This window comes from Phyllobates terribilis, unplaced genomic scaffold, assembly GCF_046119375.1.
Source record: "Phyllobates terribilis strain yellow unplaced genomic scaffold, ASM4611937v1 Scaffold_3__8_contigs__length_932513732, whole genome shotgun sequence".
NCBI lineage: Eukaryota > Metazoa > Chordata > Amphibia > Anura > Dendrobatidae > Phyllobates > Phyllobates terribilis.
The window spans coordinates 880556640-881133355 of record NW_027362763.1 but is presented as its reverse complement, the minus strand read 5'-3'; the positions used below and the strand labels follow the sequence as shown (position 1 = coordinate 881133355).

Genomic DNA, 576716 nt, shown 5'->3' with positions numbered 1-576716 from the left:
GAACACACCGTTGAATTTCTCGGACCAGCAAGGAGACGGAGGTACCATCCTCAGAGGAGTGAACTAAGTCCTGAGGCTCCAGAGTTAGTACTAAGGAGTACAGATGAAGTCCAATTCAGATCTGATGATCGAACACCGGCCCCTGAAGAGACCGATCGACACTCAGGAGGAGCGGAATTACCAGACGGTGCGGAAACAAGCGACTCAGGAGAAGTACAGGAACTTACAGAGGCAGCTCCAAGAACATCTGAGGAAGCACAGGAAATGAGTGCGGCAGAAGAAACTCCTGTGACCGAAGAACCCGTGGTATCTGAGGAACAACCCATCAGGAGGATGTTGATTTCTGAAGTGAGGAGGTCCGTGATGCTGACGTATGAGACACTTGGTGAACCGAGTCAAGTGCCAAGGACTGTCGACTAGAAATAGGAATCTCTGCCTATGGACCAGGTAAGCCCACTGGAGTGGTATTCACCACCAAGAGGAAGTATGGAAGATGTTGCCTACTGGAAAGACTTGTTTTCATGCTTTGATTTACCTTAAAATACTTTGTAGAAACAAACAACTGTTAAAGCACAGAGAGAGAGAGCTGGCTGAACACGTACGAAAAGCTCCAGCGGCAGACATGCTTATTGTTTTAATTGTGTTAATAGTTCATTTCTTACAAAACTCCTACAAGAAAAAGGTTGTAGAAATAGGTTGTTATCAATGTTTATAAATGCTATACCAATTTCACAATGCCAATTTGTATATAACGTTATCCAACTTTCACCACGGTCTCAGAATTGGTCAGATTGATCAATTAAGACCAATGTCAAGGACGACATTCAAAAAGGAGGGAAGAGTGTGACATGCAGAAGTAGTGCTGTTGCAGAGTGTGACATGCAGAAGTAGTGCTGTTGCTTTAAAAGCATTCAGCAACTATTAGAAGTAACACAAGCACAGGAGACAGGAAGTCTTGTGCTCCAGAAGCATCTAGCAACTAGAGGGGTTAACATAGTCACAGGAGAAGGGGAGTGTTTTAGCAGAGCCCCAGGGGGATTGTGGGGAAGTTGTTTACTGTCTGGCCGGAGCTGAAGAGAAAGGTGGCTTATTATCTATATCTCACAGAAGGCAAGGGAACAGAATTCAGGTCAGGATGGAAGGTAAACAAAGGTCAGTTAGACTCCCTGAGCTAACAGTGTGGAGTATTATCATCCAGGAAGATAAGGACTGGAAGGAAGTCTGTCATAGAGATCATTTCCATCATCACACCCTTCCCCCCCTCCATCTCCATGTAGGATAAATAATGCTGTGTACTATTGAGTCCTTGTGAAAAAAAAGCCTGTGGTTGTGTATGCATTAAAACTGTGCTGTACTTTGCTTCCGGATAATTGACTGTGTACTGCTGTGCTGCAACGGAGACTGTACTGTTATTACTGGAGCCTGTTGCTCAGAGACATTTGCATTGCACTGGCCGTGCCTCATTAAATGTTACTTTTCTACTGTTTATGAAGACTCTTGTCAGATGTGTCTGGTCAGCAACTGAATCTATCGTGTGCCCGAGAGAAGCTGCAGCCTATGGTCGCACTGAGTAACGATTCCCCCAGGATTCTAACGATTCATGTAGCCGGTCTCGCCCCTATCTGAACTTAGGCGGTGTGTGTGCAACATTACCCCTATTCTAAATCGCTTTCAGTGCTCTGATTGTGGTCCCAGCATAGATTAGGGAGAAAGCATCTACAAAGCAAATCTTGTTTTATTGTTAGACTCATATATTCCTATTGTCAACAATAAACTCTCATTGACAGTTTTAGGTGAACAATTTAGGGCTAAAAGTTTAAAGTGGTGCACAAAATTTTCAGCATTAGTTAAATGGACTTTAGGTCATGTAACGTAAAAGGCTGTTATTTCTTAGTCATATTCCTTATATGATCTATCTGCTTTTCTGTCCAAATTCAGGAAGGAACAGCTAAAAATTATCAGGGTAATAGAATTTTTGGATAAATTTATGGTGAATAATCACCCAAAAATTGCAAAGTACTGAGTGATATCAGAAAGAGGGCAACTTTCCTGTGCAAGTGACATACAGCTATTTTGTTATTTCCTCTGTTGTTAAAGGGGTTGTCCACTATTTGACAACCCCAGCTTATTAATTCAGGATCCTAATTAAAATATAAGCAGTGTATACTCACCTCCTGCAGAGCAATGTTGGTGCCATTCTTCACAGAGAGCAATGAAACTTGTGTCATGTGCAGGCAGCAGCCAATAAGTATCCACTTGTGCTCACTCTGATGGATGTCGGCTTTGATGAAGAAGTAAAGGTGGCAGCTGTATATAACACAACAAGTTACATCACTCTCTGAGAAGAGACTGCTGACAATGCTGGTGTTATGCTCGATGGTGGCGCATGTGGTTCATGAACCCACTGTGCCACAGACTGGACTTACCCTGGAGGGCGGTAACTAAACAGCTACCTTGGTGGTCACTGGAGCCTCTAGTGGTGAGGTCAGGCTTGTGCGGCAGTTAGCTGGGAACACAGGATATGTGAATAACTTCAACAGACTAGGGACAGGGGACCTGGCAACATAGATTTGCACACACCAAACCACCTAACAGTAACTATAGGGGTTGCTCAGGCACCTGCCTATTGGGGAGTGTGCCCTTTATACAAGATGCCTATCAGCTATAGGCTGGGAGACACTTTGCAGGTGTTCACATTAAGTAAATGCCTCCCAGCTGTTAACTGGGTGCATTTACCACATGCGCCCTTGCACTAGGTGTTCCACCAGGAGACAATGTGGCGTGCATTGAGGAAGACAGGAAGCACGCTGGGACTAAGCCGGAGGGACGGGGCGGTGAGTAAGCTGGCGCCCCTGCATGGAGGGAGAAGGGGACACCATGCAGGGGTGACGGCCATAGCACTACAGCTGAATTGATGCAGGAGGTGAGTTAAGAGGTTTTTATTTTAATTAAGGTCCTGAATTGATTAAGCTGAGCTTGTCCAGTAGTGGACAACCCCTCTAAAACTTATACTCTTCTTAGCAATGCAATGCTAAAGAAGTTTTCTACTGTCACTCACTTGTACATCAGAAACTGTCTGACCTAAGTGCAATCCTATGCACAGGAATGGAGCCAGCTGAAATAACTAATTTTTGCTTTTATTTTATTACCTCTGCTCCCCTGAGTATTCATGTTTTTTTTTGTTTGTTTTCAAATCTGCAATATGGTTATAAAGATATTGGCCTTTTGACTTAGTGTTAATTTTTGTATTCTTGACCTGGAGGTGTGGCTCACAGAATTCTCTTGGGGCATGTCTTTTGGCTTCTCTGCCTTATTGCCCTGAGAGACAAGCCCCATTGGTAAAGACCATAAAAATTAGTGCCAAATAAAAAGTCTCATATCTCTGAAACCGTATGACGGATAAAAAAAAAACACCGAATACTCAGGGTAACAGTGGCAATGAAATATAGCTACTTTCCCACAATGAATTTTGATGAGCTTTGGATGTTGCAGATTGTGAAGACCCGGGGTCTTCCATGGGTGTATCATACACAGGCAACACAGGGTGAGGGTAAAACAGCGTGGCAATACTTTATTGAACCACAAAATGGACAATAAACACATAGAACAATCCCAGCATATACCCAAGATGGTACAACATTAAACAGTCTCACCCTTCCGCTCTGCCCGCCTGGGATAGAACAGCTTCGACTTTGGGACTTCCAGGGCCAACTACCTGAACCAGTGGCCCCCCGCTTCTAGCGGGCCCCCACAGAGAGGAAGTAGTGGCAAGCTAAGGAAGATAGCAGTCCATCGAGGTACAAAGCCAGGAGACCCAAGGGTCCCATCCTGGCCTCTCCAAGAGTTTCCATGGGGCCAGATGACCGCCTTGCCCCAATCTGGCTTCTCCGAATGTCTCCATGGGTTCCAGGTGACCTGGAATATCCATTTGGCCAGGTGACTTCATTGTCCCAACCTGGTCTCCACAAAATGTATACATGGTTTCTCTGATGGTCAATGGAGCAGATCCGTAGCTTTCCAGTAAGTGCTATATACCCTTAGGCTAGAATCATGTAGAATCCAAATCTGTGTCTCTTTGGATGGAGCCGCCATCCAATCCGTCTAACGTCCTGAAGGATGTCTCTTATTCTCCTTGTAAAGTCTTTCTGACTCTCCTTGATTCTGCTTGCAGCACTACGGACATCCCTGTTTATATTTACATCTGTGTAAGGTCATCAATCACAGGTTGGGGGGAAAGGGCAGAACTCAGATCCCATTGTTTTAGATAAACAATTTATATAGTTGGTAGACAGGGGGCTCTTTAAATCAACATTCAGCTTGCTTTTAGTAGAATATGTAATTAGCATATTAGCAAAAAACATTGTTTCACAGACCCAAGAGCTGACAACATTATACAAGGGTTATACAAATAATCATATGTCCTTGAGTCATAGAAATACACATACATTCACAAGTCAACAGTAGTGTTGAGCCACCCCCGTAGTGTTCGGGTTCGGTACGGTTCATCGAACACCAGCATGTTCGCCGAAAGATTCGTCAAATGGTTCGTCGAACACCGTTAAAACCAATGGCAGGCAAGCAAAAACACATAGAAACACCTAGAAAACACCTTCAAAGGTATCCAAAAGCTAACAAACTGCTCAGAAGACACAACTAACACATGGAAAAGTGACAAGTACATATAGTCATGTGAAAAGAAAAGAGGTGGAGAAGTAAAAGGGGGAGGAGACACAGATATAGGCATGTCATGCCCTTCTAAAATCAAGAAAGGCTGGAGTAAAAATCTAAAATCAGCCTACCAACACCCAGACGTCGTGACAAGAAAATTAAAAAAATAAATATCTTTAGGTAGAATGGCAGTTCCATTCAGAACACTTTCCTTACAAGACGTAGTGGTATCCCCTTTGGGAGTCGTGCCAAAAACGGAACCCAATACATTCGGACTAATCCACCATTTGTCATATCCAAGGGGCAGGTCAGTAAACGACAACATCGACGCGGAACCAAGTACAGTAGTATATACTGTATCTCCTTTGACAAGGCAATCAGACGGGGCGTTCCGGTTACTTACTACCTGTGCCTCCGAATAGTGTCTGCCTATTGGGCTGCTTCTGGGAAGGAGCATACTATATAGATCGCTGTTTGCCCATGGGGTGCTCCATATCCTGCTCACTATTTGAGGCATTTAGTTGCTTCCTCGAATGGGTCATCATGGACGTTTCTAAGGGGGCACATATTATCCATTACCTCAACGACTTCTTATGCCTGGGCCCAAAAGATTCGCCACAGTGTGAATACACGCGGTAGGCCACCTGTGAGAAGGAGAGAGCTGGAGGGAGAGCGGACACTACAGAGCCGAGGGGTTAGATGGAGAACGGAAGAAGGAATGAGGGCGAGGGAGGTAAGGGAGTACGGTAGAAGGCCAACCTGAACTCCCCCATGTTCCTGCTGGGCGGGGAACAGCCCTGGGAAGAAAAGCGGCTTGCTCATCCCTTTGAGGTTATGGCTGCGAGCGGGCAGATGGACTACGCTGAAGTGCAAAGCCGACACGGCCAGGCTGTTCCTGCCCATGCGACCTCCGTGTTGCCGGGTTTGTGCCAGAGCCGCGGTGGACCCTGACGGCCAGCCCCCCTCTCCCAATACTGGTGCTTGTCCGCTGGTGGGTCGAGACCCCCCGCGCAGGAGGCAGGTCTAAGCTCTGTAATTTAAATTGTCTCTGTAATTTGAATGAGTACACTTTAAATCCTTTTACAAGAATCTATTGGAGGGCAAGTCTGGTGCCAGCAGCTGCGTTAATTCCAGCTCCAGTAGCGTCCACTAAAGCTGCTGCAGTTAAAAAGCTTTTATAAGGATCGAGCTTGGCGGTCCACCGCAAGGCGTTCTACCGCCAGACCCAGCCCCTTTGCCTTGGGGCCCCTCCCTGATGCTCTTCACTGAGTGTCCCGGGGGCCCGAAGCGTTTCCTTTGAAAAAATTAAGTGTCCAAAGCACAGGTGGTGTAGCTTGCTTAACAGCTGGGCTATACTGCTGACTAGCAGACACTGCTACTAGGCCCAAAGTATTGCCTGGGCTAGATGCAGTTAAAAATTTGTAATTAGATCTACAGGCGGTGTAGCTTGATTAACAGCTGGGCTACTCCGCTGACTAGCAGACACTGCTACTAGGCCCAAAGTATTGCCTGGGCTAGATGCAGTTAAAAATTTGTAATTAGCTCTACAGGCAGTGTAGCTTGCTTAACAGCTGGGCTACTCCGCTGACTAGCAGACACTGCTACTAGGCCCAAAGTATTGCCTGGGCTAGATGCAGTTAAAAATTGTTATTAGATACAAAGGCGGTGTAGCTTGCTTCAGATGGGCTACTCCGCTGACTACGAGACACTACTACTAGCCCAAAAGGATTTCCTGGGTTAGATGCAGTAAAAAATTGTTATTAGATACACAGGTGGTGTAACTTGCTTCAGATGGGCTACTCCGCTAACTACGAGACACTGCTACTAGCCCAAAATGATTGGCTGGGTTAGATGCAGTAAAAAATTGTTATTAGATACACAGGCAGTGTAGCTTGCTTTACAGCTGGGCTACTACTCTGACTAGCAGACACTGAAGCTTTGGAGCAGACCTCTGATTCCCAGGCTATAGTATGAGTAAACAGCTCTGCAGACTCAACCATCTGTGTTACCCCAAGCCATAGTGTATGTAGTTTCTTACGGTTAAAAGGGGGGGGGGTCTAGTTTCTTACGGTTAAAAAGGGGGGGGGCCCGACCCACCTAGAATTGACAATGCCAACGTCATGTACAACACAGCAAGGGGACTCCAAAAAGTGTCTCCATTTTTTCCAAAAATTGTGGCACAGACACTACTTAAGTGGCATCAATTGCCCCAGAGTTGCTTAAAATGGTTGGTGAGGTGATTTTCCAAAATCCTCAAGATTTTAGTCTCCCCAGGATGACACAGGGGTAGAAAAGTCCTTGCAGATCCATGATTTGTTCATCTTTATGAACGTGAGTCTGTCTACATTCTCAGTGCGCTTATCTGTCAGCACACCACCAGCAGTGCTGAACACACGTTCAGAGAGAACGCTGACTGTGGGGCACAACAAGATCTCCAAGGCGTGAATGGCGAGCTCAGGCTATTTTTCCAGATTGGAAGCCCAAAATGAGCAAGGGTCCAGTGACACAGTCATGGCTTCGATGTTCACTTGGAGATACTCCTGTACCATCCTCTCTAGGCGTTGACTATGTGTCAGACTTCTTGTCTCCTGTGGCTTTGCAAAGGATGGTCTAAAAATTTGGTGAAACGATTCCACAAAATTGCTGTAACCAGCAGATACGGTGTTACTGTTACGGTTTGAGTGATGAAGGCTCGACATTCCCACGGTTGGCACGTTAGAACTGTGAGATTCACTACGTGCACCACTGGTGTTTTGTGGAAAAGCAGATGTAAGATTCTGTAACAGCCTCTGCTGATACTCCTGCATGCGTGAATCCCTTTCTATGGCAGGAATTATTTCGGCAAATTTACTTTTGTACCAGGGATCTAAGAGTGTGGCAACCCCGTAGTCGGGATTACTTCGAATTCTGACAATCCGAGGGTCATGTTGCAGGTAGTGCAGCCAGAAGGCACTCATGTGTCTTGCGCATCCAGGAGGACCGAGTCCTTGTTGTGTTGGTGGCGAGGTAAGAATCATGCTTCCTTCCTCTGCCCTCTCCCCCCAACCTCGCACAACAGAAATGTGATCAAGGTCTCCCTCATCTGATGAGTCTTCCATGCCCATCGCCAGTTCATCCTCCACTTCTTCCTCGGCTCCTGCACCTTCCTCAACAGTTTGGCTGCTACCATGCACCCTCGTTAATCCCTCTCCTCCACCCTCCCATGCCTGCCACCTTAGTGCAGCCGACCGTCTGGACCTTGGAGATGTTATCCCTTCCGCATACGACTCCTCCTGTACTTCCTCCCCCTCCTCTTGTCCCACCACCTGACTCTGAATACTGTTTAAAGTGTGCTCCAGCATGTAAATGACCGGAATAGTCATGCTGATAATGGCATCGTCAGCACTAAACATCTTCGTCGCCATTTCAAAACTGTGCAGAAGGGTGCATAGGTCCCTGATCTGAGACCACTCCTGCAGCGTGATTTGCCCCACCTCTGGATCTCGTTGGCCCAGGCTATACATCATAACGTATTGCACCAGGGCTCGTCGGTGCTGCCACAGTCGCCGCAACATGTGCAGAGTTGAATTCCATCGTGTCGGCACATCGCTTTTCAGCTGGTGAACTGGCAGGCCCAACGACTTCTGTAGAGATGTAAGTCGTTGAGCTGCAGGATGCGAACGGCGGAAGTGAGCACACAGCGACCGTACCCTCTGCAGAAGGCCATCTAGTCCGGGATAGTGGGCTAAAAAATGCTGGGCAACCAGGTTCAACACGTGAGCCATACAAGGCACGTGTGTGACATTGCCCCGGCGAAGGGTGGCACCCAGGTTTGCAGCATTGTCGCACACGGCCTTCCCTGGCTGCAGGTTCAGTGGAGACAACCATTCATGAAACTCGGTATCCAGAGCTGACCACAACTCCTCAGCTGTGTGACTCACATTTCCCAGACATTTCAAAGTAAACACCGCCTTATGCCGTTGAGCCCTGCTGCCAGCATAGTAAGGAGGTGTGCAGGATTCCTTCTGCGCAGTTAGAACATGGGTGGCATTACCAGACAGGCTTTGGGTGCAGGTGGAGGACCGAGAGGAGGTTGAGGAGGCAGAAGCAGTGGAGGAACTTCTAGATAAAGAGGATTGACGCACAACTCATGGGAACGGCAAGACTTGGACAGCAGCCCCTTGTCCTGCTGTCACCATAGTTACCCAGTGCCCAGTCAGTGACATGTAACGCCCCTGTCCATGCCTACTCGTCCAAGTGTCTGTGTTGAAATGCCCCCTGTCACAAACAGAGTTTCTCAAGGAAGCGGTGATGTTGTGTGCGACACGCTGGTGTAGCGCAGGCACAGCTTTCTGGTACTGGGGCACTGCGACGGACATAAGGTCTTGAAAATCCTCTGTGTCCACCAAGCGGAAATACAGCATTTCTGTAGCCATAGCTTGCGGATGGTGAAATTCAACCTCTTAGCTTTGTCATGGCTAGGAGGAAATGGTCTTTTACTTGTCCACATCTGAGGGACCGAGGGCTGGCTGTTGTGCTTAGACGGGGTTGAGTAGGGTGTCCCCGGCAAACTGCCGGTCTGTGAGGAAGATGCAGGCGGACATGTTATGTTGCCCTGATCCAAAGGTGGTGCTCTCAATGTCGGAGAGCGCACAACACCAGCAGCTGTTTCCACTTCCAAATGAACTGACGACCTGCCAATCACACTGGCTGTTGCGAGTAAAGAGGTGGCAGGTCTGCATCCAAAAACATGTGTGACTGCTGTCCCCCTAGTCACAGAGGATGAAGAGGCCACGGATGCACAAGATGGGGCAGACGGTGGTTGGCCCGGCCCGCTAGGCCGCATTCTAGCACAGTGAGCTTCCCACTGCAACTTATGCTTCATATCCATGTGACGGTTCATGCATGAATTACTCAAACTATGGATTTTTTGGCCTCTACTTAGCTTTTGGTGACAAATGTTACAGATAACATGAGTTGGGTCATCCTTTGCGATCTCAAAAAATTCCCAGGCTATGCAAGGCTTAGAGCTCATGCGACCTGAAGAGCCACCACAACTTGTGGTCAGAGGCAGAGTTGTCGTTGAGGATGCAGTTGTTGACATGCTTCCAGTACTCCGTCTCTGTCCAGGAAGGCGTAACCTAACCTTGTCATCACTAGCATCCTCCTCCACCTCCTCTGCTGACCTCATCGACTGGCTGACTGTGGGTTGACAGTAAGTGGGATCTCCAACCTCGTCATCATCACCCTGTGTGTTCTCACACCTGTCGTCCTCAGAGCCAACCTCTTCCTGCCCTGACCGAAAAGTCAAGTTGTCGCTCCAATCAGGTATCTGAGTCTCATCATCGTCTTCCTCATTATCTCCACCAACAGGAGTTACAGTTTGGCAACGAGGGTCTACATTATGCTCAGAACCTTCTTCATCTGGGCCTGGATCCGACTCAAACAGTCTGGGCATCAGTGCAGATCATTTCCTCGTATGGATTCACAGAAGCTCTGGAGCAGACCTCTGATTCCAAGGCTATAGTATGAGTAAACAGCTCTGCAGACTCAACCATCTGTGTTACCCCATACTCAGACGGGCAGCTGGAGACTTGGGAGCTGTGAGGAAGCAAGTGCTATTGGGGTGACACCTCTGAGGACTGGAGAATTTGTGATGTTGAAGTTGAGGTGGAGGAGAGCCCACTTGAAGGAGCACTTGATATCCGTTGAAGCACCTGTTGTTTTTGTGCCTCATCTGGAATTTTTAGCGATGGGCGTGTCCGTAAGCAAGGGATCATATCACATTGTCCACGAAAAGAAGTAGACATCTTAGTTTGGCTGGAAGATGGTCTTTCTTCTGCAGATGTTACTGTTGCTTTACCACCTACCCCACGGACACAACCTTTTTTTCCCTTTCCAACACGCCTATTCACCTTTCCACCAGCATCAGGCCTTTTGCCACTCATTTTGGTGGTTAACTAATTGGCAACTCTGTAGTTGTTTGCACAAAAAACGATGGATGGAAACCGAGCAGAGCTGAGTGGCCAAACTGTGGTACTAGCCCAAAAGGATTGGCTGGGTTAGATGCAGTAAAACAATTTTCTTAGATACACAGGCGGTGTAGCTTGCTTCACAGCTGGGCTACTCCAATGACTACGAGACACTGCTACTAGGCCCAAAAGGATTTCCTGGGTTAGATGCAGTAAAAAATTAGAATTAGATACACAGGCGGTGTAGCTTCTTTCACAGGTAGGCTACTCCGCTGAATAGCAGACACTACTACTAGGCCCAAAAGGATTTCCTGGGTTAGATGCAGTAAAAAATTAGAATTAGATACACAGGCGGTGTAGCTTCCTTCACAGGTGGGCTACTCCACTGACTACCAGACACTGCTACTGTGAGAGTGTGAACTGTGATAGCAGCAGGAGAGCATTAGGACCCTGTGACTTTTGCCTGACTGAGCTCAGAGCAGGGGCAGAGCAGGAAACCCTGTGTGTTCTGAGGGTGTCCGCTGTGTGAGGGGCTAGACAGGAAGTCTGTGAGAACTGAGCTGGAACAAGACGCTGTCTCTACAAGCTTCCCTGTGGAGATTGTTAACCCCTGTCCCTGGTGAAGCTGTGTCCCTGCTTAAGAACAAATGCTGGGGAAAGCTGTGTGGCTCTTTGGAGTTTTGTGGAAGTCCATGCTGAGTGGACTAGAGACTTTGTGCTGAAGAAGCTAAGTGTCGACAGAGAAGGCAAAGAGACTGAGGAATCCATCTCTGTGATGGAGCACATGGTCGGTGGTCTGGAAAAGAGTGAGTGACTGCGAGAGGAGAGAAAGGGTCCGGTGCCTTTCACATTGAGAGGATACTGACAAGCCTTGTGAAGATATCTTCCCAGACCTTAACCTGAGGCTACAGGACTAAAGTCCCCGGCGTGTGGGCTCGGCATCGGCCGACAAGACAAGGAACCTTTGCTGCATTTGTGAACATTGATTTTGTTTTGCCGCCAAAGTTTTCTGGGACTAGCTGCAGCCACTGCGATTCACAGGCCTGTGATAGACTACATCTGAGGTTAACGGTACCGTAACTTTAAGATACCCGGGTATCCTTATAATAGGGGTATAAGAGCAATTGGTATAGTTTCATGCATTGTTATTGTTAATAGTGGTAGGATTGTGCTCAGTGTGCCATCTCGGGGGGTCCCTATAGACCGCCCTCACTAGACTGACACTGTGTTTAGGTAAAATTGTTCCAGATCTTCACATAAGCTGGAAACTTTGAGATTGGCACATTGATTTCAGCTTTTGCTGACTGTGTGTATTTAGTAGAAACAGTGTCCCAGGTAGAACCTGAGACTGATTCATGCAATACTGAATTTTAGTCTAATCCCTGTTTTAGTAAAGAAAGTGTTGTTTATTTCTGTCTCTGTCTCAGTCTGTGACTCACTGGATATCTCTCGGACCTCCGGTCATTACATTTTTGGCGTAGTCGACAGGATCCAGTGCTTGTCATGGACGGAGGTGAGGGAAGAAATGACTCTGCCGCACCAGCAGCCCCCCTGCTGGTAGCGGAACCCCTGGCAGCAGCGACGACTGTGTGAGGATATGTGCCGGTAGGAGCTTTACTCCAGCACATGCCGAAATACGACGGGCGTAACATGCCGTTGCAGGATTGGGCTGAGAGGGTCCGGAGTGTTCTGCGGATGTGTAATCTGGCCCCCGCATTACGAGCAGAGTTGGCATTAAATGCACTAGAGGGCGACGCTAGGCGGATGGTGATGGTACGTCCAGAGTCAGAGAGGAGCACGTTAGAGAAAATCTTGGAGCTGTTAGAGGGGAGTTCAGGAGGCCGGGCTCGTGTGGCCTAGCTTCGTTCCTTGTTTTCCAATCGGCCCCAAAGGGAATGTGAGACTTTGATGCAGTACTCGAACACTTTACAGGAAACATTGAATGAGGTGCAGCGACTAGACCCAGGGGCCATGGGGGCATTCCGAGAGGTAGACCGCTTGCTCCGGGATCAATTCATAACAGGGTTAGCCAATAGACTCATTCGAGACAAACTGATGGAGATGTCCCGAGCTACCCCGGAAATATCCTTCTGGCAAATTTATCGGGCCGCGGTGGAAAGGGAGGAGGGGGTGGCCGAGGGGGCAGTCGACAGTGCACAGCTGGAGGGAGGTCCGGTGCCAGTTTCAGGAGGGGGAGGACTGGTAAACGTTGTACAGGCTCTGAATGCCGAACTGAAGGAGCTAAAGCTGGAGGTGTCTAAACTCAGAGCTGGGCCGGTCCCTACTCGTACGGAAGGGCCACCCGCCCCATCCTCTGGAATGGTGGTTCCACAGTCTGCCAGGTCACCCTCCTTGAATGATCCAAGTTCTCGTCCACGAGGAGCGGTCACCTGCTGGAGGTGTGGGCGTCGGGGACACATCTCCCGGTACTGCCAGATGTCTGCAGCCCTGGAGCCTCCTTCACCGGCGTTAAACTCCCAGCCGCTGCCATGAGAGGGCGAGCAGCAGCAGCCCACTCCCCACAAAGCCCTCGACGGGAAGAACAAGATTTGTTCGCATGCAGTCCAGTGCTGGAAGTAGAGTTTGAAGGGCGGAAGATGAGATGCTTGGTTGACACAGGATCCGAATGTACCATAATGCCCTTAGAGGTGTACGAAAGGCACTTCAGTCAACTCGTGGTTCCCGAGGACGGCAGAATGATAAGGCTAACAATGGCCAACTGACTGTGAAGGGGATCGTGTGGATGCAACTGAAAATGTTTGGTCAAGAGCTGGGTCAGAAAGGGATAGTGCTGGTGGACCACACTCCTAGAAGAGGGATAGAGGTGATGCTCGGAATGAACGTTCTGCGAGATTTAAATCATCAGATGTATGCCAGGGAGGGACCCCGATACTGGGCGTGTGCTACCCACCATCGACCCACCCAGAGAATGTTACACCGTCTAGTGCTGAGTTGTGATCTCCTGAAGAGTGTGGTCCCTGGGGGTCGGGTGGGCTTGGTCCGAGTGCCATCGCGGACCACGATCTCGCTAGTGCCCCGGCATGAAGAACTCTTAATGCTACCGGTGGGGGCTGTGCAGAGACTGAATGGGTTTGAAGTACTCATCGAGCCAGCCCCAGAGAAGTCCTCGTTCGCCAAGGCGAGTGTGGCCCGGTCTCTGGCGATTGTGAAGAATGGACGGGTGCCAGTCAGATGTATCAACGTTTTAGATGAGGCTGTTACAATTCCTGCTGGGACCATTCTGGCTGAACTGTTCGTGCCAGCAGGGACGGTGCCTGACAAGACAGTGTTCGAACTTTGCCCAGATGAACAGTCTTCCTGGACGTTCGCGGTCGAAGTAGGCCGGACCGAATCTCCTACCGAAGAATGGAATGGTCATGTGATCATGGACCAGATGGGATTGGATCGGGAGGAACTGACCCCAGTGCAATTGGAGCAGCTGGAGAAGGTCTTGTGGGAATATCAAGAGACCTTTTCGCGACATGTGGAGGATTTCGGTTGTTCCCGGACGATTGAGCATGAGATTCCCACGGGGGATACTCCTCCTATTAGGGAACGTTATCGTTAAATCCCCCCAACGCTCTATCAAGAGTAGAGATGAGCGCTGTTCGACTCGAACACGAACGATTTGAAAAAAATTCTGCTGTTCGAGGTTATGTTCGATAACTGTTCGTGCACCAAAATCATAACTGGATTTTTTCTCAGTAATGATGAAAATTAATGTTAATACGCAGTTTGTGTGTACAGCGGGGCGGGGGGAGGGGCAGGGGATGGATCTCTGTAGGAATAATGAAGATCTCCATTTTTTTTTCTCTTTCCCGCATTTGCAGTGGGGAGGTGCAATCTGTCAGCCTATCAGCAGCGCACACACGGAGCGAAGTGCTTTTTTTCACACAAGCAAGGGCATGTGTCATTGGCAGTGTATGTCACATGTCTTTGCCCTATAAGACCCAGCCATTTTCCCCGTCGCCACCATTTTCTCACTGCTGCAGCTGCGTGCTAGACAGCACCGCTGTTGCTGTGTGCGCTATATCTTGTTAATTTCAAGCCAATTTTCGCACAAATCTACAGATAGCTTGGGAGTAGGGAATAGTTGTGATTGCAGTCCTTTTCAGGACTAAGTTACATCGTTCCTATCAATTTTTGCCAGGCAGGTCTGTGCCAGTGCTGTGCAAGTTTTTTTCACAGCATTTGGCTAAATCTACCAAAGCTAATCCTTTTTGGCCTATTGCAGAGTGTGTTAGTCAGTGGAGTAGCCTATCTGTGTTGCAAGCTACGCCACCTGTGTATAGAATACCAATTTTTTTTCTGCACCTAGTGAAGTAAAACCTTTTGGGCATAGCAACATTCTATTAGTCCATCTATACTGACCTCCAACACGTTGCAAATTGAATATAATTTTTTTCTGCATCTAGCTCTGAAAAAATATTTGGGCTTCTAGCAGTGTGTGGGACTTGTTCTATTAGTCCATCTATACTGACCTCCATCAGGTTGCAAACTGAATATAATTTTTTTCTGCATCTAGCTCTGAAAAAATATTTGGCCTTCTAGCAGTGTGTGGGACTTGTTCTATTAGTCCATCTATACTGACCTCCATCAGGTTGCAAATTGAATATAATTTTTTTCTGCATCTAGCTCTGAAAAAATATTTGGCCTTCTAGCAGTGTGTGGGACTTGTTCTATTAGTCCATCTATACTGACCTCCATCAGGTTGCAAATTGAATATAATTTTTTTCTACATCTAGCTCTGAAAAAATATTTGGCCTTCTAGCAGTGTGTGGGACTTCTTCTATTAGTCCATCTATACTGACCTCCATCAGGTTGCAAACTGAATATAATTTTTTTCTGCATCTACCTCTGAAAAAATATTTGGGCTTCTAGCTGTGTGTGGGACTTGTTCTATTAGTCCATCTATACTGACCTCCATCAGGTTGCAAATTGAATATAATATTTTTCTGCATGTAGCTCTGAAAAAATATTTGGCCTTCTAGCAGTGTGTGGGACTTGTTCTATTAGTCCATCTATACTAACCTCCATCAGGTTGCAAATTGAATATAATTTTTTTCTGCATCTAGCTCTGAAAAAATATTTGGCCTTCTAGCAGTGTGTGGGACTTGTTCTATTAGTCCATCTATACTGACCTCCATCAGGTTGCAAATTGAATATATTTTTTTTCTGCATCTAGCTCTGAAAAAATATTTGGCCTTCTAGCAGTGTGTGGGACTTGTTCTATTAGTCCATCTATACCCTCCTCCATCAGGTTGCAAATTGAATATAATTTTTTTCAGCATCTAGCTCTGAAAAAATATTTGGCCTTCTAGCTGTGTGTGGGACTTGTTCTATTAGTCCATCTATACTGGCCTCCATCAGGTTGCAAACTGAATATAATTTTTTTCTGCATCTAACCCATACAATAGTTTTGGCCTAATACCACAGTTTGGCCACTCAGCTCTGCTCGGTTCCCATCCATTGTTTTTTTGTGCAAACAACTCCAGAGTTGTGAATTAGTTAACCACCAAAATGAGTGGAAAAAGGCCTGCTGCTGGTGGAAAGGGGAATAGGCGTGTTGGGAAGGGGAAAAAAGGTTGTGTCCGTGGAGTAGGTGTTAAAGCAACAGTAACATCTGCAGAAGAAAGACCATCTTCCAGCAAAACTAAAATGTCTACTTCTTTTAGCGGACAATGTGATAAGATCCCTTTCTTACGGCCACGCCAATCGCTACAAATTCCAGATGAGGCACAAAAACAGCAGGTGCTTCAACGGATATCAAGTGCTCCTTTAAGTGGGCTCTCCACCACATCAACTTCAACATCACAAATGCTCCAGTCCTCAGAGGTGTCACCCCAATCGCACTTGCTTCCTCACAGCTCCCAAATCTCCAGCTGCCCGTCTGAGTATGAGGTAGAACAGATGGTTGAGTCTGCAGAGCTGTTTACTCATACTATAGCCTGGGAATCAGAGGTCGGCTCCAGGGCTTCTGTGAATCCAGACGAGGAAATGATCTGCACTGATGCCCAGAATCTTTATGAGTCGGATCCAGGACCAGACGCAGAAGGTTCGGACCATAATGTAGACCCTCATTCCCAAACTGTAACTCCTGTTGGTGGAGACAATGAGGAAGACGATGATGAAACTCAAATACCTGATTGGAGCGACAACTTTAGTTTTTTGTCAGGGCAGGAACAGGTTGGCTCTGAGGACGACGGGTGTGATAACACACAGGGTGATGATGATGAGGTTGGAGATCCCACTTACTGTCAACCCACAGTCAGCCAAGAGATGAGGTCAGCAGAGGAGGTGGAGGAGGATGCTAGTGACGACGAGGTCAGGTTGTGCCTTCCTGGACAGAGACGTAGTACTGGAAGCACGTCAACAACTGCATTCTCAAACACAACTCTGCCTCTGACCACAAGTCGTGGTGGCTCTTCAGGTCGCATGGGTGCTAAGCCTTGCATAGCCTGGGCATTTTTTCAGATCGATAAAGATGACCCAACTTGTGTTATCTGTAACATTTGTCAGCAAAAGCTAAGTAGAGGCCAAAAAATACATAGTTTGAGTACTTCATGCATGAACCGGCACATGGACATGAAGCATAAGTTGCAGTGGGAAGCTCACTGTGCTACAATGCGGCCTAGCCGGCCGGGCCAACCGCCGTCTGCCACATCTTGTGCATCCGCAGCCTCTTCATCCTCTGTGACTGGGGGGACAGCAGTCACACCTTTTTTGGGACGCAGACCTGCCACCTCTTTACCCGCAACAGCCAGCGTGATTAGCAGGTCATCATTTTCTTTGGGTGGTAACACCAGCAGGTGTTCAGCGATGTCCGACATCGATAGCACCACCTTTGGATCAAGGCAACCTAACATGTCCGCCTGCATCTTCCTCACAGACCGGCAGTTTGCCGGGGACACCCTTCTCAACCCCGTCTAAGCACAACAGCCAGCCCTCAGTCCCTCAGATGTGGACAAGTAAAAGACCATTTCCTCCTAGCCATGAGAAAGCTAAGAGGTTGAATTTCACCATCTGCAAGCTCTTGGCTACAGAAATGCTGCCTTTCCGCCTGGTGGACACAGAGGATTTTCGAGACCTTATGTCCGTCGCAGTGCCGAAGTACCAGATGCCCAGTCGGCACTACTTCTCAAAGAAAGGTGTGCCTGCGCTCCACCAGCATGTCGCACACAACATCACCGCTTCTTTGAGAAACTCTGTGTGTGACAGGGTGCATTTCACCACAGACACTTGGACGAGAAGGCATGGACAGGGGCGTTACATGTCGCTGACTGGGCACTGGGTAACTATGGTGACAGCAGGACAAGGGGCTGCTGTCCAAGTCTTGCCGTCCCCACGAGTTGTGCGTCAATCCTCTTTATGTCAAAGTTCCTCCACTGCTTCTGCCTCCTCAAACTCCTCTCGGTCCTCCACCTGCACCCAAAGCCTGTCTGGTCATGCCACAAGCTTTCTAACTGTGCAGAAGGGATCCTGCACACCACCTTACTATGCTGGCAGTAGGACTCAACGTCATCAGGCGGTTTTTACTTTGAAATGTCTGGGAAATGTGAGTCACACAGCTGAGGAGTTGTGTTCAGCTCTGGAGAACCAATTTCATGAATGGTTGTCTCCACTGAACCTGAAACCAGGGAAGGCCATATGCGACAATGCTGCAAACCTGGGTGCGGCCCTTCGCCGGGGCAATGTCACACACGTGCCTTGTATGGCTCACGTGTTGAACCTGGTTGTCCAGCAATTTTTAGCCCACTATCCCGGACTAGATGGCCTTCTGCAGAGGGCACGGTCGCTGTGTGCTCACTTCCGCCGTTCGCATCCCGCAGCTCAGCGACTTACATCTCTACAGAAGTCGTTGGGCCTGCCACTTCACCGGCTAAAATGCGATGTGCCTACCCGGTGGAATTCAACTCTGCACATGTTGCAGCGACTGTGGCAGCACCGACAAGCCCTGGTGCAATACGTTCTGACGCATAGCCTGGGCCAACGGGATCCAGAGGTGGGGCAAATCACGCTGGAGGAGTGGTCTCAGATCAGGGATCTTTGCACCCTTCTGCACAGTTTTGAAATGGCGACGAAGATGTTTAGTGCTGACGATGCCATTATCAGCATGACTATTCCGGTGATTTACATGCTGGAGCACATGTTAAACAGAATTCGCAGTCAGGTGGTGGCACAAGAGGAGGTGGAGGAAGTAGAGGAGGAGGAGTTGTATGCGGAAGGGCTAACATCTGCAAGGTCCAGACGGTCGGCAGCACCAAGGCGGCAGGCATGTGAGGGTGGGGGAGATGGTTTTACCAGGGCACATGGTAGCAGCCAAACTAGTGAGGAAGGTGCAGGACCCCAGGAAGAAGTGGAGGACGAACTAATGGAAGACTCATCAGATGAGGGAGACCTTGATCACATTTCTGTTGTGCGAGGTTGGGGGGAGAGGACAGAGGAAGGAAGCATGATTGTTATCTCGCCACCAACACAACAGGGACTTGGTGCTCCTGGATGCGCAAGACACGAGTGCCTTCTTGCTGCACTACCTGCAACATGACCCTCGAATTGGGAGAATTAGAAATAATCCTGACTACTGGGTTGCCACACTGTTAGATCCCCGGTACAAAAGTAAATTTGCAGAAATAATTCCTGCCATAGAAAGGGATGCACGCATGCAGGAGTATCAGCAGAGACTGTTGCAGAATCTTACATGTGCTTTTCCACAAAACACCAGTGGTGCACGTAGTGAATCTCACAGTTCCAACTTGCCAACCGTGGGACGATCGAGTGTTCAGCACTCAAACCGTAACAGAACCACAGTATCTGCTGGTAACATCAATTTTGCGGAATCATTTCACCACTTTTTTAGCTCATCCTTTGCAAGGCCACAGGAGACAAGAAGTCTGACACATAGTCAACGCCTAGAGACGATGGTACAGGAGTATCTCCAAGTAAACATTGAAGCCATGACTGTGTCACTGGACCCTTGCTCTTTTTGGGCTTCCAATCTGGATAAATGGCCGGAGCTCGCCACTTACGCCTTGGAGATCTTGTCATGCCCCGCAGCCAGCGTTCTGTCTGAACGTGTGTTCAGTGCTGCTGGTGGTGTGCTGACAGATAAGCGCACGCGGCTCTCCACTGATAATGTAGACAGACTCACGTTCATAAAGATGAACAAATCATGGATCCGAAAAGACTTTTCTACCCCTGTGTCATCCTGGTGAGAGTAAAATCTTGATGATTGGTTAAAATCACCTCACCAACCGTTTTAAGCTTTCAAATTACTATTCATGTTTATCTGTATCTTGGCTGGAAAATAATTTGGGCTTTGTAGCAGTGTGCAGTACTGATTCTATTAGGCCATCTATACTAAGCTCCACCAGATTTAAAATTACTAATCATGTTTATCTGTATCTTGGCTGGAAAATAATTTGGGCTTTGTAGCAGTGTGCAGTACTGATTCTATTAGGCCATCTATACTAAGCTCCACCAGCTTTAAAATTAATAATAATTTTTAGCTGCATCTAGCCCGGAAAATAATTTTGGGGCTCCGAGATGCGCAAGACACATAAGTGCCTTCTTGCTGCACTACCTGCAACATGACCCTCAGATTGTCAGAATTCGAAGTAATCCTGACTACTGGGTTGCCACACTCTTAGATCCCCCACACTCTTCGATCAACCTTTTCATTTTAATAAAGACCAAAAAAATGGTCATTTTTGAAATTATAAGCATTAGCAGGTTATTAAAAACTGAAATCAAACAGTTTTCAACTCAAAACTTTATTCTAGGTGATGTTACATTTGCACATAGGACCCCTTGTTCGAAAGGAGCTTCTGAACTCTCTCGTCCATTGAATTTGTCAGATTTTGGATGGTTTCTGCTTCAGTTGTTTTGCATGAGGACAGAATACCCTCCCAGAGCTGTTGCTTAGATGTGAACTGCCTCCCGCCATCATAGACACTCCTTTTGATGATGCTCCAGAGGTTCTAAATGGGGTAGAGGTCAGGGAAGCATGGGGGTCACACCGTAAGTTTGTCCCCTTTTATGCCCATATCAGCCAGAGATGCAGATGTGTTATGTGCAGCATGAGACGGTGCATTATCATGCATGAAAATGATCTTGCTGTGGAATACACGGTTCTTCTTCTTGAACCATGGCAGGAAGTGCTGTTTGAGAAACTCCACATACATTATGGAGTTCATCTTTACCCCTTCAGGGATCCTAAAGGGGCCGACAATCTCTCTCCCCATGATTCCAGCCCAAAACATTACTACACCTCCTCCTTGTTGGCGCTGTAGCCGTGTTTGCTTGGGGTGTCCATCAACCAGCCATCCTCCACTCCATCCATCTGGACCATCGAGCGTTGCACGGCACTCATCCGTGAACAAAACAGTTTTGAAATCAGTCTTCATGTAATGTTTGGCCCACTGGAGCCGTTTCTGCTTGTGTGCAGTGGATAGAGGAGGTCGACAGGATGGCATACACACAGCTGCAAACCTCTGAAGGACCCTGCATCTTGTTGTTCGGGGGACGTTGGAGGCACCAGCAGCTTCAAAAACTTGGCTGCTGCTATGACAAGGCTTTTTTGCCGCTGCTCTTTTAACCTGACTTAATTGCCTGTAGGAAAGAGTCCTGAATTTGCCCTTATCAGCACTCACATGTGTGTACTGTGAATCAGCTACATACTTCTTGATTGCCAAGACACTTCATCCTGATCATCGCACAATGTTGATTGTAGTCATGCCTTGACCTAACACTCCACAATTTGTTGCTTCTCAGCAGCCGACACATCCTTTTTCTTTCCCATTTTGGCAGAAAATGTAGGCTGCTTAATAATGTGGGACAGCCTTCTTAAGTAGTCTTGCCTTTCATTGGACACACCTGCCAAACTAATTAGCACAGGTGTCTGCAATTGCTTACAGTGATATAAAGAGCCCTGACACACATCACCATCAATGAGTTTAACTGACAAACAAACAAATTCTTCCCTTATCACTCCTAAACACTTTTTGCATAATAATTTGGAACACAGTGTACATGTGCTTTTCCACAAAACACCAGTGGTTCACGTAGTGAATCTTACAGTTCTAACTTGCCAACCGTGGTCTGTATGGAGTTGTTCAATAAAGGGCCCAAAATTAAGATAACATAGACGGGAGAGGTCTCTATGAATAGGAATTCCCAAGAATTTGATACCCTGTGAGGGCCAGGCAAAGGGAAAGTTGGACTGGATGGAATCCTGTATGCATTTGGGGAGGGAGACATCGAGGGCCTCAGACTTCGCTGTATTGATTTTAAAATTTGACCATGTAACAAAGTGATCTATTTCAGCCATAACAGCCTGCTGATGGATATATGTGATTGACATCATCAGCAAATGCAGAGCACTTGTACTCGTGCCTCCCACCTCAATCCACCTAATATTGGGGTTATGGCGAATTGATGAGAGCAGGTGCTCCGTCACTAGGATATATAAGAGAGGGGACAGAGGACATCCCTGCCTTGTCCCATTGGTGATTATGAAAGGTGATGAAAATGTTCTGACGTGCCCCCTGGGCCTTGGGACATCCGGAGCCGGACCCTTTTTGGTGGATGCTGGTGGTTGTAGTCTCCGTGGCGGCGACCCGGTTCCGTGGCTCAGGGCGGTCAAAGCAGTGGCGGAACTATTTATGTGGTTTTGATGTTTAAATGTCCGACTACGCCACCCGTGGATTGCGGTCACAGTGAACCGCCGCTGCAGGGCAGACCGCTGAGGCTGGTGTTGTGGGTGCAGCAGAGCGTAGCATAACTCCCCACGGGAGGAGTATAGCCTCAGGGCAGTGTATGCGGAGGATGGGGGTGATGGTGCAGGGCAGCAGCAGTAACGACACGGAGTCAGTGATGCAATCCAGGGCCTTTACTCACAGTTCTTATTATCCAGACCACTTCTGCAGGTAACGGCTGCCCACGTCGTACTGTGCTCACCAGGTGAGGGGCTCAGACAACTCCCAGATAACTTTGGAGCGCTTCACAGGACCCCCTTTGTGTGTCCTTTGTCTGGCCTTTCTTACCAACCCTTCTGTCCGGCTGCCTCGGGCCTCCTCTTGGTAAACTTGGCGCCAGTTTTCCTGACCCCATGTGCTGTCCTCCTCCGGATTCTAGCTGAGGGTCGTTTCCCGCCTCCTCTAGTTTCGGGGACCGGTCTCCCCCTTTGGCCTGACCCCTCCACGCAGGTGGATTCGGGCGTGCGGTGGCGACTCGCCCGTCCACACCCCTGGGATCCCTTCGTTCCTCGTTCCTGGAGCCTCCTCCGCTTCTCTTCCTTCCTTCTCCCTCTTCCAGGCCTGGGCCTCTGTTACTAGGCCCGCTTCTGGAGCAGAGCTCATGCAGAGCCCCTGCTCCCTGTCACTTCTGCTCAGACTTCTCTGCACTGAACTAAGATGGTGCCCACCTTTTATACTCCCTTCTCAATGCACCCAGGAACTGCTTCCTCCCTGCTCCTGCACTACAGGGTTCCCCTTCCTCAGTGTTCCCTCCCCCCACTCCAGCCAGGGACAGGGACTGTCGTGCCCATCTCAGGGGCATATTGGTCGCCCTGCCCCACGGCAATGTGGTGTAATGCATGCAGGTGTTGGGGTCCTGATCCACACTCCATCCTTACCTGAGAGTGAGATATCACACCTCTGGGTGAGGTGCAATACCTCTGCAGCAAACCGAGCCCTCGGGGTGCTACAGTTCCATTTATCTTCAGCCTAGGTGACGCATTGCGATACAGGGCCGTGATTTTGGCTATAAAAGGGTCCCCTAGACCCCTACCCCAAGCTTTTTAAGAGAATAATATATGGCGTGCCAGGAGACTCCATGGAATGCTTTCTCAGCATCCAACGAGAGTATCTAATTACAAATTTTTAACTGCATCTAGCCCAGGAAATACTTTGTGCCTAGTAGCAGTGTCTGCTAGTCAGCGGATTATCCCGGCTGTTAAGCAAGCTACACCGCCTGTAGTTTGGACACTTAATTTTTTCAAAGGAAATGCTTAGGGACCACGGGATACTCAGTGAAGAGCATCAGGAGGCACCCCAAGGCATAGGGGCTGGGACTGGCGGTAGGACGCCTTGCGGTGGACAGCCGAGCTCGATCCTTATAAAAGCTTTTTAACTGCAGCAGCTTTAGTGGACGCTACTGGAGCTGGAATTACACGGCTGCTGGCATGAGACTTGCCCTTCAATAGATCCTTGTAAAAGGATTTAAAGTGTATTCATTCAAATTAGAGAGACAATTTAAATTAAAAAGCTTAGAACTGCCTCCACCACAGGGGGGCTCGCTCGACCCACCAGCGGACAGGCACCAGTATTGGGAGAGGGGGGCTGGCCGTCAGGGTCCACCGCGGCTCTGGCACAAACCCGGCGACACGGAGGTGGCACGGGCAGGAATGGACTGGCCGTGTCGGCTTCTCACTTTTTGGATTTTAGAAGGGCATGACATGCCTATATCTGTGTCTCCCCCTCCTTTTACTCCTCTACCTCTTTTCTTTTCGCATGACTATATGTACTTGTCACTTTTCCATGTGTTAGTTGTGTCTTCTGAGCAGTTTGTCAGCTTTTGGACACCTTTGAAGGTGTTTTCTATGTGTTTCTATGTGTTTTTGTTTGCCTGGTTTTAACTGTGTTCGACGAACAGTTCGACGAACAGTTCGACGAACAGTTCGGCGAACACAAGGGTGTTCGACGAACCGAACCGAACTCGAACACTACGGGGGTGGCTCAACACTAATCAAGAGGTGAAGCGCATGGTGGCCAGTATGCTTGACAACCAAGTGATCCGAGAGAGCCAGAGCCCCTGGGCGGCCCCTGTGGTCTTGGTGCGGAAGAAGGAGGGGACCCTTCGGTTTTGTGTGGACTATCGCAAATTGAATGCTCACATGGTGAGGGACGCATATCCATTACCTCGCATAGAAGAGTCTCTGTCGGCATTGGGTCGGGACAAATATTTCTCGACGTTGGATTTAGCAAGTGGCTATTGGCAGGTACCAATGGCCGAAAAAGATCGGGCCAAGACAGCGTTTGTCCTACCAATGGGGCTCTATGAATTCAACCGGATGCCCTTCGGGCTCACTAACGCCCCGGGAACTTTTCAACGCCTGATGGAACATTGCTTAGGCGATCTGAATTTTGAATCAGTCCTGATATACCTAGATGACATTGTGGTGTTCGCAACCTCATTTGAAGACCATCTTGAGAAGTTACGTCAAGTTCTCCGGCAGCTCAGTTGTTATGGCCTAAAAATAAAACCAAAGAAGTGCCAACTGTTACAGAGTCAGATTGAGTATTTAGGTCACATGGTGACTCCGGACGGGGTTCTGCCCGCGACCAGTAAGGTCATGGTTGTGCAGGAGTGGCCACCCCCCTGTACCCTGCGAGAGGTTCCGGCCTTCTTAGGTTTAGCGGGGTACTATCGACGATTTGTACCTAAGTTTTCACAAGTAGTGAGTCCCCTGAATGAGCTCTTAAGAGGGACGGCACAAGGTCCCCAAAATCGCCCCATCCCATGGGGACCCCAGCAGCAAAAGGCATTTGAAGAGGTGAAGGCCGCCCTAACGAGTGCTCCGTTGTTAGCGTATGCCCGGTTTGATTCCCCTTTCCTGTTATACACCGATGGCAGTCTGAATGGGCTGGGGGTGGTACTAGCACAAGTGCAGGATGGTCAGGAGCGAGTAATCGCCTATGGCAGCAGGTCTTTAAGAGACACTGAACGCAACCCAGCTAACTACAGCACGTTTCGCCTAGAGCTACAGGCCCTGGTGTGGGCGATGACAGAACAATTTGCCGAGTATTTAACGGGAGCTGAGGTGCTAGTCATGACTGATAATAACCCTCTGGCTCACCTAGAAAATGCAAAGCTGGGAGCGTTGGAGCAGTGGTGGGTCGCTCGCCTTGCTAAGTTTAACTATCGAATTAAGTTTCGCTCTGGGAAAAACACCCTCGGATTGGACGAAGGACCAGAACAATTGCCCTGACATTGCACTAATGCGCAATTGGGTACAAAAAGGGGTCTGGCCGCGTGCAGAGGAAAAGGCCCAGCTGTCCGTGGAAGGAATGAAACTACTGCGACAGTGGGATAAGTTGTGTGTGGAACAGGGCCTCTTGTACCGTAAGGTGTACCTGCCATCTGAGCAGCAGTACCGGTACTAGCTAGTAATCCCTATGGGGATGGGTCCGGTGGTCGCTCGCGAGGCGCATGAGAAGGGGGCCCACTTTGGGAGTGAAAAGACACTCCAGTGGCTACAGCGAGTCCTCTATTGTCCTGAATTGGGGGGGGATGGTGACAGAGGCGTGTCGGCAGTGTCGGGTCTGTGGGCTCAGTAAGAGCCCTGAGCAGTGGGCGCCCACGCAATCTATTAAGACTTCCGCTCCTTTAGAGCTGCTCATGATTGACTATGTCTTGATAGGATACTCAACGTCTGGGTATTCCTATTGCTTGGTAATGACAGACCACTTCACCAAGTATGCTGTAGTAGTGCCGACAAGAGATCAGACGGCGGAGTCGGCGGCTGAAGCCGTGTGTCTAAATTTCATCCAAGTGTTTGGGTGTCCGCAAAGAATACACTCGGATCAGGGGGCATGTTTTCAGGGGGCATTGATGAAGGAGTTGTACCAGCTGTATGGTGTCGCACAGTCGAGAATGACACCTTACCATTCCCAAGGTAACAGAGCTTGTGAGCGCTAAAGTCTGACTCTGTTGCAGATGTTGAGGACGCTAGAGGGTTAAGGACAGGTACGCTGGCCTGAGTATCTTCCCGAATTGATGTGGGCCTACAATAATAGAGTGCACAGCACTACTGGCTACTCACCACACATGTTGATGTTCGGGAGGCCAGGGCAGAACATTGAGGATTTGAGCATGCCAGATCCCTCCTCCAATCCCCCTCGGGCTGCATCAGAATGGGTTCGGGAACACCGACGGCGATTGAGGGTGGTGTATCAGGTAGTGGGTGATTGACTCAGTCAGGTGACCCATAGGGACACGCGTCCCATGCAAACCGAGCCTTTCTCCCCGGGGGATAGAGTGTTGGTGAGAATCAAGCGACGGTTTGGAAAGCTGAGTGAACGGTGGGAGGTGACTCCATACCTGGTAAAAAAACTGGTGAGCCCTGAGATTCCATTATACGAGGTCGAGCCGGTGGGGACAGGGGAACCATCCCGTAATCTTCATCGTAACATGCTACAACGGTGCTGGTTTAAAGATGCCGTCCCCGTTTCCACGGAACCACAGGCCGTGTCCCGAGGGGAGGGCATCCCTAATGCTCTTGAATTTGATAGTGGGTCTGCCTCTGCGCCTGTTTACTTGCCCCCTGCGATCAATCTGTCCCCGTGTGGAGAGAGTATTGAGAATGTGGTATGTCCTTCAGAGAATGGGGAATCAGGTCAGTTACCTGATCCATATGATGTGGCACAGGGCGCCACACCTCAGGAGAGAGCAGCCTCATTGGCTCCCGTTGAAGAGACTTCTGCCCCCTCGGGAGCCGAGCCTTTTGGGATGGGTCCCAGGAGAACTACTCGAGCTTCGGTGGGTATACCTCCACAGCGCTATGCACAAGACGACTTTGAGTGGGGAGGTGTGTCGAGGACACCAACCTCTAGTGGGGTGGCATGTGAGAGTGTGAACTGTGATAGCAGCAGGAGAGCATTAGGACCCTGTGACTTTTGCCTGGCTGAGCTCAGAGCAGGGGCAGAGCAGGAAACCCTGTGTGTTCTGAGAGTGTCTGCTGTGTGAGGGGCTAGACAGGAAGTCTGTGAGAACTGAGCTGGAACAAGACGCTGTCTCTACAAGCTTCCCTGTGGAGATTGTTAACCTCTGTCCCTGGTGAAGCTGTGTCCCTGCTTAAGAACAAGTGCTGAGCTGGGGAAAGCTGTGTGGCTCTTTGGAGTTTTGTGGAAGTCCATGCTGAGTGGACTAGAGACTTTGTGCTGAAAGAGCCAAGTGTCGACTGAGAAGGCAAAGAGACTGAGGAATCCATCTCTGTGACGGAGCACGTGGTCGGTGGTCTGGAAAAGAGTGAGTGACTGCGAGAGGAGAGAAAGGGTCCGGTGCCATTCACATTGAGGGGATACTGACAAGCCTTGTGAAGAGATCTTCCCAGACCTTAACCTGAGGCTACAGGACTAAAGTCCCCAGCGTGTGTGCTCAGCATCAGCCAACAAGACTAGGAACCTTTGCTGTATTTGTGAACGTTGATTTTGTTTTGGCGTCAAAGTTTTCTGGGACTAGCTGCAGCCACCGCGATTCACAGGCCTGTGATAGACTACATCTGAGGTTAACGGTACCGTAACTTTAAGATACCCGTGTATCCTTATAATAGGGGTATAAGAGCAATTGGTATAGTTTCATGCATTGTTATTGTTAATAGTGGTAGGATTGTACTCAGTGTGCCATCTCAGGGGTTCCCTTTAGACCGCCCTCACTAGACTGACACTGTGTTTAGGTAAAATTGCTCCAGATCTTTAGAATAATTCACATAAGCTGGAAACCTTGAGATTGGCACATTGATTTTAGCTTTTGCTGACTGTGTGTATTTAGTAGGGACAGTGTCCCAAGTAGAACCTGAGACTGATTCATGCAATACTGAATTTTAGTCTAATCCCTGTTTTAGAAAAGAAAGTGTTGTTTATTTCTGTCTCTGTCTCAGTTTGTGACTCACTGGATCTCTCTCGGACCTCCGGTCATTAAACTACTAGGCCCAAAAAGATTTCCTGGGTTAGATGCATTTAAAAATTAGAATTAGATACACAGGCGGTGTAGCTTTCTTCACAGGTGGGCTACCCCGCTGACTACGAGACACTGCTACTATGCCCAAAAAGGATTTACTGGGTTAGATGAAGTAAGAAATTGTTATTAGATACACAGGTGGTGTAGCTTGCTTCAGATGGGCTACTCCACTGACTACCAGACACTGCTACAGGCCCAAAAGCATTGGCTGGCTTAGATGCAGCAAAAAATTGGTATTAGATACACAGGTGGTGTAGCTTGCAACACAGATAGGCTACTCCAATGACTAACAGACACTGCTACAGGCCCAAAAGGATTGGCTGAGCTACATTTCGCCAAATGCAATGAAAAACACTTGCACAGCACTGGCACAGACCTGCCTGGCAAAAAGTGCTATGAACTGCTGTAACCCAGCCCTCAAAAGGACTGCAATTACAACTAGTCCCTACTCCCTAAACCTATCTCTCTATGTACAGTGGTGGCCAAAAGTATTGGCACCCCAGCAATTCTGTCAGATAATACTCAGTTTCTTTCTGAAAATGATTGCAATCACAAATTCTTTGGTATTATTATCTTCATTTAATTTGCTTGCAAGGAAAAAACACAAAAGAGAATGAAGCAAAAATCAAATCATTGATCATTTCACACAAAACTCCAAAAATGGGCCAGACAAAAGTATTGGCACCCTCAGCCTAATACTTGGTTGCACAACCTTTAGCCAAAATAACTGCGAACAACCGCTTCCGGTAATCATCAATGAGTTTCTTACAATGCTCTGCTGGAATTGTAGACCATTCTTCTTTGGCAAACTGCTCCAGGTCCTTGATATTTGAAGGGTGCCTTCTCCAAATTGCCATTTTGAGATCTCTCCACAGGTGTTCTATGGGATTCAGGTCTGGGCTCATTGCTGGCCACCTTAGAAGTCTCCAGTGCTTTCTCTCAAACCATTTTATAGTGCTTTTGGAAGTGTGTTTTGGGTCATTGTCCTGCTGGAAGACCCATGACCTCTGAGGGAGACCCAGCTTTCTCACACTGGGCCCTACATTATGCTGCAAAATTTGTTGGCAGTCTTCAGACTTCATAATGCCATGCACACGGTCAAGCAGTCCAGTGCCAGAGGCAGCAAAGCAACCCCAAAACATCAGGGAACCTCTGCCATGTTTGACTGTAGGGACCGTGTTCTTTTCTTTGAATGCCTCTTTTTTTTCCTGTACACTCTATGCTGATGCTTTTTCCCAAAAAGCTCTACTTTTGTCTCATCTGACCAGAGAACATTCTTCCAAAATGTTTTAGGCTTTCTCAGATAAGTTTTGGCAAACTCCAGCCTGGCTTTTTTATGTCTCAGGGTAAGAAGTGGGGTCTTCCTGGGAATCCTACCATACTTTCCCTTTTCATTCAGACGCCGACGGATAGTACGGGTTGACACTGTTGTACCCTTGGACTGCAGGGCAGCTTGAACTTGTTTGGATGTTAGTCGAGGTTCTTTATCCACCATCCGCACAATCTTGCGTTGAAATCTCTCGTCAATTTTTCTTTTCTGTCCACATATAGGGAGGTTAGACACAGTGCCATGGGCTTAAAAACTTCTTGATGACACTGCGCATGGAAGACACAGGAACATTCAGGTCTTTGGAGATGGACTTGTAGCCTTGAGATTGCTCATGCTTCCTCACAATTTGGTTTCTCAAGTCCTCAGACAGTTCTTTGGTCTTCTATCTTTACTCCATGCTCAATGTGGTACACACAAGGACACAGGACAGAGGTTGAGTCAACTTTAATCCATGTTAACTGGCTGCAAGTGTGATTTAGTTATTGCCAACACCTGTTAGGTGCCACAGGTAAGTTACAGGTGCTGTTAATTACACGAATTAGAGAAGCATCACATGATTTTTCAAACAGTGCCAATACTTTTGTCCACCCCCTTTTTTAGGTTTGGTGTGGAATTGTATCCAATTTGGCTTTAGGACAATTCTTTTTGTGTTTTTTCATTGAAGACAAATTAAATGAAGATAATAATACCAAAGAATTTGTGATTGCAATCATTTTCAGAAAGAAACTGAGTATTATCTGACAGAATTGCAGGGGTGCCAATACTTTTGGCCACCACTGTAACTGGAAATTCGCTCGCAATTCACAGTTATACTGTATAGCGCCCACAGCAGCAGCGGTGCCGTCTAACACTCAGCTGCAGCAGTGAGAAAATGGTGGCGACGGGGAAAATGGCTGGGTCTTATAGGGCAAGGACATGTGACATACACAGCCAATGACACATGCCCTTGCTTGTGTGAAAAAAAAGCACTTCGCTGCATGTGTGCGCTGCTGATAGGCTGACAGACTGCAACGCCCCACTGTAAATGCGGGAAAGAAAAAAAAAATGGAGATCTTCATTATTTCTGCAGAGATCCATCCCCTGCCCCTCCCCCCGCCCACTCTACACTGAAACTGTCTATTAACATTGATTAATAATCAATTGTGAAAAAATCCAGTTACGCTTTTGGTGCACGAACAGTTATCGAACATAACCTCAAACAGCCAAATTTTTTGCAAATCGTTCGAGTTCGTCGAACGGCTCGAACACCGCCCAAAACAGCTCGAATTTGAGATTGGCGAACAGTTTGAGTCGAACAACGCTCATCTCTAGTCAACAGAAACACAATAGTGTATTTCTCTTTGATTAACAAATCTAATTGTCTGGTTGATTAAGATTATAGGCTGTATCATCACACAGATTTTCTGCAGTATTTCTACACGTTAGGTAACTTAGACTACTTGCATTTGTTTAATGTGTTTTTGAGTGCTTTTTTTAAAATGCATTTTTATCTGTTTATGACACTGCGGTTTTTGTCTCTTTTTGGTATGTCATGTTTTAAATAGAGCTTCTTTGCTTTTGCTATTACCTGTTATTTGGCTTTGGTAAAACTTAATTTATACAGTGTGATTACATACATTTTTATAGAGTGTGATTACATACATTTTTAGAGTGTTTCAGTAGTATAAGTATTTTTTACTGCACCTAATGCAATACTATGAGGAAAATAAAACAGAGCGTACCCGCAAGAGAAATTGACATGTTGCAGATTTCAAACACGCACGGCAAGTCAGTTTACGTTATTTAAAAAAAACTGTGGGCATGATATTTCTTTAAATCCACCACTTTTTTGCAACTGTAAGATGCTCTGTTTTTTTGCTCTGTAAAAATGTCAAAAACTTACCAAAAATTAATTGTCGGAACTTAACCTATGAGCAAAACCTGGCCACTTTTAACCTTGTAACAGGTCTTCTTCAAAGTCCCAGATAACATCTTGAGGGCTTGTGGAGATGGCCGGAATTTCAGTCCGAGTGTGATCCGACAAGCCATCTGATTGGACTCGGACTCTAGAAGGCCGTGCACATGTCTGATTTTTTTTCTTGGACAGAGGCAGTCCGGGAAAAAAAATCGCAGCATGCTCAAGTTTGATTAATACTCGGATCGCACTCAGTCATACAAGTCAATGAGTCCATGGAAAACATCCCACTGCGCTCGGATGGCATTCGAGCGCAGTCCGATTTCCATGGACTCATACAATGGAGAAGATGGAGAAATTTTATTCTCCATCTTCTCCTCATCCAAGAGAATGGATCATACTATGATTACACTCTGAGAATAATTAGCATAACCGGCCCGATTCTTTCGGCTGGGAGAATATACGCTGGGGTGACCCTACTTCATAACTTTTAATTTATGAACTAAAAATGAATGATAGAAAATACATTTTAATTATCCTAAATATATAAATACATTATTTAATATTAAAGATAACTATATATTTTAAACATGGTTATAATAAAAGAAAATTTAAGATACAAGCATGATTTTTTTTTACTTTGAATTGAAACTAAAAGTAAAAAATAATATGTGGAATAAATAATACTTCATATGAACAAAAATGTATCAACACAACAGCATGAACAGCAAACATCCTCAACATTTTTACCAATATATTGCTTGTAACTGCAATGAAGCTGTGGTTGTAGATTGCAAAACTTTTTTAATACTCAGACCATGTGTTGTTGATACATCCACTTAAGCAATAAGCACCATGCTAACCTGGTATGGTCTGATTTTGTGATATATAGACTACTGCTCAGTCAGAAGTAGAGATGAGCGAACCTGACCTTAAAGGTTTGGTGTTCGCACCAGACACTGAGTGTTCGGTGCTAAACGCCGCACACAGACTTCTCCCAGAAGACCATTTTAATGTTCAAAGTTCCGGGGAAAGTCCAGATGAGAGAGAGAGATTTTTTCCGGCTCCAAAGTTCGGGTCCCCTTTGCTTTCAATGGGGTTTGGGTTCTGGTTAAAGTTCGGGTACACTTCTGTTAGCCGAACCTAACTTTGGACTAAAGTTTGGGTCGGGTACCACAGGTCCACTCATCCCTATTCAGATGTATATAAATAATAAATGTATATGTAAATAATAGAATTCAGTATACTTACCTAGCCCCTCTTTCGGTGTGCGCATGCGCCTCTCCCCACCTGCTGCCTCCGCTCGTGCTCTGGCATCTTTAGGTGGGTGTGCGCATGACCGGGAGCCTGGGCAACACGTCCTCGCTCCTGTCCATGCACACTACTCCCCTGACAGCCCGGGACATGCGGATGGCACTGCGGGTATTGGGGTATTGGCGCATGCGCCATTGGCCCATATGGTGATTGGCTATAATATGCACATGTGACTCTGGTCACATGGTTGAAAGGTCCCGGAAGGTACTGCCGCGTTATTATTCATCACTATTCCTTGGTGATCGGCTGCAATATGCACATGTGACTTCGGTCACATGCTTAAAAGGCCCTAGAACAGGGGTCTCAAACACGCGGCCCGCGGGCCGCATGCGGCCCCTCTGGCTGCTTCATGCGGCCCGCAGGCACATAGACCCCCATAACGATCGCGGCTCTCTCCAGCAGCCTCCGCCATCAGTGCCGTAGTGCAGTGTATTGCTGCGCAGAGACCGGCTCTCTGCACAATAATACCAGTGTCAGCCGCCGGCCTATCAGAGGCCAGCAGCTGACATCTGCGTCCCAGCGCAGCAGCATATGACATCACTGCCATGCGCCGAGGGAACGGAGGACAGGTGATAATAATCTTTTTTTTTTTTTTTTCTGTCATGTCTATGTGAAATACCTGGGGAGGGAACCTGTGCACAGTATATGGGGGGGGGGGGGGACCTGTGCACAGTATATGGGGGGAAGGGAACCTGTGCACAGTATATGGGGGGAGGGAACTTGTGCACAGTATATGGGGGGGGGGACCTGTGCACAGTATATGGGGGGGTGACCTTTGCGCAGTATATGGGGGGGTGACCTGTGCGCAGTATATGGGGGGGTGACCTGTGCGCAGTATATGGGGGGGTGACCTGTGCGCAGTATATGGGCAGGTGACTTGTGTGCGCTATATGGGGGGGTGACCTGTGCGCACTATATGGTGGGGTGACATGTGCACAGTATATGGGGGGGTGACCTGTGCGCAGTATATGGGGGGGTGACCTGTGCGCAGTATATGGGGGGGTGACCTGTGCGCAGTATATGGTGGGGTGACCTGTGCACAGTATATGGGGGGGTGACCTGTGCGCAGTATATGGTGGGGGTGACCTGTGCGCAGTATGGGGGGGGTGGACCTGGATGGGGACCTGGATGTGGGACGTGTCTGCAATATGGCGACCTGGATGGGGGACGTGTCTGCATTATGGGGACCTGGATGGGGGACGTGTCTGCAATATGGCGATCTGGATTTGGGATGTGTCTGCAATATGGGGACCTGTTCAAAAGGTGTATAGAAAAAAAAATGGTATCACTAAAAATGTCACATTGTCCTGCAAATAATTCGGCCCCCCAAATTAAATGTTTTTCCGTGTGTGGCCCATATACCCAGCTGAGTTTGAGACCCCTGCCCTAGAAGGTACTGCTGCCTTACTATTCATCACCACCCCTTGAAAAAGAAAACAAAACATACGTTGGGGGCTGCGTTTGATTATTTAGGAGGGGTCTTACTGCCAAAAGGGTAAGATTACACTAGCCACATGGCTATGACCACTGATAAAATGTGCTGACTTTGTGAGGTTGCATTTTGTCTAATCGACAGACATTTTGATTGTACTTTATGTAATCAAGATCTTTGGGGATGTTTTAATGTGCAACCTCCTTGTATCTTTACTTACCTGTGCAGTAAAATTAACCCTCCATATATCTAGCAATTATCATCTTCTTCTTTGTTTTTTATTGTTTTTTTTCTGGTTTTTTTGCATTTTTCTGTCTTTATTGATATATATTTGATGAACCACCCATTCCGGTCGATCAGTGCTTTTAATATTTGATCCATTTTAAATATTTGAATAATATTTTTTTTACTTTTCCAATTAAACTCTTTTGCTTTTTCTCCATGTTAATATCAGATGAACCGTACATCAGTCTGCCAGAAGAAAAAATCTGAAGGATAAAAAAAAATAAGCTCGCTGACATTTCCTTCTACATTACAGGCAACCACATGATTCTCTAATCTCAGACCTCGGCAAACAACTCTACATAGCTCAGCATCCTTTACATAGGTCTTCAATATTAGTTTGGTGGGATTCTATATCTTGGATCCCTACATAACGTGTAGCTTAAAAATACCATTGAACTTGTGCATTAGGTCAGGGCCCCACTATCAGTATTTGGTCAGTATTCGGTGAGTATTTTTCAGGAGTGGGAGCCAAAACCAGGTGAGGAACAATCAGAGAAAAGATATAATAGAAACAAGTCACCAATTCTGCATTTATCACCCACTCCTGGTTTTGGCTCCCACTCCTGAGAAAAAATACTGGCCAAATACTGATAGTGGGGCCGTGGCCGAAGTCAAATACTTTGTGTAACGGGTCTGGGAGGCGGAACCTCTGAGCTACTATACAAGGGGGCGGTCCTTGTAAGGGAGCGGGTGGCGACCAGGCAGGCAGTCACAGCAGGTGACCGGGACAGTCTCTAGAAGAACGGGCAGGAGGTCACGGCAAGTGACCGGGGCAGTCTCTGGATGAACGGGCAGATGGTCACGGCAAGTGACCGGGGCAGTCTCTGGGTGAACGGGCAGATGGTCACGGCAAGTGACCGGGGCAGTCTCTGGGTGAACGGGCAGATGGTCACGGCAAGTGACCGGGGCAGTCTCTGGGTGAACGGGCAGATGGTCACGGCAAGTGACCGGGGCAGTCTCTGGGTAAAGGGTTGGTACGACCTGTGGCGGCTGATGGTAGACGTGAGCTCCCAGGTGAGCAGGCGAGAGTCTCTGGATAAACGGGTGGTCACAGCATGTGACGGCGGAGCCTCCAGGAAGACCAACAGACAGGCGGCAGATGAGCGCTCCCAGGTGAGCGGGCAGAAGTCTCTGGACAGGCGGGTGGTCACAGCACGTGACGGCAGAGCCTCCAGGTAGGCTAGCAGACAGGCAGCAGATGAGCGCTCCCAGGTGAGCGGGCAGGAGTCACTGGACAGGCAGGTGGTCACAGCACGTGACGGCAGAGCCTCCAGGTAGGCTAGCAGGCAGGTAGCAGATGTGCGCTCCCAGGTGAGCGGGCAAGCTGGTCCATAGACAGACTGACAAGAGTTGGAAGGCAGACCGTCGGACCTCAGGCAAGCAGGCAGGTAGTTGATGTGCGCTCCCAGGTGAGCGGGCAAGCTGGTCCTTAGACAGACTGACAGGAGTAGTAAGGCAGACCGTCGGACCACAGGCTAGCAGGCAGGTAGCAGAATATCAGGCAGGAATAAGACAGCAAGCTGGCAGGAATCTGGCAGGTATCTGGCAGGTAACTGGCAACGGGACCTGAGGGCTGAAGCAGAGTAGTGAACAGTGCAACAACATTGCTCGGGCACCTCCATTTTGGAGGAGGTGCCTTATATATGGTGAAGTCCTCCGGCCATTGGCCGGGGACTCCTTAGGACTGCGCGCGCGGCCCCTTTAAGAGGGAGGGAGAGCGCGCGCGCGCCCTAAGCACAGTGGCCGGGAAGGAGCGCGCGCTGCCAGCAGAGTGGGAGGAGGACGCCGGGCACGGAGCAGAGAGGTGAGGGGAACAGCGTCTCTGCCTAGCAGAGGGCAGGGACGCCGGCGCTACAGTACCCCCCCCTTTAGGCCCCCCCTTTTTTAGGCCAGACAGAAATTTAGCAAGGATGAGCGGGGCATGGATGTTCTCCCGGGGCTCCCACGTTCTCTCCTCAGGACCAAACCCCTTCCAATCTACTAGAAAAAAGGTCTTTCCTCTTACGCTTTTGGTGGCAAGAATGTTCTCTACCTCAAACTCGTCCTCAGCAGAAACCGGAGCAGGAGGCGTACCTGTAGACTTGGAAAAAGAGTTAAGTACCACAGGTTTGAGGAGAGATACATGGAAGGAGTTAGGGATCCGTAAGTTGGCCGGGAGTTTCAATTTATAGGCCACCGGGTTGAGCTGACTGATGACCTCCAGAGGACCGATGAACCGAGGCCCTAACTTGTAAGAAGGTATCTTGAGTCGGACATATTTAGATGAGAGCCAGACTTTATCTCCAGGACGAAATTGTGGAGGATCCAGGCGTTTTTTGTCAGCGTGTCTTTTCATCCGTTCGGACGACTGAAGGAGTGCGGATCGGGTACTCTCCCAAATGGAGGAAAATTTGCTAACGAGAGATTCCGCAGCCGGGTTGTCCACAGAGGTGGAGACAGGAAAAGGAATCCGAGGATGCTGACCGAAGACTACAAAAAACGGGGATTTGGAGGAGGATTCGCTCTCGTGATTGTTATAAGAGAACTCGGCCCATGGTAGGAGATCCACCCAGTCTGAATGATGGGCATTAACGAAGTGCCGGAGGTAACTGGTCAGGTTCTGATTGATCCGCTCCACTTGACCATTGGACTGTGGGTGGTAAGCGGAAGAGAAGTCCAGGGTGACGTCTAGCAGTTTACAAGTGGCTCTCCAGAAGCGTGAGGTGAACTGTACCCCACGATCCGACACAATGTGGAGGGGCAGGCCATGAAGACGAAAGATGTGACGAATAAAGTCTTTCGCTAGCTCAGGTGCAGACGGGAGGCCTGGCAGGGGAACGAAATGAGCCATCTTGGAGAAGCGGTCAGCGACCACCCGAATGACCGTACAACCGGCAGAGACTGGGAGGTCAGTTATAAAGTCCATTGCTATATGCTGCCAGGGGGCAGCAGTTACAGAAAGCGGAAGGAGGCGACCGGCTGGCAGATGTCTCGGAACCTTGTTGCGGGCGCAGGACACACAGGCAGAAACAAAGTCTATTACGTCCTTGTGCAGGGTAGGCCACCAGTAGTGCCGGGTAATAAGCTGGAGGGTCTTTTTCTGACCGGCGTGCCCAGCCAGTTTAGACGAGTGACCCCAGTGAAGGATCTTCTCCCGATCAGGTACTGATACGAACGTCTTTCCGGGAGGGAGACGATTTAGACTCACGGGAGCCACCTGTATTACTCTGGCGGGATCGATGATGTGTTTCGGATCTTCCTCGAGATCAGACACCAGAAAGGATCGAGACAAGGCGTCCGCCTTGACGTTTTTGTCAGCCGGGCGAAAATGAAGAACAAAATCAAAGCGAGCAAAAAACAAGGACCACCGGGCTTGGCGCGGGTTAAGTCTCTGGGCATGCTGGAGGTAAGCCAAGTTCTTGTGGTCAGTGTAAATTATTACCGGGTGAAGAGCCCCCTCGAGCAGGTAACGCCACTCCTCCAATGCCAGTTTGATGGCCAATAACTCTCGGTCTCCTATGGAATAATTGCGCTCTGAGGAGGAGAAGTGTTTAGAGAAGAAGCCGCAAGTTACCATCCTCCCGGAAGATGATTTTTGAGTAAGTACCGCTCCGGCTCCAGAGGAGGAGGCGTCAACTTCCAGGAAGAACTGCTTGTTGCCGTCCGGGCGATGCAGCACCGGGGCGGAAGAGAAGGCCTGTTTTAAGGAAAGAAAGGCCTCCTCTGCTTCGGGCGGCCACTCTTTGGGATTAGTACCCTTACGGGTGAGCGCGGAAATTGGGGCAGTCCGGGAAGAGAAGTGCGGTATGAAGAGGCGGTAGTAGTTGGCGAAGCCCAGGAACCGCTGAATGGCCTTCAACCCCTCCGGTCGAGGCCATTTCTCGATGGCAGACAGTTTCTCTGGATCCATTCGTAGGCCGGTCTGAGAAATAATGTAGCCCAAAAACGGAAGCGAGGTCTGCTCAAAGAGGCAGTTCTCGTATTTAGCGAAGAGGTGATTCTGCCTGAGCCTGAGCAGGACCTGACGAACGTCCCTCCGGTGAGTCTGGAGATCCGGAGAGAAGACCAAGATGTCGTCCAGGTACACCACTACGCAGGAGTAGAGAAGGTCCCGGAAGATGTCATTGACCAACTCTTGAAAGACGGCAGGAGCGTTACAGAGACCAAAGGGCATTACCAGATATTCATAGTAGCCGTCCCGGGTGTTGAATGCCGTCTTCCATTCATCCCCCTGACGGATACGAACCAGGTTGTACGCCCCACGGAGGTCCAGTTTGGTGAAGATTCTAGCCCCCCTCAGACGATCAAATAACTCCGGAATGAGCGGAAGGGGGTACTTATTCTTCACCGTGATCTGGTTAAGGCCTCTATAGTCTATACAGGGACGGAGAGAGCCGTCCTTCTTTTTGACGAAAAAGAAGCCTGCTCCCGCCGGGGAGGTAGATTTCCGGATGAATCCCCTGGCCAGATTCTCCTCAATATATTCGGACATCGACCGGGTCTCAGCAGCGGATAATGGATAAATACGCCCACGGGGAGGAGTAGTACCAGGTAACAGGTCGATAGGGCAGTCGTATGGTCTATGAGGGGGTAGTGTCTCTGCCTCCTTTTTATTAAAGACATCAGCATAAGACCAATAAGGAATCGGAAGTCCAGGTAGATTAGCTGGGGTAGGAGAAGGACGGACGGGATGGACGGGAACCAGACAGGTCTTATGGCAGTCCTGTCCCCAGCGAAGGACTTCTCCGGTCTGCCAGTCAAGCACGGGTGCATGTCTCTGGAGCCAAGGTAGACCTAGCAAGAGGGCGTGAGAGAGTCCAGGCAGAACATGAAAGGAGATACTCTCAGAATGCAGCATTCCCACCTGCAGAGTAATGGATTCGGTGATGAGTTGGATGGGGCGTGGTAAGAGACCCCCATCCACGGCAGCAACAGACAAGGGTACAGCCAGAGGTTTGGTGGGGATGCGGTATTTCTCTACCAGGGACTGTGAAATAAGATTCCCGGCTGCTCCAGAGTCAAGTTGGGCTAGTTCGAAATAACGGTTCTCCCCGCAGACAATTGAGACTGACAGCAGCAGAGATGGAGAGGATTTATTCTTGTCTAGGTCGACCTCTCTGAGCGAACCTAGACACAGGCGTTTCCCGACCTCTCCGGGCAGGCACGGATCCGGTGCTCCTTACTGCCACAGTAGAAGCAGCTCCCCTCGGCACGGCGTAAGTCCTGACGGGTTTTGACCATCTTGGTCTGGTCGACCTGCATAGGCTCAGGAGAGTGTACCTGGGGAGAGATGGATTTCTGAAAAGTAGGAGCTAGACGTGGAAACCTCCTCTCACGGGTGACCTCTTTGGCACGCTCCTGGAACCGTAGGTCAATCCGGGTGGCAAGAGTTATTAGGTCATCGAGAGTGGTAGGAATGTCCCGACCGGCAAGTTCATCTTTAATACGGCCGGACAGACCCTCCCAGAAGACGGATACTAGAGCGTCGTTATCCCAGGCCAGCTCCGAGGCAAGGGTACGGAACCGTATGGCATATTGGCCCACGGTGAGACTTCCCTGACGGAGGCGTAGCAGTGATGATGCGGATGAGGTCTTCCGTCCGGGTTCGTCGAAGACTTTCCGGAAAGCCATGAGAAAGGCAGGCAAGTCGGACACCAGGGGGTCTCCTCTCTCCCATAGAGGATTTAGCCAGGCCAGGGCCTCCCCGGTGAGATGGGACATGATGAAGGCAATTTTGGCCCAGTCGGAGTTAAACTGGTGGGACAGGAGTTCAAAGTGCAGGGTGCACTGATTTATGAAGCCCCGAGCCTGGGCGGAGTTGCCTCCGAAGCGAGGAGGTGCAGAAAGCCGGGGTCCGGGGTAGGATACCATGGTATTAGTGGACAGCGGAGCTGCCGGATTGCGAGTCATGGCACTGGCGGAGGTTGCTGGCGGGGCAGTCAGAGTGTCCAGGCAAGAATTGACATTCCGCAGGTGACCCAGGATGGACTCCTGTTGGGACCTCTGACGGGACAGTTCATGACACAGGTCCGAGAGCGAGGGAGCTTGGGTGCCACCGGGTTCCATGGCCCGAGCAAACTGTAACGGGTCTGGGAGGCGGAACCTCTGAGCTACTATACAAGGGGGCGGTCCTTGTAAGGGAGCGGGTGGCGACCAGGCAGGCAGTCACAGCAGGTGACCGGGACAGTCTCTAGAAGAACGGGCAGGAGGTCACGGCAAGTGACCGGGGCAGTCTCTGGATGAACGGGCAGATGGTCACGGCAAGTGACCGGGGCAGTCTCTGGGTGAACGGGCAGATGGTCACGGCAAGTGACCGGGGCAGTCTCTGGGTGAATGGGCAGATGGTCACGGCAAGTGACCGGGGCAGTCTCTGGGTGAACGGGCAGATGGTCACGGCAAGTGACCGGGGCAGTCTCTGGGTAAAGGGTTGGTACGACCTGTGGCGGCTGATGGTAGACGTGAGCTCCCAGGTGAGCAGGCGAGAGTCTCTGGATAAACGGGTGGTCACAGCATGTGACGGCGGAGCCTCCAGGAAGACCAACAGACAGGCGGCAGATGAGCGCTCCCAGGTGAGCGGGCAGAAGTCTCTGGACAGGCGGGTGGTCACAGCACGTGACGGCAGAGCCTCCAGGTAGGCTAGCAGACAGGCAGCAGATGAGCGCTCCCAGGTGAGCGGGCAGGAGTCACTGGACAGGCAGGTGGTCACAGCACGTGACGGCAGAGCCTCCAGGTAGGCTAGCAGGCAGGTAGCAGATGTGCGCTCCCAGGTGAGCGGGCAAGCTGGTCCATAGACAGACTGACAAGAGTTGGAAGGCAGACCGTCGGACCTCAGGCAAGCAGGCAGGTAGTTGATGTGCGCTCCCAGGTGAGCGGGCAAGCTGGTCCTTAGACAGACTGACAGGAGTAGTAAGGCAGACCGTCGGACCACAGGCTAGCAGGCAGGTAGCAGAATATCAGGCAGGAATAAGACAGCAAGCTGGCAGGAATCTGGCAGGTATCTGGCAGGTAACTGGCAACGGGACCTGAGGGCTGAAGCAGAGTAGTGAACAGTGCAACAACATTGCTCGGGCACCTCCATTTTGGAGGAGGTGCCTTATATATGGTGAAGTCCTCCGGCCATTGGCCGGGGACTCCTTAGGACGGCGCGCGCGGCCCCTTTAAGAGGGAGGGAGAGCGCGCGCGCGCCCTAAGCACAGTGGCCGGGAAGGAGCGCGCGCTGCCAGCAGAGCGGGAGGAGGACGCCGGGCACGGAGCAGAGAGATGAGGGGAACAGCGTCCCTGCCTAGCAGAGGGCAGGGACGCCGGCGCTACAGTACACCCCCCCTTTAGGCCCCCCTTTTTTAGGCCAGACAGAAATTTAGCAAGGATGAGCGGGGCATGGATGTTCTCCCGGGGCTCCCACGTTCTCTCCTCAGGACCAAACCCCTTCCAATCTACTAGAAAAAAGGTCTTTCCTCTTACCCTTTTGGTGGCAAGAATGTTCTCTACCTCAAACTCGTCCTCAGCAGAAACCGGAGCAGGAGGCGTACCTGTAGACTTGGAAAAAGAGTTAAGTACCACAGGTTTGAGGAGAGATACATGGAAGGAGTTAGGGATCCGTAAGTTGGCCGGGAGTTTCAATTTATAGGCCACCGGGTTGAGCTGACTGATGACCTCCAGAGGACCGATGAACCGAGGCCCTAACTTGTAAGAAGGTATCTTGAGTCGGACATATTTAGATGAGAGCCAGACTTTATCTCCAGGACGAAATTGTGGAGGATCCAGGCGTTTTTTGTCAGCGTGTCTTTTCATCCGTTCGGACGACTGAAGGAGTGCGGATCGGGTACTCTCCCAAATGGAGGAAAATTTGCTAACGAGAGATTCCGCAGCCGGGTTGTCCACAGAGGTGGAGACAGGAAAAGGAATCTGAGGATGCTGACCGAAGACTACAAAAAACGGGGATTTGGAGGAGGATTCGCTCTCGTGATTGTTATAAGAGAACTCGGCCCATGGTAGGAGATCCACCCAGTCTGAATGATGGGCATTAACGAAGTGCCGGAGGTAACTGGTCAGGTTCTGATTGATCCGCTCCACTTGACCATTGGACTGTGGGTGGTAAGCGGAAGAGAAGTCCAGGGTGACGTCTAGCAGTTTACAAGTGGCTCTCCAGAAGCGTGAGGTGAACTGTACCCCACGATCCGACACGATGTGGAGGGGCAGGCCATGAAGACGAAAGATGTGACGAATAAAGTCTTTCGCTAGCTCGGGTGCAGACGGGAGGCCTGGCAGGGGAACGAAATGAGCCATCTTGGAGAAGCGGTCAGCGACCACCCAAATGACCGTACAGCCGGCAGAGACTGGGAGGTCAGTTATAAAGTCCATTGCTATATGCTGAGAGGTGAGGGGAACAGCGTCCCTGCCTAGCAGAGGGCAGGGACGCCGGCGCTACACTTTGTTTTAAAATGTATCAATTTTAATAGTCTGGATAACCCTCTTAAAGTTACACATGAAATTTGAGGCATTGAGAGATATTACACTTCAAACTAAAGGATGATCACTATTCTTGCATGTAATATTTGTGAGCTTGTGGTTTATAACATGAACCATTCACATTGGTAGTGTAGAATTTACACACCATGGCATCCTCATGTTTAAACAATGAACTTCATATGTTAAAAATAATTGTACACTGACATTGTAGAGACTGACAGTCTGAGGCCGCCTAGTGCCAATATTGTATTTCTAAGAATCTTTGTTACAAGTCCAAACTGACTCTTTGAAGAATGCATTGTGCTGTCTCCCAGTCTTTTACTCCATTAATGTTAATAGCTTCTCCATACTTTCTGGCAGATTGCTCTAAAATTCAATTACCTCTCATGTCAACTAGTAATTATCATTGCCCATCACTTTCTGACTTTATCTGTTCATAAATATAATCAGAGTAGTTATCCTCATAAAATCTTTTTAAAATTTCATCACATGAAGAGAAAGCCATTGAAAGATTCTGCATCCCGTCCTCCAAGATCTTTGCTCCAAATACTCTCAGGACACATTTCTAAGGACAAGTTAGCATTATTTTGTTTCGAACTATTTTGAAGGAGTATTCTGATATTAAACATATAGCAAATCTATAAATGTCTGATAGATGAAGCTTCAAGTCATTGTAAAAAGAGTGTTGGGCAAGCATATGCAGCTCTCTCCATTCAGATGTATGGAAGATTTGAAAACATCCAGTTTGGGAGCCCTAGTTCTAGAGATGGGTGCCGACCTTCACAGATTGGACCTGCTTCTATCAGGCATTTATTCCATAAATGTTTAGGATTAGCGTTACGTTTTGATTTAGCTTGTGTTAGACCTAACATGTTTATGATCAATTATATTTATATATATTTTCCATTTTTTCTTTGTCTCATGCATTCATTGAAGTGTCCAGATTGGACAACCCTTTACATGTAAAAGGTCCCTTGACAGTGAACTGTCATTTGTCAGGGCACGCTGTTATGATCTGCAACATGTACTAAGGAAAGATAGGGGAAAGCTGTCCCTACAGTAAGACTAAGCTGAATCCCTACGATGTAGTGGGCTGCCTGTTCCTAGCGAACAGACCCGCCTTAGTCCTCGGCTAGTCTGAACGAAGACTTATAGCATTAAGGGAGGGGTCCCTAAAAGAACTAAGGACTGGGACAAAAATTGGACTCCTCCTAAACAGAGAAGTTGTTGCAGAACACAAAAAGACAAACTGACAAAAAGGTAATAGAGGTCCCAGAAGGACCAAGCAAACTAACAGAGAAAGGCACCGAAGCACCAGGCTAGAGAAACAGTCAAACACTGAAGTCCAGCACAATCAGAAGGGCGGAGCTGGAATATAAAGGCAGATGGTCACGTGACCGCAAAACACAAGATGGAACAAACAAATAGGAGGGTTCTAACAGTACTCCCTCTTTTATGAGGATCCTCCGGATCCTCCAGGCCCAGGCCTATCCGGAAACCTCCTGTGGAAAGCTTTAACAAGCCTAGGAGCAGAGACATCATCCGTCCTTACCCAGGAGTTGTCTTCGGGACTGAAACCCTTCCAGGAGACAAGATACTGTAATCTCCCTCTATGCCATCTAGAATTCAAGATACGAGAAATTTCATATTCGCCATCTTCCACCACAGGAGGAACTGTGACAGTGGCGTCCCTATCAGATACATCATCCTTTTTCAACAAGGACACATGAAACACAGGATTAATCTTCCAGGAAGTAGGGACATCCAACCTAACAGCAGACAGGTTAACAACCTGAAGCACTTTAAATGGACCCACAAACTTAGGACTAGAGATGAGCGGTGTTCGACTAGAACTGTTCGCCAATCTCAAATTCGAGCTGTTTTGGGCGGTGTTCGAGTTGTTCGACGAACCCGAACGATTTGCAAAAAATTCGGCTGTTCGAGGTTATGTTCGATAACTGTTCGTGCACCAAAAGCGTGTCCTGCATGTCTGGTGCTATTTAGAGCACCAATCATGCAGGGATTGTCTGCCACTCACTGTAATGCCACAGCCATGGTGGTTGTGGCATTACAGTGATTGCCCAAATCGATGGGAACAGTGCCAACAGTGAAACATGAAAAGCCGGCAATTCAGCAGCGGCATACACCGGTACCCGACAATTTAGAACCGAAAGAATAGAGCTTCACACATAGATTAGATAGATATAAACATGTCAGCCACATATATACGAAGTACAGTGAAAGTGCTGCTTACTGTACTTGTCATTTAGCGTAAAGGATTTATCAAAAAAAATAATAGTGTTTTCATGCACCGTCTCTTTAAAAAAGCCGGCCGACAATTCAGCAGCGGTACCCGACAATTTAGAATAGAAGGAATAGAGAATCACACATAGATTAGATAGATAGAAACATGTCAGTCACATATATATGAAGTACAGTGACAGTGTTGATTACTGTACTTGTCATTTAGTGTAAAGGATTTATCAAAAGAAAATAATAGTGTTTTCATGCACCGTCTCTTTAAAAAAGCCGGCCGGCAATTCAGCATCTGTACCCGACAATTTATAACAGACAGAATAGAGCTTCACACATAGATTAGATAGATAGAAACATGTCAGTCACATATATATGAAGTACAGTGATAGTGTTGGTTACTGTACTTGTCATTTAGTATTAAAATAAAGGATTTATTATTAAAAAAATTGGCATGGGGTTCCCCTTAGTTTTAGGCTCTAGCGGAGGTTAAGCAGACAGCTGGGGCAGATGTTTGAAGCCTGGGAAGGGGGTAATACCCACGGAGCTTCCCAGGCAACTAATATCAGCCCCCAGCTGAATACATAGCCTTTACTAGCTATTAAAATGGGGGACCCCCCCAAAAAAATGACGTGGGGTCCCCCCTAATTTAATAGCTAGCAAAGGCTAGGCAGACAGCTGGGGGCTGATATTAATAGCCCAGGAAGGGAGCCATGAATATTGGCCCCCTCCCAGGCTATTGAAACACCAGCCGTCAGCCGCCCCAGAAATGGCGCATTCATAGGATGCGCCAATTCTGGCACTTAGCCTCGCTCTTCCACGCTGCCCTGTAGCGGTGGCAGGGGGTAATAGGGCTGGGGTTGATGTCAGCTTATAATGCCAGCTGACATCAAGCCCAGGTTAGTAATGGAGAGGCGTCTATAAGACACCCCCATTACTAACCCCATAGTCAAAGTAAAAAGAAAACACAAACACCCAGAATAAAGTCCTTTAATTGAAATAAAGACACAATTCTTTATTGTTCTAAATTAAACCATGCTTACCATCACGCCCATTCCAGCTGAAGCCAACGATCTCCTGTAATAAAAATAAAATAATAAAGCAACCTCATCCTTACCTTTCCATGGTTCCCACGACAGCTTCAGCTCTGCTACATCGAGATGACAGGCTGGACCGCAGCAGAACGCCGCCATCCAGCCTGTCATCCCGCAGACACTGAGAAGCGCAGGCATGCTTGCGCTCCACATTGTCTCTCTGTGACGGCATAAAGATGAGCCGAGGTCATGTCCAATGAACTCGGCGCACCTCATGCACGTCACTTACAGCGTGGGAGAGTTCTCACGCTGAAGCGCTGAGTGCAGGAGAATTTTCCCACGCTGTCAGTGAGGTGCATGAGGTGAGCTGAGTTCATTGGACATGAGCTCACCTCATGCACGTCACTGACAGCGTGGGAGAATTCTCCTGCACTCAGCACTTCAGCGTGAGAATTTTCCCACGCTGTCAGTGACGTGCATGAGGTGAGCCGAGTTCATTGGACATGACCTCGGCTCATCTGGATGCCGTCACAGAGAGACACTGAGGAGCGCAAGCATGCCTGCTCTTCTCAGTGTCTGCGGGATGACAGGCTGGATGGCAGCGTTCTGCTGCGGTCCAGCCTGTCATCTCGATGTAGCAGAGCTGAAGCTGTCGTGGGAACCATGGAAAGGTAAGGATGAGGTTGGTTTATTATTTTTCTTTTATTGCAGGAGATCGTTGGCTTCAGCTGGAATGGGCGTGATGGTAAGTATAGTTTAATTTAGAACAATAAAGAATTGTGTGTTTATTTCAATTAAAGGACTTTATTCTGGGTGTTGTGTTTTTTTTAAATACTTTACTAGAAATTCATGGCGGTCATGTCTAATACTGGCGTGACCCCATGAATTTTGGGCTTGGGGCCAGCTGATAATACCAAGCTGGCCCTAACCCCTTTATTACCCAGTGAGCCACCGCACCAGGGCCCTGGATGAGTTGGGTACAGCGCCAGAAGATGGCGCTTCTATGAACGCGCCATTTTCCGGGGTGGCTGCAGACTGCAATTTGCAGCGGGGGGGGCCCAGAAAGCTTGGGCCTCCCTGCGCTGCAGATTCCAGCCCCCAGCTGCCTAGTTGTACCTGGCTGGACACAAAAATAGGGCGAAGCCCCACGTATTTTTTTTTTAATTATTTCATGAAATTCATGAAATAATTGAGAAAAAAAGGCCTTCCCTATATTGTTGTGTCCGGCCAGGTACAAATAGTCAGCTGGTGGTTGGGGGCAGCCCGTTCCTGCCTGCTGTACCTGGCTGGACACAAATATAGTGCGAAGCCCCACTACAATTTTTTTTAATTATTTCATGAAATTCATGAAATAATTAAGAAAAAAAGGCCTTCCCTATATTGTTGTGTCCGGCCAGGTACAAATAGGCAGCTGGTGGTTGGGGGCAGCCCGTTCCTGCCTGCTGTACCTGGCTGGACACAAATATAGTGCGAAGCCCCACTTCAATTTTTTTAAATTATTTCAGGAAATTCATGAAATAATTAAAAAAAAATTGACGTGGGGCTTCGCACTATATTTGTGTCCAGTCAGGTGCAGCAGGCAGGAACGGGCTGCCCCCAACCACCAGCTGCCTATTTGTACCTGGCCGGACACATCAATATAGGGAAGCCCTTTTTTTCTTAATTATTTCATGAAATAATTTAAAGAAAATTGACGTGGGGCTTCGCCCTGTTTTTGTGTCCAGCCAGGTACAACTAGGCAGCTGGGGGCTGGAATCCGCAGCGCAGGGAGGCCCAAGCTTTCTGGGCCCCCCCCGCTGCAAATTGCAGTCCGCAGCCACCCCGGAAAATGGCGCGTTCATAGAAGCGCCATCTTCTGGCGCTGTACCCAACTCATCCAGGGCCCTGATGCGGTGGCTCACTGGGTAATAAAGGGGTTAGGGCCAGCTTGGCATTATCAGCTGGCCCTAAGCCCAAAATTCATGGGATCACGCCAATATTAGACATGACCACCATGAATTTCTAGTAAAGTATTTAAAAAAAACACAACACCCAGAAAAAAGTCCTTTAATTGAAATAAACACACAATTCTTTATTGTTCTAAATTAAACCATACTTACCGTCACGCCCATTCCAGCTGAAGCCAACGATCTCCTGAAATAAAAGGAAAATAATAAAGCAACATCATCCTTACCTTTCCATGGTTCCCATGACAGCTTCAGCTCTGCTACATCGAGATGACAGGCTGGACCGCAGCAGAACGCTGCCATCCAGCCTGTCATCCCGCAGACACTGAGAAGCGCAGGCTTGCTTGCGCTCCACAGTGTCTCTCTGTGAGGGCATCCAGATGAGCCGAGTTAATGTCCAATGAACTCGGCTCACCTCATGCATGTCACTGACAGCGTGGGAAAATTCTCCTGCACTCAGCGCTTCAGCGTGGGAGAATTCTCACACTGAAGCGCTGAGTGCAGGAGAATTCTCCCACGCTGTCAGTGACGTGCAGGAGGTGAGCTGAGTTCATTGGACATGAGCTCACCTTATGCACGTCACTGACAGCGTGGGAAAATTCTCCTGCACTCAGCGCTTCAGCGTGGGAGAATTCTCCTGCACTCAGCGCTTCAGCGTGAGAATTTTCCCACGCTGTCAGTGACGTGCATGAGGTGCGCCGAGTTCATTGGACATGAACTCGTCTCATCTTTATGCCGTCACAGCCAGACACTGCAGAGCGCAAGCAAGCCTGCGCTTCTCAGTGTCTGCGGGATGACAGGCTGGATGGCAGCGTTCTGCTGCGGTCCAGCCTGTCATCTCGATGTAGCAGAGCTGAAGCTGTCGTGGGAACCATGGAAAGGTAAGGATGATGTTGCTTTATTATTTTTCTTTTATTGCAGGAGATCGTTGGCTTCAGCTGGAATGGGCGTCATGGTAAGTATAGTTTAATTTAGAACAATAAAGGATTGTGTCTTTATTTCAATTAAAGGACTTTATTCTGGGTGTTTGTGTTTTCTTTTAACTTTGACTATGGGGTTAGTAATAGGGGTGTCTTATAGACGCCTTTCCATTACTAACCTGGGCTTGATGTCAGCTGGCATTATAAGCTGACATCAACCCCAGCCCTATTACCCCCTGCCACCGCTACAGGGCAGCATGGAAGAGCGAGGCTAAGTGCCAGAATTGGCGCATCCTATGAATGCGCCATTTCTGGGGCGGCTGACGGCTGGTGTTTCTAGCTTGGGAGGGGGCCAATATTCATGGCACCCTTCCTGGGCTATTAATATCAGCCCCCAGCTGTCTGCCTAGCCTTTGCTAGCTATTAAATTAGGGGGGACCCCACGTCATTTTTTTGGGGGGGTCCCCCATTTTAATAGCTAGTAAAGGCTATGTATTCAGCTGGGGGCTCATATTAGTAGCCTGGGAAGCTCCGTGGGTATTACCCCCTTCCCAGGCTTCAAACATCTGCCCCAGCTGTCTGCTTAACCTCCGCTAGAGACTAAAATTAAGGGGAACCCCACGCCAATTTTTTTTAATAATAAATCCTTTATTTTAATACTAAATGACAAGTACAGTAACCAACACTATCACTGTACTTCATATATATGTGACTGACATGTTTCTATCTATCTAATCTATGTGTGAAGCTCTATTCTGTCTGTTATAAATTGTCGGGTACAGATGCTGAATTGCCGGCCGGCTTTTTTAAAGAGACAGTGCATGAAAACACTATTATATTTTTTAATAAATCCTTTACACTAAATGACAAGTACAGTAAGCAACACTGTCACTGTGCTTCTTATATGTGTGACTGACATGTTTCTATCTATCTAATCTATGTGTGAGGCTCTATTCCTTCTTGTCTAAATTGTCGGGTACCGGTGTATGCCGCTGCTGAATTGCCGGCCGGCTTTTTTAAAGAAAGCGTCTTCTGAGCAGTTTGTCAGCTTTTGGACACCTTTGAAGGTGTTTTCTATGTGTTTCTATGTGTTGTTGTTTGCCTGCCATTGGTTTTAACGGTGTTCGACGGTGTTCTAAGGTGTTCGACGAACAGTTCGACGAACAGTTCCTCGAACATCCCGGTGTTCGACGAACCGAACCCGAACACTACGGGGGTGGCTCAACACTACTTAGGACCCAGTTTTTTAGAGGGAATTCTCAACCGCAGGTTCTTTGAGGACAACCAAACCATGTCACCTACAGTAAACAAAACCTCCTTACGTTTCCTGTCAAAATACTTCTTGGACTTCTTGTTAGCCTCTTGAAGGTTGCAACGTACCTTAGTCCAAACTCTTTCCAAATCACCGGAAAAATTCTCCTCCTACGGCACCGCCGACCCCAATTTGGAGAATGAACCAAAAGACTGATGTCTCCCAGTACAACAAAAAAAAAGGGAACACCCAGCAGAGGAGGATGTATGATTGTTAAGAGCAAATTCTGCGAGAGGCAGAAACTCAGACCACACCTCTTGATTGTCCGCCACAAAACAACGCAAAAACTGTTCAACATCCTGGTTCTTTCTTTTAATCTGTCCATTAGACTCAGGATGATAACCAGACGAAAATGACAAATGGACTCCCAACCTGTCACAAAAAGAACGCCAAAAGCGAGCCACAAACTGAAATCCTCTATCAGAAACAATATCCGTGGGAACGCCATGGAGCTTGACAATCTCCTTAACGCCTTAGCGAGTGTCTTGGCGCAGGGCAACTTAATGAATGGAACCAAATGACACATCTTACTAAAACGGTCCACGACCACCCAGATGACAGTAAAACCCTCGGACACAGGAAGATCAGTAATAAAATCCATTGTGAGATGCGTCCAAGGCACACTAGGAACCTCCAGAGGGCAAAGCAACCCCGCAGCAGGAGTATGTGAAGCCTTTGACCTAGCACACACAGTACACTGATGCACCTACTTGATGACTTCCTTCTGCCATCCAGGCCACCAAAAACTGCGACTGATAAGTCTCTTAGTCTCCGAAATTCCTGGATGACCTGCCAACCGAGACTCATGACACTCCACAAACAAATCTCTCCTAAAGGCTCTAGGCACGAACAACCTCCCATGGGGAGTGTTAGATGAAGCATCATCTTGAACTTTCAGAATCCCATTCTCCAAAACGGAGTCCAATGCCGCCACCACAATTCCTTTCTGTAAAATGATCTCCTCCTCCTCGGCACCAACCATAGGAGAGAAGCTGCGAGATAAAGCATCGGCTTTAACATTCTTAGTACCAGGGATATAGGTAACAGAAAAATTAAACCGAGAAAAAAAAAGTGCCCACCTAGCTTGACGGGCATTCAAGCGCTTGGCAGCATCCAGATAGATCAAATTCTTATGATCTGTGAAAACCTGAATAGGAAATCTAGCGCCTTCCAAAAAATGACGCCAATGTTCAAACGCGAGTTTAATAGCCAGCAACTCCCGATTTGCAACATCATAATTCAGTTCGGTTTCCGAAAAAATTTTTGAAAAGAAGGCACAAGGATGTACTCCACCCTTGTTCTCCTGAGACAAAACTGCTCCGACCCCCACCCATGAAGCATCGACCTCGACCAAAAAAGGCTTGGTCTCATCAGGCTGTATAAGGATAGGGGCAGAACTGAACCTCTCTTTGAGATACTCAAACGCTTGAGTGGCCTCAGTAGTCCACTGGGCCATATTCGCACCTTTCCTGGTGAGACCGGTCAGAGGCTTAACAATTATAGAAAAATTCTTAATGTATTTCCTGAAATAATTGCCAAAACCCCAAAATCTCTGTATTGATTTCAAACCAATAAGCCTAGGCCATTCCTGCACAGCCTGAACCTTCACCGGGTCCATCTCAAAGCCCTCACTGGACACAATGTAGCCCAAAAAACTAATTTTCTGCACAGCAAACTCACGTTTCTCCAGCTTAGCAAAGAGTGAATTATCACTCAATAACTGCAAAACTTCACGTACACTCTGCCAATGGGACTCTAAATCTGGTGAATAAATCAAAATGTCATCCAAATACACAACCACATTCTTACCAATCAAATGTCTCAGGATGTCATTAATAAGGTTCTGAAAAAATGCAGGTGCATTGGTAAGACCAAAAGGCATCACCAGATTCTCAAAATGACCTACCGGAGTGTTAAAAGCAGTTTTCCATTCATCACCCTCCTTCACTCGTAACAAATTGTATGCCCCCTGGAGATCAATTTTAGAGAACCACTTGGCCCCCACCAACTGGGTAAACAAGTCAGGAATTAACGGCAATGGGTAGGAATTGCGTATGGTAATCTTATTAATCTCACTAAAATCCAGACATGTACGTAAACCCCCGTCCTTTTTTTTAACAAAGAAAAATCTAACTGCCACAGGCGACTTAGAAGGTCTAATGTGAACAGCAGCCAGGCTAGTCTGTATGTACTCCTCCAAGGCCTTTCTTTCAGGACTAGTCAGATTAAACAAGCGACTCTTGGGAAGAGTAGCTCCAGGAACAAACTCAATGGCGCAATCATAATCCCTATGAGGAGGTAAAACTTGCGACTCCTCCTCTGAAAAAACCTCCAAAAATCTTGAATAGGGACAGGTAATTCCCTTTTTTCCACAGCCGCAATGTGACCATTACAACATTTATCATAGCACTTCGGACTCCAAGACTTAATCACATTAGTAGACCAGTCCAGTAGAGGATTGTGCAGTTTTAACCAAGGCAAACCTAAAACGACCGGAGAGGGTAAATTATCTAATACAACCAAGTCCAAAATTTCTTGGTGAACTCCATTGATAGTGAGGGGAAATGCAGCAACCTTGTGAGTAATACATTTCAAGGGAGAGTTATCAATTGCAATCAAAGAAATAGGTGATGACAAAGGTTTGGATTTCAATTTAAGGTTTTCTAAAAACCCTTTATCAATCACATTAAGTGTTGAACCACAATCCAAAAATACTTGAAATTCAATCAAATTTACCTGCAAAGTAGTACTCCCAGAAAGAAATACTCCTGCAGAGCATAAACAAGCTATACGGGCGTAACTGACTTTTTTTTTTCTTTACTTAAACAAAGCTCACAATACTTAATCAAATGGTCAGCTTTACCACAATAAAGACACAATCCCTCGGCGAACCTCCAGTCTCTTTCCTGAGAGGAGAGCGACTTCGCCCCCACCTCCATTGGTTCTCCGCCATCAGAGCAGATTTTCAGGGGATTAGGACCTGACATTACAGAAGTCTTTACCTCATTCACCCTGGACCTCAGTCTCCTGTCCACACGAACAGCTAACTGCATGGCATCCTGCAGAGTCTCAGGTGCGGGGAATGCAATTAGCAAATCCTTAACCCTTTCACTCAGACCAGCAAGAAATAGACATTTCAGCACAGGATCATTCCATAAGACTTCTGAAGCCCATCTCCTGAAGTGTGTGCAATAATTTTCAACATCACCTGACCCCTGATTCAAACGCCTGAGTTCTGCCTCAGCAGATGAGACTCGGTCTGGATCATCATATAATAGCCCCATAGCAGAAAAAAAATTCTACAGACCTTAAACACGGATCACTAAGTTGGAGAGAAAAGGCCCACCCCTGTGGTTCATTGCGCAAAAGTGACATAATAAAACCAATGCGCTGTGATTCATTCCCAGAGGACCTTGGTCTCAAACGAAAATATAACAAACAAGCATTTTTAAAGGAAAAAAAATCTTGCTGTTTACCATAAATAAAAACATCAGGCAGTCCTACTTTGGGTTCAACAAAATGCGCTTCAGAACAGCTACTCACGTGTTGCTGAAGCTTGGTCACCTCCAGAGACAATCCCTGCAGGCATTGAGCCGAATCCTGGATGGAAACCATACTGATCCCGAATTTCTTTCCTTTTAGTTTTTTGGGCTGTTATGATCTGCAACATGTACTAAGGAAAGATAGGGGAAAGCTGTCCCTACAGTAAGACTAAGCTGAATCCCTACGATGTAGCAGGCTGCCTGTTCCTAGCGAACTGACCCGCCTTAGTCCTCGGCTAGTCTGAACGAAGACCTATAGCATTAAGGAAGGAGTCCCTAAAAGAACTATAGACTGGGACAAAAATGCGACACATCCTAAACAGAGAAGTTGTTGCAGAACACAAAAAGACAAACTGACAAAAAGGTACTAGAGGTCCCAGAAGGACCAAGCAAACTAACAGAGAAAGGCACTGAAGCACCAGGCTAGAGAAACAGTCAAACACTGAAGTCCAGCACAGCCAGAAGGGCGGAGCTGGAATATAAAGGCAGATGGTCACGTGACCGCAAAACACAAGATGGAAAAAACAAACAGAAGGGTTCTAACACACGCAGCCTGGAGGTTCACATTTAAGTTCTTTTTCATTAAAGTATGGGGATTGATGATCTGATACATTACACTCTGCAACTGCTATCAGATCACTAGCGGAGGACTCCCCTATTTTATATTCAAGTAGTTTTAATAGGACATACAGACATGTGTTATAGCAAATTCATACAATATACAGTACTGTGCAGACGATTTAGGCAGCGCCCTCATTTACATATGGATTAAAAGTGAAGTTATTTTAAACTCTACACAACACTAAAATGTTTATTACTAGTATGATTTTATAGGGACTAATTCATGTATATAAATATCTATGTAGCTGCATTTGTATTTTGGGGGTGACTGAATTTTGTTAAAGGAATTTAAGTAAATGAACAAAAGAGAAATCTAAATTAAACCAATATTTGGGTTGAAATCCTATTTCCTTCTAAAAAGCTTCACTTCTAGATACACTTGGAAAGAGTTATTGAAACAACTATGTGCAAGTGTACCTAAAAGCTTTGATGCTGTTTTGGAGGCAAAGTGTGGACACACCAAATACTGATTTGATGTACATTTCTCATTTGTTCATTTACTTTGCATTTTGAAAGTGAGGATATTAAACTATTAACACTTTTGTTTTTGAAAACAATGTTTCAGGGAAAATGGATAAATGAGAGAACATTTGAATTTTCAGAATGAATGCTCAGTACTATGTTTGGAGGCAAAATAACATTGCACAAGAACATCATCTCAACTATGAAACGTGATGGAGGGAGTATAATGGTTTAGAGGTGCGCCAAAGAAACTTTTTTCACACCAAATTCATCAAAATAGCATACGCGACTCATGAATTTGGTGCAAAATAAAAAACGCTCTTTATTTTTGTCTTTAACAGTTTTTAAGACTTTTTAACACAAACATCCGTATAAGCCTTTGAAATGTCATATATTTGTTTTTATCTGTACCAAAATAAAAATTCTGCCAGAAACCTTAATCCAAGCAGGGACTAGAGTGAGATGCACACAAAAAATGCAACATTAGGAAAAGTCAAATTTCATGAATCTGTTTAAAACATCTGGATAAGCCAAAATGTCAAGGGAAAAAAATATATGAAACAACACTTATAGAGAATAAGATGCAAAAACTAAAGCCACTAATGTAGAGCAAGATACTCCAGAAAACCAGAGAAACAGCACTAATGAATCAGGGCTATTATGTGTGGATCATCCAGATGGTCTTGGGCAATCTCAAAATAAAAGGTGGCAATGTATTTATGGACATCAGTGACTTACATTATGGTGTCCTTCCATCAACTGAGCTTGTTCAGTGTTATTCTACTAGTGTACACATGAACAAAGGTATATGCAATTTGTACGGTCTTTAGTTGGTCATTTTTCTGTTACACTTGGAATTTTTCTTACCTTGTTCAGGATTTCCCATTGTGTCTACAATGATGTTAATAGGACGTCCACTTGTAAGAAGAGAAGTAATATTTAGATCAATATGATTTGCATTTATGAAACTATCAGAAATTTCATGAAAATTTTGAAGAATTTGCAATTGTCAAACTTTGGGTTTTTATGTCCTTAAAACAGACAGTCATACCACACAAAATAGGTAATAAATAACATTTACTATATTTCTACGTCATGTCAGCAGTATTTTTTAAATGTATTTTTGTTAGACTGTCAGAGAGGTTAAATGTTTAGCAGCAATTTTTCATTTTTCCAACAAAATTTACAAAAACATTTTTTTAGGGTTCACTTCACATTTAAATTTTTTTGGAGCACAATTTTGGCTACAATAGATTGCACATGCGATGTTGCATTTGAAGATCCTGCGAGCTGACAAAACGGCAGAAATCCTCCAGAATTTATACCATTTTAGACACCAAACCTCAGAAGGAATTCATCTAGAGGTGTGAGCATCTTGAATCCACAGGAGTTACACAGAATTTTTTAACATTGGGCTGTGAAAATGATAAATTACATTATCATTTAGTCCCAATTTTTTCATTTTCACAAGTTTAACAGGAGAAAATATTCTACATATGTTATGTTGATGCCTCAATGTGTTTGGAAACTAATTTTTAGGCACATAGCATCTTCAAAAGGGCTAGAGCACAATTTACATTAACACGTAATTTTAACTGGAATAGTTTGCATACGCTATGTCACATTTGAACAGCCCCCTAAAGTGCCAAACAGCAGAAATCCTCACACCTCACTACATCTCTCAAGAAATTCATCTAAGGGTGTAGTGAACATCTTGAACCCACAGATGATTCACAGTATTTTATAACATTTGGCAGTGGAAATGAAAAATTACAAAATTTTGCGGACTATAAGACGCACTCCGATTTTTGGGGAGTAAAATAGAAAAAAATTCTAAATAAAATGGTGGTGCGTATTATAGTTCAATTTTATGGTAGCTTACTGGGGGGCGGCGGTGCCGGTGGAGATCTTGGCTCAATCTGCGCATGTGCCACCTCCGGCGGCCATTTTCAAGAAACCCACCCAAGAGAAATCAATGGGAAGGGGACTTCGCTCACCACTGACATTTTATGAAAGCCCAGGGCCAGCAGCCTTGCACTCCCAGGATACCCCTCCTCCCAGCCCGGGGCCCACAGCATCACCCCATTCCTGCCGCCAACAACCTCCTGCAGCAACGACCCTGCCTCCTGTGACCCTGCTCCATTGCAGCCGGTAAGCTACATTCAGATTATAAGACGCACCCCCATTTTCCTCCCAAATTTTTGGGGGAATAAAGTACGTCTTATAATTCGAAAAATACGATACATTTTTTTCCACACAGCTGTTAATTTAGTCCTTAATTTTTCATTTTCACAAGGAGAAACGGGAGAAAATGGAGATGTCAATTTGTTTTGTGATTTCTCCTGAGTACATCAATAAACAATATGTCATAAGCTACTGTTTGGGCACACTGCAGATCTCAGAAGGCAAGCAGAGCCATTATGGAGTGCAGATTTTGTTGGATTGCAATGGGACATCATGTAATGTTAGCAGAGCGCCTGAGGTAACAGAACAGCACACTGTCCCCCCAAAGTTAACTACATTCCTCAATGAATTCATCTAATGGTACAGTGAGCATATTGACACTAAATACTTTATGTAACGCAATTTTATATCATTGAGCCATGGAGAAAAAGAAATAAATTTTTTACCACTTAAATGTTGCTTCAGCCCTGGATTTTTGATCTTCATAAGGCGTAATAGTGTTAGCTGTTAATGCAGGAGCTTGGCTGTCAGTATATACATAAAAACACATATGCAGTGGCTGAAATAACACAGCTCTGCAAGGGTTAAATTACTTGAAAAGTAAGATGTGATTTTTATATACTTTCAATCGCTGAACTCAGTAAAAATATCAAAAAAATTCCATCACATACAGTTTTTTCACAAATACTGACTCCATAGGCTTTTTCTTGCACGATACTTTAACCCCTTTGCATGACTATTGGTCGATGATTAGTGTCATTAGATTGGATAGAAATTAATGGACACTGTGCTGCGATTGGCTGCTGTGGGCAGAGAATATTTTTTTAACCCAGCTTCCAAAGAGTGTGGTGGTGTCCATAGCATCCCATCAGCATATCTTTCATTTTTCCTCAGCAGTATAATAAATGAAAACTGCGATGTGATTGGTTGTTATGGCCAGGAAAGACAGATTTTTTTTTTTTTTGTAACAGTTCATAACAGTGTGGTGGAGTCTAGTGTAATGGTGTCCATAGCAATCAATCAGAGCACAGCTTTCATTTACCTCAGCAGTATAACTGAAAGCTGCACTGTGATTGGATGCTAAGGAGAGCAAAGGCAGATTTTCTATTAGACAGAGCTCATAAGAGTGTGGGTGGTGGTGTGCTTACCATGATTCCATTGAGTATTTAGTGGTTGTGGTGGATTAAGCTTCTGTTTCTTCTAACAATGTGATTGAAATGGTTACAAGGGGGAGGTCGTAATTCACCCGACAATTTTTGCTACATTTGCGGTTGTTTTGTAGTGAAAAAAGAATGAAGGAACATTATGGACTTCGTTAGAAATGTGTATTATGCGTACTTTGGTGTAAAACTAGGTGATCAGAAAAAGTCGTGGGCTCCACATGTAGTGTGTTCTATTTCTGTAGAAAAACTGCGACAGTGGTCTAAAGAGAGCTTTCGTTTTGGCGTGCCCATGATCTGGAGGGAATTGCGAAATTATTGCAATAATTGCTACTTTTGTACATGCAACGTGGAGGTATTCAACCTTAAAAATAAAAAGTAAATTATATACCTTGACCTACTGTCAACGATTCGCCCTGTGCCTCATGGTCCAGGAATAACTGTCCCTTAACCTCTGGAAAAACTTGAAGATACATCTGATTCAGAAAATACAGAAAATGAAGAGCAGGATTCTGACGAACACTTTAATGCTAGTCCCAACGAGCAACAGCTTTTTTCAAAGCTTGAATTCAATGATTTAGTCAGGGTCTTGGACCTTCATAAACATTCTGCAGAACTTTTAAGCTTTAGACTAAAGGAAAAGAACCTGCTAGCTCCTGGTACCAGTTTTTTCATGATACAGAAGCAGAGAAAAGGAATTTCTTCCATACTTTTCTCAAGACGGTGCTCTGGTATATTGCAGTGATGTTCCTGGGCTGATGGAAAATGTAACATTGAGTACAATGATAAAGTAGAGACTTTTTATTAATTCATCCAAAAACAGTCTTTAAGCTGTGCTACTACACAGTGGCAGCAAGTATGCTTCACTGCCCATGCACTTGAAGAAGATCTATGAAAATTTAGACTTTATTCTCAAGAAACTGAACTACAAGGATCAAGGATGGTCCATATGTGGTGATTTAAACATTCTCTCTTTGCTCCTTGAGCAGCAAGGGGGTTGCACAAAGTACCCATGCTTTTTGTGTGAATGGGACAGCCGGGATAGGACTCATCACTGGAGCAAAAAATGTTGGCCAATGAGAACATCTTTGCATCCTGGAATCAAGAACAAAGTTGCAAAAAGTTTAGGTGATCCCACTAAAGTTCTCATTTCACCACTACACATTAAGCTTGGACAGATGAAGCAGTTTGTGAAAGCTCTACCGAAAGAAGGAGATACTTTTAAGTACATGTGTACCAAGTTTCAGGAACTGTCCACAGCAAGACTGAAAGAATTCATTCTTGTGGGTCCAGATATTCTGAAACTCATGAAGGATGATGTGCTCAAAACAAAAATGAAAGCTGTTGAGAAAAGGCCTTGGGATTCTTCTAAATAAGTTGTGAAAACATTTCTAGGTAACAACAAAGAGCCAAAATTTAAGTCAGTGGAGAATATGCAGTTACATTTTTGAGAATATAAGTTACAATTTTTACATTCCCATTTGGACTACTTTCCTGAAAATATTGTTGCTGTTAGCGAAAAGCTAGGAGAAATATTTCATGAGGATATCAAGGAGGTGGAACAACGATACCAAAGTAGATGGAACATGAATTTGATGGGGCACTACTGCTGGATGCATTGCAGAGAAGATTTAGAGGCCTTCTATAAGAGAAAAGGTATCTAAAGAAGCTTTGAAGAGAAAAGGAAAAGGAGCAAAAATTAATTTCCAATAAAGTTGCAGAATGAATGTTCAATACATGTTTATATATAATATTGTGTACATTTTTGGCCACAATAAAGATTTTTGTTCATCTTGCTTGTACATAATTTCACTTGTGTTTTATGCAAAATCCATACATGATGGTTAAAAATAGAGTTTGTTTGAAAACACGGCATAAGAAAACATAAGAATCAGTCATTAGATTTGAAAAAAAATTCAAAAACCCAAATTTTACATAACTGGATGCCGATACAATTGAAAGCAATAAAAATAGAAGAGGGGGCCGTCCGCTCCCTCCTCAATCATACTCTCTCTGCGTCTGTGCACTGATGTCTCAACGCAGCAGGTGCGATCATGTCTTTACTTCACAACCCACATTACGGAGACCAGAGCAGTGGGTGAATGGGGAAAAGTGAATATTTATTTATTCATTTATTTTTTAAATCAATGAGAACATTGTGGGGGCCATTATACTGTTTGGAGGACTATACAGGACACATACTGTTTGGAGGACTATTTGGGGCCCATTATACTGTATGGAAGGGAATGTGGGGCCCATTATACTATATGGAGGACTATTATACTGAATGGAAGGCTATGCGGGGCCCATTATACTATAAAGAAGGCTATGCAGGGCCCATTATACTGAATGAAAGGCTATGTGAGGCCCATAATACTATATGCAGGGCTATGTTGGGTCCGTTATACTATATGGAGGACTATGTAGGGCCAAGTATACTTAATGGAGTGCTATGTTGGGGACCATTATACTGTTTACAGGGCTATGTGGGACCTATTACACTGTATGCAAGCAATTATACAGTGTGAAGGTTTGTGTGGGATCCATCATACTGCGTGCAGGGCTGTGTGGGGGCCATTATGCTGTTTGGAGCGCTGTGTGGGGGCCATTATACTGAATGTGAGCAATTATACAATTTGAAGATTTGTGTGGGGTCCATCATACTGTGTGGAAGACTGTGTTAGGGCCATTATGCTGTTTGAAGGGCTGTGTGGGGGCTATTATACAGTGTGGAGGGTTGTATTGGGGCATTGTGTTGGGGCCATCATACTGTGTGGAGAGATGTGGGGGCCATTATACTGTATGGAGGGCTGTTTGGGGGTCACAGTTGGGGCATTATACAGTGTTGGGGTCACCATACTTTGCCAGGGTGTGGAAGGTGGGGTACAGAAAGGTCGTCATACTGTGTGTGGAGGGTACTGTGGAGGAATTCACTGTGGGGGTATCATACTGTGTTTGGGGTGAATTTTTGTTGGCATCATACTTTATTGGGGCATTGAAAGAGGAATCTAGGGACTTCAATAGAAGGAAAATTACTTTGTAAGGGCTGCAAAGTTGTAAGCTATGCTCTTCTGTGATCCTGACATATATATATATATACAGTACAGACCAAAAGTTTGGACACACCTTCTCATTTAAAGATTTTTCTGTATTTTCATGACTATGAAAATTGTACATTCACACTGAAGACATCAAAACTATGAATTAACACATGTGGAATTATATACTTAACAAAAAAGTATGAAACAACTGAAAATATGTCTTATATTCTAGGTTCTTCAAAGTAGCCACTTTTTGCTTTGATGACTGCTTTGCATACTCTTGGCATTCTCTTGATGAGCTTCAAGAGGTAGTCACCGGAAATGGTCTTCCAACAATCTTGAAGGAGTTCCCAGAGATGCTTAGCACTTGTTGGCCCTTTTTCCTTCACTCTGCGTTCCAGCTCACCCCAAACCATCTCGATTGGGTTCAGGTCTGGCTACTGTGGAGGCCAGGACACCTGGCGTAGCACCCCATCACTTTCCCTCTTGGTCAAATAGCCCTTACACAGCCTGGAGGTGTGCTTGGGGTCATTGTCCTGTTGAAAAATAAATGATGGTCCAACTAAACGCAAACCGGATGGAATAGCATGCCACTGTAAGATGCTGTGGTAGCCATGCTGGTTCAGTATGCCTTCAATTTTGAATAAATCCCCAACAGTGTCACCAGCAAAGCACCCCCACACCATCACACCTCCTCCTCCATGCTTCACGGTGGGAACCAGGCATGTAGAGACCATCCGTTCACCTTTTCTGCGTCGCACAAAGGCACGGTGGTTGGAACCAAAGATCTCAAATTTGGACTCATTAGACCAAAGCACAGATTTCCACTGGTCTAATGTCCATTCCTTGTGTTCTTTAGCCCAAACAAGTCTCTTCTGCTTGTTGCCTGTCCTTAACAGTGGTTTCCTAGCAGCTATTTTAGCATGAAGGCCTGCTGCACAAAGTCTCCTCTTAACAGTTGTTGAAGAGATGTGTCTGCTGCTAGAACTCTGTGTGGCATTGACCTGATCTCTAATCTGAGCTGCTGTAAACCTGCGATTTCTGAGGCTGGTGACTCGGATAAACTTATCCTCAGAAGCAGAGGTGACTCTTGGTCTTCCTTTCCTGGGGCGGTCCTCATGTGAGCCAGTTTCTTTGTAGCGCTTGATGGTTTTTGCAACTGCACTTGGGGACACTTTCAAAGTTTTCCCAATTTTTCGGATTGACTGACTTTCATTTCTTAAAGTAATGATGGACACTCATTTTTCTTTACTTAGCTGCTTTTGTCTTGCCATAATACAAATTCTAACAGTCTATTCAGTAGGACTATCAGCTGTGTATCCACCAGACTTCTGCACAACACAACTGATGGTCCCAACCCCATTTATAAGGCAAGAAATCCCACTTATTAAACCTGACAGGGCACACCTATGAAGTGAAAACCATTTCTGGTGACTACCTCTTGAAGCTCATCAAGAGAATGCCAAGAGTGTGCAAAGCAGTCATCAAAGCAAAAGGTGGCTACTTTGAAGAACCTAGAATATAAGACATATTTTCAGATGTTTCACACTTTTTTGTCAAGTATATAATTCCACATGTGTTAATTCATAGTTTTTATGCCTTCAGTGTGAATGTACAATTTTCATAGTCATGAAAATACAGAAAAATCTTTAAATGAGAAGGTGTGTCCAAACTTTTGGTCAGTACTGTGTGTATGTATGTATATATATATATATATATATATATATATATATATATATATATATTTGGGGGGAGAGTACCCAATAAGAACTTCTGCTATGGGGCCCTATGATTACTATGTACTCCCCTAGCGTGGACTTATAAGAACATGAACTTAGATGTGAAATATGACTGGAATCTTGACAAAATGTTAACGGTGCTCTTTATAGCCAGTGGGCCAGTCAGGCATCGCTAATGTTCACATAATGATGAATCTGTCCCCCGCTGCTTTAAGTTATTCTAAATGGGCATGGCTAGGGCGTGTGGGTAAGAGTGTGGCCTAAAATTTTGACACCGTACACTACACGTGATGCATAACATAATCTTTTTTTTCTTTTTTGAAACTTATGCTGGAATGGTCAACAATACTTGTTAAAGGGAACCTGTCATCAGAAAAAAGCACTATTAACCTGCAGATATGGGGTTAATATGCAGGTTAGTAACATTATTAACCTGCCCGGTGCCCACACTTACCTGAACGCTGCAGGGAGAAAATGAACTTTATTCCCCCCAGAAGCGTTCCGGTTTCAGGTCCCAGTCACGGGGGCATCAGCGGCACTGGTTCAGTCACCGCTCTGAGGATACATAGTGGCAACTGAAACCGCGCCCTTGGTCCTGACTGACAGCCAGCCCTAATGAAAAGCTCAATTTGAAATTTGAAAATCTGTATCAGGAAAATGGTGGTCGGACTAATACTTTGAAGGGAATCTGCAAGCAGGTTTTTGCTATTTAATCTGAGATAAACCCCCCCCCAAAAAAAACTAAATGAGGCTGTACCCTATGGTAAGTAAATAAGTAAACAGTAATAGTACCTGCAAATAACATAGCGTAATTGGTTAACACTAATTTGATCAAAAAGCGTAAAAGCCATCCCACCGCGACAAGCTGTACCCAGTCGGGACGGTCCTATCCTTTCTCTAGTATTAAAACCTTACCTTGTGTCAGCCAGCTGACCTTAATATGAATAAAAGCAGAGCAGGACAGGGGCCTGGTGGTTCAGCCAACTGTCCATGGGAAGTTATTTGTACAAAGTATGAGAAACTACAGAAAAAAACAAATAAATGAGCCAGAGCATACGTTGAGAAAGGAGAGCCATGCCCCTATTTGAACAAAGTGCAAGAAACTACAGCAAAACCATAGAAATGAGCCAGAGCATAAGTTGGTATATCTGCAGTGCATAAGAGCAAATTCACACTGTGGCCATAGACAAAAAACATGAAAAAAAAATTAGCATAAACCCTATAGTATGTAAATCATAATTCATGTAAATAATATAGGGTAGTTGTTTAAAACTATTTTGATCAAAAAGTGTAGAAGCTATCCCACCCACTGCGACAAGGTGTACCCAGTTGGGACGATCCTATCCTGTCCCTAGTAGTGTTGAGCCACCCCCGTAGTGTTCGAGTTCGGTTCGGTTTGTCGAACACCCGTGTGTTCGCCGAACTGTTCGTCGAACTGTTCGTCGAACACCTTCGAACACCGTTAAAACCAATGGCAGGCAAACAAAAACACATAGAAACACATAGAAAACACCTTCAAAGGTGTCCAAAAGCTGACAAACTGCTCAGAAGACATAACTAACACATGGAAAAGTGACAAGTACATATAGTCATGCGAAAATAAAAGAGGTGGAGGAGTAAAAGGAGGGGGAGACACAGATATAGGCATGTCATGCCCTTCTAAAATCCAAAAAGTGAGAAGCCGACACGGCCAGTCCGCTCCTGCCCGTGCCACCTCCGTGTCGCCGGGTTTGTGCCAGAGCCACGGTGAACCCTGACGGCCAGCCCCCCTCTCCCAATACTGGTGCCTGTCCGCTGGTCTGTCGAGCGAGCCCCCCTGTGGTGGAGGCAGCTCTAAGCTTTTTAATTTAAATTGTCTCTCTAATTTGAATGAATACACTTTAAATCCATTTACAAGGATCTATTGGAGGGCAAGTCTCATGCCAGCAGCCGCGGTAATTCCAGCTCCAGTAGCGTCCACTAAAGCTGCTGCAGTTAAAAAGCTTTTATAAGGATCGAGCTCGGCTGTCCACCGCAAGGCATCCTACTGCCAGTCCCAGCCCCTATGCCTTGGGGTGCCTCCTGATGCTCTTCACTAAGTATCCCATGGTCCGAAGCATTTCCTTTGAAAAAATTAAGTGTCTAAACTACAGGTGGTGCAGCTTGCTTAACAGCCGGGATAATCCGCTCACTAGCAGACACTGCTACTAGGCACAAAGTATTTCCTGGGCTAGATGCAGTTAAAAATTTGTAATTAGATACTCTCGTTGGATGCTGAGAAAGCATTCCATAGAGTCTCCTGGCACGCCATATATGATTCTCTTAAAAAGCTTGGGGTAGGGGTCTAGGGGACCCTTTTATAGCCAAAATCACGGCCCTGTATCGCAATACGTCACCTAGGCTGAAGATAAATGGAACTGTAGCACCCTGAGGGCTCGGTTGCTACAGACGTATTGCACCTCACCCAGAGGTGTGATATCTCACTCTCAGGTAAGGATGGAGTGTGGATCAGGACCCGACACCTGCATGCATTACACCACATTGCCGTGGGGCAGGGCGACCAATATGCCCCTGAGATGGGCACGACAGTCCCTGTCCCTGGCTGGAGTGGGGGGAGGGAACACTGAGGAAGGGGAACCCTGTAGTGCAGGAGCAGGTAGGAAGCAGTTCCTGGGTGCATTGAGAAGGGAGTATAAAAGGTGGGCACCATCTTAGTTCAGTGCAGAGAAGTCTGAGCAGAAGTGGCAGGGAGCAGGGGCTCTGCATGAGCTCTGCTCCGGAGGCGGGCCTAGTAACAGAGGCCCAGGCCTGGAAGAGGGAGAAGGAAGGAAGAGGAGCGGAGAAGGCTCCAGGAACGAGGAATGAAGGGATCCCAGGGGTGCGGACGGGCGAGTCGCCACCGCACGCCCGAATCCACCTGCGTGGAGGGGTCAGGCCAAAGGGGGAGACCGGTCCCCGAACTAGTGGAGGCAGGAAACGACCCTCAGCTAGAAACCGGAGGCTCTGACATTTTATGTGGCGCAGCCCCTCGCTACACCCGCTAGGAAGGCACCACATAGGGTCAGGGAAACTGGCGCCAAGTTTACCAAGAGGAGGCCCGAGGCAGCCGGACAGAAGTGTTGGTAAGAAAGGCCAGACAAAGGACACACAAAGGGGGTCCTGTGAAGTGCTCCAAAGTTATCTGGGAGTTGTCTGAGCCCCTCACCTGGTGAGCACAGTACGACGTGGGCAGCCGTTACCTGCAGACGTGGTCTGGATAATAAGAACTGTGAGTAAAGGCCCTGAACTGCATCACTGACTCCGTGTCGTTACTGCTGCTGCCCTGCACCATCACCCCCCTCCTCCGCATACACTGCCCTGAGGCTATACTCCTCCCGTGGGGAGTTATGCTACGCTCTGCTGCACCCACAACACCAGCCTCAGTGGTCTGCCCTGTAGCGGCGGTTCACTCTGACCGCAATCCACGGGTGGCGTAGTCGGACATTTAAACATGAAAACCACATAAATAGTTCCGCCACTGGTTTGACCGCCCTGAGCCACGGAACTGGGTCGCCGCCACGAAGACTACAACCACCAGCATCCACCAAAAAGGGTCCGGCTCCGGGTGTCCCAAGGCCCAGGGGGTGCGTCAGAACATTTTCATCACCTTTCACAATCACCAATGGGACAAGGCAGTGATGTCCTCTGTCCCCTCTCTTATACATCCTAGTGACGGAGCACCTGCTCTCATCAATTCGCCATAACCCCAATATTAGGTGGATTGAGGTGGGAGGCACCGAGTACAAGTGCTCTCTATTTGCTGATGATGTCCTAGTATATATCACGCAATCACATATATCCATCCATGCTGTTATGGCTGAAATAGATCACTTTGTTACATGGTAAAATTTTAAAATCAATGCAGCGAAGTCTGAGGCCCTCGATGTCTCCCTCCCCAAATCCATATAGGATTCCATCCAGTCCAACTTTCCCTTTGCCTGGCCCTCACAGGGTATCAAATACTTAGGAATTTCTATTCATAGAGACCTCTCCCATCTATGTTATCTTAATTTTGGGCCCTTTATTGAACAACTCCATACAGACCACGGTTGGCAAGTTAGAACTGTAAGATTCACTACGTGAACCACTGGTGTTTTGTGGAAAAGCACATGTACACTGCGTTCCAAATTATTATACAAAAAGTGTTTAGGAGTGATAAGGGAAGAATTTGTTTGTTTGTCAGTTAAACTCATTGATGGTGATGTGTGTCAGGGCTCTTTATATCACTGTAAGCAATTGCAGACACCTGTGCTAATTAGTTTGGCAGGTGTGTCCAATGAAAGGCAAGACTACTTAAGAAGCCTCTCTCACATTATTAAGCAGCCTACATTTTCTGCCAAAATGGGAAAGAAAAAGGATGTGTCGGCTGCTGAGAAGCAACAAATTGTGGAGTGTTTAGGTCAAGGCATGACTACAATCAACATTGTGCGATGATCAGGATGAAGTGTCTTGGCAATCAAGAAGTATGTAGCTGATTCACAGTACACACGTGTGCGTGCTGATAAGGGCAAATTGAGGACTCTTTCCTACAGGCAATTACGTCAGGTTGAAAGAGCAGCGGCAAAAAAGCCTTGTCATAGCAGCAGACAAGTTTTTGAAGATGCTTGTGCCTCCAACGTCCCCCGAACAACAAGATGCAGGGTCCTTCAGAGGTTTGCAGCTGTGCATGCGCCATCCTGTCGACCTCCTCTATCCACTTCACACAAGCAGAAACGGCTCCAGTGGGCCAAACATTACATGAAGACTGATTTCAAAACTGTTTTGTTCACGGATGAGTGCCGTGCAGCGCTCGATGGTCCAGATGGATGGAGTGGAGGATGGCTGGTTGATGGACACCCCACGCAAACACGGCTACAGCGCCAACAAGGAGGAGGTGGAGTAATGTTTTGGGCTGGAATCATGGGGAGAGAGATTGTCGGCCCCTTTAGGATCCCTGAAGGCGCTAAAGATGAACTCCATAATGTATGTGGATTTTCTCAAACAGCACTTCCTGCCATGGTTCAAGAAGAAGAACCGTGTATTTCACAGCAAGATCATTTTTCTGCATGATAATGCACCATCTCATGCTGCACATAAAACATCTGCATCTCTGGCTGATATGGGCATAAAAGGGGACAAACTTATGGTGTGACCCCCATGCTCCCCTGACCTCTACCCCATTCAGAACCTTTGGAGCATCATTAAAAGGAGTGTCTATGATGGCGGGAGGCAGTTCACATCTAAGCAACAGCTCTGGGAGGGTATTCTGTGCTCATGCAAAACAATTGAAGCAGAAACCATCCAAAACCTGACAAATTCAATGGACGAGAGAGTTCAGAAGCTCCTTTCGAACAAGGGGTCCTATGTGAAAATGTAACATCACCTAGAATAAAGTTTTGAGTTGAAAACTGTTTGATTTCAGTTTCTAACAACCTGCTAATGCTTATAATTTCAAAAATGACCATTTTTTTGGTCTTTATTAAAATGAAAAGGTTGATCGAAAAGTTTGGGGGATCTAAGAGTGTGGCAACCCAGTAGTCATGATTACTTCGAATTCTGACAATATGAGGGTCATGCTGCAGGTAGTGCAGCAAGAAGGCACTTATGTGCCTTGCGCATCTCGGAGCCCCAAAATTATTTTCCGGGCTAGATGCAGCTAAAAATTATTTTTAATTTTAAATCTGGTGAAGCTTTAGTATAGATGGCCTAATAGGATCAGTGCTGCACACTGCTACAAAGCCCAAATTATTTTCCAGTCAAGATACAGATAAACATGATTAGTAATTTGAAAGCTTAAAACGGTTGGTAGGGTGATTTTAACCAATCATCAAGCTTTTACTCTCCCCAGGATGACACAGGGGTAGAAAAGTCGTTTCGGATCCATGATTTGTTCATCTTTATGAACGTGAGTCTGTCTACATTATCAGTGGAGAGCCGCGTGCGCTTATCTGTCAGCACACCACCAGCAGCGCTGAACACACGTTCAGACAGAACGCTGGCTGCGGGGCATGACAAGATCTCCAAGGCGTAAGTGGCTAGCTCCGGCCATTTATCCAGATTGGAAGCCCAAAAAGAGCAAGGGTCCAGTGACACAGTCGTGGCTTCAATGTTTACTTGGAGATACTCCTGTACCATCGTCTCTAGGCGTTGACTATGTGTCAGACTTCTTGTCTCCTGTGGCCTTGCAAAGGATGGGCTAAAAAAGTGGTGAAATGATTCCGCAAAATTGATGTTACCAGCAGATACTGTGGTTCTGTTACGGTTTGAGTGCTGAACACTTGACGGTCCCACGGTTGGCAAGTTGGAACTGTGAGATTCACTACGTGCACCACTGGTATTTTGTGGAAAAGCACATGTAAGATTCTGCAACAGTCTCTGCTGATACTCCTGCATGCGTGCATCCCTTTCTATGGCAGGAATAATTTCTGCAAATTTACTTTTGTACCGGGGATCTAACAGTGTGGCAACCCAGTAGTCAGGATTATTTCTAATTCTCACAATTCGAGGGTCATGTTGCAGGTAGTGCAGCAAGAAGGCACTCATGTGTGTTGCGCATCCAGGAGCACCAAGTCCCTGTTGTGTTGGTGGCGAGGTAACAATCATGCTTCCTTCCTCTGTCCTCTCCCCCCAACCTCGCACAACAGAAATGTGATCAAGGTCTCCCTCATCTGATGAATCTTCCATCAGTTCGTCCTCCACTTCTTCCTGGGCTCCTGCACCTTCCTCACTAGTTTGGCTGCTACCATGCGCCCTGGTAAAACCATCTCCCCCACCCTCACATGCCTGCCGCCTTGGTGCTGCCGACCGTCTGGACCTTGCAGATGTTAGCCCTTCCGCATACAACTCCTCCTCCTCTACTTCCTCCACCTCCTCTTGTGCCACCACCTGACTCCGAATTCTGTTTAACATGTGCTCCAGCATGTAAATCACCGGAATAGTCATGCTGATAATGGCATCGTCAGCACTAAACATCTTCGTCGCCATTTCAAAACTGTGCAGAAGGGTGCATAGGTCCCTGATCTGAGACCACTCCTCCAGCGTGATTTGCCCCACCTCTGAATCTCGTTGGCCCAGGCTATACGTCAGAACATATTGCACCAGGGCTTGTCGGTGCTGCCACAGTCGCTGCAACATGTGCAGAGTTGAATTCCACCGGGTAGGCACATCGCATTTTAGCCGGTGAAGTGGCAGGCCCAACGACTTCTGTAGAGATGTAAGTCGCTGAGCTGCGGGATGCGAACGGCGGAAGTGAGCACACAGCGACCGTGCCCTCTGCAGAAGGCCATCTAGTCTGGGATAGTGGGCTAAAAATTGCTGGACAACCAGGTTCAACACGTGAGCCATACAAGGCACGTGTGTGACATTGCCCCGGCGAAGGGCCGCACCCAGGTTTGCAGCATTGTCGCACACGGCCTTCCCTGGTTTCAGGTCCAGTGGAGACAACCATTCATGAAATTGGTTCTCCAGAGCTGACCACAACTCCTCAGCTGTGTGACTCACATTTCCCAGACATTTCAATGTAAAAACCGCCTGATGACGTTGAGCCCTACTGCCAGCATAGTAAGGAGGTGTGCAGGATCCCTTCTGCGCAGTTAGAAAGCTTGTGGCATGACCAGACAGGCTTTGGGTGCAGGTGGAAGACCGAGAGGAGGTTGAGGAGGCAGAAGCAGTGGAGGAACTTTGACATAAAGAGGATTGACGCACAACTCGTGGAGACGGCAAGACTTGGACAGCAGCCCCTTGTCCTGCTGTCACCATAGTTACCCAGTGCCCAGTCAGCGACATGTAACGCCCCTGTCCATGCCTACTCGTCCAAGTGTCTGTGGTGAAATGCACCCTGTCACACACAGAGTTTCTCAAAGAAGCGGTGATGTTGTGTGCGACATGCTGGTGGAGCGCAGGCACACCTTTCTTTGAGAAGTAGTGCCGACTGGGCATCTGGTACTGGGGCACTGCGACGGACATAAGGTCTCGAAAATCCTCTGTGTCCACCAGGCGGAAAGGCAGCATTTCTGTAGCCAAGAGCTTGCAGATGGTGAAATTCAACCTCTTAGCTTTCTCATGGCTAGGAGGAAATGGTCTTTTACTTGTCCACATCTGAGGGACCGAGGGCTGGCTATTGTGCTTAGACGGGGTTGATAAGGGTGTCCCCGGCAAACTGCCGGTCTGTGAGGAAGATGCAGGCGGACATGTTAGGTTGCCTTGATCCAAAGGTGGTGCTATCGATGTCGGACAGCGCTCAACACCAGCTGGTGTTACCACCTCCAAAGAAAATGATGACCTGCCAATCACGCTGGCTGTTGCGGGTAAAGAGGTGGCAGGTCTGCGCCCCAAAACAGGTGTGACTGCTGTCCCCCCAGTCACAGAGGATGAAGAGGCCGCGGATGCACAAGATATGGCAGACGGTGATTGGCCCGGCCGGCTAGGCCGCATTGTAGCACACTGAGCTTCCCACTGCAACTTATGCTTCATGTCCATGTGCCGGTTCATGCATGAAGTACTCAAACTATGTATTTTTTGGCCTCTACTTAGCTTTTGCTGACAAATGTTACAGATAACACGAGTTGGGTCATCTTTATCGATCTGAAAAAATGCCCAGGCTATGCAAGGCTTAGCACCCATGCGACCTGAAGAGCCACCACGACTTGTGGTGAGAGGCAGAGTTGTGTTTGAGGATGCAGTTGTTGACGTGCTTCCAGTACTACGTCTCTGTCCAGGAAGGCGCAACCTGACCTCGTCGTCACTAGCATCTTCCTCCACCTCCTCTGCTGACCTCATCTCTTGGCTGACTGTGGGTTGACAGTAAGTGGGATCTCCGACCTCATCATCATCACCCTGTGCGTTATCACACCCGTCGTCCTCAGAGCCAACCTGTTCCTGCCCTGACAAAAAACTAAAGTTGTCGCTCCAATCAGGTATTTGAGTCTTATCATCGTCTTCCTCATTGTCTCCACCAACAGGAGTTACAGTTTGGGAATGAGGGTCTACATTATGGTCAGAACCTTCTGCGTCTGGTCCTGGATCCGACTCATAAAGATTCTGGGCATCAGTGCAGATCATTTCCTCGTCTAGATTCACAGAAGCGCTGGAGTCGACCTCTGATTCCCAGGCTATAGTATGAGTAAACAGCTCTGCAGACTCAACCATCTGTTCTACCTCATACTCAGACGGGCAGCTGGAGATTTGGGAGCTGTGAGGAAGCAAGTGCGATTTGGGTGACACCTTTGAGGACTGGAGTATTTGTGATGTTGAAGTTGATGTGGAGGAGAGCCCACTTAAAGGAGCACTTGATATCCGTTGAAGCACCTGCTGTTTTTGTGCCTCATCTGGAATTTGTAGCGATTGGCGTGGCCATAAGAAAGGGATCTTATCACATTGTCCGCTAAAAGAAGTAGACATTTTAGTTTGCCTGGAAGATGGTCTTTCTTCTGCAGATGTTACTGTTGCTTTAACACCTACCCCACGGACACAACCTTTTTTCCCCTTCCCAACACGCCTATTCCCCTTTCCACCAGCAGCAGGCCTTTTTCCACTCATTTTGGTGGTTAACTAATTCACAACTCTGGAGTTGTTTGCACAAAAAAACAATGGATGGTAACCGAGCAGAGCTGAGTGGCCAAACTGTGGTATTAGGCCAAAACTATTGGCTGGGTTAGATGCAGAAAAAAATTATTTTGAATTTGCAACCTGATGGAGGTCAGTATAGATGGACTAATACAAATAGTCCCACACACTGCTAGAAGCCCAAATATTTTTTCAGAGGTACTGTAGATGCAGATAAAAAATTATTTTTAATTTGCAACAGATGGAGGTCAGTATAGATGGACTAATAGACCAAGTCCCACACACTGCTAGAAGCCCAAATATTTTTTCAGAGCTAGATGCAGAAAAAAATTATTTTTAATTTGCAACCTGATGGAGGTCAGTATAGATGGACTAATAGACCAAGTCCCACACACCGCTAGAAGCCCAACTATTTTTTCAGAGCTAGATGCAGAAAAAAATTATATTCAATTTGCAACCTGCTGGAGGTCAGTATAGAAGGACTAATAGAACAAGTCCCACACACTGCTAGAAGCCCAAATATTTTTTCAGAGCTAAATGAAGAAAAAAATTATTTTTAATTTGCAACCTGATGGAGGTCAGTATAGATGGACCAATAGACCAAGTCCCACACACTGCTAGAAGCCCAAATATTTTTTCAGAGCTAGATGCAGAAAAAAATTATTTTTAATTTGCAACCTGATGGAGGTCAGTATAGATGGACTAATAGACCAAGTCCCACACACTGCTAGAAGCCCAAATATTTTTTCAGAGCTAGATGCAGAAAAAAATTATTTTTAATTTGCAACCTGATGGAGGTCAGTATAGATGGACTAATAGACCAAGTCCCACACACCGCTAGAAGCCCAACTATTTTTTCAGAGCTAGATGCAGAAAAAAATTATATTCAATTTGCAACCTGCTGGAGGTCAGTATAGAAGGACTAATAGAACAAGTCCCACACACTGCTAGAAGCCCAAATATTTTTTCAGAGCTAAATGAAGAAAAAAATTATTTTTAATTTGCAACCTGATGGAGGTCAGTATAGATGGACTAATAGACCAAGTCCCACACACTGCTAGAAGCCCAAATATTTTTTCAGAGCTAGATGCAGAAAAAAATTATATTCAGTTTGCAACCTGATGGAGGTCAGTATAGATGGACTTATAGAATGATGCTATGCCCAAAAGATTTTACTTCACTAGGTGCAGTAAAAAAATTGGTATTCTATACACAGGTGTTATATCTTGCAACACAGATAGGCTACTCCACTGACTAACACACTCTGCAATAGGCCAAAAAGGATTAGCTTTGCTAGATTCAGCGAAATGCTGTGAAAAAAACTTGCACAACACTGGCACAGACCTGCCTGGCAAAAACTGATAGGAACTCATGTAACCTAGTCCTGAAAAGGACTCCAATTACAATTAGTCTTTACTCCCACAACCTATCTATTTAAGAGCACAGACCTCCCTGATAAAAGTCGTAGGAAATGCTGTAACCTAGTCCTTAAAAGGACTGCAATCACAACTATTCCCTACTCCCAAGCTATCTGTAGATTTGTGCGAAAATTGGCTTGAAATTAACAAGGTATAGCGCACACAGCAACAGCGGTGCCGTCTAACACGCAGCTGCAGCAGTGAGAAAATGGTGGCGACGGGGAAAATGGCTTGGTCTTATAGGGCAAGGACATGTGACATACACTGCCAATGACACATGCCCTTGCTTGTGTGAAAAAAAGCACTTCGCTCCGTGTGTGCGCTGCTGATAGGCTGACAGATTGCACCTCCCCACTGCAAATGCGGGAAAGAGAAAAAAAAATGGAGATCTTCATTGTTCCTGCAGAGATCCATCCCCTGCCCCTCCCCCCACCCCGCTGTACACTCAAACTGCGTATTAACATTAATTTTCATCATTACTGAGAAAAAATCCAGTTATGATTTTGGTGCACGAACAGTTATCGAACATAACCTCGAACAGCCGAATTTTTCTCAAATTGTTCGTGTTCGCCGAACGGCTCGAACACCGCCGAAAACAGCTCGAATTTGAGATTGACGAACAGTTCGAGTAGAACAACGCTCATCTCTAGTCCCTAGTATTTTTATTATTATTCACTTTTAGAGCATCATTGATTCCATGGGGCTGTACATGACAAGGGGTTACATACAAAATACAAATATAAATTGCAGTGATCAAACTAACCATAAGGACTGGTACAGAGGGGAGAGGGCTTTGCCCTTGAGGGCTTCTGCTCTACCGTATTAAAACCTTACCTTGTGTCAGCCACTAAAATGTTACTTTAGCCTCAAAGATTTAATTCACACAGGGGGTAATAGGAGAAAATAGACTGGGCAATTTATTAGTCAATTTTTACAGAATGTGGAAGTATGTGGTTGTAAGCAACTGATCAATCACACAGTGGGGATCGAAGGAAGGAGCGTTATTTATTTTTTGAAACCCAGATTTTGTTTGGGCACTATTAGCAAAGCCTCTGAGGTGCCAGAACAGCTGAAACCCCCAAAAGTGACCCAATTTTGGAAATTTTAGTGCTAGAGGAATTTGGGATTCATAAAAAAGAATTGTGAATATTTTGACGCTATTTTGGAAACTTCAGTTCTCAAGAAATTCAGAATTCATCTAGGGTGTTGTGAGTATTTTGAACCTACAGATACCTAACAGAATTTTATAACATTAAGGGTATGTGCACACGATGCAGAAATGCTCAGGATTTTTTCCTGAGTGTTTCTGCATCTCCCTGGCAGGAAAAAACGCATGCGGATTGTACATGCATTTTCCTGCCAGGGACATGCGGATGTGAAGCGTTCTTCACTTTCATTTCTGCATGCGCGTTGACAAGCGCTTCCGAAGCGATTTTAGCATCACTTGGAAAGTGCTTGTCAACTTCACACTATATAAATCCATGCAACCGGCATGGATTTATATAGTCTGTGAATGTCAAAAAATAAATATATACTACCCTCCGATGGCCCCCGGTGTCCTGCTTCCCTCCGTCCCGGCTGCCGGCAGTGTAAGACTGAAGGACCTGCCGACGTCAGCGTCACGTGACCCGTCACATGACTCTGGCGTCAGCGTAGGTCCTTCATTCAACCGCGAAGTGCCCGGGAAGCCAGGAGGACGCAGCACGGGACGCCGGAAGGTGAGTGTATATATATATATTTTTTATTTTATTCTTTTTTTTTTAATGGTACCTGGGTCTGGATGAGAGTCCTCTCATCCACACCCGGGTACCATCCGCACATTAGAACGCATGGAATGCGCATCTACATATACAGTGATGCGGATTCCATGGATTCTAATGCAAGTCAATGGCAGTGAAAAAGCCGCGTTTCCGCAAAATTAATGGACATGCTGCGGATTTTTGATCGCAGCGTTTACGCTGCGGAAAAATCCGCATCATGGGCACAGCACATGCGGATTTCCATTGGGGAACATTGCTGCCCTTCTACCATGCGTTTTTAATGCGTTTCCGTGGCGTTTCCGCAGCTGCAGAAACGCCGCGGAAACGCATTAAAAATGCATCGTGTGCACACAGCCTAAGCCATTAAAATACTGCAAATCATTTTTGTAGCAAAAAATGTCATTTTTATTAGCTACAAATTTTTCATTTACACAAGGGTAATAGGTGAAAGTTTGTTGGACAACTTCTTCTGAATGCGTCAATACCCTTTACGTCATCAGAAACTACTGTTAGGCCCCACGGGAGGACTTAGAAGATGGGAGTGATATCTGGCTTTTGGAGCGCAGATTTTGCAGGTAACATTTGCAGCATCCCAAAGGTGCCAAAGCAGAAGAAAAGTGACCCTATTTTAAAAAATAAACATCTCGTTGAATTCATCTATGGATGCAGTGACTATTTTGGCCCCACAGATGTTTTCTCTGTGCAACATCCACTCCATGCTTTTTTGTAGAATTACAAATATGTTACCTTAGTGACCATACATTGTACCCATCTTGTACTTCAGGAGACACACTCCCCAAAATTTAAGTGGGATCTCCCCACTACAGCAATGGCAATTATGTGGACGATAACAGCGGTTTAGGCACACACTGGGGCTCATAAGGTAAGTGAGCATTTGTATTTGAGAGCCCAGATTTCACTGGATTTTATTTGAAAGGTGTGGAAGACATGTCGCTTTTTCAGAGCCTTTGTTCTACCAGTAATGTGGAAACTCCCTATACTTCCAACGACAGATGACGATCCTGAGTGGAGGCTTGATTTGTATAGGATAAGTTGAAGCTTTTATTGCTAACATTTTGGTGTATATAACATTTCTTTCAGTATAAGGGTAGTGTCAAATTCTTGTGCTCTACAATGAGCACTTATGTCGAAGTTTCCATCATAATCCACAAAAATGCGATTCAAATGAAACCCCCAACGGAACCACTCACTATAATGAAGAAGATGAAGACAAGGTGCTACCCACCTTTTTAGGTGTGCACACAACTGTGGTCGACCACACTTTTGTTCACTAAAAAAGAGACTAAAATGATGGGAAGTTGCTGGAACAGGAGCCAGATGTAGTCCAAAGTAGTAACTCCAACTGCATTGTTATAGTGAATATTTTTATAGGGGGTTTCATCTGAATCACATGTTTTTGGGATTTACAAAGAAACCCTGACGTAAGCACTCGGCGAAGAGCACAGGATAAATATGAACTGAGCCTTATTCTGATTTTTGGGAGGCAGAATGAACAAATACAGGTGGATCTCACTAAATTCGAATATCATCAAAAAATGTATTTATTTCAGTTCTTCAATACAAAAGGTGAAACTCATATATTATATTGAGTCATTACAAACAGTGATCTATCTCAAGTGTTTATTTCTGATAATGTTGATGATTATGGCTTACAGTCAATGAAAACACAAAAGTCATTATCTCAGTAAATTAGAATATTTTATAACAACAGCTTGAAAAATGTTTTTAAAATCCAAAATGTTGACCTACTGAAATGTATGTTCAGTAAATGCACTCAATACTTGGTCGGGGCTCCTTTTGCAATAAATTACTGCATCAATGTGGCGTGGCATGGAGGTGATCAGCCTGTGGCAGTGCTGAGGTGTTATGAAAGCCCAGGTTACCTCAGCTCGTCTGCATTTTTGGGTCTGGTGTCTCTCATCTTCCTCTTTACACTACCCCATAGAGACTATGGGGTTATTGTCATGGAAGTTTGCAGGCCAATCAAGCACAGTGATACTGTTATTTTTAAACCAGGTATTGGTACTTTTGGCAGTGTGGACAGGTGCCAAGTCCTGCTGGAGAATGAAATTTCCATTTCCAAAAAGCTTGGCGGCAGAGGGAAGCATGAAGTGCTTTAAAATTTCCTGGTAGATGGTTGATGTAGCACCCTGAGGATTCGGCTGCTACAGGGGTATTACACCTCAAGCCAGAGGTGTGGTATTCCACTCCCGGGTAAGGATGGAGTGTGGAACTGAGCTAGATAGCTGCATACACTACATACATCCCATTTCCGGGGGACAGACCGACGGTACTCCCACCAGTTTATGTGCAGGTACGACAGTGTCTGTCCCTGGCTGGAGTGGGAGGGGGGTGGAACATCCCAGTAGTGTAGGGGCAGATAGGGGGAGCAGTCTGGGTAAGGCTAGGAGCTCATTGGGTGCTGGTCACCTGAGCTCACACATAGAGGGAGTATATAAGGTGGGCACCATCTTAGATCAGGGTCAGTCTGTCAGAGTTCAGTCAGAGGAGCAGAGCAGAGAAGCTCAGCCAGAAGGGCTGACAGGCAGTTGTGGTTCCGGCTGGGCCCAGCTCCAAGGCCAAGTCTGAGAGAGAGAGAGGAGTCAGAAGGACCCAGAGAGAAGAAGAAGGAACCCCAAGACCCCAGAATACAAACAGCAGGGTGAAGGGTTGGCACCCAGGGTACCGGATCCCAAGCTGGTGGAGGCCACTAATCCTCAGCCAGAGACCGGAGGTCGTGGGCAGGATCTGCCACGACCCTCACTAAATCCACTAGGAAGGCATACCAAGTATAGGGTCAGGGAACCCAGAAGAGGTATACCCACCAAGAGACCCGAGGGAGCCGGACATAGGTGGATCCCTGGTGAGAACGGCCAGAAGAGAGGGAAAGTCAGACAGGAGCTCAGGACCACGCTCCAGAATTGCTTGGGGGTTGGCCGAGTCCAGGACCTGGTGGACGCAGCACGGCTCGGGTGGTCGCTTCAGGCCAGAGTGACCATAAGAACACCCGTAAGTAAAAACCCCTGAACTACACAGCCCGACTCTGAGTCTTCTTGCTTAGCTCTCCTGCACCTGCACAACCACCATCCTCTACACCTGACCCCCTGAGGCTATACCCCTCCCATTGGGGGTTATACTACCACAGCTGCACACATACCACCAGCCTCAGCGGACCCTTCTGCAGCGGCGGCCTTTTGACCGCAAATCAACGGGTGGCGTAGTCGACACTAAGAACATTTAACAACATCTGTAAAGACTGCCACACACTGAGTTTGACACCCTGGGCACGGACCGGGTCGCCGCCACTCGGAGACTACAACCCCCATCTGATCCGGTTCCGGGTATCCCCAAACAGCACTGGCCCAGGGGGCGCGTCAACTTTGGCGTAGTCGGCAGGATTTCGTGCCCGCAACCACCGGGTACTGCGTGCCTGAAGAAAAGTTCAAATTTACCTCAAGAAGAAGTCTCCCGCCGGTTCCAGAGGGTCCATCAGCGTGAGAGAACTGCCCCTGGAACTGACAATCACAAAGTTGCCCCGGGACCACCTTCAATGTGGGCGGAGACAGAACAAGAGAGCGAAGATGGGTGCAGCCTGGAGGAGTCTGGAGAGAGCGCACCCGGAGACAAGAAGTCTGGAGAGGACTCCGGAGAAGTCGTACCCGGAGATGGAAGGAGAGTCAGGCAGCACCGACCCTGTGGTCAGGAGCCTGCTGCAAGCAACAACCCCACTAGGCTTAGTGGAGATCCTGGCACAGCTCCCCCGAGACCGGGAGTGTGCGCAGACTGCGCTGGAGCGCCTCGCATGGAGGATGGCCCAGGTGCAGCGAGAGACGCTGACGGAGTGGAGCCGAGAGATGGCCCTGCAGGCAAGAACCCGCCAGCGAAGCACGCCACCCGAGACGAGGAGACAGACCGCCTCTGAGGATGGTGCAGGAGGAGTGAAGGCCGGAGACGGCGCCGAGAAGGGAGCTGGACAGATGGAGGCAGGTAAAGGGGACGTCACTACCCCGAGCCGAGAAACCGCGTGCCTGCCCCAGCTCCCCGTCGCAGAGCCCGAAATTCCTACTGCCGTGCCCGTCGCTGCATCGTCACCGCTCCAGACAAGGCCTCAAGCAGAAGCCGCGGCCGCGACCCCTGTGACGTCACGCGCCTCAACCCTGAGCGCGGCAAAGCAGGAAACACCACCGGCCTGGTCGCAAGGTCTAGTACCCCCGGGCGCCGCAGTACCAACAGCGCCCTCTACCTCCACTGAGCCACCGGCCTGGTCGCTGGGCCAAGTAACCCCGGGCGCCGCCGTCTTCACGGTGCCCTTTACCTTCAGGGTGCCCCAAGCCTGGTCGCAAGGCCTAGTGAACCCGGGCGCCGCTACCACCACCGCGCCCTCAACGTCCACCGTGCCGCACCTGGGTGAAGACTTGTTTGCCCAGCACACGTGCCCGGATGGGCAGCCCTTTGTGTGGCCACCGGAGTTCCACCATCCCCGACTCCGGAAAGAAAGACCCCTAGATGAGCCCCTGATTCCGGTTCCGAAGCCCGTTGAGATCACCCCACTCTCGTTGGAGGAAGCACAGTTTGCGTGGGACCCCACCGGAGGAGACCTCATGGGATTCACCCAAGAGACTCGGGCAGCCGCAGCTGAGCGTGCGGAGTGCTGCCGGCAGCAGTTAGAGGTCTTCGACCGGGAGCGAAGAGAGAGGCGGGTCCGAGAGCAGCGGCTGCAGGAACAGAGCGCAGGGCAGAAGAGCAGGACCAGGAGAGACCCCCGTGCAGCTCACGGTCCCCGTGCCACCGGGACTGTAATTAAATTCCAACTGCAGCACGGTTGGGGTTTCATCAGGGATCATCACACCCCCGGCGACGTCTTTGTCACCAGAAGAGACGTGGAGTCCCATCTGCCGGAGGGACACAGAGGTCGTGACCTATATGTAGGGGACGAGGTCACGTTCACCCGGCACAAGTGTGCCAAAGGACCCTACGCCCTCCATGTACACCGGCTGACGGAGGAGGAGCTACGGTGTGAAGAAGAGCAAGAGGATCCGGACGGGTCTGAAGGAGGAGCAGGAGTACGCCGTCATTAAAGTACGGTAAAGAGACTGTACATAGTTACCCGTCAGGGTATATGCCATGCTGCTAACTTAAAATAAGGTCCCCGTTGGGACAAGTGTGAACTGTTCCAGTGTGTCCCATCTCCCCACAGGCTGAGGACTGTGAGCAGCCATCCCTTTTCCCCACTGGTCGAGGACTGAGAGCGGCCACCTTCCCTTGTATATAGTTGCGCTTTCTAAGGCGCCCCCTACCGGTTTTATAGGAAACTGTTGTTTTTACTACAAGAGACTGTCGCACTTTACCCGGTCACAAGTTGCACCGTGGCCGGAGGAACAAGAGTGTTATTTATGAAAAGCTTTATATGAAAAGTTTATGCTGATAATATATGATGTTTTATATGTTTATGTTTTATGAAAAAAAAAATGTATGTTTGTGGATGTTTTTATTCTTTTACAGCCCGAGGACGTGCTGTGGTTTACCAGGGGGGAATGTAGCACCCTGAGGATTCGGCTGCTACAGGGGTATTACACCTCAAGCCAGAGGTGTGGTATTCCACTCCCGGGTAAGGATGGAGTGTGGAACTGAGCTAGATAGCTGCATACACTACATACATCCCATTTCCGGGGGACAGACCGACGGTACTCCCACCAGTTTATGTGCAGGTACGACAGTGTCTGTCCCTGGCTGGAGTGGGAGGGGGGTGGAACATCCCAGTAGTGTAGGGGCAGATAGGGGGAGCAGTCTGGGTAAGGCTAGGAGCTCATTGGGTGCTGGTCACCTGAGCTCACACATAGAGGGAGTATATAAGGTGGGCACCATCTTAGATCAGGGTCAGTCTGTCAGAGTTCAGTCAGAGGAGCAGAGCAGAGAAGCTCAGCCAGAAGGGCTGACAGGCAGTTGTGGTTCCGGCTGGGCCCAGCTCCAAGGCCAAGTCTGAGAGAGAGAGAGGAGTCAGAAGGACCCAGAGAGAAGAAGAAGGAACCCCAAGACCCCAGAATACAAACAGCAGGGTGAAGGGTTGGCACCCAGGGTACCGGATCCCAAGCTGGTGGAGGCCACTAATCCTCAGCCAGAGACCGGAGGTCGTGGGCAGGATCTGCCACGACCCTCACTAAATCCACTAGGAAGGCATACCAAGTATAGGGTCAGGGAACCCAGAAGAGGTGTACCCACCAAGAGACCCGAGGGAGCCGGACATAGGTGGATCCCTGGTGAGAACGGCCAGAAGAGAGGGAAAGTCAGACAGGAGCTCAGGACCACGCTCCAGAATTGCTTGGGGGTTGGCCGAGTCCAGGACCTGGTGGACGCAGCACGGCTCGGGTGGTCGCTTCAGGCCAGAGTGACCATAAGAACACCCGTAAGTAAAAACCCCTGAACTACACAGCCCGACTCTGAGTCTTCTTGCTTAGCTCTCCTGCACCTGCACAACCACCATCCTCTACACCTGACCCCCTGAGGCTATACCCCTCCCGTTGGGGTTATACTACCACAGCTGCACACATACCACCAGCCTCAGCGGACCCTTCTGCAGCGGCGGCCTTTTGACCGCAAATCAACGGGTGGCGTAGTCGACACTAAGAACATTTAACAACATCTGTAAAGACTGCCACACACTGAGTTTGACACCCTGGGCACGGACCGGGTCGCCGCCACTCGGAGACTACAACCCCCATCTGATCCGGTTCCGGGTATCCCCAAACAGCACTGGCCCAGGGGGCGCGTCAGTTGACACTGACTTTGTTCTTGATAAAACACAGTGGACCTACACCAGCAGATGACATGGCTCCCCAAACCATCACTGATTGTGGAAACTTCACACTAGACCTCAAGCATCTTGGATTGTGTGCCACTCCACTCTTCTTCCAGACTCTGGGACCTTGATTTCCAAATGAAATTCAAAATTTACTTTGCATTTACTTAGTGTCAATGACTGCCTTCTGGACATCTGTCAAGGCAGCAGTCTTCCCCATGATTGTGGAGCCTACTGAAACAGACTAAGGGACCCTTTTAAATGCTTAGGAAGCCTTTGCAGGTGTTTTTTTTTGTTAATTATTCTAATTTACTGACGTAATGACTTTTGTGTTTTCATTGGCTGTAAGCCATAATTATCAACAGTAACAGAAATAAACGCTTGAAATAAATCACTCTGTTTGTAATGACTATATAATATATGAGTTTCACTTTTTGTATTGAAGAACTGAAATAAATTAACTTTTTGATGATATTCTAATTTAGTGAGATGTACCTGCATATAGAAGTTAAATAATTGTTTTTATTTTTATGCCTTTCACTGTGCTGTATAAGTGAAAAATGGCTTTATTCTTTGGGTCAGTACGATGTCAATGATACCAGATTTATAAAGGTTTTTTTTATGTTTTGCTACATTTACACACTAAAAATACTTTTTTTGTCTTTTATCTATGTGCTATCCATGAGTCCTTTTTTTAATGTTGGTGAGACATCCATGTGACGTCCGTGTGCGATCCATTTTCATGCATCTACACTGAAATGTATGTGATTAAATAGAGTTTCCTAGATTTATAATAAAAATGTATCCATAAAAACTGGATTTCACTTTGATATTCTGTATGGCATCCGATTTTTTTACGAATTCATAGACTTATGAGACTCAAAAGAAAGTAGTGCATGCTGCCATTTTATGCTCATGGTCAGGTGGGCCGAGAAAAGAACCGTTCATCTGAACAGCCCTATTGAATAACATAGGTCAGTGTGCTGTCCATGTTCTTTCTGATCAAAAATTGTATAGCCCACGTCAGATATATATGCTCGTCTGTGTGAGACCTTACACTGACACAGCCTATAAGACCCTGAAGAGGGTAGGGACCTGCAAATTTCAGGAAATTCTACTCATAGTCGATTCACTCTTCTCATGTATCTTGCATCTTCATTGCAAGTGTGTCAACCAGGGTGGGGATCAATTGTGGGACCGACTGAAGATGAATGTGTGATATATTGTAACTTGAAACTGAATAACCAGTAGTGAGTTACATGGCTGTCTGATGGGGATTTTTCCACCAAGAGACGGGTAGGACTAGAGAAAAGAATTAGATACAGATGAGTCAATTGATTTGATGCATATCAAATTTCTATCAAATTTTTAGGAACCCAGTGAATTCGCCGGTTGGGTGTCCCCTAGCGACTTGCAGTTATTACATGACATGGTAGAGCACAGCCAATCAGGAGGACCAATCATAGCTTGTATGAGAGCAGAAGCAGGGAATGCAGCAGTCATTTTGTGGTGAATCTGGATAGTCAGAAAACATTACAACTCACAGCGGAGCCATAAAGACAGGAAGAGAAAGTCATAAAACAGTGAACAAATTGTGCACAACGTGTGTGTGTGTGTGTGTTATAGTAAAGCACTGAGAAAAATAGAGTGTGAAAAAAAGAGAATAAAGCAGAGATTCAGTTGAGTAAGAGACCGGCGAGCTGGCAGGGATTAAATAGAATATTACTGCTGCAAAGGACTGGCACATGATTTATTTCTTCCAAAGACTATACTAAAAGCCAAAGGGCATTAATTACTCATGGAAAGGCAATTCCCACATCTAAATGGAGAAGAGTACTTTAAAGGTAATAATCACGGATACTATAGCAACCTTCAAAAAGGGCTAGATGTTTTCTCACTACAAATGTTATTGAGGGTTATAAATAATCTAACCATAATCTATAGCTATAATTAGTTGATATTAGTTGAACTTGATGGACCTATGCCTTTATTTAAAGGGAACATGTCACCAGGTTTGACCGATATAAAATACGGCCAGCACCTTTTAGCCCTCATAAACAGCATTCTATAATGCTGCATATATGCCTCCGATCTGACCTGCAAGAGAAGAAAAATAGCTTTTATTATACTCACCTGGAAGGGCCGTCTGGTCTGATGGGTGTCGTTCATCCTGGTTCGGCGCCTCCCTTCGTCTTTTGATCCCATTCTTCTTCTTGCTTCATGTGGATAACACGTCTAAGTCATCCACACAGGGTCCCTGGCATCGCGCTCCTGCACAGGTGTACATCTCTGCTCTGTTGAGGGCAGAGCAAAGTACTGCAGTGCGCAGGCACCAGGAAAGGTCAGAGAGCCCTGGCACAAGGCTTGTCAGGGCAGAGAGGTACGCCTGTGCCGGAGCGTGATGCCGGGGAAACTGTATGGATGATGTAGGGATGCGTCATCCACAAGAAGCAAGGAGGATGGCAACGAAAGAAGAGGGAAGGCGCCGGACCAGGATGAATGACACCCATCGGACCGAACCACCCCCCAGGTAAGTATAATAAAAGCTCTTTTTCTTCTATTGCTGGTCGGATCGGAGGGTTTTACATACAGCATTATAGAATGCTGTATATGAGGGCTAAAAGGTGCTAGCTATATCTCATATTTTATTATTTATTTTACTCACTTATATAGTGCCATTAATTTCACAGTGCTTTACAGACATTACTGGCACTGTCCCCATTAGGGCTCACAATCTAAATTCCCTATCAGTATGTCTTTGGAGTGAGGGAGGAAACCCACGCAAACATGGGGAGAACATACAAACTCCTTGAAGATGTCCTTGGTGGGATTTGAACCAAGGACTCCAGTGCAGCAAGGCTGCAGTGCTAACCATTGAGCCACTGTGCTGCCCTATCAGCCAAACCTGGTGACAGGTTCACTTTAACCTATGTAACTATTCTGTTAAAGACATCTGTCTTTTCTGACCCCTAATTTCCTAAGTCACAGCACTTGCATTACTAAGAAAGATATTCCCCGACTTATTCCAGTTGATGCAATGAGGTTGAACAAATGACTCAAGCATTTAGCTGTGTGGGTGGTGATAATGATGGCACTGATAGCCATGGTAGTAGGGGCACTGCCAGTGGCAGCTAAGAAGGTAGTGGCACTCTGAGACAGGGCAAATCTAGAGTTAAGATTCAGGAAGGAGGGGGTAAGGAACTCAAGACATTGAGAAAACTGTCTGCTGAGTCAGTGTGACTGTTATGATCTGCTACAAGCACTAAGGAGAGAAAGGAGATATGTCCCTACAATAGAACTAAGCTAGATCCCTACGATGTAACGGGGAACCTGATCCTGCGATCAGACCCGCTACAGTCCTCGGCTAGTCTGTACGAAGACCTATAGATGCAAGGGAGGGATCCCTACAAGAACTAGGGACTGGGATAAAGTTGGGCACCTCCTAGCAGAAATTGTAGCAGTAAAAGACAAACACACAACATAGAACATAAAGGTCCGAAGACCTAGCTAAACAGACTGAGAAAGGTAACAAAGCACCAGGCTAACTTAAGAGTAGAAATTACAATGAAGTCCAGCAAGGCCAGGAGGGCAGAGCAGGATTAAATAGGCAAACAAGGTCATGTGACCAGCAAGATAGAAAAAACTTAACAGGAGAGTTCTAACAGTGACATGCAGAAAAAGTGTTGTGCTCCGGAAGCATCCAGCAACTAGAGGGGTTAACAGTGACTGGAGAAGGGGAGTGTTTTAGCAGAGCCCCAGGGGGATTGTGGGGAAGTTGTGTACTGTCTGGCTGGAGATGAAGAGAAAGGTGGTGTGTGTGTTCTGTATCTCACAGAAGCACCCCTGCAAGTGAAAAGAATTCAAGTCAGGAGTGAAGCTAAGCACAGGTCAGGCAGAGTTCCTGAACTAGCAGTGCAGAGTATTGTCAGGCAGAAAGATAAGGACTGGAAGAAATGGTGTCACAGGGATCATCTCCCTCAGCAAACCCCCCCACCTCCTCCATCTCACTGTGCTGTAAAGAATGCTGTGTTCATTAATGTGCCCTTTCATTAGAACTGTGCTGTCCTGTACTACTGGGCAGACTGTGAACTGCTGTGCTGCTAAGGCAACTGTACTGTTTGTCACTGGAGCCTGTTGCTCATAAGACTTAACTTGCACTGGCTGTGCAGCTTCTTATTAAATGCTACTGTTCTACTGTTTATGAGGACTCTTGTCAAGTGTGTCTGTTCAGCAAGTGAAACAACCTGCGTGTCTGTGCCTGAGGGTCAATACACCTGTGTGCCTGAGAGAAGCTGCAGCACATGGTCTATGGTTCCCCCAAGATTCCAAAGAATTCATGCAACCTGTCTCGCCCCTATCTGAACTTAGTGGCGTGCGTGTAACATCAGGAATGATCGTGTAGAGGACAGGACCCAGAAATCAGATCGGGGTGACGAGGAGGGGATGTCATCAGAAGAGGAGCATTGAAGATCTTTGAAGAAGAGCATTGAAGAGATGATATCCGGCCAAAATACAGTTAGGTCCATATATATTTGGACAAAGACAACATTTTTCTAATTTTGGTTCTAGACATTACCACAATGAATTTTAAACAAAACAATTCAGATGCAGTTGAAGTTCAGACTTTCAGCTTTCATTTGAGGGTATCCACATTAAAATTGGATGAAGGGTTTAGGAGTTTCAGCTCCTTAACATGTGCCACCCTGTTTTTAAAGGGACCAAAAGTAATTGGACAATTGACTCCAAGGCTATTTCATGGACAGGTGTGGGCAATCCCTTCATTATATCATTCTCAATTAAGCAGATAAAAGGCCTGGAGTTGATTTGAGGTATGGTGCTTGCATTTGGAAGGTTTTGCTGTGAAGTAAACATGCAGTCAAAGGAGCTCTCCATGCAGGTGAAACAAGCCATCCTTAAGCTGCAAAAATAGAAAAAAAAACATCCGAGAAATTGCTACAATATTAGGAGTGGCAAAATCTACAGTTTGGTATATCCTGAGAAAGAAAGAAAGCACTGGTGAACTCATCAATGCAAAAAGACTTGGGCGCCCACGGAAGACAACAGTGGTGGATGATCGCAGAATAATCTCCATGGTGAAGAGAAACCCCTTCACAACAACCAACCAAGTGAACAACACTCTCCAGGAGGTAGGCGTATCAATATCCAAATCTACCATAAAGAAAAGACTGCATGAAAGTAAATACAGAGGGTTCACTGCACGGTGCAAGCCACTCACAAGCATCAAGAATAAAAAGGCTAGACTGGACTTTCCTAAAAAACATCTAAAAAAGCCAGCAAAGTTCAGGAAGAACATTCTTTGGGCAGATGAAACCAAGATCAACCTCTACCAGAATGATGGAAAGAGAAAAGTATGGCGAAGGCGTGGGACAGCTCATGATCCAAAGCATACCACATCATCTGTAAAACACGGCGGAGGCAGTGTGATGGCTTGGGCATGCATGGCTGCCAGTGGCACTGGGCCACTAGTGTTTATTGATGATGTGACACAGGACAGAAGCAGCCGAATGAATTCTGATGTATTCAGAGCCATACTGTGGGCTCAGATCCAGCCAAATGCAGCCAAACTGATTGGTCGTCATTTCATACTACAGATGGACAATGACCCAAAACATAAAGCCAAAGCAACCAAGGAGTTTATTAAAGCAAAGAAGTGGAATATTCTTAAATGGCAATTCAGTCACCTGATTTCAACCCAATTGAGCATGCATTTCACTTGTGAAAGACTAAACTACAGACAGAAAGGCCCACAAACAAACAGCAACTGAAAACCACCGCAGTGAAGGCCTGGCAGAGCATCAAAAAGGAGGAAACACAGCGTCTGGTGATGTCCATAAGTTCAAGACTTCAGGCAGTGATTGCCAACAAAGGGTTTTCAACCAAGTACTAGAAATGAACATTTTATTTACAATTATTTAATCTGTCCAATTACTTTTGGTCCCTTTAAAAACAGGGTGGCACATGTTAAGGAGCTGAAACTCCTAAACCCTTCATCCAATTTTAATGTGGATACCCTCAAATGAAAGCTGAAAGTCTGAACTTCAACTGCATCTGAATTGTTTTGTTTAAAATTCATTGTGGTAATGTCTAGAACCAAAATTAGAAAAATGTTGTCTCTGTCCAAATATATATGGACCTAACTGTATCTTCCAGGGGCAGATCTGCTTCTTTTGTGTGCAGCTTGGGAGAAGATAATGCTGGAATGGCTGTTGGTGGAGAAGGCTCTACAGCGTCTGAAATCTCTGGTCATGATGTAGATGGTGATGTATGGTCATATTAGCTGTGAGATTTTTTTGTTTCCTTTTGCAGTGTGCAAGCTTTGCAGGAGGAAAGCAAGTCATGAAATTCCTGAAACAAATTTATTAACTTCAGTTCTCCCTCAGTACATGAAAAGGCATCACCTGCTCAAGTGGGAAAAGCAAACAGGGTCTCAAGATGAACTGTTCTCCTCATTATTACCTTTCCGGTAGCCAAGATGCATCCTCAAGCAGTACCTATTCAGTGTCATCATCATGAACTACTGTTTTTTGTACTCTGACTAATTCTCCTCCTCCTTCTCCATTGTACCATCATATATATATATATATACTTGACTGTGAAGCCAGGATACAACAATATCTGTCAAGTCATCTGCCTGTGTGCCAACTCAACCCCCACCTGGACAAGATGCGGGTGGTGCAGTTGCTGCATTTAGGAAATGATGGAATTTGCTCAGTTTCGCTGAAAGATATCCAACCACTATTATTATTCACAGATAGGGGTGTCCACTTTGTGCTCTCATGTTCAGGAGAATGTGGCCCACTCTTTTCATTTGTCATTGAGCTTGAAAATGCAGTGCACTTATGCAATAATGGGCAGGGACATCTTTCACTGCCTCGCGCAACCAGGATAGGTGGTGGCACCTCCGCTGTTGGGCATTAAGTCTTGCTTCAACACTACACAGCTTTTATCCACCACCTTCTACATCCACTCCCCATCATCCCATCTGAAACAGCAACATGGCAGAACATTGCATCCATTCTCCTTCCTACCCGCAGACTTTGTGTTATTTGAAGCTGATGAGCTACCAATCTGTTTTACAACTCATGAGTAGAGATGAGCGTTGTTTGACTCGAACTGTTCGCCAATCTCAAATTTGAGCTGTTTTGGGCGGTGTTCGAGCCGTTCGACGAACACGAACGATTTGAGAAAAATTCGTCTGTTCGAGGTTATGTTCGATAACTGTTCGTGTACCAAAATCATAACTGGATTTTTTCTCACTAATGATGAAAATTAATGTTAATACGCAGTTTGAGTGTACAGCGGGGCGGGGGGAGGGGCAGAGGATGGATCTCTGCAGGAATAATGAAGATCTCCATTTTTTTTTCCTCTTTCCCGCATTTACAGTGGGGAGGTGCAATCTGTCAGCCTATCAGCAGCGCACACACGGAGCGAAGTGCTTTTTTTCACACAAGCAAGGGCATGTGTCATTGGCAGTGTATGTCACATGTCCTTGCCCTATAAGACCAAGCCATTTTCCCCATCGCCACCATTTTCTCACTGCTGCAGCTGCGTGTTAGACGGCACCGCTGTTGCTGTGTGCGCTATACCTTGTTAATTTCAAGCCAATTTTCGCACAAATATACAGATAGCTTGGGAGTAGGGAATAGTTGTGATTGCAGTCCTTTTAAGGACTAGGTTACAGCATTTCCTACGACTTTTATCAGGCAGGTCTGTGCTCTTAAATAGATAGGTTGTGGGAGTAAAGACTAATTGTAATTGCAGTCCTTTTCAGGACTAGGTTACATCAGTTCCTATCAGTTTTTGCCAGGCAGGTCTGTGCCAGTGCTGTGCAAGTTTTTTTCACAGCATTTGGCTGAATCTAGCAAAGCTAATCCTTTTTGGCCTATTGCAGAGTGTGTTAGTCAGTGGAGTAGCCTATCTGTGTTGCAAGATATACCACCTGTGTATAGAATACCAATTTTTTTACTGCACCTAGTGAAGTAAAATCTTTTGGGCATAGCATCATTCTATTAGTCCATCTATACTGACCTCCATCAGGTTGCAAATTGAATATAATTTTTTTCTGCATCTAGCTCTGAAAAAATATTTGGGCTTCTAGCAGTGTGTGCGACTTGTTCTATTAGTCCATCTATACTGACCTACATCACGTTGCAAATTCAAAATAATTTTTTGTCTGCATCTAGCTCTGAAAAAATATTTGGCCTTCTAGCAGTGTGTGGGACTTTCTCTATTAGTCCATCTATACTGACCTCCATCAGGTTGCAAACTGAATATATTTTTTTTCTGCATCTACCTCTGAAAAAATATTTGGGCTTCTAGCTGTGTGTGGGACTTGTTCTATTAGTCCATCTATACTGACCTCCATCAGGTTGTAAACTGAATATAATTTTTTTCTGCATCTACCTCTGAAAAAATATTTGGGCTTCTAGCTGTGTGTGGGACTTGTTCTATTAGTCCATCTATACTGACCTCCATCAGGTTGCAAACTGAATATAATTTTTTTCTGCATCTAGCTCTGAAAAAATATTTGGCCTTCTAGCAGTGTGTGGGACTTGTTCTATTAGTCCACCTATACTGACCTCCATCAGGTTGCAAATTCAAAATAATTTTTTGTCTGCATCTAGCTCTGAAAAAATATTTGGCCTTCTAGCAGTGTGTGGGACTTTCTCTATTAGTCCATCTATACTGACCTCCATCAGGTTGCAAATTAAAAATAATTTTTATCTGCATCAACCTCTGAAAAAATATTTGTGCTTCTAGCTGTGTGTGGGACTTGTTCTATTAGTCCATCTATACTGACCTCCATCAGGTTGCAAACTGAATATAATTTTTTTCTGCATCTAGCTCTGAAAAAATATTTGGCCTTCTAGCAGTGTGTGGGACTTTCTCTATTAGTCCATCTATACTGACCTCCATCAGGTTGCAAATTAAAAATAATTTTTATCTGCATCTAGCTCTGAAAAAATATTTGGCCTTCTAGCAGTGTGTGGGACTTTCTCTATTAGTCCATCTATACTGACCTCCATCAGGTTGCAAATTAAAAATAATTTTTTGTCTGCATCTAGCTCTGAAAAAATATTTGGCCTTCTAGCAGTGTGTGGGACTTTCTCTATTAGTCCATCTATACTGACCTCCATCAGGTTGCAAACTGAATATGATTTTTTTCTGCATCTACCTCTGAAAAAATATTTGGGCTTCTAGCTGTGTGTGGGACTTGTTCTATTAGTCCATCTATACTGACCTCCATCAGGTTGCAAACTGAATATAATTTTTTTCTGCATCTAGCTCTGAAAAAAATATTTGGCCTTCTAGCAGTGTGTGGGACTGGTTCTATTAGTCCACCTATACTGACCTCCATCAGGTTGCAAATTCAAAATAATTTTTTGTCTGCATCTAGGTCTGAAAACATATTTGGCCTTCTAGCAGTGTGTGGGACTTTCTCTATTAGTCCTTCTATACTGACCTCCATCAGGTTGCAAATTGAATATAATTTTTTTCTGCATCTAGCTCTGAAAAAATATTTGGGCTTCTAGCAGTGTGTGGGACTTGTTCTATTAGTCCATCTATACTGACCTCCATCAGGTTGCAAACTGAATATAATTTTTTTCAGCATCTAGCTCTGAAAAAATATTTGGCCTTCTAGCAGTGTGTGGGACTTTCTCTATTAGTCCATCTATACTAACCTCCACCAGGTTGCAAATTCAAAATAATTTTTATCTGCATCTAGCTCTGAAAAAATATTTGGGCTTCTAGCAGTGTGTGGGACTTTCTCTATTAGTCCATCTATACTGACCTCCATCAGGTTGCAAATTAAAAATAATTTTTATCTGCATCTAGCTCTGAAAAAATATTTGGCCTTCTAGCAGTGTGTGGGACTTTCTCTATTAGTCCATGTATACTGACCTCCATCAGGTTGCAAATTAAAAATAATTTTTTGTCTGCATCTAGCTCTGAAAAAATATTTGGCCTTCTAGCAGTGTGTGGGACTTTCTCTATTAGTCCATCTATACTGACCTCCATCAGGTTGCAAACTGAATATATATTTTTTCTGCATCTACCTCTGAAAAAATATTTGGGCTTCTAGCTGTGTGTGGGACTTTTTCTATTAGTCCATCTATACTGACCTCCATCAGGTTGCAAATTGAATATAATTTTTTTCTGCATCTAACCCAGCCAATAGTTTTGGCCTAATACCACAGTTTGGCCACTCAGCTCTGCTCGGTTCCCATCCATTGTTTTTTTGTGCAAACAACTCCAGAGTTGTGAATTAGTTAACCACCAAAATGAGTGGAAAAAGGCCTGCTGCTGGTGGAAAGGGGAATAGGCGTGTTGGGAAGGGGAAAAAAGGTTGTGTCCGTGGGGTAGGTGTTAAAGCAACAGTAACATCTGCAGAAGAAAGACCATCTTCCAGCCAAACTAAAATGTCTACTTCTTTTAGCGGACAATGTGATAAGATCCCTTTCTTACGGCCATGCCAATCGCTAGAAATTCCAGATGAGGCACAAAAACAGCAGGTGCTTCAACGGATATCAAGTGTTCCTTTAAGTGGGCTCTCCTCCACATCAACTTCAACATCACAAATACTCCAGTCCTCAAATGTGTCACCCCAATCGCACTTGCTTCCTCACAGCTCCCAAATCTCCAACTGCCCGTCTGAGTATGAAGTAGAACAGATGGTTGAGTCTGCAGAGCTGTTTACTCATACTATAGCCTGGGAATCAGAGGTCGACTCCAGCGCTTCTGTGAATCCAGACGAGGAAATGATCTGCACTGATGCCCAGAATCTTTATGAGTCGGATCCAGGACCAGACGCAGAAGGTTCTGACCATAATGTAGACCCTCATTCCCAAACTGTAACTCCTGTTGGTGGAGACAATGAGGAAGACGATGATGAGACTCAAATACCTGATTGGAGCGACAACTTAAGTTTTTTGTCAGGGCAGGAACAGGTTGGCTCTGAGGACGACGGGTGTGATAACGCACAGGGTGATGATGATGAGGTTTTAGATCCCACTTACTGCCAACCCACAGTAAGCCAAAAGATGAGGTCAGCAGAGGAGGTGGAGGAGGATGCTAGTGACGACGAGGTCCGGTTGCGCCTTCCTGGACAGAGACGTAGTACTGGAAGCACGTCAGCAACTGCATCCTCAAACACAACTCTGCCTCTCACCACAAGTCGTGGTGGCTCTTCAGGTCGCATGGGTGCTAAGCCTTGCATAGCCTGGGCATTTTTTCAGATCGATAAAGATGACCCAACTCGTGTTATCTGTAACATTTGTCAGCAAAAGCTAAGTAGAGGCCAAAAAATACATAGTTTGAGTACTTCATGCATGAACCGGCACATGGACATGAAGCATAAGTTGCAGTGGGAAGCTCACTGTGCTACAATGCGGCCTAGCCGGCCGGGCCATCCACCATCTGCCATATCTTGTGTATCCGCGGCCTCTTCATCCTCTGAGACTGGGGGGACAGCAGTCACACCTGTTTTGGGACGCAGACCTGCCACCTCTTTACCCGCAACACCCAGCGTGATTGGCAGGTCATCATTTTCTTTGGAGGTGGTAACACCAGCTGGTGTTGAGTGCTGTCCGACATCGATAGCACCACCTTTTGATCAAGGCAACCTAACATGTCCGCCTGCATCTTCCTCACAGACCGGCAGTTTGCCGGGGACACCCTTATCAACCCCGTCTAAGCACAATAGCCAGCCCTCGGTCCCTCAGATGTGGACAAGTAAAAGACCATTTCCTCCTAGCCATGAGAAAGCTAAGAGGTTGAATTTCACCATCTGCAAGCTCTTGGCTACAGAAATGCTGCCTTTCCGCCTGGTGGACACAGAGGATTTTCGAGACCTTATGTCCGTCGCAGTGCCCCAGTAACAGATGCCCAGTCGGCACTACTTCTCAAAGAAAGGTGTGCCTGCGCTCCACCAGCATGTCGCACACAACATCACCGCTTCTTTGAGAAACTCTGTGTGTGACAGGGTGCATTTCACCACAGACACTTGGACGAGTAGGCATGGACAGGGGCGTTACATGTCGCTGACTGGGCACTGGGTAACTATGGTGACAGCAGGACAAGGGGCTGCTGTCCAAGCCTTGCCGTCCCCACAAGTTGTGCGTCAATCCTCTTTATCTCAAAGTTCCTCCACTGCTTCTGACTCCTCAACCTCCTCTCGGTCCTCCACCTGCACCCAAAGGCTGTCTGGTCATGCCACAAGCTTTCTAACAGAAGGGATCCTGCACACCTCCTTACTATGCTGGCAGTAGGGCTCAACGTCATCAGGCGGTTTTTACTTTGAAATGTCTGGGAAATGTGAGTCACACAGCTGAGGAGTTGTGGTCAGCTCTGGAGAACCAATTTCATGAATGGTTGTCTCCACTGGACCTGAAACCAGGGAAGGCCATGTGCGACAATGCTGCAAACCGGGGTGCGGCCCTTCGCCAGGGCATTGTCACACACGTGCCTTGTATGGCTCACGTGTTGAACCTGGTTGTCCAGCAATTTTTAGCCCACTATCCCGGACTAGATGGCCTTCTGCAGAGGGCACGGTCGCTGTGTGCTCACTTCCGCCGTTCGCATCCCGCAGCTCAGCGACTTACATCTCTACAGAAGTCGTTGGGCCTGCCACTTCACCGGCTAAAATGCGATGTGCCTACCCGATGGAATTCAACTCTGCACATGTTGCAGCGACTGTGGCAGCACCGACAAGCCCTGGTGCAATACGTTCTGACGTATAGCCTGGGCCAACGAGATCCAGAGGTGGGGCAAATCATGCTGGAGGAGTGGTCTCAGATCAGGGACCTATGCACCCTTCTGCACAGTTTTGAAATGGCGACGAAGATGTTTAGTGCTGACGATGCCATTATCAGCATGACTATTCCGGTGATTTACATGCTGGAGCACATGTTAAACAGAATTCGGAGTCAGGTGGTGGCACAAGAGGAGGTGGAGGAAGTAGAGGAGGAGGAGTTGTATGCGGAAGGGCTAACATCTGCAAGGTCCAGACGGTCGGCAGCACCAAGGCGGCAGGCATGTGAGGGTGGGGGAGATGGTTTTACCAGGGCGCATGGTAGCAGCCAAACTAGTGAGGAAGGTGCAGGAGCCCAGGAAGAAGTGGAGGACGAACTGATGGAAGACTCATCAGATGAGGGAGACCTTGATCACATTTCTGTTGTGCGAGGTTGGGGGGAGAGGACAGAGGAAGGAAGCATGATTGTTACCTCGCCACCAACACAACAGGGACTTGGTGCTCCTGGATGCGCAACACACATGAGTGCCTTCTTGCTGCACTACTTGCAACATGACCCTCGAATTGTGAGAATTAGAAATAATCCTGACTACTGGGTTGCCACACTGTTAGATCCCCGGTACAAAAGTAAATTTGCAGAAATTATTCCTGCCATAGAAAGGGATGCACGCATGCAGGAGTATCAGCAGAGACTGTTGCAGAATCTTACATGTGCTTTTCCACAAAACACCAGTGGTGCACGTAGTGAATCTCACAGTTCCAACTTGCCAACCGTGGGACCGTCGAGTGTTCAGCACTCAAACCGTAACAGAACCACAGTATCTGCTGGTAACATCAATTTTGCGGAATCACTTCACCACTTTTTTAGCCCATCCTTTGCAAGGCCACAGGAGACAAGAAGTCTGACACATAGTCAACGCCTAGAGACGATGGTACAGGAGTATCTCCAAGTAAACATTGAAGCCATGACTGTGTCACTGGACCCTTGCTCTTTTTGGGCTTCCAATCTGGATAAATGGCCAGAGCTAGCCACTTACGCCTTGGAGATCTTGTCATGCCCCGCAGCCAGCGTTCTGTCTGAACGTGTGTTCAGCGCTGCTGGTGGTGTGCTGACAGATAAGCGCACGCGGCTCTCCACTGATAATGTAGACAGACTCACGTTCATAAAGATGAACAAATCATGGATCCGAAATGACTTTTCTACCCCTGTGTCATCCTGGGGAGAGTAAAAGCTTGATGATTGGTTAAAATCACCTCACCAACCGTTTTAAGCTTTCAAATTACTAATCATGTTTATCTGTATCTTGGCTGGAAAATAATTTGGGCTTTGTAGCAGTGTGCAGTACTGATTCTACTAGGCCATCTATACTAAGTTCCACCAGATTTAAAATTACTAATCATGTTTATCTGTACCTTGGCTGGAAAATAATTTGGGCTTTGTAGCAGTGTGCAGTACTGATTCTATTAGGCCATCTATACTAAGTTCCGCCAGATTTAAAATTACTAATCATGTTTATCTGTACCTTGGCTGGAAAATAATTTGGGCTTTGTAGCAGTGTGCAGCACTGATTCTATTAGGCCATCTATACTAAGCTCCACCAGATTTAAAATTAATAATAATTTTTAGTTGCATCTAGCCCGGAAAATAATTTTGGGGCTCCGAGATGCGCAAGACACATAAGTGCCTTCTTGCTGCACTACCTGCAACATGACCCTCATATTGTCAGAATTCGAAGTAATCCTGACTACTGGGTTGCCACACTCTTAGATCCCCCAAACTTTTCGATCAACCTTTTCATTTTAATAAAGACCAAAAAAATGGTCATTTTTGAAATTATAAGCATTAGCAGGTTATTAGAAACTGAAATCAAACAGTTTTCAACTCAAAACTTTATTCTAGGTGATGTTACATTTTCACATAGGACCCCTTGTTCGAAAGGAGCTTCTGAACTCTCTCGTCCATTGAATTTGTCAGGTTTTGGATGGTTTCTGCTTCAATTGTTTTGCATGAGGACAGAATACCCTCCCAGAGCTGTTGCTTAGATGTGAACTGCCTCCCGCCATCATAGACACTCCTTTTGATGATGCTCCAGAGGTTCTGAATGGGGTAGAGGTCAGGGGAGCATGGGGGTCACACCATAAGTTTGTCCCCTTTTATGCCCATATCAGCCAGATATGCAGATGTTTTATGTGCAGCATGAGATGGTGCATTATCATGCATAAAAATGATCTTGCTGTGGAATACACGGTTCTTCTTCTTGAACCATGGCAGGAAGTGCTGTTTGAGAAACTCCACATACATTATGGAGTTCATCTTTACCCCGTCAGGGATCCTAAAAGGGCCGACAATCTCTCTCCCCATGATTCCAGCCCAAAACATTACTCCACCTCCTCCTTGTTGGCGCTGTAGCCATGTTTGCGTGGGGTGTCCATCAACCAGCCATCCTCCACTCCATCCATCTGGACCATCGAGCGTTGCATGGCACTCATCCGTGAACAAAACAGTTTTGAAATCAGTCTTCATGTAATGTTTGGCCCACTGGAGCCATTTCTGCTAGTGTGAAGTGGATAGAGGAGGTCGACAGGATGGCGTATGCACAGCTGCAAACCTCTGAAGGACCCTGCATCTTGTTGTTCGGGGGACGTTGGAGGCACCAGCAGCTTCAAAAACTTGTCTGCTGCTATGACAAGGCTTTTTTGCCGCTGCTCTTTTAACCTGACGTAATTGCCTGTAGGAAAGAGTCCTGAATTTGCCCTTATCAGCACGCACACGTGTGTACTGTGAATCAGCTACTGTAGCGTCGGCGTCCCTGCCCTCTGCTAGGCAGGGACGCTGTTCCCCTCACCTCTCTGCTCCGAGCCCGGCGTCCTCCTCCCGCTCTGCTGGCAGCACGCACTCCTTCCCGGCCACTGTGCTTAGGGCGCGCGCGCTCCCTCCCTCTTAAAGGGGCCGCGCGCGCCGTCCTAAGGAGTCCCCGGCCAATGGCCGGAGGACTTCACCATATATAAGGCACCTCCTCCAAAATGGAGGTGCCCGAGCAATGTTGTTGCACTGTTCACTACTCTGCTTCAGCCCTCAGGTCCCGTTGCCAGTTACCTGTCAGTTACCTGCCTGATTCCTGCCAGAGTCCTGCCAGTTTGCTGTCTGTTTCCTGCCTGATATTCCTGCTACCTGCTTGCTAGCCTGAGGTCCGACGGTCTGCCTTCCTACTCCTGTCAGTCTGTCTATGGACCAGCTTGGCCGCTCACCTGGGAGCGCACATCTGCTACCTGCCTGCTAGCCTACCTGGAGGCTCCGCCGTCACGTGCTGTGACCACCTGCTATTCCAGAGACTCTTGCCCGCTCACCTGGGAGCGCTCCTCCGCTACCTGCCTGCTTGCCTACCTGGAGGCTCCGCCGTCACGTGCTGTGACCACCTGCTATTCCAGAGACTCCTGCCCGCTCACCTGGGAGCGCTCCTCCGCTACCTGCCTGTTTGCCTACCTGGAGGATCCGCCGTCACATGCTGTGACCACCCGTTCATCCAGAGACTCTCGCTTGCTCACCTGGGAGCACACATCTTCCATCTGCCTGCTAGCCTACCTGGAGGTTCAGCCATCACAGGTCGTACCTACCCTTTACCCAGAGACTGCCCCGGTCACTTGCCGTGACCTCCAGCCCGTTCATCCAGAGACTGCCCCGGTCACTTGCCGTGACCTCCAGCCCGTTCATCCAGAGACTGCCCCGGTCACTTGCCGTGACCTCCTGCCCGTACACCCAGAGACTGTTCCGGTCACCTGCTGTGACTGCCTGCCCGTCTTCCCTGGTCGCCACCCGCTCCCTTACAAGGACCGCCCCCTTGTATAGTAGCTCAGAGGTTCCGCCTCCCAGACCCGTTACAGTTTGCTCGGGCCATGGAACCCGGTGGCACCCAAGCTCCCTCGCTCTCGGACCTCTGTCATGAACTGTCCCGTCAGAGGTCCCAACAGGAGTCCATCCTGGGTCACCTGCGGAATGTCAATTCTCGCCTGGACACTATGACTGCTCCACCAGCAACCACCGCCAGTGCCATGACTCGCAACCCGGCAGCTTCGCTGCCCACCAATACCATGGTATCCTACCCCGGACCCCGGCTTTCTGCACCTCCTCGCTTCGGAGGCGACTCCGCTCAGGCTCGGGGCTTCATAAACCAGTGCACCCTGCACTTTGAACTCCTGTCCCACCAGTTTAACTCCGACCGGGCCAAAATTGCCTTCATCATGTCCCATCTCACCGGGGAGGCCCTGGCCTGGCTAAATCCTCTATGGGAGAGAGGAGACCCCCTGGTGTCCGACTTGCCTGCCTTTCTCACGGCTTTCCGGAAAGTCTTCGACGAACCCGGACGGAAGACCTCATCCGCATCATCTCTGCTACGCCTCCACCAGGGAAATCTCACCGTGGGCCAATATGCCATACGGTTCCGTACCCTTGCCTCGGAGCTGGCTTGGGATAACGACGCTCTGGTATCTGTCTTCTGGGAGGGTCTGTCCGGCCGTATTAAAGATGAACTCGCCGGTCGGGACATTCCTACCACTCTCGATGACTTAATAACTCTTGCCACCCGGATTGACCTACGGTTCCAGGAGCGTGCCAAAGAGGTCACCCGTGAGAGGAGGTTTCCACGTCTAGCTCCTACTTTTCAGAAACCCGTCACTCCCTCCGTTTCTCCCCAGGTACACTCTCCTGAGCCTATGCAGGTCGACCAGACCAAGATGGTCAAAACCCGTCAGGACTTACGCCGTGCCGAAGGGAGCTGCTTCTACTGTGGCAGTAAGGAGCACCGGATCCGTACCTGCCCGGAGAGGTCGAGAAACGCCTGTGTCTAGGTTCGCTCAGAGAGGTCGACCTAGACAAGAATAAATCCTCTCCATCTCTGCTACTGTCAGTCTCTATTATCTGCGGGGAGAATCGTTATTTCGAACTAGCCCAACTTGACTCTGGAGCGGCCGGGAATCTTATTTCACAGTCCCTGGTAGAAAAATACCGCATTCGCACCAAACCTCTGGCTGTACCATTATCTGTCGCTGCTGTGGATGGGGGCCTCTTACCACGTCCCATCCAACTCATCACCGAATCCATAACTCTGCAGGTGGGAATGCTGCATTCTGAGAGCATCTCTTTTCATGTGCTGCCTGGACTCTCTCACGCCCTCTTACTAGGTCTACCTTGGCTCCAGAGACATGCACCCGTGCTTGACTGGCAGACCGGAGAAGTCCTTCGCTGGGGACAGGACTGTCATAAGACTTGTTTGGTTCCTGTTCATCCCGTCCGTCCTTCTCCTACCCCAACTAATCTACCTGGACTTCCGATTCCCTATTGGTCATTTGCTGATGTCTTTAATAAAAAGGAGGCAGAGACATTACCCCCTCATAGACCATACGACTGTCCTATCGACCTGTTACCCGGTACTACTCCTCCCCATGTGCGTATTTACCCATTGTCCGCTGCAGAGACCCGGTCGATGTCTGAATATATTGAGGAGAATTTGGCCAGGGGATTCATCCGGAAATCTACCTCCCCGGCGGGAGCAGGCTTCTTCTTCGTAAAAAAGAAGGACGGCTCTCTCCGTCCCTGTATAGACTATAGAGGCCTTAACCAGATCACGGTGAAGAATAAGTACCCCCTTCCGCTCATTCCAGAATTATTTGATCGCCTGAGGGGGGCTAGAGTCTTCACCAAACTGGACCTCGGTGGGGCGTACAACCTGGTCCGTATCCGTCAAGGGGATGAATGGAAGACTGCATTCAACACCCGGGACGGCCACTATGAATATCTGGTAATGCCCTTTGGTCTCTGTAACGCTCCTGCCGTCTTTCAAGAGTTGGTCAATGACATCTTCCGGGACCTTCTCTACTCCTGCGTTGTGGTGTACCTGGACGACATCTTGGTCTTCTCTCCGGATCTCCAGACTCACCGGAGGGACGTTCGTCAGGTCCTGCTCAGGCTCAGGCAGAATCACCTCTTCGCTAAATATGAGAAGTGCCTCTTTGAGCAGACCTCGCTTCCGTTTTTGGGCTACATTATTTCTCAGACCGGCCTACGAATGGATCCAGAGAAACTGTCTGCCATCGAGAAATGGCCCCGACCGGAGGGGTTGAAGGCCATTCAGCGGTTCCTGGGCTTCGCCAACTACTACCGCCTCTTCATACCACACTTCTCTTCCCGGGCTGCCCCAATTTCCGCGCTCACCCATAAGGGTACTAATCCCAAGGAGTGGCCGTCCGAAGCAGAGGAGGCCTTTCTTTCCTTAAAACAGGCCTTCTCTTCCGCCCCAGTGCTGCATCGTCCGGATGGCAACAAGCAGTTCTTCCTGGAGGTTGACGCCTCCTCCTCTGGAGCCGGAGCTGTACTTACTCAAAAATCATCTTCCGGGAGGATGGTAACTTGCGGCTTCTTCTCCAAACTCTTCTCCTCTTCTGAGCGCAATTATTCCATAGGAGACCGAGAGTTATTGGCCATCAAGCTGGCATTGGAGGAGTGGCGTTACCTGCTCGAGGGGGCTCTTCATCCGGTAATAATTTACACTGACCACAAGAACTTGGCTTATCTCCAGCATGCCCAGAGACTTAACCCGCGCCAAGCCCGGTGGTCCTTGTTTTTTGCTCGTTTTGATTTTGTTCTACATTTTCGCCCGGCTGACAAGAACATCAAAGCGGACGCCTTGTCCCGATCCTTTCTGGTATCTGACCTCGAGGAAGAACCTAAACACATCATCGATCCCACCAGAGTAATGCAGGTGGCTCCCGTGAGTCTAAATCGTCTCCCTCCCGGTAAGACGTTCGTATCGGTACCTGATCGGGAGAAGATCCTACACTGCGGTCATTCGTCTAAACTAGCTGGCCACGCCGGTCAGAAAAAGACCCTCCAGCTTATTACCCGGCACTACTGGTGGCCTAACCTGCACAAGGATGTAATAGACTTTGTTTCTGCCTGTGTGTCCTGCGCCCGCAACAAAGTTCCGAGACACCTGCCAGCCGGTCGCCTCCTTCCTCTGCCAGTACCTGCTGCCCCCTGGCAGCATATAGCGATGGACTTCATAACTGATCTTCCCGTCTCTGCCGGTTGTACGGTCATTTGGGTGGTCGCTGACCGCTTTTCCAAGATGGCTCACTTCATTCCCCTGCCAGGCCTCCCGTCTGCACCCGAGCTGGCTAAAGACTTTATCCGCCACACCTTCCGTCTTCATGGCCTGCCCCGTCACATCGTGTCGGATCGTGGGGTACAGTTCACTTCTCGTTTCTGGAGAGCCACTTGTAAATTGCTAGACGTCACCCTGGACTTCTCCTCCGCTTACCACCCACAGTCTAATGGTCAAGTGGAGCGGATCAATCAGATCCTGACCAGTTACCTCCGGCACTTCGTTAATGCCCACCATTCTGACTGGGTGGATCTCCTGCCATGGGCCGAATTCTCGTACAACAATCACGAGACCGAATCTTCCTCCAAATCCCCGTTTTTTGTAGTCTTCGGTCAGCATCCTCGGATCCCGTTTCCCATCTCCACCTCGGTGGACAATCCGGCTGCGGAATCTCTTGTTAACAAATTTTCCTCCATATGGGAGAGTACCCGGTACGCACTCCTTCTGTCATCTGAGCGTATGAAAAGACATGCTGACAAAAAACGTCTGGATCCTCCTCAATTCCGTCCAGGGGATAAGGTCTGGCTCTCGTCCAAGTATGTCCGGCTCAAGATTCCTTCCTATAAGTTAGGGCCTCGGTTCATCGGTCCTCTGGAGGTCATCAGTCAGATCAACCCGGTGGCCTATAAATTGAAACTCCCGGCCAACTTGCGGATCCCTAACTCCTTCCATGTATCTCTCCTCAAACCCGTGGTACTTAACTCTTCTTCCAAGTCTACAGGTACGCCTCCTGCTCCGGTTTCCGCTGAAAACGAATTTGAGGTAGAGAACATTCTGGCCACCAAAAGGGTAAGAGGGAAGACCTTTTTTCTAGTAGATTGGAAGGGGTTTGGTCCTGAAGAGAGAACGTGGGAGCCCCGGGAGAACATCCATGCCCCTCTCATCCTTGCTAAATTTCTGTCTGGCCTAAAAAAGGGGGGGCCTAAAGGGGGGGGTACTGTAGTGCCTAGCAGAGGGCAGGGACGCTGTTCCCCTCACCTCTCTGCTCCGAGCCCGGCGTCCTCCTCCCGCTCTGCTGGCAGCGCGCGCTCCTTCCCGGCCACTGTGCTTAGGGCGCGCGCGCGCTCCCTCCCTCTTAAAGGGGCCGCGCGCGCCATCCTAAGGAGTCCCCGGCCAATGGCCGGAGGACTTCACCATATATAAGGCACCTCCTCCAAAATGGAGGTGCCCGAGCAATGTTGTTGCACTGTTCACTACTCTGCTTCAGCCCTCAGGTCCCGTTGCCAGTTACCTGTCAGTTACCTGCCTGATTCCTGCCAGAGTCCTGCCAGTTTGCTGTCTGTTTCCTGCCTGATATTCCTGCTACCTGCTTGCTAGCCTGAGGTCCGACGGTCTGCCTTCCTACTCCTGTCAGTCTGTCTATGGACCAGCTTGGCCGCTCACCTGGGAGCGCACATCTGCTACCTGCCTGCTAGCCTACCTGGAGGCTCCGCCGTCACGTGCTGTGACCACCTGCTATTCCAGAGACTCTTGCCCGCTCACCTGGGAGCGCTCCTCCGCTACCTGCCTGCTTGCCTACCTGGAGGCTCAGCCGTCACGTGCTGTGACCACCTGCTATTCCAGAGACTCCTGCCCGCTCACCTGGGAGCGCTCCTCCGCTACCTGCCTGTTTGCCTACCTGGAGGATCCGCCGTCACATGCTGTGACCACCCGTTCATCCAGAGACTCTCGCTTGCTCACCTGGGAGCACACATCTTCCATCTGCCTGCTAGCCTACCTGGAGGTTCAGCCATCACAGGTCGTACCTACCCTTTACCCAGAGACTGCCCCGGTCACTTGCCGTGAACTCCAGCCCCTTCATCCAGAGACTGCCCCGGTCACTTGCCGTGACCTCCAGCCCGTTCATCCAGAGACTGCCCCGGTCACTTGCCGTGACCTCCTGCCCATACACCCAGAGACTGTTCCGGTCACCTGCTGTGACTGCCTGCCCGTCTTCCCTGGTCGCCACCCGCTCCCTTACAAGGACCGCCCCCTTGTATAGTAGCTCAGAGGTTCCGCCTCCCAGACCCGTTACAGCTACATACTTCTTGATTGCCAAGACTCTTCATCCTGATCATCGCACAATGTTGATTGTAGTCATGCCTTGACCTAAACACTCCACAATTTGTTGCTTCTCATCAGCCGACACATCCTTTTTCTTTCCCATTTTGGCAGAAAATGTAGGCTGCTTAATAATGTGGGACAGCCTTCTTAAGTAGTCTTGCCTTTCATTGGACACACCTGCCAAACTAATTAGCACAGGTGTCTGCAATTGCTTACAGTGATATAAAGAGCCCTGACACACATCACCATCAATGAGTTTAACTGACAAACAAACAAATTCTTCCCTTATCACTCCTAAACACTTTTTGCATAATAATTTGGAACACAGTGTACATGTGCTTTTCCACAAAACACCAGTGGTTCACGTAGTGAATCTTACAGTTCTAACTTGCCAACCGTGGTCTGCATGGAGTTGTTCAATAAAGGGCCCAAAATTAAGATAACATAGATGGGAGAGGTCTCTATGAATAGGAATTCCTAAGTATTTGATACCCTGTGAGGGCCAGGCAAAGGGAAAGTTGGACTGGATGGAATCCTGTATGGATTTGGGGAGGGAGACATCGAGGGCCTCAGACTTCGCTGCATTGATTTTAAAATTTGACCATGTAACAAAGTGATCTATTTCAGCCATAACAGCATGGATGGATATATGTGATTGAGTGATATATACTAGGACATCATCAGCAAATAGAGAGCACTTGTACTCGGTGCCTCCCACCTCAATCCACCTAATATTGGGGTTATGGCGAATTGATGAGAGCAGGTGCTCCGCCACTAGGATGTATAAGAGAGTGGACAGAGGACATCCCTGCCTTGTCCCATTGGTGATTGTGAAAGGTGATGAAAATGTTCTGATGCACCCCGTGGGCCTTGGGACACCCGAAGCCGGACCCTTTTTGGTGGATGCTGGTGGTTGTAGTCTCCGTGGCGGCGACCCGGTTCCGTGGCTCAGGGCGGTCAAACCAGTGGCGGAACTATTTATGTGGTTTTGATGTTTAAATGTCCGACTACGCCACCCGTGGATTGCGGTCAGAGTGAACCGCCACTGCAGGGCAGACCGCTGAGGCTGGTGTTGTGGGTGCAGCAGAGCGTAGCATAACTCCCCACGGGAGGAGTATAGCCTCAGGGCAGTGTATGCGGAGGATGGGGGTGATGGTGCAGGGCAGCAGCAGTAACGACACGGAGTCAGTGATGCAGTCCAGGGCCTTTACTCACAGTTCTTATTATCCAGACCACGTCTGCAGGTAACGGCTGCCCATGTCGTACTGTGCTCACCAGGTGAGGGGCTCAGACAACTCCCAGATAACTTTGGAGCGCTTCACAGGACCCCCTTTGTGTGTCCTTTGTCTGGCCTTTCTTACCAACCCTTCTGTCCGGCTGCCTCGGGCCTCCTCTTGGTAAACTTGGCGCCAGTTTCCCTGACCCTATGTGGTGCCTTCCTAGCGGGTGTAGCGAGGGGCTGCGCCACATAAAATGTCACAGCCTCCGGTTTCTAGCTGAGGGTCGTTTCCTGCCTCCACTAGTTTCGGGGACCGGTCTCCCCCTTTGGCCTGACCCCTCCACGCAGGTGGATTCGGGCGTGCGGTGGCGACTCGCCCGTCCGCACCACTGGGATCCCTTCGTTCCTCGTCCCTGGAGTCTTCTCCGCTCCTCTTCCTTCCTTCTCCCTCTTCCAGGCCTGGGCCCCTTTTACTAGGCCCTCCTCCGGAGCAGATCTCATGCAGAGCCCCTGCTCCCTGTCACTTCTGCTCAGACTTCTATGCACTGAACTAAGATGGTGCCCACCTTTTATACTCCCTTCTCAATGCACCGAGGAACTGCTTCCTCCCTGCTCCTGCACTACAGGGTTCCCCTTCCTCAGTGTTCCCTCCCCCCACTCCAGCCAGGGACAGGGACTGTCGTGCCCATCTCAGGGGTATATTGGTCGCCCTGCCCCACGGCAATGTGGTGTAATGCAAGCAGGTGTCGGGTCCTGATCCACACTCCATTCTTACCTCAGAGTGAGATATCACACCTCTGGGTGAGGTGCAATACCTCTGTAGCAACCGAGCCCTCAGGGTGCTACAGTTCCATTTATCTTCAGCCTAGGTGACGTATTGCGATACAGGGCCGTGATTTTGGCTATAAAAGGGTCCCCTAGACCCCTACCCCAAGCTTTTTAAGAGAATCATATATGGCGTGCCAGGAGACTCTATGGAATGCTTTCTCAGCATCCAACGAGAGTATCTAATTACAAATTTTTAACTGCATCTAGCCCAGGAAATACTTTGTGCCTAGTAGCAGTGTCTGCTAGTCAGCGGATTATCCCGGCTGTTAAGCAAGCTACACCACCTGTAGTTTGGACACTTAATTTTTTCAAAGGAAATGCTTCGGGACCACGGGATACTCAGTGAAGAGCATCAGGAGGCACCCCAAGGCATAGGGGCTGGGACTGGCAGTAGGATGCCTTGCGGTGGACAGCCGAGCTCGATCCTTATAAAAGCTTTTTAACTGCAGCAGCTTTAGTGGACGCTACTGGAGCTGGAATTACGCGGCTGCTGGCATGAGACTTGCCCTCCAATAGATCCTTGTAAATGGATTTAAAGTGTATTCATTCAAATTAGAGAGACAATTTAAATTAAAAAGCATAGAGCTGCCTCCACCACAGGGGGGCTCGCTCGACCCACCAGCGGACAGGCACCAGTATTGGGAGAGGGGGGCTGGCCGTCAGGGTTCACCGCGGCTCTGGCACAAACCCGGCGACACGGAGGTGGCACGGGCAGGAGAAGACTGGCCGTGTCGGCTTCTCACTTTTTGGATTTTAGAAGGGCATGACATGCCTATATCTGTAACAAAGAAAATGACGGCACTTCCACTACAAAAACTAGGTGTGAACAGGTGCTTACTAAGAGCAGCTACCTCCATATATAATGAACAAATAAAGTAGCACACTGTAACACTGAGTATATAGATATGAAATATGAATAGCATAACTGCTGTAGAAAATAGAAATAAATGAAAAAAAATTTTGAAAATTTTTTTAGCGCATGTAAATATGAAGTATGGAAAATGAATAGCATTACTGCTGTAAATAAATGAGAAATCTTAGCGCATAAATTGGCCAATTCATGTGTACCTGACAGCCGCGGTAAGGCGTTTCTCGATGTCAGGACCTATCAATGTGAATACCTCTCTAAGAGACCTCCGTCTGCTTATGTGTGGGAAAGACAGATCCTGATGCATTTAAAACCACCTGCGGCATGGGGGTGGGGGTGGAGTGCTCAGTCAACGCTGAATCTAGTAACAAAGAAAATGACGGCACTTCCACTACAAAAACTAGGTGTGAACAGGTGCTTACTAAGAGCAGCTACCTCCATATATAATGAACAAATAAAGTAGCACACTGTAACACTGAGTATATAGATATGAAATATGAATAGGTCTCTTAGAGAGGTATTCACATTGATAGGTCCTGACATCGAGAAACGCCTTACCGCGGCTGTCAGGTACACATGAATTGGCCAAGATTTCTCATTTATTTACAGCAGTAATGCTATTCATTTTCCATACTTCATATTTACATGCGCTAAAAAAATTTTCAAAAATTTTTTTCATTTATTTCTATTTTCTACAGCAGTTATGCTATTCATATTTCATATCTATATACTCAGTGTTACAGTGTGCTACTTTATTTGTTCATGCCTATATCTGTGTCTCCCCCTCCTTTTACTCTTCCACCTCTTTTCTTTTCGCATGACTATATGTACTTGTCACTTTTCCATGTGTTAGTTGTGTCTTCTGAGCAGTTTGTCAGCTTTTGGACACCTTTGAAGGTGTTTTCTATGTGTTTCTATGTGTTTTTGTTTGCCTGCCATTGGTTTTAACGGTGTTCGAAGGTGTTCTACGAACAGTTCGAGGAACAGTTCGGCGAACACACAGGTGTTCGACGAACCGAACCGAACTCGAACACTACGGGGGTGGCTCAACACTACTCATGAGCAACAAAAATCATACAGTGTAAATCTAGACATGTTTTTTTTCTCTTGAAAAAGATGCCGATACCGCTTTGAATCGATGGAAACAGTGCTCAAATTACATGGGAACAGCATGGGGAAGACCCCTGGAAGCATTTCTGACTCTCAGGTCACTGCTGTCAACAACGTTGCCAGAGTATTATGCCACTTTTACGGACTCACAATAAAACATACAAAAACAAAACCAAAATGGATTTTCCTGGGAAATCTATTAAGGAACATCGTTTCCAGGGTAATGACTTGTATATAAGGCAAGATAAATAAACAAATCCAAAAATACTCCTCCACACCTTGGGCTATGTTAACACGTAGCGTTTTTGATGTGCTTTTGCACTTTTGCATTGCTTTCAACAAAGACAAATGCATTCACTGGGAAATGTCATTTTAACATTTTACAACCTTATCTGGCCATGTGGTGTGTGACACATCATCAGACACATGCATACAGTGCTGAAAAGACATGGGAACAGCATGGGGAAGACCTCTGGAAGCATTTCTGACTCCCAGGTCACTGCCTAAAAGTGTGCCCGTCATAAGTGATCCTTGGAGCGTGCGAAGATGCTTCCCGCCATGCACCTGTCGTTGCAGACTTGCAACAATCACCGTCCACGTCCTTGTCCCAGTGCAGCGTTCAGTTGTCCCTACCCCATTCCTTGGAATGCAAGTGCAAGTATCCAGCCAGCCACCCACCCACCCACAGGCTTCAATACTATACTGCCAATTTTTTGACAGATGCTTGCACTTGAAATGTGGCCTTTTAGGTTCATGGAGGCGGAAGCTTTTCACAACCTCATGCCGGCGGCGGCCGGGTGTCCATACTCATTCCCCAGCTGCCACTGTTTCTCCCGGTGTCATCTCCGCCTTCCACAAGCACGGGTCCCACAACATTACCCATGCCCTCCCCAGTGCACTTACTGGAAAGAACCGCCTAACCACAAACATGTGGACAGGTGAATGTGGCCAGGGATGGTACGGAGCCAGTCCACAGCTTTTTTTGCTGAGAGTTGCATTTAGTTCGGTGAAAGGACTGGCATAGAGGGAAACCGTATCTACTCCGGCTGTCATTTCTCCATCACCATGTTCCGCCCACCGTCACACACGACCATGCCTGGCTGTATGTTCAGTGGTGAGAGCCACAGATCAGGCTGCTGTGTTACAGCTTTCAACAACTCTGCAGCACTGGGCGGTTTGTCAATTAAGCATTAAGCATGTTGCTGTAGTGCAGGAGCTGAACAATGTGATTACATTGAGGTTAAATTGGTGACGCTGTTTTTTATACTAAAGAAAGATCCTATTGTTTTGGGGTTTTTTACATTATTTTTTAAGACAAATGCATTCACCAGGAAATGTCATTTTAACATTTTACAACCTTATCTGCCAATGTGGTGTGTGACACATCATCAGACACATCCTGTTTTATTTATGATGCAGGGACTCTGAAAGTCATAAAGCCTATTTTTATAGGGCCATCAGACGGCCCTTACTATTCTTAAAAGGCCAGCAGTCGGCCCTCGCTATTGTTAGAGAGCCATCAGCCGGCTATGCTTTGTTGTTCCCATTATTAACGAGTGGGTCACCTTTACTGTTATTGCATATGCAGTGACTGCAAGGGCTGCCAAAAATTTGGAGGCACTCCAATGCCCCTTGCTAGAAATGTACAGGTCAGACAGCCTCCTAAAAACAATGTTCCCATTATTAGGAAGTAGGTCTCCCATGCTGTTTGCCTATGCAGTGAATGTAAAAGCTGTCAAAAATTTGGAGGCACTCCAATGCCCCTTGGAAGAGACGTACAGGTCAGAGAGCCTCCTAAAAACAATATTCCTATTATTAGGAAGTCGGTCTCCCATAATGTTTGCCTATGCAGTGAATGCAAAATAGCTATGCTTTGTTGTTCCCATTATTAACAAGTGGGTCTCCTATACTGTTATTGCGTATCCAGTGACTGCAAGGGCTGCCAAAAATTTGGACGCAAGCCAATACCCCTTTAAAGAGACATAGAGAAGGGTCTCAGTAAAAAAATGTTCCCATTATAAAGGAGCGGGTCTCCTATAGTGGTAATGCCCATGATATGACTGCAAGGGCTGCCAAAATTTGGGAAAAACCCCACTAAGAATTTAAAGACACATAGAGCAGGGCCATAGTAATGACAAATTCCCATTAGAAAGGAGAGAGTCTGCTATAAAGTTATAGGGTATGCAGTGAGTCCAACAGCTGACCAATTTTAGGAAAAACCCCACTAAGAATTTAAAGACACATAGAGCAGGGCCACAGTAACAAGGTACGACATGTTTCCATTAGAAAGGAGAGAGTCTGCTATACAGTTATAGGGTATGCAGTGAGTCCAACGGCTAACCAAATTTAGGAAAAACCCCACTAACAATTTAAAGAGACATAGAGCAGGGCCACAGTACGACAAATTCCCATTAGAAAGGAGAGAGTCTCTTATAGTGTTGGCCTATGCAGTGAATGCAAGGGCTGACAAAAATTTGGAGGCACTTCAATGCCCCTTGGAAGAGACGTGGAGGAGGGCCTCATAAAAAAAAAAATGTTCCCATTAGAAAGGAGCGAGCCTCCTATACTTGTAATGCCCATGCACAAGTGTATAGGCTGACAAACATTTACCCCTGGGGGGTATACATGAACATACTGTATAAAAAAAATTTTTTACGGGCATCATAAACACCCTTTAAAAAAATTATGTGTTACATCACGGACCACGGTCACCCTGGTGATATGGTCGTGGAGGAGGACAAGAGCAAATAGCCAAAATCAGGAAGCATATACCCATGTGTGGGTGTGAAAAGGTGCTTGGGAATATACCTCCCAAGAAAAGACACTGGATTGGAGTTTATGTTTCGCTGCTATCATTCGGTGGTGTTGAGAAGTCTGGCCCAATCCAACTCTTGTTCATTTTTATAAGAGTCAGCCTGTCAGCATTTTCATTTGACAGGCGGATGCGGTAATCAGTTATAATTCCACCAGCGGCACTAAAAACCCTCTCTGATAAAACGCTGGCGGCAGGGCAGGCCAGGACCTCCAAGGCAAAGAGAGCCAGTTCATTCCACGTATCCAGCTTGGATACCCAATAATTATAAGGCACAGAGGAATCACGGAGGACGTTGGTACAGTCGGCAAGGTACTCCCTCAGCATCTTCCAAAACTTTGCACTCCTTGTGAGAGTACCCCGCGCCTCAGGGCCTGTGCGATGGGAGGGGCTGAGAAAACTCTCCCAGAACTTTGACAGTGTTCCCCTGCCTCTGCTGCATTGAAGTTGTGTCTCTCTCGCCTGCACTCCTTGGTTGTCCAACGAAGTGTGCACTCTGCCGCCAGCGTTTTCAGATGGGAATTTTTTTAATAGTTCTGCAACAAGGGCCTTCTGGTACAGCCCCATTTTTGTAGACCTGTCCATCTCAGGAATAAGAGATATAAAGTTCTCCTTGCAGCGTGTGTCTAGAAGTGTCACCAACCAGTAATGACTGTCACCCAAAATTTTGAGAACGCGAGGGTCATGGGAAAGGCAGCGTAACATAAACTCAGCCATGCGTGCCAGACTGCTAACAGGCAAGACTTCCGTGTCCTCACCAAGAGGATGACTGACCATGCTCTCCTCTTCTTCCTCCTCCTCTGTGTCCTCTGGCCATCCACGCTGAACAGACGGTATGACAACTGTGCAGGTAATACCCTCTATAGTGCTTGAAAATAGCTCCTGTCCGTCCTCCTCCTCCTCCTCCTGCTCTTCCTCATTGTCACCCAATCCACGTTGAGATGAGATGAGGCCTGGCTGTGTGTAATCACCCTGTATGGTTCCATCTCATCGTGCTCCGCCTGCAATGCATCCTCTTTGATTGTGAGCAGAGAGTGTTTCAGAAGTCAGAGAAGCTGGATGGTCATGCTAATTATGGCGTCATCGCCGCTCACCATCTTGGTGGAGTCCTCAAAGTTTTGGAGGATGGTACATATATCTGACATCCATGTCCACTTCTGAGGTCTTATTGTTATGTTCTGCTACCAAAGCTAAGGAAAGAGAGGAGATCTGTCCCTACTATGAGACTCCGCTGAATCCCTACGATGTAACAGGGAACCTGATCCTGCGATCAGACCTGCTAAAGTCCTAATCTAGTCTGTACGAAGACCTATAGATGTGGGGAGGGAATCCCTACAAGTACTAAGGACTGGGAGGAATATGGGACACCTCCTAACAGAAATAGTAGCAGACAGACGAACAAACAAAATAGATAGAACATAGAGGTCCGTAGACCAAGCAAACTAACAGAGTTAGATACAGAGCACAGGCTAGCTAGAAAGTAGATATACAATGAAGTCCAGCAAAGCCAGAAGGGCGGAGCAGGATAAAATAGGCCAACAAGGTCATGTGACCAGCAAAGGAAAAAAAACCTAACAGCAAGGTTCTAACAGTACCCCCCCTTCTAAGAGGATCCTCCGGATCCCCTAGGACCAGGCTTATCAGGAAATCTCCTGTGAAACGCTCTGATAAGCCTGGACGCGGAAACATCATCTGATCTCACCCAAGAGTTATCCTCGGGTCCGAAACCTTTCCAGGCCACAAGATACTGCAAACTACCTCTATACCGTCTAGAGTCAAGGATGCGAGAAATTTCATATTCCCCGTCCTCCACCACCGGAGGAACAGAGGCAGAGGCGTCACCATCCGACACAACAGCTTTTTTTAACAGAGAGACATGAAAGACCGGATTAATTCTCCAGGAGGTAGGGACCTCCAACCTAACAGCAGATTGGTTGACAACCTGAAGCACCTTAAAGGGCCCTACAAACTTGGGACCCAATTTCTTAGAAGGAATCCTCAACCGCAGATTCCTAGAGGACAACCAAACCATGTCACCAACAGCGAACAAAACCTCCTGTCGTTTCCTATCAAAGTAGTCTTTAGATTTTCTGTTGGCCTCCTGAAGATTACCACGCACATCCGTCCAAACTCTTTCCAAATCACCGGAAAAATTCTCCTCCTCAGGCACGGCAGATCCCAACTTGGAGAACGACCCAAACGACGGATGTCTCCCAGAACAACAAAAAAAAGGCGAACAACCAGCAGAAGAAGATGTATGATTGTTCAGAGCAAATTCGGCAAGTGGCAGAAACTCAGACCACCCCTCTTGATTGTCTGCCACAAAACAACGCAAGAACTGCTCAACATCCTGGTTTTTCCTTTCTGTCTGGCCATTAGATTCAGGATGATATCCGGACGAAAACGACAAATGAATTCCCAACCTGTCACAAAAGGCACGCCAAAAACGAGCCACGAACTGAGGACCCCTATCAGAAACAATGTCAGTAGGAACGCCATGAAGTCTGACAATTTCCTTGACAAAGGCCTTAGCGAGAGTTTTAGCGCAGGGCAGTTTGACGAAGGGAACCAAGTGACACATCTTGCTAAAACGGTCCACGACCACCCAGATGACAGTAAAACCCTCAGAGGGGGGAAGGTCAGTTATAAAGTCCATAGCCAAATGTGTCCAAGGAGCACTGGGGACCTCCAAAGGACAAAGCAACCCCGCAGCAGGAGTATGTGAGGACTTAGATCTAGCACATATAGTACATTGGCGCACCCACTTAATGACTTCCTTCTGCCATCCAGGCCACCAAAAACTGCGACCCACCAGTCTCTTGGTCTCAGAGATTCCGGGATGACCTGCCAACCGAGATTCGTGACACTCAACAAACAAATCTCTCCTAAAGGTCCCAGGCACAAACAACCTCCCATGAGGAGTGTTAGATGGGGCATTCTCCTGAGCTTTAAGAATCTCATCTTCCAAAACGGAGTCTAAAGCAGCTATCACAACACCTTCTTGTAAAATGTTTTCCTCTTTCTCAGCACCGACTATGGGAGAAAAACTGCGAGACAAGGCATCCGCCTTAACATTCTTAGTACCAGGGATGTAAGTAACGGAGAAATTAAACCGCGAGAAAAACAGTGCCCACCTAGCCTGACGGGCATTCAGGCGCTTGGCAGCGTCAAGATATATCAGATTTTTATGATCCGTAAGAACCTGAACGGGAAATTCCGCACCTTCCAAGAAGTGGCGCCAGTGTTCAAATGCGAGTTTAATAGCCAATAATTCCCGATTACCAATATCGTAATTCAATTCAGTCTCCGAAAATTTTTTTGAAAAAAATGCACTGGGATGTAATCCATCCCCGTTATCCTGAGACAATACTGCGCCAACCCCCACAGAGGAAGCATCAACCTCAACCAAAAACGGCCTAGTAACATCAGGCTGCATAAGGATGGGAGCAGAGGTGAACCTCTCCTTGAGATACACAAAAGCTTCAATGGCCTCAGAAGACCACTGAACCGCATCAGCACCTTTCCTGGTGAGATCAGTCAGAGGTTTGACAATACTAGAAAAATTTTTTATGAATTTTCTATAGTAATTGGCGAAACCCAAAAACCTCTGTATCGATTTCAAACCAATAGGCCTAGGCCATTCCTGCACAGCCTGAACCTTAACCGGATCCATCTCAAAACCTTTGCTGGAGATAATGTAGCCCAAAAAACTAATTCTCTGTACAGCGAACTCACATTTCTCCAGCTTAGCAAAAAGCGAATTGTCCATTAATAACTGTAATACCTCACGCACGCTCCGCCAATGAGACTCCAGATCTGGCGAATAAATCAAAATGTCATCCAAATACACAACCACATTTTTACCGATCAAAGGTCTAAGGATGTCATTAATCAGATTCTGAAAAAATGCAGGAGCATTAGTAAGACCAAAAGGCATAACCAGATTCTCAAAATGACCCACAGGAGTGTTAAAAGCAGTCTTCCATTCATCACCCTCCTTCATGCGCAACAGATTGTATGCCCCCTTAAGGTCAATTTTAGAGAACCACTTGGCCCCCAATAACTGGTTAAAGAGATCAGGAATCAATGGCAGTGGGTAAGGATTGCGTACCGTAATTTTGTTAATCTCACGAAAATCCAGACAAGGACGTAAACCGCCGTCCTTTTTTTTTACAAAAAAAAATCCAACCGCCACAGGAGACTTAGAGGGCCTAATGTGACCGGCGGCCAAACTTGTCTGTATGTATTCCTCCAAAGCCTTCCTCTCAGGAATAGTAAGGTTAAATAAACGACTTTTAGGAAGAGTCGCTCCAGGGACAAATTCAATAGAACAATCATAGTCTCTATGGGGAGGCAAAACCTGCGATTCTTTCTCAGAAAAAACTCTCCAAAAATCCTGAATAGGAACAGGCAATTCTCCCCTATCCAAAGCTGCAATACGCCCGTTACAACACTTGTCATAACATTTATGGCTCCAGGATTTAATTTCACTGGTAGACCAATCCAGTACAGGATTGTGAAATTTTAACCAGGGCAAACCCAATATTACTGGAGAAGGCAAGTTATTCAACACTACCAAATCCAATTTCTCATGGTGAACACCATTAATAGTGAGAGGAAATTCACTGACCTTGAGAGTAATATTCTTCAAAGGGGAGCCATCCACAGAAACCACAGCAATGGGGGATGATAAAGGTTCAGGTTTTAAATTGAGTTTTTCCACGAATCCCCCATCAATAACATTCAGTGTAGACCCGCAATCAACAAACACCCGAAATTCCATTAATTTTTCCTGAGCAATCGTGGAAGCAGCTAAAAATATACCCTTGGAATTTAAACAGGCAATACGGGCGTGACTGACCATTTTTTTTTCTTTCTTCATACGAAGCTCACAGCCTTTAATCAAATGACCAGATTTCCCGCAATAGAAACACAAGCCTTCTGAAAAACGACGGTGTTTTTCTTGAGAGCGAGGTGCCACCGATCCAATCTCCATCGGTTCACCACTGTTAGTACACACATTATCATAACCAGAAACTGACATAGCAGAGGATTTGCTCTCATTAACCCTAGCACGCAGTCTTCTATCCACCCGTATAGCTAATTGCATAGCCTGTTGCAAATCCTCAGGTGTAGGATAAGCAATTAGCAGGTCTTTAACCTTTTCACTGAGCCCAGCAAGAAATAGACTTTTCAGAGCAGAATCGTTCCACCCTGTTTGAGTGGACCAACGACGAAAATGTGTACAATATTTTTCCATATTACCTGATCCTTGTTTTAAACGTCTCAACTCAGTCTCAGCTGATGCGACACGGTCAGGATCATCATATAATAGTCCTAAAGCAGAAAAAAAACTATCCACTGATCTGAAGCATGTATCACTAGGTTGCAAAGAAAAGGCCCACTCCTGAGGCTCTTTGCGCAAAAGTGACATTATGAACCCTACGCGCTGGGATTCATCCCCAGAGGACTTGGGTCTCAAACGAAAATACAATAAGCAAGCATTTTTAAATGAAAAAAATTCTCGATGTTCACCAAAAAATAAATCCGGCAAACATACCTTAGGCTCCAAGAAATATGCTCCAGGACAGTTACTCACGTGCTGACGGAGCTCGGCCACTTCCAGAGAGAGTCCCTGCAGGTGTTTAGCCAAATCCTGAACCGACACCATGATGGAACAAAAAAAAAAAATCTTTCCTTAGAGAATTTACAGGCTGGACTTACTGTTATGTTCTGCTACCAAAGCTAAGGAAAGAGAGGAGATCTGTCCCTACTATGAGACTCCGCTGAATCCCTACGATGTAACAGGGAACCTGATCCTGCGATCAGACCTGCTAAAGTCCTAATCTAGTCTGTACGAAGACCTATAGATGTGGGGAGGGAATCCCTACAAGTACTAAGGACTGGGAGGAATATGGGACACCTCCTAACAGAAATAGTAGCAGACAGACGAACAAACAAAATAGATAGAACATAGAGGTCCGTAGACCAAGCAAACTAACAGAGTTAGATACAGAGCACAGGCTAGCTAGAAAGTAGATATACAATGAAGTCCAGCAAAGCCAGAAGGGCGGAGCAGGATAAAATAGGCCAACAAGGTCATGTGACCAGCAAAGGAAAAAAAACCTAACAGCAAGGTTCTAACACTTATATGTGGAGTCTAAACTGAATACCGACGGCCTTGTTGATGCTGGTACTCAACAACTGCCCTCTTCTGCTCACAAATCCTTCCCAACATCTGCAGTGTAGAGTTTCAACACGTGGGGACATCACACACCAGTCTGTGAGCCAGAAGCTGCAAACACAGCTGAAACACGGCAAGGGTGACGGAAGCTGTAGCTGACTTTATAAAATGGGCACACAGGTGGCATACTTTAACAAGCAGATCCAGCAGCTCCGGGTAGGATTTGAGAAACCGCTGAACCACAAGGTTAAGCACATGGGCCAGGCATGGTACGTGTGTGAGCTCGCCTCGCCTCAGAGCTGCCACCAGGTTCCGGCCATTGTCACACACGACCATGCCTGGCTGTAGCTTCAGCGGTGTGAGCCACAGATCTGCCTGCTCTTTCAGAGCTGTCCACAACTCTTCAGCATTGTGCGGTTTGTCACCTAAGCATATTAGCTTCAGCACAGCCTGTTGCCGCTTGGCCGAGGCAGTGCTTCCAGCTTGTCATTTTGGAGATGGAGGCTGAAGAGGAGGAGGTGCAGGAGCTGTAGACCATGGGGGCAACCCTGATTGACCTAGGGCCCGCAATCCTTGGCGTCGGGAGGACGTGTTCCATCCCAAGGTCCGACTGGGTCCCGGCTTCCACTATGTTAACCCAGTGTGCCATCAGCGAGATGTACCGTCCCTGCCCACAAGCACTTGTCCACGTGTCCGTGGTTAGGTGGACTTTCCCGGTAACTGCGTTGTTGAGGGCACGGCTTAATGTTTTGGGAACACGTGCTTGTGTTATGCGGGGACGGCACACCGGGAGAAATAGTGGCAGCTGGGGACCGAGTACCGGGGACGTCCGCCGCAATCAAGTTGCGGAATCCTTCTGTCTCCACTAGCCTAAAAGGAAACATTTCGAGCGCAAGCAGTCATGAAATGTGAGAATTTAGTAGTGTAGCTTGTGGGGCGTTGGCTGCATATTTGCGCTTGCGTTCCAAGGACTGGGGTATGGACAACTGAACGCTGCGCTGGGACAAGGACATGGACGTGCTTCCTGATGCTGCTACTTGAGAATGTACAACGACAGGTGCAGGGCAGGAGGCGTCTTCGCATGCACCATGGACAGGGGATCGGCTTGCATGCACAACAGAGGAAGAAGCAATGGTGCCACCTGCAGACACTGTTCCTGGACCCTGGGGTTCGGCCCACAAAGTCAGGTGCTTTGCTGCCATGTGCCTGATCATGCTGGTGGTGGTTAGGCTGGTAGTTTTTCCACCCCTGCTGATGCTGGCCTGGCAGGTGGTGCAAATGGCTTTTTTGGGGTTATCGGCAGAGTCTTTAAAAAACAACCAGACTCGGGAAGACCTAACAGTTGCACTGGCAACTTCCTTCATCTTGGTGTTATGGGGAACGGTTGCCTGCCTTCTGTCTGTGGCCACCACACTGCTTCTTCCAGTCTGTTGGGGTGCTCTGCCTCCCTCCCCCTGTGTGCTGCTGTCCTCGCTCTGCATGTCCTCCTGCCAGGTTGGGTCAGTTACTATATCATCCACCACCTCGTCTTCCACTTCCGCACCCTGGTCCTCCTCCTGACTTTCTGGCAATTGTGTCTCATCATCGTCCACCTCTTGTGACACTTTCCCACTGTCGCCTTCGTGTGACCATGGCTGCTCAAATATTTGGGCATCGCTACACGCAATCTCCTCTTGCCCTGCTTGAAGTGGACCGGGCGAGAGTCCCGAATCTATAAATGGAAAAGTGAACAGCTCTTCAGAGTGTCCAAGTGTGGGATCAGTTGTCTCTGGGTACTCGGCATGGTGGGAGGAAGGAGGATCAGGGTGAGGAATATGCGGTCCAGACTCACGGCTACTGAGACTTGACCGTGTGAAAGACCGGGTGGTGATGGTGGTGGCAAAGTGACTGGAAGCATTATCCGCTATCCAACCAACAACCTTTTGACACTGCTCTAGGATCAATAGTGGTGTGCTGCGGTCCCCTAGAAATTGGGACAGGAAGGTCAGGCGAGAAGATGTGGGTGTTTGTTGTAGCACAATTTCAGCTTGCCCACGGCCTTGTCCTTGGCCTCTGCATGCACCATTACCATCACGTCCAGTTCCCTGTCCCTTGCCACGTGCCTTGCCCATTTTAAATGGAGGACAGTATCTTCCACGCTCACTACAAATGACTGAGTTTGGAGCGAACTTATATGTGATCCGTGTGACGGAGAAAACAGAGTTTCAAATAGCTGGCCTGTAGGTAAGTAATTTGAACAGCAAACTGCTGTGAATTGCTTCACTGACACACTAAAGGAAATTTTTAATGGAGGCCAGAAATGGCAGTATTTTCTGACAACGTATATGTGATCCGTTTGACGGAGAAAACACAGTTCTAAATAGCTGGATTTCTAGCGCTGTAATATGGAAAGGACCTGGCTGCATTCTGCAGTGCCAACAAGCAAATGGCGCAGAAAAACGGTGTTCTCTGGATTGCTTTTTAAGCAAATAATGAGGATTAAAATCCAAAGAAAAGTATTCCTGGCCCCTGAGACCTGGCCTTTGTATAGAAATATCTAACAGCAGCAGAAGGCAGAATTGGAATGGAGCCTTGGAGCCTCTTGTGCTATATGCACTGCAGTCTGCTATATACCCTTCCTGCCTGCCTATATACACTGCCTGCCTGATATCTCTGCAGATGGATTAGTTAGTCCTCAAAAGGACTGTTTGTTGAGATGGATATGTGTAATGTAAGGTTTTTCTCCCTACACTGCCTAATACACAAGCAAATCTCTCCCTGACGCAGCAGCACCTCTCCCTACACTGTCTGATTCCGGAGTGACTGTGATGAGCATGGTGGCGCCAGGTCTTATATAGACCCGATGAAGCTATGCGGCCAGCCAATCACTGTAGCGCCACAACCAACATGGCTATGGCATTACAGTGAGTGGCAGGCAATCCCTGCATGTTCATTGGCTCTGTAAAGAGCGCCAAACATGCAGGGAGGAGACCCGAGCTCCCGCCGAGCAACCCCGGAAATGCTCGGCGAGCGCCGAGCATCTCGAGCAGTGAGATGCTCGTGCGAGCACCGAGCAGTAGCGAGCATGCTCGCTCATCACTACTGATAACCATTGTTTAAAAAAGTATCCCAACAATGCATTGCCACTTTCTATTGTAACACGTTTAGCAATTACCTCTAATGCCACATATGCAGGTTTTGTAAACTGCAAACAGAATGTTATATAATTTTTGGAGAATTTTTGCTGTGCAAAAAAAAGCAGCATCTTACAGCTCCAACAAAATAGATGGTATTAATATAACTCTCACGCCAACTGTTCTTTTTTTTTACGCAGCATAAACTGACCTGCAGTGCGTGTTTGAAATCCACAACGTCAATTTCTCCAGCTGGAACGCTGCGTTTTATATGCATATTTTCTCCAAAAAATAGCCTTAGATGCGGAAAATCCAACTCATATGCGAATTTAGTGCATTTCCTCTGCGGATACCCACTAAAAACTCTTGTAGTCCGCAGATGACTGTATCAATAAAGTTTTGTCAATGCCTAATAACAGGAAGCATCAAATAAAGCAGCTTTATATAAAGAGACAATAGACTCAATTGAAATGCATGTAAAAAAATAGACACTCAAAATGCAGTGAAAAAACACAAGTAACCTAATTTACTTAATAGGTGCAAAAAATCTGCAACATCAAAATCTCACCAAATACTCATCGTGGGAATGTAGCCTAAGGATTTTCAGGTGGATGCAGGTTGTTTTGGGTTAACAATATTTGAACAAGGTTCTTGTTACAGAAACTTGCAGGAAAAAACAGCTTTCCAGCTCTATGTGTAATAGCATACATGCATCTTCTTCTATATTAAAGGCAGTCTATCAGACCAAAATGACAGTTTAAACGAAGCTGTCTGGAGTGAAATCTCTGCAGACAGTGCTCGCTCCTGAAAAGCAAGCAATCAGTCAATCAACAGAGGGATGTGAGGACACGTGCCAAACCTATGAGTAGAACTGTGCAATGAATGATCGTGCAATGCCGAGGATGCACCAAGCACCTTAATGAGCACATGGAAATAAAGAACATTTATGGCAAACAGAAGAAATTATTAAAATAATAATGGTTCTATTTGTATATCTGCTATGTACAAGGCTAAGGCCCCAATTCATTAATGACTAAAGTTAAAATAGCCCTTCCATGACAAAGAGGATCATACATATGACAGACAAAAAGTAACCCGTTTCAGATGCACTCTGGTGTCATTTGTCAAAATTGTTTGGGGATGCGATCCGCTGATCTGTTGCTCCATGGTCGATTCCTCTGTCTGCTGAGCTATTGTCTTTTCTTCCCTGTCCAAATGCTGATGGTTCCAATTGTCTTTGTTCCCCCTTCTTGGTTTGCTCCTCTCCAGATGTTTTCCACTTTCCCATTTTGGTCTGCCCTATCACATTCTGGGTTTGGTTTTATATGTTATCACTTCACTGCACTTCCTTGCTGGCTATACCTCTGGGTCGACTTGGGTTTCGGAGTTCCATCCACCTCTTCAGCTGAGGGGTTTAACTCGCATGGTAAACAGCAGTTGAATTCCTGCAGTGAGTCTGTTTGTGGGAGGTTATACATGTTTCATTTTTTCTTTTGGCTCTCCTTAGCTTTCCTTGTTTTAATTTTCTCATTCTAGGTTTTCTTATCTTCCTGCACACTTCCTTTCCTCTTGTTGGTAGTGTTTTGCAGTTTTCCCTCTGGTTCCTGTGGAACTGTTTAAAACCCTTTGATGGTCTTTTAGGCAAGCAGGTCTGAGGTGGTGTTTTTGAGGTGAGCGGCTAGGATCTTTCTAGTCTGTAGAGGGACCAGCTGGGTGCGGCATCTCCCTATAGTAGGTCATCACCTTTTTTGTTACCCGTGAGTGAGTGTGTGTTACATTCATAACATTATAGCCAGCCCTTAGTGTGTTCTGGGACGTCAGCATGGATTCAGTGAATGTTTTGGATGCACAATTACAAACTTTATCCTTGGAGATTGTGAATATCAAGCTTCAGCAACAGCTCGCATGTTCAGCTGCTCAAACTGACTCAAGCCAACAAATCATCATGGGTTGAACCCAAGTGTGGAGACATGAAGGTCAGGGGGTGCTCTTGTGTCTTTAGAAAGACCGCATGGACCAGGGCTCATCCCACTGAATGTCCATACTCCTTCCCCATGGGCAGAATACTACTCAGACAACACAGGGTGAGGGTAACACACTACGGTAATAATTTATTGGATCACCATCAGTCAGCAACATATAGAACGGTCCCAGCAAATACACAAGATGGTGCAAATGACATGACATGAGTCTCACCCTTCAGCTGGCTCCCCAGGAATTAGACCATCTGTGACTTCAGGGCTTCAAGGGCCAAATACCCCAACAGTGTCACCCCGCTTTTGGCAGGCACCCACAGAGAGGAAATAGCGGCAAGCTTAGGAAGCTGATAGAGTACATTGAGGTATGTTGCCAGGTGACCTAATTGTTCCAACCTGGCTCATATGAGCAATGGTTAATGTCTCTTGACCTTGACAGAAGTAAGTTTTCAATCTTTTTTGCCTCGCGTAAATGATATCTTTTCAAGTACATCCTTTCTCCTCTGGGTCCGAGAGTCAACAAGTGGGCATTGTTTTCTCTTTGCCCCATGAAGATCCACAGGCTTGGATATTTTCTTTGCCTGAGGATTCCCTGGTATTGTCCTCTGTTGAGGCATTTTTCTCAGCTCTTGGTCTCATTTATGATGACCCTGACAAATTCGCTGTGGCTGAGTCCAAGATCTATAAGTTGGTTCAGGGAGGACGTAGAGCTGAGGACTACTGCTCAGAATTTTGACGCTGGGCAGTGGAGACTTTCTGGAATGACCCCGCTCTTCAGAGTCAGTTCTGCCAGGGACTTTTGGATCAGATTAAGGACAGGCTGGCTACAGTCCTTGTCCACAGTCCCTGAAGGAAGCTATGACACTTGTTTGTTTAGATAGACGCCTGAGCGATAGAGACACATGTAAAGGCGTTTCAGTGGCTTCTTTTGCACTATTAGTTGAAAGTTGTGAACCTGTGCAAATTGGTGCTTGCAGAGGTCCCAAAGGTGATGCAAATCTCAGAGCATCAGGTCGTTTTTGTCTATACTGTGGTAGTTTGGGTCAGGTCGTGGCTACATTTTTCAAATATGATAATGAATTTCTAAAAAAAAAGAAAAGGAGGAGACTCTAAAATGTAAAGATGCAGGTTCCAAGAGTCTGAGATTGTCTCTCATACAAGCATATGTGTTTTTCTTACAGGTATCCCTGGAGACTAAATCTGTTTTTATTTTTATGCCTGCATTTGTGGATTCCGGTTCTGCCTTGAATCTAATTGATCATGCTGTAAATTGTGGTTATGATTTCTCTTCTCTCGGCCTTCTAAATCAAGTTTTGGCAATTGATAACTCTCTTCTTTCACAAAATCACGTTACTATGAAGGTCGACAATGTATGTACAAAGGTAGGAGTATTACATACAAAAATCAGTTTCATTCATGGTTTTTCCTTCTCTACCTGCTAAGTTAGTATTATCCTTGCCATGGTTAAGTAAGAACAATCCAGTAATCAATTGGGAGACTCAAGAGATTAGGTCACGGGGTGACTCATGCTTTTCCAAATTTATATCTTTGGCTTTCGTGGGGACTCACCTTCCAGAACTCATTCTCGACTTCTGTGACGTTTTTATGAGATTGAGTGTGATATTCTTCCACTGCATAAGTCATATGATTGTGCTATCAACATACCAGAAGCTAAAATGCCTAAAACTCATTTGTTTAAGTGTGGTCTAAAACTCCTGACTAGAGGTAGCCAGAAGCGATACTAAGGCCCCAACCTCACAGGAACCTTCTGGGACCTGCTTTGGGTCAGTAACTGGCCATACTGACAGGCTATGGGTATCGCTTTCCCATCATTCTGATAGAATTTGGACACCACTTTCCTACCACCCTGACAGGCTGTGGGACACACTTTCCCACTATCCTGACAGACTGGGGATACAACTTTCCCAACACCCTGACAGACTGGGGACATTATTCCCACCCCCTGACAGGCTGTAGGTAACACTTTTCCCTCACCTGACCAGTGGTGGGACACACTTATCCACAATCCTGACAGGCTGTAGATAAAACCTTCCCCGTTTCCCCTGCTACCTCAAGAGCAGCGATAATCATGGGTAAGCTACCTACAGCCATGTCACAGTCCGTTGTGACACTGGTCACCTGCATGAGACCATCTTTTTTATGATCCCCGTGCCTGCCCCAGCCTCCTCGAACAACTCAGGAGCAGTGCTAGTCATGGGACAGCTACCACCAGCCATATCACAGTCCATCGTAGCGCTAGTCAGCTGCATGGGACCATCTGCCCTTAGTGTGGCGCCCTGCTGCGCATTGGTGCCACAGATCCTAGAGGGGTGCATGGACGGATTCCTCCACAAGAGGCCCTCATAGCATACACACACCTCCACCTTCCACCTCAGACCACCAGAGGGAGCCCGTTAGGGATATAAATAGGGAAGGTGGAGCTACGCAGTGCAGTCTGTTCTGAAGTCTAGAGTCTGGTCTGAAGTCTGAAGTCTGTAAGGAGTCCAGTTACAGTCTAGTCTGGAATCCACAGTCTAAGTCTACAGTCTGCTGCAGCCAGAGAGGTTGTCAGTCCAGCCCAGACTCATTGAGCTCAGGTTAGTGAGCCTAAGGCGTGCCGATGCCATAAGAGCGGTGAAGAGTAGCGAGGCCTACTGCCAGTGTGAAGCCTAGTGAGGGCCCCGAGCACGGCCGAAGGCAAGTGGAGTAAGCGAGCTACATAGGAGGCAGAGGAGCTTAGCCAGCTCACCCCAAGACCATATACTGGACACCGGGTCCATGTCTGCAAGGATCTCTAGGACCAGCTGAAACAACCGGAACCCCTGGCGAACTACATGTCCCAGGAACACCAGAAGCTGACTATTATCCTAGGGTCAGGAATCACTGAGGCCCAAGAGACCAGGGAGTGTGATCTCCAACAGAAGGCCCTACCACCAGATCAGCAGGTGCAAGACAGAGACCAAGTTAGGCCTAGCTCCAGGCAGGTCATAAACTTATCAGGAAAAGGCAAGAAACAGGAAGCCCCACACCTGCTCACTGGGGAGAGTCCTGAAATGCACCTTTTACCCTACAGTGCCTTGGATCGTGCCTGAAACACCACCAGTAAAGGTACTGAAGTGAACTGTTGTGAGTGTGCCTATTCTTCTTCCGACCCGGCTGGGTCCCCTCTGTCCTGCATCCCTTCTCCTACACTGCCCTGAGGCCCCGCTCCACCTGTGGGAAGCCGCACCAACTAAGCTGCCGGCCCACCGGCCTCACAGGACTGTAGCAGCGCTGGTGATCCTCACCAGACACCACAGATGGCGTCACAAACTTTTCCCTTTCCCATACACCTTTTCCCCCATTATTTATTCCTTGCTTTTAAGAGTGACCCCAGGGTACGGCCCCGGGAGCCGGCCACCGCGGCATGCCCCAGCACCATCAACTAGGCCCGGGCGCGGAGTCGCCCCCATCCCCTGGGCGAGTCATTACCACTGATACTTGCTCCTTTTAGGTGATCATAAGCAACATCACCCTGCAGCATGACATGGCTGAGTTCTCCTGTACCACAAAACACATTGTCATTATGCATCACATTGACATCCACGTTAATGACAATCAAATCATATGACATGTCTCATCATGTTCTCGGATATCACCACTTCACTTAACCCCCTCCCAGCACCCCAATCCAGGAAAACTCGGGCTATCGGTAAAGGTCGGCGAACACCCCCAAACCCAGTGACAATCAGGGTCTATCCAGGGATGAGTTCTTCAGGGAACACAAATTTAGGGCGAATGAGGGTTCTTTTTGCACCGGTGTCCTTGAGCCCCACAGTGACGTTGTCGCTCACAGTAACTGGTTGCAAGTATTCATGAACCCTCCCAAACGTCTCACCCATAAAAAGAAAAGCTACCATAGACCCCTGGGTCTCAGGTGTGCGGTTCCTCTTTTGCCTCTCGGGTCAGGTGAGGTTGATGTGGCCAGTTTGGCTGCAGATATAGCATCGGCGGAAGTCCGACGCAGGCCGGGTGCTGGGAGATGGGACGGGACCCCCTCAGGACTGGCTGGCAGGGGTATTGGGGTCTGTTTACCCCCTTTCCAGTTGGCAATGGCTAACTTCTACCCTTAAGTGTATGGCTAGCCTCATAGGTATAGGAAATCTGTGCGACTTTGGCAGTCTCTTTTGGCTCCCGGTCCATCATGAACTGTCGAACCTCCATAGGGCAAAGATGGAAAAACTGGTCCTTCCCCATCAAGCCCTCTGACTCCTCAGAGGTGGTAACTGATGGTCCCTTGACCTACTACTTGAAGTTGGTTCTGAGATTGTCCACCACATCAATGTAGCTATCATGAGGTCCATGTTGGAGGGCCCAGAAATTTTTCCAGTACACCTCAAGAGTCATCTGGTATTTACTTATCAGAGCTTGTTTGATGGCCTCAGTCTTCATCTTCATCTTGGAGGGAAAAGGCGAATACCTCCAGAGCTTTGCCGCGTAGCCCTGGTGTTAGATATCGGGTGAACTGGTCATCAGGCAACTGGTACTGTCAGCAGGCGTTTTCAAACCCCATCAAAAACGTGTCCAGATCCGTATCCTTGTCCATGACAGGAAAATGCTCAGGACGGGGTTTAAAGGTGTTTACTAGTGATGAGCGAATTTGTTTGAAATCCGATCTCCAAACTTAAGTTCGACACGAATGAGGCACATTCGGATTCATGATCGGAAACGCAAGCATCTTTTCTTAAATTTGGGAAAATCGGCACCATTCGGCGAATAAGTGCGGGAACATGATTGCGGGACAACTACAGCGTTTTTATCAGTTTGGCTAGCATAGTGTTTGTGTATGATGAGCATGGTGACGTGTTAGATGAGTGGGGGGCTGGTGATAGCTCAGAACAGGTCAGATCAGCGTCACGCTTGTAATCTTTTTTTTCCCTGTAACTTTAAGTGAGGAAAGCGCGGCTAGCCAATCAGAGCGCAGAAAGCATCCACACTGTCCAGACACAAGAGCTTCTGCCAATAGCTGCTGAAATCACATTCCCTCTCTATATAAAGAAAAGCCATGTTCTCTCAGCGCCATTTTATGCATGTCACACTGCCGGTAACAGACGCTGCTGCTCTGTGTGCTCCTGTTTAATGAGAGATATTAGCTAGATAGATGGGTTCTTGTTTGGAAGTCAGATAGTGTAGATAAGTCCTCTGCTGTGTACCTGTGAAATCGAACTTGCAGCACATTTTTTTTTCTTGTGCAATTACTGAGATTCAGAAAGAAAGCGCAGGGCCCATGGCATAGAACTGTTTGGGCACTGCTTGAATTGTGCTGCATGTACGACTGTACCTTCAATCTATTTTGCATTTGCTAATGTGATAAAACAAGCAAGCCCTTGTAGCCCTTTTGATTTTGTGGGGGTCAAATTAAGCTGTCTGCAGACTCTGCAGAGCTTCTCAGTGCAGAGCACAAAAAACTTTTTTTTTCCATTTGCTAATGTGATAGTGGGCAAGCTGTGGTAACCCACTTTGTCATTTTTTTGGTGAGTGAAATTCAGCTGTATTCACAGTAAAGAAAAAAAAATTCTGTTGCTAGGCAGAGTGCACAAAAGACTTTTTTTGTGTCGCAAACGTGATACACTCTGCTATAAGCCACCTACTATTTTAGTGGTGTTGAACTTCAACTGTTTCAGAGTAAAAAAAAAAAAAGATTTTTTCTGTTGCCAGCCACAAAATATTTAAGTGGCAGTGAAATTCAGCTGTATGCTAAATAATTATGCTAATTAGTGATGAGCGAGCACTAAAATGCTCGGGTACTCGTTGCTCGGGTCGAGCAAATTGGAATACTCAGGTGCTCGACCCAAGCAACGAGCCCAATGTACAGTACAGACCAAAAGTTTGGACACACCTTCTCATTTAAAGATTTTTCTGTATTTTCATGACTATGAAAATTGTACATTCACACTGAAGGCATCAAAACTATGAATTAACACATGTGGAATTATATACTTAGCAAAAAAGTGTGAAACAACTGAAAATATGTCTTATATTCTAGGTTCTTCAAAGTAGCCAGCTTTTGCTTTGATGACTGCTTTGCACACTCTTGGCATTCTCTTGATGAGCTTCAAGAGGTAGTCACCGGAAATTGTTTTCACTTCACAGGTGTGCCCTGTCAGGTTTAATAAGTGGGATTTCTTGCCTTATAAATGGGGTTGGGACCATCAGTTGTGTTGTGCAGAAGTCTGGTGTATACACAGCTTAAAGTCCTACTGAATAGACTGTTAGAATTTGTATTATGGCAAGAAAAAAGCAGTTAAGTAAAGAAAAAACGAGTGGCCATCATTACTTTAAGAAATGAAGGTCAGTCAGTCCAAAAAATTGGGCAAACTTTGAAAGTGTTCCCAAGTGCAGTTGCAAAAACCATCAAGCGCTACAAAGAAACTGGCTCACATGAGTACTCACCAGGAAAGGAAGACCAAGAGTCACCTCTGCTTCTGAGGATAAGTTTATCCGAGTCACCAGCCTCAGAAATCGCAGGTTAACAGCAGCTCAGATTAGAGACCAGGTCAATGCCACACAGAGTTCTAGCAGCAGACACATCTCTACAACAACTGTTAAGAGGAGACTTTATGCAGCAGGCCTTCATGGTAAAATAGCTGCTAGGAAACCACTGCTAAGGGCAGGCAACAAACAGAAGAGACTTGTTTGGGCTAAAAAACACAAGGAATGAACATTAGACCAGTGGAAATCTGTGCTTTGGTCTGATGAGTCCAAATTTGAGATCTTTGGTTCCAAGCACCGTGTCTTTGTGCGATGCAGAAAAGGTGAATGTGGCCAGGGATGGTACAGAGCCAGTCCACAGCTTTTTTTTTTAGAGTTGTATGTCACCACAGCCATATTCTTTAGCTTGGTGAAAGGACTTGGGAAACCATATGTACTCCAGCTATCATTTCTCCCAGGAAGTCCTCTAAAGCTGCTTGCACTTGAAATGTGGCCTTTTAGGCTCGTGGAGGTGGAAGCTGTCCACAAGCTCATGGCGGCGGCCAAGTGTCCATACTCGGTCCCCAGCCGCCACTATATCTCCCGGTGTCGTCTTCACCTTCCACAAGCAAGGGTCCCACAACATTATCTGTGCCCTCCCCACTGCATTTACTGGGAAGGACCGCCTAACCACAAACACGTGGACAAGTGAATATGGCCAGGGATGGTACGGAACCAGCCCACAGCTTGTCGGTGAGTTGTATTTCACCACAGCCATATTTTTTAGCTCGGTGAAAGGATTGACTTTTGGGAAACCGTATCTACTCCGGCTGTCATTTCTCCGTCACCAGGTTCCACCCATTGTCACACACGACCATGCCTGGCTATATGTTCAGTGGTGAGAGCCACAGATCAGGCTGCTGTGTTACAGCTTTCAACAACTCTGCAGTGGTGGGCGGTTTGTTACCTAAGCATGTTATTAGTGATGGGCGAGCACTAAAATGTTCGGGTGCTCGATGCTCGGGTCAAGTAAATTGGAATGCTCGGGTGCTCGACCCGAGCAACGAGTCCAATGTAAGTTTATGGGAAACTCGAGCATTTTTCAGGCGGCTCCCCCCAGCGGTCTGCAGGAGGCCTAAAAATTGCCCAAATCAATGGGAACAGTGCTCAAATGACATGGGAACAGCATGGGGAAGACCCCTGGAAGCATTTATGACTCCCAGGTCATTGCTGTCAACAACGTTGTCAGAGGTATTACGCCACTTTTACGGACTCACAACAAAACATACAAAAACGAAACCAAAATGGATTTTCCTGGGAAATATGTTAAGGAACATCCTTTCCAGGGTAATGACTTGTATATAAGGCAAAATAAATAACCAAAAACTAAAATGCTCCTCCACACCTTGGGCTATGTTCACACGTAGTGTTTTTGATGCATTTTTGCACTTTTGCATTGCTTTCAACCAAGACAAATGTATTCACTGGGAAATGTCATTTTAACATTTTACAACCTTATCTGGCCATGTGGTGTGTGTGACACTTCATCCGACACATCCTGTTTCATTTATGATGGAGGGACTCTGAAAGTCACAAAGCCTATTTTTATAGGGCTATCAGACGGCCCTTACTATTCTTAAATGGCCAGCAGTCGGCCCTCACTACTGTTTGAGAGCCATCAGCCGGCTATGCTTTGTTGTTCCCATTATTAACGAGTGGGTCACCTTTACTGTTATTGCGTATGCAGTGACTGCAAGGGCTGCCAAAAATTTGGAGGCACTCCAATGCCCCTTGCTAGAGATGTAGAGGTCAGACAGCCTCCTAAAAACAATGTTCCCATTATTAGAAAGTAGGTCTCCCATGCTGTTTGCCTATGCAGCGAATGTAAAAGCTGTCAAAAATTTGGAGGCACTCCAATGCCCCTTGGAAGAGACGTACAGGTCAGAGAGCCTCCTAAAAACAATATTCCTATTATTAGGAAGTCGGTCTCCCATAATGTTTGCCTATGCAGTGAATGCAAAAGCTGCCAAAAATTTGGAGGAACTCCAATATCCTTTGCAAGACACGTAGAGGAGGTGATATGGTAGATATGGTGGTGAATGATATGGTGATGGAGGATGAGGAGAAGGAGGAGGACAAGAGCAAATAGAAAAAATCAGGAAGCGTATTCCCATGTGTTGGTGTGAAGAGGCGCATGGGAATAGACTCCCTAAAAAAGACACTAGATTTGAGTTTCTTACGCTGCTATCATTCGGTGGTGTTGAGAAGTCTGGCCCAATCCAGCCCTTGTTCATTTTTATAAGAGTCAGCCTGTCAGCATTTTCAGTTGACAGGCGGATGCGCCTATCATTTGTAATTTCAACGGCGACACTAAAAACCCGCTCTGACAAAACGCTAGCGGCAGGGCAGGCCAGGACCTCCAAGGCGTAGAGAGCCAATTCATTCCACGTGTCCAGCTTGGATACCCAGTAATTATAAGGCACAGAGGAATCACAGAGGACGTTGGTACGGTTGGTAAGGTACTCCCTTACCATCTTCCCAAACTTTGCACTCCTTGTGAAAGTACCCCGCGCCACAGGGCCTGTAAGATAGGAGGATCTGAGAAAACTGTCCCAGTACTTTGACAGTGTTCCCCTGCCTCTGCTGGATTGGAATTGTGTCTCTCTCACCTGTACTCCTTGGTTGTCCAACGAACTGTGACCTCTGCCACCAGCGTTTTCAGATGGGATTTTTTTTAATAATTCCGCAACAAGGGCCTTCTGGTACTACCCCATTTTAGTAGACCTGTCTGCCTTGGGAATAAAAGATAGAAAGTTCTCCTTGTAGCGTGGGTCTAGAAGTCTCACCAACCAGTAATGACTGTCACCCAAAATTTGGACAATACGAGGGTCACGGGAAAGACATCGTAACATAAACTCAGCCATGTGTGCCAGACTGCTAACAGGCAAGACTTTCATGTCCTCACCAAGAGGACGACTTACCATGCTCTCCTCCTTCTCCTCCTCCCTGTCCTCAGGCCATCCAGCCTGAACAGACAGTATGACAGTTGTGCAGATAGTACCGTCTATAGCGCATAAAACTAGCTCCTCCTCCTCTTCCTCATTGTCACCCAATCAACATTAGGATGAGATGAGGCTTGGCTGTGTGTAATCACCCTGTATGGTTCCTTGCTCCATTGTGAGCAGAGAGCTTTTCAAAAACAGAGAAGGGGAATGGTGACGTTAATTATGGCGTCATCGCCACTCACCATCTTGGTGGAGTCCTCAAAGTTTTGGAGGATGGTACATATGTCTGACATCCATGTCCACTCCTGAGGGCTTATGTGTGGAGTCTGAACTGAATACCGACGGCCTTGTTGATGCTGGTACTCAACAACTGCGCTCTTCTGCTCACAAATCCTTCCCAACATCTGCAGTGTAGAGTTCCAACGCGTGGGGACATCACACACCAGTCAGTGAGCCGGAAGCTGCAAACGCTTCTGAAACACAGCAAGGGCAGCAGAAGCTGTAAGTGACTTTCTAAAATGGGCACACAGGTGGCGTACTTTGACAAGCAGATCCGGCAGCTCCAGGTAGGTTTTGAGAAACCGCTGAACCACGAGGTTAAGCACATAGGCATAGTACGTGTGTGAGCTCGCCTCGCCTCAGAGCCGCCACCAGGTTCCGGCCATTGTCACACACGACCATGCCTGGCTGTAGGATCAGCGGTGTCAGCCACAGATCTGCCTGCTCAATCAGAGCTGTCCACAACTCTTCAGCATTGTGTAGATTGTCACCTAAGCATATTAGCTTCAGCACAGCCTGTTGTCGCTTGGCCAAGGCAGTGCTTCAGTGCTGCCAGCTTGCAACTGATGTGGTCATTTCGGAGATGGATGCTGCAAAGGAGGAGAAGGAGGTGCAGGAGCTGTAGAATGTGGGGTCAACCCTGATTGACCCAGTGTTAGAACTCTCCTGTTAGTTTTTTTCTATTTTGGTCACGTGACCTGCTGCCTATTTATTCCAGCTCCGCCCTTCTGGCTTTGCTGGACTTCAGTGTTATTTGACTCTCTATCTAGCCAGGTGCTTTTGTACCTATCTCTCTAGTTCGTTTGGTCCTTTGGACCTCTAAGTACTTTTTGTCTGTTTGTCTTTTTGCTCCGCTACAACATCTGCTAGGAGGTATCCAATTTTGTCCCAGTCCTTAGTTCTTTTAGGGACCCCTCCCTTTATTCTATAGGTCTGCGTTCAGACTAGCTGAGGACGAAGGCGGGTCTGTTCACAAGGAACAGGTCGCCAGCTGCAACGTAGGGAATCAGCTCAGTCTTATTGTAGGGACAGATTCCCTTTCTTTCCTTAGTTCTTGTAGCAGATCATAACACCCAGGGCGCGCAATCCTCGGCGTCGGGAGGACGTGTTCCATCCCAAGGTCCGACTGGGTCCCGGTTTCCACTATGTTAACCCAGAGTGCCATCAGCGAGATGTACCGTCCCTGCCCACAAGCACTTGTCCACGTGTCCGTGGTTAGGTGGACTTTCCCAGTAACTGCGTTGTTGAGGGCATGGCTAATATTGTGGGACACGTGCTCGTGTAATGCGGGGATATCACACCGGGAGAAATAGTGGTGGTTGGGAACTAAGTACCGATGGACGGCCGCTGCCATGAGGTTGCGGAAAGCTTCCTTCTCCACAAGCCTAAAAGGTAACATTTCGAGTGCAAGCAGTTGCAAAATGTGAGAATTTAGCATTGAGGCCTGTGGGGTGTTGGCTGCTTTTTTGCGCTCCCGTTCCAAGGACTGGGGTAGGGACAAATGAACACTGCGCTGGGACAAGGACGTGGACGTGCTTGCTGATGGTGCTAGTTGAGTGTTCAATGACAGGTGCATGGCGGGAGGCATCTTGGCATGCGCCATGGACAGGGGATTGGCATGCACGCACAACAGCGCAGTGGTGGACCCTGGAGTTCGGCCCACTTAGTCGGGTGCTTTGCTGCCATGTGCCTGATCATGCTGGTGGTGGTTAGGCTGGTCGTTTTTCCACCCCTGCTGATGCTGGCCTGGCAGGTGGTGCAAATGGCTTTTTTGGGTTTTTTTGGGGTTATCGGCTGAGTCTTTAAAAAACAACCAGACTCGGGAAGACCTAACAGTTGTACTGGCAACTTCCTTCGTGTTGGTGTTATGGGGAATGGTTGCCCGCCTTCTGTCTGCAGCCACCACACTGCTTCTTCCTGCCTGTTGTGGTACTACGCCTCCCTACCCCTGTGTGCTGCTGTCCTTGCTCTGTATGTCCGCCTACCTGGTTGGTTCACTTACTATATCATCTACCACATCGTCTTCCACTTCCGCACCCTGGTTCTCCTCCTGATTTTCTGGCAATTGTGTCTCATCATCGTCCACCTCTTGAGACCGTTTCCCACCGTCGCCTTCGTGTGACCGTGGTTGCTCAAATATTTGGACATCACTACATGCGAATTCCTCTTGCCCCGCTTCAAGTGGACCAGGCGAGAGGCCCAAATCTATAAATGGAAAAGTGAACAGCTTTTCGGAGTGTCCAAGTGTGGGATCAGTATTCTCCAGGCACTCGGCATGGTGGGAGGTCAGAAGATCAGGGTGAGGTATATGCAGTTCAGACTCACGGCTACTGAGACTTGACCATGTGGAAGACAGGATGGTGGTGGTTGTGGCAAAGTGACTGGAAGCATTATCTGCTATCCAACCAATAACTTTTTCACACTGCTCTGTGTTCAATAGTGGTGTTCTGCGGTCCCCTATTAATTGGGACAGGAAGGTTAAGCAAGAAGATGTGGGTGTTTGTTGTGGCACAATTTCAGCTAGCCCACGGCCTCAGCCTCGTCCTCTGCATGCACCATCATCACCATCACGTTCACTTCCCCGTCCCTTGCCAAGCGCCTTGCCCATTTTAAATGGAGGACAATATTTTCCGCATTCAGTACAAATGACTGGATTTGAACTGCAGTGATATGTGATATGTGATACATCTGACGGAAAACCACAGTTTTAAAGAGCTGGCCTGTAGGTAACTATTTTTAACAGCGACCTTGTGTCAATAACTTCACTGACACACTGCAACAAAATTTCAATGGAGGCCAGAAATGGCCGAATTTTCAGTGCAATTATATGTGATCCGTGTGACGGACAAACCACAGTTTTAAATAGATGGATTTTTATCGCTGTATTATGGAAAGGATCTGGCTGTATTCTGCAGTGCCAACAAGCAAAAGGAGCAGAAAAACGGTGGATTGCTTTTTAAGCAAATAATCAGGATTAAGAACCAAAAAAAAATTATTCCTGGCCCCTGATACCTGGGGCTATTTCTAGAAATATCTGTAAAAGCACCAGCAGACAGAACTGGAATGAACCCTCTTCCTATATGCACTGCAGTCTGCCACATACACTGCCTGCCTGCCTAGCACTGATATCTCTGCAGCTGGATTAGTCCTCAGGAGGAATGTTAGTTGAGATGGATATGTGTAGAATATGTTGTGATATACCCACACTAACTAAGAAACAAGCGAATCTCTCCCTAGCTCAGCAACACCTCTCCCTACACTGCCTGATTCCGGAGTAGACTGTGACGAGCATGGCGGCGCCAGGTCTGATAAAGACCTGATGACACTGTGCGGCCAGCCAATCACTGTAATGCCACAACCAACATGGCTGCGGCATTACAGTGTGTGGCAGAAAATCCCTGCATGTTCATTGGCGCTCTAAAGAGCACCAAACATGCAAGGAGGGGGGATCCGAGCTTCCGCCGAGCAACCCTGGAAATTCTCGGCGAGCGCCGAGCATCTCGAGCAGTGGCAAGCACGTTCGCTCATCACTACATGTTATCTTCAGCACAGCCAGTTGCCGCTTGGCCAAGGTGGTTCTGCAGTGCTTTCAACTTGTGACTGATGTGGTCTTTAGGAGATGGAGGGCGAACTGGAGGAGAAGGTGCAGGAGCTGAACAATGTGATTACATTGAGGTTAAATTGGCGACTCCGGTTTTAATACTAAAGAAAGATCCTACTGTGTTTTTTTTTGTTTTGTTTTTTTCTGTTATTTTTTAAGACAAATGCATTCACTGGGAAATGTTATTTTAACGTTTTACAACTTTATCTGGCTATGTGGTGTGTGACACATCATCAGAGACATCCTGTTTCATTTATGATAGAGTGATTCTGAAAGTCACAAAGCCTATTTTTATAAGGCCATCAGGTGGCCCTTACTATTTTTAAAGGGCCAGCAGTCGGCCCTTGCTATTGTTAGAGAGCCATCAGCCGCTATGCTTTGTTGTTCCCATTATTGACGAGTGGGTCTCTTATACTGTTATTGCATATGTAGTGACTGCAAGGGCTGCCAAAAATTTGGAGGCACTCCAATGCCCCTTGCAAGAGAGGTTGAGGTCAGACAGCCTCCTAAATACAATGTTCCCATTATTAGGAATTGGGTCTCCCATAGTGTTTGGCTATGCAGTAAAGCAACAGCTGCCAAAAATTTGGAGGAACCCCAATACCCCTTGCAAGAGATGTAGATATGTTGATATGGTGGTGGAGGATGAGGATGCGGAGAAGGAGGAGGACAAGAGCAAATAGAAAAAATCAGGAAGCGTATACCCATGTCTGGGTGTGAAGACAGATGTCCATGGGAATAGAGTTTGACCTCCCCAAAAAAAGACATTGTATTTGAGTTTGTTACGCTGCTATCATTTGGTGATGTTGAGAAGTCTTGCCCAATCCAGCCCATGTACAATCCAGCCATTGTTTATAAGAGTCAGCCTGTCAGCATTTTTAGTTGACAGGCGAATGAGCCTATCAGTTATAATTCCACCAACGGAACTAAAAACCCGCTCTGACAAAACGCTAGCGGCAGGGCAGGGCAGGACCTCCAAGGCGTAGAGAGACAGTTCATGCCACGTTTCCAGCTTGGATACCCAATAATTATAAGGCACACAGGAATCACGGAGGATGTTGGTACGGTCAGCATGGTACTCCCTCACCATCTTCCGAAACTTTGCACTCCTTGTGAGAGTATCCTCTGCCTCAGGGCCTGTGCGATGGGCGGGTCTGAGAAAACTGTCGCAGAACTTTGACAGTGTTCCCCAGTCTCTGCTGGATTGCATTTGTGGCTCTCTCGCCTGTACTACTTGGTTGTCCAACGAACTGTGACCTCTGTAGCCAGCGTTTACAGATGCCGAATTAGTGAAAAAATTCCCAACAAGGGCCTTCTCGTACTGCCCCATTTTATTAGACCTGTCCTGCAAAGGAATAAGTGACATAAAGTTCTCCCTGTAGCGTGGGTCTAGAAGTGTCACCAACCAGTAATGACTGTCACGCAAAATTTGGACAATGCGAGGGTCTCGGGAAAGGCAGCGTAACATAAACTCAGTCATGTGTGCCAGACTGCAAAGAGGCAAGACTTCCGTGTCCTCACCAAGAGGACAACTGACCATGCTCTCCTCCTAGTCCTCCTCCTCTTCCTACTCCTCCGTATACTCAGGCCGTCCACGCTGAACAGACGGTATGGCAGTTGTGCAGGTAGTACCGTCTATAGTGCAGGAAACCAGCTCCTGCTCTTCCTTCTCCTCCTCCTCCTCTTCCTCATTGTCACCCAATCCACGTTGGGATGAGATGAGGCTAGGCTGTGTGTAATCACCCTGTATGGTTCCTTGCTCCATCTCATCGTGCTCTGCCTGCAATGCATCCTCTTTGATTGTGAGCAGAGAGCATTTCAGAAGACAGAGAAGCAGGATGGTGATGCTAATTATGGCATCATCGCCGCTCACCATCTTGGTGGAGTCCTTAAAGTTTTGGAGGATGGTACAGATGTCTGACATCCATGTCCACTCCTGAGGTTTTATGTGTGGAGTCTAACCTGAATACCGATGGCCTTGTTGATGCTGGTAGTCAACAACTGCTCTCTTCTGCTCACAAATCCTTCCCAACATCTGCATCGTAGAGTTCCAATGCGTAGGGACATCACACACCAGTCGGTGAGCCGGAAGCTGCAAAAACTGAAGCACAGCAAGAGCGGTGGAAGCTGTAGCTGACTTTCTAAAATGGACACACAGGTGGCGTACTTTGACAAGCAGATCCGACAGATCCGGGTAGGTTTTGAGAAACCGCTGAAACATGAGGTTAAGCACATAGGCCAGGCATGGTACATGTGTGAGCTCACCTCGCTTCAGAGCCGCCACCAGGTTCCGGGCATTGACACACACAGCCATGCCTGGCTGTAGATTCAGCGGTGTCAGCCACAGATCTGCCTGCTTGGCCGAGGCAGTGCTTCAGTGCTTCCAGCTTGCGACTGATGTGGTCATTTCGGAGATCAATGCTGAAGAGGAGGAGGAGGAGCAGGAGCTGTAGAATGTGGGGGCAACCCTGATTGACCCAGGGCGAGCAATCCTCAGCGATGTGTTCCATCTAAAGGTCAGACTAGGTCCCGGCTTCCATTATGTTAACCCAGTGAGCCATCAGCGAGATGTACTGTTCCTGCCCACAAGCACTTGTCCACGTGTCCATGGTTCGGCGGACTAGTAACTGCATTGTTGAGGGCACGGCTAACGTTGTGGAACACGTGCTTGTGTAATGCGGGGACGGCACACCGGGAGAAATAGTGGCAGCTGGGGATCCAGTACCGAGGGACGGCCGCTGCCATCAGGTTACCAAAAGCTTCCATCTCCACAAGCCTAAAAGGAAACATTTAGAGCGCGAGAATTCTAGAAATGTGTGAATTTAGTAGTGTGGCCTGTGGGGCTTTAGCTGTGTATTTGCGCTTGCGTTCCAAGGACTAGGGTAGGGACAACTGAACGCTGCGCTGGGACAAGGACATGGACGTGCTTGCTGATGGTGCTAGTTGAGTGTTCAACGATAGGTGCATGGCGGGAGGCATCTTGGCATGCGCCATAGACAGGGGATTGGCATGCACGCACAACAGCGGAACAAGCAGTGGTGTCACCCGCAGACACTGCTGCTGGACCCTGGGGTTCGGCCCACTTAGTCGGGTGCTTTGCTGCCATGTGCCTGATCATGCTGGTGGTGGTCAGGCTGGTAGTTTTGCTATCCTTGCTGATGCTGGCCTGGCAGGTGGTGCAAATGGCCTTTTTGGGGTTATCGGCAGAGTCTTTAAAAAAACAGTCAGACTCGGGAAGACCTGACAGTTGTTCTGGCAACTGCCGTCGTGTTGATGTTACAAGAAACGGTTGCTCGCCTTCTGTCTGCGGCCACCACACTGCTTCTTCCTGCCTGTTGTAGTGCTACACCTCCCTCCCCCTGTGTGCTGCTGTCCTTGCTCTGCATGTCACCTTGCCAGGTTGGGCCAGTGACTTCATCGTCCACCACCTCATCTTCCACTTCCGCACTCTGGTCCTCCTCCTGACTTTCTGGCAATTGTGTCTCATCATCATCCACCTCCTGTGACAGTTTCCCACCGTCGCCTTTGTGTAACCAAGGCTGCTCAAATATTTAGGCATCGCTACATGCGATCTCCTCTTGCCCCGTTTCAAGTGGACCGGACGAGAGGCCCGAATCTATATATAGAAAAGTGAACAGCTCTTCGGAGAGTCCAAGTGTGGGATTAGTTGTCTCCGGGCACTCGGCATCGTGGGAGGTAGGAAGATCAGGGTGAGGAATATGCAGTCCAGATTCACGGCTACTGAGACTTGACCGTGTGGAAGACAGGATGGTGGTGGTGGTGGCTAAGTGACTGGGAGCATTATCTGTTATCCAACCAATAACCTTTTCGCACTGCTCTGTGTTCAATAGTGGTGTTCTGCGGTCCCCTACTTATTGGGACAGGAAGGCCGAGCCTCAGCCTCGTCCTCTGCAGGCACCATCAACACCATCACGTCCACTTCCCCGTTCCTTGCCCATTTTAAATGAAGGACAATATTTTCCACAGTTTTAAATAGCTGGCCTGTATGTTACTATTTTGCACAGTGACCTAGTGCCAATAACTTCACTAACACACTGCAACAAAATTTACATGGAGGCCAGAAATGGCTGAATTTGGAGAGAACTTATGTGATACGTGTGACGGAAAACCACAATTTTCAATAGCTGGCCTGTAGGTTACTATTTTTCACAGCGACCTGGTGTCCATAACTTCACTGACATACTGCAACAAAATTTAAATGGAGGCCAGAAATTGCTGAACTTGGAGCGAACCTATATGTGATGCGCGTGACGGAAAACCACAGTTTCAAATAGCTGGCCTGTAGGTTACTATTTTTCATAGCGACCTGGTGTCAATAACTTCACTGACACACTGCAATAAAATTTAATTGGAGGCCAATATTTTTCACTTTCACTACAAATTTCTGGATTTTCATCGCTGTAATATGGAAAGAATCTGGCTGTATTCTGCTGTGGCAACAAGCAAATGAAGCAGAAAAACTGTGTTCTCTGGATTGCTTTTTAACCAAATAATCAGGATTAAGATCAAAAAAATATTTATCCCTGGCCCCTGATACCTGGGGCTATTTGTAGAAATATCTGTAACAACAGCAGCAGACAGAACTGGAATGGAGCCTGTTGTGCTGTATTATACACTGCAGTCTGCCACATACACTGCCTGCCTGCCTATCTCTGATATATATATATATATATATATATATATATATATATATACACTGTGTTCCAAATTATTATGCAAATAATATTTTCTCAGATTTTCCCAAATTACCTATATGAATTGCAGTCATTGTAATTTTCCAGTCAAATAACTATTAGAGTACAGTTGAAAGGTTTTTGTACAAACTGCCTTTGATAATAGTATATTTTTAAAAAAATAAAACATTCAAACTGCACTCAAAATGCATGTTCCAAATTATTATGCACAGCAGAGTTTTCAACCTTTTCATTTTAATAATGAACAAAAAAATGGTCATTTTTGAAATTATAAGCATTAGCAGGTTATTACAAACTGAAATCAAACAGTTTTCAACTCAAAACTTTATTCCAGGTGATGTTACATTTGCACATAGGACCCCTTGTTCGAAAGGAGCTTCTGAACTCTCTCGTCCATTGAATTTGTCAGGTTTTGGATGGTTTCTGCTTCAATTGTTTTGCATGAGGACAGAATACCCTCCCAGAGCTGTTGCTTAGATGTGAACTGCCTCCCGCCATCATAGACACTCCTTGATGATGCTCCAGAGGTTCTCAATGGGGTTGAGGTCAGGGGAGCATGGGGGCCACACCATAAGTTTGTCCCCTTTTATGCCCATAGCAGCCAGAGATGCAGATGTGTTATGTGCAGCATGAGACGGTGCATTATCATGCATGAAAATGATCTTGCTGCGGAATGCACGGTTCTTCTTCTTGAACCATGGCAGGAAGTGCTGTTTGAGAAACTCAACATACATTATGGAGTTCATCTTTACCCCTTCAGGGATCCTAAAGGGGCCGACAATCTCTCTCCCCATGATTCCAGCCCAAAACATTACTCCACCTCCTCCTTGTTGGCGCCGTAGCCGTGTTTGCATGGGGTGTCCATCAACCAGCCATCCTCCACTCCATCCATCTGGACCATCGAGCATTGCACGGCACTCATCGGTGAACAAAACAGTTTTGAAGTCAGTCTTCATATATTGTTTGGCCCACTGGAGCCATTTCTGCTTGTGTGCAGTGGATAGAAGAGGTCGACAGGATGGCTTACGCACAGCTGCAAACCTCTGAAGGACCCTGCATCTTGTTGTTCGGGGGACGTTGGAGGCACCAGCAGCTTCAAAAACGTGTCTGCTGCTATGACAAGGCTTTTTTGCCGCTGCTCTTTTAACCTGACGTAATTGCCTGTAGGAAAGAGTCCTCAATTTTCCCTTATCAGCACGCACACGTGTGTACTATGAATCAGCTACATACTTCTTGATTGTGCGATGATCACGATGAAGTGTCTTGGCAATGTTGATTGTAGTCATGCCTTGACCTAAACACTCCACAATTTGTTGCTTCTCAGCAGCCGACACATCCTTTTCCTTTCCCATTTTAGCAGAAAATGTAGGCTGCTTAATAATGTGTGACAGCCTTCTTAAGTAGTCTTGCCTTTCATTGGACACACCTGCCAAACTAATTAGCACAGGTGTCTGCAATTGCTTACAGTGATATAAAGAGCCCTGACACACATCACCATCAATGAGTTTAACTGACAAACAAAAAAATTCTTACCTCATCACTCCTAAACACTTTTTGCATAATAATTTGGAACACAGTGTATATATATATATATATATATATATATATATATATATATATATATATATATATATATATATATACATATACATACAGTTGTGCTCAAAAGTTTACATACCCCGGCTGAATTTTTCCTTTCTTGGCCTTGTTTCAGAGAATATGGATGGTAACAAAAAAACTTTTTCTCCACTCATGGTTATTGGTTGGGTGAAGCCATTTATTGTCAAACTACTGTGTTTTCCCTTTCTAAATCTTAATGACAACCAAAAGACCCTGATCAAAAGTTCACATACCCTGGTGATTTTGGCCTGATAACATGCACAGAATTTGGCACAAATGAGTTTCAATGGCTACTAAGGTAACATCCTCACCTGTGACCTGTTTGCTTGTAATCAGTGTGTGTGCATAAAAGCTGAGTGAGTTTCAGAGCGGGTTTTTAGTGCCGCTGGTGGAATTATAACAGATAGGCGCATCTGCCAGTCAACTGAAAATGCTGACAGTCTGACTCTTATCAAAATGAAGAAGGGCTGGATTGGGCCAGACTTTTCAACACCACCAAATGATAGCAGTGTAGCATAAATTCAAATACAGTGTCTTTTTTTGGGAGGTCTAACTATTCCCATGCACCTCTGTCTTCACACCCAGACATGGGTATACGCTTCCTGATTTTGTCTATTTGCTCTTGTTCTCCTCCTTCTCCTCATCCTCCACCACCATATCACCACAATATCTACCATATCACCATATCTATGTCTCTTGCAAAGGGACATTGGAGTTCCTCCAAATCTTTGGCAGCTGTTGCATTCACTGCATAGGCAAACAGTATGCGAGACCCACTTCCTAATAATGGGAACGTTGTTTTCAGGAGGCCCTCAAACCTCTACATCTCTTGCAATGGGCATTGGAGTTCCTCCAAATTTTTGGCAGCTGTTGCAGTCACTGTGACGTGCCCCCTGGGCCGTGGGGTACCCGGTGCTGGGCCAGTGGATGCTGGGGAATGTCACAGTGGGGGTGACCCGGTCCGTGACCCAGGGCGGTCAATAAAAAGGGAAATTTTGATAGGGGATTTATGGTGTTTTTATAGAGTTTGTGACGCCACCTGTGGAATGCTGCTAAAGGGAGCCGCCGCTGCGGAGCAGTCCTCTGAAGCTGATGTTACTGCAGCAGGGATGGTGTGGCTCTCCACAGGAAGAGCTAGCTCCAGGGCAGTGTAGGTTTTGAAGGTTAAGCTGGGTGTTGTAGTGCAGGGGTTGATGGCGCAGCAAGAAACACAGAGACAAGGAAGTGCAGTCCCAAGGTCTTTACTCACAGTTGTTGCAGTCCAGATTACAGGGATCCATGTAACTGCCCTCGTCGTCCTGTGGTTACTCAGGGAGGGGTTCGGTCTACCCCCCAGGTAACTCCGGAGTACTTGGCAGGACCCCCTTCTGTGTGTCCTCACTCTCTGGCCTTCTTCCTGCACCTCACACCTGGTATCTCCAATCCGGTACCCGTGGGCCTTGGCGGGCGACGTCTGTTCCGTCCCATGGGTCCTATATGGCTACCTTCTCGGTGAGACTGGCGTGGACTTTTGGCTACAGGACATAAAGTACTGCAGCCTCCGGTTTCTAGTTGGACATAAAGTCCTCCGCTAGTTGCAGGAACGGCTCCCTTTTGATGGCCTGACCCCTCCACCGCCTGGCAGATGTGGGTGTACGGGTGGTCTTCTGCACGGCCCGTACCCCTGGGGTCCTTTCTTGATTCTTGAAGCCTTTCTCCGGCTCCCTCTCCTCTCTTCTCTCCTTCTCTTCAGACTTGGGCCTCACTGGCTAGGCCCGGCTCTGGAGCAGAGCTCCTGCAGAGCCTCTGCTCCCCTCACTTTCCTCCTCTGACTGGCTTGTCTGACTGGACTCACTCCCCCAGATGGCTTTCCAATTTATACCTCCCTCTCATGTGCTCCCCTAAGCTACTTCCTCCACCCACACCCACTACATGGTTCCCCCTCATTAGGTTCCCCTCCACTCCAGCCAGGGACCAGGGACTGTGCTCTCCCTTAGGAGCAATCTCGCCCTGCCCTGCTGAAGTTGACGTGTTGGATGCAGGTGTTAGGGTCCTAAGCCGTACTCCTTCCTTACCTGAGAGTGAGATACCACACCTCTGGGTGAGATGCAGTACCTCTGTGGCGATCGAACCCTCAGGGGCGCCGCAACTGCATAAGCAATAACAGTATGGGAGATTCACTCTTTTCTACACTGTGTTCCAAATTATTATGCAAATAATATTTTCTCAGATTTTCCCAAATTACCTATATGAATTGCAGTCATTGTAATTTTCCAGTCAAATAACTATTAGAGTACAATTGAAAGGTTTTTGTACAAACTGCCTATGATAACAGTATATTTTTAAAAAAATAAAAAACTCAAACTGCACTCAAAATGCATGTTCCAAATTATTATGCACAGCACCATGCATGAAAATGATCTTGCTGCGGAATGCACGGTTCTTCTTCTTGAACCATGGCAGGAAGTGCTGTTTGAGAAACTCAACATACATTATGGAGTTCATCTTTACCCCTTCAGGGATCCTAAAAGGGCTGACAATCTCTCTCCCCATGATTCCAGCCCAAAACATTACAGCCCGGGACAGTCTCTGGAAGAACGGGCAGGAGATCACGGCAAGTGACTGGGGCAGTCTCTGGATGAACGGGCAGATGGTCACGGCAAGTGACCGGGGCAGTCTCTGGATGAACGGGCAGATGGACACGGCAAGTGACCGGGGCAGTCTCTGGATGAACGGGCAGATGGTCACGGCAAGTGACCGGGGCAGTCTCTGGATGAACGGGCAGATGGTCACGGCAAGTGACCGGGGCAGTCTCTGGATAAAGGGTGGGTACGACCTGTGGCGGCTGATGGTAGACGTGAGCTCCCAGATGAGCAGACGAGAGTCTCTGGATAAACGGGTGGTCACAGCATGTGACGGCGGAGCCTCCAGGAAGACCAACAGACAGGCGGCAGACGAGCGCTCCCAGGTGAGCGGGCAGAAGTCTCTGGACAGGCGGGTGGTCACAGCACGTGACGGCAGAGCCTCCAGGTAGGCTAGCAGACAGGCAGCAGATGAGCGCCCCCAGGTGAGCGGGCAGGAGTCACTGGACAGGCAGGTGGTCACAGCACGTGACGGCGGAGCCTCCAGGTAGGCTAGCAGACAGGTAGCAGATGTGCGCTCCCAGGTGAGCGGGCAAGCTGGTCCATAGACAGACTGACAGGAGTTGGAGGGCAGACCGTCGGACCTCAGGCAAGCAGGCAGGTAGCTGATGTGTGCTCCCAGGTGAGCGGGCAAGCTGGTCCTTAGACAGACTGACAGGAGTTGTAAGGCAGACCGTCGGACCTCAGGCTAGCAGGCAGGTAGCGGAATATCAGGCAGGAATAAGACAGCAAGCTGGCAGGAATCTGGCAGGTATCTGGCAGGTAACTGGCAACGGGACCTGAGGGCTGAAGCAGAGTAGTGAACAGTGCAACAACATTGCTCGGGCACCTCCATTTTGGAGGAGGTGCCTTATATATGGTGAAGTCCTCCGGCCATTGGCCGGGGACTCCTTAGGACGGCGCACGCGGCCCCTTTAAGAGGGAGGGAGAGCGCGCGCGCGCGCCCTAAGCACAGTGGCCGGGAAGGAGCGCGCGCTGCCAGCAGAGCGGGAGGAGGACGCCGGGCACGGAGCAGGGAGGTGAGGGGAACAGCGTCCCTGCCTAGCAGAGGGCAGGGACGCCGGCGCTACAGTACCCCCCCCTTTAGGCCCCCCCTTTTTTAGGCCAGACAGAAATTTAGCAAGGATAAGAGGGGCATGGATGTTCTCCCGGGGCTCCCACGTTCTCTCCTCAGGACCAAACCCCTTCCAATCTACTAGAAAAAAGGTCTTTCCTCTTACCCTTTTGGTGGCAAGAATGTTCTCTACTTCAAACTCGTCCTCAGCAGAAACCGGAGCAGGAGGCGTACCTGTAGACTTGGAAAAAGAGTTAAGTACCACAGGTTTGAGGAGAGATACATGGAAGGAGTTAGGGATCCGTAAGTTGGCCGGGAGTTTCAATTTATAGGCCACCGGGTTGATCTGACTGATGACCTCCAGGGGGCCGATGAACCGAGGCCCTAACTTGTAAGAAGGTATCTTGAGTCGGACATATTTAGATGAGAGCCAGACTTTATCTCCGGGACGAAATTGTGGAGGATCCAGGCGTTTTTTGTCAGCGTGTCTTTTCATCCGTTCGGACGACTGAAGGAGTGCGGATCGGGTACTCTCCCAAATGGAGGAAAATTTGCTAACGAGAGATTCCGCAGCCGGGTTGTCCACAGAGGTGGAGACAGGAAAAGGAATCCGAGGATGCTGATCGAAGACTACAAAAAACGGGGATTTGGAGGAGGATTCGCTCTCGTGATTGTTATAAGAGAACTCGGCCCATGGTAGGAGATCCACCCAGTCTGAATGATGGGCATTAACGAAGTGCCGGAGGTAACTGGTCAGGTTCTGATTGATCCGCTCCACTTGACCATTGGACTGTGGGTGGTAAGCGGAAGAGAAGTCCAGGGTGACGTCTAGCAGTTTACAAGTGGCTCTCCAGAAGCGTGAGGTGAACTGTACCCCACGATCCGACACGATGTGGAGGGGCAGGCCATGAAGACGGAAGATGTGACGAATAAAGTCTTTAGCTAGCTCGGGTGCAGACGGGAGGCCTGGCAGGGGAACGAAATGAGCCATCTTGGAGAAGCGGTCAGCGACCACCCAAATGACCGTACAACCGGCAGAGACTGGGAGGTCTGTTATAAAGTCCATTGCTATATGCTGCCAGGGGGCAGCAGGTACTGGGAGCGGAAGGAGGCGACCGGCTGGCAGATGTCTGCAACCTTGTTGCGGGCGCAGGACACACAGGCAGAAACAAAGTCTATTACGTCCTTGTGCAGGGTAGGCCACCAGTAGTGCCGGGTAATAAGCGGGAGGGTCTTTTTCTGACCGGCATGGCCAGCCAGTTTAGACGAGTGACCCCAGTGAAGGATCTTTTCCCGATCAGGTACTGATACGAACGTCTTTCTGGGAGGGAGACGATTTAGACTCACGGGAGCCACCTGCATTACTCTGGCGGGATCGATGATGTGTTTCGGATCTTCCTCGAGATCAGACACCAGAAAGGATCGAGACAAGGCGTCCGCCTTGACGTTTTTGTCAGCCGGGCGAAAATTAAGAACAAAATCAAAGCGAGCAAAAAACAAGGACCACCGGGCTTGGCGCGGGTTAAGTCTCTGGGCATGCTGGAGGTAAGCCAAGTTCTTGTGGTCAGTGTAAATTATTACCGGGTGAAGAGCCCCCTCGAGCAGGTAACGCCACTCCTCCAATGCCAGTTTGATGGCCAATAACTCTCTGTCTCCTATGGAATAATTGCGCTCTGAGGAGGAGAAGAGTTTAGAGAAGAAGCCGCAAGTTACTGTAGCGTCGGCGTCCCTGCCCTCTGCTAGGCAGGGACGCTGTTCCCCTCACCTCTCTGCTCCGAGCCCGGCGTCCCCCTCCCGCTCTGCTGGCAGCGCGCGCTCCTTCCCGGCCACTGTGCTTAGGGCGCGCGCGCGCTCCCTCCCTCTTAAAGGGGCCGCGCGCGCCGTCCTAAGGAGTCCCCGGCCAATGGCCGGAGGACTTCACCATATATAAGGCACCTCCTCCAAAATGGAGGTGCCCGAGCAATGTTGTTGCACTGTTCACTACTCTGCTTCAGCCCTCAGGTCCCGTTGCCAGTTACCTGCCAGTTACCTGCCTGATTCCTGCCAGAGTCCTGCCAGTTTGCTGTCTGTTTCCTGCCCGATATTCCTGCTACCTGCTTGCTAGCCTGAGGTCCGACGGTCTGCCTTCCTACTCCTGTCAGTCTGTCTATGGACCAGCTTGCCCGCTCACCTGGGAGCGCTCCTCCGCTACCTGCCTGCTTGCCTACCTGGAGGCTCCGCCGTCACGTGCTGTGACCACCTGCTATTCCAGAGACTCTTGCCCGCTCACCTGGGAGCGCTCCTCCGCTACCTGCCTGCCTGCCTAACTGGAGGCTCTGCCGTCACGTGCTGTGACCACCTGCTTTTCCAGAGACTCTCGCCTGCTCACCTGGGAGCACTCATCTGTCATCCGCCTGCTAGCCTACCTGGAGGCTCAGCCGTCACAGGTCGTACCTACCCTATACTCAGAGACTGTCCCGGTCACTTGCTGTGACCTCCTGCCCGTTCACCCAGAGACTGCCGCGGTCACTTGCTGTGACCTCCTGCCCGTTCACCCAGAGACTGCCCCAGTCACTTGCTGTGACCTCCTGCCCGTTCACCCAGAGACTGTCCCGGTCACCTGCTGTGACTGCCTACCCGTCTTCCCTGGTTGCCACCCGCTCCCTTACAAGGACCGCCCCCTTGTATAGTAGCTCAGAGGTTCCGCCTACCAGACCCGTTACAGTTTGCTCGGGCCATGGAACCCGGTGGCACCCAAGCTCCCTCGCTCTCGGACCTCTGTCATGAACTGTCCCGTCAGAGTCCCAACAGGAGTCCATCCTGGGTCACCTGCCGGAATGTCAATTCTCGCCTGGACACTCTGACTGCTCCACCAGCAACCAACGCCAGTGCCATGACTCGCAACCCGGCAGCTCCGCTGCCCACCAATACCATGGTATCCTACCCCGGACCCCGGCTTTCTGCACCTCCTCGCTTCGGAGGCGACTCCGCCCAGGCTCGGGGCTTCATAAATCAGTGCACCCTGCACTTTGAACTATTGTCCCACCAGTTTAACTCCGACCGGGCCAAAATTGCCTTCATCATGTCCCATCTCACCGGGGAGGCCCTGGCCTGGCTAAATCCTCTATGGGAGAGAGGAGACCCCCTGGTGTCCAACTTGCCTGCCTTTCTCATGGCTTTCCGGAAAGTCTTCGACGAACCCGGACGGAAGACCTCATCCGCATCATCTCTGCTACGCCTCCGTCAGGGAAGTCTCACTGTGGGCCAATATGCCATACGGTTCCGTACCCTTGCCTCGGAGCTGGCCTGGGATAACGACGCTCTGGTATCCGTCTTCTGGGAGGGTCTGTCCGGCCGTATTAAAGATGAACTTGCCGGTCGGGACATTCCTACCACTCTCGATGACCTAATAACTCTTGCCACCCGGATTGACCTACGGTTCCAGGAGCGTGCCAAAGAGGTCACCCGTGAGAGGAGGTTTCCACGTCTAGCTCCTACTTTTCAGAAATCCGTCTCTCCCCAGGTACACTCTCCTGAGCCTATGCAGGTCGACCAGAAAACCCGTCAGGACTTACGCCGTGCCGAAGGGAGCTGCTTCTACTGTGGCAGTAAGGAGCACCAGATCCGTACCTGCCCGGAGAGGTCGGGAAACGCCTGTGTCTAGGTTCGCTCAGAGAGGTCAACCTAGACAAGAATAAATCCTCTCCATCTCTGCTACTGTCAGTCTCTATTATCTGCGGGGAGAATCGTTATTTCGAACTAGCCCAACTTGACTCTGGAGCGGCCGGGAATCTTATCTCACAGTCCCTGGTAGAAAAATACCGCATTCCCACCAAACCTCTGGCTGTACCATTATCTGTCGCTGCTGTGGATGGGGGCCTCTTACCACGTCCCATCCAACTCATCACCGAATCCGTAACTCTGCAGGTGGGAATGCTGCATTCTGAGAGCATCTCTTTTCATGTTCTGCCTGGACTCTCTCACACCCTCTTACTAGGTCTACCTTGGCTCCAGAGACATGCACCCGTGCTTGACTGGCAGACCGGAGAAGTCCTTCGCTGGGGACAGGACTGTCATAAGACTTGTTTGGTTCCTGTTCATCCCGTCCGTCCTTCTCCTACCCCAACTAATCTACCTGGACTTCCGATTCCCTATTGGTCATTTGCTGATGTCTTTAATAAAAAGGAGGCAGAGACATTACCCCCTCATAGACCATACGACTGTCCTATCGACCTGTTACCCGGTACTACTCCTCCCCGTGGGCGTATTTACCCATTGTCCGCTGCTGAGACCCGGTCGATGTCCGAATATATTGAGGAGAATTTGGCCAGGGGATTCATCCGGAAATCTACCTCCCCGGCGGGAGCAGGCTTCTTCTTCGTAAAAAAGAAGGACGGCTCTCTCCGTCCCTGTATAGACTATAGAGGCCTTAACCAGATCACGGTGAAGAATAAGTACCCTCTTCCGCTCATTCCAGAATTATTTGATCGCCTGAGGGGGGCTAGAATCTTCACCAAGCTGGACCTCCGTGGGGCGTATAACCTGGTCCGTATCCGTCAAGGGGATGAATGGAAGACTGCATTCAACACCCGGGACGGTCACTATGAATATCTGGTAATGCCCTTTGGTCTCTGTAACGCTCCTGCCGTCTTTCAAGAGTTGGTCAATGACATCTTCCAGGACCTTCTCTACTCCTGCGTTGTGGTGTACCTGGACGACATCTTGGTCTTCTCTCCGGATCTCCAGACTCACCGGAGGGACGTTCGTCAGGTCCTGCTCAGGCTCAGGCAGAACCACCTCTTCGCTAAATATGAGAAGTGCCTCTTTGAGCAGACCTCGCTTCCGTTTTTGGGCTACATTATTTCTCAGACCGGCCTACGAATGGATCCAGAGAAACTGTCTGCCATCGAGAAATGGCCCCGACCGGAGGGGTTGAAGGCCATTCAGCGGTTCCTGGGCTTCGCCAACTACTACCGCCTCTTCATACCGCACTTCTCTTCCCGGACTGCCCCAATTTCCGCGCTCACCCGTAAGGGTACTAATCCCAAAGAGTGGCCGCCCGAAGCCAAGGAGGCTTTTCTTTCCTTAAAACAGGCCTTCTCTTCCGCCCCGGTGCTGCATCGTCCGGACGGCAACAAGCAGTTCTTTCTGGAGGTTGACGCCTCCTCCTCTGGAGCCGGAGCTGTACTTACTCAAAAATCTTCTTCCGGGAGGATGGTAACTTGCGGCTTCTTCTCCAAACTCTTCTCCTCTTCTGAACGCAATTATTCCATAGGAGACCGAGAGTTATTGGCCATCAAGCTGGCATTGGAGGAGTGGCGTTACCTACTCGAGGGGGCTCTTCATCCGGTAATAATTTACACTGACCACAAGAACTTGGCTTATCTTCAGCATGCCCAGAGACTTAATCCGCGCCAAGCCCGGTGGTCCTTGTTTTTTGCTCGCTTTGATTTTGTTCTACATTTTCGCCCGGCTGTCAAGAACATCAAAGCAGACGCCTTGTCCCGATCCTTTCTGGTATCTGATCTCGAGGAGGAACCTAAACACATCATTGATCCCGCCAGAGTAATGCAGGTGGCTCCCGTGAGTCTAAATCGTCTCCCTCCCGGTAAGACGTTCGTATCGGTACCTGATCGGGAGAAGATCCTACACTGGGGTCATTCGTCTAAACTAGCTGGCCACGCCGGTCAGAAAAAGACCCTCCAGCTTATTTCCCGGCACTACTGGTGGCCTAACCTGCGCAAGGATGTAATAGACTTTGTTTCTGCCTGTGTGTCCTGTGCCCGCAACAAAGTTCCGAGACACCTGCCAGCCGGTCGCCTCCTTCCTCTGCCAGTACCTGCTGCCCCCTGGCAGCATATAGCGATGGACTTCATAACTGATCTTCCCGTCTCTGCCGGTTGTACGGTCATTTGGGTGGTCGCTGACCGCTTTTCCAAGATGGCTCACTTCATTCCCCTGCCAGGCCTCCCGTCTGCACCCGAGCTGGCTAAAGACTTTATCCGCCACATCTTCCGTCTTCATGGCCTGCCCCGTCACATCGTGTCGGATCGTGGGGTACAGTTCACTTCTCGCTTCTGGAGAGCCACTTGTAAATTGCTAGACGTCACCCTGGACTTCACCTCTGCTTACCACCCACAGTCTAATGGTCAAGTGGAGCGGATCAATCAGATCCTGACCAGTTACCTCCGGCACTTCGTTAATGCCCACCATTCTGACTGGGTGGATCTCCTGCCATGGGCCGAATTCTCGTACAACAATCACGAGAGCGAATCTTCCTCCAAATCCCCGTTTTTTGTAGTCTTCTGTCAGCATCCTCGGATCCCATTTCCCGTCTCCACCTCGGTGGACAATCCGGCTGCGGAATCTCTTGTTAACAAATTTTCCTCCACATGGGAGAGTACCCGGTCCGCACTCCTTCTGTCATCCGAGCGTATGAAAAGACATGCTGACAAAAAACGTCTGGATCCTCCTCAATTCCGTCCAGGGGATAAGGTCTGGCTCTCGTCCAAGTATGTCCGGCTCAAGATTCCTTCCTATAAGTTAGGGCCTCGGTTCATCGGTCCTCTGGAGGTCATCAGTCAGATCAACCCGGTGGCCTATAAATTGAAACTCCCGGCCAACTTGCGGATCCCTAACTCCTTCCATGTATCTCTCCTCAAACTTAACTCTTTTTCCAAGTCTACAGGTACGCCTCCTGCTCCGGTTTCCGCTGAAAACGAATTTGAGGTAGAGAACATTCTGGCCACCAAAAGGGTAAGAGGGAAGACCTTTTTTCTAGTAGATTGGAAGGGGTTTGGTCCTGAAGAGAGAACGTGGGAGCCCCGGGAGAACATCCATGCCCCTCTCATCCTTGCTAAATTTTTGTCTGGCCTAAAAAAGGGGGGGCCTAAAGGGGGGGGTACTGTAGCGTCGAGGCTGTTCCCCTCACCTCTCTGCTCCGAGCCCGGCGTCCCCCTCCCGCTCTGCTGGCAGCGCGCGCTCCTTCCCGGCCACTGTGCTTAGGGCGCGCGCGCGCTCCCTCCCTCTTAAAGGGGCCGCGCGCGCCGTCCTAAGGAGTCCCCGGCCAATGGCCGGAGGACTTCACCATATATAAGGCACCTCCTCCAAAATGGAGGTGCCCGAGCAATGTTGTTGCACTGTTCACTACTCTGCTTCAGCCCTCAGGTCCCGTTGCCAGTTACCTGCCAGTTACCTGCCTGATTCCTGCCAGAGTCCTGCCAGTTTGCTGTCTGTTTCCTGCCCGATATTCCTGCTACCTGCTTGCTAGCCTGAGGTCCGACGGTCTGCCTTCCTACTCCTGTCAGTCTGTCTATGGACCAGCTTGCCCGCTCACCTGGGAGCGCTCCTCCGCTACCTGCCTGCTTGCCTACCTGGAGGCTCCGCCGTCACGTGCTGTGACCACCTGCTATTCCAGAGACTCTTGCCCGCTCACCTGGGAGCGCTCCTCCGCTACCTGCCTGCCTGCCTAACTGGAGGCTCTGCCGTCACGTGCTGTGACCACCTGCTTTTCCAGAGACTCTCGCCTGCTCACCTGGGAGCACTCATCTGTCATCCGCCTGCTAGCCTACCTGGAGGCTCAGCCGTCACAGGTCGTACCTACCCTATACTCAGAGACTGTCCCGGTCACTTGCTGTGACCTCCTGCCCGTTCACCCAGAGACTGCCGCGGTCACTTGCTGTGACCTCCTGCCCGTTCACCCAGAGACTGCCCCAGTCACTTGCTGTGACCTCCTGCCCGTTCACCCAGAGACTGTCCCGGTCACCTGCTGTGACTGCCTACCCGTCTTCCCTGGTTGCCACCCGCTCCCTTACAAGGACCGCCCCCTTGTATAGTAGCTCAGAGGTTCCGCCTACCAGACCCGTTACAGTTTGCTCGGGCCATGGAACCCGGTGGCACCCAAGCTCCCTCGCTCTCGGACCTCTGTCATGAACTGTCCCGTCAGAGTCCCAACAGGAGTCCATCCTGGGTCACCTGCCGGAATGTCAATTCTCGCCTGGACACTCTGACTGCTCCACCAGCAACCAACGCCAGTGCCATGACTCGCAACCCGGCAGCTCCGCTGCCCACCAATACCATGGTATCCTACCCCGGACCCCGGCTTTCTGCACCTCCTCGCTTCGGAGGCGACTCCGCCCAGGCTCGGGGCTTCATAAATCAGTGCACCCTGCACTTTGAACTATTGTCCCACCAGTTTAACTCCGACCGGGCCAAAATTGCCTTCATCATGTCCCATCTCACCGGGGAGGCCCTGGCCTGGCTAAATCCTCTATGGGAGAGAGGAGACCCCCTGGTGTCCAACTTGCCTGCCTTTCTCATGGCTTTCCGGAAAGTCTTCGACGAACCCGGACGGAAGACCTCATCCGCATCATCTCTGCTACGCCTCCGTCAGGGAAGTCTCACTGTGGGCCAATATGCCATACGGTTCCGTACCCTTGCCTCGGAGCTGGCCTGGGATAACGACGCTCTGGTATCCGTCTTCTGGGAGGGTCTGTCCGGCCGTATTAAAGATGAACTTGCCGGTCGGGACATTCCTACCACTCTCGATGACCTAATAACTCTTGCCACCCGGATTGACCTACGGTTCCAGGAGCGTGCCAAAGAGGTCACCCGTGAGAGGAGGTTTCCACGTCTAGCTCCTACTTTTCAGAAATCCGTCTCTCCCCAGGTACACTCTCCTGAGCCTATGCAGGTCGACCAGAAAACCCGTCAGGACTTACGCCGTGCCGAAGGGAGCTGCTTCTACTGTGGCAGTAAGGAGCACCAGATCCGTACCTGCCCGGAGAGGTCGGGAAACGCCTGTGTCTAGGTTCGCTCAGAGAGGTCAACCTAGACAAGAATAAATCCTCTCCATCTCTGCTACTGTCAGTCTCTATTATCTGCGGGGAGAATCGTTATTTCGAACTAGCCCAACTTGACTCTGGAGCGGCCGGGAATCTTATCTCACAGTCCCTGGTAGAAAAATACCGCATTCCCACCAAACCTCTGGCTGTACCATTATCTGTCGCTGCTGTGGATGGGGGCCTCTTACCACGTCCCATCCAACTCATCACCGAATCCGTAACTCTGCAGGTGGGAATGCTGCATTCTGAGAGCATCTCTTTTCATGTTCTGCCTGGACTCTCTCACACCCTCTTACTAGGTCTACCTTGGCTCCAGAGACATGCACCCGTGCTTGACTGGCAGACCGGAGAAGTCCTTCGCTGGGGACAGGACTGTCATAAGACTTGTTTGGTTCCTGTTCATCCCGTCCGTCCTTCTCCTACCCCAACTAATCTACCTGGACTTCCGATTCCCTATTGGTCATTTGCTGATGTCTTTAATAAAAAGGAGGCAGAGACATTACCCCCTCATAGACCATACGACTGTCCTATCGACCTGTTACCCGGTACTACTCCTCCCCGTGGGCGTATTTACCCATTGTCCGCTGCTGAGACCCGGTCGATGTCCGAATATATTGAGGAGAATTTGGCCAGGGGATTCATCCGGAAATCTACCTCCCCGGCGGGAGCAGGCTTCTTCTTCGTAAAAAAGAAGGACGGCTCTCTCCGTCCCTGTATAGACTATAGAGGCCTTAACCAGATCACGGTGAAGAATAAGTACCCTGTTCCGCTCATTCCAGAATTATTTGATCGCCTGAGGGGGGCTAGAATCTTCACCAAGCTGGACCTCCGTGGGGCGTATAACCTGGTCCGTATCCGTCAAGGGGATGAATGGAAGACTGCATTCAACACCCGGGACGGTCACTATGAATATCTGGTAATGCCCTTTGGTCTCTGTAACGCTCCTGCCGTCTTTCAAGAGTTGGTCAATGACATCTTCCGGGACCTTCTCTACTCCTGCGTTGTGGTGTACCTGGACGACATCTTGGTCTTCTCTCCGGATCTCCAGACTCACCGGAGGGACGTTCGTCAGGTCCTGCTCAGGCTCAGGCAGAACCACCTCTTCGCTAAATATGAGAAGTGCCTCTTTGAGCAGACCTCGCTTCCGTTTTTGGGCTACATTATTTCTCAGACCGGCCTACGAATGGATCCAGAGAAACTGTCTGCCATCGAGAAATGGCCCCGACCGGAGGGGTTGAAGGCCATTCAGCGGTTCCTGGGCTTCGCCAACTACTACCGCCTCTTCATACCGCACTTCTCTTCCCGGACTGCCCCAATTTCCGCGCTCACCCGTAAGGGTACTAATCCCAAAGAGTGGCCGCCCGAAGCCAAGGAGGCTTTTCTTTCCTTAAAACAGGCCTTCTCTTCCGCCCCGGTGCTGCATCGTCCGGACGGCAACAAGCAGTTCTTTCTGGAGGTTGACGCCTCCTCCTCTGGAGCCGGAGCTGTACTTACTCAAAAATCTTCTTCCGGGAGGATGGTAACTTGCGGCTTCTTCTCCAAACTCTTCTCCTCTTCTGAACGCAATTATTCCATAGGAGACCGAGAGTTATTGGCCATCAAGCTGGCATTGGAGGAGTGGCGTTACCTACTCGAGGGGACTCTTCATCCGGTAATAATTTACACTGACCACAAGAACTTGGCTTATCTTCAGCATGCCCAGAGACTTAATCCGCGCCAAGCCCGGTGGTCCTTGTTTTTTGCTCGCTTTGATTTTGTTCTACATTTTCGCCCGGCTGTCAAGAACATCAAAGCAGACGCCTTGTCCCGATCCTTTCTGGTATCTGATCTCGAGGAGGAACCTAAACACATCATTGATCCCGCCAGAGTAATGCAGGTGGCTCCCGTGAGTCTAAATCGTCTCCCTCCCGGTAAGACGTTCGTATCGGTACCTGATCGGGAGAAGATCCTACACTGGGGTCATTCGTCTAAACTAGCTGGCCACGCCGGTCAGAAAAAGACCCTCCAGCTTATTTCCCGGCACTACTGGTGGCCTAACCTGCGCAAGGATGTAATAGACTTTGTTTCTGCCTGTGTGTCCTGTGCCCGCAACAAAGTTCCGAGACACCTGCCAGCCGGTCGCCTCCTTCCTCTGCCAGTACCTGCTGCCCCCTGGCAGCATATAGCGATGGACTTCATAACTGATCTTCCCGTCTCTGCCGGTTGTACGGTCATTTGGGTGGTCGCTGACCGCTTTTCCAAGATGGCTCACTTCATTCCCCTGCCAGGCCTCCCGTCTGCACCCGAGCTGGCTAAAGACTTTATCCGCCACATCTTCCGTCTTCATGGCCTGCCCCGTCACATCGTGTCGGATCGTGGGGTACAGTTCACTTCTCGCTTCTGGAGAGCCACTTGTAAATTGCTAGACGTCACCCTGGACTTCACCTCTGCTTACCACCCACAGTCTAATGGTCAAGTGGAGCGGATCAATCAGATCCTGACCAGTTACCTCCGGCACTTCGTTAATGCCCACCATTCTGACTGGGTGGATCTCCTGCCATGGGCCGAATTCTCGTACAACAATCACGAGAGCGAATCTTCCTCCAAATCCCCGTTTTTTGTAGTCTTCTGTCAGCATCCTCGGATCCCATTTCCCGTCTCCACCTCGGTGGACAATCCGGCTGCGGAATCTCTTGTTAACAAATTTTCCTCCACATGGGAGAGTACCCGGTCCGCACTCCTTCTGTCATCCGAGCGTATGAAAAGACATGCTGACAAAAAACGTCTGGATCCTCCTCAATTCCGTCCAGGGGATAAGGTCTGGCTCTCGTCCAAGTATGTCCGGCTCAAGATTCCTTCCTATAAGTTAGGGCCTCGGTTCATCGGTCCTCTGGAGGTCATCAGTCAGATCAACCCGGTGGCCTATAAATTGAAACTCCCGGCCAACTTGCGGATCCCTAACTCCTTCCATGTATCTCTCCTCAAACTTAACTCTTTTTCCAAGTCTACAGGTACGCCTCCTGCTCCGGTTTCCGCTGAAAACGAATTTGAGGTAGAGAACATTCTGGCCACCAAAAGGGTAAGAGGGAAGACCTTTTTTCTAGTAGATTGGAAGGGGTTTGGTCCTGAAGAGAGAACGTGGGAGCCCCGGGAGAACATCCATGCCCCTCTCATCCTTGCTAAATTTTTGTCTGGCCTAAAAAAGGGGGGGCCTAAAGGGGGGGGTACTGTAGCGTCGAGGCTGTTCCCCTCACCTCTCTGCTCCGAGCCCGGCGTCCCCCTCCCGCTCTGCTGGCAGCGCGCGCTCCTTCCCGGCCACTGTGCTTAGGGCGCGCGCGCGCTCCCTCCCTCTTAAAGGGGCCGCGCGCGCCGTCCTAAGGAGTCCCCGGCCAATGGCCGGAGGACTTCACCATATATAAGGCACCTCCTCCAAAATGGAGGTGCCCGAGCAATGTTGTTGCACTGTTCACTACTCTGCTTCAGCCCTCAGGTCCCGTTGCCAGTTACCTGCCAGTTACCTGCCTGATTCCTGCCAGAGTCCTGCCAGTTTGCTGTCTGTTTCCTGCCCGATATTCCTGCTACCTGCTTGCTAGCCTGAGGTCCGACGGTCTGCCTTCCTACTCCTGTCAGTCTGTCTATGGACCAGCTTGCCCGCTCACCTGGGAGCGCTCCTCCGCTACCTGCCTGCTTGCCTACCTGGAGGCTCCGCCGTCACGTGCTGTGACCACCTGCTATTCCAGAGACTCTTGCCCGCTCACCTGGGAGCGCTCCTCCGCTACCTGCCTGCCTGCCTACCTGGAGGCTCTGCCGTCACGTGCTGTGACCACATGCTTTTCCAGAGACTCTCGCCTGCTCACCTGGGAGCACTCATCTGTCATCCGCCTGCTAGCCTACCTGGAGGCTCAGCCGTCACAGGTCGTACCTACCCTATACTCAGAGACTGTCCCGGTCACTTGCTGTGACCTCCTGCCCGTTCACCCAGAGACTGCCGCGGTCACTTGCTGTGACCTCCTGCCCGTTCACCCAGAGACTGCCCCAGTCACTTGCCGTGACCTCCTGCCCGTTCACCCAGAGACTGTCCCGGTCACCTGCTGTGACTGCCTACCCGTCTTCCCTGGTCGCCACCCGCTCCCTTACAAGGACCGCCCCCTTGTATAGTAGCTCAGAGGTTCCGCCTACCAGACCCGTTACAGTTACCATCCTCCCGGAAGATGATTTTTGAGTAAGTACCGCTCCGGCTCCAGAGGAGGAGGCGTCAACTTCCAGGAAGAACTGCTTGTTGCCGTCCGGGCGATGCAGCACCGGGGCGGAAGAGAAGGCCTGTTTTAAGGAAAGAAAGGCCTCCTCAGCTTCGGGCGGCCACTCTTTGGGATTAGTACCCTTACGGGTGAGCGCGGAAATTGGGGCAGTCCGGGAAGAGAAGTGTGGTATGAAGAGGCGGTAGTAGTTGGCGAAGCCCAGGAACCGCTGAATGGCCTTCAACCCCTCCGGTCGAGGCCATTTCTCGATGGCAGACAGTTTCTCTGGATCCATTCGTAGGCCGGTCTAAGAAATAATGTAGCCCAAAAACGGAAGCGAGGTCTGCTCAAAGAGGCACTTCTCGTATTTAGCGAAGAGGTGATTCTGCCTGAGCCTGAGCAGGACCTGACGAACGTCCCTCCGGTGAGTCTGGAGATCCGGAGAGAAGACCAAGATGTCGTCCAGGTACACCACTACGCAGGAGTAGAGAAGGTCCCGGAAGATGTCATTGACCAACTCTTGAAAGACGGCAGGAGCGTTACAGAGACCAAAGGGCATTACCAGATATTCATAGTGGCCGTCCCGGGTGTTGAATGCCGTCTTCCATTCATCCCCCTGATGGATACGAACCAGGTTGTACGCCCCACGGAGGTCCAGTTTGGTGAAGATTCCAGCCCCTCTCAGACGATCAAATAACTCCGGAATGAGCGGAAGGGGGTACTTATTCTTCACCGTGATCTGGTTAAGACCTCTATAGTCTATACAGGGATGGAGAGAGCCGTCCTTCTTTTTTACGAAGAAGAAGCCTGCTCCCGCCGGGGAGGTAGATTTCCGGATGAATCCCCTGGCCAGATTCTCCTCAATATATTCGGACATCGACCGGGTCTCAGCAGCGGATAATGGATAAATACGCCCACGGGGAGGAGTAGTACCGGATAACAAGTCGATAGGGCAGTCGTATGGTCTATGAGGGGGTAGTGTCTCTGCTTCCTTTTTATTAAAGACATCAGCATAAGACCAATAAGGAATCGGAACTCCAGGTAGATTAGCTGGGGTAGGAGAAGGACGGATGGGATGGACGGGAACCAGACAGGTCTTATGGCAGTCCTGTCCCCAGCGAAGGACTTCTCCGGTCTGCCAGTCAAGCACGGGTGCATGTCTCTGGAGCCAAGGTAGACCTAGCAAGAGGGCGTGAGAGAGTCCAGGCAGAACATGAAAGGAGATACTCTCAGAATGCAGCATTCCCACCTGCAGAGTAATGGATTCGGTGATGAGTTGGATGGTAAGAGACCCCCATCCACAGCAGCAACAGACAAGGGTACAGCCAGAGGTTTGGTGGGGATGCGGTATTTCTCTACCAGGGACTGTGAAATAAGATTCCCGGCTGCTCCAGAGTCCAGTTGGGCTAGTTTGAAATAACGGTTCTCCCCGCAGACGATTGAAACTGACAGCAGCAGAGATGGAGAGGATTTATTCTTGTCTAGGTCGACCTCTCTGAGCGAACCTAGACACAGGCGTTTCCCGACCTCTCTGGGCAGGCACGGATCCGGTGCTCCTTACTGCCACAGTAGAAGCAGCTCCCCTCGGCACGGCGTAAGTCCTGACGGGTTTTGACCATCTTGGTCTGGTCGACCTGCATAGGCTCAGGAGAGTGTACCTGGGGAGAGACGGAGGGAGTGACGGGTTTCTGAAAAGTAGGAGCTAGACGTGGAAACCTCCTCTCACGGGTGACCTCTTTGGCACGCTCCTGGAACCGTAGGTCAATCCGGGTGGCAAGAGTTATTAGGTCATCGAGAGTGGTAGGAATGTCCCGACCGGCAAGTTCATCTTTAATACGGCCGGACAGACCCTCCCAGAAGACGGATACCAGAGCGTCGTTATCCCAGGCCAGCTCCGAGGCAAGGGTACGGAACCGTATGGCATATTGGCCCACGGTGAGACCTCCCTGACGGAGGCGTAGCAGAGATGATGCGGATGAGGTCTTCCGTCCGGGTTCGTCGAAGACTTTCCGGAAAGCCGTGAGGAAGGCAGGCAAGTCGGACACCAGGGGGTCTCCTCTCTCCCATAGAGGATTTAGCCAGGCCAGGGCCTCCCCGGTGAGATGGGACATGATGAAGGCAATTTTGGCCCGGTCGGAGTTAAACTGGTGGGACAATAGTTCAAAGTGCAGGGTGCACTGATTTATGAAGCCCCGAGCCTGGGCGGAGTCGCCTCCGAAGCGAGGAGGTGCAGAAAGCCGGGGTCCGGGGTAGGATACCATGGTATTGGTGGGCAGCGGAGCTGCCGGGTTGCGAGTCATGGCACTGGCGGTGGTTGCTGGTGGAGCAGTCAGAGTGTCCAGGCGAGAATTGACATTCCGCAGGTGACCCAGGATGGACTCCTGTTGGGACCTCTGACGGGACAGTTCATGACAGAGGTCCGAGAGCGAGGGAGCTTGGGTGCCACCGGGTTCCATGGCCCGAGCAAACTGTAACGGGTCTGGGAGGTGGAACCTCTGAGCTACTATACAAGGGGGCGGTCCTTGTAAGGGAGCGGGTGGCGACCAGGCAGGCAGTCACAGCAGGTGACCGGGACAGTCTCTGGAAGAACGGGCAGGAGATCACGGCAAGTGACTGGGGCAGTCTCTGGATGAACGGGCAGATGGTCACGGCAAGTGACCGGGGCAGTCTCTGGATGAACGGGCAGATGGACACGGCAAGTGACCAGGGCAGTCTCTGGATGAACGGGCAGATGGTCACGGCAAGTGACCGGGGCAGTCTCTGGATGAACGGGCAGATGGTCACGGCAAGTGACCGGGGCAGTCTCTGGATAAAGGGTGGGTACGACCTGTGGCGGCTGATGGTAGACGTGAGCTCCCAGATGAGCAGACGAGAGTCTCTGGATAAACGGGTGGTCACAGCATGTGACGGCGGAGCCTCCAGGAAGACCAACAGACAGGCGGCAGACGAGCGCTCCCAGGTGAGCGGGCAGAAGTCTCTGGACAGGCGGGTGGTCACAGCATGTGACGGCAGAGCCTCCAGGTAGGCTAGCAGACAGGCAGCAGATGAGCGCCCCCAGGTGAGCGGGCAGGAGTCACTGGACAGGCAGGTGGTCACAGCACGTGACGGCGGAGCCTCCAGGTAGGCTAGCAGACAGGTAGCAGATGTGCGCTCCCAGGTGAGCGGGCAAGCTGGTCCAAAAACAGACTGACAGGAGTTGGAGGGCAGACCGTCGGACCTCAGGCAAGCAGGCAGGTAGCTGATGTGTGCTCCCAGGTGAGCGGGCAAGGTGGTCGTTAGACAGACTGACAGGAGTTGTAAGGCAGACCATCGGACCTCAGGCTAGCAGGCAGGTAGCGGAATATCAGGCAGGAATAAGACAGCAAGCTGGCAGGAATCTGGCAGGTATCTGGCAGGTAACTGGCAACGGGACCTGAGGGCTGAAGCAGAGTAGTGAACAGTGCAACAACATTGCTCGGGCACCTCCATTTTGGAGGAGGTGCCTTATATATGGTGAAGTCCTCCGGCCATTGGCCGGGGACTCCTTAGGACGGCGCGCGCGGCCCCTTTAAGAGGGAGGGAGAGCGCGCGCGCGTGCCCTAAGCACAGTGGCCGGGAAGGAGCGCGCGCTGCCAGCAGAGCGGGAGGAGGACGCCGGGCACGGAGCAGGGAGGTGAGGGGAACAGCGTCCCTGCCTAGCAGAGGGCAGGGACGCCGGCGCTAAAAATAGGTATTTGGTTTTTACCTAAATTTTGGCAGCCCTTGCAGTCACTGCATGGGCATTACCACTATAGGAGACCCAATCCTTTATAATGGGAACTCTTTTTTACTGAGGCCCTTCTCTTTGTCTATTCAAAGGGGTATTGGGGTGCATCCAAATTTTCCCAATAACAGTATAGTAGACCCACTCTTTAATAATCATAACAACAAAGCATAGACGACTTCTAGCCCTTTAAGAATAGTAAGGGCCGACTGATGGCCCTATAAAAATAGTCTTTGTGACTTTCAGAGTCCCTCCTTCATAAACGAAACAGGATGTGTCTGATCATGTCTCACACACCACATGGCAAGATAAGGTAGTAAAATGTTAAAATGACATTTACCAGGGAATGTATTTTTCACAGTTGAAAGCAATGCAAAAGTGCAAAAACGCATCAAAAATGCTAAGTGTGAACATAGCCCAAGCTGTGGAGGAGCATTTTTTTTTTGCATATTTATTTTGCCTTATATTTATTTATTTTATTTTACTCAGTTATATAGCGCCATTAATTACACAGCGCCCTACAGACCTTATGGGCACTGTCCCCATTGGGGCTCACAATCTAGATTCCCTATCAGTATGTCTTTGGAGTGTGGGAGGAAACCGGAGAACCCAGAGGATACCCACACAAACACGGGGAGAACATACAAACTCTTTGCAGATGTTGTCTTTGGTGGGATTTGAACCCAGGACCCCAGCTTCAAGGCTACAGTGCTAACCACTGATATATATTACCCTGGAAAGGATGTTCCTTAACATTTTTCCCAGGAAAATCCATTTTGGTTTTGTTTTTGTATGTTTTATTGTGAGTCCGTAAAAATGGCGTAATACCTCTGACAACATTGTTCACAGCAGTGACCTGAGATTCAGAGATGCTTCCAGGGGTCTTCCCCATGCTGTCCCTATGTCATTTTAGCACTGTTCCCATCGATTTGGGCAATTTTTAGGCCCTCTGCAGACCCGCCTGGGGGGGCCACCGGAAAAATGTTCGAGTTTCCCATAGACTTACATTGGGCTCGTTACTCGGACCGAGCACTCGAGTATTCCAATTTGCTCGACCCGAGCAACGAGTACCCGAGCATTTTAGTGCTCACTCATCACTAAAGAGGACCTTTCAGCAGGTCAAAAGTGGCTAGATTTTGCCCTTATTTTATTTTCACTGCTCATCGGATAATTCAGATTTTTTAAATTCGTCATACAGTTCCAGCAATATGGTCTTTATTATTTTGTGCTAATATTTATGGTCTTTACCATGGGTCACAGGCTTCTCTGGGGACATGTCTTCAGGCTACTCTGTATTGTCGTATTTCTCTGAAAATAAGACATTTTATATATAGAGGATGTCTTATTTTTTTTCCATGAACAATAATCCACAGTTATTCTTCAACAAAAAAAATCAACATTTATTCAAATACAATAATGTCCTCCCACACCCTGCACATACACAAGTATTTATACACACCCTGCACATACACAAGTATTTATACACACACTGCACATACACATGTCAGTATAAACACCCTGCAAATACGGTACTTACCAGCCTGTCTACTCTTCAGTTCCTCTAAACTCCTGCAGTTAAAGGACCTATGGTGACATCATGGTCACATAACGTGATATCACCAAAAGTTCTTAAGCAGTCTTAACCTCAGAACAGTAATGTTGAGGGGCCATAAGTGAGTAGAGATCCTGAGAAATATTCAAGTTTGCTCCCCTTCTCCCTAATGCTGGCCCTATATCATAGTCACATGACCATGATGTAATCAAAGGTATAAGCAGTTTTAACCTTGGAATACAAATGCTGGAACCCATAAGAAAGCGGGGGCCCTTGGCAATTGACCAGTTTTCCCACTCCCTCCCCCAACCCCCATTAAATGTCGGTCCAGACTTTAACTGCAGCTTATTTTTGGAGTAGTGCTTCCAGTGGGTGAAATAAGTAAATATATTTCTAAAGGTACTATTGACATTAAATTCTCACCAGATGTCTGTAACAAACCACTCAATCCACACAGGCAAAGAAATCCAACCATAGATGTCCATAAATTAAGTTATGTGTAAGATTGAGAAATGGCAGGGAAAAAGTGTTAAACACATGAAGAAAGAAAGGTGCAAAAAGCCATGGAAAGTCATGATGCCAGCTGAAATCTATCAGTAATTAGAAAGCAATCCTGCAATAAAGTGAAAAATAATATTGGCTGGTTCAACTGATGGCCTATAAAAAGGTGTCTCATTACCAAAGTGCCACACAAAGAACATCTTATGATGGGTAAAACCAGTGAGCTGTCTCAAGACCTTCACAACCTTATTGTTGCAAAACATACTGATGACATTGATTACAGAACAATTTCTAAGCTACTGAAGGTTCCAGTGAGCATTGTAACGCCATAAAACAGCGAAACCGGGAAATGGCTGAGTGTTGGGACCCGCACCTGTCTCAGCAACCCAGATTAACTCCCGCACTGCTGGCAAAAAGCAACAAGTTAATAAACTGGAGAGGAGCTTCGGCCCAGTGTGTGTGAACTATGCTGCAGTTCTCTGGAACCTCTCTGTCGCAGTAACCCCGTGACAGTACCCCCCTTCTACAAGGGACCTCCGGAACCTCAGGGCCAGGTTTCTCAGCATAGGCTGCATGAAATGATCGCACTAACCTGACAGCATGGACATCGGCCGCTCGTACCCACATCCTCTCCTCAGGACCATGACCTCTCCAGTGTACCAAATACTGAAGGGACCGATGAACAAATCAAGAATCTATGATCCTAGAAATCTGGAACTCAAGATTCCCATCCACAAGAACCAGAGAGAGAGGTGGAGGTGATGGATTGAGAAAGGCCACAAATCTTTTCAGTAAGGAATGGTGGAAAACATTATGGATCCTAAATGAGTGTGGCAAAGCCAGCCGGAATGCAACAGGATTGACGACGGACTCAATCCTATATGGACCAATAAACCTGGGGCCCATTTCCATGAGGGAACCCTCAGTTTAATATTTTTAGATGACAACCACATCCAATCGCCCAGACATACTGTAGGTCCGGACCTCCCACACGTCTCAGATCAGCCGCATTCTTATATCTGGAACCCATCCTCTTCAACTTATTAAGAACCCCTTGCCATATGGAAGAGATGGAGGAAGAACACCGTTTCTCTTCAGGAACACCAGAGAAACCCCTTCTATTAAAAGCGCTAAATTGCGGATGAAAACCATATGCCCCAAAAAATGGGAACTGACCAGTAGACTCATGAGTACAGTTGTTTACTGCAAATTCTGCCAACGGTAAGTACTTAAGCCAGTCCATCTGATTCTCAGAGATGACCACCTGAGAAGTCTCAAGATTTTGATTTACATGTTCCGTCTGACCATTGGATTGAGGATGAAAAGTCAAAGAAAATGACAAATGAATCCCCAGCCGGCTGCAGAAAGCCCTCCAAAACTTAGAAATAAACTGCAGCTCCCGGTCCGAAACGATATCAGAAGGAACTCCATGCAGTCTTACAATCTCCTTGATAAAGACCTGTGCTAGAGTCTTGGCATTAGGTAACGTGGAGAGTGCAATGAAATGCGACATTTTGCTAAACCTGTTTACTACATCTAGAATAACTGTATTTCCCTCAGAAACCGGTAAATCAGTGATGAAATCTATTGATAAATGGGTCCAAGGTCTAGTGGGAATCTCCAGAGGTTGGAGAGAGCCCAACGGGTGAGTACGAGGGGTCTTGGAACACCTACAGGCAGCGACATATTCCTGTACATCCTGATGTACCCCAGACCACCAAAAGCGCCGAGTGAGAAGGTCCGTGGTCACCTTACGTCCAGGGTGTCGGGCCAAAACTGAGTCATCATGTTATCATGTTCATTGATGTTCATTGATGACCCTGAGCCAAAGATTCGCAGGAACAAAAAGTTTACCCAAAGGACAGGCTCTTGGGGCGTCCCCCTGAGCCTCCACCACCTCTTTCTCAAGGTCAGAAGTTACCATAGCAACAACTACTCCTTTCTGAAGTATAGGACCTGGTTCACAATTATCACCACCCCCTGGAAAACAACGGGATAACGCATCAGCCTTGACATTCTTGCTTCCTGGCCTATACATTATGAAGAAATTGAACCTGGCGAAGAACAGAGACCATCTTGCCTGCCTAGGTGTAAGACGCTTTGCAGATTACAAGTACAGCAAGTTCTTGTGACCCGTGATCACCTTGACAGGGTGAAGTGTCCCCTCCAAAAAATGGCGCCACTCTACAAACACCTATTTAATTGCTAACAGCTCCCTGTTACCAATATCATAATTCCTTTCGGTAGGAGACAATTTCTTTGAGAAGAACGAACACGGATGCCACTTACTTGGAGAAGTCCCTGTGACAATACAGCCCTGATCCCTACCTCAGAGGCATCCACCTCTACCACAAATGGCTGTGTGATGTCAGGCTGAATTAGTATGGGAGCGGTGGCAAAACATTTTTTCAAAGTTTCAAAAGCCTTGCAGGCCGCATTGGACCATACAGAGAAGTCCGTACCCTTCTTCGTCATATCTGTCAAAGGTTTGACTAAAACAGAAAAGTCTTTAATAAATTTAGGTTAGTAGTTAGCAAAACCTAAAAACCTCTGTAAGGCCTTAAGGTCCTCTGGATGATCCCACTCCAGAATCGCCTTGACCTCAGCCAGATCCATACAAAAACCTGTGGAGGATAAGAAATAACCCAAGAAAGGAATCTCCTGGACCGCAAATATGCAATTCTCAAGTTTGGCAAATAATTTATTGTCCCTGAGTATCTGGAGGACCTACATAACATGAACCTGATGGGACTCGAAGTCTGGAGAATAAATTAAGATGTCATCTAGGTATACCACCACAAACCTACCTATCAGGTGACTAAGAATGTCTTTGCCAAAATGTTGAAATACAGCAGGCGCATTATGTAATCCAAAAGGCATAACAAGGTTCTCGTAGTGACCCTCCGGAGTATTAAAAGCAGTCTTCCATTCATCCTCCTCCTTAATGCGAATAAGCTTATACGCCCCCCGGAGGTCCAATTTGGAGAACCATTTAGCTCCCACAATCTGATTGAAGAGGTCCAGGATGAGTGGAAAGGGGTATGGATCCTGGACCGTGATCTGATTCAACTCACGGAAATCAAGGCACGGGCGTAAACCCCCGCCTTTTTTCTTTACAAAAAGAACCCAGCAGCAATGGGTGATGACGAGGACCTGATAGGCCCCTTTGCCAGACTCTCTGTGATATACTCCTTCATAGCCTGTGTAACATACCTGGCGGCGTCCTTGCATGGTGGTCCATCTCCCACTGTGCAAGAGGGCGCACTTGATCTCCTGTCCAGAATGTCTCTCTGGCTTCCCTCCATGCTGTCTGTTTGTGTCTGTTTCTGCTGCTTAAGGGCGGCGCCCGATCACTTCCTGCCTTTTGTACCTGCTGTGGGTCACACCCCTTGTGCGTCCTCAGCCTATTGCTGTCTGTCACTTGGTATATAGCTCAGCAGCTCCCTTCTATCCCTGCCTGAGCATAGTGTTTCCTTCAGTGTGTGCTTGCACTCTGAAGGTGCCAGGTCCCGTCTCTTGTCTCCTGCTTTTTGTATCAGTTCCCGTGTCTGAACTGAGTCCTGTATGTCTCCTGCTTTGCGGTATCAGCTCCCGTGTCTGAACTGTGTCCTGTATGTCTCCTGCTTTGCGGTATCAGCTCCCGTGTCTGAACTGAGTCCTGTATGTCTCCTGCTTTGCGGTATCAGCTCCCGTGTCTGAACTGAGTCCTGTATGTGTTCTCTTGTCTGTCCTGTCTGAACACGCTCCTAGCCTGTTCCTCTCGCCTTCTAGTGGCCGATTTCCTAGACCCGCTCCTGTGTCTGGTCTGTCCTGTCTGAACACGCTCCTTGCCTGTTCGTTCCGCCTCTCTGGGGGCCGTATTCCCAGACCCGCTCCTGTATCCCTCTGCAGTGTCGGTCTCCTCCGTACACTCAGTTCCAGTCTGAACTCTCTCCTGTCCTTTACCTGTTTTGCCTCTATGTCCGTTCCCTTCCTTTTTCTGCAGAGTCTGAACTCGTACCTAACTCCTGCTTGTTGTCTCTGCAAGTACTGTATGAGTATCTGGCTCTGTCTTTCCCTTCCTGTCTGTTCCGTGTGAACAGAGCCCTGTCCTCCCTGCTCAGCCTTGTCTGCACTCTAGCTGTGCTTGCCTGTAACCCTCTGCCTGTATTGTTCCTTAGTCCCGGTGTGTACTGGGTCCTATCCCGCCTGTGTTCCTACCTGCTAGTGCCTCCCTGTCTGCACTCTAGCTGTGCTTGCCTTTACCCCCCTGCCTGCATACCCGCCTGCCTGCATACCAGTCGTGCCTGCCTATACCCACCAGTCTGTGTGCCAGCCTACCAGCCTGTTCCTGTATTCCCCTGTGTGGGTCAACAGCCGTGTCCGGGGTCTGTCCTGGAGTAGCACCTGGTCCCTCTGCTCGGTTCCTCCTTGGTGCACTGGCGTCGTATGCCGTCGTGCGACCCTGGTCGGATCGGGTGAATACCTAGTCACGCCCCTCCAGGCATTCACTCTCCGGCACGGTCCAGTGGAATCACTACCAATCACACGCACACGCCGCTTAGCCCGGGCGTGTGCATAACAGCATGCTCAGGCCATGGTTCCCGTTGAGCCCCACGGCCTTCGCTCTTTGAGAAGTTTTTCCAGCAAATACATGCATTAAAATAAATAAATAAATTTTTTTTTCCCCCTTTAGCTGAGTTCCAGGCGAATTACGCACCCGTCCAGATGGATCTTTCAGCCCTCGTTCCTGCGGATCCGCCACGTTACTATGGGGATCCAAGACAGTGTCGTGCATTTGTGGAGCAATGCATGCTACACTTTAAGGCCTACCCTCTCTATTTTCCTTCCGATTGGGCTAAAGTGGCCTTTATGATTGACTACCTAGCGGGTGATGCCTTGAAATGGGTCACCCCCCTATGGGAAGCATGGGATCCTGTCATCCTTGACCTGCAGGCCTTCCTGGTGGCCTTTCGTATGGTCTTCGAGGACCCTAACTCTGAAGCCCCTGCTGAAGCTTCACTTCCCAATATCCCGGAGCAGCCCCGACGGGTAATGTGTGTGGGTAGCGCAATAGTCCTCCAGCCCAATGAGACTACTGCCCACCCAGAATCCTCACAGGGTGACTACGCTTTCCGGAATACTTCTCTCAACCTCAAGAGGCAGTCCAGACGTGCTAGACTTAGAGGCAAGCCGTCACGCCAGGGTCTGTCCTCCCTGAGACCTCCTGACCCCAACCTTGAAGTCCCTACTGAAGCTTCATCTCCCTGTATCCCGGAGAAACCCCAATGGGTAATGTGCGTGGGTAGTGCACCAGTTCTCCTGGCCGAAGAGACTTCTGCCCATCCAGACTCCACACAGGAGAACTTCCTGCACCCGGCATCAGATGCTTCTTTCTCTTTAACCGGTGTGCATGTCCAAGGATGCTCCAAAGCTGTGGTTACCTCAGAGTCTGTGCACCTCTACTACCTGGCGGAGGATCCCCTGTTGCCTCCTGAACCCTCCGGGATACCACTCGATGACAAATGGAGAGAGACTTCTCTACACCCGGTACTCAATACTTTGTCCGCTTCGTCCTGTGAGCTTGACAATGGGTACCCCAAAGTGGTAGTTACCTCCGAGTCTCTACACCCCTCCGACCAGGCGGAGGATCTCCAGTTGTCTCCTGAACCCTTCGGGGTGCTACCTGGTAGCGAAAGGACAGAGACTCTCCTATACTCTGTACCTGATACCTCGCTCGCTTCGTCCAGTGAGTCCAACTTAGTGTACTCCGAAGCAGAGGTTACTCCTGAGTCTCTACACCCCTCCGACCAGGCGGAGGACCTCCAGTTGTGTTCAGAATCCTTCGGGGTGCCACCTGGTGGTGAATGGACAGAGACTTTCCTATATCCTGTACCTGATACCTCGCTCGCTTCGTCCAGTGAGTCCAACCTAGTGTACTCCGAAGCAGAGGTTACTCCTGAGTCTCTACACCCCTCCGACCAGGCGGAGGACCTCCAGTTGTGTTCAGAATCCTTCGGGGTGCCACCTGGTGGTGAATGGACAGAGACTTTCCTATATCCTGGATCTGATACCTCGCTTGCTTCGTCCAGTGAGTCCGACCTAGTGTACTCTGAAGCAGAGGTTACCCGTGAGTCTCTACACCCCTCTGACCAGGCGGAGGACCGCCAGCTGTCTCCAGAACCCTTCGGGGTGCCACCTGGTGGTGAATGGACAGAGACTTTCCTATACTCGGTACCCGATACCTCGCCTGCTTCCTCCAGTGAGTCCGACCTAGTGTACTCTGAAGCAGTTGTTTTCTCTGAGCCTCTGCACTCTTCTGACCCGGCGGAGGACCTCCAGTTGTTTCCTGAATCCTCCGGGATACCACCAGATAACAAAGAGACAGTGACTTTTCCTCATTATGTACCTGATAACCCGTCTATTTCTTCCTGTGAGCTTGACAAGATGTACCTCGAAGCAGAGATTACCCTTAAGTCTCTGTCCCCCTCCAACCCAGTGAACGACTGGCCCTCGAATTCCCTGCGGAAGATTCTGGCAGGCCTGAAGAAGAGTGGGCGTAAGGGGGGAGGTACTGTAACATACCTGGCGGCGTCCTTGCATGGTGGTCCATCTCTCACTGTGCAAGAGGGCGCACTTGATCTCCTGTCCAGAATGTCTCTCTGGCTTCCCTCCATGCTGTCTGTTTGTGTCTGTTTCTGCTGCTTAAGGGCGGCGCCTGATCACTTCCTGCCTTTTGTACCTGCTGTGGGTCACACCCCTTGTGCGTCCTCAGCCTATTGCTGTCTGTCACTTGGTATATAGCTCAGCAGCTCCCTTCTATCCCTGCCTGAGCATAGTGTTTCCTTCAGTGTGTGCTTGCACTCTGAAGGTGCCAGGTCCCGTCTCTTGTCTCCTGCTTTTTGTATCAGTTCCCGTGTCTGAACTGAGTCCTGTATGTCTCCTGCTTTGCGGTATCAGCTCCCGTGTCTGAACTGTGTCCTGTATGTCTCCTGCTTTGCGGTATCAGCTCCCGTGTCTGAACTGAGTCCTGTATGTCTCCTGCTTTGCGGTATCAGCTCCCGTGTCTGAACTGAGTCCTGTATGTGTTCTCTTGTCTGTCCTGTCTGAACACGCTCCTAGCCTGTTCCTCTCGCCTTCTAGTGGCCGATTTCCTAGACCCGCTCCTGTGTCTGGTCTGTCCTGTCTGAACACGCTCCTTGCCTGTTCGTTCCGCCTCTCTGGGGGCCGTATTCCCAGACCCGCTCCTGTATCCCTCTGCAGTGTCGGTCTCCTCCGTACACTCAGTTCCAGTCTGAACTCTCTCCTGTCCTTTACCTGTTTTGCCTCTATGTCCGTTCCCTTCCTTTTTCTGCAGAGTCTGAACTCGTACCTAACTCCTGCTTGTTGTCTCTGCAAGTACTGTATGAGTATCTGGCTCTGTCTTTCCCTTCCTGTCTGTTCCGTGTGAACAGAGCCCTGTCCTCCCTGCTCAGCCTTGTCTGCACTCTAGCTGTGCTTGCCTGTAACCCTCTGCCTGTATTGTTCCTTAGTCCCGGTGTGTACTGGGTCCTATCCCGCCTGTGTTCCTACCTGCTAGTGCCTCCCTGTCTGCACTCTAGCTGTGCTTGCCTTTACCCCCCTGCCTGCATACCCGCCTGCCTGCATACCAGTCGTGCCTGCCTATACCCACCAGTCTGTGTGCCAGCCTACCAGCCTGTTCCTGTATTCCCCTGTGTGGGTCAACAGCCGTGTCCGGGGTCTGTCCTGGAGTAGCACCTGGTCCCTCTGCTCGGTTCCTCCTTGGTGCACTGGCGTCGTATGCCGTCGTGCGACCCTGGTCGGATCGGGTGAATACCTAGTCACGCCCCTCCAGGCATTCACTCTCCGGCACGGTCCAGTGGAATCACTACCAATCACACGCACACGCCGCTTAGCCCGGGCGTGTGCATAACAGCCTGTCTCTCTGGCCCAGAGATGTTATGTAGTTTACACTTAGGCAGCTTATCCCCAGGAACTTAGAAGACTTATGGCGCAATCGTATGGGCGATGTGGAGGTAGCTCTTGACTTTTCTCCTCCGAGGACACGTCCCCAAAATCCGAAATGAACTTCGGCAAAATATGGACACCTTGGCTAGCCAGGTGCCCAAGCAATGCTCCTGGCAATACTCACTCCACTTAGTCACCTCTCGAGTTCGCCAGTCAAGCACCGGGTTATGTAATGTGATCCAGGGTAGTCCGAGAACCAAAGGAGATGGCAATCTCCCTAACACATAGCAATTAATAGATTTGGAATGCATAGTCCTAATCTGTAAACTCACCCCACGGACGATCTCAGTGAACGTCCCCTGGCTCAAAGGCGCAGAGTCTATTGCAATAATGGGCATCGGCCTTGACAACTCCTGAGGTTTAAGCCCCTGGACCTGGATGAACCCTTCATCTATTAAATTAAACCCCGCCCCTGTGTCCAGAAAAGCCGCAATGATGACCTTGCTTTCGCCAAGATGAATCTCAGCCGGTAAAAAAAAATTGCGGCCTGCCTACGGAGGAAACTAGTACACCCGAGTTGCCAACGTCCCCACCACCCAGGCTCATTAGTTTTCCAGGGGCTGTTTTTCTGGAAGGACACACATTTGCATAATGACCCCTCCTGCCACAGAAAAAAACATGTAACCCTCTTATGCCGTACTGCTGTGGGCCCAAATGGACAAATAGTGACAACTAGTTGTATGGTTCCCCTGGGGACTCGGATTCCGGTATTCCAGAATCCGAATTTCCCTTAAAAAACAGCATCTCGTTATGTCTCTGGTGCAGGTGATGGTCCACACGGATCGCCAGAGACATAGCTGCCTCCAGGGTGGCCGGTGCCTCCTGTAGAGCAAAGGCATCTTTAATCTTTGCAGACAGTCCCTGATAAAATTGACTGCGAAGTGCAGGGTCATTCCACCTCATATCGGTGGCCCACCTCCGAAACTCAGAGCAGTACTGCTCTACTTGCCAGTCTCCTTGCCGGAGGTGACGTATTGTGGATTTGGACAGAGAGATGCGGTCAGGATCATCATACACATGACCCAAGGCACGAAAAAACTCCTCCACAGTCCATAGCGGTAGAGTGCCTGCGGGAAGAGAGAATGCCGAGGCTTGAGTATCACCCTGTAGGAGCGAGATTACTATCCCAACCCTCTGCTCCTCCGAACCTAAAGTGAGGGGACGCAACCTAAAATACAACTTACAGGCCTCTCTGAAGGTTACAAACTTGTCGCGCTCCCCAGAGAGCCTGTCAGGTAAGGCAATCTTAGGCTCCATTAGGATTTGTGGAGGTGTAACAACCCCCGCAGTGGCCATGGGGGGCCATGTCTGCCCGCCGAGCGGAGGTCTGTCACCTCTAAACTGAGCTGATGCAATTGTCCAGCCAAAGCAGCAATAGGGTCCATCTTGGGCAGGAAAAAAATTTAAAGGTCAGTGATACTGTCACGTCGTAAGACGGCGAAACTGGGAAATGGCTGAGTGTTGGGACCTACACTTGTCCATGCCACACTAGAGGGGCCCTGTCTTTCCCTTATCTCAGGGGTACCTCTGATGGTGAGGAGGCCTGAGCCGCCAGCGTCTCCTTATCTCCTGTCCGGGCCCTGACAGTGACCCCCTCTCCCTCCAGGGAGGAAGATAGTACAAAATAATGATACAGTGACAAGACAGAAAAATACAGACAGGGTAAACAGAAATAGCAGTCACACGAAATGAGCACTCAGCCACAGAAGAAACACAAGGGAGTTAAGGAGGGGAAACCAAAAAGGAGAGAATGCAGGTAAACATGCCACAAAACAGCAACCACGATAACTAAGTAAACCTCCAAGCTCCTATACACAACACTCCTCCTTCACTGTCCAAGTCAGGCAGAAGAACTGATCACTGACGCTCCAGGAAGTCAGAGCTGAGTCTATATAGAAAGGGAGAGTAGTTATTCCAAATCAGCTGAGAGACCAGAATCTCAGGAAAAGCCAGCAAACCAAATTAACTCCCGCACTACTGGCAAAAAGCAATAAGTTAATAAACTGGAGAGGAGCTTCGTCCCAGTGTGTGACCTATGCCCAGAACACTGCAGTTCTCTGGAAACTCTTTGTCACGGTAACCCAGTGACAGTAATTCACTCAACTTCCATGGCCTGTATGCAATACTTTATTGCTGAACAAAAAGCATGTTAAGTGCATTTAAAGCTTGATCAACAACATTTAGACAAGCCTATGAAATACTGTGAGAATATAGTCTGGTCAGATGAGACCAAAATTGAACTCTTTGGATGTCATAATACACACCATTTCTGTGGCCAAAAGGCACTGCATATCACCCCAAAAACACCATACCAACAGTGAAGTTTGGAGGTGAGAGCATCATGGTGATTGAAGGAAGGATGAATGGCCAAATGTACCCAGACATTGTTGATAAAAATCTGCTGCCATCTACAAGGATAATGAAGATGAAATGAGGGTGGACATTTCAGCAAAACAATGATCCCAACCAAACACACAGCCATGGAAATTCTCAATTAGTTTTAGAGAAAGAGAAAATAAAGCTGCTAGAATGGCCCAGCTAATCATCTGAAGTGATTCCAAAAGAAAATTTATGGAAGAAACTAAAGCTCAGAGTTCATAGAAGGAGCACACGGAACCTTTAGGATTTAAAAAGTTTTTATGTGGAAGAATGGGCCAAAATTATATCTGAGTGATGCATGCAACTCATTTCTCCATAGATAAGGTGCCTTGAAGCTGTCATCACGAACAAAGGATTTTGTACGAAGTTTTAAATAAATTTCAGTAAGCGCATTCAATACATTTTACCTGTGTCATTTCTCATTATTGCACATAACTTAATTTATGGACATCCATGGTTTGATTTCTTTGCCTGTGTAGATTGGATGGGTTGTTACAGATATCTGGTGAGAATTTCATGTCACTAGCATCTTTAGAAATATATTTACTTAGTATGTTGTTAACATGTTCAATACTTATTTCTCCCGCTCTGTATATCAAGTATACTCCAAAAATCCTGTAAAATCATGATATGTCTTATTTTCAGTGATATACAGTTAGCGTTGCACCCTTACTATAGACCATAAAAATTAGTACTAAATAAAAAGGCTTATAGCTCTAGACCGTATCTGCAATAAGAGCAAAAACTAGCTACTTTTGACCTGGTGGCCAGTTCTCTTTAAGAGAGCTTTAGGAGACTAGAGAAAAATTGGATTTGCTGTTCCAGAAACAGTGCCACTTGTGTCCCTCTTATTGCACTTGAGCCATTCAAGTAATTGGGGCAGAGTTGCAATACATGACACAGTTTATGAAGACTAGCTGTTTCTAATCAGGAAAGAAAACCTTTTTTCTAGTCTTGTATAATCCTTATAATAATATGTTATATAACATTACAGAAGAGTACATACATACCTCTGCGGTTTCAATCGCATGACCCAATTCGTAGATTAATTGCAAGATTGTTTAATGAGCCCATCTAAGATACACAACCAAAGTTTACTCCTGTCTCACACAGTTGACTTTGTCCTTTGTCAGAATTCCATCTCCTTTGCCTCCTGTGTCTTTATTTTACAAGTATTCAATATTTGCTAAAGTGGTAATACCCAGGGCACTGTTGTCAGAGCTTATAAAGAAATCCTGACAAGAGAGAGGGGGAAAGTGGGAGGGAGGGAGTGGAAAATTGAAAGAGGACTGCCTTATTCTGCAGCTCAATCAAAGTGAGGAACTGAGAGTGTGTCAGGGCAGTGTGCCTTTCACTGTGGGGAGAGATCAATGGACATGTTTGATTAGTTTGTAAGGGCACAAGGAAGATTTGGAACCTGCTTACATTGATGGACTAGCGCTAGTACCAACATCTATTGGATTCATTGGAAGTAAATCAAATTTTGCAGGATAGTGAAGCAGTGCACAGGATCATAGCATTTTGTGGATTTTAAAGGTAAGACATTTGACCTGCATTGTACATCTAGAGATGAAGAGCACCTGGATTAGAACTTGCAGATGAATATCTTTGAAGAAAAGTTCTTTTTCGAAGGCTCTTGTTTACAGCACAGAATTACGATTAAAATAAACATTTTTGTGCTTATAATTTCATGTGATCGAAATTTGTTAAATCATTTTGTACTCTGACTGAATCAGTGAAAACTTGTTATTTGCAAGCTGTGAACTGTGCTGTGGGAACTGACATTCCCTGCGACTAGTTATTCCCTAATCTCATTTCATCCTTCTTTACTCGTCCAGTAAGCGGACTCTTGTGATCTACAAAAACTATTTGCTTCATAGTTGTTACTGTGGAACTGATATAAAAATTAATATTTATTCTCTGATTTTTCCTTCTTTTCAGGGTTTTATATTTCCGCTTGCTTATTATTGCTACTCTGTGTACAGGGTATGAGGATCTGTGGGTATTGTAAGGAAGGCACTTTTTACATATAATATTTGTTTTTTTTTAGGATGTGATCTCTGGGGGGAGCAATGAAGGGAGGATAAAGTGTTATTTTTCCATTTTCATCCTTCAATAAGACATGTATACATACTGTATTTATATATCTTTTCTTCATCCATGGACCTAAAGTATATAAGTGAATGCTGCCACCTGCAGCTGCGGTCATTGGATTTTGGGGACCAAATTCAACCTGTATGTATGTAGGACATAAGAATGCTACTATTAAATGGTACTGTGAAATCTTTGATATAGGTGGATAGATAGATGTAAATATTTAACCATTAGGTATGACTTGAGATATTCAGTATTATGTGATAGAGTGAAATTCCATAGATAGATAGATAGTACATATACTGTATAATAGTACATTTACTGTATAATAAATAGATAATACGTATACTGTATAAAAGATAGATAACATAGGTAAAAAAAATGGGGACAGCACTTCAAAGTCAGATGGTAAAAAAATGGATTTTAAACAGCTCATGCAACATTTTGGATCAAAATAGCAGAGCCTTTCCCAATGCTTGAGAAAGGCTGTGCTATTTGGAGCCGAAACTTCGCATGGGCCGATTAAAATATGTTTTCTGACCATCTGACTTTGGAGTCCTGTCCCCATTTTTTTGTATTTACATACAAGAGGCTTTAGTGATAGCCTTTTCGGCTTTGCACCCATTTTTGTATGAAAAGTGCTGTTTTTATTTTTCTATAGATAGATGATAGTTACATTAGGTGGAGTTGTGCATTCTGAGTACATTATTTATACATTGTACATTTGTTGCCAGTACATAAATAACATAAAATATAGTTTTGTACATATATTTAGACTCTGCTGATGTTACATAAACTTTGTGGCTGGGTAGTACTTGACACGACAATATATTTCAGACACTTTTCTACCTTAGTTGAGACTGCTGGAGTAGGAAATAATGAATCCATCACAGCTGCTCATCATTCCTCTACCAGATTAGATTTATGAAAGATCTTGAAAATGTGAGAAGTGTTCAACTAGTATGGACATGAAGCAAATGCCTTGAGCAAACAGTTTGAAGTAGTTTGGAACAGCACAAATGGACTCTGTAGCTGAGAGCTTTGTCAAGATGTGCAAAGACGAAAGGATTACAGCTCACGAGGAGACACATATTGCAACTCTGTTGTGTCAAGATCGACAGCTTCTCAGCTAAAGTATCAATTGTTTGGTACTGAAAAAGACAAAGCTGTCTGCTTATACGTCTGGCTGTGATTTTCTGCTGCGTATCTTGTAGTACACATATCAGTGGTTACATTTTCCATTGATTTGATGCTGTTCTAGTAAAAGCATAAATTTATTTTCTCACTCTACTTGGACTGTGCTATAGCAAATATCAGAAATTTAAAGCCAAAAAATGTCAAGAGATTCCCTTTTGCATCTTGTTTGCCTGGTAAACTTGGGAATACATTTTTTTTTTCACAGTAGTAATAAGCGTTGTCAGCTGCACTCTTCAATACAGGAATGTCCTTTAATGGGAGTCAATGAGAATAATAAATAAATAATAATAATAAAGAAAATTTGTTAATATTTTATTCTGAAACTGGAAAATTTTCCATTTAAAGGTAATCTGTCAATAGGATTAACCCTCTGTCTATATGGGCATGTAGGTCATAAGAAGCTGAATAAAATGACACCTTAATATCTGCGATCCGATGTCTTATTCCAGAGAAATCCATGTTTTTCTTGAATGTAAAAGAGCTGTAAAGAACTAATGGCCGGACACTGATCTGCCTCCACAGATTATTTTTAATAAAAGGGGGAGTTACCAGTGAGACAGGTAACTAACACAAAACAGTATAAATTAACCTTGTCTTCTTGCAGACACATTTTTTGCAGCTCTCTGAGCTCTGCTGTATTGTAACAATATTTTAACCAACCCTGTCTGTTTATGAGATGGAAGCTGAAGCTGAGAGGAACCTGCAGATGTGTCAGGTATAATCACACACAGCTCTGCAGTGAGATCAGGAGAGCAGAGAGCGGCCATTATATATCACACTTGTAATTTCTGTCTTACTTAAAATATGCTCTGGGGGCAGATTCTCATGCTGATCAGTGTCTGACCCATAATCCTGAACAGCTCATTTACACATAAGAAAAACATGGTTTCTCTAGAATAAGACATCAGATCATAGATATCAAGTTATCATTTTATTAAACGTTCTATGACCTTCATGTTCATATAGACGGCTTAGGAGGGTTGATTCTACTGACAGATTCTCACTAAGCATGATAGTTGTTGACCAAACAATGGTTTTGGCTGTCATCTATCTCTCCCAACTTCTCCACACACAGAAGTACTTGCTCTTCTGAGCACACCAGAGACGCTGTCGGTCTCTACCGGCTGCAGTTTGATTTCAGACTGCCGATTGAGAGATAAAACATGCCAGTTTCTTGTCTCTCTTGACATCATCTGCCCAATGTTCGGCCAGCGTTAGTCTAATGCTTATGGGCGCCTTAACTGTATTAAAACTAAAAGGGCCTAATTTATGAAAACTGTCTAATAGTAAGTCTCTCATGGTTGCCAATAAGAACAAATCAGAGCTCAGCTTTTATTTATGAAACTTCCTCTGGAAATGAAGCTTGAGCTGTGCTTTTGATATCGGTAAAAGACAACGTTTTAGTCATAATGGAACACTTTAAATACTTTGGATAAATGAAGCCATCCTGTGTTTTTTTTACCAATAGCAACATATTCTAATGTGATAACATTTTCTTGGCCCCTTTATCTTCAGCGTATGTACTCCTATCTTAAGTATAGTCCAGATTGTGAATTCTTCCATAAACATCACACCATGACAGCATTGCTTGCTAACCTATTACATCACTGAATGAATGGTTCCAAAAAGCAAGAATACTGGTTTGATGCACTATATCCATTATTCGACCATAGTTTCTATTACATATCTTGGTATTTTCTTGGAAATCCAGTTTAAACACTATACAATTGTGATAATGATAGAGGTTAATACCTTTACTGGGGAGAGGGGAGAAGACACAAACTGAATGCCATTTAGCCACATACAGAAAAAAACACTGCCGTTGACCTGATTAACACTGTCAGGACCACAAAATGCTAAGAGCTGAAGTTTTGCTAGTTTCTGATTCTGATTTCTGCTAATATTTTAAAAGATCTAAATTTATCATATTAAAGTAAGGTCACACATTTCTCTCCATCCGAGAAAAACGGTCAGATTGTTCTCATCAGAGTTTGTTCAGAGCGGCATTCAATTTTCTCGGATGTGGAGAGAAAGTTAAAAAAAAAAGGTTTTCCACCTTCTCCATTCTATCAGTCTGTGAAAATCAGACCACACCCAAGTGCGGTCTGATTTTTTTTTTATGGACCAATGAACTTGCATTGCCGATTTTGATCTAACATTCGGATCAAAATCAGACGTGTTTCCAATAGTTTCCATGAACCACTCGGTGCAGACATGTGCACAGCCCACAGAATATCATAGATATGAGTGTTATCCAGGAAAACCACGGATACAACTTGTACAAGAAAATAGCTCATGTGAAGGAGCACTTCAAATGATAAATTAAATGATTTAATTAAAAAAACAGGGTACAAGTACTTTTTTAATCAGCATTTGTGTCTGCTACATGCTCTGATTCTTTCCTGTCTGATACATGGTCTGGTTTGAAGCCATCATTTTGATGAATCTGGCATAGGCTAACAACAATGCTGGATTGCACCTCCATTGTTTTCATATAATTTTAGTTAAAAAAGAATGGTGGAAAAGCTCATCTTCATTCAAATAAGCTTTGCAATTCACTACCCTAACAACTCTAATTACAAATCTCATTGAATAAGTAAAATAACAAATAATGTTTAAACTTGCATAAAACCATATTGTTACATACTGTTGGATATATCCTCAATATGCAAATATCTCCACTGCTAAAGTAGGACTTTCTAATCTTCCCCCTTCCCAACCCCCATAAGTAGTCATACATGGACACATTTTAGAGACAATAACGAAAATAGAATTGAAAATAGTCAACCACACAATTACTGAAATTCAGTATAATAATAGTGTAACATAAGACTAGTGGAGGTCAAATGAAAACCTGCTGCCTATGATGAAATACCTTGATATGTCCTACAAAGCAGTGATGAATATTTTGACTTTCTCTGCTCTATCTTCTCTAGTCTCCTGCTATATATAAGTTTGAGTACCCATGGGAGACTAGTAGCCCAATCACAATTGTAGCAATATGTTTTATTGACAGATAACATTGCCTAATAAGTTATAATGAACCACATACAAATGGGATACCTGTTACATATGCCAGAACTTACAAGATCAAAGGGCTTTATGATGGTATCTTCTATAAAAACATACAGGAATACAGTCTGTATGACGATTAGTAGGGATTAGGCTTTTCAGGATGTAAACCACCAAACCGTACACTCTGATTTAGAATAGCCTGAGGCCCCTTCCTCTTTATGCCTGATGCCTGCTTATACTTTGCTTTGTTTGCATTCTTGATAAACCATAGCAAAAAAACATAATTTGTAAAATATCAGCAAATGGGTAAAGGCTGGAACTTACTAAATCAAATGAGTAAAAAAACAACAATATGGTATTTTTAATAATGACACATTTTTTATTTCATATGCTTTTAATAGGGCACTCCTTGTCGAGTAAGCCGCTGTGGGTTGTACTCAAATATTTCTCCAGTCATCATCTGGCACACTGTTCCCAGCTCCCACAAAGTTCCATCTACTGCCATTTCACCTAGAATGGTGCTCATTTCAACTCACATCTATTTGGGGCTTTGAGAATACGGAGATTTTTTATCATCACTGAACTTTAAAGTTTTCTGTCAACAGCCATATAAGTGAATGAGGTTTTACGTTTATTTATTTAATTTGTTTGCATTTGGTAAGGGGTATAATAGGAAAACTAAGATGCAAGGCCTGGGGTCCTGTATAAGGCCCCAACCTGACTTAAAAATGCATAAGCAGCCTACCTGCAATCACATCGGGGGCAATGAGCTAACAGAGGGACCCTCTTTCCCTATTCTAACCTTTTAGACAAGGAAATTATGGTCTGAGGTAAAAAAAAATTTTAGTTTTCAAAAGTGTAACTAGATAAGTCAAGCCATGCAATGCTATACACTTTGGTGGACACATGAGAATATACTGTATGTACTATTCTTAATCCTATTAATAATGAAAGACATACAACAAGTTGGATAAAACAGGCAGAAATCCTTTATCAAGGATAATTGTTAAATGTCGGGTGTTTGCAGGATTTGAAATGGGTTCAGAACCATCACTGGATTCTGTAGTCTCCCATTTTGGTCCAGCTGAGGCTGATGCTGCTCAGCATCATCATCAGTCCCAACACCTAGTTAGTGCACGAGATGTACAAGTTGTCTCTCAGGTCTTTGTTCCTAGCAACATGAAGCGTAGGTTGTGGAGGGAAACAGGGCTGCTACAGCCTAAGTCCAGGATTCACTGCACTTAGCATGCCCGTGACATGGCGGACCGTGATTGGTGGTTTGGGAGTCAGCTGATCCGGTGACCTGGCACCGCCTGATTGGTCGCGGGTGACGTCACCAATAATGCGACGGTGGGCAGGGCTTAATCTTTAAATAGCCCGCCCACAAACATGCCGGCGCACTCTGATCATTGAGCTGTGATGGTGTTGTTGTGTGGACGCTTGGTCGTTTGGGCTCCACGTGTGCTTTAGCTTCTGTCAGGCAGGTTTAGCGGGGATAGGCAGCCTTAGATGGAGGGAGGCAGGTAGCTTCGTCTGACAGTCTGGCTCTGACAAAGGGGCCGCCATACACCCCGAGCAGTCTGCAGACGCCGTATTCCCGGCACTGCCTGTAAGCCACGTGGAGAGATACTCCTCAGTCCGGTAGCACGCCGGCTGGGAGCACGTATACGCCGCTGTGTATCACACGCGCATCCTAGCGCCTGCTGTGTAGTCTCTGTGCTGTAAACAGGGCTACAGATACATTATTTATCGCACATCTCTCGTGCAGTTAACGGAGATAGTGCGAATCCCTATTCCCGTTCCAGTGTGCAGTAACACGGAAGGGATTGTTATTTAAGTTGGTTGTTTTACCTTCTCACCCTGAAGGTGTTCGGCCGCAGTCCTCCAGGCTGCATCGCGGACTCCGGGTTCGGTTGCTTTCCATTATTTAATAAAGTTGTTTGCAACCGTCCCCTTAACAGTATCAGAGTGCCAGGGTCTTGCCGAACATGGCTGACAACCAGCAACTGCAGCGCTATATACAGCAACTTGAGGCCAGACTTAGGACTCTGGAACAAGCTGCCCTGGTGGCTGATATCACTGCAGTAGCTACCCAGGCAGTTTCTCAAGCAGCCAATCTGGTTAACTCGGCTGCGGTGAATGCTGCGGCAGCTGCAACCGCCCCATTACCCCGTTTTGCTCTCCCAGAAAAATTTTCTCGCGACAGCAAATCCTGCAGAGATTTTATTAATCTGTGCTCCATTCAGTTGGAGATGATGGAGGCACGGTTCCCCTCCAAAAGGGCCAAAGTGGGTTTTGTCATTTCATTACTTTCTCACAGGGCCTTGGAGCTACACCCCTGTTGGAGCGGAGTGACCTGGTAGTGGCTAATGCTGGTCTCTTTCTTACAGCCCTAAAAAAATGTCTTCCTAGGTCCTCAGGTCACACATGATACGGCTCTTAAGCTTCTTGCGTTGGTCCAGGGTTCGGTCACCGCCAGCCACTATGCCATCCAGTTCAGAACCTTAGCGGCTGAATTGGATTGGTCTGAGCGTTCTTTAATCCCGGTGTTCTGGAAGGGTCTGGCTGAGCATATTAAAAATGCTCTATCTACCAGAGAGATTCCAACCTCCCTGGAGGAGTTAATCTCTCTCACTAACCGAATAGATTTGCGTCATGCAGAACACAAGTTAGAGCTGGAGGTCCCCAGACCTCAGTGTCGGTTGGCACCATCCTTCTCTAGACCGATTTCCAAACCCGTGACCCCCGACCTGGAGCCTGAGGCTATGGATATATCCCAGACTGAGTCTAGCCCTCTCGTTCCTGACCTGCACATCTCTTGGAGTAGCCCATTAATAAGGGTTGCAAGCAGTCGGGAAAACGAGTGTGTCTAACCGCCGTTGGAGGAAGTGTGTTAGATTCTGGGGCTCCTTCCTCCAAATTATTGTATAAGGTGACATTGTTCTTTGGAACAACCACGGTTACTGCCAAGGCGTGGGTGGATTCTGGCGCTGATGGCAATTTTTTGTCCTCTACGTTTGCCCAAAAGCACGCCATCCCTATACAGTTACTGCCAAGACCAATGAACATTAGGGTAGTCAACGGTTCACTCCTGGACACGCAAATCACCCACCAGTCGATTCCCCTCACCATGTAATTTCCTCAGGGTCACCGGGAGGTTATCTCCTTTCTTATTATTCCCGGTGGATTAGATGAGGTGCTATTGGGTCTTCCATGGTTACGTTGTCACACTCCACACATTGACTGGAATACGGGGAGAATTTCTTCCTGGAGCGAGAATTGTGTGTCTCAGTGTATGGTTACAGTCACATGGAGGGTAGTCTCTGAGCCTTCTACCGATGTGGCCCCCGGCACAGATCCTCTGTCTGTCCCCGAGACCGAGGTCCTGTCAGATTATATCAAAAAGAACCCTCGGGTAGACCTTTTGTCCCGGTCCATGCATACAGCTGAGGACGATGACGAGCCCAGGCTCACTATTCCTTCGGGAAGTATGCAAGGGTGGCTCCAGTGTCCTTAAACCAGGTCCCATCGGGGAGGACGTTCGTTCCCCCTAATCTACAAAATGAGGTGCTCTCCTGAGCACGTGTCCCTAAGATCGGAGCTCATTTTGGGGTCAAACGTACCAAAAAGTTCCTTCAACGGTCCTATTGGTGGCCCCGGTGGCGCCAGGACGTTAAGGAATATGTTCTTGCGTGTGTCTCCTGTGCGAGAGGTAAATCATCCCGTCAAAGTCCGGCTGGTCTTCTCCACCCGTTACCAGTGGTGGACTCTACAGATCTGACTCCGCTTCTTCTGAATAATGGCCAACATCCGCGCGTTCCGGTTTCTATGCCAGTTCCCTCTATGGAACCTGGGTCAGAGATTTGGCTCTGGAGGCGTGGGAGGTTTGGGACAATACCCAGGATGCTATATTTGCCTCCAAGAATTGAATGAGAGAGTCGGCTGACACTATTCGTCGTCGTGCTCCCGTATTCCATCCTGGCAACAGAGTGTGGCTCATGGCTCGCAATACTAAAGTACGCTGGGAATCTGCTAAGTTTGCCCCCCCCCCCGCTTTATTGGTCCTTTCAAAATTTTGGCCCAAGTAAACCCTGTAATGTACCGTTTACAGTTACCATGACACCTGAGGAGTCACGACACTTTCCATGTATCGCTCCTTAAACCCGTTCGCCTGACAAAACTCGCTGAACCCCAACCTGCTACTGATACCAGGGGTGATAATCTCGAGGTGCAGGCTATTATGGGGTCTAAGATGGTTCGTGGAAAAAAAGGTTACCCAGTACACTGGAGGGGCTATGGATCTGAGGATCATCCCTGGGAACCGGTGGACCACATTCATGCTCCCCTGCTCTTTGATGAAAATGAGCATCAAGTGGAGGAGGATATTAGAAGGGGAGATAATGTTAGGCATCAGGCGTTTGCTGGATTTGAAATGGGTACAGAACCATCAGTGGATTCTGTGGTCTCCCATTCCAGTTCAGCCAGGGCTGATGCTGCTCAGCATCATCATCAGTCCCAAAGCCTAGCTTGTGCATGAGATGTACAAGTTGTCTCCCTGGTCTTTGTTCCTAGCAACATGAAGTGTAGGTTGTGGAGGGAAACAGGGCTGCTACAGCCTAAGTCCAGGATTCACTGCACTGAGCATGCCCGTGACATAGCGGACCGTGATTGGTGGTTTGGGAGTCAGCTGATCCGGTGACCTGGCACCACCTGATTGGTCGCGGGTGACGTCACCAATAGTGCGACGGTGGGCAGGGCTTAATCTTTAAATAGCCCGCCCACAAACATGCCGGCGTGCTCTGAGCATTGAGCTGTGATGGTGTTGTTGTGTGGATGCTTGGTCGTTTGGGCTCCACGTGTGCTTTAGCTTCTGTCAGGCAGGTTTAGCGGGGGATAGGCAGCCTTAGATGGAGGGAGGCAGGTAGCTTCATCTGACAGTCTGGCTCTGACAAAGGGGTCGCCATACACCCCGAGCAGTCTGCAGACGCCGTATTCCCGGCACCGCCTGTAAGCCACGTGGAGAGATACTCCTCAGTCCGGTAGCACGCCGGCTGGGAGCACGTATACGCCGGCGTGTATCACACACGCATCCTAGCGCCTGCTGTGTAGTCCCTGTGCTGTAAACAGGGCTATAGATTCATTATTTATCGCACATCTCTCGTGCAGTTAACGGAGATAGTGCGAATCCCTATTCCCGTTCCAGTGTGCAGTAACACGGAAGGGATTGTTATTTCAGTTGGTTGTTTTACCTTCTCACCCGGAAGGGTGCTCGGCTGCAGTCCTCCAGGCTGCATCGCGGACCCCTGGTTCGGTTGCTTTCCATTATTTAATAAAGTTGTTTGCAACCGTCCCCTTAACAGATAATAATAATGCAATAAATTAATCAATTAAACCATTACAAATTAGGTTTCATAATGATTCAGTCCTTAATTGACTCAAGATGATTATTCAATCCATTTATAAATAACCATAAACCCGCAGCTAGAGAGGTGGGTTTTACCTCCCTTCAACAAAGCAATGTGACGGAATAGGACTTAAAAAAGGTGGAGGGTGGGTCGGGAAAACTTTCAGTTCTCTGAACAGGAATGCACGGAGGGTCCTGGATCCAGGGTTATATATGGTCAGGAGAAACCCTCCTTCATGCTACATCCTCCAATCATCTGAGCCAGATTTTGTGGGAAAACCATCTCCAGGGATTCCACTTCTGCCCAGTGACCTGGTCTGGTAAGTCTTCAAATCTTCATCAACCCTTAATGAACTCAGAGACATAATATGATTAGAAGCAGATAATGATTAAATTGATGTAACCAACATAAATAAGTCCAATATTCCCATGAGCCCCCTTACCCTTAGTGACCAGAAGCTTTACATTTACCAATTATATTACATTGCCATCTGTGATGATTACCTGGATATTCAGTGACATCCAGAGGCTAAAGTGTGAATTATATTGTCACCAGAGACTTAAGGTCCATTTACATGGGCCAACCAGTGGCTCGATATGACCACCGATTGGTACACTTTTACCAATTAGCAATTTAGTGGTTGTTTAAATGCCAGGCAGACCAAAGTAAACGGCTGCCATAGTTATCATCAGAATGAGTTTTCTTTGCACAGGTCAAAGCTCCACTAGGAACGATGACTTATTACGCTGCAAATGCTTTGTACAAAACATTTGTTGTTTAGGTGATCGGTAGCCTGTTTATGGGATAAGATAATAATAAAATGAGGAATCTTAGCAATGCCCATTCACAATTATCAAAATTTGTTTTCCCACAAATGCATTTATCACTCCCAACAATCTTAAGAAGGGAAGGGCCTAAAGTTCACTGGAGTGGTAATGTGTATGTGTCCGGTCCATCAACCTCTTTGGGATTGACAAAGATAACAGAATGGGTCATCGCCATCAGTCCCATAGAAGTGAATAGATCAGTGGTCTCACTCCATTCACACTTCAGGTGATAGATTTATCTAGTGGGAACCCCCTTTATCAATAAGTGAGACTGTAGATATTTCTATTAGATCTACTGTATGTACAAATCTATTAAAAAGGGACAGACTTTGCTGTGTTATAACGAAGCTGTTTACAAGCTGCTAGGGAAGCGAACGCTTTACATGGAGGAAATGGAGCAGACTGCAAGCATGACGATGGCTATTTCACATTGGCCTGGACTATGATAATGTTTGAAATTTTACATTTTCTGGATAACTTGAAAGTTTTATATTATTTGAAACGGTTGAGTACCATAATTCTTTGCAATATGAAGTCCCTGTTGCGTTGACCACATTATATGAATGATTAATGTCTGTGGAGTACTGACAAACTTTTACTTTTTCTTTTTTGGATGTGCTTCACTCTAGAATTTAGTAAGGCTATGTGCCCACGATGCAGAAATGCTCCGGATTTTTTCCTGAGCGTTTCTGCATCTCCCTGGCAGAAACAACGCATGCGGATTGTACATGCGTTTTTTCTGCCAGGGACAAGCAGAAGTGCAGCATTCTTCACATGCATTTCCGCATGCGGGTTGTCAAGCGCTTTCCAAGCGATTTTAGCATCACTTGGAAAGTGCTTGACAACTTGGTCACACTATATAAATCCATGCAAAAGGTATGGATTTATATAGTGTGACCGAAACAATAGTAAAAAAAAAATATTATACTTGCCTTCCGATGGCTCCCGGTGTCTTTATCCGATGCGTCCTGACTTGCCGGCAGCTCTCGGTACACTACAGGACCTAATAGTCCTTTAGCCTAATAGTTGTGGCCACAAGATAAACAAAAGTTTGACAATTTAATAAGGTCATAGTCTGCAGTATTCCCAATTAATAATTTGCCTCTAAAAGAGGAAAGAAATGAGTGGAGGAACCTATGGAAGCCGGGTCTCTTCAAATCTCATACATGTCTGCGGCTTTCTTCAGCTGTACTTACAGATACAGGTGCATCTCACTAAATTAGAATATCATCAAAAAGTTAATTTATTTCAGTTCTTCAATGCAAAAAGTGAAACTCTTATATTATATAGAGTCGCTACAAACAACAGAGTGATCTATTTCAAGTGTTTATTTCTGTTAATGTTGATGATTATGGCTTTCAGCCAGTGAAAACACAAAAGTCATTATCTCAGTAAATTAGAATACTTTATAACAACAGCTTGAAAAATGTTTTTACAATCTGAAATGTTGGCCTACTGAAATGTATGTTCAGTAAATGCACGCAATACTTAGTCGGGGCTCCTTGTGCATCAATTACTTCATCAATGCGACGTGGCATGGAGGCGATCAGCCTGTGGCACTGCTGAGGTGTTATGGAAGCCCAGGTTGCTTTGATAGCAGCATTCAGCTCGTCTGCATTGTTGGGTCTGGCGTCTCTGATCTTCCTTTTGACAATACTTCATAGATTCACTATGGGGTTAAGGTCAGGCGAGTTTGCTGGCCAATCAAGCACAGTGATACTTTTGTTTTTAAACCAGGTATCGGTACTTTTGGCAGTGTAGACAGGTGCCAAGTCCTGCTGGAGAAGGAAATTTCCATCTCCAAAAACCTTGTCACCAGACGGAAGCATGAAGTGCTCTAAAATTTCCTGGTAGACGGCTGTGGTGACTTTGGTCTTGATAAAACACAGTGGACCTACACCAGCAGATGACATGGCTCCCCAAACCATCACTGATTGTGGAAACTTCACACTAGACCTTAAGCAGCTTGGATTGTGTGCCTATCCAATCTTCCTCCAGATTTTGGAACCTTATGGAGTGTGTCAATGACTGCCTTCTGGACATCTGTCAAGTCAGCAGTCTTCCCCATGATTGTGGAGCCCACTGAAACAGACTAAGGGACCTTTTTAAACGCTTAGGAAGCCTTTACAGGTGTTTTTTGTTAATTATTTTAACCCCCTTAAAGCCCAAGACGTACTAATATGTATCTGCGCCCTGGGACTTAAGAGCCTGATATGTATTAGTACGTCTTGGCGATCGCGCTCGCACACAGGCTGTGAGGGCGCGATCGCCGCTGGGTGTCAGCTGATTGTCACAGCTCAAATCCATTGCTATGTGCAGGGAGCGGTCCCGCACCACTCCCTGCAAATTAACCCCCGCAATGCTGCGATTGAAGTCGATCGCAGCATTGCGGTGGCAAGGGGAAGTGATCGGGATACTCACCTCTCCTGCCGGCGTCCAGTGATGTCTGCCGCGGCTTCACGGATGTTGCCATGATGACCCGATGTTGTCATGACAACATCCGGGTCACCAGACAGCAGGAAGATATTTTGGTCATGCGCAGTGCATGACCAAAGTATCTTCTGCATCTGCAGCACTGACAGCCTGTATAGCACAGGGATGATGCTCCATCCCTATGTTATACATGCGATTAAAATGAAAAAAGTGAAAGTCCCATAGTGGGACAAAGAATAAAAGTAAAAAAAGTGTTTAAAAATGAAAAAAAAAAAATTGTAAAATTATTAAAAAATAAAAATAAAATAATCACCAAAAATAAAAATATAATGTACCCATCAATAAATATTATTTTGAAAACAAAACAAAACAATAAAAGTACACATATTTGGTATTGCCATGTCCGGAACAACCTGACCTATAAAAGTGTGCCACTAGTTAACCCCTTTAGTGAACACGTCTTCTTGTCCTGCAAAAAACAAGCCGCCATACTGCTCCATCAGCCGAAAAATAAAAAAGTTATAGCTCTCAGAATAAGGGATGCAAAAAAATATTTTTATTCTATAGAATAGCTTTTATTGTGTAAAAGCGCCAACTCATAGAAAAACTATATAAATGTGGTACCGCTGTAAACATACTGACCCAAAAAATGAAGCTACTTTATAAATTTTATCACACAGCATAAAAAAATGTAAAAAAATAACAATTCCTGAATTGTTGTTTTTTGTTTATTCTGCCTCCCAAAAATCGGAATAGAAAGCAATCAAAAAATGTCACATGCCTGAAAACTGCACCAATAAAAACGTCAACTCTTCCCGCAAAAAACAAGCCATCATATGACTCTGTCGGCCAAAATATGGAAAAATTATAGCTCTCAAAATATGGCGATGTAAAAACTAGATTTTACAAAAAAATGCGTCTTTTAGTGTGTGACAGCTGTGAATCATAAAAATGATTCTGGTATCGCTGTAATCGCATCGACCCGAAGAATAAAGTCGTCTAATCACTTATACCGCACGAGGAATGGCGTAAAAAATAAACTCTAGGGTTAGGGTTGGGGTTAGGGTTGGGTTAGGGTTGGGCTAGAGTTAGGGTTGGTCTAGGGTTAGGGCTAGGGTTAGGGTTGGGCTAGGGTTAGGGTTGGGGTTGGGCTAGAGTTGGGCTAAGGTTAGGGTTGGGGTTAGGGTTAGTGTTGGGCTAGGGTTAGGGTTGGGGTTGGGGTTGGGATTTTTTCAAAAGTAAAAAAAAAAGATGACGATATGGCGACTAGTGTTGATCGCAAGTGCTCGCTACTTGATTTTGCATCGGGTGCTCGGGTATGCACTGAGTATCGCGTGTGCTCAAGTGACATGCTCGAGTCTCTGCCCCATATGCTTTGCGGCCAAAAAAAACTTGCGGGGATTGCCTACCATGCACGAGAAATCCCTGCATGTTTTTTTTGGGTGTCTAATAACCATGAAACATGTGGGCGGGGACTCGAGCATGTCACTCGAGCACCCGCGATACATGGTGCATACCTGAATACCCGATGCAAACTCAAGTAGCGAGCACTTGCGCTCAAGACTAATGACAACTTATTCAATATGATGACCTAATGTTATCAAATTCTGTCGTACCTCTGGGTTCAAAATGTTCACTATACCCCTTAATTAAATCCTTGAGAGCTGTAGTTTCCAAAATGTGGTCATTTGTGGATGACCCCACTATTTAGGCACATCAGGGGCTCTCCAAACGCGACATGGCTTCTGCTTTCGATTGCAGCCAACTTTGCGTTCAAAATGTCACACAGTGCTCCTTCCCTTCTGAACTCTGCCGTGCGCCCAAACACTGTATTTTCCCCACATATGGGGTATTGGCGTACTCAGGAGAAATTGCACAAAAGTTTTTGGGGTCCATTTTCTCCTCTTATCCATGTGAAAATAAAAAAATTGGGGCTAAAACATCATTTTTGTGGAAAAAGTTTGACTTTTTTTATTTTCACGGCTCCATGTTATAAACTTCTGTAAAGCACTTGGGGGTTCAGGGTGCTCACCACACATCTAGATAGGTTCCCTGAGGGGTTTAGTTTCCAAAATGGTGTCACTTGGGGGGATTCCACTGTTTAGGCACATCAGGGGCTCTCCAAATGCAGCATGGCGTCCGCTAATTATTCAAGCATATTTTACATTCAAAAAGTCAAATGCCGCTTCTTCCCTTCCAAACTCTGCCGTGCACCCAAACAGTAGTTTTTCCCCACATATGGGGTATCTGCGTGTTCAGGTAAAATTGCACAACAAATTTTGGGGTCCATTTTTTCCTGTTACCCCTGCGAAAATAAAAAAAAATTGGATCTAAAATAACATTTTTGTGAAAAAAGTTAAATGCTAATTTTTTTCTTCCACATTCCAAAAATTCCTATGCAGCACCTGAAGGGTTAATAAAGTTCTTGAATGTGGTTTTGAGCACATGGAGGGGTCCAGTTTTTAGAATGGTGTCACTTTTGGGTATTTTCTGTCATAAAGGTCACTCAAAGTCACTTCAAATATGATGTGGTCCCTAAAAAAATGGTTTTGTAAATTTTGTTGGAAAAATGAGAAATCGCTGGTCAACTTTTAACCCTTATAGCTCCCTAATAAAAAAAAAAAATTTGGTTCAAAAATTGTGCTGATGTAAAGTAGACATGTGGGAAATGTTATTTATTAACTCTTTTGTGTGACATATCTCTCTGATTTAAGGGCATAAAAATTCAAATTTTGAAAATTACAAATTTCCGTTTTTTCCACAAATAAACGCAAGTGATATAAAAGAAATTTTACCACAATCATGAAGTACAATGTCATGAAAAAACAATCTCAGAATCAGGCGGATCCGTTTAAGCTTTCCAGAGTAATTACCTCATAAAGTGACAATGGTCAGAATTGTAAAAATTGGCTGGGTCATTAACGTGCAATCCACCTTGGGTTGTAAAGGGGTTAATTTACTGAGATAATGACTTTTGTGTTTTCATTGGCTGTAAGCCATAATCATCAACATTAACAGAAATAAACACTTGAAATAGATCACTCTGTTTGTAATGACTCTATATAATATGAGTTTCACTTTTTGTATTGAAGAACTGAAATAAATTCACTTTTTAATGATATTGTAATTTAGTGAGATGCACCTGTAGCTCCTCTTGTTTCTGCTGATCTTCAGCTCCTCGGTGTACCTTGTGATAGGACCACTCCCTCAGCTGCTTTCAGAAGTAGACTCAGGACACAGTTTCCTCTGCTGGTTTATTCTACGGCATAAAGCTCTGCTGATTCAGCAAAATAAACACGGCCTTCTTGGCATAACGGCAAAACAAAAGGTAAACGGTAGCACAGTCCATGGCTTTCCAGTCTGGAGACCTTGCCTCTCCAGACACAACAGAAAAGAAATAGTGACTGAACATTTAACCTAGCTCAGCCACACCCTGTGGGGAGGTAGGGTGTATGACTTACCACCTGATCTCTATGCCATTCACACAAAACCACTCCCTTCGCAATGGTGATTACATCCCCAACACATAACATGCTGGGGAAAAGTTGTAGGTTCAGTTCACACAGGCTAGCAGCCGTAGTGACATATACCTCTCCTCACATATAACACCAGTTACCCGGTCACAACGTGAACCTTCTTCTGGACTTCCACTCATGTGCAGTGCACCTTTGAAGCCAAGTAGAGTTCACCCAGCTTCAGTGGCGCAATGATGTGACTGAAAAAAGCCGCGCACATGTATGAGATTTGCAGAGAGTTGGCAATCACACCACTCTTTCAAATCATGTTATCTCACGCACAGGGGCATGATAATATGCAGAGGGACAACTAGTCTGGGGAAACTAATGCCCCATTGACTAGTCAAAAGGTTGATTTGCATAAGTTTCTAAATACGTTTTTTAAATGTGTTTAGGTGACTAAGGATATAAAAGGCTTGTAAGGCAGAGAAGTTAGCATTACATATACAAATGCTGGTGAGTTGGAGGGTATGGGGGACATTTCAAGTCCTTTTTAAAGAATCATAGACACATCAATTTTTTAAGTACACTGGAAAAAGTGCACCAAACTGTCCATGAATTTACAGTTGGCTAACTTGTTTCACCTAACAGATTCTTGTGTGACTACTGCTGTGTGCCCATCTACAATATTTAAAGAATTTTATACTTTGGTGTTTTTGTTGAAAGTTAGGAAGAAAATGTTTCATGAACATATGATTGCTTGTTCAAGAACTCTTCAGGCTCCTAGTGGGAAAAAAAGTTCTACTAACTAGAGATGATATAAAATAAATAAATTCAATTGGAATTGAATTCTACTCGAATTTTTAAAAAAAAAATGTATTCACCAAAATGTGGATTTTTTGTAATTCGTGTATGCGTGGATTCAGCAACATCAGTGGCAGCAGGCCACCATATTTCTGAAGCATAAAAAGTCACCAAAATAACGTGAAAGCATGCGCCGTGACCTTCGCGGGCGCATACGTAGGACCCTCTCAGGCCTTTCAAACCCAGAAGCTCTGGGCTAGTGTCAGAGGACCAAAGATCCGAAATAAGATGAGTGCAGGATAAGTGGTGCTGGGTATCAGGATTTTTTAATATGCTCTGATGTCAGGTAGTTGTGTTGCAGAACGTGCTCGGATAAGGGGTTATGTATCCCTATTCCCCCATTTATATGTATATTGTTCAGCTTGACTGAGCAGGCATGGGATTTTGGGAAAGCAGAGTAAAGTTCCGCTATACACATCAGACTAATGTCGGCTGAATGAGTCTAATTTATATGGGTGCTCCAGACAATTGATTGCCTTGGGAGATATAAATCCGGCATGTTTGATTTCGGACTGCGAATCCCTGTATTCTCCTTGAGAAAAGCCACAACTAGATTTGTCTGGCAGAGGCTTATACAGAGAACACAGGGGCCCTCAGCAGAAGGAAAGCTCCTGTGTATGGAAGAAATGGCTGAGATAGCTGCCGGATGAACAATTGGCCCAACCATTGTGTGTAGGAGGCTTAAGCCACTGCAAGACATTTGGCAGCTGCTTAAAGGGGTATTCCCATCTCCAAGATCTTATCCCAATATGTAGTAGGTGTAATAATAATAATATCAGCAAATATCTCCAATTAGAAATGTAGTATAGTATTTTTGATTTGCTATCTCTTTCCTCATGTGCAGGCATCACAGGACCATAGGTATCCATGGTTACGACCACTAACAACTAGCTAACTAACTGTTACTTTATCAGTGGAAGTAACCATGGATACCTAAGGTCCTGCAATGCCTGTACATGAGGAAAGAGAGATAGCAAATCAAAAATACTATACTACATTTCTAATTGGAGGTATTTGCAGATATTACTATTATTACACCTACTACATATTGGGACTCTAGGTGTGCGTGTAGTATGACTTGTTGCATTACATTTTTCTCTCATAACTTCTACCTTTATTGCTTTGCAAATGCAAAAATTGTACTTGATACTGTATATAGATTTCTCCATTTGTAGTAAACAAATATGAAACACATCTACTTAACATAAGGCAACTTAACGTTCTGTGTGCTCCAAAGTAGAATATACTATGATGGAGTAATAGTGCTGTACGCATGTCTTTTAATTCTATTCGAATTACTATGCTTTCAAAAATGAATTACCCGAATCGCAGAAGAACACAAAAGCTTCAAACCAAAAATAGCAAAAATATTCATTTTATTGCAGTATTACAAAAAGCTATTGTGTGTAAGTTACGTAATATTTAGATCACCGCTTTTGGTATATTTTTTTGTTTTAATTGTTAATTGGTTTTTAAGCCTAGAATTAAAGAGACATCCCGCTGACATGTGTTTTCAGTCCAAGACAAGTTTTCTTGGTTTTAATTACTTGTCAGCTTTAGTAATGTAATCCTTTGCTATGATATTTTATGACAAGTGGCTGGCATTTTGTCAATGATGCTCCAGATCAAAGAAAAAGAGTCTTTCCTGCTTGTAAATAATGTGATTTTGTTGGTTAAGAAATTTGTTGTAAGTTTACACAATTTCCACTATATGCAACATTGTCTCTTCTATGGCAGAAATTAAATAAAATTTATAACAGATTAAAAAGTAAGAGCTTTCAAAAGTCTCTCAATCTGCCTATGGTAATTTGTAGTCATCTTTCTAGCCAATAAATGTATGCAAAATATGCATGCAAAATATTGTCAGTACTATTTGGACTGACACTGAATATGTGGTAAACTGGAAGGAGCCACCCTAATTTTAAATGGTCAATGTAGTTTCAATAAAGTTTGCATACATGAATAATACAAGCAAAACTCTTTTCAGAGAAATATTTTTTTTTTTCCTCCACTTATGAGCCACTTCTCCTGCTTCCACTTACCTCCTCGACTAACCATTCGCTCTGAAAAACAGCTCAAATCCTGTTAGCTCACTGGAGTATCAGGTTACAGCCCTCCGGTATCAGGTTTCCGCTCCTATCAAACTTCATGGAGGAGAGTGTAAGGAGGAATGAGGAACACTTAGTGCATTGAGAGACTAGATTGTTACAGGCAGAGCATTCTGCAGCTTTTAGTAAATTTATTTCACTTTACTGCTGGATACACAGCCATATAGCTAAGTACTTCAGTATAGCGGTCTCAATGATGTTGCTGCTTCTGTTCTGTGCTCTAGAAAAAGAAGAACATTTCATTGAGCGTACTATTTATGGGAAACATCATAGCCGCTAGTCCTGTACCCACTATGTCAAAGACAACAGAAAACTAGTGCTAGCCTGAAGAGGAGGAAATTAGTACTGGTACGTCCTGCGGGAGAACAATCACTGTGTTAAAAGACACGGTGATTGGACAAAGATGGCTGCAGTCCCCGACAGCTGTCCATCTTGCCTCAATGCCCACGGGGGTTTCGCCACCTCCGCCACATCCGAGACCACTGCAATTGGCCGGTCAAATGCCATCAGAGCAGTAAAGCGATTAAAATAAATGAAAATGCTGTTAACATAGTGCTCAGTGCTAATTAGTGCTGCCTATGACAGCACCAATCAGTGTGGGGACCCTCAGTGATCCAGCAGTTGTTCCACTCACTGCAATCGCTGCGATTGGCCGATCAAATGTGACCACCCAATCACAGCAGTTTGAGCATTCTATCATTCCTGGTCAGTGGTGATTGGTGCTGTCTGTGACGGCACCAATCACTATGAGGACCCCCAGTGACGCGGCGGTGGTCCCACTTGCCGCGATCACTGCAATTGGACGATTTGCGCTAGTAAAATACACAGTCATAATTAGCTTATACTACAGTATTTTATACCAACATACATTATAATTCCAGTTAGCGTCAGTTGCAGGTGCTCAGTAATTGTTTTTTACTGACATCTGTATCGTACATTATAACTAGTTTAGTTTCAGAAATGTATTGAATACTACAGTGGGAATTATTATACTACAGTAATTTTTTTTAGTAAGTCAATTGTTCTGTTTACTGACGTTCGCTTAGTATATTTTTTACATTTTCATATTCTCATTTTTTATTTTTCTATTCTTGTTTTTCTTCTATTACTTTCCTATTCTTTTTTCTATTCATAGTTTTCTATTTTTTTCTTTTTTTCTTCTAATCCAATAAAATTTACACCAAACACATCTGAATAAAATTTTGTTACACAATACACATGAAAACACTACAGACTTACACAGACACACACACATTGAACCCGTGAAAAATATAAAATGTCCCGCTCTTCCGATCAAGTGTATTCCGCAGAGGAGGCATACCCCTTCCTTGCCTTCGACACCAATAGTGAGGGAGAGGATGCCACATTCCTCTATTTTTCCATCCTCATCCACTTCCTCTAGTGATAACGAACCCTCATGCAGACGCTGCAGGACAGCAAATGAGCCTGCGCTGTTATTGACCACAGTAGACCTCACCCCCTGAAGATTATAAGCCACAGATTTCTGATTTTGTGGCCTCACAGAAATCGACAAAAATCCACATTTTTCAAAGTCTTTTTCTCTAAAGATTTTGTAAATCTCATGGTGGTCCAGACAAATTTTTTATGCCCTACAATTTTGTTCTCAAAACCCCCCTTTATCATATGCTAATTGGAACCATGTACATGTGGACACGATTTAAGGCCATTCTCAAGTTATTGCATTACAACGATAATGCACAGTGTCCACCCCAAGATAACCCCATCTTTGACTGACTTTTCAAAGTTAGACCAGTCATTGATCACTTCAGCAACAAATTTGCTGAGGTGTACATTCCCCAATGGTACATCTCCATAGATGAGTCCCTAATACACTTCAAAGGGAGGTTTAAATTCCGTCAATACCTGCCTAATAAGAGGGCCAAGTACGGAATTAAAATATACAAGCTGTGCGAGAGTACTTCAGGGTACACCCACAGATTTACGGTTTATGAAGGGAAGGGCACCCAGATTTAATCCACTGAATGCCCCCCGGTCCTGAGAGTGACTGGGAAAATTGTGTGGGATTTGGTGCACCCACTGCTGGATCAGGGTTATTACATCTATGTAGATAACTTCAACATCAGCGTTACACTCTGCAAACTCCTCCCTGCCAGAGCTATTGCAGCATGCGGTACTGTGCGCAGAAACCAGAGAGGCCTCCCTAGGTCACTATTTGGGCAGCTGCTCAGAAAGGTTGAGAGCAGAGCCCAATGTAGTGACTGCATGTTGGTTGTCAAGTTTAAGGACAATAGGAATATCCTTTTTTTATCACAATAAATGGTGGTGGCAGCACCCTCATGACTGTATGCGGTACACAACCTGATGTACTCTACACAACTCACATATGCCAACACATTCTAAAATTCACATACCAGGGAAACACCAGATCAATTCAAATATAGGGTCACTTTTGAGTAATTTCTACTATTTTAGCATTTTAACAGCTCTGCAAATGCGACATGGCACTCGCAAACAATTCCATCAAAGTCTGTGCTCCAGAACATCATTAATTCCTTTTTGGAGCTCGGCAGTGTGCTCAAACAGTAGTTTTCCACTATATATGGAGTATTGTTAAACGAATTGCACAACATATTTTTGGGTCTATTTTCTCCTGTTACCCTTGTGAAAATTAAAAAATTGGGGCTAAAAAACTTGTGGGTGGTTTCCACTGTTTAGTCACATCAGGGGTTCTGCACACATGACATGGCATTGCAGTCGTTATCGATTCCAGTCAATTTTGCGTTCCAAAAGTCAAATGATGCTCCTTCTCTTCCAAGCCCTGCCGTGCACACAAACAGTAGTTTTCTACCACATATTAGGTATCCGTGTACTCTGAAGAAATTGCACAACAAATTGTACAGTCCAATTTCTCCTGTTACCCTTGAGAAGATGCAAAATTTGGGGCTAAACCATTATTTTGTGGGAAAAAGTAAAATTCTTGAATGTGGCTTTGAGCATTTTATGGAGTGCAGTTTTTAAAATGCTGCCACTTCTGGGTATTTTCCATTATATAGGACCTTTAAAATCACTTCAAATGTGATGTGATCCCTAAAAAAATTGGTTTTGTAAACTTTGTTCGAAAAACATGAAATTGCTGATCAACTCTTGAACCCTTCTAAACTTCCGAACAAAAATAATTATGTTTAAAAAATTATGCTGATGTAAAGGTGGTAAATGTTATTTATTAACTGTTTTGTTTAGTAGAACTATCTGGTTTAAAGGCGTAAAAATTAAAAGTTTGAAAATTGCAAAATTTTTGACAAAATACCGATATTTTCACAAATAAACATAAAAAAAATTTGCCCTAAATTTACCATTAACATGAAGTATAGTGGTTACGAAAAAAAATTTCTCAGAATCACTGGTATCCATTGAAGCGTTCCAGAGCTATTACCGCATAAAATAACATTGGTCAAAATTGTAAAATTTGGCCTGGTAAGAAAGGTGAAAACAGGCTTGGAGGTGAAGGGATTAAGTGGAAATTCAAATCAATGGCAGCTGCAGAGACATATAGACATATATAACATCCACAGTACTAAATCATTTCATAGCCTAACTTCTTATTGTGCAGATACGCTGAGTTTATACCACAAAGTGTAGGCCAAGAACTGAAATGAAAAATATGGTAGTGCATCATAGTTCATAACAACATGTTAATTTGCGGTATATTAATCGGAGTGGAGGGCATTGTGCATCTGCCATAACCCCAATGCGCATTTTGCGTGAACGGTTCTTCAGACGTCAAGATTGTGGCAAGACTCCACAAAAGATCAAGATTTTTGGCAGTGTATCGTGTAATCAAGACTCATGCTGCTGAGAACAGTAGCAGCCTATGCGTGCTGAACAATCTATTACAGATCATTCAGTGAATCATTCATATGCTTGTGTGAACAGACTTTTATCCAACCACCAATCAGCAAAGAAGCAGCTGTTTAGTGCCACACATCATGTATTGTATATAGACCTCTCTACTCATTAAAGAGCAATTCCCGCAACAAGACCTAAGACAGAGCAACGGGGAAGCAAACTTTTGCATGTGCAATCTTACGCCTTCTAGACCACTCAGACTGCAGGAGATAAATCAGAGATTGTGCATGCATGATCCTTGAACTTCAGCACCCATTTACTAATATCACCAGTGATTTTACATATTCTGGGCAATTCAGTTTGGGGCTGAAAATTATATGGGCAGTATACGGAATGTCACTGGAATGACGGCATAGTTCACATGACTAGCCCACAGAACATTACAGAGGGCCAACATTTTAATTAAATGTAATGTATATTGTAAGCCTGTTAAGGGGTGTATTGCTGAGGGATAGCTTAGGGACAAAAAATAGGTCTTGGACCACCCTTTTAACTTTGAAGGTGCATAATATGCTTCCAATTGTATCTTTAGGCTTCATCAATGCCTTTGCTACCTCTTTTTATTCTTTTCCTTGTTTGTACAAGGCAATGATTTCTTTGCTTATCTTTTCGAACCATTCTCTTGATAACCCAAGAATAGTAGTGAATTTGAAGCTATTACACAAAAAAATAGGCTAAAATTACTCTGGAACATCACCAGATGCTTGTCATGAAGTTGTTGAAAGAGACTGAGACTGCAGTAGTAAGTAAATGTGGCATTTTGTGTTTAATTTTGAGAAACCACTTGTTATATTAGTTGTGTTGAGCTATGTAAATAATTCTTTGGTTTATTGCAAACAGCAAAAAGTTTGTACATTTTGCTAATAAACCTAATTTGCAATGGGGTTGGAATAATTTAAATTGAAGCTGTACATGGTCATTAAAATCTCAAAAATGTACGTAATCATTCATGAGCAAAAAATCACTATATTTTCCCTTTAGTTAATCAAGATACATGTATCTATTGGTCATGTTCTATCAAGCAAACAAACCGGCCGAGAATTTTGTGTTGACATTACTTGGATCTTTTGCTACAAATTTTTGTTAAACATGTATATAACAAAACGTGTAATTGCAATAATTTTTTGGGAGAAATGCTTAATTTTCTGGTAAAATTTCAAGGGTGCCAACACTTTTGGCTATGACTGTTTCATGATAATGTTTGGTATGACAAGGATGGTAAAAATATGATCAGAAACATGGTTGTCATTATTCAACCATGAGGTTCCTATGGGAATATATGACATAAATTAGAATTGTGTCCTGAATTATCTTTTCTTGCATATAATTAACCATCCTCATGTCACTTAACCAGGAGGAGTGGTGAAGGGTGTGGATGGGACCCTATAAAATATTTCATCCACACACACCCAGTGTCAGATGCAAGAGAAACCAGAAGATTGTAGATCTATCCAAATTTGACTATTGTCTACTCCGCAAGCCTCTCTCACCAATCCAATCAGTAAGAGCTATCAGTATTTATTCGGTTTATTTTTGTACTGTTTTGGCTTTTGTTTATGCGTTTTTTTGTTATTTCACCTTTTGCAATTATTGTAAGCTCTGACCCTTTTGTACATTAAAGAGGACCATTTAACCAGTTTTATCATCTTAAACTGGCCACATAATGGAATAGTAGAGTAAAACATAGTTTTTAAAATTATAATCTCCATTGTTGAGATTGCTTATGATTAGATCAATGGGGCGTTACCAGAGATTCTTCTTTGGGGAGCATGTATTTTTTCCCTTGCATGAGGTTGACCAATCAAAAGTAGGAGGTGTCATGTAGGGAAAAAAAGAACACGCCCCAAAAGTCAGATGATCATGCTTTTTCCTGTGAGACATGTAATGACAGATATCTCTACTTAGTCCTGATCTCTGCACCTACTATATAGTGTACAGCGGAGCTGACTGTCATTACAAACATCTGCAGCTTTCCCACAACCTTGAAGAGGGAAAGTAAAGCTGAGCTGTGCTGCCCTATGTATGCCATAAGTGTACCTGTTTGGAGCTAGAAAGCTGGATGTGCGTGTGTACTAAGTGTGTTACCCATGGTAGGTGTCTTGCTGACCAACAAAATCGCCAGTGGTGGCAGCAAGAAGTGTCATGTGGATGTGTGAACTGGTTGAAAGGTTTGCTTAACTCCTTATTAGCTTATTAGGATCATTGAGTAGGTGAGTGAGTTTGAGAAGGATAGGACCCCCTTTATTTGCCTGAGTCACGTGTGCAGGACAATTGAATCGTAACAGGTGGTATGAGTAAAAACTTATGCTTATGCTTCATTGGCATAGTTGACAGAATTATTTTTACTAGAGACATAACCAAATATATATTTTTTTCTAGAGAGTGAGAGTGTTTTGGGCAGGTTCAATTCGGTCCAAATCGAAAGTGCCTGACTGCTGTAAAAAAAAAAATGTTTATTATTCTCACATCTCTTCAAACCTCAAAAAATAATAAAGGGGAGAGAAGGGTTACAATTCTGTACTAATACCTATAATAAATTAACTCCTTGCGCCAGCTTCTCTTGGCTCTTGCAGGTCTTCTGACATCAAAGCACACGTGGGAGAAGGCAATACACGTCATTGACGTCAACTGCTCAACCTATGATCCTGTCTTCTCTATCCCTATATATTTACAGCACTCACACTGTTCCACACAGTTCCATTTTCTTCTTAATGGGAATCTCTCGCCAGGTTTTTGCCTCCTAGTCTGAGAGCAGCATAATGTAGTGACAGAGACTCTGATTCCAGAAATATGTCTTATAGTTTTGATAAAACCGCTGTTTTATCAGTAAAACATTATCATTAGAGACTTAGTAAACCTGCTGCCAGATAATCAGTCATGTTCATGAGCTCTGTATAACCTTGTCCCAACCACTGATTGACAACTTTCTGCCTATGCAGAGTGTACACAAAACACTGCCAATCAATGGTGTGGGGTTATACAAAGGACTAGTAGATCTGCAGCTGATAAAACAGTGATTTTATCAAAATTACAGCAAGTGACACATAGCTGGAATCAGAGTATTTGCCACTGTTAAACTACTTCCAGATAGAGTAGAAAAAACCTGGTGACAGATTCCCTTTAATGGAGAAAACTCGGCTCCTGTTGCCATCAAACCACTCATCTACTACTTAGTATACTTAATAAACTTTTCAGGCTTCATGAGGGTACCACTTGGCAACTCACACATGGGAATACAGCTTGCATTGCATAGAGACAGTATCAGGATGTCATGAGTGGCAGTGTCCAAGACCAAAGAGTAGGCAAGTCTGATGAGGAGAAGTTAAAGGGAATCTGTCAATGGGATCAACCGTTCTAAGCCGTCTATTTAGACATTAAGATAACAGGAAGTTGACTAAAATTATACCTTGATATTTGTGATGCGATGTCTTATGCCTGAGAAATCCACATTTTTCTTAATATATAAATGAGCTGTTAAGATCTATGAGCAGGACACAGATCTCCTTGAGAATTTGCCTCCAAATCTTATGTTAATTGAAAGAGGGCATTACCAGTTTGAGACATGTAAGTCAGGGGAGCAGCCTGTCAGTCATTTCATGTCTCCCATTTGTAACGCCCCCTTTCATTTAAAATAACCTTTGGAGGCAGATTCTCAGGGAGACAGAATAGGATGGTTGATCGTACTGACAGATTCCCTTTAAAATGCAGAAGAGGTGAGTAATTAACATTTGATCTTACCTAATGGAATAATCCAGTTAATTATGTCAGGGACAAATATTTACTAGATCTGCCTTTAAAAAATAGTGATAATCTTGGCAAATTCGTAACTGATGGGTAAGCATACATTTATCATCTTGATTAAATCTTATTGATGGCAAGCTTTATGCCACATTTACATGTTCAGTATGTGGTCAGCATTTTACCTCAGTATATGTAGCCAAATCCAGGTGATGAACAATCAGAGGAAAAGTACAATAGAAACACGTCACCACTTCTGTATTTATCACCCACTCCTGGTTTTGGCTTACAAATACTGATGTATAATACTGACCAAATACTGAAGGTGTGAACGTGTCTTTAGAGAGACAAATAGAAACCCAATAATATTTTGGAAACCTAACAAATACATTTTGAGTTTTGACTGAACTTTAGACTAGTACATAATTAAGTATGCAGGTAGAATACATAAAATAACCAAAATTTTATTACCAGAAATGAAAGGCTGGGAAAAATAATGAAGTGAGATTGTAATCTCAGTTTAATTACCTGTTTTAGGTTAGTAGCTTACATTAGCAAACATGATCTTATATATTGACAGTACTGCCTACAACTCTATACTAAGGATTGGTAGGAACTCTGTGTTGCATGGAACATTATCTGCACTTTTATTCTAAAATACTGTTGCAGTGTGTTTCATAGAAGTCCTTCAATGTAAATAATGTGTGCCACAAATATTACAAGCATCAAGTAATCAAATAATGTGTGCCACAAATATTACAAGCATCAAGTAATCAAATAATGTGTGCCACAAATATTACAAGCATCAAGTAATCAAATAATGTGGGACACAAATATTACAAGCATCAAGTAATCAAATAATGTGTGCCACAAATATTACAAGCATCAAGCTGGCAAAAAGTAAATTTTAGAAAGGACACAACCTAACACGCATAGCCTATACATCGTAGTCCCTTTTGTGAGAACTATAGCACTACTGGCTGTATCAGGTTCATATGGATTATGTCTCTTTGAAAATAAGTCAGTGTTGTATGAATTCAAGGGCTAGGTTCTTTTTGTTTTTCTTCCTTGTAAATGTCTAAATCTGTTCATGTAATGTTTGCACACGTAAGTACGTTGGAAAAAAACATTATTTCATAAGTAGATTGTAATGTCTGTGAACTCCCACAGGGTATTGAAGTGAACTGATGGACCGTGGTAGTTTTAAAAACAATGTCTACAATGCTCTAAACACACTGAAGTCATGCATGTTCTGCTACAATACCAACACTTCATCATGTCAGTAGCACTACAACATACAGACACCAAAAGTCATTCCCTTCTCATTGTATGGGATTTACCATTGAATGGGATTTCTTATTCGGAATCCTTTATAGATCTATTATTTAAATCACATTTAGAAGTGACCAATTCTTCTCATTCTGCCATCAGAATGTTAAATGAGTTGTCCAGTTCTTTATATTGATGACCTGTCTCTAAGAGAGGTGATCAATATCAGAACAGGGGGTGCGACACCTTGCATCCCTGCCGGTCAGCTGTTCTTGGCGCTGGCAACAGCTGGATTTCCTCTGCTACAGGATGGATCTGCAGTACCCCTATGCGGCCACTATGTTGGCAAAGCTGTGTAGTTCCATCTCACAACTGAGCACATCCAGCCATTGCCAGCACAGAGAACAGCTAATTGGCAGGGGTGCTGGATGTCACAACCCCACTGATCTAATATTGATTACCTATCCTATAGATATGCCATCAATGTAAAGTACTGGACAATCCATTTAAACTCAGTGTTTGGTCAACATGTTTAGTGTTTAGCTAAACATTTAAGGTTGAATTTAAGGTCCTATGTTTTTGTACACCCAGGGCCTCATTCACGTCTAACACGTACACATCATAGCCTATGGCACTGTTCACATGTCCATGTTTTTTTTGTGGACCACTCGTTTTTTATACAAGTCACAGATCAAAATTACCTATACAAGCCTTAGAGTCTGTGAAAACTTGGACAACACACAGATGGCATCATGTAATGTCGGTGATAAACATTGTAATAGACAGAAGCTTTGCTGCTTTTGCTTTTTTTATCAGTGGAAAAACAGTGATGAAACACTGATGGTAAAAACTGACACAAAGACCAAGCACTAAAGAAAATCAGATTCAAAACACTGATAAACAACGATCCACATTTTTATGTATGGGAAAAATCACTGAGGTCTGAATGAGGCCTAAGTAACCAGTCACCAATAAATAATCATTATACCCAAATAGCATTTTATATCAAATACTATGATGCGAGAAAGGCTAAATGCTAGTTCTGATAATAGTGGTGATCACTATCCCAAAAACAGGTATAACTAAGAAATGGCTAACAATAGAAGGAGCATGACAATAGGGGCGTAACTATGGTGGGTGTAGGGGTTGCACTGGCATACAGGTCTTGGAGCCTAATAGGCCCAAAAGGTTCATTTGGCCCATATGAGAAGACCATTACTATTAAAGACCCATGATAGTTGGGGTCACTGTTGGAGATTTTGCAGTGTGGCAAACAATGTTCAAGTTATACCATTGTCTATAGTGACCGTCCATGCCCCCATAGTAAATGGAACGATACATATCTTATGTGTAGTCTCTACACCTAAAGGCCTCCGCTCTGCTGTTGTTTCTTCTATATCTGTGACTGGTGTTCCATCCTCTGCATGTCCAAAATGACTGTTTCAGAGGCATAGTGAGCACTGAGGTAAATCTGAATCACTCCTCCGTCACCTTTCCATTGGTGTGGCATGGACCAGCACCAATGCTATATACATCCCAGGGCACACAAATGCAGGGGAGGTATGGTTGCGACTTACCTCAGTGCTCTCCGAGCCTCTACAGTGGTCATTTCGGACATGAAGATATCAAGCACAATCCACAAACATAAAAGGAGGAGCAGAGACCATTGAGACTATAGGTTGGAAGTATAAACACATTTATTATGGGGGGTGGAGGGATACGTTATATTCTACTTTACCTGAAACTGCCAGAAATAGACGTAGTTGTCAGAGCATCTTTGAAATACCCTACCGAGGTAAAATCTATCGGCATTTGCACTCATGAAATACTTCTATACCCAGACCTCGGTTCTCTCAAATTATATACAAATAGCACTTCTCAGCCAATCAGATACACAAAAATAGCTCACATAGGGTTAACTTCAGCTTGCGTAGTCTGAATACTAGGTTCAAACTGATGAAATTTACCTCTAGAAATGGAAGAGAATTGAACTACTTTCTGTATTACATGTGAGTGTACTCCACGCCATTGATCACCCAAAAATATTATAGTTTTAAAAGCTGCAATGATTTATTTTTTTATTTTTTTATTTGTTACCTAAACTCATAGCTAAGCAATTTTCTAAACAACCTAGAAAAAAAATTCCTAACATATTGTTTTGTTATCAGGTGACATTGTATCAGTGTACCAACAGAATATGGCACTTCTGGCAGACTCTGCAGAGGAGGAAAGGGGAACAATGCAATCCTTAGCTTCTATATCAGTCAGCAATAGGGAGAAGAGCTCCATGAGGCAGTCATCCATTTAAAACAGTGTTTCCCAATGTCCAGTCCTCATTGCCCCACAACAGATCATTTTCATGAGTTCCTTAGTATTGCACAAGTGAGATAACCTTTGGCAATTTCTGATATCTTGATAATAATTCCATCACATGTGCAATACTAAGGCACTCATGAAGCTGGGCTGATTCATGAGAGCTAGTGCATTCATGAGAGCTGAGTGTTGATTCATGAGAGCTTGACAGTCACAGTGCTCACAATCAGCATGTATTGTGGAGAGGAACATGCAAACTGGAGAAAAGTCTGAAACTAGTAGCAGGTTGCAAATTGCAGTAGCACAATAGAGATTACAGATTGAAATTGTTGAGAATAGTTCACAACATTATTGATCTGTATTAAGGGGGACTCTTATTATTTTTTCATATGGGGCTAAGAGCTAACATGCAGGTAGTTGCTATCTACCTGTCTCTTCTGCCCAGCGACTATCTCTGCCAGCTCAAAGCAGACAGCTCCTGATGATGATTCTCCTGCTTCTGCTGACATCACGTCGACAGAGCAGAGTCTTCTCTTCTACTCTGCTCTATTGACAAAACATTTCTGCCGATATCATGCTGATTGACAACCAGCTCCCTGCTGCTTAACTGCTGCCTGTCACGGGCGTGTCAGAGGTGACAGAAAGTTGCCCTGCAGTTGGTTGCAGGAGATCTCTACGTTTGGCATTACAGACATCTTCTTAGAGGCTGGCTGTCTCAAGGACCCAGCGGCTACCTCCCTCTGGCTAATTAACTCCCTGGCCTGAGTGTATACATACCTGGTGTGTCTGAGAGGGAGGTACCGGCGATATTCATTACTACTTGTGAGGCTTTAGCAAGAGCAGTACTTTGTCCTCTCTGGAGCTTGAGGCCATGTGTGCATTTGTCTAGAGTCGCTAAAGCTAAGCAATTCCCCCGCGTTTGTCTACCCTTGTTGTCAGTAGAGTTTAGTGGAGAGCGACTAGTGCTCATCTCTTCCCATCCCTAGCCTTAGCCATATGCCAGGGAAAGTCAGGGCGAGGCACACGTGCGGCGATTGGTGAAGAGCCAATAAAGGGATGGTAGTTGAGACAGGGGGACACTAGACCAGACTAGGAGGTCTCCACTCCCCCCTTTCCCTATTGTCTGTGCTCCCTTTCCCTCTTCCCTCTGTGTTGCACTAAGTCTTTCCCACACCCTGCGTGAAACTGCCAGTCAGCATGAAGGTCTGCAGTGAAGCCCCATTAACAGAGCAGACCTCTTTTCAACAGAGGAAGAGCTGCTCTGTTGAAAAGAGGAGAAATGAAGCAGGGAAATTGCCAGCTGAGCTGGCAGAGATCATCCTGAGCTGGCAGAGATCATAGTTTGCAACTACCTACCTGTTAGTTCTTAGCCCCATACACAAAAATAATAAAAGTCTTCGATATTGAAGTCCTCTTTTTGACATAGAAACATTATATAAGTAACTTGAATAGAGTTCTCTGCTGAAAAAAATCAAAACATTATTTACATTGAGGCTTATGCATCTATAGCACAATGTTTGGGTACAAATAATTGGCAATAGGTGTTTAAAAATGAAGTTGTTCTTTATATTTAAATGGGTGGTCCAAAACACAACTGAATTTTCATCCTAAATGCCTATCTATTTAATGCCATAATCTAATCTAGTTTCTAATATTCTTTAATTAAAGTCCCTACTATTCCCTCACTACTTTTTCTAACTGCTTAGTTTTTCCTTTTAATACTTGTGTATGCTGGGATACTCAAACAATGCGTCATCTGGTGGTAAAGGCTGCAGTCAGTAGTGCAGCCTCTGCTTTCTCATTGAAACGAAACATCATCAGTGATGCCAGTTTAAGGAACTGAGCTAGTCCCTGACCTACTAAGCATGTGACGCGCCCCCTGGGACATATTCCTTTTTGAGGGGAATACCCGGCACCGGATCAGATGGGGGGGGTTGTAGTCTCCGAGCGGCTGTGACCCGGCCCGTGCCCAGGGCGTCAAGCTCAGTGTTATGTGGCAGTCCTACAGATGTTATTAAGAGTTCTTTTGTGTCGACTACGCCACCCGTTGTGATGCGGTCACTGTGGCCGCCGCTGCAGCAGGGTCCGCTGAGGCTGATGGTGGGTGCGCAGCTTGGTGGGATAACCCCCAACGGGAGGGGTATAGCCTCAGAGGGGACAGGTGCAGAGGATGGGGGTTGTGGTGGTGTAGTGCAGACGGCAGTGAAGACAGAGTCGGGTTGTGCAGTTAAGGGTGTTTACTTACTGCAGATGTTGTGCTGGTCACTCCAGCTTCGAGTGACCACCCGAGCCGTGCTGCGTCCACCAGGTCCTGGATCCAGCCAACCCCCAAACAAGTCCGGAGCGTGGCCCTGAGCTCGCTTTCTGTCCCGTTCTCTGGCCGTCCCCACCAGTAATCCACCTAGGTCCAGCTCCCTCGGGCCTTCTGTTGGGACACCCTTGGCCCTGGGTTCCCTGACCCTTCATGTGGTGTGCCTTCGGGGTGGATGTGGTGGGTGACCGTGGCAAACGCTGCCCACGGTCTCCGGTCTCTGGCTGGGGAATGTTTTTACCCCCACCAGCTTGGGTTCCGGTACCCTGATGCCGACTCTTCACCCGGGGATTTTAGTTGGGATCTCGGAGTCCTTTTCTTCTGTGCCTCTGGGTCTCTCTCTCTTCTCCTCTCTCACTCTGGGTCTTCCTTCTCTCCTCTGCTCCTGACTTGTTCTCTGCAACTGACTGACCTTGTTCTTAGTTGGTGCCCACCTTATATACACCCTCTATGTGTGAGCTCAGGTGACCAGCACCCAATGAGCTCCTAACTTTACCCAGGCTGCTCCCCCTATCTGCCCCTACACTACATGGGATGTACCACCCCCCCTCCCACTCCAGCCAGGAACAGACTCGGTCGTACCTGCACATTTCTAAGTGGGAGTACCGTCGGCCTGTTCCCCGGAAATGGGATGTGTGTAGTGCATGCAGCCTACCGAGCTCAGTTCCACACTCCATCCTTACCCGGGAGTGGAATATCACACCTCTGGGTTGAGGTGCAATACCCCTGTAGCAGCCGAATCCTCAGGGTGCTACACATGCATCTGTTGTTAAATCTGACGGATGCTCAGTAGATTCTTGTCACTGTGCAACATGCACAGTGACCGTGTGCTCCCTCACCGACTCTGATCAGAAGTAATGAGCCAGCAGGAGAGTGCAGTGCGCGTTGTAAGAATACCCGGCGGGCAATGAGCAGCGCCACCCCAGCAAGTGACGTCACTTTCAGGGGCAGTGCTGGTCTTTGCACGCCGGGCATCCTTGCAACGCACACTGACAGTGTGCTCTCCTGCCGGCTCATTACTTCTGATCAGAGCCAGTGAAAGAGCGCATTATCAATATATCTACCTTTTAAATTGACAACTGATGCATGCTCAGTAGAAACTGATGATGCTTCATTTGAGTATACCAGCATGCATTTGGAATCTCAAACGAAGCGTCATCAAAAAAGGAAATTGTAAAAAAGAAAAATAAAGTAGTTAGACAGTGTAGTGAGGGAATGGTAGAGACTTTTTAATAAAAGTATGTTAGGAAATAGATTAGATTATGGCATTAAATAAATAGGCATTTAGGATGAAAAATAATTTGTGTTTCAGACCACCCCTTTAAGTTAAAAATGATGCAATGGGTGGATACATATGGGACGCTTTTCCTCGATGATTTATCTTATATGCTTCCTCTGTTTCAGAAGATTTATACTTGAACCTCTATGTGTACATGCAAAATCTGCATATAGTAGAATAATTTAATATTTCAGGCCCCACAGCACAGGCTGATACTCCTTGTCAACTTTATAGGAAAACATAAATCTTTAAACAAGTGAAAGGTTAAAAAATATCCTTATCAGAGGTTGAATCAGATATTCTGCAGGTGTCCTTCATGATTTCACACAAAGCCTTGCAGTTATGGCTTCTTTCACATGTTGGCCCCAGGACAAGCCACTGCTGTAATACCTTGTAGCAGACCTTATTTGATTGTGAAACGGTTGTCGGAGTTTGTGATGAATCAGACCAGCCACCTGCATTGGTTATGAAGACCTCGGGTATGACAAGGTTATTGCTGTATTTAATAAATGCAGAAAGGTGCATTATACTAAACTAAATTATTTTCACACTGAGCAGTTTAATATTGGACAGAGGAAACTTTATTGGTCCCTGGGCCATATTGGGAAATTGTACTTAAAGGGACCACTTCAAAAGCAGGGAGAGCTCTTCAGGAAGTAGAACCTCAAGCAGGTTATTTAGTCCTCTATCAAAGAGAACCTGTCAGCAGTATTTTGTAAAGAACAGACATGGCCATATTGGCGCAGTAATGCTGATTAAAATGATACACGAGGTGAAGAAATCCGTTTTTGTGTTTTTTCTTTAATTAGCATTTGAATTTCTCCTGTAATCACAGCTTCGTGCATCGGGGCGAGACTGTGGGCAGGGTCTTTTCTTCGTGCTCTGGTCCCTTATTGATCCTTCTATTGGATCAGTGCCCTGTCATTCAAGTAGGAGTAAAGATTAAGGAATAAGGAACCAGAGTATCAAGAAAAGACCCTGACCACAGTCCCGCCCTGATGCTTGATGCACGAAGCTATGATTACAGGAGAACTTCAAATGCTGATTAAACAAAAACCACTAAATGGATTTATTCACCACAGGTATCATTTTAATCAGTATTACAGCGCCAATATGGCCATGTCTGTACTTTACTTTGCAAAATCCTGCTGACAGTTTTCTTTAAATGATCAGATGCCATGGAAGTTCATAAAGAGAAACATTATAGGATAAGGATGCTTCCATAAATGGTCAGGGCACTGTTTCATACAACTCTTGTAATCATCTGACCTATTCTTTTAAGGTTAGAAAAAGAAAGTTAGAGTCTTTCTTTGAAGAAGACATAGTAGCTAGTTGCATTTAGTAAAGCAAGGTTCAAAAGCTGCAGTGTATGGCAAAATTAGTAACAATCTCCCTATGCCTATAATTCTGCTTAGTCCCAAATGGCATGAATTTATTCATATTCACAATAATTCAGCACAATCCTTACATGAACATCATTCATCATTCATCACATTCACAGCATTTCTTAAAGGATGAGCATGAAAATGACTGTTAATGTTTTGTATGTTTGGTGGACATGTATTGACAATGTACCATTCAGATTATCATTGCCAATGCAAGAGGGGTGAACATGCCCAAAAAGTTTCGGCATGGACCATGTATTGCAGCACTGTAGAATATTTTTACAAGCAAATTTACTTCAAGGGCAGTCAAGACGTATGCATCAGATATCAAAAGGAATGCTTATTTAACTATATAGGAAATGTCACTAGGCTAATACAGGGGTGTTTGTTAGACTGGAGAACCTCCCTTTTATTACACAACAACCCATTCAGATGAGTCGGTAGATGTAGTAGATGTGACTGGATGGCCATGACCAACATATTTAAAAGTGCATACATGGGGAAGACATTCTTTATTAGAGATTCTGGCAACTGCTCTACATCTGGGGTGGTATACAAAGCCATCTGTACTTGTCCAAAGGACAATATAGGCAAGACAACAAGGGAGCTCAGAAACACATAGGAGAACACCTAGGGGACATCAGGAACAGACGAGATACACCAGTGGCATGCCACATCAATACAATACATAATGGGCGTATGAAGGACCTTGCATTCTGTATGATCTAATTGATCAAACCCAAAACTAGGGGGGGCAAACACGATAAGATCATTCTGAGAAGAGAATCCGAATGAATTTTCGGACTGCAGTCCCAATCCCCGAAAGGACTGAATGAGCAGTTGCCTTATGCATGCTTCATATAATTAAACTGGAGAGCCCTCTGTCTGAAAGCAGTATTGAGTGATGTACCCACATGATAAAAGATTTACCATTTTTACACCACAGTAAGTGGTTCCCTGATTACAGTATGAATATAACAATAGGCTATGTATCTAAGTTTGCATATAAAAAATGAGGGGCTTTTTGATAAATCTCCCACGTCTTTTTGTCCTAGAAATGTTAAGGGAGGGCAATAACCCTTCACGGTTGACCAAGTGAGTGTCAAATTATTATGTTGATTGCGCAATCCAACAGGGAACCAGATGGAGACAGTGTGCTCTGTAAGGGAGGATTCAAAGAATCTCTGATCCCGTTTATTTTGCTTAGCATTTTATATTGTTTTGAGTTTATTAATGTCCAATCATCTACACCCATACTACAGGCTTGAACCAATGTTAGTACAATTATTACGGAAATACACATATGGTCATATTATCGTTAGTTCGGTGCATGGTGGAAATGTACAAGGTCAATCCTGGCCTAGACTAATTAGATAACAGGAGCGGGTGTCTGACAAAATGTTCTTGAGATAAAAAGTTAGTGTGAGAAAGTTCCATGGGAAGAGAAAGAAAGAAGTATGTTATGCAAGGAGTGATAATAACATGATTTTAAAGCAAGCAGACAAAATGGAGTTGCTCTAGCATGAGTATCAATATGTCCTTTACACTTGGATAGCATGAATATTAATATGTCCTTAACAGAGACACGATCCTGACAAAATTATTTAGCCCCGTGAAACAGTCGATCCTCTCTATTACCCTCTCATAATACCTGCTCGTCGCTGAATCAGATTAGCATTATTCCCCTCTGGGTATGTATAAGGATGTGGAATCCAGAGAATACCCATAGACTATCAAAAGGGCTAATCCATTAGCCTTATATGGCATGATCATCGTGTGTGTATATAACAAAGTGCCATATGTACACCAGTACACATATACGCTCTGCACTCATTGGCGCTAGTCCAAACCAGGGGATGTCAGGTCCTGAGCGCATGCGCTCTACACCCCGATCTCTATCCTGATATTTCACCCTGAGATGAGACAGCAATACAGGATCATGGCAGTGGATAAAGATCTGCCGGGGGGGGGGGGACACAGTGGAGGAAAGCGTTCATCAAGTTAACATAATGACACAAACCTCCCTGATGAGGTCACACACAGATTCGGGGCTTACCAAGCTAAGGGCACTATGTCACTAGACAAAGAAGCAGACTAGTTAGGGAAGGAATGGAGATGCGTATTCATCTATGGAAATAGAGAGGTGTCTCTCTCTGGGGTTATGACTTGGGAAGCCCATTTTAAACCCCACATGTGACAAACCGGAAGGAAGAGATCATGGCTCATTACAGCTGATTCCTTCAGAAAGGAAAAATGCTCACAAGCAATGGCATCCATATGATCATCTGTGACTAACATTTTCAGCCTCTTGATGAACCAAGAAAAAGCTTTGGGGAAACACGTTGAGGCAACTTCAGAAACATGATAACTGCTATACTCATTCATCATATATGAGTCTTGTGATTGAAGAGGCTATCTTAGAAATACTATAAATGTTATACTCATTTATTGTATGAGTTCTCTGAACCATTGGTGTCCTATTTACATTGATTCTGCTACTAATTTATATACGCTTGTGAAATAGACCTGTTCTCTGAATAATATATATGTGCATATGTAACCAGCATTATGCTATAAATAACACAGTCTATCAAGAGGTGATTTCAGAAACATGAGAAAGACTTATACTTACTTATTATAACTTTTCAGACATGCAGGTGCTTCTCACAAAATTAGAATATCCTTAAAAAGTTAATTTATTTTAGTTCTTTAATACAAAAAGTGAAACTCATACATTATATAGAGTCATTACAAACAGAGTGATCTATTTCAAGTGTTTATTTCTGTTAATGTTGATGATTATGGCTTACAACTAGTGTTGAGCGATACCTTCCGATATCAGGAAATATCGTATCGGATTGGATCGGGCCGATACCCAAAAAGTATCGGATATCGCCGATTCCGATACCGGAAACCAATGCAAGTCAATGGGACACAAATATCGGAATGAAAATAAACCCTTTCTTTCCTTGTAGGTTAATTCTACATGAAGTAAAACAACTAAGAATAATGTAGAATGACATGAAAAGCCGGCAATTCATCAGCGGCATACACCGGTACCCGACAATTTACAACAGAAAGAATAGAGCTTCACACATAGATTAGATAGATAGAAACATGTCAGTCACATATATATGAAGTACAGTGACAGTGTTGCTTACTGTACTTGTCATTTAGTGTAAAGGATTTATTAAAAAAAATATTAGTGTTTTCGTGCACCGTCTCTTTAAAAAAGCCGGCCGGCAATTCAGCAGCGGTACCCGACAATTTATAACAGAAAGAATAGAGCTTCACACATAGATTAGATAGATAGAAACATGTCAGCCACATATATAAGAAGTACAGTGACAGTGTTGCTTACTGTACTTGTCATTTAGTGTAAAGGATTTATTTAAAAAAATAATAGTGTTTTCATGCACCGTCTCTTTAAGAAAGCCGGCCGGCAATTCAGCAGCGGTACCCGACAATTTATAACAGACAGAATAGAGCTTCACACATAGATTAGATAGATAGAAACATGTCAGTCACATATATATGAAGTACAGTGACAGTCTTGATTACTGTACTTGTCATTTAGTGTTAAAATAAAGGATTTATTTTAAAAAAAATTGGCGTGGGGTTCCCCTTAATTTTAGGCTCTAGCGGAGGTTAAGCAGACGGCTGGGGCAAATGTTTGAAGCCTGGGAAGGGGGTAATACCCACGGAGCTTCCCAGGCTACTAATATCAGCCCCCAGCTGAATACCTAGCCTTTACTAGCTATTAAAATGGGGGAACCCCCCCAAAAAAATAACGTGGGGTCCCCCCTAATTTAATAGCTAGCACAGGCTAGGCAGACAGCTGGGGGCTGATATTAATAGCCCAGGAAGGGTGCCATGAATATTGGCCCCCTCCCAGGCTAGAAACACCAGCCGTCAGCCGCCCCAGAAATGGCGCATCCATAGGATGCGCCAATTCTGGCACTTAGCCTCGCTCTTCCACGCTGCCCTGGTGCGGTGGCATGGGGTAATAGGGTTGGGGTTGATGTCAGCTTATAATGCCAGCTGACATCAAGCCCAGGTTAGTAATGGAGAGGCGTCTATAAGACACCCCCATTACTAACCCCATAGTCAAAGTTTAAAGAAAACACAAACACCCAGAATAAAGTCCTTTAATTGAAATAAAGACACAATTCTTTATTGTTCTAAATTAAACCATACTTACCATCACGCCCATTCCAGCTGAAGCCAACGATCTCCTGCAATAAAAGTAAAATAATAAAGCAACCTCATCCTTACCTTTCCATGGTTCCCAGGACAGCTTCAGCTCTGCTACATCGAGATGACAGGCTGGACCGCAGCAGAACGCTGCCATCCAGCCTGTCATCCCGCAGACACTGAGAAGCGCAGGCATGCTTGCGCTCCTCAGTGTCTCTCTGTGACGTCATCCAGATGAGCCGAGTTCATGTCCAATGAACTCAGCTCACCTCATGCACGTCACTGACAGCGTGGGAAAATTCTCCTGCACTCAGCGCTTCAGCGTGAGAATTCTCCCACGCTGTCAGTGACATACATGAGGTGAGGTCATGTCCAATGAACTCAGCTCACCTCATGCACGTCACTGACAGCGTGGGAAAATTCTCACGCTATAGTGCTGAGTGCAGGAGAATTTTCCCACGCTGTCAGTGACGTACATGAGGTGAGCTGAGTTCATTGGACATGACCTCGGCTCATCTGGATGCCGCTTCTATGAACGCGCCATTTTCTGGGGCGGCTGCGGACTGCAATTTGCAGCGGGGGTGGCCCAGAAAGCTTGGGTCTCCCTGCGCTGCGGATTCCAGCTCCCAGCTGCCTAGTTGTACCTGGCTGGGCACAAAAATAGGGCGAAGCCCCACGCATTTTTTTTTTAAATTCATGAAATTCATGGAATAATTAAGAAAAAAAGGGCTTCCCTATATTGTTGTGTCCAACCAGGTACAAATAGGCAGCTGGTGGTTGGGGGCAGCCCATTCCTGCCTGCTGTACCTGGCTGGACACAAATATAGTGCGAAGCCCCACGTCAATTTTTTTTTAATTATTTCATGAAATAAATTTTTTAAAAAAGGGCTTTCCTATATTGTTGTGTCCGGCCAGGTACAAATAGGCAGCTGGTGGTTGGGGGCAGCCTGTTCCTGCCTGCTGTACCTGGCTGGACACAAATATAGGGCGAAGCCCCACGTCAATTTTTTTTAAAATAAATCCTTTATTTTAACACTAAATGACATTTGAGGAGTTAATAAAGATGCAGTCCCTAAATTATTATTTATTTTTTAATTAATTTTTCCCAAAACTTTTGACGTGGGCTTCGCCATATTTTTGTATGCCAGCCAGGTACAGCATCCAGCTTCTATGAACGCGCCATTTTCCGGGGTGGCTGCGGACTGCAATTTTCAGCGGGGGGGGGGGGGGCAGAAAGCTTGGGCCTCCCTGCGCTGCAGATTCCATCCCCCAGCTGCCTAGTTGTACCTGGCTGGACACAAAAATAGGGAGAAGCTTCACGTATTTTTTTTTTTTAATTATTTCATGAAATTCATGAAATAATTAAGAAAAAAAGGGCTTCCCTATATTGTTGTGTCCAACCAGGTACAAATAGGCAGCTGGTGGTTGGGGGCAGCCCGTTCCTGCCTGCTGTACCTGGCTGGACACAAATATAGTGCGAAGCCCCACGTCAATTTTTTTTAAATCATTTCAGGAAATTCATGAAATAATTAAAAAAAATTGATGTGGGGCTTCGCCCTATATTTGTGTCCAGTCAGGTACAGCAGGCAGGAACGGGCTGCCCCCAACCACCAGCTGCCTATTTGTACCTAGCCGGACACAACAATATAGGGAAGCCCTTTTTTTCTTAATTATTCCATGAATTTCATGAATTTAAAAAAAAAAAACGTGGAGCTTCGCCCTATTTTTGTGTCCAGCCAGGTACAACTAGGCAGCTGGGGGCTGGAATCTGCAGCGCAGGGAGACCCAAGCTTTCTGGGCCCCACCCGCTGCAAATTGCAGTCCGCAGCTGCCCCGGAAAATGGCGCGTTCATAGAAGCGCCATCTTCTGGCGCTGTACCCAACTCATCCAGGGCCCTGGTGCGGTGGCTCACTGGGTAATAAAGGGGTTAAGGCCAGCTTGGCATTATCAGCTGGCCCTAAGCCCGAAATTCATGGGGTCACGCCAATATTAGACATGACCACCATGAATTTCTAGTAAAGTATTTAAAAAAAACACAAACACCCAGAAAAAAGTCCTTTAATTGAAATAAACACACAATTCTTTATTGTTCTAAATTAAACCATACTTACCATCACACCCATTCCAGCTGAATCCAACGATCTCCTGTAATAAAAATAAAATAATAAAGCAACCTCATCCTTACCTTTCCATGGCTCCCACGACGGCTCCAGCTCTGCTACATCGAGATGACAGGCTGGACCGCAGCAGAACGCTGCCATCCAGCCTGTCATCCCGCAGACACTGAGAAGCGCAGGCATACTTCCACTCCTCAGTGTCTGGCTGTGACGGCATCCAGATGAGCCGAGGTCATGTCCAATGAACTCAGCTCACCTCATGCACGTCACTGACAGCGTGGGAAAATTCTCCTGCACTCAGCGCTTCAGCGTGAGAATTTTCCCACGCTGTCAGTGACGTGCATGAGGTGAGGTCATGTCCAATGAACTCGGCGCACCTCATGCACGTCACTGACAGCGTGGGAAAATTCTCACGCTGAAGCGCTGAGTGCAGGAGAATTTTCCCACGCTGTCAGTGACGTGCATGAGGTGAGCTGAGTTCATTGGACATGACCTCGGCTCATCTGGATGCCGTCACAGCGAGACACTGAGGAGCGCAAGCATGCCTGCGCTTCTCAGTGTCTGCGGGATGACAGGCTGGATGGCAGCGTTCTGCTGCGGTCCAGCCTGTCATCTCGATGTAGCAGAGCTGAAGCTGTCCTGGGAACCATGGAAAGGTAAGGATGAGGTTGCTTTATTATTTTACTTTTATTGCAGGAGATCGTTGGCTTCAGCTGGAATGGGCGTGACTGTAAGTATGGTTTAATTTAGAACAATAAAGAATTGTGTCTTTATTTCAATTAAAGGACTTTTTTCTGGGTGTTTGTGTTTTTTTTAAATACTTTACTAGAAATTCATGGTGGTCATGTCTAATATTGGCGTGACCCCATGAATTTCGGGCTTAGGGCCAGCTGATAATGCCAAGCTGGCCTTAACCCCTTTATTACCCAGTGAGCCACCGCACCAGGGCCCTGGATGAGTTGGGTACAGCGCCAGAAGATGGCGCTTCTATGAACGCGCCATTTTCCGGGGCGGCTGCGGACTGCAATTTGCAGTGGGTGGGGCCCAGAAAGCTTGGGCCTCCCTGCGCTGCGGATTCCAGCCCCCAGCTGCCTTGTTGTACCTGGCTGGACACAAAAATAGAGCGAAGCCCCACGTATTTTTTTTTTAATTATTTCATGAAATTCATGGAATAATTAAGAAAAAAAGGGCTTCCCTATATTGTTGTGTCCGGCTAGGTACAAATAGGCAGCTGGTGGTTGGGGGCAGCCCGTTCCTGCCTGCTGTACCTGACTGGACACAAATATAGGGCGAAGCCCCACATAATTTTTTTTTAATTATTTCATGAATTTCCTGAAATAATTAAAAAAAAATTGACGTGGGGCTTTGCACTATATTTGGGTCCAGCCAGGTACAGCAGGCAGGAACGGGCTGCCCCCAACCACCAGCTGCCTATTTGTACCTGGTTGGACACAACAATATAGGGAAGCCCTTTTTTTCTTAATTATTCCATGAATTTCATGAAATAATTAAAAAAAAAAAACCGTGGAGCTTCTCCCTATTTTTGTGTCCAGCCAGGTACAACTAGGCAGCTGGGGGATGGAATCTGCAGCGCAGGGAGGCCCAAGCTTTCTGCCCCCCACTGAAAATTGCAGTCCGCAGCCGCCCCGGAAAATGGCGCGTCATAGAAGCTGGATGCTGTACCTGGCTGGCATACAAAAATATGGCGAAGCCCACGTCAAAAGTTTTGGGAAAAATTAATTAAAAAATAAATAATAATTTAGGGACTGCATCTTTATTAACTCCTCAAATGTCATTTAGTGTTAAAATAATGGATTTATTTAAAAAAAAAATGGCGTGGGATCCCCCATAATTTTAGTCTCTAGCGGAGGTTAAGCAGACGGCTGGGGCAGATGTTTGAAGCCTGGGAAGGGGGTAAAACCCACGGAGCTTCCCAGGCTACTAATATCAGCCCCCAGCTGAATACCTAGCCTTTACTAGCTATTAAAATGGGGGACCCCCCCCCAAAAAAATGACGTGGGGCCCCCCCTATTTTAATAGCTAGCAAAGGCTAGGCAGACAGCTGGGGGCTGATATTAATAGCCCAGGAAGGGTGCCATGAATATTGGCCCCCTCCCAGGCTAGAAACACCAGTCGTCAGCCGCCCCAGAAATGGCGCATCCATAGGATGCGCCAACTCTGGCACTTAGCCTCGCTCTTCCACGCTGCCCTGGTGCGGTGGCAGGGGGTAATAGTGGTGGGGTTCATGTCAGCGCCAGCTGCCATGAAGCCCAGGTTAGTAATGATGGGCGTCTATAAGACACCCCCATTACTAACCTACAAAGTGTTAAAAAGAAAAAACACACTACACCCAGAAAAAAATAATTTATTTGAAATAAAACACACAATTTTATTTAATTCTTAGTTTACTAAAAATAATAGTTACCTGTCCACGTTCCTGCGCTGATCTCCCATGCACAGCTGTCACATCTGGAGATGGTGACAGCTGTGCATGGCTGCTGTAAGCTCACGCTGCCGGGAACACGTCCGCTCCCGGCAGCGGGAGCCACTGACTGAGGTCACCGGAGTGCATTCAGGCAGCGCAGCTCCGGAGACCTCCTTTACGGCACTGCTGTACCGTGGGAATTTCTCACGATACAGCAGGGCCGTAAAGGAGCTAACCGGAGCAGCGCTGCCTGAACTCCGGTGAACCCTTACGGCCCCGTCATTCTAGCGGCGGCAGCGGTTCAGAGCGGTCACATTCTATGTGGCTGCTCTGAACTGGAGATCTTCGTGGGACACTCGTGGACTGCTACGGAGGGGTAAGGATAAGGTTGTGGTTTATTATTTTATATTTAATTACAGGAGATCGATGGCTTCGGGGAATTAGGTGTCTAGGTGAGTATAGGTGTAGTTTTTTATTTTTTACTTTATTTTAGGTGGCGATCGGCGGGGACAGGTAATGTATGAACTAATTTATTGTAGGTAACCACTGGCCACCAATGACATGTATTTAACATTTATTGGGGACACAGTAGGGCAATTTAAATAGCAGGATCAGTCTGATGAGAACTACTGCTCCCATCGAGCTGATCCTGCTGGCAGGAGTGGACGGGGGACAGACATAGGCCGATGGGAGTAGTAGTGTCACATCGGCCTATGTCTGCCTGCACGCACACACCCGCACAGACACCGCACACACCCGCACACATCGCACAGACACCGCGCACACCCGCACAAACATCGCGCACACACCCCGCACACACACCCCGCACACACACTAATCATGACGGGCTGATGGTCTGGGAGGTGTGGCTGACCTGTGCGGCCGTGGGAAAGTTCATGTGAGTTCATGCAGTCAAGCATGAACTCACATGAACCCTCTGAGGGCACCGCGGCGACTTCAAATGAACAGCTGATCGGCATCAGCTGATACCTCAGCTGTTCATTTGAAATAACCGGCGGGAAAGCGCAGCACAGAACGGGAAAGCCGGCGGTGAAGTCTTTTCACTGCCGGCTTCCCCGCCCTGGTCCTTCACTCCCCGCTCCTTGGAGCTGCGCTCCCCGCCCGGTCCTAACTTACGATCGGGATGGGAGGTGGCGAGGGGAGCGGAGGATCGGGGTGGGAGGCTGCGGGGAAGCAGTATGGGGCTGTGTGATTGTTTAAAAGCCGGCGGCTTTATACCGCCCGCCGGCTTTTAAACAATCAGGAGAATTCTCCCCCGCTGGGATGGCATTCTGATGACAGGCTGGATCGCGCTGCCATCCAACTTGTCATCCTTCACAGACACTGCAGAGCGCAGGCATTATGGGAACTTCCGATTCCGGTATCCGATATTGTAAAAGTATCGGAATTAAGTATCGGAATTCCGATACCGCGAATATCGGCCGATACCCGATATTACAGTATCGGAATGCTCAACACTACTTACAACTAATGAAAACACAAAAGTCATTATCTCAGTAAATTAGAATAATTAACAAAAAACACCTGCAAAGGCTTCGGAAGCATTTAAAAAGGTACCTTAGTCTGTTTCAGTAGGCTCCACAATCATGAGGAAGACTACTGACTTGACAGATGTCCAGAAGGCAGTCATTGACTCACTCCACAAGGAGGGTAAGCCACAAAAGGTCATTGCTAAAAAAGCTGGCTGTTCACAGAGCATATTAATGTAAAGTTGAGAAGAAGGAAAAAGTGTGGTAGAAAAAGGTGCACAAGCAACTGGGATAACCGCAGCCTTGAAAAGATTGTTAAGAAAAGGCCATTCAAAAATTTAGGGGAGATTCACAAGGAGTGAACTGCTGCTGAAGTCATTGCTTCAAGAGCCACTACACACAGACGTATCCAGGACATGGGCTACAAGTGTCACATTCCTAACAAAAAACCTATGTCTTGAAGAGAATCTGTAATAAGTTAAAAGCTTGCTTAACTCTGAGCAATGGAAGAGCAACATCCCATCTCCCATACTAGAATTTTGAATTTGGGCATGGGACTACCATTGGTAGTAGAATTTTGAATAGTTTATCACACAGTAAGAAAGATGGTAAATCTCTTAGCTATACTACTGTGGAGGTTTCACCAATTTAAGATTCACCAGGTAACTGCTCTCCTCCAAATTAAAGATGTCCAAGAGCATGCAAAGAAGCTAATTAACCAAATTTGCTAATCTGGTTGAAAAACTTCACTCAGAGACTGAACCACACAAAATGGCATACTTTATTACGTAGACATGGGGTTATATAGTATTCTACTTCTAGGTGGGATTTGTAAAATTCATTGCTCTTTCTGATAACTCGTCACACTGCAATTTGATCATCCATGTATCTCTTGGTCTCAGTAACGACTTAGGAATTCTGATGGGAGGGGTGAGTTTGTCTCTCAGCGCCATCTTTGCCAACTCGACATGAATCTCTCTGTTATCAGCCATGCACATGCATACGTCATTCTCAAGAAATCATTTAGTTGTTCATGTCTATAATAAGAATAGAAACTGTTAGTTATACAGTACAGACCAAAAGATTGGACACACCTTCTCATTTAAAGATTTTTCTGTATTTTCATGACTATGAAAATTGTACATTCACACTGAAGGCATCAAAACTATGAATTAACCCATGTGGAATTATATAGTTAACAAAAAAGTGTGAAACAACTAAAAATATGTCTTATATTCTAGGTTCTTCAAAGTAGCCACCTTTTGCTTTGATGAATTTTTTGCACACTCTTGGCATTCTCTTGATGAGTTTCAAGAAGTAGTCACCAGAAATGGTCTTCCAACAATCTTGAAGGAGTTCCCAGAGATGCTTAGCACTTGTTGGCCCTTTTGCCTTCACTCTGCGGTCCAGCTCACCCCAAACCATCTCGATTGGGTTCAGGTCTGGTGACTGTGGAGGCCAGGTCATCTGGCGTAGCACCCCATCACTCTCCTTCTTGGTCAGATAGCCCTTACACAGCCAGGAGGTGTGTTTGGGGTCATTGTCCTTTTGAAAAATAAATGATGGTCCAACTAAACGCAAACCGGATGGAATAGCATGCCGCTGCAAGATGCTGTGGTAGCCATGCTGGTTCAGTATGCCTTCAATTTTGAATAAATCCCCAACAGTGTCACCAGCAAAGCACCCCCACACCATCACACCTCCTCCTCCATGCTTCACAGTGGGAACCAGGCATGTAGAGTCCATACGTTCACCTTTTCTGCGTCGCACAAAGACATGGTGGTTGGAACCAAAGATCTCAAATTTGGACTCATCAGACCAAAGCACAGATTTCCACTGGTCTAATGTCCATTCCTTGTGTTCTTTAGCCCAAACAAGTCTCTTCTGCTTGTTGCCTGTCCTTAGCAGTGGTTTACTAGCAGCTATTTTACCATGAAGGCCTGCTGCACAAAGTCTCCTCTTAACAGTTGTTGTAGAGATGTGTCTGCTGCTAGAACTCTGTGTGGCATTGACCTGGTCTCTAATCTGAGCTGCTGTTAACCTGCGATTTCTGAGGCTCGTGACTCGGATAAACTTATCCTCAGAAGCAGAGGTGACTCTTGGTCTTCCTTTCCTGGGGCGGTCCTCATGTGAGCCAGTTTCTTTGTAGCGCTTGATGGTTTTTGCAACTGCACTTGGGGACACTTTCAAAGTTTTCCCAATTTTTCACACTGACTGACCTTCATTTCTTAAAGTAATGATGGCCACTCGTTTTTCTTTACTTAGCTGCTTTTTTCTTGCCATAATACAAATTCTAACAGTCTATTCAGTAGGACTATCAGCTGTGTATCCACCAGACTTCTGCACAACACAACTGATGGTCCCAACCCCATTTATAAGGCAAGAAATCCCACTTATTAAACCTGACAGGGCACACCTGTGAAGTGAAAACCATTTCCGGTGACTACCTCTTGAAGCTCATCAAGAGAATGCCAAGAGAGTGCAAAGCAGTCATCAAAGCAAAAGGTGGCTACTTTGAAGAACCTAGAATATAAGACATATTTTCAGTTGTTTCACACTTTTTTGTTAAGTATATAATTCCACATGTGTTAATTCATAGTTTTGATGCCTTCAGTGTGAATGTACAATTTTCATAGTCATGAAAATGCAGAAAAATCTTTAAATGAGAAGGTGTGTCCAAACTTTTGGTCTGTACGGTATATTCATTAACTATTAACATAATCCATGTGCATATACACATTTGCATACATACATACACATAGATTATTCCATCATCTCTATATTAATTCACACTGATTAGGTAATCTATTAAAAGAAACTAATTGATTTTCTATAATATATATATTTTACCTTGACACTACCAATACCTGACTTTATAGAAAAAAAATCATGTTTGAGACTTTCACCATAGTTCTAGTTCAACATTAAATCTGGCTGGATAAATATTTTTTTTTACTTCACTGTGTTATGAGTAGATGCAATCTAGTTAACCCTCTCACTAAAATTGTACGTCTGTTCGTCATTTTTCAGCCATTTTTTAAATTTAATTACACTAATTAAAATACAACATGCACAACACCAAAAAACAACCAAATTACCTTAGTCCTCCTTCTCTCGCAAGTTTGATCAGGATTTTGATATCCTCTGAGGAGATATTTTCCCAGTCACTCCTAGTTTTGTCCCTTAACCATTTTGAAACTTTATATGTGGCCATAAAACGATCAAAATCTGCATGTACAGTGGCTTGTGAAAGTATTCATCCCCTCTTGGCATTTTTTATGTTTTGGTACCTCACAACTTGAAATTTCACAGTTGTTTTGTTCATGTAAAGAACATGCCTACAGCTGTGAACATTTGGTTTTCTTTTTATTGTGATGTAAACAACAAATAGGAAAAAATTACTGAAAACTTCAGTGTGCATAATTATTAACCCCCTAAAGTCAGTACTTTGTAGAGCCTCCTTTTGCAGCAATTACAGCAGCAAGTCGCTTCTTGTCACTGGGATTTTTACAATTCCTCAAGGCAAAACTGCTCCAGCTCCTTCAAGTTGATGGTTTCACATGGTAAACAGAAATCTTCAAGTCTGACCACAGATTCTCAATTGGATTAAGGTCTGGGCTTTGACTAGGCCATTCCAAAATATTTACACATTTCCCCTTAAACCTCTATAGTGTTGCTTTAACAGTATCCTTTGGGTCATGGTCTTCTTGGAGGCTGAACCTCTGTTCCAGTCTCAAATCAATGACAGACTGAAACAGCTTTTGTTCAAGAATATGACTGTATTTTTCACCATCCATCTTCCCCTCGACTCGGACCATTTTCCCGGTCCCTGCCGCCAAAAACCATCTCCACAGCATGATGCTGCCGTCACCATGTTTCCCTGTGGGGATGGTGTTCTTGGGGTGATGAGCTGTGTCAGTTTGGCGCCAGGCATAGCGTTTACCTTGGTGACCAAAAAGTAAAATTTTGGTCTCATCTGACCACAGCACCTTCCTCCATACATTTGAGGAGTCTCCCACAAGTCTTTTGGCAAGCTCAAAACGAGTCTTACAATTTTTGTGTGTAAGTAAAGGCTTTTTTCTTTCCACTTCTTCCATCAAGTTCACTTCTGTGGAGTGTATGGCTTATTGTGGTCGTATCGACAGATACTCCAGTCTCTGCTTGGGAACTCTGCAGCACTTTCAAGGTTACCTTTGGTCTCTATGCTACCACTCTGATTAATGCCCTCCTTGCCCGGCTGAGAGTTTTGGTGGGCGGCCCTCTCTTGACAGGTTTATTGTGGTATCATGTTCTTTCCATTTGATGATAATGCATTTGATGGTGCTCCGGAGGATCATCAGAGATTGGGAATGTTTTTTTATAACCCAACCCTCACTTGTACTTCTCAACAAGTAAGCTTGACATTACCTTCTCCTTGAAGTATTCAAAGTTCTCATTCAACTCTTTCTCTACTTCCTTTTCCCCAATTTGGGGTTCCACCTTTGTCTGGATAAATATTAACTAAGAAAGTCCAGCATAGTGCAAATGTTGGTAGAATATGTACTCCCCTCAATCAACAAGTGACTTTTATGTATCAGATTTCTGACTTATGGAAATATCAAGCCAGTGCTGATGAAAACAAGCAATATGGAGACCAATAGAGGCTGCTTTAATTAGGACAATGCTAAAGAATATGTAAAGGTATCTCCACTTTCATCTATCATTATTTTTTGGGGCAAATACTGGTAGTTCTTACAAATAAGCTCATATTCAAATAGTAGAAAAAAGTTGGTAGATCTGCGCTGCTGGTTCTCTATTTACAATAAAGATCCAATATGTGGTTTCACAATGTCTATGTGGTTTTATTCTCAACGCATTTCGTAGTTAGAAAAGGAGGACCACAATAAAGTGTTGTGGAGCTCCTGAGGAAGAAGTTTGCTAACTTCGAAACATGTTAAGAATAAAACCCCATAGGAATTCTAAAACCGCATATTGAATCTTTATTGTGCAGCAGTGCAGATTTAACTTTTTTTTCTACTATTTTAATACTACATTGGATCCTCAACCTGCTAGTATTGCAACAGCTGGAAAAACTTCTTTCCATAGCGCAAACTTTTCTTGTGGGTCACACTAAGTCACAGGTGAACAATTACGATATCTTCTAATCTTTCACTGATTTATTGGATAAGACCCTATTGTGCTTGCATTGTGCATCCTTTACTTCAAATAGGTTCATACATCTCTTTCAACAGTAAAATCCTCTATACAGTGGTAAGTATCAAATATCATAGGGACAGCATGGAATTGAGGAAAACTAAATGAGTATGTCCGTGAATTTTATTCTATCCCTATGATCTTATGAAGTGCTGTATAGTAGAGTTTAAAGTCTATGAAATATCTATGGCTATGATTAAAGCACTGGTAATACAAAGATCATACTATGCATGCATCTCCAATTTCTTGTACATGGTTTTCCTATACATCTCTTTATGTAGAGTGGTATTGTAAAAGTCTAATGTGCCATTAACCCAGACTTGAAAAAGTAATTTGCAACTATGTTTCTGAATGTGCTAAGTTCATAAATCAGAAATATAACATTTGTACAATTTTCACGTCCCCCCAGGTGAAATAGAGAGCACAGAGTACATTTCCTTATGATTTACAGTAGACCTTTCTACAAGACTTCGCTTTATTTAACTTTTGGTTATTTTATTTTCCTTGTGCTAATAATTCACTGTCACATTCAGCAAGTACCCTGGTTGTTATTGTTGTATGTAACAAAGCCTCCCCTCATGGAAACCATACTGTACATCCATTAGACACATATTATTGAGATTTCTAGGTCCCAAAAATCACACTTGTGCAATGTGTTTATATGCTAATAGATTAAAAGTAATATATTTTTAATGGTTGCAGTATATTAGTATAGTGCAAGGTAAACTGACTTTTAAAAGGAAGCAGTGTATATATCTGTGTAATGTTTTAATGCAATATGTCAGGGGACGCAACTCCGCTGCCTCCATTCGTCCTGACAGTTATGCAATTGACTGAGTGATGGACGAGGCCGCGGTTGTTTTTCCTCCCAGACCAGTTATTGAGGAACACAAGTGAGCGTATGGCATATACACCTGGAATACGCATGGAATATATATTATATATATATATATATATATATATATATATATATATATATAATCTGGCAAAAATTAAGAGACCACTGCAAAATTTTCAGTTTCTCTGATTTTTCTCTTTATAGGTATATTTTTGAGTAAAATGTACATTTTTGTTTTAGTCTAGGAACTACTGACAACATGTCTCCGAAATTCAAAGCTAGGAGGTAAACAAGTGACACTGTCCGGCCACTCAGGATCAGCAACAGAGATCCACACGATTCAGTTTAACACACACAAACACAAGCTCCTCTCTCTTGAGCTGACCTCCAGGTACTGAACACAACTGAGTGTCAAGGCTGGCTACTTAAAGCCCAGACACTCCCCTGATTGGAGAGATATGGTGAATGACCTCCCACCCTTCACAATGGTCATTCACAAAAAAGCACTCCCTTTTAGTGATTTAACACCGAGCATATAACATGCTGGAGAATAGTCGTAGGTTCAGTTCGCTAAGGCTAACACCCGTAGCGTAACATACCTCTCCTCACATACAACACCAGTAACTGTACCGGGGTAATATATATACATTCACGGCCAACTCCACAATAACAAAAGGAACTAGCTGCCACCATCAATTATTTATACAGGCAGATTGGACACCTGTTGAAATAGCGTATTGTTTCAGAGGTCCGGTTTACCGAGCAAGCGTAACGGGGCTATCAAATTTTATATATTTAATCTGGAAAAGTAGGCAGTGTTTATAAAAAATATACAAAGATGTTACAAAATGGAAACAAAACAATATGGTATCTAAAATCACATAACATAAAAGGGATAACAAAAAAAAGTACTAACCTGTGTCACGGAAATGGCTCAGAGCTTGTCGGAGGGAAGCATTACTTAGAACAACTCCTTAGGACAATGGACAGAACCATAGAGTAATGTGGCCTCCAGAACTGACAAAAGACAAAAACCCAAACTGTGATTTTTATTAGATCAAGGTTACACACACATACTTTCCCTTGGTGAGCTCATATGGGGGCTGGTCATTGGATGTGCTAGGTCTTTAAAAGATTATGAGATCCCCAACTTTCAGGATATCTTTTCCCCAGGAGGGGGATATTGTGATCATGTTTTCTATTATGAATTATCTTTTCTATAGAGATTAAACATGGCATTGAAAGCATCATTCGTCTGATGGAAATTAAGTTGGAGGTGCTAGTCCGGCCTGAGCGAATGCATTATGTTCCTAACTTTGCCACGATTTACAGCTTGTCTCCCAAGCCCACCTCATGGCACAACCTCCCACAATACCCTCTCCTTCTTGGACTCGAGATGGGCTTCTCCATGAAGTCACTCAGTGCCGCAATGGGTAATGTAGTCTGAAACTCCTGGCTAGAGGTAGCCAGAAGCGATATTAAAGCCCCAACCTCACAGGAACCTGCTGCAGGTCAGTAACTGATTATGATATTCTGCTGGATGATCAGGGTCTTGGGGGAAGAGCATGGTGGAAGACCATATGATTACCAGATAAGTGTTATGCATTTAGATTTGTCTATTAGGATCCTTATAAGCATTGATCTGTTGGTCCTGATCTGTTGACCCCATAGGATTGACTTTAGTGAGTAATTCCTAACGATGCACTACATATAGAGATGGTTTTGTGCTATGGAGTATATATATCTCTGCATGTCTTATCTTGTGGATCGCTTAAACCCCTGAGAAGCGTATCAATGTCATCACTTGGCTGCAGAATCTTGACTAATTAATGCCAAGTATTTTGATGAGTGTATATTTGAGGACCACTTAGTATCCAGTTTTGGGGTCGTAACCTCTTCCCTTTATTTTGTTCATCTGATGCAATAATGGTGAGAGGTTTAATGCACTTTCTACAGTAGTCCTACTGGTTTTAATAGGTTTGGACTTAGGGGCTTACCACATTGTCTTGTTGGTTCACTACACTATTTAAGTGTGAGCACTTTTATAGTCCTTTGCCCCCTATGTAACTGCACATGAGCTCACTGATGAATTGTGAAATGTATGTATATCCCGTCTCCTTCTGTTGTTTCCCGATTAGTTTTGAGCCACCCCCGTAATGTTTGGGTTTGGTTCGGTTTGTCGAACACCGGGATGTTCGTGGAACTGTTCGTCGAACACCTTAGAACACTGTCAAACACCGTTGAACACCGTTAAAACCAATGGCAGGCAACTAAAAACACATAGAAAACACCTTCAAAGGTGTCCAAAAGCTGACAAACTGCTCAAAAGACACTCTCTTTAAAAAAGCCGGCCAGCAATTCAGCATCGGTACCCGACAATTTAGAACAGAAAGAATAGAGCATCACACATAGATTAGATAGATAGAAACATGTCAGTCACATATATAATAAGTACAGTAATAGTGTTGATTACTGTACTTGTCATTTAGTGTTAAAATAAAGGATTTATTAAAAAAAAAATTGGCGTGGGGTTCCCCGTAATTTTAGTCTCTAGCAGAGGTTAAGCAGATGGCTGGGGCAGATGTTTGAAGCCTGGGAAGGGGGTAATACTCACGGAGCTTCCCAGGCTACTAATATCAGTCCCCAGCTGAATACCTAGCCTTTACTAGCTATTAAAATGGGGGATCCCCCATAAAAATGACGTGGGGTCCCCCCCTATTTTAATAGCTAGCAAAGGCTAGGCAGACAGCTGGGGGCTGATATTAATAGCCCAGGAAGGGTGCCATGAATATTGGCCCCCTCCCAGGCTAGAAACACCAGCCGTCAGCCGCCCCAGAAATGACGCATCCATAGGATGCGCCAATTCTGGCACTTAGCCTCGCTCTTCCCACTGCCCTGTAGCGGTGGCAGTGGGGTAATAGGGCTGGGGTTGATGTCATCTTATAATGCTAGCTGACATCAAGCCCAGGTTAGTAATGGAGAGGCATCTATAAGACACCCCCATTACTAACCCCATAGTCAAAGTTAAAAAAAAAACACAAATACCCAGAATAAATTCCTTTAATTGAAATAAACACACAATTCTTTATGGTTCTAAATTAAACTATACTTACCATCACGCCCATTCCAGCTGAAGCCAATATCTTCTGCAATAAAAGTAAAATAATAAACCAAGCTCATCCTTACCTTTCCATGGTTCCCAGGACGGCTCCAGCTCTGCTACATTCACATGACAGGCTGGATCGCAGCCGAAAGCTGCCATCCAGCTTGCCATGCCGCAGACACTGAGAAGCGCAGGCATGCTTGCGCTCCTCAGTGACTGGCTGTGACGGCATCCAGATGAGCCGAGTTCATGTACAATGAACTCGGCTCACCTCATGCACGTCACTGACAGCGTGGGAAAATTCTCCTGCGCTTGCCGTGAGTGCAGGGGTTTTGTTGGCAAACAACACTTAATACTTGGTGGCAAAACCCTTGTTGGCAAGCACAGCAGTCAGACGTTTTTTGTAGTTGATGATGAGGTCAGGAGAAATTTTGCTCCACTCCTCTTTGCAGATCATCGCTAAACCTTTAAGATTTTGAGGCTGTCGCTTGGCAACTCGGAGCTTCAACCCCCTCCATAAGTTTTCTATGGGATTAAGGTCTGGAGACTGGCTAGGCCACTCCATGACCTTAATGTGCTTCTTTTTGAGCCACTCCTTTGTTTCCTTGGCTGTATGTTTTGGGTCATTGTCTTGCTGGAAGACCCAGCCCGACCTATTTTTAATGTCCTGGCGGAGGGAAGGAGGTTGTCACTCAGGATTTTACAGTACATGGCTCCATCCATTCTCCCATTGATGCGGTGAAGTAGTCCTGTGTCCTTAGTAGAGAAACACGCCCAAAATATAATGTTTCCACCTCCATGCTTGACAGTGGGGACAGTGTTCTTTGGGTCATAGGCAGCATTTCTCTTCCTCCAAACACGGCGAGTTGAGTTAATGCCAAAGAGCTCAATTTTTGTATCATCTGACCACAACACCTTCTCCCAATAACTCACAGAATCATCCAGGTGTTCATTGGCAAACCTCAGTCGGGCCTGCACATGTGCCTTCTTGAGCAGGGGAACCTTGAGGGTACTGCAGGATTTTAAACCTTTAAGGCGTAATGTGTTGCCAATGGTTTTCTTGGTGACAGTCCCAGCTGCCTGGAGATCATTAACAAGATCCCCCCCATGTTTTTTAGGCTGATTTCTCACCTTCCTCATAATCAAGGATACTTCACGAGGTGAGATTTTGCATGGTGACCCAGATCGATGTCGATTGACAGTCATTTTGTATTTCTTCCATTTTCTTACTATTAACAGTTGTCTCATTCTCACCCAGCATCTTACTTATGGTTTTGTAGCCATTCCAGCTTTGTACAGGTCTATGATCTTGTCCCTGACATCCTTAGAAAGCTCTTTGGTCTTGCCCATGTTGTAGAGGTTAGAGTCAGACTGATTAATTGAGTCTGTGGACAGGAGTCTTTTATACAAGTTACTATGTAAGACAGCTGTCTTTAATGCAGGTAACGAGTTGATTAGGAGCGTCTAACTGGTCTGTAGGAGCCAGAACTCATAATGGTTTGTAGGGGATCAAATACTTTTTTCTCACTGCAAAATCCAAATAAATTTATCTAATTTATACAATGTGATTTCTTGATTTTTTGGGGGATATTCTCTCTCTCAATGTTAAATTTAACCTACCCTTAAAATTATAGACTGTTCATGTCTTTGTCAGTGGGCAAACTTACAAAAACAGCAAGGGATCAAATAATTATTTCCCCCACTGTACCTTATTGGCTTTTTGTTTTTTGGTACTGTGACAGCGACTATGTAGGCTGACTCCCCTGGGGATAACAACACTTTCCCATCACCCTGACAGTCTGTGAATAACCTTTCCCCCTCACCCTGACAGACTAGGGATACCACTTTCTCACCATCCTGACAGGCTGTGGGTACCGCTTTTCCATCACCCTGACAGGCTGTGGGTACCGCTTTCACACCATCCTGACAGGCAAGGGTACTGCTTTCCCACCTTCCTGACAGGCTGTGGGATACACTTTTTCTTCACCCTGACAGACTGCGGCACATATTTTCCCACTATCCTGACAAGCTGGGGATAAAACTTTCCCCGCCTCCCCTGATACCCCAGGAGCAGTACTAATTATAGAGCAGCTACCACCGGCCATGTCACAGTACATGGTGACACTGGTCAGCTGCATGCGACCTCTTTCCTTATGATGCCTGTGTCTGTCCCTATCCTACCCTAATACCTCAGGAGCACTGCTAATCATGGGGCAGCTACCACCGGCCATGTCACAGTCCATCGTGACACTGGTCAACTGCACGCAACCACCTTCTTTATGATCCCCGTGTCTCTTCCCATCGCCCTTAGCACTGATGCTCGCACCTTTTAAGGGATCCTTAGCAACATCACCCCACAGTGTGACATGTACAGGGTGGGCCATTTATAAGGATACACCTAAATAAAACTTCCTGTTTGTGGCACATTAGTATATGGAGGGGGGAAACTTTTCCAGATGGATGGTGACCATGGTGGCCATTTTGAAGTTGGCCATTTTGGATCCAACTTTATTTTTTTCAATGGGAAGAGGGTCATGTGACACATCAAACTTATTGAGAATTTCTTAATAAAAACAATGGTGTGCTTAGTTTTAACATAACTTTATTCTTTCATGAGTTATTTACAAGTTTATGACCACTTATAAAATGTGTTCAAAGTGCTGCCCATTGTGTTGGATTGTCAATGCAACCCTCTTCTCCCACTCTTGACACACTGATAGCAACACTACAGAAGAAATGCTAGCACAGGCTTCCAGTATCCGTTGTTTCAGATGCTGCACATCTCGTATCTTCACAGCATAGACAATTGCCCTTCAAATGACCCTAAAGATAAAAGTCTAAGGGAGTCAGATCGGGAGACCTTGGTGGCCATTCAACTGGCCTACGATGACCAATCCACTTTCCAGGAAACTGTTCATGTAGGAATGCTCGGACCTGATACCCATAATGTGGTGGTGCACCATCTTGTAGGAAAAACTCAGGGAAAGTGACATCTTCAGTGCATAAAGAGGGCAACACATCATCATGTAGCAATTTCAGATATCCAATGGCATTGAGGTTTCCATTGATGAAGAATGACCCCACTATCTTTGTACCCCATATACCACATCATACCATCAATTTTTGTGTTCCAACAGTCTTGGAGGGATCTATCCACTGTGGGTTAGTGTCAGACCAATAGCGGTGGTTTTGTTTGTTATAGTCACCATTCACAAAAATGTTTGCCTCATCAATGAACATAATGTTCTGTGTAAACTGACGGTCCTGTTCCAATTTTTGTTTTGCCCATTCTGCAAATTCAGTGCGCCGATCTAGGTTATCCTCGTTGAGATGCTGCAACAGCTGGATTTTGTAAGGGTGCCATTTGTGAGTAGCTAATATCCGCGAAAGGGATGTTTGACTGATGCCACTGTCTAGTGACATGCGGCGAGTGCTACGCTGTGGGCTCTTGTTGAATGAAGCTAGGACAGCCACTGATGTTTCTTCATTAGTGACAGTTTTCTTGCATTCACATTTTGGCAAATCCAACACTGAACCTGTTTCACGAAATTTGGCAAGCAGTTTGCTAACTGTAGCATGGGAGATGGGTGGTCTCGTAGGGTGTCTTGCATTGAAATCTGCTGCACTGGCCCGGGTACTGCATTCACCAGACATCAACACAATTTCTATCCACTCCTCACTTGTTGACCTCTGCGACATGTCAATGGCTGTAAACAAAGAGAAACTTGTAAATAACTCATGAAAGAATAAAGTTACGTTAAAACCAAGCACACCATTGTTTTTATTATGAAATTCTCTTTAAGTTTGATGTGTCACATGACCCTCTTCCCACTGAAAAAAAAAAAAGTTGGATCCAAAATGGCTGATTTCAAAATGGCCGCCATGGTCACCACCCATCTGGAAAAGTTTTCCCCCTCCCATATACTAATGTGCCACAAACAGGAAGTTGATATCACCAACCATTCCCATTTTATTTAGGTATATCCATATAAATGGCCTACCCTGTACAATGAAACACATTATCATCATACATAACATTGACATCCAAGTTATCAACATTTAAATCACATGAAGTACCTGATCTGAAAGGGTTGTCAAAAACGTATTGAGGTACAAACTGTCCCAGATCAGTCCCGAATGAAACATTTGTGGGGAGGTTCTTGGACACCCTCACTTGCCTCATCCTCCTCCTGGCACCCTAGGCAAGGAAACCCCAGGCCATCGGTAAAGGTCGGCGAACACCCCCAATCCCAGTGACAGTCAGGGTCTTCGCAGGGATAATTTCTTCAGAAAACACAAATTCAGGGCAGATGAAATTTCATTTTGCAATGGTGTCCTTGAGCCCCACAGTGACGGTGTCGTCTACGGTAAACAGTTGTAAGTTTTCAGGGGCCCTCCCAACCGACAAAGAGAACTGCAGCATTGGGCCCCTGGGCCTCAGATGTGTGGTTCCTCTTGTTTCTCTCCGGGCAGGTGATGCTAATATGTCCAGGTTGGTAGCAGGTACAGCACCGGTGGAAGTCAGATGCTGGCTGGGTGCTGGAAGATGGAGCGAGATCCCCCGTGGAACGGCAATTGGTTACAGCTTATAGCTGGTGATGGCTGACTTTCGCACCTTAGGTGTATGGTTGGCCTCATAAGTATCTGCAATCTGGGCAGCCTTGGGGGCCTCCATTGGTTCCCAGTCAATCACGAACTGTCACACCTCCACAGGGCAAAGATGAAGAAATTGATCCTTCACCATCTGGTCTTTTAATTACTCAAAGGTTTTAATCGATAGTCACTGGATCCATTGCTCGAAATTGGTTCTGAGCCCGGCCACCACATTACCATAGCTTTAGTGAGGTCCACCTTAGAGGGTTTAGTACTTTTTGCTTTACACTTCTGGAGTCAGCTGATATTTCCTTATAAGGGCCTGCTTGATGGCCTCATAGTCTCCATCTTGCTCTCAAGGGGGAGCAGCAAACACCTCCAGGGCTTCGTCTCATAACCCTGGAGTTAGATGTCGAGCCCACTGGTCATCAGGCAACAGGTACTATCTGCAGGCCTTTTCAAACCCTTTCAAATATGTGTTCAGATCCGTGTCCTTGTGCATGACAGAAAAATGGTCTGGACGGGGTTTAAATGTGTTTACATTACCGGACTCACTGTTCAGAAGTGGAAAATTGCTCCTTCTGGAGTCAGATTAATTCCAGCTGGTGGTCTCTTTAAGCATGTCGCTCTCACGCCTCTCACTCAACCTGGGACAGTCGCTTGGCTCTCTGTCTGTCGTTCAGCAAACTCACATTTTGCTTTGCATTCTTGTAGCACAAGCTGCATCCGCATTTGAGGGTCACATCCTCCAAGTTGCTGCTGATTGAATGGCATGCAAGAGTCCATTCCACTTTGGGAGATATGGCTGCTGCTGCCCCTTCTGTGTTGAACAGTTCTGGAACTGGACCCACAACTGGGCATCCTTGTGCTCCATAAGTACTGGGCTCTGGTGCTACATGTTGGTGCCTGGCATCATCCTCAACTAAGGCAGATCAACCTCTCTTTGGTTTTCTCTGACCCATCAAGACTTTGCTCCTCATACAAAAGATTTCAAATAAAGTAAGAGGCCTATTAGATGCAATACTTCATTTAAAGCAAACCAATGAAAAGAGAGAAGTATGGATGCAAAATAAAATTACAATTTGTTCAAAATTATTTTAAAACAATTCATAAAAGTACATAAGAAGGAGAAGTAAAGTAAAGGATACCACAGTAGATAGGTAGGAGGTATAATTAAAAAAAATATATATACTGTATATTAGACAGACATAGACACATCCAGGGTTATGTGAAGGCAAAAAAAGCCTATCCAAATAACCAGACTTGTTAAAATGTCACGTACATGAGAAATTCTATTATTTATATCCTGCTATAACAGTTTATAATGCAAAAGTGGCCAAATAATTTAATACAAAAAATTTAAGGTATAGAAAACCTATAGAAAGAATTTATCATGAGGCTGTAAAAAGTAAAATGCAATAATAGAAAAAGTCCATGGATGAGGCTATGTCTAAATCTAGAACATAAGAAAGTCTCAAGGATTACCACTGCCGTAAAAATTCTCAAAAAAACATAATTATAATGAAATAATATAAGGCTAAGTGCCAGCTTGAAATATGATGTGGACATGTGTCAATAAATGTTTACCACGGAATGGACAGAAAATACATCATAGTATAGTAAATATAAAGGGAGTGAAAGAGGGAGACAATACAACCTGATCACTGTGGAAGGAGGGCAAAAAAAGGTTCAGCTTAGCTTTCTAGTGCTTCTTATAAGCAGCTGCCATCTTAGAAGTCACTTGCCAAATAAAAGCTAGAACAGAAAAACAAGAGCGAGGGAGGGATTTAATTGCTACAGGTATAGTATTGTCCCAGGTATAAATAAACACTGAGTCCAATCCACAAAACTATGCAGAAAATCCTCACAGGGACCATGCAAGTTTTTAGTGACAAGAATGATTGCTTAAACCAGATCACTAATGCTCTGTGATCCCACCCACCGCTGCCAACAATTTGTCAGGGAACAGCCGGGAGATCTCGGAGATATATCCCCGTCATTGCTCAGTGTTCACAAACCAGCACTCTGTCGCCTCCAATCATCAGGAAAATTATGCAATTGACTGATGAGTGATGGAAGAGACCACGGCTGTTTTCCCTTCTAGGGTAGTTATTGGTGAATCCACAATGAGTGTATGGTGTATACACCTCTGATTCCAACGCATGGAATATATATATCCCGGTACGGACACTGCCAACTTCACAATAACAAAAGGAACTAGCTGACTCCGCCAATCGTTTATACAGGCCGATTGGACATCCGTTGAGATAGCATATTGCTTCAGGCATACAGTTTACAGAGCAAGAGGAATGGAGCTATTATTTTTCGGACTATAAGAGGCACCGGACCATAAGACGCACCTAGGTTTTAGAGGAGGAAAAGAGAAAAAAAAAATGAAGCAAAAAATGTGGTCATGATGCAGTATTAATGGGGAGGGGGTTTGCTGCTGACACTGGTATAGGGATAATGTCCCCCAATTCTGTTAATATCCCCCATCCTGGTATATATGGCCCCTTCTTCCTGTTATACGCGGCCCCTATCCCCATCCTGGTATTCATGGCACCCCTCATTCCCATCTTGATATGCATTACTCCCCAAACCAACATATTGGTATACATGGCACCCCAATTTCCTATCCTGGTATGCATGCCACCCCAATCCCCCATCCGGCAATGCATGGCACCCCAATCCCCCATCCTGGTATGCATGGCATCCCTGATCCCGATGTTGGTGTGCATGGCACCCCTGATCCCCATCCTGGTATGCATGGCACCCCCTGATCCCCATCCTGGAATGCATGGCCCCCTCATCCTGGAATGCATGGCCCCCTCATCCTGGTATGCATGGCACCCCTCATCCTGGTATGCATGGCACCGATCTTCCCTCTTCCTCGTTTGTATGATACCCGTTATCCCTCTTCCTGGTATACATGGCACCCTTCATCACTCTTCCTGGTATGCATGGCCCCCCTCATCCCTCTTCCTGGTATGCTTGGCCTCCCTCATCCCTCATCCTGGTATGCTTGGCACTCTTCATCCTGGTATGCATGGCCCATCTCATCCCTCTTCCTGGTATGCTTGGCACCCCTCATCCTTGTATGCATGACCCATCTCATCCCTCTTCCTGGGATGCATGGCACCCCTCATCCTGGTATGCATGGCACCCCTCATCCCTCTTCCTGATATGCTTGGCATCCCTCATCCTGGTAAGCATGGCCCACCCTCATCCCTCTTCCTGGTATGCTTGACACACCTCATCCTGGTATGCATGGCACCCCTCATCCCTCTTCCTGGCATGTATGGCACCCTTCATCCCTCTTCCTGGTATGCATGGCACCCCTTATCCTGGTATGCATGGCACCCCTTATCCCTCTTCCTGGTATGTATGGCCCACCTCATACCTCTTCCTGGTATGCATAGCACCTTCATCACTCTTCCTGGTATGCATGGCACAGCAATCCCCAATCCTGGTATGCTTGGCACCCCCCATTCCATGCTGCACACAAAAAAATAAACACTGCTACTCACTTTTCTTCCCTGAGCTCCAGCACTGCGTCCTGCTCTGCTACCCACACTGATCTCACAGTGTGAGCCACACATGACGTCACCACCATGTGCCCTCACACTGTGAGATGCTGTGCCAGAATAGTAACTGCTCCCCATGCTGGGACTGTGTGCATGGGGAGCAGTGACCATTCATTCTCCCGCGTAGCGCGCACTCTGTACCTGTAGCTCGGCTCCTGCAGCGACCGGCAGTCAGTGTGCCCGCTATTAAAGTGCATGAATATTCACCCCTCTACACTACCATGGGAGTGGGTTGTAGTGAATATTCATGGACTTTAATAACGGGCACACTGACTGCAGGAGCTGTGCTGCGGGTACAGTGTGCGTGCTATTAAAGAAAATAAATTTTCACTGCTCCCCATGCCCATATGATATATTGTTATCCTAGTTTTAACTATGCTAAAATCCAGATTAGAGACTAGTGACTTGATTCAATGAACATAAAATTCATGTTGAGTTTTAGAAAATTCACATTTTCTGGCAAACTCGAACAATTTGTGATTCAATGTGTGCGAACTGTCAAAAATAATGCCCGCCACTATTTTACACATTACAAAAGATTGCATCAGCCACAGAAGGCTTGCTCACAGGTACAGCAATGTGAGCTTTACTATAATGCCTTGCAGCTATCACATGATATAGCGCAGTTCCAGGAGGGGTTATCAGACTGTATAAAAGTAAAGGCATGGAATGTAGGAGACATTTTACGATGATTCAGGATATTGAAAGGACAACAGAGCTCCCAGTTCAGCAATAGAGATAGGGAGAGAGAGCCTTAAATGAGATGGATAAGTACTTCAGAAGATGATGTATGTTACAACTGCAGCATTTAAAAAGATGAAATGTGTATTCTGAAAAAAAAACTGACATTCAATTGTTACGGGGAAAGAGATCGGAGAGGTGCCAACAGCACAGCCAGTGTGATTGATATGTGGTATAGTGTAGCTGGGCTTGGAGCTTATCCTAATGCTGTGGAATTACACATTTTTTTCTTAAAGAGGATGTCCACAACTTTAACATTGATGACCTATCCTTAGGAGGTCCTTAAGGAGAGTGATCATTTTCTTGTCCTAATTGAGGCCTGGTCCATGGTTGTAATGCCCCCAAATGATTTGAGGAGCACATTCCTTAATTGATGTACAGTAGAAAGACCTAAATCGATGCAACACATTCATTCCTGCTGTGAGTGTGTCTAAGGTTGTCATAAGTTTGTACTCCCAAACTATTCTGTCTCTCTGGGATTTAAAGCTACCTTTCAATGCTACCAATTTCATGTCCATGATACTGTGATCAGGGCTATAAAATTGTTTGAGAACAGGTAGACCTATTCTTTTGTCTGAGTGGCGATGAGAATTCATCCTTGTTCTAAGTTGTGCTCTGTCTCACCTACATACAGACCCCCCCAGTTGAACATTTGGTACATATAATTAAGTACACTAAATTAGATATGATGCAGCTGATAGTACCTGGAATATTGTAGTTCTCATGTGAATTGTGAATCTTTATCTTAGCTGCTGTTATTATAAATGGACAGGTTTTTCATTTTTTTCATGTTACAGGGAAAGGTTCCTGTTGTTAGAGAAGACAGTGAGCTTCTGACAATGATGCTTCTTAGGTTTGGTGTCTGCTTAAAACACAGAAGCAGGGCAGTCTGGAAATATAGATTTTAATTGGGCATCTTTTTGTAATAAAGGTTGTAGTTTTTGTGCCGCTCCCCTTAACACCTCAAGATTTGGATTGTAGGTGACTATTAGAGGTACCTGGTTTCTTTCTTCTTTGGTTTTGTAATATAGGAGATGATTTCTTGATATTCTGGTGGTTCTTGCAACTGTTCAATTGTTCTTAGATGCTAGCCCTGATTCAAAAAGGTCTTTCTGTCTCTATTTGTAGGGTTGGAACAGGGTTGGAACATATCAGATTGTATCTGATGGCTTGCCTCTAGATAATACCATTTTGTATGTGTTTTGGATGAAAACTGTCCCATTTAAGGTATGTTGGATGGTTAATTTGCTTCTAGTACAGGCAAGGATGTCTCTATTTCATTGCTCTGTAGCTTAATGATGGTGTCCATAAAGTTAAGTTCAGTTCACGAGTAGCTGAGTATTAAGTCGTTGATGGGATGAAACTGATTAAAATGTTCATGGAATGTCCTTAGCTGTTGCTCACACTCCTTCCAGTTGATTAAAATATTGTCAATGTAACAATAATAGACCTGAGGCCTGATAGGGCAAGAAGACAAAAAGGTTACTTTCAAGATTGGCCATGAAAAGATTTATATATTGTGGTGCCATTTTAATTCCCGTTGCTGTACCAGTCTCTTGAAAATATATGTTGTTACAGAATTCAAAGTAATTATGGGTGAGGATTAGTGATGAGCAAGCACTAAAATGTTCAGGTACTCTTTACTCGGGTCAAGCAAATCGTAATGCTCAGGTGCTCGACCCAAGTAACGAGTATAATAGAAGTCAATGGGAAACTCGAGCAATTTTCGAACAACTCCTCCCCTCGGAGGTCAGGAGGGGTCTAAAAATTGTTCAAATCGATGGAAACAGCACTGAAATGGCATGGGAACAGCATGAGGAAGAACCCTGGAAGCATCTCTGAATCCCAGGTCGCTGCTAGGAATAATGTTGTCAAAGTATTACACCACTTTTACGGATTGACAATAAAACATATAAAACCAAAGTTAAAATGGATTTTACTGGAAAGAATGTTAAGAAGCATTATATACAGGATAATGACTTGTATTTAAGGAAAAATAACAGAGAAAAAAATGCTCCTCCACATCTTGGGCTATGTTCACACATAGTGTTTTTGCTGCATTATTGCATGTTCGCATTGCTTTCAACAGTGAAAAACAATTCAGCAGTAAATGTAATTTTAACATTTTAATAGCTTATCTGGCCATGTGGTGTGTGAGATATGATCCAACACATTCTGTTTAATTTATGAAGGAGGGACTCTGAAAGTCCCATTATTTTTTCAGGGCCATCAGGCGGCCCTCACTATTTGTAGAGGGTGATCAGGCAGCCCTTACTATTGTTAGAGGGCCAGCAGCCAGCCCTCAATCAATATTTTTAGAGGGCCAGCAGCCAGCCTTCACTAAGCATTTTTGGAGGACCAGCTGCCGGCTATGCTTTGCATAGCTGTATAATGCTACAGCAGATGGATATCTGAGGTGGTCAAATTTTCTTTTTTGTGTGCCATCAGGCGGCCTCCACTATTTTTAGATGGCCAGTAGGCGTCTTGTGGACAGATAAGACCAAGATAGAGCTCTTTGTTGAAGCACATCATTCAACTGTAAATGGAATGAGGTCTACAAATAAAGGCATGGTGACTTGACTGTGTGCAAGGCATAATTAAATGTGAAGATTTCCAAAGGATTTTTGGTCACAATGTAGTGCCCAGTGTTAGAAAGCGGGGTTTGCATCCTAGGTCGTGGGTCTTCCAGCAAGACAATGACCCCAAACATACTTCAAGAAACACTCAGAAATAGATAGAAAAAAAGGTCTGGAGAGTTCTGAAGTCACAATTCCAGCTCCAGTAGCATAAAGTCTCCCACCATTACCTTTTACATACAGAAGGTACAGAGAAAGTACGAATGGACACATTAAAACAGGTAATTTTGCCTGCTTTGATGCATGTCTGAGTACAGATCACTGTAAAAATCACGAATCTGTCAATGAGTTTATTCAAAAAAAGCAATCAAGTTATAGACAGTGAAAGAGATGTATGTGATCAGAATGAAGACTCATTTCCAGCATATGATGACTAGCAGCTAACAGCAGTATTAAAAGGCAATAGAATATAATTTTTTTTTGCAGCAGCAGCAGCACGGACTATAAGGCAATAATCCCTGACTAGATGCCTGCAATATGCTATCCCTTGTGTGATAGCTCACTGTACATGAATTGCAGATAAGAGGGGTAATATAGTAATATTGTAGAAAATAAAATAGATTTGAATCGATCCTGAAAAGAGGTTTGTTTTGCATATGTCAGCACCAAACTGTGGAGGAACGCAAGCAACCCTGCCTGCTTACATTAATTTCTGAGTACAGATCACCGTAAAGATTATTAATCTGTCAATGACTTTTTGGAAAAAAGCAATAAAGTTATAGATAGTGAGTGAAAGAGATGTTTGTGACCAGAATGAAGACTCATTTCCAGAAGATACCTAGCACCTGTCCATATACTAAATGCAGCAAACAGCGGTATTAATAGGGAGTAGAATATAATTTTTTACTTTTTTTCAGCTGCAGTTCAGTTCAGCTAAAGCCTCCTCTTTAATTGTGAGCAGCGAGCATTTCAGTAGACAGAGAAGTAGGATGGTTATGCTGATTATGGCGTCATCGCTGCTCACCATCTTGGTCAAGTCCTCAAAGTTTTGGAGAATGGCACAGATGTCAGACATCCATGCCCACTCATCAGCTCTTATGTGCGGAGGCTGACTGGAAAACCAATGGGCATGTTGGAGCTGGTATTCAACCACTGCCCTCTGTTGCTCACAAAGCCTTGCCAACATATATAATGTTGAGTTCCAATGCGTGGTGACATCGAACACCAGTTGGTGAGCTGGAAGTTGCAAATGCTGCTAAAGCACTGCCAGGGCAGCAGAATCTTTAGGTGACTTGCTCATATCCTTACAACTGGGACATCCCCTGTTACTATCAGAAGGTGCTCAGGTTTGTCAAGGAACACAACCTGGAGGGACTGAAGCCCGACTTGTGGAAAGAAACCAAAGACCATCCTTGCTTATCCGAGCCAAGGACTCCCAGGGCTCCCTGCAGCCACAGCCGAGACTGTTGAAAAATGTGGCTTCTAGCAGGTTAACTAACGGGCACAAAGACCTGGCAAGGATGACTATTCAGCTAGGTCTGCCCCTGAAAGCTATCATGCATGCCCGTGGACTGTGTAACACTAGGTACTGCCTGAGATGCCCTTTCGCTGAGGAAACTCCCTTGCATTTCTTCTGGCAGTGCCCATTCACACAAGCCCTGTTGGAATGCCTTGGAAAATTGCCCCCCCCCCCCCCCCCCCCCGAGTCTCTGTCATCAGGAGCACATTTCAGTGCTTTATGGACTATTTCCCAGGAAACATACCATACGGGCTATTCAGGAGGCCTGGTGCCTTATGAACAATGTTAAGGACGCTTTGTGGCTATCCAGAACATGCCCGGTCATGAACTTGGAGAAGATGTTCATCCAGGACTGCCGCAGGCTGGCCCACAGCCTGCTCAGGGGTTTAAACATCATGGTCGGATTGGATATTGATGAAGGAGAGGACTGATATCCTTCTCATCCCCCTTCTCCCCTCAATGTGTACAATGTGTACTTTCTTCCTCCATCTCCACCTGGTCCACATGCAAAGCTTCCTTTTTAATTGTGAGCAGAGAGCGTTTGATTGGGCACAGAAGTGGGATGATTACTCTGATTATGGCGTCATCACTGCTCACCATCTTGGTCGATTCCTCAAAGTTTTGGAAATCCTCTCAGATGTCAGACATTCATGTCCACTCGTCGGTTGCTTTGTGCGAAGGCTGACCGGAATACTGACGAGCATGTTGTAGCTGGTATTCAACTACTAGCCTGTGCTGCTCACAAACCCTTGCCAATATGTGTAATGTGGAGTTTCAGCACGTGGTCTCGTCGCACACCAGTCTGTGAGCTGGCACTTGCAAGCGTTACTGCAGCACTGGCAGGGCGGCGAAAGCTGACTTGCGGAAATGGGCATACACGTTGTACTTTCACAAGCTGCTCTGGCATATCAGGGTAGGTTTTTAGAAACCGCTGAACCACTAAGTTCAGCATGTGGGCCAGGCATAGTACATGTGCGAGGTTGCCAAGCTTCAAAGCTGCCTGGCTGTATGTTCAGGGGCAAAAGCCACTGATCAGTTTGGTCTATCAGACTCTGTGGTGGTGTGTGGTTTATTCCCTAAGCTGATTAGCTTCAGCAGAGCCTGTTGCCGCTTGTCCGAGACAACACATCATCATGTAGCAATTTCAGATATCCAATGGCATTGAGGTTTCCATTGATGAAGAATGACCCCACTATCTTTGTACCCCATATACCACATCATACCATCAATTTTTGTGTTCCAACAGTCTTGGAGGGATCTATCCACTGTGGGTTAGTGTCAGACCAATAGCGGTGGTTTTGTTTGTTATAGTCACCATTCACAAAAATGTTTGCCTCATCAATGAACATAATGTTCTGTGTAAACTGACGGTCCTGTTCCAATTTTTGTTTTGCCCATTCTGCAAATTCAGTGCGCCGATCTAGGTTATCCTCGTTGAGATGCTGCAACAGCTGGATTTTGTAAGGGTGCCATTTGTGAGTAGCTAATATCCGCGAAAGGGATATTTGACTGATGCCACTGTCTAGTGACATGCGGCGAGTGCTACGCTGTGGGCTCTTGTTGAATGAAGCTAGGACAGCCACTGATGTTTCTTCATTAGTGACAGTTTTCTTGCATTCACATTTTGGCAAATCCAACACTGAACCTGTTTCACGAAATTTGGCAAGCAGTTTGCTAACTGTAGCATGGGAGATGGGTGGTCTCGTAGGGTGTCTTGCATTGAAATCTGCTGCACTGGCCCGGGTACTGCATTCACCAGACATCAACACAATTTCTATCCACTCCTCACTTGTTAACCTCTGCGACATGTCAATGGCTGTAAACAAAGAGAAACTTGTAAATAACTCATGAAAGAATAAAGTTACGTTAAAACCAAGCACACCATTGTTTTTATTATGAAATTCTCTTTAAGTTTGATGTGTCACATGACCCTCTTCCCACTGAAAAAAAAAAAAGTTGGATCCAAAATGGCTGATTTCAAAATGGCCGCCATGGTCACCACCCATCTGGAAAAGTTTTCCCCCTCCCATATACTAATGTGCCACAAACAGGAAGTTGATATCACCAACCATTCCCATTTTATTTAGGTATATCCATATAAATGGCCTACCCTGTACAATGAAACACATTATCATCATACATAACATTGACATCCAAGTTATCAACATTTAAATCACATGAAGTACCTGATCTGAAAGGGTTGTCAAAAACGTATTGAGGTACAAACTGTCCCAGATCAGTCCCGAATGAAACATTTGTGGGGAGGTTCTTGGACACCCTCACTTGCCTCATCCTCCTCCTGGCACCCTAGGCAAGGAAACCCCAGGCCATCGGTAAAGGTCGGCGAACACCCCCAATCCCAGTGACAGTCAGGGTCTTCGCAGGGATAATTTCTTCAGAAAACACAAATTCAGGGCAGATGAAATTTCATTTTGCAATGGTGTCCTTGAGTCCCACAGTGACGGTGTCGTCTACGGTAAACAGTTGTAAGTTTTCAGGGGCCCTCCCAACCGACAAAGAGAACTGCAGCATTGGGCCCCTGGGCCTCAGATGTGTGGTTCCTCTTGTTTCTCTCCGGGCAGGTGATGCTAATATGTCCAGGTTGGTAGCAGGTACAGCACCGGTGGAAGTCAGATGCTGGCCGGGTGCTGGAAGATGGAGCGAGATCCCCCGAGGAACGGCAATTGGTTACAGCTTATAGCTGGTGATGGCTGACTTTCGCACCTTAGGTGTATGGTTGGCCTCATAAGTATCTGCAATCTGGGCAGCCTTGGGGGCCTCCATTGGTTCCCAGTCAATCACGAACTGTCACACCTCCACAGGGCAAAGATGAAGAAATTGATCCTTCACCATCTGGTCTTTCAATTACTCAAAGGTTTTAATCGATAGTCACTGGATCCATTGCTCGAAATTGGTTCTGAGCCCGGCCACCACATTACCATAGCTTTAGTGAGGTCCACCTTAGAGGGTTTAGTACTTTTTGCTTTACACTTCTGGAGTCAGCTGATATTTCCTTATAAGGGCCTGCTTGATGGCCTCATAGTCTCCATCTTGCTCTCAAGGGGGAGCAGCAAACACCTCCAGGGCTTCGTCTCATAACCCTGGAGTTAGATGTCGAGCCCACTGGTCATCAGGCAACAGGTACTATCTGCAGGCCTTTTCAAACCCTTTCAAATATGTGTTCAGATCCGTGTCCTTGTGCATGACAGAAAAATGGTCTGGACGGGGTTTAAATGTGTTTACATTACCGGACTCACTGTTCAGAAGTGGAAAATTGCTCCTTCTGGAGTCAGATTAATTCCAGCTGGTGGTCTCTTTAAGCATGTCGCTCTCACGCCTCTCACTCAACCTGGGACAGTCGCTTGGCTCTCTGTCTGTCGTTCAGCAAACTCACATTTTGCTTTGCATTTTTGTAGCACAAGCTGCATCCGCATTTGAGGGTCACATCCTCCAAGTTGCTGCAGATTGAATGGCATGCAAGAGTCCATTCCACTTTGGGAGATATGGCTGCTGCTGCCCCTTCTGTGTTGAACAGTTCTGGAACTGGACCCACAACTGGGCATCCTTGTGCTCCATAAGTACTGGGCTCTGGTGCTACATGTTGGTGCCTGGCATCATCCTCAACTAAGGCAGATCAACCTCTCTTTGGTTTTCTCTGACCCATCAAGACTTTGCTCCTCATACAAAAGATTTCAAATAAAGTAAGAGGCCTATTAGATGCAATACTTCATTTAAAGCAAACCAATGAAAAGAGAGAAGTATGGATGCAAAATAAAATTACAATTTATTCAAAATTATTTTAAAACAATTCATAAAAGTACATAAGAAGGAGAAGTAAAGTAAAGGATACCACAGTAGATAGGTAGGAGGTATAATTAAAAAAATATATATACTGTATATTAGACAGACATAGACACATCCAGGGTTATGTGAAGGCAAAAAAAGCCTATCCAAATAACCAGACTTGTTAAAGTGTCACGTACATGAGAAATTCTATTATTTATATCCTGCTATAACAGTTTATAATGCAAAAGTGGCCAAATAATTTAATACAAAAAATTTAAGGTATAGAAAACCTATAGAAAGAATTTATCATGAGGCTGTAAAAAGTAAAATGCAATAATAGAAAAAGTCCATGGATGAGGCTATGTCTAAATCTAGAACATAAGAAAGTCTCAAGGATTACCACTGCCGCAAAAATTCTCAAAAAAACATAATTATAATGAAATAATATAAGGCTAAGTGCCAGCTTGAAATATGATGTGGACAAGTGTCAATAAATGTTTACCACGGAATGGACAGAAAATACATCATAGTAAATATAAAGGGAGTGAAAGAGGGAGACAATACAACCTGATCACTGTGGAAGGAGGGCAAAAAAAGGTTCAGCTTAGCTTTCTAGTGCTTCTTATAAGCAGCTGCCATCTTAGAAGTCACTTGCCAAATAAAAGCTAGAACAGAAAAACAAGAGCGAGGGAGGGATTTAATTGCTACAGGTATAGTATTGTCCCAGGTATAAATAAACACTGAGTCCAATCCACAAAACTATGCAGAAAATCCTCACAGGGACCATGCAAGTTTTTAGTGACAAGAATGATTGCTTAAACCAGATCACTAATGCTCTGTGATCCCACCCACCGCTGCCAACAATTTGTCAGGGAACAGCCGGGAGATCTCGGAGATATATCCCCGTCATTGCTCAATGTTCACAAACCAGCACTCTGTCGCCTCCAATCATCAGGAAAATTATGCAATTGACTGATGAGTGATGGAAGAGACCACGGCTGTTTTCCCTTCTAGGGTAGTTATTGGCGAATCCACAATGAGTGTATGGTGTATACACCTCTGATTCCAACGCATGGAATATATATATCCCGGTACGGACACTGCCAACTTCACAATAACAAAAGGAACTAGCTGACACCGCCAATCGTTTATACAGGCCGATTGGACATCCGTTGAGATAGCATATTGCTTCAGGCATACAGTTTACAGAGCAAGAGGAATGGAGCTATTATTTTTCGGACTATAAGAGGCACCGGACCATAAGACGCACCTAGGTTTTAGAGGAGGAAAAGAGAAAAAAAAAATGAAGCAAAAAATGTGGTCATGATGCAGTATTAATGGGGAGGGGGTTTGCTGCTGACACTGGTATAGGGATAATGTCCCCCAATTCTGTTAATATCCCCCATCCTGGTATATATGGCCCCTTCTTCCTGTTATACGCGGCCCCTATCCCCATCCTGGTATGCATGGCACCCCTCATTCCCATCTTGATATGCATTACTCCCCAAACCAACATATTGGTATGCATGGCACCCCAATTTCCTATCCTGGTATGCATGCCACCCCAATCCCCCATCCGGCAATGCATGGCACCCCAATCCCCCATCCTGGTATGCATGGCATCCCTGATCCCGATGTTGGTGTGCATGGCACCCCTGATCCCCATCCTGGTATGCATGGCACCCCCTGATCCCCATCCTGGAATGCATGGCCCCCTCATCCTGGAATGCATGGCCCCCTCATCCTGGTATGCATGGCACCCCTCATCCTGGTATGCATGGCACCCATCTTCCCTCTTCCTCGTATGTATGATACCCGTTATCCCTCTTCCTGGTATACATGGCACCCTTCATCCCTCTTCCTGGTATGCATGGCCCCCCTCATCCCTCTTCCTGGTATGCTTGGCCTCCCTCATCCCTCATCCTGGTATGCTTGGCACTCTTCATCCTGGTATGCATGGCCCATCTCATCCCTCTTCCTGGTATGCTTGGCACCCCTCATCCTTGTATGCATGACCCATCTCATCCCTCATCCTGGTATGCATGGCACCCCTCATCCTGGTATGCATGGCACCCCTCATCCCTCTTCCTGATATGCTTGGCATCCCTCATCCTGGTAAGCATGGCCCACCCTCATCCCTCTTCCTGGTATGCATGGCACCCCTCATCCCTCTTCCTGGCATGTATGGCACCCTTCATCCCTCTTCCTGGTATGCATGGCACCCCTTATCCTGGTATGCATGGCACCCCTTATCCCTCTTCCTGGTATGTATGGCCCACCTCATACCTCTTCCTGGTATGCATAGCACCTTCATCACTTCCTGGTATGCATGGCACAGCAATCCCCAATCCTGGTATGCTTGGCACCCCCCATTCCATGCTGCACACAAAAAGATAAACACTGCTACTCACTTTTCTTCCCTGAGCTCCAGCACTGCGTCCTGCTCTGCTACCCACACTGATCTCACAGTGTGAGCCACACATGACGTCACCACCATGTGCCCTCACACTGTGAGATGCTGTGCCAGAATAGTAACTGCTCCCCATGCTGGGACTGTGTGCGTGGGGAGCAGTGACCATTCATTCTCCCGCGTAGCACGCACTCTGTACCTGTAGCTCGGCTCCTGCAGCGACCGGCAGTCAGTGTGCCCGCTATTAAAGTGCATGAATATTCACCCCTCTACACTACCATGGGAGTGGGTTGTAGTGAATATTCATGGACTTTAATAAAGGGCACACTGACTGCAGGAGCTGTGCTGCGGGTACAGTGTGCGTGCTCTTAAGGAAAATAAATTTTCACTGCTCCCCATGCCCATATGATATATTGTTATCCTAGTTTTAACTATGCTAAAATCCAGATTAGAGACTAGTGACTTGATTCAATGAACATAAAATTCATGTTGAGTTTTAGAAAATTCACATTTTCTGGCAAACTCGAACAATTTGTGATTCAATGTGTGCGAACTGTCAAAAATAATGCCCGCCACTATTTTACACATTACAAAAGATTGCATCAGCCACAGAAGGCTTGCTCACAGGTACAGCAATGTGAGCTTTACTATAATGCCTTGCAACTATCACATGATATAGCGCAGTTCCAGGAGGGGTTATCAGACTGTATAAAAGTAAAGGCATGGAATGTAGGAGACATTTTACGATGATTCAGGATATTGAAAGGACAATAGAGCTCCCAGTTCAGCAATAGAGATAGGGAGAGAGAGCCTTAAATGAGATGGATAAGTACTTCAGAAGATGATGTATGTTACAACTGCAGCATTTAAAAAGATGAAATGTGTATTCTGAAAAAAAAACTGACATTCAATTGTTACGGGGAAAGAGATCGGAGAGGTGCCAACAGCACAGCCAGTGTGATTGATATGTGGTATAGTGTAGCTGGGCTTGGAGCTTATCCTAATGCTGTGGAATTACACATTTTTTTCTTAAAGAGGATGTCCACAACTTTAACATTGATGACCTATCCTTAGGAGGTCCTTAAGGAGAGTGATCATTTTCTTGTCCTAATTGAGGCCTGGTCCATGGTTGTAATGCCCCCAAATGATTTGAGGAGCACATTCCTTAATTGATGTACAGTAGAAAGACCTAAATCGATGCAACACATTCATTCCTGCTGTGAGTGTGTCTAAGGTTGTCATAAGTTTGTACTCCCAAACTATTCTGTCTCTCTGGGATTTAAAGCTACCTTTCAATGCTACCAATTTCATGTCCATGATACTGTGATCAGGGCTATAAAATTGTTTGAGAACAGGTAGACCTATTCTTTTGTCTGAGTGGCGATGAGAATTCATCCTTGTTCTAAGTTGTGCTCTGTCTCTCCTACATACAGACCCCCCCAGTTGAACATTTGGTACATATAATTAAGTACACTAAATTAGATATGATGCAGCTGATAGTACCTGGAATATTGTAGTTCTCATGTGAATTGTGAATCTTTATCTTAGCTGCTGTTATTATAAATGGACAGGTTTTTCATTTTTTTCATGTTACAGGGAAAGGTTCCTGTTGTTAGAGAAGACAGTGAGCTTCTGACAATGATGCTTCTTAGGTTTGGTGTCTGCTTAAAACACAGAAGCAGGGCAGTCTGGAAATATAGATTTTAATTGGGCATCTTTTTGTAATAAAGGTTGTAGTTTTTGTGCCGCTCCCCTTAACCTCAAGATTTGGATTGTAGGTGACTATTAGAGGTACCTGGTTTCTTTCTTCTTTGGTTTTGTAATATAGGAGATGATTTCTTGATATTCTGGTGGTTCTTGCAACTGTTCAATTGTTCTTAGATGCTAGCCCTGATTCAAAAAGGTCTTTCTGTCTCTATTTGTAGGGTTGGAACATATCAGATTGTATCTGATGGCTTGACTCTAGATAATACCATTTTGTATGTGTTTTGGATGAAAACTGTCCCATTTAAGGTATGTTGGATGGTTAATTTGCTTCTAGTACAGGCAAGGATGTCTCTATTTCATTGCTCTGTAGCTTAATGATGGTGTCCATAAAGTTAAGTTCAGTTCACGAGTAGCTGAGTATTAAGTCGTTGATGGGATGAAACTGATTAAAATGTTCATGGAATGTCCTTAGCTGTTGCTCACACTCCTTCCAGTTGATTAAAATATTGTCAATGTAACAATAATAGACCTGAGGCCTGATAGGACAAGAAGACAAAAAGGTTACTTTCAAGATTGGCCATGAAAAGATTTATATATTGTGGTGCCATTTTAATTCCCGTTGCTGTACCAGTCTCTTGAAAATATATGTTGTTACAGAATTCAAAGTAATTATGGGTGAGGATTAGTGATGAGCAAGCACTAAAATGTTCAGGTACTCTTTACTCGGGTCAAGCAAATCGTAATGCTCAGGTGCTCGACCCAAGTAACGAGTATAATAGAAGTCAATGGGAAACTCGAGCAATTTTCGAACAACTCCTCCCCTCGGAGGTCAGGAGGGGTCTAAAAATTGTTCAAATCGATGGAAACAGCACTGAAATGGCATGGGAACAGCATGAGGAAGAACCCTGGAAGCATCTCTGAATCCCAGGTCGCTGCTAGGAATAATGTTGTCAAAGTATTACACCACTTTTACGGATTGACAATAAAACATATAAAACCAAAGTTAAAATGGATTTTACTGGAAAGAATGTTAAGAAGCATTATATACAGGATAATGACTTGTATTTAAGGAAAAATAACAGAGAAAAAAATGCTCCTCCACATCTTGGGCTATGTTCACACATAGTGTTTTTGCTGCATTATTGCATGTTCGCATTGCTTTCAACAGTGAAAAACAATTCAGCAGTAAATGTAATTTTAACATTTTAATAGCTTATCTGGCCATATATATGAGATATGATCCAACACATTCTGTTTAATTTATGAAGGAGGGACTCTGAAAGTCCCATTATTTTTTCAGGGCCATCAGGCGGCCCTCACTATTTGTAGAGGGTGATCAGGCAGCCCTTACTATTGTTAGAGGGCCAGCAGCCAGCCCTCAATCAATATTTTTAGAGGGCCAGCAGCCAGCCTTCACTAAGCATTTTTGGAGGACCAGCTGCCGGCTATGCTTTGCATAGCTGTATAATGCTACAGCAGATGGATATCTGAGGTGGTCAAATTTTCTTTTTTGTGTGCCATCAGGCGGCCTCCACTATTTTTAGATGGCCAGTAGGCGTCTTGTGGACAGATAAGACCAAGATAGAGCTCTTTGTTGAAGCACATCATTCAACTGTAAATGGAATGAGGTCTACAAATAAAGGCATGGTGACTTGACTGTGTGCAAGGCATAATTAAATGTGAAGATTTCCAAAGGATTTTTGGTCACAATGTAGTGCCCAGTGTTAGAAAGCGGGGTTTGCATCCTAGGTCGTGGGTCTTCCAGCAAGACAATGACCCCAAACATACTTCAAGAAACACTCAGAAATAGATAGAAAAAAAGGTCTGGAGAGTTCTGAAGTCGCAATTCCAGCTCCAGTAGCATAAAGTTTCCCACCATTACCTTTTACATACAGAAGGTACAGAGAAAGTACGAATGGACACATTAAAACAGGTAATTTTGCCTGCTTTGATGCATGTCTGAGTACAGATCACTGTAAAAATCACGAATCTGTCAATGAGTTTATTCAAAAAAAGCAATCAAGTTATAGACAGTGAAAGAGATGTATGTGATCAGAATGAAGACTCATTTCCAGCATATGATGACTAGCAGCTAACAGCAGTATTAAAAGGCAATAGAATATAATTTTTTTTTGCAGCAGCAGCAGCACGGACTATAAGGCAATAATCCCTGACTAGATGCCTGCAATATGCTATCCCTTGTGTGATAGCTCACTGTACATGAATTGCAGATGAGAGGGGTAATATAGTAATATTGTAGAAAATAAAATAGATTTGAATCGACCCTGAAAAGAGGTTTGTTTTGCATATGTCAGCACCAAACTGTGGAGGAACGCAAGCAACCCTGCCTGCTTACATTAATTTCTGAGTACAGATCACCGTAAAAATTATTAATCTGTCAATGACTTTTTGGAAAAAAGCAATAAAGTTATAGATAGTGAGTGAAAGAGATGTTTGTGACCAGAATGAAGACTCATTTCCAGAAGATACCTAGCACTTGTCCTTATACTAAATGCAGCAAACAGCGGTATTAATAGGGAGTAGAATATAATTTTTTACTTTTTTTCAGCTGCAGTTCAGTTCAGCTAAAGCCTCCTCTTTAATTGTGAGCAGCGAGCATTTCAGTAGACAGAGAAGTAGGATGGTTATGCTGATTATGGCGTCATCGCTGCTCACCATCTTGGTCAAGTCCTCAAAGTTTTGGAGAATGGCACAGATGTCAGACATCCATGCCCACTCATCAGCTCTTATGTGCGGAGGCTGACTGGAAAACCAATGGGCATGTTGGAGCTGGTATTCAACCACTGCCCTCTGTTGCTCACAAAGCCTTGCCAACATATATAATGTTGAGTTCCAATGCGTGGTGACATCGAACACCAGTTGGTGAGCTGGAAGTTGCAAATGCTGCTAAAGCACTGCCAGGGCAGCAGAATCTTTAGGTGACTTGCTCATATCCTTACAACTGGGACATCCCCTGTTACTATCAGAAGGTGCTCAGGTTTGTCAAGGAACACAACCTGGAGGGACTGAAGCCCGACTTGTGGAAAGAAACCAAAGACCATCCTTGCTTATCCGAGCCAAGGACTCCCAGGGCTCCCTGCAGCCACAGCCGAGACTGTTGAAAAATGTGGCTTCTAGCAGGTTAACTAACGGGCACAAAGACCTGGCAAGGATGACTATTCAGCTAGGTCTGCCCCTGAAAGCTATCATGCATGCCCGTGGACTGTGTAACACTAGGTACTGCCTGAGATGCCCTTTCGCTGAGGAAACTCCCTTGCATTTCTTCTGGCAGTGCCCATTCACACAAGCCCTGTTGGAATGCCTTGGAAAATTGCCCCCCCCCCCGAGTCTCTGTCATCAGGAGCACATTTCAGTGCTTTACGGACTATTTCCCAGGAAACATACCATACGGGCTATTCAGGAGGCCTGGTGCCTTATGAACAATGTTAAGGACGCTTTGTGGCTATCCAGAACATGCCCGGTCATGAACTTGGAGAAGATGTTCATCCAGGACTGCCGCAGGCTGGCCCACAGCCTGCTCAGGGGTTTAAACATCATGGTCGGATTGGATATTGATGAAGGAGAGGACTGATATCCTTCTCATCCCCCTTCTCCCCTCAATGTGTACAATGTGTACTTTCTTCCTCCATCTCCACCTGGTCCACATGCAAAGCTTCCTTTTTAATTGTGAGCAGAGAGCGTTTGATTGGGCACAGAAGTGGGATGATTACTCTGATTATGGCGTCATCACTGCTCACCATCTTGGTCGATTCCTCAAAGTTTTGGAAATCCTCTCAGATGTCAGACATTCATGTCCACTCGTCGGTTGCTTTGTGCGAAGGCTGACCGGAATACTGACGAGCATGTTGTAGCTGGTATTCAACTACTAGCCTGTGCTGCTCACAAACCCTTGCCAATATGTGTAATGTGAAGTTTCAGCACGTGGTCTCGTCGCACACCAGTCTGTGAGCTGGCACTTGCAAGCGTTACTGCAGCACTGGCAGGGCGGCGAAAGCTGACTTGCGGAAATGGGCGTACACGTTGTACTTTCACAAGCTGCTCTGGCATATCAGGGTAGGTTTTTAGAAACCGCTGAACCACTAAGTTCAGCATGTGGGCCAGGCATAGTACATGTGCGAGGTTGCCAAGCTTCAAAGCTGCCTGGCTGTATGTTCAGGGGCAAAAGCCACTGATCAGTTTGGTCTATCAGACTCTGTGGTGGTGTGTGGTTTATTCCCTAAGCTGATTAGCTTCAGCAGAGCCTGTTGCCGCTTGTCCGAGACTGTGCTGCAGTGCTTCCAGCTTGCAAGATGGAGGGTAGGGAGGAGAAGTAGGAGGTGCAGGAACTGCTGCAGAAGGAGGGGGAAACCCAGATTGAACCAGGGCTCGCAGTCCTCGACTTCGATAGCACATGTTCCGTCCAGGATCTGACTGCTTCCCGGCTATTCACCCAGTGTTCCGTCATGGAAATGTAGCGTACCTGGCCACAAGCACTTGTCCACGTGTCCTTGGTTAAGTGGACCTTCCCAGGACCTTAACAGCGTTGTTCAGGGCACGGCTGATGTTATGGAACACGTGCTTATGTAAGGCCGGGATGACATATCGGGAGAAATAGATTCGCTGGGGACTGAGGGATGGCCGCCGCCATGAGGTTGCGGAAAGCTTCAGTCTCTACAATCCTAAATGCAACATGTCCAGTGCAAGCAGTCTGGAAATGTGGCCAGTTAGTATTGTGGCCTGTGGGTTGGTGGCTGCATATTTACATTTGCGTACCAAGGACTGGGGTAGGGACAGCTGAATGCCGCACTGGAACAAGAACGTGGACGTGGTTGCAAGTGTGCAACGACAGATGGAGGGTGGGAGGCATCTTCGTCTGCGTCATGGACAGGGGATTGGCGTGCACATAGAACAGGGGAAGAGGCAGTGGTGTCACCCCCAGACACTATTTCTGGAGCCTGGCGTTCGGACCAACTAGTCGGGTGCTTTGTTGTCATTTGCCTGGGCATGCTGGTGGTGGTCAGGCTGGTAGTTTTGCTGCCCCTGCTGATGCTGGCAGATGTTGCACATTGCCTTTTTTGGGTATCTGGACAGTCTTTAAAAAAGTGCCAGATTCGGGAAGACCTAACCCTTGTGTCTCTGGCCACCCCACTGCCTCTTACTGCCTGTTGTGGTGTTGCAGATCCCCCCCTCTGCGCTGCTGTCCTCGCTTTGCATGTCACCTTGCCAAGTTGGGTCAGTGGCTTCATTGTTCACCACCACATCTTCCACTTCCACACCCTGGTCCTCCTCCTAACTTGCTGGCAATTGTCTCTCATCATCATCCACCTCTTGTGACAGTAATTGCACTTTCCCAACGTCGCATTCTTGTGACCATGGTTGCTCAAATATTTGGGCATTGCTACATATGATCTCCTCACGTCCCGCTTGAGGTGGGCAGGGCGAGAGGCCCAAATCTATAAATGGAAATGTGAACAGCTCTTAGTGTCCAAATGATCCGTGTCTCCAGGCACTCGGCATGGCGGAAAGAAGGAGGATCAAGGTGAGGATTGTGATCCAGGCTCAGGGCTACTTTGACTGGACCATGTGGAAGACAGGGTGGTGCTGGCAAACTGACTGCAAGCATTATCTGCTATCTAACCAACAACCTTTTCAAACTGGTCTGGCTTCAAGAATAGTGTTCGTGCCCCCTAAAAAGTGCAACAAGAAGCTAGGTCAACATGATGTGTGTTTTTGTTGTGCTCCCACAACAGGCAAAATTTCACCTTGCCCACGGCCTCAGTCTCTGGGCTCACTGTCAGCATCACGTCCACTTCCTCGTTCCTAAATAACGAACCTTGCCAATTTTAGAGTACGTATGATATTTCCCTGCTGAGAAAACTGTGCAGTATTTTTATCGCAGTAAAATTTGCCCACCTCAGATTGACTTGTTACAGTGAAAAGCAATATAGCGATGCTACTGGTTACCGTCCAAGTCTGGATGTATGTTTTCAACGTATAACTGGCGCAGTTTAAATAGCATAGAATTTTGTGATGCTGAGAAAAGTTTGCAGTATGTGTATCACAGAAAATTGCAACCAAACAAGTCTGCCTGTATGCTTTTAACGCACAAATGGACTAGTATTTTTGGTATAGAAGATTTTGATGCTGAGAAAACTTTTCAGTATTTGTATCACAGAAAATTTAGTACACCTCAGATGGACTTTTTTCACTGTTTGCACTGTATAGTGATGCTATTCCAATCAACCAAGTCTGGCTGTATGCTTTTAATGCACAACTTGATCAGTGTAAATGGCATATAATATGTCATAACAATTGCAGGATTAAAAGCAAAAAGATTATTAGTAGCCCTCAGAAGGGCTATTAGATATGAGTTCTAGCATCAGAAAGGACATGCAATGAACCCTATCCTGTCCTACACTATCCCTCCACAATCTCTCCCTAACTACTGATAACAGCAGTATTAATATTCATTAGAATGAGCCCTTATAAAGGCTTTGTTGCAGATTTCAGAAATAAAAGTGGGGTGGAATCCCTGCCTAAACGCAGGTAAAATTGTCTCCCTCGCTCAGCAGCTCCTCTCCCTATTATGACTGTTTTCGGGGTAGACTGTGACGAGCAAAGAGTTCTGGGTCTTATATAGACCCGATGATGCTATTCAGTCAGCCAATCACAGTAATGCCACTACCAACATGGCTACGGCATTACAGTGACTGGCAGGCAATCCCCACATGTTTATTGGCTGTCTAAAAAGTGCCAAACATGCGGGGCGGGGACTCAAGCTTCTGCCTGAGCTTTAAAAAAATACTCGCCGAGTAACGAGCATCTCAAGCACTGTGATGCTTGGTCGAGTAACAAGTAGTGAAGAGCACGCTCGCTCATCACTAGTGAGGATGAATTTTGTAAGTTCCACCACAGAATCAGCATCAATTCCTGAATTTTCCATGAAGACTTTGAAGGCATTTAATCCATCCTGCTGTAGGATATTAGAGTACAAAGATTTCACATTCATGGTGGCCAAGACGGCTCCTTCTGGTAGAGGACCTATTGCTGCTAGTTTATTCAATAGGACAGTTGTGTCCTGAATGTAGCTGAATGTATCCTTTACCAGGAATTTAAGAACACTCTTTACCCATCCAGAAACTTGCGCTTTCTATATCAATTAAGGAATGTGCTCCTCAGCTTATTTGGAGGCATCACAATCATGGATCAGACCCCTGGGGCAATAAAAACTTTCACACTCTTTATCTATAAACTTCTCCGATATTTACTACCACAACTGATTCTCCCCTCCCCATATTGCCAGTTCTGTTTTCACGTCACTTGTTTTATTTACTGCATTATTCCTTTGACATGTTGTGTATAAATATGTGACTCTTCAGATTTTAAGTTATACTATGCTTGTTGAAGAGACCTGAGTAGACTCAAAAGCTTGCTATTTGTTACCATCTTTTCAGTTAGCCATTAAAAGGTATTATCCACTGAGAACTTTCAAATTTTAACATTTTTCTATGGGAAAAAAACACTCACAGGGATGCAATGGGTGATGGAGGAATAACAGTAACTTCTACATGTTTATTGGCACAGAGGGACGGTCGGGGACCCTCAAGGTCAATCTTACAAGCAGTAAAATATGGAGAAGTAGGAGAAGGAGCAGGTGGATATTGAAAGTTAAGTTATCCCTGGCACAGGCATGGGAGGAGGCTCAGTAGGAAATTGCTGATTATGATAACAACGCTGACAATGACGAACAGCCATTGCAACTGGGTTGCAATAAGTGGTCACGAGGTCATCGGTTGTAGGACAATATATATTAAACTGCATCATTAGCATCAAGCAAAGGGATGACCATTTGATATCCATGCTTTTAGACCTTGCTATAAAAGCAAAATGGGGGAATATTTTCTGTCTGCCAAAATTGGCGCATTAACAGGAAAACTTGTATTTACAGGTCAGCTAAGCTTTTGCTATTCAGACGCCATTCATGTCATTGACCATCACTCCTGAGGAAGCCGTATGCTGTGGTGATACGCATGGGGTTCCTGCTCCTTACTTTATTTTATGCCGCCTACAGATCCCAATATGCCTGACTTCATTATTTATTAGGTTGTTACTTATTTGATTGCTTACCCTGGGTTCACATATTCTTTCCTCACGTGGAGGCATTGCAGAACCTTAGGTACAATGGTTACAACCATGGATATAGTGACAGTTAGTTAGCTAGTTGCTCTTGGTCATCACCATGGATACCTAAGGTGCTGAAGTGACTGCACATGAGGAAAGAGACATAGCAAATCAGAAAAACTATACTACATTTCTAATTTGCTAATTTTTACTTGTGCACCTGTTCATTTACTTGTGCACCTGTTTGTTCTTACAGCAATCTAGTTCCACCTCGAAAGTAATCTTTATGGTTAAAATAAACTACTAAAAGTTTTATATTAACAATTTGTGGTTTAAATTTGCTGCAAAGTTTAATATTTGAATACATTACTTTATCAAACTGGGACATGTCTCATCTGTTGCAAAGAGATGGTAATCATTAAAGGGGTATTCCCATCTCCAAGATCCTATCCCAATATGTAGTAGGTGTAATAATAATAATATTAGCAAATACCTCCAATTAGAAATGTAGTATCATTTTTATGATTCACTATGTCTCTTTCCTCATGTGCAGGCATCGCAGGACCTTAAGTATCCATGGTTACGACCACAAGCAACTAGCTAACTAACTGTTACTTTATCAGTGGACATAACCATGGATACCTAAGGTCCTGCAATGCCCCGCACATGAGAAAAGAGACATAGGGAATCAAAAAAACTATACTACATTTCTAATTGGAGCTATTTGCTAATATTATTATTATTACACCTCCTACATATTGGGATAGGATCTTGGAGATGGGAATACCCCTTTAAGCATGTTCTTTTCATCGAAGCCTGCAAGCTATTCTTTCAGTATGATAGTATTATGTATTATGGCTTTGTTAGAATTTATAAATCTAGAAGAAAATTATGCATGTCAAAATTATCAAGGAATTCTGATTTTTTGAGGACCTCATGTAATGCAATTATAATAATGTAATTATATACAGTGGGTATGGAAAGTATTCAGACCCCTTTAAATTTTTCACTCTTTGTTTCATTGCAGCCATTTGGTAAATTCTAAAAAGTTCATTTAAGTACACTCTGCACCCCATCTTGACTGAAAAAAAAACAGAAATGTAGAAATTTTTGCAAATTTTTAAAAAAGAAAAACTAAAATATCACATGGTGAGAAGTATTCAGACCCTTTGCTCAGCATTGAGTAGAAGCACCCTTTTGAGCTAGTATAGCCTTGAGTCTTCTTGGGAATGATGCAACAAGTTTTTCACACCTGGATTTGGGGATCCTCTGACATTCTTCCTTGCAGATCTTCTCCAGTTCCGTCAGGTTAGATGGTGAACGTTGGTGGACAGCCATTTTCAGGTCTCTCCAGAGATGCTCAATTGGGTTTAGGTCAGGGCTCTGGCTGGGCCAGTCAAGAATGGTCACAGAGTTGTCCTGAAGCCACTCATTTGTTATTTTAGCTGTGTGCTTAGGGTCATTGTCTTGTTGGAAGGTGAAACTTCGGCCAAGCCTGAGATCCAGAGCACTCTGGAAGAGGTTTTCATCCAGGATATTTCTGTACTTGGCCGCATTCATGTTTCCTTCAATTGCAACCAGTCGTCCTGTCCCTGCAGCTGAAAAACACCCCCATAGCATGAAGCTGCCACCACCATGTTTCACTGTTGGGATTGTATTGGGCAGGTGATGAGCAGTGGCTGGTTTTCTCCACACATACCGCTTAGAATTATCACCAAAAAGTTCTATCTTCGTCTCATCAAAACAGAGAATCTTATTTCTCATAGTCTGGGAGTCCTTCATGTGTTTTTGAGCAAACTCTATGCGGGCTTTCATGTGTCTTGCACTGAGGAGAGGCTTCTGTTGGGCCACTCTGCCATAAATGTCCGACTGGTGTAGGGCTGCAGTGATAGTTGACTTTGTGGAACTTTCTCACATCTCCTTACTGCATCTCTGGAGTTCAGCCACAGTGAGCTTGGGGTTCTTCTTTACCTCTCTCACCAAGGCTCTTCTCCCAAGATTGCTCAGTTTGGCTGGACGGCCAGGTTTAGGAAGACTTCTGGTGGTCCCAAACTTCTTCCATTTAAGGATTATGGAGGGCACTGTGCTCTTAGGAACCTTGAGTAATGCAGAAATTCTTTTGTAACCTTGGCCAGATCTTTGCCTTGCCACAATTCTGTCTCTGAGCTCCTTGTGCAGTTCCATTGAGCTCATGATTCTCATTTGGTCTGACATGCACTGTGAGATGTGAGGTCTTATATTGACAGGTGTGTGCCTTTCCAAATCAAGTCCTATCAGTTTAATTAAACACAGCTGGACTCCAATGAAGGAGTAGAACAATCTCAAGTAGGATCACAAGGAAATGGACAGCATGTGACTTAAATATGAGTGTCTGAGCAAAGGGTCTGAATACTTATGACCATGTGATATTTCAGTTTTACTTTTTTAATAAATTTGCAAAAATTTCTACATTTCTGTTTTTTTTTCAGTCAAGATGGGGTGCAGAGGCTATTTTAATGAGAAAAAAAGCACTTTTTTCCCAAAAATTGGGAGTAATATGGGGGTGCGTTTTATAGTGTAACTGTAGCTTTACAGGGGTAAGGGGGTCGGGTTCACAGGAGGAAGGGTCTCTGCTGCAGGAAGCCAGTGGCAGGAGTGGGGTGATGCTGCGGGCCCTGAGGTGGGTGGAGGGGGTGTCCCAGCAGTGGGCTTTATGAAAATGCTGGCGGTGCAGCCAGGAGAGGAGTCCCCGGGGGCAGCGTGCACAGTTTTAGATTTTTCTATCTATCTCATCCATTTATCCCATCCATCCACCTATCCCATCCATCCCTTTCACCAATCCATCCTTCCATCCAATCTTATCCATCCATCCATCCTATCTATCTACCTATTATATCTATATCATCCATCTATCCCATTCATCCATCCATTCATTTATCCAATCCATAAGTCAGTGAGAGGGAGTAATGGATAATATTTATTGGCAGTGGAGCTCTGTGCATTACTTCTATTCCTTGTAACAGTGTATCCAGGAGATTGTGCTCATGCTGTGTGTGAGGCTGGGGAGAGTGGGAAGGGTTTAGGCAGAATTATGGAGAAGGGGGGTGCTCACTGGTGGCGTACAGCCCAGTACAACTAATGATGAGAAATGTAAGTAGAAGGGAGAAGATTCTGAAGAGGAAGTGATGATCATGACAGCTGAAGTGATGCCTGGACACAGGAAGCCAAGCAAAAAGACATAAAACAACATGAAACTTGCCAAAAAAAGGTATATGCGGAGTAATGGTTGCATATATTTCACTCATTCCTAAGAGTCTGTTAGTATGAGCATATTTTAGATCTATGTACTGTCCATATGCAAATCAGATGGCATACTGACAGAGTACAGACAAATACAAGTAAATAAGTTAGTTCACATGAATATTTTTACACAAACCAATGTTATGTATTTAAAGAAATTGCAGCATGCATTATTCTGATCCAATTTTCGGATCAGCATTGCCCACTTAACTCAATAGGTGCAATCAAAAAATATACAGTACAGACCAAAAGTTTGGACACACCTTCTCAGTTAAAGATTTTTCTGTATTTTCATGACTTTGACAATTGTACATTCACACTGAAGGCATCAAAACTATGAATTACCACATGTGGAATTATATACTTAACAAAAAAGTGTGAAACAACTGAAAATATGTCTTATATTCTAGGTTCTTCAAAGTAGCCACCTTTTGCTTTGATGACTGCTTTGCACACTCTTGGCATTCTCTTGATGAGCTTCAAGAGGTAGTCACCGGAAATGGTTTTCACTTCACAGGTGTGCCCTGTCAGGTTTAATAAGTGGGATTTCTTGCCTTATAAATGGGGTTGGGACCATCAGTTGTGTTATGCAGAAGTCAGGTGGATACACAGCTGATAGTCCTACTGAATAGACTGTTAGAATTTGTATTATGGCAAGAAAAAAGCAGCTAAGTAAAGAAAAACGAGTGGCCATCATTACTTTAAGAAATGAAGGTCAGTCAGTCCGAAAAATTGGGCAACTTTGAAAGTGTCCCCAAGTGCAGTTGCAAAAACCATCAAGTGCTACAAAGAAGCTGGCTCACATGAGGACCGCCCCAGGAAAGGAAGACCAAGAGTCACCTCTGCTTCTAAGGATAAGTTTATCTGGGTCACCAGCCTCAGAAATCGCAGGTTAACAGCAGCTCAGATTAGAGACCAGGTCAATGCCACACAAAGTTCTAGCAGCAGACACATCTCTACAACAACTGTTAAGAGGAGACTTTGTGCAGCAGGGTTTCATGGTAAAATAGCTGCTAGGAAACCACTGCTAAGGATAGGCAACAAGCAGAAGAGACTTGTTTGGGCTAAAGAACACAAGGAATAGACATTAGACCAGTGGAAATCGGTGCTTTGGTCTGATGACTCCAAATTTGGGATCTTAGGTTCCAACCACCGTGTCTTTGTGCGATGCAGAAAAGATCAACGGATGGACTCTACATGCCTGGTTCCCACCGTGAAGCATGGAGGAGGAGGTGTGATGGTGTGGGGGTGCTTTGCTGGTGACACTGTTGGGGATTTATTCAAAATTGAAGGCATACTGAACCAGCATGGCTACCACAGCATCTTGCAGCGGCATGCTATTCCATCCGGTTTGCGTTTAGTTGGACCATCATTTATTTTTCAACAGGACAATGACCCCAAACACACCTCCAGGCTGTGTAAGGACTATTTGACCAAGAAGGAGAGTGATGGGGTGCTACGCCAGATGACCTGGCCTCCACAGTCACCAGACCTGAACCCACTCGAGATGGTTTGGGGTGAGCTGGACTGCAGAGTGAAGGCAAAAGGGCCAACAAGTGCTAAGCAGCACTGGGAACTCCTTCAAGATTGTAGGAAGACCATTTCCGGTGACTACCTCTTAAAGCTCATCAAGAGAATGCCAAGAGTGTGCAAAGCAGTCATCAAAGCAAAAGGTGGCTACTTTGAAGAACCAAGAATATAAGACATATTTTCAGTTGTTTCACACTTTTTTGTTAAATATATAATTCCACATGTGTTAATCCATAGTTTTGATGCCTTCAGTGTGAATGTACAATTTTCATAGTCATTAAAAAACAGAAAAATCTTTAAATGAGAAGGTGTGTCCAAACTTTTGGTCTGTACTGTATGCCATACAGACTGTTGGAATAATGCTTATTATTGTATATATTGCAACAACTACTATTTACTACTGTTTAATAGTGCACGAGTTTCTGTCTCCAGCAATAGTGTTATATTGCCAATAATACATTGTTAAAAAAAGAACAGGAAGTTCCTGTTCACTCACTGTGTTTGTAGCTGGAGCACACTTTCACTTTGCAAGATGACAGACAAGATGCTAAGATCCTAAGCTATAAGAAATACCAGTTGTAAGCTGTGCTGTCTTTGTTCCTGAATAAATATATATTTACTGTTGAACAGCTGTACAGTACGGAGATTAATCCATTGCCAACACAGACACCATCTATTTGGCATCCGTTTTTTATGGATACATTGAGGGTTTTAAATATGGAAATAAAGAAGAAAGGCTCGCTCTCTATGCGGACGACCTTTTACTATTTGTTAACAAGATGACCAATTCACTTCCAATTATAATGGAAATTATAAAGACTTTTGGGACTTTCTCAGGATTGACTATAAATTGGTTAAAATCTGCTTTGTTTCCTTTGGAGATGCTTGATACCCATGGGACAGATAGTCTCTTAAATATTCCAATAGTTTCAAAATTTAAATATCTTGAAATTAATGAGACAAAAGATTATATCCCTTTGAATCTTTGTCGACTGATAACTAGATCCAGACATAAAGTGAGCGCTTGGGGGAAATTGCCATTATTGGCTCTGGGGAGGACAAACATTGCTAAAATGTGCCTTATGCCTAGCATTCTTTATGTACGACATAATTCACCTACTTGGATTTCTGAATCTGGTTTAGAAATAAGCACTGTCCTTACATGACAGCCACGTTCCAGGTTAGCCAATAGCATCTGGCAAACAATCCTGCTTGCAGTCTCCATATAAAATAGATTGGTTTGTAATGAATTATTAATAATAATCTTTCTGGCATTTATACTTGGTTTCCCTCACTAATAATGGAGGTGGTATGTTCTAACAGTTGATAATGCAAGCAGGATTGTTTGCCAGATGCTATTGGCTAACCTAGAACATGGCTGTCACGTCAGGAGGATTCCATGACGCATGTGCAGATGATATTCTTTCTTCACTTTACCAAGATGGTGCTGTAAACTTCACAGCGCTTTTGCACATGCGCGAATAAAGTTCACTTCCTTCTTTTTTTCTTTCTGACATGCGGATTAGATGTAATAGGATGCCAAGATCGGCATTTTTTTGCTAAAATACAATGGGGTGAGTCATGGCCTGATTAATCATGTGCAGCTGCTCTGTGATTAATGATTAATGTTTTTTATTTACTATGCATGTTACTTCCATACCTAAATCACTGTAATGTACTTGATTTTAATGGTATTAATATACACTGTCACTTATGATATGTACACACTGTCACTTATGATATATATACTGTATATCCTATTGTACATGATGTGATATGCTAATATTTATATAATTATTGTTAAGCACTTTTCATAATTGGCATGCTTTAAAAGGCATACATATGCACTACTGTAATACTTGAGAAAGGTTCCCATTTTGGAATCTAAACATAGCCATTATGGACTATTAAATAGCAAGTTTGTACACTTTTTTCATTTAGTATGCTGCCTCTTTTTTTTTCTCTATTCAAGGCTTGGTCTCTGCCTGGGAGGCTTGACATCCTAACTTCATTGCTGGTGCTGTTTTTAATTTTTGTTTTTCTACATCGATAGACAGATAGAATGGATGAGATTGGAGAGATGGATGGATGGGATAGATGGTATGATGGGATAGAGCGATAGATAGATGAGATTGGGTAGATGTATGAATGGGATGGATGGATCGATCGATTGGATGAGGAAAGAGAATTTAATGTATTCATATAATAGAGAGCATACAGTAGGGTGTATATACAGGACATAGGATATACAGCAGTGTGTGCATCCATTCAGATATACCGTAAGTGGGGGCTATAGGGAGAGCCCTGTCTGCAGCAGAATGTACAGGAACAGCTGGGAGCTCTGTTGAATGGAACCTCAGTCTACCGACATGGTAAGCCACGCTCACCCATCAGTTTACAGAGCCCGGAAGTGAGGGAGACTGACTTTAATGGAGTATCACAGGAAGCTAGGAGATTCTTAGCCAGAGATCATGTGAACAGAAGAGCAGCTCAGGTTATATCAAGATTTGACAACACAAAGTATTTAGCATAGTACTTATCTATAGAAGTTAATTTACATGAAATTGGCTTTACCTGTTAGTAAAGTAGTGGCCAACCCACTTTAAGATGACATCCTATCAGAAACCTAAGCTTCCACATTGTTGTCAATGAAATCCATTTTTTTCCAGATAATTAGTGGACTTGAAAAATGTAATCCCTAATGCTGACATGAATCCAACCTGACATATGTTATGATCTGCAACAAGTACTAAGGAAAGAGATGGGAAAGCTATCCCTACAGTAAGACTAAGCTGAATCCCTACGATGTAGAGGGCTGCCTGTTCCTAGTGAACAGACCCGCCTTATTCCTCAGCTAGTCTGAACGAAGACCTATATCATAAGGGGAGGGGTCCCTAAAAGAACTAAGGACTGGAACGAAAATGGGACACCTCCTAAACAGAGAAGTTGTTGCAGAACACAAAAAGATAAACTGACAAAAAGATACTAGAGGTCCCAGAAGGACCAAGCAAACTGACAGAGAAAGGCACAGAAGCACCTGGCTAGCAAAACAGTCAAACAACACTGAAGTCCAGCACAGCCAAAAGGGCGGAGCTGAAATATAAAGGCAGATGGTCATGTGACCGCAAAACACTAGATGGAAAACACAAACAGGAGGGTACTAACAGTACCCCCTCTTTTATGAGGATTCTCCGGATTCTCCAGGCCCAGGCCTATCCGGAAACCTCTTGTGGAAGCTCTAACAAGCCTAGGAGCAGAGACATCATCCGCCCTTACCCAGGAGTTATCTTCGTGACCGAAACCCTTCCAGGAGACGTGATACTGTAATCTCCCTCTATGCCATCTAGAATTCAAGATACAAGAAATTTCATATTCGCCGTCTTCCACCACAGGAGGAACTGTGACAGTGGCATCCCTATCAGATACATCAGCTTTTTTCAACAAGGAAACATGAAACACAGGATTAATCTTCCTGGAAGTAGGGACATCTAACCTAACCGCAGACGGGTTAATAACCTGAAGCACTTTAAATGGACCCACAAACTTAGGACCCAGTTTTTTAGAGGGAATCATCAACCGCAAGTTCCTTGAGGACAACCAAACCATGTCACCCACAGTAAACAAAACCTCCTTACGTTTCCTGTCAAAATTCTCCTCCTCCGGCACCGCCGACCCCAATTTGGAGAACGAACCAAAAGACGGATGTCTCCCAGTACAACAAAAAAAAGGAGAACACCCAGCTGAGGAGGATGTATGAACAACCTCCCATGGGGAGTGTTAGATGGAGCATCATCTTGAGCTTTCAGAATCCCATTCTCCAAAACGGAGTCCAATGCCGCCACCACAACTCCTTTCTGTAAATGCTCTCCCCCTCCTCTGCACCGACCATAGGAGAGAAGCTGCGAGATAAAGCATCGGCTTTAACATTCTTAGTACCAGGGATATAGGTAACAGAAAAATGAAACCGAGAAAAAAAAAAGTGCCCACCTAGCTTGACGGGCATTCAAGCGCTTGGCAGCATCCAGATCAAATTCTTATGATCTGTGAAAACCTGAATAGGAAATATAGCGCCTTCCAAAAAATGACGCCAATGTTCAAACTCCCGATTTCCAACATCATAATTCAGTTCGGTTTCCGAAATTTTTTTCGAAAAGAAGGCACAAGGATGTACTCCAACCCCGTTCTCCTGAGACAAAACTGCTCTGACCCCCACCGATGAAGCATCGACCTCACCCAAAAAAGGCTTGGTCTCATCAGGCTGCATAAGGATAGGGGCAGAACTGATCCTCTCCTTGAGATACTCAAACGCTTCAATTGTCTCAGTAGTCCACTGGACCGTATTCGCACCTTTCCTGGTGAGATCGGTTAGAGGCTTAACAATTACAGAAAAATTCTTAATGAATTTCCTGTAATAATTGGCAAAACCCAAAAATCTCTGTATAGATTTCAAACCAATAGGCCTAGGCCATTCCTGAACAGCCTGAACCTTCACCGGGTCCATCTCAAAGCCCTCGCTGGAGACAATGTAGCCCAAAAAACTAATTTTCTGCACAGTGAACTCACATTTCTCCAGCTTAGCAAAGAGTGAATTATCACTCAATAACTGCAAAATTTCACATACACTCTGCCAATCTGGCGAATAAATCAAAATGTCATCTAAATACACAACCACATTCTTACCAATCAAAGGCCTCAGGATGTCATTAATAAGGTTCTGAAAAAATGCAGGTGCATTGGTAAGACTAAAAGGCATCACCAGATTCTCAAAATGACCTACCGGAGTGTTAAAAGCAGTTTTCCATTCATCACCCTCCTTCACTCGTAACAAATTGTATGCCCCCCGGAGATCAATCTTGGAGAACTACTTGGCACCCCACTAACTAGTTAAACAAGTCAGGAATTAACGGCAATGGGTAGGAATTGCGTACGGTAATCTTATTAATTTCACGAAAATCCAGACATGGACGTAAACCGCCGTCCTTTTTCTTTACAAAGAAAAATCCAACTGCCACAGGCGACTTAGAAGGTCTAATGTGACCAGCAGTCAGGCTAGTCTGTATGTACTCCTCCAAGGCCTTTCTTTCAGGGATAGTCAGATTAAACAAGCGACTCTTGGGAAGAGTAGCTCCCGGAACAAACTCAATGGCGCAATCATAATCCCTATCAGGAGGTAAAACTTGTGACTCCTCCGAAAAAACCCTCCAAAAATCTTGAATAGGTACAGGTAATTCCCCTTTTTCCACAGCCGCAATGCGACCATTACAACATTTATCATAGCACTTCGGACTCCAAGACTTTATCATATTAGTAGACCAGTCCAGCAAAGGATTGTGCAGTTTTAACCAAGGCAATCCTAGAACGACCGGAGAGGGTAAATTATCTAATACAACCAAGTCCAAAATTTCTTGGTGAAGTCCTTTGATAGTGAGAGGAAATGCAGCAACCTTGTGAGTAATACATTTCAAGGGAGTGTTATTAATTGCAATCACAGAAATAGGTGATGACAAAGGTTTGGATTTCAATTTAAGATTTTCCAAAAACCCTTTATCGATCACATTAAGTGTTGAACCACAATCCACAAATACCTGAAATTCAATCAAATTTTTCTGCAAAGTAGTACTCCCTGAAGGAAATACTCCTGCAGAGCGTAAACAAGCTATACGGGCGTACCTGACCTTTTTTCTTCTTTACTTAAACGAAGCTCACAATACTTAATCAAATGGTCAGCTTTACCACAATAAAGACACAATCCCTCGGGGAACCTCCAGTCTCTTTCCTGAGAGGAGAGCGACTTCTCCCCAACCTCCATCGGTTCTCTGCCATCTGAGCAGATTTTCTGGGGACTAGGACCTGGCATTACAGGAGTCTTTACCTCATTCTGTCTAAATCTCATCCTCCTATCCACATGAACAGCTAATTGCATTGCATCCTGCAGAGTCTCAGGTGCGGGGAATGCAAATAGCAAATCCTTAACCCTTGCACTCAGACCAGCAAGAAATAGACATTTCAGAGCAGGATCATTCCATTTGACTTCTGAAGCCCATCTTCGTTTTTCTTTACTTAGCTGCTTTTTTCTTGCCATAATACAAATTCTAACAGTCTATTCAGTAGGACTATCAGCTGTGTATCCACCTGACTTCTGCACAACACAACTGATGGTCCCAACCCCATTTATAATTCAAGAAATCCCACTTATTAAACCTGACAGGGCACACCTGTGAAATAAAAACCATTTCCGGGGACTACCTCTTAAAGCTCATCAAGAGAATGCCAAGAGTGTGCAAAGCAGTCATCAAAGCAAAAGGTGGCTACTTTGAAGAACCTAGAATATAAGACATATTTTCAGTTGTTTCCCACTTTTTTGTTAAGTATATAATTCCACATGTGTTAATTCATAGTTTTGATGCCTTCAGTGTGAATGTACAATTTTCATAGTCATGAAAATACAGAAAAATCTTTAAATGAGAAGGTGTGTCCAAACGTTTGGTCTGTACTGTATACAAGCAGTGGTCCATACATATGACCCTCCTGCAAAAAAAGTACCACATTAACAATGGTCAATAGGATAGCTTATAAAGCTTAGATCCATTTAAATGTCCACATCAGCAGTGGTCAGGGACAGATTATACTATTAGATCTATGTATTAAAATACAACGCTACACATTGTTACACAATAGACATTTCTTCAGTATTGCACGTGTATCCATGTGTTCTCATGAACGTACATAAAGGGGCCTACCAGCTCTCTCCGCATGACTCCACCATCTCCTTATTGATGTTGCAGTCTTGTTGGGACATGGTGGCCATCTACCAACTATCCACTACTCCATTCATCTGGACCATCCAGGATTGCATGGCACTCATCAGCAAAAAAGACTGTTTTAAAATTGGTCCTCATTCACAGTATGTCTGGGCCCACTGAAACTTTTTATTCTTGTGAGTACTGTTTCGGGGTGGCCGAATAGTAGGTTTATGGACAACTGCAAGCCTCTGAAGGATCCTACACCTTAAGGTTCACGGGGCTCCAGAGGTACAAGCAGCTTCAAATACCTGATTTCAGCTTTGTTATGGCATCTTAGCAGCTGTTCTCTTAATCAGATGAATTTGTCTGGCAGAAACCTTCCTCATTATGCCTTTATCTGCACGAAACCCACCGTGCTCTGTACCAAAAACAAATCTCTTCACAGTACGATGATCACGCTTAAGTTTTCATAAAATATATAATGCTTTCATACCATGTGCAATGCATTGCGCTATTTTATGCTTTTTAATTTTCCTTTAATTGGCCTCACCTGGCAAACTAATTATCACTGGTGTTTGAGATTGATTTCTGTGCTCTTTCCACAGAGCCCTGAGACACAATACCATCCATGAGTTTATTTGAAACACAAAATATTAAATCATTATGACACTTAAATCCTATTTGCATAATAATTTGGAACAGTTTATATCTCCTCCCTCATCTCTATCTACCACCCTACCAGTACTCTCTGTTCTGCCAAAAATCTAAGAATAGCATCATTCATAATATGAACCTCCCACTCGAGTTTTCAAGACTTTTCTCCTGCTGCACCTATTCTCTGGAATGCACTACCCCAGATAATCAAGTTAATTTGCAATGTCTGCAGCATTAAACTTGCCCTAAAAACAAATATTATTAGGCAGGTCTATCACATTATTTCAGTAGTAACTGGTCTATGGTCTTAATACATTTTCCTCAGAAACTGATCCTTTCTGGCATCTGTTCTCCAACAATCCATGAACTTACTAGCACTTTGTATCTGAACATAGACAGGTACTAGCTGTTAACTGGTTCTCTCTCTTATCTGATCAGTCGAATACAACTCTGAGTCATTCTATGGATCATCACTCGCCAGGAAGTCCTATCTCACATTGCTTGTTTTAGTTCACCAATGGTCATTCCCATGTCGCATTTGATGGTGTCAATCTAGTGGATTCTTAGACATCCTCTTCTTCTGTCGCTGACCAATCCGATCCAAGCATGCCGTCTTTCTCTTAATCCAATGAATCGGTCTGGCAGAAACTTTCCTCATAATGCTTTATCTGCATGAACCCTGCTGTGCTCTGTGTCAGCCACAAATCTCAGTTTCAACTGGTTCATGCAACTTTAAATGAACACCCTTATTTATTATAAAGATGGTTGGACCATATACTACAAGCACTTTTTACCGTCTGGGGCACCCCTGCTTCCTTAGAGATTGTAAATTCTTGCAGGTAGGGTCCTCATTCCTCTTGTTTAAATTGTTGAACTATATGTTACTCTATAATGTCTGATATTGTTTTTACATGCACCTTCTGAATTCTAAAATGATCTGCATTATTATTATTATTATTATTAATAAGGATAGGTCATTAATTTTAAAAAAATTGAAAACCCTTATTGCCTTTATAGTTTGGATTTAGAGAAGATAATGTACTCAACCCCATATACCTGAAGAGTCAGTGACATAACAATGAGACTGCCATACGATAGGAAAATAGAGCTAGGATGGCAAAAGGCCAAAATATGGCACCCTGAACTAAAACAAGTATATACAAAGCTTACAGAGGAGCCTCTACATTATTTTTTAATAGTCTATGCTGTACTATATAGACAAAAATAATAATTTGCTTCATTAAAACACTGAACAAGAAACACCAGGAAATAGCAGCACTTTCATATAAAAAGAATGTGAGGTTTTATTCACTCAAAAAGTTTTATATTCACTTTATAATGCCCTAAATTCACGTTTCAGTTCGCTGATACCCTATTGTGATTTATTTTTTTTTGCAAAATACTGTTTTTCCAATTTTTATGTCATTGAATTATGAGAATGAAAGAGAGAATGAACATACAAATACTAAAACCTTCATAGGAACTTGTAAAAACAAGCAAGTTTGCAATTTACTTCTTACAAAAAAATCCCCTCTGTTCTGAAAAATGTAGGGATTTTTAAATCTAAAGTTTATAGCTCATTGCCCAAGTTATCGACCACCCAGGGGTTTCAGAGTGGTCAGTTATATAAGAAGCACACTCCTCTGCAGAATCACAGTACTCTGAAGCTTGCTGGATCCAGCCAGCTGCAGTGATCCTGCACTTCTCTTGCTGCAGAAGCAAAACTGCCTATGCTAGAAACCTGGGAGAAAGCTCAGTTTGGACCAAAGGTAATCATGCTGCTGCTCCATACTGTCAATATTTAGGAGTGCCGACTCTTGCTCCCAAGGACTGGAAGCAGTGTGCTCCTGAAGAAAAAAAGTCTAGACTTTTATTAATAATTATTATATAATGTTTCAATATTTGTGTAGATTCTTATTATTTAAACAAATATATAACAGTGTCAATGGTTATAATTCCTGAAATTCTAGAATAATGATTTCACATTCTGATCATTATTGATGTATTTATGGATTACAAAAATATAAACAGTATTTTATTCTTATTTAAACATGTAGTTTGTATATCAGAGATAAGCTTTTGGTATACTAAAGTCTAATTTAGCTATATACATTGTGAGAATAAAAAGCTGTCTAGGACAGGGGTCTCAAACTCGGCTGGTATATGGGCCGCACACGGGAAAAAAAATTAATTTGGGGGGCTGCATTCTTTGCAGGACAAAGTGACATTTTTAGTGATACCATTTTTTTTCTATACACCTTTTGAACATTTTTTCTGTTTTATTTTTTATAGCTTGGGTCGTTATGGATGTGGCGATAATAAAACATGCACTTTTATTGTTTGTTTTAGTTTAGATATAAAGCAGCATTTTAGTGGCAAAATATTTTTTCATGCTTTATTTTGAAGTTTTTCTGCCAAAATCTTGTAGTAATGTGCCCCACCCTGGTCTGCATCTTGTAATGTCCCCCATCTTTGTCCCCATCTTGTCGTAATATTCCATACTGGGCCCCATATTGGCGTAATGTCACTTACCGGTCCCCATATTGTAGATATGTCCTCATCTTGTAGTAATGCCCCATCCTGGTCCCCATCTTGTTGTAATGTCCCCATCTTCTAGGAATGGCCCCATCCTGGTCCCCCTCTTGCAGTAATGTTCCCAGCCTGGTCCCCATGTTTTAGGACTGTCCCCAGCCTGGTCCCCATGTTTTAGGACTGTCCCCAGCCTGGTCCCCATGTTTTAGGACTGTCCCCAGCCTGGTCCCCATGTTTTAGGACTGCCCCCAGCCTGGTCCCCATGTTTTAGGACTGTCCCCAGCCTGGTCCCCATCTTTTAAGACTGTCCCCAGCCTGGTCCGCATCTTTTAAGACTGTCCCCAGCCTGGTCCCCATCTTGGAGGACTGTCCCTTTGCCGTTCTACACATACAAGAGAAAAAAAAAAGATTCTTCACACCTGTCCTCCGTTCCCTCGGCGTTCTTTCTGCAACTGTGGCCCGTAGGCACCATAGACCCCGATCGCAGCCCGGTCCAGGAGCTGCCGGCCGCTGCGCTTCAGTTCTGTGTATTGCCGCGCAGAGACCGGCTCTCTGCACAGCAATACCAGTATCAGCCGCCGGCCTATCAGAGGCCAGGAGCTGACATCTGCGCATGTCAGTGACGTCATTTGCCGCTGCGCTGGGATGCAGATGTCAGCTGCTGGCCTCTGGTAGGCTGGCGGCTGCCACTGGTATTGCTGTGCAGAGAGCCGGTCTCTGCGCGGCAATACACTGAACTGAAGCACAGCTGCCGGCAGCTCCTGGACCGGGCCGCGATCGGAGTCTATGGTGCCTGCGAGACGCATGAAGCAGCCTGAAGGGGCCCGCGGGCCGCGTGTTTGAGACCCCTGGTCTAGGACATGGAATGTAGTGTCCATTTTAGGACATGATCAGATATCAAAATCAAACATCAGAATGATGTCAGTTTGAGGCTAAACACCCTGTCTGAGAACTGATTCTGAAGAGTGACTTTGACAAGTGACTTTTACAACTGTAATAATGAAAAAAAAAAAACTGTTCGCTGATTGAACTTGAACCCAAAATTGTGTGTCCCAAAGCTAGTGCACTAACCACTGAGCTATAAACTCAGCTGTGAAAACCTAGGAGTTCTATTTGGTTATATGATTTTCAGTGAAAACTTGTCTAAAACTCATTGGGACTTATGCACAGACTGCAAGCAAGCCAAATTCAAATGATGTTTGATTTTGATGTGGGCGTCTGATGTGTGACTTTTTTCAAACATCAGAATCAGAATCACAATGACTTTTAGTCACCCTGTGTATTTTCATGGTTGATCTCATAAGACAAGAAAAGCTTTTAGTTAGATAGCGCAATGGTAAGGCATCAGCCTCTGAAACTACAGTGTTAAGAGTTCAAATCCTGATACAAATAAAAAATTTTTTTTTTAATTATGACTTTTTAGCACACAAACTACAGGGATGTTTTACTTTTTATATCTGACACTCTGATTGTCATCCTGATGTGTTAAGAGTTTCAGACACGCTGTCTATTTGCATGGTAAATTACATAGCCAAAGTAAATTGGGAGGCAATAATTTACTACATATCTATTTCCAAGTGACTTTATATTTGCATAATTTCTTAAAGGGGTCTAATGATAAAATGTCTTTATTGTAAATTTTTATTTCCATCCACCCAAGTACTGGCTGCAAACTCCCAATTTACTTTTGCTATGTAATTTACCATGCAAATAGACAGCGTGTCTGAAACTCTTAACACATCAGGATGACAATCAGAGTGTCAGATATTAAAAGTAAAACACCCCAGTAGTTTGTGTGCTTAATAGCTATAATAAAAAAATAATAATTTTTTATTCCTATCAGGATTTGAACTCTTAACACTGTAGATTCAGATGCTGGTGCCTTACCATTGCACTACCCAGTCAAGTTTTACTAACTGATAGCTTTTCTTGTCTTATGAGATTAACCATGAAAATACTCAGGGTGACTAAAAGTCATTGTGATTCTGATTCTGATGTTTGAAGAAAGTCACACATTAGACTCACACATCAAAATCAAACATCATTTGAATTTGGCTTGCTTGCAGTCTGTGCATTAGTCCCAATGAGTTTTAGACAAGTTTGCACTGAAAATCATATAACCAAATAGAACTCATAGGTTTTCACAGCTGAGTTTATAGCTCAGTATTTAGCGCACTGGCTTTGGGACACAGAATTTTGGGTTCAACTCCCATCAGCGAACAGTTTTGTTTTGTTTTTTTTATTATTACAGTTGTCAAAGTCACTTGTCAGAATCACTTGCCAGAATCACTCGTCAGAATCACTTAGCAAAAAATCAGTTCTCAGACAGGGTATTTAGCCTCAAACTGATATCATTCTGATGTTTGATTTTGATATCTGATCATATCCTAAAATGGACACTGTAGGAATGATACGTTGTCATTGCCAGATGTTTGCTTTGTCCTGAAGCAAAGTATCTTCCATTGAAAACATAGGATAAGTAAAAAAATATAATTTGGTTGTACAGAACTCATTTTGATGAACTTTCGTGAGTATTTCGACAAATGAAATATTAATGGAGTCCAGAAAAGCTCAATATGAAGCTTTTCACTGATGGAAAGCTCAGCGGAGTTCCTAATGCGTTCCGGAGTTTCTGAGTTGAAATTTATGATTTATTTTAGTCAACTAATACAAAACATTTCATATCAGTAAATAGAAAATTAACTTGAATTTTGAAATTCCAGCATTTAAACTTTAACACAACCTTAAATTGGTACAAATGAATGTACATTTATTATTCCAAGCACAAAACACATCACAGCTTTTCCTACAGGGTAACATAAGTATTGTGCTTTAGTAGATAGCATGATAAGGTTACACATAGCTCGAGGAAGAAAGTGATCCTTTGCATACTGTAAAAAAAAAATAAAAACAAGCAAAGGTGTATTTGAAGTTTTGTGTAGACATGCACAGTGCATTGAAAAAATGCACAAATGCATCCCCCAGGTAATATAAAGTGTCTGTGCAGAGAAGGAGACGGGAACATAAATTCTTTTGCCCCCATATACAAAACATACCTGCAGGCTCTTAAAGTCTGCACACTGACTTGTATCTAATATCTCACCCTCATACAACTGCATCATAAACATTGTCTTGTCATGACTGGCTCTTTAGAATTGTACTTTCAAAGAAACTAAAAAGAAGAAATGTGAATGTCAAGAAACAGTTTTAGTATTATGTTAATTCTACATAGTAAAAAGAGATCAATGGATAGTAAGACAAGATATAATATAAGCAATGGTAGGATAAAACATTTTTTTATTGTACATTGTAATACATACTGCATGAATGGCGTCGGACATTTTGGGCTTGTGCCATAAGGTGTAAAAGAAAAGGTTATGATCCTGTTCACCCATGATGAAGTTGCCAGCGATCCGCGGCTCAGATAAATCCACTCCTCCAAGGTTGTAACTATCAAGTGAAAGATAGGCAAAAATACAACCTTTTTTGGACCAGAAATGTGCAAAAACTTCATTGCAGATGTAGCTAAAACAGGACATTCCCAGTAGTATAAAAATATAAAACTTTTTCCTACACGTTTTTAACTAATACATAGTCATTACTCATGGAAGAGTATTCATCTATGAGTAAGGAGTATGAATTAGTTGGAAATTCGTAGGAAAGCTCTTATATTTTATAGTACTTAGAATGTCCTGTTTTATCTATATCTACGGTGAAGTTTTTGCACATTTTTAATCTGAAAAAAATAGCTAGATTTTCCCTATTTTTCACTTGTGCCATAAGATCCAGACTGTAGGCCCCAAACTTTGACAAAAATAATTGTCTTTGTCCGCCCATATAGGTTTCTTGACGGTTGGTACAGTGACAGAATGACAGCAATTTATAGGGTTAGCAAACTCTAACTGCTAAAGGAAGTCATCCTCATATTAATATGTTTAAGACCAACTAAATCTGTATTTCTCTATCAAATTCTTATAGGCTACCTTGAGAAGAAGTAAGGCAAATTGGGGTCCTACACACAGTCTGGAGAATCATTTGGTTGAAGTCTGTATTCTTGTTCGGCTTTACTCTGGGTGGTCTAATTTCTTCCGATGCTAAAAATATACTTATAAGCATATTTGTCAACTTTTTCCAGGAGGCTCCCATAAAAAAAACAAAACTCTGGGAGTTCAGGAAAAATTGGCACACCTAAAGCCTCCTGAAATCTGGAAAGAAGCACTCCTATAAGGTTTCTTGTTCATGATGCCGGGTTGCCCAATATCCAAACACACATTTAGGGTGTGTGTTAAAGGTTGGAAAGGGCATAGAAGAGGTATGTCATCAAAAAGGGCCTTTTTATGGGACATCCCCTTAGAGTTGGCAAAGATAAATCACTTATAATAAAATTGACAGATAACACAAAAACTATGAAACTGCTTTACACTACAGCATTATATTGCACTTCAAAATGTACCACATATGTGGTTTACATTTTTGGGAATTAGTGGATATAAAGGTAACAAGCCTTATATTAATGATGTCTTTTGCAGGGCTGGATACAGAGAAAATAGGTCTCTGTATGGGAAATACACAGACAATAATGGCTTGGTCAATGCGCATAAATCTAGTTCTCATCTATTATTGACAGCCATAAACATAGTAACCCACACAGTGCTCATTTAATGTCACCACATAGTGGTGTCATGCTTATGTCTCATTAACAGCAAACTACATTAGCACTTCCAGGCAATACAGTGCATTTCAGTCTACTTACTTGTATTTCATATTACAAGACAAATCTGTCCACAAAACTAATATTGATTCAAAATTGATATACTATACTATGATTGGTAAAGTTCTGAAAGTATTATAATTGTGTGGGGTCTTAAAATACAGCTGACATACCCTAATGTTTGTGTTATCTGATAGTAAGGTTCTACATGTATGAGGCTTTTCAATAATCGCTTGTCATTTGGCGCACAACAGTGAGTATAGATCCCAGCAACCTGAAAAGAACATGATAGAGGCCACAGGTACCAGTTAGACTATTCACTAGGTTGGAAAAGTCCACCTTGGTGCTGGCAGCTACAGATAATACAACAGTTTTCAGCCCCATCCCCAAGAGCCAGCTACTACATGCTGCTGTCAGCATGGATGGGAATTCTGAATTCCTGCAGAAGTCTGTTCTGTAGCCTCAGATAGCTCTGATCCTAAACCAAACCATACCTGCTGACACAAGTGTATTGCAATGACAACAGTCATAATATTTAATGAAAATTGAGATTAGGATCAAAATGAAGGGTGAACATATGCTACTTTTATATGGCTCCTGGAGAAAGCTGGCCAAAGGAATGTTGGTCCAATCACCCCTTTGTTTTTCAGTGTTGGGGACCTTTGAAGAATTTTGCTCCTCAATAGATACTTCAGTGTTAGCAAACAAAGGGGAACAATCAGGGGCAATGGAAATGAGATAGGAAGGAAAAACAATTACCAACCCTTCTATCCTGGTTGACAACCCTCAGCATCAGTAGGGAGGCTCCCTTTGATCCTTATTATGGGCGCCATTTCATTTGTGTATTATATATAAGCATTCTTAAATGATAGTGAAATGTACATGTAATTTTGGTGCGTCTGGCCTAAGAAACTAAGGCTCCTGGATCCTATTAACATTTGAATGTTGAGTTAATGAACAGTTTTGTTGCTGATTTATGAGGACTGACATCACATTTTAGATATAATATTCATGCATGTGATGCCATAGGCAGATTCTGTTGTGGCTCCACAGGTTAAGCTAATCTGATATTACTGTGCATTCGTCTGTAGTGTCAGTATGACAACTACTATTATTCCTTTTCGCTTTTGACACTTAACTTCAGATGCACACGCCAACTCATCATCACTTTTCAAGTGGAATCATCTTCACATTCCATGTCCTTCATGCTTCAATTACCTAATTGGAGAGGGTTATAGACAACTGCTAACTATCAAGAAATAATTATGGCAGTGATTCATATAGGTGTAGCAGAACTTCTGAGGGAAGTGCACGTCATAAGAGAACCGTGAAATGTCATTTACTACAATATATCTGATCTGTGTGGCATGTCTAATCATTTTGAGACCTAAACAGTACATGGTTATTTTAATATTGGCTTAAAAAACATCAAAACATGCTCACCTTAGACTATTTTAGGGGTAATTTTTCTCTCTATGTAGAGCTCCTGCTGGTATCTGGAGATTTATGGGCCAAGCAATGCTTTCTGGAAAAAAGGCATGCAAATTTTGGGGGAGCTCTGAAAAACTGGCTCTGAGTTGCGCCTAAATTTCATGACTTTTCATAGGTTTTACGCCAGAATTCTGGTGTAAAAGCTTTGATGCATTGGGATCTAAATTTTCAGTTTTTTGAAACTTTAACCTTTTCATAGCATTACTAGAATTAAGGATCAGTCAAACCTGAAATAAGTATGGTAAAGGATGCGTATCTAAATTCTAGATTATGTAAAAAAAAAGCAAAGTGTTGTTATGTTCCTATCTTTGGAGGCTGGCAATGATTTGTTTTAATGTTGTGCAACTGTAAATCTTGCCCTACACCTGTGTACATACATAATCCAATTTGTAGGTGAAGTTATTGTTTTATTCCAAAGCTACTAAAAAAAATACTAAAAAAAATAATATTTGGTGTGTAAATCTCCTATGCATAATTATGTTCCCTTGGTTACAGACTACAAACAAGACATGTGTAGTCTGATCTTACTGTCATGTGTTACTCCTCTCCATCTCTGCCTCCTCTTCTAATTTCTGTGAGTTAACAAGCAAAATGGTGAAAATAGACAAGAGGAACACATGATTACAGGGACAGGCCACACATAGGATATGTTTGCAGAGTGAGATGGGGAAAAGCTGCTAGAAAAGACATTATTATCTCTTTGCATCAGATTTACGCTAGTTTTTCCCTGTGCTTATTGCTGCAGTTTATCAAGGATATTTAGATTTTTTTCATTACTTTCAGATTGTCTACAAACAGATATATGAAGATTACATTATTTGGATATGCTAAGATAAGTAGCAGCTGTTCTTATAGTAACTTCTCTTAAACTTCAGATTTCCATTTGCAATACTCCAAATAATATGGATGATTGCTATAAAAATGTTTACAATAAGAGTCAAGACAAGGGCAAATATGATACTTATCACGTATGGACATAGAATAACACTTTAAAACTTGTATGACGGGAAATGTATAGTATATCCTATTGAAAATGGACCTGATACTTTCTTATTGTCAGATGGATGTGATACTTTTGGTTGAAATTGCTTTTGTAAAGTTGAGTTAACTCTTTCAGGCAACTTGAATCTCTCAGAAATGTCTTAGTAAACTACATTATTTTGAGGGGTAGCATTTTATTGTGAGATTAATGGTTTAGGTGATACTATCATCTCTGCAATTGGACAACAGTTTGTAACTGTGAAAGCTATGAAAATGCTGTAGTCAAACATAATGGAATGGGGGACATTCATTGATGAGTTTACTAGAAAACCCAGCGTAAAAAAAAGTCACAAATTCTGGTGAATGCCATTTGTACCCCATTTGAAACTTTTTAAACTCTGTCTACTTCTAAAAGTAGGTAGAACTTAATAGAAGGGACGGGGCAATGCATAGACCAACAAATTTACTATATTTTACTCCAGAAGGTGACGTAAACTATTTTGCATTCCTGTGCCATTCCATGGCTGGTGTAGATTTCTATTTCTGGCATAGACACAGCATGTAATGTGCCTGATTTATTAAAAGGCATGCTTTTTATTAAGACTGGCATAACGTACACCTGTCTTAATAAATGTCCCCCAGTGTTTTGTCTATTGCAGCTAAAAAACAGACAAAAGGAGTGTTTGGAACAGTTTACATGACCATGTGTGGTGAAAGGTTACTACTATATGCGTAGTGATGAATGTGAAAAGGGATGTATAAATATATATTATTATAAACTTCCATTTGCATTTTAATTGCTATTTTTTATTCAGATTTTTATGTTATACATTATGTTTGAATATCGTAGATGACAATTTTGACAATTATTTTTGAAAGTTTAGATGATGCAAGACAATAGAGCAGATTTATTAAATCGGTCAAAAAGAAAATTTAGCTATGCTTAAAACAACAAATCATATTGCAGCCATAATTTTTAAGATCCCTAAAGTGAATAAAAGCTGCATTAACAGTTGCTATGGACAAAAAAAAAGACAGTTTATCCTTTAGATAGTTAAAAAATATCCAATGTGTTGTGCTTGTAGACGCCACATCACAAACTGGTCAAACTGTAATAAAGACAGCAGGAGCCCTCCCTGTAACAAAGACTCTCCATTGTCCTCATAGGTAGTGCCAGACTGTCATCATTAACATGTTTAGCTAGAAAGTGTCCCTTTTTACTTGTTCCATTGCTCCCCTCTCCTGGAAGAGACATGAGTCAATGAACCAACAGTCAAAAAGTCAAATACACCATTCTATACAACAGTTATTGATGCTGATCTTTTTCTCACACAGTTACTTATACAACTTCCCTGTAAGTGTCATTAGTCAGATTGTTTTATTAGCATTTTATTTTTTCATGGGCTAATAAGAAGACATACACAGCTGGTATCTTTAAGGGAAGCTAATGCCGCCATCCCACCAATGCTGTTGGCTTTTGTAGCTTGCACTCCCCTCTATACTATCAGTCACACAGGGGACAAACCCTTTTTTCTAGGGGACGTCTCCTATCCTTTCTGAAATGTATCTAATGATTTCAGAAATGTACAAAAAGGATGAGACTTATATTGTTGTCTTATTCGTTTTTAACATTTGAAGGCATAAATGCCCATTTGTATTTTGTTGCAGTATAATTTGTCTTTGTTGCAATATAATTAACCCTTTGTCTTATGGCATTTCATTGTGAAATAATTTATTAAACCACCCACAGATAAGCCGTGGGCATTAGTATGTTGGTTTATATAATTCTGTTATGCTTTGCCAATAGGGTTGGCTAAACAATTACACGGATTACTATTTTCAATCTTCCACTTTTGCCTTGAAGTTTCAAAAAATTCCATAGTAATTTACTCCTAGCAATGTATTAAAATTGGTTTAAATGGAAACTCAATGTCACTGAAAGAAAATTATGTTTTGTTGATTCTACGATAATGTTCCATTTCAAGAAATGTTCAGTTATCAAAGATACTTTTCTAAAAAAAAATATTTATTGATGGAGAGTGTGGCTGGGGGCCCACCAATGACATTGATGCTGGGGGCTGCCTCTTCAGCAATATTACACAACCCTTGTTCACAAAATTATTTTATACAATAACAAACTGGGCACTTTGTTCAATGAATAATGAGATGCCTCCTTTTCTGTATATGTTGCATTAAAGGGGTATTCTTAAGTTGTTAAATTGCTTTAATTAGACAGCAAGAAAATAAGAACATTTGCAATTTAGTTGATTTTTCTATCTGCTGTTAGTCTCCTGGAATGATATCTTTTATCTTACATAGTATACATCTGGCTTGCAGAAGTAATATTCCAGGAGAGGAGTTAACTCCTAACATGCAAGTCACTTCTCTCCAGACCATTGATTTCTATACAGCTTTTATCTTCTCATATCCCTTCCCTTACTCTCAGCTTCTGACAAGCTGCTGTTATAAAACTTGCAAAATCACAACTCATGCAGCTTTCAGATCAGGTCTCCTAAGTATGGCTCTTGCTGTCCATAGCTATGTGCTTATTCAAATGCCCTGTTATTTCCACTTCTAAATATCATGATAACAGTGTACATTCCAGAACAAACTACTGATAGTGGAATGTGTTACAGCACAACTTGTACTGCGATTTATAGTTCTACAAATACTACAGCTCTGCTACTCACCAGAGCTGTCACTCAAGGAGGAATGTCCAACCCACCATAAACCAGGAAGTGAAGGAGATTGTAAGGAGACTGCATTGCTTAGAGTTGCTGAATAGATAACTTGAAAATAGCCATTTATGTGTACTGTGCCAAACACTGCTTATGTAGAGATGGTGTACTCACTCCTGCAGCCCATTGCGGTTTCAACTGATTCTTTGTGGGCCATTTTAGACTTGTTAGAATTAACTAAAAACCCTACTTATTTTTGAGATTAATATAAGAATGACTTAAAACAAAATCAAAGAAAAGAAAAATGGGACACATTAATGACGTTATAGGAATGGCAATGTACAATTTGAATCAAATTGATAATGCCACATAACACATTTAGGATCACTCATGGCTTATTAGACACACTTCTCTTTCACAGTATTTTTTGCTGAAAAAAATCTTATACCTATAATACATTTGGTCTAATATTGTGTTTTTTTGCCAAGTTCCTTTATAGTGTACTTTATCAACTCTACCTTGCATAATTAAAAATGTTACATTTTTGTAAAATACAGTATGTTAGATCAATTTTGTTATTCACCTCATCTAAATACTATGTCCCACAGAGACTTTGAAGGTAGATGGGAATCTCATCCATGGTACCGTTTGCTTTGCGGGTGAAAAAGACTCTTTTGGGAAAATATCCAAAACATTTTAACGCTGTCAAATCCCCTATAGTTAACCCCAAGAAAGTTTAGCTGGCTTCACACACATTTGAGCATCATGAGACCAAAGGTAGAACCACGGGCATTGCTAGAGTCAGAAAAGATCAGTGGCCCAAGCCTCAAGACATGTTTTGCCAAAGCGCCCCATTTCTCCCCCCCCCCAAAAAAAAATGAATACCACAAATAATGCAGTAATGGATCCCTGAGTACAGATAATTTAGATGTCACCTGCAGTCCTATGTAACGCCACTGATAACTTAGTGATAACTCTCTGAGTACAAATAATGCAGTAGAAATAACCTGTAGTCCTATGTAGCACCACAGATAATACATAGCGATAACTCTCTTACACCTGCAGATGACATCTAGTACATTTGTACTAAGAGAGTTATCACTGTATTGTCTGCGGGGTTACAAATGACTGCAGGTGACATCTGCGACATTATCTCTATTCAAGGAGTCATCACTGTGTTATATGTGGTGTTACATAGGACTGCATGTGATCTATCAAATTATCTGTACTATGTAACATCACAGATAACACAATGATAGCTCTGAGTACAGATAATGTGGTAGATGTGACCTGCAGTTCTATGTAACACCACAGGTAAAACAGTGCTAACTGGTTGGAGGGATAAGATCAGGGGCTGCCCCAGCCTGGATTCATCAGAGCAGAAATGACAGCAGGCAGCCCTGTCAAACATACAAGCAGGGATTATTGACTTTTCTCAAAAGGGCCATGCTCGGTTGGTGCTGTGTGTGGATGATCTTGCACAGACCAGAGAGCATGGAGTTCCAGCATCAGTCATTTAATCATAGATTTTTAATCTCTTCTAACTAATCACACTTAACCAACAAATAGCTGCAGCAATGCAAATAATGTAGTCCAAGGTTGAGGCGCGGTTGTTGCAGATGTTGGAGTGCTTAATGGAACCGTTGGTGCACTTTAAGGTCCCAATCAATGCTAAATCCCTTCAGTAACAACTCTCTCATGAACTTCTTAGCAATAGAACTACAAGTCCCAGTAATATCTCCTCAACAACAGCTCACTTACAGATTCCTTAATAGTGGAACCAAAAGTCCCAGTAGGATGTACTCACTCCTGGGGAAAAATGGAAAGTGGCCAGGAATCTCCTCTGTGATAATCCAGATGGCAATGGACATCTCCTGATAACCTGGCTAGTCTGAAGATGAAGTTCAGCCCCAGGATTGTCTTCTCCCCTCACAAACTGAGCTTCTAGGCTATCAGCACAATCTTTTTGCCTCTGTCCTCTGCGTTCCAGTGTCAGACCGTCATCAGTCTGTAATGAAAAATCGCTCACATCGCTGTCTACAGCTAGCTTCACCCTTCTTCTCCAACCTGCTCAGCCAATCAGTCCCTTCCTCTGCTACTTCACCTCTTACATGATGTAAAAAGGAGAAAAGGCTACTGGGAGTTGTACTGGTGTTTGGACCCATTGAAGCGCCATTGTGTCTAAACAGCCGTCATCCGTCTCTTGCAACTGCCTTCTCCTGCATCCATTTTTTAATGGTTTTGCAATAAAATACATTTTTATGGGACAGAGAGTGCCCCCTTTCCTCTCTTCTAAGTTTTAATGGGAGTTGTTGTCCAGGGCAGTGCAGCAAAAGAAGCATTAATGTCTGCTGCTGTGAATGTCTGTGCAATCCCAGCAGCAGCAGTAGTGTCTGTACACATAGCTCTCACTGCAGCTGTTACATCAATGTGACAGCTTCTGACATATATCAGTAATATACACTGCTCAAAAAAATAAAGGGAGCACTTAAACAACAGAATATAACTCCAAGTAAATCAAACTTCTGTGAAATCAAACTTCTGTGAAATCAAACTGTCCACTTAGGAAGCAACACTGATTGACAATCAATTTTACATGCTGTTGTGCAAATGGAATAGACTATAGACAATAGATGGAAATTATTGGCAATTATCAAGACACATTCAATAAAGGAGTGGTTCTGCAGGTGGGGACCACAGACGACATCTCAGTACCAATGCTTTCTGGCTGATGTTTTGGTCACTTTTGAATGTTGGTTGTGTTTTCACACTCGTGCTAGCATGAGACGGACTCTACAACCCACAGAAGTTGCTCAGGTAGTGCAGCTCATCCAGGATGGCACATCAATGCGAGCTGTGGCAAGAAGGTTTGCTGTGTCTGCCAGCGTAGTGTCCAGAGGCTGGAGGCACTACCAGGAGACAGGCCAGTATACCAGGAGACGTGGAGGGGACCGTAGGAGGGCAACAACCTAGCAGCAGGACCACTACCTCCGCCTTTGTGCAAGGAGGAACAGGAGGAGCACTGCCAGTGCCCTGCAAAATGAGCTACAGCAGGCCACAAATGTGCATGTGTCTGCACAAACGGTTAGAAACCGACTCCATGAGGGTAGTATGAGGGCCTGACGTCCACAGATGGGGGTTGAGCTCACAGCCCAACACCGTGCAGGATGCTTGGCATTTGCCACAGAAAACCAGGATTGGCAAAGTCGCCACTGGCCCCCTGTGCCCTTCACAGATGAAAGCAGGTTCACACTGAGCTAATGTGACAGACGTGACAGAGTCTGGAGACGCCGTGGAGAGCGATCTGCTGCCTGCAAATCCTTCAGCATGACTGGTTTGGCAGTGGGTCAGTAATGGTGTGGGGTGGCATTTCTTTGGAGGTCCGCACAGCCCTCCATGTGCTCGCCAGAGGTAGCCTGACTGCCATTAGGTACCCAGATGAGATCCTCAGACCCCTTGTGAGACCATATGCTGGTGCAGTTGGCCCTGGGTTTCTCCTAAGGCAGGACAATGCCAGACCTCATGTGGCTGGAGTGTGTCAGCAGTTCCTGCAAGATGAAGGCATTGAAGTTATGGACTGGCCCGTCCGTTCCCCAGACCTGCATCCGATAGAGCACATCTGGGACATCATGTCTCGCTCCATCCACCAACGTGACGTTGCACAACAGACTGTCCAGGAGTTGGCCGATGCTTTAGTCCAAGTCAGGTAGAAGATCCCACAGGAGGCCATCCGCAACCTCATCAGGAGCATGCCCAGGCATTTTAGGGAGGTCATACAGGCACATGGAGGCCACACACAATACTGAGCCTCATTTTGACTTGTTTTAAGGACATTACATTAAAGTTGGATCAGCCTGTAATGTGTTTTTCCACTTTAATTTTGGGAGTGACTCCAAATCCAGGCCTCCATTGGTTAATAAATTTGATTTCTATTGATGATTTTTGTGTGATTTTGTGTCAGCGCATTCAACTTTGTACAGAACAAAGTATTGAATGAGAATATTTCATTCATTCAGATCTAGGATGTGTTATTTGAGTGTTCAGTTTATTTTTTGAGCAGTGTATATTTATTACAGAAGTTTTCTGAAACAAAAAAGCTCTCTCCCTAACTGCAGTTTGTTTAAAAAACTGTTCTTTACTCCCCATCCTGGGGTCCGGTGCTGAGTCTCCAATGCTGCTCCTGATGTCTGTTATTGTCTGCATTGTTGATATCACATCAATATATGATCTGATTGGCTCTGCCGAGTTGACATCACAAGCCACTCAGCTAACTCATCGGCGGCAGCTTTGTAGACAAGGACAGACATCAGAAGCAGCAGCATAGACTCAGCCCTAGGTCTGTGGAGGGTGAGTAAAGGACAGTGTTACAGTAGCATGTAAAAGTTTGGGCAACTCTGATCAAAATTATTGTTAATGTGAACAGTTACGCAATGATGAAATGTTCTCTAAAAGGCCTAAAGTTAACATTTCCTTTGTATTTTAGAAAAAAAAAATATAAGAATATATTCATCTTTTACATTTTAAAAATTACTAAAAAGAGAATGGGCCGATGCAAAAGTTTGGGCATCCTGCATGGTTAGTAGCACCCCCTTTTAAAAGTATCACAGCTTGAAAACACTTTTTGTAGCCTGCCAAGAGTCTTTCAATTCTTGTTTGAGGAATTTTCATCCATTGTTCCTTGTAAAATTCTTCCAGTTCTGTGAGATTCCTGGGTCGTCTTGCATGCACTGCTATTTTGAGGTCTAACCACAGATTTTCAATGTCAATGATGTTCAAATCAGGGGACTGTGAGGGACATTGTAAAATTTTCAGCTTGCGCCTTTTGGGGTAGTCTACTGTGCTTAGGATCATTATTAGTGATGGGAGAGCACTAAAATGCTTGGGTGCTCGTTGCTTGGGTCCAGCACATTGGAATACTCGGGTGCTCGACCCGAGCAACTAGTCTAATGTAAGTCTATGGGAAACTCGAGCATTTTTACGGCGACCCCCCCAGCGGTCTGCAGAGGCCCTGGAAATTGCAGAAATTGATGGGAACAGTGCTCAAATGACATGGGAACAGGATGAGGATGACCCCTGGAAGCATTTCTGACTCCCAGGTCACTGCTGTGAACAATGTTGTCAGAGGTATTACGCCACTTTTACGTACTCACAATAAAACATACAAAAACAAAACCAAAATGGATTTTCCTGGGAAATATGTTAAGGAACATCCTTTCCAGGGTAATGACTTGTATATAAGGCAAAATAAATAACCAAAAACAAAAATGCTCCTCCACACCTTGGGCTATGTTCACACGTAGCATTTTGACGCGTTTTTGCACTTTTGCATTGCTTTCAACCATGACAAATCCATTCACAGGAAATGTCATTGTAACACTTTACAACCTTATCTGGCCATGTGGTGTGTGAGACATGATCAGACACATCCTGTTTCATTTATGAAGGAGGGACTCTGAAAGTCACAAAGCCTATTTTTATATGGCCATCAGGCGGCCTTTACTATTCTTAAAGGGCCAGCAGTCGGCCCCCACTGTTCTTAGAGAGCCAACAGCCGGCTATGCCTTGTTGTTCCCATTGCTAAAGAGTGGGTCTCCTATACTGTTATTGCATATGCAGTGAGTGGCAGGGCTGCCCAAAATTTGGACGCACCCCAATACCCCTTTGAAGAGACATAGAGGAGGGCTTACTGAAAACAATGTTCCTATTAATAGGAAGTGGGTCTCCCATAGTGTTCGCTATGCAGTGAATGCAAGGGCTGCCAAAAAATTGTGAGTCACTCCAATGCCCCTTGAAAAAGACGTGGAGGAGGGCCTCATAAAAAAATGTTCCCATTAGAAAGGAGCGGGTCTCTTATACTTGTAATGCCCATGCACTAAGTGTATGGGCTGACAAACATTTATCCCTGGGGGGTATACATGAACATACTGTATAACAATTTTGTTTACGGGCATCATAAACACCCTTTAAAAAAATTATGTGGGTGTTGCATCACGGACCACGATCTCCCTGGTGATATGGTGGTTGAGGATGAGGAGAAGAAGGCGGACAAGAGCAAATAGCCAAAATCAGGAAGTGTATACCCTTGTGTGAGTGTGAAGAGGTCCATTGGAATACACCTCCCAAAAAAAGATACTGATAGCAGCGTAACATAAACTCAAATCCAATCAGTGGTTTTGAGAAGTCAGGCCCAATCCAGCCCTTGTTCATTTTTATAAGAGTCAGCCTCTCAGCATTTTCAGTTGACAGACGGAAGAGCTTATCAGTTATAATTCCACCAGTGGCATTAAAAATCCGCTCTGACAAAACGCTAGCGGCAGGGCAGGCCTGGACCTTCAAGGAGTAGAGAGCCAGTTCATTCCACGTGTCCAGCTTGGATACCCAATAATTATAAGGCACAGAGGAATCATGGAAGACGTTGGTACGGTTGGCAAGGTACTCCCTCGGCATCTTCCCACACTTTGCACTCCTTGTGGAGTACCCCGCGCCTCAGCGCCTGTGCGATGGGAGGGGCTGAGAAAACTCTCTCAGAACTTTTACAGTGTTCCCCTGCCTCTGCTGGATTGGAGTTGTGTCTCTCCCTCGTCTGTACTCATTGGTTGTCCATTGAACTGTGACCTCTGCCGCCAGCGTTTTCAGATGAGAATTTTTTTAATAGTTCCGCAACAAGGGCCTTTTGGTACTGCCCCATTTTTGTAGACCTGTCCGCCTCAGGAATAAGAGATAGAAAGTTCTCCTTGTAGTGTGGGTCTAGAAGTGTCACCAACCTGTAATGACTGTCACCCAAAATTTTTGAGAACGCGAGGGTCACGGGAAAGGCAGCGTAACATAAACTCAGCTATGCGCGCCAGACTGCTAACAGGCAAAACATCTGTATCCTCACCAAGAGGACAACTGACCATGCTCACCTCCTCCTCCTCCTCTCTGTCCTCAGGCCATCCACGCTGAGCAGACGGTATGACAGTTGTGCAGGTAGCACCCTCTATAGTGCAGGAAACTAGCTCCTGTTCTTCCTCCTCCTCCTCTTCCTCATTGTCATCCAATCCACGTTGGGATGAGATGAGGCTGGGCTGTGTGTAATCACCCTGTATGGTTCCTTGCTCCATCTCATTGTGCTCTGCCTGCAATGCATTTTCTTTGATTGTGAGCAGAGAGGATTTTACAAGACAGAGAAGCGGTATGGTGATGGTAATTATGGCGTCATCGCCGCTCACCATCTTGGTGGAGTCCTCAAAGTTTTGGAGGATGGTACATATGTCTGACATCCATGTCCACTCCTGAGGTCTTATGTGTGGAGTCTGAACTGTATACCGACAGCCTTGTTGATGCTGGTATTCAATTACTGCCCTCTTCTGCTCACAAATCCTTCCCAACATCTGCAGTGTAAAGTTGCAATGCGTGGGGACATCACACACCAGTCAGTGAGCTGGAAGCTGCAAACACTGCTGAAGCACGGCAAGGGTGGCGGAAGCTATAGCTGACTTTCTAAAATGGGCACACAGGCGGTGTACTTTGACAAGCAGATCCGGCAGCTCCGGGTAGGTTTTGAGAAACCGCTGAACTACTAGGTTAAGCACATGGGCCCGGCATGGTACATGTGTGAGCTCGCCTTGCCTCAGAGCCGCCACCAGGTTCCGGTCATCGTCACACACGACCAAGCCTGGCAGTAGGTTGAGCAGTGTAAGCCACAGATCTGCCTGCTCTTTCAGAGCTGTCCACAACTATTCAGCATTATGCGGTTTACCACCTAAGCATATTAGCTTCAGCACAGCCTGTTGCTGCTTGGCTGTGGCAGTACTGCAGTGCTTCCAGCTTGTGACTGATGTGGTCATTTCGGAGATGGAGGCTGAAGAGGAGGAGGAGGCTGAGGTGCAGGAGCTGTAGACTGTGGGGGCATCCCTGCTTGACCTAGGGCCCGCAATCCTCGGCGTCAGGAGGATGAGTTCCGTCCCAAGGTCCGACTGGGTCCCGGCTCCCATTATGTTAACCCAGTGTGTCGTCAGCGAGATATACCGTCCCTGCCCGCAAGCACTTGTCCATGTGTCCGTGGTTAGGTGGACTTTCCCAGTAACTGCATTGTTGAGGATACGGCTAATGTTGTGGGACATGTGCTTGTGTAATGCGGGGGAGGCACACCGGGAGAAATAGTGGCGGCTGGGGACTGAGTACTGAGGAATGGCCACAGCCATCATGTTGCAGAAAGCTTCCATCTCCACGAGCCTAAAAGGCAACATTTTGTGCGCAAGCAGTCGTGAAATGTAGGAATTTAGTAGTGTGGCCTGTGGGGCGTTGGCTGCGTATTTGCGCTTGCATTCCAAGGACTTGGGTATTGACAACTTAATGCTGCGCTGGGACAAGGATGTGTTGCAGATGGTGCTAGTTGAGAGTGTGCAACGACAGGTGCAGGGCAGGAGGCATCTTTGCATGCACTATGGACAGGGGATTGGCTTGCATGCACAACAGCGGAAGAAGCAGTGGTGTCACCCGCAGACACTGTTTCTGGACTCTGGGGATCGGCCCACAAAGTTGGGTACTTTGCTGCCATGTGCCTGATCATGCTGGTGGTGGTCAGGCTGGTAGTTTTGCTACCCCTGCTAATGTTGGCCTGGCAGGTGGTGCAAATGGCCTTTTTGGGGTTATCGGCAGAGTCTTTATAAAAGAACCAGACTCGGGAAGACCTAACAGTTGTACTGGCAACTTCCGTCGTATTGGTGTTACGGGGAACGGTTGCCCGCCTTCTGTCTGCGGCCACCACACTTCTTCCTGCCTGTTGGGGTGCTCTGCCTCCCTCCCCCTGTGTGCTGCTATCCTCGCTCTGCATGTCCTCCTGCCAGGTTGGGTCAGTTACTATATCATCCACCACCTCGTCTTCCACTTCCGCACCCTGGTCCTCCTCCTGACTTTCTGGCAATTGTATCTCATCATCGTCCATTTCTTGTGACACTTTCCCACCTTCACCTTCATATGACCGTGGCTGCTCAAATATTTGGGCATCGCTACATACGATCTCCTCTTGCCCCCCTTCAAGTGGACCAGGCAACAAGCCCGAATCTATAAATGGAAAAATGAACAGCTCTTCGGAGTGTCCAAGTGTGAGGTCAGTTGTCTCCGGGCTCTCTGCATGGTGGGAGGAAGGAGGATCAGGGTGAGGAATATGCGGTCCAGACTCACGGATACTGAGACTTGACCATGTGGAAGACCAGGTGGTGATGGTGGTGGCAAAGTGACTGGAAGCATTATCCGCTATCCAACCAACAACCTTTTGACACTGCTCTGGGTTCAATAGTGGTGTGCTGCAGTCCCCTAGTAATTGGGACAGGAAGGTCGGGCGAGAAGATGTTGGTGTTTGTTGTGGCACAATTTCAGCTTTCCCACGGCCTCGGCCTCTGCATGCACCATCACCATCACGTCCAGTTCCCCATCCCTTGCCACACGCCTTGCCCATTTTAAATGGAGGTCAATATCTTCCACGCTCACTACAAATGGCTGAATTTGGAGCAAACTTATATGTGATCCGTGTGACGGACAAACCACAGTTTTAAATAGCTGGCCTGTAGGTAACTATTTTTAACAGCAAACTGATGTCAATAACTTGTCCATACCTCCTGAAAACCTGTCCAGGAAGGCAACCTTGGGTTCAGGCTGGACAGGCCTACCAGTAGAGACCACCATATTGGCAACCTGTAACCGCTGATGCTGCTGCTGTACCTCACCACAGAGGTCATTCACCTCCAGAGACAGACGGCAGAACTGCTCTGCGAGCTCTGCAACTGAACCCATACAAAGGGAGAAAAGAAAAAAAAAAAGTGCATACCTAAAAACATACAAAGAAAAAAACAAAACAAAATGTCAGTTCCCTATATTTTTTTTTTTCCTTTTCAAAACTTGCTTGGTCGGTTATAATGTCACGCCAGGTGTGGGAAAGACTAGTGCAACACAAAGGGAAAGGGAGCCCAGACACTAGGGAAAGAGGGAAGTGGAGACCTCCTAGTCTGATCTGGCATCACCCTGTCTCAACTACCGTCCCTATATTGCCTCTTCAGCAATCGCCGCACACGTTCCTCACCCTACTCTCCCTGGCGTATGGCTATGGCTAGGGATGGGAGGAGATGAGCACTAGTCAACCTCTGTTAAACTCTATAGACAAGGGTAGACAAAACAGGGGAAAAACGGCTTAGCTTTAGATGAACTCCAAATAAGCACACGGCCTCAAGCTCCAGATAGGACAAAGTACTGCTCCTGCTAAGCTTCACAAGTAGAAATGAGTATAACCGGCGACTCCATCTCAGACACACCAGGTATACAGTATATACACCCAGGCCAGAGAGCTCATTAAGCAAGGGAGAGGTAGGTGCTCGGTCCTTAAGACAGCCTCTTATCTAAGAAGCTGTCTGCAATGACAAACGTAGAGATCTCCTGCAACCCACTGCAGGGTGACCGTCACCTCCGACACACTCGTGACCATTAGAGGAGGCTGGGTTTTTATAAAGCTTGGAAAGTTGCACCAACTGGCCTTTCCTAACATTGATAGTAAACAAGCCATAACCCTAACAGGCTAATTAACTTCTGAAACCTTGGTCAAAGTTATCTGAGCACACAACTCTCCAAGCGTCCCCAAACTTTTGCATCAGCCCATTTTACTTTTTGTAATTTTTAAAATGTAAAAGATTAAATATATATATACATATGGGGGCATCTCACTAAACTAGAATATCATCAGAAAGTTAATTTATTACAGTTCTTCAATACAAAAAGTGAAACTCATATTTTATATAGAGTCATTACAAACAGAGGGATCTATTTCAAGTGTTTATTTCTGTTAATGTTGATGATTATGGCTTACAACCAATGCAAAAACAAAAGTCATTATCTCAGTAAATTAGAATACTTTATAATAACAGCTTGAAAAATGTTTTTAAAATCCGAAATGTTGGCCTACTGAAATGTATGTTCAGTAAATGCACTCAATACTTGGTCGGGGCTCCTTTTGCATCAATTACTGCATCAATGCGGCGTGGCATGGAGACAATCAGCCTGTGGCACTGCTGAAATGTTATGGAAGCCCAGGATGCTTTGATAGCAGCCTTCAGCTCGTCTGCATTGTTGGGTCTGGTGTCTCTCATCTTCCTCTTGACAATACCCCATAGATTCTATATACTATACTAGCAGATGACATGGCTCCCCAAACCATCACTGATTGTGGAAACTTCACACTAGACCTCAAGCAGCTTGGATTGTGTACATCTCTACTCTTCCTCCAGACTCTGGGACCTTGATTTCCAAATGAAAATTGGAACTCTGGGACCTTGTGGAGTATGTCAATGGCTGCCTTCTGGACATCTGTCAAGTCTGCAGTCTTCCCTATGATTGTGGAGCCTACTGAAACAGACTAAGGGACCTTTTTAAATGCTTAGGAAGCCTTTGCAGGTGTTTTTTTGTTAATTATTTAAATTTACTGAGAAAATGACTTTTGTGTTTTCATTGGCTGTAAGCCATAATCATTAGCATTAACCGAAATAAACACTTGAAATAGATCACTCTGTTTGTAATGACTCTACATTTTCACTTTTTGTTTTTTATAGAACAGAAATAAATTAACTTTTTGATGATATTCTAATTTAGCGAGATGCACCTGTGTGTGTGTGTGTATATACAGTACAGACCAAAATTTTGGACACACCCTCTCATTTAAAGATTTTTCTGTATTTTCATGACTATGAAAATTGTACATTGACACTGAAGGCATCAAAACTATGAATTAACACATGTGAATTTTCAGACCATAAGACGCACTTTTTTCCCCCAAAATTTGGAAGGAAAATGGGGGATGCGTCTTATGGTCCAAACGTTACTTTACCGGTGGTGGTGGAGCGGGGATCGCTGGGTCCTCCGGCGGTGGCAGAGGTGAGATGCGGCTAGAGCCGGGGCCTGTACTTGTGCTGGAGTGGCTGGTGTCGGGTGGTGAACCAGAGGAGCCGGGGCCTGTGCCGGGCTGTGAGTATTGTCCGGCGGTGAGGCAGAGGAGCCGGGGCTTCTGCCGGGCTGTGAGCGGTGTCCGGCGGTGCGGCAGAGCAGCGTGTGCAGCTTCCGGTGGCCGCGGCCATCTTCCTGAGGCCGTGATCCACAGGAAAATGGCCACCTGAGCCGGCGCATGCGCCGACCGGGAGCTCAGGCAGCCATTTTCCTGTAGATCACGGCCTCAGGAAGATGGCCGCGGCCACCGGAAGCCGCACACGCCACTCTGCCACATCGCTGGACGCACAGGCCCCGGCTCCTCTGCTTCACTGCCCGACGCCGCTCACAGGTTCAGGCCTCAGGCAGGTGCACTGGCCCCAGGCAGGCCCCAGCAAGTCCACAGACCCCGGGCAGGTCACAGGCCCCAGCCGGTCCACAGGCCCCAGCCGGACAGCGGCATCTCACCTCTTCTGCTGCCGCTGGGTTCCTGAGGCAGGGATTGGAGGGACCTGCGATCCTGCTCCACCATCACCGCAACTCACAGCTGCTGGAGCACCGGCTTCATGTATCCAGTGTCTGCAGCATTTCTCCACTTCCGCGGGGCCGGTTTCCTGAAGGACCCTGGCTCCTGCTCCACCACTCCCCAAGTAAGATACCTAATCAGACTATAAGACGGACCCCATCTTATAAAAAATCTTTTTTTTCCTATTTTCCACCCCAAAATTTGGGGTGCGTCTTATAGTTTGGTACGTCTTATAGTCCAAAAAATACGGTATATACTTAACAAAAAAGTGTGAAACAACTGAAAATATTAATAACAAAGAAAATGCCATATAATAACTGCAAAAACATGGGCGGATAGCTAGTCAATTGACGAGCATCCGTCCAACAGCATACTGAAAAAACATATCAAAAAGAGGAGGAGAACTCAGCGTATCTTTGCAAAAGGGTGTATTTAATTAAACATAAAGAAAAAAAGGTAAGTATTTAACCAGACAAAAATGGGAATGAGGTGACTGGATAGAAAAATACTGGAAAATCAGGTACATATAATAATAAGACAATGATTTTAGCCCTTTGGTATAGATAGAATTGCACAATTGCCCATGGTGAGTCATAAATATAATAAATATAATAGAGACATTCCACCTATATGGGGTAAACAGGTACCATTAATATAACAAGGTGGAACACTGCCATGTGGCAAGGGGGCACACCAACATATACCTGGTGCCAAAACAGAATGTATAATCATAAATAGATTACCTGTAGAAACTATCACAGTCAGAGTGGAGAGAGGGGGGAGAGAAAGGATGGTGGTAGCAGGAAGCCCGACGCGCGTTTCGCGGTAAAACCGCTTTCTCAAGGGCGGATGATAGGTGTGCAGTGCCCCGAAGTGTATATATATACATGTCCTCTGACAACTGCAAAGGTGCAGGCAGCTGTGACGCGGGGCACGCACCCGGAAGTGGCCAGCTGAACCGGGGGGGTGTCCCGCAAGTCACATGATGTGGAGTGAGGGCCGTAACGGCGCATGCGCGCGGGTGAGAGGAGCGCGCCGCGCGCGATCCAGCCGTCAAGCCACTACCACGCACGCGCGGACCCGGAAAGGTCCGCGCAGGCGCAGAGAAGCATGGAGACGGCCAGGCAGGCGCGCAACGCGATCCCCCCCCCGCACCCTCATGCGCACACCACGTAGATAACTAGTGCTGCTAAATGTAGATATTACAAAAGAAGGGGGGCAGAGACAGGGAACAAATGGAACAGAGTGTGACAATATGGCAATACAGGGATGGAACAGTGACAATACAGATACTATAAATTAATAAAGGTTAGCCGCATTCAAAAACATCATCCCGGCATGATATATGCTCTGGTCCATTACTGCTCCCATCAAGTAATAGATCCCATGGTAGATGTAATCCCATGGTTCTCCAAATCATGTTGGGTTCTGGGTAACAGGCACACCTATACACTGCTGAAACCAATAGCAAAAGAAAAGAAACACAAATGAAAGAGACAGTTAAAAATTGCTAAAATCAAATATAAAAAATCACCCTAAGATACACATACTGAGAATGCTGAGTTGCATCCAAAGAACACCATACCTACTGTGAAGCATGGGGTTGGCAACATCATGTTTTGGGGCTGTTTCTCTGCCAAGAGACCAGGACGATTGATCCGTGTACATGAAAGAATGAATGGGCCATGTATCGTGAGATTTTGAGGGCAAACCTCCTTCCATCAGCAAGGGCATTGAAGATGAAATGTGGCTGGGTCTTTCAGCATGACAATGATCCCAAGCTCATCCCAAGGAGTGGCTTCGTAAGAAGCATTTCAAGGTCCTGGAGTGGCCTAGCCAGTCTCCAGATCTAAACCTCATAGAAAACCTTTGGAGGGAGTTGAAAGTCCATGTTGCCGAGCGACAGCCCGTGTATGTATGTATATATATATATATATATATATATACATATATATATATATATATATATATATATATACAGTACAGACGTTTGGACACACCTTCTCATTTAAAGATTTTTCTGTATCTTCTTGACTATGAAAATTGTACATTCACACTGAAGGCATCAAAACTATGAATTAACACATGTGGAATTATATACTTAACAAAAAAGTGTGAAACAACTGAAAATATGTCTTATATTCTAGGTTCTTCAAAGTAGCCACCTTTTGCTTTGATGACTGCTTTGCACACTCTTGGCATTCTCATTTATCCTTCCTTCAATTAAATTAAGTTTGCCAGTGTCATATGCTGAAAAACAGCCCACACCATGATGTTCTCACCTCCAAACTTCACTGTTGGTATGGTGTTTTTGGGGTGATATGGTATTCCTTTTTTGACTCCAAACATGGTGTGTATTATGGCATCCAAAGAGTTAAATTTTGGTCTCATCTGACCAGACTACATTTTCCCAGTATTTCACAGGCTTGTCGAAATGTTGTTGAGCAATCTTTAAATGTGCTTGAACAGCAAAGGAATCTTATGTGGTGATCATGCATACATGCCATGGAGGTTGAATGCAATAGTTATAGTTTTCTTTGAAATTATTGTACCTGCTGTTTCCAGGTCTTTCTGCAGCTCTCCACATGTGGTCCTTGTCTCTTGGACAGCTCTTTTGATAATTCTTTCCACTATTTGAAATCTTGCGGGGAGCACTATGGCTGGTTTATGGTGATATGATGTTATTTCCACTTCCAGATTATTAAGGCCCCAACAGTGCTCACAGGAACCTTCAGTACTTTAGAAATTCTTATGTAACCAATGACATCAGTATCTTTTGCAACAATTAGGTTGCGAAAGTCTTGAGACAGCTCACTGGTTTTACCCATCATGAAATATTTCTTGTACGGGACCTTGGTAATAAGCCACCTTTGTATAGACCATCAGTTGAACTAGCTGATATTATTTTTCACTAAGTGGCAGGATTACTTTATAATTACTGATAGGTTTCAGCTGGTGGCATGACTTTCCATTGCATTTTGCACTTCTCTTTCTTCATGTGTTGAATACTTTTTCCCTGTGAAACTTCTTACTATTACACATAACTTAATTTTTGGACATCTATGGTTTTATTTCTTTGACCGTGTGGATAGGATGGCTTGTTACCAACATCTGATGAGAATTTAATGTGAATAGCACCTTTAGAAATATATTTAGTTAGAAAATTGGTGATGTGTTCAATACTTATTTCACCCACCGTATATAGTAAGTTACAGTGGCTTGCGAAAGTATTCACCCCCTTGGCACTTTTTGTATTTTGCTACCTCACAACCTTTAATTTCACAGGGTTTTTTTAGAGTTTGAATCAGCTTATGTACAGAACATGCCTACAACTGGAACATTTGGTTTTCTTTTTTTGTGAGGCAAAAAACAAATAGAACAGAATAACTGAAAGCTTCAGTATGCATAACTAGTCACCTCCGTAAAGTCAGTACTTTGTAGAGCCTCCTTTTGTGGCAATTACAGCTGCAAGTTGCTTTGGATAAGTCTCGATAAGCTTTCCACATCTTGCCACGGGGATTTTTCCCATTCCTCAAGGCAAATCTGCTCTAGCTAAATCAAGTTAGGTGGTGAAAAGAAAGTCTGACCACAATCAATCTTCAAGTATGACCACAGATTCTCAATTGGATTAAGGTCTGTACTTTGACTAGGCCACTCAAAAGCATTTACATGTTTCTCCTAAAACCACTCAAGTGTTCCTTTAGCAGTATGCTTTGGGTCATTGTCTGGTTGTAAGATGAACCTCTGTCGCTGTCTCAAATCATTGACAGACTGAAATAGGTTTTGCTCAAGAATATCCCTGCATTTTGCACCATCCTTCTTCCCTTGACTTGGACCATTTTCCCTGTCGCTGAAAAACATCCCCACAGCATGATGCTGCCACCACCATGTTTCACTGTGGTGATGGTCTTCTTGGGATGATGAGCTGAGCTGGTTTCGTGCCAGACAGTGTTTACCTTGGTGGCCAAAAAGTTTAATTTTTGACTCATCTAACCACAGCACTTTGCTCCATACATTTGGGGAGTCTCCCACATGTCTTTTAGAAAACTGAAACCGAGCCTTACAATTTTTGTGTGTAATGAAAGGCTTTTTTCTGCCCACTCTTTCATAAAGGTCACCTATATGGAGTGTACAGCTTATTGTGTTCGTGTGGACAGATACTCCAGTCTCTGCTTAGGAACTCTGCAGCTCATTCAGGTTTACCTTTAGTCTCTTTGCTGCCTCTCTGAATAATTCCCTCCTTGCTCAGGCTGAGAGTTTTGGTGGGCGGCCTTCTCTTGGCAGGTTTGTTGTGGTACCATGTTCTTTCCATTTGATGATATTGGGCTTGATGGTGCTCCGGGGGATCATTAGAGATTATGATATTATTTATAACCCAACCCTGACTTATACTTCTCAACAAATTTGTCCCTGACTTGTTTGGAGATCTCCTTGGTCTTCATGGTGGTGTTTGGTTTAGGGTGCCTCTTGCTTAATAGTGTTGCAGCCCATGGGCGTACCCACCGTGGGGCACCTGCCCCCCCCCTAGAAGCAGGGACACACGCCGCACACCAGGGCCGGCGTTAGCACCCGGCGCACCCGGGCAAATGCCGGGGCCCTGAGCAGGCGGGGTGGGCCCCTCACCGTCAGCGCCCGCTCCCCCCCGCTTGCTCAGGGCCCCAGCACCCGGCACAATACTTATCTCTCCCCGTGCCTCCGCAGCAGCTCCTGCATCCTCCGCGGCTGCTGCACTGTGACGTCTCAGGTCAGAGGGCGCGGTGACGTCTTTACACCGTGCTCTCTCCTGAGCAGTCACAGCACAGAGCGGGATGAGGCCGGCGACACTGAAGTCCGGAGCAGTGGCAGCAGTTGAGACGTGAGGTGAGTATTTGATTTTTTTTTTTTTATTGTATGGAGGCACGGGGCAGTATAAGGGAGGGGGGTGAGGTGGGGGTGTGTGACATCCTGTATGGGGCATTATAAGGGAGGGGGGGTGACATCCTGCATGGGGCATTATAAGGGGGGTGTGTGTGACATCCTGCATGGGGCATTATAAGGGGGGTGACATCCTGCATGGGGCATTATAAGGGGGGTGACATCCTGCATGGGGCATTATAAGGGGGGGGTGACATTATGCATGGGGCATTATAAGGGGGGGGGGGTGATATCCTGCATGGGGCATTATAAGGGGGGGTGACATCCTGCATGGGGCATTATAAGGGAGGGGGGGTGACATCCTGCATGGGGCATTAGAAGGGGGGGTGACATCCTGCATGGGGCATTATAAGGGAGGGGGTGTGTGTGACATCCTGCATGGGGCATTATAGGGGGATGACATCCTGCATGGGGCATTAGAAGGGGGGGTGACATCCTGCATGAGGCATTATAAGGGGGGGTGACATCCTGCATGGGGTATTATAAGGGGGGGTGACATCCTGTTTGGGGCATTATAAAGGAGTGGGGGTGACATCCTGCATGGGGCATTATAAGGAGGGGGGGTGACATCCTGCATGGGGCATTATAAGGGAGGGGGTGTGTGTGACATCCTGCATGGGGCATTATAAGGGAGGGGGTGTGTGTGACATCCTGCATGGGGCATTATAAGGGGGGTGACATCCTGCATGGGGCATTATAAGGAGGGTGACATCCTGCATGGGGCATTATAAGGGGGGGTGACATCCTGCATGGGGCATTATAAGGGAGGGGGGGTGTGACATCCTGCATGGGGCATTATAAGGGAGGGGGCGTGTGACATCCTGCATGGGGCATTATAAGGAAGGGGGGGGTGTCATCCTGCATGGGGCATTATAAGGGGGGTGACATCCTACATGGGGCATTATATGGGGGGGAACAGCCTGCATGTGGCATTATGTGGGGGGGGAACAGCTTGCGTGGGGCATTATGTGGGGGTAACAGCCTGCGTGGGGCATTATGTGGGGGGAACAGCCTGCATGAGGCATTATGTGTGGGGAACAGCCTGCATGGAGCGTTATATGGGGGCCAGTATTCTGTATGGAGTGTTATATGGGGGCTAGTATCCTGCATGGAGCGTTATATGGGAGCCAGTACTCTGTATGGAGCATTTTATGGGGGCCAGTATTCTGTATGGAGCATTATATGGGGGCCAGTATCCTGTATGGAGCATTATATGGGGGCCAGTATCCTGTATGGAGCGTTATAAGGGGGCCAGTATTCTGTATGGAGCGCTATATGGGGGCCAGTATTCTGTATGGAGCATTATATGGGGGCCAGTATCCTATATGGAGCGTTATATGGGGGCCAGTGTTCTGTATGGAGCATTATATGGGGGCCAGTATCATGCATGGAGCGTTATATGGGGGCCAGTATCCTGCATGGAGCGTTATATGGGGGTCATTATTCTGTATGGAGCGTTATATGGGGGCCAGTATTCTGCATGAAGCGTTATATGGGGGGGAAGTATCCTGCATGGAGAGTTATATGGGGGTCAGTATTCTGTATGGAGCGTTATATGGGGGGTAGTATCCTGTATGGAGCGTTATATGGGAGCCAGTATTCTGTATGGAGCGTTATATGGGGGCCAGTATTCTGTATGGAGCGTTATATGGGGGCCAGTATCCTGTATGGAGCGTTTTATGGGGATCAGTATCCTGTAGGGGGCATTTTATGGGGGCCAGTATACTGTGTGGAGCGATTCGCCGGTTTCTGAGCTATTGTGGAATTTACAATAGATATCACTCATGTAATGTAAGAAGTGAAATCTTTGCATTGTACTATATATATATTTCTCTTCGGTATCTGTGACCATGGCTTGCCCCCCCCCCCCTTAGTTTTGATCCTGGGTTTGCCCATGTTGCAGGCCTCTGTGGCCTTTCAGAAAAGATGTGTGTATACTGACAGACCACTTCAATACATATGCACATGGCAATTTTTAGTTATTTAATCCCATAAATTTAATTTATGCCTATATTTCTCTCACTTCACCAACTTAGACTATTTAGTGCTGATGAATCACACACAAATCACATTACAAGGACATTTAAACACAAATTGTAATGTAACAAAATAGGTAAAAAGCCAAGGGGGTAAATACTTTTCTAAGCCACCGTAAATAGTGCTATTAAAAAAGTAAACTCTTTCCACAAAAACAAGCCTTTTCTTGGCTACATCAACAGAAAAATAAAAAGTTATGGCTCTTGAAAGGTAGGGGTTAAAAAGCTAGAGAAAAAAATAGGAAAACTATTTGTCAGGAATTAGATAATTTAAAATCTTTATATTTTAACAATATATATATGTTAAATAGTGTCATAGAAAATAACCTGAGCTCTATTCTTTTACGATACTTGTTTTGGTGTGGACACTTAAATTTAGCTCCTAAGCTAAGTTTTTATTGTTGATGGGGAATAAACAATGCCAAAAATCTGGTATTAAATGCCTAAGTTTTGCTGATTAGCATAGGAGGTGAAAACAATTATTCAAACTTTTGTAAGACGATCTCTTTTTCTATGGACTAAAAAAAAAAATAGACATAAGTTGGCTGCAAATTCAAACCACCATGACAGATCACCAGCTCTCGTTAAGAGGTCTTTGCCACGGTATTTCATCATTTGCTATTCATCGTTTAGAATTTGCTACAGAAGACTCTGACAAGTGGTGTTTTTCAGTGAACTGAAGCGACCACTATGTTCCTTAAATTAAAGATGTTGAAAGTTGTGAGGAGGAGAAAAAAAAAGAATCATGCTACCTCGTTCCGCCATTCACTCAGAGAAAGGTTCATACAAAATGAATGGCGTATATTAGGAAAATTAATGATGTGGCAGAATGAAGCTTGGCGCCCTTAGTGGATCACACTTCCCAATATAAATTGTTTAGCGATTAAAAGGCGTTGCTAAGTGCGCTGGCATAGTGTCCTTAAACAAGACCAAATACAAGTTGAAATGGCGGAGCCCTGGAATTTGGATGTAAAAAGTCGTTCTTTGTAATAGAGAGAAAAACATCACATGAATTAAATAGGATGCAGATAAGTCAAGCCTGACTCAACTTTATCACTTTCCATCCAACTCATTTTAGACCTCTGATTACCTGGTATGTGTCAGGTTTATCGAAAGTGAATTACTAAGTAAAATTTTTAAAAAATATTTTGTAAATTGCACAAATATTATTATTTAATATTATAATATTATTACAAATTATTATTATTAGTATTATGTGTTTTGGACACTTTTTGTCAATGTAAAGTTTTGGACCACATGGATCATAAAATATAATAAATTTAGTAATGTCGTCATTTTTGTGCAAATCCTCATAAACAGGTGGAAATGTTTTGCTCTTTTAGGGCAGATTGGTGCTTGCGTTATGTCTTTACTAGTGTTGAGCGAGCATACTCGACACTGCTTGGTACTCGCCCGAGCATCTCGCTACTCGGGATGTTCGGTGAGCACCGAGCATTTCTGGGTTACTCGGGCGGGAGCTCGGGTCTCCGCCCTGCATGTTTGGCGCTCTTTACAGAGCCAATGAACATGCAGGGATTGCCAGTCAGTCACTGTAATGTCGCAGCCATGTTGTTTGTGGGCATTACAGTGATTGGTTGGCCGCACAGCGTCACCTCGAGTATTTAAAACCGGGCGCCGCCATCTTGGACACAGTCGTCCGGGATCAGACAGTGTAGGGAGAGTGCTGCTGAGTTAGGGAGAGATATATAGTGCGAAATAGTTAGTGTAGGGTCTCTAAAGGCTGCCAAATCAAACAAACAGTCCTTCTCAGGACTAATATCTATCCCAGATATCAGGAAGGCAGGACGCAGTGGTTATACCAACAAACAGTGCATTACAGTCCTGTGTGCTCCTGCTGGTCAAATTGCTAGACTTATCCCCCAGTCTCAGGGGCCAGGAAAAATCATTTTTTTCATCTAAATCCTGTATTTCTTTTTTTTCCTCAGTCAGACTGTACAAATACGCGTCTTATTAACCTTTTGATATTTTTTCCCCCTCCAAAAAAAATTGAGTGTGTCTGTGACTGTTCAGACACCAATATATCTGTTTAAAATATTCTGGTGTAGGCCAGATAACTAGAAGTTTGGTTTTGCAATTCCACGGTTCAAATCTCTGTATTATCCAGCTTTTGGCCTTTTTTCCGTATAAAAAACAGTAATAGTGTCTCCCTGACTGTTCAGACACAAATATATCTATTTAAAATTTTCTGGTGTAGGCCAGATAACTAGAAGTTTGGTTTTACAGTTCCACAGTTCAAATCTCTGTATTATCCAGCTTTTGGCTTTTTTTCCGTAAAAAAAAAACAGTAATAGTGTCTCCCTGACTGTTCAGACACAAATATATCTGTTTAAAATATTCTGGTGTAGGCCAGGTAACTAGAAGTTTGGTTTTGCAGTTATACGGTTCAAATCTCTGTATTATCCAGCTTTTGGCCTTTTTTACATAAAAAAAAAACAGCTTGAGTGTCTCGCTCAGTGCTCAGACACAAATATATCTGTTTAAAAGATTCTGGTGTAGGTCAGAGAAATAGAACTGTGGTTTTCCTCTTCCACGGTTCTAATCTCCTTATTATTACCCTTTTTTCCATTGATAGTGAGTGTAAGCTATTTTACTTCATTTACAATGGGCAAGGCGCGTGGCAAGGGACGTGGAACTGGACGTTCTGGTGATGGTGCGTGTAGAGGACGGGGCCGTGGCCAAGGTGAAAATGTGCCACAACCAACAGCCACATCTTCTCACTCCCACTTCTTGACCGAATTATTAGGGAAGCACACTACAACACCAGTATTGCGAACTGATCAGTGTGAACAGGTTATTAATTGGATAGCAGATAATACTTCCAGTTACCTGGGCACCACCACCTCCGGTCTGTCTTCCACATGGTCAAGTTTTAGTAGCCGTGAGTCTCGACCGCATACTCCTCCTCACCCTGATGCTCCTTCCTCCCACCATGCCGAGTGTCGTCAGACAACAACTGATCCCACAGTTGGACACTCTGAAGAGCTGTTCACTGGTCCATTTCCATATTTGTGCCCCTCGCCTGCTCTGCTTGAAGTGGTGGAAGAGGAGATCCCTTGTAGAGATGCCCAAATATTTGAACAGCCACGGCCACAGGAAGTCGACGTTGGCAATTTGTCACAAGAAGTGGACGATGACGAGACACAATTGCCAGGAAGTGAGGAGGAGGATCGTGGTGCGCAAGTGAAAGAGGAGGAGGTGGTGGATGATCTAGTAACTGACCCAACGTGGCAGGAGGACACGCAGAGCAAGGCCAGCAGCACAAAGGGAGAGGGAGGCAGAGTACCCCAACAGGCAGGAAGAAGCAGTGTGGTGGCCGCACACAGAAGACGGGCAACAGTTCCCCGTAACACCAACACGAGGGACGTTGCCAGTACAACCGGTAGGTCTTCCAGAGTCTGGAATTTTTTTAAAAACTTGGCTGATAACCCCAAAAAGGCCATTTGTACCACCTGCCATGCCACCATCAGCAAGGGTGACAAAACTGCCAGCCTGACCACCACCAGCATGATCAGGCACATATCAGCAAAGCACCCGACTTTGTGGGGCGAACCCCAGGGTCCACGACCAATGTCAGCGGGTGTCACCACTGCTTCTTCCGCTGTTGTGCATGTAAGAGAACCCCGTGTTGTGCGTGTAAGGCTATCCCCTGTCCATACTGCATGCAAAGATGCCCCCTCCTCTCAGTCTTCACTTGTTATGGCAGTTTCTCAAGAAACAGCATCAACGTCCACGTCCCACCGCAGCGTTCAATTGTCCATATCCCAGACCTTTGAACGAAAATGCAAATTCGCAGCCAACGCCCCACAGACCACAGTCCTAAATTCGCACATTTCATGACTGCTTGCGTTGGAAATGCTGCCTTTTAGGCTGGTGGAGACGGAATCCTTCCGCAACATTATGGTGGTGGCCGTCCCTCGGTACTTGGTCCCCAGCCGACACTATTTTGCCCGGTGTGCCATCCCCGCACTACACAAGCACGTGTCCCAAAACTTCTGCCGTGCCCTCAACAATGCAGTTACTGGGAGAGTCCACCTGACAACGGACAAGTGGACAAGTGCTTGTGGCCAGGGACGGTACATGTCTCTGACGGCACACTGGGTAAACATAGTGGAAGCTGGGACCCAGTCGGACCTTGGGACGGAACACATCCTCCCCAAACCTAGGATTGCGGGCCCTCTGTCAGTCAGAGTTGCCCCCACAGTGTACAGCTCCTGCGCATCATCCTCTTCCTCCTCATGTTCAGCCTCCATCTCAGATATCACCACATCAGTTACAAGCTGGAAGCACTGCAGTACTGCCTCAGCCAAGCGGCAACAGGCTGTGCTGAAACTCATAAGCTTAGGTGATAAACCTCACACTGCTTGTGAGTATGGACAGCTGTGAAAGAGCAGGCAGATCTGTGGCTGAGACCACTGAACCTACATCCAGGCATGGTTGTGTGTGACAATGGCCGTAACCTGGTGGTGGCTCTGAGGCGAGGCGAGATCACACACGTACCATGACTGGCTCATGTGCTTAACCTCATGGTTCAGCGGTTTCTTAAATCGTACCCCGAGTTGCCAGATCTGCTCGACAAAGTACGCCGCCTGTCAGCTCATTTTCAGAAGTCGGCTACAGCATCTGCCGCCCTTGCTGTGTTGCAGCAGCGTTTGCAGCTTCCGGCACACCGACTGGTGTGTGATGTCCCCACACGTTGGAACTCTATCCTCCACATGTTGCAAAGGATTTGTGAGCAGAAGAGAGCAGTTGTGGAGTACCAGCTGCAACAAGGCCGTAAATATTCAGGTCAGACTCCACACATAACACCTCAGGAGTGGACCTGGATGTCTGATATATGTACCATCCTGACAAACTTTGAGGAGTCCACCAAGATGGTGAGTGGCGATGACGCCATCATTAACGTCAGCATCCCACTTGTCTGACTATTGCAACGCTCTCTGCAGAGAATTAAAGAGGATTCATTTGTTATGATCTGCAACATAAACTAGGGAAAGAAGGGGAGAGCTGTCCCTACAGTAAGACTAAGCTGAGTCCCTGCTTTGAAGCGGGCAACCTGTTCCTTGTGAACAGACCCGCCTTCGTCCTCGGCTAGTCTCAACGGAGACCTATAGAGAAAGGGAGGGATCCCTAAAAGAACTAAGGACCGGGACAAAAATGGGACACCTCCTAACAGAAGTTGTTGCAGAGCAAAAGATAAACTGACAAAGGTACTAGAGGTCCAGAGGACCAAGCAAACTAGAGATAGGCACAAAAGCACCAGGCTAGAAAGACAGTCTAAACAACACTGAAGTCCAGCAAGGCCAGAAGGGCGGAGCTGGAATATATAGGAAGATGGTCACGTGACTGCAAAACACAAGATAGAAACAAAAACAAACAGGAGGGTTCTAACAGCATTGCAGCCAGAGTATGATGAGATGGATCAAGAAGCCGTAACGGGCGATTACACACAGCTCATCTCATCCCAACGTGCATTGGGGGACAATGAGGGAGAGGAGGAGGAGGAGGATGAGGAAGAACAGGAGCTGGTATCATGCACTGTAGATGGTAGTACCTGTACAACTGTCATACCGTTGGTTCAGCGTGGGCGTCCTGAAGACAGGGGGGAGGAGTAGGAGGATGAGAGCATGGTCAGTCGTCATCTTGGTGAGGACACAGAAGTCTTGCCCGTTACCAGTCTGGCATGCATGGCTGACTTTGTTACGCTGCCTTAACCATGACCCTCGCGTTGTCAAAATGTTGGGTGACAGTCATTACTGGTTGGTGACACTTTTAGACCCCCACTACAAGGAGAATTTTGACTCTCTTATTCCTGAGGTGGAGAGGTCTACAAAAATGGGGCAGTACCAGAAGGCCCTTGCTGCAGAACTGTTTAAAAAAATTCCCATCTGTATACTCTAGCGGCAGAGGTCACAGTTCGTTGCCCAACCAAGGTGTACAGGCGAGAGAGACGCAAATCCAATCCAGCAGAGGCAGGGGAACACTGTCAACGTTCTGGCACAGTTTTCTGAGACCCGCCCAGCTTACAGGCCCTGAGGCATGGGGTACTCTCACAAGGAGTGGAAAGTTTCAAAGGATGGTGAGGGAGTACCTTGCCGACCATACCAGCATCCTCCGTGATTCCTCTGTGCCTTTTAATTATTGGTATCCAAGCTGGACACTTGGAATGAACACGCTCTGTACGCCTTGGAGGTCCTGGCCTGCCCTGCTGCTAGCGTGTTATCGGAGCTTGTTTTTAGTGCCGCTGGGGGAATTATAACTGATAAGCGCACTCGCCTGTCAACTGACAATGCTGACAAGCTGACCCTTATCAAAATGAACAAGGGTTGGATTGGGCCAGACTTCTCATCACCACCAAATGACAGCAGAGTAACATAAAGTCAAATCCACTGTGTTATTTCGGGAGGTGTATTCCCATGCACCTCTTCAGACTCACACATGGGTATATGCTTCCTCATTTCGGCTGTATTTTTGCTCTTCTCCTTATCCTCAGCCTCCACCACCACTATACCACCAGGGTGACCGTGGTCCGTGTTGCCAGCATTGCAAGTTCCTACGTCCTAATTTTTGGCAGCTTTTGCTTGGAAGGCATAGGCAAAGACTATGGGAGACCCACTCCCCAATAATGGGAATAATGTTTTGAATATGCTGTACTGCATGGCTCTTGTTTGCCAGAATTGCAAGTTCCTCCGTCCTAATTTTGGCAGCTTTTGCTTGAAAGGCATAGGCAAAGACTATGGGAGACCCACTCCTCAATACAGGGAATAATGTTTTTAGTATGCTGTAATACATGGCTCTTGTTTGCCAGCATTGCAAGTTCCTCCATCCTAATTTTTGGCAGCTTTTGCTTGGAAGGCATAGGCAAAGACTATGGGAGACCCACTCCTCAATAATGGGAATAATGTTTTGAATATGCTGTACTGCATGGCTCTTGTTTGCCAGCATTGCAAGTTCCTCCGTCCTAATTTTTGGCAGCTTTTGCTTGGAAGGCATAGGCAAAGACTATGGGAGACCCACTCCCCAATAATGGGAATAATGTTTTTTAATATGCTGTACTGCATGGCTCTTCCAAGGGGCATTAAAACCATCTTGTTCAACCACTCTGACCTTCACGTCTCCTCCAAGGGGCATTAAAACCGTCTTGTTAAGCTACTGTGACCTCTACCACTCTTCCAAGGGGCATTGATATTGTCTTTTTATTCCACTGCGACCTCCACCACTCTTCCAAGGGGCATTAAAACTGTCTTGTTAAGCTACTGTGACTGTGCCGCCCAGCTGCGCTTGGTATCACAGATCCTGGAAGAGTGCATTGATGGATTCCTCCACAAGAGGCCCCCATAAACATTCACACATCTCCACCTTCCACCTCAGACCAGCAGAGGGAGCCCGTTAGGGATATAAATAGGGAAGGTGGACCCAGGCAGTCTAGTCTGTTGAGAGAGTTCCTGCAGTAAACGTACCTGAGAGGAGTCAGCTGCAGTGGAGCATAGTCCAGACTCAGTTGAAGCTCAGAATAGGGAGCTTAAGGTGTGCCGGCTCCATAAGATCGGTGAAGCGCGGCAAGCTGCCGTTAGTGTGAGTAGCCTAGTGAGGGCCCGAGTAGGCCGAAGGAGAGTGGAAAGTTAGTAGCAAAGGGGGCAGAGGAGCTTAACCAGCTCACCCCGAAGAATCTACCAGACACCGGGTCCGAGCTTACCGGGATCTCCACGACTCAGTAAGGCATAACCGGAATCCCTGGAGAACTACAAGTCCCAGGATCGCTAAAGTGCTGATACGTAACAGAGCCAGGAGACACATAGGCCCCAAAAGCTGAGGAGCGTGTACTCCAAGAAAAGGCCCTACCACAAGGTCAGCCAGTGCAGGACAGAGACAAAGTTAGGCCTAGCTTCAGGCAGGTCAGAAAATTACTACGCAGAGGCAAGAAACAGGAGGCCCTACACCTGCTCATTGTGGAGGATCCTGATATGCACCCTTCACCCTACAGTGCTCCGGGACGTGCCTGAATTTCCATCAGTGAAAGGTACTGAAGCGACTACCGTGTCCGTCCCTGTTCTTGCCCTGACCCGGCTGGGTCTCGCCTTTCCTGCATCCCCCTTTCTGTACGCTGCCCTGAGGCCTAGCTCCACCTGTGGGGAGCTATAACATCGAGCTGCCTTATCACCGGCCTCAGTGGACTGAGCAGCGTAGGTGATTCTCACCAGAAGCCACAAGTGGCGTCACGAACTTTAATACAATTTAACAAACCATCTCCTTTTTAAAGCTGACCCCAGGGTACGGGCCCGGGAGCCAACCACCACGACATCCCCAAAGGCAAGGGCCTGGGTACCGAGTCGTCCCCATCCCCCTGGGCTAGTCATGACCTCCACCACTTTTCCAAGGGGCATCGATATTGTCTTTTTATTCCACTGCAACCTCCACCACTCTTCCAAGGGGCATCAAAACTGTCTTGTTAAGCTACTGTGACCTCCACCACTCTTTCAAGGTGCATTAAAACCCTCTTGTTAAGCTACTGTGACCTCCTCCACTCTTCCAAGGGACATTAAAACTGTCTTGTTAAGCTACTGTGACCTCCACGTCTCTTCCAAGGGGCATTAAAACCGTCTTGTTAAGCTACTGTGACCTCCACCACTCTTCCAAGGGGCATTAAAACCATCTTGTTAAGCTACTGTGACCTCCGCCACTCTTCCAAGGGGCATTAAACCTGTCTTTTAAGCTACTGTGACCTCCACATCTCTTCCAAGGGGCATTAAAACCGTCTTGTTAAACCACTCTGAACTCCATGTCTCTTCCAAGGGACATTAAAACCGTCTTGTTAAGCTACTGTGACCTCCACCACTCTTCCAAGGGGCATTAAAACTGTCTTGTTACACCACAAAACACTTGTTACACTACAAAAATGCTCGGGTCTCCCATAGACTAACATTGGGCTCGTTGCTCGGGTCGAGCACCCGAGTATCACGGTGAGCTCGGCCCGAGCTTCGAGCACCCGAGCATTTTAGTGCTCGCTCAACACTAGTCTGTACCGATTGCTCTTCATTCAATAGCCTGTCCCGTCTATTATTTGAACTTGATGGACAAATGTATTTTTTCATGCATGCTATGTGACTAGGTAAGTAAAACAAAAGACAGAAGATGGCATAATAAATAGTTTAACATGGTTAGTAAGTTGTGCCAAAAATACAATGCTACATTGCCATTTTAATAATTTACTTCTATTTGAATTAATTTTGATAAATCTTACATTCAGACATGCTATGAATATTTATCCCCAAGTCTGATACTTTTTAACCTACAGTTTAGAAAAGTATTAAGTAAAATGGGCATTGCTAGAGTACAATAAAAATATACAGTATATACGGTAAAGATCAAAAGTTTGGACACACCTTCTCATTTAAAGATTTTTCTGTATTTTCATGACTATGAAAATTGTACATTCACACTGAAGGCATCAAAACTATGAATTAACACATGTGGAATTATATACTTAACAAAAAAGTGTGAAACAACTGAAAATATGTCTTATATTCTAGGTTCTTCAAAGTAGCCACCTTTTGCTTTGATGACTGCTTTGCACACTCTTGGCATTCTCTTGATGAGTTTCAAGAGGTAGTCACCGGAAATGGTCTTTCAACAATCTTGAAGGAGTTCCCAGAGATACTTAGCACTTGTTGGCCCTTTTGCCTTCACTCTGCGGTCCAGCTCACCCCAAACCATCTCTATTGGGTTCAGGTCTGGTGACTGCGGAGGCCAGGTCATCTGGCGTAGCACCCCATCATTCTCCTTCTTAGTCAAATAGCCCTTACACAGCCTGGAGGTGTGGTTGGGATCATTGTCCTGTTGAAAAATAAATGATGGTGCAACTAAACGCAAACCGGATGGAATAGCATGCCGCTACAAGATGCTGTGGTAGCCATGCTGGTTCAATATGCCTTCAATTTTGAATAAATCCCCAACAGTGTCACCAGCAAAGCACCCCCACACCATCACACCTCCTCCTCCATGCTTCACGGTGGGAACCAGGCATGTAGAGTCCATCCGTTCACCTTTTCTGCGTCGCACAAAGACACGGTGGTTGGAACCAAAGATCTCAAATTTGGACTCATTAGACCAAAGCACAGATTTCCACTGGTCTAATGTCCATTCCTTGAGTTCTTTAGCCCAAACAAGTCTCTTCTGCTTGTTGCCTGTCCTTAGCAGTGGTTTCCTAGCAGCTATTTTACCATGAAGGCCTGCTGCACTAAGTCTCCTCTTAACAGTTGTTGTAGAGATGTGTCTGCTGCTAGAACTCTGTGTGGCATTGACCTGGTCTCTAATCTGAGCTGCTGTTAACCTGCGATTTCTGAGGCTGATGACTCGGATAAACTTATCCTCAGAAGCAGAGGTGACTCTTGGTCTTCCTTTCTTGGGGCGGTCCTCATGTGAGCCAGTTTCTTTGTAGCGCTTGATCGTCTTTGCAACTGCACTTGGGGACACTTTCAAAGTTTGCCCAATTTTTCGGACTGACTGACCTTCATTTCTTAAAGTAACGATGGCCACTCGTTTTTCTTTACTTGGCTGCTTTTTTCTTGCCATAATACAAATTCTAACAGTCTGTTCAGTAGGACTATCAGCTGTGTTTCCACCTGACTTCTGCACAACACAACTGATGGTCCCAACCCCATTTATAAGGCAAGAAATCCCACTTATTAAACCTGACAGGGCACACCTGTGAAGTGAAAACCATTTCCGGTGACTACCTCTTGAAGCTCATCAAGAGAATGCCAAGAGTGTGCAAAGCAGTCATTAAAGCAAAAGGTAGCTACTTTGAAGAACCTAGAATATAAAACATGTTTTCAGTTGTTTCACACTTTTTTGCTAAGTATATAATTCCACATGTGTTAATTCATAGTTTTGATGCCTTCAGTGTGAATGTACAATTTTCAAAGTCATGAAAATGCAGAAAAATCTTTAAATGAGAAGGTGTGTCCAAACTTTTGGTCTGTACTGTACATGTGCATTTTACTAAATTAGAATATCATCAAAAAGTTAATTTACTTCAGTTCTTCAATACAAAAAGTGAAACTCATATATTATATAGAGTCATTACAAACAGAGTGATCTATTTCAAGTGTTTATTTCTTTTAATGTTGATGATTATGGCTTACAGCCAATGAAAACAGAAAAGTCATTATCTCAGTAAATTAGAATACTTTATAACAGCTTGAAAAATGTTTTTAAAATCCAAAATGTTGACCTACTGAAATGTATGTTCAGTAAATGCACTCAATACTTGGTCGGGGCTTCTTTTGCATCAATTACTGCATCAATGTGGCGTGGCATGGAGGCGATCAGCCTGTGGCACTGCTGAGGTGTTATGGAAGTCCAGGTTGCTTTGATAGCAGCCTTTAGCTTGTCTGCATTGTAGGGTCTGGTGTCTCTCATCTTCCTCTTGACAATACCCCATAGATTCTCTATGGGGTTAAGGTCAGGTAAGTTTGCTGACCAATCAAGCACAGTGATACTGTTGTTTTTAAACCAGGTACTGGTACTTTTGGCAGTGTAGACAGGTGCCAAGTCCTGCTGGAGAATGAAATTTCCATTTCCAAAAAACTTGTCGGCAGAGGGAAACATGAAGTGCTTTAAAATTTCCTGGTAGATGGCTGCTCTAACTTTGGCAGATGACATGGCTCCCCAGACCATCACTGATTGTGGAAACGTCACACTAGACCTCAAGCAGCTTGTATTGTGTACCTCTTCACTCTTCCTCCAGACTCTAGGACCTTGATTTCCAAATGAAAATTGGAACTCTGGGACCTTTTGGAGTGTGTCAATGACTGCCTTCTGGACATCTGTCAAGTCAGCAGTCTTCCCCATGATTGTGGAGCCTATGGAAACAGAATAAGGGACCTTTTTAAATGCTTAGGAAGCCTTGCAGGTGTTTTTTGTTAATTATTCTAATTTACTGAGATAATGACTTTTGTGTTTTCATTGACTGTAAGCCATAATCATAACATTAACAGAAATAAACACTTGAAATAGATCACTCTGTTTGTAATGACTCTATATAATATGAGTTTCACTTTTTGTATTGAAGAGCTGAAATAAATTAACTTTTTGATGATATTCTAATTTAGTGAGATGCACCTGTATATTATTTAGAAATCTGGACCATTTTTCTAAATATTGCTGATATTGATATAGATAATGGTGAAATGTGTCTAGAGAGGTTCTCCAAATGTTTCATGCCACTCATGCCATTCTGATAAATAAGTCACAGTGTATGTCATTTTTGCATGCATACTATCCCATTTTTTCACAGTGACATTGCTTTGTATTAGTGACCTTGATCTGCAACACAGATCAAATTAGAACACATCAGTTTTTCTTTTTTTTGTTGCAAACAATAGGTCTGCAAAAATGAGATGTGAAAAGTAGTGATGAACGAGCACTAAAATGCTCGACTCGAGTAATGAGTATAATAAAAGTCAATGAAAAACTCGAACATTTTTCTGGCAGACCCTCCCTGGAGTTCTGGGGGGGCAGTAAAATCACTGAAATGGATGGAAAAAGTGCTTAAATGGAATGGGAGCAGCATGGGAAAGATGCCTGTATGCATCTCTTACTTCAAGGTCGCTGCTGAAAGCAATGTTGTCAGAGTATTACGCCACATTTACGTTCTGACAATAAGACATACCAGACCAAAGATAAAATGGATTTTACTAGAAAGAATGTTAGGAAACATTCTTTCCAGTATAATGATTAGTATATAAGGCAAAATTAAAAGAGAGAAAATCCGCCTCCTCCACGCCTTAGGCTATGTTCACAAATCGGTTTTTGCTGTGTTTTTGCACTTTCGCATTGCTTTCAATGGTGAAAAAGTGGTGCAAAATGCTGCAAAAACAGTGAAAGAATTCATACTCTCCTTTTAAAAATACAGCAGTTTTACATTTCAGTCAGGAAAAAAAAAGAATCGCGTGCCTGGGATTTTTGATGTTTTTTACCATCTATAAGAAGTGGGACTCCTAGACTGGTAAAGTGTATTCATGATGCGCAAGAGCTTCCAAAAATTAGAAGGAAGCATTGCAATGTAGAGTAGGACCTCAGAAAACATTTACATTTAGAAGGAGCGGGACTTCTGTGACCAACAGCAAGGAGTCTTGGATTCAAAGCCACTACTCAGGGTACAACTGCCACAACACGGACCTTCAGGCATCCGACTCCGATTTTTCTCCAGCTAAGGTGGGCGGCAGTTCCTCCTGTGCTGGCTCGGAGCATCAGGCAGCCCCAAGACTTCAAATAAATTGAAGCAGCGGTTTCAAAGAGACCTTTGCCAATGAAAATTCATGAACATTGATAGGGGAAACTTCTCCGACCCATCCTGGGGAAAGAACACGACAAGTCCTTTTGTTCATTTATTCACATAAGAGGTGCATTTGGGCCTTTCTCCCATTGTATGAATGGATCTTTATTTTTATTTTATACAGAGTTGAGGCAAATCTGAGGCTCGCAGGCCACAGTCACTGCTCCCTCCCTGCTTGTTAATTCCGCGGGTTTTTAGTGCCACCAGGGGCATAATAACTGAAAATGAACAAGGCCTAGATTGGCCAAGACTTCTCAACCACAGCGGATGACAGCAGCAGAACGTAATGCCAAATTAAATGTTCCTTTTTTTCTGGTGCATTCCCATGCACCCCTTCCCACCTCGAAAAAGGGTATACAGTTCTTGGTTTATTATTTGTGTTGTCCTCCTCCTCCTACACCATATCAACAGGGTTATCATGCGGCCCTTGCTCCTTCAGGTGGCCCTCACGTTAATTTAATTTTCAGGGCTACATATTTTATTAAAAAAAATAACACCATACAGTTTGCAGATAGGAGCACCACAAACACAGTCATCCACGACACCTAGCTTCCTGTCCCACTTTGCATGGAGGCGCGGTATATCACTCGTGAAGCCAGAACAGTGCGAATAGGTGGTCTGTTGGATGGCAAATAATGCTTTCAGTCTGTTTCCCAGCACCACCCTGTCTTCCACATGGTCCAGTTTCACTAGTCAAGAGACTCTACCACATAATCCTCACCCTGATCCTCCTTCCTCCCACCATGGTGAGTCCCAGGAGACAAGTCATCCAACTCTTGAACACTCCAAGGATCTCTTTACATTTCCAATTATTGAATCTGGCCTCTTGTCCTACACATTTCAAGAGGGACATTAGGAGATCATGTGTAGTGTAGTGATGACCAAATATTTGAGCAGCCACAGTCAGAAGAACATAACAGTGGGGAACAGCAATTAGTGTCTCAAGAGGTAGATGATAACGAGACACAGTTGCCAACAAGTGATATTTTTTTTTGTTTAAATAGTGTTTATTCAGAGGATTTTATAACAATTGGGGTGGGAAGAAATCAACAGAAGAATGTAAATGCAAGTTAATATCCATAAAATATGCATCAATATATAAAGATTACATCGCATGGTAAAAAAGATTATGATCATTAAAATGAAAGCAAAGGAAAGTGGGGTAAAAAGGGGATATTAAGGAAAAGAAAACAAAGGGAAAAAGGTGAGAGGAAAAGGGGAGGGATGAAGATAGTGTGGGGAAGAGTGTGGGGAAGGGTATGGGAAAGGAAGAAAATCTATGGAAAATTCACTAGAAGAAAACATGATAAATATTTAAAATAAATCATAAATCATAAAAACACGGTGTGAACTGAGCTGGTTACATGTTTTTAGGAAGGCTTAAAAAAAGACCCTGAGGGAGATAAAATAAGAATTCCAAAGAGACCATTTAGAATTGTCTCTTAAGAGTTTTTTTTAAGGCTATAGTGAGTTCAAATGTACTGTGTGAAGATACTTTGTCAATGAAATCATTGATTGAGGGGATATTAGCTGTTTTCCAATTGGCTCCTATAAGGAGTTTTGCAACGGCGAAGATATGTATGGCGATAAGTATGATTTCTTTAGGAAAGGATTCTCTCTCTAAGGAGAGGAGGAATAATTGAGGAGACAAATTTATTTTTTGGTCTCCCTATTTTAGACAAAAGAACTGTAATATCTTGTTTTAGAGTTTTTCATTTTGGACAAGACCAAAATATATGCACAATGTTTCCACTGGATCCGCAATCTCTCCAACAAAGGTCCAAAAGATTAGGAAATGCTTTTTTTTTATCTAACTCGCGTAAGGTGCCATCTAGAGAAAATTTTATAGAAGTTTTCATATATATTAGCATTGATACTGGTTATGAAGCACAATTTGAAGGCCTGTTGCCAATCCTCTCGTGGAAAAGATTTATCTAGGTCTAACTCCCATTTAGAGAGAGGGGGTCATTTTGAAAGAGCAGTGTCAGCAGATAGAAGAACGTAAATGCTTTTAACAAGTGATATTTTTAAGTCAACAAGTCAGGAGGACCAGAGTGCGGAAGTGGAAGACAAGGTGGTGGACGATGAAGTCACTTTCCACAACCTGGAAAGGTGCCATGCAGAGCAAGGCCAGCAGCACAGAAGGGGAGGGATCCACAGCACTGCAACAGGAAGGAAGAGACAGTGGGGTGGCCGGAGGGAAAAGGCGGGCAACTGTTTCTCAGAGCACCTACAAGCGGCAAGTTCCCAGGCCAATGGTTAGGTGTTCCCCAGTCTGGCGCTTTTTCGAAGAAAGTGCAGATGATAAAAGAATGATCATTTAATACCTGTGCTGTACGAAGATAAGCAGGGGCCTGACCACTACCAGCCTGACCACCACCAGCATGTTCAGTCATATATTATCAAAGCACCCAGCTAGGTGGGATGGATGAACTCCTAGGTCCACAATGTCTGCAGGTGACACCACTTCCTCTACCCCTGTGCTATGTGCTTGCCAATCCCCTGTACAGGACACAGACACGGCTGCCAGCTGACCTGCATCTGTTGTTGCACATTCACAAGCACCATCAGCAACTACAGTCAATTATTTGTCACATCGCAGCGTTTAGCTGTCCATACCCCAGGCTTTGGAACATAAGTGGAAATACCCAGCCACCCACAGGCCCAAACACTAAACATCTTCCCTCTCTGAATTCTCATATTGGAGTATGTCTTCCGTATCAGTCTCAAGCTGGAAGCACTGCAGCACTGCTTTGGTGAAGCGGCAACAGGCTCTGCTGAAAATCATTTGTTTACGTGACAAACCGCACAAATCCTCACAGTTTTGGAAAGGTATGACAGACCAACTAGGCATGGTTGTGTGTGATAGTGGCCGTAACCAATTGCCATCTTTGAAGCTTGGTAAGCTCGCACACATACCATGCCTGGGCCACGTGCTCAACTTAGTGATTTCTGAATACCTACCCAGATTTGCCTGAGCTACTTGTGAAGGTACGGCATGTGTGCGCCCATTTCCGCAAGTCAGCCTCCGGTCTGGCAGTGCTGCGCTTGCAAGTGCCAGCTCACAGACTGGTGTGCGACGTGACCACTCGTTGGAACTCCACATTACATATATTGGCAAAGCTTTGTGAGCAGCAGAGATCAGTAGTTGAATACCAGCTACAACATGCCCATAGGTATTCCGGTCACCCTCCGCACATAATAACCGATGAGTGGGCATGAATGTCTGATATTTGAGAGGATTTCCAAAACTTTGAGGAATCAACCAAGATGGTGAGCAGCGATGACACCATAATCAGTGTAACCATCTCGCTTCTATGTCTATTCAATCGCTCTCTGCTCACAATTAAAAAGGAAGCTTTGCATGTGGACCAGGTGGAGATGGAGGAAGAAAGTACACATTGTACACATTGTACACATTGAGGAAGGGGAAGGAGAGGTATATCAGTCCTCTCCTTCATCGACATCCGGTCCGTTCATGATATTTTAGTCCCTGAGCAGGCTGTGGACCAGCCTACGCTAGTCCTGGATCGGAATCTTCTCCCAGTTCATGACCAGTCATGTTCTGGATAGCCACAAAGCATCCTTAACACTATTCATAAGGCACCAGGCCTTCTGAATAGCCTGTATGGTATGTTTCCTGGGAAATAGTCCGTAAAGAACTTAAATGTGCTTTTAGGTTGCTACTGAGGTCAGAGACTGTGAGGTCATTTTCCAACAGGGCTTGTGTGAATGGGCACTGTCAGAAGAGATGCAACGTTTTTCAACAGTCTCGGCAGTGGCCGCAGAAAGCCCTTGAATAGACTCCCTTGAGTCCTTGGCTCAGATAAGCATGGATGGTCTTTGGATTCTTTCCACAGGTTGGGCTTGAGTCCCTCCAGGTTGTGTTCCCGGACAAACCTGAGCACCTCCTGATAGTAACAGGGGATGTCCCAGTTGTAAGAATAGAAGCTGTCCTACTTGTCTCATATATTCAGCAGGTGGAGGTGGAGAAGGATGAAGAGGAAAGGGAGGAGGAGATAGTCATCCTCCTGGTAGGGACAGGGAAGTCTTGCCTGTTGGGAGTCTGGCACACATAGCTAACTTTATGTCCTGCTGCCTTTCCCATGACCCTCGCGTTATGTGCATTTCGGGTGCCACCTATTACTGGTTGTTTATCCACATCGATCCACACTACAAGAAGAACTTTCCATCTCTCCTTTTTTGCAGGGAAGAGGGATAGTAAAATGGTGGAATACCAGAAGGCTCTAGTCAAACAATTGGTATAAAAATTCCCATTTGACAACGCGGGCGGCAGGGGTCATAGATCCTTGGATAACCAAGGAGGAGAGACGAGGAAGACACACATGAGGTCCAACAGAGGCAGGGGAACACTATGAAAGGTCTGTAACACTTTTATTAGACCCTCTCAGCGCCCTGATGATCAGGGTAGTCTGACAAGTAGGGCAAAGTTTTTGAAGATGGCGACGCAGTACCTAGCTGACCATACCAGCATCCTCCATAATTCCTCTGTGCCGTACAAATATTGGATATTCAAGCTGGACACATTGCATGAACTGTCCCTCTACACCTTGGAGGTGCTGGCCTACCCTGCTGCTAGCATTTTGTCAGAGTGGGTTTTTAGTGCATGGGCATAATAACTGATAGGCGCATCCACCTGTCAACTGAAAATGCTAACAGGCTGACTCTTATCAAAATGAACAAGGCCTGGATTGGCCCAGACTTCTCAACCTCACCTGATAACAGCAGCGGAACATAAAGCTAATTCAAATGTTCCTTTTTTTCTGGTGTATTCCCATGCACCTCTTCCCACCTGAAAAAGGGTATACGGTTCATCGTTTCTTCTTTTTCTTGTCCTCCTCTAATCCAAAACTATCCTCCTCCAACACCTATCCCTACACTAAATGATGCTAACAACGGTATTAATAGGGAATAGAATAGATGTAACCCTGATAAGGACTGTTGGTTTTAGGTTGCAGCAGTAAGGCAATAATCCCTGACTAGATCACTCTAATATGCTATCCCTAATCCAGCAGCTAACCCTACATGAATTGCAGATAAGAGCAGTAATATTAGAGAATAGAATCTATTTACATTGGCCCTGAAAGGACTGTTGTTTGTATGTGTCAGCACCAAGGACTGTAACGCAAAGAACCCTGCTTAAATGCCTCTACTACACCATCCCTTCTCCACCAGCTAACTCTATACAAATTGCAGATAAGAGCGGTATTATGGTATTATTATAGAATAGAATCTTATTTAAATTAGCCCTGAAAAGGATTGCTAGCTTATCGCAGCAGCATGAAGGACTGTAGCACAATGAACCCTGCCTAACTGCCTCTAAGACACTATCCCTACTCTGCCAGCTAACCCTATACACGAATTGCAGATAAAGCAGTATTATTAAAGAATAGAATCTATTTAAATTGGCCCTGAAAGGACTTTTGGTTGTACATGGCAGCATCAAGGACTATGAAGCAATTAACCCTGCCTAAATGCCTCTAAGACAATATCCCTACTCAGCCAGCTAACCCTATATGAATTGCAGATAAGAGCGGTGTAATTAGAGAATATAATCTATTTGAATTAGCCCTGAAAAGGACTGTTGGTTTAACGTAGCAGCACCAAGGACTGTAACGCAATCAACCGTGCCTAAGTACCTCTAAGTCTATGTGTCCACGTATCAGATTTGATGCAGAGTGTTTTTGCCTCTCTCTGGCAGAAAAAAAATGCATTCAGATTTACATGCGTTTTTTCTGCGAGAGAGAAGCGTTTTTTTCAGCTTTTTTACATGCGCAAGCGATTTTTCAACCACTTTTCCAAGCGATTTTGAGCATCACTTGGAAAAGTGCTTGACAACTTAGTCACACAATATAAATCCATGCAACCGGCATGGATTTATATTGTGTGACCAGCTTAGATGCTTTAAATGCTGCATCTATAATAAAAAAAAAAAGAATTAAAAAGTTAAAAATAAAAAAAACCTGTATACTCACCTCTTCAGTCTCCTCCCGGCGGCGATCCTCTCTCCTCGGCGTCCCGCGGTGTACTTGCAGGACCTGCGGTCACGTCATTTAGTCAGCTGATGGTCACGCGACCATCACCTGACAGCTTACATCAGTGGTCACATGACCATCAGCTGACTAAATGATGTCACCGCAGGTCCTGCAAGTACACCACGGGACGCCGAGGAGAGAGGACACTGTTTTTTTTATTTTTAACTTTTTTATTTATTTTTTTCACCGCGTGTTAGCCGGGATGAAGAGGAGTTGTAGTCTCCTCTTCCTCCTGGGTACCACACGCACTGCGATTACGCTGCAAATTCGCGGCCATTGAATTTATAGAAACGCAGCAAACCCACATATACCTACGGGTTTGCTGTGTTTCAATGTTCCTCAATGGCCGCAAATTTGCGGCGTAATCGCGGTAGAAATAGTCATGCTGCGTTTTGCAACGCAATGCGAATTCAGCACGTTAATTAGCGCAACACATCCGAATTCACATTGCTTTGCATGGCAGACTGTTTTACAAGCGTTTTCGCGGCCGTAAAAAAAATGCTACAAAAAAACGCTACAAGGGCACATAGCACACTATTTCTACTCCAGCAGCTAATCCTACACAACTTGCAGCTAAGAGCGGTATTATAGAATAGAATCTATTTGAATTAGCCCTGAAAAAGACTGTTGGTTTAATTTTGCACCAGCAGGTATTGTAACATTATATAACACATTGTCCCTTCTGCTGCAGAAACTCTCCCTACACTATTTCCGGGTACAATGCACTGAAATGGCGGCATCATGTCTTATATAGACCTGATAATGCTATGCAGCCGGCCAATCACAATAATGCCAGTAGCCAATGTGGCTGCAGCATTACTGTGATTGGCAGGCAATCAGCCACGAAACATGGGGGGCGGGGAATCGAGCATAGCGCTTGAGTACCCAGATACTCAAAAAAGTACCAATCCTCTCAGTAAGAGGGTGAACAAGGAGTCCTGTCTCCTCAAGAAGATGTCGAGGCAAATGTGCTGAAGGTTATTTTTGTGTGTGGTTAAATTTCTGCTTATATTATATAAAAATGTATTTATCCCTATGGCCGTTGTTTGTGTAAGGTTCCTGCAGTGTTAACTGTGAGGCGAGCCCATGCAGGGGAGGGGAGAAAGGCAACCCTATAGGGAAACCAGTGGGAAGTTTCGGGGATATAGGAAATAAGTAGTTAGTGTTGAGTGGTGAGTGTGTTGGAGAGGAGGTGAAAAGGAGAAGACAGGCTTACCAGTTGTGGAACTGCAAGGCTCAAGATGGAAAGGAACTAGTTACAGAGGCAGCAGGATATCTCAGGCAAGTGGGGACCTCTGCAAGAAGAAAGCTTATAAGTCCGGGAAATGTATTGTCCAGCGAGAAGGGGACCTTAGAAAAAAGAAGCGCCTTGCTGTGGATACTGAAACATGGAGCGTAGTCTCAACGGGAGGCCCCTGAGACCGACATTGGCAAAGACTGAGGGCACCAGGGTCATAGTGACACACCAGGACCCGTATGACCCTACCCCTAGGAAAATGCAGGCAATTCTAACTTCTTCCCATGTCCCTGTAGTACCTGTTACTGGGTACAAAATACAAGCAGTAACTCTGGGAAAAGGAGCCATTGTATTGTATGGAAAATTACAAAGTAGAATGCATAGCCTGTTATATCCCTTTTCACCAGTTTGGCTGTGCATAAAATGGACATTGTTTGTAAGAACTGGTCTGGCTTCATGATTGAAAGAGTCAAAGTGAGTAATACTGCACCAAGTGTAACAGAAAAGATGGTGACAGTAACAGATGCCGGAATAATGTGTACACCCACAACACTGCATATGCACATCCACAACACTTATTTCTCTGTAGCGTGCCGGGGTATCAGACACATGACACTCGCCTACGTCTACCATCCCGGGCATGTTTACATCTTGAGCACCAGGATGCTTGATCGAGTACCAAGCAGTACTGAGCACGCTTGCCCATCACTAGTGAAAAGGTACAATTTATTGTAATGGGCAATGGGTCCGTGATCAATCCGCAAAAATAACAGATAGCACAAGTACCAAAAACAGTGACATGTGAAACCTGCCTTATAAGGCCCCGAGTACACGGCAAAGTCTTGTACCCATAGCCTTAGGGTACGTGCCCACGATCAGGAATAGCAGCGTTTTGGACGCAGCTCACCTGCACAGCTCACATTGTTCAATGAACAAATGCAGATTTAACTGCATGATTGAATGCAGCATTTTGGACGTAGCGAAAATACGCTGTATTCCAAACGCTGCTATTTCCTGATCATGGGGACATAACCTAAGCGGCAGCACACAGGGTCCCTGAGGTCTTTAAGCATGGTGCCTTAGGACCAACATTTGAAGCCGTATGGTGCCTCATTGCTCCTAGTGGAGAGATTCTCAGCATTCCCTATAAAAAAACTAAATCTATTGCTAAAATCAGAGAACACAGATTTACAGCATGCACAAACTTAAGCTACTATATCCAATGCAAGATCAGTGCCAAAAGCATTGTGTCTGAAAATGGGGTATATCTCTGTAACATATAGCTCTTTTGAGATTTTAATAATAAATTGCTTGCCTCTATATCACAGGTATTGTAATCATATTTTGCCATATGCAATCCATATTTGGTTACGCATTTTATCCATTTTCAGTCCAGTCATTTATAATATGAGTATTTTTATGTGATGAGGGGGTGTGCCTAATTTACCAGGGCCTCTGCATCCCTTATAGATGTCAAGGCCTCTTCAGCCCTTTTATTTACTCCCATGGTATAGGACCATAACAGGCTATGGGTGCTGTACAGATCTCTCATGTAACTATATACACAGAACTAGTGATGGGCGAGCACTAAAATGCTCGGTTGCTCGATGCTCGGGTCGAGTACATTGGAATACTCAGGTGAAATCGATGGGAACAGTGCTCAAATGACATGGGAACAGCATGGAGAAGACCCCTGGAAGCATTTCTGACTCCCAGGTCACTTCTGTCAACAACTCACAATAAAACATACAAAAACGAAACCAGAATGGATTTTCCTGGGAAATATGTTAAGGAACATCCTTTCCAGGGTAATGACTTGTATATTAAGCAAAATAAATAACCAAAAACAAAAATGCTCCTCCACACCTTGGGCTATGTTCACACATAGCGTTTTTGATGCGTTTTTCACTTTTGCATTGCTTTCAACTGTGACAAATGCATTCACCAGAAAATGTCATTTTAACATTTTGCAACCTTATCTGGCCATGTGGTGTGTGAGACATGATCAGAGACATTGTGTTGAATTTATGAAGGAGGGACTATGAAAGTCACAAAGCCTATTTTTATAGGGCCATAAGGTGGCCTTTACTATTCTTAAAGGGCCAGCAGTTGGCCCTCACTATTCTTAGAGAGCCATCAGCCGGCTATGTTTTATTGTTCTCATTACTAAAGAGTGGGTCTCCTATACTGTTATTGCATATGCAGTGAGTGGCAGGGCTGCCCAAAATTTGGACGCACCCCAATACCCCTTTGAAGAGACTTAGAGGAAAACTATGTTCACATTATTACGAAGTAGGTCTCCCATTGTGTTTACCTATGCAGTGAATGCAAGGGTTGCCAAAAAGTTGGAGGCACTTCAATGCCCCTTGGAAGAGAAGTGGAGGTCAGAGGGCCTCCTGAAAACAATGTTCCCATTATTAGGAAGTGGGTATCCCATTCTGCTTGCCTATGCAGTGAATGCAAGGGCTGCCAAAAATTGGGAGGCACTCCAATGCCCCTTGGAAGAGACGTGGAGGAGGGCCTCATAAAAAATGTTCCCATTAGAAAGGAGCAGGTCTCCTATACTTTTAATGCCCATGCAAGTGTATTATGGGCTGACAAACACATACCCCTGGGGGCAGGGCCGGCTCCAGGTTTTTCTGGGCCCCGGGCGAAAGAGTCTCAGTGGGCCCCTTTAACACATACCACGATTCATGATGCAGAGATACGGCGGAGAAATATATATATATATATATATATATATATATAGTACAATGCAAAGATTTCACTTCTTACATTACATGAGTGATGTAACGGGTCTGGGAGGCGGAACCTCTGAGCTACTATACAAGGGGGCAGCCCTTGTAAGGGAGCGGGTGGCAGTCTCTGGATGAACGGACAGGGAGATACGGCAAGTGATCAGGGCAGTCTCTGGGTAAAGGGTAGGTACGACCTGTGATGGCAGAGCCTCCGGGTAGGCTAGCAGGCAAATGGTAGATGTGTGCTCCCAGGTGAGCAAGCGAGAGTCTCTGGAATAACAGGTGGTCACGGCACGTGACGGCGGAACCTCCGGGCTGGCAAGCAGGCAGGTAACGGAGAAGCGCTCCCAGGTGAGCGGGCAAGAGTCTCTGAAGTAGCTGATGGTCACAGCACGTGACAACGGAGCCTCCGGGCTGGCAAGCAGGCAGGTAACGGAGAAGCGCTCCCAGGTGAGCGGACAAGAGTCTGAAGTAGCTGATGGTCACAGCACGTGACAACGGAGCCTCCGGGCTGGCAAGCAGGCAGGTAACGGAGAAGCGCTCCCAGGTGAGCGGACAAGAGTCTGAAGTAGCTGATGGTCACAGCACGTGACAACGGAGTCTCCGGGCTGGCAAGAAGGCAGGTAACGGAGAAGCGCTCCCAGGTGAGCGGGCAAGCTGGTCCATAGACAGACTGACCGGAGTTGTAAGGCAGACCGTCGGACCTCAGGAAAGTAGGCAGGTAGCTGATGTGCGCTCCCAGGTGAGCGGGCAGGCTGGTCCTTTAGACAGACTGACAGGAGTAGTAAGGCAGACCGTCGGACCTCAGACTGGCAGACAGGTAACAAGTATTCAGGCAGGAATCAGGCAGGTAACTGGCAGGAAACTGGCAGGTAACTGACAGGAAACTGGCAACGGGACCTGAGGGCTGAAGCACAGGTGAGACACAGGTGCAAACAACATTGCTCGGGCACCTCCATTTTGGAGGAGGTGCCTTATATATGATGAAGTCCTCCGGCCATTGGCCGGGGACTCCTTATGACGGCGCGCGCGGCCCCTTTAAGAGGAGGGGAGCGCGCGCGCGCCCTAAGCACAGGGGCCGGGAAGGAGCGCGCGCTGAGAGCAGAGCGGGAGGAGGACGCCGGGAAGGAGCGCGCGCTGACAGCAGAGCGGGGAGAGGACGTCGGGCACGGAGCAGAGCGGTGAGGGGAGCAGCGTCCCTGCCTAGCAGAGGGCAGGGACGCCAGCGCTACAGTACCCCCCCCTTTAGGCCCCCCCTTTTTTAGGCCAGACAGAAATTTAGCTAGGATGAGAGGGGCATGGATGTTCTCCCGGGGCTCCCACGTTCTCTCCTCAGGACCAAACCCCTTCCAATCTACCAGAAAAAAGGTCTTTCCTCTTACCCTTTTGGTGGCAAGAATGTTCTCTACCTCAAACCCGGAGCAGGAGGCGTACCTGTAGACTTGGAAAAAGAGTTAAGTACCACAGGTTTGAGGAGAGATACATGGAAGGAGTTAGGGATCCGTAAGTTGGCCGGGAGTTTCAATTTATAGGCCACCGGGTTGATCTGACTGATGACCTCCAGTGGGCCGATGAACCGAGGCCCTAACTTATAGGAAGGGATCTTGAGCCGGACATATTTGGACGAGAGCCAGACTTTATCCCCAGGACGGAATTGAGGAGGGTCCAGACGTTTTTTGTCAGCGTGTCTTTTCATACGCTCGGAAGACTGAAGGAGTGCGGATCGGGTACTCTCCCAAATAGAGGAAAATTTGCTAACGAGAGATTCCGCAGCCGGGTTGTCCACCGAGGTGGAGACAGGAAAAGGAATCCGAGGATGCTGACCAAAGACTACAAAAAACGGGGATTTGGAGGAGGATTCGCTCTCGTGATTATTGTAAGAGAACTCGGCCCATGGTAGGAGATCCACCCAGTCAGAATGGTGGGCATTAACGAAGTGCCGGAGGTAACTGGTCAGGTTCTGATTGATCCGCTCCACTTGACCATTGGACTGTGGGTGGTAAGCGGAAGAGAAGTCCAGGGAGACGTCTAGTAGTTTACAAGTGGCTCTCCAGAAGCGTGAGGTGAACTGTACCCCACGATCCGACACAATGTGGAGGGGCAGGCCATGAAGACGAAAGATGTGACGAATAAAGTCTCTAGCTAGCTCGGGTGCAGACGGGAGGCCTGGCAGGGGAACGAAATGAGCCATCTTGGAGAAGCGGTCAGCGACCACCCAAATGACCGTACAACCGGCAGAGAGTGGGAGGTCAGTTATGAAGTCCATTGCAATATGCTGCCAGGGGGCAGCAGGTACTGGGAGCGGAAGGAGGCGACCGGCTGGCAGATGTCTCGGAACCTTGTTGCGGGCGCAGGACACACAGGCAGAAACAAAGTCTATTACATCCTTGTGCAGGGTAGGCCACCAGTAGTGCCGGGAAATAAGCTGGAGGGTCTTCTTCTGACCAGCGTGGCCAGCCAGTTTAGACGAGTGACCCCAGTGAAGGATCTTCTCCCGATCAGGTACTGATACGAACGTCTTTCCGGGAGGAAGACGATTTAGACTCACGGGAGCCACCTGCATTACTCTGGCGGGATCGATGATGTGTTTCGGATCTTCCTCGAGATCAGATACCAGAAAGGATCGAGACAAGGCGTCCGCCTTGACGTTTTTGTCAGCCGGGCGAAAATGAAGGACAAAATCAAAACGAGCAAAAAACAAGGACCACCGGGCTTGGCGCGGGTTAAGTCTCTGGGCATGCTGGAGATAAGCCAAGTTCTTGTGGTCAGTGTAAATTATTACCGGGTGAAGAGCCCCCTCAAGCAGGTAACGCCACTCCTCCAATGCCAGTTTGATGGCCAATAACTCTCGATCTCCTATGGAATAATTGCGCTCTGAGGAGGAGAAGAGTTTAGAGAAGAAGCCGCAAGTTACCATCCTCCCGGAAGAAGATTTTTGAGTAAGTACCGCTCCAGCTCCAGAGGAGGAGGCGTCCACTTCCAGGAAGAACTGCTTGTTGCCGTCCGGGCGATGCAGCACCGGGGCGGAAGAGAAGGCCTGTTTTAAGGAAAGAAAGGCTTCTTCTGCTTCGGGCGGCCACTCTTTGGGATTAGTACCCTTACGGGTGAGCGCGGAAATTGGGGCAGTCCGGGAAGAGAAGTGTGGTATGAAGAGGCGGTAGTAGTTGGCGAAGCCCAGGAACTGCTGAATGGCCTTCAGCCCCTCCGGTCGAGGCCATTTCTCGATGGCAGACAGTTTCTCTGGATCCATTCGTAGGCCGGTCTGAGAAATAATGTAGCCCAAAAACGGAAGCGAGGTCTGCTCAAAGAGGCACTTCTCGTATTTAGCGAAGAGGTGATTCTGCCTGAGCCTGAGCAGGACCTGACGAACGTCCCTCCGGTGAGTCTGGAGATCCGGAGAGAAGACCAAGATGTCGTCCAGGTACACCACTACGCAGGAGTAGAGAAGGTCCCGGAAGATGTCATTGACCAACTCTTGAAAAACGGCAGGAGCGTTACAGAGACCAAAGGGCATTACCAGGTATTCATAGTGGCCGTCCCGGGTGTTGAATGCCGTCTTCCATTCATCCCCTTGACGGATACGAACCAGGTTGTACGCCCCACGGAGGTCTAGTTTGGTGAAGATTCTAGCCCCCCTCAGACGATCAAATAATTCTGGAATGAGCGGAAGGGGGTACTTATTCTTCACCGTGATCTGGTTTAGGCCTCTATAGTCTATACAGGGACGGAGAGAGCCGTCCTTCTTTTTAACGAAAAAGAAGCCTGCTCCCGCCGGGGAGGTAGATTTCCGGATGAATCCCCTGGCCAGATTCTCCTCAATATATTCGGACATCGACCGGGTCTCAGCAGTGGATAAAGGATAAATACGCCCACGGGGAGGAGTAGTACCGGGTAACAGGTCGATGGGACAGTCGTATGGTCTATGAGGGGGTAATGTCTCTGCCTCCTTTTTATTAAAGACATCAGCATAAGACCAGTAAGGAATTGGAAGTCCAGGTAGATTAGCTGGGGTAGGAGAGGGATGGACGGGATGGACGGGAACCAGGCAGGTCTTATGACAGTCTTGTCCCCAGCGAAGGACTTCTCCGGTTTGCCAGTCAAGCACGGGTGCATGTCTCTGGAGCCAAGGCAGACCTAGCAAGAGGGCGTGAGAGAGTCCAGGCAGAACATGAAAGGAGATACTCTCAGAATGCAGCATTCCCACCTGCAGAGTAATGGATTCGGTGATGAGTTGGATGGGGCGTGGTAAGAGCCCCCCATCCACGGCAGCCACAGACAAGGGTACAGCCAGAGGTTTGGTGGGGATGCGGTATTTCTCTACCAGGGACTGTGAAATAAGATTCCCGGCTGCTCCAGAGTCCAGTTGGGCTAGTTCGAAATAACGGTTCTCCCCGTAGACGATTGAAACTGACAACAGCAGGGATGGAGAGGATTTATTCTTGTCTAGGTGGACCTCTCTGAGCGAACCTAGACACAGGCGTTTCCCGACCTTTCCGGGCAGGCACGGATCTGGTGCTCCTTACTGCCACAGTAGAAGCAGGTCCCCTCGGCACGGCGTAAGTCCTGACGGGTCTTGACCATCTTGGTCTGGTCGACCTGCATAGGCTCAGGAGGGTGTACCTGGTTAGAGACAGAAGGAGTGACGGGTTTCTGAAAAGTAGGAGCTAGACGTGGTAACCTCCTCTCACGGGTGACCTCTCTGGCACGCTCCTGGAACCGTAGGTTAATCCGGGTGGCAAGAGTTATTAAGTCATCGAGAGTGGTAGGAGTGTCCCGACCGGCAAGTTCATCTTTAATACGGCCGGACAGACCCTCCCAGAAGACGGAAACCAGAGCGTCGTTATCCCAGGTCAGCTCCGAGGCAAGGGTACGGAACCGTATGGCATATTGGCCCACGGTGAGACTCCCCTGACGGAGGCGTAGCAACGATGATGCAGATGAGGTCTTCCGTCCGGGTTCGTCGAAGACTTTCCGGAAAGCCGTGAGAAAAGCAGGCAAGTTGGACACCAGGGGGTCTCCTCTCTCCCATAGAGGATTTAGCCAGGCCAGGGCCTCCCCGGTGAGATGGGACATGATGAAGGCAATTTTGGCCCGGTCGGAGTTAAACTGGTAGGACAAAAGTTCAAAATGCAGGGTGCACTGATTTATGAAGCCCCGAGCCTGGACGGAGTCGCCTCCGAAGCGAGGAGGTGCAGAAAGCCGGGGTCCGGGGTAGGAAACCATGGTATTAGTGGGCAGCGGAGCTGCCGGATTGCAAGATATGGCACTGGCGGAGGTTGTTGGTGGATCAGACAGAGTGTTCAGGCGAGTATTAACATTCCGCAGGTGACCCAGGATGGCCTCCTGTTGGGACCTCTGACGGGACAGTTCAAGACAGAGGTCCGAGAGCGAGGGAGCTTGGGTGCCACCGGGTTCCATGGCCCGAGCAAACTGTAACGGGTCTGGGAGGCGGAACCTCTGAGCTACTATACAAGGGGGCAGCCCTTGTAAGGGAGCGGGTGGCAGTCTCTGGATGAACGGACAGGGAGATACGGCAAGTGATCAGGGCAGTCTCTGGGTAAAGGGTAGGTACGACCTGTGATGGCAGAGCCTCCGGGTAGGCTAGCAGGCAGATGGTAGATGTGTGCTCCCAGGTGAGCAAGCGAGAGTCTCTGGAATAACAGGTGGTCACGGCACGTGACGGCGGAACCTCCGGGCTGGCAAGCCGGCAGGTAACGGAGAAGCGCTCCCAGGTGAGCGGGCAAGAGTCTCTGAAGTAGCTGATGGTCACAGCACGTGACAACGGAGCCTCCGGGCTGGCAAGCAGGCAGGTAACGGAGAAGCGCTCCCAGGTGAGCGGACAAGAGTCTGAAGTAGCTGATGGTCACAGCACGTGACAACGGAGCCTCCGGGCTGGCAAGCAGGCAGGTAACGGAGAAGCGCTCCCAGGTGAGCGGACAAGAGTCTGAAGTAGCTGATGGTCACAGCACGTGACAGCGGAGTCTCTGGGCTGGCAAGCAGGCAGGTAACGGAGAAGCGCTCCCAGGTGAGCGGGCAAGCTGGTCCATAGACAGACTGACCGGAGTTGTAAGGCAGACCGTCGGACCTCAGGAAAGTAGGCAGGTAGCTGATGTGCGCTCCCAGGTGAGCGGGCAGGCTGGTCCTTTAGACAGACTGACAGGAGTAGTAAGGCAGACCGTCGGACCTCAGACTGGCAGACAGGTAACAAGTATTCAGGCAGGAATCAGGCAGGTAACTGGCAGGAAACTGGCAGGTAACTGACAGGAAACTGGCAACGGGACCTGAGGGCTGAAGCACAGGTGAGACACAGGTGCAAACAACATTGCTCGGGCACCTCCATTTTGGAGGAGGTGCCTTATATATGATGAAGTCCTCCGGCCATTGGCCGGGGACTCCTTAGGACGGCGCGCGCGGCCCCTTTAAGAGGAGGGGAGCGCGCGCGCGCGCGCCCTAAGCACAGGGGCCGGGAAGGAGCGCGCGCTGAGAGCAGAGCGGGAGGAGGACGCCGGGAAGGAGCGCGCGCTGACAGCAGAGCGGGGAGAGGACGCCGGGCACGGAGCAGAGCGGTGAGGGGAGCAGCGTCCCTGCCTAGCAGAGGGCAGGGACGCCAGCGCTACAAGTGATATCTATTGTAAATTCCACAATAGCTCAGAAACCGGTGAATCGCTCCACACAGAATAGTGGCCCCCATATAAGGCTCCATACGGAATACTGGCCCCCATATAAGGCCCCATAAGGAATACTGGCCCCCATATAAGGCCCCATACGGAATACTGGCCCCCATATAAGGCTCCATGCGGAATACTGACCCCCATATAAGGCTCCATGCGGAATACTGGCCCCCATATAAGGCTCCATGCGGAATACTGGCCCCCATATAAGGCTCCATACGGAATACTGGCCCCCATATAAGGCTCCATACGGAATACTGGCCCCCATATAACGCTCCATACAGGATACTGGTCCCCTTATAAAACTCCATACAGGATACTGGCCCCCATATAACGCTCCATACAGGATACCGGTCCCCTTATAATGCTCCATACAGGATACTGGCCCCCATATAATGCTGCATGCAGGCAGTTACCCCCCACATAATGCCCCATACAGGCTGTCCCCCCCTTATAATGCTCCATGCAGGCTGTTACCCCCCACATAATGCCCCATACAGGCTGCCCCCCCCCTTTATAATGCCCCATGCAGGCTGTTCCCCACCTTATAATGCCCCATGCAGGCTGTCACCCCTCCTCTTTATAATGCCCCATGCAGGATGTCACCCCTCCTCTTTATAATGCCCCATGCAGGCTGTTCCCCACCTTATAATGCCTCATGCAGGCTGTCACCCCTCCTCTTTATAATGCCCCATGCAGGCTGTTCCCCACCTTATAATGCCCCATGCATGCTGTCACCCCTCCTCTTTATAATGCCCCATGCAGGATGTCCCCCCCCCTCTTTATAATGCCCCATGCAGGCTGTTCCCCACCTTATAATGCCCCATGCAGGCTGTCACCCCTCCTCTTTATAATGCCCCATGCAGGATGTCCCCCCCCCTCTTTATAATGCCCCATGCAGGCTGTTCCCCACCTTATAATGCCCCATGCATGCTGTCACCCCTCCTCTTTATAATGCCCCATGCAGGATGTCCCCCCCCTCTTTATAATGCCCCATGCAGGCTGTTCCCCACCTTATAATGCCCCATGCAGGCTGTCACCCCTCCTCTTTATAATGCCCCATGCAGGATGTCCCCCCCCCCTCTTTATAATGCCCCATGCAGGCTGTTCCCCACCTTATAATGCCCCATGCATGCTGTCACCCCTCCTCTTTATAATGCCCCATGCAGGATGTCCCCCCCTATCTTTATAATGCCTATGCAGGATGTCCCCCCCTCTCTTTATAATGCCCCATGCAGGATGCCCCCCGCCCTTCTCTTTATACTGCCCCATGCCTCCATACATTAAAAAAAAAAATCAAATACTCACCTCCCTTCTCCTCACCTGCTACCTGCTGCCTGCTGCCCGCTGCCCGCTGCTCGGGTCCGAACTCCAGCGTTGTCGGCGTCTTCCCGCTCAGCGCTCCCTGTGACGGCTCAGGGGAGGGCGCGGTGTAAAGGCGTCACCGCACCCTCTGACCTGAGACGTCACAGGGAGCGCAGAGCAGGAAGACAGCTGATCTGCGGAGGCACGGGGAGAGGTAAGTATCCAGCTGCCGGGGCCCTGAGCAAGCGGCGGAGAAGGGCGGGCGCTGACACCGCTCTCCTCCGCCCATAGCCCAGCAGGGTGCGCGACCGCCAGTGGGCCCCTCTGCCTGCTCAGGGCCCCGGCATTTGCCCGGGTGCGCCGGGTGCTGACGCCGGCCCTGCCTGGGGGGTATACATGAACATACTGCATAAAAAATTTTTTTTACGGGCATCATAAACACCCTTTAAAAAAATGATGTGGGTGTTGCATCATGGACCATGGTCACCCTGGTGATATGGTGGTTGAGGATGAGGAGAAGGAGGACAAGAGCAAATAGCCAAAATCAGGAAGCGTATACCCATGTGTGGGTGTGAAGAGGTGCATGGGAATACACCTCCCAAAAAAGGACACTGGATTTGAGTTTATGTTACGCTGCTATCCTTCGGTGGTGTTGAGAAGTCTGGCCCAATCCAGCCCAGTTCATTTTTATAAGAGTCAGCCTGTCAGCATTTTCAGTTGACAGGCGAGTGCGCTTATCAGTTATAGATCCACCAGCGGCACTAAAAACCCGCTCTGATAAAACGCTGGCACCAGGACCTCCAAGGCGTAGAGAGCCAGTTCATTCCACGTATCCAGCTTGGATAGCCAATAATTATAAGGCACAGAGGTATCACGGAGGACGTTGGTACGGTCGGCAAGGTACTCCCTCAGCATCTTCCCAAACTTTGCACTCCTTGTGAGAGTTCCCCGCGCCTCAGGGCCTGTGCGATGGGAGGGGCTGAGAAAATTCTCCCAGAACTTTGATACTGTTCCCCTGCCTCTGCTAGAATGAAGTTGTGTCTCTCTCGTCTGTACTCCTTGGTTGTCCAACGAACTGTGACCTCTGCCGCCAGCTTTTTCAGATGGGAATTTTTTTAATAGTTCTGCAACAATGGCCTTCTGGTACTGCCCCATTTTTGTAGACCTGTCCGCCTCAGGAATAAGAGCTATAAAGTTCTCATTGTAGAGTGGGTCTAGAAGTGTCACCAACCAGTAATGACTGTCACCCAAAATTTTGAGAATGCGAGGGTCATGGGAATGGCAGCGTAGGATTAGGGTGAGGAAAAAGCGGAGACTTGACCGTGTGGAGGTCAGGGTGGCGGTGGCTAAGTCACTGGAAGCATTATCCGCTATCCAACCAACAACCTTTTGACACTGCTCTCGGTTCAATAGTGGTGTGCTGCGGTCCCCTAGGAATTGGGACAGGAAGGTCGGGCAAGAAGATGTGGGTGTTTGTTGTGGCACAATTCCAGCTTGCCCACGGCCTCGGCCTCTGCATGCACCATCACCATCACGTCCAGTTCCCCGTCCCTTGCCACGCGCCTTGCCCATTTTAATTGGAGGACAATATCTTCCATGCTCACTACAAATGGCTGAATTTGGAGCGAAGTTATATGTGATCCGTGTGACGGAGAAACCACAGTTTTAAATACCTGGCCTGTAGGTAACTATTTTGAACAGCAAACCGGTGCCAAAAACTTTGCTGATGTGGCACCCCAGGGGTCTGGTTGCCACAGTAATAGAAATATTATGTCTAAGAGCAAGTGGGAGGTTTCTCTGGTCAGGAGCCCTAAGCATGCAACACGGCCCGCCCAGACCTGGGAGGGGAGGAATCTGCCCTTATAAACTGGGTCTGGGGCGGGATTAGGGAGTGAAGTTCCAGACAGAGACAGAGCCTGCAGGACAAGCAGAGCAGAGTCAGAGCCTGAAGAGGGAGAACTACAACAGGAGCTCTGTAGGAGCAGGAGCAGAAGACCAGGGGCTGGAAGCAGAGATATAGCTCGCCCTGGCAGAGTAACTTAGTAACCGGACACCGGAGTCTGAGGCTGTGGGGACTGATATACACCCAGCAGCAGAAACCAGCCGGCAGGGAATTCCAGGTCCTCTGGCCATAGAAGCCCGGAGGCTCAGTCACAAAGAAGGGACCAGCGCCGCCATCCAGGAGCGGAGGCTAACAGAAGGCCCCAAGTCACCAGCCATATGGGTGAGCACCACACGGTATACTCAGGGACGTGGGCTACTTGTAACCGCTTACAGCAAGGTAGCCAGGAAGAGTGCAGATAGACGGGGAGGCCTACAACTCCGCCTGGCCAGGGGAGATCCTGCTTTCTCACAGACTGACCAGGCCCCATATACTAGCCAGTACTCCCGGGAGGGTCTGCCTTATAACATCAGTAAAGACCCTGAACTGCAACCACACGTCTCTGTGTTTCATCGCCGCACCAGCACCATTAGTACTGGGACGCTCCCACCATCACTACCATCATTCACTCTAGCTGCCCTGAGGCAATAATTCTCCCGTGGGGAGTCATCCTATTCTTGGCTGCGCATATAACATCAGCCTCAGCGGTCTGCAGCGGAGCGGCGGTCCCCACTGGTCTCAGTCCACGGGTGGCGTAGTCGGACAATTACAATACCAATAGACTGCCACTGGTTTGACCACCCTGAGCCACGGACCGGGTCACCGCCACACGGAGACTACAACCCCCAGCATCCTACAACAGGCCCGGTTCCGGGTTCCCCACGCGGCCCAGGGGGCGAGTCAACTTTGGCGTTGTCGGCAGGATTTCGTGCCCGCAACCACCGGTACTGCGTGCCTGAAAAAGACTTTTGTAACTTACCTGTGGCGAAGTTTCCCGCCGTCCGGAGCCGATTCCCACCATCAGACGCCATCTTGGACCGTTTCCCGCCGTCTTCTGCCGTCTTCCCGCCATCCGCAGCTGCTTCCCGCCATCGGACGCCATCTTCAGGACGCTGAGCAGGAAGAAGAGGGGCGTGGACGCCGAAAGCGCGCGAGACCCGAAGCTCCGCCCCACGCACCGACGCTGCGCAAGGTCCTGGAAGGGAGGAAGAGCGACGCTGACATCATCGGAGCGCGAAGCCAGGTCCTCTACCCCGACGATTGACTGCGGAGCCGCGGCCTACGGAAGAAGAGCATCGCAAGGTAGGCCACGGTCCACTAGGGGGGAGAAGGATGTCGGATACCGAGGGGAGCTCCACCGCCACAGCCACCGCCAGCGCAACCGCTGCAGCGGTCATGCCATTCACCATGCCCTATATCCCGGGGGCAACCTGGTTACCCCAGTACTCAGGGGAGTCACATACCCTAAGTGACTTTAGGGAAAGACTGGATAGCCTCTTCCAGGTATACCCCCTCACAGAAGAGCAAAAAGTGAGCATCCTGGTGGCCCAGCTAATCGGGGCAGCCCAAAGGGAGGTAAAGTCCTGGCCACCTAGGAGGAAGAGAACTGTCAGAGAAACACTAGCCCGGCTGAAAGACACATTTGACACCCGCACCTCAGCCGAAATAAAGCTCCGATTTTACGGGTGCAAACAGCGGGCACATGAGAGTATAAGAGACTATGCTCTAAACCTACAAGAGGCCCTGAGAGCCATTAAGCAGGCAGACCCTGACAGCGTGGGAAATGAAGACAAGCTGTTGACCGAACAATTTATTGAGGGTCTGCTGTGCAATGCCCACCGAACCCAGTTGCGGGCAATGGCCTTACAGGACCCTGACCTGGACTTTGCACAGTTCAAGGACAGAGCCATCCGGGTGCTACGAGAACCGGCACCAGGTGGCGCTGTGACCCACAGGCGCCCTATCACTTACCACCAGGAGACGGCGCCCTTGTCTGCAGGGCCTGTGGGAGCTGATACCCCACCGGCCAGAGGAAGACCCAGCGACAGATACAACAAGGACGGACGACCCATCTGCCGCCGCTGCAATCAACCCGGACATATGGCAAGGTACTGTCATTTAAACGGGCACAACCTGGGGTAGAGGGCCAACCCCCAGGCATAAGATCATCAGGCCCATCAAACTGGCATGATAAATACGTAGGGGGACGTCCAATCTTGCCTGTGGTACTGGATGGCATTCCTATGAGTGCCCTACTAGACACTAGGTCACAGGTGACCACCATCCCGTACGTGCTCTTTAAGCAGTACTGGAATGACTCGGACATAACCCGCTACCCAGATGACGACCTGAGTATCATCGCCAGCAATGGTCAGCCCGTGCCGCAGGTGGGATTCAAGGAGGTGACCATTAAGATCGGTAAAGTCGAACTGGCGGCACAAGGACTGATTATAGTGGACATAGACCGTCATGAGAGTCACCCTAGAATAACCTTGGGAACTAATGTGATTGAAAATTGTCTTGCAGAGGTGATTCTCATTTTACAGCAGGTTGCCAAGAACGCCAGTTCCGGCCAGCAGCGTGTGCTCCAAAAAGAGATCCGGGCACTGATGAAGCGGCAACAGGTGGAACTATCTGGTGGTGAGATAGGTAGCGTGAGAATGTGTGACCCATTCCCTATTACCATGCCCCCGAAAAGTGAAATGATGATTTGGTGCCGGGCTGCTATTGGTCTAAGAGGTAGAGACTACCAAGCAATGGTAGAACCAGTCTACTCGGACAGTAGGCCCACCATTTTGACAGCACGGGGGGTGGTCAATGTACGCCATGGGAGGGTGCCCGTCCGCATCATAAATATCGGGGAGAGAGAAGTATACCTGCCCCGGTATGCCACGTTAGCCAAATTGTTCACCATCAACCAGAATTCTGTAAAGGCCGTGGAAACCTTACCTCCATCTCAACCAGAGGAAGGTAACGGCTCTAAGAAACCAATGGAGGACTGGTGTCAGCAACTGCATTTGGGTACTGACTCCACTCCCTCACACCAAAAACAGGGAGTCTATCGGGTGGTTCAAGAGTACGAGAGAGTGTTTAGTAAACACCCACTAGACTTCGGGCGAGTAAAGGGGGTAGAACATCACATCCCCACGGGAGACCATCCTCCCATAAAGGAGAGATACCGACCTGCACCCCCTGCACACTATCAACACGCCAAGGGGATGATAAGAGACATGAAGGAGGCTAGGGTAATCAGGGACAGCTGTAGCCCCTGGGCTGCTCCACTAGTCTTAGTGAAAAAGAAAGACAACACCATGAGAATGTGTGTAGACTACAGGAAGGTCAACCGTATCACACACAAAGATGCGTACCCGTTACCAAGGATAGAAGAGTCCTTAGCTGCATTAAAATCTGCTAACTTCTTCTCTACTTTGGATCTCACTAGCGGGTACTGGCAGGTTCCTGTAGCAGAGGCGGACCGGGAGAACACCGCATTCACCACCCCGATGGGTCTCAGCGAATTTAACTGTATGCCGTTCGGGCTCTGCAATGCACCAGGAACCTTCCAACGGTTGATGGAATGCTGTCTGGGACACCGGAACTTCGAGACGGTCCTGTTATACCTGGACGATGTCATCGTCTATTCCAAGACCTACGAGGATCACCTGAAACACCTGGCAGAAGTGTTTGAAGCTCAGGCAAACTACGGCCTAAAGGTGAAACCCTCCAAGTGTAACCTCCTGAAACCAAAGGTGCAGTACCTGGGACACGTGGTGAGTGCTGACGGAGTGGTCCCGACCCTGATAAGATCACCGTGATTAAGGACTGGCCAAGACCCTCCAGCATAAAGTAAGTGCGGCAGTTCCTCGGGTTGGTAGGCTACTACCAAAGATTCATTCCCGGTTTCACCAAAATGGCAGCCCCTATGCAGGACCTCCTGATAGGTCAATCTCGGAAAGCCAAAAACCAGAAGCCGCCCTTTAGGTAGGAAAAGCTGGAAGAGGAGTCCTTCTGCCAGCTGAAGATGGCCCTCACGGGGGATGAAATCCTGGCATATCCAGACTACAGCCAGCCCTTTATCCTCCACACGGACGCAAGCAACATCGGGCTAGGAGCCGTACTGTCCCAGATCCAGCAGGGGAAAGAACGGGTAATCGCTTACGCCAGCCGAAAGCTACGGCCCACGGAGAGGAACCCTGAGAATTATAGCTCATTCAAGCTGGAGTTCCTGGCAGTAGTGTGGGCAGTGACCGAACATTTCAAGCATTACCTTGCCTCCTCCAAATTCACCGTGTACACGGATAACAACCCGTTGACACACCTGGACTCTGCAAGGCTCGGTGCCCTGGAACAGAGATGGATGGCCCGCCTGTCCAACTTTGAATTCACCATCAAATACCGGGCGGGACGCTCAAATGCCAACGCGGATGCCCTGTCTAGAATGCCGAACTTACCGGACGTAGGGGAAGATCCAGAAGATCTGGAAGAAGTCGAGCTCCCTGCGTTCCACCATCATGGGATTACCCTGTATTCCCACCGTGTGAAGGACAGGCGCTCCGTGATGTTCAATCCCTTGCCCCACTACAACTGGGCGGAGACGCAAGACAGTGATCCCGCAGTCCGTTTGGTGAAGGAAATGCTGACCCAAGCCGATGCCAGTCTTGACCCAGACGCTCCGGAGGAGACCAAGCAACTGTGGAAGGAGAAAAGTAAGCTGTTCCTCTACAGGGAGAAGCTGTGCCGGAGAATGGTTAACTCGAACACATGAGTTGACCTGGCAGGTAGTGGTCCCAAGACGAGACGCGGCTATGGTTCTGGAGGCATACCACAACGGAGCAGGACATTTTGGGTGGAAGAAGCTGGAGTTCTTGTTGCGTGAACGGTTCTACTGGGTGGGCATGAGAGGAGCCATCGAGAGGTGGTGCAGAGACTGTGGCCCGTGCAACCTAAGAAGAAAGGATCGTGCCAGCCAGAAGACTCCCCTTCAGCCCATCATCACCAGGCAGCCACTGGAACTGGTAGCCCTGGACCATGTGAAGCTAGCTCCAAGCAGATCTGGGTATGTCTACGCCCTCACAATCGTAGATCATTACTCCCGGTTCCTGGTGGTAGTCCCTGTTAAGGACTTAACGGCTCAAACAGCAGCTAGAGCCTTCCAGCAGCACTTCTGCCGCCCACACAGGTACCCGGACCAAGTGCTGACGGACCAAGGACCAGCCTTCGAAGCGGAAGTCTTCCAGGAGTTCTGCAACTTGTATGGCTGCAAGAAGATAAGAACAACGTCCTATCACCCTCAAAGCAATGGACTCTGCGAGAAGATGAACCAGGTGGTGATAGATCTGCTAAAAACATTGCCGCTGGAAGAACGCAGTCTGTGGCCTGAGAAACTGCCCGATCTGGTGGACCTGTATAACCACATCCCTGTAGGTTCCACCAACTGTATCCCGGCGAACCTAATGAGAGCAAGACCTGGTAAGCTGCCTATTGACCTGGATATGTGAGCCCTGACACCTGAGGACACCTCGCCAGAGGCAGACTAGGATACAGAATGGCAGCAGCAGTATCGGAAAGTACAGGAGAGCGTCGAGCGAAGTCTGTCTCAAGCTAGAGAAAGGCAAAAGAAGGCTTATAACCAGTATGCTCCCGCTGTTCCCCTGGTACCTGGAGAGCAGGTCTTGAAGAGGAAGAGGCGGCTCCACAAGTTGGACAACCAGTGGGAGAAGGACCCGTACACCGTACTGCCCTCAAGCCATGAGAACCCAAAAATCTGCGTAATCAGTAAGGATGGAGGAGAAACCACAGCCATTGTCTCCAGAGACCACCTGAAGAAGTGTCCCGAGCAGCTGCAAAGCCCTGAAGAAGATCAAGAAAACCCTCAACCCGCAGAGGAAAGGGAAGAAATGATCAGTACCGTACTCGGAGACTTCCCCCGGTCTTGGACACAAGTAAACGGCGCTGTCGTGGTACCCGTCCTCACCTTTCTCCAGCCAGCCCTGCAAGTGCCTACAGAGGAACCGGTAGAGCTGGAAGAGAAGCCGGCCCAAGAGGCAGAAGAGTCCACACTAGCAGTCCAGGAGAATTAACTCTCTGCTAGCAGTGAGCCTGCCGTGCCCCTAGTGAGCCAAAGAGTGCGCAGACAGCTGCCCAGCCTACCCGCAACATCCCCTACACCCTGTAGTGCAGAACCAGTTAGTGAGCTCCGTAGGTCCATTAGAGTCACTAGAGGTCAGATGCCCGCTCGCTGGAGAATATAACTAATGCACTGTGAATTTATCTGTTAACTGTTTATGGTTTTTGTGGTTGCCTGTTACTAATTATGTTTCTCAGTTACCCTGCAGATTTATTTGGACTAACAGGTTATGGACGCTGGATAACCGGAACAGTTTTGTAGATAGTTGCACCTTGGTGCCTCTTGCGAAGAGAAAACCTGTCTGGCGTGGCCTCCTTGCGGCCCGAAGTAGCTAGCTTCAGCCTTGCAGCCACGCCCAAGACCAAGACCAACGCAAGGGGTTTGCTTTGGACAGGTCCCCTACTTCGCTTAAAGCTTCACTTTGGGTGACATGGACACCCCCTTGTTTCACAGACTTCACCTTGGGTGATATGGACACCCGGTCACGGACACGCCGTGAACTCTACAGACTAAAGCCGCTTGTAAATATGTTATTGTATTATTGTTATACCCTGCATATATGTTTCTTTAAAAATGTGTTTAGTCCCGGAGTACTAAAATTTACTAGGGGGGAATGTGGCACCCCAGGGGTCTGGTTGCCACAGTAATAGAAATATTATGTCTGAGAGCAAGTGGGAGGTTTCTCTGGTCAGGAGCCCTAAGCATGCAACACGGCCCGCCCAGACCTGGGAGGGGAGGAATCAGCCCTTATAAACTGGGTCTGGGGCGGGATTAGGGAGTGAACTTCCAGACAGAGACAGAGCCTGCAGGACAAGCAGAGCAGAGTCAGAGCCTGAAGAGGGAGAACTACAACAGGAGCTCTGTAGGAGCAGGAGCAGAAGACCAGGGGCTGGAAGCAGAGATATAGCTCGCCCTGGCAGAGTAACTTAGTAACCGGACACCGGAGTCCGAGGCTGTGGGGACTGATATACACCCAGCAGCAGAAACCAGCCGGCAGGGAATTCCAGGTCCTCTGGCCATAGAAGCCCGTAGGCTCAGTCACAAAGAAGGGACCAGCGCCGCCATCCAGGAGAGGAGGCTAACAGAAGGCCCCAAGTCACCAGCCATACGGGTGAGCACCACACGGTATACTCAGGGACGTGGGCTACTTGTAACCGCTTACAGCAAGGTAGCCAGGAAGAGTGCATATAGACGGGGAGGCCTACAACTCCGCCTGGCCAGGGGAGATCCTGCTTTCTCACAGACTGACCAGGCCCCTTATACTAGCCAGTACTCCCGGGAGGGTCTGCCTTATAACATCAGTAAAGACCCTGAACTGCAACCACACGTCTCTGTGTTTCATCGCCGCACCAGCACCATTAGTACTGGGACGCTCCCACCATCACTACCATCATTCACTCTAGCTGCCCTGAGGCAATACTTCTCCCGTGGGGAGTCATCCCATTCTTGGCTGCGCATATAACATCAGCCTCAGCGGTCTGCAGCGCAGCGGCGGTCCCCACTGACCGCAGTCCACGGGTGGCGTAGTCGGACAATTACAATACCAATAGACTGCCACTGGTTTGACCACCCTGAACCACGGACCGGGTCACCGCCACACGGAGACTACAACCCCCAGCATCCTACAACAGGCCCGGTTCCGGGTTCCCCACGCGGCCCAGGGGGCGAGTCACTGACACACTGAAAAAAAATTTGAATGAAGGCCAAAAATGGCAATATTTTCAGCGCAATTATATGCGATCCATGTGACGGACAAACCACAGTTTTAAATAGCTGGATTTTTAGCGCTGTAATATGGAAAGGACCTGGCTGTATTCTGCAGTGCCAACAAGCAAATGGCGCAGAAAAACGATGTTCTCTGGATTGCTTTTTAAGCAAATAATCAGGATTAAGATCCCAAAAAAATTATTCCTGGCCCCTGAGACCTGGGCCTTTGTCTAGAAATGTCTAACAGCAGCAGAAGGCAGAACTGGAATGGAGTCTCTTGTGCTATATGCACTGCAGTCTGCTATATACACTGCCTGTCTGATATCTTCAGATGGATTAGTACTCAGAAGGACTGTTTGTTGAGATGGATAAGTGTAATGTACTTGTTTTCTCCCTACACTACCTAATACACAACCAAATCTCTCCCTAGCTCAGCAGCACCTCTCCCTACACTGCCTGATTGTGGAGTAGACTGATGAGCACAGCGGTGCCAGGTCTGATATAGACCTGAGGACGCTGTGCGGCCAGCCAATCACTGTAATGCCACAACCAACATGGCTGCAGCATTACAGTGAGTGGCAGGCAATCCCTGCATGTTGATTGGCGCTCTAAAGAGCGCCAAACATGCATGGAGGCGACCCGAGCATCCGCCCGAGCATCTCGCAAGTACTCAGCGAGTATGCTTGCTCATCACTACACAGAACCTAATCAGAACATTTGTGTGTCAAACTGCATATGGGGCAACTCTGGACCTCATAACAAAGGTCGTATGGAGATTAGCAGATTTTTTTGCAGAAACACAAGAATGGCTGTTGTGGGAAAATGAGCCGGCTTGTGCTTCAACAATTAGACTGTAAACACCTCTTCACAGTAATTGGCGAAAACCTCATTCATCTCAGAATTTGTAAAGCAGGTCCGACTTTGTGTCAACAGTTTAACAAGTATTGCTCTTTTATTGCATCGTTCGCACAGCAGTGTTAGTTCTGCAAACACAAGTGTTACTCACCATCATCCATCAAGACTCAACTCTCTGAAGTGGACTTTTCTTTCAAGATGTTTTATATTACACTAGTTATTTTCCCTGTACTAGCAAAATTCAAGAAGCAAATCAGAAATATACAAATATAATGTGGAAACGAGCTCACCCTGAGTATGGCATGGAGGAAGCTACTCCTGCCCGATGTGGCACATCCAGCCATGCTGCAGATAAAATAGTAAGCTTTATTCAAACAGAATCAAAAGACAGACATCATCAAGTACATCCAAATGTTCCATATTCATTTCCAAAGGAAAAGGAATAGGAAAGGAATATGCAACATTTGGATGTACTTGATGATCTCTATGTTTTAATTTTGTTGGAATAAAGCTTACTATTTTATTTGGAACACGGCTGTAGGATACCTTACTTAAATCAGAAATATAGGCTGATATTTCACTTTAAGAACAAAAGTGAACAGTTGTGTTCCACATATCAAGCTGTGTTAAAAATATTCAGCATACAATTTCATTACTACAATTGTTTTCAGAATAATCTAATTAATCTTCAGGGCAATATGTCTCAATCAGCAGAGCAGATGTTCATATGTGCTTCTTGGGCCCAGTATGTGACCCTATAACTATCTGAAGCTGATAATCCTCTTCCACATTGGCACCATCAATATCACACCATAGCTTTATTGAAACCAAGTTGACAGCATGCTAAAAACAGTATCAGTGGGACTTGGTTTGTAAAGGTGGAGAAGATGGCAAAACATGAAGACCCCTATTGTTGTATTGTGTGAAAATTTTATTTTATTGCATGTTTTATCCTCCTTGAGTCTGCAATTCTTTTTAGTTACAGTTAACAGGGTTAACTGTAGGGCTGGTCCATAATTGTAGAGGAGTAATGGAAACTGGTGTGTGTGAGTTCCTGGTATCATAGTCAGTTGATAGTGAGCTGGAGAAAAGGAAGGACACTCTCAGAGGAGAATTATCATCATTGGGTGTGTGTGTGTGTGTGTATTTGGAAGTAACAGATCTGCAATGGAGCAAATTATTCAACACAACAGTGGTGGCAGTTTCCTCATAGCAGGCAAGTTGGGGCACCTAATCTGCAAGAGTTGAAGGGAATCTGTCACCCCCTGGGACGTAACTAACCTATTAATATGGGCGTACAGGTGATAGAAATGTAAATCTATACTTACCTGTATGATTCTTATTAATAGTTTTGATTTTTGAAATTTTATACTATGACTTTATGGTAATGATTTCTCCAGGCTCCGGGCCCATGAGGCATACAGGTATGAATAGATTTACATTTCTATCAGCTTTAAGCCCATATTAACAGGTTAGTTACGTTGCAGGGGGTGACAGATTTCCTTTAAATAAGGTTGCAGTGTTAGCCAGGTTTGGAGATTTGTAGTGAAAGACTATGGGATCAGCCAGGCTGGGGCATGTCAGTAAGGTAGTAGCTAGTGAGAGCTCCCTTACATTTTTCACAAGAGTGCAGTTAGGGTACAGTGGCACAACGTAACCCATTGACCCGTGAGTACCTGTACTAGTATGATGGAAGCCCTCAGTGCAACCTGTGTTGCATACGCAAGTAATGTGCCACCATCCAGAATCACTAAGAATGTGACTCTGTGTTGTGCAGAAGAAAAAGTCAATCATTGTTCCTGCTACCCTTTGTATATAACTTCTAATGTCAGTAAACAAGACTTTGTTTTTGCAAAGCCGTCTGGTTTCTTCATCAGGAAGTTAAAGGGGTCCAGGACCACACAAATAGTGGCAGAATTCCATCGGAAGGTGTTCGCAGCAGAAACATGACCGCACACACACACCTAGGTACCCCTATGTAAAGTGTTTAGGGAGGTGGAAGAGATGTCGGTCAAGTTCCCCCACCCCTTACAGGTACATGGATCAATATCCAATAAAAACACTTTATGCTGATAACCGTAGGAACACAGTCAGGGGCGGGCTGGGCCAGGTGGCAGAGGGGCAATTGCCCCCCAGGCCGGTCCTCCAGCAGCAGTTTTGGGCCGCCCAGCCGTCAGCCATCGCCTGTGCCACCTGACGGCAATACTGCCGCGGCCACTCTCCTCTGCACGCACCCTCCCATCAGGACGTGCGGCCTGCTGGGAGAGTGCGCAGCCTGCTGGGAGGGCATGTGCAGAGAAGAGTGGCCACGGCGCTAGTGAAAGAAGGATGGCTCATGGGCCCACAGGTAAGTAGGGATCAGTGTTGGAATGGCAAAGGTGAGTATTTATTTATTTTTTTAATATGGGGCCACTATACTGTAAGGAGCACTATGCGGGGCCATACATACAGTACGAAGCAGGAGCACTATGCGGGGTCATGTATACAGTACGGAGCACTATGCGGGGCCATGTATACAGTACGGAGCACTATGCAGGGCCATATATACAGTACGGAGCACTGTGAGGCCATATATACAGTATGGAGCACGATGTGGGGCCGTGCATACAGTACGGAGCACTATGTGGAGCCATACATACAGTACGGGGCACCATGTGGGGCCGTGTATACAGTATGGAGCACTATGCGGGGCCATGTATACAGTACGGAGCACTATGGAGGGCCATATATACAGTACAGAGCACCATGTGGGCCATGTATACAGTACGGAGCACTATGCGGCGCCATGCATACAGTATGGAGCACTATGCGGGGCCATATATACAGTACAGAGCGCTATGCGGGGCCATTATACAGTACGGGGCACTATGCAGGGCCATTATACAGTACGGAGCACTATGCAGGGCCATTATACAGTACGGAGCACTGTGTGGGGCCATTATACAGTACGGTGCACTATGCAGGGCCATATATACAGTACGGAGCACTATGTGGGGCCATATATACAGTATGGAGTGCTATGCGGGGCCATTATACAGTATGGGGCACTATGCGGGGTCATTATACAGTACAGAGCACTATGTGGGGCCATATATACAGTACGGAGCACCATGCGGGGCCATATATAGAGTACGGAGCACTATGCGGTGCCATTATACAGTACAGAGCACTATGTGGGGGCCATTATTCTGTATGGAGGACTATGTGGGGCCCATTATTCTGTATGGAGGACTATGTGGGGCCCATTATTCTGTATGGAGGACTATGTGGGGCCCATTATACTGTATGGAGGACTATGTGGGGCCATTATACTGTATAGAGGACTATGTGGGGCCCATTATACTGTATGGAGGACTATGTGGGGCCATTATACTGTATAGAGGACTATGTGGGGTGATTATTCTGTATGGAGGACTCTTTGTGGCCATTATACTGTATGGAGGACTCTTTGTGGGCATTATACTGTATGGAGGGCTATGTGGGGATTACAGTTGGAGAACCATACTGTGATGGGGTCACCATTCTTTGTTGGGGGGATTGAGGGAGAGGGGTACAGTAGGGTCATACTGTGAGTGTGGAGGAATTTACTGTGTTTGGGGGCACTTTTGTTTGCATCATACATTATCTGTTTCATTCAAGGATTTTTATCCTGTGTTAAATTACATATTTAAATTAGGCCATTAGGCCATATACTTTTTACTGCTTTTACATAACATATTATAATATTCCACTATAATTTTTAAATGAATTGTTATATTTGATAACGAAAAACTTCCTCAATTGTAGACACTTATTTAATAAATATCAAGGTTGGTCTGCGACTTTGTCCAAGCTTTGAACTTTGGGCCTCTGTGTATTTGAATTTTACATTCTTGGCTTTAAAGGGAACCTGTCACATACTATCTACACTGCCCCCATTGCTTTGTTAGTGATGCAATGTGCATCACTAACAAGCTTTTTTCATTAAAATCGGTGGTATTATAATGATTTTATGACATTATATACACTTTGCCCTACCTGCTCGTTTTCATCATAGGGATGTGATTCTATCATTCATTCAGGGGCGGCGCCGCATTCAGTCACTGCTGGCACCACCCACGTGTTTGAATATTGCTCTCGGCAAGAGCTATTATTGTGGGGCGGATGCGCATTTCTAAATGTCCGGTGCTGGTCCCGCTCCTGCGCAGTGAGGCTGTGTCACTGCTCATGGGCCACTGCTGTATGCTTGCCCCCTGGGCCAAATTTGCCAGCCCCTGAACACAGTGATATTAGGGGTGAGATGCAAAAAAGATAACTTAGGCTTCCACAGAAGAAGGGCGTGAATTTTGATGAATTTTTATTAAATAGTGTTATACTATTTAACTTCCTTTATACACACTTGAATTAAATGTCTACAGGCCCAAATGATCAGCTTCAGGCTACTCATTAATCAGCGTACCTTGTCCCTCTGCAAGGATGTCAAACCCAAAATTAACAACTTGGAAAAAGTCGCTGGCCAACCTTGATATTTATTAAAAAATATCTACAATTGAGGAAGTTTTTAGTTATCATGAAATATAATGATGAACCTTTCCATATGGAAACAAACTTAAAGGGGTTTTCCCATGAACAAAGTACATTTTAATTAATAGATCTTAAGAATCAAATCACATGACTGGAGCATTGGGTATAGAAATCATGGGGCCCCGTAGCAGTTCTAATTGACCCCCCCCCCAAAAAAAAACCTTACTACTCGGTGGGGTTACAGAAGAGCATATCTCACAACTTTGCAGCCCTTACAAAGTAATTCTCCTCCTATTGCTCTAGATTTCCCTTTCATTGCCCCCATAAAGTATGATGCAAACAAAAGTGCCCCCCAAACACAGTATATCTCCACAGTGAATTCCTCTACAGTATGCGTCACACACACAGTACGCTCCACACACACAACCATGCCAATACAGTTGACAGTTGGAAGCACGATTACGTACCCGAGGCGGTACCAGCATCACGGGCCAAATAGAATCACCCTGCAGGCCAGAGTTTGACATGTATGCTCTACTGCATATGGTTATCCAGATTTTGCATGTCTAAACAATTAAGAGTTGGCACCAAGTAACTTACTGACTTCATTACTGTCATAGAATAAAGTTCTATAATATCTCATTAATTTTATTTTTTTTTCTATACATTAGTTCAATTCATTACATCTACAGTATGGCTTTGAAATTCAGCAATAATTAGCAGTGATTTTTCAAGCCAACATTCCAGGAGATAATAAAGTATCATTTACTAGATAAATTAGACATATGTTCTAGAACCTTAGAGACAAGGCATTGGGGGTACACCCATGTTTCCATAGTAGATACTTTGATGTTTGAAGCTTCTGAAACGCAGAAGTATGAAAGATTGACACCTTAATATTTAATAGAAATATATTAAAATGGACTGAATTAATGTACTGGCACTATTCCATTTTAATACTACACATCACAGATCCTGAAATGAGATTATATTCCATATCTACAATTATTAGCCAAGTTTCTTACTTGTAATGATTGCCAGTGGGGATTCTGTGACAAAGCCACATGCCACAGATGTCTCAGATTTAAATCAAAAGAGTAGTTTCGATGTTGTGCACAAATTTTACTTTCCAACGTGAGCTCACCAAAAGTAAAAAATGGGTATGGCCAATTTAAATTTGGCATGGCTCCAAAAGTACTAGACAGTTGTATTAAATGGACATTTCCAATAGGTTTTAAGCATAGATAGGGGATAACATTGATTTTTTTTAAGTCCAACTGTTGTGAACCCCAGCTATCCCGTGATCTGGTTTTTGAAAACTCTGGTTTGCAGAGTCCCATTCTAATGTGGCTCTGTCAGTGGTCAACTGGCAGCACTAAAACTGGCTACCATGGACAGGTTTGGGCAAAACACTGTTTACCAGATTCGAGGGGATATCATGGCATTCACCATTTAACCCCTATTCAGGAATATGGACACAGGGGCCTCTGGGGTGGGGCCATGGAGTAAGCTGCTGGCCAGTGGTTCAGGCTGAACGGAGTGGTCAGGTTGCTGGGTCAGAAATAGGGAGCAGAGAAAATAGACAATTACAAGAGTAGTCAGTAAACAGGCTGAGGTCAAAACAAGAAACAAATACTGGAAACAGGAGCCGAGCACACAGGTCTGAACCAAAGGAGAACACGGCTACATCTGGCAGCTTCTAGCTAAATGCTGGGTGCTTTAGTAAGGTTTGGTGCTTTCCAATTGGCTGAAGCAAGGAGATGATTACTTCAGGTGGATAGTACACATACCCATACTGCCAGACTGGACGGAACTACAGGTCCCAGCCACCCTAATGTTAGTGGTTGGACACAGCCTGTGCCTCCCAGAGCTTCTGGTTCTGAAATCTCCATCATCAGCAGTATCTTGTGACAGAAGCAGACGTTGCAGAACCAGGTCCCGGAGAAGATGCAACACCTGTCTTGAGAGGAGCAAAGATACCATTGTTCTGTGACACCCCAGGGGTCTGGTTGTCACAGTGATAGAGATATTACGTCTGAGAGCAGGTGGGAGGTCCTTTGGTCAGGGATCCTGTGCATGCCACACCTCCTGCCCAGCCTTGGGAGGGGAAGAACTTCCCCTGTATAAACCCGGGGCTGAGGCAGGGTTAGTGAGTCCAGGAAGAGTAGAGACAAGAGCAGCATAGGAAGCAGCAGAGTCACAAGGAGTCAGGGGCTGGCAGCTAAAGAGCTCGCCCTGACTAAGAAGATTCTTTACCGGACCCGGAGTCCGAGGCTGTGGGGACTAACTTCTACCCAGCAGCAGAATCCGTCAGGCAGGGGATTTCAGGTCCCCTGGCCCAGAAGCCCGAAGGCCCGGTCACACGCGTGGGACCAGCACCGCCATCGTGGAGCGGAAGCCATTAGAAGGCCCCGAGTCACCGGCCATACGGGTGAGCACCACACGGTACACTCAGGGACGTGGGCTACTTACATCAGCTTCTAGCAAGGTAGCCAGAAGAGTACAGTCAGCTTGGGAGGCCTAAAACTACGCCTGGCCAGGGGAGATCCCATCTGCTCAAGGACTGACCAGGCCCCGTTCGCTAGCAAGTACTCCGGGAGGGTCTATCGTTGTTACCAGTAAAGACCCTGAACGCTACCATACCGTCTCTGAGTGGTTCCTGCTACCCCCATCATCCACGTCGGCTGCCCTGAGGCCATACCCCTCCCATTGGGGGTTATACTATCACGCTGCACCATCCTTCCACCGGCCTCAGCGGTCTGCCCTGCAGCAGCAGCCCCCTGGCTGCATTCAACGGGTGGCGTAGTCATCAACCATTTTCTACCGCTAACAGACTGCCGTCCAGTTTGACTCCCTGGGCACGGACCGGGTCACCGCCACGAGACTACAACCCTAAACAGATCCGGCTCCGGGTAAGCTCCCGCGTGCGCAACGCAGCGCGACACAGGCCCAGGGGCGCGTCAACTTTGGCGTAGTCGGCAGGATCACGTGCCCGCAACCACCGGGTACTGCGTGCCTGAAAAGCAAAGACTGTTCAAACTTACCAGTGGTGAAGATTCCCGCCATCGGTGAAGATTCCCGCCATCCGGCGCCATCTTCAGCCTTCTTCCCGCCATCGGTGAAGTTTCCCGCCATCCGGCGCCATCTTCAGCCTTCTTCCCGCCATCCGTGGAGTTTTCCCGCCATTGGACGCCATCTTGAGGACGCCGCGCGGGAAGAAGAGGGGCGTGGACTCCGAAAGCGCGCGAGAACTGAAGCCCCGCCTCACGTCCGGACGTTGCGTAAGGTCCTGGAAGGAGCCCAGCAGACGCCGACGTCACAGGAGCGCGACGGAAGGTCCTCAACCCTGACGATCCACTGCGGAGCCGCGGCCTACGGAACAGGATCATCGCAAGGTAGGCCACGGTCCACTAGGGGGGAGGAAGATGTCGGATACGGAGGAGAGCTCCACTGCCTCAACCCCCGCCAGCGCTACCGCTGTTGCAGTTATGCCCTTCACCATGCCCTATATCCCGGGAGCAGCTTGGCTACCCCAGTACTCAGGGGAGTCACATACCCTGCATGACTTTAGAGAAAAGCTGGATAGCCTCTTCCAGGTGTACCCCCTCACAGAAGAGCAAAAAGTGAGCATCCTGGTGGCCCAACTAACTGGGGCAGCCAAAAGGGAAGTAAAATCCTGGCCACCTGGGAGGAAGACTGTCGCAGGGATACTAACCCGGCTGAAGGACACTTTTGATACCCGCACCTCAGCCGAGATTAAACTTAGATTCTACGGGTGCAAGCAGCGAGCGCATGAGAGTATAAGGGACTATGCACTCAACCTACAAGAGGCCCTGAGGGCCATTAAGCAGACCGACCCTAATGGAGTGGGAAACGAGGACAGGCTGTTGACCGAACAATTTATAGAGGGTTTATATTGCAATGCCCACCGCACCCAGTTGCGGGCAATGGCCTTACAGGACCCTCATCTAGAATTTGCACAGTTCAAGGACAGAGCCATCCGGGTGCTCCGAGAACCGGCACCAGGTGGCGTTGTGACCCACAGACGCCCCACTACCACTTACTACCAGGAGGCGGCGCCCTTGTCAGCAGGGCCTGTGGGAGCTGATGCGCAGGCTTTGGACAATGACCCGGCTCCAGACCTACACCATCAGGTCCAAGAGCTAGCTAAAAGCGTTGCTGCGCTAACCCGAACTGTGCAGTCTTTACAGGTTTCCACTCCAGGGAAGATCCAGCTGGCATCCGGACCGGAGGACATCCCGTGGCGTCGACCAAGGAGGACCCCACCGGCCAGAGGAAGACCCAGTGACCGATACAGCGAGGACGGACGACCCATCTGCCGCCGCTGCAATCAACCCGGACATATGGAAAGGTACTGTTCTTTAAACGGGCACAACCTGGGGTAGAGGGCCAACCCCCAGGAAAAAGATCACCAGGCCCATCGAACTGGCGCGACAGATATGTGGGAGGACGTCCAGTCTTGCCTGTGGTACTGGATGGCATTCCCATGAGTGCCCTACTGGACACCGGGTCACAGGTCACCACCATCCCGTACGTGCTCTTCAAGCAGTACTGGAATGACTCGGATATTACCCGCTACCCTGACGACGACTTGAGTATCATCGCCAGCAATGGTCAGCCCGTGCCACAGATCGGATTTAAAGAGGTGACCATCAAAATTGGTAGAGTCGAACTGGCCGCACAGGGACTGATCATTGTAGATATTGACAAACATGAGAGTCACCCAAAAATAACTCTAGGAACTAATGTAATTGAAAATTGTCTTGCAGAGGTGATTTTCCTTTTACAGCAGGTTGCCAAGAATGCCAGCTCCGGCGAGCAGCGGGTGCTCCAGAAAGAGATCCGGGCACTGATGCAACGGCAACAAGTGGAACTCTCCGGCGGTGAGATTGGTAGCGTAAGAATGTGTGACCCTTTTCCTATTGCCATGCCCCCAAAAAGTGAAATGATGATTTGGTGCCGGGCAGCTATTGGTCTGAGAGGTAGAGATTACCAGGCAATGGTAGAACCAGTTTACTCAGACAGTAGGCCCACCATTTTGACAGCACGGGGGGTGGTCAATGTACGCCATGGGAGGGTGCCCGTTCGCATAATAAATATCGGGGAGAGGGAAGTGTACCTGCCCCGGTATGCCACGCTAGCCAAATTATATACCACTAATCAAAATTCTATACAATCTGTGGAACCCTTGCCTCCATCTCACCCGGAGGAAGGTAACGGCTCTAAGAAAGACATGGAGGACTGGTGTCAGCAACTACATCTGGGTACTGACTCCACTCCCTCACACCAGAAACAAGGAGTCTATCGGGTGGTTCAAGAGTATGAGAGAGTGTTTAGTAAACACCCGTTAGACTTCGGGCGAGTCAAGGGGGTAGAACACCGCATCCCCACGGGAGATCATCCTCCCATAAAAGAGAGGTATCGACCCGTACCCCCTGCACATTACCAACACGCCAAGGGGATGCTTAGAGACATGAAGGAGGCTGGGGTAATCCGGGATAGCTGTAGCCCCTGGGCAGCCCCACTAGTTTTAGTCAAAAAGAAAGACAACACCATGAGGATGTGTGTAGATTACCGGAAAATCAACCGTATCACACACAAGGATGCGTACCCCTTACCAAGGATAGAGGAGTCATTGGCTGCTTTAAGATCTGCTAACTTCTTCTCTACCTTGGATCTCACTAGCGGGTACTGGCAGGTTCCTGTAGCAGAGGCGGACCGGGAGAAGACCGCATTCACCACCCCGATGGGACTTAGCGAGTTCACCTGCATGCCGTTCGGACTCTGCAACGCCCCAGGAACCTTCCAACGATTAATGGAGTGCTGTCTGGGCCACAGAAACTTCGAGACGGTCCTGTTGTACCTGGACGATGTCATCGTATACTCCAAAACTTATGAGGACCACCTGAAACACCTGGCGGAGGTGTTCGAAGCTCTGGCGAGTTACGGCCTAAAGGTGAAACCCTCCAAGTGTCACCTCCTGAAACCAAAGGTGCAATACCTGGGACACGTGGTGAGCGCTGACGGAGTGGCTCCCGACCCCGATAAGATCACCGCAATCAAAGGATGGCCAAGCCCTTCCAGCGTAAAAGAAGTGCGGCAGTTCCTAGGGTTGGTAGGCTACTACCGAAGGTTTATTCCCGGTTTCACCAAAAAGGCGGCGCCTATGCAGGACCTCCTGATAGGCCAGTCCCGGAAGGCCAAGAACCAGAAGCCGCCCTTCAAATGGGAAGAGCTAGAGGAAGAGTCCTTCCGCCAGCTGAAGATGGCCCTCACGGGGGATGAAATCTTGGCGTATCCGGACTATAGCCAGCCCTTCATCCTCTACACCGACGCCAGTAACGTCGGGCTAGGAGCCGTACTGTCCCAGATTCAGCAGGGGAAAGAGCGAGTAATCGCCTATGCCAGCCGAAAACTGCGACCCACCGAAAGGAATCCCGAGAATTATAGCTCATTTAAGCTAGAGTTCCTGGCCGTGGTATGGGCAGTCACCGAGCGCTTTAAGCATTACCTCGCTTCTTCCCGGTTCACCGTATACACGGATAACAACCCGCTGACACACCTGGACACGGCAAGACTCGGTGCCCTGGAGCAGAGGTGGATGGCCCGTCTGTCCAACTACGAGTTCACAATTAAATACCGGGCAGGGCGCTCCAATACCAACGCGGACGCCCTGTCCAGGATGCCCAACCTGCCGGACGGAGGAGAAGATCCGGAGGGACTGGAAGAAGTTGAACTCCCTGCGTTCCACCGTCATGGGACTATCCAGTATTCCCACCGGGTAAGGAGTAAGCAGGCTGCTACGTTGAACCCCTTACCTCACTACAACTGGGCGGAAACGCAAGACAGCGACCCTGCCGTCCGACTGGTGAAGGAGATGCTGACTCGCCCGGAGGCTAGCCTGGAATCAGACGCTCCAGAGGAAGCCAAACAACTATGGGCAGAGAAGAGTCGACTGTTCCTTTACAAGGGGAAGTTGTGCCGCAGAATGGTTAACTCCAGGACGCATGAACTACTCTGGCAAGTAGTGGTGCCACGAAGAGACGCAGCCATGGTGATGGAGGCATACCACGACGGAGCTGGACACTTCGGGTGGAAAAAGCTGGAGTTCCTGCTGCGCGAGCGGTTCCACTGGGTAGGCATGAGGGGAACCATCGAGAAGTGGTGCAGAGACTGTGGCCCGTGCAATCTGAGAAGGAAGGACCGGGCCAGCCAGAAGACTCCCCTGCAGTCCATCGTCACCCGGCAACCGTTGGAACTGGTAGCCTTGGATCATGTAAAACTGACCCCCAGCAGAAGTGGTTACGTCTACGCGTTAACCATCGTGGATCATTACTCCCGGTTTCTGGTTGTCGTCCCCGTCAAGGACTTAACGGCTCGAACAGCAGCTAGAGCCTTCCAGCAGCACTTTTGCCGTCCACACGGGTACCCGGACCAAGTGCTGACGGACCAGGGACCTGCCTTTGAAGCGGAGGTCTTCCAGGAATTCTGCAATCTGTATGGCTGCCGGAAGATAAGGACGACACCCTACCATCCGCAAACTAATGGACTTTGTGAGAAAATGAACCAGGTGGTAATGGATCTTCTAAAAACGTTGCCCCTGGAAGAACGCAGTCTGTGGCCTGAGAAGTTGCCCGATCTGGTGGACCTATACAACCACATCCCGGTAGGTTCCACCAACTGTACCCCGGCTTACCTAATGAGGGCAAGACCTGGTAAGTTACCTGTTGACCTGGAAATGGGAGTCCTGACGCCCGAGGACACTTCACCAGAAACAGACTGGGACACAGAGAGGCAGCAGCAGTACCGTAAAGTACAGGAGAGCGTGGAGCGAAGTCTCTGTCAGGCTAGGGAAAGACAAGAGAAGACTTACAACCAGTATGCTCCCGCTGTTCCCCTGGTACCCGGAGAGCAGGTCTTGAAGAGGAAGAGACGGCTCCACAAGTTGGACGACCAGTGGGAGAAGGACCCGTACACCGTACTGCCCTCAAGCCACGAGAACCCGAAGGTCTGTACCATCAGTAAAGACGGAGGGGAAACCACAGCCATTGTATCCCGGGACCACCTGAAGAAGTGCCCCGAACAACTGAGGAACCCTGAGGAGGAACAGGAAGACCATCGACCCGTGGAAGAAAGGGAAGATATGGTTAGTACCGTGCTCGGGGACTTCCCTCGGTCTTGGACTCAAGTCAATGGTGCAGTTGTGGTACCCGTACTCACCTTCCTCCAACCATCATCCCAAGAACCTACGGAGCAACGGGTAGAGCTGGAAGAGCAGCCGGTCCAGGAGGCAGAAGACTCCACCCAAGCGGAACAGGAGAATCCACCCTCTGCTTATAGTGAGCCTGCCGTACCCCTAGTGAGACAAAGAGCCGGTAGACAGCTGCCCAGTTTACCCTTGACAGCTCCTACACCCTGTAGTTCAGGGCCAGACAGTCAGCTCCGTAGGTCCACTAGGGCCACTAGAGGCCAGTTACCCGCACGTTGGAGGATCTAAATGTTTAAGTTGTTTTACAATGTTTACCTGTTTATTGTTGCTTGTGTATAATTTTGTGTTTCTAGTTATTTTTAGGAAACCTTGGTGGATTTACCGGGAATCCTTTGTATATAGTTGGAGCGTAACCCAGGATGGACTAGAGACTGTTAAGGACTCGGGGTAGGACAGACCCCTACCTGGTTACGTCTCCCTGTGTTGGTGAAATGGACACCTTTGCTTTTCTTCATAGACTGCACCCGGTTGCGGACATCCGTGACCATCTTATTGTGTTTCCTTATTGTATTTTATTGTTCTTTGATATACCTTGTTATATTTTTCTAAAAAGTGTTTAGTCCCGGAGTACTAAATTTCACTAGGGGGGAGTGTGACACCCCAGGGGTCTGGTTGTCACAGTGATAGAGATATTACGTCTGAGAGCAGGTGGGAGGTCCTTTGGTCAGGGATCCTGTGCATGCCACACCTCCTGCCCAGCCTTGGGAGGGGAAGAACTTCCCCTGTATAAACCCGGGGCTGAGGCAGGGTTAGTGAGTCCAGGAAGAGTAGAGACAAGAGCAGCATAGGAAGCAGCAGAGTCACAAGGAGTCAGGGGCTGGCAGCTAAAGAGCTCGCCCTGACTAAGAAGATTCTTTACCGGACCCGGAGTCCGAGGCTGTGGGGACTAACTTCTACCCAGCAGCAGAATCCGTCAGGCAGGGGATTTCAGGTCCCCTGGCCCAGAAGCCCGAAGGCCCGGTCACACGCGTGGGACCAGCACCGCCATCGTGGAGCGGAAGCCATTAGAAGGCCCCGAGTCACCGGCCATACGGGTGAGCACCACACGGTACACTCAGGGACGTGGGCTACTTACATCAGCTTCTAGCAAGGTAGCCAGAAGAGTACAGTCAGCTTGGGAGGCCTAAAACTACGCCTGGCCAGGGGAGATCCCATCTGCTCAAGGACTGACCAGGCCCCGTTCGCTAGCAAGTACTCCGGGAGGGTCTATCGTTGTTACCAGTAAAGACCCTGAACGCTACCATACCGTCTCTGAGTGGTTCCTGCTACCCCCATCATCCACGTCGGCTGCCCTGAGGCCATACCCCTCCCATTGGGGGTTATACTATCACGCTGCACCATCCTTCCACCGGCCTCAGCGGTCTGCCCTGCAGCAGCAGCCCCCTGGCTGCATTCAACGGGTGGCGTAGTCATCAACCATTTTCTACCGCTAACAGACTGCCGTCCAGTTTGACTCCCTGGGCACGGACCGGGTCACCGCCACGAGACTACAACCCTAAACAGATCCGGCTCCGGGTAAGCTCCCGCGTGCGCAACGCAGCGCGACACAGGCCCAGGGGCGCGTCAGTTCAACCTCAGCTCCATTCAATGGGACTGACATAAATAACTGAGCACTGTATTCCACTATCTGCAGAAGTCCTACAGACATTGAACGGAGCAGAGGTCCAGCATAGGCACCTCTGCTCCATTCAAGATGGGGCCCAGTTCTTGGAATCCAGAGTCCCATTCTCTGAGGTCAGATCCCTGATCATTAAGTTATTTCCTTTTCCATGGACAGGGGGCAATTTTTGATTATATGAATAGAAGAAAACCAGAAAATAATGCATTTTAAGAGCAAATCTACTTCTGGACTTCAGGAGTTTGACTAAATTGAATTTAGATTTCCATTGTGTTTTATGATGATAGAAAGTCGGTTCCATAGACCCAACAGTGATTCAGGTCTTAAGGCCAGTATAATCAGGGATATCTACCACTATCAGCATTTACGTTACAGTTTACCCTGCAGGAATAGCAGTGCACTATGCCAACCCTGGCATTACCCTGAAGGACTGCTGGGCTTCGGCATAATACTGCAGGTGTGATTTTTTTTTCCTGTTGTATTTAGATGCTTGATATATCTGAATAGAACAGATTACATAAATGATGGGTCATTCAAAGGCAGACGCATTCTGGGCACATAGCATTCAGCACTTACAGAGCAAATCCATCCTAATCTGGCAGAACCTTGCAGGTATAAAAAGAGAATAAGCTTGGATTCCTAAACACGTATACGCAATTTATACACTTCTAATGACAATAGATTCATGACGAGGCATCTGTATCTGTGGGATTTACTTCACGTAGCTATCAAGTGCACCCTGTATCATTACATATGCATGTATTTTCATGGTATCCCAAAATACCAAGCTGTATTTATGATCTGTCGTTTCTCAGAATACACCTCAATGTGTATTTTTAATTATCAACCATGCCGTGAAATGGCATGATACATGATATAATGAATGGGTTACTCTCACTCTAAAGTAAACCATAGTTTAGACGACATTTTTGTGGGAACCTCACACTATATCCTTATGCAATGAAAAATAGCTGTTATATAAAATAAGTACCAGTTTTCCTCTGGTATGTCCGTAGCGGATTTACTATACTATAAACAGACACAGGACAAAACCGTAGATTATTCTACTGTACTGGATGATGCAGTATACTACTGAAATGTTAGCATTCTAGTAACCCCTCTATGTCATCTTGGAAATGTAAGCACTACTTGTGCCCTTTATACAATGAAAAGGAAAACAACTTTCTAAATTACATTTTAAATTCTTTTCTACTTTCTGTCAATGAATTAAAAATATTTTTTATATACACAGTGCCTTGAAAACGTATTCATACCCCATGAACTTTTCCAAATTTTTTCATGTTACAACTTACAACCACAAACGTAATTTTTTTTTATTGGGATTTTATGTGATATACCAATTGCTAAGTAGCAAGTATTTGTGAAGTATAAAGGAAATTATATACAGTTTTCTAAATATTTAAAAAATATAAATCTGAAAATTGAGACGTGCATTTGTATTCAGCCCCCATGAGTCAATACTTTGTAGGACCACTTTTAGTTGCAATGAGTGCTGCAGGTTTTTGGGGTATTTCTCTACCAACTTTGAACATCTAAAAACTGTAATTTTAACCCATTCTTTGCAAACTATTTCTAGCTCAGTGAGAATGGATGGAGGTGTCTGTGAACAGCAATTTTCAAATCTTGTCACAGATTCTCAATGGGATTTAGGTCTGGACTGTGACTGGGTTATTGAAACACATGAATATGTTTTGCTCTGAAAAAATCCATTGTAGCTTTGACATAATATTTAGGGTCATTGGCCTGCTAGGAGGCGAACCTACGACCCAGTCTCCAGTCTTTTGCAGCCTCTAATAGGTTTTCCTACAGGATTGTCTTCTATTTAGTTCCATACATCTTTACATCAACTCTGACTAGCTTCCCTGTCCCTACTGAAGGAAAGCGTCCCCACAGCATGATGTTGCCACCACCATGCTTGACGGAGGGGATAGTGTTTCCAGGGTGATAAGCAGCGTTAGTTTTCAGCCACACGTTGCATTTTGCATTTAGCTCAAAAAGTTCTACTTTTGGTCTCGTCTGACTAGAGCACTTTCTTCCACATGCTATGTAGGAGACACAGCTAGCATGTAGAAGAAGGTGCTTTTTTTGCTTTTCCCTAGACAATTTTGCTTATCCTGATGTTTTAGACAGATTCATGAACTGTGAATTTTACCTTATGTTGTGTTTTCTAGTGCAACTCGCTCCATTCCCTGACTAATAGAGTATTTACTTTGACTCATTTTAAGACAACCGTGCAACTTTTTAAAGTATTTGAGACTTTTGTTGCTAAAAAGTTGCAATAACTGTTAAAGGCAAAAATAAAGTGCGTGTTTTATTTTGCTACAAATTAATGAACCGCATCCGCCATTTTGAAGAATTTGGTGCAAAAAACTAAAAAAAGTAGAAAAATAAAAGTGACTTCAATAAATCGCAAATGATGAATTGGGGACATAGTTTAAAAATATATTTGGTTATATTAAAGGGATGGTCTGAAGCTAGCACTGATTTAATCCCAAATGTATATCTATTTAAAGATATACATTCAAATCGATAAGTCTGCAGTCACTCTGTGTTCGCCGGTTTCTGAGACAGAAACGGAGGGTATGTATGAGCTTATACATACTCCAGATCAGAAGCCATCTAGTGGGCGTGTATTCAACGAGGCTGCGCCTCGTCTAGAATCATAAAAGTGAAGAGTTGGAAGGGACCTCCAGGATCATCTGGTCCAACCCCCTGCGCAATGCAGGATTCACTAAACCATCTCAGACAGATGTCTGTCCAGCCTCTGTTTGAAGACTTCCATTGAAGGAGAACTCACCACCTCTCGTGGCAGCCTGTTCCACTCGTTAATCACCCTCACTGTCAAAAAGTTTTTTCTAATATCTAATCTGTGTCTTCTCCCATTCAGTTTCATCCCATTGCTTCGGGTAACGCGGCCATCCAGTGGACGTGGCTGACTAGAGGGCATGGTCTCGCTTCATAGAAGTGTATGGAAACGAGGCCGCGCCCAATGGCAAGCAGCATAAACAACTCATACATACCCTCCACTCCTGATTGAGAAACCGGCATATCCTTTCATCACACAGTGCGTGTGGTGGGGGGATTCATAAGTCTGCAGTCACACAGAGTGACAAATGGTGCAGCTACATGCATGCGCGAGTGATGAACTGCTCTATTAAACATCCTGTTTACATGATCAAGTAGGGCGATGGAATGAGGGGGAAATCAAACAATGAGATATCCATGAATGTGCCCAGTAATCATACATTTATCACCTATCCTTTGGATAATTAATAAATGCATTTAGTTGCAAAATATATCCTCCAACTTTTTCAGTTGGTTATATTTGTTACAGATTTTCAGCCTCTTGAAATTATTTATTTTCTTTTATTCACTGACAAATAGGACAGAACTTAAAAACAATAAGAACATTGAATTACAAAATATATCTCACAGTTCCATAACATTTAATTATACAATTATTAAACTTTACTCACATTAAACCAGAACCACACACTTAGACCTTTAGGTCTAAGAATGTATACACCAGGTGCATGAAAAGTTAGACCCGGTAGATAAACTACTATTTTGACACAGATCCAAAAGTTATAGTAAGTTACAAAAACCATAAAGACTGCTAAGACCAAGTACTGTCCTCCCAAGTGTTTACTGTGCAAATAATTCATATCCAACATAATTATTATGAAGGGGAACATTTGTGTCCATCCTATATTTTCATAGCACCAACATGTTTTGCAGTGTTGTACAAAGAATGCATTCATACTCACAAGTAAAAGGAGCTCAAAAGAGCTTACAGTCTAATTTCCCCACCACATACAGGAACTCATTTTCCACGCAACCACTTAACCTGTCAGTTATATTTCTGGGCTGCGAGAAATTCACATGAACAAACAGAGGACATGTAAATATCAGAAAAGTGGGACAGCTTTCCAGACGAACACATCACCACCACAAATGTCCTTCTCTGTGTTCTACAATCTAGGATACCTGGCCATTTGCTAGATATTATAAAATGTAAAATATATGAGACTCTAAATTTTATCTGAATCCATAAAAATGTTTCTTGGTTTCTTTTCAGATATTTCCCTTTTTCCTATGATGAAGGAGAAGATTACTGCTGTTCTGTTGGGTAAGTGTTCGAAAAAACTCTGTTTAAAGAAATGGTTAAATGGTTTGTCCGAGACTTTAACATTGATGGCATATGCTTCAAATAGGTCATCAATGTCTTATCAGTGAGGGTGCGACACCCTGCAGCCCCCCCAATCAACTGTTCCCAGCGGCCCGAACTGTTCAATTGTGCAAGAGATTTAACTTAATACTGGCTTTTGCCAAGCACTGCACATCAGTCCCCTACTGATTTGTATAGGGGGCAAATATGCAGTAGTCAGCTGCTACTGCTATACAGATTGTAACATCGGCGTCTCTGCCCCCTGACAGGCAGAGACGCCGTCCCCCTTACCGCCGCGCTCCTGGCCCGGCGTCTTCTGGCTCTCCTGCTGCTGCCGGCACGCGCAGCTTCCCGGGCACTGTGCTTAGGGCAAGCGCGCGCTCCCTCCCTCTTAAAGGGGCCGTGCGCGCCGTCCTAAGGAGTCCCCGGCCAATGGCCGGAGGACTTCCCATATAAAAGGCACCTCCTACAAAATGGAGGTGCCCGTGCAAGGTTGTAGCTCAGTGTACTAACTCTGCTTCAGCCCTCAGGTCTCGCTGCTAGCCTGACTACCAGTCCAGTCTGCCAGCCTGACTACCAGTCCAGTCCGCTAGCCTGACTACCACTCTCCAGCCCGACGGTCTGCCTACGGACCAAACCCGCCAGTCTGTCTATGGGCCAGGCTTGCCTGCCTACCCGGAGAACGTACCAGTTACCTGCCCTGCCTACCAGCCTGCCTACCTGGAGGCTCCTGCCAGTTACCCGTGTTGTCTGCCAGTCGGTCTACCCGGATCACCCGTCAGCATGCCTGCCGTGCTCATCTGCTGCACCGGTCAGTCCCTGCCTTCTGACCCGTGGGAGTCACCTGCTCTCATACAAGGACTGGTCCAGAGTAGCACCTAGTCCCTCTGCTCGGTCCTTCCCTGGTTCACGGAGTCGATTGAGCCGCCGTGCGACCTTGGTCATTCCGAGTTGATACCTAGTTACGCCCCTCTGGTCCCTCCTTGCACCGCAGCACTGAGGTTCCAACACCCGGATCCGTAACACAGTTGACAGAGCTGTGCAGCTCCGCAACTGAGCAGCTCCGGCCGCCGACACCAGAAGCATCTGATCAGTGAGGGTTCCTGGGAGTCTCATCACGACAGATCAGACATTGATGACCTATCCTAAGTTCCAGATAGCCCTATTATTCAGTGGTGCACTGCTCCCCAGCCTACCAGATTCTTATTTCCCAGAGGTCAGTGGGCTTCTGATTGAACGGACCAGTGGCATGGTTGTGCCGTTGGCCCAAATTGTGCTCTCTTCAAGGCTACAAGTAGAGGCGACTTCGGAGGAACACAGAGGCACTGAAGCTGGCCAAACCCAGCAATTGGAAAGAGCTTGTAAGCACTGTGCTTCTTGCTTTGGAGACCAAAAGCTGCTTATAGACTGCAGTGGTGGCTGGTAGCCTAGGAAATGAGCAGTAAACAATAGAATTAAAAATTCCCTCCGTTTTGAGAACGGAAACTATTTTTACTAAGAGGTAAATTGCTTCCTTTATAATTTCTTTGGAACTTTACCCATTAAAGAACTTGAAATTAATCCTTTAAATTGAACCTGTCAGGTGATTGTAGCTGCTCCAAACACCACAGGAAATAGCCATTAGGGACAGACTCCCGAATTCCAGATATCTAGGTTTTAGTCTTAAATGAGCAGCATTTCAGAGAAATCATAGATTAAACGGAAACTTGGAAATTGTAGGCTGAGTAGACTGGTCACGGGGGTAAGTCCTGGAAATCTCTGTCCCTCCTGGCTTTGCTTCATTGACCGGTATCTTCCTACATGTGAATAAGGAGAGACATATCAGTCTAGGCCAGTGGGATATCATCGATCAGACTATTCTGTTTGAGACCCTCCCCTACTAGCAAGAACAGCAGCTCCTGCCATGGATGAGTTGGCGCTTCATATTGGTGTCAAGTAGTGCTACTTTTCCCCTGCAGCAGACTCCGTTATTTAGACATGCTTTTACTGATTCATATACATAACCACTAGCAGATATTCCAAGTATGCGATCAGCTGAAATAACTTTTTATTTTCTGATTTCTGATTCATATAACAAGCTTTTAATATAGAATATTACCGCAAAAGTCACTTCTTTTTTCACTCGCAATGAATTATATTTTAATGCATTACTGAGTACAACAGGTTAAGCACAATTAATCAAAATTTTTAACATACAATTGACAATAGAACTAAGACAGATTTTTATAGTTTTATGCATTTGTAACCTCTATTTCCTTTTTTTCTTACAGTTTTGATTCTGACATGTACATGTGTATCTTCTAAGAAGAACAGAAAGAATAAACGTATGTAATATTTTTTAACTTCTACAGTGCCACCTAGTGGTCTTATTGATGTAAGGCAAGGCTGGTTATTTTTGCCATAGTAATGTGACAGTGTGTATAACGAAGTGCTTGTTATACACAATTTATCTTCTCATCATCAAGCCACAATCATATGGGGATTGGTTTTCAATTGGACGAGGCGGACTGACTGGTTTGGGCAGATACTTCTCCATCAGCAGAATTTTGGGAAAAGGAAAACTTGTGAAAGTAATAATAAGCAACTCTTTAAACAGTTCAAGACCAGGCCATTTTACTCACTGCCTGACCAAGCACATTTTTGGGGCTTTTCGTACATGCAGTAGAAAGAGCTGGAAAAATTTATCCAGAATTCAATTTAACGGTATTTTCATACTCTCATCTTTTATTTTTTGCCGATATCAGATTATATCTGTGGTAAAATATGTGTTTGTTTTATGACTTTTTTATAACTTTATTTTTTTATGACTACTAAATTACTTATTAAAATGTGCTCCCTTTCCATTTTATTTATGTTGGAGGGACTAGTAACAGCGATTTGGATTGGCTGTAGCTTTTTTTTATTTATTTATTTTCCTGCTATTTATTTATGTCATATATTGTCACCCAATAAGGTCATAAAAGATCTTTGGGGGCATTTCAACATTTAAAAGCTTTTTTTAATCTGATTTCCCCTGTGACTGGGACTTGTATATTAGCCCCAGTTACAGAGTGAATTCAGCCTCCTGGTTGAATAGCAGGCCTAACTGCGTCTCCTAGAACCCAGCAGCTTCTGTTCTCTTACTACATCTGGCAATTATATGATCACTGGGTCTGGTAAAGGAAGCACCTTTGTGTCTTCCTATTTCTGCATACAGAGTTCTTGTTAAGTGCTGTGTATATAGTGATCGGGAGGACAGTGATGGTAACAAACCATTAGTGTTGAGTGAGCACTAAAATGCTCGGGTGCTCGAAGCTCGGGCAGAGCTCACCGTGATACTCGGATACAATGAGCCCAATGTTAGTCTATGGGAGACCCGAGCATTTTTGCGGCAGCACCCCAGGCAGTCTGTAGAAAACCTAGAAAGTGCCCAAAACGATAGTGACAGTGCTCAAAAAACATGGGGACAGCATGAGGATCGCCCCAGGAAGCACTTCTGACCTCCAGGTCACTGCTGTCAACAACGTGGTCAGAGGTATTAAGCCACTTTTACGGGCTCACAATAAAACGTTCAGAAACGAAACTGAAACTGTTTTCCTGTGAAATATGTTAACCCCTTAACGACCATGGGTCTTTCTGTTTTTGTGTTTTCATTTTTTGCTCCCCTTTTTCCCAGAGCCAGAACTTTTTTAAGTTTCGTTCAATATGGCCATGTGAGGGCTTATTTTTTGTGGGACGAGTTGTACTTTTAAAAGCCATTACTGGTTTTACCATATCATGTGCTGGAAAATGGGAAAAAAATTCCAAGTGCGGTGAAATTGCAAAAAAAATGCAATTCCACAGTTGTTTTTTGGGTCCTTTTTTTTACCACATTCACTGAATGCTAAAACTGACCTGCCATTATTATTCTCCAGGTCATTATGAGTTCGTAGACACCAAACATGTATAGGTTCTTTTTTAGTTAAGTGGTGAAAAAAAATCCAAAGTTTGCTAAAAAAAAAAACGCCATTTTCCGAGACCCATTTTTCGGGATCTGGGGCCGGGTGAGGGCTTATTTTTTGCGCACCGGGTTGACGTTTTTATTGATACTATTTTAAGGTAGATCTGATGTTTTTATCGCCCATTATTGCATTTTATTGCAATGTTGCAGCGACCAAAAAAACGTAAATCTGGCGTTTAGATTTTTTTTCTCGGTACACAGTTTACCGATCTGATTAATTCTTCTTTTATATTGATAGATCGGGCGATTCTGAACGCGGCGATACCAAATATGTGTATGTGGGGTTTTTTTTAAATTATTTTATTTCGAATGGGGCGAAAGGGGGGTGATTTAAACTTTTATATATTTTTTATTTTTTTAATATTTTTAAAAACATTTTTTTTACACTTACTGCATGCTTCAATAGTCTCCATAGGAGACTAGAAGCAGCAGCTGTCTGATTGCTTCTACTGCATACAGGCGATGAGCAGATCGCTTGTATGCAGCAGAAATGCTCACTTGCTATGAGCTCCGACCACTAGGTGGCGCTCATAGCAATTGAGACATGACAACCACAGGGGTCTGCTGCAGACCCTGGGTTGTCATGCCCATCCATTGGTGACTCACGATCACGTGACGGGGTCACCGATGGGCGGGGCTTAGGACGCGCTTCCCGGAAGCGCGAGTTAGATGCCGCTGTCAGAGATTGACAGCGGTATTTAACATGTTAACAGCCGTGGGTGGATTGTGACATGTGCCAGCTGACATGTGCCCGGTTTAGTGCGGGCTCAGCGCCGGAGCCCCCGCTGAACCGGCCTTTCCGACCTGGTGCATACTATTACTGACCTGGTTGGAAAGGGGTTAAGGAACATCCTTTCCAGACTTGTGTATAAGGTAAAATAAATAACCAAAAATAAAAATACTCCTCCACACCTTGGGCTATGTTCACAAGTAGCATTTTTTATGCGTTTTTGCACTTTTGTATTGCTTTCAACCGTGACAAATGCATTCATCGGGAAATGTCATTTTAACATTTTACAACCTTATCTGGCCATGTGCTGTGTGACACATGCATACAGTGCTGAAAAGACATGGGAACAGCATGGGGAAGACCCCTGGAAGCATCTCTGACACCCAGGTCACTGCCTAAACGTGTGCCCATCAGAAGTGATCCTTGCCGCATCAGAAGACTTGCAACTATCCCCGTGCAAGTCCTTGTCCCAGGGCAGTGTTCAATTGTACCTCCCCCATTCCTTGCAATGCAAGCGCAAATATGCAGCCTGCCACCCACCCACCCCCAGGCTGCAATACCATACTGCTTGCTTGCACTTGAAATGGGGCCTTTTAGTTTGGAGGAGGCCGAAGCTGGCCACTACCTCATGGCTGCTTCGGCAGCGAAGTTTCCATACTCAGTCCCAAGCCGCCACTATTTGTCCCAGTAACCTTCCCCACACTTTTCTTAGCCTGGCTTGCTTTAGGGCAGCATTGGACGAGCCCACCAGACAACCAGACTCCTCCGGTGGGCCCTGGCTTCTCCATCAGGGGAGTTGAGAGTGCCAAGGTGAGGAGCATGATGATGATGATAGAAGTTAGCATCTGCTTTGTTTTCTTTTAATGCAAGCGTAAGTGTGCAGCCTGCCACCCACCCACCCCCAGGCCATACTGCTAGCTTGCACTTGAAATGGGGCCTTTTAGTTTGGAGGAGGCCAAAGCTGGCCACTACCTCATGGCTGCTTCGGTGGCCTGGTATCCATACTCAGTCCCCAGCCTCCCGGCCAAGGTCCCCAGTCCCCAGTGCCAAGGTGAGGAGCATGATGATGATGATAGAAGTTAGCATCTGCTTTGTTTTCTTGGAATGCAAGCGCATGTATGTAGTAGTGGCTAGGCCTGAGGTGGTCAGTGTTTTGGCGCATATCCTACCTCCTCCGAGGATTGCTGGATATTTTCCTGCTACTATCCCAGTTCTATGACTCCCGTTAAAACAAAGCTTCAGGTGATAAATGATGGATGAGGTGGTGGCAAAGGAGAAAGAGCAAGAGGAACAGGGACCATTCACATCAATATCAGGCCAGTCAACCACACATGTCTTGTAGGATATGTTTCTGTACCAAAAGGAGCAGTTCGGCTACACAGTTATGGGGCATACAGTGAGTCCAATGCCTGCCAAAAATTTAGAGGCACTCCAATGTCCCTTGGAAGTGACATGGAGGTCAGAGGGCCTTAACTAAACCATTTTTTCCATTTATAGCAACTGGGTCTACTGTGCACTGTTGGCCTAAGCAGTGAATGGAAGGCTTTCCAAAAATTATGAGGAACTGCAATGCCCCTTGAAACAGATGTGGATTGCAGCATACTAAAAACCTTCTACCCATTATTGGGGAGTGGGTCTCCCTTAGTGTTCGCCTATGCATTGAAAAGCAAAAGCTGACTAAAATTAGGAGGAAATGCAATGCCCGTTGGAAGAGGCGTGGAGGTCGCAGTAGCTTAACAAGATGGTTTTAATGCCCCTTGGAAAAGTGGTGGAGGTCACAGTAGCTCAACAAGACGGTTTGAATGCACCTTGGAAGAGTGGTGGAGGTCACAGTAGCTTAACAAGACAGTTTTAATGCCCCTCGGAAGAGACGTGGAGGTCGCAGTAGCTTACCAAGATGGTTTTAATGCCCCTTGGAAAAGTGGTGGAGGTCGCAGTAGCTTAACAAGACGGTTTTAATGCCCCTTACAAGAGCCATACAGTACAGCATCTTAAAAACATTATTCCCATTATTGGGGAGTGGGTCTCCCATAGTCTTTGCTTATGCCTTCCAAGCAAAAGCTGCCAAAAATTAGGAAGGAGGAACTTGCAATGCCCCTTACCAGTGCCATGCAGTACATCATATTACAAACATTATTCCCATTATTGGGAAGTGGGTCTCCCATAGTCTTTGCTTATGCCTTCCAAGCAAAAGCTGCCAAAAATTAGGATGGAAGAACTTGCACTGCCCCTTACAAGAGCCATGCAGTACAGCATATTACAAACATTATTCCCATTATTGGGGAGTGGGTCTCCCATAGTCTTTGCTTATGCCTTCCAAACAAAAGCTGACAAAAATTAGAAGGAAATGCAATGCCCGTTCGAAGAGTCGTGGAGGTTAGAGTTAATTAAAAACAACATTTCAATGCCCTTTGGAAGAGCTGTGGAGTTCAGAGTGGTTTAATAAGACGCTTTTAATGCCCCTCGGAAGAGATGTGGAGGTCCCAGTAGCTTAACAAGACTGTTTTAATGCCCCTCGGAAGAGACGTGGAGGTTGCAGTAGCTTAACAAGACGGTTTCAATGCCCCTAGGAAAAGTGGTGGAGGTCGCAGTAGCTTAACAAGACGGTTTTAATGCCCCTTACAAGACCCATACAGTACAGCATCTTAACAATATTATTCTCATTATTGGGGAGTGGGTCTATAAGTCTTTGCTTATGCCTTCCAAGCAAAAGCTGACAAAAATAAGGATGGAGGAACTTTCAATAACGGCAACACGGACCATGGTCACCCTGGTGGTATAGTGGTGGTGGAGGCTGAGGATAAGGAGAAGAACCGAAAACAGCCGAAATGAGGACGCGTATACCCATGTGTGGGTGTGAAGCGGTGCATGTGAATGAATACACCTCCCGAAATAACACAGTGGATTAGACTTTGTTACTCCGCTATCATTTGGTGGTGATGAGAAGTCTGGCCCAATCCAGCCCTTGTTCATTTTGATAAGGGTCAGCTTGTCAGCATTGTCAGTTAGTGCGCTTATCAGTTATAATTCCCCCAGCGGCACTAAAGACACGCTCCGATAACACGCTAGCGGCAGGGCAGGCCAGGACCTCCAAGGCGTACAGAGCGAGTTCATTCCAAGTGTCCAGCTTGGATACCCAATAATTAAAAGGCACAGAGGAATCACGGGAGGATGCTGGTACGGTCGGCAAGGTACTCCCTCACCATCTTTTGAAACTTTCCACTCCTTGTGAGAGTACCCCGCGCCTCAGGGTCTGTCCGAAGGGAGGGTCTGAGAAAACTGTCCCAGAACGTTGACAGTGTTCCCCTGCCTCTGCTGGATTGGAATTGCATCTCTCTCGCATGTACTCCTTGGTTGGGCAACGAACTGTGACCTCTGCCGCTAGGGTGTTCAGATGGGAATTTTTAACAGTTCTGCAGCAAGGGCCTTCTGGTACTGTCCCATTTTTGTAGACCTCTCCACCTCAGGAATAAGAGAGTGAAAGTTCTCCTTGTAGCGGGGGTCTAAAAGTGTCACCAACCAGTAATGACTGTCACCCAACATTTTGACAACGTGAGGGTCACGGTTAAGGCAGCGTAACATAAAGTCAGCCATGCGTGCCAGACTGGTAACGGGCAAGACTTCCGTGTCCTCACCAAGATGACGACTAACCATGCTCTCCTCCTCCTCCTCCTCCCCCCTGTCCTCAGGCCACCCACGCTGAACCGACGGTATGACAGTTGTACAGGTACTACCGTCTACAGCGCATGATACGAGCTCCTGTTCTTCCTCCTCCTCCTCCTCCTGCTCTCCCTCATTGTCCCCCAATGCACATTGGGATGAGATGAGGCTGGGCTGTGTGTAATCGACCACTACGGCTTCTTGATCCATCTCATCATACTCGGGCTGCAATGCCTCCTCTTTAATTCTCTGCAGAGAGCGTTGCAAAAGACAGACAAGTGGAATGCTGACGCTAATGATGGCGTCATCGCCACTCACCATCTTGGTGGACTCCTCAAAGTTTGTCAAGATGGTACATATGTCAGACATCCAGGTCCACTCCTGAGGTCTTATGTGTGGAGTCTGACCTGAATATCGACGGCCTTGTTGCAGCTGGTACTCCACAACTGCTCTCTTCTGCTCACAAATCCTCTGCAACATGTGGAGGGTAGAGTTCCAATGTGTGGGGACATCACACACCAGTCGGTGTGACGGAAGCTGCAAACGCTGCTGCAACACAGCAAGGGCGGCAGAAGCTGTAGCCAACTTGCGAAACTGAGCTGACAGGCGGCGTACTTTGACGAGCAGATCTGGCAACTCGGGGTACGATTTAAGAAACCACTGAACCACGAGGTTAAGCACATGAGCCAGGCAAGGTACGTATGTGATCTCGCCTCGCCTCAGAGCCGCCACCAGGTTACGGCCATTGTCACACACGACCATGCCTGGATGTAGGTTCAGCGGTCTCAGCCACAGATCTGCCTGCTCTTTCACAGCTGTCCACAACTCACAAGCAGTGTGATGTTTCTCACCTAAGCTTATGAGTTTCAGCACAGCCTGTTGCCGCTTGGCGGAAGCAGTACTCCAGTGTTTCCAGCTTGTAACTGATGTGGTGATATCTGAGATGGAGGCTGAACATGAGGAGGAGGAGGAGGATGATGCGCAGGAGCTGTACACTGTGGGGGCAACTCTGACTGACATAGGGCCCACAATCCTCGGTGTGGGGAGGATGTGTTCCGTCCCAAGGTCCGACTGGGTCCCGGCTTCCACTATGTTTACCCAGTGTGCCGTCAGGGAGATGTACCGTCCCTGGCCACAAGCACTTGTCCACGTGTCCGTTGTCAGGTGGACTCTCCCAGTAACTGCGTTGTTGAGGGCACGGCAGATGTTTTGGGACACAAGCTTGTGTAGTGCGGGGATGGCACACCGGGCAAAATAGTGTCGGCTGGGGACCGAGTACCGAGGGACGGCCACCGCCATAAGGTTGCGGAAGGATTCCATCTCCACCAGCCTAAAAGGCAGCATTTCCAACGCAAGCAGTCGTGAAATGTGCGAATTTAGGACTGTGGTCTGTGGGGTGTTGGCTGCCAATTTCCACTTTCGTTCAAAGGTCTGGGATATGGACAATTGAATGCTGCGGTGGGACGTGGATGTGGACGTTGATGCTGTTTCTTGAGAAACTGCCATAACAAGTGAAGACTGAGAGGAGGGGGCATCTTTGCATGCAGTATGGACAGGGGATTGCCTTGCACACAGAACAGGGGGATCTATTGCACGCACAACAGCGGAAGAAGCAGTGGTGACACCCACTGACACTGGTCGTGGACCCTGGGGTTCACCCCACAAAGTCGGGTGCTTTGCTGCCATGTGCCTGATCATGCTGGTGGTGGTCAGGCTGGTAGTTTTGTCACCCCAGCTGATGCTGGCATGGCAGGTGGTACAAATGGCCTTTTTGGGGTTATCAGCAGAGTCTTTAAAAAAATTCCAGACTCTGGAAGACCTACAGGTTGTACTGGCAACGTCCCTAGTGTTGGTGTTACGGGGAACTGTTGCCTGCCTTCTGTGTGCCTCCACCACACTGTTTCTTCCTGCCTGTTGGGGTACTCTGCCTCACTCACCCTGTGTGCTGCTGGCCTCGCTCTGCATGTCCTCCTGCCACGTTGGGTCAGTTACTAGATCATCCACCACCTCCTCTTCCACTTGCACACGACGATCCTCCTCCTCACTTCTGGGCAATTGTGTTTCGTCATCATCCACCTCTTGTGACAAATTTCCAGCGTCGACTTCCTGTGGCTGTGGCTGTTCAAATATTTGGGCATCACTACATGGGATCTCCTCTTCCACCACTTCAAACGGAGCAGGCAAGGGACACAAATCTGGAAATGGACCAGTGAACAGCTCTTCAGAGTGTCCAAGTGTGGGATCAGTTGCTGTCTTACTACACTCGGCATGGTGAGAGGAAGGAGCATCAGGGTGAGGAGGAGTATGCGGTCGAGACTCACGGCTGCTAAGATTTGACCGTGTGGAAGACAGACCGGAGGTGGTGGTGCCCAGGTAACTGGAAGTATTATCTGCTATCCAATTAATAACCTGTTCACACTGATCAGTTCGCAATACTGGTGTTGTTCTGTGCTTCTCTAGTAATTTGGTCAAGAAGTGGGAGCGAGAAGATGCGGCTGTTGGTTGTGGCACATTTTCACCTTGGCCACTGCCCTGTTCTCTGCACCATCACCAGAACGTCCAGTTCCACGTCCCTTGCCACGCGCCTTGCCCATTGTAAAGGAAGTAAAATAGCTTACACTCGCACTATCAATGGAAAAAGGGTAATAATAAGTAGATTAGAACCGTGGAAGAGGACAACCACAGTTCTTTTTCTCTGGCCTACACCCGACTCTTTTAAACAATCTGAACAATCAGGGAGAAACTATTACTGTTTTTCTTTACGGAAAAAATACCAAAAGCTGAATAATAGAGATTTTTTACCGTGGAATGGCAAAACCACAGTTATTGTTTAATCTTACAGCAAAGAAAGTGAAAAACCTGCACCACCTGCAAGCAGCTGCAATAGTCAGTGCGAAGCTGAACATGTACAATGCAGACACCTAAATAGGACTTAGTAACATTTCAGGTACAAAAGCTCATAAAAAAGTTTAAACAGTCCAAAATAACCATAAGAAAGAAAAATGAGCTGCACTCACCAGTCCTTAAAAGCAGTATCTTTATTCCATAAGGATAAAAAGTCCGGCAAGCAGGGAGAGCGGGGAAGAAAAAAGCAGACAACAGCTGTTTCGCGTGAAGACGCTTCTACAGGTCTGTGTTACACACAAAACATGACATCACATCCTTTATTTGCAAATTAAGCAAGAACACATGATCACAAAAGTAAAAAAACACAAATCAGAACAGAATCATAAAAACATAGAAAAATCCAGACGATCATTTAAGCCTAATGGACCATTAGCATTCAGGCGAACGATCCATTTAGTTTCGATTTGAAGCATCAGCTTATTCAGATTGCCACCTCTACTGGGAAAATGAAGCTGTTCTAAGCCAGCAAATCTCAATGATTTAGGGTTAGCATTATGAAATTCAGTAACATGCTTAATAAATCTTTTGGAGCCCTTTTGGGTTTCTAGGGAATGTAAATGCTCCCTGATCCTAATAAATAAAGAACATATAGTCTTCGCTATATAAAAAAAAATTACAAGGACAAAAAATTACATAAACAATATTCTTGGACCTACAGGTAATGAAATCCTTAACAAAATGTGTAATCGGGCCAATACGCAAGGGATTAGTCGTGAGGTGATGATTACAAAAAGAACAAGAACCGCATCTAAAATTCCCAGAGGGGTATACCAGACAATTTTAAATAGATATATTTGTTGCTGAACAGTGAGCGACACACTCAAACTGTTTTTTTTAGGTAAAAATGACCCAAAAGTGGATAATACAGAGGTTTGAACCGTGGAACTGCAAAACTACACTTCTATTTCTCTGGCCTACACCGGACTATTTTCAACAAATATATTTGTGTCTGAACAATCAGGGAGACACTATTAATTTTTTTTTTTTTACGGCGAAAAATGCCAAAAGCAGGATAATATTGATTTTTTACCGTGGAACGGCAAAACCAGTTATAATTTACTGGTGTATACCAGACTCTTTTAAACAGATATATTGGTGTCTGAACAATCAGGAGACACTATTACTGTTTTTCTTTACGGAAAAAATACCAAAAGCTGGATAATAGAGATTTTTTACCGTGAAACCACAGTTATAATTTACTGGTGTATTCCAGACTCTTTTAAACAGATATATTTGTGTCTGAACAATCAGGAGACACTATTACTGTTTTTCTTTACGGCAAAAAATGCCAAAAGCAGGATAATAGAGATTTTTCACAGTGGAACTGCAAAACCACAGTTCTATTTCTCAGGCCTACACCAGACTATTTTCAACAGATATATTTGTGTCTGAACAATCAGGAGACACTAGTACTGTTTTTCTTTACGGCAAAAAATGCCAAAAGCAGGATAATAGAGATTTTTCACCGTGGAACTGCAAAACCACAGTTATAATTTACTGCTGTATACCAGACTCTTTTAAACAGATATATTGGTGTCTGAACAATCAGGGGACACTATTACTGTTTTTCTTTATGGGAAAAAATACCAAAAGCTGGATAATAGAGATTTTTTACAGTGGAACAGCAAAACCACAGTTATAATTTACTGGTGTATACCAGACTTTTTTAAGTAGATATATTTGCCGCTGAACAGTGAGCGACACACTCAAACTGTTTTTTTTAGGTAAAAATGGCCCAAAAGTGGATAATACAGAGGTTTGAACTGTGGAACTCCAAAACCACACTTCTATTTCTCTGGCCTACACCAGACTATTTTCAACAAATATATTTGCGTCTGAACAATCAGGAGACACTATTACTGTTTTTCTTTATTGCAAAAAATGCCAAAAGGAGGATAATAGAGATTTTTCACAGTTGGACTGCAAAACCATATTTCTATTTCTCGGGCCTACACCAGACTATTTTCAACAGATATATTTGTGTCTGAACAATCAGGAGACACTATTACTGTTTTTCTTTACGGCAAAAAATGTCAAAAGCAGGATAATAGAGATTTTTCACCGTGGAACTGCAAAACCACAGTTATAATTTACTGGTGTATACCAGACTCTTTTAAACAGATATATTGGTGTCTGAACAATTAGGAGACACTATTACTGTTTTTCTTTACGGAAAAAATACCAAAAGCTGGATAATAGAGATTTTTACCGTGGAACGGCAAAACCACAGTTATAATTTACTGGTGTATACCAGACTTTTTTAAATAGATATATTTGGGGCTGAACAGTGAGCGACACACTCAAACTGGGTTTTTTTAGGTCAAAATGACCCAAAAGTGGATAATACAGAGGTTTGAACCGTGGAACTGCAAAACCACACTTCTATTTCTCTGGCCTACGCCAGACTATTTTCAACAAATATATTTGTTTCTGAACAATAAGGGAGACACTATTACAGTTTTTTTTTTACGGCAAAACATGCCAAAAGCAGGATAATAGAGATTTTTTTACGGTGGAACAGCAAAACCACAGTTATAATTTACTGGTGTATACCAGACTTTTTTAAATAGATATACACTCCCTGACAGAAGTTATGTCGCTTATCCATGTTATGTAAATAAAAGCTTATAACCTGACGTTAAATTCATCCATTGGTTTTATAAATTACTCTTTTGAAAGCTGAAACCCTCCCAAATTTGGTTTAGGTAAAGAAAATAAATTGGCAGCAATGCTGAAATATTGATGATATAATGAACACAGAATGGTCATTTGGCAAGACAAAAGTTTTGTCACCTGGTCATATAATGCACCCAATCCTAGTTTACATCCTCACCAGTGCTAAGTAAATGATCAGTTAATTAGTGGGTGTGTATAAAAAGAAACTCAGCACCCCAAACCGTCACTTGAACTGCAACTTGAGCTCTGACAACATGCCAAAAATCCACCCTGCGACCAAAGCCTTGATTATCAAGAGGCTGAAGACCAGAGCCACTGCAGAAGTGGCTGGCATCTTTAATGTGTCTCAGCGTCAAGTACAAAGAATTATAAAAAGATTTGAAGAGACTGGAGATGTGTTTGACAAGCCCAGGTCCGGCAGACCCCGCAAGACAACTGCTCAGGAGGAATGTTTGTTGGTTAGAAAATCCAAAGCAAGCCCCTCTTCCACTGCAGCAGAGCTCCAACAGGCCTGGTCACCTCAAGTCCCTGTGTCAACTAGAAAAGTTTGTAGGATTCTGTCTCGAAATGGCCTCCATGGTTGAATCAGTGCCCAGAAGCCAGCACTAAACAAAAGGCAAATAAAAAACAGTGTGGCATTTGCAAAGTCCCACAGCCTGCTAAACAGATGGATGCTGGAAAAGAGGCAGAAGGTGGATTTCTCTGATGAATCTTCAGTAGAATTACACCACAGCCGCTTCAAATACTGCAGGAGACCTACTGGAGCCCGTATGGATCCAAAATACAGTTAAATTTGGTGGTGGAAAGATCATGGTCTGGGGTTACATTCAGTATGGGAGTGTGTGAAACATTTGCAAGGTGGAAGGCAATATCAATAGCCTAAAATATCAAGAAGTATTAGCTACCTCTTACATTCTAAATCATAAAAGGGGTCAAATTCTGCACCAGGATGGTGCTCCATCTCATACATCCATCTCTACAACAAAGTTCCTCCAGGCAAAAAAGATCAAGGTGCTCAAGGACTGGCCAGCTCAGTCACCGGACATGAACATCATTGAGCATGTTTGGGGTAGGATGAAAGAAGAAGCTTGGAAGACAAAGCCAAAGAATCTAGATGAACTATGGGAGGCATGTAAGACTGCATTCTTTGCTATTCCTGATGACTTCATTAATAAATTGCATGAATCATTGTTGAACCGCATGGATGCAGTCCTTCAAGCTCATGGAAGTCACACAAAATATTAAATATGACTCTAATAGCACCACAACTTCATTCACCAATGTTATGCATCATATATTTGTATTTTAAGATAATTATTTGTTTGATTATCACATTACTTTCTGTGGGCGACAAAACTTTTGTCTTGCCAAAATCTGACCATTCTGTGTTCATTAAATGATCAATATTTCAGCATTGATGCCAACTTATTTTCTTAACCTATACCAAATTTGAGAGGGTTTCAGCTTTCAAAAGAGTAATTTATAAAACCAATGGATGAATTTAACGTCAGGTTATAAGCTTTTATTTACATAACATGGATAAGCGACATAGCTTCTGTCAGGGAGTGTATTTGCCGCTGAACAGTGAGCGACACACTCAAACAGTTTTTTTTTAGGTAAAAATGGCCCAAAAGTGGATAATACAGAGGTTTGAACAGTAGAACTGCAAAACCACACTTCTATTTCTCTGGCTTACACCAGACTCTTTTAAAAAAATATATTTGTGTCTGAACTGTCACAGACACACTTTTTTTTTTTCTTTGGGGGGGGGGGGGTGGGGACACCAAAAGGTTAATAAGATGGGTATTTGTACAGTGTGAAGGAGGAAAAAAAAAAAAGAGGATTTAGATGAAAAAAAAAAGGATTTTTCCTGGCCCCCGAGACCTGGAGCTAAGTCCAGCAATTTCAGCAACAGGAGCACACAGGACTGTAATGCAGCATTTGCTGGTATAACCACTGCGTCTCCTATACAGCCTGCCTGCCTGATATCTGGGATGGATATTAGTCCTGAGAAGGACTGTTTGTTTGATCTGGCAGCCTTTACAGACCCTACACTAACTATTTCACAGTATATATCTCTCCCTAAATCAGCAGCGCTGTCCCTACACTGTCTGATCCCAGCCGTCTGTGTCCAAGATGGCGGCACCCGATTTTAAATACTGGAAGTGACGCTGTGCGGCCAGCCAATCAATGTAATGCCCACAACCAACATGGCTGTGGCATTACAGTGACTGGCTGGCAATCCCTGCATGTTCATTGGCTCTGTAAAGAGCGCCAAACATGCAGGGCGGAGACCCGAGCTCCCGCCCGAGTAACCCGGAAATGCTCGGTGCTCACCGAACATCCCGAGTAGCGTGATGCTCGGGCGAGTACCGAGCAATGTCGAGCATGTTCGCTCAACACTACAAACCATAACTGCCTCCTCTCTGGGGAGTCCAGTTGCGGCTGATAGCTGGCTCAATGCTACAATCATGCAGTGACGTTTTAGAATGTTTAGGAAGTAGTTAAAATGGAACTGTACTTTCAACAAACTGCATAAATCAATAATACAGAAAAATATAAGAGTACTGTATAATATATTTTATAAGAAGAATCTGTGTTTTTGTTAGGAAATTCTTGCATGTGTAACAGCTGTTTAACAGCCATGACACATGCAGCCGCGGCGGCACTAACATAGATGCCGAGCACGCCGCAAATACTCGGCGAGAATCCGAGCATGCTTGCCGAAAGCGTTAACAATACACGCTCGATCAACACTATTCCCCACTAATCAGACACTTCTTCTCCTGCCCACTGCCTCTTGGACTCATCCACTCTAGAAAAAGAGCTCCAATCCATACATCAATCCTCAAAGATTGTAAGTTTGCGAGCAGGGCCCTCACTCCTCTTGTATCTGTTGAATTATGTGTTACTCTGTAATATGTGATATTGTCGGTACAAGTCTCCGCTGAATTGTAAAATGCTGCGGAATATGTTGGTGCTGTAGAAATAAAAATTATTATTATTATCTGACTCAAGACCAGACAGACTGCCAGCACAGTGAGGTATCAGTTTACAGCTCCAAAAATAGTTTATGGAGAGTGGAATGGGGGGGGGGGGAAACAAGCAGAGGGAGGCACAAAAAGATCGTGCTGAGCTTTCTAAGAAGTCTGTTACCACACTGCAGACCTGATTGACATTCAGACGACTCAGTATTGTATAATTTTCTCCGTGTTGCTGTTGCTTATATCTGTGTTTTAAAAAGTAAATGAAGAGCAGAAATCCATCTCTGTGTGCTGCTTTGTACGGCAGAAATCTTAGCAGCTAGTCTCCTCCCTCAGCTCCGAGTAAATTGCAAATTAAGAACTAGATCTTGCAGAAGGAAAAACAGGTACAAGTCATATAAATGCCAGAAAGGTTATTCCTCATAACCACACACAGGACAGTTTATTCTGAAAAATTACTTGAAAGTACGATTACCCTTTAACTCTAAACTCCAGGAAAATTATGAAAATCATATCAGTAATTTACCATATGTGTAATTATCATCTTTCTCTTTTGTATCACTGGGAATAGTATGCTGTTTGTAACTTTACAGACCAAGACTGATAAATGTCCTATGGACTCACCACTATAAACCTTACTGTTTATTTCCACAGATGCTCCTCACATTGACTGTGACATTAAAGCAGGCAAAATAGTCAACCCAGAGTTCCTTGCAAAGTGTCCAGCAGGTTGCCAAGAAGGGAAGCATCGTGTATATGGCACAGACATATATGCCTCTTTTTCCAGCATCTGCACAGCTGCCATTCACAGGTCTGCAGGTTTGAACAAGTGTTAATTCTATTTTCCACATGATCACAACATGAACACCCATGATTACATTACATGTGATTTCATTACACGTGATGATTACATTATGGATAACATTATATTGAAAACGAGGTTAATATATTTTTACAGCGGTGTAATTGACAACTCAGGAGGGAAGATTCTTGTTCGGAAAGTCGCTGGGCAATCTGGTTACAAGGGAAGCTTCTCAAATGGGATACGATCGCTTTCTCTTCCTCGTTGGAAAGAGTCCTTTGTCGTAGCAGGTAAAAGCCTAGAAATGTTGCACACTGCTTATCTTCCATTATTGTTTAAAGAGAGTTACAGAAGCAGCTTAGCTCAGTCACTCTCTGCTGCTTCCGCCATAGATTGAAGAATGGACATTTATTCCTCTTTAAGCCAAGAGGGACTGAGATGGGAATAACTCTTTAAAGAGAACCAATCATCTCCAAAAATGCTATTTATCTGTAGATATAATGGGAATCTGAAGGCAATTAGCATTTAAATCATGTCTGGCAGAGTAACTGGAACAATGGCTACAGGGAGAAAATTAAATTCTATCCTCCCTGAAGCCACTCGCTTCCAGTCTATGGGGTGGTGAATGGAGTTGTTATACTCTCAGCTCAGTAGACATTGAGCATGCTGTAATCACTACCTGGCACTTTGATTGACAGCCGACTCTGCAGCGTGTTCATGTGTTCAGCGTGTGTGTGCAGTGTGTGTGTGCAGAGCCAGCTGTCAATCAAGGTGCAGGGTAATATGAGAGGGCATGGCTCACTGTGTAAGTGACCGGTGACTATAATCACTCCCTGCACCAATGACTGGAAACAAGTCTTTGCAAGGAGAATATAGCGTAATTTTCTCCCTTTAGCTGCGCTTCCCATAAGCCTTCCAGACATGATTGTGACGCGCCCCTGGGCCTGTGTCGCGCTGCGTTGCGCACGCGGGAGCTTACCCGGAGCCGGATCTGTTTAGGGTTGTAGTCTCGTGGCGGTGACCCGGTCCGTGCCCAGGGAGTCAAACTGGATGGCAGTCTGTTAGCGGTAGAAAATGGTTGATGACTACGCCACCCGTTGAATGCAGCCAGGGGGCTGCTGCTGCAGGGCAGACCGCTGAGGCCGGTGGAAGGATGGTGCAGCGTGATAGTATAACCCCCAACGGGAGGGGTATGGCCTCAGGGCAGCCGACGTGGATGATGGGGGTAGCAGGAACCACTCAGAGACGGTATGGTAGCGTTCAGGGTCTTTACTGGTAACAACGATAGACCCTCCCGGAGTACTTGCTAGCGAACGGGGCCTGGTCAGTCCTTGAGCAGATGGGATCTCCCCTGGCCAGGCGTAGTTGTAGGCCTCCCAAGCTGACTGTACTCTTCTGGCTACCTTGCTAGAAGCTGATGTAAGTAGCCCACGTCCCTGAGTGTACCGTGTGGTGCTCACCCGTATGGCCGGTGACTCGGGGCCTTCTAATGGCTTCCGCTCCACGATGGCGGTGCTGGTCCCACGCGTGTGACCGGGCCTTCGGGCTTCTGGGCCAGGGGACCTGAAATCCCCTGCCTGACGGATTCTGCTGCTGGGTAGAAGTTAGTCCCCACAGCCTCGGACTCCGGGTCCGGTAAAGAATCTTCTTAGTCAGGGCGAGCTCTTTAGCTGCCAGCCCCTGACTCCTTGTGACTCTGCTGCTTCCTATGCTGCTCTTGTCTCTACTCTTCCTGGACTCACTAACCCTGCCTCAGCCCCGGGTTTATACAGGGGAAGTTCTTCCCCTCCCAAGGCTGGGCAGGAGGTGTGGCATGCACAGGATCCCTGACCAAAGGACCTCCCACCTGCTCTCAGACGTAATATCTCTATCACTGTGACAACCAGACCCCTGGGGTGTCACAATTGAAACACTATTTACCTGCAGATTTACCACTATATATTTTTGGAGGAGACAAGTTCTTTTTAAAGGGAACTAGTGATGTGAAAAAACGCTATTAAGCTGAAGATATGTGGTTAAACTGCAAGTTAATAGCTTTCTGAACCCGTGCGACGGCTTCACTGAGAACCCTGCTACTGGGAGGAAATTAAAGGGGTATTCTCATCTCCAAGATCTTATCCCAATATCTAGTAGGTATAATAATAATATTAGCATTTACCTCCAATTAGAAATGTAGTATAGTTTTTTCAGATTCGCTATGTCTCTTTCCTCATGTGCAGGCATTGCAGGACCTTAGGTATCCATGGTTATGACCACTAGCAGCTAGCTAACTAACTGTCACTATATCAGTGGTCGTAACCATAGATACCTAAGGTTCTGCAATGCCTGCACATGAGGATAGAGACATAGCAAATCAGAAAAACTATAGTACATTTATAATTGGAGGTATTTGCTAATATTATTATTATACCTATATATTGGGATAGGATCTTGGAGATGGGAATACCCCTTTAACTCTTTTCCTCCCAACAGCCTCGGGCTTTTAGTCATAGTGGCGCTACTGGCACAGCATCAGTCATCGCATAGTACATAGTGAGCGGTGGCTGAAACCATAGCCTGACACTGACTGATAGTCAACTCTACAGTGTATCAGTTCTGAGCAGTGACTGAAGCCATGCCGGCGGTGGCGCTTGTATGACTGAAAGCCGTAGGCTGCCGGGAGGAAGAAAGTTAATTTCATTCTGGCAGCTGGGCTTTCAGTACAGCGACTGCACAGTTTCGCAATTATATTAACCTGCAGATTAACCCAATATCTGCTGGTTAATAGCATTTTTTGACATGTCACGTTTCCTTAAAGGGGTTGTCCAGTCAAAAGTGATAAGTCTGCGGTCACTCTGAGTGACTGCAGACTTATGAATCCCCCCCAGTGCAGGCACTGTGCGCTGCGGGGATTCGCTGGTATGAGTCCTGGGACCGGAGACTATGTATATATTATGCATACCCCCAGCCATTCAGTGCAACCTCGCTCCATACACTTGTATGGAGCGAAGCCACGCCCCGTCTAGTGATGTGGGCAGCCATTAGGCACGTCTGACTAGAAGGCGCAGCCTCACTCAATACAAGTGTATGGAAGGGTGAGGCCGCGCCCACTGGCCGGGGTATGTATAACACATACATACCCTCTGTTACCGGGTCTCATACCGGCGAATCCACGGAGCACACAATGCCTCGGGGGGGAATCCATAAGTCTGCAGTAACACAGAGTGACTGCAGACTTATCACTTTTGACCGGACAACCCCTATAAGGACTGGCAAATCTTGACTTTCAAGACCAACTGATTTCTTTTCCCTGTCACATGTCACAAGCCATAACAGTGAAAACAGGTATTATAACGTAAATTGTGATTTATTTTTACAGCATTCACTAAGAGGTAGAAACAACATGTTCACTTCTTTCTGTGGGTCAGTTTAATTACGGCAGTATCAATTTTTTGAGTTTTTGTATGCTTTACTATTATTCAATCATGACAACTTTGAAACGTTGCAGCATTCTGAGCCCTGACTTCTTTTTTTCAGTCATGCTTGAAATATAGCAGTTATTTGTACTATATTGTTTTATTTTGTTGAACATTTCTAAATCATTATTAATTTTATGAATTTCTTTTTTTTTTTTTAATCCATATTTTCTTTTTTCCTTTTTTAGTCCCAATAGTAGACTTGCCTATGCGGTCATATCATAACCATCACAAACATGACTTAACACTCTGAAACACCTGGATTATAGAATATTATTAGTGCCTAACAGACATAAACAGTTTACAGCTCTGTGAGTCTTCTAGGCTCCCAGGTGTCATGTAATCCCATTGACAATCCATGATCAGGACGCTGGGGCTAACCACATTGTGCCAGCACTGTTCAAGTATGGCGCTAGTGTAATATGATGGTTGATTAAACAAAAATGTTTGGGTGGATCTTGAAAGTATGAAAGAGGAACTTCGATTTCCATCTGATTTTGGTCTAAAATTGATAAATCAAAAGCCATACTGTCTGAACCAGGTCTAATTCCATTTTAATATTGCTGGTATTGTTTGGTCAGTGGCTGCTCCTACAATACTTCTCCCTTATGAATGTTTTTCTTCTGTACTTTTGGTTATTGTTTTTTTCTAAATTCTATAATTGTCTAAGCAAACGTCTACTTTTTATTAAAAGCTAAAATATTGTGCACAGATTTATTTCTTAATATATGTTTATAGTAATTAGAAAGCTGGTATTTTGTTATATTGTTATTATTATTATTGTTTATTTTTAGAGCATCATTAATTCCATGGTTCTGTACATGAGAAGGGGTAACATACAAGATGCAGATATAAACTACAGTGAACAAACTAACAATGACAGACAGGTACAGAGGAGAGAGGGCCCTGCCCTTGAGAGCTTACAGTTTACGAGATAATGGGAAAGGAGACAGTAGGTTGAGGGGGTTGCGACAGCTCCTATAGTGGTCAAAAGGCAACTCCAGTGGTGGTCAGGAGGTAGCTCCAGTGGTGGTCAGGAGGTAACTCCAGTGGTAAGGAGGCTGCTCCGGTGGTGGTCAGGAGGCAGCTCCGGTGGTGGTCAGGAGGCAGCTTCGGGGGTGGTCAGGAGGCACCTCCAGTGGTGGTGGTCAGGAGGTTGCTCCGATGGTGGTCAAGAGGCAGCTCTGGTGGTGGTGGTCAGGAGGATGCTTGGTGGAGGTCAGGAGGCAAATGGGTTACTGCAGGCTGTAAGCTTGCTTGAAAAGATGCGTCTTCAAGTTTCGTCTGAATTTTCCGAAACTGGCTGATAATCGGTCATATTGGGGCACCGAATTCCAGAGTATGGGGGATGCTCAGGAGAAATCTTAGAGGCAATTAGGTGAGGAATGTATATTAATGGTTTGGTTGAGGTGTTAAAGTTTCTGACAGATTCCCTTAAAGTTGATAAGCAATATACACTTTCACAAACCAAGTCTGGCTAAACCAAACTTGGTAATTAGGACATACCAAGAAATGTTAATCTCATTTACAGGAAAATAAGAGACAGAACTAATATATAATATTACAACCATATTATCTTGATTATTTATAGATAGCCATCATTGTGTACCTACATTCATATTCTTAATGTTCACCTTGTATTCCAGCACCTTGTGTGAAATCACAGGTTTCTTAACCTGAATCAGCATATATTCTAAAGTAGGGGTAATCATGCCAATTTATCACGATAAAGCAAGTTCTTGTTTATGATCCTAGCGGCTGGTATCACACAACAGTATAAAAAATCGATCCGATTTTCATCCAGAAAAGTGGGAAGATTTTTTGGTCACTTGGCATCTGTGTGCAATCCGATTTTTTTACAGTAGCATCTATTAATCATTTACAAGACCATTTACAGTTTTCTATTTTACGAAATTGCATCTGATGCTTTACTGTGGCAACCAATTTTTTTCTCGCACCCATAGGCTTGAATGGGTGAGTCTCATCCGATTTCAGAATCAAATTGCAGCACGCTGCGACTTTTTTCTCAGGCAGATTCTGTCAGTGAAAAAAATCAGTCATCTGCACTGCCCCATTGAATAACATGGGTCAGTGTGCTATCCGATAAAAAAAATCAGATAGCACTTGTCTGATTTATACACTTGTGTGCATGAGCCCTTAGAGGGGGTTTCAGAAAATGGCCCAGTTTTTGTTTATTGATTTTGTTGCATTACAAAAACGGAAAACCATTGTAAAGATGCAATACAAATTCACAATATGGTGGGCACGCTGCGTTTTATATTTGCATTTGCTAAAATCCACACAGATTTTTTTCAGATTTTTAAGTGCAGAAATCTAAACTTCCCCTGAAGGATTTAAATCCATGTAATTAAATCTACAGTAGAATCATTTTATTACCATTATCTGTTCTTAATAACTGCTCTCCATAACCTTTGCATGAAGCCTTTCCATATTTATGTTACCTAATAAATTTAATGCCATCAATCTTACTTTTCATTAAACGTCTTTATAACACTCATTATTGTAACATAAAATAACTGCAAGGGTAAACAACTCTTAAAAGGTGGGAAAATTGTGGCAGTCCTGGGCTCGATAACTAACACACATAATCATCAGCATGAAACTAACCTTTCCTGCAAATCTAGATGATCCAAACAACTAACATACAAATACAGTTTTGAAAATCCAAAAACATAATAGTAATAAATAAAGTATCCTATTATTTGTAACACTACAATTTTTTCATTAAATCATATCTGGTATTTCTACTCAGAGGGTAAAGGAAAGAAAGGTGTCACATATCCCACAGTTCTTGAGTACGTTGAAGTGAAAGTAGGTAAGTGTGGTCAAGAACATTGACACAAATATGTATATAATGTGAAGATTGTTTACATAATTTACATGACTTTTACATGTATAAAAATACCTATTATATATATATGTGATAATGAATATTCAAAACATTACGGAGGTATTCCTATCTCAAACCATTATGGCATAGCCGTCAGATATGCCATTAATGTCTGATAAATGTTGCTCCCATCCCTATGGGGCAGCACAGTGGCTCAGTAGTTAGCCTATCTTGAGAATGGAACCCCATCTCACTCTGCTAGGAATATAGGATTGGATGGCCTTGTATGCTCTAAATAAGTGGCATAACTAGAGTCCCTGTATGTTGTTCAGATATGGGCCCCTGTAGTGTTCTAAATCCTTTAATGACATACGTGCCCCCCCCCCAATTATGTAGTAATGTCCTCTATCCTGTAATAATGTCTTCCATCATGGGCTCCTTTCAGGTATACATGCCCCCATCCTGGGCACCTTCCAGGAATATATGTCCCTCTTCCTGGACCCCTTCCTGGTATATATGTCCCCCATCCTGGTATATTTATCCTCCAACCTGGGCGCTTCTCTGGTAATTATGTCCCCCATCCCGGTATATATGCTCCTCATCTTGGGTTCCTTCCTTTTATATATGTCCCCCATCCTGGTATATATGTCTCCCATCCTGGGCACCTTCCTTGTATATTGTTATGATCTGCAACAAGTACTAAGGAAACATAGGGGAAAGCTGTCCATACAGTAAGACTAAACTGAATCCCTACGATGTAGTGGGCTGCCTGTTCCTAGCAAACAGACCCGCCTTAGTCCTCGGCTAGTCTGAACGAAGACCTATAGCATAAGGGGAGGGGTCCCTAAAAGAACTAAGGACTGGGACAAAAATGGGACACCTCCTAAACAGAGAAGTTGTTGCAGAACACAAAAAAACAAACAGACAAAAAGGTACTAGAGGTCCCAGAAGGACCAAACGAACTGACAGAGAAAGGCACAGAAGCACCTGGCGAGAGAAACAGTCAAACACTGAAGTCCAGCACAGCCAGGAGGGCGTAGCTGGAATATAAAGGCAGGTGGTCAAGTGACCGCAAAACACAAGATGGAAAAAACAAACAGGAGGGTTCTAACATATATACGTTCCCCATCCTGGGCCCCTTCTTGGGATATATGTTCCGCATCCTGGGCCCCTTCCTGGAGTATATAATGGGGAAAATAAGTATTTAATACACTGCTGATTTTGCAAGTTTTCCAACGTACAAAAAATGGAGAGGTCTGTAATTTTTTTCGTAGGTACACTTCAACTGTGAGATACAGAATCTAAAAAAAATCCAAAAAATCACATTGTATGATTTTTAAATAATTAAATTGCATTTTATTGCATGAAATAAGTATTTGATCACCTACCAACCAGCAAGAATTCTGGCTGTCACAGACCGTTTAGTTTTTCTTTAAGAAGCACTCCTACTCTGCACGCATTGCCTGTATCAATTGCATCTATTCGAACTCATTATCTGTATAAATGACACCTGTCCACACACTCAATCAATTACACTCCAACCTCTCCACCATGGCCAAGCCCACAGAGCTGTATAAGGACACCAGGAACAAAATTGTAGATCCGCACAAGGCTGGAATGGGCCACAGGACAATCAGCAAGCAGCTTGGTGAGAAGGCAACAACTGTTGGTGCAATTATTGGAAAATGGAAGAAACACAATATGACTGTCAATCTTCCTAGGGCTCCATGCAAGATCTCGCCTCGTTGAGTAAGGAAGATTCTGTGAAAGGTCAGGAATCCGTTCAGAACTACATTGGAGCCTGGTCAATGACCTGAAGAAAGCTCGGACCACAGTCTCAAACATTACCGTTAGTAACACATTAAGCTGTCATGAATTAAAGTCTTGCAGGGCACCCTGCTCACGTCAGCACATGTTCAGGCCCATTTGAACCTCGTCAATGACCATCTGGATGATCCAGAAGGAGCATGGGAGAAGGCCATGTGGTCAGCTGAGACCAAAATAGAACTTTTTGGTATCAACTCCACTCGCCATATTTGGAGGAAGAAGAAGGATCAGTACAACCCCAAGAGCACCATCCAACCATGGTGGGGGAAACATAATGCTTTGGGGGTGCTTTTCTGCAAAGGTGACAGGATAACTGCACCGTATTGAAGGGAGGATGTATGGGGTCATGTATCGTGAGATTTTGGATAACAACATCCTTCCCTCAGTAAGAGCATTGAAGATGGGTCATGGCTGGGTCTTCCACCATGACAATGACCCGAAACACACAGCCTGGGCAACTAAGGAGTCCCCAGTCTCCAGACCTAGACCCAATAGAAAATCTTTGGAGGGAGCTGAAACTAAATGTTGTCCAGTGATGGCCCCCGAAACCTGAAACATTTGGAGAAGATCTGTATGGAGGAGAGGGCCAAAATTCCTGCTGAACTGTGTGCAAACTTTGTCAAGAACTACAGGAAACGTCTGACCTCTGTAATTCCAAATAAAGGTTTCTGTACCAAATATTAAGTTGTGTTTTTCTATTGTATCAAATACTTACTGTATGTGATTCAACAAAATGCAAATTAATTGTGTAAAAATTATACAATGTGATTTTCTGGAATTTTTTTTAGATTCTGTCTCTCACAGTTGAAGTGTACCTACAATAAAAGTAACAGATCTCTCCATTCTTTGTATGTGGGAAAAATTGCAAAATTGTCAGTGTATCAAATAGCATACTTATTTTCCCCACTGTATGAACCCCATCCTGTGTTCCTTCCTGGTATATACAGTATGTCTCTCATCCTGGAATATATGTCCCGCATCCTGGGCCCCTTACTGGTCAATATGTACCCCATCCTGGGTTCTTTCCTGGTATGTATGTCCCCCATCTTGGTATATATTCCCCCCAAACTGGGATCATTCCTAGTATATCGGTCCCCCGTTCTGCCGCTGCTCTCTAACGCATAAAAAAATTCTTCTCACCTTCCGCCACTCCCATGATGCATGGCGTCCTTTTCTATAGCTGGTGTAGAGGCCGGCAGCTGACATTGGTGTAGCTGCTACGGGCAACGTATGACGTCACTGCCAGGCGCCCCCTGCCGACGTTAGCTGCCGGCCTCTGGCATATAAATCACTAATGTACAGTTAATGTTACATTTTGGGTAAAAGTCTTTTTAAACTGAAACTAAAAATATTCATTTCCCTTCAAGAAACTGTACATAGAGAAGCGCCACCTCCAACTGTAGCGACAACTCAACCCTCCGCCTTAACAACCATTCCTACCACCACGTCTACAACTCCAGCACCAACAACTCCACAGCCTACCACACCAAAACCTACAACCACCACCACTACAACCACAACCACAACAACTACCCCGACAACAGCAAGAATAAGGCCACCCCTCGTACGAGCAAGAGATACAGGTCAGTATGTTGGAATATAGTCATGCATTCACTTCATAATAAAAGTATGATTGATGAAAGGTCATCTTTTGAAAAGTTTGGCTAAAGTACTGAGTCATGGTTTATAGCACAGCAATATGGACTGCAATGATATTCATACAAAGTATTCCACAGGGTTATTCAAGTTATGACCATTTCTGTATATGAAACATTAGTGGTAGTCCAAATGAATTTGTCATTTTTTAAATTTTTAAGTTGATGTACAATAAAATATGATATTGTGGTACACTGATAACCAGAGAAATCTATGTAAATACTTCTATTCCCAAAAAAGACAAAAGAATTCTAAGAGTGATACCTTTATTGGCTAACCAGAAAAAATATTCTGGTTAGCCAATAAATGTATCACTATTAGAATACCCTTGTCTTTATTTGGGGCATAAAAGTAAGTATTTACATAAGTTTAGAATTAAGTATAGAAAAACTTCTCAAAACATGGGAAAGGGTAGCTATCATGAAGCTCATTCCTTGATTAACTTCAGCTTTATAGTCAGTGAATGTAAATCTCTATAAAGTTTTGGAAATTATTATTTTCTGTTTGACGTTGTTTTTCATCTTTTTTCCATTTTATTCCAGTTGATGGTCTGACATAAAGTGGGTACGGAAAGTATTCAGACCTCTTTAAATTTTTCACTCTTTGTTTCATTGCAGCCATTTGGTAAATTCTAAAAAGTTCAATTTTTTTTCTCATTAAATTGCACTCTGTACCCCATCTTGACTATCTTGACTGAAAAAAAACAGAAATGTAGAAATGTTTGCAAATTTATTAAAAAAGAAAAACTGAAATATCACATGATCATAAGTATTCAGACCCTTTGCTCAGACACTCATATTTAAGTCACATGCTGTCCATTTCCTTGTGATCCTCCTTGAGATTGTTCTACTCCTTCATTGGAGTCCAGCTGTGTTTAATTAAACTGATAGGACTTGATTTGGAAAGGCACACACCTGTGAATAATCGACCTCACAGCTCACAGTGCATGTTAGACCAAATGAGAATCATGAGCTCAAAGGAACTGCACAAGGAGCTCAGAGACAGAATTGTGGCAAGGCACATATCTGGCCAAGGTTGCAAAAGAATTTCTGCATTACTCAAGGTTCCTAAGAGCACAGTGGCCTCCATAATCCTTAAATGGAAGAAGTTTTGGACTACCAGAAGTCTTCCTAGACCTGGCCGTCCAGTCAAACTGAGCAATTGTGGGAGAAGAGCTTTGGTGAGAGAGGTAAAGAAGAAACCCAAGATCACTGTGTTGAGCTCCAGAGATGCAATAGGGAGATGGGAGAAAGTTCCACAAAGTCAACTATCACTGCAGCCCTCCAACAGTCGGGCCTTTATGGCAGAGTGGCCCGACAGAAGCCTCTCCTCAGTGCAAGACATATGAAAGCCCGCATAGGGTTTGCTCAAAAACACATGAAGGACTCCCAGACTATGAGAAATAAGATTCTCTGGTCTGATGAGACGAAGATAGAACTTTTTGGTGATAATTCTAAGCATTATGTGTGGAGAAAGCCAGACACTGCTCATCACCTGCCCAATACAATCCCAACAGTGAAACATGGTGGTGGCAGCATCATGCTATAGGGGTGTTTTTCAGCAATCTATGGCTCTTAGTATCAATTTTTAATTGATCAATCTATAATAAAGTTTAGATTTTATGAATGTGCTAGACGGCTAACCTATGTGTTCTTGAAGTTTCCTCAAAGACACTGAGGAGAATGTGCAAGGATTATTAAGCAAGCTCTGATGCAAGCAGTTTAAGTGCATGCAGTTTTAAGAAGTTTTGTTTCATATCGTACTCTTCTATCAGTATAACAAGGGATTAAAGGGAATCTGTCAGGAGGATTTCATCCCCAAACTTTTTATAAACGCATGCAGTTCTTTGAAAGACAAGTCTATCAATGCCATTACATGGCCAGTCTGTTCCTCTGTTGCTGAGAAATCAGCATTTAAATTGATATGCAAATGAGACTGAAGCACTATTGCTGTTATGATCTGCAACATAAACTAGGGAAAGAAGGGGAGAGCTGTCCCTACGGTAAGACTAAGCTGAGTCCCTACGTTGTAGCGGGCGACCTGTTCCTTGTGAACAGACCCGCTTTCATCCTCGGCTAGTCTGAACGGAGACCTATAGAGAAAGGGAGGGGTCCCTAAAAGAACTAAGGACTGGGACAGAAAATGGGACACCTCCTAACAGAAGTTGTTGCAGAGCAAAAGATAAACTGACAAAAGTACTAGAGGTCCAGAGGACCAAGCAAACTAGAGATAGATAGGCACAAAAGCACCTGGCTAGAAAGACAGTCTAAACAACACTGAAGTCCAGCAAGGCCAGAAGGGCGGAGCTGGAATATATAGGAAGATGGTCACGTGACCGTAAAACACAAGATAGAAACAAAAACAAACAGGAGGGTTCTAACAATTGCAGATCTGAAAGCTCTGTCACTCCAGCTCTATTCCTCATCCATAATGGAGGAAGGGACTGGCCATGTAAAGGTATTGCTGGACTTGTCTTTGACAAAGCTATATGCTCATATAAGCAGTTTTGGGTGTGAAATCCTGATGACAGATTCCCTTAAAAGTAATAGTTACTTTGACTAAAAAGTAATGCACAATACAAAATGTTACTATTTTATCTTTACTTTCAGCTGCCAGTAATATCCACCCAGCTTATTCATCAATCGTTGCTGCCTCATCAAGTAAGTTTAATAATTAAAAGGAAGCGAGCACCAGCAAAATAGTAAGGAGTGCTCACTGCTTAGTGTAAAATTCATGGCATTTAGAAGGAGGAAAATAAACTATGCTTTAACAGGCACATCTTAAAATGTAATATTTGTATTCAGTAATGCAAAAAAACACCAAATACATACAGATTAAAACCAACTAAAAACATGCACAAAACCAATGTGCCACAATGAAATTAACAGTCTAGGCTCAAGTAATAAGACAATAGACTCCTTCACAGGAGATATCAATAAATATCCAAGAAAGGACCACCTGGAGATATTAAGCAAACATGTGACAATCAAATGTAGAGATACAAAGATATATCTATACTAGATGGTGGCCCGATTCTAACGCATCGGGTATTCTAGAAAAGGTATGCGGCCGACCGGGCGCAATCAGCAGAGCGGTATTTAAATTTGGCGCCAAAATCGCTGATTGGTCGAGGCCGGCAACCGCGACCAATTAGCAAAGCGGTGTTAAAATTTGGCGCCTATATCGCAGATTGGTCACGGCCAGCGGTCGCGACTAATCAGCAGAGCGGGGTTTAAATTTGGCGGCAATAATGCTGATTGGTTGCGGCCGGCGGTCGCGACCAATCAGCAGAGCGTTATTTAAATTTGGCGCCAATAATGGTGATTGGTCACGGCCGCGACTAATCAGCAGAGCGGTGTTTAAATTTGTCGCCAATAATGCTGGTTATTCGTGACCGGTAACCGCGACCAATCAGCAGAGCGGTGTTTAAATATGGCGCCAATATCGCTGATTGGTCGCGGCCGGCCACCACGACTAATCAGCGAAGCGGTGTTTAAATTTGGCGCCAATATCGCTCATTGGTCACGGCCGGTGGTTGCGACTAATCAGCAGAGCGAGGTTTAAATTTGGCGCCAATACTGCTGAATGGTCGCGGCCGGCGACCGCGACCAATCAGCAGAGCGGTGTTTAAATTTGGCACCAATATTGCTGATTGGTCACGGCCGGAGACCGCGACTAATCAGCAGAGCGGGGTTTAAATTTGGCGCCAATACTGCTTATTGGTCGCGGCCGGCGACCGCGACCAATCAGCAGAGCGGTGTTTCAAATTGGCACCAAAATCGCTGATTGGTCGCGGCCGGCCACCGCAACCAATCAGCAAAGCGAGGTTTAAATTTGCCACCCATATCGCTGATTGGTCGCGTCTGGCGTCAGCGACCAATCAGCAGAGCGTTGTTTAAATTTGGCGCCAATCTCCCTGATTGGTCGCGGCTGGCGGCCGCGATGAATCAGCACAGCGGTGTTTACATTTGGCGCCAATCTCGCTGATTGGTCGCGGTCGGCCGGCGGCCGCGACCAATCATCAGAGCGGCGTTTAGATTTGCCGCCCATCTCGCTGATTGGTCGCGGCCGGCCACCGCGACCAATCAGCACAGCGGCGTTTAAATTTGCCGCCCATCTTGCTCATTGGTCACGGTGGCCACCGCGACCAATCAGCAGAGCGGCGTTTAAATTTGCCGCCCATCTCGCTGATTGGTTGCGGCCGGCTACCACAACCAATCAGCAGAGCGGCGTTTAAATTTGCCGCCCATCTCGCTGATTGGTCGCTGTAGCCAGCCACCGTGACCAATCAGCAGAGCGGCGTTTAAATTTGCCGCCCATCTCGCTGATTGGTCACGGCCAGCCACCGCGACCAATCAGCACAGCGGCGTTTAAATTTGCCGCCCATCTCGCTGATTGGTCGCGGCCGGCCGGCCACTGCGACCAATCAGCAGAGCGGCGTTTAAATTTGCCGCCCATCTCGCTGTTTGGTCGCGGCCGGCTACCACGACCAATCAGCGTCGTATTAGTGTGGGCCCGGGAGCGGCGCTGCTTGTGCGGCTCCGTATTAGCGAGGACCGGGGAGCGGCGCAGCCTGTGCGGCTCCTTCTGCTTCGAGAAGCCGGGAGATGAGCGGCTGCTCGCAGCAGAAGCATCCCGACCGGCGGCGCCACTCCCCTGTCCTCCTTTCACACTTGCTGATCTTCCGACGTTAGCCGCATGGAGGTCAGCGGCGCCGGTCGGGGTAGTTGTGCTGCTAACTCCGCTCATCTCCCCGCTGCATTGCCGCTGACCTCCGTCCGCCAAATGAGCCGCTAACGGCCGCCATCTTTTTTCAGAAATCCCGCGGCGCTGATTGGCCGCTGCCGGACCAATGAGAGACGCCGGATTTCCAGGACAGACAGACAGACAGACAGATAGACAGACAGATAGACAGACAGACAGACGGGATAAGACAATTATATAGTAGATCTATCTATCAATAGATACAGTGCTGGCCAAAAGTATTGGCACCCCTGCAATTCTGTCAGATAATACTCAGTTTCTTCCTGAAAATGATTGCAATCACAAATTCTTTGGTATTATTCTCTTCATTTAATTTGTCGTCAATGAAAAAAAAACACAAAAAGAATTGTCCTAAAGCCAAATTGGATATAATTCCACACCAAACCTAAAAAAGGGGTGGACAAAAGTATTGGCACCCTTTGAAAAATCATGTGATGCTTCTCTAATTTGTGTAATTAACAGCACCTGTAACTTACCTGTGGCACCTAACAGGTGTTGGCAATAACTAAATCACACTTGCAGCCAGTTAACATGGATTAAAGTTGACTCAACCTCTGTCCTGTGTCCTTGTGTGTACCACATTGAGCATGGAGAAAAGAAAGAAGACCAAAGAACTGTCTGAGGACTTGAGAAACCAAATTGTGAGGAAGCATGAGCAATCTCAAGGCTACAAGTCCATCTCCAAAGACCTGAATGTTCCTGTGTCTTCCGTGCGCAGTGTCATCAAGAAGTTTAAAGCCCATGGCACTGTGGCTAACCTCCCTAGATGTGGACGGAAAAGAAAAATTGACGAGAGATTTCAGCGCAAGATTGTGCGGATGGTGGATAAAGAACCTCGACTAACATCCAAACAAGTTCAAGCTGCCCTGCAGTCCGAGGGTACAACAGTGTCAACCCGTACTATCCGTCGACGTCTGAATGAAAAGGGACTGTATGGTAGGTTACCCAGGAAGACCCCACTTCTTACCCCGAGGCATAAAAAAGCCAGGCTGGAGTTTGCCAAAACTTACCTGAGAAAGCCTAAAACGTTTTGGAAGAATGTTCTCTGGTCAGATGAGACAAAAGTAGAGCTTTTTGGGAAAAAGCATCAACATAGAGTGTACAGGAAAAAAAAGAGGCATTCAAAGAAAAGAACAGGGTCCCTACAGTCAAACATGGCAGAGGTTCCCTGATGTTTTGGGGTTGCTTTGCTGCCTCTGGCACTGGACTGCTTGACCGTGTACATGGCATTATGAAGTCTGAAGACTACCAACAAATTTTGCTGCATAATGTAGGGCCCAGTGTGAGAAAGCTGGGTCTCCCACAGAGGTCATGGGTCTTCCAGCAGGACAATGACCCAAAACACACTTCCAAAAGCACTATAAAATGGTTTTAGAGAAAGCACTGGAGACTTCTAAGGTGGCCAGCAATGAGTCCAGACCTAAATCCCATAGAACACCTGTGGAGAGATCTCAAAATGGCAGTTTGGAGAAGGCACCCTTCAAATATCAGGGACCTGGAGCAGTTTGCCAAAGAAGAATGGTCTACAATTCCAGCAGAGCATTGTAAGAAACTCATTGATGGTTACCGGAAGCGGTTGTTCGCAGTTATTTTGCCTAAAGGTTGTGCAACCAAGTATTAGGCTGAGGGTGCCAATACTTTTGTCCGGCCCTTTTTTGGAGTTTTGTGTGAAATGATCAATGATTTGATTTTTGCTTCATTCTCTTTTGTGTTTTTTCCTTGCAAGCAAATTAAATGAAGAGAATAATACCAAAGAATTTGTGACTGCAATCATTTTCAGGAAGAAACTGAGTATTATCTGACAGAATTGCAGGGGTGCCAATACTTTTGGCCAGCACTGTAGATATATAGATAGATAGATAGATAGATAGATAGATAGATAGATAGATAGATAGATAGATAGATAGATAGAGATATACATATAAACAATAATGGAAAATATAGCACAGCATCAGATATCACATGAGCAGTATCAATAATAAAAATGTGAATTAACACATTGAATAAATAACAGTCCAGGGAGAAAGATAAAGAAATAAAGTGTTAGGAAAAATCCCTATGACAAAAGAATCCCCACTCGTATCGCCGAAATACGGCTTCCCTGAGGAAGTTGGGCTATTTAACATTTACCTGATTAGCACAATAAAAAGACCAATCAGTGTTACAAAATGTAATATTCTATGCTGACTAGAGATGAGCGGTGTTCGACTAGAACTGTTCGCCAATCTCAAATTCGAGCTGTTTTGGGCGGTGTTCGAGTTGTTCGACGAACCCGAACGATTTGCAAAAAATTCGGCTGTTCGAGGTTATGTTCGATAACTGTTCGTGCACCAAAAGCGTGTCCTGCATGTCTGGTGCTATTTAGAGCACCAATCATGCAGGGATTGTCTGCCACTCACTGTAATGCCACAGCCATGGTGGTTGTGGCATTACAGTGATTGCCCAAATCGATGGGAACAGTGCCAACAGTGAAACATGAAAAGCCGGCAATTCAGCAGCGGCATACACCGGTACCCGACAATTTAGAACCGAAAGAATAGAGCTTCACACATAGATTAGATAGATATAAACATGTCAGCCACATATATACGAAGTACAGTGAAAGTGCTGCTTACTGTACTTGTCATTTAGCGTAAAGGATTTATCAAAAAAAATAATAGTGTTTTCATGCACCGTCTCTTTAAAAAAGCCGGCCGGCAATTCAGCAGCGGTACCCGACAATTTATAACAGACAGAATAGAGCTTCACACATAGATTAGATAGATAGAAACATGTCAGTCACATATATATGAAGTACAGTGATAGTGTTGCTTACTGTACTTGTCATTTAGTGTAAAGGATTTATTAAAAAAAATAATAGTGTTTTCATGCACCGTCTCTTTAAGAAAGCCGGCCGGCAATTCAGCATCTGTACCCGACAATTTATAACAGACAGAATAGAGCTTCACACATAGATTAGATAGATAGAAACATGTCAGTCACATATATATGAAGTACAGTGATAGTGTTGGTTACTGTACTTGTCATTTAGTATTAAAATAAAGGATTTATTATTAAAAAAATTGGCGTGGGGTTCCCCTTAATTTTAGGCTCTAGCGGAGGTTAAGCAGACAGCTGGGGCAGATGTTTGAAGCCAGGGAAGGGGGTAATACCCACGGAGCTTCCCAGGCTGCTAATATCAGCCCCCAGCTGAATACATAGCCTTTACTAGCTATTAAAATGGGGGACCCCCCCAAAAAAATGACGTGGGGTCCCCCCTAATCTAATAGCTAGCAAAGGCTAGGCAGACAGCTGGGGGCTGATATTAATAGCCCAGGAAGGGAGCCATGAATATTGGCCCCCTCCCAGGCTAGAAACACCAGCCGTCAGCCGCCCCAGAAATGGCGCATTCATAGGATGCGCCAATTCTGGCACTTAGCCTCGCTCTTCCACGCTGCCCTGGTGCGGTGGCAGGGGGTAATAGGGCTGGGGTTGATGTCAGCTTATAATGCCAGCTGACATCAAGCCCAGGTTAGTAATGGAGAGGCGTCTATAAGACACCCCCATTACTAACCCCATAGTCAAAGTTAAAAAAAACACAAACACCCAGAATAAAGTCCTTTAATTGAAATAAAGACACAATTCTTTATTGTTCTAAATTAAACCATACTTACCATCACACCCATTCCAGCTGAAGCCAACGATCTCCTGTAATAAAAATAAAATAATAAAGCAACCTCATCCTTACCTTTCCATGGTTCCCACGACAGCTTCAGCTCTGCTACATCGAGATGACAGGCTGGACCGCAGCAGAACGCCGCCATCCAGCCTGTCATCCCGCAGACACTGAGAACAGCAGGCTTGCTTGCGCTCCACATTGTCTCTCTGTGACGGCATAAAGATGAGCCGAGGTCATGTCCAATGAACTCGGCTCACCTCATGCACGTCACTTACAGCGTGGGAGAATTCTCACGCTGAAGCGCTGAGTGCAGGAGAATTTTCCCACGCTGTCAGTGAGGTGCATGAGGTGAGCTGAGTTCATTGGACATGAGCTCACCTCATGCACGTCACTGACAGCGTGGGAAAATTCTCCTGCACTCAGCACTTCAGCGTGAGAATTTTCCCACGCTGTCAGTGACGTGCATGAGGTGAGCCGAGTTCATTGGACATGACCTCGGCTCATCTGGATGCCGTCACAGCGAGACACTGAGGAGCGCAAGCATGCCTGCTCTTCTCAGTGTCTGCGGCATGACAGGCTGGATGGCAGCGTTCTGCTGCGGTCCAGCCTGTCATCTCGATGTAGCAGAGCTGAAGCTGTCGTGGGAACCATGGAAAGGTAAGGATGAGGTTGGTTTATTATTTTTCTTTTATTGCAGGAGATCGTTGGCTTCAGCTGGAATGGGCGTGATGGTAAGTATAGTTTAATTTAGAACAATAAAGAATTGTGTGTTTATTTCAATTAAAGGACTTTTTTCTGGGTGTTGTGTTTTTTTTAAATACTTTACTAGAAATTCATGGCGGTCATGTCTAATACTGGCGTGACCCCATGAATTTTGGGCTTGGGGCCAGCTGATAATACCAAGCTGGCCCTAACCCCTTTATTACCCAGTGAGCCACCGCACCAGGGCCCTGGATGAGTTGGGTACAGCGCCAGAAGATGGCGCTTCTATGAACGCGCCATTTTCCGGGGTGGCTGCGGACTGCAATTTGCAGCGGGGGGGGCCCAGAAAGCTTGGGCCTCCCTGCGCTGCAGATTCCAGCCCCCAGCTGCCTAGTTGTACCTGGCTGGACACAAAAATAGGGCGAAGCCCCACGTATTTTTTTTTTAATTATTTCATGAAATTCATGAAATAATTAAGAAAAAAAGGCCTTCCCTATATTGTTGTGTCCGGCCAGGTACAAATAGGCAGCTGGTGGTTGGGGGCAGCCCGTTCCTGCCTGCTGTACCTGGCTGGACACAAATATAGTGCGAAGCCCCACTTCAATTTTTTTAAATTATTTCAGGAAATTCATGAAATAATTAAAAAAAAATTGACGTGGGGCTTCGCACTATATTTGTGTCCAGCCAGGTGCAGCAGGCAGGAACGGGCTGCCCCCAACCACCAGCTGCCTATTTGTACCTGGCCGGACACATCAATATAGGGAAGCCCTTTTTTTCTTAATTATTTCATGAAATAATTTAAAGAAAATTGACGTGGGGCTTCGCCTTGTTTTTGTGTCCAGCCAGGTACAACTAGGCAGCTGGGGGCTGGAATCCGCAGCGCAGGGAGGCCCAAGCTTTCTGGGCCCCCCCCGCTGCAAATTGCAGTCCGCAGCCACCCCGGAAAATGGCGCGTTCATAGAAGCGCCATCTTCTGGCGCTGTACCCAACTCATCCAGGGCCCTGATGCGGTGGCTCACTGGGTAATAAAGGGGTTAGGGCCAGCTTGGCATTATCAGCTGGCCCTAAGCCCAAAATTCATGGGGTCACGCCAATATTAGACATGACCACCATGAATTTCTAGTAAAGTATTTAAAAAAAACACAACACCCAGAAAAAAGTCCTTTAATTGAAATAAACACACAATTCTTTATTGTTCTAAATTAAACCATACTTACCGTCACGCCCATTCCAGCTGAAGCCAACGATCTCCTGAAATAAAAGAAAAATAATAAAGCAACATCATCCTTACCTTTCCATGGTTCCCATGACAGCTTCAGCTCTGCTACATCGAGATGACAGGCTGGACCGCAGCAGAACGCTGCCATCCAGCCTGTCATCCCGCAGACACTGAGAAGCGCAGGCTTGCTTGCGCTCCACAGTGTCTCTCTGTGAGGGCATCCAGATGAGCCGAGTTAATGTCCAATGAACTCGGCTCACCTCATGCACGTCACTGACAGCGTGGGAAAATTGTCCTGCACTCAGCGCTTCAGCGTGGGAGAATTCTCACACTGAAGCGCTGAGTGCAGGAGAATTCTCCCACGCTGTCAGTGACGTGCAGGAGGTGAGCTGAGTTCATTGGACATGAGCTCACCTTATGCACGTCACTGACAGCGTGGGAAAATTCTCCTGCACTCAGCGCTTCAGCGTGGGAGAATTCTCACGCTGAAGCGCTGAGTGCAGGAGAATTCTCCCATGCTGTCAGTGACGTGCAGGAGGTGAGCTGAGTTCATTGGACATGAGCTCACCTTATGCACGTCACTGACAGCGTGGGAGAATTCTCCTGCACTCAGCGCGTCAGCGTGAGAATTTTCCCACGCTGTCAGTGACGTGCATGAGGTGCGCCGAGTTCATTGGACATGAACTCGTCTCATCTTTATGCCGTCACAGCCAGACACTGCAGAGCGCAAGCATGCCTGCGCTTCTCAGTGTCTGCGGGATGACAGGCTGGATGGCAGCGTTCTGCTGCGGTCCAGCCTGTCATCTCGATGTAGCAGAGCTGAAGCTGTCGTGGGAACCATGGAAAGGTAAGGATGATGTTGCTTTATTATTTTTCTTTTATTGCAGGAGATCGTTGGCTTCAGCTGGAATGGGCGTGATGGTAAGTATGGTTTAATTTAGAACAATAAAGGATTGTGTCTTTATTTCAATTAAAGGACTTTATTCTGGGTGTTTGTGTTTTCTTTTAACTTTGACTATGGGGTTAGTAATGGGGGTGTCTTATAGACGCCTCTCCATTACTAACCTGGGCTTGATGTCAGCTGGCATTATAAGCTGACATCAACCCCAGCCCTATTACCCCCTGCCACCGCTACAGGGCAGCGTGGAAGAGCGAGGCTAAGTGCCAGAATTGGCGCATCCTATGAATGCGCCATTTCTGGGGCGGCTGACGGCTGGTGTTTCTAGCCTGGGAGGGGGCCAATATTCATGGCTCCCTTCCTGGGCTATTAATATCAGCCCCCAGCTGTCTGCCTAGCCTTTGCTAGCTATTAAATTAGGGGGGACCCCACGTCATTTTTTTGGGGGGGTCCCCCATTTTAATAGCTAGTAAAGGCTATGTATTCAGCTGGGGGCTGATATTAGTAGCCTGGGAAGCTCCGTGGGTATTACCCCCTTCCCTGGCTTCAAACATCTGCCCCAGCTGTCTGCTTAACCTCCGCTAGAGACTAAAATTAAGGGGAACCCCACGCCAATTTTTTTTAATAATAAATCCTTTATTTTAATACTAAATGACAAGTACAGTAACCAACACTATCACTGTACTTCATATATATGTGACTGACATGTTTCTATCTATCTAATCTATGTGTGATGCTCTATTCTGTCTGTTATAAATTGTCGGGTACAGATGCTGAATTGCCGGCCGGCTTTTTTAAAGAGACGGTGCATGAAAACACTATTATTTTTTTTAATAAATCCTTTACACTAAATGACAAGTACAGTAAGCAACATTGTCACTGTACTTCATATATATGTGACTGACATGTTTCTATCTATCTAATCTATGTGTGAAGCTCTATTCTGTCTGTTATAAATTGTCGGGTACAGATGCTGAATTGCCGGCCGGCTTTCTTAAAGAGACGGTGCATGAAAACACTATTATATTTTTTAATAAATCCTTTACACTAAATGACAAGTACAGTAAGCAACACTGTCACTGTACTTCATATATATGTGACTGGCATGTTTCTATCTATCTAATCTATGTGTGAGGCTCTATTCCTTCTTGTCTAAATTGTCGGGTACCGGTGTATGCCGCTGCTGAATTGCCGGCCGGCTTTTTTAAAGAAAGCGTCTTCTGAGCAGTTTGTCAGCTTTTGGACACCTTTGAAGGTGTTTTCTATGTGTTTCTATGTGTTTTTGTTTGCCTGCCATTGGTTTTAACGGTGTTCGACGGTGTTCTAAGGTGTTCGACGAACAGTTCGACGAACAGTTCCTCGATCATCCCGGTGTTCGACGAACCGAACCCGAACACTACGGGGGTGGCTCAACACTAATGCTGACATACACTGTAACTTAAAGTTAGAAGACTAAAGCTTGAAAGGTGAATCTGATGTTAACATGTCCCCTTCTGATTCAGGTCAGATATAGTGTTGGCATGGAGACCTTGTATGGATTCACTTGAACAAATGTAATCATTTTTATATCTTCCTTGGGTTAAATAGCAGTCATGTACGCAGGTATGTACGTACGCATTACTGTGCAAAATATTTAGGCAGGTGTGCAAAAAATGCTGCAAAGTAATGATGCTTTAAAAAATAGAAGTGTCAATGGTTTATTTGATCAATTAACAAAATAAAAAGTGAATGAACAGTAGTGTTGAGCCACCCCCGTAGTGTTCGAGTTCGGTTCGGTTCGTCGAACACCCGTGTGTTCGCCGAACTGTTCGTCGAACTGTTCGTCGAACACCTTCGAACACCGTTAAAACCAATGGCAGGCAAACAAAAACACATAGAAACACATAGAAAACACCTTCAAAGGTGTCCAAAAGCTGACAAACTGCTCAGAAGACACAACTAACACATGGAAAAGTGACAAGTACATATAGTCATGCGAAAAGAAAAGAGGTGGAGGAGTAAAAGGAGGGGGAGACACAGATATAGGCATGTCATGCCCTTCTAAAATCCAAAAAGTGAGAAGTCGACACGTTCAGTCCGCTCCTGCCCGTGCCACCTCCGTGTCGCCGGGTTTGTGCCAGAGCCGCGGTGAACCCTGACGGCCAGCCCCCCTCTCCCAATACTGGTGCCTGTCCGCTGGTGGGTCGAGCGAGCCCCCCTGTGGTGGGGGCAGCTCTAAGCTTTTTAATTTAAATTGTCTCTCTAATTTGAATAAATACACTTTAAATCCATTTACAAGGATCTATTGGAGGGCAAGTCTCATGCCAGCAGCCGCGTAATTCCAGCTCCAGTAGCGTCCACTAAAGCTGCTGCAGTTAAAAAGCTTTTATAAGGATCGAGCTCGGCTGTCCACCGCAAGGCATCCTACTGCCAGTCCGAGCCCCTATGCCTTGGGGTGCCTCCTGATGCTCTTCACTGAGTATCCCGTGGTCCCGAAGCATTTCCTTTGAAAAAATGAAGTGTCCAAACTACAGGTGGTGTAGCTTGCTTAACAGCCGGGATAATCCGCTGTCTAGCAGACCCTGCTACTAGGCACAAAGTATTTCCTGGGCTAGATGCAGTTAAAAATTTGTAATTAGATACTCTCGTTGGATGCTGAGAAAGCATTCCATAGAGTCTCCTGGCACGCCATATATGATTCTCTTAAAAAGCTTGGGGTAGGGGTCTAGGGGACCCTTTTATAGCCAAAATCACGGCCCTGTATCGCAATACGTCACCTAGGATGAAGATAAATGGAACAGTAGCACCCTGAGGGCTCGGTTGCTACAGAGGTATTGCACCTCACCCAGAGGTGTGATATCTCACTCTCAGGTAAGGATGTAGTGTGGATCAGGACCCGACACCTGCATGCATTACACCACATTGCCGTGGGGCAGGGCGACCAATATGCCCCTGAGATGGGCACGACAGTCCCTGTCCCTGGCTGGAGTGGGGGGAGGGAACACTGAGGAAGGGGAACCCTGTAGTGCAGGAGCAGGGAGGAAGCAGTTCCTGGGTGCATTGAGAAGGGAGTATAAAAGGTGGGCACCATCTTAGTTCAGTGCAGAGAAGTCTGAGCAGAAGTGGCAGGGAGCAGGGGCTCTGCATGAGCTCTGCTCCGGAGGCGGGCCTAGTAACAGAGGCCCAGGCCTGGAAGAGGGAGAAGGAAGGAAGAGGAGCGGAGAAGGCTCCAGGAACGAGGAACGAAGGGATCTCAGGGGTGCGGACGGGCGAGTCGCCACCGCACGCCCGAATCCACCTGCGTGGAGGGGTCAGGCCAAAGGGGGAGACCGGTCCCCGAAACTAGTGGAGGCAGGAAACGACCCTCAGCTAGAAACAGGAGGCTGTGACATTTTATGTGGCGCAGCCCCTCGCTACACCCGCTAGGAAGGCACCACATAGGGTCAGGGAAACTGGCGCCAAGTTTACCAAGAGGAGGCCCGAGGCAGCCAGACAGAAGGGTTGGTAAGAAAGGCCAGACAAAGGACACACAAAGGGGGTCCTGTGAAGCACTCCAAAGTTATCTGGGAGTTGTCTGAGCCCCTCACCTGGTGAGCACAGTACGACGTGGGCAGCCGTTACCTGCAGACGTGGTCTGGATAATAAGAACTGTGAGTAAAGGCCCTGGACTGCATCACTGACTCCGTGTCATTACTGCTGCTGCCCTGCACCATCACCCCCATCCTCCGCATACACTGCCCTGAGGCTATACTCCTCCCGTGGGGAGTTATGCTACGCACTGCTGCACCCACAACACCAGCCTCAGCGGTCTGCCCTGGAGCGGCGGTTCACTCTGACCGCAATCCACGGGTGGCGTAGTCGGACATTTAAACATCAAAACCACATAAATAGTTCCGCCACTGGTTTGACCGCCCTGAGCCACGGAACCGGGTTGCCGCCACGGAGACTACAACCACCAGCATCCACCAAAAAGGGTCCGGCTCCGGGTGTCCCAAGGCCCAGGGGGCGCGTCAGAACATTTTCATCACCTTTCACAATCACCAATGGGACAAGGCAGGGATGTTCTCTGTCCCCTCTCTTATACATCCTAGTGACGGAGCACCTGCTCTCATCAATTCGCCATAACCCCAATATTAGGTGGATTGAGGTGGGAGGCACCGAGTACAAGTGCTCTCTATTTGCTGATGATGTCCTAGTATATATCACTCAATCACATATATCCATCCATGCTGTTATGGCTGAAATAGATCACTTTGTTACATGGTCAAATTTTAAAATCAATGCAGCGAAGTCTGAGGCCCTCGATGTCTCCCTCCCCAAATCCATATAGGATTCCATCCAGTCCAACTTTCCCTTTGCCTGGCCCTCACAGGGTATCAAATACTTAGGAATTCCTATTCATAGAGACCTCTCCCATCTATGTTATCTTAATTTTGGGCCCTTTATTGAACAACTCCATACAGACCACGGTTGGCAAGTTAGAACTGTAAGATTCACTACGTGAACCACTGGTGTTTTGTGGAAAAGCACATGTACACTGTGTTCCAAATTATTATGCAAAAAGTGTTTAGGAGTGATAAGGGAAGAATTTGTTTGTTTGTCAGTTAAACTCATTGATGGTGATGTGTGTCAGGGCTCTTTATATCACTGTAAGCAATTGCAGACACCTGTGCTAATTAGTTTGGCAGGTGTGTCCAATGAAAGGCAAGACTACTTAAGAAGGCTGTCTCACATTATTAAGCAGCCTGCATTTTCTGCCAAAATGGGAAAGAAAAAGGATGTGCCGGCTGCTGAGAAGCAACAAATTGTGGAGTGTTTAGGTCAAGGCATGACTACAATCAACATTGTGCGATGATCAGGATGAAGTGGCAATCAAGAAGTATGTAGCTGATTCACAGTACACACGTGTGCGTGCTGATAAGGGCAAATTGAGGACTCTTTCCTACAGGCAATTACGTCAGGTTGAAAGAGCAGCGGCAAAAAAGCCTTGTCATAGCAGCAGACAAGTTTTTGAAGCTGCTTGTGCCTCCAACGTCCCCCGAACAACAAGATGCAGGGTCCTTCAGAGGTTTGCAGCTGTGCATATGCCATCCTGTCGACCTCCTCTATCCACTTCACACAAGCAGAAACGGCTCCAGTGGGCCAAACATTACATGAAGACTGATTTCAAAACTGTTTTGTTCACGGATGAGTGCCGTGCAGCGCTCGATGGTCCAGATGGATGGAGTGGAGGATGGCTGGTTGATGGACACCCCACGCAAACACGGCTACAGCGCCAACAAGGAGGAGGTGGAGTAATGTTTTGGGCTGGAATCATGGGGAGAGAGATTGTCGGCCCCTTTAGGATCCCTGAAGGCGCTAAAGATAAACTCCATAATGTATGTGGATTTTCTCAAACAGCACTTCCTGCCATGGTTCAAGAAGAAGAACCGTGTATTTCACAGCAAGATCATTTTTCTGCATGATAATGCACCATCTCATGCTGCACATAAAACATCTGCATCTCTGGCTGATATGGGCATAAAAGGGGACAAACTTATGGTGTGATCCCCATGCTCCCCTGACCTCTACCCCATTCAGAACCTTTGGAGCATCATTAAAAGGAGTGTCTATGATGGCGGGAGGCAGTTCACATCTAAGCAACAGCTCTGGGAGGGTATTCTGTCCTCATGCAAAACAATTGAAGCAGAAACCATCCAAAACCTGACAAATTCAATGGACGAGAGAGTTCAGAAGCTCCTTTCGAACAAGGGGTCCTATGTGAAAATGTAACATCACCTAGAATAAAGTTTTGAGTTGAAAACTGTTTGATTTCAGTTTCTATCAACCTGCTAATGCTTATAATTTCAAAAATGACCATTTTTTTGGTCTTTATTAAAATGAAAAGGTTGATCGAAAAGTTTGGGGGATCTAAGAGTGTGGCAACCCAGTAGTCATGATTACTTCGAATTCTGACAATATGAGGGTCATGCTGCAGGTAGTGCAGCAAGAAGGCACTTATGTGTCTTGCGCATCTCGGAGCCCCAAAATTATTTTCCGGGCTAGATGCAGCTAAAAATTATTATTAATTTTAAATCTTGTGAAGCTTTAGTATAGATGGCCTAATAGGATCAGTGCTGCACACTGCTACAAAGCCCAAATTATTTTCCAGTCAAGATACAGATAAACATGATTAGTAATTTTAAATCTGGTGGAGCTTATTATAGATGGCCTAATAGAATCAGTACTGCACACTGCTACAAAGCCCAAATTATTTTCCAGCCAAGATACAGATAAACATGATTAGTAATTTGAAAGCTTAAAACGGTTGGTAGGGTGATTTTAACCAATCATCAAGCTTTTACTCTCCCCAGGATGACACAGGGGTAGAAAAGTCGTTTCAGATCCATGATTTGTTCATCTTTATGAACGTGAGTCTGTCTACATTATCAGTGGAGAGCCGCGTGCGCTTATCTGTCAGCACACCACCAGCAGCGCTGAACACACGTTCAGACAGAACGCTGGCTGCGGGGCATGACAAGATCTCCAAGGCGTAAGTGGCTAGCTCCGGCCATTTATCCAGATTGGAAGCCCAAAAAGAGCAAGGGTCCAGTGACACAGTCGTGGCTTCAATGTTTACTTGGAGATACTCCTGTACCATCGTCTCTAGGCGTTGACTATGTGTCAGACTTCTTGTCTCCTGTGGCCTTGCAAAGGATGGGCTAAAAAAGTGGTGAAATGATTCCGCAAAATTGATGTTACCAGCAGATACTGTGGTTCTGTTACGGTTTGAGTGCTGAACACTTGACGGTCCCACGGTTGGCAAGTTGGAACTGTGAGATTCACTACGTGCACCACTGGTATTTTGTGGAAAAGCACATGTAAGATTCTGCAACAGTCTCTGCTGATACTCCTGCATGCGTGCATCCCTTTCTATGGCAGGAATAATTTCTGCAAATTTACTTTTGTACCGGGGATCTAACAGTGTGGCAACCCAGTAGTCAGGATTATTTCTAATTCTCACAATTCGAGGGTCATGTTGCAGGTAGTGCAGCAAGAAGGCACTCATGTGTGTTGCGCATCCAGGAGCACCAAGTCCCTGTTGTGTTGGTGGCGAGGTAACAATCATGCTTCCTTCCTCTGTCCTCTCCCCCCAACATCGCACAACAGAAATGTGATCAAGGTCTCCCTCATCTGATGAGTCTTCCATCAGTTCGTCCTCCACTTCTTCCTGGGCTCCTGCACCTTCCTCACTAGTTTGGCTGCTACCATGCGCCCTGGTAAAACCATCTCCCCCACCCTCACATGCCTGCCGCCTTGGTGCTGCCGACCGTCTGGACCTTGCAGATGTTAGCCCTTCCGCATACAACTCCTCCTCCTCTACTTCCTCCACCTCCTCTTGTGCCACCACCTGACTCCGAATTCTGTTTAACATGTGCTCCAGCATGTAAATCACCGGAATAGTCATGCTGATAATGGCATCGTCAGCACTAAACATCTTCGTCGTCATTTCAAAACTGTGCAGAAGGGTGCATAGGTCCCTGATCTGAGACCACTCCTCCAGCGTGATTTGCCCCACCTCTGGATCTCGTTGGCCCAGGCTATACGTCAGAACGTATTGCACCAGGGCTTGTCGGTGCTGCCACAGTCGCTGCAACATGTGCAGAGTTGAATTCCACCGGGTAGGCACATCGCATTTTAGCCAGTGAAGTGGCAGGCCCGACTTCTGTAGAGATGTAAGTCGCTGAGCTGCGGGATGCGAACGGCAAAAGTGAGCACACAGCGACCGTGCCCTCTGCATAAGGCCATCTAGTCTGGGATAGTGGGCTAAAAATTGCTCGACAACCAGGTTCAACATGTGAGCCATACAAGGCACGTGTGTGACATTGCCCCGGCGAAGGGCCGCACCCAGGTTTGCAGCATTGTCGCACACGGCCTTCCCTGGTTTCAGGTCCAGTGGAGACAACCATTCATGAAATTGGTTCTCCAGAGCTGACCACAACTCCTCAGCTGTGTGACTGACATTTCCCAGACATTTCAATGTAAAAACCGCCTGATGACGTTGAGCCCTACTGCCAGCATAGTAAGGAGGTGTGCAGGATCCCTTCTGCGCAGTTAGAAAGCTTGTGGCATGACCAGACAGGCTTTGGGTGCAGGTGGAAGACCGAGAGGAGGTTGAGGAGGCAGAAGCAGTGGAGGAACTTTGACATAAAGAGGATTGACGCACAACTCGTGGGGACGGCAAGACTTGGACAGCAGCCCCTTGTCCTGCTGTCACCATAGTTACCCAGTGCCCAGTCAGCGACATGTAACGCCCCTGTCCATGCCTACTCGTCCAAGTGTCTGTGGTGAAATGCACCCTGTCACACACAGAGTTTCTCAAAGAAGCGGTGATGTTGTGTGCGACATGCTGGTGGAGCGCAGGCACACCTTTCTTTGAGAAGTAGTGCCGACTGGGCATCTGGTACTGGGGCACTGCGACGGACATAAGGTCTCGAAAATCCTCTGTGTCCACCAGGCGGAAAGGCAGCATTTCTGTAGCCAAGAACTTGCAGATGGTGAAATTCAACCTCTTAGCTTTCTCATGGCTAGGAGGAAATGGTCTTTTACTTGTCCACATCTGAGGTACCGAGGGCTGGCTATTGTGCTTAGACGGGGTTGATAAGGGTGTCCCCGGCAAACTGCCGGTCTGTGAGGAAGATGCAGGCGGACATGTTAGGTTGCCTTGATCCAAAGTTGGTGCTATCGATGTCGGACAGCGCTCAACACCAGCTGGTGTTACCACCTCCAAAGAAAATGATGACCTGCCAATCACGCTGGCTGTTGCGGGTAAAGAGGTGGCAGGTCTGCGCCCCAAAACAGGTGTGACTGCTGTCCCCCCAGTCACAGAGGATGAAGAGGCCGCGGATGCACAAGATATGGCAGACGGTGGTTGGCCCGGCCGGCTAGGCCGCATTGTAGCACACTGAGCTTCCCACTGCAACTTATGCTTCATGTCCATGTGCCGGTTCATGCATGAAGTACTCAAACTATGTATTTTTTGGCCTCTACTTAGCTTTTGCTGACAAATGTTACAGATAACACGAGTTGGGTCATCTTTATCGATCTGAAAAAATGCCCAGGCTATGCAAGGCTTAGCACCCATGCGACCTGAAGAGCCACCACGACTTGTGGTGAGAGGCAGAGTTGTGTTTGAGGATGCAGTTGTTGACGTTCTTCCAGTACTACGTCTCTGTCCAGGAAGGCGCAACCTGACCTCGTCGTCACTAGCATCTTCCTCCACCTCCTCTGCTGACCTCATCTCTTGGCTGACTGTGGGTTGACAGTAAGTGGGATCTCCAACCTCATCATCATCACCCTGTGCGTTATCACACCCGTCGTCCTCAGAGCCAACCTGTTCCTGCCCTGACAAAAAACTAAAGTTGTCGCTCCAATCAGGTATTTGAGTCTTATCATCGTCTTCCTCATTGTCTCCACCAACAGGAGTTACAGTTTGGGAATGAGGGTCTACATTATGGTCAGAACCTTCTGCGTCTGGTCCTGGATCCGACTCATAAAGATTCTGGGCATCAGTGCAGATCATTTCCTCGTCTGGATTCACAGAAGCGCTGGAGTCGACCTCTGATTCCCAGGCTATAGTATGAGTAAACAGCTCTGCAGACTCAACCATCTGTTCTACCTCATACTCAGATGGGCAGCTGGAGATTTGGGAGCTGTGAGGAAGCAAGTGCGATTGGGGTGACACCTTTGAGGACTGGAGTATTTGTGATGTTGAAGTTGATGTGGAGGAGAGCCCACTTAAAGGAGCACTTGATATCCGTTGAAGCACCTGCTGTTTTTGTGCCTCATCTGGAATTTGTAGCGATTGGCATGGCCGTAAGAAAGGGATCTTATCACATTGTCCGCTAAAAGAAGTAGACATTTTAGTTTGGCTGGAAGATGGTCTTTCTTCTGCAGATGTTACTGTTGCTTTAACACCTACCCCACGGACACAACCTTTTTTCCCCTTCCCAACACGCCTGTTCCCCTTTCCACCAGCAGCAGGCCTTTTTCCACTCATTTTGGTGGTTAACTAATTAACAACTCTGGAGTTGTTTGCACAAAAAAACAATGGATGGGAACCGAGCAGAGCTGAGTGGCCAAACTGTGGTATTAGGCCAAAACTATTGGCTGGGTTAGATGCAGAAAAAAATTATATTCAATTTGCAACCTGATGGAGGTCAGTATAGATGGACTAATAGAGAAAGTCCCACACACTGCTAGAAGGCCAAATATTTTTTCAGAGCTAGATGCAGAAAAATATATATTCAGTTTGCAACCTGATGGAGGTCTGTATAGATGGATTAATAGAACAAGTCCCACACACAGCTAGAAGCCCAATATTTTTTCAGAGGTAGATGCAGAAAAAAATATATTCAGTTTGCAACCTGATGGAGGTCTGTATAGATGGATTAATAGAACAAGTCCCACACACAGCTAGAAGCCCAATATTTTTTCAGAGGTAGATGCAGAAAAAAATATATTCAGTTTGCAACCTGATGGAGGTCAGTATAGATGGACTAATACAACAAGTCCCACACACAGCTAGAAGCCCAATATTTTTTCAGAGGTAGATGCAGAAAAAAATATATTCAGTTTGCAACCTGATGGAGGTCTGTATAGATGGATTAATAGAACAAGTCCCACACACAGCTAGAAGCCCAATATTTTTTCAGAGGTAGATGCAGAAAAAAATATATTCAGTTTGCAACCTGATGGAGGTCAGTATAGATGGACTAATACAACAAGTCCCACACACAGCTAGAAGCCCAATATTTTTTCAGAGGTAGATGCAGAAAAAAATATATTCAGTTTGCAACCTGATGGAGGTCTGTATAGATGGACTAATACAACAAGTCCCACACACAGCTAGAAGCCCAATATTTTTTCAGAGGTAGATGCAGAAAAAAATATATTCAGTTTGCAACCTGATGGAGGTCAGTATAGATGGACTAATACAACAAGTCCCACACACAGCTAGAAGCCCAATATTTTTTCAGAGGTAGATGCAGAAAAAAATATATTCAGTTTGCAACCTGATGGAGGTCTGTATAGATGGATTAATAGAACAAGTCCCACACACAGCTAGAAGCCCAATATTTTTTCAGAGGTAGATGAAGAAAAAAATATATGCAGTTTGCAACCTGATGGAGGTCAGTATAGATGGACTAATACAACAAGTCCCACACACAGCTAGAAGCCCAATATTTTTTCAGAGCTAGATGCAGAAAAAAATTATATTCAATTTGCAACCTGATGGAGGTCAGTATAGATGGACTAATAGAATGATGCTATGCCCAAAAGATTTTACTTCACTAGGTGCAGTAAAAAAATTGGTATTCTATACACAGGTGGTATATCTTGCAACACAGATAGGCTACTCCACTGACTAACACACTCTGCAATAGGCCAAAAAGGATTAGCTTTGCTAGATTCAGCCAAATGCTGTGAAAAAAACTTGCACAGCACTGGCACAGACCTGCCTGGCAAAAACTGATAGGAACTGATGTAACCTAGTCCTGAAAAGGACTCCAATTACAATTAGTCTTTACTCCCACAATCTATCTATTTAAGAGCACAGACCTGCCTGATAAAAGTCGTAGGAAATGCTGTAACCTAGTCCTTAAAAGGACTGCAATCACAACTATTCCCTACTCCCAAGCTATCTGTAGATTTGTGCGAAAATTGGCTTGAAATTAACAAGGTATAGCGCACACAGCAACAGCGGTGCCGTCTAACACGCAGCTGCAGCAGTGAGAAAATGGTGGCGACGGGGAAAATGGCTTGGTCTTATAGGGCAAGGACATGTGACATACACTGCCAATGACACATGCCCTTGCTTGTGTGAAAAAAAGCACTTCGCTCCGTGTGTGCGCTGCTGATAGGCTGACAGATTGCACCTCCCCACTGTAAATGCGGGAAAGAGAAAAAAAAAATGGAGATCTTCATTGTTCCTGCAGAGATCCATCCCCTGCCCCTCCCCCCACCCCGCTGTACACTCAAACTGCGTATTAACATTAATTTTCATCATTACTGAGAAAAAATCCAGTTATGATTTTGGTGCACGAACAGTTATCGAACATAACCTCGAACAGCCGAATTTTTCTCAAATTGTTCGTGTTCGCCGAACGGCTCGAACACCGCCCAAAACAGCTCGAATTTGAGATTGGCGAACAGTTCGAGTAGAACAACGCTCATCTCTAATGAACAGAAAAGAAATCTTAAATCAATACTTGATGTGATCACTCTTTGCCTTCAAAACAGCATACATTCTTCTAGGTACACTTGCACAGTGTTTTTGAAGGAACTAGGCGAAAGGTTTTTCCAGACATCTTGGAGAACTAACAGATCTTCTGTTGATGTAGGTTTATGTAAATCCTTCTGTTTCTTCATATAATTCCAGACAGACTCAATAATATTGAAATCAGGGCTTCAAAGAGGGCCATATAATATATAATCACTTCCAGGGCTCCTTCTTCTTCTTTATGGTTAAAATGGCTCTTAATGGCATCGGCAGTATGTTTGCGGTCGTTGTGCTACTGCAGAATAAATTTCGAGGCAATCAGATGCCTTCTTAATAGTATTGCATGATGGATAAGTGTCTGCCTGGAAATGATAATATGGCCCCATAGAGCCCTGATCTCAACATCATCAATACTATGTGGGATTACATGTAGAGATAGAAGGATTTGCGAAAGCTTACATCCACAGAAGATCAGTGGTTAGTTCTTCAAGATGTTTAGATTTACCTCTCTGCCGAGTTCCTTCAAAAGCTGTGCAAGTGTACCAAGAAGAATTGATGCTTTCATGCTGTTTTGAAGGTAAAGGGTGGTCATGCCAAATATTTATTTGATTTAGGTTTCTCTTTTGTTCATTCATTTAGCATTTTGTTAATTCATGAAGATAAACTAATCAAGTATCTATTTTTAAAATAATTTTTATTTTGCAGCATTTTTTCCACAGCTGCTTAAAACTTTTTCACAGTACTGTATGTGGGATATTCATGTATTCGGTGATTGTAATCCACACATTGTCCATGACAATTGCAGTGTAACAAATTCACATTTTAATGCATATTGATGGATTTTTTAATCATTTTCTCTGGCAGGTCAGGTCTTCCTTAACTACTTCTAGGCTGTCCATAGTGTATATACGTCCAAGCAGTCCACACATTACTCTGCATTGACATTTTAAAACATCAATTGCAGTCAATCAAAGCAGCTTTCACACGATTGTTCAGCTGTAAAGGTGGGCAGCCAGACCACAACTAGGCTTCCCATAGAGAAGATAAGCATGGTTCATTACCATGTTTACCTTCTTGATCTATGTATATACAGTGCTGAACAAATGCTATGTATACACATTATAAATCACTGACAGTACTTCCTCCTGCAGACCCAGTGAACATGTGATCAGAGAGCAGGAGCTGTTGGATCTGAGGAGACCCAATCAGCTCTGCTATGCAGTCAGGAGGCTACAATTCCCCTGTAACTGGGGAAAATATATCAGACCCATTTACAGGGGAAATCAGCAATAAAAATAATGTATTAATATGTTAAAATGCCCCCAAAATGTTTGAGTGCATGTGTGATAAGACACGAAAATATGCCAGGTCAGAAAGAAAGGAAAATGACCTGGTCCTGAACTTTTACCTGTTGGTTACAGTCTTTAGAGTCAAAATATCAGAGTTACTCTCTGAAATTTTTTTTTCCTTCATCAGGCATATTTAGAGACATTTTGGCCACAAATAGTCTTTGTGAAACCAAAGTGCAAAATGAGATAATATTACAACTGTAGGGCTGGCTGTATCTGGTACTTCTGCTTAGTCTCATTTACTTGTCATCAATGTTTAAAATACTTTAGAATTAATATTTGATCTTCATTTCAGGGCAAGCAGTGCCAGCTGTGCCAGGCAGAGCACCAAATCAAGGTATGGCAGATATTCTACAACATTGAAACAAATGTATCAGAGTTACAATTCCTTGTCCATCAAAACTAATCAACTCATATTTTCTTAAAGTTGTCAGATCTCCAACGACATATTCAAATAGCCGACAAATCCAAAGAAGTAATCCAGGTATGATATTTCTTATTACCATCCAGGCACAACCACAGTGACTTCACTGGACTGTAAAATCCTCCAAACAGTTGGGTGCTTAAAAAGGACAGGTCAAAATAAAAATGTGCTGTTGCCCATATTGAACAATTAGATTCCTGCCATCATATGTCTAATGAATGAAGGAAAATGAGAAGAGCTTATTTGCTAAATTCATTATTCCACTGCGGTTGAATATTGTGCAAAGAAGCCGTTCTGGAGACACAACTGATTCTAGATCACTGCTTTGAGAAACTGTCAACAAAACCATGACGCACATGGCATGATATATTATTTAAATAAGATGTCAGAAAGTCCTGTTTACTACATGGAACATATTTCTCCATTCTGCCTGCAAAAAATTACCATAGTAGCACAAAAATGTTTGATCCTAGTCTTCAAGGGGGTTCTCTAAAGTTCATAAATGGGTAAAATTGCAAAGTGCTTGTAAAAGAAAACAACTTTGCAATTTACCGCTTATTAAAAATCCTCTCCATTCTCAAGAATGGAAGGATTATTTATTTTATAGTGTGCAGCTCATTGCCTAGGTCATAGGCCACCTTGCAGGTCCATTGTGGCCAATTACCTAGGAAGGAGAGTACATCACAGACTCTACGCATTATAGCCTACTCCCGTTGCTCTGAAGCTGGCTGAATCCATGGATCTGGCCAGCTACACAGTCCCTGTGCTTCTTCCATTCTGCAGAGGAAAAGCTGCCATTGATATCAGCTCTTGAGAGAGCAAAGTTTGGACCAGTGGGGCAACCATAACGCTCGTCTTAACTTTTAGTCTTCAGTAGCATACCACTCCTGGGAAAGTAGGAAGCCGAGGGTCAGGAGCGATGCATTACAGAAGGTCCATCTTGAGACAAGTGATGCAGTTTTTCATTTATCTTTAACTTCCTCAATGTTCTTTCCCAACTGGTGGCGCTATTGTTGCTTCTAATATATACAAAACTTGGGGCATGCACATTTTTGACAGATGTATGTGTGTACTTTATCTTTAACAGGTGCCAGCAGAATTCAGCAGATTTTAGCTGAAAAAGGAATCCAAGCAAATCCCAGTAAGTTTGCATTGTATTTGGTTTAAAACAGTTTTATTATACAGTGAAATTCATTTAATCTAACATATGGTAATCCAGAAAATAATGTGACACCTGTTTCCAGCGCAGAATTGCAATATAATGTAAAATATGAAAACATCAAATACAAAACAGTACAAAGTTAGAAGTAATTTTTACATTCCTAAAAGAATAAAGACAAACATTGTTTCAGCATACAGTACAGTTCATCATTACCCTTACATTAGTTTTCAATACTTCTTTGACTTTATAAAATTGAAAATATCCTATAACATTTATCAAGTTCTTCTGATCCCATAGGAAAAAATTTTCTGCTATGTTGTATTGTTGTATTTAAAGGAATTTCTACAGGATTGGCAAAAATTAGCTAGAAGAAATAAAAGGTATAAAATACCAAGAGAACCATTAATTCCCCTATGAATTCCCTGTGCCACTGCTTCACTGAACCCTACAGGTTTCTGTTTACAACCTTGAAGTGGTCACACACTGTCTACCTACATAGCTATTGCAGCTAATCACTGGCCTCAGTGGTCTAATGCCCTCCACCTAAGACCAGTGATTGGCTGCAAAGAGTATTTTTAAGAGCTGGAATCCTATTGCAGCATATTCTGTATATTGATAAATATCTACGATGAGATTTGATTGAAGTATTGAAGCAATTATTCAGTATACAATGGGGAAAATAAGTATTTGATACACTGCCAATTTTGCAAGTTTCCCCACCTGCAAAGAATGGAGAGGTCTGTAATTTTTATTGTAGATATACTTCAACTATGAGAGACAGAATCTAAAAACAAATCCAGAAAATCACATTATATGATCTTTACATGATTAATTAGCATTTTATTGCATGAAATAAGTATTTGATACAATAGAAAACAGAACTTGAGTTTCAACTTCCTCCAAAGATTTTCTATAGGGTTAAGGTCTGGAGACTGGCTATGCTACTCCAGGACCATGAAATGCTTCTTACGGAGCCACTGCTTAATTGCTCTGACTGTGTGTTTTGGGTCACTGTCATGCTGGAAGACCCAGCCACGACCCATCTTCAATGCTCTTACTGAGTGAAGGAGGTTGTTGGTAGAGATGAGTGATGTTCGACTCGAACTGTTCGCCAATCTCAGATTCGAGCTGTTTTGAGCGGTGTTCGAGCCGTTCGGCGAACACGAACGATTAAAAAAAAAATTCGGCTGTTCGAGGTTATGTTCGATAACTGTTCGTGCACCAAAATCATAACTGGATTTTTTCACAGTAATGCTGATAATCAATGTTAATACGCAGTTTGAGTGTACAGCAGGGTGGGGGGAGGGGCAGGGGATGGATCTCTGCAGAAATAATGAAGATCTCCATTTTTTTTTCTCTTTCCCGCATTTACAGTGGGGAGGTGCAATCTGTCAGCCTATCAGCAGCGCACACACGGAGCGAAGTGCTTTTTTTCACACAAGCAAGGGCATGTGTCATTGGCTGTGTATGTCACATGTCCTTGCCCTATAAGACCCAGTCATTTTCCCCTTCGCCACCATTTTCTCACTGCTGCAGCTGCGTGTTAGACGGCACCGCTGTTGCAGTGTGCGCTATACTTTCAGTGTTAATTTCAAGCCAATTTTCTCTGAAATATACAGATAGCTTGGGAGTAGGGAATAGTTGTGATTGCAGTCCTTTTGAGGACTAGGTTACAGCATTTCCTACGACTTTTAGCAGGCAGGTCTGTGCTCTGAAATAGATAGGTTGGGAGTAGGGACTAATTGTAATTGCAGTCCTTTTGAGGACTATTTTACAGCATTTCCTTGGACTTTTTGCCAGGCAGGTCTGTGCCAGAGCCGTGCAAGTGTTTTTCACAGCATTTGGCTAAATCTAGCTAAGCAAATACTTTTTGGACTCTTGCAGTGTGTGTTAGTCAGTGGAGTAGCGTATCTGTGTTGCAAGCTAAACCACCTGTGTATAGAATACAATTTTTTTTACTGCACCTAGCCAAGTAAAATCTTTTGGGCATAACATCATTCTATTAGGCCATCTATACTAAGCTCCACCAGCTTTGAAATTAATAATAATTTTTAGCTGCATCTAGCTCGGAAAATAATTTTGGGCTTGTAGCAGTGTGTGGGACTTATTCTTAGTCCATCTATACTAAGCTCCTCCAGCTTGCAAATTACAAATAATTTTTAGCTGCATCTAGCTCTGAAAATAATTTTGGGCATAGTAGTAGTGTGTGGTACTCATTGTATTAGGCCATCTATACCAAGCTCCACCAGCTTTGAAATTAATAATATTTTTTAGCTGCATCTTGCCTGGAAAATAATTTTGGGCATATTAGCAGTGTGTGGTACTCATTCTATTAGGCCATCTATACTAAGCTCCACCAGCTTTCAAATAACTAATAATTTTTAGCTGCATCTTGCCTGGAAAATAATTTTGGGCATAGTAGCAGTGTGTGGTACTCATTGTATTAGGCCATCTATACCAAGCTCCACCAGCTTTGAAATTAATAATAATTTTTAGCTGCATCTTGCCTGGAAAATAATTTTGGGCATAGTAGCAGTGTGTGGTACTCATTGTATTAGGCCATCTATACTAAGCTCCACCAGTTTTGAAATTACTAATAATTTTTAGCTGCATCTTGCCTGGAAAATAATTTTGGGCATAGTAGCAGTGTGTGGTACTCATTCTATTAGGCCATCTATACTAAGCTCCACCAGCTTTCAAATAACTAATAATTTTTAGCTGCATCTTGCCTGGAAAATAATTTTGGGCATAGTAGCAGTGTGTGGTACTCATTGTATTAGGCCATCTATACCAAGCTCCACCAGCTTTGAAATTAATAATAATTTTTAGCTGCATCTTGCCTGGAAAATAATTTTGGGCATAGTAGCAGTGTGTGGTACTCATTGTATTAGGCCATCTATACTAAGCTCCACCAGTTTTGAAATTACTAATAATTTTTAGCTGCATCTTGCCTGGAAAATAATTTTGGGCATAGTAGCAGTGTGTGGTACTGATTGTATTAGGCCATCTATACCAAGCTCCACCAATTTTGAAATTACTAATAATTTTTAGCTGCATCTTGCCTGGAAAATAATTTTGGGCATAGTAGCAGTGTGTAGTACTTATTGTATTAGGCCATCTATACCAAGCTCCACCAGTTTTGAAATTAATAATAATTTTTAGCTGCATCTTGCCTGGAAAATAATTTTGGGCATAGTAGCAGTGTGTGGTACTGATTGTATTAGGCCATCTATACCAAGCTCCACCAATTTTGAAATTAATAATAATTTTTAGCTGCATCTTGCCTGGAAAATAATTTTGGGCATAGTAGCAGTGTGTAGTACTTATTGTATTAGGCCATCTATACCAAGCTCCACCAGTTTTGAAATTAATAATAATTTTTAGCTGCATCTTGCCTGGAAAATAATTTTGGGCATAGTAGCAGTGTGTGGTACTCATTGTATTAGGCCATCTATACCAAACTCCACCATTTTTGAGATTAGTAATAATTTTTAGCTGCATCTTGCCTGGAAAATAATTTTGGGCATAGTAGCAGTGTGTGGTACTCATTGTATTAGGCCATCTATACCAAGCTCCACCAGTTTTGAAATTACTAATAATTTTTAGCTGCATCTTGCCTGGAAAATAATTTTGGGCATAGTAGCAGTGTGTGGTACTCATTGTATTAGGCCATCTATACCAAGCTCCACCAGCTTGCAAATTACAAATAATTTTTATCTGCATCTAGCTCGGAAAATAATTTTGGGCTTGTAGCAGTGTGTGGGACTTATTCTTAGTCCATCTATACTAAGCTCCTCCAGCTTGCAAATTACAAATAATTTTTATCTGCATATAGCTCGGAAAATAATTTTGGGCTTGTAGCAGTGTGTGGGACTTGTTCTATTAGTCCATCTATACTAAGCTCCACCACCTGTGTATGTAATAAAATTGTTTTACTGCATCTACCCAGCCAATCCTTTTGGGCTAATACCACAGTTTGACCACTCAGCTCTGCTCGGTTCCCATCCATCGTTTTTTGTGCAAACAACTCCTGGTTGTCAATTAGTTAACCACCAAAATGAGTGGAAAAAGGCCTGCTGCTGGTGGAAAGGAGAATAGGCGTGTTGGGAAGGGAAAAAAAGGTTGCATCCGTGGGGTAGGTGTTAAAGCAACAGTAACATCTGCAGAAGAAAGACCATCTTCCAGCCAAACTAAGATGTCTACTTCTTTTAGCGGACAATGTGATACGATCCCTTTCTTACGGCCACGCCAATCGCTACAAATTCCAGATGAGGCACAAAAACAGCAGGTGCTTGAACGGATATCAAGTGCTCCTTTAAGTGGGCTCTCCTCCACCTCAACTTCAACATCACAAATACTCCAGTCCTCAGAGGTGTCACCCCAATCGCACTTGCTTCCTCGCAGCTCCCAAGTCTCCAGCTGCCCGTCTGAGTATGGGGTAGAACAGATGGTTGAGTCTGCAGAGCTGTTTACTCATACTATAGCCTGGGAATCAGAGGTCGGCTCCAGAGCTTCTGTGAATCCAGACGAGGAAATGATCTGCACTGATGCCCAGAATCTTTATGAGTCGGATCCAGGACCAGACGCAGAAGGTTCTGACCATAATGTAGACCCTCGTTCCCAAACTGTAACTCCTGTTGGTGGAGACAATGAGGAAGACGATGATGAGACTCAAATACCTAATTGGAGCGACAACTTGAGTTTTTTGTCAGGGCAGGAAGAGGTTGGCTCTGAGGACGACGGGTGTGAGAACACACAGGGTGATGATGACGAGGTTGCAGATCCCACTTACTGTCAACCCACAGTCAGCCAGTCGATGAGGTCAGCAGAGGAGGTGGAGGAGGATGCTAGTGACGACGAGGTCAGATTGTGCCTTCCTGGACAGAGACGTAGTACTGGAAGCACATCAACAACTGCATCCTCAAACACAACTCTGCCTCTGACCACAAGTCGTGGTGGCTCTTCAGGTCGCATGGGTGCTAAGCCTTGCATAGCCTGGGCATTTTTTCAGATCGATAAGGATGACCCAACTCGTGTAATCTGTAACATTTGTCACCAAAAGCTAAGTAGAGGCCAAAAAATCCATAGCTTGAGTACTTCATGCATGAACCGTCACATGGATATGAAGCATAAGTTGCAGTGGGAAGCTCACTGTGCTACAATGCGGCCTAGCGGGCCGGGACAACCACCATCTGCCCCACCTGTGTCATCCTGGGGAGACTAAAAGCTACTGCGTAGTCTTTTCCAAAAATTTGAGGGAATTACCACGGGAATGGTTTGGAAGAGGTATAAGAGTTTAGGTAGGACGTTCATTTTTAGTATACTTATTCTGCCGAACCAGGAAAAATCCTTCATCGTCCAAGAAGTAAGATCTTTATGGAGTTGTTCAATAAAGGGCCCAAAATTAAGATAAAATAGACAGGAGAGGTCTCTATGAATACGAATTCCTAAGTATTTGATACCCTGTGAGGGCCAGGCAAAGGGAAAGTTGGACTGGATGGAATCCTGTATGGATTTGGCGAGGGAGACATCGAGGGCCTCAGACTTCGCTGCATTGATTTTAAAATTTGACCATGTAACATAGTGATCTATTTCAGCCATAACAGCAGGGATGGATATATGTGATTGAGTGATATATACTAGGACATCATCAGCAAATGCAGAGCACTTGTACTTTGTGCCTCCCACCTCAATCCACCTAATATTGGGGTTATCGCAAATCGATGAGAGCAGGTGCTCCATCACTAGGATGTATAAGAGAGGGGACAGAGGACATCCCTGCCTTGTCCCATTGGTGATTATGAAAGGTGATGAAAATGTTCCATTTATCTTCAGCCTAGCTGATGGATTGCGATACAGGGCCATGATTTTGGCTATAAAAGGGTCCCCTAGACCCCTACCCCAATCTTTTTAAGAGAATAATATATGGCGTGCCAGGAGACTCTATGGAATGCTTTCTCAGCATCCAACGAGAGTATCTAATTACAAATTTTTAACTGCATCTAGCCCAGGCAATACTTTGGGCCTAGTAGCAGTGTCTGCTAGTCAGCAGAGTAGCCACCGCCTGTAGATCTAATTACAAATTTTTAACTGCATCTAGCCCAGGAAATAATTTGGATCTAGTAGCAGTGTCTGCTAGTCAGCGGATTATCCCACCTGTTAAGCAAGCTACACCACCTGTAGTTTGGACACTTAATTTTTTCAAAGGAAATGCTTCGGGGCCCTGGGACACTCAGTGAAGAGCATCGGGGAGGCACCCCAAGGCACAGGGGCTGGGACTGGCGGTAGGACGCCTTGCGGTGGACCACCAAGCTCGATCCTTATAAAAGCTTTTTAACTGCAGCAGCTTTAGTGGACGCTACTGGAGCTGGAATTCCCGCGGCTGCTGGCATCAGACTTGCCCTCCAATAGATCCTTGTAAAAGGATTTAAAGTGTACTCATTCAAATTACAGAGACAATTTAAATTAAAAAGCTTAGACCTGCCTCCACCGCAGGGGGGCTTGCTCGACCCACCAGCGGACAGGCACCAGTATTGGGAGATGGGGGCTGGCCATCAGCGTCCACCGCAGCTCTGGCACAAAAACCCATCGACACAGAGGTCGCACGGGCAGGCCGTGTCAGCTTCACACTTTTTTGGTTTTAGAAGGGCATGACATGCCTATATCTGTGTCTCACCCTCCTTTTACTCCTCCACCTCTTTTCTTTTCGCATGACTATATGTACTTGTCACTTTTCCATGTGTTAGTTGTGTCTTCTGAGCAGTTTGTCAGCTTTTGGACACCTTTTGAAGGTGTTTTCTATGTGTTTCTATGTGTTTTTGTTTGCCTGCTATTGTTTTTAACAGTGTTCGAAGGTGTTCGACGAACAGTTCGACGAACATACGGGTGTTCGACGAACCGAACCGAACTCGAACACTACAGGGGTGGCTCAACTCTAGTTGTTGGCCAAAATCTCACGATACATCACCCCATCCATCTTCCCTTCAATTCGATGCAGTCGTCCTGCCCCCTTTACAGAAAAGAACCCCCAAAGTATGATGTTTCCCCCACTATGCTTCATGATTGGGACGGTGTTCTTGGAGTTGTACTCATCCTTCTTCCTTCAAACACGGTGAGTGGAGTTGATACAAAAAAGTTCTATTTTGGTCTCATATCACCTTCTCCCATGCCTCCTCTGGATCATCCAGATGGTCATTGATGAACTTCAAATGGGCTTGGACATGTGCTGGTGTGAGCAGGGAGACCTTGCATGCCCTGCAGGATTTTAATCCATGATAGCGTAGTGCGTTACTAAAGATAATGTTTAAGACTGTGGTCCCAGCTCTCTTCAGGTCATTGACCAGGTCCTCCTGTATAGTTCTGAGCTGATTCCTGACCTTTCTCAGAATCATCCTTACCCTACGAGGAGAGATCCTGCATGGAGTCCTAGACCGAGGAAGACTATCAGTCATCTTGTGTTTCTTCCATTTTGTAATAATTGTGCCAACAGTTGTTGCCTTCTCACCAAGCTGCTTGCCTATCGTCATGTAGCCCATACCAGCCTTGTGTAGGTCTACAATTTTATCCCTGTTGTCCTTAGACAGTTTTTGGTTTTGGCTATGGTGGAGAGGTTAGAGTGTGATTGATTGTGTGGACAGGTGTCTTTTATACAGGTAATGAGTTCAAACAGGTGCAATTAATACAGATAATGAGTACAGAGTAGGAGGGCTTCTTAAAGAAAAACTAACAGGTCTGTGAGGGCCAGAATTCGTGCTCGTTTGTAGGTGATCCAATACTTATTTCATATATATACTGCTCAAAAAAATAAAGGGAACACTCAAATAACACATCCTAGAACTGAATGAATGAAATATTCTCATTGAATACTTTGTTCTGTACAAAGTTGAATGTGCTGACAACAAAATCACACAAAAGTCAATGGAAATCAAATTTATTAACCAATGGAGGCCTGGATGTGGAGTCACCCCCAAAATTAAAGTGGAAAAATATACTACAGGCTGATCCAACTTTGATGTAATGTCCTTAAAATAAGTCAAAATGAGGCTCAGTATTGTGTGTGGCCTCCACGTGCCTGTATGACCTCCTTACAACGCCTGGTCATGCTCCTGATGAGGTTGCGGATGGTCTCCTGTGGGATCCCCTCCCAGACCTGGACTAAAGCATCTGCCAACTCCTGGACAGTCTGTGGTGCAACGTGACGTTGGTGGATGGAGCGAGACATGATGTCCCAGATGTGTTCAATCGGATTCAGGTCTGGGGAATGGACAGGCCAGTCCATAGCTTCAATGCCTTCATCTTGCAGGAACTGCTGACACACTCCAGCCACATGAGGTCTGACAATGTCCTGCATTAGGAGGAACCCAGGGCCAACCGTACCAGCATATGGTCTCACAAGGGGTCTGAGGATCTCACCTCGGTACCTAATGGCAGTCAGGCTACCTCTGGCGAGCACATGGAGGGCTGTGCGGCCCTCCAAAGAAATGCCATCCGACACCATTACTGACCCACTGCCAAATCGGTCATGCTGAAGGATGTTGCAGGCAGCAGATCGCTCTCCACAGCGTCTCCCGACTCTGTCACATGTGCTCAGTGTGAGCCTGCTTTCATCTGTGAAGAGCACAGGGCGTCAGTGACGAATTTGCTCTGGCAGTGCTCCTCCTGTTCCTCCTTGCACAAAGGCGGAGGTAGCGGTCCTGCTGCTGGGTTGTTGCCCTCCTACGGCCCCCTCCACGTCTCCTGGTGTACTGGCCTGTCTCCTGGTAGTGCCTCCAGCCTCTGGACACTACGCTGACAGACACAGCAAACCTTCTTGCCACAGCTCGCATTGATGTGTCTTGATAATTGCCAATAATTTCCACCTATTGTCTATTCCATTTGCACAACAGCATGTGAAATTGATTGTCAATCAGTGTTGCTTCCTAAGTGGACAGTTTGATTTTTACAGAAGTTTGATTTACTTGGAGGTATTTCTGTTGTTTAAGTGTTCCCTTTATTTTGTTGAGCAGTGTGTATACAGTGCCTTGAAAAGGTATTCAAACCCCGTGAACTTTTCCACATTTTTTCACGTTACACCCACAAACTTAAAAGAATACATTTAACTAAGCAGAAAAAGTGGAAATAAATGTTTTTGTACTTTCAGTTATTAAAAATTAAGCTCCGCTCAAAAAATAGCAACCTTTCATCTAGTGAAATAGGCCCCCTGGCATTATTCCATCTGAAAGCTTTATCCGTCCATCCTAATGGTCAATCAGCTGGTCGAGCATGCACAGTTCCTGTCATAAAAAAAGAGTCCCCCCACCTCCCTATCCCTTCTGCTGACTAACTGTTGTTGGGCAGAAAATGGATGAAACATCATTTAAAACATAGCAATGCACTATATAACCACAAGTTCATCAAGGGGGAGTATGGGAAGCTTCTCCACTACCTTACATCTACATGGGCAAATATATGGCAGATGAAGTTTAATGTTGATAAATGTAGAGTAATGCACCTAGGCCAGAGTAATTGTATTGCTGCATGTGGAAATATACTTGGAACTACAGAACAGGAGAAGGACTTGGGTATTCTGGTTACAAGTAAGCTGAGCAGCAGTACTCAATATCAAGCAGCAGCTGCAAAAGCAAACAAGATTTTAGAGTGTATAAAAGGAGAAATAAAATCTTAGTATCCAAAGGTATAATTACCTATCTTGAATATGGGATCCAGTTTTGAGCTCCACATTTTAAAAAGCATATTGAGAAGTTGGAGTCAGTTTGAAGGTGGAAACTAAATTATTACATGGGATGGAAGGCCTCTCCTATAATGAAAAATTGGAAGACTAAAGCTTGTTGAGCTTAGAAAAAAGATGCCTCAGAGGAGATTTCACTTATTTGTATAAATACATGTGGTCAATACAAAGGACTGGCACATAAATTATTTCACAGACCTCATAAAGGACCAGTGGGTATTCTTTACGTGTGGAGGAAAGGGTTCTTTGCAGTTAGAGCAGTCAGACTGTGGAATGCCCTGCCACAAGAGGTAGTAATGGCAGACACTATATCAGAATTTAAAAAAAGGGCTGGATGCTTTTCTCACAACAAATGGCATTGTGGGTTATAAATAATCCAGCGATAGAGAATGTATGACTGGTGGAGAAAGGTTAAACTTGATGGACCTGTCTTTTTTCAAACCTAGAAGGCTAAGTAACTATGATATTGATGACTTATTCAAAGGAAAATGAGCTGCTCTGCAGTACCCAGCAGCAGATGCTGCAAATTGAATGGAGCTGTGCTTAGCATCTTTATTGCCACCACCGATAGTAGCAAATAACAGCTCATCAATGAGGCTGCTGGGTGTAAGGCCCCTAAAGATATGATCTCAATGACCAATCCTGTTAATAGGTTATCAGTATGCAGTGACCTGAAAACCCACAATCATTGCAGGCAAACAAAACCACAGAGCTTGATAAGAAAGGCATCGCTGAAATCTGTGTTTTATCCCCTACAGCATGCTGTCTTCAGATTACATAGCAAAAACCTGCTGACAGATTTCCTTTAAATGTATTGGTTAAAATATACACAAGCACTGTTTATACAGAATTGGCAAGAATAGTGAGCAGCCCTAGAGAGAAGAGTTGTAGGTTTTGGATTACAAGCAAAATGAGTGAATCAGAAACACCCACCAATAAAGTTAAAGGGGCTGTCCAGTGAAAACATATTATCACCTATCCAGAGGATAGGTAATAATAACTTGTCAATCGAAAGGTATCCCACAACTTGCACCCGCACCAATCAGCAGTTTGAGGAATTTTTAACCCTGACGGAGAACTTTTAGTCCCATTGCTAAATGGCTAGTGATGCACAAACATGCTTAGATGCTAGCAAAGTATCTTCGGCGTGGTCGAAAAATATGTTCGCATCAGGCAATTCCTGCATGTAGTGCGGCTGTCTAACAGCTGCGAGACATGCAGCCATTGCGATGCAAACATATTTTTCAAGCACGCCGAAGATACTCTGTTAGCACCCAAGCGTGCTCGGATAACACTTGCATCACTATAAATGGCACAAAAGTGCAACATTCAGCAGTCCCATAAGGAATGAATGGAAGAGCGGTCAAGCATGGGCACTGCCACTCCATTCTATCAGAAATAAAAGTTCTGCCGCTCGGTTGGGGTCCCGGCGGTCAGAACCCAACCAATCCACAAGTTATCACCTATCATATATGGATAGGTGATAAGTCGTTTTTACAGGACAACCCCTTTAAGTTGACAATAATATGCACTTTTATGTAAGTGCAAAGTACTAATATCACATTGGATAAAGAAAGTTCACTGCTAAATTTTTGTAGAGTCTGAATCTTAAAAAACATTCTCTAACTCATTTATAATCCAGAATTACTCATTAGTGAAAATGCAAAAAGTTCAAATAGCCACCATGATAGTGCAAAAAAAGAGAACATGGACGGCACCTCCAAAAAAGCATACAATGATCTAATGCCTCTTGGTAAAAATACACTGCTCAAAAAATAAAGGGAACACTTAGACAACAGAATATAACTCCAAGTAAATCAAAATTCTGTGAAATCAAACTGTCCACTTAGGAAGCAACACTGATTGACAATCAATTTCACATGCTGTTGTGCAAATGGAATAGACAATAGATGGAAATTATTGGCAATTATCAAGACACACTCAATAAAGGAGTGGTTCTGCAGGTGGGGACCACAGACCACATCTCAGTACCAATGCTTTCTGGCTGATGTTTTGGTCACTTTTGAATGTTGGTTGTGCTTTCACACTCATGGTAGCATGAGACGGACTCTACAACCCACAGAAGTTGCTCAGGTAGTGCAGCTCATCCAGGATGGCACATCAATGCGAGCTGTGGCAAGAAAGTTTGCTGTGTCTGTCAGCGTAGTGTCCAGAGGTTGGAGGCGCTACCAAGAGACAGGCCAGTACACCAGGAGACGTGGAGGGGGCCGTAGGAGGGCAACAACCTAGCAGCAGGACCGCTACCTCCGCCTTTGTGCAAGGAGGAACAGGAGGAGCACTGCCAGAGCCCTGCAAAATGACCTCCAGCAGACCACAAATGTGCATGCGTCTACACAAACGGTTAGAAACTGACTCCATGAGGGTGGTATGAGGGCCTGACGTCCACAGATGGGGGTTGTGCTCACAGCTCAACACCGTGCAGGATGCTTGGCATTTGCCACAGAAAACCAGGATTGGCAAAGTCGCCACTGGCACCCTGTGCCCTTCACAGATGAAAGCAGGTTCACACTGAGCACATGTGACAGACATGACAGAGTCTGGAGACGCCGTGGAGAGCGATCTGCTGCCTGCAAATCCTTCAGCATGACCGGTTTGGCAGTGGGTCAGTAATGGTGTGGGGTGGCATTTCTTTGGAGGTCCGCACAGCCCTCCATGTGCTTGCCAGAGGTAGCCTGACTGCCATTAGGTACCCAGATGAGATCCTCAGACCCCTTGTGAGACCATATGCTGGTGCGGTTGGCCCTGGGTTTCTCCTAATGCAGGACAATGCCAGACCTCATGTGGCTGGAGTGTGTCAGAAGTTCCTGCAAGATGAAGGCATTGAAGCTATGGACTGGCCCGCCCGTTCCCCAGACCTGAATCCGATTGAGCACATCTGGGACATCATGTCTCGCTCCATCCACCAACGTCACGTTGCACCACAGACTGTCCAGGAGTTGGCGGATGCTTTAGTCCAGGTCTGGGAGGAGATCCCACAGGAGACCATCCGCAACCTTATCAGGAGCATGCCCAGGCGTTGTAGGGAGGTCATACAGGCACGTGGAGCCCACACACAATACTGAGTCTCATTTTGACTTGTTTTAAGGACATTACATCAAAGTTGGATCAGCCTGTAATGTGTTTTTCCACTTTAATTTTGGGGTGACTCCAAATCCCGGCCTCCATTGGTTAATAAATTTGATTTCCATTGATGATTTTTGTGTGATTTTGTGTCAGCACATTCAACTTTGCACAGAACAAAGTGTTCAATGAGAATATTTCATTCATTCAGATCTAGGATGTGTTATTTGAGTGTTCCCTTTATTTTTTTGAGCAGTGTATATATAACTGAACATGAAGTTCTTAGTTTACCATTCTGATTAGACTGTATGAAGCCCACTGCCACGTCACGGCAAACCTCTTAGTGGGTTCTTAACTTTTACTGCCTTAAAGGAGCGGCGTCGTGCGCTAACCACCCCCACAGCACCTATGCATCAGAAGGGCGGGCAGCCTGGTGCCCCACAGCGCCCATGTTGCAAGACTGAGTCCCCATGACTCCAGACCGCACCGCCCCACCAGCACAAATACACAGCAACAATGGCCGCCACACAGCACCAACACTAAATGGAAGGAGCAAAAAACACTCACCTTCCTCAAGTTCTCATGTGAGAGCAAAAAAGGCTGGACCCCCTTTGCAGTCTCCTGTTAATTTAAAATCACCTGTGCCAAATGGGAGGAGTGCTGGTCCAAGAAAGGGGAAATGATATTCAATGCAAAAAAAGAGAGTTACCATGATAGTTTGGGTGGCCATAGAAATATATTTTTCCTTAATTTTGTAATACACCACAAACGTTATACTATAAATGTTATATTTTTAAGGTCTTCAAAGACGTGATTGGCAAAGTCCCAGCCGAGTAAATGTGCCAGTTGTGCAAAGAAGACCAGCAGGTATTATATTAATATGAAGCGAATGTATTTGTTTTTTTGCCTGTTTAATTTACCGAGTAATACATATTATACATTCAGTTCCAGAGAGAAACAATCTGGCCCCTAATACTGGACACAGCTGGTCATCAGATACACGTGATTCACAAGGTAAGAGTGGATCCACACAATGCATAACTGCTCTGTGCAATATCCAACAGTTATAATATGGCACCCATAAAAGTTTTTGTACGCCATAGTACTCCTGTACACCTGCAGTTTCATATGGAAGCATACAGATGTTTAGAAAAAAAAGGGGCATGCTTTGCCCAAGTGATTGTACTTGTAATATATAAAGTGCAATTTAAATAATACAGAGACAAAAAAAGTTAAAGAAAAAAATTTCAAAAACGTCCTGTCATGGGTGTTAACGACAGAGGTGGTTGTGAATATGTCTATAGATGAAATGATGGATATATGGATGGCTGGATGAATAGATCGATCGATAGATAGATGATAGATAGAAAGATACATTGATTGAGTGGGAAAAATAAGTATTTGATACTCTGACGATTTTGAGAGTTTTCCCACCTACAAAGAATCTGTAATTTTATTGTAGGTACACTTCACCTGTGAGATACAGAATCTAAAAATAAAAAAACAGAAAATCACATTGTATGTTTTTTAAATAATACAATTGCATTTCATTGCATGAAATAAGTATTTGATCATCTACCAACCAGCAAGAATTGTGGCTCCAACAGACCTGTTAGTTTTTCTTTAAGAAGCTCTCCTACTCTGCATTCATTACTTGTATTAATTGCACCTATTTGAACTCGTTACCTGTATAAAAGACTCCTGTCCACACAATCAATCACACTCCAACCTCTCCACCATGGCCAAGACCACAGAGCTGTCTAAGGACAACAGGGACAAAATTGTAGACCTGCACAAGGCTAGTATGGGCTTCAGGACAATAGGCAAGCAGCTTGATGAGAAGGCAACAACTGTTGGCACAGTTATTAGAAAATGGAAGGTCTCGTCTTGTGGGGTAAGGATGATTCTGAGAAAGGTCAGGAATCAGCCCAGAACTACACGGGAGAACCTGGTTAATGACATGAAGAGAGCTGGGACCATAGTCTCAAACGTTACTGTTAGTAACATACCATGACGTCATGGATTAAAATCCTGCAGGGCACGCAAGGTCCACCTGCTCACGACAGCACATGTTCAGGTCCATTTGAAGTTCGCCAATGGCCATCAGGATGATCCAGAGGAGGCATGGTAGAAGGTCATGTGGTCAGATGAGACCAAAATAGTACTTTTTGGTATCAACTCCACTCACCGTGTTTGAAGGAAGAAGGATGAGTACAACACCAAGAACACTGTCCCAACCGTGAAGCATGGTGGGGGAAACATCATATTTTGGGGGTGCTTTTTTGTAAAGGGGACAGGACGACTGCACCGTATTGAAGAGAGGATGGATGGGGTAATGTATCGCAAGATTTTAGCCAACAACCTCCTTCCCTCAGTAAGAGCATTGAAGATGGGTCATGGATGGGTCTTCTAGCTTGACAATGACAAGAAACACACAGCCAGGGCAACTAAGGAGTGGCTCCGAAAGAGGCATTTCAAGGTCCTGAAGTGGCATAGCCAGTCTAATGGCCTGAACCCAATAGAAAATCTTTGGAGGGAGCTGAAACTCAATGTTGCCCAGCGACAGCCCAGAAACCTGAAAGATCTGGAGAAGATCTATATGAATGAGTGGGCCAATATCCATGCTGCAGTGTGTGCAAACATGGTCAAGAACTACAGGAAACGTCTGACCTCCGTAATTGCAAACAAAGGTTTCAATACTAAACATTAAGTTCTGTTTTTCTATTGTATCAAATACTTATCTCATGCTATAAAATGCTAATTAATTATGTAAAAATCATACAATGTGATTTTCTGGATTTTTTTTAAGATTCTGTCTCTCACAGGTGAAGTGTACCTACGATAAAAATTACAGACCTCTCCATTCTTTGTATGTGGAAAACGTGCAAAATCAGCAGTGCATCAAATACTTATTTTCCCCACTGTTCAATTATTGAATTCAGATAAGATTCCCAATCTAAGAGAAGAGAGTGATTGTCATTCTACATCTCCCACATGGACGTGTATGAAAATAGAGCCTCTAAAAATAGATGACACTGTGAATAAGACAGCAAATTCGTTACTTTTTATAGTGAGAACTCACATGATAGCTCCTAGACTCACATAGCTTAAAATATATGTTACCTGTTCTAGGGGCTCAACGTCGTGACTGGCAAACTCCATCCCGGGTGAACATTCCAATTGTACAACGTCGACCACCTGGTAAAAAGGGGGTATTCAGTCTGTAATGTGTACAAATTATTTAAATATATTTGTCATTTACCAATGTAGCGTTTGTAGTTAAAATGTCTCTGTAAACCAGTCCCACATGGAGGTACATGACCACAATCCAGGTGTTTGTCTCCTGCGCAAGTGACGTTCAGTACTCTTAACATCCAGAATTCACTGGTCTCGCCCTTCCTGAAATATGGACATCACACATCCTGTTCTTTCTTCTGCACACTACCTTTGTCCCTCACCAATGTTCCATCGTCTTTATCTCTAGAGTGGTCATGTTTCACACGTGGGTCACCAAATAGCAAAAAGACCAGTACATAAGTTGTGAGGTCTTAGGGTCCGATTCATTTTTGCATTTGCACCAGTTTTTTTGTCTAGTTTTTTGTGTTTTTTGCCTGCTTTTCATTACGGCCTGAATAATCTTTTACATTGCGCCTTTTTTAAAGTCTATTTTACATGTGTTCGCTTGTTTTTTCCCATGTTTGTCATTGTGAGCTGAATTTGGTGTTGCCAAATGTTTTTTGGCTGATTCGTCAATTTGCGACTTTTTAAAAAGTCGCAAAATTTGTACTCCAGTCCCTCCCTGGAGTAATTTTATATACGGCAGATATTTTGGCACAATTTTTGCAGCATTTTACAAATTGTGCGTCTTTTTTCACTAAAACGTCACAAAACAGGTCAAGGACAAAAATAACAAAAATTTATGAACAGCGTGAGCCATTTTGAAGAATTTGTCACAAAAAACAGCAATGAACCCGACGAGACTAAAAATAAAAGTGACTTAAAAAAAGACACAAATGATGATCGGGGCCTTTGTGTGCTTTCTGTGGACACGCAGAATAATTACACTACTTGACACCTCGAAATTGAGGGTCAGTTATAAATAAAGGCAAAATCGATAAAATGGGAAAGAAATTATGAGAATTGTAATTCTTTATATTGGTAATTAAACTGGCAGTAAGCACTGGTATCATGACAACATCTGTGCCGAAGCTGGACAATGTGCTGAAAATGAAAACAAATGTTTTATATAAATTTAGATACTTTTTATATGCACAGAAGACACCTTTATACAAATATAACGAGATCTACTAATGGAATTAAATATATTCACTAAAGTAACCGTCTCTTAATTTCCATAGCTCCAGAGAGTAGCAATAATGCACCTCCAGCTTCTCCAAACTGGCCTGTACAGACGTATGACACAGAAGGTAAAATCAATTTATTCAAATAAAAAGCTAAGACATGTGGAAAAGTGAACAGAACAAATATTTCTGTTTGTAGATTTTTTTTATTCTATTTTTTTGTGCATGATTATGGGTGCAGCCATTTTGTCTGAGCTTCTGTTGCCTGAACATTTCCATATATAAAGGGTGGTCCAAAAGTAGGTGGACAGAAAGTGTAATAAGTTTTTGAAGGGGGAGATTTATCAAACATGGTGTAAAGTGAAACTGGCTCAGTTGCCCTTAGCAACCAATCAGATTACACTTTTCATTCCTCACAGACTCTTTGGAAAATGAAAGGTGGAATCTGATTGGTTGCTAAGGGCAACCGAGCCAGTTTCACAGATCTAGTTTTCACAAATAGATCTCCTCCAAATCTGTTTTCTTTTCAGATAATTCAGATAACACATAATGGCAAATAATTTAAATACAGATCAAAGAAAATGGATTTTAACAGAGTATTGGAAATCTCAAAATGCTGAAACCGTTAGAGCAAATTGGGTTTAAACATTTGGTACTCAAGCCCCAAAGAGACAAACCATTTACTGCATTTGTGACAAATTCAATGCCACTGGCTCAATCCTTAATGCTCCAAAAACTGGTCGACCCAAAACAGTCTGTACAGAAGATAATAAACAACTTGTTGCTGAAACATTTGTTCAGAGTCCAAAAAAGTCCACCAGAAGAGCTTCTTTGGAATTGGGAATTTCACAAGCTTCTCTCATGCGAATCCTGAAATCTATTGGGTGGAAAGCTTATCGTCCACGTCCAATTCACGGTTTATTGGAGGATGATCCAGACAGGCGGCTGCAATTTAGTGTTTGATAAATCTCCCCCTTCATAACCTTATTATACTTTCTGTCCACCTACTTTTGGACCACCCTGTACTTTGCAACAGTCATAAGGACATGTTTATGGACTTCCCCAGGAGAATTTTCTAGGCTTGAGCTGTGAGTATTAAGAGCTGTGACCATCACTTATTATGAATGAGTTCCTGTAATATCTGCCTCCCGGACATTTTTTTCTTTAAAACACTAATTTTTCCAGGGTGCTGTATATGTGAAGAGGGTTTACATACATATAATACATATATAAATTACAGTAAACAAACTAATAGTGACAGATTGGTATGAAGCGTAGAAGACCCTGCCCTCACGGGGTTACAATCTACTAGGTAATGAGGAGGAGACAGTATGTCGCAGGGTTGGAATAACTCCTGTGCTAATAAGGTGGCAGCGGAGTTATTGCAGATTGTAAGCTTTCCTGAAGAGATGAGTTTTCAGTTTGGGTCTGATGGTTTTGGTCGTGGGAGACAATCTGATGTGCTGAAGCACTGAATTCCAGACAGTAGGGAAAGCTCAGAAAACATCTTGGAGGCAGTTGGGCGTGGAACGTACAGGAGAGAAAAAAGAATGAGATCTTGTGAAGACCTGAGATTACATGTGGGTAGGTATTGGGGGGGGGATTAATTCTGAGATGTATAGGGGACACAGACTATGAAAAATCTTGAAAGTCATTGTTAGTCATTTAAAGGTAATCTGTCACCACTTTGGAGTTAACAGACCTCTACTATGGCCATACAGGGTATAGAAAAGTAAATCTATACCTGTATGGCCCATAGTAGAGGTTTTATTGCAGAGAAAAGCGCTTTAATCAATTTTATTTTGTACAGTCTTGGTGGCAATCCCTGCCTATGTGCTTATTATTCCCCCAAATCCCCCGCCTATATGCTTAATTATCATATCCCCCCCTCCCCTGCACGTCACAGGGCCCTATGACAGGCCCTGTGACGTGCACTGTGTTCCCTGACTTCCTGGGTATGTGCAAAGCGCCGCTCACATAGAGCGCGCCTTGCTTCCTCCCGGCCCTGTCTGCCTGTGCTCTGCGCTGCAGGTTTCTATTGTGCTGGGAAGTGACAGTGACTCCCTGGCGCCTGCGCAATAGAAAACCTGTGGCGCAGTGCACAGAGAGACAGGGCCGGGAGGAAACAAGGTGCGTTCTATGGGAGCGGCGCTTTGCACATGCCTGAGAAGTCAGGGAGCACAGTGCACGTCACAGGGCCTGTCACAGGGACCTGTGACGTGTAGGGAAGGGGGGAATATGATAATTAAGCATATAGGCGAGGGATTTGGCGTCCCCCGGATGCCAAGCCTGTGGAAAAATAGAATTGATTAAAGCGCTTTTCTCTGCAATCAGACCTCTGCTATGGGCCATACAGGTATGTATAGATTTACTTTTCTATACTCTGTATGGCCCATAGTAGAGGTCTGATAACTCCAAAGTGGTGACAGATTTCCTTTAAACTGGATTTGCTGAAGAATTGAAATCCAGTGAAGGATCAGGCAGAGGGCAAAGAAGTAGTGAGGGGAAAGATGGCTTAATTGGGCAGCGGAGTTAAGGATTGACTGGAGGGGTTACAGCGTTTTAGTTGGAAGATCACAGAGGAGGATATTGCAATAGTCGGGGCAGGAGATAAAGGCATGAATTAACATTTTTGTTGATTCAGGGTTGAGAAAAAGACGGATTCTGGAAATATTTTTGAGTAGAAGGCAGCAGGAGGTAGTAACAAATTTCCACTGAAAATTAAACTCTACAGATTAGTGTAAGGGTGAGTTTACACTGGCCAATGCAGACCATTAAATGACCACTAATTGGCTACTTGTTTGCCGATTGACTGTCATTTCAGGGTGTGTTTAAACATGCTGTCCGCATGATCCATGCGCACAGAACGATCGGCAATAGATCGTTTTGTGGACTTAGCATGTCATTGCTTTCGCAACGTATGTCCTGTTTACACAGGACATGTGCTGCCAAAAAAGAAGATTTTTAACCCCTTTCTGACGTGAGACGTATCCATATGTCCCTGTGGCCTGGGCCTTAATGACCAGGTACGTATTGATATGTCTCGGCGATCGCGCGCGCGCACAGAGATTGTGTGCGCGCGATCGCCGCTGGGTGTCAGCTGATTCTGACACCTGACACCCGGCACTTTAACCCCTAAATGCTGCAATCGCAGCATTTAGAGAGTAAGCAGAGGGACACAAGCCGCTCGTTCCCATGGTGATCCGATGTCGTCAAGGTCAGTAGGCACTAGCAAGGTATCTTGTGTCTGCAGGACTGACAGCTATAAAACATAGCATTGATGCTGCACTGCTATGCCTTATAGCAGTAATGAGACTGCAGAAAGTGAAAGTTCCATAGTGGGACTAAGGAAAAAAGTGAAAAAAAAGTAAAAAAAAGTTGTACAAATATTTTTAAAAAAAATCACAAAATGATTAAAAAAAATCTATATCTATCTATCTCTCTTTCTCTCTCTCTCTCTCTCTCTCTCTCTCTCTCTCTCTCTCTCTCTATATATATATATATATATATATATATATATATATATATATATACATATATATATATATATATACATATGTATGTGTATATATATATATATATATATATATATATATATATATATATATATATATATATATACATACAGTTGAGACCAGAAGCTTAAAAAGACTCATGTTTTTCTGACATGAAATCAGAATAAACCTTTCCCGTTTTAGGTCAATTAGGATTACCATAATTTTTAATATTTGCCAAATGTCAGAATAATGGGAGAGAATGTTTTAAGGCATTTTTATTACTTACTGCAAAGTCAAAAGTTTACATACACTAAGATTACTATGCCTTTAAACAATTCTGGACTGCCCATATGATGATGTCATGTGTTTGGGATCTTCTGATTTTTTTTTTGGCAAAATCTGAGTAAATTAGAGACACACCTGTGGATGTATTTTAATGCACACCTGAAACACACTGCTTGTTTGTGTAGCATCAGGGGAAAGTCTAAAGAAATCAGCCAAGATATCAGGAAGAGAATTGTGGACTTGCACAAGTCTGGCTCATCTTTGGGTAGAATTTCCAGATACCTGAAGGTGCCTCGTTCATCTGTACAAACAATTATACGCAAGTACAAACAAGATGGGAATGTCCAGCCATCATACCGCTCAGGAAGGAGACGGGTTCTGTGTCCCAGAGATGAACATGCTTTGGTCCGACATGTGCATATCAACCCAAGGACAAAAGCAAAAGACCTTGTGAAGATGATGGCGGAAGCTGGTAAGATTGTGTCAATATCCACAGTGAAACGAGTACTGTATCAACATGGGCTTAATGGACACGCTGCCAGGAAAAAGCCATTACTCCAAAAGAAACATAAAAAAGCCAGATTAATGTTTGCAAATGCACACAGGAACAAAGACCTTAATTTTTGGAGACATGTCCTGTGGTCTGATGAAACTAAAATTTAACTTTTTGGGCATAATGACCATCGTTACATTTGGAGCAAAAAGGGAGAAGCTTGGAAGCCTTAGAACACCATCCCAACTGTGAAACAAAGGGGGTGTCAACATCATGTTGTGGGGTTGTTTTGCTGCAGAAGGGACTGGTGCACTTCACAAAATAGATGACATCATGAGAAAAGATTATTATGTGGCAATACTGAAGCCACATCTCAAGACACCAGCCAGGAACTTAAAGCTTGAGCGGAAATAGGTCTTCCAAATGGACAAGGACCCAAAGCATACTGCCAAAATGGAAACAAAGTGGCTTAAGGATAACAAAGTCAATGTTTTGGAGAGGCCATCACAAAGCCCTGATCTCAATCCTATTGAAAATTTATGGGCAAAGGTGAAAAGGCAGGTGCGAGCAAAGCGACCTACAAACCTGGATCAGTTACACCAGTTTTGTCAGGAGGAATGGGCCCAAATTCCGACCAACTATGGTGAGAAGCTTGTGGAAGGATATCCCAAACGTTTGACCTAAGTCATTCTGTTTAAGTTCAATGATACCAAATACTAATGAAATGTATGTAAACTTTTGACTTTGCAGTAAGTAATAAAAATGCCTTAAAACATTCTCTCTCTCTCTCATTATTCTGACATTTGGCAAATATTAAAAATTATGGTAATCCATTCTTAATTGACCTAAAACGGGAAAGGTTTTGTGGTGTCAATATGCTCACTGCACCCCAAAATTAATTTATTGAGAGGTATAGTTTGTAAAATGGGGTCTCTTATGGGGGTCTGCTGTTCTCGCACCTCAAGGGTTCTGTCAATGTGACATGGCACCGTCAAACCAGTCCAGCAAAATCTGAACTCCAAAATGGTGCTTATTCCTTCTGAGCTTTGCACTGTGCATCAAAAGTATTTTTCGACCACATATGGGGTATCGGTGTACATAGTAAAAATTGCACAACAAATTTTGGGGTCCATTTTCTCCTGCTATCCTTGTGAAAATGAAAAAATGTGGGGTTAAAACAACATTTTTGTGGGAAAAATATATATTTTTGATTTTTACAGATCCACGTTGTAAAATTCTGTGAAGTACCTGTGGGTTCAAGTTGCTCACCACACATCTAAATAAATTTCTTGAGGGGTCTAGTTTCCAAAATGGGATCACTTGTAGGGGTTTTCCACTGTTTAGGCATCAGAGGCTCTCCAAACGAGACATGGTGTCCGCTAATTATTATAGCAAACTACATTCAAAAAGTCAAATGGTGCTCCTTCCCTTCCGGGCCCTGCCGTGCGCCCAAACAGTGGTTTTCCTCCAGATATGGGGTATCGGCTTACTCAGGAGAAATTGCACAACAAGATGCATGGTGCAATTTCTCCTGTTACCCTTATAAAAATGCAAAATGGGGGGCTGAAAAACATTTTTGTGGGAAAAATGTGAAAATTAAATTTTTACGGCTCAATGTTACAAACGTCTGTGAAGTCCCTGGGGGTTCAAGGTGCTTACCACACATCTAGATAAGTTCCCTGAGGAGTCTAGTTTACAAAATGGTGCCACTTGTGGGGGGTTTCCACTGTTTAGGCACATCAGGGGCTCTCCAAACGCGACATGGTGTCCACTAATTATTCTAGCAAATTTTATATTCAAAAAGTCAAATGGCGCTCCTTCCCTTCCGAGCCATGCCGTGCGTCCAAACAGTGGTTTTTCCCCATATGTTGTATGTGTGTTCAGGAGAAATTGCACAACAAATTTTGGGGTCCATTTTTCCTGTTACCCTTGTGAAAATAAAAAAATTTGGGTCTAAAGTAAAATTTTTATGTAAAAAAAGTTAAATATTCATTCTTTTATTCCACATTCCAAAAATTCATGTGACATGCCTGAAGGGTTAATAAACTTCTTGATTGTGGTTTTGAGCACCTTGAGGGATGCAGTTTTTAGAATGGTGTCACTTTTGGGTATTTTCAGTCATAAAGGTCACTCAAAGTCACTTCAAATGTGATGTTGTCCCTAAAAAAATAATTTTGTTGGAAAAATTAGAAATCACTGGTCAACTTTTAACCCTTATAGGTTCCTACACAAAAAAAAAAATTGATTCCAAAATTGTGCTGATATAAAGTAGACATGTGGGAAATGTTATTTATTAACTATTTTGTGTGACATACAGTACAGACCAAAAGTTTGGACACACCTTCTCATTTAAAGATTTTTCTGTATTTTCATGACTATGAAAATTGTACATTCACACTGAAGGCATCAAAACTATGAATTAACACATGTGGAATTATATACTTAACAAAAAAATGTGAAACAGCTGAAAATATGTCTTATATTCTAGGTTCTTAAGTAGCCACCTTTTGCTTTGATGACTGCTTTGCACACTCTTGGTATTCTCTTGATGAGCTTCAAGAGGTAGTCACCGGAAATGGTTTTCACTTCACATGTGTGCCCTGTCAGGTTTAATAAGTGGGATTTCTTGCTTTATAAATGGGGTTGGGACCATCAGTTGTGTTGTGCAGAAGTCTAGTAGAAACACAGCTGATAGTCCTACTGAATAGACTGTTAGAATTTGCATTATGGCAAGAAAAACGCAGCTAAGTAAAGAAAAACGAGTGGCCATCATTACTTTAAGAAATGAAGGTCAGTTAGTGCGAAAAATTGGGAAAACTTTGAAAGTGTCCCCAAGTGCAGTTGCAAAAACCATTAAGCGCTGCAAACAAACTGGCCTTACATGAGGACCGCCCCAGGAAAGGAAGACCAAGAGTCACCTCTGCTTCTGAGGATAAGTTTATCCGAGTCACCAGCCTCAGAAATCGCAGATTAACAGCAGCTCAGATTAGAGACCAGGTCAATGCCACACAGAGTTCTGGCAGCAGACACATCTCTTCAACAACTGTTAAGAGGAGACTTTGTGCAGCAGGCCTTCATGGTAAAAATAGCTGCTAGGAAACCACTGCTAAGGACAGGCAACAAGTAGAAAAGACTTGTTTGGGCTAAATAACACAAGGAATGGACATTAGACCAGTGGAAATCTGTGCTTTGGTCTGATGAGTCCAAATTTGAGATCTTTGGTTCCAACCACCGTGTCTTTGTGCGACGCAGAAAAGGTGAACGGATGGACTCTACATGCCTGTTTCCCACCGTGAAGCATGGAGGAGGAGGTGTGATGGTGTGGGGGTGCTTTGCTGGTGACACTGTTGGGGATTTATTCAAAATTGAAGGCATACTGAACAAGCATGGCTACCACAGCATCTTGCAGCGGCATGCTATTCCATCCGGTTTGCGTTTAGTTGGACCATCATTTATTTTTCAACAGGACAATGACCCCAAAAACACCTCCAGGCTGTGTAAGGGCTATTTGACCAAGAGGGAGAGTGATGGGGTGCTACGCCAGATGACCTGGCCTCCACAGCCACCAGACCTGAACCCAATTTGAGATGGTTTGGGGTGAGCTGGACCGCAAAGTGAAGGCAAAAGGGCCAACAAGTGCTAAGCATCTCTGGGAACTCCTTCAAGATTGTTGGAAGACCATTTCCGGTGACTACCTCTTGAAGCTCATCAAGAGAATGCCAAGAGTGTGCAAAGCAGTCATCAAAGCAAAAGGTGGCTAGTTTGAAGAACCTAGAATATAAGACATATTTTCAGTTGTTTCACACTTTTTTGTTAAGTATATAATTCCACATGTGTTAATTCATAGTTTTGATGCCTTCAGTGTGAATGTACAATTTTCACAGTCATGAAAATACAGAAAAATCTTTAAATGAGAAGGTGTGTCCAAACTTTTGGTCTGTACTGTATATGTTTGATTTAAGGGCATAAAAATTCAAAGATTGAAAATTGCAAAATTTTCATAATTTTTGGCAAATTTCAGATTTTTTTCCAAAATAAAAGCCAGCCATATCAAATAAATTTTACCACTATTATGAAGTAAAATATGTCATGAAAAAACAGTCTCAGGATCAGTGCGATCTGTTGAAGCGTTCCAGAGTTATTACCTCATAAAGTGACACTGATCAGAATTGTAAAAATTGGCCTGGTCATTAACGTGAAAACTGCCTTCATGGGTAAAGAGTTTAAAGTAAGCTTAAAAATCATTTCAGCTGAGGAATAAGCTTTTTGGGTAATTGGCAGCCTGTTTAGGCTGGACTATCACCGGGAAAAGAGCAGTTCTAAGAAGATTACAAAATAAGCACCAAAAATTTAAAAATATATGCATAATGTGAAAACTTGATTTAAACAAGAGATAATATATATATAATATATAGAAAGGTTATTTTTAAGTTTATTGTAAAGTTCTGCTAGAAACATGATTGCCATTAGCTGCCGTATGGTAAGACAATAAGATCTTCATTATTTGTCAGGTGATATATGCTGCCCAAACCATGGGCAGCATGTATCATGCACGGGCTGTAGTAGCCCTCTGCGGCATTTCAGAGAAAAGCATGCTTTTAATAGCTCGACAGCTTCTCCCTGTCCATTGATAGTGATTGGGAAGCCTCTGCCTACACTCGCGTATAGGCAGGTGCTTGCCAGTCATATTCATAGTAACATACATAGTAACATAGTTTTTGAGGTTGAAGGAAGACTAAGTCCATCTAGTTCAACCCATAGCCTAACATGTTGATCCAGAGGAAGGCAAAAAAAAACATGTGGCAACACTAAGCTCCACATTGGGGAAAAAAATTCCTTCCTGACTCCGCATACGGCAAACAGACTAGTTCCCTGGATCAACGCCCTATCAAGGAATCTAGTATATATAACCTGTAATATTATACTTTTGAAGAAAGGCATCCAGGCCCTTCTTAAATTTTAGTAGTGAATCACTCATTACAACATCATGCGGAAGAGAGTTCCATAGTCTCACTGCTCTGACAGTAAAGAATCCGCGTCTGTGATTATGATTAAACCTTCTTTTCTCCCGACGTAGAAGATGCCCCCTTGTCCCCGTCTCAGGCCTCAGAGTAAAAAGATCAGTAGAAAGGTCTTTGTACTGTCCCCTCATATACTTGTACATAGTAATAAGATCACCCCTAAGCCTTCGTGTTTCCAAACTAAATAACCCCAAGTGTAATAACCTGTCTTGGTATTGCAGACCCCCCAGTCCTCTAATAACCTTGGTCGCTCTTCTCTGCACCCGCTCTAGTTCAGCTATGTCTTTCTTATACACCGGAGACCAGAACTATACACAGTATTCTAAGTGTGGTCGCACTAGTGACTTGTATAGAGGTAAAATTATTATCTCCTCATGAGCATCTATGCCTCTTTTAATGCATCCCATTATTTTATTTGCCTTTGCAGCAGCTGCCTGACACTGGCCACAAAACGTGAGCTTGTCGTCCACCAATACACCCAGGTCTTTTTCAGTGACAGTTTTGCCCAGTGTTTTACAATTAAGCATATAATTATACATTTTATTTCCTCTGCCCGAGTGCATTACCTTACATTTATCCCCATTAAAGCTCATTTGCCATTTATCAGCCCAAGCTTCTAGTTTACATAGATCCTCCTGTAATATAAAATTGTCCTCCTCTGTATTGATTACCCTGCAGAGTTTAGTGTCATGTGCAAATATTGAAATACTACTCTGTATGCCCCCTACAAGGTCATTAATAAATATGTTAAAAAGAAGCGGGCCCAATACTGACCCCTGTGGTACCCCTGTACTGTTAACTGTGACCCAGTCTGAGTGTGTTCCATTAATAACCACCCTTTGTTTCCTATCACTGAGCCAGTTCTTAACCCACATACATATATTTTCCCCTATCCCCATTGTTCTCATTTTATGCATCAACCTTTTGTGTGGAACCGTATCAAAAGCTTTTGAAAAGTCCATATACACAACATCCACTGCATTTCCTTGGTCCAGTCCGGAACTTACCTCCTCATAAAAGCTGATCAGATTAGTTTGACAAGAACGGCCCCTCGTAAACCCATGTTGATATTGGACCATGAGGTTATTCTTCTTCAGATACTCTAGTATAGCATGTCTTAGGAAACCCTCCAGGATTTTACCCACAGTAGAGGTTAAGCTTACTGGCCTATAATTTCCAAGTTCAGTTTTTGTCCCCTTTTTGAATGTTGGCACCACCTTTGCTATACACCAGTCTTGTGGTACAGACCATGTTATTATGGAATCTTTAAAGATTAAAAATAATGGTCTATCTATGACGTTACTTAATTCCTGCAGTACTCGCGGGTGTATCCCATCTGGGCCCGGGGATTTGTCAACTTTAGTGATTTTTAGACGCCGCCGTACTTCCTGCTGGGTTAAGCAAGTGACATTTAATGGAGAATTTTTGTTATCACTGATCATGTTTTCTGTCATGCAATTTTCTTGTGTAAATACTGTTGGAAAAAAAATCATTTAGCATATTGGTTTTTTCCTCATCCTCATCCACCATTTCACCATTTTTAGTGGTCAGGGAGAAGCGCCGGGGACCAGCCTGTACAACTAGTCAATAGCGCAGCTCGATTCCCGGCAGGTATTAAAAGTAAGTTTTTCTCTGAAACACCGCAGCATTTCAGAGACAAACATACATAGCTGGGATACTACAGCCAGTGGATGACACATGCTACCCATGGTTTGTGCAGCATGTATCACATGTCAGGTTCCCTTTAAAAAAAGACCTGTCACTTTACATAAATATACATTTTATTTATCTGGCGTATATGATGTTATTCTCCGAAATCTGATGTTGTTTTTCTGCACCTCTCCATTCCTGAGAGCCCTCTCTTTCCTGTATATGTTGATCTAGTCTTTTTAGTTAATTGGGTTTGGTCCTCAACTCTTTTCTAAGGGAATCTTTTTGAGGACCATTCCCAGTTGGCTCAAAAGGCTATACTTAAGGAAAAGGGTGGTGTATCTCAGGAATGGAGAGGTGCAGGAAAAAGGAATTAAACAATGCCAGATCCAGGAGAACAGCGACACTTACACCAGGTAAAAAAAAAGTATACGTTTATGGCAACTGATAGCTCCTCTTGAACTATACTAATCCATTGGCTATGCCAGCCATGCTCAATGTTTTTAAATCTAGTTAAATGAGTAGTCCAGTTTTACAGCACTTCAGCTGTTTTACCAGTCTGCTAATTTTACAATATTCTTATATTGTTGTAAAAAGTAAGAAACCTAAACACTGATTATATGAGTCGTTCACCTGTTTCAGTAACCCAAAGACGTGATTGGTCAAGCCAAAATCAGAGACTGAATGTTCCTCCAGTTCCTCCAGTACGAAGACCAGCGGGTATGTGCATAAAATAAAAAACTATTACACTCCTAAAATCCTTTACCTCTGTACATAATCCCATTGAATATCACTTTAATATTTTTAGTTCCAGAAAGTAGCAACGTTGCTCCCCCTGCTGCACCCCTCTGGCCTGTAGAAACCCGTGATACTCAAGGTAACCTAGTACTTTTCATAATCAGTACTGCTATGAATAAGCATATTCATCAATTCAACAATGTATTCAAATTAAAACGCTTTGCTATAGATCTGTTTTACATGTAATTTTTTTTTTTACCAAAAATACACACTAACAGCTGTGAAATCATAGGGTTTAATCATCAATCGAGAAGGACATTTCTAAATACAGTATTAGGGAATTCAGAGTTGATATAGAGACATATCCTGTTAAGAACCCTCATCTAAAAGCCAGAGCAGTCACAAAGAGTGCCCACCCATCTGGAGGTCTCAGCATGTCTATGTACCACATGGACAGACCTTCATTTCATTTGAACATTGTAATGCTTTATTTCCCCTATGGAGGCACTGCACAAAAATTGAACACTTTTCATATAGTTTACAACTTGTCGACTTTCACGACAATCTCTGATCAGCTCATTGTTAAGGCCCCGCATATGCATTAGACTAATGTCGGACAAGCATGCCAATATTCATGGATTTGGCCGACACTCAAATCAAATGTGTATGGGATTCCTTGGCAATTTTTTTGTGGGGGAATACTGTATATCGATCCATAATGTCTGATTTTGGACTGTCTGACTTCTGGAGATAAGCTGTCACCATACTGGTGGCAGCTCTCTCATTGAGAACACAGGATGGGAGAGCCAGGCGCGAGGGCTACCAGCCAAACTATTGGCCAAAGCATCATATACTGTATCTGACAGCCATCTCATGTGTATGGCGGTCTTTAGGAGGGCCTTCCTACGAAAATGAATAACTCTCTTAAATATCCTCAATACAAAATGTCATGGCACTTGGTCCACATAGCACTATATTTGTTTCGGTGCCATTTGTTTTTTTCTTTTTCCTTCCAGAATGTTCTCCTGAATATTTTATCTCCAGTGGATGAAAACATGAAAGTGTTTTTACGTAATATATCATGCAGCTGTTTGTTTTTAAGCTGGTCTGAGTATAAACATGAGAGAGATCTTTCCTTCAAAGGTTACTTAAATCGCTATCTTATGCACTTTTCAATGAAGCTTCTTTTACGTTTTATACATCAACCACGTTGATTTAGGCAATGATACAGCTGCATCATTGATAGCTAGTTTATGGAGTACCATCTACATGGGCCACGTTAAACATGATTTGCATAAGATTGAAATTCATTTTTTTGATCCTAATATTTAATTCCTTCCAAAGTAATAATTTTTTGCACCTGGTTTTACTCAGGGCATCATTAGTGGGTTGCGCAAAGAAATAGTACACTGTTCATTTGAAAATGAGCTGTGAGAAAAAAAAACACAGTCAATGTGGTCAATCCCAAAAAATAAAGGTGCATTTACTCTGCACGACTATTGGGAATGAGCATTCCTAGGAAAGCCTGTTTCCAATAATTTTACAATGTAGACAGGAAGCTGATCACCCAACAAAAGAGCAAAAGGTTTGTTCATTGGGTGAAATGATCTTATGGTTTGCCTTAAAGTGGTTTTCCCACAATCGAAAGTTCATTTTAAAAATTGTCTGCGTCTGACCGTGTACGGAACATACCACAGCTCCTGGGCAGGGGAGGAAGCAAAAGAGTATACAGACATTACAGCTGGGGATCACAGAGGATTCATTTTGTGAGGTAAAATATTTCACTCCCTGTTTTTAAACAATGTTTTACCTCACAAAATGAATCCTCTGTGATCCCCTGCTGTAATATCTGTATTGTCTTTTGTTTCCTCCCCTGCCCAGGAGCTGTGGTATGTTCCGTACACGGTCAGACACAGACAATTTTTAAAATGAACTTTCGTTTGTGGGAAAACCTCTTTAAAGATCATTGTTCTCAAGATCGACTGCCGAAACCAATGTCTTCATTTAAAATAAGCTCTGGATGCAGATTCTCATGTAGTATCTGGTCCAGAAATCCTAATAGTTCATTTAAAAAAAATATGGATTTCTTTAGATTAAGAGATCAGATTGCAGATATCAAGGTATGGGTTGTTCCTACTGATAGATTCCCTTTAAGGGGAACCTATCACGAGAAAAAACGCTATTAATCTGCAGATATGGGCTTAAAGGGGTTGTCAAAAGTGATAAATCTGCAGTCACTCTGTGTGACTGCAGACTTATGAATCCCCCAGCGCACGCACTGTGTGCTGCGGGGATTCGCCAGTTACAGACTGGGTAACGGAGAGTATGTATGAGTTATACATACCCCCGGTAAGTGGGCATGGCCTTGCTCTCCATACACTTGTATTAAGTGAGGCCGTGCCTTCTAGTCGGACGCGCCTTCTAGTCGGACGCGCCTTCTAGTCGGACGTGCCTTCTAGTCGGACGTGCCTTCTAGTCGGACGCGCCTTCTAGTCGGACGCGCCTTCTAGTCGGATGCGCCCACTGGCAGTCTGCGTCACTAGATGGGACGTGGCCTCATTCAATACAAGTGTATGGAGCGAAGCGTAGCCGACTGGCCGGGGGTATGTATAACGCATACATACCCTGTGGTCCCAGGTCTGAAACCGGCGAATCCTCACAGAGCACAGTGCCTAAGCTGGGGGGGGGATTCACAAGTCTGCAGTCACATGGAGTGACTGCAGACTTATCACTTTTGACCGGACAACTCCCTTAATCTGCAGGTTAATAGCGTTACTAACCTGCCCAGTGCCCACACATAACCGAACGATACAGGGAGAAAATTAACTTTATTCTCCCGGGCAGCATTCGGTTTCAGTCACGGGGGACGGCGCCAGAGCTGGTTTAGTCACCACTCTGAGTATATAGAGGGGCGGCTATAACCGCACCCCCAGCCCTGACTGACAGCCATCCCCAATGCAGAACCAGTGTCAGTCAGTGTGAGGGCACAGTTACAGCCGCTATGTATACTCAGAGTGGTGACCGAACCAGCGACGTCGCAGCCCTCTTAACTGAAACCGGGACACTGCCGGGGAGAATAAAGTTAATTTCCTCCCCGCAGTGTTTGGCTATGTGCGGGCGCCGGGCAGGTTACTAACGCTATTAACCTGCAGATTAACCCCTTATCTTGAATGATGAGTATCCAACAGATCATTGGCATCTGCTGAATGCATACTTTACTTTTACGTTACATTTTGTTTATCTGAGCTGGTGACAAGAAAGTGGCAATTCGCCTTATTTTGGAACAATGGCTGTTTACATAGAATACATTGGCAAGATAGGTCATGTAGACACCTGATCAGAATGATAACATATTTTTATGTCTTTTTAGTTTCCAATCCCAGATCTAGCATGTCAGAATTTGACAGGTGGGTCTCTGGCTTCTCGCAGAGTAGTAAGTATTTTAATTTATTGAGCCATTAAAAATGCATATTTTGCAGTTTACATTTTGGTAAATATATATTGTATTAACAAATCTAGCTGACCATTCTGTGACAAAGTCACTGGCAAAGTACTGGAGGGGAGATATGTAGCACTGAGATTAATAACTGCAGTAATTACACATAGGAAAAAGGTTCCAGCACACGAGTGGGTTAATCAACCATCTTAGTTCTAGGGTGTTAAACACCTGTAGAAAAGAAGGAACTCAGAGGATAAAATCACAGCCTTTCAGAGCATTTGGAGTGGGGAGGGCCTGGAGGCACAAGCTCTGGAGCTGTGGTGTTCATGTTAAGGAAAGTTAAACCTTGGGTTGTTTTGTTCCTGAAGCGGATGGTTACGCGTAGCAACAAGGACTGTGCCATAAGTTATGGTTATGTTTTGTTTTTCCTGTTGGGCCAAGAAGGCCATGTTTGTGTTTCCTAACATTGCTGTAGTTTATGCAGTGCTCTTAATAAACTCAGCAGAAGATTTAAAGAGACAGTGTTCCTGTGTACCTCTATGTGCAACTAAGTGAGCTGATCTACCACAATTCATTCACATTCATGGGTTTGGATGTCCTAATAAATTAATTAGTTAGCTCAGAATTATACTCTTCTAATAACACCACTGCTCACCATGTACAAGCTGCAACTAGGCGAGATGCTAAATTATGTACATTTTTTTCACATCTCAATTTTCTTCCATAGTTGATATACAGTACCAGTCAAAAGTTTGGACACACCTGTTCATACAATGGGTTTCCTTGTTCTTCTTGGTATGTGCACATTGTAGAATCAGAGTGAGAAGCATGATGGCTCAGTGATTAGTGCTGGTATGCAGTGCTGGGTTCCTGGTTTCAAATCCCACCAAGGATAACATCTGCAAGAAGTTTGTGTGGGTTTCCTCCCTCATGCCAAAGACATACTGACAGGGAATTTATATTGTGAGCCCCAATGAGGACAGTGATGATAAAGTCTGTAAAGTGCTGTGGAATATGATGGTGCTATACAAGCAAGCATAATAAATAAAGGCAGCAAAATCCCTAATGAACACATATGGAAGCAAAGAGTAAAGCAACACATGTGAAACAAGCCCGAATATGTAGATTCTTCAAAGTACCTACCTTTTAATCTGATGATAGCCTTACACCCCATTGACATTCTCTCAAGCTACTTTCATGCTGGTTATGGGGAGAGTCCAGGGTATAATGACAAGTAAAGGGAAGGGTGCCCTACAAGTAGGGAAAGGGGGAGTGGAGACCCCTATACAGCTAAAACAACAAACCTTGACTCCCCTGTGGACCCTATATAGGTTCTGCACCTATCGCCGAGCTAGAAACCTGGCCCTAGCTGACCCTAAAACTAGGCTCTAGGTAGGGAGGGGGAGAGGCAAGCACTAGTCAGCCCCACTGCAAACTAAAGAATACACAAGGGAAATGAACAAGGGAATACACTTAGCTTCAAGATGTCTCCGGAGAAAACACGGCAACAATCACAAAGGAACGCCAAGAAAATTCTAGCCGACTACTAGAATTCCAGGCCTGAATAAATCAGAACACACTCTATCACCAGCAACTCTCTGGAGAAACTGAGTGTATTTAAGGATACAGCAAGGGAGTGCTAATTAGCAGCAGAAGATGAGGATCACCGCTGGGTCCTAAAGATATAATCCACAAGCAAGGTGAAGATCACCGCTGGGTCCTAAAGGGAGAGGGATAATGAATGGATCAGGAAGATGTTTGCAAGGCCAAACGCAGTGACCTTCTACAGCCGGACCCCATTTGACTGTCTGTCAAACCTGACACACCCGTGATAGCTGCTTCTATTACCTGGAATGGCTTTCCAAAACTTTTCAAGGAGTATCCAGAGGTGCTGGGCACTTGATAACTGATTTGCCTTTGCCTATCTGGTCCAACTCATGCAAAACCATCCCAGTTGTATTGAGGTTAGGTGATTATGGAGGTCATGTCATCTGATGCAGCACTCCATTCCTCTTCCTCATTGTCACGTAAACCTTACACTGGCTGGTGGTGTGTTTTGGGTCATTAACCTGTTCTTCTCTGTACAGTTGATGTTGAAAAGTGTCTGCTACTGGATGTCTGTGTATCATTTATGTAGGCTGTTATATGAGGTGTTGTCAATTTGAGGTTTCTGTGTTAATTCTTGGTCTGCTTTTCCTGGGGTGGTCCTCACGAGAGCCAGTTTCATCATAGTGATTGATGGTTTTTAAGGCTGCACTTGAGGATATCTTCAGGGTTCTAGCAATTTCCAACACTTCTTAAGTGTAGTGAGGTGAATTTCACCTTTGGACTGGGCATACCTTTTCATTGGAAAGCCATTCTAAATGACTAACTCAAGAAGCTACTTGAGTTAAAGGGAGGTACTGAGAGGAATCCTAGGTTTAATATGTTTTCTGGTTTGTTTCACACTTGTTTCTATATGTATTCCTTCATGGTTCTGCCGCCTTCAGTCTGAATCTACAATGTGCACATTCAAATAAGAACAAGGAAAACCATTGCATGAACAGGTGTGTCCAAACTTTGACTTATACTGTGCATCTGTAGTATTTTCCAATTTTTACATCTTAAGAAAGGCTGAAACATATACCGCTATAGGTGTACTTTGGAATAATTGACTCTCACCATCAAAATAAAGTATACTGAATTATCTATCGGTATGGGAAGCACAGTAGACTATGTTTTCCTACACAGTAAAAAATGACCTTTATTTTGCATAGATTGGATGTATTTGCCATTTGAGCATTACAGACACTTTTGCCAACTATTCTTGCAAACCAATATGTGAGCAGTCAGTATACCTTTCTTGTGCTGTACAGAACAGCATAGTGAACACAGTACCAAAAAAGTGAAATTAAGACACCTTTACTTGATATCCAAAAAGCAGTTCATCCTGACCCCGGTTGATGGCTGTACAGTACATGTAGCATAAATCAATAGCATTACACAATACAGAATCCAGGTAGAGGACAGTACAGATAATGTAGTAAAGGTAGATAATAGTACAACACATGGAGTTCATGTACAGATTTATTCAGAACATGTAAAGTAGCAAAGGAAGAGAGGAGTACAATATCTAGAAAAATTACATATAACCCAGACAATTAGAAGTACAGTATATAGCATTGCAAAACCTGGAATAAAGGTAGATTGTAGAGCTGGACAAGTAGATTAAGAGCAGCACATGTTATGAAGAACATATAGTACCGAAAGTAATCAGTACCACTATACATTGAGTACAGACAAAGAGCAGAACATGAGAAGTAGCAAAGGTAGAGAGCAGTACACTACATATAGTACCGGAGGTAATTAGTACAATATACATTGAGTACAGTTAGAGAGTAGAACATGGGAAATATGAATGGTTTAGACCAATACAGTGGGAATTAAAAATAGTGTGAAAATACTTTCCCCATCCATTTTTATTCCAGACAGATTTGAGTGATTAATTGAGAGTGATTTAATCACATTTCACTTTATTGCAGATCCAAGAAACAGTGAATCTGAAACAACCTGGAAAGTTGTTGAAGAGGTGCCTGAAATGAAGGGTAATATCTATATTACTATCATTACTAGCACTACAATACTACTAACATTATCGGAGCAAGCGCAATTAATAATGTTGTTTTCTTTCCCCATTTTCAGTTCAAATTAAACCAGAGGTTAAGGTCGATGCAAATCCAGACCCATGGAGAGGATTCTCAGAACCAGGTTTGCTTCATTTTAAAGTACTGGCTTAAAGGGGTTTTCTGGTTTAGAAACCCTACTTTCTTACATCCTGTAATGGAATTGTGAGTTAATAAAAAGAGGTGCTCTGTTTAGAATTCTCATTTGTGGGCAACAGTGGACAATGGTTCCAAAGAGTGTCTCTAACTTTAAAGGACCTGCCATAGTTTCATAGTTTTAAGGTTGAAGGTAGACTTAAGTCCATCAAGTTTAACCTGTAGCCTAAAATGTTGATCCAGTGGAAGGCAAAAGTCCTATGGGGCAGACATTAATAGCTCCATATTAGTGGAAAAATTCCTTCCCGACTCCATACGACAAACAGACTAATTGCCTAGATCAACGTCCCATCACAGAATGTAGTGCCCATAACCTGCAATATTATATTTATCAAGAAAGGCATCCAGGCCCTTCTTGAAGTTTAGTAGTGAATCAACCATTACAACATCAAGTGGCATCGAGTTCCACAGTCTCACTGCTCTTACAGCAAAGAATCTACATCTGTGAGTATGATTAAACCTTCTTTCCTCTAGACATAGAGGATGCCCCTTTGTCCCAGTCACAGGCCTAAGTGTAAAAAGAACATTACAAATATCTCTCTACTGTCCCCTCATATATTTGTACATTGGGATAAGATCGCCCCTAAACCTTAATTTTTCCAAACTGAATAACCCCAAGTTTATTATCCTATCTTGGTATTGCAGTTCCACCATTCCCTTAATAACCTTGGGGTTTTTTTTTTGCTCTTCTATGCACCTGCCCCAGTTCAGCATTGTCCTTCTTTTACACTGGAGACAAAAATTGTACTAGTGACTTGTATAGAGGTAAAACTATGTGATCATCATGATTATCTTTTGTCTTTTTTAATGCATCCCATTATTTTATTTGCCTTGGCAGCAGCTGCCTGGCACTGATCACTAAAGTGGAATTTGCCGTAAACCCCTACACCCAAGTCTTTTTCAGTGACAGTTTTACTCAGTGTTTTACAATATAAGTATTATAATCTGCAACAAGAACTAAGGAAAGATAGGGGAAGCTGTCCCTACAGTAAGACTAAGCTGAATCCCTACGATGTAGCGGGCTGCCTGTTCCTAGTGAACAGACCCGCCTTCGTCCTCGGCTAGTCTGAACGAAGACCTATAGAATTAAGGGAGGGGTCCCTAAAAGAACTAAGGACTGGGACAAAAATGGGACACCTCCTAAACAGAAGTTGTTGCAGAACACAAAAGACAAACTGACAAAAAGTACTAGAGGTCCCAGAGGACCAAGCGAACTGACAGAGATAGGCACCGAAGCACCAGGCTAGCAAGAGGGTCAAACAACACTGAAGTCCAGCAAAGCCAGAAGGTCGGAGCTGGAATATATAGGCAGATGGTCACGTGACCGCAAAACACAAGATAGAAAAAACTAACAAGAGGGTTCTAACAATAACTCATAGTTATACATTTTTTTTCCTCCGCCCAAGTACATAACCTTATATTTATCTACCTTAAATGTCAATTGCCATTTCGCAGCCCAAGCCTCCTGCTCACATAAATCCTTCTGTAATATTAAATTATCCTCCTCTGTGTTGATTACTCTGCACAGTTTAGTATCATCTGCAAATATTGTAATTCTAGACTGTGTGCCTGCTACAAGGTCATTATAAAATATGTTTAAAAGAAGAGGGTCCAATACTGACCCCTGTGGTACCCCCACTGCTAACTGTGACTCAATACGAGTGTGTTCCATTAATAACCACCCTTTCCTATCACTGAGCCAGATGTTAAACCAGTTACACTTATTTTCTCCTAGTCCCATTTTTATAATTTTATATGCCAACCATTTGTGTGGCACTGTATCAAACGCGTTTGAAAAGTCTATATAGACAACATCCACTGCGTTTCTCTGGTCCATTCTGGAACTTACATCCTCATAGAAGCTGGTCAGATTAGTTTGACAGGACCGATCTCTCATACAACCATGTTGAAGCTGGGTCATGAAGTTATCCCTTGTAGATTGTAAGCTTGCGAGCAGGAACCTCACTCCTAATGTAACTGTTTAAACTGTCTTACCTTATATTGAATTTATTGTCTGTACATGTCCCCGCTTAATTGTAAAGTGCTGCGGAATATGTTGGCACTATATAAATAAAAATTATTATTATAAAAATTATTATCCTTATTAAGATACTCCAGGATAGCATCTCTTAAGAAACCCTCAGGGATTTTACCCGCATCACAAGGTTAAATTTACCGGCCTATAATTTCCAGGCTCAGATTTTGCCGACTTTTTGAATATTGGCACCACATTTGCCATGTGCCAATCCTGTGGTACAGACCCTGTTATTATGGAATCTGTGAATATTATAAATAACGGTCTGTCTATCACTGTACTTAATTCCTGCATTACTCAGGGATTTATGCCATCCGGGCCCGGGGATTTGTTTACTTTAGTGATTTTGAAGAGACACTGCACTTCCTGCTGGATTAAGCAGGTGACATTTAGTGGAGAATTTCTAGTATCCCTGATCATGTCATCTGTCATGGGATTTTCTTGTATAAATACTGAAGACAAAAAGGAGTTTAGCATATTGGCCTTTCCCTCATCCTGTTCCACCATTTCACCCAGACTATTTTTGGGGGGGCCAACACTATCATTTTTCAGTTTCTTACTGTTGATATCGTTGAAGAATATTTTTGGATTATTTTACCCTCTTTGGCAATGAGTCTCTCTATCTCAATTTTTGCTGCCTTTATTTGATTTTTACACAAATTTTTTTTTCTATAATTATTTAATGCATCATCACTACCCTCTTTCATTAATTCTTGAAACGTTTTCCTTTTGTCATTTATTGCGCCCCTTACATGCTCTATTTAGCCATCGTGGTTTCCGCCTATTTCTAGCTTGTTTACTCCCATTGGGTATACATTGGCTCCTTGAATTCAAAGTTACAACTTACACACTTAAAGGGGTTTTCCCACAAACAAAAGTTCATTTTAATCAATAGCTGTGTCTGACCATGTACGGAACATGATCTGATCATACCACATCTCCTGGGCAGGGGAGGAAGCAAAAGACAAGACAGACATTACAGCTGGGGATCACAGCTGATACTTTCTTTGAAGTAAAACATTGTTTAAAAACAGGCAGGGAAATTTCTTACCTCACAAAGAGAATCAGCTGCAATCCGGTGCTATAATGTCTGTATACTCTTTTGCTTCTCCCCCTGCCCAGGAGCTGTGATATGATCAGACCATGTTCCTATATGGTCAGACACAGACATTACACATGGGGACTTTTCTAAGATTATTTCAGCACAGGAACATTTTATGTAAATACATCCAATTGTGAAAGTTATTATTATTCCAAGATCTATTGATTAAAATGAACTTTCATTTGTGGGAAAACCCCTTTAAGCCAAATCATACTTGAAACAAATCACACTCGCAAGTGACTCGCCCCCTGGGCCGAGGGGCACCCGGAACCGGGCTTCTGGGAGTTGTAGTATCCGTGGCGGTGACCCGGTCCCGTGGCTCAGGGTGGTCAGGCCAATGGCGGTATTTTGTGGGGGTTCTAGGTTAATTGTCCGACTACGCCACCCGTGGATTGCGGTCAGCGTGGACCGCCGCTGCAAGGTAGACCGCTGGGGCTGATGGTGTATGCAGCTGAGGTAGTGTGACTCCCCACGGGAAGAGTGCAGCCCCAGGGCAGTAAGAGTGGATGATGGGAGTGTTGGTGCGAGCGTCCCAGCACTAGTTGTGCTGGTGCGGCGATGAAGCACAGAGACGTGGTGTTTCAGTTCAAATTCTTTACTCACAGTTCTTTATATTCTTAGTCATTCCGCCGGCAATGACTGCCCAAGCCGTGCTGCGTCCACCAGGCAGGGGGCTCGGTCAACCCCCAGGCAATTCCGGAGTGTGGCACAGGACTCCCTTATATTCCTTTCTCTGGCCGTGCCCCACCAGTGACACTACGTCTGTCCAGCTCCCGCGGGCCTTCTCTTGGGAGGACTGGGTGTCCACTTCCCTGACCCTATGTGGTGTGCCTTTCTAGTAGGTGTAGTGAGGGGTCGCACCAAGATGTGATCACGACCGCCGGTCCTTGACTGAGGATTAGTCGCCTCCACCAACTTGGGATCCGGTACCCTGTTCTGCCAACCCATCACCCGCAATCTCCTAGGCCTTTGGGGTTCCTTCTGCCCTCGTGTCTCTGGGCCTCTCTGGGTGTTCTGTTCCTTTCTTCCTTTCCTTTCTGTTGGTCCTGGCCTCCACTCCAGGCCTGCCTCGTGGAGCTGGGCCCAGACTGAGCCACAGCTCCCTGTCAGCCCTCTCTGGCTGAACTCCTTCTCTCCTCCTCCTATCTGACTTCTTCTCTGAACTGAACACTGTTCTAAGATGGTGCCCACCTTATATACCTCCCTCTCTGTGTATGAGCCCAGGTGACTTGCAACCAATGGGCCCCTGCCTATGCCCAGAAACCGTCCCCTCCTGCTCCTACATCACTGGGTTTTCCTCCCCCCTCCCCACTCCAGCCAGGGACATGGTCTGTCGTGCCTGAATTTCTGTCTAATGGGAGCACCGTTCAACTGTCCCTCGGAAATGGGGTGAGTGTGCTGTATGCAGCTAACTGAGCCCTGGTCCATACTCCATCCTTACATGGGAGTGGAATATCACACCTCTGGCAGAGGTGCAATACCCCTGTAGCGGCCGAACCCTCAGGGCGCTACACAAGCTCTCACATTCGCTATAACTGATGATTGATATACAGTTACTTTACCCTTAGATGCAATACAACCTGCAACTCACTGCAATTTCTGTATTACACAGAGAAATCATTGATTTGAACAAGGACTATATAATGCTTAACAGGGTTTTTCTAGTCTTTAGATAAATTGTATACATATTGTATATTTTGACTGCAGATTACTTAATCTTGATAGTGTACAACATGCCCACTCTCAAGATTGCACTCTGTTGCCTGCTCGAGCAGTCATCACATGACCGCAAGTATGAAATTTTTAAACTTGCAGTCACATGCTGACTAGTCACTTTTCCTGTTTCTTTCAATGAAAGAAGTTAGTCGGCATGTGAACAAGCAACAATGCGGAATCTTGAGAGTGTGCATGTTACACACCCTCAGGGTTCAGAAAACTTTGTCTTTCCAGGCTGCAGCATGTTAATTTCTCTTGCAGAGACCCTAGTCTCCGCAAGAGAAATTAGATCAATGTAATGTATTGATTCCGGTGAATCCGCATAGTTCAATGAACACATACGGTTTCACGTGCGTGTAGCGCTTTGGACACAGCATAAAGTATAAAGCGCTGCCCATACCGATCGTGTGCACATACGCAAGAGAAATTGACATGCTGCGGTCTGGAAAGACGCAGGTGATCTGCAGATGCACAGAGACGCATAGTGGGCATGAGATTTCTTGAAATCCCATCCACTATGCTGTAACACCTGGCCGCTGCGGATTGCACGAAGCGCAAGTGTGCTGCGTCCAATCTGCAGCGATTACTGACCTAAGGGTTCGTGCACGCGTCTCTGATTTTCTTATACGAGAAACTTGGTCCAAGTTTTTCAGATTTTTATCAGAGTCAATAGTAGAAAGACCAGCATTCATATATTGAAGCAGTTTTTCAAGGTATATTCCATCAGATAATCAAATAAAACATCATTAAAGAGAACCTGCCACCATGAAAATGCAGTCCAATCTGCAGCATGTTATAGAGCGGAGGATGGTGGACAGAGTAGATTGGTGTATAGATTTCTAGGAAAAGAGTCAGGATAACCTGTGATTTAATCCTCTGCTCTTTCTGGGACTTTCGGTCCAGTGGGTGATCCTATTAGTGATTAATGCTATGTCTGTATGCACTCTTTTACAGAGAAAGCTGTCAGTCACTGATAGGACCGCCCACTGGGCTGAAAGTCCCTGAAAGAGTAGAGGTTTAACTGATGAAAACACAAGTTATACTGAATATTTTCTCACAAAACTATATATCAATCTACTCAATCAATCTAATCTAATCTACTCTAATCAATCAAGCTTCCTCTGCTCTATAACATGGTGCCTGCAGATTTCACTGCAATTTCATGGTGACAGGTTCTCTTTAATGATGCATTTTGGCTCTACCTGAGCTTTTTCAAACATAATGATTCCACGAGGGTACTGCATACTTAAATAGGGTTATTTATGACCCTCAAACATGACCTCATAACTCATTACCATTTTCATGAGTAGGGTTAATTGAGTGGCACATTTTTCAGCAGAGTGTCATCAAAGTTTCATCAGAGTTTGGTTAGTGTTTCATCAGTTTTTCTTTGATGAGAAAAAAAATCTTTCTCCTATCGATTAGTTTGTGAAAAACTTGGATAGTATCCGAGTGCTGTCTAATTTTTTTTATGGACCCATGGACTTTCATTGCTGAGTTTGATCTGACAAATGGATCAATATCGGACATGTGTCCACAATTTTGCATGGAATACTCGGTCCGCAAAAAATGACAGACATGTGAATGACCAAATAGGTTATCATAGGTATGAGTGCAGTCCGCGAAAAACAGGGATAGCGCTCGCACTCGAATAACTAATTTGTGAATGAGCCCCAAGTCATAAGGCAAGGCCCTATAACTTCGATGTTGACTTTTAGAATTGCTACCTTCAATAGGTAGTACTAGCGTTGCTGTCCTCTTTCTCTCTGAAGAGATACTTACATAGAGAAATCCGTTGGAATATCAGAACAGAAGTTTGTTATTTTAGCATTTTAATCATACTTTTATCCCTGCAAAACACCTTCAATTTTTAATATTTTTCTTTTTTACATTACACCGTAGTATAGTTTCAAATCTGCAGCGAAATCTGAATTATCTTTTGATTTCCAGAGAACATATTTCATGGGCATTTCAGATGTGGCCACCCAGAAATACATGTATTCTAATTGACAAACCTCTTTGTCCTTTGCAATTTTTTCCAGCATGGGGTCGACATAAATAATGGCTGTCAGCTTGTGATTAATGTGATCATCAATTCTACCTTTTCATATGTATCTTAGGCTTATCCATTGTCCAGGAACTGAGCTAATCAGGAAGTTATTTTCTATTCCTTTGTTAAAGTCTGCTACTTCCCATCCCAAATATATCACAATTTTGAGAGTACAATCTGTAGACTACAAGATTAGCACTTCATTTACAAACTCTGTATAATAGACCTGTCCTCTGCAGCCAAATGATTAATGTTCATTGAGACCGTGTAAGATGCCATATATTGATTCCTTTGTTCTTGTTCAAACACTGCTAGAAACTTCTCACTAGTAATTCAAAATTCGGAGAGATTATTTTGCATATGTAGGTGCGATTGCATTTTTGTTTTTTTTATACTAAATCTTACATGTTATTTAATGACTTTTTGTTTCTCTGTACAGGAGGTCCAGTAAAGGAAGAAGTCAGTGTAAGACTGCCGGTTGAAACAGTCGCTCTTGGAGGCACAAGTATGTCTGTGTGTAGTGTGAATTTCAAGAGAACCTATCACCATATTTACTTCTTTGATATCAACGTAGTGAAAAATTAAATTGGTTGTCCAGTTGTAAGGAAATGGAGGTGTTGCCCACAACCCCCATTGAAGATATGTGATGTGTTATAGTGTTTGCCTATTTAATCATCAGCACTGTTAGCGATGAAGTTATAGTCTGCCCAGCAACAGATAGTTAGAAGGCATAGATAGAGATATTCTGCCCAGCAACAGATAGTTAGTAGGCATAGATAGTTAACAGTTGAGACGAGCCCAGAATGAGAGGAACTAATTGGGGATACAGGATACAACTTCCTGGTAGTTAGATAGGGCCCAGCTTGCAGCTGTAGCAGACCTCGGGTCTGAAGGTTGGCAGATCCGCATGCAATGGGTGTTCGTGTGGCAGGAGGAAGACCTTAGAGACACAGTGAGAGACCGCATTACAGGCAGGAGATTTGATAAGAATGGAAAGAAAGGATACAAACTGAGGCCTCGAGCAGAAAGCCCAACAGGACGGTGTGGAGTCTTGGAGCTGAGAGCTAACGAGAGACTACAGTGAAGAGGAACAAAAGGAAGAGAATTTATACAGCATTGTAGTTATGAAAAGTCTATACCAAGTAGTTGCCATATTGGGACACACACTCCTATGGAGAAAGAGAGACGCATTACAACAGAATGGAATCTATGACTCTGGCTGACGGGACTCTAATGATGTTGTTGAGGAAGATGAAAGCTCCCTAGATAGTTTGCTGGGCTGCACTGATAGTGGAGAGAGGCAGTGAGAAGAGCAGAGCAATTTCAGCAAGGAAAGAAACGTGTCTTATGTTGTATACTACTAGGGAAACGTCCATAAAGATTCATACTTACTATCTGCTGTATATAGTTTTTACGATGTTATTCTTCAGTAAAAAGAAGTTAATTTTGAACTGTGGTCTCACTCACTTAACTCCATCACATATGGTCCTGGCAAGCCGAGTACAACAGCACCATGTGGTCTGCAAAGGTGTATCACCAAAGCAACACAAGTCCACACACTCAGCCAGGACCCTCATTTTCATGTAGCGTGCCAGGGCATGGAAGATGAGTACATCGCCAACAGTTACCGCCCCCCGTCACATTACACAATCTCAGAGGAAAACTCTGCAGTCACTCTATGTGATAGCAGACTTCCAGATCGTGACAGTGTGCAATGCACACACTGTCACATTTTCCCTGTGTCCCTGTGCGGATGGACTGTCACGTGCCGCATGTATAGGATTTGCATACTTGGATTCACATGCCTACTAATCTTATCAGGTTTCTCTCTGTAGAACATAGATGAGTAAAGCACATGATTCTAGTTGGTATGTGACCACCCTCTCACATAAGGAATACAGAAGCATTGTGACAGTGTGCACATTGCACACTGTCAAGATTTGGCAAACTGCAGTCACAACCCCTTTAGATTCTCTAAGGTTATTTTCACATGTCCAGTACTTCTTTCCATTTTTTATCCTTTTTTGGATGACAAAAACAGAAACAAAATGATCAAGTACAACATCCAATAATTTGAATGGTGGCAGAAGTATCCTAAAGTGACTTCCATTTGACTGAAATCTAGCTTCAATCTGTCTTTCAGCTAGATAAAAAATGTAGTCTGCACAATTTTTTAATCCAGTCAAAATAAGGTATAGCAACTAGATTCATTCTTTTTTTTGCAATGAAGACTGTGAGAAATGGATCATTAGGGATGGTCACTTGTTATATCATCTATTAAAAATCCATTAAGCAGCACATCTCATATCTTGCTCGACCCACGGTTTCGCCCTGTCTGCTTTGATGAGAGATCTGGGAAGGGTGAAACCCTGGATCTATGTGAGTACAACACATTGGACCACATAAAAGTTGACCTAAACATGTTTGCCAGTTGGTAGCAGTTTAATAGCCTGTTTACACAGGCAGACCATGCTTCAATTGTGCACGGAACCATTTACAATAGATTTTTGAGTACGAATAGTATGCCATTCTTCTCGGCAGCACAGGTCTTGTTTACTGTGCTGCCGAGAACAATGATCTTTTGAGCAAACCAAAAGATAATTTCCACTACCAGATATCACACCAACTCTTGGATGTTTTGGTGACTATTTACTTGTATTTAATTGTACTGAAGAGGTGTAGTTTATAAAGAATGTGACTGCAAAAGTGAATGACTGTCTACCTTTTTTTTATATATATACAGTACAGACCAAAAGTTTGGACACAACTTCTCATGACTATGAAAATTGTACATTCACACTGAAGGCATTAAAACTATGAATTAACACATGTGGAATTATATACTTAACAAAAAAGTGTGAAACAACTGAAAATATGTCTTATATTCTAGGTTCTTCAAAGTAGCCACCTTTTGCTTTGATGACTGCTTTGCACACTCTTGGCATTCTCTTGATGAGCTTCAAGAGGTAGTCACCGGAAATGGTCTTCCAACAATCTTGAAGGAGTTCCCAGAGATGCTTAGCACTTGTTGGCCCTTTTGCCTTCACTCTGCGGTCCAGCTCACACCAAACCATCTCGATTGGGTTCAGGTCTGGTGACTGTGGAGGCCAGGTCATCTGGCGTAGCACTCCATCACTCTCCTTCTTGGTCAAATAGCCCTTACACAGCCTGGAGGTGTGTTTGGGGTCATTCTCCTGTTGAAAAATAAATGATGGTCCAACTAAACGCAAAGCGGATGGAATAGCATGCCGCTGCAAGATGCTGTGGTAGCCATGCTGGTTCAGTATGCCTTCAATTTTGAATAAATCCCCAACAGTGTCACCAGCAAAGCACCCCCACACCATCACACCTCTTCCTCCATGCTTCACAGTGGGAACCAGGCATGTAGAGTCCATCCGTTCAACTTTTCTGCATCGCACAAAGACACGGTGGTTGGAACCAAAGATCTCAAATTTGGACTCATCAGACCAAAGCACAGATTTCCACTGGTCTAATGTCCATTCCTTGTATTCTTTAGCCCAAACAAGTCTCTTCTGCTTGTTGCCTGTCCTTAGCAGTGGTTTCCTAGCAGCTATTTTACCATGAAGGCCTGCTACACAAAGTCTCCTCTTAACAGTTGTTGAAGAGATGTGTATGCAGCTAGAAATCTATGTGGCATTGACCAGATAAACTTATCCTCAGAAGCAGAGGTGACTCTTGGTCTTCCTTTCCTGGGGCGGTCCTCATGTGAGCCAGTTTCTTTGTAGCGCTTGATGGTTTTTGCATCTGCACTTGGTGACACTTTCAAAGTTTTCGCAATTTTTCGCACTGACTAACCTTCATTTCTTAAAGTAATGATGGCCACTCGTTTTTCTTTACTTAGCTGCTTTTTTCTTGCCATACTACAAATTCTAACAGTCTATTCAGTAGGACTATCAGCTGTGTATCCACCAGACTTCTGCACAACACAACTGATGGTCCCAACCCCATTTCTAAGTCAAGAAATCCCACTTATTAAACCTGACAGGGCACACCTGTGAAGTGAAAACCTTTTCTGGTGACTACCTCTTGAAGCTCATCAAGAAAATGCCAAGAGTGTGCAAAGCAGTCATCAAAGCAAAAGGTGGCTACTTTGAAGAACCTAGAATATAAGACATATTTTCAGTTGTTTCACACTTTTTTGTTAAGTATATAATTCCACATGTGTTAATTCATAGATTTGATGCCTTCAGTGTGAATGTACAATTTTCATAGTCATGAAAATACAGAAAAATCTTTAAATGAGAAGGTGTGTCCAAACTTTTGGTCTGTACTGTATGTTATAGATAATAAATGAGGTCAAGGCATGACAAACCCATCTTACTGATCTAAAACTGCCTTCTTCACATACATGCTTTACTATGGTTGATCATGTGCAGTAGATAACTGTTGGAAGAATGCTAGTTTGGCTAAGAGCTATCCTTTCCAACTTCACCAAACATATTCACATTGGGCTCAGCAAAGTGTGCATGTGATTTATTTGGAAAGAGGATAGCCAGCCAATGCCAGACAGTACTGGTGACCGGGTATGTCCCCTAAAACTAAAAGGATAGGGTATGTTGAAAGCCAACTGCCTGATCCTATTCTCGCCCAGCGCCTGCTATCAGATGAGAAATCAGGAAGCCTCGATATGTATTAGATTTTTGGGCCGATCTTGCCAAAATCAGTGGCTTCAGACAATGTTTATCTAATGAATATGGCCAGATTAAGAAAAAGGGATATATATATATAGTTTTGTATGACTATTAACAGATTGTTCGCGTTTCCAATAAACTTGGTAGGAAACAGTTGGGAATACACTCCAGAATTTCAGATGGGGCATAATAATCTAAAGTTACTGCAATAATGTATTAGAAATAAGTCTAGATTTTTATGGCAACAACCTGTGGAAATTCTTTGTGTCAGTGGCAAACCTGAATATAAAGGACCTTTATTATCCGTTACGTACAGATTGCAAAATAGACCTGGTTTTCCTGATGGATGGAAGCTGGAGTATTGGCAAGAGACGTTTCCGCATTCAGAAGCTTTTCCTTAGCCAGATGGCTGATGCCCTTGATGTAGGAATTTCTGGACCTCTTATGGGTATTGTACAGTATGGGTAAGATCACCTGCCATGAGTATTCTACATTTTCTATGTTCTAATAACGTAAACCAACATAGTATGGTGCAAGGTTGAGGCAAATGCATTGAATGTACCTGGAAAGGAGAGTTTCTTTAGTTTCATTGCACCTTGTCAAACATGTGTTACGTTTTCTTATGACCATTAAAGTATCTGTTTTCCTTTTTAAGCGATGACCCATATACAGAGTTCAGTCTTCGCTCATACTTCAATTCCAAAGATCTCAAAAATGCTATTGACAAAATCCCACAAAAAGGAGGACATTCCAATGTTGGTAAGTTTCTTAAAGCTAAAGAAAAAAAATCACTATTCTTTATGAATGCCACTAAATTAAATGCATGCCAATTAGTATTTTCAAATATTTCAGTAAAGTTAGCCATGTAATCAGCTGCTCAGTCATGATACGAGTTTACCAAACATTCTATGCACTGAAATATAAAAGTTATCACTGCATTAGAGCCACATTTTTGTTGTAGAAAAGTATCAAATTATGAAGGGTGCAACTTTTCTCACCTTTTCTCCAGAAAAAAAAGGAAAAAAGGGGGGATTAGATAATTAGAATTTTAATTGCACAGAAATAGGGCTTCAATAAGGTGCCAGTCACACAGTTACGTGTAGTGCACCATGCATGCTATTGAATATGCATACTATTAGATTGGAAGGCTACTGAGTCATATAAAGTACTGACACCACCAGACTTCCTCCCGGAAAAATAAAAATTGGAGATATTATAAGCTGCTTGCAATAAATTGTTAAGTATTAACCCCTTCACTCCCAGGCCATTTTCCATTTTTTTTATTTCCGGTTTTTCCCCTTCTTCCAAGAGCTATAACTTTTTCATTTTCTGTCAATTTAGCCATATGAGGGCTTGTTTTTTGTGGGACACGTTGTACTTTTGAATGACACCATTCATTTTATCACATGATGCACTAGAAATCAGGAAACAAATTCCAAGTGCATTGAAATTGCAAAAAAACATTTCACTATACTACTTCCATGTTCACTATATGGTAAAAGTGACCGGCAATGTGATTCTCCAGGTCAGTACGATTATGCAGATACCAAACATGCATAGTTTTTTTTTTTTATTTAAGTGGTAAAAAAAAATCTGGAAATTTGTAAAAAAAAAAAAAAAAAATTAGCTTGTGTCGCCATTTTCTAATACCTGTATCACTTTAACCCCTTTACCCCCAAGGGTGGTTTGCACGTTAATGACCAGGCCAATTTTTACAATTCTGACCATTGTCACTTTATGAGGTAATTACTCTGGAAGGCTTCAACGGATCCCCCTGATTCTGAGACTGTTTTTTCATGACATATTGTACTTCATGACTGTGTTAAAATTTCTTCGATATCACTTGCGTTTATTTGTGAAAAAAGCGGAAATTTGGTGAAAATTTAGAAAATTTTGCAATTTTCAAAATTTGAATTTTTATGCCCTTAAATCAGAGAGATATCTCACACAAAATAGTTAATAAATAACATTTCCCACATGTCTACTTTACATCAGCACAATTTTGGAACCCAAATTTTTTTTTGTTAGGGAGCTATAAGGGTTAAAAGTTGACCAGCGATTTCTCATTTTTCCAACAAAATTTACAAAACCATTTTTTTAGGGACCACATTACATTTGACGTCACTTTGAGAGGTCTTTATGACAGAAAATACCCAAAAGTGACACCATTTTAAAAACTGCACCCCTCAAGGTGCTCAAAACCACATTCAAGAACTTTATTAACCCTTCAGGTGCTTCACAGGAATTTTTGGAATGTGGAAGAAAAAAATGAACATTTAACTTTTTTAACAAAAATGTTACTTTAGACACAATTTTTTTTATTTTCGCAGGGGTAACAAGAAAAAGTGGACCGCAAACTTTGTTGTGCAATTTCCCCCGTGCACGCAGATGCCCCATATGTGGGAACAAACCACTGTTTGGGCGCACGGCAGGGCTCGGAAGGGAAGGAGCGCCATTTGACTTTTTGATTGTAAAATTTGCTTGAATAATTAACGGACGCCATGTTGCGTTTGGAGAGCCCCTGATGTGCCTAAACAGTGGAAACCACCCACAAGTGACCCCATTTTGTAAACTAGACCCCCCAAGGCACCTATCTAGATGCATAGTGAGAACTTGGAACCCCTAGGTGCTTCACAAATTGATTCGTAAAAATGAAAAAGTATTTTTTTTTCCAGTTTTTCATTTTTACGAATCAATTTGTGAAGCACCTGAGGGTTCCAAGTGCTCACTATGCATCTAGATAGGTGCCTTGGGGGGTCTAGTTTCCAAAATGGGGTCACTTGTGGGGGAGCTCCAATGTTTAGGCACACAGGAGCTCTCCAAACGCAACATGGTGTCCGCTAACAAATTGAATGGAAAATCGGCTCAAATTGTTAGCAGACACCATGTTGCGTTTGGAGAGCCTCTGTGTGCCTAAACATTGGAGCTCCCCCACAAGTGACCCCATTTTGGAAACTAGACCCCCCAAGGCACCTATCTAGATGCATAGTGAGCACTTGGAACCCCCAGGTGCTTCACAAATTGATTCGTAAAAATGAAAAAGTGTTGTTTTTTTTTACTTTTTCATTTTTACGAATCAATTTGTGAAGCACCTGAGGGTTCCAAGTGCTCACTATGCATCTAGATAGGTGCCTTGGGGGGTCTAGTTTCCAAAATGTGGTCATATGTGGGGGAGCTCCAATGTTTAGGCACACAGGGGCTCTCCAAACGCAACATGGTGTCCGCTAACAAATTGAATGGAAAATCGGCTCAAATTGTTAGCGGACACCATGTTGCGTTTGGAGAGCCCCTGTGTGCCTAAACATTGGAGCTCCCCCACAAGTGACCCCATTTTGGAAACTAGACCCCCCCAAGGCACCTATCTAGATGCATAGTGAGCACTTGGAACCCCCAGGTGCTTCACAAATTGATTCGTAAAAATGAAAAAGTGTTTTTTTTTTTACTTTTTCATTTTTACGAATCAATTTGTGAAGCACCTGGGGGTTCCAAGTGCTCACTATGCATCTAGATAGGTGCCTTGGGTGGTCTAGTTTCCAAAATGGGGTCACTTGTGGGGGAGCTCCAATGTTTAGGCACACAGGGGCTCTCCAAACGCAACATGGTGTCCGCTAACAAATTGAATGGAAAATCGGCTCAAATTGTTAGTGGACACCGTGTTGCATTTGGAGAGCCCCTGTGTGCCTAAACATTGGAGCTCCCCCACAAGTGACCCCATTTTGGAAACTAGACCCCCCAAGGCACCTATCTAGATGCATAGTGAGCACTTGGAACCCCGAGGTGCTTCACAAATTGATTCGTAAAAATGAAAAAGTAAAAAAAACAAAACTCTTTTTCATTTTTACGAATCAATTTGTGAAGTACCTGGGGGTTCCAAGTGCTCACTATGCATCTAGATAGGTGTCTTGGGTGGTCTAGTTTCCAAAATGGGGTCACTTGTGGTGGAGCTCCAATGTTTAGGCACACAGGGGCTTTCCAAACGCGACATGGTTCCAATTTGTTAGCGGACACCATGTCGCGTTTGGAGAGCCCCTGTGTGCCTAAACATTGGAGCTCTCCCACAAGTGACCCCATTTTGGAAACTAGACCACCCAAGGCACCTATCTAGATGCATAGTGAGCACTTGGAACCCCCAGGTGCTTCACAAATTGATTCGTAAAAATGAAAAAGTGGAAAAAAAAAACACTCTTTCATTTTTACGAATCAATTTGTGAAGCACCTGGGGGTTCCAAGTGCTCACTATGCATCTAGATTGGTGCCTTGGGGGGTCTAGTTTCAAAAATGGGGTCACTTGTGGGGGAGCTCTAATGTTTAGGCACACAGGGGCTCTCCAAACGCAACATGGTGTCCGCTAACAATTTGAGCCGATTTTCCATTCAATTAGTTAGCGGACACCATGTCGCGTTTGGAGAGCCCCTGATGTGCCTAAACAGTGGAGCTCCCCCACAAGTGACCCCATTTTGGAGACTAGACCCCTCAAGGATTTTATTAAGGGGTATAGTGAACACTTTGAACCCAGAGGTACGACACAGAATTTGATAACATTAGGTCATCATATTGAATAAGTTGTCATTACTCTTGAGCGCAAGTGCTCCCTACTTGAATTTGCATCGGGTACTCAGGTATGCACCATGTATCACGGGTGCTCAAGTGAAATGCTCGAGTCCCCGCCCGCATGTTTCACGGTTATTAGACACCCAAAAAAAACATGCATGGCAGGCAATCCCCGCAAGGTTTTTTTGGCCGCGAAGCATATGGGGCGGAGACTCGAGCACCCGCGATACTCAGTGCATACCCGAGCACCCTATTCAAACTCAAGTAGCGAGCATTTGCGTTCAACACTAGTTGCCATATCGTCATCTTTTTTTTTTTTTTTTTTTTTTTTACTTTTGAAAAAAAAACAACCCCAACCCTAACATTAGCACAACCCCAACCCCAGCCCTAGCGTTCATTTTTAACGCCGTTCCTCGTGTGGTATAAGTGATGAGATTACTTTATTCTTCGGGTCGGTGCGATTACAGCGATACCAGAATCATATCGGGTTTTTATGATTGACAGCTGTCACACACTAAAAGACACATATTTTGTAAAATCTAGTTTTTGCATCGCCATATTTGGGCCGACAGGGTCATGTGATGGCTTGTTTTTTGCGGGATGAGTTGACGTTTTTATTGGTGCCATTTTCAGGCATGTAACATTTTTTGATCGCTTTCTATTCCAGCTTTTGGGAGGCAGAATAAACAAAAACCAACAATTCAGGAATTGTGTTTTTTTAAATTTTTTTATTCTGCTCCGGGTGTGGTAAAATTGATAAGGCAGCTTTATTCTTCGGGTCAGTATGTTTACAGCGGTACCACATTTATATCGTTTTTTATGTTTTGGCACTTTTACACAATAAAAGCTATTTTATAGAAAAAAGAGAGCTGTAACTTTTTGATTTTTCGGATGATGGAGCTGTGTGGTGGCTTGTTTTTTGCGGGACGAGATGACGTTTTCAGCGATACCATTTTTATTTATATTCGTGCTTTTGATCGCGTGTTATTCCATTTTTTGTTTGGCGGTATGATGATAAAGCATTGTTTTTTGCTTTGTTTTTTTTTTTTTGTTTTTTTTTTTTTTTTTTACCGTGTTCACTGAAGGGGTTAACTAGTGGAACAGTTTTATAGGCCAGGTTGTTACGGATGTGGCGATACCAAATATGTGTACTTTTATTGTTTGTTTTTTTTTTTTCATAATAATATTTATTGATGGGTACATTATATTTTTATTTTTAGTGGATTATTTTTTTATTTTTTTTTTATATTTTTACAATTTATTTATTTTTTTCACTTTCTGGGAGTTGTTTTACTTTTTTACTTTGTCCCACTATGGGACTTTCACTTTTTTTATTCTGATCGCCTGCATGGCACAGGAATGCAGCACCATCCCTGTGCCATGCAGGCAGTCAGCGCTGGACAGGGAGAAGATTGTTTGGAGATGCACTGCGCATGTCCAAACAATCTTACTGCTGTCTGGTGACCCGGATTTTGTCATGACGACATCGGGTCATCATGGCAACACCCGGGAAGCCGCGGCAGACAGCGCTGGAGGCCGGAAGAGGAGGTGAGTATACCGATCACCTCCCCTTGCCACCGCAATGCTGCGATCCACTTCGATCGCAGCATTGCGGGGGTTAATGTGCCGGGAGCGGTGCAGGACCGCTCCCTGCACATAGTACCGGGTGTCAGCTGTGACAATCAGCTGACACCCGGCGGCGATCGCGCCCGCACAGCCTGTGTGCGCGATCGTGATGACGTACTAATACGGGTCAGGCTCTTAAAGCCCAGGGCACTGACGCGTATTAGTACATCATGGGCTTTAAAGGGGTTAAATTTTTGGGTTATGGAGCTGTGTAGGGCTTATTTTTTGCGCCATGAGCTGAAGTTTTTAAAGATACCATTTTGGGGTAGATACAATGTTTTGATCGCATCCTATTGCATTTTATTGCAATGTTGCGGTGGCCAAAAAAATGTAATTCTGGCATTTTGATTTTTTTGTCATTACGAAATCTACCGATTGGATTAATTTATTTTATATTTTGATAGATCAGACTTTTATGAACGTAGTGATACCAAATATGTGTACTTTGAATTTTTTTTTAATTGTTTTATTTTTAATAGAGCAAAAGGGTTGCCATGACAGCCAGGGGTCTGCAGAAGACCCCTGTGCTTGTCATTGCAGATCTCCTATGAACGCCGGCCAACGGCCGGCGTTCACAGGAGATGATAATTTCTGCTACACATAGTTGCAGAAGTCTTGCTATGTGTAGCACAGGTGAATAAATTATCACAGCTTCAAGTCTCCTAAGGGAAATATTGAAGCTAGTAAAAACTAAAAAGAAATGTTTTAAAAATTAAAAAAAATCTAAAAGTTTAAATCTCCCCCTTTTGTCCCATACAAAATAAACAATAAAACATTTTTTTTTTTTTAAATATACACATTTGGTATCACTGCGTTCAGAATCGCCCGATCTATCAAAATATAAAGTAAATTTACTAGATTGGTAAATGGCGTAACGAGAAAAAAAAGGCGATCAAAACATCGTATCTACCACAAAATAGTATCAATAAAAATGTCAGCTCCGTGCACAAAAAATAAGCGCTCACCCAGCCCCAGATCCTGAAAAATGGAGACGTTACAGGTCTCAGGAAATGGCACCATTTTTTTTTCTTACAAACTTTGGATTTTATTTTCACCACTTAAATAAAAAAGAACCTATACATGTTTAGTATCTGCGTACTCATACTGACCTGGAGAATCATAATTGCAGGTCAGCTTTAGCATTTAGTGAATATCGTAAAAAAAAAAAAAAACATTGTGGAATTACACTTTTTTGCAATTTCACTGCACTTGGATTTTTTTCCCATTTCCAGTACACTATATGGTAAAATCAATGCCATACAAAAGTAAAACTTGTCCCACAAAAAAACAAGCCATCACACGGCCATATTGACAGAAAAATAAAAAAGTTATGGCTCTGGGAAGAAGTAACGAAAATTGCAAGGTGGTGAAGGGCTTAATGGTGTCACATTGACAAAACATCACACATACAACTGAGAGTTTAGCCTAGCATGTGCCTAACAGAGGCTTTAATTAATAAACTATCCAAAATAAAAAAACTTGTGAATAGTATTATTGATAACAACATTATTACAAGCTAGGTTCCAGGCATTTCCAGAAATAAAAAAATAACCATTGATGTACTCTTGATTTCTCTTAGTTAACGCACTGATGGTCTGATGCACTTGGCTAAGCGCTAAGGACTCTAAGCTATGTGTCAGAGATATTCTTGAAGCTAGGGGAGACACCTCCACAATATGGAATCCAATGGAACATAACTAGTGTTGAGCGATACCTTCCGATGTCGGGAAATATCGGATCGGATTGGATCGGACCGATACCCAAAAAGTATCGGATATCGCCGATTCCGATACCGGAAACCAATGCAAGTCAATGGGACAGAAATATCGGAATGAAAATAAACCCTTTCTTTCCTTGTAGGTTAATTCTACATGAAGGAAAACAACTAAGAATAATGTAGAATGTATTGGGGGAGGTGGGGGAGACAATAAAGGCATAGAGGTTTAGCCCAATCAAATGGAATAGCAGGAATTAATATATTTTTTAAGACGTTCTGAGTTACGGAAATATTGACTATGTTAAGTATTTTTATATTTTGTCAGATATTTATGTTTCACTACTTCCATGCTCTTCACCTTCTTTTTTACTTCTCCCACACTTTCTCCTTCATCATCCTCAGCATCTTTTTCATCCTCTTCTTCTTCACCTTCTTCATCTTCTTCTTCTTCACCTTCTTCGTATTATTCTTTTTTTTTACATTCTTCATATTCTACTTCTACATCTTCTTCATATTCTTCTTCTTCATCATATTCTTATTTGTGACAGGCATTCCTGTAGTTGTTATCTATAAAAGGTTGGACATTACACCTTTCGTTCTGCCCGTCACAAAAGATTTACAACAGGATTTGTCCGCGTTCAGTTTGGCCTGCAGCAGCAGGTCTTTTCCAGGGGCACCACGAGGAGGAACGGACTCACCCCCATACACTGCTTAGTCATCTTCTGCTTATAATTTAGATATTATCTTTTGCTCTGATTTTTAGTCTTATGCTTAATGTTCTTCCGCTTTTTGTTCTGCAGCTTCTTGTATTTCTGCTTCTTGGTTTTCTGTCTCTTGTTCTTCTGTATCTTGGTGCTTGTCTTCTCTTCTTTGTCCTCTTGGTCAACTTCTTCAGGGTCATCTTCTTGGTCTTCTTCGGGGTGGTCTTCAGGGTCGTCGTCTTCGGGGGTCCTCGTCTTCGGGGTCCTCGTCTTCTTCGGGTTGGTCTTCTGGGTCCTCGTCTTCGGGGTCCTCGTCTTCTTCGGGGTGGTCTTCAGGGTCCTCGTCTTCTTCGGGGTGGTCTTCAGGGTCCTCGTCTTCTTCGGGGTGGTCTTCAGGGTCCTCGTCTTCTTCGGGGTGGTCTTCAGGGTCCTCGTCTTCAGGGTCGTTGTCTTCGGGGTCCTCGTCTTCTTAGGGTTGGTCTTCAGAGTCCTCGTCTTCAGGGTCCTCGTCAGGGAGATCCAGAGTGATTACCAAGAACCATTTCAAAAAGCTTGAACTTGGAAATGTAGCAGAAGGTACAAGAAAGCTGAGGAACTACCGAGAACCAGCTGACGGTACTGGAACCCGGATGGGTAGCAGAAGGTACAAGAGCCAATGGAACTGCCGAAGACCAGCTGACGGTACTGGAACTCGGTTACTAAGCAGGAGGTACCTGTGCCAGAAAGCACTACCAAGGACCAGCAGACGTTGGTGGAACTTGGATACCGAGAAGGAGGCACCTAATCCAAAGGCACTGCCGAGAACCAGCTGACGGTACTGGAACCCGGATGGGTAGCAGAAGGTACCCATGTAAAAAAAAGTTCAAGGCCGCGAGCCGGCCGCAGTTACCAAAACCCACAGTCCTACAGGGGGTGCTTGTCCTATTGGCACTATGGAACCAGCCTTCATTGCCAGATCCCGCAGCCCACATAGGAGTCACCTAAACTGCAGGCACCATAGAGTCGGCTAACCCGACCGCAACACGACAGGACAAGGCATTGGAGGCAAAGTGACGTTGACACTACCCGGAAACAGCTGGCGTGCTGGAACCAGGCTGGGCAGGAGGGAGTACCCGTGCCAAAGTCACTGCCGAGAACCAGCTGACGGTACTGGAACCCGGATGGGTGGTAGAAGGTACAAGAGCAAATTGAATACCGAGGACCAGCTGACGGTACTGGAACCCGGATGGGTAGCAGAAGGTACAAGAGCCAATGGAACTGCCGAAGACCAGCTGACGGTACTGGAACTCGGTTACTAAGCAGGAGGTACCTGTGCCAGAAAGCACTACCAAGAACCAGCAGACGTTGGTGGAACTTGGATACCGAGAAGGAGGCACCTAATCCAAAGGCACTGCCGAGAACCAGCTGACGGTACTGGAACCCGGATGGGTAGTAGAAGGTACAAGAGCAAATGGAACTACCGAGAACCAGCTGGCGGTGCTGGAACCCAGGGTAAATACTAAAAACAGAGTGGAGCCAGAGGTGTAATTGGAGCAAGTTTTAAATCAGTAGTACAGTGGATGTGGACAAAGCAGGAGAATTTGCCGGACACACAGCAGGGGAACAGCTGACGTTACTGAACCCCAATAACACTGGAGCAAGCGTTGACTGTGCAGACGGCACTTCTGAGCAGCAACTAGCGGTATTGGAGCCCAGGGTAAATACTAAAAACAGAGGAGCCAGAGGTGTATTTGGAGGAGGTTTTAAATCAGTAGTACAGTGGATGTGGACAGAGCAGGAGAAATTGCCGTCTGCACAGCAGGGGAACAGCTGACGTTACTGAACCCCAATAACACGGCAGCAAGTGTTGACTGTGCAGACGGCACTTCCGAGCGCCAACTGGCGGTGTTGGAGCTCAGGGATAATACTGAAAACAGAGGAGCCGGAGGTGTAATTGGAGCAACTTTAAAATCTGTAGTAGTGAGAATGTGGACAGAGCAGGAGAAATTGCCGTCCGCACAGCAGGGGAACAGCTGACGTTACCGAACCCCAATAACATGGCAGCAAGTGTTGACTGTGCAGACGGCACTTCCGAGCGCCAACTGGCGGTGTTGGAGCTCAGGGATAATACTGAAAACAGAGGAGCCAGAGGTCTATTTGGAGGAGGTTTTAAATCAGTAGTACAGTGGATGTGGACAGAGCAGGAGAAATTGCCGTCCGCACAGCAGGGGAACAGCTGACGTTACTGAACCCCAATGACACGGCAGCAAGTGTTGACTGTGCAGACGGCACTTCCGAGCGCCAACTGGCGGTGTTGGAGCTCAGGGATCATACTGAAAACAGAGGAGCCAGAGGTGTAATTGGAGCAACTTTAAAATCTGTAGTAGTGAGAATGTGGACAGAGCAGGAGAAATTGCCGTCCGCACAGCAGGGGAACAGCTGACGTTACCGAACCCCAATAACATGGCAGCAAGTGTTGACTGTGCAGACGGCACTTCCGAGCGCCAACTGGCGGTGTTGGAGCTCAGGGATAATACTGAAAACAGAGGAGCCAGAGGTCTATTTGGAGGAGGTTTTAAATCAGTAGTACAGTGGATGTGGACAGAGCAGGAGAAATTGCCGTCCGCACAGCAGGGGAACAGCTGACGTTACTGAACCCCAATGACACGGCAGCAAGTGTTGACTGTGCAGACGGCACTTCCGAGCGCCAACTGGCGGTGTTGGAGCTCAGGGATCATACTGAAAACAGAGGAGCCAGAGGTGTAATTGGAGCAACTTTAAAATCTGTAGTAGTGAGAATGTGGACAGAGCAGGAGAAATTGCCGTCCGCACAGCAGGGGAACAGCTGACGTTACTGAACCCCAATAACACGGCAGCAAGTGTTGACTGTGCAGACGGCACTTCCGAGCACCAACTGGCGGTGTTGGAGCTCAGGGATAATACTGAAAACAGAGGAGCCAGAGGTGTAATTGGAGCAACTTTAAAATCTGTAGTAGTGAGAATGTGGACAGATCAGGAGAAATTGCCGTCCGCACAGCAGGGGAACAGCTGACGTTACTGAACCCCAATGACATGGCAGCAAGTGTTGACTGTGCAGACGGCACTTCCGAGCGCCAACTGGCGGTGTTGGAGCTCAGGGATAATACTGAAAACAGAGGAGCCAGAGGTGTAATTGGAGCAACTTTAAAATCTGTAGTAGTGAGAATGTGGACAGAGCAGGAGAAATTGCCATCCGCACAGCAGGGGAACAGCTGACGTTACCGAACCCCAATAACATGGCAGCAAGTGTTGACTGTGCAGACGGCACTTCCAAACGCCAACTGGCGGTGTTGGAGCTCAGGGATAATACTGAAAACAGAGGAGCCAGAGGTCTATTTGGAGGAGGTTTTAAATCAGTAGTACAGTGGATGTGGACAGAGCAGGAGAAATTGCCGTCCGCACAGCAGGGGAACAGCTGACGTTACTGAACCCCAATGACACGGCAGCAAGTGTTGACTGTGCAGACGGCACTTCCGAGCGCCAACTGGCGGTGTTGGAGCTCAGGGATAATACTGAAAACAGAGGAGCCAGAGGTGTAATTGGAGCAACTTTAAAATCTGTAGTAGTGAGAATGTGGACACAGCAGGAGAAATTGCCGTCCGCACAGCAGGGGAACAGCTGACGTTACTGAACCCCAATAACACGGCAGCAAGTGTTGACTGTGCAGACGGCACTTCCGAGCACCAACTGGCGATGTTGGAGCTCAGGGATAATACTGAAAACAGAGGAGCCAGAGGTGTATTTGGAGGAGGTTTTAAATCAGTAGTACAGTGGATGTGGACAGAGCAGGAGAAATTGCCGTCCACACAGCAGGGGAACAGCTGACGTTACTGAACCCCAATAACACGGCAGCAAGTGTTGACTGTGCAGACGGCACTTCCGAGCGCCAACTGGCGGTGTTGGAGCTCAGGGATCATACTGAAAACAGAGGAGCCAGAGGTGTAATTGGAGCAACTTTAAAATCTGTAGTAGTGAGAATGTGGACAGAGCAGGAGAAATTGCCGTCCGCACAGCAGGGGAACAGCTGACGTTACTGAACCCCAATGACACGGCAGCAAGTGTTGACTGTGCAGACGGCACTTCCGAGCGCCAACTGGCGGTGTTGGAGCTCAGGGATCATACTGAAAACAGAGGAGCCAGAGGTGTAATTGGAGCAACTTTAAAATCTGTAGTAGTGAGAATGTAGACAGAGCAGGAGAAATTGCCGTCCGCACAGCAGGGGAACAGCTGACGTTACTGAACCCCAATAACACGGCAGCAAGTGTTGACTGTGCAGACGGCACTTCTGAGCACCAACTGGCGGTGTTGGAGCTCAGGGATAATACTGAAAACAGAGGAGCCAGAGGTGTAATTGGAGCAACTTTAAAATCTGTAGTAGTGAGAATGTGGACAGATGAGGAGAAATTGCCGTCCGCACAGCAGGGGAACAGCTGACGTTACTGAACCCCAATGACATGGCAGCAAGTGTTGACTGTGCAGACGGCACTTCCGAGCGCCAACTGGCGGTGTTGGAGCTCAGGGATAATACTGAAAACAGAGGAGCCAGAGGTGTAATTGGAGCAACTTTAAAATCTGTAGTAGTGAGAATGTGGACACAGCAGGAGAAATTGCCGTCCGCACAGCAGGGGAACAGCTGACGTTACTGAACCCCAATAACATGGCAGCAAGTGTTTACTGTGCAGACGGCACTTCCGAGCGCCAACTGGCGATGTTGGAGCTCAGGGATAATACTGAAAACAGAGGAGCCAGAGGTGTATTTGGAGGAGGTTTTAAATCAGTAGTACAGTGGATGTGGACAGAGCAGGAGAAATTGCCGTCCACACAGCAGGGGAACAGCTGACGTTACTGAACCCCAATAACACGGCAGCAAGTGTTGACTGTGCAGACGGCACTTCCGAGCGCCAACTGGCGGTGTTGGAGCTCAGGGATCATACTGAAAACAGAGGAGCCAGAGGTGTAATTGGAGCAACTTTAAAATCTGTAGTAGTGAGAATGTGGACACAGCAGGAGAAATTGCCGTCCGCACAGCAGGGGAACAGCTGACGTTACTGAACCCCAATGACACGGCAGCAAGTGTTGACTGTGCAGACGGCACTTCCGAGCGCCAACTGGCGGTGTTGGAGCTCAGGGATCATACTGAAAACAGAGGAGCCAGAGGTGTAATTGGAGCAACTTTAAAATCTGTAGTAGTGAGAATGTGGACAGATCAGGAGAAATTGCCGTCCGCACAGCAGGGGAACAGCTGACGTTACTGAACCCCAATGACATGGCAGCAAGTGTTGACTGTGCAGACGGCACTTCCGAGCGCCAACTGGCGGTGTTGGAGCTCAGGGATAATACTGAAAACAGAGGAGCCAGAGGTGTAATTGGAGCAACTTTAAAATCTGTAGTAGTGAGAATGTGGACAGAGCAGGAGAAATTGCCATCCGCACAGCAGGGGAACAGCTGACGTTACCGAACCCCAATAACATGGCAGCAAGTGTTGACTGTGCAGACGGCACTTCCGAGCGCCAACTGGCGGTGTTGGAGCTCAGGGATAATACTGAAAACAGAGGAGCCAGAGGTGTATTTGGAGGAGGTTTTAAATCAGTAGTACAGTGGATGTGGACAGAGCAGGAGAAATTGCCGTCCACACAGCAGGGGAACAGCTGACGTTACTGAACCCCAATAACACGGCAGCAAGTGTTGACTGTGCAGACGGCACTTCCGAGCGCCAACTGGCGGTGTTGGAGCTCAGGGATCATACTGAAAACAGAGGAGCCAGAGGTGTAATTGGAGCAACTTTAAAATCTGTAGTAGTGAGAATGTGGACAGAGCAGGAGAAATTGCCGTCCGCACAGCAGGGGAACAGCTGACGTTACTGAACCCCAATAACATGGCAGCAAGTGTTGACTGTGCAGACGGCACTTCCGAGCGCCAACTGGCGGTGTTGGAGCTCAGGGATAATACTGAAAACAGAGGAGCCAGAGGTGTATTTGGAGGAGGTTTTAAATCAGTAGTACAGTGGATGTGGACAGAGCAGGAGAAAGTGCCGTCCGCACAGCAGGGGAACAGCTGACGTTACTGAACCCCAATAACACGGCAGCAAGTGTTGACTGTGCAGACGGCACTTCCGAGCGCCAACTGGCGGTGTTGGAGCTCAGGGATAATACTGAAAACAGAGGAGCCAGAGGTGTAATTGGAGCAACTTTAAAATCAGTAGTAGTGAGAATGTGGACAGAGCAGGAGAAATTGCCGTCCGCACAGCAGGGGAACAGCTGACGTTACTGAACCCCAATGACATGGCAGCAAGTGTTGACTGTGCAGACGGCACTTCCGAGCGCCAACTGGCGGTGTTGGAGCTCAGGGATCATACTGAAAACAGAGGAGCCAGAGGTGTAATTGGAGCAACTTTAAAATCTGTAGTAGTGAGAATGTAGACAGAGCAGGAGAAATTGCCGTCCGCACAGCAGGGGAACAGCTGACGTTACTGAACCCCAATAACACGGCAGCAAGTGTTGACTGTGCAGACGGCACTTCTGAGCACCAACTGGCGGTGTTGGAGCTCAGGGATAATACTGAAAACAGAGGAGCCAGAGGTGTAATTGGAGCAACTTTAAAATCTGTAGTAGTGAGAATGTGGACAGATGAGGAGAAATTGCCGTCCGCACAGCAGGGGAACAGCTGACGTTACTGAACCCCAATGACATGGCAGCAAGTGTTGACTGTGCAGACGGCACTTCCGAGCGCCAACTGGCGGTGTTGGAGCTCAGGGATAATACTGAAAACAGAGGAGCCAGAGGTGTAATTGGAGCAACTTTAAAATCTGTAGTAGTGAGAATGTGGACACAGCAGGAGAAATTGCCGTCCGCACAGCAGGGGAACAGCTGACGTTACTGAACCCCAATAACATGGCAGCAAGTGTTTACTGTGCAGACGGCACTTCCGAGCGCCAACTGGCGATGTTGGAGCTCAGGGATAATACTGAAAACAGAGGAGCCAGAGGTGTATTTGGAGGAGGTTTTAAATCAGTAGTACAGTGGATGTGGACAGAGCAGGAGAAATTGCCGTCCACACAGCAGGGGAACAGCTGACGTTACTGAACCCCAATAACACGGCAGCAAGTGTTGACTGTGCAGACGGCACTTCCGAGCGCCAACTGGCGGTGTTGGAGCTCAGGGATCATACTGAAAACAGAGGAGCCAGAGGTGTAATTGGAGCAACTTTAAAATCTGTAGTAGTGAGAATGTGGACACAGCAGGAGAAATTGCCGTCCGCACAGCAGGGGAACAGCTGACGTTACTGAACCCCAATGACACGGCAGCAAGTGTTGACTGTGCAGACGGCACTTCCGAGCGCCAACTGGCGGTGTTGGAGCTCAGGGATCATACTGAAAACAGAGGAGCCAGAGGTGTAATTGGAGCAACTTTAAAATCTGTAGTAGTGAGAATGTGGACAGATCAGGAGAAATTGCCGTCCGCACAGCAGGGGAACAGCTGACGTTACTGAACCCCAATGACATGGCAGCAAGTGTTGACTGTGCAGACGGCACTTCCGAGCGCCAACTGGCGGTGTTGGAGCTCAGGGATAATACTGAAAACAGAGGAGCCAGAGGTGTAATTGGAGCAACTTTAAAATCTGTAGTAGTGAGAATGTGGACAGAGCAGGAGAAATTGCCATCCGCACAGCAGGGGAACAGCTGACGTTACCGAACCCCAATAACATGGCAGCAAGTGTTGACTGTGCAGACGGCACTTCCGAGCGCCAACTGGCGGTGTTGGAGCTCAGGGATAATACTGAAAACAGAGGAGCCAGAGGTGTATTTGGAGGAGGTTTTAAATCAGTAGTACAGTGGATGTGGACAGAGCAGGAGAAATTGCCGTCCACACAGCAGGGGAACAGCTGACGTTACTGAACCCCAATAACACGGCAGCAAGTGTTGACTGTGCAGACGGCACTTCCGAGCGCCAACTGGCGGTGTTGGAGCTCAGGGATCATACTGAAAACAGAGGAGCCAGAGGTGTAATTGGAGCAACTTTAAAATCTGTAGTAGTGAGAATGTGGACAGAGCAGGAGAAATTGCCGTCCGCACAGCAGGGGAACAGCTGACGTTACTGAACCCCAATAACATGGCAGCAAGTGTTGACTGTGCAGACGGCACTTCCGAGCGCCAACTGGCGGTGTTGGAGCTCAGGGATAATACTGAAAACAGAGGAGCCAGAGGTGTATTTGGAGGAGGTTTTAAATCAGTAGTACAGTGGATGTGGACAGAGCAGGAGAAAGTGCCGTCCGCACAGCAGGGGAACAGCTGACGTTACTGAACCCCAATAACACGGCAGCAAGTGTTGACTGTGCAGACGGCACTTCCGAGCGCCAACTGGCGGTGTTGGAGCTCAGGGATAATACTGAAAACAGAGGAGCCAGAGGTGTAATTGGAGCAACTTTAAAATCAGTAGTAGTGAGAATGTGGACAGAGCAGGAGAAATTGCCGTCCGCACAGCAGGGGAACAGCTGACGTTACTGAACCCCAATGACATGGCAGCAAGTGTTGACTGTGCAGACGGCACTTCCGAGCGCCAACTGGCGGTGTTGGAGCTCAGGGATAATACTGAAAACAGAGGAGCCAGAGGTGTAATTGGAGCAACTTTAAAATCTGTAGTAGTGAGAATGTGGACAGAGCAGGAGAAATTGCCGTCCGCACAGCCGGGGAACAGCTGACGTTTCTTAACCCCAATGACACGGCAGCAATTGTTGACTGTGCAGACGGCACTTCCGAGCGCCAACTGGCGGTGTTGGAGCTCAGGGATTACAGTTCAGGTGGTAGAAACATGAACAGAACAGGAGACCTGGATACTTTTGCCAACAATTATTTATTCTGGAAGAGGACTGGCAAATTCATGAGAGATCCAGGCCTTGTTCATTTTGAGAAAAGTAAGCCGGTCAACGTTATTGGAGGATAGTCGCATGCGACGGTCTGTTAGTACACCACCTGCGGCACTAAAGACGCGTTCCGATAATACACTAGCAGCAGGGCAAGCTTGCACCTCCAATGCATACTGACTTAGCTCTGGCCATGTATCTAGCTTACAGACCCAAAACTTGAAGGGAGAAGAGCCGTCTGGGAGTACACTAAGAGGGCAAGACATGTAGTCTGTCACCATCTGACGGAAACGTTGCCTCCTGCTGACTGGAGCCGTCTGTGATGGTGTAGACATTTGTGGCGGCGGGGACACAAAACTTTGCCACATTTCGGCCATACTGGTCTTGCCTTGTGCTGAGGCGCTGCTTCTGCTCCCTCTTTGTGCAGAGCTTCCTCCACTGCCTCGACGCACTGAGCTGCTTTGTAAAGCACTAGCAGCACTGCTCTCGGTTGGAATGGAGAACATGATGGAATGCACCAGTGCGTCTTGGTACTCCCGCATTTTACGCTCCCGGTTCAACGGTGTTATAAGGCTTTGTAAGTTGTCCCGGTAGCGAGGATCTAGGAGGGTGGACACCCAATAATCAGCCGTGTTGAGAATGTGGGCGATACGGCAGTCGTTTCTCAGGCACTGCAGCATGAAATCAACCATGTGCTGCAGACTGCCAACTGGCCAAGAAACGCTGTCCCCTGCTTGAGGCGTGATCTCTGCCTGCTCTGCATCACCCCACCCTCGCTCTAGATACTGACTACTAGAGCATTGTGTATCTCCCTCCTCTGGACAGATGTCTTCCTCATCCATTGACTCCTCCTCATCCTCCTCACAAAGTGTCCCCTGCCTAGGCCTTTGTGAGGAACCACGTTGCGCAGACTGTAGAGAAGCAGATGGCATTTGTGACTCCTCATCCTCCACCTCTTCCAAAACCTCGTCCCTTAGTGCTTGCAGTGTTTTTTCAAGCAGGCAGATAAGGGGGATAGTCATGCTGACTAGTGCATCATCTGCACTCGCCATCCGCGTGGAATAATCGAAGGCACGCAAAACGTGGCAAATGTCCTTCATAGAGGCCCACTCAGTGGTGGTGAAGTGTGAACGGCGCGCACTGCGACTTGTTTGCGCCTGCTGCAGCTGGAACTCCATTACTGCTGCCTGCTGCTCACACAACCTCTCCAACATATGTAACGTTGAATTCCACCTGGTGGGTAGGTCACATATGATGCGATGTTCCGGAAGACGTAATCGGCGCTGCAGAGCTGCAATGCGTGATCTTGCATTGCTGGAACGCCGCAAGTGAGCGCACTCTATGCGGACCTTGTGAAGCAGTGCATCAAGATCCGGATAGTCCCTCAAAAAACTCTGCACGACCAAGTTAAGCACATGTGTCAGACATGGGATGTGAGTGAGGTTGCCTAGGCCCAGAGCTGCCACCAGATTTCGGCCATTGCCACACACTACCATGCCTGGCTGGAGATTCGCTGGCACAAACCACACGTCGCTCTGCTGCATTCCAGAGCTCCTGCGCTGTGTGGCTTCGATTCCCCAAAGAAATTAATTTTAATACGGCCTGTTGACGTTTGGCTACGGCTGTGCTCATATTGGTCACCATAACAGGTAACCGTTCACGGGTCGATGTGGAGGTAGACCGTGACGGCTCCTGCAGCGCTGATTCAGAGGAACTGGAGTATGAGGAGGAGTCAATGTGTACAGACTGGATTCCTGCAATCCTTGGAGTTGGCAGAACACGTACAGCGCCACTCTCAAGATCTGTACCCGGCTCCACAACATTTACCCAATGGGCAGTGAGGGAAAGGTATCGTCCCTGTCCATGCTTACTGGTCCACGCATCGGTGGTCAGGTGGACCTTGCTACTGACGGCGTTTTGTAGCGCATGTTTAATTTTTCCCTCCACATGATGTTGCAGGGCAGGGACGGCTTGCCTGCTGAAATAAAATCGGCTGGGCACGTTGTATTGTGGGACTGCCAATGCCATAAAGTTACGGAATGTGTCAGTCTCCACCAGCCTGAATGATAGCATTTCAAGGGCCAGTAGTTTAGCAATGCCAGCATTCAGAGCCTGTGCTCGGGGGTGGTTTGCCGAGTATGGGCGCCTTTTCTCCCATGCCTGTGCTAACGATGGCTGTAGACTGGCCTGGGAGTGTGAGGATGACTGGGAAAGTGGTGCTGTGGGTGGAATTACACTGTGTTTCTGTACAACAGTGCCAGAGATTCTTCCATGGCGATCCTGTGAGGAAGCCGAACCAGCTGTGTGTGAGCTGGAGGAAGAGGCTACAACACGAGCTGAAGAGGTGGTAGGTGGCGCTGTAGGTTGGCCTAGGTCTTCAGTGTGTTTTTGTAACTCCACCACGCGCTTGGTCCTCACATGTTTCCACATATTTGTGGTATTGAGGTTGCTGACACTTTTCCCTCTTTTCACCTTCTGATTACACAGCTTGCATTTGACAAAGCAAATGTCATCTGCAACTGTGTCAAAAAAGGACCAGGCACTGCAAGTCTTGGGAGCGCCCGCTTTGGATTTTGGAAGAGCCATGCTCCTAATGGGTGCCGAAGTGGAGGCTACAGGCAACCAAGTCTGCCCCCTCCCTCTCCCTCCTTTTTGGGCTGTTCGGGGAATCTCTTCCTCAGAGCTGCTCCCACCACCTTCCTGTCCCTCACGCCATGATGGGTCAAGGACCTCATCATCTACACCACCCTCTTCAAACAACTGCTTCTCCTGGGTAGTCTCGACAGCACAGTACGCACCAGAAAGTGGCACCTGAGTCTCATCATCAGATGCGTACTGAGGTGTGCTGCTGACCATAGGCACTGGCCCACCCGCCTCTTCAGATTCAGAGAGACAAAACGGTTGCGCATCACTGCATACTACCTCTTCTTCAAATTCTCGAATTCTGCTTGGCTGGCCCCCTCTTTCCAAGCCAAGAGATTCAGAGAACAGAAGTAGAGATGGCTCCTGTCCAGGGCTCTCTGACTGCCTGGGCAATTTGGCAGGTGGTGAAGAGACAGATGGGTGCTCTTCAGTGCTCAGGACCTGAGAGGATCTGGAACTAATTGAAGTCGATGCGTTAGCTGCCATCCATCCGACAACGGCTTCAATTTGGTCCTCCCGCAGCAGTGGGGTACGGCTAGCTCCTACAAAGCTGCGAATAAAGGACTGTTCCCTGGTAAAACTGGGGGATGCTGATCACTGGTGCCCGCAGCAGGTACAGAATCCCCACGTCCTCTCCCTGCAGGCACAGAATCCTCACGTCCTCTCCCTGCAGAAACTCCACGCCCACGCCCACGCCCATGACCACATGCCTTACTCCCTGCCTTCTTCATCTTGGTAGACTGATAAAGATAGGCAGAAAAGTACTAAGGGCTTAGTGTGCTTATTCCTGAACAGCTGCTAACAGGTATAAGAAACACTAATTTTATAAAGTGTGGACTAGACTTTAATATGAGCTAATGTGGCCTACACAACTGTAAAGTGGAGTGTTTGGTGAACTTTATTTAGGTTTTTTTTGTCACAAAAAGACACTGGATGTGCCTAAAGATGTAATAACGATAGTATCACAAACTTTTTGTAGCTATTACAATGTAGGAAGGTAACCTACAATGCAATAGATGAGACTGCAAAAAATAGGCTAATACTAATCTGGCTGGGGCTGCAGGGCCCAATGCTGCAGAAAGGCTCTTCTAACTACTCCTATATAGTGTGTTTGGAACCAATTTAGCTGAATACGGATGGAACCACCACACTAATAGGAGAAATCAGGAAAAATTATGAATTGGCAAAAAAGGACAATGTATGAGGCAGTGACACACACTGAGTGCACTACAACCAGACGTGGTTGAAGCACACACTACAGGGTGAGCTGCACTCGCACACCAGACCTTGCAGACCGCGGTGAACAGTACAGATGCAGAGCACTATGCACTAGCGCTGCAAGACCAAAAAAATTTCTCTATCTACTCCTATATAGTGTGTTTGGAACCAATTTAGCTGAATACGGATGGAACCACCACACTAATAGGAGATATCAGGAAAAATTATGAATTGGCAAAAAAGGACAATGTATGAGGCAGTGAAACACACTGAGTGCACTACAACCAGACGTGGTTGAAGCACACACTACAGGGTGAGCTGCACTCACACACCAGACCTTGCAGACAGCGGTGAACAGTACAGATGCAGAGCACTGTGCACTAGCGCTGCAAGACCAAAAAAATTTCTCTATCTACTCCTATATAGTGTGTTTGGAACAAATTTAGCTGAATACGGATGGAACCACCACACTAATAGGAGATATCAGGAAAAATTATGAATTGGCAAAAAAGGACAATGTATGAGGCAGTGACACACACTGAGTGCACTATAACCAGACGTGGCTGAAGCACACACTACAGGGTGAGCTGCACTCACACACAGAGACCTTGCAGAAAGCGGTGAACAGCACAGAGAACTGTGCACTAGCACTGCAAGGCACAGCGATTTATAAAGTAGCTTGGGTAAAGCAGAATAGACCAAATAGGTAGGTAAAACTGTCCCTCAGAACAACAGCATCCTATCCCTAACTGAATTCACAGCAGAGTGAGCTCAAAATGGTGGCGGTGGCTTTTATAGTGCATCATGACATCATTTCAGCAGCCAATCACAGCCATGCCATTAGTTAAGATGCCTACATGCCTAACAGGATGTGCCCACACTTCTTAGGATCCTCATTGGCTGAATAAAATGAAAATGGCTCATTGCATTATGGGAACTTCCGATTCCGGTATACGATATTGCAAAAGTATCGGAATTAAGTATCGGAATTCCGATACCGCAAATATCGGCCGATACCCGATATTTCAGTATCGGAATGCTCAACACTAAACATAACATGATTTTTTTTCTCTGTTGCATTCCTTTTAAAATTGGTTTCTGTAAGCTACAGAAGTACAGTATTAAAAAGACATGTGCAAGGGGGCTAGGGACGGTAGCAGCGAATACTGACAGTACTAGGGGGGGAAATGGGGATAACAGAGGGATACATACCGACAAAATCATGTATCAATAGATATGGCTTGCATCCATAAAGTACATAGATCCCCCAACCCCTAACTGTGGCAATAGGGCTCCACAGAGTAGAGCCCTACGAATGGACTATAGATTAAGGCAGTATCCAGATTAAATAAATCACTAGTAAATAGGTCAGCCATAAAAGTCCAGTTAGCGATGGAGAAAATAGAACCCCCCATTGGGGCATGTAGAAAAAAACACCACAGTAGAGGAGGATAGCAGATAAACAGTGCTTACCCTAGGTCAGTAATCCAAAAGATAGAAGGGAAAGCCCGCTTCCCGACGCGCGTTTCGCGTGTATACTGATCGGCTTTCTCCCTTGAGAAAGCCGATCAGTAGGGCTCCCCCCCCTAGTACTGTCAGTATTCGCTGCTACCGTCCCTAGCCCCCTTGCACATGTCTTTTTATTATATGTTTTGTGTTGTCTCATATTCTGTGTCAATAAAATTTATACCTTTTTATCTTTGACAAAAAGCTCCGTTTTTTCTCTTGGTGGTATACATGCTTTTGGAGTTTAGTACTTGTTATTGCACACTACCTGTGGTTCATATAGTGTGCTACTAGGCAATATGCCTTTGGGATTTTTTGTTGTAAGAAGTACAGTATTGCCTCATAGATGACGTTGGGTGATATAATAGTGCCATGCTCATAAGGCTTTAAAATCATTAAAGTAAAATGATGTATCACGGAGATACCTTAGGCTTTTTAGTAAATTAATAAACTACACATAATGGGAGAAATCTACGGCAGCAAAATGGGCCAGTACTTTCTATCAAGTTAGGCTCCCAATTTGCTTCATGTTTTGCCAAATTTTACACCTACATCAACAGGTTTGAGAGACCTCAAGTGAAAAGTACATGACTAAAAAAGATCAGTATTGTATTTAAATTGAAGCTACTATCAGAAAATTATCTAACGTTTAAATCACGTTTTTGTGTTAAATTTATTTCTTTAATTGTTGGCAATGTTTTTTTATACATATCACAATCTGGATTAAAGTAAAATATAGAAATCTTGCAGTTTTCAAACTGACCACTGGGGCTTTTTTAAAATCAAACTTCCTGTTGTTTCAGGAAACAATATATGTACATCAGCCACAATGGTCAGGTCCCAGCCTTATTTTCTGTATTGAAATATCCGATGAACGTGTACAAAAAATCATTGTGAATAGAGGGAGAGTGGGGTCAGGTGTGACATCGCCTATTGTGATTGGTGGGTCCTGTGTTATCAGTTAGGCATACTGGTGTTACCTGTCATTGTAATCCTGCATCTGATGGGGAGCCTTGCTGAAAACTCTTCCCGAAATGACAGGAAGTACGAGTTTAAAAAAGCCCCAATGACCAGTGTGAAAATTGTAACACTGCTAATTTTAATTTTTTAAAAGAATGTGATATGAAAAAAGCAACAACAATGATTTAAAAATACATAAAAACCTGATATAAACAATAAGTAATTTTCTGATGATAGCTTTCCTTTAAGTGAAGTAGACTGGTGTGCATAGACACCTGCCATTAGGTGACATTAGGTAGAGAAAAGTGTCTAATATGCCAACCAAATATATTATGGCACAGGTGCCATGGTGATAAATAAATCAGCTGTCACATTAATGGTCTTTGAGTCCACTATAGTACAATTATTATACTATACTAGAGCTTGAATGATTGAACTATTCTGATTGTCACTTCAGGAAAAGCTCTGTCCTATATAAACAAGAGTTACTTCTCTGATGCCAGTGGGAATAGAGGAGGAGCCCCGAATGTGGCCGTTGTGCTTGTAGACGGTTGGCCAACAGATAAAGTGGAAGAAGCTTCCCGTCTTGCTCGTGAATCTGGAATCAACATATTCTTTGTGACAATTGAGGCTGCGGATGATAACGAGAGATCGAACGTTGTAGAACCCAACTTTGTAGACAAGGTATTTTTATTGGCAGTATTCTATTTTCATTGTTTAGCTGCCTACAAGAAAGGCTAAATGTCAACTAAAGAGAAAAAATACAGACTAAATACAAACTAAATATTAGTCAAATGAATACTTCTAAAAGGGTGTGTCCAAGAATTTTTCATGTATCTAAGAGAAAAAAATGTAAGTGACATGGAACCTAGTCATTAGGCTTGGCAGTGATTATGTGACTACAGATTTGTGAATCCTCACATCGCGCATACTACACGAGGTGAGGATTCTCCGGTGCCGGCCACTCCAGCCAGGGACAGACGCTGTCGTACCTGCACATCTAACTGGTGGGAGTACCGTAGTTCTGTCCCCCGGAAATGGGATGAGTGTAGTGCATGCAGCTTGCTGAGCTCAGTTCCACACTCCATCCTTACCCGGGAGTGGAATACCACACCTCTGGGTCGAGGTGCAATACCCCTGTAGCAGCCGAGTCCTCAGGGTGCTACATTCCCCCCCGGCAAATCACAGCACGTCCTCGGGCTGTAAAAGAGTAAAACAATATAAAACATACAAACTTTTTCAAAACATACACGAACATATACAACATTATAAACACTATCAGATTCTAGCAATATAAACTTTTTCATATAAAACTCTTTTATATAAAATGTTCTTGTTCTTCTGGCCACGGTGCACTTGTGACCAGGTAAATTGCTACAGTCACTGGGAGGAAAACAGTAATCCTCCTATAAAACCGGTAGGGGGCGCTTTAGGAAGCGCAACTATTTACAGGGTGGCCGCTCTCAGTCCTCGGCCAGGTAGAGGGAAAGAACGACCGCTCTCAGTCCTCGGTCAGTGGGAATAAGGGATGGCTGCTCACAGTCCTCAGCCTGTTAAGGGATAGGGACACACGGGTAACAGTTTGCTGGTCCCTACGGGGACTATACTTTACTGGTGACAGTTCTTGTACCCTTACGGGTAACTATTTACAGCTTCACTGTACCGTACTTTAATAACGGCATCCTCCTGCTCCTTCTTGAGGGTAATCTTCAGACCCGTCCGGGTCCTCTTGACCTTCCTCGAACCGCAGCTCTTTCTCAGTCAATCTGTGCACATGGAGAGCATATGGACCTTTGGCACATTGATGCCGGGTGAAGGTGACCTCATCACCCAGGTAAAGATCACGTCCTCTGTGTCCCTCCGGCAGATGGCTCTCGACGTCCCTGCGGGTGACAAAGACGTCGCCGGGGGTTCGGTGGTCCCGGATAAAACCCCAACCGTGCTGCAGTTGAAACTTGATTACGGTCCCGGTGGCGCGGGGACCATGGGCTGCACGGGGGTTTCGTCTGGTCCGGCTTTTCTGTTCCGCACTCTGTACTTGCAGCCGCTCCTTGCGGACCCGCCTCTCTCGCCGTTCCCGGTCGAAGACCTCCAGCTGTTGCCGGCAGCACTCTGCTCGCCGGGCTGCGGCCGCCCGGGTCTCATGGGTGAACCCAATGAGGTTTTCTCCGGTGGGGTCCCATTCGAATTGGGCTTCCTCCAACGGGAGCGGGACGATCTTGACAGGCGCCGGAGCCGGGATCAGGGGCTCACACAGGGGCCTTTCCTTCCGGAATCGGGGATGGATGTATTCCGGTGGCCACTCAAAGGGCTGCCCATCCGGGCAAGTATGCTGGGCGAACAGATCCTCGCCCAGTGGTGGCACTGTGGAGGTAGAGGGCGCTGTGGGGGCAGCGGCGCCCGGGGGCTCTTGGCAATGCGTCCAGGCCGGAGGCATCCTGAAAGTGAAGGGCGCTTTAGAGGCAGCGGCGCCCGGGTCCACCAGGTCTTGCGACCAGGCCGGTGGCATGATAGAGGTAGAGGGCACTTTGGAGACAGCGGCACCCGGGGGTACTCGGCCTTGCGACCAGGCCGGTGGCGTTTCCTGCTTGGCCGCGCTCAGGGTTGCGGCGCGTGACGTCACAGGGGGCGTGGCCGCGGCTCCTGCTTGAGGCCTAGTCTGGAGCGGTGGCGGTGCAGCGACGGGCACGGTAGGGGGAATTTCGGGCTCTGCGACGGGGAGCTGGGGCAGGCTCACGGTTTCTAAGCTTGGGGTAGTGACGTCCCCTTTACCTGCCTCCGTCTCTTCAGCTCCTTCCACGGCGTCGTCTCCGGCCTTCATTCCTCCTGCACCATCCTCAGAGGCAGTCAGACTCCTCGTCTCGGGTGGCGTGCTCCGCTGGCGGGTTCCAGCCTGCTGGGCCATCTCCCGACTCCATTCAGTCAGCGTTTCTCGCTGCACCTGGGCCATCCTCCGTGCGAGGCCCTCTAGCGCAGTCTGTGCACGCTCCCGGTCTCGGGGGAGCTGTGCCAGGATCTCCACCAGGTCTTGTGGGGCGGTGGCTTGCAACAGGCTCCTGACCACAGGGTCGGTGCTGCCTGACTCTCCCTCCATCTCCGGGTGCGACCTCCCCAGACTCCTCCAGGCTGCACCCATCCTCTCTCTTTTGTTCTTGATCCGCCCACACTGAGGGTGGTCCCGGGGCAGCTTGGTGATTGTCAGTCCCAGGGGCAGACCCCCCACGCTGACGGACATCTCAATCATTACAGTCTCTGATGGTGGGGGCGGTCTTCGCTTTTGGCGCCATTCTTGGACCTGGCCCACGATGGGAGGTGGTCTCTTGCCACCCTCTGGCACGCCCATAATGGCGTCCGCTCTGCCAGGGCGGGAAATCTTCTCTGATGGCGGGAATCGTCTCCCAGTGGCGGGAAACTCCGTGGATGGCGGGAAAAGGCTGCAGATGGCGGGCAACTGGCGGGAAATGATCCGAGATGGCGTCCGATGGCGGGGACCCTCCGGAACTGGCGGGAGACTTCTTCTTACGGTACTTATAGACTTTTCTTCAGGCACGCAGTACCCGGTGGTTGCGGGCACGTAATCCTGCCGACTACGCCAAAGTTGACGCACCCCCTGGGCCATGTTCAGGGGCTTACCCGGAGCCGGATCTGACAGGGGTAGTAGTCCTCGTGGCGGTGACCCGGTCCGTGCCCAGGGTGTCAAACTAAGTGGTTGGCAGTCTTGGTAGATGTTGTTTCAGTGTCGACTACGCCACCCGTTGATTTGCGGTCACAAGACCGCCGCTGCAGAACAGTCCGCTGAGGCCGGTAGTATGTGTGCAGCATAGATGGTATAACCCCCAACGGGAGGGGTATGGCCTCAGGGCAGCTGGTGCGGATGATGGAGGTAGTGATAGTGCAGAAAGGAGAGTCAGAGACGTGAGATGCAGTTTCAGGGTTTTTACTCACAGGTGTTCCTTCAGTCACTCTGGCCTTGAGTGACCACCCGAACCGTGCTGCATTCACCAGGTGTGGGACTCGGCTAACCCCCAGGCAGTTCTGGAGCGTGGTCCTGAGCTCCCTTCTCTTTCTCTCTCTGCTGGCCGTCCCCACCAGGGATCCACCTTTGTCCGGTTCCCTTGGGCCTTCTATGGTAAAACCTTCTCTGGCTTTCCTGACCCTACTCTTAGTGTACCTTCCTGGTGGATGTGGTGAGGGTCGTGGCAAAGTTTGACCACGACCTCCGGTTCCTGGTTAAGGGTTACTTTTGCCTCCGCCAGCTTGGGATCCGGTGCCCTCTTCTGCCAACCCTTCACCCTTCTGGCTTAATTCTGGGATCTCAGGGTTCCCTCTTGGTCTTATGTCTCCGGGCCTTTCTTCCTCCTTCTCTCTGCTTCAGGCCTGGCCCTGGAGCTGGGCCCAGCCGGAGCCACAGCTCCCTGTCAGCCCTCTCTGGCTGAACTCTCCCTCAGCTTCTCCTGGACTCTCTGACCCTGTTCCTAAGATGGTGCCCACCATATATACTCCCTCTATGTGTGAGCCCAGGTGACCAGCACCCAATGGGCTCCTACCTCTATGCCCAGAGCCCCTCCCCTATCTGCCCCTACACTACTGGGATGTTCCTCCCCCCCTCCCACTCCAGCCAGGGACAGACGCTGTCGTACCTGCACATCTAACTGGTGGGAGTACCGTAGTTCTGTCCCCCGGAAATGGGATGAGTGTAGTGCATGCAGCTTGCTGAGCTCAGTTCCACACTCCATCCTTACCCGGGAGTGGAATACCACACCTCTGGGTCGAGGTGCAATACCCCTGTAGCAGCCAAGTCCTCAGGGTGCTACATTTGCATCAAAGAAGTTGTTTCATCTTCATTATAAAGTAAAATTGTTAAGTGCTTACAAAAACAAGTAATTTAGAAATTGACTTCCTATTTAAAATCTCCATTCTAAAGAGAAGAGATATTTTTAATTTTTTTTGCACACCTCATTGCCAAGGTTCCCAGCCACCTCTGGAGTTTCAGAATGGTCGGTAACCTAGACTAGGAGCCTGCATCGCTTGTAGGCTCTATACACTTGCAAGCACTACTCTGAAGCTGGCTAGATCACTGGATCCCATGAGCTTCAGTGCCCCTGCTTTTCTCCTATGCTGCAGAGGCAAGCAACCTGGCAGAGCGCTCAGTTTGGACCAAATGCATGGCGACACCACCAGAGATGTAACTATAGTGCAATCGCACCCGGGCCCTGGAGCCTAAAGGGGCCCTCTAACCCAGATAAGAAGACTAATACTACTAAAGATCTGAGGTAGTGGGGGGTCCTGTTGGAGATTTTGCATTGGGGTCAATGAGGTTGAAGTTACGACACTGCACATTACTGTCAATCTTCAGGAGCACACTGTATCCCGGCAAACAGGAAGCCAGACTGCAGAGGAGTGCTACGCTCCTGAAGAATGATGAGACAAACCCTTTCACTGTAGGCATCTATATATTGTGAACTTGGAAATGTATATTTGTACCATACCTATTTCCTATAGTACAGTAAAAGAATCATGGCAGCACACTTAGTATTGCACTTTTTTTTTTTGCAGGCTGTTTGCAGAACCAATGGCCATTTTTCAATCAATGTTCCAAGCTGGTTTGGTCTCCATAAGATCGTGAACCCAATGGTGAAGCGTATGTGTGAGACTGACAAATTAGTCTGCAGCAAGACGTGTCTCAATGCTGCTGATATTGCATTCGTCATTGATGGCTCCAGCAGTGTCGGCACTGGTAACTTCCGTACCGTCCTCCAGTTCATAGCAAACATTACAAGTGAGTTTGAGATCTCAGACACAGACACAAGAATTGGAGCTGTGCAGTATACATACGAGCAGAGATTGGAGTTTGGCTTTGATAAATATAGTACAAAGCAAGATCTTGTGAATGCTATCATGAGGATAGGCTACTGGAGCGGAGGCACAAGCACAGGAGCCGCCATAACATATGCATCTGAACAGCTTTTCAGTAAATCAAAGCCAAACAAAAGAAAGATCATGATCGTAATCACAGATGGACGGTCCTATGATGACGTTCGGGCACCGGCAGCAGCTGTTCATCGAAGTGGTAAATTACTTTAAGTCTTTTATTGTGCAAGTATTTTGTACATTTTATAGCCAGAAAATTGCTTTGATTATTACATACAGTACAGACCAAAAGTTTGGACACACCTTCTCATTTAAAGATTTTTCTGTATTTTCATGACTTTGAAAATTGTACATTCACACTGAAGGCCTCAAAACTATGAATTAACACATGTGGAATTATATACTTAACAAAAAAGTGTGAAACAACTGAAAATATGTCTTATGTTCTAGGTTCTTCAAAGTAGCCACCTTTTGCTTTGATGACTGCTTTGCACACTCTTGGCATTCTTTTGATGAGCTTCAAGAGGTAGTCACCGGAAATGGTCTTCCAACAATCTTGAAGGAGTTCCCAGAGATGCTTAGCACTTGTTGGCCCTTTTGCCTTCACTCTGAGGTCCAGCTCACCCCAAAAAATCTCGATTGGGTTCAGGTCTGGTGACTGTGGAGGCCAGGTCATCTGGCGTAGCACCCCATCACTCTTCCTCTTGGTCAAATAGCCCTTACACAGCCTGGAGGTGTGTTTAGGATCATTGTCCTGTTGAAAAATAAATGATGGTCCAACTAAGCGCAAACCGGATGGAATAGCATGCCGCTGCAAGATGCTGTGGTAGCCATGCTGGTTCAGTATGCCTTAAATTTTGAATAAATCCCCAACAGTGTCACCAGCAAAGCACCCCCACACCATCACACCTCCTCCTTCATGCTTCACGGTGGGAACCAGGCATGTAGAGTCCATCCGTTCACCTTTTCTGTGTCGCACAAAGACACGATGGTTGGAACCAAAGATCTCAAATTTGGACTCATCAGACCAAAGCACAGATTTCCACTGGTCTAATGTCCTTTCCTTGTGTTCTTTAGCCCAAACAAGTCTCTTCTGCGTGTTGCCTGTCCTTAGCAGTGGTTTCCTAGCAGCTATTTTACCATGAAGGCCTGCTGCACAAAGTCTCCTCTTAACAGTTGTTGTAGAGATGGGTCTGCTGCTAGAACTCTGTGTGGCATTGACCTGGTCTATAATCTGAGCTGCTGTTAACCTGCGATTTCTGAGGCTGGTGACTCAGATAAACTTATCCTCAGAAGCAGAGGTGACTCTTGGTCTTCCTTTCCTGGGGCGGTCCTCATGTGAGCCAGTTTCTTTGTAGCGCTTGATGGTTTTTGCTACTGCACTTGGGGACACATTCAAAGTTTGCCCAATTTTTCGGACTGACTGACCTTCACTTCTTAAAGTAATGATGGCCACTCGTTTTTCTTTACTTAGCTGCTTTTTTCTTGCCATACTACAAATTCTAACAGTCTATTCAGTAGGACTATCAGCTGTCTATCCACCAGACTTCTGCACAACACAACTGATGGCCCCAACCCCATTTATAAGGCAAGAAATCCCACTTATTAAACCTGACAGGGCACACCTGTGAAGTGAAAACCATTTCCGGTGACTACCTCTTGAAGCTCATCAAGAGAATGCCAAGAGTGTGCAAAGAAGTCATCAAAGCAAAAGGTGGCTACTTTGAAGAACCTAGAATATAAGACATATTTTCAGTTGTTTCACACTTTTTTGTTAAGTATATAATTCCACATGTGTTAATTCATAGTTTTGATGCCTTCAGTGTGAATGTACAATTTTCAAAGTCATGAAAATACAGAAATATCTTTAAATGAGAAGGTGTGTCCAAACTTTTGGTCTGTACTGTATGTGTAACTACTTCAGGCTTTGACTTGGCATAACACAGTGTATAGGTTTTACCTATGATGTTGCTTTCAAGAACTTGGACGCCTCTAGATACCTCTTTTTATAACCCAGCTGCATGTATTTTTGGCAAACAAATAGTTCGATTAAAAGACAAAATGGTGAAAAAATTTTAAAGTCGCTCTGGGTCACAGTATATAGGTGGCTGCAGAATGAGTTAACATTCAATCTATCAGTGAGCTTCTTTAATTTTTAACTGGTCATAAATTTGTTTGCAAGATCATTCAGAAGAGAGGTTTTATAGAACTTGCTGTCAGAATTTGGTCACTAACAGATATACAGTTGATTTATTTTGCAGACACCTAAGAAGAGGCTGCAGAAAAATTTTAATGAAACATATTAAAAATTTAGATAAAAATTCATGTATCTAAATGGGTTGTTCCTTTTGAAATATAATTTGTCCTCGTTGCATTTTGTTTATAAAAAAAAAAAATTGCGCTGTACTCAACTTCCATTAGTCCACCTGCGAGTCTCTGCCACTGCTCCCAGTATGTGACGTTGGTTGTGGGGCTAACGTCACGTTAACAGCACCACTGCCAATCAGTGAGCTGGGCAGCTCTGAGCAGGGCATTCCAGTGTAGACAGAACTTCCAGCTCCGAAGCGCTGAGCTCACTGATTGGCTGCCGCACTGTCAGTGCCGCAGTTAATCAAGATACTGGCGGCAGCAGTGGAGACTCACTGGTGGACCCGAGTAAGGTGAAAACATCATGGCTTGTTGTTGTAAAACAAAATGCTGGGGTCCTGGATTCAAACCCCCCAAGTACAACATCTGCAAGGAGTTTGTATGTTCTCCCCATGTTTGCGTGGATTTCTTCTGGGTTCTCTGGTTTCCTCCCACACTCCAAAGACATACTGATAGGGAATGTAGATTGTGAGCCCCAATGGGGACAGTGCCGATAATGTCTGTGAAATTACTGGCGCTATATAAGAAAGTAGAATAAATAAATAAAAATAAAATGCAGCGAGGGAAGAATTACAGTATGTTCGAAAGATAACAACCCTTTTAAGTAAAAAAGAAATTGCCCCCAGAGGTGTCCATGCTTATTACATTTTCAGCTGTTCTTGAGATATTAACATTTTTCTTGTCTATAGCCTGTTACCTTGGAGACCGACCACCGCTGCTACTCAACAGAACATGTACAGAGCTTACCAGCTGTTTGCTATTGAACTTGCAAGCACTGTTTTGAAGCTAGCCAGGAATTCTGGAGTGCACTCTTAGGCTGTGTGCCCATGATGCGTTTTTTAAGCGTTTCTGCAGCGGCAAAAGCGCTGCAGAAACGCTTAAAAAACGCATGGTAGAAGGCCTGCCATGTTCCCCAATGATAATTCGCATGTGCTGTGCACATGCTGCGGAAATTTCCACTGCGGGTTATCATTGCGGAAAAAAATGCAGCACTACCAATTATTTTGCGGAAGCCATTGACTTTCATTGGAACGCTTGGATTCTGCATTACTGGATCTGTACATGCGGAATCCATGCGTTTCAATGTGCGGATGGTACCCGGGTCTGGAGGACAGGAGACTCTCCTCCAGACCCGGGTACCATAGAACCTGTAAAAAGAAGAATAAAATAAAAAATAAATATTATACTTACCTTCTGATGGCCCCCGGTCTCCTTGTCTTCACTTGCCGGCAGATCGCGGTGGACTGAAGGACCTGCGCTGACGTCATTTAGTCATGTGACAGCAGGTCCTTCAGTGTAGTGTACCGCCAGCTGCCGGCAAGCCAGGACAGAGCAAATCAAGACTGCAGGGGCCATCGGAAGGTAAGTATAGATTTATTTTTTATTTTTTACCATTCTTTACGGTCACACTATATAAATCCATGCCGTTTGCATGGATTTATATAGTGTGACCAAGTTGTCAAGCACTTTCCAAGTGATGCTAAAATCGCTTGGAAAGCGCTTGTCAACCAGTATGCGGAAATGCATGTGAAGAACGATTCACATCCGCATGTCCCTGGCAGGAAAACACATGTACAATCCGCATGCGTTTTTTTCTGCCAGGGAGATGCAGAAACGCTCAGGAAAAAATCCTGAGCATTTCTGCATCGTGGGCACATAGCCTTAACCTCTATTCCTGGTCTGCTTCAGCATAGTTAGTGCTTACAATCGCAGTAGTGGTCGGTTTCCCAGGCAACGAGCAAAAATAAACAAAGAAAAAAAATTATATCTCAAGAACAGCTGCATATTTTAATAATCAGTAAATTCCAAAAGTGCTTGTTTTTTAGAAGCACTGTCCAATGGGACTAACCCTTAACCCCTTACCAACATATGACATATTAGTACGTAATCATATGTCGGCTCCCTGACTTTGATGCGGGCTCAGCAGCTGAGTCTGCTTCTCTGCCAGCAGATGATGGCTAAGCTATTCAGCAACAGCGCAAAAAAAATGTTATAAGAGGCGATCAAAACATTGTATCTACCCCAAAATGATATCAATAAAAACATAGGCTCAAGGCACAAAAAAACATGCCCTCACAGAGCCGAATCTTTTGAAAATTGAAAGGTACGGCTGTCAGAAAATGGCGACACAAGCTAAATAATTTTTTTTTTAACAAAAACTATGCATTTTTGGTATCTTTGGAGAATCATATTGCCAAGTAATTTTTACCATAAAATGAACGCTGTAAATATAAAACCCAAAAACCAACTGTAGAATTACGCTTTTTCTGATATTTCATCACACTTGGAATTTTTTTCCTGCTTTCCAGTCTATCATAAATATGATAAAATAGATGGTGTAATTCAGAAGTACAACTCATTCCGCAAAAAACAAGCACTCACACGTCTATATCGACAGAAAAATTAAAAAATTATGGCTCTTGAAATAAGGGGAGGAAAAAACGAAATAACAAAAATTGGAAAAAAGTGCCTGGTGTCGGAAGGGATTAAAGGGCTGACGGAGGAAGCAATAGGGTAGTATCCAGTAATTAAAAAATAAAACCTGTGATTTCCAGTGGAATTGATATAATTGAATCTTTTGCATTTTATTGCAGGGGTGATTGCATATGCTGTTGGCGTAGCCTGGGCAGCTCAGGATGAACTAGAATCTATGGCCACCGACCCTGATAAAGACCATTCATTTTTCGTGGATGAATTTGACAGTCTATATAAATTCGTTGGGAAGATCATTCAGAACATTTGTACAGAGTATAATTCTCAACCTCGAAATTAAGACGAGATGGCAGAGGCGGTGGCATACTGCTTGGAGAACAGGGTTTCCTTTCGGCAATCAATACACAAGAGCTAGAATGAATAATATAATTATATAGCGAGGTCGGTGTGATCGCACCATCATTCTGCGCTGAGTATTATAGCCTCTATTTACTGAGATGATGTAAAATGAACTGATAAACTGCAGCATGCGAGATGATTTGTAACATCCAGAAATGCGTAAGGACGGATATGTCAACTTCATTACGACCTAATGATGACAGCATACATGACTTTACACTGGTTTAGTCTCATCGGTAACTATAAAACAGAAGACATCCATTGTTTGTTTCATTGCAAAAAGTACAAGTTATTTTTCTATGAAATAAATCATATAATTTTGTAAAAGGGTTGTATAGGCATAAAGTATATTATTCCTTCATATAGCGCCCTCTAGTGCTGATGTTCTGAATATCACACAGAACACATCCAAGGCACAATACAGCATTTTGACTTATTGTAGTATTTCTTCGATGATGGCTTCATATTAAACACATTATGTAACAATGTAATTAACGGAGCTTTGTGAAGGCCTTGTTAGCTTGTTTCACTGCACAGTGTCATGAATTTTGGTCCTCATAGGGTCGCATGACAAGTTTTTAGAGCATTGAACAGTAGAATTACATAAAGATGTGTTAAGAGACAAATAGGATCATGTTAAATCATTGCAAGGTTTTAGATTATCTTTCTTGCCATTATTTTGTATATTGTAATAAATGTCTTTAATAAAAAGCAGAGTTTGTCAATATTACATTGTACAGTTTTGATATAGAAATATTCAGTGTAGATTTGCTATTAAACCTCATATAGCAATACTGATTTTTGAAGAATTTATTATATTTCAATGTCACATTATCAGTTATGACATAAATAAAATTATTTTTTATCCTACCTTTGCACTGAATGTCAGATTCTAAATTAAAGAAATTGTCTAGGACTGACATATTGATGAACTATCGACATCATCAGATCAAGATTTCAAATTGGGAGAGTCCAAATGTCACGGGGTCCTATTCCGGTATCACACAATCAACTGAGCGAGAGATGAGCAAACAGTCCCAAGAACCTTTATTATATGCATAGTTAGAGGTCAGCAGAGGTTCATCAAGAGGCATGGACACATTCAGGTTGCAGATGGTAACTGAACTAATTCAATTACCTGACCTTTTGTAAAGTAATTAAGACTCTAGACAATACGGGGAATACACAGAGTGATACAGAGCAACAAGACAACACTCCTAAAATCAGTAAAAATATGAACATAGACAGAATGATACCCCACACACTGTATCATACCATCACAACCCCCCCCCCCTCCTCTTAATAAGTGAGCACGCCATGAGATCTACACAGACCTCTGGCCAACTCACTTTAGTCCACATGGCCCAACTGTTGATAGTTCATTGTAGAGTGGTAGGTCGGCCTGAGGGAGTCTACGGTTCTTATTGTTGGGACAGTCTATCGGCGTTCTGGTGTTGGCTTCCCCATTTGTATTTGATGGAGAAGCTGTAGGGTTGTAAAGACAAGCTCCACCGCAGCAATCGTCCATTGTCCCCTGATAAGCGGTTCAGCGGGTTATGAGGGGGTTGTGGTCTGTCACAATTGTAAAGTCCCGAAGGTGGATGCATTTGTCTGCATGAGGAACCTGCACTTTTAGTCAAGGGAGGCCAAGACAGGAGCAGTGATGAGGGCAGTCTTTAATGCTGAAAAGGCATCCTTGCATGCAGTCGTCCACGTTACATTCATAGGCATGTTCTTGTGGGTCAGATCGGTTAGGGGCTTGACCATGGTGCTGAAATAGAAACAAATTTTCAATAGTTACAAGCAGTTCCCAAAAAAGCAAGTACCTTTTTCTTAGTCTGGAGTATACACCAGTTGTTAATGGCTTACACATTGGCAGGCTCGGGCCTTAGGGTCCCACCCCTTACTCTATGCCTGAGGTACTGCACCTGACCAATCCCCAACTGGCATTTATCAGGGCGAATGGTCAGTCTTGCAGTCAGGATACGGTCTAGCACTATGCCCAAGTGTTTAAGATGTTCCTCCCAGGTTGTGCTGAAAATGGCAATGTCATCCAAGTAAGCACAGGCAAAGTCTTGACATTATCCTAACAGTCAATCTACCAGTCCCTGGGAAGTAGCGGGGGCATTTTTCATCCCAAAGGGTATTCCCAGGAACTCAAAAAGCCCAAATGGAGTAATGAAGGCCGAGCGCTTCCGAGCGTCCTCCATTAGAGGTATCTGCCAGTACCCCTTGCTCAAGTCTAACATGATTACAAATTGGGTACTGGCTAGCCGATCCAATAGATCATCAATCCTGGGCATGGGGTAAGCGTCAGTCTTGGTAGCATTGTTTAATCTCCGGTAATTGATGCAGAACCATCCTTCTTGGAGACCAGGACGACAGGAGAGGCCCAGGAGCTGTGAAATGGCTTAATAACACCCAGTTGTTTAATATCCTCCAGTTCATTCTTTATCATGCCTTGAACAGGCTCTGGAACCCGATAGGCAGCCTGCTGGATGGGGCGTTGCCTGGAGGTTTCCACATGGTGGCTGGTGAGAGTAGTCCGCCCCGGCTTTGAGGAGAAAGCAGAAGCCCTCAGTCTTCGTACGAAGAAAATATCGTCCTTTTGTATATCCAATAAATGGGAGCCCAGGGGCACTTGTTACAGGAATCCTCCCGCTTGGGCAACCTGGAGAAGATCGGGGGGATACTTGTCCTCGATGGTATCACTAGGGGAGGGGAGGAGACATCTAGAACAGGCATAGATCGGTTGTGATTTTCTTTCAGCATGTTGATGTGGATGGTCTTCTGTTGTCAACCAGTAGGGTCCAGGGCAATGATGTAGTTAGTGTTATTAACTTTCCACGTTGCTTGAATTGCAGGGGAAGCAATAATCATGAGCACCTGTTGACCTTCCATAAATTCCCAGTTCCTGGCGTTACGGTCATACCAGGTCTTTTGTCTGTACTGGGCCATTCGCTGGTGTTATTTAGTCAAGGTAGCTAGCTGGGCGAAATGGTCCCAGAACTCTAGAACATAGGGAATTATGAGCATTCCGGTGTCTGAGATATCTCCCTCTCAGTGTTCCTTCAGAAGAGCGAGAGGCCCACGGACCTTCCAGCCAAACAGTAGTTCGAAGGGAGAGGACCCCATGGACTCTTGGGGAACCGCCCAAAGAAGAGATGTGGCAGGTATTTTTCCAAGTCATTTTCAAAGTCAGCAAAAGCCTGCAGCATGTTTTTTAGGGTTCCGTTAAAGCGTTCACATAGTCCATTGGTATGCGGGTGGTATAGGGTGGTGTGTATGGCTCGAACACCACAGGTATACCAGAGGGACCGGACCAGGTCTGACATGATCTGATAATATTTTACTGGGGAACCCTACCCAGGTAAAGATGGTAATAAGAGCCTCGGCTACCTTTACTGCTGTAATACTGGACATGGCCACAGCTTCAGGATACCAAGTGGCATAGTCCACCACTGTCAGAATGTATTTCTTCACCTACCGGCTGGGGTGGGCTAGAGGTCCTATGATGTCCACAGCTACACATTGAAATGGTTCTTCCATTATGGGTAGGGATTGCAGGGGTACCTTATGTCGAGCTCCTGGATGCCGCATTCACTGGCACACATCGCCAGGCCAGTAAATACTTTGGGTGAGCCTCTTTTCAGTCCTTTTCCTCCCTTGATGCCCAGCCAAGGGGATGTCATGGGCCAGTTGAAGTAACTGTGTCCTGTACTTCTGAGGGACAATGAGTTGCATGGTTGCCACGTCATTGATGTCCTTGACACTGACCTTTGTTACGCAATAATACAATCACTTTTCTAGGAGAAGCTATCCCTTTTATCTCTGCCCTTAGCCTAAGGGCTGCTAAGGTAGTGTCATCCTCTGTTAATTTTCAAAACTCCTCTCTATCCCACGACTCTCCCAATGTAGTAGCAGGGGACGGATTGCTTACCAGCTCTGATGGGGTTCGTGATGATTGCTTCCCGGTGAAGTCCGGATGTCGTGGTGCTTGAAGGGCCTGTAGTCGGGTGATGGCTCCCACAAAATGGCACTATAACACTATAATGTCGTTTCCAAGGAGGATATCTGCAGGAAGTCCTCCCATAACTCCCAGCATTTCCAGCAATTCCCAGCAATTCCAGCATTTTGTCCCCATAACTATAATCAAAATGCACAGAAGCTTGCTGCATATATTTGTAAGCACCCCATCCCCCCCCCCCCCCCCCCGCCAGGACAATAGGAATTCCTGGGCCCTGGTGAACTGCCTCAGGTCGAACCACACAGGGGCATTCCTAACTATCGCTCACCCCCGTGTCTCTAAATCCCAACAATTTGTATCCATCAATTAAGACAGAATGTGAGGCGTGGTTGTCATCGGCCTGCGGCTGGGTGGAGGGGCAGATATAACAGGAAGGAGCTGGGGTGCAGGAACAGACTGTGGTTTATCGTCCAGAAGCCTCCTCCATTGAGGTCCGATTGTAAGGGACTCATCGGCCGGGGCTGCAGCTCTATCCAAAAGTGCGCAGCCTGCGCTCCTGGACTCATTCCTGTATCTCTGTGGGGCACTTGGCAAGAAATTGTTCTCTAAGGAACGCCTGTATAACATTTTCCACAGTGAAGGTGTTTTCCGCTTCCAGACATCTCCAACATGCCTGGGACATCTTATGGGCATACAACCTAAATGATCCCCCCATGATGCATGAGAGGTCTCGGAACTAGGCCCTATATGAGTCTGGGGTGATAGCATGGTAATCCAGGATAGTCCGCTTTACCATGTTATAATCCTAGTTCTGCTGTGAGTCAATGGTTCGGTAAGCCTCTGCCACAATTCCATTCAGGAGTCCCACTAACAAACGCATCCAGTCAGAATGGGGCACCTCCATCACGGCACACTGCTGCTCAAAGTCCTTGAAGAACCCCTCTATATCTCCAGAAGCCTCATCAAATGGTTTGAATACAGGGGGTGATTTGTGGCATTTGGGGAGCACGGGTCATGAATGGACAGTCAGGAAATGTCAGAAGGGGTTCATTAAGAGGTATGGACACATTCAGGTTGCAGATGGTAACTTAACTAGTTCAATTATCGGACATTTTGTAAGGCAATTAAGACATGGTCTTGGGAGGAGAGGAGGTTACATGTGGGAAGATATAAAATAATTAGTTTGGAGATATATGGAGCAGACAGAATATGGGCGCCTTTGTAAGTCAATGTTGATAGTTTGAACTGGATACATTCAGGAATAGGGAGCCAATTAAGGGATTTTCAGAGGGAAGGAGGGGAGGAGAAGCGACTAGAGAGCTGGATTGGTTGGGCAGCAGAGTTGAGGATGGACTGGAGAGGTGTGAGTGTAAACTGTGAGGCCACAGAGGAGGATATTACATTAGTCAAGGTGGGAGATGATGAGGGTGTAGAATAACATTTAAGTAGAGAAAAGAAAGGATGTGACAAAAAAGATAGTGGATCTGTGTTACAAAGAAAATTTTAACCCCTTAAGGACTAAACCACTTTGTACGTTATTGAAGGAGCCTCATTTTTAAAATCTGACTAGCATCACTTTATGTGGTAATAACTCTGGAACGCTTCAACATATCCAGGTAATTCTGAGATTGACACATTGTACTTCATGTTGGTGGTAAATTTTAGTCGATATGTTTGACATTTATTTATAAAGATATCAAAAATTTAACCAAAAATTAAAAAATGTCACAATTTTAAAACTTTGAATTTTTATGCCCTGTAAGGCAGCGCTAGTCATCATGCTGGGGGACACTCGCTTCACCGGGTCAACTAAAGCATACATGCAACACCTTACCGGTATTTCACAATCCAGCAGTTTATTATTTATCATAAACTGCTCATAACCGGGTCCATCTCAGTGGCTCGCCGACATATTACACATATAATGTCCAAGAGCCTTTCCAGTGACATGAAATCCACTTGGCTCCAGATGCAGCCTTCCGCAAGGTAACAATATAAATGCCCACATCAAGCAGTGTTTTACCTTTGCCGGGTTTTAGCTGCTTCAGACTTGTTCTGCCACAGCTGTGGCTTTACGGCTTCCCAGATGGGGGTCTCCAGCCCTCGTACCTTCAAAGGCTACTGGTATGTTTTCACACCTAACATCCAGCCTCTTGCCTTCCAGGCCTCTTGCCCTCCAAGGCTACTGGCATCTCTTACACATAAGGATCCAGCCTCTGCCTTTCAGGCTTCACCAGGCTTCACACTCTCACGGTGTCCCACACACGGGGAACAGGCCTCACGCCTTTCACCCTGTCTCATTAGCACCAGGGTTTATATATCCTCCAGTGCACACACAGGACCTGTGCTCATGTCACAGTCATGTGATCAGTCATCTGAGGGGGAGGTACATGGTCAGCCAAAACACACCCTGGACCATTACAGTAATGCCGCAAGCCGCTGCATTACATATCCCCCCCAAACTTGTGGGGTTGAACACATAATATACACAATCACATTATAACCCACAGTTCACACAGAGACCATGTACTTGACAATTGCGCTGCTCAGCCCCTGGAACATTAGTCAACGACATTAGCCCATTCCTTAGGGACCTACCATCTGTCATTATCACTGACTTCGTCAACTCACATTTCCGGGTCGTACCCTTGTCAGACCTTCCCTGCTCCCAGTGGTCATTCGTAACCTTGTCAGACCTCCCCCGCTCCCAGCGGTCAGTCGTAACCTTGTCAGACCTCCCCCGCTCCCAGCGGTCATTCGTAACCTTGTCAGACCTCCCCCGCTCCCAGCGGTCCATACAGCAGTCTGACTCACACGCCCTGGTATCTAAGGTCCGGTTCGACTCCGTACTGTCCCATATGCTATTGGGTCGTTTGTATGGGCTACTCAGACCTGAGTTACTGGAGGTCTCACTACCTCTAAACCCACGCCCACTATTCTCAGGACATCTTGGAAAGTCTCTAACTTCTACTGTAGCCGTTCTATTATTTGAAGGGCCCTTTCTCTGTCTAGTCTCACAATTTCTAGACGGCTGCCATCTTCTGCTGCTCAGGCGATTCTGTCTTTCCATTCGCAGTCTGGCGAGATTCAACTGTTCTACCTCTCACAGGTAGGTCACTCGGTACTCCATCAGCATGCGTATATATGCAAGATTTTCTTCCTTTCCTACAGCGGAGAATGACACCATGCCGTCTTCATCTGGTATCCAGTCCTGACGATCACATGGACTGCTTACTTTCATCACGCCAGACTTCTTTACCATCATTTGCATGGCTTGGCCACTTCTCCCAATGAGCTTTCTCACCAGAACATGAGGCACCCGGATGACCTCTTCCCACAGACTGTGAGCTTTTCTCATAAGCTCCAGTTGTCTAACGACTTGTTCCGTCTTCAACCAGAGAAACCGCTTTGTGCGAATACATCGCCAGTGCATGTCACTTAGGATCGCCACCCTCTTCACTGTGACTTCGGTCGTGGACAGGACCACCAGCTGTTTAGTTTCTGAGGTCGAGTACACCTTACAGGCTCCCACGGCCTTCTTAAACTCTTCATGCACGGACTCACTGATGCATTCTTCTCTCAAATCCTCGGGTACATCTATGAGGCACTTGTACCGAAAGGTTTCTGTCTCACCAGTGGTTTCCAAATGATCATCTAGCTCAGGACTCAGGGGCAACTGACTTTCAGCTTCTTCACCCTGTATGCTTCCCCTGAGCTGACTCACAGCTACAAATTCAAGAATTTTCGTCTTGACCACTTCCATCTCATACTTTTCTTCTGTTAACACATTCTTAGCTCTCCTCAGGTCCACCTTCTCATGGTATAAAGGAGTAAGTGCAACTTTTTTTTCCTTTTCCTTCTCCAAGGAGGCCTCGTTCACTGAGTGATACTTTGCCAGGCGACCTTTGAGCTCGAAAACTTCTTCCTCTAGCTCCGCTACTCACCTCTCAGCAGCCCATCTCTGAGGCTCTTCCTGCTTCAACTGCTCCTTTAACAGTAGAGTTCTCTCAGACCTCCCTGTCTCCAATGCGCCCACTCGGCTCTCAACAGCCAGTCTCCCAAGCTTCTCTTGCTTCAAATGGGTTTGTAGCGACTCCTTGAGCTCCTTGATCTCGGCTCCTACATCGACCGAATCATCCGAGCTCGCATTATTCGAGTAGGTATTTGTTTCATACCTCCCATCTCCAGTGGCCAACTCCTGGCCCTGGTCTGTAGCTTCTCCGATAGACTCCTCCATCTTTGTCCGCTCAGCTTCCATCTTGCTGATTCTTTCCTTAAGGCACGTCTCTGCCCTCTGGAGATTATCACAGAAAGTCTGCATCTCCTTCACCTGAGCTTCCAGTCCTAGGGTCTTTCTGCGGAGATCATCATTTTCATCACGGGTGTCCTGCAGAGTGGTCTCAACCACTTGGCGCATGTGCTCTGCATCCGCCTTATCATCCTCTAGTTTTTCTTTAACCCTGAGGAGATCCTCATAGTCTTTCTTAATTTGTTGCAGTTCCCCACTGCGTTCACCATATTCCTTCTTGGATTCACACAGCTCCCGGTTGAACTGTTCGCGCAGTCGTTCTAGGTTTTGTTCACGCCCAGAAACTTCATCCTGCAGCGCCTCCTTCTCAAGCTTCAACTGCAAAACCTCCTCCTTGGTTTTTCGGCGGTCCTCCTTAATTTCCTGGAACATTTCCTTCCATTGGTTAATTTCCTCGTTGCTTCCCTCCAGGTCTCGCTGTAAGTTCCTCACAACCTGGTATATTTTCTGCCGTTCAGACTCCAGGCTCCGCTGGTCTGAGGACACGTTCTCTAGGTTTTCCCATAGTTGCTGCACGTCACTCTGACACTGCTGCCTGATAGGCTTCAGCTCTTGGTCATGACTGGCCACCTCCTCTTTCAGGGCTGTCAGATCCTGATCCTTCTTTCTCAGTACTGTACCGGAGGTTGCTACTGGCAACGTCACCTCCTCTTCAGCCTCTAAAGGAGGATCCACACTTGAAACAAAGGCACACAGTACTACATTTTCTTTATTTTCACTTGCAGCAAAGACTACAGGAGCAACCTTTTTGTGGCTCTTGCGCCGTCGACGATGAAAGGGGGACTTTCTCTCCTCGTCTAGCTCCTCCTGACTGAACTCTCCTTCTACTTTCGTAGTGTCACCATCAGCTACGGGGTCTATGTCACTCCCTATGGTTTTGTGGACTAACAGGTCACCTCCCACTTTGACATCAACCCCTTCTACTGGAGCTACCCCGTTATCAACGGTCAAATTGTCGTTTTTAGGCGGTGCCAACACACAACCAGAAACAAATTTTGGTTTTCTATACTCCACGCTCTTGTGAAAATCCACCCCCTCTTGAGACTCCACCCCCTTTTGGACACCCACACCTGTAGGGGGAATTTTTAAAAAAAATTAACAATAGTCTTAGGACCCAGTTCACAACATCTCTTACCACCTCCCCGGGCACTCTGGGACAATACTGGCGCCCCCAGAGAGTTCACAGCATTGTTCACTGCAGCCATTCTATATGGTGCCCACAGCTCCTGCCGTCCCTGCACCATGTCCTGTAGACGTTTCTCAAATACCTGCTGCGGTTTTAACCGGCACTTTAATCGCTCAATAGCTTCAGTTTCATTTGCTGCTCCCTTCACAGCCATCGCGGTACACTATTCACACTAGACACTTCACACCACTCTCCCCGGAAAATTTTCGTGGCCCCGCCGAGCTACAGCAAACCAGTTTTGAGTGCGAGGACAATTTTCGTAACCCCGCCGAGTTACAGCTAGATGCTTTAATTTTCGTGACCCCGCCGAGCCACAGCAAACCAGGGTTGAGTGCGAGGACAATTTTCGTAACCCCGCCGAGTTACAGCAAGATGCTTTAATCTTCGTGACCCCGCCGAGCCACAGCAAGATACTTGTATCCACACTCTTCGTCCTGTGCCGTTACCCCTAGCAACCGGGCTGCAGTTGCCCCTAGCAACCGGGCTGTAGTTGCACCTAGCAACCGGGCAGCAGTTGCTTGCATTCTCCAACCACATGTAAGGCAGCGCTAGTCATCATGCTGGGGGACACTCGCTTCACCGGGTCAACTAAAGCACACATGCAACACCTTACTGGTATTTCACAATCCAGCAGTTTATTATTTATAATAAACTGCTCATAACCGAGTCCATCTCAGTGGCTCGCCGACATATTACGCATATAATGTCCAAGAGCCTTTCCAGTGACATGAAATCCACTTGGCTCCAGATACAGCCTTCAGCAAGGTAACAATATAAATGTCCACATCAAGCAGTGTTTTACCTTTGCCGGGTTTTAGCTCCTTCCGACTTGTTCTGCCACAGCTGTGGCTTTACGGCTTCCCAGATGGGGGTCTCCAGCCCTCATACCTTCAAAGGCTACTGGTATGTTTTCACACCTAACATCCAGCCTCTGCCTTCCAGGACTCTTGCCTTCCAAGCCTCTTGCCCTCCAAGGCTACTGGCATCTCTTACACATAAGGATCCAGCCTCTGCCTTTCAGGCTTCACCAGGCTTCATACCCTCATGGTGTCCCACACATGGGGAACAGGCCACACGCCTTTCACCCTGTCTCTGTAACGGGGCTCAGGGTGGCAGTCATGGGCGAGCATCGCTTCTTTGACACCCCGGCCCGCTACAGGAAATAGTGTACTGTGTGGCTGCATATGCAACGATGCTTTGACATCTGAGATCTCCACAATCCCTGTTAATGCGCTGGGTGCAGAACTGTCCCGTTTAACCCTCTCAGTCAAGAAGCCAAACCAGCTGTTAAAAACAGTGTTCTTTTTATGCACAGTCAAACAGGTGAACTTAGAGTAACAGGTTATGCATTCTTCATCACTTGCCACACAGTACTCAGGCTCCATTCTCAGAGTTACAGTCTTCACTTTGTTTCTGGCAACAGGTACGGCACAGTAGTGAGGAGAGATCTTAAATGCCTGCATTTTCTTAGGGGTAGAGTCATACGGGTCCACATGTATCGCTATGCCCTGATTCCCTGTGTCCTTGCTTATATCAGTCCCAGGGGCCACTCGTAGAGACATGCTCCCTGTTTCAGTACCCACAGCAGGGCGATGCCTTGTCCCAAGGTCCCTTTCTCGCTGGACAGTACACTTCAGTACCCACAGCAGGGTGCTATCTCATCCCAAGGTCCCCTTTCTCGCTGGACAGTACGTTTCCTGGACTTCTAAGCTTTGCTCCTGCAGGTTTCCCCACTTGCCTGTGTCATCCTGCAGCCTCTGTAACTAGATCCTTGTCCTCATGAGCCTTGTAGTTCCACACTAGGAACAATCTGTCTTTCCTCTTTCTCTTACTTTTCTAGACTGACTAAAATGGATCCCTTCTCTCCGAATCCACAAAACTCCCTCCCACTATGGGCTGTACTTCTAATTAACCCTCAAAGTGTCTGTGTATCTGATGTGTGTATCTGATGTCTGTATCTGGGCAGATTTCACCTACACTCTATACCAGAGTGAAAAGAAAGAGAGTGACATCTTGTGGCCTCCGGTCAACACTGCAGCCCGTAGGGAAATAACCATTAAATACATAGCAGTAACATGCATGTAAAATACATTCAACCAACAGAAATATCAGAGGAGTGAGATGCCATCCTCACCACCCTTACATCTCAAAAGCACCAGGGTTTATATATCCTCCAGTGCACACACAGGACCTGTGCTGATGTCACAGTCATGTGATCAGTCCTTCTGTGTGCACAGGACCTGTGCTGATGTCACAGTCATGTGATCAGTCACCTGAGGGGGAGGTACATGGTCAGACAAAACACACCCTGGACCATTACAGTAATGCCGCAAGCCGCTGCATTACAGCCCTTAAATCAGATGGTTATACGAAAACAAAATAGTTAATAAATAACATTTCACATATGTCTACTTAACAACAGCATAATTTTTTAAATATTATTTATTTTAGTTAGAAGGGTTAAAAGTTTATCAGCAGTTTTTAATTTTTCCAACAAAATTAGCAAATTCTATTTTTTTAGGGACCACAGCACATTTGAAGTGACTTTAAGGGGCTATATAACAGAAAATACAAAAAGTGACACCATTTTAAAAACTGCACCCCTCAAAGTATTCAAAACCACATTCAAGAAGTTTATTAACCCTTTAGGTGCATCACAGGAATTAAAGCAATGTGGAAGGCATCAATGAAAATTCAAATTTTTCCCCAAAAAATGTTGCTTTGGCTCCATATTTTTAATTTTCACAAGGGTAAAAGGAAAAAAAGGACTGTACAATTTGTTGTGCAATTTCTCCTGAGTACACTGATACTCCATATGTGGTGTAAAACTACTGTTTGGCGCACAGCAGGGCTCGGAATGGAAGGAGCAACATTTGACTTTTGCAGTGCAAAATTATCTGGAATAGATAGCGGATGCCATATTGCATTTGCATAGTCCCTGATTAGAGATGAGCAATTTGTTCGGAAAACGTTCGCCAATCTCAATGTCGGCACGAACATTGCACATTCGGATTTGTGTTCGGACCTCTGAGTGTTTTTACTCAAAATTGGCAAAATTTGGCCAAAGTGCAGTTCCACTAATGCTTTTTTCCAGACTTTGGCTAGGACAGTGGCGCTGTATGATGAGCAGGGGAGATGTGCTTGATGAGGGAAGGGGGTAGGGAGAGGTCAGGGGAACGTCGGACTGTTATTCTTAATTAATTTTTTTTCTTAATGTGTGAAGATTCTGCACCCAATCAGGGAGCAGAAACCATCCACAACATCCAGACATAAGGGTTTGTGTCATTGGCTGCCAAAGTCACATGTCCCTCGCCATATAAAGAGCGGATATATTGTTTTGGTGCCATTTTGTCAGTGTAACAGCACAGAGAGGCTGCTCCTGCTGCTGCTACTGGATAGCGAGATAGTTAGCTAGGAGGTTGATTGTCAGGCAGCTAGTTTAGATAGATAGGATCCTGTGTGGTAATTGTGTGGTCCTGAAACAAGGCCACATTTCTGCATGTAACTAGTGATGAGCGAACGCGCTCGCCACTGCTCGATACTCGCCCGAGCATCACTGTGCTCGATAAGTATTTCTGGGTTGCTCGGGCGGGAACTCGGGTCCCCTCCCTGCATGTTTGGTGCTCTTTAGAGAGCCAATGAACATGCAGGGATTGCCTGCCACACACTGTAATGCCGTAGCCATGTTGGTTGTGGGCATATCAGTGATTGGCTGGCAGCACAGCGTCATCGGGTGTATATAAGACTGGGCGCCTCCATGCTTGTCACAGTCTACCCTGGAATCAGGCAGAGTAGGGAGAGCTGCTGCTGCGTCAGGGAGAGATTTGCTTCTTCATATCTAGTATAGGTATTCCAAAACATATATCTATATCCATCTGAACCAATAGTCCTTCTGAGGACTAATCCAGCTGCATATAATCAGTGCTGTGGCAGACTGCAGTGTATAATACAGCACAAAAGGGTCCATTGAACATCCTGTCTGCTGCTGCTGTAATAATTGCAGATATTTCTAGACAGCCCCAGATATCAGGGGCCAGGGCAATTTTTTTTTTTTATCTTAATCCTGGTTATTTGCTTAAAAAGCAATCAGAGTACACTATTTTTCTGCTCACTGCAGAATAAAGTCAGATCTGTTCCATATTACAGCAATAAAAATCCAGAAATTTGAACTGAATGTGAAAAATATTGGCCTCCTTTTCCATTCTATTGCAGTGTCGGTGATGCTATTCACACTAGGTCTCCGTGCAAAATAATATTAGTAAATTACAGGCCTACAAATTAAAGCCGTGGTTCTCTGTCAGACATATTACTGAAAAGACTTCAAAAATCATAAATTTCTTCCATTTTCATTCGGTTACAGAGTGTCGGTGATGCTATTCACACTATGTCTCCGTGTAGAATAATATTAGTAAATTACAAGCCTAGAATTTAAAGCCGTGGTTCTCTGTAAGACATATCACCAAAAAGACTCCAAAAATCATAATTTCTTCCATTTTCATTCCGTTGCAGTGTGTTGGTGAAGATAATCACATTATATCTCCATGTAGAATAATATTAGTAAATTACAGGCCTACAATTTAAAGCCGTGGTTCTCTGTCAGACATATCACCGAAAAGACTTCTAAAATTATACATTTCTTCCATTTTCATTCCATTGCAATGTGTTGGTGAAGCTATTCACACTAGGTCTCTGTGTAGAATAAGATTAGCAAATTACAGGCCTGCCATTTAAAATCGTTATTCTCTGTCCGACATATCACATATAACTGCGTTCCAAAATCAGCCATTTCTCGTGAACGTGAAAAATATTGTCCTCCATTAAAAATGGGTAAGGTGCGTAGCAAGGGACGGGGAAGTGGATGTGAGGGTGATGGTGCATGCAGAGGCCAAGGACGTGGCCGTGGGCAAGCTGAAATTATGCCACAACAAACACTCAAATCTTCTCGCTCGACATTCCTGTCCCAATTACTAGGGGACCACAGAGCACCACTATTGAACACAGAGCAGTGTCAAAAGGTTATTGGTTGGATAGCAGATAATGCTTCCAGTCACTTGGCCACCATCAGCTCCATCCTGTCTTCAACACGGTCAAGTCTCAGTAGCCGTGAGTCTGGACCGCATATTCCTCACCTTGATCCTCCTTCCTCCCACCATGCCAAGTGCCCGGAGACAACTGATCCCACACTTGGACACTAAGAAGAGCAGTTCACTTTTCCATTTGTAGATTCGGGCCTCTCGCCCAGCCAGCTTTAAGCGAGTCAAGAGGAGAACAAGTGTATCAATGCCCAAATATTGGATCAGTAACGGTCACACAAAGACGACGGTGGTAAAGTGCAGTTACTGTCGCAAGAGGTGGATGATGATGATGATGAGACACAATTGCCAGAAAGTCAGGAGGAGGACCAGGGTGCGGAAGTGGAAGACGAGGTGGTGGATTATATAGTAAATTATTCAACTTGGCAGGGGGACACACAGAGCGAGGACAGCAGCACACAAGGGGAGGAAGGCATAGGAAGTTGCCAGTACAACTGTTAGGTCTTCCCGAGTCTGGTTATTTTTTAAAGACTCTGCAGATAACCTCAAAAAGGCCATTTGCACCACCTGCCAGGCCAGCATCAGCAGGGGTGGCAAAACTACCAGCCTGACCACCACCAGCATGATCAGGCACATGGCAGCAAAGCACCCGACTAAGTGGGCCAAACCCCAGGGTCCAGCAACAGTGTCCGCGGGTGACACCACTGCTTCTGCCGCTGTTGTACGTGAACGCCAATCCCCTGTCCATGGCGCATGCCAAGATGCCTCCCGCCCTGCACCTGTCATTGCACACTCTCAAGTAGCACCATCAGCAAGCACGTCCATGTCCTTATCCCAGCGCAGCGTTCAGTTGTCCATACCCCTGTCCTTGGAACACAAGCACAAATGCGCAGCTAATGCCCCACAGGCCACACTACTAAATTCACACATTTCGCGAATGCTTGCGCTCAAAATGTTGCCTTTTAGGCTCGTGGAAACGGAAGCTTTCCGCAACCTGATGGAGGCGGCCACCCCTCAGTACTCGGTCCCCAGCCGCGACAATTTTTCCCGGTGTGCCGTCCCCGCATTACACGAGCATGTGTTCCACAAGATTAGACGTGCCCTCAACAAAGCAGTTACTGGGAAAGTCCACCTAACCACGGACACGTGGACAAGTGCTTGTGGGCAGGGACGGTACATCTTGCTGACGGCACACTGGGTTAATATAGTGGAAGCCGGGACGCAGTTGGACCTTGGGACGGAACCCGTCCTCCTGACGCAGAGGATTGCTGGCCCTGGGTCAATCAGGGTTGCCCCCACATTCTACAGCTCCTGCACCTCCTCCTCCTCTTCAGTCTCCATCTCCAAAATGACTACATCAGTCGCAAGCTGGAAGCACTGCAGCACTGCCTCGGCCAAGCGGCAACAGGCTGTGCTGAAGTTAATAAGCTTAGATGAAAAACCACACAATGCTGAAGAGTTATGGACAGGTCTGAAAGAGCAGGCTGATCTGTGGCTGACACCGCTGACCCTACAGCCAGGCATGGTCGTGTGTGACAATAGCCGGAATCTGGTGGCGGCTCTCAGGCGAGGTGAGCTCGCACACGTACCATGCCTGGCCCATGTGCTTAACCTCGTGGTTTAGCGGTTTCTCAAAACCTATCCGGATCTGCTGGATCTGCTTGTCAAAGTACGCCATCTGTATGCCAATTTTAGAAAGTCACCTACAGCTTCCGCCGTCTTTGCCGTGCTTCAGCAGCATTAGCAACTGTCCCCACGCGTTGGAACTCTACATTGCAGATGTTGGAAAGGATTTGTGAGCAGAAGAGGGCAGTTGTTAACTACCAGCATCAACAAGGCCGTCGGAATTCAGGTCAGACTCCACACATAAAACCTCAGGAGTGGACATGGATATCAGACATCTGTACCATCCTCCAAAACATTGAGGACTCCACCAAGATGGTGAGCAGCGATGACGCCATAATTAGCGTCATCATCCCGCTTCTCCGTCTTCTGAAACGCTCTCTGCTCTCAATTAAAGAGGATGCATTGCAGGCAGAGAACGATGAGATGGAGCAAGGAACCATGCAAGGTGATTACACACAGTCCAGCCTCATCTCATCCCAAAGTGGATTGTGTGACAATGAGTAAGAGGAGGAGGAGGAAGAACAGGAGCTAGTTTCCTGCGCTATAGACAGTACTACCGTGTTCGGCGTGGATGGCCTGAGGACAGGGAGAAGGAGGAAGAGGAGGAGGATGAGGAGTAGAGCATGGTCAGTCGTCCTCATGGTGAGGACACGGAAGTCTTGCCTCTTTGCAGTCTGGCACTCATGGCTGAGTTTATGTTACGCTGCCTTTCCCGTGACCCTCACGTTGTCCAAATTTTGGGTGACAGTCATTACTGGTTGGTGACGCTTCTAGACACACTACAGGGAGAACTTTATATCTCTTATTCCCTTGCAGGACAGGCCTAATAAAATGGTGCAGTACGAGAAGGCCCTTGTTGCGGAATTATTAAAAAATTCCCATCTGAAAACGCTGACGGCAGAGGTCACAGTTCGTTGGGCAACCAAGGAGTACAGGCGAGAGAGCCACAAATGCAATCTAGCAAAGGCAGGGGAACACTGTCAAAGTTCTGGGACAGTTTTTTCAGACCCTCCCATCACACAGGCCCTGAGGCGCGGGGTATTCTCACAAGGAGTGCAAAGTTTTGGAAGATGGTTAGGGAGTATCGTACCATCCGTACCAACGTCCTCTGTGATTTAAGCTGGACACGTGACATTAACTGGCTCTCTATGCCTTGGAGGTCCTGGCCTGCCCTGCCACTAGCGTTTTGTCAGAGCGGGTTTTTAGTGCCGCCGGTGGAATTATAACCGATACTGAAAATACTGACAGGCTGACTTTTATAAAAATGAACAAGGGCTGGATTGGGCCAGACTTCTCAACACCACAGAATTATAGCAGCATAACATAAACTTAAATACAATGTCTCTTTTTGGGGAGGTCTAACTCTATTCCCATGCACCTCTGTCTTCACACCCAGACAAGGGTATATGCTTCCTGATTTTGTCTATTTGCTCTTGTCCTCCTCCTTCTCCGTATCTTCATCCTCCACCACCATATCACCGCAATATGTACCATATCAACATATCTACGTCTCTTGCAAGGGGCATTGGAGTTTCTCCAAATTTTTGGCAGCCGTTGCTTCAGTGCATAGGCAAACAGTATGGGAGACACACTTTCTAATAATGGGAACATTGTTTTTAGGAGGCCCTCCGACCTCTACATCTGTTGCAAGGGGCATTGGTGTTCCTCAAAATTTTTGGCAGCCGTTGCTTCAGTGCATAGGCAAACAGTATGGGAGACACACTTCCTAATAATGGCAACATTGTTTTCAGGAGGCCCACCGACCGCTACGTCTCTTGCAAGGGGCATTGGAGTCCCTCCAAATTTTTGGCAGCCGCTGCATTCACTGCATAGGCAAACAGAATGGGAGATCAACTTCCTATTAATGGGAGCATTTTTTTTCAGGAGGCCCTCCGACCTTTACGTCTCTTGCAAGGAGCATTAGAGTGCCTTCAAATTTTTGACAGCCATTGCAATCACTGCATAGGCAAACAGTATGGGAGACCCGCTCCTTTCTAATGAGAACATGTCGTTACTGTGGCCCAGCTCTATGTATCTTGTAATTGTTAGTGGGGTTTTTCCTAAATTTTGGCAGCCATTGGACTCACTTCATACCCTATAACTGTACAGCAGACCCGCATGGGCATTACCACTATAGGAGACCCACTCCTTTATAATGGGAACGCTTATTTTACTGAGACCCTCCTCTATGTCTCTTCAAAGGAGTATTGGGTTGCGTCCAAATTTTTGGCAGCCCTTGCAGTCACTACATATGCAATAACAGTATAGGAGACCCACTCGTTAATAGTGCGAACAATAAAGCATAGCCGGCTGATGGCTCTCTAACAATAGTGAGGGCCAACTGCTGGCCCTTTAAAATAGTAAGGACCACCTGATGACCCTATAAAAATAGGCTTTGTGACTTTCAGAGTCCCTCCATCATAAATGAAACATGATGTGTCTGATGATGTGTCACACACTACATGGCCAGATAAGGTTGTAAAATGTTAAAATGACATTTCCCGGTGAATGCATTTGTCTTAAAAAATAACGTAAAAAATAAATAAATAAAATAAATAAAAAAAATAAAAACACAGTAGGATATTTGTTTAGTATAAAAACCAGACTCGCCAATGTAACTTCAATGTAATCACATTGTTCAGCTCCTGCACCTCCTCCTCCAGTTCGTCCTCCATCTCCGAAATTACCACATCAGTCACAAGCTGAAAGCACTGCAGCACTGCCTTGGCCAAGCGGCAACAGGCTGTGCTGAAGATAACATGCTTAATGCTTAGGTGACAAACTGCCCACCGCTGCAGAGTTGTTGAAAGCTGTAACACAGCAGCCTGATCTGTGGTTCTCACCGCTGAACATACAGCCAGGCATGGTCATGTGTGACAATGGGCAGCACCTGGTGATGGAGAAATGACAGTCGGAGTACATACAGTTTCCCTCTATGCCAGTCCTTTCACTGAGCTAAAGAATGGCTGTGGTGAAATACAGCTCCCACTGAGAAGCAGTTTCAAGCTGAAAAACATTGGGCCCACCAGAGGATTTTATTCTGAGGGCTCACCGTTCTCCCCCGCTCAAGAGCCCCATAGCTGCTGCAAAGTTTGCGCTATCATGAATACTCCTGATGGAGAAGGCTGCCATTGCTTATGCGCCAAGTTGCATTAGAGGACTTCCTGGGAGAAATGACAGCTGGAGTAGATACGGTTTCCCAAGTCAGTCCTTTCACCGAGCTAAAAAATATGGCTGTGGTGAAATACAACTCACTGACAAGCTGTGGACTGGCTCCTTACCATCCCTGGCCACATTCACTTGTCCACGTGTTTGTGGTTAGGCGGTCCTTCCCAGTAAGTGCACTGGGGAGGGCACAGTTAATGTTGTAGCACCTGTGCTTGTGGAAGGCGGAGATGACACCGGGACAAATATTGGCGGCTGGGGACCGAGTATGGACACCCGGCCGCCGCCGCCATAAGGTTGTGGACAGCTTCTGTCTCCACAAGCCTAAAAGGCCACATTTCAAGTGCAAGCAGCTGTCAAAAATTTGGCAGTATAGCATTGCAGCCTGTGGGTGGGTGTCTGGCTGCATACTTGCGCTTGCATTACAAGGAATGGGGTAGGGACAACTGAACGCGGCGCTGGGACAAGGACGTGGACGGTGATTGTTGCAAGTCTGCAACGACAGAGGCATCTTCGCATGGACCAAGGATCACTTGTGATGGCCACACTTTTAGGCAGTGACCTGGGAGTCAGAGATGCTTTCAGGAGTCTTCCCCATGCTGTTCCCATGTCTTTTCAGCACTGTATGCATATGTCTGATGATGTGTCACACACCACATGGCCAGATAAGGTTGTAAAATGTTAAAATTACATTTCCCAGTGAATGCATTTGTCTTGGTTGAAAGCAATGCAAAAGTGCAAAAACGCATCAAAAAAGCTACATGTGAACATAGCCCAAGGTGTGGAGGAGCATTTTTGTTTTTGGTTATTTATTTTGCCTTATATACAAGTCATTACCCTGGAAAGGATGTTCCTTAACATTTTTCCCAGGAAAATACATTTTGGTTTCGTTTTTGCATGTTTTATTGTGAGACCGTAAAAGTGGAGTAATACCTTTGACAACGTTGTTGACAGCATTGACCTGGGCATCCGAAATGCTTCCACGGGTCTTCCCCATGCTGATACCATGTCATTTGAGCACTGTTCCCATCGATTTGGCAAAAAGGGCCACTTTTGAACTGCGGACACTTTCTCCATGGGGAGATAGACTCCGGCACTGGAAACGGTGTGCCTCAGATATTCAATCTCACGTTTAAACAAGTGGCACTTCGGAGGTTTGACCTACAGCTAGTGCGACCAAAGCCATTCCAACACTTGTTCCAACCAGATAAGATGGTCTTCAAATGTGGGTGAGTAAATTATGATGTCATCAAGATATATCATGGTCGCTTCAAAATTCAGATCCCTTAGGCATCTTTCCATCAGGCACTGGAACGTCCCAGCTACATTTGTCAGCCCGAAAGGCATCCGGTTAAATTCAAATAGGCCCATAGAGAGAATGAAGACTGTCTTCGGCCGATCCTCAGCAGCCACCGAAACTTGCCAGTAGCCACTGGTTAGATCAAGAGAGGAGGAGTACTTGGCCTCTCCCAAGGAGGACAGGGATTCATCAATCCTCGGGAAGAGGTAAGAGTCCAGCACGGTGCATGCATTCAGCCATCAGTAGTCTAGACAGAACCTCTCCGCTTAATTGTAAAGTGCTGCGGAATATCTTGGCACTGTATAAATAAAAATTATTATTATTCACCTCAGTGTACCATCTTTCTTCGGGCACAATAGGTGCAGCCCACTGGCTTTGACTTTTGCGTATCCCTCCAATACGTAACATGTGCGACAGCAGTTTTTTTACTTCTTGGTACATTTGAGCTGGGTACGCGTCCTTGCCAAACGGAGGCTAGGGTGCTAGCAACCAATAGTCCTGAAATCGCTTTGTCCCCCACTATAGGTTCAATCTGGACATCCACTCTTAGTGAAATATGGGTCACTACCAGCATGGTGAGTACAGTTTGCCCCGCGGGTAAAGTCACTGTAGCCTCCAGGGGTATCAACAATTTGCCGACGAGCTGGGAGGAAGCGGGTAGCTTATGAATTTGACTGACCCGTACGAGCTGCTGGAACACTTTTTTGCTGGCATGATCATGAGTGGCACAGGTCCAACTGTTTCTTTCTGGCCATCTGCAAGGAACTGCCAAATTTCTTTCAACACATTCATTCCCAGGGTCACGACGGGCCCTCCTCCTCCTGTGCCTTCCACCAACGTGATCCCTTTTCTGCCAAACTCTTTTCTGCAGACTTATTCAGATATCCACACTACTCCAGCCACCAGAATGGGCAAATGGTTGGCTCCTTCTTGGAGCAGGAAACTTCAGGGAAGTGAATATGAAAGTACTTTTCGGGCATAGTGGTCACCTGGGACCCTGTGTCTATCAAACAACGGATACGTTGTCAATTAAACTCAGTCAGGTAATAGGCCTCTCGGAAACAATATCTTCTGAATCTTCATCCTTTCTCTGGGGTTCAGAAACCCACAGTATGCTCCTCAACCGTGGGGTGTGTCAGTTTAACGGATGCCCGCTCCACCTTCATTCCCGGTTTGGACAGTCCCACAATATGTGTCTTCTTCCACCACAAGTCCAGCATTCTACCACGCATTCTACTGATGGACGGCGGGTGCGGCGTGATGGGGCACATGGGAAGCTGCTTTCCAGCTCCCACCTTTCTTCGTATCGAGCAGGGATAGACAGGTGTGGTAACATTAGTGGGGGTCCCCTTGAAACTATGCAATTCACCTTGGATATCCCATATTTCTTGGCATAGCTCCTGAGCCCAGTCAGGCTCTTTTTCTTGTCGGCCCAGGGTGGCCACTTCATGACTCCATACTGCACCCGTGAAGATAGGGGCTTCTCGTTCAAAGCCTCGGGCCTCTGCTCGACTTCCAGGAAGCTCGTATTGGGGTTTAAACTTAAACGTTCTTTTAGGGCCTGACTTAGGTAGGGATCCCTCAGTCCAGGCACCAGTTGTTCACGCATCACTTCATCTAACCCGTCTTGGGCCTTCTTGATGATGTGGGCTGTCACTTCATGAGAAGCGTTTACGTACTGGGCCACAGCCTTGCCCTCCCCTTGGACCCAGCAAGACAAATGCATACTTAGGTGGCCTAAATCCGTGGTGTCACCATACATGTATTCTAAAATTCTAATCACTTTATCCACAGTGTCATGGTCTCTCATCTGTCGGGCCTCTCCGTCATGGGTCCAAAGGGCCAACTCCGCCTGTATGGCGGGAGTCATGGTGAACATGCACAGGATGCTTCTCAGTCTGTGCACCAAATCTCACAGTATTAAACTGCTTCCAGAAAACTTTAGAAGGTTCCTAAGCATAGCACCCAGAAGTATATTTTCTCTGGAGGGTTCGGTCAGTGACTGATTTACCATCTCTGCGCTAAAATATTACATCCTGCTGACTACGCCAAGTGTAAAGCTGGTGACCGGATGCAACACACAGATGGACACGAGGCGGGAACAGCCAATGAACTATTTATTTCCTCCGATATGGCAGGAACTTACAGTAGTTATGGAAACAGTTAAATAGTATGAAATAATCACAAGTAAATTATACAATACATATAATGAATCTTAGAGCTCACTTTTAATGTTAGGGTAGTCTCTTAAAGATTATGCTTATGTCACTCTAACACGGGTGATACACCCGTTCCTCTGGGAGCTACTGTTTTGCCTCCTCCTAAAACACTGGCCCTAGCGGGGTTCACCAGTTCTTCCTGCTAGGCCGCAAGTCTTCATGACAAAGTCTACCAAAGCACACTGAGCCTCCTTCACTGCAATTGTCCCCCGCCCTGTCAGCTGTCCTAGCCCAGGTCAACACCTGTACGGGATGTTAGTGCTACAAACGATGACCAGGCTCACTCGAGCAGTCTGTTCACCACCACAGGCATCCTCTCTCAGGCGAAGTCTCCTCACCGATATTTGGTGCTTGACCGCGTGCGGGTATTTCTCTGATCCAAAAGGATGAGGGCTGAGCTCCGGTTCTTGACTGGCGTCACCTGGGCTCTGGGTCTTGACAGGCGCAGGTCTGCCTTGATCAGTGTAGTTGGAACTTTGGGTATTGACCAGCATAGTTCGGGTCCTTGGGCCTTGACCGGCGTAGTCTGGGCTCTGGGTCTGACCTGGTGTCACTTGGGTCCTGTTTGCAAGTGGCCAGCAACCCACTGGCGCACGCTTCCTGCTTAGGCCTGTCACTCCGGCAGCAGCGTCTTCTCTTGTGCACGTCTGGACCGCTCTCTCCTTTGACACCAAAATTCGCTAACAATTGGCACGCAGACCTTTTATACTGAGGAGCTCCGTCATCAATGGCACCTAGGTGTTACATCCAAACTCTTCCTCCATGCAAACTCGTCTGAACGGTAGTTGGCAGCCTTCTTGCACCAACAACACACAGCGCAGGGGTTTTTCAGGAGTATTGTCATTTGTCACCTCCTCTTACACATATTCTAAAGTGTCCCCATCATCCTCATTATAGGGAATCTTCCGACGGGGTTCCATCTGAAGCACATATTTCAGAAATTTACACAGAAACCCTGGTGTAAGTGCTCAGTGTAGATCGTAGGATAAATGTGAGCCGAGCCTTAGTGTGATCTTTGGGATGCAGAATAAACAAATCAACAGCAGGTGAAGAATTTGGCTTTATTTATTTTTTAGGCCATTCCTCGTGCTGTATAAGTGATAAGACAGCTTTATTCTTCCGGTCAGTACGATTACAGATTTATATAGTTTTTTTTTATGTCTGGCTGCTATCACATACTAAAAATTACCCTTTTTATTTTTACAAAAAAAGTTTTCACAACACCATATTTTGAGAGCTATAATTTTTCTGCCAACAAATTCATGTGAGAGCTTGTTTTTGCAAAATGAGTTAAAGTTTTTATTGGTACCATTTTTGGCCACATAATATTTTTTCAGACTTTCTATTCTGATTTTTGGGAGGCAGAGAGAACAAAAACCAGCAACTCGGAGATATATTTTTTATGCCGTTTACTGTGTTGGAAAAAGTGATGACAGTTTTTTTTCTTCAGATCAGTGCAATTACAGCAATACCACATATATATATATATATATTTATGTTTTGTCGCTTCTACACAATAAAAACTGTTGTTTAGAAAAAATATTGTTTTTGCATCACTATAGCCTGAGAGCTATAGCTTTTTTATTTTTCCACCTATGGAGCTGTATTGTGGCTTGTTTTTTGCAGGACAAGATGACATTTTCAGGTATAGCATTTTTATTTACTTTGTATTTTTGATTGCATTTTATTCCACCTTGTTGTCGGCAATATGATGAAAAAACATTTACCTTTTTTTTTTTTTTCTTTACAGTGTTCACTGAAGGAATTAACTAGTGCAACAGTTTCTTAACTTTTTTTACTTACTCTCTGTATTGGACTTTATTGGTCCTAACACACCAGGAGATCATTGTTTGACTTCCGGGTGCCATGGCAACCAACGGTTTCCCGTGCGTTTTTGCTGCGGGGAGCTGATGGGTATGAGAGATGGAGTCCCCTCCCTCATACAACCTTCTAAATGCCACTATTGATATTGATCGCGGCATCTGGAGGGTTAATCAGCCAAGGGCAATAAGGACACCAGCCCTGGCTATTACCGCAGGAGCTCGGCTGTCAGATGTGTCGAGCTCCCGGTGATGATCGTGCCGGGATGTGTTGCTGTTTCAGCACTTCTCGCCGATCACAGATTGCCTGACCGATCACAGCAATCAGAAAGCAGAGATTGCTGAAGTGGGTCCCTACATCTCTAGAAATTGCCGGCACAGAGCTGTGACTGTGTGTGACTGTTAAAGTACTTGACGGGTATAGCACGTCAAGATGCAGGAACTGACACCTGTTCATGATGTGCTATGCATGTCATTGGTCATTGGTTAAAGACTTTTCACCTAGTCATTACATTACGTAAAAGCCCTCTATAAAGGGGTTGTCTTATTATAAAATTATTTTCAAAGAATATTGGGGGAATTATAATGTTTTTTCCACCTTTTAAAATTATTTTATGAAAAACAAAGCAAGTATATGCTAAATTATTTTCAGAGCAGGTAATATTGATATTAATATCTTCTCAAAATTGAGTGGATTTTGCTTCAGAAATTCTGAGATTTTGCTCTACTTTCTGCATTGTAAAATGTGAAATCCTAACTGAATAAGCACAGAATAATAAATTCAAAGACTGCAGATATCAAGTCTACAACGTTGCTCATGTTACTCTGTTGATGTTCTCTGTAGTGTTTGGATGAGATTTTATTAACTCTGGTCCACAATGCCAGTAGTGGACCTAGTACTGTAGAATGGATTTTCTGTCTGGAAAGACTGCTGCATGTACAACCTTTGTGATCATACTCTAAAAGGGCCTTATATCAGCCTTTCTAGCCATCTGAATTAACTTGTGTCATTGTCCCTAAGTTTTTAGACTACTGTAGAAAAGGACACAACTGCATTGAACTCATACACAACAGATTTTCCAATAATGTCCAAAGCATGCATTGCATTTATATATATATTATTCATTATGTACAATATGAAGAAAAGCCAAGACTCCCCAGAGAACCATAAGATTTATATTATAATAGAGTGTATATATATATACATATACACACACATACATATATATATATATACACATATATATACACACACACATATATACAGAACAGAGGAAAGAGTGCTCATCCCGCAGCCACTACATCAAAACAAAAAATAAAAAACTTCCATTTATTAGGATAAACATTACGAACTAGGAGAAATTAAAATCATGGCAGAAGGCGTCCAGACGTCTGGTCTACACGTTTGGAGCAAAAACGCTCTTAATCATGACTAAAAGCGTTGTAGCTGAAATGAGTAGACCAAACGTCTGGACACCTACTGCCATGATCTTTATTTTTCCCATTTATTTAAAGTTTATCCTAATAAATGTGAAGTTTCAAATTTTTTTCTTTTGATATAGCAGCTGTTGGATGTACACCCTTTTCTTCTGCATATTCAACCCAGAAACCGGCCTGGAGTTATCCGTGCACAGCGCCCTATCTTGTATTTATCCTTCACTGGTTACAGCTGATGATTTTTCCTTTTCACCCCTCGTTACATTATTTTCAATAATATTCTTTTCATTTGGGGGATTTTTTAACAAGGCTACATTATTTTGATACATTGCATGCGTTGACACTATTAGGTGGGTATCTTCAGCCATAGCTGACGGCTAATATGTCCCTGGTGAAGAAAATATTTGCACTGTATTAATAGTGAACGAAAACAAAAGAATCCTGTCATGTGATACAACTCAAATTTTTATTTGCTTTTTCTTACACAAACTGGAAGTAAGTTTAAAATTTCATTTCCTACTGATTGGCCTCCAGCATCCGGATCATCCTCGTAATTCAGGAAGCAAGTCTGGGAAAAGCTGCCAAAGTCATTGTGTTTAACACTAGGACTACTGGACTCGTGACCCCGCCTAGAACTACTGAAAGGAGTCATTTTGACTCCTTGCTTGTTTTCGTTTATTTTTAGAGTTTCATTTGTGGTTATTTATTAATAATTATATTTTTTGTAATGTATTATTATTGTGAGATCCAACAGTAATGCTTTTGATTGTTTTTTTTCTGCTTTTCTTATTTTTCTACAGAAAATAACAATAATTATAATAGACGTTTTTCAAACATTTTTTTTTATTCAAGTGCACACATATAAACAACAACTGAAGAACAAAAAGCAGAGAAAATGTAGGTGGAGGAGCATAAAAATGAAAATATGGCGCAGAATTCACCTTCTAAACATTTGGTGTTTCGCATTTTAGGCATTGCCTTTGATTTATGGCAGTACATTGCCCACACAAAGACTTACCACAAGTCTTACAATTTCCGACAGATCTATTTTTCTTGCACTTTTCTTTGATCTGGCAAAATTTTGTTTGAACCATCACTTCTGAGCATGTAGAAACTTGGGACGTGGAACCCTTTTCCCTATCTGTGACATAAGGACCACTCAACTCTCTCACAAGCGTTTGCAAAAATGCCTTGAGTGACATTTTTTGGTGGGTAATCTCCTTGAATATTATCCATGCATTTATACCCGCAAAGTCTAAGGCATTTTCAAATGCATGAACAGGCCATCTCCTTGTGCATGTGGTATATTTTCGTGCCATCTGATCCACTACATCTACTCCATATTTTGTTTCATTGCAAAACTTTACCGTTTCTGGAGTTTTTTTAGCGGAATCAGACGCAACAACATCTGGATGGACGGAACTCAAAATGACAACATTTTTGTTGGGCTTTCCTTGATATACTGTAAGTGTAAAATTGTCTTCATTTCTAAACACTTTAGTGTTGTACAATTCCTCTTTCATGGATTTTATTTCTTTAGGCACTTCTCGCCTTATCTTGTTCAGTGTTCCCACGATGGTTGTTCCTTTGCTTTTTAGCTGTTTAGCTAATTTTACTGAAGTAAAATAATTATCGGTTGTAACATTGCGACCTTTTTTCAAAAACGGGTCCAATAACTTCATTACCACATGGTCAGCTAAACGGTCCTCAGCACGGCGTGTGTCATCTTTGCCTAGATAAGGGAAGCCATTTGCCAGATATTTGCTCCTCTTATCAACAGCTAGCCAATATTTGTGGCCATATTTATCTGGTTTGGAAGGCATGTACTGCGTGAATGGACACCTTGTTTTGCTTGGGAAAAGTTGCTCATCCACCATTATGTATGGGCCAGGTTTGTAACACGCAATACAATTTTCAATAAACCTGTCCCACACAGTAGAAAATAGAGCAAACTTGTCCGTTTGCAGTCTCTCCGATCGAGTAGATTTCTCATCAAATCTGAGAAACCTCATAATTTCAACAAAGCGGTCCCTAGAAATTGTCGCTTTGCAAAACGGTATTCCCCAGTCATTACACCAAATACTGCTAATCGAGTGACGGTTCGTGCCAGATATTCCACGAGCATAGAATATCGCAATGAATGCATCTAGCTCCTCATCAGATAGAGTTTGTTCAGCATTACACAGTAATACAAGCAGGTAAAACACAAGGAAAATGTGAAAAGTTGACATGTAAATTGAACTACATCTATATGAACATCAGGGTAAATAAGACAGAGTGAAAAAATTATGCACAAAACTTTATAGCAACATTTAGTGACAAAAGGACCTCAAAATATAGTAGGGAGTCAAAATGACTCCCTTCAGTAGTTCTTGGTAAATTTTGAAAAAAACGCGCAAATTTTTCACCAAAATTATTTATTCTCACAAAATCTTTTTTCACATCATATTTGAGGAAAAGTCACCGAGTTTCAAGCCAGAATTCTGAAAAATGTAGTCACAGAAGAGAAATAAAAAACGAAAGGAGTCAAAATGACTCCATCAGTAGTTCTAGTGTTAAAACATATTGTGTCCAAGTAGTGAGATATGGGACAAACTTGAAAGCAAATTATAATTGGTTGAAACATAAGTTGTAATAATGAACTGTAAATTATATTTATATGTAAACCTTATCAATAGTCAATTCTGAAACATCCCCTAAAGTGTCTCTGTCTCTGCTATTTTGGGTGTACTCTAATATGCCACTCATGTTACAACAATAAGTCACTTGTCCAGTTTTATAATGTCGCTTTTTTTTCTCCTTTGAAATCGATTGATGAAAACCACCGCAAGTCGATGAAATGCAAAATCTGGTCAATGTGGTAATGATTGTAGAAACAGTCCCCATAGAGGGGTTCTCTGATGACATCCTCTGTTTATTTGCCCTATTAGGAAGTCATAAAGAGGGCAGGGTATCATATAGTGTGGCTCTCGCTCTGGTGGATCTAATGTTTGCATAAATGGCCATTAGTTTACTTAGATTTTCATGATCAAGAGAAGAACAGTTGTCAGACCCAGCCGATCATACATTTATCACATATTGTACAGGTACATCAGAAATGTCAATAAACTGAGCACCCCTTTATAGTGCATTATTGCAGAAATCATTATGCAAGTCTCAACTGTTAGAACGGCCATACCAATTGATAGTTGGTGGCCTAACAAGCTCACTTGACCAACAACTATCTCCCTCATGGTTGAGGAGACCTAAGCCAGGTAGTGACAGATGGTGACACCACATGCAGCTGTGGTTGTCTCCAGAGGCCAAACACCTTCCTGCCTGGGCACCCGGATGGCTCCCACTCCGCACTTCTGCCCTCCGCTCATTGCACTGCACTGGCTCCCTCTGCTCCTGCTTAATACTCATCCCTGTACATAAGGTAGCATGCAAGTGTGGATAGAGACATAAATAGGAGAAATGACAGAGTATATAAGACTCAAAATGTGAAATTATGAAGTATCTTTATCCACAAAACAAATCCATTTTATTATACATATATAACAGACCAGACAAAAAAAATCAAGCTGAAAGCAAACAATTAAAAAAGGACCAAAATAACAATGTCAAAGGGATACTTTGCATCAACCACTGCAGGTTGCACATCCCCTAAACCAACTTGCATTAGCAATTAACAACCCAATAGATGATAGAATGATACAAATACATGCTAGACATGTGAATAAAAAGCCTTGTCAAGAACAGACAATACGAAGATATGTGGATCTACTTAAGATCCAGGAAAAAACAAAGTTGTTCATGCCATTCTTGATGAAGAAATGTGCTGGAGTCAGACTGTTTGAATTCATGAGGAAGGATATGACTCTTCATGAATCAGGAGCGCTGGATGAGGGGCGTGCACCTTGCCACAAATCCTACTCCAGTCTGTGATGGAGTAAGTTTTAATAATAATCTATATTTTTATATAGCACCAACATATTCCACAGTGCTTTACATACATTATCATCACTGTCCCCATTGGGGCTCACAATCTAAATTCCCTATCAGTCTCTGGAGTGTGGGAGCAAACCGTAGGAAACCCACGGAGAACATACAGACTCCTTGCAGATGTTGTGCTTGGTGAGATTTGAACCCAGGACCCAAGTGCTGCAAAGCAACAGTGCTAACCACTGAGATACTGTGCTTTTGTAGCTTGGCAAATGCCACAGCTCATAATGAATGACTTTTCATGAAACAGGCGAGCAGGAGAAGGGGCGTACACCTCTGTATTCGCCTCACAACAAATCCTACTCCAGAACCAACTGGAGTAAAATTTGTGGTTTAGCGAATGCTGCTTGTCATAAATTGGACGAGTGGTGGTGTCCACTCCCCTGTCCCGCCCAAATTACAGATGACGCGCCCCCTGGGCCTGTATTGTGCAGGGGAACCCGGAACCGGGCCTGTTGTAGAATGCTGGGGGTTGTAGTCTCCGTGTGGCGGTGACCCGGTCCGTGCCCAGGGTGGTCAAACCAGTGGCAGTCTTAATGTATAGCAAATGTCCGACTACGCCACCCGTGGATTGCGGTCAGTGGGGACTGCCGCTGCGCTGCTGACCGCTGAGGCTGATGTTGTTTGCGCAGCCGAGTATGGGATAACTCCCCACAGGAGAAGTATTGCCTCAGGGCAGCTAATGTGAGAGATGATGGGAGTGATGGTGTGAGGGTCCCAGTGCTAATGGTGCTGGTGCGGCAAGGAATCACAGAGACGTGAGGTGCAGTTCAGGGTCTTTACTGATGGTACAAGGCAGACCCTCCCGGGAGTACTGGCTAGTAAAAGGGGCCTGGTCAGTCTGCGAGCAAGCAGGAGTTCCCCTGGCCAGGTGGAGTTGTAGGCCTCCCCGTTTATCTGCACTCTTCCTGGCTACCTTGCTGTCAGCGGTTACAAGTAGCCCACGTCCCTGAGTATACCGTGTGGTGCTCACCCGTATGGCTGGTGACTTGGGGCCTTCTGTTAGCCTCCGGTCCTGGATGGCGGCGCTGGTCCCTTCTTTGTGACTGAGCCTCCGGGCTTCTATGGCCAGAGGACCTGGAATCCCCTGCCGGTTGGTTTCTGCTGCTGGGTATATATCAGTCCCCACAGCCTCGGACTCCTGTGTCCGGTTTTAGTAACTTCAGCCAGGGCGAGCTATATCTCTGCTCACAGCCCCTGGCCTTCAGCTGCTGCTCCTACAGAGCTCCTGTTCTCACTTTCCCTCTCCAGGCTCTGACTGCTCTGCTTGTTCTGCAGGCTCTGTCTCTTTTAATCCCGCCCCAGACCCAGTGTATAAGGGCAGATTCCTCCCCTCCCAGGTCTGGGTGGGCAGTGTTGCATGCTTAGGGCTTCCTGACCAGAGAAACCTCCCACTTGCTCTCAGACATAATATCTCTATTACTGTGGCAACCAGACCCCTGGGGTGTCGCATTCCCCCCTAGTAAATTTTAGTACTCCGGGACTAAACACATTTTTAAAACATAATAACAGGGTATAAACAATAATACGATAACATATTTACAAGAAGCTTTAGTTCTTTAAAGGTCACGGCGTGTCCGCAACCGGGTGTCCATATCACCCAAGGTGAAGTTTTTGAAACCAGAGGGTGTCCATGTCACCCAAGGTGAAACTTTAAGCTAAGTAGGGGACCTGTCCAAAGCAAACCGCTTGCGTTGGCCTTGGGCGTGGCTGCAAGGCTGGAGCTAGCTACTTTGGACCGCAAGTAGGCCACGCCAGACAGGTTTTCTCTTCCGCGGCCGTCTTCACAAGAGGCACCAAGGTGCAACTATCTACAAAACTGTTCCGGTTATCCAGCGTCCATAACCTGTTAGTCCAAATAAATCTGAAGGGTAACTGGAGAAACACAATTAATAACAGGCAACAAACATAAACCATAAACATTTAAACAGATAAATTCACAGTGCATTAGTTTAGATTCTCCAGCGAGCGGGCATTTGACCTCTAGTGACTCTAGTGGACCTACGGAGCTCACTAACTGGTTCTGCACTACAGGGTGCAGGAGGTGTTATGGGTAAGCTGGGCAGCTGTCTGCACACTCTTTGGCTCACTAGGGGCACGGCAGGCTCACTACTAGCAGAGGGTTGATCCTCCTGTACTGCTGGTGTGGACTCTTCTGCCTCTTGGGCCGGCTGCTCTTCCAGCTCTACCGGTTCCTCTGTAGGCACTTGCGGGGCTGGCTGGAGAAAGGTGAGGACGGGTACCACGACAGCGCCGTTTACTTGTGTCCAAGACCGGGGAAAGTCTCTGAGTACGGTACTGATCATTTCTTCCCTTTCCTCTGCGGGTTGAGGGTTTCCTTGATCTTCTTCAGGGCTTTGCAGCTGCTCGGGACACTTCTTCAGGTGGTCTCTGGAGACAATGGCTGTGGTTTCTCCTCCATCCTTACTGATTACGCAGATTTTTGGGTTCTCATGGCTTGATGGCAGTACGGTGTACGGGTCCTTCTCCCACTGGTCGTCCAACTTGTGGAGCCGCCTCTTCCTCTTCAAGACCTGCTCTCCAGGTACCAGGGGAACAGCGGGAGCATACTGGTTATAAGCCTTCTCTTGCCTTTCTCTAGCTTGAGATAGACTTCGCTCGACGCTCTCCTGTACTTTCCGATACTGCTGCTGCCGTTCTGTATCCCAGTCTGCCTCTGGCGAGGTGTCCTCAGGCGTCAGGACTCCCATATCCAGGTCAATAGGCAGCTTACCAGGTCTTGCTCTCATTAGGTAAGCCGGGGTACAGTTGGTGGAACCTACAGGGATGTGGTTATACAGGTCCACCAGATCAGGCAGTTTCTCAGGCCACAGACTGCGTTCTTCCAGGGGCAATGTTTTTAGCAGATCTATCACCACCTGGTTCATCTTCTCGCAGAGTCCATTGGTTTGAGGGTGATAGGGCGTTGTTCTTATCTTCTTGCAGCCATACAGGTTGCAGAACTCCTGGAAGACCTCCGCTTCGAAGGCTGGTCCTTGGTCTGTCTACACTTGGTCCGGGTACCCGTGTGGACGGCAGAAGTGCTGCTGGAAGGCTCTAGCTGCTGTTTGAGCCGTTAAGTCCTTGACCGGGACCACCACCAGGAACCGGGAGTAATGATCTACGATTGTGAGGGCGTAGACATACCCAGATCTGCTTGGAGCCGGTTTCACATGGTCCAGGGCTACCAGTTCCAGTGGCTGTCTGGTGATGATGGGCTGCAGGGAAGTCTTCTGGCTGGCTCGGTCTTTTCTTCTCAGGTGGCACGGGCCACAGTCTCTGCACCACCTCTCGATGGCTCCTCTCATGCCTACCCAGTAGAACCGTTCACGCAACAAGAACTCCAGCTTCTTCCATCCGAAATGCCCTGCTCCGTTGTGGTATGCCTCCAGAACCATAGCCGCGTCTCGTCTTGGGACCACTACCTGCCAGGTCAACTCATGTGTTCGAGAGTTAACCATTCTCCGGCACAGCTTCTCCCTGTAGAGGAACAGCTTACTTTTCTCCTTCCACAGTTGCTTGGTCTCCTCCGGAGCATCTGGGTCAAGAGGGGCATCAGCCTGGGTCAGCATTTCCTTCACCAAATTGACTGCGGAATCACTGTCTTGCGTCTCCGCCCAGTTGTAGTGGGGCAAGGGATTGAACGTCACGGAGCGCCTGTCCTTCACACGGTGGGAATACAGGGTAATCCCATGACGGTGGAACGCAGGGAGCTCAACTTCTTCCAGATCTTCTGGATCTTCCCCTACGTCCGGTAAGTTCGGCATTCTAGACAGGGCATCCGCGTTGGCATTTGAGCGTCCTGCCCGGTATTTGATGGTGAATTCAAAGTTGGACAGGCGGGCCATCCATCTCTGTTCCAGGGCACCGAGCCTTGCAGTGTCCAGGTGTGTCAACGGGTTGTTATCCGTGTACACTGTGAATTTGGAGGAGGCAAGGTAATGCTTGAAACGTTCGGTCACTGCCAACACTACTGCCAGGAACTCCAGCTTGAATGAGCTATAATTCTCAGGGTTCCTCTCCGTAGGCCGTAGCTTTCGGCTGGCGTAAGCGATTACCCGTTCTTTCCCTTGCTGGATCTGGGACAGTACGGCTCCTAGCCCGATGTTGCTTGCGTCCGTGTGGAGGATAAAGGGCTGGCTGTAGCCTGGATATGGCAGGATTTCATCCCCCGTGAGGGCCATCTTCAGCTGGCAGAAGGACTACTCTTCCAGCTTTTCCCACCTAAAGGGCGGCTTCTGGTTTTTGGCTTTCCGAGATTGACCTATCAGGAGGTCCTGCATAGGGGCTGCCATTTTGGTGAAACCGGGAATGAATCTTCGGTAGTAGCCTACCAACCCGAGGAACTGCCGCACTTCCTTTATGCTGGAGGGTCTTGGCCAGTCCTTAATCACGGTGATCTTATCAGGGTCAGGAGCCACTCCGTCAGCACTCACCACATGTCCCAGGTATTGCACCTTTGGTTTCAGGAGGTGACACTTGGAGGGTTTCACCTTTAGGCCGTAGTTTGCCAGAGCTTCGAACACTTCTGCCAGGTGTTTCAGGTGGTCCTCGTAGGTCTTGGAATAGATGATGACATCGTCCAGGTATAACAGGACCGTCTCGAAGTTCCGGTGTCCCAGACAGCATTCCATCAACCGTTGGAAGGTTCCTGGTGCGTTGCAGAGCCCGAACGGCATACAGTTAAATTCGCTGAGACCCATCGGGGTGGTGAATGCGGTCTTCTCCCAGTCCGCCTCTGCTACAGGAACCTTCCAGTACCCGCTAGTGAGATCCAAAGTAGAAAAGAAGTTAGCAGATTTTAATGCAGCTAAGGACTCTTCTATCCTTGGTAACGGGTACGCATCTTTGTGTGTGATACGGTTGACCTTCCTGTAGTCTACACACATTCTCATGGTGTTGTCTTTCTTTTTCACTAAGACTAGTGGAGCTGCCCAGGGGCTACAGCTGTCCCTGATTACCCCAGCCTCCTTCATGTCTCTAAGCATCCCCTTGGCGTGTTGGTAGTGTGCCGGGGGTACGGGTCGGTATCTCTCCTTTATGGGAGGATGGTCTCCCGTGGGGATGTGGTGTTCTACCCCCTTTATTCGCCTGAAGTCTAGCGGGTGTTTACTAAACACTCTCTCGTACTCTCGAACCACCCGATAGACTCCCTGTTTCTGGTGTGAGGGAGTGGAGTCAGTACCCAAATGCAGTTGCTGACACCAGTCCTCCATTGGTTTCTTAGAGCCGTTACCTTCCTCTGGTTGAGATGGAGGCAAGGGTTCCACGGCCTGTACAGAATTCTGGTTTATGGTGAACAATTTGGCTAGCGTGGCATACCGGGGCAGGTATACTTCTCTCTCCCCGATATTTATGATGCGAACGGGCACCCTCCCATGGCGTACATCGACCACCCCCCGTGCTGTCAAAATGGTGGGCCTACTGTCTGAGTAGACGGGTTCTACCATTGCTTGGTAGTCTCTACCTCTTAGACCAATAGCTGCCCGGCACCAAATCATCATCTCACTTTTTGGGGGCATGGCAATAGGGAACGGGTCACACATTCTCACGCTACCTATCTCACCACCAGATAGTTCCACCTGTTGCCGCTTCATCAGTGCCCGGATCTCTTTTTGGAGCACACGCTGCTGGCCGGAACTGGCGTTCTTGGCAACCTGCTGTAAAATGAGAATCACCTCTGCAAGACAATTTTCAATCACATTAGTTCCCAAGGTTATTCTAGGGTGACTCTCATGACGGTCTATGTCCACTATAATCAGTCCTTGTGCCGCCAGTTCGACTTTACCGATCTTAATGGTCACCTCTTTGAATCCCACCTGCGGCACGGGCTGACCATTGCTGGCGATGATACTCAGGTCGTCATCTGGGTAGCGGGTTATGTCCGAGTCATTCCAGTACTGTTTAAAGAGCACGTACGGGATGGTGGTCACCTGTGACCCAGTGTCTAGTAGGGCACTCATAGGAATGCCATCCAGTACCACAGGCAAGATTGGACGTCCCCCTACGCATTTATCACGCCTGTTTGATGGGCCTGATGGTCTTATGCCTGGGGGTTGGCCCTCTACCCCAGGTTGTGCCCGTTTAAATGACAGTACCTTGCCACATGTCCGGGTTGATTGCAGCGGCGGCAGATGGGTTGTCCGTCCTCGTTGTATCGGTCGCTGGGTCTTCCTCTGGCCGGTGGGGTCCTCCTCAGTCGGCGCCACGGGACGTCCTCCGGTCCGGATGCCAGCTGGATCTTTCCTGGAGAAGAGACCTGTAAAGACTGCACAGTTCTGGTTAGCGCGGCAACGCTCTTAGTCAGCTCTTGGACCTGATGGTGCAGGTCTGTAGCCGGGTCACTGTTTAAAGCCTGCGCATCAGCTCCCACAGGCCCTGCAGACAAGGGCGCCGTCTCCTGGTGGTAAGTGATAGCAGAGCGCCTGTGGGTCACAGCGCCACCTGGTGCCGGTTCTCGGAGCACCCGGATGGCTCTGTCCTTGAACTGTGCAAAGTCCAGGTCAGGGTCCTGTAAGGCCATTGCCCGCAACTGGGTTCGGTGGGCATTGCACAGTAGACCCTCAATAAACTGTTCAGTCAACAGCTTATCTTCATTTCCCACGCTGTCAGGGTCTGCCTGCTTAATGGCTCTCAGGGCCTCTTGTAGGTTTAGAGCATAGTCTCTTATACTCTCATGTGCCCGCTGTTTACACCCGTAAAATCTGAGCTTTATTTCGGCTGAGGTGCGGGTATCAAATGTGTCTTTCAGCCGGGCTAGTATTTCTCTGACAGTCCTCTTCCTCCCAGGTCGCCAGGACTTTACCTCCCTTTGGGCTGCCCCGATTAATTGGGCCACCAGGATGCTCATTTTTTGCTCTTCTGTGAGGGGGTACACCTGGAAGAGGCTATCCAGTCTTTCTCTAAAGTCATTTAGAGTATGTGACTCCCCTGAGTACAGGGGTAGCCAGGTTGCCCCCGGGATATAGGGCATGGTGAATGGCATGACTGCTGCAGCGGTTGCGCTGGCAGTGGCTGTGGCAGTGGAGCTCCCCTCGGTATCCGGCATCCTCCTCCCCCCTAGTGGACCGTGGCCTACCTTGCGATGCTCTTCTTCCGTAGGCCGCGGCTCCGCAGTTGATCGTCGGGGTTGAGGACCTGGCGTCGCGCTCCGATGACGTCAGCGTCGCTCTTCCTCCCTTCCAGGACGTTGCGCAGCGTCAGAGCGTGGGGCGGAGCATGGGGCGGAGCTTCGGATCTCGCGCGCTTTCGGCGTCCACGCCCCTCTTCTTCCCGTGCGGCGTCCCGAAGATGGCGTCCGAAGGCGGGAAGCAGCTGCGGATGGCGGGAAGAAGGCAGAAGACGGCGGGAAACGGTCCAAGATGGCGTCTGATGGCGGGAATCGGCTCCGGATGGCGGGAAACTTCACCACAGGTAAGTATAAAAGTCTCTTTTTCAGGCACGCAGTACCCGGTGGTTGCGGGCACGAAATCCTGCCGACTACGCCAAAGTTGACGCGCCCCCTGGGCCTGTATTGTGCAGGGGAACCCGGAACCGGGCCTGTTGTAGAATGCTGGGGGTTGTAGTCTCCGTGTGGCGGTGACCCGGTCCGTGCCCAGGGTGGTCAAACCAGTGGCAGTCTTAATGTATAGCAAATGTCCGACTACGCCACCCGTGGATTGCGGTCAGTGGGGACCGCCACTGCACTGCCGACCGCTGAGGCTGATGTTGTTTGCGCAGCCGAGTATGGGATAACTCCCCACGGGAGAAGTATTGCCTCAGGGCAGCTAATGTGAGAGATGATGGGAGTGATGGTGTGAGGGTCCCAGTGCTAATGGTGCTGGTGCGGCAAGGAATCACAGAGACGTGAGGTGCAGTTCAGGGTCTTTACTGATGGTACAAGGCAGACCCTCCCGGGAGTACTGGCTAGTATAAGGGGCCTGGTCAGTCTGCGAGCAAGCAGGAGTTCCCCTTGGCAGGTGGAGTTGTAGGCCTCCCCGTTTATCTGCACTCTTCCTGGCTACCTTGCTGTCAGCGGTTACAAGTAGCCCACGTCCCTGAGTATACCGTGTGGTGCTCACCCGTATGGCTGGTGACTTGGAGCCTTCTGTTAGCCTCCGCTCCTGGATGGCGGCGCTGGTCCCTTCTTTGTGACTGAGCCTCCGGGCTTCTATGGCCAGAGGACCTGGAATCCCCTGTCGGTTGGTTTCTGCTGCTGTGTATATATCAGTCCCCACAGCCTCGGACTCCTGTGTCCGGTTTTAGTAACTTTAGCCAGGGCGAGCTATATCTCTGCTCACAGCCCCTGGCCTTCAGCTGCTGCTCCTACAGAGCTCCTGTTCTCACTTTCCCTCTCCAGGCTCTGACTGCTCTGCTTGTTCTGCAGGCTCTGTCTCTCTTAATCCCGCCCCAGACCCAGTTTATAAGGGCAGATTCCTCCCCTCCCAGGTCTGGGTGGGCAGTGTTGCATGCTTAGGGCTTCCTGACCAGAGAAACCTCCCACTTGCTCTCAGACATAATATCTCTATTACTGTGGCAACCAGACCCCTGGGGTGTCACACAGACACTTTGTCGGAGCTGTGCGAAAATGTTGTTATAACACCAAAAATTGCATAATTTTAGCACAGCCTCAAGTTGCTTCAAAATAATACACCTTTTCAAAGCTTTCATGCCACACTACTGGCATAAAGGTTTTGATGAATCAGTCCCAAAGATTCTATCAAAAAATTATTATAAAAGATAAATAAGAAAATACTCAAAATAATAAAGAAAATCAATGCTAAAACTACCTAATGTGGACATTGGAGGGTAGGCAGCTGGTGAGAAAACACACCTCACGTGAAGCTGACGCGCCCCCCTGGGCCGTGGGGTACTCGGCAGCCGGGCCTCTGGTTGCCGGGGGATATCACGGTGGCTGGCCCGGTCTGTGACCCAGGGCGGTCAGTAAAAGGGGGGAGCTTTATAGGGGATTTGGGAAAGTGTTTGTGACGCCACCTGTGGATCGCGGCTAGAGGGAGCCGCCGCTGCGGAGCAGTCCTCTGGAGCTGGAGTTTCAGCAGCAGGGATGGTGTGGCTCTCCACAGGTAGAGCAAGCTCCAGGGCAGTGTAGGTAGATGATGGCTGCGCTGGGTGGTGTAGTGCAGGGGGAAAGATGGAGCAGACGAAATAATGGACAGAGGCGGTGCGGTGCAGTCATCCGAGTCTTTACTCACAGTTCCTCAGGGTGCACTGTCAGCTTACAGCCTCCTGCGTCGCGCTGCGTTCATGAGGCAGGGGTTCAGCTCTTACTCAGGCAGATTAGGAGTACCTGACAGAACCCCACTTTTCTGTGTTCCTAGCCAGACCGTCTTCACACTGGGTCTTTCTCCCTCCTGTCCTGCGCTGCCCACTCTCAATCCTGCTCGGGTGCTCTGAAGTCCCTCCTGTACGTAGGAGTTCACAGACCTGCTTGACCCTCACAGAGATTAGAATGCGGCTTGCGATCTCTCTGTCTTCTGACTCCCAGACTGTTCTTCTGAACTGTCCCGAGCTGTTCTTCTGAACTGCTCTCCTCTACGCGACCTGCCACCCTAAGATGGCTTCCCTATTTATACTCCTACTAAAGTGCTCCCCCTAACTACTTCCTCCACCCACATCCACTACTGGTTCCCCCTACCTCTGGGTTCCCCCCACTCCAGCCAGGGTCAGGGCTCAGCAGAAACATACATTGCGTCTTGCCCTTCCAGCCGGCCTGGAGCAGTGTAGTGTTGGATGCAGGTGTTGGGGTTCCTGGCAGCACTCCCTCCTTACCTGAGAGAAGGGGGCACCACACCTCTGGGTAAGGTGCAGTACCTCTGTGGTGACTGAACCCTCAGGGGTGCCACATATCACCATTCATAGTGACCTCTTCAAGGGTCATTAGGGGAGAGAGGAGAACAAAAAAGATGAGGTATGTTGAAATTAAACTTTCTGATTCTTCCAGGGCTGTGGAGTCGGAGTCTGAGTCGTGGAGTCGGAAGCGGTGTCCATTTTGGTGAAGTTGGTATGAAATGAACCGACTCCGACTCATAAAATTTATAATAAATTGGGTTCATTAGTACAATGCAGGTTGTGATGTAAATGTTTTCATAAGAATTTGGGAAAGTTATGAAATGTCCTATAAATGTCTGTTCTGTTCCTGATCTAAGGATCTTGGCTTTTAGTTGAGATGAATCTGTGCTGCACTTTATGTACATGCTCAGTAGTGAGGCCATGCTGTGGAGCTAGAGTTGGAGACGTGGAGTCGGAGTCATGGAGTCGGAAATCAAGGAAATGGAGGAATCGGTGGTTTGGCTTACCGCCTCCACATCCCTGGATTCTTCTCTTACTCATCACCTACCAATGAGTGAACTCTGGAGGCATCCATACACATTTAAATGCCATCCAGTTTGTGCTCCAGAGCTGTTCTTTTGAGGGCATATGCAAATAACGTCCTTTTCAGCCTTTTCACAACGTCAAGTTTTTCAAGAGGAAGATGCTTCAGAAAACACTGGCATTTTTTCCTAGTGTCTTTATTTTTATCTGTTTTTTTTTTTTGTTTTCCTGAGCGCTTCAGCATTTTTTCCACAATTTTTATGGCGTATTGTGTATTTCCATTTTTTTTCTGTTTCCTGAGCTCTTTTTCAACTTTTTTATAGCGTCTTTTGTACTGCCAACTATTTTGTCGCTTCCTGAGCACTTTTTCCAGTGGTTTTATTTCGTCTTTTGTACTGCCGTTTTCCAGGCTTTTTTTTTTAAACTCCATTCAACAATGAATAAAATGCTAGTAAATAAGTTTAGCTTTAAGACAAAATGCTGGCAAAAAGCTTAAAAAGATTCCTGGGTGTCCTGCGGGTGTCATTTGAGCCTTCCCTTTGACTTGTTTTGTATCATAATCTCAAAATTCTGAACCGAAAATGCCTGAAGAATGGACTGCTCACTTCCTTTAACCGCTTGGCGTATTTGGAAACCTGAAGAAGTTAAAAAGACTGAACGTATGAACATCAAGTCATTTTTACACAGAAATCCATATTTTCATTCTTTTGCGAATTTCAGGGAGCTTTTTCACGCTGATTTTGGAGCTAAAGACGGCATGCGCACTTAGCCTGAGGCAGGAATGGAGAACAAGAAGGTGCAACCACAGTCAGTGATTTTTTAGAAGCTGTTAAAAAAGTCACCTTAGCTAAATAGTCATCCACTTGTGTAGACGTTTATAAGGCTTTTCCAGTTCTCATAAATCTGTGTACATTTTACGCATAGCACACCCTTATGCTCTCTATGATTACTTCATAGGAAAGGAAAAAGTGACAGATTGCCATAAATGCTAAGGCACACAGCCATTGTGTATTGTGAAACGTCATGTGCATTAGATATCCATGTACATAAAGGCTTCTATATCTCACTGAGAGGAGAGCGAGTCAGTGACATCCACCTCGGTCCCCTTCATATAAATGAAGTCTTTATGTGAAGTCAAACAGTTTTTCAGTTTTTGGCAGACAGATGTTATTATCACTGGAGCAGTACTGGCCTGCAGCATGCTGAGGAGGAAAAGTTTATACTGATTTGTCCAAGTATGGAGGATTTCCTCAATGCCTTATCTTAGGATTTTCTTTTAAGTTAAGAATTTGGCATGTTTCCACAATATTTTATTAAAGCCAGAGGCAACATGCTTGTCCAGACTAGCACAATCAGAATATCTTTCTTATGACTTGGTGTTAAGAATCTAAAAGCCAAAGAAGTTGAATATGGTGGATTTACATAAATTAAATACTCCTTACCAAGAGAAAAAAAAAGGAAAATAAATATATAATATTTTGCTACCCCATCTGTAAGCAGCATAATTTAGGATCATAGATTCTGATTCCAGCAATTTGTCACTAACTGGGCTACTTGCTGCAGTTTTGATAAAATCCCTGTTTTATCTGCTGCAGATCTAGCAGTTCTCTGAATGCTGAGTTCTGTATAATCCCGCCCCCACCACTGATTGGAAGCTTTCTGCGTATACTTTGCATAGGCAGAAAGCTGCCAATCAGTGGTGGGGTTATACATGTATATATAAACGGAAATTCACACAATCAAAAATACATATGATAAAAGCAATATGAGTAAAAATAATCGAAATGAAACAACAAAAATTATGGTAAAATCCATGAGATGGAATGCATTTCACAGAGCCTGTACAGCAGCTCATGTACTAAGGAGCCACACAACCTTACAGGGTATGCAGAATTTATAGAAAAGATCCAAATACTTAACTGTGACTGTCTACTTTGCAAAGTACAATAGTCTACTTTGCAAAGTGTGCATGTCACAAAATTTTTTTGTTCGCACATCTGTTTTACTAGTCAAATTTCACTACCAAATATGCCAGACTATTACAGCACTCTGTTGCAGGAGCTGATTTTTTGGTCTTGTACCTACCTGGCATTTCATATTTTGTATTTTTTGGTAAGGGGGATAATTTTTGTTGAAAAACAAATTAAAAAAAATTATATATTTAACGGTACATGTCTGGGGGTTTTTTTGTACATGTATTTTACTAGTCTAATTTGCCTAATTTATCAACTGCACACACAATACCTGTACTGCAGTCTACTGCCATATTTTGCTTTCTCTGTACATTTACTTACCTAACTAATATTTTTTATTATGTCCTTCCTGACAAGGATAGAAATTAGAGTTAAAAAGATGAAGTTTGTCAAAAGTTAATTATTGTGCTGTACAGAATGTATTCTAAAAGAAAAAGTGTCAATGTCAATAGACAGGGTAATGTAAAAGAAAAAAAATGTATACCACAACTAAGAATGTCGTAGCTGCTCAGTCATCTCTGTCAAAGCAGGATGATGTTACCTCTGACAGTACAGACCAAAAGTTTGGACACACCTTCTCATTTAAAGATTTTTCTGTATTTTCATGACTATGAAAATTGTACATTCACACTGAAGGCATCAAAGCTATGAATTAACACATGTGGAATTATATACTTAACAAAAAAGTGTGAAACAACTGAAAATATGTCTTATAGTCTAGGTTCTTCAAAGTAGCCACCTTTTGCTTTGATGACTGCTTTGCACACTCTTGGCATTCTCTTAATTCATAGTTTTGATGCCTTCAGTGTGAATGTACAATTTTCATAGTCATGAAAATACAGAAAAATCTTTAAATGAGAAGGTGTGTCCAAACTTTTGGTCTGTACTGTATGTTAGAGTCACAGAAAAGTCTGCAAATGACTTAAAAGGATCATTTTTAGACCGTTTTTTTAATTTAAACAAAAACATGACATTGTCAGTGCAATAAGTTATTAAATGACATGTTGTTTACCACTGAGTTGTCATTTCTATGGTGAGTTCACTTTGACATTATTAAGACTGTGTTAAAGAGATTGAAGAGGTTAGATTTTCCGAGCAATTGAAGTATCTGCGAATTTAAGAAAAAAAAATATTTGAAGGACCTAGAAAATTTGATTTTCAAAAGATTTGATGATCTTTATTTTCTAGACTGCAGTTGTAAAGCATACAGCAGGAAGGAATATATGCATATTGCTGGCTGGGATTAAAAAGCAGGGAACAATAAATACAGATTGCAGAAACCACAGGAATTCACAGAGATAATAACAGAAAAATGTGAATAATCTCGAAATAACAGTTTGTAATGACTACAGCAGCCAGTTTGTTAACCTGCAGATAGCAGTAGATGCAGATTGCAGAAACCACAGGAATTCACAGAGATGATTACGGCGTAATGTGAATAGTCTCTAAATAACAGTTACTAATGCTTACAGTAGTTCATGAGTTAACCTGCAGTATGATGAGCAATAGATGCAGATTACAGAAACCACAGGAGCATATTGAGAATACTACAGCAGAAGAAACTGGATAATAGAAAACTCCAATCAAACAGCAACTGAACACTATACTGACTGAATCCTGAAAATCACAGGTGTGTGAAAATCAACCTTAAAAGGTCTTGGATGATGATATCAGTAAGGTACTGATCAAGTAGTTTAAGCTAATGTGAAGCACAGAAAGGGCAGCAGCCATAGGTGATAGGAGTGAACCTCAACCCTGGAGTCACACAGAAGACCTGTGCTCAACTCAGCAGAAATTAGGGTGGACAAATCAATTTGCCTATTTCATCATTTTGTTGAATCCATAGAATTCAATAGGAGAATCGATTTCTCATACATTCTCCAAAATCGAAGTACAATCATTGTAAATTAATTTACCAATGCTTCCCAGTGTGCAAAATATAAATCAAGCTAAAATTTTCCTTCCCTCCACCACCAACAGTTTTACTTTACACAAAGTATTGCTACATATCAGTCAATAAATTAGATGTTCATTTGTATTATGCAGCTAAGATAAAGGGCAAAGATACAGCTGCTTCTAAAGGATTAATTTTCAAGATGAGGACATGGCAACTTACAGTTGTGCTCAAAAGTTTACATACCCCAGCAGAAACGAGAAACCAATAACCATTAGTGGAGAAAATGTTTTTTGGTTATCATTCATATTCTCTGAAACAAGGCCAAGAAAGGAAAAATTCTGCCGGGGTAGGTATGTAAACTTTTGAGCACAACTGTACAAAGGGTTATTCTACGAATGGGGGAAATGGCTGATTCTAAAGGGGTGCATGCACAACCCACAGCAGATACACTGAGAATCCATGACAGGTGGTATCTCTATGTTCCTTTTAGCCTCCATTCCTAGCTGTCCCATAATAAACAGAAATTCATCATACATTGCTTCTATATGTTACTAAATTAAAAATAAACAGCAGCACAGATTTCTCCATGTGATGCACACAGTCTACACCCACATAGTGGTATCTCCCAGGTCATGGGCACTGGCAGGAAGTCTCACACAGGTGTCAAGATAATAAGATAATGGAGAACCTGACTTCAGCCTCCATCTCTCCCTCACTCCCAAAGCTTCTGTACTAAATTAAGGATTGAATCTTTTCTTTATTATATATATATTTGAGAAAGGACTAGATTTTGGTTACTAAAAAGTTTCCCAGGAGGATATAGGTCCTCGTTAAAGGAATTGATAACCTACCAGTAAGGGTGACAGGTCATGAGATTCATGGCGCCTGAATTAAGGGCAGCATAAATCAGACACTGGTTGCATTATTACAACCTTGTGTTTTTTTAAACCCTGTGTACGACATTTCAGATAATACTGTGAAAAGCTGGCTGGGGACTATGTGTCTCGGAAAAGACCTGTCAGTCAAGGGGAGCAGAGCGGGGAAATGGGGATTGACCTTGGACTAGTCATCCAAGACAAATAGTCCCTGCCCCTGTTATTCAGAGTATACTTTCTCTTAAATGCCATTTCAGAATAAAGCATGCAAAGCCGCAATAACCCAGCCAGTGCCTGATTCATGGTGTCCAAACCAACAATCTTATGATCAGTTCCTTTTAAAATAGGTGATCAATTGGTTGTGGTCCGACACTTAGCACATGGACCAATCAGCAAGAGATTTATAGAATTACACACGTGGTCAAAATTGTTGGTACCCCTCGTTTAATGAAAGAAAAACTCACAGAAATAACTTGAATCTGACAAAAGTAATAATAAATTAAAAATCTATAAAAATGAACAAGTGAAAGTCAGTCATTGCTGTTCTACCCTGCTTCCATAGAATTTAAAAAAAAAATTAACTCATGAAATAGGCCTGGACAGAAATGATGGTACCCCTGATAATAATGTGACAAATCAAGTTGTGTCCACTAATTAGCATCACAGGTGTCTACAATCTTGTAATCAGTCAGTGGACCTGTATATAGGGCTACAGATACTCACTGTGCTGTTTGGTGACATGGGGTGTACCACACTCAACATGGACCAGAGGAAGCAAAGGAAAGAGTTGTCTCAGGAGATTAGAAAGAAAATTATAGACAAGCATGTTAAAGGTAAAGGTTATAAGACCATCTCCAAGCAGCTTGATGTAAATGTGACTGCAGTTGCAGATATTATTAAGAAATTTAAGATCCATGGGACTGTAGCCAACCTCCCTGGAAGTGGCCACAGGAGGAAAATTGGTGACAAATCAAAGAGACGGATAATACCAATGGTAACAAAAGAGCCTAGTATAACTTCTAAAGAGATTAAACGTGAACTTCAAGCTCAAGGAACATCAGTGTCATATCGCACCATCCGTCATTATTTGATCCAAAGTGGACTGCATGGGAGACGACCAAGGAGAACACCATTGTTGAAAAAAAATCATAAAAAAGCCAGACTGGAATTTGCCAAACTACATGTTGACTTGCCACAAAGCTTCTGGGAGAATGCCCTATGGACAGATGAGACAAAAATGGAAGTTTTTGGCAAGGCACATCAGCTCTATGTTCACAGACAGAAAAAATAAGCATATCAAGAAAAGAACACTGTCCCTACTGTGAAACATGGAGGAGGCTCTGTTATGTTCTGGGGCTGCTTTGCTGCATCTGGCACAGGGTGAAACTGTGCAGGGTACAATGAAATTTCAAGACTATCAAGGGATTCTAGAGAGAAATGTGCTACCCAGTGTCAGAAAGCTTGGCCTCAGTCGCAGGTCATGGGTCTTGCAACAGGATAATGACCCAAAACAAAGCTAAAAACACCCAAGAATGGCTAAGAGGAAAACACTGGACTATTCTGAAGTGGCCTGATCTAAATTCTATTCAGCATCTTTGGAAAGCGCTGGAAAAGGTAACCTTCAAACACGAGACAACTGGAGTAGTTTGCTCATGGGGAGTGGGCCAAAATACCTGTTGAGAGGTGCAGAAGTCTCATTGACAGTTACAGGAATCGTTTGATTGCAATGATTGCCTCAAAAGGTTGTTCAACAAAATATTAAGTTAAGAGCACCATCATTTCTGTCTAGGCCTATTTCATGAGTGTAAATTTTTTAAAAAATTCTGTAGAAGCAGGGTTGAAAAGCAATGTCTGACTTTCATTTGTTCATTTTCATAGATTTTTAATTTATTAATACTTTTGTCAGATTCAAGTTATTTCTGTGACCATTGTGGGTTTTTCTTTCATTAAATGAGGGGTACCAACAATTTTGACCACGTATGTAAATGAAAAAACAGATGGCTGCTGGGTTCAAAAAGTAAAAATACACATTTGAGAAATAAATTGATTTTACTAAAAAGGCATAGAGAATGACACATCGGCTATTATCAAACTGTCCCAGTGTTGCCAACTTTGATACTGTGCATCTATATTGTCTCATAATTCTACCATTTCTACCATCAAGCTGTAAATAGAAGAAAATGTCACATCTTCACATGACTATTCATTATAGTGATCATATTTTCATCTAAAACCAAGAACCAAAAGTGACAAGTTCTCCTTTAAAATGAGGGAAGTGAAACGTACTCACTGCAGTACAAACACTATGTTTGAATCATAAATCATTCAGTGAAATAAAATGAGCCAACATATGTGCCACAGATGGCTGATATGAAAGGCTCCATAAACACTTTTGTCTGTTCTTTCTTTCTTTTATTGATTCACTGGCCTTCCATATGATTCATATTATTCCATCCTTCCCATACTTCCTTCCATTAGTTCCGTTCTCAAACATCCTTATCACTTAACCACAAGTCTAGAGATATGATGGGAGGAACCCAGACCTGTTCACATGTGTCTGAACTGACTGCTTCTTCAGTTTTGCTACAACCCATAACATAAAGACAGCAAAGGACATAAAAATATCAAAAAACATAGGAAAAATAAGGCAGCCATATTTACCAACATACTGTAGCTCACAAAACTATTGCAATTACAGGATGCAGCAGCCCTCATTGATAAAGGCAAAGGGAACACAGGTGCAAAATACTGGTGAAACAGCCAATAATAAGCCTACCAATTTATGGAGGGGATGGTTGCTTTGTATTAAAATTGCACATTAATAAGGCTTGTATAGGGCGCCAGTCAAACAGATGTAGTGCACAGTGTCTAGCTTACAGCCTATAAGTGAAGCCCATACTATTAGATTAGGCACGCTGCCCGGCATAAGGTATTGGTCGATAAGTTGACACCCATGCTATTGGATTAGGCACCTATACGAACTTTATCCATAGAATACAAGTCAAACACCCCCTCCATGAATGGTAGGAGTGTGAGTGGTTGTTTCATCAGTATTCAACACCTGGGGTGCCTCCAGGTTCATATGAAAAATACACCCCCAGACGGACACCATTAAAAAATAAAAACATTTCTACTTTATTTTTTTAACTATATTAACCCTTTGGCTTGAAGGCCCCTTGCAAAGATGTTTGATACAGTTTTTGTTAAATTGATATATAGTGGAAAAGACTTAAAATCCACAGGAGCCTAGTTCCAACCCCACAACATGATAAGATTAAAAAAAAATAACTTGATGAAAAACAAAAATTAAAACTGTTACTTAACTGCCCAGTCTCCAATGCTGGGTCTTGCTACCTTCTCCCGTGATACCTCCCTTTGCAGTAGTCCACGTTGGGTTTCTCATTTAACCCAGAAAACTCCTCTGACGTCACCATTCTAGACATTTAAGGCTGGCTCCAGCAGATGTCAGATGCTTGGGTATTAAATAGCATTGCTTACAATTGCCTCAAGTTTGTCAGGAGATTATGTCTACTTCATTTGGCCCAGCAAAAGCCAGGTATCTCTCGTCTCCCCTGCTACTCCTGATTTCCATGCTACAGCCTAGGTTATTTCCAAGATCAGTCCAACTTGCTACCTCTCATTACACAAGTTATCAACTGCTCGCAACTGTTCTGTGTCCGGTTCACTCCTGGCCTCTGCAGTCAATGTCTCATCTCTTCAAGTGAATCTCCCATTTCCCACACTTCACTGTTTTTCTGAAGTCAACCATTTCCTTGCTACAAGTGCCAGTTTTCACACTTTGCTGATCTTAACTGTTGCCCTGCTGGAAGATACCATAGTCCTATTCTGTGATTAATTGCTTCCCTGCCAGAAGATACCAGTTTTCTATACAGCTATGTTTGCCGTGTGTATCAGCACACCTGGCTCTACTTCATCTGTGCTCCCTGCTCTGTTTGTTTGTCTGCCATCCTCCATACCCTGTTGTCCTCACTGATCCATATGTCATCTGCCAAGATCCTGCTCCACTGCAGTCATGTTCCATGATACTCACACATAGAGAATCCACTTGATGTACGAAGATATTTTCCTCGAAAAGCAAAAAGACCAATGGAGCCTAAATGGTTGTGCACATAACTTATACAGCTCTGTATTAAAGACCAGCCCACCCGCAATAGCGTATGCAGCAATTGTTGAGAGAGAAAGTGAGGATATCTACCAGAGATGAGAGAAATGGGGCTTGACTGTAGAAGACAAATGGTATGTATCATAAGTAAAAATATTCTTTTCATTTAAAGCATGCAGAATGCGACAAGACAACGTCCATTTAACATAACAATACACTTCCATGGGTCTTCCACATTCAGACTCCTGGAAGCGAATTGTTGCTCGAAATGGCCGTCGTTTGGTCGCATCCTTCAAGCTCCATTGCTGTCTGTTCAATCTTAATGAACTTTAAATTAATAGAAAGTGTTTACAGATGGTGAGTGCTACTTGTCCTCTACAATCATGTGTTCATTTTTTACTTTACCACTTGCAGGGCTTGAAGCAGAGCACCATGATATCTGGAAGCTTCAGCTGCGTGTAAAGCTTCTCGGGTTCCCCATGGTTCACGGATTCTCCCAAGCTGTTTATTTACTTTGCATTAGCATTGGGGCTAACTATTGTGAGTGAAAAGTGTGTGCGCCAAATCTGCAGAGTATGGTCACAATAGCGAACAAGGAGACTGCCACAATTGAGGTCGTCTGTGTACTGATGACAATGAGTGAAGAGGAGTGAAGAGACGGCAAGGAGACTGTTGTCTGAGAGTGAGGAACTTAAACCCAGTTACTATGTAAATAGGCATTGGAGTGTGCAAGATTGTCAAATGTGCTATTGCATGGCATTGCTTTCAATAGAGAGGTGACCAAAGGCAGGGGCTATTGAAAGCACTGAGATTTAAAGAGTTCTGTGCTTTAACAAGAGTGATACAGAGACTGTGCCTGAAGAGCTGCTGAAGGGGCTGCTAGCAGGTTGTGTACAGATCAAGCCCACTCTTGATGTTTATTCCAAACATCTACCTCTGTTTAAGCTGTTTCCTTATAAAAGAAAGTTTATAATCACATCTATATTGTCCATTAAGAAACACTGTAACTATCAAATTCGCTGCCTCTGCATATGTAAAGTTATTCTAATCTGTCTCTAGTGCATACATTCCTTCCACTGTATTTGAGTGGAAACACCACAAACCAGTCTGTCACCAGCAGTCAATGTATTATGTAATATATTTAAAGGAACACACCACTAGCCTTACATGTCCCTCAGGTCTTACCTCCTATTATAATTTCTTAAAAGAAAGATGACTATCCTGTACCAAAACATAATGGGAAAGTCTATCCATTTTACAGTTATATGAAAAAGTTTGGGCACCCCTATTAATCTTAAGCTTAATGTTTTATAAAAATTGGTGTTTTTGCAACAGCTATTTCAGTTTGATATATGTAATAACTGTTGGACACAGTAATGTTTCTGCCTTGAAATGAGGTTTCTTGTACTAACAGAAAATGTGCAATCTGCATTCAAACAAAATTTGACAGGTGCATAAGTATGGGCACCTCACCAGAAAAGTGACATTAATATTTAGTAGATACTCCTTTTGCAAAAATAACAACCTCTAGTCACTTCCTGTAGCTTTTAATGAGTTCTTGGATCCTGGATGAAGGTATTTTTGACCATTCCTCTTTACAAAACAATTCCAGTTCAGTTAAGTTTGATGGTCACCGGGCATGGACAGCCCTCTTCAAATGATCCCACAGATGTTCAATGATATTCAGGTCTGGGGACTGGGATGGCCATTCCAGAACATTGTAATTGTTCCTCTGCATGAATGCCTGAATAGATTTGGAGCGGTGTTTTGGATCATTGTCTTGCTGAAAGATCCATCCCCTGCGTAACTTCAACTTTATCATTGATTCTTGAACATTATTGTCAAGAATCTGCTGATACTGAGTGGAATCCATGCGTCCCTCAACTTTAACAAGATTCCCGGTGCCAGCATTGGCAACATAGCCCCAAAGCATGATGGAACATCCACCAAATTTTACTGTGGGTAGTAAGTGTTTTTCTTGGAATGCTGTGTTTTTTTGCCGCCATGCATAACGCCTTTTTGTATGACCAAATAACTCAATCTTGGTTTCATCAGTCCACAGGACCTTCTTCCAAAAAGAAATTGGCTTCTCCAAATGTGCTTTTGCATACCTCAGCCGACTCTGTTTGTGGCGTGCTTGCAGAAACGGCTTCTTTCGCATCACTCTCCCATACAGCTTCTCCTTGTGCAAAGTGCGTTGTATAGTTGACCGATGCACAGTGACACCATCTGCAGCAAGTTGATGCTGCAGCTCTCTAGAGGTGGTCTGAGGATTGTCCTTGACTGATCTCACCATTCTTCTTCTCTGCCTTTCTGATGTTTTTCTTGCCTGCCACTTCTGGCCTTAACAAGAACTGTCCCTGTGTTCTTCCATTTCCTTACTATGTTCCTCACAGTGGAAACTGACAGGTTAAATCTCTGAGACAGCTTTTTGTATCCTTCCCCTAAACAACTATGTTGAATAATCTTTGTTTTCAGATCATTTGACAGTTGTTTTGAGGAGCCCATGATGCCACTCTTCAGAGGAGATTCAAACAGGAGAACAACTTGCAAGTGGCCACTTTAAGTAGCTTTTCTCATGATTGCATGCACCTGGCTATGAAGTTCAAAGCCCAGTGAGGTTACAAAACCAAAAAAAGTGCTTTAGTAAGTCAGTAAAAAGTAGGTAGGAGTATTTAAAACAAGAAAATGATAAGGGTGCCCATACTTATGCACCTGTCAAATTTTGTTTGAATGCAGATTGCACATTTTCTGTTAGTACAATAAACCTCATTTCAAGGCAGAAACATTACTGTGTCCAACAGTTATTACATATATCAAACTGAAATAGCTGTTGCAAAAATACCAATTTTTATAATACATTAAGCTTAAGATTAATAGGGGTGCCCAAACTTTTTCATATAACTGTAGCTTTATAGTAGCCCAGTAGTTGCACTGAATGTCACATAAGCTTGGCACAGATAGACACACATAAGTTTTTAATTTCTCACTTCACATTTCTTTGCTTTGCAAAGCTCAAGAAAAACACACAGAGAAGAAAGTTCAATGTGCTATATTCAGCCCTAAAAGGGTATGTTGTAATTCTGGATGAATAAATTCCTTTTTAGTTTCCTTTTTCCTAAGTATTTAGTTGGCCAAAAACACTTTTTACGGGCATTCAGAATTGTGTTGAAAATGACTTAGTGTACTGAAGGATTTACAATAGAACAATGATGCTCCTTATATAATATTCAGCTATTTTTGTATTTCATTTGAGGGGAAAAGATTCAGAGAACAACCTTGGACCTTTATTGATTAATAAGAAAGAGATTAAAGCACTGAAGGGACGCAGAGAGAAGCAAGAAGGAAAAATTTGCCCCATCCAAATTTAGAAAGGAATGATCTTTATTATTGCAGACGCTAATGCTTAGTGGAAATTACACAAAATACATAGCAACACGTGTAAAAATATATGCAGATTATTATAATTATTATGTATGGTGCTTCTGGAGTCTCTGTAATTAAAAGGGGCTATTTAAGACTGTGTCTTTTTTCAACTATACTAATTAAGTAACTATACTGATGGCCTATCTGCATGATAAGTCATCAATATTTCGTTGGTGGTAACCAACACTTGGCACTCCCACTGACCAGCTGCCAGAACTAAGCGATGTACGGGTTGGAAGACAGTAGCCCAGGACATGTCTTAGTGGCTGCTGTGGAGTACTGCACTTTATCTCTCATTCACTTGGACTTACTTGAATGGGAGCTAAGGTTCAGTACTCAGCAGCGGCCGGAGAGCAACAGAGAGGTTTATTATGTGTGAGCTTTAGGGGCAGAAATCAGCTGATCAGTCGGGGTGCTGGGTGTTCACTTTAATTCAGTTCAACATCTAAAATCTGGCGTGGAGATGCACAGGTAGCATGCTGGGTGATTCAGTTGATGAGGCAACCATATGACACCCAGAGAAACGTGGGCATAGGCCACTTTGTAGGTATTTGTTAAATATGTAGCACATCGTGTTCAATATAAGGTTTCATGCAGACATCCAGGTTTTACATATGTGTTTTTTCACTAATAGAACACATATTCATACATAGGAGGATTATAATGAGGGCTATCTGGGCTACCGCCCGGGGCCCGAGGCTCCGCGGAGGCCCATGAATTGCTACCATTATAATTCGCAATCCCGTGTGTTATTTAAGTCACCGTCGCGGGACCGCGGCCGCAGGCGGCTTGAATGATGCTGAGCCCGCCCTGCTGCATGACGTCAGGCAGAGCCGGAATGGCCCCGGGTACCGTCTGGAGCTCAGTGTCGAGGGTACGGGAGTGAGGTGAGTATGTGTTGTGTTTATTTTTTTAATTATATATATATATATATATATATATATATATATATATATATCCAGCGATGGGGGCTCATACTGTATATAACCAGCTATGGGGGCTCATACTGTATATAATCAGCTATGGGGGCTCATACTGTATATAACTAGCGATGGGGAATCATACTATATATAACCAGATATGGGGCTCATACTGTATATAACCAGCTGTGGGGGCTCATACCATATATAGGCAGCTATGGGGGCTCATACTGTATATAACCAGCTATGGGGGCTCATACCATATATAGGCAGCTATGGGGGCTCATACTGTATATAACCAGCTATGGGGGGCTCGTACTGTATATAACCAGCTATGGGGGGCTCATACTGTACATAACCAGCTATGGGGGGCTCATACTGTATATAACCAGCTATGGGGGCTCAAACTGTATATAACCAGCTATGGGGTCTCACACTGTATATAACCTGCTATGGGGGCTCATACTGTATATAACCAGCTATGGAGGCTCACACTGTATGTAACCAGTTATGGTGCGCTCATACTTTATATAACCAGCTATGGGGGCTCACATTGTATATAACCAGCTATGGGGGCTCAGATTATATATAACCAGCTATGGGGGCTCATACTGTATATAACCTGCTATGGGGGGCTCATACAGTATGTAACCAACTATGGGGTCTCATACTGTATATAACCAGCTATGGGGGGTTCATACTGTGTATAGGGGGATGTCAGCATACTTAATTCTGCTCTATATTAAGTCATACAATTAATGTAAGCAAATAATTATAATTAATATGTTAATATTAATATTGAGCAGAATTAATTTCAGCCTATTGGTTCAGCTTCCACAACAGTCAGGGTCTCTCATGTGGCCCCTTGGGAAAATTGATCTCCCACCCCTGCTCTATTTTGTATAACGCTATGTTATGTATAATGCTGTACACAAGGGAAAAATTTACGCTATCTGCTTTTTTTTCCATCTACCGATATGCACCAAACCACCTGTCTGTTGCTCATATGACCTATTACATGATTTATCAAAGGGGATCATGTGACATGTCACGTGATACATCAGGTACCCGGGGAGCGGGGCCCATCTTCTAAACTGCCCGGGGCCCTGGCTACTCTTAATCCACCCCTGTATTCATATATCCATGTTTTTTCTCAGACTGTTTGCGAAAAACTCACAGAGGCATTACTGATTTTGATCTGAGTCAATCATGGATCAAAATCACCTATACAAATCGATAGTCTTGTGGAAATTATGGACATCACATGACACCGTCCATGTGTAATCTGTTGGGCTATCTGTTTTTAATATAGCAATGGGTAAAAGAAGCTTAGCAATTTATTTATTTTTCAATACGAGAAAATCGCTGATGAAACACTGATGGTGCACTGACCAAAAATACTGATGAACATAGTACATGAAAAAAACAAGATGTCTGAGTGAGGCCTAAACAATACATTGGAAACACTGCTCAGAGTCATATGTTTCGGGTGTTATATTATATTGCTTAGTGACTCAACAATATATGACAGTCACTATTACAGGATATAAGGCCACGTTCACGCTTTCAGTACTTGGTCAGTATTTTACATCAGTATTTGGAAGCCAAAACCAGGAGTGGGTGATAAATGCAGAAGTGGTGATGTGTTTCTATTATACTTTTCCTCTGATTGTTCCACTATACTGATCATATATTGAATGTGTGAACAAGGCCTATGCTGCGCAAATTCATTATACCTATTTAGCTGTGATTGGCAGCATCACTTGGGAGGATGAATCGATAAACTACCAGATTGCTGCATATGTATTATTAGTAGCGTCCCTATGGGATAATTGTTTGATATCCAGTAAGGGCAAGGTGTACATATTTTTGTGAGTGACAGAGATTTAGGAACACGAAGACCATTTTAAATAAATATAAAAGTATCACAATCCCGCCACTCACTGGATCCTAGGGGCGCAGTGAGTGACAGTGTGGCGCCCCTGAGGGTTCAGTCGCCACAGAGGTACTGCACCTCACCCAGAGGTGTGGCATCTCCTTCTCTCAGGTAAGGAAGGAGTACTGCCCGGGACCCTAACACCTGCACTCAACACTACACTACTCCAGGCCGGCTGGAAGGGCATTATGCACTTCTTCTGCTGCCCCGTCCCTGGCTGGAGTGGGGGGAACCAAAAGTGAGGGGGAACCAGTAGTGGGTGTGGGTGGAGGACGTAGACTAGGGGAGCACTTGACTAGGAGGTGTATATATAGGGGAAGCCATCTTAGAGTAGTGTGGTTAGTCAGTAAGAGTGAGAGAGAAGAGGAGAGGAGCAGAGTCTCTTCAGGAGCTCTGCTCCAGAGTGGGGCCTAGTAAGAGAGTCCCAAGAGTGAGAGGGGAGTCAGGGAGGAAGGCTCCAGTAACAGAAAGGATCCCAGGGGGTACGGTGAGTGCAGGACGGCACCCGTACGCCCGAATCTGCCAAGTGTCAGAGGGATCAGGCAGCAAGAAGGGAACCGGTCCCTGGACTAGCCGAGTTACTTCAGGTCTCGGCTGGAAAACCGGAGGCTTCTGCACTTTCATGGTGCAGTTGCCACAACCGCACCTAAGCCGCCGTGAAGGGCAACAAGCCAGGTCTGGGAACTTCTAGTTGCCCAGTTGCCCAGAGGGATCTCAAGGTACCCGATCGGGACTTTGTGTGGCGGGGCGCAGGGCAGGAGGGAGAAGACCCAGCGCGGGAAGACGGCTAAGAAAGGAACATACAGAAAGGGGGTCCCGTTAAGTGCTCTTGAGATACTTGAGGGAGTGCTGAACCCCTGCCAGGTAAACGCAGCACGACGTAGGAGACGGTCACCTGTATAGTGCTACCTGAGGAACCTAAAGAACTGTGAGTAAACTCGGATGACTGCACCCCCACTGTCTCTGTCAGTTATTTCTACCACGCTGTCGCTCCTGCACTACAACGCCCAGCATCACCGTCTGCACCTACACTGCCCTGGGGCTGTGCTCTGCCTGTGGAGAGCCGCACCAACCCAGCTGCCCTAACATCTGCCCCAGAGGTCTGCAGCAGCGCCGGTACCCATTACCGGGAACCACAGGTGGTGTCACGAGACAAAACTGTTATTCATCCCATCAAGTAACAACCCCCCTTTTTAAAGAGTGACCCCAGGGTACGGGCCAGGGAGCCGACTGCCGTGACATCCCACAGAAGGTAAAGGCCCGGGTACCGAGTTTCCGCCATATCCCCCTGGGCGAGTCAACAGCTCTACTGCAGCTGCCCTAGGGATAGAGGTGGCGTGCCAGGTTTGTCAGTATTGTGAGTGACAGCTCATCCGCTCTACAGTATGCAGGGGCGTGACGTTTTGGGCTGTCAGAATTGTTATAGGATTGCCTGGCAAGCTCAATCAGGCTGGGCCTGCTGGGTTTCCTCCAGGTGTAACCCTTTCAGTCTGGCTATTTAGCTGGCTGGCATTGGTCAGAACATTGCCAGTCATAGCTTTGTGGTGTGTGTGCTTTGAGCTCTGTGTTCTATTATTCTGATCTTCGTTGCATGACCTCAGATTTTTACTTTTTGACTATTCGCTAGTATTGCCCTTTTGCCTTCGAGATACTCTGACCTTTGTTGTCTGACCTATGATTTTGCCTTTGACTATTCATTTGTCTTATTCCTTTGTCTCTGGCATACTCTCCTGGCATTTGACCTCAGGCTCCTTGACTTCCCTGTCACACGGCTTGTCCGTGAGAAGTGACTTGTCAGCATCACAAAAAAGTTATTTTGTCCCATTGAGACTAGATATTATGTTTGTCTCATAAATTAGTTTTACACATTCGTGATCAATATAAGCCCTATTTTACTGTTTAGCCAGTTCAAGACTGGATCATTTACCCCGATTCCTGACTATTTTCCCCCATTCCTGACTATTTGCCCCCTTTCCTGCTCATTTTTGGGTTTTTTCGTACATGCTGTTTAAAAAACTGTAAAAAGTTTTTCTCATTCGGATATTCAAGTCATTTTTGCATCTTTTTTTGTGATACATGAAGCTTCATTGTTATGCCACTATTATATCCTTTTTTTCTGACATTGGGCAATATCGGTGAAAAATAAAGAAAATAAGTTTCTGTTTTTGCCATATTTTATGATCATAAAGAATTACCATATTTTTTGGACTATCAGACGCCCTTTTTTCCTCCAAAATATTGGAGGAAAATGGGGGGTGCGTCTTATAGTCCGAATGCACTACATTATACTGTTGCTGTGGGTGGTGGTGGGTGTGAGGGGAGCGACAGAGGAGTGGGGCAATGGAGGCAGGAGCAGACTGCTGCGGCTTACATTGTGCCTGCTGCTAAAGAAAATGAATATTCACTGCTCCTCACGCCCATGGGCGTGGGGAGCAGTGAATATTCATTCTCCTTAATAGCGGGAGCACAGTATCAGCAGCAGCCGCCGACTCCTGCAGTGGCTGGGTGGTCATGTGTGCCCGCTATTAAAGAGCATGAATATTCACTACTTCCCACTCTCATGGGCATGAGGAGCAGTAAATATTCATGCTCTTTAATAATGGGCACACGCGATAGCCCAGCCGCTGCAGGAGCCACGGCTGCAGCTACGGTGTGCGCCCCATATTAAGGAGAATGAATAGTCACTACTCCCCACGGCCATAGTAGTGACTATTCCGGCAGCTCATCTCACCGTGTGAGGGCGCATGGCAGTTAAGTCATGTGCTGCTCACACGGTGAGATCAGTTGCTGGGCAGCAGAACAGGACTCAGTGCTGGAGCAGAGGAGAGGTGAGTAGAATCCTTTATTTTTTTGTGTGATGGGGATGTGGGTGCCATGCATACTAGGTTGAGGGGTGCCATGCAAATCAGGATGAGGGGTGCCATGCATACCAGCATGAGGGGTGCCATGCATACCAGGATAAGGGGTGCCATGCATACCAGGATGAGGGGTGGCATGCATACCAGGATGAGGGGTTCCATGCATACCAGGGATGAGGGGTGCCATACATACCAGGATGAGGGATGCCATGCCTACCAGGATGATGGGTGCCATGCCTACCAGGATCAGGGGTGCCATACATACCAGGATGAGGAGTGCCATGCATACCAGGATGAGGGAAGAGGAGTGCCATACATACCAGGATGGGGATGAGGCGTGTCATGCATACCAGGATGGGGGATTGGGGTGCCATGCATACCAGGATGAGGGGATTGGGGTGCCAAGCACACCAGGATGGGGATTGGCATGCCATGCATACTAGGATGGGGATTTGTGCTGCCATGAATACCAGGATCGGGATGAGGCATGCCATGCATGCCAGTATGGGGGAGTGGGGTGCCATGCGTATCAGTATGGGGGAGTGGGGTGTCATGCATACTAGGATGGGGATAGATGAGGGGCGCCATGCATACCAGGATGGGGATGGAGGCCACGTATAACAGGAAGGGGGGCCCATATATACCAGGATGAGGGATATTAGTACAGAACTGGAGGACATTACCCTTATAACAGTGTCAGCACCAGACCCCATCCCCCATAACAGGGCATCATGACCACATTTTTTGCTTACATTTTTTTTTCTATTTTCCTCCTCTAAAACCCAGGTGCATCTTATGGTCCATGCGTCTTATAGCCTGAAAAATATCGTGCTAATATACACTTAGGGATTTTTTTCCCTATCTATAACAATTTTTTTTATATATCAGACAGGTTATTTTTTCCTTTACGGTGATGGGGCTAGTAACAGCAATTTTGATTAGCAGTGAAATTTTATTTTTTAATTTATTTTTTATTTTACAGTGTACCCCACCCATAAGGTGATAATGGACCTTTAGAGGGGGGTGTGCATTAAATATGGAATTATTTTTATTTTCATCTTATTTCACTTGTAAGGCTAGGTTTAGCATGACAGTATAAAAAAAAAAAATCGGTCCAATTTTCAAGCAGAAAAGTCCGGTGATTTTTTTTCTTATGTTATCTCTATACAATCCATTTTTTTACATAGCAGCTATTAATAAATTATTACAAAACCATTTAGTTTCCTATGTTACAGAATTGCAAGGTATCCGTAAAAATCTATGTTATACTGTTGCTCTATATGGCATCCGATTTCTTCCGACACACTCACAGACTTGAATGGGTGGGTCTCATCTGATTTTCAGATTAAACTAAGGCATGCTGCGATTTTTTTCACAGATTCAGTTAGTGAAAAAAATCGTTGATCTGCACTGTTCCACTGAATAACACTGGTCCGAGTGCGATTCGTTTTTTTAATGGATAGCGCTCGGACCTAAAATGCAGTCATGTGAAAGAGCCCTAACTGGGGCTGCTATATTAGGAGATCAGAGCTGTATCATTACATCTCACACACTGAAAAGCCTGTTCTAAGCTATGGTGGGTGGGTGTCTTTTCCTTTGAGGGTTGCTCCCTGTTTATGATTGGTCAGCATTATATAGGGTGCAGAAATACACGCCCCCAGTGCAACCTGTCTGATAACAAGCACTTGGACTTTTTAAAAAAAGTTAACTCATTAGGTACCAAATACTTTTATTTCAATCTGCAGCCATCAAGTGTCCAGTTTAACATGAAAACTTTGATGAAAGGTCCTCTTTAAGCTCTTTCATATGCTCTTTTTTTCGTGTGGAATCCACACAGAAATATGTTGTGGAAACGCACCTTTTCATTGTGGATTTTATCCATTAATTTCAATGAGGATCCTGAAATGCGGAAGTTAAACTGCTGGTCTGTCTTTTTACTGCATCTTTGCTGTTGCAGTTTCCACAACAACCACATAAAAACGCTTCAGTAACCGTGAAAAATATGCACGGCTTTGGTTGCAGAAACAATCCAGTTTTCGGTTTTAAAATCTGCTGGTAAAATCCACAGTAAAAGCACAATGTATGAACCCAGCCTCACTGAACTGGGCTTTCAGGATTTCGGTATTCCACATTCACATACAGTTATATGAAAAAGTTTGGGCACCCCTATTAATCTTAAGCTTAATGTTTTATAAAAATTGGTGTTTTTGCAACAGCTATTTCAGTTTGATATATGTAATAACTGTTGGACACAGTAATGTTTCTGCCTTGAAATGAGGTTTCTTGTACTAACAGAAAATGTGCAATCTGCATTCAAACAAAATTTGACAGGTGCATAAGTATGGGCACCTCACCAGAAAAGTGACATTAATATTTAGTAGATACTCCTTTTGCAAAAATAACAACCTCTAGTCACTTCCTGTAGCTTTTAATGAGTTCTTGGATCCTGGATGAAGGTATTTTTGACCATTCCTCTTTACAAAACAATTCCAGTTCAGTTAAGTTTGATGGTCGCCGGGCATGGACAGCCCTCTTCAAATGATCCCACAGATGTTCAATGATATTCAGGTCTGGGGACTGGGATGGCCATTCCAGAACATTGTAATTGTTCCTCTGCATGAATGCCTGAATAGATTTGGAGCGGTGTTTTGGATCATTGTCTTGCTGAAAGATCCATCCCCTGCATAACTTCAACTTTATCATTGATTCTTGAACATTATTGTCAAGAATCTGCTGATACTGAGTGGAATCCATGCGTCCCTCAACTTTAACAAGATTCCCGGTGCCAGCATTGGCAACATAGCCCCAAAGCATGATGGAACCTCCACCAAATTTTACTGTGGGTAGCAAGTGTTTTTCTTGGAATGCTGTGTTTTTTTGCCGCCATGCATAACGCCTTTTTGTATGACCAAATAACTCAATCTTGGTTTCATCAGTCCACAGGACCTTCTTCCAAAAAGAAATTGGCTTCTCCAAATGTGCTTTTGCATACCTCAGCCGACTCTGTTTGTGGCGTGCTTGCAGAAACGGCTTCTTTCGCATCACTCTCCCATACAGCTTCTCCTTGTGCAAAGTGCGTTGTATAGTTGACCGATGCACAGTGACACCATCTGCAGCAAGTTGATGCTGCAGCTCTCTAGAGGTGGTCTGAGGATTGTCCTTGACTGATCTCACCATTCTCCTTCTCTGCCTTTCTGATGTTTTTCTTGCCTGCCACTTCTGGCCTTAACAAGAACTGTCCCTGTGTTCTTCCATTTCCTTACTATGTTCCTCACAGTGGAAACTGACAGGTTAAATCTCTGAGACAGCTTTTTGTATCCTTCCCCTAAACAACTATGTTGAATAATCTTTGTTTTCAGATCATTTGACAGTTGTTTTGAGGAGCCCATGATGCCACTCTTCAGAGGAGATTCAAACAGGAGAACAACTTGCAAGTGGCCACTTTAAGTAGCTTTTCTCATGATTGCATGCACCTGGCTATGAAGTTCAAAGCCCAGTGAGGTTACAAAACCAAAAAAAGTGCTTTAGTAAGTCAGTAAAAGTAGGTAGGAGTATTTAAAACAAGAAAATGATAAGGGTGCCCATACTTATGCACCTGTCAAATTTTGTTTGAATGCAGATTGCACATTTTCTGTTAGTACAATAAATCTCATTTCAAGGCAGAAACATTACTGTGTCCAACAGTTATTACATATATCAAACTGAAATAGCTGTTGCAAAAATACCAATTTTTATAATACATTAAGCTTAAGATTAATAGGGGTGCCCAAACTTTTTCATATAACTGTATCCGTATTTCCTGGTTCGAGTACCGACCACGTTGTACAGACTGACCATGGGTCTCCTGAACCAAATTTGAAGCCTTACATATGCCTATTGAGTTCGGCCAGCCCGTAAATCGTGGTCCGTTCTCAGACTGTTAAACACGGATATATGAAATTGGCCTTATAGCTGCATCATTCATATGAATTGAACTGCCAAAAGTCATCAGATTGAATTTAGACTGAAATAAACTAATATAGGAGAATTTTGTCAGTATAGTCCTTTAATGAAATGCTGGCAAGAATTGGCTCCTGGGATTCGTTAGCGCAGATCAGTTTCTTTTTGTGATTTTGTGATTCTAGTCACACCCATGTTCTCTCACATACAAAAAGCCCAGAAAGACAGAATACATGACTAGAAAAAACATTTAAATGAGCAGTAAGCAAGTCCCTTTGTTGGCCTGGAATCGTCTCTATGCGCCTCAGGCTTATATTCAACAGAAGAACTCGAACCACAAAGCTATTCTCAAGGGAAAGAAATTCACTTTCATAAACATCCATGTAACTAATGCAGCATACATTTATTTCTGAGCTGTTTTTCTTTACAAATTATAGTTGCCACATTTCAATTTTTTTATGGCGTCAACTAATATAATAATCAGTTAGACTGATGGATGAAATGGGATTTTAAACTTTCAGGAAAGTGGACCCCAAACGCTCTACAAAACACAGCAGGTATTCAGCCTCCCTGGGCTCAGCGCCAGCATCCCACGGGGGTCTTGGTGTTTTAGCTGCATAGTTGACATCACATTGACAGTGCACATCACTGCCATAGCCAATCACTCACCTTGGCGGTTTGTGGCATCTGCCTTGGCATAGCCGCTGATCTCAGTGAGAGGCTACAGCAGTGATGTGCATCTATGATGTGATGTCACCTCTGTAAATAAAACATTGAGACTGAATCAGCAATGGGGAGCTGGCACAGAACCTGGGAAGACCGTCCATTTCCCCTGTTTGATATTTAAAGTATTAATGAACATTTAGGGTCCACTTTCCTGAAAGTGAAAAACCCCTTTAATAATGATTAATATGTCATCAATATTGGATCCTGACAGTTCCATGAATGAAGGAGTACTGTCTCACCTTGGTTCATGTAGTATTTTTGGTATTGTAACCGAGCTACAATAGAAAACACAGCCCATAGTGTAAGATATCACTGTGTCGGGTGATCTTGTTATTGTGCGGGATTCTGCAATCTCAACTACAGTTGGGGAAATAAGTATTTGATCCCTTGCTGTTTTTGTAAGTTTGCCCATTGACAAAGACATGAACAGTCTATAATTTTAAGGGTAAGTTAATTTTAACATTGAGAGATAGAATATCCAAAAAAAATCAAAATCACATTGTCAGCACAGAATGACTGTTCAAACCAAGTACAGGTGCTCGGTGCATCAAGGTGTAGACAAACATTTAACTAACCTTCCCACCTGCTTGTTTTCTCTCTATCTCCACCACTCCCCCTCTTCTTTGATTGACAACTCTTGATAGAGCTTGAGAAGGGTGGAGATAGATGGAAAACAAGCAGGTGGGAATGTGCTCTTAAATGTTTGGCCATGTCTTTCTGCACCGAGCACCTGTTTGAACAGTTATTCTCTGCTGGCAGTGTCACTTTGAGTGAGAATTGATAAAATACTAGACCTCTTGTAATCTTTAAAGGCGGTGGTTTCGGAGCATGAATGTCCAACTGATAACCTTTCTTAAGGATAGGCCATCAATGTTAAAATCCCTTTGATTATGTCAATTTCAGTAAGATATTAATATTAGAAATTAGTGGATCAATTCACGGAGGATCAAATTCTAGTCAAATTTCCTGAGATTTGCGGTTTCATGCAAATTTGAACATTTTGAGACTCTACTCGCGGTTTGCAAAAAAAGATTTTGCTCGGCACCATTTCCCACACTGCTGAAGCATCAGAGAGCTGACAAACATTACTCTGCATTGCCGCGCCGTATTCCCCACAATGTCCTGTAGATATGACATCTAGTGGATTGTCATACCTTTTACAGTGGTGGTCAGTACTGGGGCCATCAGAGATCAGCGGTTCCCAGTGGAGCACAGTTTGTACAGCAAAGTCACTTTCCATCTCCAGAGTCAGTGAGTAAGTCTCTCTCTCCTGTAGATTGTAAGCTCTTATGATCAGCAGTGTCCTCTCTCTCCTGTGGAGTGTAAGTTCGTATGGTCAGCGAGGTTCTCTCTTTCTCGCCTGTGAAGTGTAAGCTTTTATAGTCAGCGAAGTTCTCTCTCTTCTCTACCCCACATGTATTTTATCATAAGATACAAGCTTTCCAGCATTGAAATTATTATTTATTTGCTGCAAATCAATTTTTTGGGAGAAAACTCGGTGAAGAAATCAAAATAGAATTACAAAAGGTCTGTTTATCTCTAATTAATAATATACCTTTAACGTATGCTGTACAATCACATAAGCAATAAACATCCATTGTGTATCATAAATATTCAAACAATATCTAATCTGTGGGGTCTGGCAGCTGAAACCCCAGTGATTCCTTTACTGAGCTCATGGACATGTCAGAAATCTACGTCAAGAGATTTTCTAGCTTATACACCTAAAAAAACATGGTGTAGACGTAACACCAGGCCTCAGCGGACTGCGGCAGTGCTGGTGGCCTTCACCAGGTGCCACAGGTGGCGTAGTCGTAATCAGCCACTCAACCGGGATTAGCCCATACCATCCTTTTTAAATTATGATGGCCCTGAGCACGGAGCGGGTCCGGGTCACGGCTGCACCCCATCTCTCCATTTAAGGACCCGACTCCGAGTCCCCCATCTCCCAGGGTAAAGAAAAGGGCTTCCGAGAAGAGGCCTCACAAACTTGGCGTAGTCGTCAGAATTGCGTGCCCGCAGGAAAGGAAGGAATTACCCATTGCTACCGGGTACTGTGTGCCTTACACCTTGAACTGTAGTTTTCCACTTAAAATGGCGCCCGCCCAAGAAGAACAGGCGCCATAGTGCTGTGAAAAGACGGTCTTCAAAACACCTCCCATCATGGGCTGGGATCCCGCTTGGCGCCAAAAGTATCTCCTGCCTGGCGCGGTCACCTGGCAGCAGGTCTTTGCTCCGGAGCTGCAAGCGGCATCTATAGGTGGGGACCTGCGATGCCGCCCTACTCCCGAACCCGAAGTGCCTGAAGCTGCAGAGGTGTCCACTGGCTCCAACCCGGACTGGTCCGCGCTTGCAGAGGACCCACAGCAACCCCTAATGACACCGCTACCCACACCAACAGTCACCTGGCCGGAGGCAGAGGAGTGGGCCTGGGACAACCAGGGGGGGGACCTGATGGGCTTCCCCCGGGAGACCCGGGCTGAAGCGCAGAGGAGGAGTCAGCGGTGTAGTGAGCAGATACTCCAACTCGCTCGGGAGCAACGCCAAAGGGAGCTCCGCTGCGAGCGCCTCGAAGTACGGGCCAAAGCTGCCAAATCCCGGGCCCGACAGGAAGAGGCAACCGGTCCCAGTCCCCGTGTGGAAGGGCAAGTCGTCCGCTTCCACCATGAGGCGGGGTGAGGTTTCATCAGGAGTCCCCAGAACGAGGACGACGTGTTTGTCAGCAGGGGGGACGTTGAGCCGCGGTTAAGGAAGGGACACCCTGGCCAAAACCTCTTCCCGGGCGATGTAGTAACGTACTCTCGCCACCAAGGGATGCGGGGGTGGTACGCCCTGGATGTCCACAAAGTGTCCGGGAGTGACGCCCCCTCGCGCTCGGCCTCAGGGGACCGGTCAGCCTCCGTCGGGAGGAACGAGCCTTTTCCCAGGAGGGAACCCGAGATTTAAGCAGCCCCGGTGGTTGTAACTTGTTTATAGTTAAAATGTTGATATTTATATTTTGATTTATTATCCCAATTTCTAGAGACATGTGTCCCTGCAGACTTGCAGCAGACAGACTCCTTTCTTGTATATAGTTTGCATCTCTTTAGGTGCTCCATATTGGTTTTATGCAAAACCGTGGACATTTCTACCTCAAGACCTCGGAAGGAAAACCTGTCAGGGTGGCTCTCCTGGAGGTTCAACTCAGGATCTTCATGCCCTGCAGCCACCCCAGGGCCCACGTTGAGGGTTTGGGACAGTTCCCTCGCACTTCTGAACTAACTCTGCGTCTTTGCACCTTAACCCGTCTGTCTGCACATGATGTCTCTGGAAAATGCTAGCACTTTTATAATTTTATAATTTTATACTTTTGTACTTTGATAATGTATTGTTATATTTTCAACGTTTAAGAAGATGTGCCTCCCATGAAGGGAAGATAGTTTATGGTTATATAAAAAAGAAAATTTCCTGGGTGGTACTCTTTTGCAGCCCGCGGACGTGCTGTTTCACCAGGGGGGAATGTGGCGCCCCTGAGGGTTCGACCGCCACAGGGATGCTGCACTTCTCTAGTGGAGTGTAGTGTTCCTCCTCTGAGGTAAGAACAGTGTGATGGTCAGGACCCCACCTCCACATCCAACACCACACTTCTCCCAACCAGAGGGGGCTAAAATGCACTAGGTGCTGCCCCTCCTGGTGATCGGGAGACTGGGGAACCAAGAGATAGGGGAACCATTTAGTGGGTGAGGGTGGAGGACTCACATTTTAGTGACACTTTAAATTTCATATTTAATAAAAAGCCATTTTGGTTCTTTATTCTTTTGACTGTCTTGTATTGTGATCTCCCACGCTGAACGTGGATCCTGTGTGGGCCTGCAGTGAAGGGAGACATGGCCCTCGTACCCTGGCCTTGGGTCGAGGGCAGGCTGCAGATAATGTACAGTACAGACCAAAAGTTTGGACACACCTTCTCATTTAAAGATTTTTCTGTATTTTCAAGACTATGAAAATTGTACATTTACACTGAAGGCATCAAAACTATGAATTAACACATGTGGAATTATATACTTAACAAAAAAGTGTGAAACAACTGAAAATATGTCTTATATTCTAGGTTCTTCAAAGTAGCCACCTTTTGCTTTGATGACTGCTTTGCACACTCTTGGCATTCTCTTGATGAGCTTCAAGAGGTAGTCACCGGAAATGGTTTTCTAACAATCTTGAAGGAGTTCCCAGAGATGCTTAGCACTTGTTGGCCCTTTTGCCTTCCCTCTGCGGTCCAGCTCACCCCAAACCATCTTGATTGGGTTCAGGTCTGGTGACTGTGGAGGCCAGGTCATCTGGCGTAGCACCCCATCACTCTCCTTCTTGGTCAAATAGCCCTTACACAGCCTGGAGGTGTGTTTGGGGTCATTGTCCTGTTGAAAAATAAATGATGGTCCAACTAAACGCAAATCGGTTGGAATAGCATGCCGCTGCAAGATGCTGTGGTAGCCATGCTGGTTCAGTATGCCCTAAATTTTGAATAAATCCCCAACAGTGTCACCGGCAAAGCACCCCCACACCATCACACCTCCTCCTCCATGCTTCACGGTGGGAACCAGGCATGTAGAGTCCATCTGTTTACCTTTTCTGCGTCTCACAAAGACACGGTGGTTGGCACAAAAGATCTCAAATTTGGACTCATCAGACCAAATCACAGATTTCCACTGGTCTAATGTCCATTCCTTGTGTTCTTTAGCCCAAACAAGTCTCTTCTGCTTGTTGCCTGTCCTTAGCAGTGGTTTCCTAGCAGCTATTTTACCATGAAGGCCTGCTGCACAAAGTCTCCTCTTAACAGTTGTTGAAGAGATGTGTCTGCTGCTAGAACTCTGTGTGGCATTGACCTGGTCTCTAATCTGAGCTGCTGTTAACCTGCGATTTCTGAGGCTGGTGACTCGGATAAACTTATCCTCAGAAGCAGAGGTGACTCTTGGTCTTCCTTTCCTGGGGCGGTCCTCATGTGAGCCAGTTTCTTTGTAACGCTTGAAGGTTTTCGCAACTGCACTTGGGGACACTTTCAAAGTTTTCCCAATTTTTCGCACTAACTGACCTTCATTTCTTAAAGTAATGTTGGCCGCTCGTTTTTCTTTACTTAGCTGTTTTTTTCTTGCCCTAACACCAGGCCTCAGCGGACTGCGGCAGCGCTGGTGGCCTTCACCAGGTGCCACAGGTGGCGTAGTCGTAATCAGCCACTCAACCCGGATAAGCCCATACCATCCTTGTTAAATTGAGACGGCCCTGAGCACGGAGCGGATCCGGGCCACGGCTGCACCCCATCTCTCCATCTTAGGACCCAACTCCGAGTCCCCCATCTCCCAGGGTAAAGAAAAGGGCTTCCGAGAAGAGGCGTCACATAGCCATAATGACATGCTAAAGAATTTGAAGGTTCATGGAGAGATGAGGGATATGAAAGAGTCCGAGATGATTGCATTAGACTATGAGCAGCTGAACAGCTCTAACTTTCTAAAACTTTTTATTCTGTTTTCAACAAGTGTAATGTCACATGACTGGAAATGCTTGTTAAAGATTTATTGGGGACTTTTACAGAGCTGTAGTACAAACAATTAAATCTGGTCTAACTCCACACATCTAAAGTAATGCAGGCATTTGGAAGAGAAAGCAGACTCTGCATATTTCCATAAAACTATTTACAGCGATTAGGTGTCCTCTTGCAAATCAAGAATGACAAGTTATTGCATTTCATATATGATCACTGTCACTGACTTGTACAGGAACTTATAGAGACACCACTGAAAAAGGACCTAAAATGTAATAATATTTAGTACAGACATAGATAATGGTGTTATCTCACTATGAAAACCCATTTTTCAGATGTTGCCGACCTGACAATCAGCTGATCACCATTGGTCCAGCTGATATCGCTGGAGCAATTGTGCCCTGCAATACATTTTTCCTGCAACAGTCATAGAAGGAAAAATTCCATGATGCTGTCCATGTAGCTCTCTCTAACGTCAGTGCCCATATATGTACGCATATAACTGCCACCAGGTTGGAAATAGACCAGGATGCGGCAATGTCCACACAATATACTGGTAAACTGACTTATGGGAATGGTTTTGACATATTCAGACACAAGGTCTTGTCACACCCTTGAAGGGGTTGTCCCTAGTGGGACCTGTAGTTTTCCTGCTCCTGTGCCCTAAAGACATTTCTATTGTTCAGCATTGTCATAGGGATTAAATCCCTCATTTGGATAAAATCACCATCCATTTCAATGACCACATGTCAAGAGGATGGTCCCTTTCAAAATTTTATTGTGCCAAAGGACTGCAGAAGTCTAAAATAACTATGGAACTGTTACTCCTCCTCCTCGGGTCCAGTGCTGTCTCTCCACCATGCTCCGGTCTTTGTTGATCGATTGCAGTGTTGACATTGCATGTTACAGTGCTCATAACTACTTCAGCCAATTACTGGGCTTAGAGGCTTGCATAATCTACATCAAAAGAGCTTCTGAGTCCAGTGATGTGACCATTGCAGTCAAACAACGACTGGAGCAGTGGACAGCAATGGACCGAGGGAGGGAGGGAGGGAGGGAGTCAGTAACAACTCTGTTTGTTATTTTGGACCTTTGCAACTTTATAGCACAATGAAATTTTAAAATGGGTAAACCATTTAACATGAGGTCATCAATACGAATAGTGATTTTTATCCAAATTTAGATTTAGTCTCTTTCGACAATACTGAACAAGACCTGGAAATGTTGCCATTAGGACACAGGAGCAGGAGAACTAAGGCTTTCTCAGGGTTTCTGATGGAATTCCCAAAAAATGATGGAGCCATTCACTTCAATGAAGCCAATGGGGTCATTGATGACATAGTCTGACCTCGCAGTATTCGTCTATTCATGCACTCAAAAAAAACATGGTCTGTTATATTTTTGTGCATGTCTTAAAAAGACTAGTACTGCAAGGAAGCACGTTAGACAGTATCCATTCCACATTTGACGTCATTGAAGTGAATAGATCAGTCAAGGTTTCTTTCAGAATCCCAGAAAAACAGGCTTCCAACAGAAACTCCGACAGAGCCCGGACGGAGCAATTCACTTCAATGAAATGGACGGAGTCACCCCAACGTAGTGCTCAGTAAAAAGCACCAAATTATTGTGAACCTTCCTTAAATCAGACATCAGGCCTTTAACATCAAACGCTGACAAGATATTAGCAAATAATTACATGATTAGCTACACTAAACATCCTTTAGTATAAGACAGTAATTCTTCAATTGCTGAACAAACAATTTATAAACGGTAATGTTATGTAAAAGATGGCATAAAAGTCATTTCCTAGAAGTCAAAACTAAGAATTCAGTTATATGAGACTAGGTTGTCAAAAAGTTTTACAAAGTCAGCAGTTTCACATGCATATGCAATTACCTCAAATATTTCACACCACATTTAAAATAGGACTAGTAACTAAATCTAATTTCTCTAAATGGAGGATTTCTAGGATCCAGTGATAACAACAGTGATGTGATACCCATAGGATAGGAATTCTAGGAATGAATGTCAGAGAAGGTATCTAGATATCAGTGTGTACATTCCAGGAGAACATTTGTTCACAAGTTGCAACTGCTCTCAGCATTATCTGAAGAGCAAAGGGTCTTTTTACATGTATGGGAACTAGATGAAGGATCAAAAATTAGCTAGATAGATGGATAGATGGATAGATCGATAGATAGATAGATAGATAGATAGATAGATAGATACTGTAAGGCGGCGGTGTTCACACCGTGAAGTAACTGAGGCAGTGACCCAAGCAAGTCCAACATAAGCAGCTTTTATTCAGCAAAACTTACAGGTAAACAGAAAGTCCTCCGGTTCACAGCCGGGGTAACACAAGTCCATAACAACGGTTGCCGGGGGCAACGGCCACGCCGGGCCGCTCAGAGCCTGACGGGTGCAGAGCCTTCCCAGGCGTGGGTTCAGCTACACACAGGTCCGCCAAGCTTTCCTGCTATGTTCCTAGCAGGTCCCAACACTGAACAACACTAATCCTTAGTGCAGGGTTTTTCAAGGACCTGGGGCAAGAGCCACTGGAAAACCCGGGTTGGAGGGAGGAGGCCGCCCCACTGCCTTCCTGTAGCCTCCTCCAAGAAATGAAGGCCCTGCCGGGTTTTACTTAATCTGCCTTAGCCAGATAACCTGACCAGGTCAATGCTCACCTTCATTCCTGCATTGCAGCAGCAGCTGTGTCTGTGACTGCAATGCACTCCAATGGGTTTAATAGGTCTCTGTACACATTCTGGGGGATATATAACGTCCCTCATATATGATCCCAGTCATTGACTCACAATAGATAGAGTGGCATGTAAAAGTTTGGACACCCCTGGCCAAAATTACTGTTATTGTGAACATTCAAGCAAGTTAAAGATGAAATGATCTCTAAAAGGCCTAAAGTTAAAGGTGACACATTTCCTTTGTATTTAAGGCAAAAATATATATATATATATATATATATATATATACATCTTTTACATTTTAAAAATTACAAAAAGGAAACTGGGCCGATGCAAAAGTTTGGGCACCCTGCATGGTTAGTACCTAGTAGCACCCCCTTCTGAAAGTATCACAGCTGCTAAACGCTTTTTGTAGCCAGTCAAGAGTCTTTAAATATTTGTTTGAGGGATTTTCATCCATTCTTCCTTGGAACATTTTTCCAGTTCTGTTTTCTGTTGTGTATAAATATGTGACTCGTCCGATTTTGTATTATACGATGCCTGATGAAGAGACCTGAGTAGCCTTGAAAGCTTGCAATTTGTTACCATCTTTTCAGTTAGCTATTAAAAGGTATCAACCACTGAGGACTCTCAAATCTAAATATTTTTCCAGTTCTGTTATATTCCTGGGTCGTCTTGCATGTATTGCTATGTTGAGGTCTAGCCACAGATTTTTAATGATGTTCAGGTCAGGGGACCATGAGGGCCATTGTATAACCTTCAGCTTGTACCTTTTGAGGTAGCCTATTGTGAATTTTGACGTGTGTTTAGTATCATTGTCCATTTGTAGAAGCCATTCTTTTTTCAACTTCAGCTTTTTTACAGATGGTGTTATGTTTGCATCAAGAATTTGTTGAAATTTCATTGAATCCATTCTTCCCTCTACTCGTGAAATGTTCCGCATGCCATTGGGTGCAACACAACTCCAAATCATGGTTGATCCACCCCCATGCTTAATGGTTTTGCTCCATGCATACCTTTGATCATTGTGGCCAAAGAGTTCTATTTTAACCTCATCGGTCCACAGGACTTGCTTACAAAATGCATCAGGCTTGTTTTGATGTTTTTTTGCATACTTCTGACGCCGAATTTTATGGTGAGGACACAGGAAAGTTTTCCTTCTGATGACTCTTCTGTGAAGGCCATATTTGTGCAGGTGTCTCTGAACAGTAGAACAATATACCACAACTCCAGAGTCTGCTAAATCTTTCTGAAGGTCTTTTGCAGTCAAGCTGGGGTTCTGATTTGCCTCTCTAGCAATCATACAAGCAGCTCCCACTGAAATTTTGCTTTGTCTTCGAGACCTTATCTTGACCTCCACTATGCCTGTGAACTGCCATTTCTTAATTACATTTTGAAATGAATGAAGGGCAACTTGAAAAGGCAATCTTCTTATAGCCTTCTCCTGCTTTGTGGGCTTCCATCATTTTCATTTTCAGAGTGCAAGGCAACTGCTTAGAAGAACTTATGGCTGCTGTTTTTTGGCACAATGTTAGAGGAGGTTGAGGTTTTATAAAGCTGGGAAATTTGCATCATCTGGCCTTTTCTAATGATGATAGTGAACAAGCCATAACCCAAAGGCTATGTGCCCACGTTGCGGAAATGAAGCGGAAAATTTGCGCTTCATTTCCGCATGTCCTTTCCTGGAAAAACGCATGTGGAGTTTCGCAAGCGTTTATAGCGCGTTTTTCGCGCGTTTTCGCCATGCGGAATTGCCTTGCGTTTTTTAATGCATCGAAAAGCAATTCCGCTTGCGGAAACGCAAAATTAATTGACATTGATTTTTGTGCGCATCAAAAACGCTGCGGAAAAATCCGCAGCATGGGCATAGAACTTGCGGATTCTCATTGGGGACCATGGGGTGCGGAATAACAAGCGTTTTACAAGCGTTTCCGCTGCGGAAATTCCTCATCAAATACGCTTGTAAAACGCTACATGGGCACATACCCTAACAGGCTAATTAAGGTCTGAAACCTTGGACAAAGTTATCTGAAAAATCTCCAAGGGTGCCCAAACTTTTGCATCGACCCATTTTCCTTTTTGTAATTTTTAAAATGTAAAAAATGACAAATATTTTTTTTTGCAAATAATACAAAAGAAATGTGCCATCTTTAACTTTAGGCCTTTTAGAGATCATTTAATCTTCAACTTGATTAACTGTTCACAATAAAAGTCATTTTGACCAGGGCTGCCCAAACCTTTACATGCCACAGTAGATAGATAGATAGATACTGTAGATAGAGCAGACAGATCCATCAATTGCTAGAATGAAGGGGATCTTCCAAGCCCATACTCCTTTGGCTTTTACCTCATCACAGCTTGAAGATTTACATCTCAACTTAAATGTCACCATATTTCACAATATAAATTGCATGCATTATTAAATAGAACCTATCAACTTCTTCAGGATCTCCAAACCACAGCCATGTCTTTATTGAGCAGTTTAAATACTTCCAAACAAGCCACTTTTCCTGCCTTATAGATTTTTAAATCTTCATAAAATCAATTTCACAACTGCCGTTGCAATATGCTAATTAGTGGGTGCCTAGATTTGAGGGCGTTGTTTTCCTCTGACTAATTTTCTTACTAATCACGTTATTACGCCCCTGTTGGGAGTACACTGTATATGCTGTTCAATACAGACATGTTGGTGGTTTGGGTGTCCGGGAGAAGCTGACAGGTTCCCTTTAAGTGCATCTCCTAAACATGATCAGAATGATTGACTGATTGACAACTCCTCAGCATCCTTCGTTTAAGCTGCTGAGATCTCATACTGCTGAGTACAAGCTGCAGTCAGGCTGGGTGGGCAACGACTGATTATACTTGTACGTTTAAGATCTCTCAATCTTTAACAGCACCTATAAAATCTTCAATTTAATAGCAGAATTTTACAGTCATTCTGTCATGGATTTTCAAATTAAAGGAGTATTTTCGTATTATTAAATTGCTTTAGTTAGTTAGACAGCAAGAAAATAAGCAAGTTTGCAGATGACTTGCTTTTC

General features: G+C 45.4%; 1 protein-coding gene across 3 annotated transcripts; it reads left to right on the top strand.

Annotated features, from left to right (window-relative positions):
* Positions 1–176755: 176755 nt before the first annotated feature.
* VIT (vitrin) lies at positions 176756–503208 on the top strand. Of its 3 annotated transcripts, XM_073672663.1 has the most exons (26): positions 176757–177011; positions 365924–365974; positions 368284–368337; positions 383604–383760; positions 383908–384041; positions 389980–390042; positions 393252–393467; positions 396150–396200; positions 418667–418708; positions 418799–418855; positions 419883–419936; positions 433564–433632; positions 433711–433779; positions 435898–435966; positions 437124–437192; positions 448655–448732; positions 448821–448889; positions 452121–452183; positions 455711–455773; positions 455871–455936; positions 463350–463415; positions 467879–468026; positions 468218–468321; positions 491819–492045; positions 496918–497431; positions 502194–503206. In XM_073672663.1, the coding sequence occupies exons 2-26, from the start codon at positions 365941–365943 to the stop codon at positions 502370–502372; spliced, it is 2715 nt and encodes a 904-aa protein (XP_073528764.1). In that variant the 5' UTR covers positions 176757–177011; positions 365924–365940; the 3' UTR covers positions 502373–503206. The 3 variants fall into 3 exon arrangements, with proteins under 3 accessions (XP_073528766.1, XP_073528765.1, XP_073528764.1); XM_073672665.1 differs by lacking the exon at positions 389980–390042 and having other exon boundaries at positions 176756–177011; positions 502194–503208; XM_073672664.1 differs by lacking the exon at positions 396150–396200 and having other exon boundaries at positions 176756–177011; positions 502194–503208.
* Positions 503209–576716: the final 73508 nt, after the last annotated feature.

Bases quoted from the DNA above. Each gene is read 5' to 3' on its own strand.
- VIT (XM_073672663.1), top strand. From the start codon at position 365,941: ATGATGAAGGAGAAGATTACTGCTGTTCTGTTGG. The intron at 452,184-455,710 runs GTAAGTATTTTA...ACTTTATTGCAG, and splicing joins CTCTGGCTTCTCGCAGAGTA to ATCCAAGAAACAGTGAATCT. The intron at 463,416-467,878 runs GTATGTCTGTGT...CGTTACGTACAG, and splicing joins AGTCGCTCTTGGAGGCACAA to ATTGCAAAATAGACCTGGTT.